Raw genomic sequence first — 545,411 nt, 5'->3', positions numbered from 1 at the left:
ACAGAGTGTTTAGCTGCCGCGGTGGCTCATGCATAACTAACAGGCTGTAACATGAATAGAAACCACAATATGCTGGCACAGCATGACAAAACAAATCCACAACAAGCTCTAACACTTTGAGATTCAGGACAGGTGTGCGTCTTTTATTCTACAGGGTGCTCTTCCGCAGTTACACCAGTGAATCACTTCAAATAGCAGCACTACAAAACCAGAAAGTTGTTGCACCACAGGGGCCTCAGTTTAACACTTTTTATTCCTCTGTCAGGCTTTTGAAAAAACAGGCATTCATCAGCACAGTATAATGAATGCAGCACCAGATTCATTTTTACTATTTTAGAGCAATGGCACCCTTAGGGGAGAATTAACATAGGTTACTGCAACAAGCTACAATTATTTATATTTGGTAGAGTGCTGGCAAAAATTTATGATTGAAGAAAAAATTGCCTCTTAAAAGTGAGCTCCACTGATTTAACACTAGTTACAAGTTCAGTTTATTCTTCATGCGTTGCACTACTCAGTCTGTGAAAACTTATACAATGCTGTCCATGCCTCTGGAAGGAGAAATCCTAATTATCTTAGCTTGGAGACCAAATTTTCAACAGTTACAGCCCAACTGTGTGGAATTTGAATGCCAGTCAGAACTGCTCTGCTGGAAGACGCTAAAAAAGTCACACAACCACAGGAAATATGCAAATGCATTATGAGAGATGTAGACGCTGGCATTTTTCAAGCTCGGACTAAAATTCTCAACATCTCAGCCTGTGCTGCTTTGATTTCTACCATTTCATCATCCCCAACAATGTGGAAGCACGATACTAAATAGCTGGAGTGGCCTCTTCAATGAGATATGGTGCAACAAAAGCCAGCATGCCATTACTCACCTAGATGATGCCGGATAGAAAGATTTAGAATATGAAGCAATGCAAAGTTGAATCTGTGTGAAGTGTCTACATGAACAAGTGGTATGGATCTGTTTACACATTTTCAAAGTGACAACCAGATGGTATCCAGATGGCAGATGGCATTTCAATTCTTACTTAAAGAACAACGTTGGTTTATTTCAACCTGAGTGTTATCATAAAAGTCATTGTTGAGATCTTAGACATTGCTACAGGCGTGTTTGCTGGAGCAAGAAACTCAATCTCTGACACAATCAGACAACTCGAAAGTAAATTTATCAAAACTCCAATCTTGATTTAAGAGAGACAGCAAAAGCATGAATAATTGTGGTCATAATTCCTTATTGTACAAATAATATGTGAGTGTGCACACCTGTAAAAAAAAATATGGAAATTAGATGGTTACGGTGTAGAATTTATGAAATTCGCTTACTTGTCCCAAAATGATTGACCAAAGTAAGGGTTGGTCTGTCTTAAATGACACTGAGGTCTCTGCAGTTTGTGTTATTCGAGATATAAAGCTGCCCACCACTATGATCAGGATTCAAACTGTAATAGACCTGCACTATTCTCAAAAGCACAACTGCTCTCGGTTTTTATATTGACTGATTAGCAGCTGTATCACACTGCAGCGAACATTCAAGCGACCCACGGTGCAACTACCCAAATAAGTGGAGCACAATCCATCACTTTTTTTTCTTTCTTTCATCCATTCAGTAATCCTTAGTCAAAAGATCAAGCTGCTTTCTTACCTTTCTAGGTAGACAGGAGCTTAAGTCCTGTCACTGGATGGATTTGGGCTAGACCTGAGCTTTCTGTAAAGTCTGGTGTGTTTTTTTTTTCCCCTCCCTTCTTACTTGGTCAAAGCTAAAGTGCTCATAAGTTAAATGCACGTTTCTGTGGGAATTAAGGGTTCTTTAAAAATGACTCAACGTAAAGCAGCTGCACACACACACAGATGCTGAAACACTCTCAAACCGAGAGAGGTAACCGAGCCAAGTATTTAATGAAACGACAGGGAACTTACAAAGAATTGGAATAAAAACCCCTGAAATGCAGACTGCTGCAAAACACCATACTGATTAATTACATTGAGAGCATGGAGTGATCAAAACCAGCAAAAAAAGGGAAGAAATCAGCCCTTAGACAGCAAATGAAAGCATGTATCAGCTGGAAGCCCTGCTAATTAAGGACCCACATAGCACATGCATATGCCATTATTTCCTTTCTTTGCCCAAAAAAAAAATCTCTTACAAAGCAACAAGCTTAATTATAGATTTAAGATTTGGTTTCTCTTTATTACAGATTCAGAAAGTCTTCTATCTTTGCAGCAATATTCTAAGTAAGTACTTGCTGCTACCAGGAGGAGTACAGTGCACTGTGATTGTGCTTATTGTCAGGACTGGTTGCTTTTGTGCAGAACAAGCTGCTAGGAACCTGTCCCCTGGGTATAACTGCGGTTATGAGGACGAAGCGCATTAGTGTGGCGGCTTCTGAATAGCCTGTAAGTTCATGAACTCACGTCAAATCCAAAAAGACAACTAACCCCTGTCTGTCCTTGTTCTATTATAACTTGTTCAAAATTCATCCAGTGCGATTTGGGAAATTCTGAAGAGTTTTCGTTCTTGATTAATTCAATTATTTGCGAGAGTATGAAGCTGAACCCCGAGACGTGACCTACAGTGAACTCGAGGTCTAGTTGGAAAACACTGCCCAAGGATACGCGGCGATTTGAGTTTAGCATTGTTTTTTTTCTTTGTTTTGTACTGAGAGCAATTTATCTCAGAAGCAGACTGCTGCTTGTCTCACAGTAACTGCTGTCTGCAATTTTATCATATCCGATAGCTATTTCTGAAAAGAAAACAAATGCTCTGTTTTCATCAAAAATGCAAGAAACCACGCAGACAGATGTGAATAAATCTTTTTTTTTTTGCTGTTGATTGGGATATGTAAAAGACACAAATGTTTGAAATTTGGATTTGAAGGGGAAGAATGGAGCAACTCAGTGGAGGGTGGTACGGAGGAAGCATGCAGGAATTCACCAAACCTTGGGATCCTCTATTTATATATTACGGTTCTGAGGGAAATACTTTACAGTGCCCCAGCCATTCATACATCAGACAGAGCAACCTTGATGCTGAATTGAGGCAGCAAGCAGGAGGCAGAGCGGAGCAGGTCGACATCTTCTGGGAGGACAACACGCCGAGCGCAACCTTGACACCGGAGAAATATTTAAAAAGAGACTGTTCACTGCCTTAGACAATGCCATGTCCTCATTTTGCATGTTCTTTCAGGGGAGATGATCAAACACAAACATGCATTTGAGATGCAAACAACAATGTGATGACATATGCAAGTGAAAAAAACACACTGAGGCACACCCACTTCCATTTGAGTAAGAGACAATACTCTGTCTCTTCTTCATATTTGGGCCGCTTACATAACTAACTGTCATGAATTATGTAATGCCCCCCCCTAATTATTAATTTTTAAATGCATCTCTCTTTGAAGCAACTATAATTGGGCATTTATATGTTTTGTGCCTCGTCTCTGAGGTATCGAGGCTCTCTGACGCGAGTTCAGTGGCAGCGAAACAAAAAAAAATGAAAGTCTCCAAAAGCGGAGCCCACATTTCGCCTCATTGCTATGTGGCTCAAGAGTACAGGCGGGATCTCTCCGATTAAAACTAAAGCAGGAGAGGTTTCATGCTGTCACAGGGAATAAAAATGTGACACGCTGCTCTTCTTTCTCTTTTTTCCAGAAAGTTTCACAGAGAATACTTGCAGGAAGAGAAAGCAGACGGAAGTGTGTTGACTCTGTGACAGCTGTCACGAAGCTTTGTCAGCTGTTGTTAAGCCCCGTGTATTCTGACAGCACTGCATTGAAGGCTTTAGTGGCACAGAGCAGGTGTGCTAATTTACACAACAGTGAGGTTTACTCGGTAACGCTCCTCTGATGCTAGCTGCTGTGCTTTGACATCGTGGCACTGCCAAATTAGCCCATGTGTCTCAAAATGTTCCCTCAGAAAAAAAAAGAGTCTTTGCAAAAGACATCTGCTAAATTCAGGGTCATTTCTGAAGCCATCTTAATAACACTAAAGCTCTTAATTAGAAGCAAGGTGAACAGATTACAGTTGAGAAAAACACTATTTGGCATGATTGTTAAAATGTCATTTGTATATATCATTACAAGAGAAATAAAGCTTCTAGATTTAAACAGTGTTGTGAAAAAGCTTTTTACAAATGCCCTGACATCGAGGCCGAATGCATGAAAAGAAGTGTAACATACAGAGACTAAAAGGCATGCCACTCCATCATACCAAAGCTTGTTCAAAAACCTTTTAAATTGAAAAAATAAATCAACATAAATGAAGCAAAATTGCACTTTTCTTTGGCTGTACAGCAAAAGGTGGATATTTGTTTAGAGCTATTAAAGCAAACAGTCTGCATTAGAATCACAATTTTTGGAGTCAACAGCAGGCCTGCATATCTGACCTCTGCGGAATTTGTTATCAGACACTAAAAAAATACCGAAGACACCAAAACTATCCCTTGGCTACGGCGTATTAAGACCCTCGATTATACAATCCAGCCTCACAGTGCACTATGACACGCCTGATTTCCCCAAAGGGAGGAGAGGATCATGAAAGTTTAATCAACGCTGGCACAAAGAGAGGCTATATACATTTTTCATCATTCATGGTAATCATATGACGTCAGATGCTTTAAAATTACAAATGTACATATATAAGAATCCCTGGCTGGCTTCTCAGCCTTCCACTCTGTGATTAAGCACTCTCCCTAAAGTGCAGTTTGACTGTAAGTAACTGTAGTCTCATTTAAAGGAGGAAGCCAGGCTTTCTTGCTCACACAGACTGACAGCGAGGGAAGACTCCTCCATCACAGCATTGATCAGAAATGTGCCCGTTATTGTGAGATGCCCTTAGGCCTAATTAAATATTAAACCTTTTATTGGCTTCCACAAAGGTATTTGTAAATACATTTCATGCCAAGGATAGCATCAAAGATTCCAAATTCCCCTCCTGACACAAAGTTGCGGTTATTGCTGCTCATTCTCTTCCCCCAACCCAAACCATTTAGGCGCATTTAGAATGATGAAAGAGGAAGGAAATTGCTGCCGATGGCTTCCAGGGGAATGGATAGTATATACATCTCAGTCTATCTGTGAGAAATTATATGTTCCCGACTTCTATGAGGGTTATAAAACAACGCTACATATAGGATTGCCTGCCAGTTTACAGTTATTGTAATTCTGATTATCAGATTAAAAAAACAAAAACAGGACGTCAATTTTTTTAATGAAGCTGGAGACTGGCTGGTTTAACGGATGCACAAATTGCAGCAGGATAATGCAAGTTGTTTTTACTGCCTCCAGAGTAATCACAGTGAACGGAGGATTCATCAGGAGCTCAGTCAGTCAGTCATAAACAACAGGTGACAGTACATTCGGCATGTCTGTCCTGACAAAGCGCTTTAATTGATTGTCTCGCCTGACTTGAGCGCATAAATCACAGAATCCATCATCAATAGAACTGCGAGCTATTAAGTCATAACCCCCCAGCCAAAATAAATGGTGGGAAGCGTGGTATAAAACATATATTGGCCTTCTCTTGCTTGATATATCCATAATTCACAGGCATAAATTATCCCGCCTCAGCCTCACTGCTGTCCCTTCTTCGGGGTTGAAGTGATTCAGTGAAGCACCACATTCAGCATGAAGTTCACCGAAGCCAACAGTAGATGGAGCCCCTCGCATTGGCTTCTCCTCCTTCTTCCTGCAGCCTCTTCCACCGGAAACATTACATCAGTGATTTATTTTTCCCTCCAGCTCCATATCATCATCATTACATGCCATTTATGTCATTAAGGTTGGCGTGTGTTCGCCTCGGTGTCGACACAAAAGAGACTCAAGGTGCACAGAACGCAACACAAGCATGACGAAAGGATTTCAAAAAGCAGCTTTGAAAACACTACTGTGATTATTGGTTGATGCCAATTAGTTGCCAACCTGAATTTATACTGTGTTTCCCATCAGATTCCCTTTGGGTTAGTTGGTTTCAACTTTTGAACGCCGTCTATCACTTGTTGATGCAGTTTGTCTGTGTTGTGGGGCAATTTCTGTCAGGATTTTCCATTGATATATTATCTAATTTCTCTTTTATTTTTTGAATGGTGTAATCACTATCTGGGCACAGATAATTTGGAATGATTTGAAAGTGCACACATGGAATTAACACAAAGTAACTGATTGAAATGCATCCTTTTATCAAGTCAAGTCAACTTTCCTTCATGTAGCTGATGCTCCAAAGTTAACAAATTAGCCTAACAAGTTTATACCCAAAAGTGTCATCTATGATGTGATTTTACCTGAAATTAAAGATTGAAGACCTACAAAATGTATATAAAATGCTACTTATTTTATGAAATCCATGCTTTCTTACTCAGTATTTAATTAGAAATGTTTATTAGGGCTCTTTTTACATCATGGTGTCTATGCCTGCATGTCCACAGACAGATCATCTATCTTCTATCAACCTGTAATCCTATATGTAGTCATGAAGAGCAGGAATGGATCCTCACTGTACTGCACCGGTGACAGACCACTGGTGCCTTGATGTTTGTTAGCCCGAGGAACACTATGGGAGATAAGCACGATGCGAGATGACATTTAGTGGGGAAAGAAAAAAAATGGATGTAGTAGAAGAAGGAGTAGGAAAGCTTCTGGCTTGGATGCCGAGGCATGGACGACACTTCTCAGCGCTGATTACTGCCACAGCTGAGGAAACCTGTGGGTGTGTGAGGGGAACCCGTTGACATTTTGAGCTTTTCTTCAGCAAACTGCTGGATAGAGTGGGCTCGCAGCTTGTCACGTGCTCGGGGAAACGTTGCGCCACAAACAACTGGAGCTGCACATGCCACTGGATGGATGCTTCTGCACATACTCCACTTTCATTGTCCTGAATATACTCCCATACAAAGGCTTTTTCAAAAAAAAAAAAAAAACTCGTCACAGCCAGACAGTTGCGTACACATGAATATCACCACACATACATACACACAGCAGCACAGCAGCAGAGCCAGGCCAGATTGCTGTGGCTGAAGATACGTGGTGGAATCATCAATCACGAGAGCCTCCCTCTGGTCAAATCAAGTTTGTCCTGGTGTGAACAGAACGCGATGCCAGCCAAGCAGTCGGGCCCTCGCAGGATCGTGGGTGTACGGTTCATGCCAGGGCCTTTTCCCGACATCCGAGGGCACATCAATCTTGCGGCACATGGATGGACGGGTGATGATTAGAGATGAAACTGCTGTTTCTTAAGGCCAACTGGGATGCAGCTTCCGCTGGTGACAGACCCTTCTGTTCTCCAATCCACCCCACAGTGAAATGAGAAACAGCTGGACAGATGAAGAGCACATTGTTCAACCCACATCTGTTCTCTGCAAAAACCTCTGAAGTAAGACGGGCTCTTTGATTCAGTGTCTTGGATGGCAGAGTTATTGTGCTTGATGATTAAAGTGACCTCTGGTAGCCGTGAAAGTTAAGAATTACTCTTTCTGCTCCAAGTTTGAGGCAGAATCATGCACCTAGACCTTGAAATGCAGCTATTAAGTATTATCAAGTCAAGGCTAAATCACTGAATATGTGACCGCAAGCTTCCAATCGCCTTTAGAATATTCTGTCAATTCAATCTGCAGCAGCATTCACATGAGCCTAGAGCCACAAAGCAGCTCTATCTTCTGTTCGTGAAAATACAGAACCAATGTGGCTGCTACACAGCGGATACTGCTATACACAGGAGCTGCAGAGAAGTTGAAGTACTCCCATGCTGTGTCCATGTTACCAATTCCTCTCTGCATTCTGCTATTTGTCAAGGTCAACTATTTCATCGGAATGGAACGGAAATCTGGGCTATAACCATGTTTGAGCAGCAGGATTCGGGGAAATGAGAAAGCTGAAGTGCAGCTCACAAGTGTAATTGGTCTCCTGGCATCTTCACACACGGCTTGATTAACATCCCTTTGAAGCATTCCAGGCACATTTTGCACACAGAACAAAGACACAGTAGATAATGATGATCAGAAAATTTCGGAATTTATACCAGTTATTGACAGACAAGGTATTGGAACGTCTCGCACATCCGTCTTTGATGTGAATTGATAGAGATGCTCGGTTCCTTAAAGGTGCAGTTATCTTCAAAAAGCCAGACGGGATTAAAAAGAAAGCGGGAGTGTTGGGGGGTGAGCAGGAGGAACATTAATATTAAGGTTCTGTCAAAGCAGGACAGTGAGTCTTTAACGCCTATCTTTGCTTTAACCAATCAATAACTGTGTGGATTCTTTGAAACACACTAATAAGTGCTGATTGATACTAGACTTCTGTAGTTATACTACCGTACGACATAATCATTTATTAATCGCCTTTACAGTGAATCCGTGTCAGGATCACTGGAGGCAACAACAGCATCCAATACAAAGGAAAGATAAACTGTCTTCAGTGGAGATATGATAGCTTTGATTATTTGTTCCAGAACTCAAAATGACCTATAACGTCAGCTAGATAAAGAAGATGTAAAGAACGGTTGGAGGATCTCAGAAGCCGATAGGTCAAAATTAAACATACTGCCTCCAACCAAATCTTTATCTTAGATCCCTATCTTGGTTAGTCTATTATTGCTTTAACCCCTAAAACCTCATCACTGTCTCAATGTTACATATTTAGATTTTTTTTTTTTTTTTTTTTTTTTAAACACTAAAATAATCCTTTCCTGCCTTTATTGGCTTAAATGTAACTCTATATCTTTGGTTCCTGGAAAATGACTCTATGTTAGACACACAATGGCAAGTCAGAAGACTGGAGTAATTTTGCCAGTAATTTAATTCAAACTGGAATCCCACTGTGAAGAAGATTAATGATACAGAAAGCTTAACCCCACACATGGACAAAATGGTTTCTCACGAATTAAGCTATGGTTTGAATTCTGAAAATTTAGGTCTGGATCCATGTTTTGGATACGATATACTGCCGGTTCAAGGGGTTGAATGCAAATTTCGCTCAAGATATGTTAGCCAGCATATAGAAACACCATATGGACATGATATTGAGGCAAACAATGTTCATAAAGAGGCTCTATGACTAAATCATTTCCGTCGCTCAAACCTCATGATAGTGGTGGCAGAGGATTAGTTTTTTTTCAGGGTGGTAAAAGGTGTTGTGAACTTTTACCTGTCCATGTTGTTAACTGAGACAAGATTACGCGTATAACAACTGCTCTTTTATTATGCTGTATACAGTGTAATTTTATCTTTCTAGTTCTACACAGTTTCATCTTGTTTTTATCTTTATTCTATTTTTTGTAATGACTTCTGTTTTTGTAATGGCCTTGTGATCTTTTGTTGTATCCCACTAATCCAAAGAGCTGCTAAACTGCCTTTTGTTGTTGTTCACAATGATAATAGGGATCTATTCTAGTCAATCAATTATATTAGTATTCAGTCAGGTCAGGAACACTGTAAAACATGTATTTGAAGTGCAGTTTAAGAATAGTACTGTTTTGAATGAATCCCATTTATCTTTCTGCATTGGTGAAGGCAGTTTATCTTTATGGATTCTATCAACATAAAAACAAATCAAATTTCAGCGAAAATGCAAAAGTTAGGTTTACTTTACCACATGCTATTAGCACTCAACAACTCAAGTCAGATTGCTGGATAAAGAACAGAGAAATCTGGGACTAAGTTTAATGGTGAATCATCTTTTATATTTTATGCTTGGCAAAAGCCAATACTTAAGTTGGAAAAATTAGAAATTCCAAGTTGCGTTTCTTTGAAATTAAGCTCATTTGAGAGGATCCGACTCAAACCAGTGTCATTATTACTACTTGTTAGGTTCATTAGGAAACATTTCATTAAGTTGCATGTTACCAATTGAAGAAATTCATTTAAGCTGGGCTAACAATTCTCTTTTCTCAGTGCAATGCAGGGAAGCCTGCCTTTATTAACACTGCTAACACTTAACTACCAAACAGCTCCTCACTATTTTTTTTCCTGGCACAGTGATACAACCCAAATCATTTGATGTGGATTTTGTCACACATTTTCACTTAAAAACATGCGCAACTCGTACCTCATCATGAAATATTTATAAAAATATCCAGTGATCTGTGAAGAAATCAATGTCATGTACAAACTTTTTTCTCTCGGAATGCATTCAATCAGAGGAGGCTGGCGAGCATGAAAACTCGTTTCAGCGCCGCAAGGTCACTCAGTTACACACATTTGCACTTAGGAGGTGTCTGATTCAGCCACAGCGCTCTGACGTTGGACACTAGACCAGCTGCAATGCTGAGTACCTCGCTCGATAGCAGTTTTACGCCACCTATTGAAGATAGGAGTGTCAGCCATTGATTTGCTCCATCCAGAGGTCCAGAAATACCACACGAATAAACAGTGTTTAATCTATTATTTCCACTTTGTTTCGTGATTCATCAAAGAACGGTTTCAGTCAAAGGGGTCGCAGTATATTTCTTTGCAAATTAGTTCCAAATTCATCTTTTCTTTCTTGTACTATCTGTCTTGGTTCAAGAACTAAATGCCGTCCTAAACCTTGGGTGGTAGATGCCCTACACAAAGTGGCAGTGATCACAGCAATCATAATTATCTCATCTTAAACCTGCTGTTTGCTTATTTAAAAAAAAAAAAATGAAATGGACTCACATCAGAAAGCAGCTCAGTCTCCCCTAAAAGAGGATTCACTGTGATCACATCTTGCTTAGTCAATCAACATAACATAAGCAAATCTCTATAGATACACCTCCACATGAAAAGATATTTGTAGAAATCATTTCGGGTAGTGTTTTTGTCTTCACAAAGATGCATTTTTTTTCGTTTTTTTTTCCAACAAAACACCTGCAGGACGAGCCTCAGTTGTGTCTATTGTTCCTCGCAGAAGGGAGAAATCTGTATTCCTTTTCAAACAAGACAAGAATATGCAAATTCCCTTTTCTTTACGTGGATTTTCCATTTGACTCACCCTATTATATAACTATTAAAACATTGCTTTTCAACTGGAAAGCCAATTGTGGAGAGATGGATTTGAAGAGCCATAAAGGCAGTTCATATCAGTCACATTCGATTTAGAATAAAAAAAGAGACACTAAAAGCAGAACTCAGCCAAAATAGATCCTTCCTCTTAATGCACCGTCGATGTCAAACCAGATTTCCATTACAGCAGCTCTTGAGCTCATTCTTTTTTAATTTGCCTATGGTGGTGAATGGAAAACAAAGACATGATGCCATTATCTCCCATCCTCAAATGCTATATAATATTAAAAAGTATGAATTCACTCAACACTCTACAGGTGGAACTTGATCATATCATTCAAGCCAAATTACTGTAAAAGTTTGGAAAATCTTCACCTTCTTTCCAAACAAATCAGATCAAGGCAAGAAAACGAGGTTAACTTCTCTTTGAGCGTCATCCAGTTTAAGCCAGTTCTGTTTTGATCCAAACTCTCCCACAGTATATATCCTTGGGAGTGCAAGTGCTCCTCTTCCTTTGCATGCATATTCAAATAGAATGGAGGAGAAACAGGGTAAACAATTAAAGAGACACTGTGCATACTTTCTGGATCTGGAGCAGAACACTGTTGATAGAAGGGAATTAATATAATACCATATAATACCCCGGTGTAGTACACTACAGCGGTATATCAAATAGGGATGAACAAATGCTGGTGCCAAGCATCATTAGAGGAAGCTTTGTCCTTCACCCTTCTTGGGACCCAGCTAACAGTATGTTAAAAATCACAATTACATCAGAATTAATGAACCTTTTAAGTGCTTTTTGTCTTGTATTAATTTCACATCAATATTTCTCTGAATTAAAGTGTGGCTGAGCTGATTATGTCATCCCGGCTGCAGGTCATTAGCAGGGCTGTCTGGGAGGTCAAAAGTGGAGTGCAAAAAATAAAAAAGACAAACTTTTGTGTTACTCAAAATTCAAAAGATGATTTAATTTGATTGCCTTGGAGGAAGAATTCATTAGATAAAATGTGATCAGGCAAAGTGAAATGAAATAATCTGCGACGGAAATCCTTCGAGCAGAGTTTATATTCATACAATGGCACTGTAACCGGATAGGCAAAATCTGCAGCTGCATTGATTTTTTACCTTTTTTCTGCAAAAGCCTTGATTTTCCTGACATTACCAGTTATTCTTATTCTCAGCAGGCTCTCAGGTGACAGCCAATAAAAAAATCAACATGGTAATTAAGCGCTACATATTTAATTCCAGCCTTGATTGTCAACACCTGTGTGACCTGTGTTGAGTCAGCAGGCAGGAGAGAGTGCAAGCTAACACAAGCGTGAATCTGTCACAAGAATAAGGCAATTAAAAGTTTGCAGTTAAAATCTGCCTGCTAATATAGAAATAGTTGTGCCTTTGCATGAATGTCGTCATCCGCAGCATGTTTGATGGCCATATGGGTGCCTAGAGACGGCGGTTCTGTTTCTGCTTCACCCAAATATGTGTCCAAAAGCAAAGTGGAAAAAAAAAGAAAAAAGAGAATGAATCACCACATTCTGTTCTTTGGTGGTAGAAACGAAGGCAGCGCTTTTGAAGTCACTTAGGAGTTTGTAATTCCCAAATTGAGGACAGTTTGAGTCGATGCTTAACTGTTCAAACAGTAGTCTGAACAAGCGAGATGAAGGGGGGAGCAAATATCAGCAAACCGCACATAAAATAGAAAGCCTCCTACAGCTATTCATGTCTTTGAACAAACTTCTTTAATTTGAAAAAAACAAACTTTTTTTTGAACGCAGCTGGCCTGAATACAGCTCAGATGTGTTTTGAAATAGTGCTACGCCACCTACAAGTGTGTCCTCAGTTGGATAAAGTGTCCTCAAATACAAAAGGGCGACATTTTCGGGCGGCCTTGGTGCTTTACACACTTTCCCGTATCCACTTCAATATTTGATGAGGTCAATATTTTCTTTTTGTTTTGTGGTCAATAATGCATCAAAATATCAAACAATATTTTACTCTAACGTGCTCTATCTAATGCTGTTTCCATCTTGAAACACTGTCAGTTCTTAGGGAGCTTTTATGCCTCAGATCAAAGCATCGCAAGGTTTCTGTTTTTACCCGACTGCATAAAAGATCAAGGCACATAATGAGGCAACCTGAAAGGTGATAGTTCAGAAGATGAAAGCATTGGCTGCTTTGGGTATGTCATAGAGATGCGTACTATTCTGAAATGGAACCATCACGTGTTTCCACTGTGATAATGATCGCCATTACGTGTAATTGTACATTATGCACTTAATCTCTGCTCATATTCATTACATTAAGTCATGTCGAGTATGTCATCTGAATTGGAATACTGTTGGATTGAGAGTGTTCTTCAAACGATGTGAATTAAACGATTTTTATGCCTTTCAGATGATATCTTCAAAAACGTTTGATGAGTCAGTTTGTGCAAAGTCATCAAACTCTTTCAGAGCTCTCCATTGTGGCTAATAGTTTAAAAATCTCTCTAAAGTTATATTCAGTGTAAAAACAAAACACCAGTCAAAAAATGAACACATAAATAAGCAATAAGCAACTGTTTAAATATTTAAACGGACTGTAAACAATAAATAGATTTTAATAGAATTCATTGTGAAATATCATCTATTATTCCTTTTTGCATAATAGTTTCACTGGAGTTCCTTTTCATTTTTTTTTTTATTTAAATTTTTTTGTTTTGGTTTGTTTTTATGTCAAAATGTCTGCTTTCCAAAGTTTGGTCATTTCAAAAAACGCTTTTATTTCGTGTCTTTTATTTTATAATGTTGCTTTTAATTTCATGCTACTTTATCTGTTATGTCAACAGTAGCTATACACTAACTCTTGCAGACTATAATAAAGAGACTATAGTAGCTAGAAAACATCTGATAATTGAAATTGTTTAGATTTATAGGATTTTCCAGTTGCTCAAAGTTAACCCTGAATTACCCACTGATGGCGAGGAAGAAAAAAAATCGAACTAAAAAGCCAGCTAGTAATATACCATATGATCCCAGGCTATTTTTTCAGGGTAATTTCTCCGCCTTCACTATTAAGCACTAACTGTACATTGGTTAATATAAGGGCTTTCAGTAAATACTGTGCCTTGTTTTTATCATAACCACCAAGGCTGTCCAGCTTTTCTATCATTTGACATGACAATGCTTGCAGTTTCTTAAAAATAAATATTTCATATTATCAAATTATAAAACAAGAAAAGCACTCAGAGAGCGCAGTACTCAGAAATTTGATCCATCTTCATAATATTATTACTTCGGTATGTACAAATACGTCCCTGAACCAGCATATTAACAAAGCTGCAATTCTGCTCTTTCTCGAGATATGAAAGCAGCATATAATTACATTAATATGATAATATCTATACAATAACTGCATTGCATTTGATGTATATTTAAAATGATTTTATCATGACAAAACTTTGTTGCACAGACAGGCAACTAACTGCACTGCAAAAGTCAACTTGTGTTTTTTCACTGGGCTGCAATTAATACTTTGAGCGTGATTCAACCAAGAAGATTAGTTGTGAATTTAAACGCAAATTTCTTCCATAGGGCTCTAAAGATTAAACAAGATTTTAAAAAGTTAGTTACTGTGTCTGTGTTTCTGTGATTATATAGCGTGGCAGCTAGTTAGCTGATTGAAAATTACTGATAAAACTAATGCAAAGTAAGTAAATCTGGTAGCAGCTGGCCAAACTGGCTTTGGATAAAAGCTGAAAAAAATGCCCCTAATGAAATAAAAATCAACTTAAAACAGAAGAAAATAGAGTAAGAATGATAAAATACCATTTCATCCTCTTGACTTGAGTTTTAACAATGTCCTATTTTTTATTAATTTTTTTGGTACATTTATAAATTTAACATAAATGACTATTCATTAGGTGCCATAGTTGGGTTGTACAACATATAAGTGTCACATTAAAACATCAGAGAAGCTCTTCAGTTGGAGTCCAACCGTTTACCCAGACAGCAATCACCTAATCCAGATATTATCATTGACCTCTGGAGGAATGAAAGGGCATTGTAATCAGGTAGGCCCCACATGGTGATTGCATTCGAGTGGATCATCAATAGTGTGAATAATAGAAAAACTGAAATGAATCTATTGGTCATGTCGTCAGTCATGCTGAGCGTGGGGGAGACAGCTCACCACCCGGGGATATCAGCTCTTCATTTTCACTTAACCCTCTGCGGCTGGGTTGTCGAACGAATGATGCAAGCGTTCTCCCAAGCAACATTAAGCTGTCACTCATATGTCAGACATGCCGAAAGTATCGAGGAAACGTCTTGTTAGCGATTGATTTCCACATAAATCCTCCGTAGACTTCAGTCAGAAATACATAAACAAATGTCTCTTCTGACATTGCTTTTTCTTTTTTTTTTGAGGCTGCCCTTTGAACTATATTGCTTAAAAAGTCAACTGATCCAATCATCTAGAAGTCACTTTGACATAGATCTCACAGCAGAACAGGTCAGTCAGTGTTTACCTTGACCTCTCCTTATCCAGTGTTTGTGAACAATGATTAAAAATTCCTCAATTATTCATGTGGTTTCGAACACAGCAGGGTTCTAATTTGACTCTAATAATGCACACACCCCTATGACTAATTTCTGTGAAGGGCGCAGCAAAACATTCAAAATATAGCCAAGAGTCTGAGCACCCACACTCAGAAAAGAATAGCTCAATTGAGGAGGGCCATCTGGAGGAAGCATTACAGCTAAGACCACACGAATAACAATAGACCATACCAGTGTGATCTAATGTCAGAAACTGCCTGGTGTAATGACTGAAATACATTTGCCTCAGGGCTTATTATCACCTGTATCGACCTCATATGCTTATGCCTTTATTCTATTAAATATGACATGTTTTAGAATAAATCACAAAATAGGTGCTAACGTGCAGATGTTATTTTCCTTCTATCATTCATCATCTCATGTTAAGGCAGAGATGGGACATGACTACAAGGTCAGGCAAGATGAGTGGCTACTAATGTAGTTTAATAGTGTTCGTGGTGTCTGTACACTGATAAGATTATGCAAATAGTCGCATTAAAAAAAGCTCCAAAAGTGGCGAGGAAAATGTGTCAGAAGAATGAGATCTGGCACATGTGACCATTAGGGAGACTGTGTTCCCAACACCACAACATTTATCTGTATTGACGTGCATTTTTAAGCTCATTCTCAGAACTTAATGCATTTTGTGTGTATTTATTCCCTGTGTATTTTTATTTTCCTTCCATTTCCTAACGCAGCACATAGGCTACATATTAATATATTTATAAGGAAGCCTCAACTATTGATGCAGACTTGTAAAATATTTGGCACAAACAGACGGTCGAGAGAGACATTCACGACATGAAGGACAAAGAGGACAGGCCAGCCGGGGTCACATATGGACAAGTATGTCTGGAATTCCTCATTTGACTTCATCCTCTGTGATGCTTTCCATCCTTTTGATGCTGAGCAACAGTTCTGTGGCCTTTACTTAAGAGGATAAGAAAGCATAAGACTGCTATGTAAAATACAGTAACCTCTACCTATAGCAAGCTAAAAGTCCCATAGTGTCCCACTTTTTAAGTGTCACATGTCTCCAAAATGTATCTTTCAAATGAACCACGACTGTATAACTACTAATGGGCTGTTTGCAGCTTTAAATGCAACTGAGTTGGTGCTGTCCACTTCAGGAAGAAGACTCTCTCTTGACCATACAGCAGCTGACACAGATGTAAGGAAGTATGTGAGACCAGGACTTTCCATCGCTTGGAATGTCTCTCTAAGTCATTATTTGATATGGACAGAGCTACAGCCAAAGCTTCTTGTAGTAAAATTAGCCACATTTGCTGCCCAGATTGGATCACTGATTTCAACACTTTATATCAAACTCACTGTCCAGTACACATCACTGTGTACTTTATAATTTGGTTTATTGGCCTTGTCTTGGCTTTTTTCACCCAACTCCACCATTGCATAACAGCAGCTGCCATCTAACACTTGGGCAGTTGCTATTGTGCATTTAAATGTATCTACTGTAGTGCTTGTTGGCAATATATATATATATATATATATATATATATATATATATATATATATATATATATATATATATATATATATATATATATATATATAAAGAACTGTTGAGGCTATGGTGTGAAAAACATATATAAAATCTGCTAAGATACAATGCATGTATTTAAAATATATTTTAAGTTGTGTAAAGCTCCCAAAACTGATTTCTATTATGTATTAAAGTTACAACGTGAGAAGTTGTTTCCATAGAAATAATCAATTGAAAACCCGTGCCTCAGTCCATCCACCATGCCCTACTCGCTGCAGCTTGAGCACACCAGTTCACCTGCAGCTCTGCTCAAACACTGCAAAACGCCATTATGGCATTAGGTGGCATGTTGTGCTATGAGATAATATAACTATTTGTTGTACTATGGAGTAATTCAACAATACACATTTGAATGATACGTCTGAATCTGTGTTGCTGAGCTGGTCATCGATACATTGTATGTTCCAGGGTGGAATCGCTCAGCCACTGCTTAGTTTGCTGATGATGTGTATTCTAGCACATAAAATACATCATGCCGACATGTTAACAAGGTAAAAAAGCAGATTTTCACCAGTCTGCACGTAATGATGGGGACAGTGGCAAAGAGGCAGAAACATCGAAGAGGAGTGAACAGGAAACAGGTGATTTGTCATTCTCTGGGGTGCAAATGAGCTGAATAAAGTCTCTGAATGTTTCGGTTAACCTTGGGATTTCAGTGCCAGGTGTCCTGCAGTAGGACTCAGTGCACAAATGTTTAGAGCTTTGGGCCAAACTACAGTCAACTATAAATGGGTAAAACTAAATTTCTCTGCTACTCCTACTCGTCATTTCTTTTTCACATTGTAACCTATTAGACATATAGTGTTTAATAGCCAGCTCAGCAATAAAAATGACAAATTAAATACTCTACATTCTAAATAAACAAGTGGCTCTGAAGGGATGGAGAAGGAAGCAGCACAGATCCAAATAGAGGTTCACTACTGGATGTTACTGTGTGACTGTGAAGTCAATTTGAGCTCTCAACACACAATGACGTATGATCCAGCTATTTTTGGTTAGATTACAATAAATAGAAGCTTTCTGCACACACAAACATCTGCAGGAAAATTTTGCTTTTGAACAACTTGTGCGTCCTACAGCTTTTTTAATGCAAAACTTTGAGTGAAAACTTCAAGCTATAACGTGAAAGGAAAGTTTAACTGGGAGATTTCAATCAAAGTGTTCACCAGCTGTCATATAGCATTGCGTCGACCTTACTGATGAGGCCGTCGATGACTCTTGCATTTTGGAAACAAAGAATTAATTCATGCCACTTCCTGTGAAATTACTCTAAAAGCCAGCTTTACTCGAATTCTTTGAATATATAATGATAAAAATCTTACATTCAGCAAAAAAAAACCTTGAAATCTGCTGCCTCGAAAAGTCTGTTCAGTCTGCAGTCATCTCAGTCTTCTATTTTTGTTCTACTTCTGTCAAGACAAAAAAAAAAACATAGACTGCTGTGATATGACAGAAGTTCTTTTCTAAATCGAGCCAGTAAACATGCTTAGCCTTCCTGTGCGGTGGGTTTTTTAAAAAATGCCCGCTATTTCTCGGTAACACATTAACACTGTGCTTTTATATATTAGATGAGCCAGAATTCTCATCAAATATCAAGTCATAATTAAACTTAGGAGCTTCTTTTTCAATATGTATTTTCAAAGCCAGCGGAAAAGTAGCAGAAAACTGTTTAAAAAGACACAAGTAACAGTGAAATTAAGAGGAAAAAACGAGGGGAAAAGCAGTGACAACATTACAGTGATAATGATTTTTTCTCTATTACTTTTTTTTTGCAGGTACAATAAAATGTTACAACAATACTAAACGTTATTTTACATTTTGATCATATGTGCACACAGTTTTTTGATACCCTATTGTAATTTCATGTGAGCCTTCTGCTGTTGTTGCAGCAACTGAATTCGACTGCAGCTTCAAAGCAGATAGAGAGCAAAGCTTTTCACCCTTATGTGCCAACTTTCTGATAAGCACAAAGAGATATCTTAACCACTTGTCAGTCAGCAATCGTAGCAGCAGGGGCTGAGAAGACAGGCAGGCCGGCAAAACAAACAACCAACACTCCTCCATCTAACCTATCTTTGAATAAATGGACAAAAGCAACGAGGGAGACAATAACCGGACTACTAAAACCTGTGCTCTGCTCACACTGGCCAGCCAGCCAGCCAATTCGGCTTCAAGACACCCAAATGATATTGCGTATGTGGAGGCCTGGGCCCAGCCAAGTGTAAATAAGCATTTCCACGCTCAGCACTGGGTGTATAACATGGTGTCAGGTAGCCACAATGAATGTAGAGAGGCAGAAAGAGCAATCAGCCAACCTTCGCCTCGCAGAGATGGAGGGCCGCCGCTGCCGCTGCCGCACACACAAACAACCAATCACCACTGGGACAGTGATTGATGCCTCATCCCGCTTTGAAATCTATCACCCCGACCAAGTGGCTGTCGAGAGCTCGCCTGACAGATTGTTAAACATAGCTTAATATGCATCACCCTGGCAAATAGTTCATTAATTCTTTATTACGTGGGCCTGAGTTGTGTAAGCCATTGTCCAAACCTGCATTTAATACACCAAGTGATTTGGTCTCCACAGTGTTTAAGTAATGATGCATTCATTTCTGATGCCTAAAACCCCAACCAGCTAATATAGTAGATGGTATAATTTAACAATCTTAAACTTTAAATCTCATCTCAACAGAACTGGAAACAAAAGAAGGAAGAAAAGTGATACACTTCAGTAGCTAAAATTCGAAACTACTCATGGATTTGCATCTTGCTGGTGTCATCTAAGCGACTTCAACTCAATTTAAAGAAAGATTGCAAATAATTCAGGCAATTGCTGTCTCTTTGCCAGGATTTTTAAAGCCCCCTTGATATTTCATTGCAGCTTAGCTCTTCTCAGATCCACAAAGACCTATTTTGCGGCAAATAGGTACCAAGGAGCTCGCACTGAGGTAGTTAACATAATTATTTAATACACTTTGGCTCTTTGAAGCTCTTTATGGCGGTGCCCTTGCAGCCTCGTCTCCAGCACAAACCGTGACTGATGCGAGGTAAAACCTTGCCAAAAACGGTCTGAATGATGAATGCCGATGCAACGCGAGTCGCATTCGTTACAAATGTGGGTAAAGCCACCCAAGGGGGCAAGCGGTATCACTTAGTTCCTCCACCCACACGGAGCGTTGCGTTTATCATCCACCATCTTGACAAGTTGTTCCTCATCCCCGCACTTATATGTCCTCCTCGACCGCTCGTCCTCCTCCCTCCGCCGGCTGAGGGAGTCACCGAAAACAGGGGGAGGAAAAGTGCCTTCACGGAGAGGGTTATTTTTCTTCCCTGATCCCTGTCTGATAAGTGTGTTTGCTCTTTTGTGTCTGTGGCTACTCTTAATCAACAGGAGGTGGAACACAGGAAGAATTTGGAGGGGCGGCTGATAAGGAAAAAGCATCTGGTTAACATTTTTCTTACATGCAGGGTTACAAACGATAGGCAATTTGGCTGTAGGAGAGGTAGATAAAACGGCTAGAGCGCATTAGGCAGATGTATTCGGCTTCAACTGGAGCATCCGAGACAATTCCGAAGCTTTCAGTGAAATTATCTCTTTGCCAAGGGATGAAATTCACAGTATCTTGAATTTTCCGACAGTGTAGTACATGAGCATCAACCATGTCATGAGAGATAATTACACCTCCTCTTGCTGGTCATGTAATGGAAACATCAAATACTGCAAACACATACGTGTGCAAGTGAAGTGGAGCAGATCGCAAAGGATGACAATCATCATTTCTGAGAGCGGTATCGGTGACAGGCGGGGAGAGGATACTAATTTAGCATTTCAAAGCCTTCCCAGTGTTCACATCAAATTTTTTTTTTTTTTTTACCTGTAATCGCCTCTCACAAATATATTTTTAGCATCTTGGATTCTGCTGTCCCCACTGGCTGGATCCCCAGGGAAATAAGCATTCCCGAAGCTGACATCCACAGTGTGTTCTCTATAGATCAAACAGGCCCGGTCGTGAATTGCCAAGGCCATAAGGATCCATGCTGCCAAACACATGAACTGTTAACACCTGCTAGTCAACTATCAACAACTCCTACTATGTATTCTTTTACTCAGTCTGCAGTAAAGAAAAAAAAAATCAGTGGATGGAGTTACAAAGCAGGCTAAACTTAATCTTGAGTGGCTTGAAGTTGCACTCTCCGCCTTTGCAGGAGATCAAATTTAGCTTTCTTCCCTCCGTCTTTTTCCTTCCCACTCTCATCCTTTAAAGGGGCCCAATTAAGAGAAAAAGTATTTGTGTGTGGGCTTCTGCTTGGTTCAAACAAAGACCTAATCATAGAGCATCACTGGCATTTTGAAAAAAAAAAAAAGAAAAAAGAACATCACTTGGCAATGGGGTAAAGCATTGGCCTGGATTCTGAGGAAAAGTTTGTTCCACTTTCTCTCCACTTCTTACTGGTCTCACTGTGCTTTGTGTTTGTTGCACCAAAATCAGAGATCAGCACAATTGTTCAATGTGGAAATTAACTTTCATCCTGTCATGCTAAATTTAATATTGTACAAAGTAACCTTCTTTTCAAGGGGAGAGCAGAATCGTGGTGTTTCTCATTTTAGGAAACCTTCACACAGCGAGAGAAAGAGTGAGAGAGAGAAAAAGACATATTAAATTCTCTTTTCCTGAAGCCATTTCAGAAGTAATCTCTGCAACATTGGCCCATCAAGGAAGCTATCTCAAGACGTAGAAATGAGGGAAATACACAGGCTCTTTCATTCTGACATCAGAGGCGACTGTTACTCATTCGTCCCATTTGGTGTAGGTTTCTTATTAGCATCGTGTGCTGATATTCTTACAGGAGCCACAAGAAAATCCTGAATAATGCATTTACTTATGTGCGCAGGAATGTTTGTGATGAACGTAAAAAATTGGTACAAACAGAAAATCCAAAGACCTTAATAGACCAATTATTATGACTATTTTTATGTATAATAATGTGTCAGTGTTAGTGATTATGGTGGCAAAATCTCCAGTTGGAGGTCACTGCGACAGTAAGAAGAACAAAAGAAAAGAAAAAGTAAGGACACTAGCTTATATATCTTCCTATATCTATGTACATCTATAATTATACAGATAGATATACAGGCAATGACATGCCTCTTGTAAACTGTGTATGTAAACATTACATTTGTGTGTACATACACACACACATAGGGACATGCATTAAGACATATACATATATATGTACATATACATACTCATACAGAAATATACCGAATAATGCATTTATTTGTGTGTGCAGGAATATTTGTGATCAACATAAAAAATTGGTACAAACAGAAAATCTAAAGACCTAAATAGACCAATTGCTAGGACTATTTTTATGGATAATGTGTGTCAGTTTTACAGATTCTGCAAGTAAACTTTTCAGTTGGAGGTCATTGCGACAGTAGAAAACATAAATACTAAAAACAATGCTAAAAGAATACTAAAAGAATACCTGCATATATATATATATATATATATATATATATATATATATATATATATATATATATATATATATACACATTTATTCCCCTTATTCCCATGAGCTTTTTTTTTTTTTTTTTTTAAATCTATGAGTGCTCAGAATAGTCAAAAGAATCACCTTTAATGCATTCTGGCCACTGTGAATGCAATTCATACGGTCAGTCACACATATATAAAGGAGAAACGCCTGTACATAGCATGCAGGTTTTCCTTTTCTTTCTGAATCCAACTAATAAAAAGGGAAATTCCACTTGATTGATTTGTGAGTCATTTATAAATGCAATTTATAGTTTTTTTTTTCTATATGAGAAGACAAAGCAGAAAAAAACAAAATTATTCTTTATCCCTTCATCAATATGCATAGGCGCAAATAGTCAGTGTGGCCTTAATAAATCTCATAACACGCTCTTTTACTGTCCCACATGAGTACGCTGTGAGATTACAATGAAAGATGAAACGGTGTTTACATAACAACACCTTTATTATTCATATGTTTCATTTTCAAGTGGCCTCCTCATTAATCTAGGCTAATTATGGCTGTAACACTTTGGAGAGTGGATAGCGGAAGCATGATTGCAGAGAGAACCGCTCTCTCAAAGATACGCAAAACAACTACTGAGACTGTAATTTACAGCAAGATGCCCCAGATAACAGAGAAGCTTGTTTGTACTCACATATACATCTTCTTTCTATTTACTTGGCACTTTTTGCTTCATTTTAAACGCAATGCTGGTAAAGAAAAAAAAGTGTCTTTTGATGCTACATTATTGACATAAATATCACTTTGACAGCAAGGAAGGGGAAAACAAAAATACTTTTCTTTAAAGCACAGTAATTATCACCAAAATGAGAACGCCAGGGACATGTTTAAAACATCACAACACACATCAAGAGGAATTATTAGCTGCAACGTACACACATCAGGTCAGTTTGCACAGCAGGGTAAGTTGTAACAATAAAATAACAAGAAACAGATTCCCATGAAGCCAATAAGACCAATATGCCATTATTTTCTGTTCTATAATTAGCTACAATGTATAGGACATTAATATTGAGTATGCAATAACACCTGGAAAGTACACATCGACAGAATACCTGGTTTTAGCTGAAATAATTCCATACAAATGATTTTGCATTTTGTTTTGCAATCAATTCTTTGTTTAAGCATTTATCTCCTCTTGCTTTCTCATTTTGCTCTACACATGTTGACCCTGCATTAAAAACAATATCTCTAAAAATATGTATCCAAGAAGCCATTAATCAGAATACATTATGTTCAGGCTTCTCTTCGAGTTTATCACAGGAAATGAGAACACTTTATTATTGTGCAAATCAGAGTGCCAATATTGAAACAATCTACTGTACAGCGCAAGTGGAAAAAGCTAAGTAATGGATAAATTGCTTTTTTAAAATTACATTTTATTTTCCCCCAGATTACATTTGAAATATATATTATATAACTATGTTTCTATTTAGCATATCATATTGCATTGCTATCCAATTTTCACTCCTTTAAGCAAATTATATAGCAGATGAGGCAGGACTTGTCATCCTGGAAACCCAGAAAATGTAGTAGAAACATGAAATATGTTGTGAAAGGGACACATTTTAATCCAAACTATGATTTTTACCTCAGCTGAAGTAGTTTAGATGCCTTAATCTAACCAGACTTGCAGTGAAAACATTGTTAATAGGGTCACTTTTTTTTCTCAAATCAAGAAATGATCAAACACCTGTCCAAGTAGTTTTGATTCCAAACCCAAACAAATTAACTAAACACACAAAAATGGAGTTTAAGTCAAAGACTAATGGTCCCGCACAGGACACAAATCATTGCTTCCTTGGTTATAGTCCAAGGGCTCTTTGAAAGGTCAACTCTTCATACAGCATCTTACTGTTACCTTATCTGGAGAATATACATTTCTTTCATAACTAACATGTAGGTTAGTTGTGTAGGAACATCCTTTTTTGAGACAGGATTAAATAGTTAGCTACAACCCATTGCTAAACTGCTCTGATAGCGAAATTATTGCATGAACAGTTACAGGATAAACACTTGAAACAGCTAAATGTACCAGAAAAAATGGGCGTAATATTCAGCTACAAGTATATGTGGTTGGTATGTGCAGCTTTTGGCTCCACACACTCAGACTGGTCCAAACCAACCTACACAATTCACAGTTAAATTATGAGAATAACACTATTGTTCTACATAATTACCAGCCTTATATAATGGATATTAAGTTATGCTGCTCTTCAGTTCAGTAGCTTTCTCTGGTAGCTATCGCAACATGAGATTCGAAGATTTTGAACCTTTTTGTGAATATGCCACACAGCACGCCACGAGGGCAGAACAGCGCAACACGTTTAGATTTTCTATACACACACTGAGGTCTGCACAGTCAATATCGAGATTCCTATAATTAGACTGGTGGTATTTGTGCCAGTTAAAGTTCACCTCAGAGACAATATGTACTTCACTAACTTCAGTAAAAACATTAAATTCCCTGTGAGACCTGCTGGCAGACTGCTACTAGCTCTTTGAAAGTAAGTTAGAAAATTTAATCAGGTTGTTTGTGATCCAGTTTGCACATTAACTATTGATATTCCAAGCCTTGTGCGATTACATGGCATCGTAAGACTAATTACATTATATTATAATACTAATTACATTCCTAAGGGTCGCATGAAATTGTTCCCTGTCATTTCCATACCAAACTAACATCCAAGGGGCAGGGTGTGCATAATTAGCCTTCAAAATGAGATGTGTGAGAAGAGTAGATTACTCTGTGCTTATCCTTTTACTTCGGGTCTCTTTTTTTTTTCTTGATTGCAATAATGTAAGACGGCGATTGAACAAAGCGGATCACCCATACAGAAAGATATTGTGCTTGTATTGTGGATATATTAATCTGCAGAGCATAAACAGAGTATCGTTTGCTTCATTTCCAGAGTGGAGGGCCTTATTATTCTGGTTTGTCTGTATGACACTTCTGGGTTGCGTCCCAGTAGAGAACCTCGCTGAAACTGGGTCGAATGTTAAATCGGCTGTTGAATCAAGAACAGAGCAGGAAAAGCCTCAAAAGGAGGCTTGATGTGCTGAAAAAAAGGTACGATGGTATCAGCATTTTCGTCTTATTTAATGATTGTTTCATCATATGGACTGATTTCACATTCAAAAGCAGATTTGTTAATGCGTTTAAGGACTTAAGCACCGCTTGTTCATTAGGTATTAAATAATAACTTACACATTTTGGAGCGCAGTGCAATTAGAATGCTCTTTGAGCTCGGTGTTGTCAAGATATTTAAACACAAAACCGCCACTGCATGCTTTTTCTACTCATTTTGAAATTTGTAATTTCAAAGAAGTTATCATGTTAATAAATGGCAGGGAGCGTTCTTGCTTCTTTTTCCTGCCGAGTGATTTGCATGTTCCCGGAATTTTCATGCTTTTTGAGATCGGTACAGAATGAACCTGATAATATTCAAATATATGTGCACATAATTTTAGAATGTTCAGTGCAAGTCACCTCCAGATGTAACACCTCTGAGGCTCCATCTTGACAGTGTCATGATGTAAATTGGTCCCTGATGCAGTGTCTCTCTCTCCTTCTGGCGCAACGTTATTCTCAGCTCTCGTTTGGTGCACACGTTTGCTATCTAATCTTTTCAATCAAAACCTTCCAGGGTTTTAAAGTATTGCTTGAAAGGCGTCTTTCCCTGTTCCCTGTCTAGTTTTCTAGTGTCTTTTAGTTTAGACTTTAGATGGTGGAGTGACATGTTATGCATCAAACACAGCAGGAAAGCAAGTCATTAGAAAGCAGCTCTGACAGACTCCAGGATGTTACAACAATGTGTTACTTCAGGTTACATGCAGTGCTAGTTGAGGCTTATTTCTTGGTGTTAGGTCGGGGAGTAGGTTGATTTATCGACAGTAGATACTCATTTATTGGTGAATAATGTAGTTGCACACAATGGGAAGTTTACTGATGCAATTCTTGCTGATATCATGCAAAGAAAGAATAAAAGCCGTAAGACTCATGCTATGTCTTGTTAGAATATTTTCTACTGGAGTTTCACAGGGCACAGAGAAAAGGTAGAGCCCTTAGGTAGAAAGATCTGGATGTTGTCAGTGAAGTTTGTTCTCTCTTTGACATGGAATGACTTAGTTGAGGACCAAATCTTTGCTTCTAAGCGAAAGTAAAGCATTACAAGTGCCTTCTAAAGGTGCAGATATGGACTGCTGGAAATTGTGCTTCCCGATGGGTTGACAAATTCGATGCACTTTAAGAGGACCATGATAATGACATGGTACACCACAGGGAGGCTTTGTATTGTTTGGTTCTCAATGGTACATTCTTCTGGTAGAAATTCTTATGTACTCTCTTGCTGTCCAAATGGAATACTGACAAGGGTGTCATGACAAATACAGAGCCTATGAAGAAGTATTCAGTCATCTTGGAAGATTTCCACTTTTATTACTTTTTAAAAATGTAACAATGATCGTATTAATTTGGCTTTTTTGAGAAGAATTTACAAAAAATCATTGTCTTGTTAAAATGAAAACAAGTGTTTCCAAAGCAAAATAAATTAATTAAAAATACAAATGTAATTGTTAAAAATAGATAAAAAGACCTTGTTCAAAAAAAAAAAAAATACAAATGTAACATAAGTGACCATCCCCTTTGAACGGACTCACCAAAGCCAGTTGGTGCCAGAAGTCACACAATTAGTGAAATGGAGAACATCTGAGTGCAGTGAATGATTCTTGGGAGAATGTAATATAAAGACACCATTGAATCAGTACTCCTGGCAATAACTACTTCACAAATACAAAAAAAAAAAAAACAAAAAACAAAACAAACAACAACAAAAAACGCTCCAGGCAACACCATGGGAGGGTTACTGAAAAGCAAAATGTAAGGAATAAGTCAAGAAATTCTCCAAGTGACAAAACATCCTTTGGAGTAGAAATAAATCCATCATTAGGAAATAAGATGAATGTAGCACATGTGTAAATCTGCTTAGAGTAGGCCATCCTCAAAAACCAAATGACCAAGCAAGAAAGAGATGAGTGAAGGAGGCCACCAAGACACCTGTCTTGCCCCCTGATTCCTCTGAAGGAATTACAGGGTTCAGCAGTTGAGATGCGAGGGACTACTCATACAACAACTGTTGCCTGTTTTTCACCAGTCAAAGCTTTAAAGGAGAGTGTCAAAAGGAAAGCAACTGTTAAAAAAAAGCTCATATTAAACCTGGACTAGAGTTCACCAGAAGGCATGCAGGAGACTCTGAAGTCAACCTGAAGAACATTCTTTGGTGTGATGAGACCAGAAATGTGTCTGTGGACATTAGACAAGATGCTATGTTTACTGGGCATCGAACATTGCAGTTTATCATAAAAACACCACCACCACTATAAAGCATGGTGGTGGCGGCATCATCACAGCAGGCCATGGAAAATTTTGACAATAGAGAGCAACGTTTGAACATTTATTTTGAATGTTTTTTTTGTCAATATTAGGGAAATATATAAACAGCAAATATTTGCTTCAACTTTGCACAGATGTAAACTAACATTATTCATCTTTCAGCTATGGTCTGATCTTTAAAAAAATGGGTTTGGGTCAACTCAGTTGTTACTTTTTCTATGTATTTATTTTTTTCATTTATGCTGCTTTATCTGACATTCTGTGCTCAAACACAACTAGCTTCTTGTGATGGAGAGTCACACAGTAAATATGAAGGCTGTAGAACCAAAACAATGAACTCATTATGACACGGGAAGGAACTATCTGCTCATATAAATTGGTTATGTTTTTATTACTTATGTTTAAAGGTCATATGGCTCATACTGGATGACAAAGGCTAAACAGTTCTGTCGAGCTGTACAATCGACGGTGACAACTGACCTTTTTCACTGTTATTTCCATTAAAAATGTTTATTTGTGCAGCTTTAACAGCTCCTGTTTACTAAGTTTCCTCAAAAGGAAACCAACCCTCGACATAGCGAGAATATCCTTGAGAGCCTTTTGATTAAATAGTCCTCATCTATATCGCACATTCGCGTATTAACCGCTTCACATCATGAGGGCAAAATGTAATTCCTCTGTCTACATTAGGCTAAACATCCAGATAAGTGTGGGCAAGGTTGATAGCACACTACAGCCGGTGATTAATTACATTTGTGAGAGATACTGAGCACCATCCAGAAAATACAGAACCACAGTCAGAGACAAATAGGAGAGTCAGGTAATTCCAGGAACTGACACAAGAAACGTATTATCCAGCCCTTATCTTAGCGGGGAAAACTGTATTTGGAGCTCAGGAGATAGAGGACGCACAAATTGCTGCACAGGTTCACAGCACAAAACCGTGTGGAGAACCCAATGGAGAATGTATCTGATGAGGTTCTGAGGTTGTACAAGAGGGTTAGTCGCACTGCTCCATCTCTCAGGGGACATTTTTTTTAAATGATGTTGAAAATGTGACATGAAAATAGAAAATTCAAAAGAGAGTATTACTTAAAAACTGCTCTTTGATTGCGTTTAAATCTGTGTCATCAGTTCAGAATATACTTAACGCAATCCTACAAATCTAACAAAGTTTTACTGGCATGCATTATGTATATTTCTGCATTCAGAGTTTAGGAAACAAATTTATTCCTGACATCATCCTCCATTTTGTATGAGCCCAGAATAACACCAGTATTTTTCAGAAGAATAGTAATTAGGCTGTAACACCTCGCAAACTCAGTGCGGCGATATAATTTAATAATAGGCATATTCAGCTGAGAAATCCATCTGCTTTCTTGTGTTGAGAGTTGCATACATTTTGCACATTCACACTTCAAAGCGGGAAGTTGACTCCCCGAATCACACAAGCAAATTTTGAATTCTCATCCAGCGCTGAGTGATCGAAAATAAGAGCGTGCACTTTTTCATATTGTTACTTTTATCAAATTCGCTTTGGAGACTGAAGCAGTTTCTGACACTTGCTTCCCATAAACAACAGTTGGGGGTAAAAAATAGCAGTTTCCCTGCGTATCACAGAGGCTGATTCTCACATAAAGAAAACATGTCTTCAGTCATGAAACTGCTTTGTGAGAACTTCAAAGAGGCTGCAGAAAAATACACTTCACAAAAACAAAAAAAAAGAAAAAGGTACAGTGGGCTCTCTTACTCTTTTTCTCCCACTCATAAACTGTGATCCCTGACAACACGGACCATTTTGTTCACTCAGATGCACCTTTAATATGTTTTTCCACATTCTCTACCAATATGGAGGCTTGGAATCCGGTCCAGAATGAAGAGGGGCCATGCAACAGTGTGCCATCTGAAAAATCACCAACAGGCAAACAGACGGACAGCATGCATCATTAATGCGACTTAATGGAGCGGTAGTTAAGATTCTGCATATATGCAGACTTCCAGACTCCGAGTCCAAATTGTTTCAGGTTTCGCATTCTGCATTGTAAGCACGAGCCTCCATGTGAATAAGATGCCTTTAATAAACCAAAGAGAGGGAAATATTTTCGTGGTGAGGAATAGACGAGATTGTCACCACAAGCAAAGAAGCCCAAAAACATCAAGAGCTGGATTATCTTTGGAAAAGGCCACCAGCTGTTCCTGCTTGTCTTTAACAATGCATCAGCCTGATGGCAATTTCCTCTCCATCATGGAGCTCAATTTCCAAAATGTGCTGCCAGACTATCTGATATTTATCGTGGAACTGGCAAGTACTGTTAGCTTCTGTTCTAAAACGGAGCAGCAGCCAAGACCCTGCATTACTCATGCACCCACAGTATGGTAGACTTTGGCCTATTCATTTTCTTCCAGGATATGAGTAATGACTCTGCCATTCTTTCTGTGGCCACAGGGGTATTTACCTTTGATTTCTTCATCATGTCGAAAGTTCAAATAATGTGAGTCTGTGCTGACTTTGTCTTTATGTTGGTAGCAATGTTGAAATTAGGAACATTACAACAGCACACAATCTCTTCACTCAAAGTCCAACCCACAAGTTTAACCTGTGAATTTGTAATGAAGCCTCATCCTCAAGTTGACCTTCTACTAGCCGATTTCTGCTGTCACATGTTTTTACCAGTCATCTGCATCAGTTGAGCAACGGAGGCTGCTCCCTTTCATTCTCTCTTTCTCGCCATTTAATCAATGCAGACTTACACTCGCCATGCTCCAGGAGAAGACGACAAATGATTAGTAATCATTTTGTTTAGGCCGCTGCCAGGGGAAATCTAACTCTCAGGGTTAATGTCCTATATGACACGAGGTACGCTGAGGAGGAGGGATCTCCCGGTTTATCTGCTGATCAGCACTTTGGGTTATCCCACTTCAGGTGATTGATATTAAGAGAGGTGCTGCAGGGGTGGTAGGTTCACTGTAATTGTGGCTAAATTATCCTGAGAAGAAACTTCCTCCCTTCTCCATTGCATATCAATGAACAGGCGGAGAGCTCCACCTAATCCATCAGCGCCGAAAGCCAAATCACTTTATGTTGTCAGGTTTTTGGCCATCCTCGACATGCTTGATGCCCTTTTTTTTCTTGGGATGGGGAAGCAGAAATTAGTGCTTTGCTGGTGCCAGGTATATGTAGTTTGATAGTAAATTTTTGCTATTAATTTAACTCCGCTAAAAAAAGAGACCAAGTTAAATGAACTGCTTCAATTGATAACATGCAATTGAATTAAGTCTCTACAAATTAAGTTAGCTGGTCATATATATGTCTTTGGATTAAGTTAGATGCCTTTAAACTATTTGAGTTCTTTCAAATAAGCATTGCTGCGACTTCATTTTTAGAAAAGTCTATTTGAAATTTACATTTTTTTCCAACTTAAATGTTAGCTTTACCAAAACGTAAAATCTAAAACCAGGGTTTGTCTTAAGTTGTAAAATGCAAGTTGTTTGTCTGTCTTTACTCTGTAATCATACTCGAACAAAATGGTGGTTGGTTTGCGGCAGAAAAAGCAAAATAAATGTAGATGTCAAATGCGGTATGGAGCAGTAAACCTCATCTTCCAACTTTTGCTGAGAATAAAATACCATTTTAATGAGACAAAATGTAATTTTTAATGGATAGAGTCCACAAAAGCCACCTCAACTACCTCAACTAGGGATAGACCGATTAACGGCCTGGTCAATTATGGTAGCCAAGCTATGGCGTTTTTCTGATTATCACCATATTCATTGAACAATTATTGACAAATTAAATGTGCTACTTCAGGTCTGATGCCGCCTGCTCTCTGTCTGTAGCCTCTCTGATGTCTCAGAAACGTCTCTCAAGCAGAAATGCAAAAACAAGAAACACAAGCCAGGAAAATAGGTACTTTCACTGTGGCAAAGGCTATGCTAATGGCTAGTGCTGAGTTAAAAGACAACCACTGATCACCCTGTAACAGAGTCTGGAAAACAATAATTAACAACGCTTGAAGATATCAACCTTTATGGACAATAAAAGGGATAGAATATGAAAGATTAAGAAAATAGAGCAGAACAGCAGACGTAACTGCAGGAGACCAACTGATCAATATCAGTTGATCCCACATAAACAGAGGAGAGCCTCCTAATTGAATCACTCCTATTTTGATTTTACATATTCAGTTATAGTCACCCTTATTCATAAAGAAGTCTACTTATCACATGCTATTACAACATTACATTTAATGTATATTGGTTCCAAATATCGGTGATCAGCCTGTCCTGATTACCAATCTTGCCCATTGGCCCTGAAAAACCCATATTGGTTAATCCCTACCTAGGCCTCCTAATTTTTGGTAAATTGGTCTTTACAATGAGTAGAGGTACAACAGTAGTGATCCTTTTGGACAATCAAACATGTCAAAACACTGTGATAATGCAAATCGCTCTAAATGTAAATAAGTCTTCTCCCATCTTTCTCTGAATGGCCCAGTTTGGTTTGTTTATGAGAACAAACAAGGATATTTGTCATCAAAGGAACCAGTTTGAAGGTCTTGGAAAACCTTTAGAGTTTAACTACCACGTGTGAAATGTTTTAATTTACATTAGCACAAAATTCTTTGTTACTGTTCATTGTTTTTTGGGGACTGGGAAAATATTCCACCTTATTTTTTTTTTTTTTATTTTTTTTAAAACAAACATTATGCTACGCACCTTCCCCCTAGACGGGTGCGTAACATTCTTCCTCCCAAAAAACCCAACCAAATACACTATACAGATGCAAAAACCTTCCCAGCCACCCAATTATTTATGCTTTGCTTTTCTGTTTTGCAGCAACTTTACCAGATGCTGACCCTGCTCTAATTTAATGCAAAAAAACACAAGACAGGAAGGGAAAAAAGTCAATAATTATAATGGAAAGCCCTTAAGAGATCTTTGAGACCATTAATAATGGGTATAATTTCCCCACTGGCCACTCTATTGCATGATGGTTGACAGATTATTTTCCCATGTCGAGTGAACCGATGCAGCAGCAGCGCTTGCTGCATATTGGGAACACAAATGTTTCTGCAGATGGGGAGAAGCTTTACCAAAGTAAACACAGAGTTGCTTAAAAATGACAAGTTTGGTTATTATCTTGGTTATGCTATATGACAACTTCAAAGCATTACAGTGCCTTCAATTTTAAAAATAACTATCGCTACCTCACGGCTGCACGGTTACAATAAAAGATAGATGAATGCAATTAAAGACAGTAGGCTGTCAGTTTCCAGCAGACAGTGCTGTCCACGTAAACACTGTATGGAACAGCGGCAGGCTTTTTCTAAGAAACAACAACTTGAAAAAATAACTTCTGCAAAGGTTAGCTTAAGATCCTTCCCAAACTATCAGAAAAAAGCACACCTTCTTCTACAGTTTCTACATAACACAGGAAATAAAAAGCAGTGATGTCAGCAAGAAAAGGACCAAAACTCCATGGAGTCCAGGTGGGAGCGATGGAGAGGTGGGGGCAGATGCTAAGAAAAGAGATGGCGGTGGAAACTGTTAATGAATGGCTATTGGAAACTCTGGGCGGACACTGCGTTGAAATGCTTACTCGTCCGTGATTAATGACTACTAGGCTGCCGTAATAGGTACCACTGGGACCTCAGACACGGGCACCTTTTTATAGAATAGCCCCAAAAGAAAAAAGATGAAGTCCCCATTACAGTGCTTCTTGAAGTAAAAAAAAAAAAAAAAAAGAAAAGGAAAGAAAAGGTCTCAATGTGGCCCAGGGAGCTACAGTCATATCAAAACGTAGCTTTTCTCCACCCAACAAAAGTGCTTTGTCAAATCAACTGAAAATATTAATCACATGAAACACCTGAATATTTCTCTGCTCAGCAACCTGCATTTTTTCTGTATCCTGGTGATGAAAAACGTCATTAAAAATTGATTTTGTAGTTGTAAATGGAGCAATGATGATGCAGGCTGCAGATGATTTGATTCCCAAGGAGGAGAGAATCTAAAATCTACTCAGAAAGGACATTTGGGGAATTGAATGTTCTGCGAGTATAAAAGTGAAGTTATTATTTTTTTTACACTTGCATACAGTTTAATAACCTTAAACCTAACCTTAACCTTTTCTTAATCTCTCCAGAATGCGCTTTGGATTCACACACTGAATCGGAAACTAACACTTGTATGTGTATGACCGCAATGCATGCAATGGGCAATAAATTATTCAGATCTCTTTTGTTCTACACATTACCTAATCCTCGGAGTAAGGAACAGAGTGCATCTTGGGTTCCTATTACAATCCATTTGACTTTAAAACAACTTTGACTGTGAGTGTGTGTGCAGCACTGCTCAGGCTGGGGAGTAACATTATATCTTGGCTGCTTTATCCAAATAAACATTCATCTTTTCGCACTCCAAAACAAAAGGAACGAAAAAAAAAAAACACTTTTGCAAAATACATAAATTCACAAAATTAATCTTACCGGGTTTCACGTGCAGTCAGGCACAGCAATTCAGAAATGAATTAATCACCCTAACACAATTGCCTTGTTTGCATTTTTCAAGGTTATACTGAGCTGATTACATGTAAGCAAGGTTGGTTAAGGAGAGAATATTTGCTATTAGCAGTAAAATGAACACAAGATGTTTTGTTGCTTTTGTTTTGTTCAAGTGCTTGGATTGGGGCTTTTTAAGGTGAATTATATTTAAGTTTGTAATACAGTTGATAAAGATTCCAATTGAGCTTCAATTTGTTGCAGGTTCACTGCAGGTTACTGATTTATAAATGTTTTGCATTTTTCTGGATGATGATTAACTTTTAAAATAACATTTACTGGCTATGAAATGCAGCCTTATCAGTGGAAATCATTTTAGTGGTTAAGGCAGCGTAGGAAGCAGAAACATTCCCACAGCACAGGCTAATAAAAATCTGTGGAAGGAGCACAGATTATAAAAGGCAGCTACTGTATATCTATATATAGTGATTTGTATGATAATAATCTATGTTGGGCGCACAATATTCTTTTTGTAATCATGTGAATGATTTGGTAACTGTTAAGCTGGGGCAAATAAATCAACTTCTGGCAATCTTGCCATAAAAATTGTTGCATTCTTTTTTTAAACTGTGATAAAATGGGAAAAGTTCAGCTAAGGTGTTTACAGTGAGGCAAATTCAACATATCCAGGATGTATTTCTGTTGTCTGGCTTAAATAACCCTAACAACCACACTCAACTTATCGGTCAATACAAGATTTTTAAAACCTGGTTATGAGCAAGATCACATGAAAAAGCCACCTGATGACCAATTGCAAACATGAAAAAGTCTAGAGCCACATATTCCTCACAAGTACAACAAACTATAACCTTAAACCAGTATGATGAATTTAAATCTATAATTCCCTATGCTGCTGCTGCTGCCAAAATCATGAATGAAATCTAATTTTGTGGCAGCGAGTTAAAGGTCTTATCTATACCACTGCCCCATACAAGGCATGATCTGAATAATGGCACAACTGTGTAAAAATTGCTTAAATGCAAGTTTCTTATTCAAAATTTGATGTAACTATCATTCCACAACACAAGGTTGTGTACCAAAACTACAGATGTAGTCTCTTTATGCGACTCATGACAAGATTAATTATTTCAAGAGTAAAGTAATAGCTAGCCTAACAAAAATGAAACTTAAATAATCTCTTTCTTATGGCGTATAAGACAGTTTTAGCTTTGTTCTTTTAGTTGTAGCCCTGGCATTGTTGCATGATTTTACGAGCAAGTAAAGAACACATTTTAAAACACCATTAAAAGTTAGAGGTTCCAGGCTTTATGTGTTGTAACTGATATAAACCACTGCTGTAGTCCCGAAAACCCAGGGTTAAACCTGAAGTTACCTTGCAAAACCCAAATCTGTTTCATAGTGCATACCTCTGGGATGAGTTTGATGTTAAAAGTAGTTTCTGCAGCAAAAGTTACATTTATATTTAGTTTGTGTTGGTAGCAGCCATGTAAAGAAGTGAATAATGTGTTCTAAGTTTGTCACATCATAGAAAAACGACCATTCAGTCAAGTCATTCAAACCATAGCCAACCATGTCGTCAGGTATTAAATGAATGAATTGATGTACCATTACAAGAACTGAAAGCCACTAACAGACAAATATTCGTGTCAAACACTACTACGATCTGAAAAACGGACGCTCCATCTAGCGGCTTTATAGGACTTGCACAGCTTGACATGTCACCATACTGGAGTCCCCTTGACAACAAACCAAGTGGTTATTATTTGGGTGTTTGATTCGCACTTGGGCTCAGTGGATAGCTTTCAAATCATCCCAAATGAACTGTACAAACTGGATAAATGGACCTGAGTTTGTGTTACCAACCAAACAGGTTAAGTGCTAAATCATGACATACATTGCAGATAAGACTAGTAACTTTGTAGCTGTTTTTTTTTTTTTAAATCACTGAACCCTATTAAAAACTACTCACCAATATGATTTAAAGGTTTAGTAATTCTCACAGCTCACACCAAAGCAAAAACTGAATCTGCATTTGGTGGGTGAAGGGAGAATGTTGAGTGTCCCTTAGTCTATGTAGTCAAATCTAATAATCACAAAAAAAAAAAAAAAACACCACAATGGACCGAGTTGGAAAATAGACCCAGAAATATCAGGACCAACTAAAAGCACCAGGGACAACATAATTGGCAATCAATATGCAAAAGTAGGACTAGTTAAAAAGTTATACTTGAGGTAATACTATTGATCATTTAAAGTATAAAAAACAAGTGACAAATCCCGATCTATCTATAATTCCTTGTCTAAGCTATGTTGATGCATTTAAAAGATTACCCATGGATTAGCAATGAATATTCAAGAGGATGCAGCTCAAGGTCAATATTACATATATGCATGCATTAACATTAGTTACATGATGTAACATCACATTAGAGATTTGGACCTTCTACAAAATTTAGTAGATTTACTGTCGGCAGAGTTGCCTGCTATAGACAAAGAAGGAAAACTTACATTCATTGGTGGCACCGGATGTTGGAGGATGATGGTGCTTTTGAGGTCCAGCTGAACTTTCTGGTCCACCCAAAAAATCCTGAACACAAAATAATGACAGATAATCACAGTTAAACTCTGCCATTCAGTGTAAGTTTTCCTCACAATTCATTGAATAAACCCCAAGTAACTCAAAGACTCTTCAGTAGATTAAGATGCAATACAACATAACAGACTGCAAGATACAATATAAATAAATCATTAGGTAGTAATTACTTCAAAAATATAAGTGAAATAGAATAACAACTGCTTTTTACTGTACTAGCAGTGGTGGGTTGGACAGTTTGAGCACAGAACACATATTTGCAATTTTATAATACAAATAAACCAGGCTCACAGAGAAAGGGCACTAAAAATAACATTTCCTCTTGGGAATACATCAAATATCTTATATCCGTGTTAATAGGTTTGCACCACCAACCGTTTCCTCATATTGACTGTATAATCCATATAATCTGCACATAAACTACACGATACATACTTGACTGTAGTCGAACTGATTCCAAAACTAGCAAACACCGAGATGGAAAGATTAGCATGCGAATGTTCATCCTTCCAAGTGCAAAATTCTCTCTGAGATGTGACAACATGGCATTATCTGGACAGAATCACACTCACCCTGTTACATTCACTCCTCCCCAGTTTACTCTATATGACATAATCCCTCTTTGTTCTCTTTCGGCACAGAAAAGCAACCTGTTCATGAGCCTCTTTGAAAAAGTCTCTTTTCATGGGGTTCTGTACAGGAAAGCATAAAAAGATTTGGCTCTGAGATTAATTGAAGAGGGACCTTTACAAGAAATGAGAGAGGGACAGTGTGATTGTCCCAAACCTTAGCCAGATAATAGTGTCTTGGCTGTAGGGATCCCTCTGGAGGTGTCTCTAAGCCTCAAACAATGGAAGAAAAATAACCTTGCAGCAGCCCATGCTGACACTGGGCCCACCCAGCACAGATTGGTACCATTGTGCCACACAGGCAATCTTAATTAGATTTGACGTCACCATCCTGCCGATTGTATTGATCTAGGACCGAGGTTTATCTCTGGAGATCACAATTTGTGAAGAGAACTTGCAGTTTGAGGTTTTCCAACCATGACCAATCAACGCTTTCTGGGAATTCTACTTCTGTAGTAAATGGGTGTATGTCACCCATCTGTGTGTAAGTTGGACAAATAGAAAAATATATAAACTTAAATTTAAAAAAAAAGTCTTCAAACTTATAAACTCAACCTTTTGGAATCACCAGACAACATTTAATACATCAAACCTGAACTGTGTGGGTGATAAATTGAAGCTGAATTGATTGGCTGCCTTCTTTCAACTTCCAGATCTCACCGTTTCTATCTGTTCCGTGTTCATTTCAACAAAATTCTCAAATGGTGTCCGTGGTGTGAGATTTCAAGGTGGTTATGAAAGGAATCAAGGCCGTAAGTCAAGCTGCCATGTGCTGCCACACCTGCGTTATTCCATCTTCACCAGCCTTACTGGCTTCACTGAAACCATCCCTCACCGCTCTAAGGTCCTGTCATACATTCTTTATGATGGCGTGATAACCAGGCACCGGATTGGTCAGGTGGAGGAGGAAGAGGTGGGGGGGAGACAAATGCAACGCTGTCAATATATCATGGGAGACAGGGACAGATTTGATGATCGAGGCCTGACTGAGACAGGTTTAAGCAGCAGCATCAGCAACCTGTTTGTGTCCGCCGTGATCCTGACAGATAAGCAATCTGCCTGCAACATCACCTCAACCCTGACAGAATGCAGCTGGAACTAGACATGAAAAGATGGGAGTGGATTTGGAACAAGAAGAAACCAATTCAGACCATGCTGAATGTTTGCAAATTGTGCGTCCACTTGCAAAGTGTCCACAAAACTCACTCTGGAATGTAACATAATAATCTTCTCCTTTTTAGCAAACTAAAAAAAAAGGCATCCATAGCAGCTGCAGCCTAATGGCAGCTGTATGCTAATGTCCTTTACTGAGTCAGCAAACGCAGCCAAGTTCATGGCCGACCGCCACAACTCCTCTGCAAGTCGTCCCCGCCAACCAGTCAAGGAAGAATCATTGTGGAGGAAGAAGTGGATTTTGCTTTGTTTGGGAGAATTTTTGCACATGCTTGCAAGAGGTTCTGCTGCAAATTGACAGGGGAAAATATCTAAGAGCAAGATCTGGCGAGGCGAGAAAGAAATTTTGGGTGCTTTTCAGTTTCTGAATTCTGAAAATAGAAATAGGATAGCGGTATTAACTAAAATGTCTGTGACTAGCACAGTACTTTCATCACACCTTTGGATCACAACTACACGTCAGTTCTGAGCAGTTTCCTTAATCCTGAAAGTAATATCTAAAAGAAATGGAATGCAACGCAAGAGCGCTCTTTTTTGGTTTGTTTCTTCCCCAGAATATCAACTGGTGTGATCCGCAATCACAGAAAAATCTGAGTAAATGGAGAATTTTTACCAATAAATTACACACACTTTGAATTACAATCAGAAAACCCCTCAATAGGTATGTATATATGTCTATGTATACAGTATTTTTTTTTTTTTGCTTTACACATAAATCCAATTCGAAAAAAAATACAGTGAATAATGAAGGAAGGAAAAGGATTAAATAAGACTAACCTATTTTTCCTGTACCAACAAAAAATGCTGTGGCCAACTCAACATTAAATGTGTCACATCTCTCAGCAGTCTCACTTGTTTCATTTCAGATAATAAGCTTGCTGTAGCAATGTGATCAGATGAGGTGAATGCTGTTTGTTCACTGTATCAAGTCCAGGTGCTGAGAACCTCCTCTGTGGGATGGATGTTGTGGGGATGCCCAGATACTGTCGTGCTAACTGAACCAGGCCAGGATATGTCTTTGTATATTTCAATTCCACCAGTAAACTGGATATATACCCAAAGAATAAAAGGCATGTTGCTTACAATGACTGTTCTGACTGTTTTTGTTGTTGTTCAAAAGAACTAATCACTGAAGCGCTGCTCTTTACAGTTAGCTGGTGGTTTAGCATTAGCACAAGCCCCAGCAACCATTGTGGGATTTTCACTACTATTTTAATCTGGTTACTCAGAGTAATTAGAAACTGGAGTGATTATAATGAGGCAGGGTTGTTTGCCATCTGCGGAAGGGGCCCTTAATTATCTTGCAGTCACTGTAGGCGTTCTGCACAAATACCTGTAACTCCATCTCACTAACTCTTGAAACTATGGGTTGCCTTTCTGACATTATTACTATGGCATTTATATGAGGTAGATCAGGGCTACTCAACTAGCCATTGCTCATGGGCCACATAGAAAAATATCTCTGTTTGTGTGGGCCGCAACCTAAAAGTACTAATTTAATATGACTGAATTATGTAAAAGGCATTCAAATAATCAAGGTAATATTCAATAACAAAATATTTTAAATGCACTACAATAGAAAGACAATTTCATTAGGTTTTTGTAAAAGTAAAATAAGATTTTGTTGAAAATATATTATACTTGGCCTTATAGATCTATTTGTGGCTGTTTTCTGCATTTCCAGTAAAAGCAAAAAGGCCAAATGTCATGACATAAAAAAAATTGTCATATATATCAAATTACAAAATGGGGCTTTAGTCACAAAATATGAACAAAATACATACTTACTGCACATTAGCACTTTTTTTTGTAACAAACAAAAGTACTGTTTCAAAGTTTTTAAAATATTTTTCAAGCAATGCTTTTTAGAGAAATTAACTAAATTACATCAAAAAAATGAGTAGGCTTTATTCCAAAAAAAAAGTAAATAAATTAAGAGATTGCTTATAAAAATTAATTGGCCTACTACTCCAAAAAATAAAGTAAAAATTAAATCTTGCACATCACAAAAAAGTTCATCTGTGGCCAAAAACCAACCATTGTAAAACATACGAACATAGCTCTTTAGGTGACCTACTTTTTTGAGCAATGAGGTATTACCAAATGAAATAAAAAACATATAGGTGTGCATTATTCACAGAAATTGTGCATCAATAGGCAGCCCTGACAGAAGAGGTCAAAGCTAAAACAATTACACTCAGTTGAAATCAGGACATTGTATCACATTTCTTAGCATGGAGAAGCAAAGTCAAATTCACGCAGGATTTAAAATAAGAAAAAAAAAAACTTTGTGAAGTGTCTCAGTAACAAAATAGTGGCAGTGTAGATGTTGCCACTGGCAAGTTCACCCAAATACTGAACACAGATAGCAGGTTTAAATAAGACACTGTGCAACTGACTGACCTGTGAACGTAGGTTTGGGAAGTGTGTGAAGTCATTGTCACCAAGCTGGTCTTGATAAAGAGAGAGTTTCTCCATGAAAGCAGAAACATCATTCACCAAGGCAGGCAGCAATTTGTTGTTTCCCTCGAGCTTCAAATTTAGGGAGTTCAGGTGCTTGGTTGTCAGCCAGAAAAGCTGCTTCCAGTGCAAACTTCTCATCGTTGACATAATACAGATCGGTATGCTTTCTCTGCGCAATGAAGGCTCGAATCACCAGCAGTAAATCCACAAACTTCTCCAGTACAATGCTTCTGCTTAACCATCGCACTGCGGCGTGCAGCGTCAGGTCTTCATATTGTGTGTCGTATTCTTCTACTAAGGCGCGGAACTGTCTGTGCTTAAGAGCATGGCCTCTAATGTAGTTAACAACTTTCACCACCTTACCCATCGTTGTTTTCACTTCACCACCTGTGAGTTTGCAGCAGAGCTGTTCTTGGTGAAGAATACAGTGGTAGGCAAAAAAAAGTCGGGAAATGCGTCTTCTTTTCTCATTAATGCAACAAGTCCTCTTTCTTTTCCAACCATCGACGGTGCACCATCGGTGGTAATTGACACCAGTTTCCCCAAATCAATCTCTCTCCCTGGTCCCCGGAAAAAGTCAGTGAGTGCCAAACAAATGTCCTCTCCTCTTGTTTGGCCAGTCAGTGGCAAAAGAGCAAACATTTCCTCCATGAATGTGTCACCATTAAAAAACCGAGCCCATATTATAAGTTGCGCTGTATCCGACACATCAGTGGACTCGTCTATGGCCAGGCTGAAGAGCTGCGTTTTCTGAAGATCGTCGATCAATTTTATGAACAAATCATCCGAAATGTTTTCCACACGTCTGCTGAGAGTTGAATCTGAAAGCTGTAGTTTGGATATCTGTCTGGTGACCTCAGCTTTGTTTTTAAACTCGGCAAAAAGGGACTCACTGCAGTCCAGAAAACACTTTTTATCAGCTCCCCCTCAGTGAAAGGCCGCAGACTCCTTGCTACATTCTACGCTACTTTGAATGATGCCTCCGTGATTCTGTCACTTTCTTTACAGCTGAATCTCAAAACAGTTTGTTGACCACGAAGATTTCCAATGAGACTGCATATTCTGTCTTTTCTTATATTACTGCCTGGTGGAAAGTCAACTTTGAAGTCTTTGTGACAACTGTCGTGGTGGCGCTGGAGATTCGTTCGTTTTGGAATGGACTGTTTCTGGCAAAGAAGGCACAATGGCTGTTATTTACCTCCACAAAAGCAAATTCTTCCTCCCATGACTGTTGAAATGTCCTGTGTTCATCACATAACTTGCGTTTAACTTCACCGGCGGCAGCCATGAACTCCACTTCCATTAGTCTTCTTTTCAGTCTTTTTTTTGGCGGTTAGCAAACAACATTTTGCTGCATTACCGCCACCAACTGGTACAGTCCCACAATTGCAACACTTACCTGCCTGTTGTCAACAGGTCAAACATATTGCCCTCAGGTGTCAGCATATCAGAAACTTTTTGTCCTCATTAAAAGTAGAAAAAAATATATTTACTGCTTACAGTAAGCCGTGGGCCACACCATTACAGCGTGCGGGCCGCATGCGGCCCGCGGGCCACGGGTTGAGTGGCGCAGAGGTAGATTAAGCAATATATTAGATTAGAATGATTTTCATGTTAACTTAGAAAATACACAAGTATGCTTTTTAGAATTAATGGTAATTTATGTTTAGGTTTTTGAAGTTTATCAATATTTCCCATTGGAGACTGATTGGCCACAACATTTAAACCACTGACAAATAAAATGAATAACATCCATCAGCTTGTTATAATGAAATGTTCTGCTTGGATTTCATTTTGAATGGTAACATGGAAACTGCACTTTAAGCTCGAGGAACGGCTCAAGGAACATGACCAAGAGTCCAAGATGTTCCAGACTCACCTGATCTCAATGTGACTGAGCAACTACGAGATATACTGGAACAAGCCTAATCCATGGAGGCCCCACCCAACAATGCATAGCAACCAAAGCAAGATACAACTTCTCATACAGTGACACCTCTGAAACCAAAAGTAATCAGCACTGTAATCACTAATCACACTGTTGTTTAGTCGACCTTGGGAGGCATCTCCATGCATTGAAGTGGTTCTGAAGTGGTTCTGTATATGGACAAACTTGACTGTAGAGCATCCATCAGCTTTTAGAAGTCATGGTGCATCTGTCTTTTCCACCAAATGTGACCACAGCAGCAGAATTCCAACATTTTCCAGAAGTGTGAGATCTTTTGGCTTCTAAAATTGGAAATGTCGTCCAAAAATCTACTTGCATTTGACCCTGCATTTATGGGAGCAGGGTCAAGACAGGGGAAATAATTATTGAGATCCACTCATTAGTCCTAACTTTGACTGAGAGCACATATGATCTGATACAAGCAGTCTCATTTACAAAGCTGTCAAAGCCCTGCTGTCAATGTCAAGGAAAATGCTGCTTTACACTAAACCTGTAACGGCAATGCATCACCATTATATTACTGTGATAATAAGCCAAATGGACCAACTTTTGTATCATTGTGTCTTGGTTTGGGGATTGTAACACCACGAAATTCCAACATGGCCTCTGATTAGGACCACTATAGCATTCAATTATTTAAAAACAAACATGGTTTTTCATGCGTGGGTTTGTATTAGAAGAGTTCAGGGTATAAATTTAAACACATAATACATTTTCTGCCAGTTTACACCAGATCTCACTCATCCTGCACATTGTGAATTAATTATAGCGCATTCAAGTAATACATAGGGGCTGCTGTTCATCCAAGACATATTGTTTCCTTTACATCAGCTCCCTGACAAATTCACTAACTGATGCATTTCTTGTTCAATACTGGCAGATGTTGTGCTAATAAATTAAACATTATTCATGTCCAAGACCTAATTGCACAAATTATGTGGTGAAATAGACTATTATAAAAGGAGTTGGAGTGGCTCTTATGAGAATGAAAGACTGTACCTGCACATACTGTACTTCATCATCAAGGGTCTCATTTTCTATTAGTCTCTCAGTCACCCCTTTCTCTCACTTAGTCTCTGACAACCTCACTGCTATACGTCTCACTTGTGCTCCTCATCAGGTGCTTTATAGGAAAAACAGGTGAAACAACTTCAGCAAGGTAAACTCATTAATCAACAGTCTGCAAACACAGTTTCTCTGGTGTCTTTCAGAGTCTGCATGTTACATTGCATCTACCGGTACATGTGCACACACTCCTGCACACTGTGATATGTAAATGCAGACAGATGCTCTTGCATAACATTTGCAAGTCATTCCTTAAAATGATCTGAAAACGCAGCTCTCTTGTAAGGCAGGTGTACCGACTCAGTGGATGCTTCTCAGGTAGTTTTAGTGGCAACATGTTAAAGGTTGAGAAAAGTTGCTCTTAATGGCCTCTAGAAGTCAAACAGTGAATGAGGAAATGACAGATTATTTTTTTTTTGACTGGTTTCTATTAAAAACAGAAGCACCTGCTGGCTGCCTGGCATTTCTCCGCAGGCTGTGAGCCGTCAGGGAATCCGACCCTTGAGCTCCATTCCTGTGCTTGACAGGAAGATGACACTGTGTCAATCAAGAGATGCTGCAGAGATTCTCTCTGAAGCAATCCTCGCACAAGCGGCGCAATCCATGAGATGGCACAGCAATTCTTTACCATCTCACTGTGGCACGATACCTGCCCTTCTTTTCAGATCTGTCAGGAGGGTTTGCTTCGAGGATCCTGCAAAATGAATGCTGTAACATGTATTTTATTGAAGCAAATCACCTGTAAATGTAAAGTTTGCCCTTCATTTCCAAATGCATTTACCAGTATATCCATATCAGCCACTGAATTAATTCTGCATAAGCTCACCCTAATGCCATGATCCAGGCATCCCAAATCTGTGTGGGCTCATGCCATTGTCGCACTTTATTGTCAAAGTATCTTAACACCCAAATACAGTGCAGAGATGATGCGTCTTTAAACAAAAGATTTACCCAGCCTCATTTTCATGTGTGTGAATAAACCGATTAGTTCAGCAGAGATAATGTCATTGTTATCGATCTCCTTCGTGTTTATGCTAATTACAAATCCATAAATCTTTACAAACGGATTTAGCCAGTGATGGAATTAATCGTAAGCTATTCCGCTGGCTTTTTCCCTTCATTCCTCCTCAGGTTGGTTGATGTCTTATGGATTTAGTGCTGTTAATGATGGATTCGGTTGGCAGAGTTTGCAGAAGCGAAATGCAGAAGAGAACTTTTTTTTTTTTTTTTTGCTGGAACTATGTTGGATGTATCCATTTTTCATTATCGCTGACGCCCTGCAGTTGTTTTTGCATGTAAAAGGGATGCATTATTCAATCATGAAGCAGCTAAATATAAACAGATTAAATTTTGAATGTTTGTCAAAGCAGTTCTCAGAGGGAAGCGTCAGTGTAACCCAGTTTTAAATGTCTCTCTTGTGCAATCATTTCATGTCATTACACAATAGTGCTGTGATAAATAGGGTCACGGACTCTTCACTAAATAAAGGGGAGGTTTTTATTATTATGTGGCCCAGATAATTGACATATTAACATGTAATTGAACCTAGTGTTTAGCAGTCAATTTTTAAAACAATTAAGAGACTCTACGGGGTGAGGCAGCAGTTTCACTTTTTTCAGTACAGCGGTTTTGAAGATTTCTTTCACTTGTAAGCTTTAATGTTCAATAAGAAGGCTGCAAATGCATTAATAACTCTTCTAATACATTTGTCTAGGTTATGTGTTTTTGTGATAATGCAATAACTGGTTCAGATGCACACTATTATTTGACATCTTGGGCTAAATTCAGTATACCTGGTTAGTTAGAATCAAGACACATTAGTCAAAAATGCTTCAGATCCATTTTGGAAACTGTTATCTTCTATGCAGCAATTTAAGAAGAACCTGCAACTGCAACTTTGCACAACTGTATTAAAATGCAAACAGTGCATGCAAAAGAAGAAATCCAAGATTCTTTCTCTAAAACTGTGGCCTATTATGTCTGCCATGGGCAAGTCAAACTCCCAAAGGCTGCCTAACCAATGGGGAAGAAATAGCTGGTGTTCATTTGAGAATGACAAATATTACACCTTTCCCCTTCCTCAGTAATGGATTTTTCCTTGTAGCTCTGACAACTTGCCAGTGACCTTGACATTGAGCAAGTACCTCTGGGGGTCAATTTCTCCATCTTTCTCTCTAAGCCGTCGCTGTGTCAAGTAAATGGTGCAAGTGAGGTTTGTTTTGACTGGTTTTGTCATGTGACTTGATTGACGCTGAGTATTGGTGCAGAAGTGAAAGAATATGATATAATAGACTGGAGGAGGTGTAAATTATTCACTTGAAGGATTTGTTAATGACACTATTTACACTCAAAGCCTTTGGCTGAAAGACAAGAACAGAAATATTCAAGATGTTTCAAGGCAAGTTCAATATTGAGAGCAACAAATTGTATTTAATGTTCAGATTCACAATTATATTGAGCATGTGGAAGGGTCCCCAGCATTATTAGTTATTAATACCCCTTTGATTTCTCTTAATCTGAGAAAAGAAGTGAATTATCATCAACCCAGATAAGAACTCCATTTTCTATTTTTTACAGCAGCTCCAAATGTATTTTTCAAGAGTGGATACACAGTACAATCTACTATTTTGCCAATTTCAGCAAATATCTCTTCATGGTGTACTGGCTGTCAAACGATGAAGTGACTGATCCACACAACACAATACAACATTTCTAGTGCATAGTTGTGTCCATGCAAAGGTCAGACAAAAAGGAAACTAATAAGCTGAATATATAATATAAAAATTTTGCATAATTCCCTTCTTCAGAATTGCATATTTCAACTTTAACCTGATGAGCTCTAGATCATTTTCAGGGTAATTCTCCCACCTACACTTTTAAGCTCTTACCTTGGTGATTAAAAGAACTAATCCTACATGCTGGACCTCGTTTTTTTTTCCAGAGCATTCAAGGCAATCCAGATATTTCATCATTTCATACAATAATATTTGTAGATTTTTTTATATTAGCATTTATATCAAAGAAAAAGCATATGAAAGTTTTAGATTTTTACATGTATTTAACCATAAAATGCTGATCAAGACATCTTTTCATAACTATGCAAATGAGATTGCTGGAGTCTTGTGATATCTTGATGGTGGGATACTGCCCTTTAGTACTCTCCAGGGGAGGAAAACCAACACTTGCCACCATCTCCCAAACAAGTGCTTCCCAATGATCACTTTGCCTGAGGCCTTCCAGAGGAATCGCCACTGCCTACTCATGCAAAGCTAAGCTGTGCACAACATTTGACCACAGCTTTTTAAAATTATTGCAATGGAAAGCCATTTCAAAAGCAGATAACTTGCCAAAACTTGAAAGCGAAGCAACTAGTAAGCCATATTTGGGTACTTGGTTGGTATGGACTTTAAGACTTATTCAGCCGAGAAGCACAATTATTACAAGAAAAGCACTTAGAAAGCACAGTACTCCTCTAAGGACGCCCAGTCGTTGTGTTATTTCCGACAGATAACTCACAAAAAGTCCGCAGCTGTGAATTTATAGTAGGACCGCAATCATGTGATCGTCAGGCAGCTGACATAGCGTTCACTTGTAGTCACAGTTAAAGTGATGCTGTGCAGCTATCTGGCAATGATACAGAAATATTTAACAAATCACTGGATCCAGACTATAAGCCACATCACTGTCAAAATCTAATCAGGTGGTCCTTGTGTCATTTCTGACCTTCTCTGAAAATTTCACCCCATCCGTTATTCCGTTTTTGAGTAATGTTGCGCACAGACAGATTAACAGACTGACAAACGTACACCGATCATCACATAACTCCACCGCATTCCTTGGCGGAGTAAAAACGGGTGAAGAAATTAGACATTACTTTTCAGAAGTTTGATCTGCCTTCATAACATGATTGGTATGCTTTTTACATATATGCAAAAAGCATCAGTACAAAGCTCCAGTTCTGCACTTTGTTGTGATATGTGTTCCATATCTTTGCAAGAGTTTAATTCAAACAAGAGTAACAGGTATGGAGGTGGATACAGAGCTGTGTCCACATATTCCAACATTATTTTTCTTGTGAATTCCTTGCTGCAAGGTAAGGTTGTGCAGTTTCATTCGATATGTGCCACTTCTCACTGCAATTAATACTTCACAAGCAATTCAACTGAGATTAAGTGATGTAACATATAACAAGGGAGATGAAGCATTGCCAGAATCATTGTGTGAACATTTAATTATGAATGCTCTTTATATAAAAGCCTTTCCGGTGTGGTAATGTTATTTAATCGTATAAATAACACACACAAACTTCTATAAGCTTAGCAACACCAACATATTGAGAATAAATCCATTTTTGCTGAACTTGATGACTATTTACAGCAGCAAATTCCCTCCAATCTGCATTTATTCCATTTGCTCAAGTGCTAAATCCCAAATGGGATTGCATTTATCCTGCACCGCAGTGGACTCATCTCAGTCTAACAATGGGAGGGAGTACAAACAAGCAGATGACCTGACATGTATGAGTGTATTGTAAAAAACAAATGAGATCAGGATGGTGGGAGGATGATAGCCTCACTCAGACAACCAGGCATTTGAAGGGTTTGAGGTACAGACATTAAGGGTAGCATAAGGTAAACTGCAAAGGCAAAACCTGTAATTATGGCTTGTGCACACAATCCATCTGAAAATTATCATTAAAAAGCCAAAGATTATTCTTTATACTGCTCGAAAAGCACTTTTTGGTTGTTGGAACATGCTATTAAAGTCACGCTGAGCAGTGTGCATGATCATAATCCAGAGCCTCCAGTGTTCACGCTGAGCAATATTGGCTTAATAATTAGTCATGTCAAACAATTATCCACGCACGTCACCAGTTTTTTTTTTGTGCAGATTTTGCTTTTGGGGAGTAGACCATTATTGAATTAGTTCCATTCAAGCATTAATTCTGCATTTCTGGAGCAGTGAACATGACAGTCAGAATATATCCCAAAAGTCCTGCTATCCTCCGGCAACAAGCAGATTTTGTGCTTGGCCATACATAGACGGTAACAAGGACACGTCTGCCTGGTATGGCAATGCAAGTTGTACAAGCCTCCACTAATGTGTCACTCATTAGGAGGGCAGCTGGAGAAAAAAATGCTCAACCTTGCATTTAATATCAGCACAAACTGCCTGCTCCACTTCCAGAGCTGTGACAATTTGGGGAGCTGTGTTTCACAATACATCCAGTGTTACACATGGAAAAATCTGTCACAGTTACATACGGTATGTGACGGCCTTTGTGGTAAAATTATCTCAGTTTCCAAGGAAATGATCATTAAATAATAAGCAATGAAACCATTTTAGAAGTTTTTTTCTACAATTATCTGGCTTAAGTACTTGTGCAACGCCTTCTTTTAAGCCATTTGTCCTTCCTAACAGGCCTGATCAAAGTCACATTACCACACAGAGGTGTTCTTTACAGTGTGACATGGTATAGATAGACCATCAATATTTTCATTGGCTGAGAATGGCGGCTTATAAAAAAACGAGCACAAGTGCAATTTCAGCAGATACTGCATCACATTTAATTAAGAGGACATTACGGTCAAAGCATGTTCGCTTGGACATGTTGGTGTATTGATTTAACATCAAGGGGGAAACATTGTAATGCCTCACCATATACCAGTCACCCCCTGTGTTGATAAGGTGCAAGATATTTAGCATGCCATGCTTGGCTTTTCCATTAGTGTCTCGTATATTGTGCTGGCTAAATGGTGGAAGAAGACAAGCACTGGCTCAGAATGGAATAGCAATAAACTTTCCATTAAATTGTAGCTCATAAATCCTCTTATTTTAGGGTGCAAAAATCTGATATGTGCACTGCAATCAAAGGTATAACAAAATTAAAATATATTCAAACCCTTTCTCTCAATTTTCACATAAAGCGCCGGATCGTGTGTTTAAAATATTACACCCACTTTTCACCTCTCTAGCCACTGGGAGGTACAGTAAGCCATCTATGAACGGTAATTTGTCTTTATCGTCAGTCTCCTGTAACAGACAGACTGGATGCATTGGTGTGGAGCCTGGCGCAGGGAAAAACCCAACAGCTAAGTATTATCATGCATTAAGATGGATTGTCAAATGACAGCAGGAACAAAAGGCAGCATCTATCTCTTTATGAATAACCTTGCTGGTTTCAAATTGGTGTGACCTCTGGGGACAGTTTGGATATATGTGTTGTCTATACACAGACAAATCAATCTGTAGCCATAAGCACGTTCTTGACTATCACTTTGATATATTCAAAGATCCATCGATCTCTGTGTCATGTTATTATGAACCAACAATCCACTTGCTTTGATTTCAGATTCCCATTGATGAATGTATTCATAATGAAAATGGGTCATTGCTATAACCAATTATCCCCCCTGCTATGGATATAAGTTAATTACAAGATGTAACACTTCACAGAGCAGAGTGCTTTAAGGTTTTTAAAGGCACCTTTCATATGTAGACTGTTGTATATTTTGTGCTTTGTATCTGTAGTTGCTCTCATCCTCTGATAGAATTTTAGAGGCTGACAGACGTCTTTGCATGTCAGGCAAAGACAAGAATATTATAAAGTGGCAGGCTAACTATGCCTAAACATTTTGATATAATACCATAAGCCATTATGCCTTAAACTCTCACCTCTGACTGCATTGCAAATGGAAAAAAAGCCCTCGAGAAGCAACATGGACCTTGAGGATACATGTGGCATTCAGGTGTCCACTGGAGTATTTACTAAAGCCAAATCTGTACAACTTGGTAAGACTGCAAACCTCCTCAGGTCATTTTAGAAAACTCTGAAAACACATTTAGAGATTTAAAGCTTAGGGCACTGTACACATCACCCCTCTTCCAAATGGGGATAGTGACAACCGGCACAACCAAAATTCTTCATGCGGGGTCATTCCGCCTCCATTCACCAAGTGCCCTGTGCCCGACCATCTTCAATTCAACAGATTTTTCTTTTTTAAAGTGTTGATATTAATGGAGTTGACCATGTGAAAAAACAGGGTCATAGGCAATATTACTTTCTCAGTAAAAAAAAGTCTTAAAGATTTTTGGTTGTTCTCTTTGCATCGATCAGTGTGTCAATGTCTAAAGTGTCATATCTTAAGAAATAAGATAGCTAGAGTCCTGGAAGTCCTGCAGGCTCACTGACAGGCACATATGATCTTCAGTGGTACAACCCTGCTTTGGTAGCATAATATGAACCCGTTATATGGCGGTACAAATTTTGCCAAAAAATGTATGTGCTTCCTTCTACTACAGGGAAAAATGTAAACATTTTTGCCATCATATAACTGGTTTGTATTATTATCTCAAAGCAGGGTTGCACCACTGAAGACCAGATGTACATATCAATGAGCTTCCAGAAGTATATAATCAAGTAATGGGACTTCAAACACTGACACACAAATTGCTGTGAAGTTAACAATGCAAAATTTGCCATTACTGCACCTTTCTTTATAGATGTTTCACTCAAAAAGTTACATTTGTGACAAAAAAATGCTATACATGGTTTACCTAATAACATTTGTATGAACAGAAAAAAACAACAACAAAACAGACCAATATGAGATGGTCAGGTGTGAACTTTAAAGAAAAAAAACAAACAAAAAAAAAACCCATGTGAATTGAGGTGGAATGACACTGCATCTAGAAAAAGGACTCTACATCTAGCTGTGGAGGTAGCCTCACGAACAAATAACTATTAGCACCGGGAAGAAGGAAGGCTCTGGAGGCTCACTGCTTCTCCATTAGAACTCTGACACTAGTTCCAACTTCTGGGAAGAATCATGATCAGAAAATGTCAAAAAACAAGATCCTGCCATATCTTGGTCACTCGCTTTCCAACAAAGATGCCTATCAAGGCAGCCGTTTGTCTAATGAAGCATGCCTTTGTACACTTTCAGGATCCGAGTGGGCCAGCCATCTCACAAGGCATGTGAAATGCAATGACAGAGCCAATGAGCGAGTCTCTGTTTGTTTCAGCCACTGAGCATGTGGCAGGCCCTCATTGAAACAAAGTGACTGGCGGTGACTGTGCATCGCAGATAGCATCCCGAAGAATGAACAGAACATTCAATTTGAATGGGTTCACTGAAACTCTCTCCTGGTTTATGGCTTTAAAGTGCAGTGGACAAAAAAAAAAAAAAAAAAAGAAAAAAGAACAGATGCAAAGAATCTGCAGCAAAGATCGTGCCATGCAACCCTGCTGGAACTCAAGCTAGCATGGTGTTTGGAGCTGTGGGTCGACACTCGGGCAGCTTCTCATTCATTCGGTTATTTCTTTAAATTTTCACCCTCAATTTCCTTTTCATTTAGCACAAATCATCATGCCTCAGTGGTAGGATAGATCCACACATTCAACTGCCTGCTGCTGCATCTCACCAGTTTCATTCATTAAAGACTGTTGTGAATGTGATTAAGGAAGAATAATATGAAGGAATTGATTGTCTACCACGCGACACACGCAATGTTTTGGCTCCTTGCTTGTTCGTCTAGTGATAGAGGCCTGCAGGTATTGAGTGGAGTCAATCCCCTGTGTTGCCTGAGTGGATCATGGGGTAAGCTCTTAATTACTCTGAGGGACAGTTCAGTGGCATTATGAGCTGTGCAAACACACACACCCACACAAACAAGAAATCAAGACTTGCTGAGCCAAGAGGATGAAGAAGCATCCCACCTATTCACTTCTAGAAAACATCTTCGATGCCACCGGATACTGTCAGATTGCCATAGAATAAAGGATACAAGGAGCATAATTTGTGGACAGGATGTGGAGAAGACAATAGAAAATGAGAAAGGTCAACGTTAGGTGTGTGAGCAGATAAAACTGATGACTGGTAAGGGAGCATATCCACCAGTGTTATCTGAATATAACAATAAATTAAACTTAATGTTGTCAAATCAAACAGAATTCATAGAATCTGTTGCTACAGTCTCTCAGATTATGTGCAGTCATTATGAATGTGTTTATTGGGGCCAAAAACTAAGAACATTTTAGCCGAATTTTCAGATTTTTGTGTTTTCTCACACCTGGGAAATTTTCAATTCTTAACTGGAAACCACATTTCAAGTTCAATTTCTGCAGAAATGTAACTCCCCGAGCTGTGAAATTTAGTGAGGACACAGCCAAACTTGTTTTCATTAGATTCAAATGGTTGAATGGCTTCAGCAGAGGCCAAATTTAAAAGTATTGACCACTGTAAATAAAAAACGGTGCAACATTTAAAAATGAAGGTGGCACTGGGGCCCCAGAAAGTTACTGTAAGCATATACACAGATCAGGCATAACATTATGACCACCTGCCTAAGATTGTGTTGGTTCCCTTTATGCTGCTAAAACTCCTCTGACCCAGTGGGCCATGGACTCAGGACCTCTGGGGATGTCCTGTGGCACCAGGATGGTGGCAGTGAATTCTGTGGGTCCTGTGAGTTGCAGGATGGGACCTACCGAGATCGGGTTTATCCTGGCACATCCCACAGTTGCTTGATAAGATTTGGATCTGGGGAGTGTGGAACCTGGGCCACTCTCGAGCAGTTTTTGCAGTGTGTTGGTGTGCATTGTCCTGCTGTGGGTGGCAACTGGCATGAAGGACTGCTGCTGCCATGGGGGTTTGGGGGGTTGCTTGACCTGGAATGTTTAGGCGGGTGGTACATGTCAAACATCCACATGAATGTCAGGACCTAAGGTTTCCCAGCACAACATTGCATTATAACAAGACAACCGATGATATTCACTTCACCTGTCAGGTTTCATGATGTTGTGACTGATCGGTGTACATATACAAGTATCCCTATTTCCTACTAAAAATGCAATCTTTGATTGAAATTTTACCAGCTTTTGAGGTGTGGCAAGCAAGGCAAGCCATGTATCTAGTTTTTTGCTATTTTTACATGCGAAATTGGTGTGGACTCATTCAAATTTCATGGTTTTGGGAGTTATATTTCTGGAGATACTGAATTCTTAAAATGGCTTCCCAAGTCCCAGTCCTTTTGAGACTGAAAATACAAAAATTCCAAGGTCTAAAATATATACAATTCTCAAAAATCAGTTTCAGAATGCTGTTTTGGTTCCCAAATGTCTACATCTGAAAAACTGGAGCACTATCTGAAATGACACAAACTGAGCCTTATATTTCAAGAAATCAAACTCACAGAAAGTAAGATCAGTACTTCTACAGCGCAGAATGTTTAAAATTCAGTGAACAAGGTGTACATACAGTCAGGTCTGCTGGTCTGGCATCATTATTCATCTCCCTGTTGGCAGTGCTGGCAGCTCATGTGTACGACTGTGCAGATGTTTGGGAAGAGTCCACGTTTGCAAACCATGAAAACACTCGCTGAAAAATGAGCTGAGTGGGCATAAAACATGGGCTGTAAGTACAGTAGCCGTTTATTTTCCAGAATCTACAATATTTTACCTTTGAAACTAAATGATCTTATGATATTCACTGAGGCAGGCAGGAATGCAGCAGCCCATTCAAGGTCACAACATGTGAACTTGTGAGTCCCTCAGTGGGCTGCAAGCTGCTTCTCTCCAGCTTCCTTGTTGGGTTCATTTCCCACCAATACAAGAAGCCACACTGATGGCCTTCACTCATCAGTGCCCTTAAAGTCTGCCACTACCAGGCTGCATGGAACAGCAACTTTAAAATCAATACAATGTTTTAAAACCTCCAGAGAGCTGGGGGTGGTGTTACATGTTTACTGCACTGAGATGAAAACAAAATCCATCATGTATTGTTTGAGCTGCCCTCCTGCTCTGTATTTGTTATTTTCTCATGTATGTTTGAGTTATATCTCAGGTGTTATTTCTGACCATGAAACAAAAGACAGTGGAGGTGTAGTAGAAGTAGGCAAAGATAGTCATAATTACATAGAAATTTGATTAGATTAGTTTCAACTTTACTACACTGAGTACAAGTACAGTGGATTAACATCTGCAATATATCCATTAACTAATACAATGCTGTTATACATCCAGTTGCTTCATTAGAGCATAGCTTATGAATAATGAACAACATAACAGAGGATGGCACCAAGGACGGTTTTAGTGTAGCCAATCCAGTGCCTTATTTTGCATTTAATGTTTCTAATCTAACATGCAGTTTTACACAATTTTGCTCTACTCAAACAACAATAACGTTTTCAAATTTGGACTCAGCTAGCCTCAACACTTGAAGCTATAAATACCTCTTTGTCACCATCCTACAGAATGCTGATTTTAGTTGTTCACCTACAGACTGTTCGGCAACAGAATACAATTAATGAAGTCTGCACCTGGCAGTCCCTATCTTATTGCAGATTTATTTCATTGCTGAACACGCTGCCAGTCAAGCCTAACACACACAGTTAATGGCCCAATCTTGGTGTAGTCAAAGGATTCAAGAGGTGCAGAAATTTGGGTATAATTTGTAAATAAAAACTGGACTTAATGTGATGTACATAACGAGATGTTTAAAAAAAAAACAAAAAAAACAAAAAAAAAAACCAGAATCCAGTCTGAAAGAATCGTGAGCACAGTAAGACCTGAGTCGGGGCTAATGAGACCTGATCCAAAGTGCAGTCAACCCAAACAGACCCTAACAGAAAGCGAACACCAACACTGGCAGGAACAGTAATGGCCCATTACCGGAAAGCTGCAGTCAAAAAGACTAACAAAAAATGTCATCTTCTCTGCACTTTAAAACAAGCTTTTTTTTTTTCTTCTACCACATGATAAGGCTGGATTTAGAAGCTCATCTGGACCTGGCCCAACAAGGGTGAGACCTTGAGCTCTCGAGGCTGAGCTGCAAAACCCTTTGACCCTTTTGCTGAGAGCACTTAACAGCAAGTGCGTGCAGCATGAGTGCAAGAGGGTCTAAGGTCCTGGAATGGTAATAGCAAGAATGAGACAGTTCTTTGGACATCGAATGCTACCACCTAGAGAGTAATTTCTATGGACGGTAAAGTAAGAGATTATATTTCTTATGTGCTGTTTGTTACCAATTATTCTCAGCTTTTTGGATGAGATAAAATCTACTTTGCAAACTTTCATCCTGCCATGCCAAGACAAACAACCACATACAGCGTTGGTATGCTATTTACATGTCGATCTCTTTTTTGGCAGCTCATTCAATGAATTCTTTGACTACTTTAAGTGCGCTTAAAAGGCTCACAAAGTCCTCCTGTAGAGACTTCACACACTTGCCAATCCCACAGTTGGACAGCCCTGAGCCCTTGTGGAGATATCGGAAACAAGCATCAAAGTGTCTGACTCTGTGAGGGCGGATATTGGGATTGGACCCATCACTCACGCTTATTCATACCTGCAGGCCATTTAGGAGATGTGGTCAAAAACACACCGCATATATCTTTAGACTGGGGGATGCAACAGTCCAGTATTTTCAAGAACAAAATTCCATCTACTGATACTGACATTTTTTTTTTGCCAAATGAAATCATTACAAAATACTAACAGAATTAAATGTACCATTCCATTGCAAAGGAAAACATGATATAGACGTTATAAATATAGAAGTTTAGCTTGTCAGCAGAATGCGCTGTTCTGAAATGACCCAGCATGAGGTAATGTACAACACCCCTATTGCTTTGACTGGCATTTCTATCCTGGCTGTGTCCCATTTTAACACTGAACGGGCAGAGAATTGCAAAGTTCCCTTTTTGTCAAAGTTTGTCAGCGAGCTCAGCGCAGGTGTGTGTATGTGTGTGGGGAAAAAAAAACCCTGCTTTGTTCTGAAACATATTTCCAGACCCCGGTGCTCGAGCTGTGGGGGAAGAAGAGAGGGGAGATTGAAATGTAAGGAGCTGCCGCGGTGGCGCCACAGTGATCTGAGGGGTGCCATGGAGACGCCTGTCATGGGTGAGGTGGGGGGACCTGTGATGTTGACGTGTCTCTGTCTGCAAAGGCTGACAATCTGCTAAAGTCAAAAACTCCTCAGATGAGTGCTCCGTGTGCACGCCCGAGTGTGTGCATGAATGTGCAAATGCATGAATTTGTGTATATTCCGCGAGTGTGTTTGTGTACGAGTTTTGCTCTCTGCGTAGGTGTGTGCCTGCTCTTTGTAGATGTCTACTTTGATTTGAATATATATAAGAAGGTGCAGCCTGCAGCACAGTGGCAGGTTCAAAGGCAAATCGACCCAATTAGGACCAGAAAATGGTATTTCATTTAGAACCCATGAGTACAAGCAGATGCAGCCACAGAATCACAATACAGAGGTACATTATTAGTGTACTGACTGATGAATGACAAAAGGACTTGTACTGTATAATTCACTTCATTGGCTGTAAGTGAATAAGAATCGATCTCATGACCCCAAGTTTTCCAAACTGCCTGATGCACTTAGCAGATTTTAACTTCTGCAAAAAAAAAGCAAATCAAAACTAAATTGTCATGAATTTCCTTCCATGCTTTAAAAATGTCTGCAGAAACCAAATTGGCTCATCTGCCATGACACCACACTTTCATTCATGTTCGCTCACATGGCATTAGCAGAAATGTCAACTTGCTATAATTTTCCAGACTGTTTGCCTTGACATTTTAATTAATTTAGCAATTTTTGGCCGAAGCGCACGCAGTTTGGGTGCAGATGAGCTGGTCTCACTGCAGCTCTGCTGGTGTTTTATGTTGCTTTGAAAAGTCACAGTAGGAGGCTTGATTATTCTTTGAATCTCTAATGCTGTCAATTGGTATTCAACATAATATGAGCGACTGGTGGAATTGCTGATTTTCAAGAGAATTTTTTTTCCCTATATGTGAATTATCTATGTTAATTTTATGTTTATTCAATTTTGTCTCTACATATTCAGCTATGTCATGCTTGTGAGCAGCTTGCATGAGCTCTCAAGAAAAGGTTTGAAGTTATAGGGGTTAAACTTATAAATCTATGTACACTGGCCACTAAAAAGGAATTCCTTCCTTTCTTCTTCACTACGTTTTTGCTACATTTCTTGTTTTTGGAGAATCTGGACGAACTGTGGTTCAAATTGTATACAACATCAAATCTGTCAACCACCCAGCAAAGTCTATGTTTTATTATTTAAGGCAGAAAGAGTCACGGCAGTATTTCCGCGACATTCCCAAACACAACTTCTAACAGAATCTTGCATTTTCAGCCATGATTCAGGCCGGCACTACCTGTTCCTGAGTGTTCTGAACTCTTGATTTGTGGTTTGATGTACTGCTTCCTAACTCCCAGCCAATCTCGCCCATATTGCTAAATCAATATGTCCGTGGATGAATGTTCGCCCTGACAGATTGTGGGTGACAAAAATCAACTCAAACATTTGCTGCCTGTCCATTTAACAATCCATTTGTACGTGGAGGATGAGGTGATGGTACTGGGCTTGGAGACACTGTCTCGATTTCAATTACAGCACGAGTCTCCCGAGGATGAGGTTGAAATAGAGTTCACATTGAGATGTACACAAACAGAAAGCATCTTACAAATTAAGTGAGATGATTTTAATAGATTAATTTGCACACTCCAAGTTGCAACTATAAACTTTTCAACTCAGAGAAAGCACCATGTTTGCTCAAATAACATCATTACCTATGTTTATCATCACAAAACATTCAATTAGATCAAACAAGGTTTGATTTTAAATGATAATTCTTTCAGAGCTAACTTATTCAAAAAATATCTATGTGTGATGTTGAAGTGTTTTGGGTTCAAAAAAGAACAAATTCTGAGTGAGAATGTGTGACAGTCAGCAGGAGGAGGGAAGACATTAGCGAGAAACTGTGTTATTTTTAAATTTCTGACTCATCCTTATTTACTTCGCTGCCACCATGAGAGTCGGCCTGTATGACAAGCAGCAAAACATTTTCAAAAGTAATAAGTAAAACTCTATAAACTTTTTGTTTTTTTGTTCTACACTGCAGTATATTAGGGCAATGCTCTTCACCAACCCGTGTAATTGTTAAAAATTGCAACAGATACTAATGGCATATTCATGACTACACGACTGCAATAGGGATTGTAGCAGAAAATAAGTTCTGACAGTGACATATGACTGCAAATATCTTGTTTGTGCAAGACATGTTACCTCACTTCCACTCAGTAATGATATAACCAGATAAAAAAAAAAGCAGGGTAATAAGCGCCTCACCAAAGCTCTCACTCAGTGGCAGCACAAGTAGCCTCCTTTCATGACAGTGCCATCATCTGAGTCTTGAGGGAAACCTGCTAAGTCTGGCTCTTTAGGGGTCTCAATGCAGGCTCGGCAGCTCCTTAGCCAGCCAAAGGAATTAGACACAATAAGTGAGCAGACAAATCTGCCATGAGGAGGCTTGGCTGGCAAAGACAGCCATATTCTCCAGTGGAGCATGAGTGATTCTCTACATAAGCACATCTCGGTGTCCGGAGGGGCCTCTGAACTGAGGCCCAGTGTCCTCGCAGTTACAGCAGTCATCAGCCAAAAGAGAGGGGATGGGTTGAGAAATGAACGCAGTCTCTATTTTTTGGGTCCATGCATCAAACATTTGCTTCTGGGCTGATAGGTGTAGCCCTACCTCTGTAAGCGCTGTTAAATTTGCTGAGGCTATGTTGTGTCCACTGAGGAAATTATGTAGCGGAGGGCCAACTTGGTCTCATAAAATCCGTGAAGTGAGTCCGGTTATTTTACAGTCCAGCGGTTACTTAGTCTTCACAAAGCTTAATTCACAAAGCTGTTTCATTATTTGGAGCATAAATAATCATTTGTAGCTGCCCCAGTATTACATCTGTATCCACAATGTAACAACTGTCATAATAACTGTACTAGCATAAGACAAAATTATGATAATGCACTGGAGGATATTTGCATTCATAACACAAATTTGGCCTCAACATAAGGGTTGACAGTGGATGGGTTAACTATAATTGCTAACCATATTAATGTTGTATTATACTAGTACAGTTATACATACTGATAGCTAGTTACTAAACTATTATGATTCATCCTCTGGGACCATGGTCATCTGCATCAGATTTAAAATTAATGAGGATAAAAGGGAGGTAAAAGGAGGTCAGATGCAAGGGCCCTGACTGGATCATTCAGGTATATAGGCTTCATCCTCTGAGGACAATGAATGAGTGAGTTAATGACATCATTTACCAGCTGACAGAGGTTCGTTCACATAGAAACATACTTGAAGAATCACACAATCATTAAAAGAAGCAACTGAGCTGCTGCTGAGGGACACAACCTGTGATGCATCTATCTCCTCTTTCTTTAGATTAACACAAACACTGTCTAAACTATCTGCCCCCACTTGCAGATGTCTTTATCAGATATGTTTATATGGCGGCACTCCACAGGGAAGTATTTCATGCACAAACAAACTGGGAAAAAAGGACTTATGGGTACAATACCAGCATGTCAAACAGCAGCTGTGATATCAATGCCAAATGCATGAAAAACCTGCATGTTGGAAGGCAAATGTGTACGACAGCAGTCCTGAAGTGATCCATGTCACACACTCATCTGCATCTGTCACAATCCCCGTTTGCAGACCCCGCGGTCATGTCACGTAGACGTGTCAAAACAGTTGTTGAGAGGGAAAAGTGTAGAGGGAGAAGAAAGAAAGAAGAAACCGGGACTGGAAGTGAGAAAATCAAGCTATGATGAAATGAGAGTGAGTGGGATAAACAAGGGAGCAAAGTAAAGCGAGAAGAGAAGTGAAAACAGGGCAGAGAAGATAGGTGGAAACTGACAAGGAATCTTGAATGCTGTGCCAGAAATGCTTCCAAGCTGAAGCATCTAAACTTCCCATGTTAAATATAATCTAGACAGCCATGTAGAGGGATCTTCTATTTCCCGAAACTTGTCTTCGCTTGTAGTCAACCTTCTTTAAATAAAATAACATATCTATGGGTGACTTTGGCTTGTTTGTCGCAGCAACTTTAAACAAAGGTTGCTTCGAGCGAATCAAGTAGTTTGTTTTAACTTGTTCAGAGAAGCTTAAATTGTCCAAATAATATATTTATTGGCGCTAATGAGCTACAAGACCAAGAACAAAGTGAAAAATTTAATGAAACATGCACTTAACCGGTTGCCTGAATCATAGAGCGGCGAGAAATACTGACGTCATATTGACACACCAATTAGAAGAGTCATGTAACACCTCCTGGTAATATCACCAGACATAATTGCAGGGCTAAAATAGAATGATGGCTAGATCAATACAGAAAACCTTAGAGGGAGAGAAGGAGGGTGTGTGCGGGGGCAAAGCTGAGCTTCATTGTGTGGAAGTCGATCTGTGGAAAAGAAAAAAGGTGAGAGAGAGCGGCGGGAGGAAGGGTTCCCAAAGGATACCACCATTTCATAGCACAGTGCTCGGTGGTACCTCCTGGGCTGGAACTAATTGGTGCGAGATTAACTTTCCAGTGGGATATAACGACCCCGAGCGATGCCACACATCTGTGGATCGGTGACATCGGAAGGGGCCGGTTTCCACGCCACGCGCTACAAGTCATTATTTGGTCCTGGACTGTCTGCCTACCACTTTAGCCCAGTGGGACAAAAACAAAAAAAAATAGCATACTTTTGAAAACTGCTGCAGGGTCGGGATATATGTTTATGCGCAGGAAGTGCTGTGTGTGTTGCACCTGCAGATGCTGCATGATGGTTAAATCAATATCAAGAGGAGAAAGATGGTTTGCTTGTTAGTTGCTGCTCAGTCTTAAACATTTTAGCCCAATGAGAACCCTAAGTTGTTGTTTTCCCTGAGTTTGTTATGAGCTGTAGGGTGAGCGGTCAAAAAGAAATGCTTATGGTACAAGTCTGTGAAAAGTAGGCAAATGGCATCTCCCTGCAGAGCTAAAAAGAGAGGACAAATTGGTGTTCTTTCATCGCTGCGTACACAGTTTTTGATTGTGCTTAGGCTGCATTGTTTTTAGGTTGCATTAGTCCTCAAACAAATGGCTGTTTTCCACCGACAACCTGTGGGCAGCATCGGTCAATTTCGATGTTGAACTAACGGCTGGTACCGGACGGGCTTGTTGTTGACATGTTGATCTCCACCACCATCGATCCGGCCTCCGTTTGATTATTGGATGACAGCTTGTTTTGGCAGGATTACGAATCCAACCTACGACTTCAGCCGACTGCGCCACTGTTTGTTCTTTGCAAAGTTGGTGTTGATTCACGTTGTAGAACAGAACATTTCACTTTCATGTTGTTGAAGCTGCTTCCTCTAATGACTATCTAAAACTTTTTTCAAGAGTGTGAAACCATGTCTAGGTTGCACTATACTCATTAGGTATTAAACTACATTCTCTATGTGTATAACGCAATGATTCTTCCCAACTTCAAGTAATTGTTTTTAGACAAAGCAGATCCACAAATAGTCTATTTAAATCTGAAATGTATGAATATGATCCAGCTGGTGAAAAAAATAATTCTTCTCAAACATCACTACATTAAGCAAATCTTAAATTGTCATATTTTACAGCAGTCTTTCGAGGCTTTGTGACAGATCTTCTCTCATCTCTTTCTAGCAGATTAATGAAAACACACTCGTATGCACAAAAACAGGCATAATTGCTGTCTTTTTCTTGCCATCCACACCATCACTGTTCTTCTTCTTCTGCATGTACCCAAGAGGCAAGCGATTGTCAGCTCTACCACAAGATGCTTCTGCACATAATAGGCCTTTTGATGGAATGCATAGTGGCTGTAGAAAAAAAAAATCATTCATCCGGGGAAAAGGCGACGTCTTTTGCTAACGGTTTGAATTTAAGTTGGATGTCCCAGTTATCACAGCAGGCTTGACAAGGTGCAGCTACCACAACTCATTTCACCTGTCAACAGCGAGTGTATTGACACATGGAGGGGAGACGCCGCTTTCATGGGTGAGTGGCACCCAGTAGTGGAAATCATTTTGCAAGGTAACCAGACTATTTGTGGGTCATATCCCCTTTCAGGATGTGCAGCGTTTCATAACGCTCCACCAGCTCCCTGCTATCAGCAAAATTGTTGTGTTTGACTTCCAACATGACATCTTATCTTTATTTCAGTAAAACCACCGTGTCGAGGCCGCATAGAAAACACTAAAACTACAGCCAGCACCGGACAGTGTGTGTATAAAGTGTGTCTAAACGAATGGGAATACTATTCAAGGCAAAACAAGATATACCATAACATGAATAAGTGGAAGGCGTTTCTATGTTTTTTTAACCTTTGCATTGTATTTAAGAGAGTTCTGTGGTTCTGTTGTCTGAGTAAACACATTAATGTGATTTTAAAGCTGCTGTTGTATAGAGTAAAGCAGCTCTCCATGCATTTGCAAAGTCACAGCAGGATGGCAATTCAGCAAGTACAAGCCGGTGATTTTCACACTTAAATGTTTCTCAGTTTATGTCTCGTTGTCCAGTGGTAACAGGTTAATGCAAATGCAGGTATAATGTGTTCAAGAAAGACTACTTCTGCATCTTTTTAACATCGCTGCTTAAAATTTCATCAAATAGGACGGCCAACATATTTAGGTAACAAATTCTTGTAGCTTTGTTCTATTTAACAATCTGACATAATTTCCTACTTTTAACTTTTTAATCTCCTGTTTTTTAATGCTCTTATTGCAATTTGAGTATCAGTCAGTGTTATATCTTTCTCTTTAATCCAGTTTGTAATTTAATGTTTAGAATGTTCATACAAATACAGTTTATTAATATTATTGTGATCAACATCTACATAAACATGGTGATGTAGCACTGAAGCACACAGAGTGATGAGGCTGTTTTCATTAACAACTGGTCATAAATCAAAGTGTTCAACACAAAAAAAGACAAAAACATTGAACTGATGACTGCACAAGCAACAAAGTCAGGAGATCACCAACATTTTTGACAATTTACCCTGACTTTACTCTCTCCAATGATTGCTGAGATATTTCGGCAAAAATCAACATGATTCTTGGAGAGTGAAAGGATCACCAAAGTCATCAGATTTCGTCCTCTAGAGACTTTGGACGTTTGTGAAAAATTTCAGAGAATTCTATCTCCGATGGGTAAAAGTAATTGACCTGTTGGTGGTGCTCGGCGAAAAGTCAGGGGATCACTGAAATTTACTTGAAGAAGTGTGAATATCTTTTACAAAAACCCATTGTCATTTTTCAGATATTTCAATAAAAGCCAAAAACATCAACCTCAGGGTGGTGGAAGAAGAAATGTCATGGTATCTTACAAGTCAGGTCAATTAAGCCTTTAGGGACCACAAGTATTTGCACAAAATATCACAGTAATCCCTCAGGTGGCTATTAGATATTTTGGATGTTGTTGGAGGATCCAACAACTGACAGACCCAATTAGTTACTCCTATATCATAAACCACACCAGAAGCACGCCACCCAAACAAAGTGTCTTAATACAGAAGTTAAAATGGCATAAAAGCTTTGATTTGGTTCACCATCCCCTGAGGAAATCACCTAGCTGGCTGTGGTTTACCAGGTGATAATTACCAGACACACGTTTACATGTGGCTTCCTGCTAACAACTAGACACACTGGACAGATAAACAGCGAGCTGCAGACTTGCTGTTGATTCTCAGTGGGATAAGCTGCACCAGAAACCTTTTTATACTACACCGAACTATTTGATTTAGAGTAAAATCATTTCCATTATGCATTTTTCTTTATGTAGGACACTGAATAACTATGTTGTTTCTTGTGCATTAATGAGTGCTATGCACCCAACCAAGCATTTCCCTGGGTGAAACTATTTATAGTTATGCTGTAGCAGCCACACTATGCCCAAGTCCTTAATAGTAATGGTTGCAATGGGCAAAAGGGAATGCAAAAGAAGTGCATGGAAACATGTATATTTGGTTTAACTATTAAATAAATAGAGCAGAGATATGTTTCTGCTGTTGGTGAGACATTAAAATCTAGTATAGTATGAGCAGGACATGCAGGTTTCAAAGACGACAAGAAGACTTTTCTAGTCCTTCAATAAAAGAGATGCAAGACAAGGGTATAAAGAAATCCGTGTTGTAATACTGTAATCCATTTAAAATGGTTGTCACAGGTTAATCCCAGGTCCCCGCTTTTCATAGAGACTCCAGTCTGCAGGTCATTTCTGCTAATACAACTGAAGTGCATCACATTTAAGTGCCAAATTAAGTTTCAGTTCTCTCCAGACGCTCACTCCTTGAATAAGCCGTTAGCTGTCATTAAAACACTAATATTATCATCACATTTAATTCCCATCCTTTTACAAAACCCGTTCAACAGAGCCAGATACTGATTAATCCATGTTTTGTCCTGGTTGTAGTGAAGATTATACAGTCAGGCTACATGACGTGTTGATCTATTCAGAGAAACTGTCTTTGTATAATTTGAAAAAGGTTTCAAGGCCTGTTACACAAACCTCCGTATGCATGAGAATCAGCCAGAACTTTATTCCTATAGGTACTTATGTGATGCCTAATGCATTTTCAAAACTCCATTTTCTTATGGTTTGAAATTTGCCTCAAGTATGTTGAAAAATGTTTACAAAAAAACTTCTGCTGTGGATTTCGGTGAGACTGTGCCAGGGGAAAAAAAATACTACCTATCAATTGCTCGACTATGTTGACAATTTCTGTCAATGTGTGATCAAAAAGAAACAATTTAGCTACAAAGACTTAACACATATGTTTAACAAAAATATTTCAGAAAACTGGCTCCACACAATAACATTCCTATACAACAAAACAGCTTTCTCAATTAATAAATGTAATTTATAAGATGTTACTTTGTGGGAAAATGTGCATTATGAGGTAGAAGGGGAGGACCCAGAAGATCCGGGTCCACAGTATGTGACTGGTTGGCTGGAGTGACAGTAATGCAATGAAATAAATGAGAAAGCCATAATAATTTAAACATGTATTTGCATTTGTGCAAATAAACGTAAATGTAAAAAATGTAACTTAGCTGAGTAGGAAAGTAATTTTGTGTAGACACGATTGGGCAAGCATACCTTATTGCTCATACCTCATGCATTACTGATCCTGTTTTGTTTTTGGTAATACTCCATAATGCGATCAATAAACAACTTCTTTTTCACACAACATGTAATGAGGTTTCTTGGGCTGCATGCATATTTGATGCACAAATATAATCCATGCTGTTCCAAAACTGCCCATAACTGAAAATACTTCAAACACATGAATTACTGACATGGGAATGTTGGTTAATCTGTGTAATACTTCTAGAAATCTTGAATGTTTCCCAGAGATTCAAGAAATATCTTTTGTAAAATGAGCAAGACTTAAAATTACTTATGTGGTTCTAAAATAACTGATTTACATGCAGTATATGGCCCCACATTGGAAGCACATGCAGCCAATTGGAAAGCTGCAACATGTCAGGATAATAGTGATCGAAAGAAGGATAAATTTTCTTAAGAGTTAAGGTAGGAGGATGGAATCAAAACATGCTGTATTGAATTTCCCAGAAACCTGCAGTCATTAAATCCTCCTGGATCTTGATAAAGTCTGTGCCCTTTGGAATCATGCCTCACCTGATTTGGTTAGAACACTGTGACTAAATGAGGGGAACAGACGAGACTGCAGACGCACACGGATGAATCTTTAAAAACACCTATCCGGAGGTGATGCAAAATTGACTTATGTAATGGAAATGCATTTATGATAAGGCAGAGGTGTGACGTCAACATGTGCAACAATGACGCTAGGAAAAAAAAAATAGATTAATTATGCAGATGGAATTCTATTTCTATGCTGTGAAAATTAAAAAAAAATAAACAGCGGAGGATGGAATCTGCATGCGTGTGTGTGTGTGTGTGTGTGTGTGTGTGTGTGTGTGTGTGTGTGTGTGTGTGTGTGTGTGTGTGTGTGTGTGTGTGAGAGACTCCCCCGACACACACTATGGGAGAACAAAATACATGCCCATAGACATGTGAATAATTCACAAGCTTACCAGGCTGAGGTTGTTAGGCCTTGTTTTGATAATACATCTCCAAACCACAGAAAGAGGAGGGAGGATGAAGAGTGGAGACAACACTTCCACAGACTGCTGTTTGATGTGCTTTATTGAATCAAGCCTGATTCTGAAAAATACAAATAATGTACTTTTTAATGAAGGTTTACTTTGTCCCAGTTTGGGTAATACATTAAAATAGGACAGATTTTTTTTTTTTTTGTATAGAATAGAAAAAATAAATAAATAAAAAGCTTTCCCAAATTACTTTCTTGCTTGCAATTGACTTTGTTATTCGATTTAGTTACTTTTCAGACCCATTAGTCTCTTTTTTTGTTTTTTTTGTTTAAATTAAGCAATTTTTGGGGGGTGTTTTTGTACAGGAATCAGCTGTTTTGTGTGACCACTTCCTGACTCCTTCTGCAGTGTATTTCTAATATTTCAATAGGCTAAATATGAGAAACTCCTCTGTGAATCACAACCATGAAAATAGGATTTATAGACTTAGTATTCACTGGAGCAGCTGAGTTGATGCAAGTCACGTCTTCCCTAAAATGCACTAAGTATATTACTCACAAGAAATTATGATGGCAACCTTTAACCCAGACACAAATGAACTGCTTTCACTTCCCATACATGATCATTTTCGGGATGCCGCTGGGTGAATTATACAGTGGCAACACAACAAAGACAGATTTATGGCACACAACACTAACTGTTGAGAGCTTAAGGTCAAAAGGAGCCAGTAAAAGAGGTCAAACTGCAACAATAAACCTAATCCAATTTCACATCCAAAGACAGCTAGACAGCTTAAATGCTGACCCTGAAATCAGAAAAGGCCAAAGAAACCAAGATTTGATTACTGGCATACAACATTCATCACACAAGCGCCAATGCCTCCAGAGTCACTGACGCATCTCTTTGTACTCTGTGCTGTTTCTACGGTATGTCGTGTCTCAGATTTCTTCACATCACCAAACCTTCGGACTTGTAAACGCATTACTGAACCGCGACAATGGTAGTCACACAAAATGGTCTTAATCCGATCCAGCATATGTACTTTTCACATCATAGGACCACTGCTTTTTTGTATCTTGTCACCTTTAACTATGCTGAAATAATTGGTACCATCTTAGAGCTTGTTCTACATAATAAAACCACTTTGACGTTACTGTAATGCACCTGCAAGGGGGAAGGCTGATGAAATTCTGCAAACGTAGCACGATAGAAAAACACAGGTTAAGAGCCAAAGCAGCAAATATTACCTGAAGTAAACGCTATAGTTGAAAATTGAACACAATTTATCGTAGTGTTGCTACATTTTGTACCAAATTGGCAATATGTCCATTAGCAAATGCCAGTGGACAGTACATCGCATGACACAAACGTATCCACATGTTTTGGACAACCACACAAGTATAGTCTGCAACAGTCTTTATATGAACATTTTGGTCTAAAAAGCCAGGATTTCAAAGGGAACTTTGGCTGCCTGGGGTTACGACTGACCCAGAACCTCTGTTGCATGTCGCATGATGCAAATTCTGTTGCAAATGTGGAAAAATTGTCTAATTTTTGTCACAAATGCACACAGGTTGTCCTAGACATATTTCACTGTAATGTACCAAGGGAAAAGTTAGGCACTGATGCCTTATGCAATTGTAGAATGATACAAATTTAAAGCAAAAGCAGCAAATATCACCCAGAGAAAAGAAGCTGCAGATGTAAATCGAAGACAATTTGTTGTAGTTTTGTTACATTTTGTGCCAAATTGGCAATAATTCACTTTTCACTGTATATCTTGTGCACCTGCCATTCAGTCTCATCGGTTTTCTTAGCTTTGTATATTGCATGGAATACATCTGAAAATATCACGTTACAAGATCAGTAAAGCATCACTGAATGTTTGCAGAACCATACAACTATAGTCTATAGCTGTATGGTTTACTATAGCAAACACTTGGATGATTTGTATGAAAATTTTGGTCTCAAAAGTCAAGATTTTAAGGGGAACATGAGCTGCATTAGGGCTGCATGATTCAAACTGTGTTGCAGATTTGGAAAAATGGCTTAATTTTTGTGATCAGTGCATCATACAGAGATTCTGTGTAACGAGTCTGATCAGAAGTCAAAATTGACAATCGCCAGTAATTTCTTTGTTAGTGTTGATTATTGACTACTACACTCACGATTCCTGTGCTCATGTGCCTGCCTTTTACATCTCAGCAATGCTAAGGTAGAGGGAGAGTGTGCAGGCTTCCATCTAACTTTATGCTGGCAGGGAGCTGCTGTTAAAAATAGCCACAAGCTGAACACACAAGTTTCCCTCCTACTAACCTCACACCAAAACCACACCACAGTATATGCCACTGAAATACATACAGTGGCTCTGCAGAGACAAATCTATTCTCAAACTGCACTGGTGGTGGTGCAATATTGCTGTCTGTGTTTGTCTTTGTGGTGTAGTACACCTGCTGTGTCTGGGTCCATTCTGATGTTTGTGCTGCCTAGTTTGGCACAGATTTCTGACAAAAAATTTACATGCTGCTGGTGGAAAGTAAGCAAACATACCCCTAGGCCATCAAGCGGATCTGAATAGTCATGAAACAGGCCAATCTTTCTCCTCACTTCATATTGGAACCTGTCAAAACACAATAAAAACAAAAAGATGGGAAGACAGAGAGGAAGCATTCCATCAATATCCAGGGTGGCTCTCAAAACAATGCTGCACATTAGCTCAGATAACTCGTACACTTGCATTTAAACAGGAATGATTGCAAAGAGGGGAGTCAAGTTGTAATAACCGCAAAGTGAAGAGGAAAAACCCAATTTAAGTCGCCAATCTACCAGTTTAAAGACCAAAGCAGAAATCACCATCTGCTGTAAAGAAAAAGTTTGATTCATTAGTCTGACAGTGTGTCTGGGATTCATTTTACTTCTCTCCCAGTGATAATGATGACACCCAACCATGCAAGAGATAGTTTCTGTCCTTGAGGCCATTTACAAGACATTTTCTCCCACATACATTCTGTTGTTGATTAAATCTGACCTTAGTTTAGTGAGCATCAACCGGCACCACATTAGTTTCTCGTAGAGCGCTGTTTACCACAGACGGGTTCATAAGAAATCACTGAACTATGACCTCTTTAACAATAAACACACATTAATGTGGGAAGCATCTATTAGCATGTTTTGTCCTCGGGCTACTCGCTCTCATCAGCTCAACAAGAAAACACAGCGCAGGGAAGAAGGACTTGTGTGCAACAAAAACTGTGACAATGAACTTAGTTGACCTAATTCAACCTGCTGAAGTCTAAACTTTGCAATGCATGGAACAAGGATCTCATTTCTTGCACCAGACGGCTGTTCAAGCAGAGGGAAAAATAGCAGAAACGTTTATAACCAATAATACATATAGAAGTGTGCGGGTATTGTATGCAGGTAGCCTTAAAAAAATGGGAACTGCTGAAGCCATGGGGAAATCAACCCCATTGTTTGAATCAAGTGCAGCAGGTGACAAAGAGTAGGTGAGCTTTTTTTTTCTCGTGATTTTCTCCTGATTGCATCAAGTCCACAAGGACAAAATGGGCAGCGAGTCAAGCTGCCAAAATTGTGTCAGATATTTTCAGGGGGATATTTCTAAATCTACCTTTACTGGTGATGCAAAAAGCAAGAAAAACATGATACACAGGTCATTGCTAACAGTTCAAATTAAGCAATATCAAATAAACGTCTGTTGTGGAGTAGAACTAGATATGAGAATTTTGGACAGAGCTACGGGAAGACACATATTTATGCACTGTAGGTCTAAAAAATCATTTCAATGATGCAGTCCAATATGTTACCACAACTGCAGCCACCAGTGGAACTGCAGCTCCACTGGTGGCTCTGTGGGACACAGTGGGGATGTGAGCTACATGCTAAGATCAAGTCTTTAGAATATAGATTCTAGGAAGCTTCAACCTCTGTATGAAATTCCATGTCAGTTGAACTAGTAGCTGTGCAAATATTCCAAATCTAGATAGGTGCAGTGAATCTCATGGTGACACTAGGGGTAAAATCAAGGGGTCAACAAAGGATTCATTCTCTGGAAACCAATGTCCATATCAAAATTTATGTAGTAGATGTTAAAATGTTTGAGAATAATCTAGAAAGTCTCACAGCAGTTCATCCAACGTATCCAGATATTTCATGTTGTCCGACAAATCTAAACCTTGTGGTGACGCTGAAATAATGGCTCATTCTGTGGATTCTATTAGATCGCCACGAATGCCCCCTATACAAGCCTGTATCATACCATTTCTCTGTACTGCATTTGGGCAATCAGCGTTCCCTGTAACAGCCACAAATCAATGGCACAGGCTGCCTGATGATGTGAGAGGCTGCAGTTCTATCAGTTCTTTCAAAACCAACTTAAAACGTCTGCTGAAAGCTGCTCAACTCTGCACCTGCTGACTTTGATTTTCTATCCAAAGGTTTGGTGAGTTATGTTTATTGACCAAACATATATCTGTGATGTGCTATTGTGTGTAGTTTTTTATTGTGTGTCTCGTCTAGTCTTTTCTGTGTAATTTTACATTTTGTTACCACTCTGTGCTGCCTGTTATTGTGTTGGATTTTGCTCTGCTAAGATATAAATTAGTTTGAAGCTTTAATCTGGTACAGTCCATCAAATAGTGACATTTATGCAAGTTTGAGCTCACAAGGTTCCCAATTAAAAAAAAAAGACAAAAGAAATATAGATAAGGTCAAGGTCCATGAATGTCTGCACAAATTTTCATAAATTTCAATAAATCTAACAGTTGTGAAATTATTCAACCAATGACCCAGCAGCAGATCAGCATTGCTGCTCTTCAGTCCACTTGAGTGACACAGTTCTGGAGGGCAAACCATGTCATGTTTAAAACGATAAAAGCATGTGCATGAAACCCAAATAATAAAGCAGTACTACTTGTTATTACTTAGGAATTTCAAGTAAATATTGATATGTGACATGTTGTCAGCTGTAAATACAGTCTATTAGGACTTAAGATTGTAGACAAAAAGCAACATAACAAACTACTTGTTATCAAAAGAATATGACACATAACAATAACATTAAATAGAAAATCAAATGAAAAGAAAGAGAAAACGATAGAGGAAACCAAAGAGATGATTGAGTAAGATATTTTAAAAAAAACAGAGTGTCTGAAAGAGTTTCAGGAAGCAAAAGACACACAGCTAAAGCACAATTTTGGAAGTTTGAAGGAGCCCATGAGCAAAAATGGGATATGGTGTTCACAATTACGCTTTTATTAGTGTGTAATCACTGGCAACGAACCAAAAGCTTACCGAGTCCTTCAAGGAGCAGATCTATATCTACGGAACATGGTAAACACCAACTCTAGATGGGGCTTTTTTTTATGTTTTTACATATATATGAGGCAAAAAACACAAAGTTAAATGACTATTGTGTCGGTTTAAGGGGAGAAGTGATATATATATATAATATGCTTTGATTAGTGTACATTGACTGGTGATTAACTGTTAGCTTGTCGAGTCTTTCATATCTGCAAAGGGAGCAGATCTGTATCTACGAAGCCTTCCATACATTAGCTCTACAAAGGGCCTCTCATGTTTTTGCGTTGACAGGTGTATTCAGTCAGTCACAATGTGCAGCATCACCACTAGATGGCACTAATTCATACACACTGGTCCTTTAATACTCAGTGCGGAAGTTGGATGAAGACAGATCATGAGTAGGTAGTAACAAATCTCCAGGAGTGTAACTCGCATAGTCTAATCTGTCATCACCTCCTTGGATGTTCTGTGAGCAGATACCCGTGCACTCAGACACAGAAAGCAACAGCTGCTTCCCTAAGAAATCAGGAACCTCATCTCAGTGGGACAAGTGAGGGCAAACAGATTCATCGTGACACGGAGCAGCAGCAGGTGTTCCACTGAAGCTTAGAAAAAACTACAGCTATGTTTCCATCACAAAAATAATGTGCTTGGCTTCTTGTCCATGGACAGAGTATGTATAGGTCTAGTGGCATGAAAGACAAAAAAATATGGAGACATAAGCATCTGTTGCATGTTTTTTTCCCCCTTAATTCCAACTTCATTTTGCATATCCTGCTCTGTATTCTCCAAGCAAATCAGAGTTGTGCACATGAGCAGTGAAAAGAGCCACTTATCCTTTTGATTAACTCATTAATGCAGCGCATGTTGCCTAGTTTGCCTCACTGGTGGAGCCATTTCCCATGGCTCAGTCTGCTCCAACTCATCCAAATGTAAACTAAGGTCAAGTATTGGTTTCACTGAACAGAGCTTGTGTGCTTGGTTTAAAGGTGGAGTCTGCAATTCTGTAGAGAGATTGTTGATATTTAGCATATGGGCAAGATTTAACATCTTTCACACTCTTACTACCTCCCATTCCGACTGCGTTGCGCATGAGCGTGTGCACATGCAAGCTTGTGCACAGGAGATGCTTGAACAGTATTGTGTGGATCAGTTTGAGCCATTTTGTTCCCCATTTACAGAGTCAAGGCTGTGTACAGACACTGTTTAAACAGAAAATGAGCAAGTCATATTCACAGAATATGACAAAAAAATGCGTTGGATGAGAATCCCTGACTTTACCCTTAAGTATTTTCTCTGTGTTTCAGCGTGTCAATTACAGGGAGAGAAATGAGCAGAGATACTGCTGTGTTTTACCACTCGGCTGTTTTCACCGAGCTCTCTTTCCGACACTCCTCTTCTCTCCTTCTTTTCTCCTACCCCACACACACCATACATCAAACCATGCATTTATGCCAAGCAATTGAATTCTTATTGGATATAAATCTGGGCAGTGACAAATGAGGCCTCTGTCTGCGTCCTCGTCTTATAAACTGACACGCATCTCTCATGACTGATACCTTTAATTAGCGCAGCAGTCTGAAAGATCCATGGCTCTCCGTCTTTCACCTCCAGAGCAAAGACACAGTTACTGAGTGGAGTTGCAGATAAGAACCATCTTGTTGCCAATTTAACTGTAGCCGCAAGGCACTTTAAGACCTTTTTAAGGTGAATTATGAAAAGATAAAGTCTAGCTAGCTTCATAAAGAAAAGCACGAGATCAACATATTCCTGCTTTTGATAACTAACTAAATGTATTTGCATTCATATCCTTTCCAATTAAATGAAAACACCAGGAATAATTGGAAAGATACTGATAAATAAACTCTCAAGCTATTATCTTTAACAGTTTCACAATATACAGGGTTACCAGCCTAATGTGTTTGTGGTGCTAGTTTGTCTCATGTAGAGACTAAAGACACTAGTGCTGAAACCCTTATAATTTAGCAGAGCAACAGAAAATTAATTGGGATCTACTCTCTTAATCAATTATTTTTTTCCTCTAGCTGGAATCCTGTGAGTACAGTTTCTAAAATATGAGGATGCTGCTTGTTAACTGCTCATCTTAGATGTTTGCCTTTTGGTCAGCAAGAAATACCTTCTATTAGAAACTCTGCTGAGCATTTTACACAATTTTCTGACATTTAATAGATGCCACATTAATCAAATAGTGAAGAAAATAATTGTCAGTTGTCATGATGCGACACTAATTGCATACACCCTTTAAGTTGCCCATTATTTGTGCTGCCTTTTAATCATTTTTGTTTGTCATAACTTGGAAAGATAACAGAAGAAAACACTTGGGTAGCATAAAAGAAGTTCTGAAGAATCCTTTGGAGGCTTAGAGAGGAGACAAAAGATGCCCAGGCTTTTCAGGAAGAGCTCCAACTTGATGATATCAGTTGTGAAAAATAATCAGAAGACGGAAGGAGGACTTTTAGCATCTCCTAAACCCAAGGGACATACTCTTCTCAACAAAGGCAGAGCTGGGAGGATGTGAAGGTTTTCAGTTTTTCTCCCTGGTTCAGCACAATAAAGGTGGATCCCCCATGGAAAAATAGTGGACTTGGTTCCAATCTGAACTGCTAAAGACTTTGGAAACTGTTGGGCTGCCACAGTTGACACATTTACTCATGATTACTAGAATTTAAAAGCACTTCCCTTGGATTGCTAAACAGATGACGTGCAATTGACAGTAGAGCATGGCCTCGTGCACTGAAACACTCTGCAGCTAGGTCAGTATGGAAAATGGTAACTCCAAAACTTACACTGTGAGTATTTCTCAATCCAGATTAAGGGAGAATGGTGCATCTGCAGCAGAGGAGGTTGCTTTTGGGACTGCAGTTGTCCCTTGTTTTTAATTAACTCATCTTAGGGTCAAATAGCATGACATCCACTTGTATACTCCAAAAAGGAGCAAATCTTTTTAGTTCAAGGACACTGGCAAAGCCAAACATAAAAACACAGATCTATGTACAATATTGGTTGGAATAAACCTTTAAAATCCAAACTTTGTTCATTAGAAAATACTATTAGGGAGGAATAAAACTTTAAAACTATAACTACTTGGACAGAAAGCGACATTTTGGGTAAAATAATGTAAAAGTAGTTGGATAGAAAGTAGGATTTTCAATGGAAAACCTCTTTGAAATTCTAAATACTTGGACAAAAGTTAGTATTTTAGGTGGACTAACCCTTTAAAACCCTTAACTTTTTAGTTCTCTTTGGGCGGAAAACAACTTAAAACTGTCAGTGCTTAGACAGAAAGTAGCATTTGGGATGAAACACAGAAAAAACATCACATAAACCCAAAATGTCATGTTGGGGGGTTACCAGTCTTACTAACTGTATGGCAAGAAGGTTTGGGGAATGCCCAATAAATAGAGCACTGATTCAAGTGGCCAGGATGAGGTTTACTTCTAAAGACACTAAGGAGGTGTGGGAATCTCCCCTTAACATTGAGAAGACCTGGTTGAGAAGGTTTTGGCACTGACTATAAATTCCTTTTTGGCCAGTTTCCACTTCTGATGTTATCCAGATGTGTCCTTCTGGGGGGGTGACCCTGGGGTAGACTTATGCCAGCTGGAGAAGGCTGCGAGGGAAAAGGACATCTGGGTTGCTCTTTGTGGCCAGTTGCTGCCGCCATCTTGACTAGGAGACGATGAAAACATCCTTTCCTGCTTGTGCTCGGGGTCATTTCGTTAAAAATCAACCAGTGACTCCCACCTCATCCCCTCAGAATCAGATGATGTTTTTGTACAACAACTTCAGGATATTTAACAAAGACACGCAAATTTTTAACTTCCTACTATGAAAATTTATAGGCCCTTGAAGTATGTACAGGTGGGAACAAAATATCTGGCTTTTCAATTTATGTTATTTTTTTTACAGCATATTTGAGTCCTACTTATTCCTAAGTATAGAATATAGCTGAAAACCATATTTGATTTCTGTTAAAAATTGCAGCCAAATCAATTTTACATCAAGGTTCTACAATCTAAAGCCAAAAACTTGTGTTTGTTCACCATGACTTCTGAATTCAAGCATCAAAATCATGGGATAGTTCACAATTTCAACAGCAAATTTGCACGACTTTAATCTCTATGACATTATATTTCTTCCTTGTCAAAACTATTTTTTATTTTCTCATATTGCAACACTTGTGAAAGTAGCTTCTGGCTAGCTTCATTATATATGCTGATATTATTGTACAAAAATAATCACCTGATTCTGAGGAGTCACTTTACTTCACTAAGGTGAATTAATTGATGTGTCCGCTTAGTTTCTCATTGGCCGTCTCATTGGTAATTCCATATTTTAGCATTATTACATTCAGTTTTTTTCATGTGATATAGCCATATGTTTTTGTTTTATTGCTATTTGATTCTAAATGTCTCTGCATTTAATGTATGTGACTCCATTGAAAATTAGCATTGTGCTAATAAGGTGGGATTGTCCAAATATTTCATGATGGTTGGGAATTTTAGTTACGTGTGTTACTACAGTGTGTGGTCATTACTGTGCAACAGAAAGAAATACATTTTCAGAGTGTTGTATTTATTTCACTGCATCTTCAAAGAACTAAATGAATAAATACTTGTATTTTGCAGTTGTAGGACTTATTACAAATTCAAAAGAGTCATCGCAACTCTCTCTTAACTGAAAATAAACAAAAAACAAAAACTTCCTTCGGCATGAATAAAGTTCTATCTTATCTTACCCTTTAGTGTTTCTGTAGTTGACAAACACAACAGCGAAAGATTTCACTATATGACACTTGTAATTTATGATGAAACAAATGCCAAAAACATCTCAGTTACTTAAAAAGACAAGAAAAAGGTTAGGCTATTTGCCGCCCTGATGACTGAACAGAAAAAACTTTTTAAAAAAAAAAAACCCTCCACTCTAACTGCCATTTAGTCCAAAATCTTTTGAAATCATCAAAAAGTGTTCACTCTCACTATCGCATTCCCTCCAATTGAAGCGTGTGTCAACTGTATGCACCACTCTGATAACTTGCCCTTTGATGTACAGCGCACACGTCTACCAGGAGACAGTTTTAGTATTATGAGCGAGGCAGAACGATTTATTATAACCTGAAAAGGAATCATGGCTTCACAAATCTCTCTGCAAGGCCACAGAGAATCGCTGAAATTCCCAGTGTGGCAATTATTTTGTATTCAAAGGAGGGTTTAGGGTCAGCTTTGAGAGCCTTTGGGCAAAAAAAAAAAAAAAAAAAAACGCAATAGATTTAACTCATTTTAATGTGTTTCTTGCCCAGAAACAGAACCTTGTGTATGTAAATGTATGACCTGACATGACATAGGACATTTCATTATCATTATATGAAATACAACAAAAAAGAAATGGACAAAGCTTTGCTATGAATCATGGTGTCTGGCTTAGTCATGGTTTTTGGAATCAAGTTAGTTTTGTGTTAAAAAAAAAAAAAAGTGTCAGAGTTTTGCGAGCTGAAAGAATAAAAATTTCAACCAATTTATTACAGAAAAAAGTAAAAAAAATCACCAACTTATGGATGGATTTTATATTTTTCTAGACCACATGCAGGTTTCTAGTAATAGTAATAAGAGGTCATTTACCAAATATTTGCTGTAATTTTTGCTGAAAACCTGCAAAAACAGAAACAAAGACCAGTAGTTTTTCCTACATGCATTCTTGATTTAATATTCTAAAATTTGAGGCATCGGTAAAGGCAAGTTGGGGTCAAAATTCAAATAGCAGAACTGTGATGTCTGAAACATCCCGGCTTATCGCTCTTGGCTTTGCGTTACGCTGCTCGGCGAGGTTTTCTCTCATCCTCGACCCCTTGAATCTCTTCCACTTTCTCTCTTACTGTGTCTTCCTTTCCTTTCCTAATCTTCCACTCTCTCCCTTCCTCCCCTTTTTCTTTCCACCTCCCACTTTTCTCCAACAGGACCCGAGCTCCGCTGCTCTTCTCATTTACGCAGGCCTTCACAGGGCCAATCGCTGCCTGACATTTTGTCTCACAGTTCAGTGCGTGCTATCCCCAACGGGATCTATTAAGTTATGGTATGCAGTGAGCCAAGGAAAACGAGAGCTAAGCTTCAGAGTGGATTAGTTAATCAATAATATGTGGAAGCATTAAAAGAGACGCATTCATACGTAGATAGAGAGCAAAGGCTGGGAGATGTCTGGCTTAATCGATCACAACGAAAGGTGCGTCGACTTTTTCGGTATTCACGTGAATCAGCTAAGCCACTATTTGCCTATGCATTAGTTCACATTTACCCCTTAAAACATTCCAGCACAACATTATTATTACACTTCATGTACAGTTATTTTTGTCTGACACAATGACCTTTGAGGACAAAATGACCCTGAAACAATTTTTTGTGTCCTCATGCAAGTGATACTTTTCTTTGACTCTCAGGGGACTAAAAGAGGAATTAAGCTCATTATTATGCAACTTTGCTGCACTGCTGCACCACTGAACTCCTTTTACCTTCGCTAACATCTTGCTAAACCAATTCTGTTCACCTTGTTTCCATGCGAGGTGCCCCAGTCCCCTGATAACCTCCCTGAGGGAAACTAAACAGCCGCTCGTCTGCGACTTGCAATGAAAGCAATGGTTGATAAAATGATGTGTAACACAAGCAAGTAGAAACAGTAATCTTGAGCCGTGGGGAATTTTCCAGTACACAATTATATTTCATAGCCAAGTGGACAAAGGGGCCCCGATCTGGGAGTTGATGAAAATGGAGCAAGGATGAAAATTGAGGAATAAAACATTACGAGGCAGAAGGTGATAGCAGGATAGATGCAGCTTGTATAAAGTCCAATAAAAAGCATGTAAGGAGCCTTTTAAATAGACTTGTGCAGCTCTTTAAAGAGCCCAGATTTATATTTCATGTGAAATTATGCTGCACTGTGAGAGTGACCAGGAGCCGTTCATCTTTACATTCCATTCCAATCATATCTGTCTGGATAATGTTAAGCAATGAACTGTATACTGTCTGTATACAGTGTGTGTGTATATATATATATATATATATATATATATATATATATATATATATATATATATATATATATATATATATATATATATATATATATATATATATATATATATATATATATGTTTAAAAGCAAAAAATATGCAATGGAGGGAAATATTTCCAGCACATCACAATATCAAAACAGCCATTGACTTATAGATTTGCCAGTTGAACAGACACATTTTATAAATGCAAATGTTTCTCTGTATCTGCATGATGTGACAGGCAGCTGATTGTTAACATATCCATTTTATGCCAGTTTAAAGTATACTTTTAAATAATTTATTTCAAAATTGCAACAGATATGGAACACAAGGGCAACAAAAACTGAAAAATGAAGAAATGAATGAATGTAAATTAATTGGATTTAGAGTGGACAAGATCTACACTGTAAAAAACAAACCAAAAAAAAATCTGTAATTTGAATTTTCCAGTTTGGAAAATTTGAGAAAGTTTCTCTGTATTTTTGCAGTGCACAAACATGTCAATACAGTTACCAAAAAAGACTGTGGTCTCCATGTCTAATGTAAAATTACACAAAAAATGAGACTGAAATTCAAATTGTGGCAGTTAACAGAAAAACAATTAACAATCCAGAAAATTAATTTTAGACATGGAGAACTGCTGTATTTTTATGATACTGTTATTTTCCATTATTTTCCAGCTTTTTAATTTTAACGTAATCAAGTTTTAGTTTCCTTTTTCTTGTTTTTTGTCTTTTTCAGTGCAGTTTGGTGTCCCAGCTGCCAAAATTTTAACATTATTTTTTATTTTTTTATTAATTTTTAAATTAGTGTGAAACCTGGAATGCAACGATACCATGACACACTTCCTTTAATACTAGTATTAGATCTCTAAAGTTACATTTTCCATGTTGAATTTGAGCTTAGTCCCACCCCTCCCCAGTTATCTCTGCCAGTAAATAAAAAAAAATTGGAAAAGGAAAAGAAGCCCTCTGTAAGTAGGACAAGCAAATAGCAGTCTAAAGTAGAGCAGACAAGCCAAAAGGGGAGTAACTCCAACAGCCATTACAGCGTTAAAAACAAACAAATCAAAACAGCTATTACGTATTTCAGCAACATGTCGACAGCATGATGTCACAGCCAGGTATTTCAGACGCTTCTAAAAATACACCTGGGTAGCAGAAGCTGTTTCATCTGCTGAAAACATCAACCAAACATATCAGGTTTTGGTGGCATCAATTCAGAATGAAAGAAAAAAAAGCTTCTGTGTGGATTAATTGGTGTGTATCGCTATCCGACACCAATACAAAGAGAATGGCAGAGAGACAGTTTGCTACTCTGCAGTGGAAGACGTGCGATCACAGCTTGTGTTCTTTATCTTTTGTTTGTTGCACATGGAATACAGCTGCCTCCCTGATCTACTTCTTTTGTACTTTGATCTGCACATCAGCACATTCTTGACTATCACCTCTCTGGACTGGAAAAAAAACAACTGGGCTTTCCACCTGTGTGCATACTGTGCAGAAAGCCACTCTGTCTGGAGACCGTAGGAGGCTGAACATCGCATCTAGTTGATGCAGCAGCCCACTAGCCTACTAATCATGTCCATATCGGACATATCTGCTCCTCACGATTTATGCCTATGCCAACGCTCAGTGCCAGTGGAGGGAAGAAACTGTGCTTTATTTATTTGTGTGTTTTCCCAGAGCTGTATTAATGTAATCCCTTTTATGAAGGTTGTGCCTTAGAGATAGTTTATTTGCCACAAACACAATCTGTATCTGTAGTCTAACCCCGATTACACCATAAACATATTTTATTTGCCATAACCACAGCCTTTCCGTAGCTGCTTAGCTCCGATACCACTGTTGGAATTGGATGTCAATAAAAAAAAAAAGGCTATTTTTTTTCTCCAGTCAAACATAAGATACTTTTACTTTAATATTCTTTAAGGCTTTATTCCAACATGACAGGACAACTCAGGGAAAGAGCCGAGTGCTTGCGCTATATTTGGCACCTAGAGCATGAGAGGAATGCAGTTTTACTGCTGGAAAACACCAGTGAGGTGAAAGGTTTGATGTGATGGAAGACAAACTGTATTTTCTGTTTTCGAACAGACTGCATAACTGATGGATGACTAAACCACCGCTTTGGATTTTACATTGTTACATTGACTTGAGTGCAGGAGGTGATACTTGCGGCAGAAATCAGCCCTGCTTCACCAAAAAAAACGTATATAAGTTATATCGGTCCACAGCACCAAACATATTATTGTCACAAAAAAAGGGCTCGACACAGAAAACAACTGGAGCTTTGTGTTTAGCATTTGCATTGGTGTATTTTAGCCCAAACGGAGATCTCTTTCTAAACTTAACTAAGTATTTCTGTTGTGTAAACAAAAACAAAGCGACTACAAAATGACTGAAATGAAAGTAAAGAGTGACTGAAAAATGTCTGAAGAGGTATATTTTAACCAAAACCAAAGTAAGGTAAAAGGAAACAACAATGGAAAAACAAAACAAAACACTGACAATCTTGAGACATTCCTTTTCCACCCTCTAGAATTCTTATGCAAACTTTGTTGCTCTTATGTGCATTATGTGATGTGAGACTTGGACATCATACAATCCATCCATCCATCCATCCATCCATCCATCCATCCATCCATCCATCCGGGATACACACATTTAATCCAGTAGGCTTACATTCTCCACACTGGGCGAGAGCTGAGATACACCTGCTAATTTAGAATCACTAATTAACCTGCCATACATGTCCTCGGGCTGTGGGAGAAAGTCAGAGCATCCTGAAAAAAATGAGCAGACTGGAAAAATAAACAAGCATATTCAACTATAAATAATTTGCAACCCGGCTTCCTTACAATCTGCAGCTCTTAGGTATGCCAAGGACTTTCAGTTTGTTACACTCATTCCTCAAAATTAGAATAAATAGTTGACACAGGTAAGGCTGAAAAAATTAAAAGCTATTTTAAGTGACAACAAGAAGACATTTCAAGTTGTACTAAAATGACTAGTATGACTAACAAACTTCTATTAATATCCTGTGTTGCAAAAATGCTAAAATAAAAGTTGTTTAAATTAAGCATCTTGGTGGATTAATTTGAAACATTTAACCGTATAGACCCATTAATAAAAGTGGCCTCAAATAAGCATCTTACTTTTTAGGCAGCCAGGTTGCTTTTTTTTTTTTAGGAATAGTTAATCTTACTTCAATTTTAAGCTCTTCAACAAAACGGATCTGTGGAATCTGCTCACACAACTAACAGTGAAAGTTTAGCTCACTCTGTGAATGCAAGCTGCTGTTCAGAGGTCATTAACCCCTACACAACTCTGTCATGGTGGCCCTTTGCTAGCTAAACCTCCATAATGCTCTCAGCCACACACACACACGAAAAACAACCTCAACAAGCCACAACAAATAGCATTTAAACACAACACAACCGAAATAACTATCACGAAACTATTCATTCATTAATGTGGACTTGAACAACAACATCCCCATGATTCTTTGCACTGCCGGGATGGAGCTGCCCAAAGAGTAAGTCTGAGCGACAGTATTAACACAAAGCAAACAAGCTGCAGTCTTTCATCTCAGCAAACAGTTAGAAAACCAGGTAGTACAGCTAATCTACAACACATTTTCTGATATGCATGCCTTATGAATTGATGTATATTTAATCTGTTAAATTATTAACGCAGATGAATCGATTAAGGGTTAATTAGCGTCCCTTGTATTAACTCCAACAGTCTTACAAGAAAACAACAGAAATACATTTAATATGCCCCAGTGGCATTTTTTTTTCAAGGGCAGTCTCTTATTATTGGGGTTTCCGATGCATTTTTTGCAGGGGCTACTTATACATGGTTGAGTGAACTAGGAAATCTATGTTGCCTGAAGTACTTACGAAACAGAGTTGAGGTGGCAAAAACCTCAAATCCTTTCTTACAGTGCACAGAGAGAGCATGCAAACTGCACACAGAAAGGCTCTGGCCGATAAAAGCAGGTTGGAAACCAGAACCTTGTTGATGCAAAGCGACAGTGCTAACCACTGCACCTCTGTGCCGCCCGCAAACATGTCATCCTCAGTTTCTCTCTGTGAATTTACAGCAGCCTTTACGTTCATCTGACAGTGTTCATTTCCAGCTTGTGTCATGTTGAAGGTGATACGGAAATGTTATTTGCTCTGACCTATTGCCGCCGTAGCTCACACAGAAAAGAGAGACCGGTGCTTATTTAGACATGAGGCTGACATATTAAACTGCCAGCACCTTTACGTAAAAAAAAATGCTGCATGCCTGGAGGGAGCTTTGGCACTGGGGATGGAGTGCAAACTGGCAGAAATTAAACTCTTTATTACAAAGTGACTCCTGCGATACACTCCCACATTAGCCACTGCTCATACTGAACAGCAGATTAGTAACCATGGCTGTATTTTTTTTCCTTTAAAATCTCAGTTTGTCAACAATGCTTTGATTACTTCCTGTAAACAAGCGCTGATTTTATTGAGTTCAAATATTTACAGATGCGCCACAATCAGAAATTGGATGCAAATTGCTCATTTATTAGGCAGATCATACACCTGCTTCTGTTACTGACAGCCTTCCCACTCTCGCTCTACCCCTATTTTTCATTTCTGTCATCCTTTTTTCCACTCTCTTTTCTCTGTCTCTTTCTAAAGCCCTTTGGAATCATCATTATGCACACTCAACCATATCATCTACAAATATTTGTATGCTAATGCCTGTTGTTGTGTGCTGCTCTAATTAAGGCTGGTAGAGTGACATAGGCAAGCTAACAGCCCATAGAGTGCTCTCAGTGGGCAAAGAAACGACTAAAACAATCCATAAACAGTGCAGTTTAGCTCGAAAAGGTTCTATTTCTCCCCCCAAAGACTGCAAACTTGTGTAAAACAAAGACTTGCCTGACTGACTGCCTTAAGCTGACCTCACAGTGGGATAATAGGTAAGTTAATTAGTCATGCAACAGCGTCTCCTCGGTCAGAAGCAGCGTCTTGTTGGACAGGAAATGTAGCAATGTGTCCCCTTTATGCACTGGTTCACAGCAAGGCACAGAAAGTCTGAAGCCTCTGGGAGCAGGTCTAAGCTATGACCTGATGCTTGTACATCATAACCAAGTGTGCCAGCTTCCTGCTTGAATTATTTTTGGACCGAACCCAGAGGAAATGACAAAAACTTTGTTACTGTCAAAATTCCCTTCATTTATCCACTCAAGAAAAAAAAATAAAGTATGGTTTTCCACAAGGCCCTAAGGCTATTGTATTTTTATTTACTTTTTCATTTGTGATAAAATATCCATGCTATTCACCAAAGGCCTACTGGCCTCAAGTTTAGACGAAATTAGAAATCTATAATTCAGTTCACACTTCAGAAAGTGTGCCCAGCAGAGTAAATGTTTGGCAAGAGAAAGGGAGAGACACACACAGAGAGGGAGGGAACAAGTAAGGATAAAGCAGAAAGAACAAAAAAAAGGAGAGATTTAATTTCCTATGCCTCAGCCGATCACACTGTTTGTGGCACAGTAAAGCCCCTGGAACGAAAAAACAACCTTGAATAATGAACTATACGTGCATAACAATATAACCCTTCTTCATTTTGATATTCATATGAAAAAGGCAAGTGGGTTACGGAATAAAAAATAAATAAAAAACACTCCTCTAAACAACAAGCGAGGATAAACTCTTAGCATCAACACGCTGACAAGTCATTGCAAGAGAAGTGTTCAATGCTTGATCTCCTGACATGATATTTGACACATTTCTCTGATATAATTGCTTATGGAGGAAACGGTATACGCCCTTCCACCATCATCCAACTTTTTTCCCCCCTTTTTCCTCCTCAAGCCTCAGCCAGTTGATATAGTCACTTCAAAGATCCAACTTAGTAGGATGTTATTGAATTTTTGACGGGGGTGGAGGGCGGGCTGGAAAAGATATTGCTCAAGAGTTTTTCACCAACACTCAGACCAATATCATCAGATATTAAACATGGGAAGAAATCACTCCCCTTTGAAGAGCGGGAGAGGCAGAATGAACAAAGGCAGGAAAACACAAGATCTATTACCTCAGATGTTGACCAAAAAAAAGAAAAAAATAGATATCAAATATGCCTGTGGGTGGGAGGCATTTCAACCAGATTCACACACCTTTTCATTCTGTGCAGCAGTATTGTGCTTCAGTACACTAGGAGATGCTCATTGCTTGACACAAGTAAATAGAAGCTCTGGTTTTGTGGTAGATGTCACAATATAAATGATATTCGAGGTTAGTCAGCTTGAAAATCTGGAGATACTTAGCGGGGGCTCGATGGCGCAAGAGGCAAGTTATAGGGAATCGATGTCAGTATCAGTCTTGAGGTGTTTTTTTGCGCCGTGGTACATCCGACCTTGAGCTGATATGTGCAGAGCCTTGTGCTTGAAAGAAAATGTTACCCATGTGTGGCAAAGTGCTCAGATTGTGTGTCTATAGTGCAGTTCAAAAAAGCCAGACCTGTGCAAACACATTAAGATAGCTGTTCTTCCTGGTCTCTTCTCCAAAGGTTGACTCACTCTTTCGTTGGTTAAGTGACAGTGACACACGACGCCGCATTTCACTCGTCATTTATTGCATTTTCACTTTGCCTCCAGCTGATGCTACAGTTTTATGTGAAACCACTTCTGGAATATCACTGAGTAATAATAACCTTAATCCCAGTAATATCTGTTACGTATAATTTTATACGCCTTTGGTTATTTTGACAGGGGGGAGGCATGAAAGGATCCTTTTCAACTGTCTTGTCATCTGTGAGACAGATGGATTTTTTTTTTCCTGCCATCATGCTCTGATTCAAGACAAAGCACAGAACACAGAGAGATGTGCTGGGGGTGGAGTGTTCCTTAATACCAGAGGAAAAATTTAATGTAGAGGGTTTAAAAGATGGCAAACGCAATGATGTAAAACACTACTAGTGGAGTAATGGAGGTTACCATTATAAGCTTACAAATTAGTGACATTTAATCAAGTAAATGAGCAGGTGCTTGGCGTCACAGTCTCCAAGGATAATTTTATCATGCTTATTTGAAAATCAGCAACGGAGGATGGGGCTCAAGAGTAAAAATATGGCTGTTATTATGAGCTTCATCAGATACGTGTTTTAAAATTTCATGAAAAAGTCACATAAATGACTCAAAGCACCCTTTATGTTCCTTCCTGAACTAATTGTCCTTAGGTTCTGCCAACAACTCAATGACTTCTTCATTGTGGAGGGCAAAATGTAATCAAGACCATTACAAGCTTTTTTCAGAAAAAAACTCACGTGTGTCATATCAGTTCATTTAAACCTTCAAACCTGACCATAGAATTTATTTGTCTTTATTACCGAAATTGCATTTTCAGTCATTTTCATGACTGGCCGCCTTTTGGTCACATGACTGACAGTCCACACATCCAAAGCAAAAGATAAAATGCTTCAGCTCCATGTTCCCCATCATGATGAAATGCATTACTAAAGGCAATAAACTCAAATTATTAAAGTAAACCCTCCTAAGTGAGAGACTGTGAATCCAAGCTTTTACAAAATGACCTAATACAGCGGCGAACACTTATGACCATGTAATTCCACCATTTTCTTGAAATAATGACACTAATGTGAAATTGATTTCACCTCTCCTCTCTGAAAGGTGCAAATGCTTAATGTCTCATAGACAATAGCGCACCAGTCTGTGCCGATTTTTACACTCAGAAACCCTTCTGGTGTCCATTTTCATTTTTTACTCCATGCTTTTTTTTCCATTATCATAGCTTTTAATGACATAATTGCATGCATGTCTGTGCATTTGTGTGTCTAAAATCTCCATCATAAAAGGAAGACAAACTTATGCTGAAATCATTCATCAGTAAATAACTGCAAGTTCAACTTCTCAGACATCAAGCTGACATTTAAAATCATCTACACTGAACAAAAATATAAATGCAGAATGCAAATAGTCTTATACAACTTTGAGAAAAAGTAACTAAACCTAATTTATATTGTTCTGGATAAAAGATGGTTAAATTTAGCCAATTGTGCAGAACAAGTTTTATGAAATGTTCAACTAGCAATAAGGTTGCAACCATTGACTTAAACCACACCCTATGACTTCAAATGATCTGATACCATGACCAGTACAAAAACACTCCTTTAACAGGTAACTACAATAGGCCACCTTCAAATGCAGCTTTATTTAAATGACACGGTGCTACAGATGGCAACAGAAACACCAAAACAAACTGCTGGCACACTTGATGCTGGCATGTCAGTGAGGGTTATAGAAATGCACTTGAATGTCCAGAACTTTACCATTTGACGTCAAAGAAATCATTTCAGATAACGCAATAGGACAGACAATCTGTCACATGACTGCACACTAATTGTCACTACACAAGCCCAGGATCGTCACATGTGGCTTGTCCATCAGCAAAATCGTTTGAGATTGGCCACAGATCCTCCCGGTGATGTTTTTGGTGTGCACAACCAAATAATATCTACTCAAACTGTGAGAAATCATCTATGGGAAGCTGGTTTTGGGATCGCTGCACCAAGGCCTCAATCTAGCAGCATTGTAGTCAGCTCCAGAGGGCAAATACTTATGTTCATTGGACACTGGTAAGATGGATGATTTGCATTTAGCGTCATACAGAAGAACACTATGTGGATGTCAAAGGTATACAGAGAGCTATACAAGGTTGTGAAGGAGTGATGGTGTGGGGAGGAATATGCCATCCACAAAGAACACATCTGCATATCATTGATGGCAATCTCAATGCCTAACAATATGAAATCTGTCCACCCATGTTCATGCCGTTCATTCAAACAATATATACCATATAGCAGCTGAAAATGTTCCAGTCCTACCACTGCCTGCATCCTCTCAGTCATGTCACCCATCAAACAACTGCCGGATGGCCTGGATGTCTGACGATGAGCCTTCAGGAAAACTGGGACAACATTTGACAAGCCAACATGTACAACCTGCATCACAGATGTCTGATTCATTACTTTCTGGACCCCACTCTCAGTCTCCCCATTATACTTTCTAATACAGTGCATACTTAGTTGTTGCTGTCGCAGAGATGCCAAGTGTTGCAACATCAAATACTTATTCTTCAATGTTAAAAAGAAGTCACCGAATTTTGTAAAATATTGAATGATGCCTCTATGTTTTGTACATTGAAAAGACTGTTCCTGGAATCCAGTCTATATTTTCTGCTGATCTGTGGAGGAGCTTGTGAATTATTTAGTCTTAAAAACTGTGCATTTCTATTGATATACAGATTCAATTGTGTATTGTGTTTCACTGTCTTTCCTTTGAATTGATTTGCCCCCTCCAACAGGCACCATCAGCACATTGTACAAGCCTTTCAAAGGATTTGATGATACTCCCCATCAACACATTGCCTGGAAATATTATAGACAAAAGAGGTCAGATATAAACATATTCATTCTATTACTGTAGAAGCACTTCTTAAAGTTTAAAACAAAAAAAAAGAAAAAAGAAAAGACATTTTAAACTAGGCATTTCATCATGATAATTGGCAGCTTTTATGCACCCAGATGCACATCTAAAACAGCCAAGTACAATCTCTGTGTATTAAAAGGGCCACAGAGTGAGGCACTTCAGTGAGCCCTGCAGGCCATCTGCCATGGCCACACCTGAGGACCACATCTGACAAGCAATTAATAAGACAGCCTCAAGCTGTGGTGGCCAACCTCTGTGGCATATGTCGCCCTGATGACACTAGTTTGTCTGGCATCTTCTTTAACTGGACCGAACAGATACAAATTATTGAGCGTTTTGATTGTTGCATTTTCGCACACAAGTGGATTCTGTTTGCTTTTGGAAACTGGACAAGAAACAGGACAACAGATGTTGTTTGGTTATGATTTATGCTCAATATTTAATTATTGTTTTGGGGACTGGAAAAGCAGCCGCATCAGCTACATTACCCAATTCATGTAAAATCAATAATTTCAATTCCCTGGCTTTCATCACTGAACAAGTGAGCACAATGTTTCCAGGTGGTATAGCGAGAAGGAAAAAAAAAACAAAAACGTCACTGCTAAATCAAGGTTGTTCCTAAATCATTAGCTGAATTGGTTCACTTTGAGAACATTCTGTGATGTTGATCTTAAGTCGTCTGAAAAATATCCTCGGGTAGCTTATTCAGCTTGTTGTCGACAGATGGTCCAGATGTTACATCCAAGTCATAACACTGAAGAGTCTGCTGTTGCTGCTGAAGTCAGGCTAAATGGGTCATATTTGTGTGTGTCTCATAAAGATTTCACCTCTTGGTCAAGGTTGTACGAAGAAACTCGATCAGCCTCGTGCTGCCCACGGACTGTAGCGGTGCAATATCTTCCTGGTTGTGTCCACATATGAAAGTTGACAGTTTTACACCAAAGTGTGGTGTAAGTCAGGCTGCAGCAGAGAACCTCGGGGATGAAATGTTGCAGCTTGGCGCCGTGCCACACTGAAATGTCAGTGCCTGGTTATGGACTGTGGTTCTGCTGAGAGATTCGCACAGATTTGGCAGAAAGCAGTCTATCATGTTAGGATGTGCCCAAGAACTTTGGTCAGTGTTGTGAGAGTGATTACACTGAAGAGACCCTAAGACAGTTCAGTGCTCATGTTGGATTTATGTGGCCACCACCAGGAGATATCAGCCATCAGTAATGGAGCGATGTCGTGCTGAGCGGCTGCTAGGGCTTCCAAAGGTGAAGCTTGTCTTACTTTAGGGGTATGTTTGCTCTACAGCATGACAGACAAAGATTTTGGCCAGTGTTGCTTTTACAGAATCCAAGCAACTCTACTATGTGTCATCCTCTACCACAGAAAGGAAACCTCATAGCTAATTCCATTAACTTGTTTGCTGCATCAAGAAAGTCCCTCTTCTTTCACTCGTGTGCATAGGTGAGACTCTCTTTAGTAAAATCAAGTTTTTTATATGCTAGAGAACATGAAACTAGAGTATGTCAATGACAAAAACACTCAACTGATTCAGGTGTCATAGTCATAGTCTAGAGTAGAATAATTTTGCAGAGTTAGGTGAGCCAAGCTGACTTAGCTAACTAAGAGGAACATGCAAATCCATGCATTGTAGAGAAAATTATTTCTAAGGAATTTTAAGGTAGAAATGGATTACTTTAATGAGGAAAAAAGCTTCCAAATATGTAACTTGTATATAGAGAAATTAGTTTTAAGGGGTGAAATGATGACTCCAAAACTCCAAAACTGCAAAGCAGTACCTATAATGTAGCACTTTAATAATTTTATTTGAGTTTGCTTCTATGTTTAAAGCGTATATTTTAGTGTCATACTACAAATGTCTTGCTTTGGCCTGGGGGAAAGAGCAGGAAATGTTTGCTGAGGTGAAATGCATGGTCGTATTAGATGGGACAGTGGCTCCAGCGGTTAAGGGAGCGAAGGCCCAAGGCTGACACTGGCCAAACCTTGGGGTCAACTGGATATACTACAATATTGATAGCAAGGAGGTGCTCAGCTATGAGGTGAAGCAGTGAAAGGGAAGAGGGACTCACAGAGCAGTTGCAGGTGGGAAAAGATTATATTATATATTGTGATACCATGATCCAAAACTGTCACCTAGAAGCTGCATCAGACCAAATATAATCATCTATACCTACTTCATACTCCGCTTTACATGGCAAATGATTTCGCTTGATGATAAACATTTAAGCAAATTGCATATGAATAATAATGTATGTGGAGGCTGTGTGGTTTCATATCATGAAGGCAAGCCGGAGTGTTAAATGGGCTGTCTCGTGGAGAGATTGAGCTGTTCTATTACACGCAGCGCTTATGAAAGAACAGTCACTTTTCATTTATATAGCCTTTAGGAACTCTTATTAGGCAAACAAATTGGTGTATTTTGCAAATGCAGAGGCACCAGGCTCTGCACATTGGTCTTTGAAAGCATGTGTCACAGGAGTGAATACATACAGTGTTGAGGGTTAACTGCAGTGAATACCTGAACTGATTCAAGCAGCCGAGGACCAAAATAGAAAATAAAGTCTTAGTTGAATTTCTGATTTTGAATATTCCCAGACTAGCAAATAAAATGACTTTGCAATCAATACACTCAGTAGCTTCATTTTAACCACTTTTAGGACTGTCATGCATGTCGCTTGTGCCAATATCAAGCACATGTATAGCATCTATACCTCTAAACTTCATCAGATATCCAGGTTCAACAAAATGTCAAGAAAAAACAAAGCTGTTATTGATACAGTAAAGCTCCTCACCTTAGTGCAGGACCACACACTTAAGCTCTGGCAAATCTATAATATCTATAATGTCAATGGAGCAGCAGCTCTTGTTAGGTGTGAAAATCAATTGTGAGCATGCTGAAACATCTAGTGGCGCACTGTGATTTCCTCTAAAGTGACTGGGTAATGGAAGAATGCAGATAACACCTAATAACCATCCCTCAAAAACAGAATTATAACCTGTGGGGCCAAATCCTCCAGTACTGGTGCTTACATCACTTTAAAGATGGGGTTCAGGCTTTTATCAAAACCCAACCGTGCAGATATGTTATTCGCTTCTGTTAAATGTCATGAGGTCTTTCTATCCAATACTGCAAGACAGGAAGCTCAAATATTCCATTTCTACCAGAGCCAGCTAATTGTTACCCCATTCTGCTTTATTTGTCACGTGAATTGCTGTGGTTTGGATTATCTCTGTGGATTCACCCAACTATGCTACTACTCTGTTGCATTTTTTAAAGCATTGGCCATATGCTTTAAACTCAAATAGCATTCTCTCTGGTGCTTGTCTGCTTGCAGTGATTGTTAATTATTGATCAGTAATTGAGATCCTCTCTTAGAACGCTCTCCTTTGGGTGTGAATTAACTTTGGCTATTCAAAATAGCATTTCAGGATTTACAGCTGCAAAAAATTGGCAAGAGGTAAAAATGTAAATGTTTGCAAACCACTTTATAGGAGGATAAAAAAGGTTGAAAAGGATTCACTATGCAGATGTTCTTATCATTCTCACACATTCTAAACACTGAGGCTGAGTGGTGGAAAACAAAACAGCCGATTTTTTTCTTGATAAAAGCGGTATGGAAGGAAATATCTACTGTACACTGGGCCGATGGAGCCGATGACCTCATTTGCATACCCACAGATGACTGGCGAGTGACAGCCCGATAATTATGCTTCTGTAAGTAAAGAAGGATTCCTGATGCAGCTTCGGCTTTACAGGTGCTCATTTTGTATTCACTCAACACAGAGAGCAGAAGGGATTTTGACTTCTAAGCATTTACTGATCATCATTAGATATTTTTAGATTAAGTGGCTGGATAATGGATGGAGAATAATCTTCATTGAATGGCATTTGGAAACTACGACTCGAAGTTAGTTTGTTAATTCCGCCTAAGCCACTTGCTAAATAGAATGTATGTCTGTTTTCTAATTTATGCCACCAGCTGTGTGAGTCATAAATAGTGGCTGCCAGGGCTTTTTTTTTTTTTGGCATCGCCATTATTTTCTAAACTGAAATTCTCTAAGATGGTATATTAACATGACATCAACAATTCTAGACATGCTGCTCCTGTCATTGCTCATTTTTCAACTCTCTGTTTGACCAATGCACAGACTAGTCAACAGTCTTTTATATGCACTTCCTGCGTCTGTTTTTCAGTCTCATCTCCTTTGGTTTTTACCAGAATAAAAACCAGAGGCATTTTTTTAGACACAAGTCATGGAATCAAAATGATTTATAAAAAATTGAGCAATCACAATTGTAATAGAATGTAATTCAGGATCTACATTTACAGGTAAAACTGTAGGAGAAGGTTCTGTTGAGAAAACTATCATATTTAGGTAGAACACATTAAATTAATGCAAGTGCAGCACTCTGAGTGGGAAGTCAGTACTCTGTTGGTGTGTAAAAGGTGAAGATGGAGTATGATTTTAAAGGTAAACTTTTTTATCTCATAATCCTTAGAACCCAATGAACTCACTTTGTACCCAAATTTGCATTACTTCTTCTTAGTTGCATTGCTTTTGAAGTATTCATTGTAGTAAGGTTTAGCATATATCAAGTAAAACTGCAAAACTTCACCTTTACAACAATACTAGTTGGTTGTCTGTGCAATCAAAATCTACCAAGGGACAAATAATCCAGAATTTACATTGAATTCATTCATAGCTACAATCTGCATTTTGCAATGCCCAGCATTGCTTAAATATGTTTGTATCTGTGTAGCCTGATAAATACTATTATATAGACTGCAGGTATAATCTTGCCATTGGTTGCACATTCTATGTGGCTTTCTCCTTTCCTTCTGCAATCTACATGTCATCATTTTTAAAAAAAAATCATATTCAATATGTGAAATAACAATCTTCAAGCTGCGACCAACCACACTGACAGTTCCAAGTTTTGCCAAGGATTAGGATCGTGCTGTAAGGCAGCATGGCTCGATTTTTCCAATGATTATCTATTTTAATAATTTTTAACAGCACTTACCTTCTTGTACACAAATGTTTCACCATAACAATTCCCCTATTATTATTGTGAGGAGACACTGTTGCTGCTTCCTGGGCTTAGTCCCACCAGATGCAAAAGTGATTGGTTTTAAGAAATACAAACAAGCCAGAGCATTTTTCACCTATGGTCAGGTGCAGCCAGACCATTCTGCGTTGCTTTGCAATCATGCATATTAAATATTCGTATATATAGAAGTAATAACACTATGAAGAAAATCAAAATTGTGTAGAGAAGTACATATTTACGTACTTTGCCACCTCTGCAAGTACACAATAAATATGAACACTTCAAAAATGATAGTTTAAAGAACTTTTTTATCCCTGAAATTCTAAGTAATACAGTATAAAAAATCTGTAATTATTAATATATCAAATTGCAAAAGATCTGAATGGCTAAGACTTGTGAAAAAACCCCCACAAGGTACAGCATGTACGGCTAGCTCTGATAATGACCAAGATAGAAGCATAAAAGTAAAGGTAGTGAAATTATTCTGAAAAGAGCCTGGGCTCATAGGGTTAAGAAATTACCAGATCAACTAGAGGAATAGTTTTTTGCAAAAGCACATTGAGAGGGGGACACTTATTTGCCTTTTTCATTGTGCTCCCACTACTTAGTGGATACTAAATTATTTTGATGAAATGTCAGTCCAAAAAACAGCATTGCTCAGTAAATGCACCACCCTCTTCCATAAAGCATTCTATACACTTTTATGATGCACAGCCAAGTAACATATCATAATCAATTTGATCATCAGGCCTAATTTCACACTCATAATACTGGCAGCTTAATATCCCAGAAACACTGTTAATTACTGCTCGGATACTAATGTAATAATCCATCCATGTAGCTGCCTCAGGCTTTCATCTGTTGGGAGGGTGGGAGAGTGCAGCAGTCTGTCACATGGCTGACAGTACCATCTGGGTGTCACATATACAGGGTCAGATACTCCTGTATGGAGTTGTGCTTTCCTGGACCCATCCTGCAAAAAAACACAAGAACTACTTCTCCTATGACACAGATGTGCTTCCTGGCATCTGTAGATGGTCGGAGCATGGCAGTTGATCACTGTAACTCCATTAAATTTATGCTACATTTTGAAATTTCCACTCGAAAAACATCCCCAATTTTTGTCAGTAACAGCTGCAAAACTGCAATGCCAACACGAACAACCTTGGACTCTGTGGATGAGAAAAAGTCTCTTTGTATGTATAGCCAGAGCGAGATTTGAAAAGAACTCCAGCAAGAACTGACATTCTTGCTTCCACATAATGAAAACTGTAAATTAGAGAGTAAATAACAACCTTATGGTGCAAGTGGAACAAATGCATCCACTTTATACAATCAAGAGAAGTAACATGAGGGTATTGCTACCTCACTTTCTGTCTTTTTTAAAACAAACTCATCACCATACAGTTCCTGCAGTCAGGTGAATATACTTAACCATCGTGTATCAATTACCACTTTGATATATTTCAGCAGCTGACAAAAACAAGTAATAAAAAAATAAAAAACAAACAACAAAAAAAAGATTTTTGACCACCCTTTGTGTTGGTTCAGCCGGAACCCATCACTCATTTAAAACAGCATGCTTTAGCTGGTAATTACAGTCTGTAAATGCACACTGGACTCTGTTTGCAAAGAATTTAACATCCCATTTAGAACAAATGGAAAAACAAAACACAGGAAAAGGCATCCTTGCATGTGATGAGTGACCATACTTTGGCCACTGCCAACCGATTTGCGAGTCAATGTTAGCAAACTTTGCCAGTCCACCAACCTAACGTTCCCTCGCTGATCAGACAGGATTTTGTAGATGGGATGTTCATGAGGGAACCAAAAAGTTATCAGTTCTTTAAAAGTGTAATTATAAGAACATTGATAGCACATGGATAGACAAGACAAAGCAGGCAGCACAGCATAGCTGTAGCAAATTACTCAGTCAAAACAAAGGGAAAGTCAGAAATATCCGCAAATCCATTATACTGTAATTTATGCAGGTTGCTCAGGATAGTCTCAGTCAGAGGCTCTTCTGGCATCAGCATGCACTGAAGCTCTGAAATTATCCCGCAACTTCCAATATTAGGTTTTCTCGTTATCATGCTAATGCAAAATCAAGAATTTTAGACCCTCATTACTGTTATTGATGCAGTCCTGGTTTTCATACAACCCAGAATCGAACTAATCTAGACTACTGCAGGTAATCCAAGTGGCTACATTGTAACAAAAAAAAGCAGAAAATTATTTTTAAATGACATTTTTGGTGCTCCTCCATATCTCCTTTCATTTTAATCATAGTACTTCCAGGCGGGCAGTGAATGTGCCATGTTTGGCAACCTTTAAAAAATGGCGCTGGTTGTGTTTTTATAACAGATATGGTCTGGAACTGGTACAGCGTCCTTCAGGGTGGAAGGCATCGGCCGGCCAGGATTTTATTAAGAAACACACCACGGCATCTCCTTGTCTATGTGGACTATTGCTACTCCCACAACAGATCAGCATAGCCAGAGTGGAAATGGACAGCCAAGATGAGATCCAAATAGCAGGGGAAGTCTCTTTTGGAGTTGGGACTTCCCTTTAAGAGAGTAGAGAAGCTTGACATTCAACTCAGAGGTGAAAAAGGACACGGTGTCATCTTCATTACTGGGCAACACAAAGTCTTTGTCTTCCTGAGGGTAAATTGCAGCACTTTCTCAAGACAAAGAAGTTGAAGTAAAGGTGTACAGGGCATCAAACCAGTTTAGTCTGGCTGGCCTGAGAAGCCAATATTGGATTGCTCAGTGTCAAGGCAAAAGTCCACAGACGCCTCCCACAGCTGTCTGACAATGCCATCCTGATTAAAATTATTTCAATGGATTTCTATTAGACTTAGAAGCCTGTTGGATCCACATTGGCTATTTTAATACAGAAGCAGCATAAATTATACAAACCAAACCACAAAAATAACTGTACTGTTTAAAGATTAAGAGGCGGGCATGATTATGTCATTGTATTTGGGAATTCCTTACACAGTGCAGCCTGGCTCAGATTACACAGCATGTAAACATTTTCTGGCAAGACACATGAGGAATCCCAACCCATTAAGCCACTGTTAACAATGCTTGGTCAACTGTGACTTTTGCATGTGCAAATGGATGAAAAAATAACTGAGCTGGAAAACACTTTTTTCCTTTTGTCAGGCCCTTCTCAACTGTGAGCTCATATAAAGGGAGGAAGATGTACTATAAAAGTGCATCAAGTAGCCCTTAATGAGTCAGAGGAAGAAGGAAATTCTGCAGTGGGGACTACCTCCAGTATGTGACAGCAACCGAGACACTAGTTATCTAATTGGCCTAGATGTGTGCAGTCCTCCAGCAAAACTTTGTCTCGTTTGATGTTGAACTGACAGTGTCATTAGGATGTCAATACCACTAGGTTCATCTAAGAATACTGCAGCATAGTTTCCTTGAGAAAAACTTTGTCAGGGATCCATTAGGAATTTTAAGATGAGTAGCTCTAAAATACCAGTCCAATTAGAATCAATCACAGTCCTGACTAATTCCTTTAGAATCTTTTCGTGCAGGATTTTTTTTATTATGCCAAGGACCTCCAAGACTTGACAAAGAATTAATTGCAGCATATATAATGGATTGCTCCAACCTCTCATATTTTAGACCTGTTTCAACTGTCATTATTTATTTACCTAAACAAAGCAAAGCTACAGCTTAGGCAGACATGCCTACACTTCCCATGGAGGTCATGATAATATAATATGAGATTATATAATCTCATAGCTACAGTATTGCTTACCTGAGACTGAAAAGCTCCGGTTTGACCACCATAAAGAGGTCGTTCGAACCTAGGGACAGGGAATTTTGAATGATTTTTGTCACTGTTCTCCATCTCCTTCAGCCTGAGCCTCGGGAGATGTGATCTCCGAGGACAGGAGGAACTTCAAGTCCGATATAATTGTTTGTGACAGGCGAGTTCACATTGGTGCTTGCCCCACAAACTCAGCTGTCATCGTGAAAATACTTTGTCTTTGTTTGGAATGAACATGTTGCTTGTGAAAACAACACAGAGGAAATTGTGCTGTTGCTTTAGCATGGCAGATAGCCAACTGATCTCTCAGTTTCTCTCATCATTCTGTCTTCAGGCAAGGCCAGAGTGAGGTTAGCTCTCTAATCTAGAGAGAGCTAATGATAGCATCACAGGGGTTGTACACTCCCCTATCTCTCTTTTTTATTCCTCTCTTCCAGTCTCCATTCTCTCTACTGTACCCTCACCCATTCATCTCATATTGCCTGCATTTTACATAAGCAAATATTCAAAAGTGTTCTGAATAAATCCAAGCAGACTGTACAATCGAGTGCGGCATATTGAAAATGACCAAATTAATTCATAGTACAAGGAAAATATGCAAATCTGTTTTGTCCTATAATCCGACAGTGATCACAAGAGGTAGTGAAGAGCCACGGAGTCATAGAACTGCACCTCTTGAAATGGGTATGAGCAAGAGAACGTTCCAAATAATTCCTGTCTCCCAGAATAATGCAGTGACTCATAAATATCACCTTACTTCTGTGAACCAAAGTGAATATCAGATACAAAGCACTGAGCATAGCTTCACCCACTCAGCTTTTATTTATATTGCATACTTGGTAGAATTCCAGCTATATATTTTTTGCTTGATCTAATACTGAGTCAAAATATAACTTAAGGAGAGGAATCCCATTTGTTCATCCTCAGTAGGCTCCATTTGTGTTTCAATACCATACCTCCAGGATCACTTTGTGTGCGGTTACACAAGAAGTCAGTATTTTAACATTGATTATGATGATTGGACAGCTTTGGCCCTCAAAACTAACTAAATTTTAAAGAAAAAGCAATAATGTAATTGTCAAACGTGTGTGAAAAGGCGCACCAGTGGTAACAAATGTGACCAAAGCATGGTGTGAAGGTAAAAATAGGATATCATGTATTTAAGCAGGCAGATGTTGGGACATAAATAAACTGGGAGCTATGCATACAATCTGTGCATGTAAAATATTTTCAGGAAAATATAGACCTGTGTACAAAGCATGTAAATCTGGCATGATGTGTGTAACAAATACACTAATAAAATACTGTAGAAATACAGCCCAAAATTAAACACCAGTGCACTAGTTTTCTAAAATATGGATAAAAATGGTAAAAATCAGATTGACAGTTAACAGCAGGATACTATAGAAATTCACAGTGTGAATTGAACAGAAAAACGTTGGTACTTTTACACCAATGCCCTTGAGATAGGCCATGTTCTGGTTCATTTTCTCCTCTTCTTTTTTTTACATTAACTTCACTGATATACATACCCTGCTACCTCTGAATGAGCAAGCCTAATCTGTAAAAACAATAAAAAATAACTTGCTGTATCTATAATTTTAGGAGTTTTAGTGATTGAATGGTAAACAGAGTTGGTAGATTTCAGTTCTAGATCATACAGATTCAAGGTCTCTTTTTTTTACTAGTATAGACCTGCAGTTCACATTAGTGTATACATTTTTTTAAAAATGCTGTAATTTACAGGAAACAGATGATGTTGACTGCAGTGGCAACACTATATAAATAGCATTTTTATCACTGTAATTTTTAAAAATAATTTATTGTTTTTTTTTTGAATAAATGGTCATTTTTTCTTTTACAACATTTGATCATAAGATTGAACTTTTTCAAAAATGTATTTAAATCAATAACAATATATTATTGTATAGATATTATACATTTTTTGCAAGGAAAACTATGTTTATTAAAGGTTGAAAAAATATTGTTGTATGTATTCCATATATTGTTTGATCGCGCATAATATCTAGGAAAGTCAAGCAAAAAACATGCTTTTATTGTATTTAAATCTTTACAGATATTTGCCGTTATTGTCAATTTTTTTGAAAACATATTTTCTGGCACTCTTGCTGTCAGACTTACACTGTTATTTACTGAATTTTATTTGACCGTGTACAGCATATTACTGGGAAGTCTGGTTATAGTTTTAAACAATAAACTTTATATTCTACTGTAGAGCTCTCATTTATTAAATTGAAATACTGACAACCACAGCTGTAAGTATTTTACTGTACTTTTACAGGAAGGTATTTTACCGTGTGTATTTTGTTATGTTTCCTCAACCACACAAGAGTTAATACACAAGCAAGGAAATGTTCACGAGTCACAACACATTCACAAAAGGTCAGGAGCACCTTTGTAAATGCGGCTCTCCTGCATGGACAGCACAACCTTGGACAGTGAACACAAAGGTTATATAAACATGCTAAGTCAATGGCTGATCCAACATAGTGACAACTGATATGTACAAAGGTGCCTAACAACCGAAGATTCTACCAGAGCTTTTGAAAAATTATTTATAGGATAAAGGGTGTGATATTATGCTACACTTAATACATTTTACAGATATAAATTAAGCTTATTGCTCTGCCAAAGAGGTGGAGCCTCGGTGGAGTTACGTGATGATCGGCGTTGGTTTGTCTGTCTGTCTGTCTGTTAGCAACACTACTCAAAAACAAACCAACAGATTTGGATGAAATTTTTAGGGAAGGTCAGAAATGACACAAGGACGAAGTGATTAGATTTTGGTAGTGATGCGGCTTATAGTCTGGATCCACAGATTTGTTAAAGATTTCTCTATCACTGGGAGATAGCAGCACGGCGTCACTGTAACTATGACTACAAGTGAACGGTATGTCAGCTGCCTGCTGATGATCACATGATTGCAGTCCTACTACAAATCGACCATTGCGGACTTATCAAGACTTATCCGTCAGAAATGATACAAGGAACAATTTATTTTATTGTGGGGGTACTTCCAGTCCCATCAATTCCCACCACCCCGCTACATATTTAGGTCATGCGACTGGGTGTCCATACATATCGTACACATGCATAACACACATCTGTGCTCAGTGTAAGGTCCTTTTGTTCGTGGCTATATCTATATTAAATTGCCACATTCTATGGTTCCATGATTTCTGTCACAAATTTTTTCAAGATGTCAGCCGTTAGAAATAATACATTGGCTGAGCAGCTTTGGCAGAGTACTGTGCTCTTTGAGTGCTTTTCTTGTCAACAATGATTTGCTTGCTTTGCCAATTAATCCTCAATGCCAATGATAGAAAACAGGTATATATTAATGCATCGTACAAAAACATAAAGCAAGTTAATAATACCATAGCAAAATTCTACTGCATTAGGAAAATGCAAATTAGGCAAAACAGAGACATAATGTCACAAGATGAGTAATATTTAACATTTCCTCTATATGTGTTATTTCTTTTTCTCTTTTGTTGTAGGTACAAACTCATTCCAACTCACTGGAATCAAACAGCCTGAGAATGAACTCAAGCTGAGTTGCAGACCGAACTGTAACCTTCAGCAGCTCTTTATGTTTTCTAAGAGGAAAAACCAGATGGTCGGTGGTTATGAAAGCCTACAAGCTGAGAGTGGCTCCTGCTTTGAATACATTTTTAACCATTATTTATCTACTTTTTCTTGCTTGCAGGGCATTTAATGCATTAAAAAAAAGCCTTCCAGTAGCTAAACTGCTTCTCACATCCCAAAGATACCTATAGAATGTATATAAGGATTAAATGTGAGGATTTCAGCTACTCATTCAAAACAAATTGATCGACTTTAAATTATCTTAGCTAACCTTTTCACTGTGTGTAGGTTACCAACTTCCTGACAGATGGGAAGCATGTGAGATGGTTGAGTGCTGGCTCTAACCTCCCATCAATCACAGAAGAGAAGAGCTGGCAAGGTTGTCGCTGACCCCAAACACCTCAGCAGTGTTCTTGTCACCAAACCGCCATCTCAAAGTCACTACAGGTCATTTTCCATCCACACTATGTGGAACCTCTGCAGCATGTTTCCTGAACATCTGACTGCCACTTGAAAATAAATGTAACCAGTTGCACGTCCTTCCCCCAACAATTACGTCATTATACAGTTATTTTGCATAATATTCACATTGTATTTCACTTCTGTGCAGCTTAGTTCCATGCCTTTGCTTGACTTTGTCTGCTTATTATCCTACTTATAGTTTTTTGTGTGTTGTGCCAAGCCAAATGAGTTCTGGTATTTACTGCTGACAGTTAACAGTCAGAGTTCCTTTTTTTATTTTGCAAAGATAACTGGCCTGGACAGCCCACATCTGCAGAAAGAAGAAACGGGAAGAAATGCACAAGACAACTGGGTGATGCTACTCCAGTCCTTGCAGATATCTAAGCCCCAAGATAGAGAGCTTGAGAGTAGCTTAACATACTCACATAGGTTAGGGTTATGTTAGGGTTCATGAATTCATGTATTCGGGCACTTAGTGTACCCAAGAAACCAAGTGCCAGCAGCTGACCATAGGTTTTCTTGAATGTAAATTGATCAGCAATGTCGGAAAGCCTCAGAAGGTCATTTAAAAATACTTATCGTTCTCATTGTATCTTGAGTGTCCTTGAACATTCTTCCAGTCATATGAGGAAAAATGTATATCCACTGACTTTGTTTCTATCCAGATAGCAGCAAGCTGACATCTTTATTTTTAGAAATGAAGGGGGAACTTGATAAAGGACCTGGATGCTACTTCCTACTCCCAAACTCTGGAAAATCATGCTAGAAGCATAAGCAAATGTCTCTAAGATGCCCATATTGTACTGTTTCAAAACATAACATTTATATCATAATCATCCATATGTAAAATAAGTAGGACTATAGGGTCTTCAACACAATATTTAAACTTGTTAAGTGAATTGGTATATATACATTCAGTTAATTAGCGTCGGGTTGGCATGTGCCAGAAGTAAAACCAAATCATGGTTTCCACATAACCAATGCACACAGCCCACACGTTTCTATTCACACTACAAAGCTACACATTGGTCGGAAGGTCACATTGCCCCTCATATTGAACAAAGAAAACTACAGTCAGCTACTGTGGATGTTTCTAAAAGGTTTCCTGTTCAGTTGCACTTTCTACAGCATATAGAAGCTAGTTACAGGTTGGGTTGTAGCATCATCTATGTGGTTAAACCTGTGGTGTGCCAATCAGCACAGTATATGTAGACAGTTTAGCATTTCCTACTGTGTTTAGGTACCATTGATGGAAAAACTTGTATAAATCAAAGCTCCTCGAGAGTCCGTCAGCAACTGCTTAAGCTACCACTCTTTGATGATGAATAATATAGAAGTGGATGACTGAGAATCACTGTCCATCTGGTTCCCACTGCCCTCTTTCTCCACATCTCCCCTTACTTTCCAGCGTACAGGACTCGTTGGAATAGTGTTGCGTGAATCCATTTCCAATTTGCAGACCCATGACTAACAGATTGATGTTTTCCAGCATGCACACAAAATGGGCAGCTAAAACCGTACACAATTAGAACTGCATATTCTACCTTTAACATGTGCTGACACTGGGGTGAACTAATTTGCAGAAACCAGTTGCTTCCATCTATGAGAACAGAGTTTCTCAGCTGGAGTATAACAAACTAACCTGTAGGCTAATTAGTTTGAAAATATTACACCTTAACTGAGACCCAATCAGTAGTTTAAGATCTGTACTTGTGACTTTGTGGGCTATAGAATAAAAGTTAAGGTGTGCTTGATGGAGAAGCATAAGAATGAGCATGTCATGACTATATGTACTGTGCTGGAAAAGATCTTTCCAAAAGTACTGAACATTTTCCACTCTTAGATTCTTACAGGCAACACTTTCTTCTCATATTACCAATTATTCCATCATAATTCCAACAACACATGAAAAATGAAAGCCACCACACTCAAAGAAACTGGTACAATACTGACAATTGATCTCGTTTTTAATTTATCTTATTTCATCTCAACGTTTTTCACATTATGATTTTAAGAGTCTTTTATGTCAAAATCTAATTAATTCATCCACTTTCCTTTGTTTCGTACATATAGCAGCAAGACTACAGTTTCATTAAAGTATCAGAGTGAAAACAATCAAAACTGTCTATTTTTGCGTATGATATGATATCCTAATTAGGGCTGGGACGTCAATGTGTTAATTTCAATTAATTAATTCCAGAAAAAATAAGATTAAAAAAAATAACAAATTTAATTGCGCATTTCTCAGTCCCCTAATTTCTGGCACACCGATACCACTGACACACACTCCAGCCCGGTAGGTGGCGCTAATGCACCCAAAGTCTATTTGCCAGCCGCAAAGAAGAGTGATGTCACCGCACAAGAAAGTTTGGTGAACGGTGATGGAAGATGAGATCGTATTGAGATTGGTGGGCGGAAAGATCTCGTTTAATAAATTTCCAGATGGTAGCATGGGTAAAAATGTGATTGTGTGCAAATTGTGCAACAAAGAGTTTTCTTATCACTGCAGCGCTTCAAGCCAACAGTATCACCTCAATAAAAACATATTTATGTTAGCACCAGAGCTAAGGTTAGCTATGACAGTCCGAGTACTGGCAAATGGTGTAGCTAGCCCACTATAGATCACTTTTCAAGACACTGAAAGCACTTGAGTTGACAAAAAGTCTTAAAATGTTGAATATAATCACTATAATTGAACTTTGAATTTGCAGTAATCTGTGAATGTAGTAGACTTGAAAAATGCACAAATGAATATAAATGAAGCAAACATTTGTGTTGTTTAAGTTCATGTATATGTCTATTCATCGATTCAGTTGTCAACTAAAATTTATTTGAATTAAAAATCTTTGCTTATTGTGACAAATATTGCTATTTGACAAAAATGCAATTAATCATGATCAATTAATTACAAAGCCTCTAATTCATTAGACTGATTTTTTTAATCACATCCCACCACTGATCTTCATACATGTCTTGTCCACTCCTTGGCTACCAACACTGAATCATTACCATATTGAAGGATTACACTGCACTGCAAAATGTTGTAGCATTGCTCATTCACAGAGGACAGTATTCTTTTGTTGATCCATTTTCAGGGCAAATAAGTATCAAATTATTTTTGAAACCACTCCAGCTGCATAATCCACCTCTCAGTATGGTCCAAAGACTCATGTGTGACATACATATGAGATCAGAAAAGTCCTGGACAGAATTCTAATCCAAAAAGCTTTTTTTTTCTTTCACAACAGACATTTTTGCCTTATTACAGCAGCCAAATATTACAGCAGCAGGCATTATGAAGAATCTTAACAATAACTTTGTTCCAGTCAAGTGTTCCATGTCAGTGTGACAGTGAGCCAGCAAACCAGGACCCTGAAACTGAAGCAGACATATGTAATTTTCTTATTTACACCTGTGCTTCCCCCACTGCGACTTGTCAAAATGTCTTCTGTGAAAACATCCTCCTGCCTGAAGTTTCACCTCAGGGGAACTGCTCAACCAGACTCTCACTTTGTATCAGGAGACTAACAACTTAGTGATATCACACTTAAAGTAAGCCAGTGCGCACAGATAGCAGTGAAGAACAGTCTGCCACTGTATAAATCGACATAAATTAACACATTTATCACGGCAGACATTTCAACATGCCACAGCTGGTGGGTTCATGTGAACCCTTGCTTGCTTCCCTCATTCCGGTGTTACTTATTGCACTGTAGGACAATTTTAGCCTCAAAAGCAGAAAACAGTTACAGTAATAAGTGTTCCATCTGACATGTAGGATGAGCAAAACACTGAGGAGATTGTTTTCCAACGTATGTGTGCCTAAAAACAATAATGAAAACTGCATTCCATTTAGGTCAGCCAGCTCGGATACACTCACTGGTAAGGGACACTCAGTGGAAGACAGAAATCCTTCATGTCATGAATTACACCTGAGCTTTTCCTGCTTCAAAGCTGAGTAAAATCACCAGTACTTCTGCAAGTTTTATCATGCAAACTAAAACATGTCATTAATGTGAATGCGAGCTGGATTTCATTGGTGGAGGAAGAGTTCAGATGATTTACATATACAGTATGATGTAAAAAACACTCAGTTACAAGTCGAAGTCTGGTACTGAGAGTCTCACTTTAGTGCAACCAGGTTTTTTCTGAACAAAATGCACGCAGAATGTCAAAAGAAAATGTGCTCATGATTCAGGAACATTGCACCTTTGAGAGCTTTTACACAAGCTTAATTAAATGAATTGTTCACGATTTTAAAAAATAAAAATAAATAATAATAATGATTTAGAAACACCGTCTAAGTTGCAAGCATTATTTTTATGGGTTGAGTTACGTAGTAATGTCATCAGCTTAATATTTTGTGTAATTTCAACAAAAATGTTCTGCACTGGTTGATTCACAATGCATTTCAAGTTGAGATAATTTCACAAAATTGGCTTGAAAATGTTTTTTTCTTTATCTCACGGTAACAATTTAAAGTCCCCTCCCCTGCGTATGTTCATAATTATGTTAGTTAGGTACATAGTACTTTAAAATTCCTGCAAAATAGCATGATAAAAACATGATTGGAACAACTCAATTTTTATGAGTAACCGGCTGAAAAATTGTTGGTTGAACATAATTTCATTCAAAGTTAGAACTCATAAAGATGCATGCAAACAGTTGTATGAGTAGTTCATATACTATTGTACGTTATTTTATTGGATTAATATTGATGCATCCATGTATAAGTAGCATTAGGAGTTATTGGAAGGAATTTTTCACCTTTTTTACAGTCAGAAATGACAGACAACAATTATAAAGCATCTAATTTAGTGTTTATGTATTATTATTTCTATTACTCTGAATTTCTATGATAATAATAAAACAGATGGGAAGTAGCCACAGCAACTTGAGTGTTAGGTTGGTTCCTGTGTTGTATTTTTTCAAGGTTGGTATTGGAGAAGTTTGATTTTCTTACTGATTTTTGAGTTGCAGTGAATAAAATGTATGTTTTTGTGCCGTCACGCTTCGATGGTGATGGCAAGAACAGCATGCATGCTGGTATCTCCATTAAAGTGAATCAGTGATTAATCAAGCGCAAGGCATGAATCATACATCAATAACAGCCTAATTTTCTGCATGATCCTTGGCGACGAACATGCAGAAAAGTAGAAATGCATGGAAAAAATAGCACACAGTCAGGATTTCAGAGAAGAAAACAAAACATGTTTTGTATGTAAAGCTTACATCTACAAAGCAACTAAAGCTGCAAGAAGCGAAAAAGGAAGTGGCATTAAATGGAAATATTCGACTTAAGTATCGTGGACAGAAACATGACCCCAGTCAGTAATATTTTAATGAATTCTATGCATTCTTATGATATTTGTTACTCCAGTAAACAGCATCTCTACAATTTGCAAAACCAGTGTCTGTGCAGAGGCGCAAACAACAAGGTCCCTGAGGAGGCCACTGCCACCTTAAAATCTAACTGGCCTCCCTAGATCTGATAGGTCAAGCTAATTCACTGAAACTCTGATGTCCCAGTTTCACAGAATGCAACACAGTTCAATCCTGAGCTCCATCAAAGCTGGACATGTTTTACTGTAAAAGTTTACTCAAGTCAGAATAGTTTCTTGTCATGTAAAGAATTTTTATTTGGGATTTATTACCATTTCATTGGAGTACATCTGCTACAGCGACAGTATTAAACAACCATCTTGCTGCCCCTAATGAAAAAATCTGGAGGTGCCCGTCTGTTTTTTTGTCGTTTTTAACTTTTTTTTAAAATTATTGTTATTCAAACAGATGTTTATTATAGATAATATGGAGTGAAATCACCAAAAAAATATTCATTTACATAACTACTTAAAATAAATAAAGAAATATATAAAAATCGGGTCAAAGCTTTAAATCTAGTTCTTGTTGACATTTGACAGTAAAATGACAATATTTGTTTTACTGTATTTAAATCAGCAAGATAGATGAGATACTTGCAGTTTTTTAAAAGAAAAATTCTACATGCTTTTAAGGACTGAAAATTTGTAAAGGAAATAGTATTTGCTTACAGTCTTTTCCTGTTTTGTTAAATTACAGAAAATATCTGGTAAAATTACAGGATAAATGTAGTAAAATACACGCTGACTGTGTCAAAATAAAATAAATAAATAATGTCCACATCAAAAATCTGTATTTTACAAATGGTAATTTGTTCTTCTGCAACATTTGACTGTAACATTCTACCATATTATACAGTTTTCTTTCTTTCTTTCTTTCTTTTTACTGTATTTAAATCAGTAAAAAAAAAGCTATTTAGAGATTTGCAATATATATTGGGGACTGGAAAATCCTAAAAACTCACAAAATTATCATAAAGAAATACAAATAATAATAATGGCCATGATAATAATTACCGAATGCCCACATCAAAAATCTGTAAAAAAAAAATAAATAAAAAATAAATAAAAAACACAAACAACCCAATTTGTTCTTCTACAATATGTGACCATACACTTACACTGTTTTACTGCATTCAAAACTAGAAAAAATAGTATTAGATTACAAACACCTGTTGTTTATTTCAGTTTTTATAGTTTTTTTTAAAATGCATTTCTCTATTTTCAATGTATTGTTTTATCACATTTGCTGCCAGACTTTTACTGTAAATTTGCAGTATATTGGCCATGCTATCTGAGGTGACAAAGTGCGGAATCACTCAAAGGCTGAGAATCTGTCACCAGCTGAACAGCTCAGGAGCTTTTCATGCATAATTTGCAGAATGTTAGTCAACATAATACAAATGAGATCTTGACCATTTGCCTGCTGCCTTTACAGTTTTGCTCCATGCACAAGCACCAGCATTAGATTTGAGGCTGACTTGCCTAACTGAGCTCACTCCTCAAGTAAATGTAGTCTAATTAGTTAGCAGTAAAGGCTTTGGGCTATAACTGAGCTGCAATTTAGAGCTGCCAATGCACAATATGCCAGGTGCAGCCAATAATAAATAAAGATAATGGCAGCAGCTGCAGCGGAGGCTCAGATGGTGCTTTAACACTAATATTGAGGTTGTTTCTAAATGATAATGTCATTTAGGCTCCTGCATCTTATTGGAGGATAATGTGGCTGTTAAATGTGGCGTTTTGGGGAAACATCAGCTGCTCCTCTTGTTGGCCATCAAGCGGCCAGACTGGGAAGTGCAGCTCTGAGCGCAGCATCCCAAGTCTCCTCTCTGCCTCCCCTCCTCCCTCCCTCCCTCTCTCTCCAGCCGTCGCCTGGAGCAGCGTGCGTGCGTAAAGTGTGTGTGTCTGTGCGCGCCGTTGGAATCTGACAGCACGTTGGAGCTGTGTTTAAGAAAAGCTCAGCTCTCTCAGTTTCGTGCCCGTCTTATTGCCGCTCTCATTGTCTTTGTCGACAGTGATAAAGAGAGCAGGTACCATCTGTCCATTCCGTCAATTTATTACGACTTGCCTACCTTTTTCTCCCCTCTTTTTTTGTTTGCTGCTCTTCACAGATGTTATTTCAACACTTTTTTTGGGTGCTGGTGGGGGGAATCCCGGTTCTAATGGAATTTTGTTGTGGCTCTTTTCGGTCTCTTCTCTCTTTCAGTTCAAACCAGGGGCCTGTTTTTGGAATAAGAACAAGCATTGCTGTTTTCTGACTTTGAGAGAAGAAAGAAGGGACTCCTCTGGAATTTCCTAAGGAATTTATTCGGATAGCTCCGGTAAGTGAGCGGATATTTTGATCTAATTTCCAAAAAAACAATGCGCAGTGATTTGGGATGCATGCACCACACTGACCGAGTTTATTTTTATGATTAAAAATAAACAAACGCATCCTTCATTTTATTTCCCATTCTTCTATTTCATCTACAGTTACCGGGGCTTTGCATTCTACCGCCTGGGTATATAGTAAGTAGTACTTTTTTCCCCCTCTTCTAATTCTGGCGAATTGCAGTTGAAAGCGTCCTGTTTGTATCCATGTGTGGAATTAAGTGTCAATTTTGCTCCAAGTTCTGTGTCGTGCCGCGATGTGAGTAGGAGCCCGGGGTGCATATTTTTGCATATCCTGGAGCGGCGTTATGGATAATGTAGCGCACCAGCGTGCACCGGTCTGCTGCTCGCTGTTACACTCCAGATGGTGGCGAGATATTTACAGATTTTCTTCTTATCGTCACCACTTATAACAACATACTGGGCTCGTAAAAAACAAAACAAAAAAAGAAAAAGCAGAGCCATCTTTGCCCCCGGAACGCTGCTCTGCGCCTCTCTCTCGCACGCTGAGGACGCGCCGGACGCGCGCGAACACTCGTGGGGATTTTTGTGTGTGTCAGTTGCGGGACGTTGGTGGGAAAAAAGTTAAATGTTTGCTTCTGAGGCGGGTTTGCATGCTTCTTTGGATGCCTGCGAGTGTGCGTGCGTTCTTGCGTGCCCAAGGGCTTCTGACTCAGGTGATGCAGTCGGTGGGTGGGCTGTGACTCACCCAGTTTACCCATTTTTTTCCCTCCTTTTGCTGCTGTTATCTGACAGGCTTTGATGCCAGATTTGACTGGTGATTGACAGTGGCTCATGCGCAGTAGTGTGTAAGCACATGCCCATGTTTACCCCTCCCTCCATCACTGCCTGCTATATTTGGATTTCCCATAATTTATACAACCTCTCCCTCTGTGTTTAAGAGTATTTGGCAGAGAGCTGCTGACAAGTGATTCATATATATAGCCAATTACCAGTGATTTGCGGTCATCCTTTTGCAGCCTGAGAGGGTGAACAAAAAAAAGTGGAGAGCCTCGGAAAGGGAGGATAATGAACTGAAAAGTTTGTGGTGCCGGAGTGTTTTGTAGCAAAACCAAGCCGAGGAGAAGCAAATGAGGGCAAGGACAGCTTGCACAGCCGGAGAGATGTGTCTTCTCCGGCTGGTGTGGAGTGACAGAGGGCTAAGTGAGCATGACCATTGAGGAGAGGTAATAGCATTACGGTCTGCCAGTCATGAGCCGGTGCAAGAGATAGGTTACTGTTGCATTTCAAAAAGAACTAAATGGGCAAACATGCAGGGCAGGAGTCGGTGACATGAGGGCACTTGAACATAAGACTCGAAAAAACACACTTTGTCAAGTTTTCAGATATGCAGATCTCGTCTTAATATTAACGTCACTCTGGGGGGTTGAGGGTTGCTGATGATGAGCTTATCCTGCATGATTTTGTCTGTCTGTCTATGCCTTTTATTGCTTAAAATATAAAAGCACTGACTAATATATGCACACGTCATAAAGTCCTCTGTGTTATTAAATAAGTAAGCTAATCCAACCAGAACGCCATCAGGAGTACACACCCCCTCCTTTAAAGAAGCACTGCTCACCCCCAATAAATTGCAACGTGATGAAACGTGCAGTCGCTCAGGTCAGATATCCCTGCGTGTCAAACACAATTCTGAGCACAAAAGCGGGATTTGAATCATTTGCTATAGGGCAGCGAATTTGCTGCAAAAGCTTTCAAGGATTAGTCCCAGGTAAGACTGTCCCCCCTGCCCTCCCTCCCCAGCAGCGCTCCCTATTTCATAAACTGGCAACATTCTGCAATTTCCCATCGTCTTTCCCTTTGAGTGATACTCCCAAAACTGCTCGCCAAAGCCCACATCAATCGCTGCTGGATGGGATTTGAGCTTCGGCTCCGAGGCAGTAAGCAGACAGGACAGGTTCTGCTCGCTCACAGCTGCACAAGCTCCTACCACGGTGACCCGAGAGCCACAAGCCAGCATGGCACTTGGAGAGCTGCGTTTCTGCAAATCTCTTCTTTTTCTTTTAGCTCTCTTTCTCATTAATTATTTGTTAACATAGGTTGCTCTACCGTGACCGTGTTGACAACACACTCACTTTCCTCCTGCCTGCTGCACCTCCCTGGAGAGAATCAGGAGTAAGCTGTAATTACGGTTTATAAACTTCATCTAGGTGACATAATCGGGGCATGGCGGAGATGGCAAGGGGCTGTCATAACAACTGCTAATAAATTTATAGCTCGTTTTTTCCCCCTTCTATATTGCACATCTCTCTCTGTCTGAGTATATTACTGTAAATGTTTGCCACAGTGTTGAAACTAACAGATTTTGCTCAAATATATTGTTTTCTAAAGAAAAACAGGAATACACAGTGCTAGAAGAGAGCAAATATTGCCCAATACCCTGCAAAAAAATCAAAAAACCTGTACATCTATGGAAAAGCAGTGGCTATATCATCCGTGTGTTTATACTGTGAGGAACACCTTGATTGCGGTCCAAGGCTCGGCAAAGCTGACTATCCGACTCCCAGGGGCCGCTTTATAATGAGGATGCGCTGTCAGATAATTAGATACACCTGGCGCAGGCGTTTTCAGGAAATTTTGATTCATCCCAAAATAAAATGTCTGTGCTTGCCAACATGAAAGGAGGGAGAAAAAAAGAAGAAGAAAAAAATAAAATAAAATATCCCGCTGTCACATTGCCTCTCCTCCCATGGTGGCAATGTTTTATTTATTTATCCACATCTTAATGCTCTTGGATGAGGCGGGCTTCATTTTGTGCTAGCTGATGCATTAGCTGCCAAAGTTTCTCATCTCTCGCAGAGTGAGATGCTCACTCATAAGGGTGTCACTGTCCCTTCGTGGACCCTGCCTGTCTCTCTCTCTCTCTCTCTTGAAACTGGATGTTCTGATGCAGCTAAATTTAACAACTCCCTCAGTTGCATGGTACCAGATACATCTCAGTCTAACATAGTGGTGCAACATACAAAATAAGATGTGTCTCTGCAAATCAGAACCTGCATCATAGAGGAGCATTCATCTGATGACAACTGTCCTTTTGTGCTTCCTTGATGACGCTTCAGTACAGAAATGAAATGGTGGATTTTGAATTTGATAGATGCAACTAATCAGCCATTTCATGCACACGCTGTACACAGCGAGCCACGAATGCTAATCAGCAACCGCGCACATATTTATTCACATGCACACAACCTTAAATATAACGTCTTGTTTTTTTGTTTCTTAGCTGTTGATTAGAAATGCTCTGTGAGATGGAATCCTCTCACCTGTGCTGTTTATTTATCAGCCGCATGGCTCCAGTCATAAATCAGACACTCATTAAGTTGTTAAACAACAACTTTTGCCTTCTGCAGGAGACATCAGTGCTATTAAGGCTGATGTATGTGATAGAGTGGGAAGGTGAACCATTGCAGACTGCTCATGTTATCCAATTAAGAGATGTTTATTACTCCTATTTTTGAAAGAAAAAAAAAACTCTGGTCACATTTTAATTAAAAAGTCCAGCGTTGATAGTGAAGTTAGTATCAAGGGATCATAACGGAAAATGACAGATTATCCAGATATACTGAGAATGCAAACACAGCTGAAAATTAATTTTTTTGTCACTCCATGGTTTGGTATCAGCATGTCAGGTCTGGCCTGTGCTCAATCAATATTTCCCTTCTCAGGGTGAGAGTTGAATCAAAAGTAAGCCTTGATAAATGTATGGGAAGTGGTAATAGGTCAACAGAAAAAAGTTTAATTAGCCGGTTAAATTAGTTTGCAGGGTCTGGAAAGGGAATAAATGTTTGCTTTTATTCTTGCCAAGATGACATCTGTGGTTACCACAGAGAGACGGTGAAGTTTTCAAAGGCCCTCCTTGACCTGTTCACACCTTGGCTGTGCAGGAAACGAGTCTTTTTAAAATTTGATTTTATTCGCAATCAGACACGAGGCTATATAAAGTAACCTTCTCTGAACTTTGACCCTTTATCTGAATGCAAAAACACAGCGTAACAGGAAAAAACTGTCAGAAATGACTCGGGTTGTTAGCAAAATCTAGCTTTAGCATGCTATCAGTTCACATGAGCAACCATGAGCTGTTGAATGTACTGTGACAGAACAAGTAGGGCTGCACTCAAACATCTGAGCTAATTTCTGATATTTTTTTTGTCTGCACCCAAACCATTGCTAGCTTATACTACTGGTTTGCTACTTTAAAAACACATTTGCATATCAGGATGGTTAGAGAAGATAGCATAAATTGCAAGAATTACAGACACAATTACTCTCTTGATAATGCACTGTGCATCTAAGGAGCAGGTCGACCTCAACAGCTGTATTTCTGCACCGTGAATGTCTGGCAGCAAACATGATGTCAGTTCAATACCATCATTTGATCTGGAGCATATTTCCTTCCTTGTGAACCCAACAAGGTTGCCTGTATTTTCTTGCATCACTGGCGATGCAGTTAAAGAAACTAAGCCGTGTGTGTGTGTGTTAGTGGTTTATACTGGTGCCAGTTTGAAGCAATCCTGCAGGGCACATGTAGCATTTCTGACGTATACAAATGCAGTCTTGTTATGTGTAAATAGTTTGGCATTTGAATGAATTACACAGCATTTGTCTACTATGCAGAAGCAGTTTGCTGAGGTTGCCGTACTTAAGCAGCGATGAAGAAGAAGTTCTGTCAGGGAGATATTGTTCAGTGTATCAGAGCTGGGCTTTGATTTGTCCTTGGCTGTCTTAACCTTGAACTAGCAACAAAGTGCTGTTCAGTACTCTTTCATTGGCTGTTACCTAATTTTCTCCAGCTGTACTTCTAACCCAGGCCCAGCCATGCATGATTCGAAATGCATCAGAAAAGCCGTGGTGGATGTTTCCCCTTCTTTTACTCCACCGTTGGCTGTATATCTGCTGCCTAAAGACAATTTGTTTCTGTGCTGTGCAGCCGAAAAAAAAAAATGCTGCTTTCTCTCTGCCCTAGCATGACAGGAACTCACAAAACTGATGGATACTGACAAAAGACGAAGACAGGAGGAGAATGTTATAGATGTGCTGCTCTGAGTCAGAACCCCTGCCTAAACTAATAACTGTGTACACCAGGCTGAACGCAATATCATGAACATCTGTACGATACAACAGAACCCACTGCAACAACAGCTACGGCTATTAGCTCAATATGAATTAAAACTTATATGACACACAACTGAAACATAAATATTCATTAACTATAGGGCTCCTGCAGTGTTTACACACATCGGGGTGGCTCTATAGGCATCTGTGATATCATCTACATTCCTTTGCATGTAAGCATATCTTCCTTTTGATAGGTGCTATCTTAAATAATGACTCGGTGTGATTTCAAAAGAGCAAATGCCAGTGTAATCTTACAACCTGACCTTTTTGTAAGCCACGTGTACAGCACCACGGTGTAGATATTTTATCTCCATACATGCAGTTGCTTTGCCATTCCTCAACTATCCGGCACCTTGTGAGATTTCCGAGGGCACTGGTATGTTCCGTATTGGCATTATAGTCTACTGGGATGCGGAGGCAAAGAAGAAAAGAGAAAGGAATAATGCAGGCAAGCTGGAGCCAGGGTACTCTGCTCAGCTCGATGCTGCTGCCTCTAACAGACATGAACAAGAGAAATCAATTAGACCTACTCGGTTGCTATCCAAGGGACTTCCACCATGGGAAAGGGTTGAGCGAATCAAAGCATTTGGAAAAAAACAAAAAAAGAAAGTAGAAGAAGAGGAAAGTGAACTCGAGTGGCAGTTTGTTGTATTCTTTGTCAGATCAGCCGCCTCTGACCTCAAGATAACATTCATTTTCTCTGTGTTCATCCCAGGCATGCTTATAATTCCAGACACTTTCCCATCTCTTTTTTTTAAACACAGAGTCTTTTCTCTTACTATCCTTTCAGGTCAGTAATGAGAAAAAGAAGAACGATTGGCAAAGATGCTCCATAAAGAGAATATTTTGATGACTTTAGTTCTACCTGCAAAAGTAGAAATATCCCAGCAGCCTAAGATTCGAACTATTAGATTTTTGTATTCATACCTTAAACTCATTCCAGCAGTCACTTGGAGGTCACTGTGAACAGCATTTCTTTTCAACACCATGATGGGCACCACTGCGTTGTTGTGCTGAAATGAAAAGAGCAAATAAGTTTGACTGTTAGAATATAATACAGCTTTAAAGCTCATGTTCAAACAAGGTTTAGTTTGAGAAAAGTCTTTATTTGGTTTCATGGAGAAAAACAGTCGAAGGTCCCTTAAGATTAAAAATCTTCATATCGAATATGAAACAGTGCTTCTATTTTGGTCGGATCAGTGAGGCTTGTATCCACAGCATATCATTTATTAATAGTATTTTACAGCCAGCTAAAGCACAGCCTCAGTGTAATGTAAAAGTATATGCAGTGCTACAGTAAATATAGAGATCCTGTGATTTCCACTTCTGACTATATAGATGTTTAAAATCTATACATGTGTTTCCCAAAGATCATGAGAAAATAATTTTGCTCAACCGGTGGAGATGATTGAGCCAGATAAGGCGATTAATGCTTTTAAGCGCGCTTTATTGAATGGAGCCGAGCCCTGTACTGTAAATACGGAGGTTGAGAGTGCATAGCATGGATTTCACAGGACCCAGAGGCCTTATTGTCTTTGATCAGACTGAAAGAGGACACTTTTTGATCAAGCACTACCTTGGACATTTAAATCAAATCCCTGGCAGACTCAGCAGCTCTGAGGCTGCACAGTGTAATCTCTACACATAGTGGAATGTGGACACCCCTGGAAGTGTGCTAGAGTCTATTATATTGTACATTTTGAAATCTTTTTCCTCCTTTCCCTTGATGAATATCCCACACTTGGTGATAGGGGAGTTTTTCTACAGAGTGGAAATCCAATTTGACAAAGAAGACCTGTCTCGTGGAGTAAATGATTATGATCGCATAAAGTCGGCAATGTAACAGACCTGGAAGGATTAATGAACAAGAATCCTTTTTTTTTTTTTGTTCTGTGGAGCTATGTATGAATAAATCTGCAATGGATGAAATGGACAGGCAGGGACCAAACCATGACAGCACAGAGTTTAAGTAAAGGATGATTATGTGCTGATAAAATAATGGACATTTCAGCAGCACAGGCTTTGAAAGTTGCGTTCCGTCGATAATCCGGTGTGTACAGTTCAGTCCCCTGACAGAGCACACGTGTAAACACAGCACCCCCGCCTCCCACTCAGCCCTGCTGTAGGTTTGGCTGTGGGTGCTCGGCAGATCCCTCGGCATCATGAGAGAATAACAATGAGGGTTTTGGGAGGGATCAGTTCCCCAGCACAGAGCCATACTGGGTAGGGTTTACGTAAGACCCTGGCTTCCTGAGCTCTCTGCCAGTTTAAGATGACAAACAAATGGTAGCAAGGAGTGCCGGCTTGCCAGAAGGGAGGGTTTGCATCTCTTCATGCTACCCCCACTCACAAACACCATCCCTCTGTTCAAGCACAAGCATGGGTATGTGTCGTGGCTTGTGATAGTGGGTCCCCTGTGAATCCACACAAGTTGATGTGTGTTTTCACACCATTTGTTTGCTCTGTGGCTCCCACTTTGAAGCCACCGCCTTCCCTTATCCTCCTCTTCCCCCCTTTGTTTTCCGCTTTATACGTTCCAATGAAAGAAGGCTGGGATCTGTCAAAACTTATCCCATCGTCTGTCTGGCTTGTCAACTTTTTTAAAAAAAAATTATTTTGAGGTGGGCCGCCACGGAGATTCACTCAGCTCTAACACCCAGGTGGTTTTAAAATGTCAACACTGGTTGAGGCTGAGCTGTTGTCTTTTTGGATGATATAATTTATGTGTTTTCATGTGTATTTTCTGCTTTTACATCATGGTGTGATTTCATATCATAGCAGCACTGCACGTTGTTGAGGAATTTCATGATCTATCATTAATTATTAAAGCGTTATGAATAGATTCAGATGCACTCTTAATATTTCTACTCAGTGTAATTCTGCAGGTATTCTTTCGGAAACCAAGTGTGCAAAAAAAACAAAACAAGGACTATAATTGCAATCAGGCAGACAGACCTGCTGAATAGTGATTAGAGGTGGCAGAGCTTTTTGATTTTTAACCTGGACCACCTAAAGGTGCCAGTCCCACTCTGGCTTAGACTCACTGCAACATGATTGCAACCAGCTTCTGATAAGATGAAGCCCACAATCCCTTGGTGCCAGGTGTATTTTTAGTAAATGTCTGGCACACTGTGCAGTCTAAAATTCACAACAAAAGGACTCCAGGTTTGCTGCTTTAATCAGTTACATCTGCACTGAAGAAAAGTGGATGACGCTTATATAAATACATATCACTGCTGGTTACAAATACAGTGTATTAACTATAAAGCCAAACTGGAGAATCAAGTCATGTCAAGTCAATACATGCTGTTGAAAGTTGATTTTCTGAAAGTCTCAGATGAGAGAGAAGCCACACACACACAGAGACATAAAAACTGACACAAAGGAAAGGGCATTTTCTCAATCTTTACAATCCCCAGACGCTACAAGGAAGACATATTGGATGCAGCGTCTCCTGACATGCAGCAATCCAGAGCAAGGTCTCCCTTTGTTCCTGCATAGCACAGAAATACACCATAAGATAGCATTAGGATCCATTGAGTTGGGAGTAAGGGGAAAATCGATGTAAGGTGAAAATTAAATTTGGCCCAAAGAGCCTTTAGGCAAAGTGCAATTTGAAAACACATCTTTTATTTTCCCCTGGGTGTCTGATAGGGGCTGGCAGGAGATGGACAGAGCATTTATCCATCATAGAAAGAAAAAAAAAGCAAAGGTATGCTATGAGAGGAAGGGAAGCACCCTCATCTCGTTCCTAATGTGCCTCCCCTTTGATTGTCTAATTCGGTTAGGGCCATGCGTCCCTTATCAGATCATATCAAAGGTCAGAGGCGTCCTGTAGACAAATCAATCTCCCCGTCTGAGGAGGCGCAGAGGAAGCATGGATTGAGGGAGAGCTGATCCATCTAGTGGCTTTAAGAATGAAGGTGGGTGAAGGAGGACGAGAAGTGAAAAATTATAGCATCTGCTGCTCGGAGAGAAGTGGGCGAGGAAGGTGAGATTGAACTGTTGACTTGGGGAAAGCGAAGTGAGAGGGAAAAAAGTTTACATTATTGCTTGCGAGATAAGTGCGATTATTTGAGAAGATCTGGCACCAACCTGACCGGCATGTTCCTACTAGGCTGCTCCAAAAACAATATAAGTTGAGAAGTTTTAGCTCTTCGGTGGTCATAACTGTCCAACACTGTTACCTCTGCGGTCTGAAAGGTGTAAAGATTATCCAGTGGCTGCACATCTCTTCATACACGGCTTCCCTCATTTGATTCGAATTCATTTGCAAATCAAAATTGATGTGGTAACTAGCACACTGTGTGTGAGACTTTTGCACTACTAGCGATTAATCAATCGTCTGAACATTTAATAATGAAAATAACGTCTAGTTGAAGCTTCAGTCAGATCAGTGGTCTTTAAGGAGGTCCATTAATTAAAGGTTGTTCATGAGAAACATTGCTGTAGTGAAACCACTATTTATCATTCCTCTCATACCTCATGACCTCGAATATGTTTTAAACCAATGCTCCAGACCACTCAGGATGCCCATTAACAAATAGTCATAATTAAACCAATGATGCATAAACACACTAGCGGTGGGTAGTGTTCCTGGGCAAAGTTTATAGGTGAGGATAAATCATCTGCAGTTTAATGCCAGCAAGATGTTTAATTTGGTCCGTTTGAGTGCGTAATTAGTTCAATTAGCCGTGATCTTGCACAGGGAAGCACATGCAGAATGGACCCAGGTTGCCCTCTGGTCTTCCTGCATTAAATGGCAACAGTGTGTTTCCTCATGTAAGATTAAAACTCGGTGTGTAATAACTCACCGGAGCCTCCCCTCCTCCAGACACCCGTTGCAATGGTTCAGTGTGCGATAATGTTTGCTCAAGCAACTCTCAATGAGATTCAGCGCTCCAGTGACACCATTACTCTAAGCTCATTGCCTAGTCAGGTTGGGTGGGTCTACCCTGTCCCAGAAGTCGAAGCGCAGAGGCGCCAGAAGAGAGAGCACCTCTCGAGACAGATTACATGTCTGCGGACAAGCGAATAGGCTTGCACTTCACCTCTGCCTGAGACAAGTGGGTTATTATCTTTTGCTGTTTTTTTTTTTCTTTTTCCATGCTCTTGCCAGTCATGTAATGCATCCAGGACAAGATGCTCGCCTGGCAGCCCGAGCAGGTGGACGACAAGGCGGCTTACACATTTTCACTAATAACAGGCAGTCAGTGAAACGTATCTGAAATGAAGATGATGGCACAAGCCTGCAGAGGAAGTCAAAGCAGCCTAGGCCTGAGCCAAAGTGTTTTAAATGGATTACACCAGTGTGTCATTGTGATTACACGCTCCTCGCAGGGACCGCGACAAGATGAATTGTATTTTATGACTTTACAGCAGATCTTTTTTCTTTCTTTTCTCCTCCGACTTGAATGCATTTTTCCTCTCTACTATGTAGCGTGATCTGAATGCAGGATTGTTTTCTTGGCTTTGAACTACCTCACAAACATTTCATCTTCTACTTTTCCTTAAGGGGACACTTTCTGTTTATCTTAGTGCTGAGAGTGGCTGCCTGAAAAACCTACATACAAATGCGATTTCATGCTTTGTAAATTATATTTCAGACTTATTTTTGACTTGTTTCATAAAGCTCATTTTGTATTTAATGCAAACATACATTGCATTTGACAAAAAAAAATACTCTTGGCAGTGAACCTCAAAGGGCTTCAGAAAATGATACATATAAACACATATAGCAGCTTTTCCACTATATTGCTACTGCAGCTCCCTGTAATAATGTCCTATCTTTTCTTGCTTTAGCACTACAACATATCATGACAACTAAATCACTTACGTGGCCATGCATGTACAGAACAGTTTCATTTCCTACTTGAATACACTGTGCAGCATGTATCATATACCTCAGTGATAAAAAGTGATTTAACAACTGTGCTTCAGGAGCGTCCTCCAATCCTAACTTCATTATTGCAGCAAATCAGCAGATATGGCTGAAAAATGTGTGAGTGAGCAGTGAGTGTTATGAAACTGTCAGAGTTTGTGTGTATGTAAAATAGATGTTCTATCTCAAGGGAGTTCATTAGGGTGGGAAATGATGGGGGGTTAAACACTCGAGGAGTCCGATATGACCTAGAGGAACATATGTCCAAATGCACAGCTGGACACAAATGCACACTAATTTACTTTATAAGTCATGTCATTTATCAGAATCCTTGTAAACTTTGAATGGCTTCGACTTTTCTGTGATGAACACTCTTAGTGAGAGTTGCTGAACCGCACTGTTTCCAGTCAGTGTGATGTGGGGGTGTATACATCTGGTAGTCGCGCTGGTGGACGTAACCCCTTGTACAAGATCAGGCAGAAACTTTAGGGCTATAGTTTCTACACAAACTTATGAAATAGATGCACTAGGCTAAGAAGCCGACATATGATGCCGGAAATTAAAAAATAAAAAATTGAAATAGACTCATTCTTGCCAAGAGTTAGATCTCTACAATCACTCTTGTGTCCGTACGGTAAAGATGAAGCTACAGCCAGCAGCCAGAGGCAAACATTTAGTCTGGCTCTGTCTTAAAGCAGCTAAATCTGACTAGAAGCACCTCTAAAAGTTCAGCAACAGCCTGTTGTGTCTTGTGTATTTCATCCACAGGAAGTGTAGAAAGAACAAGTTTTGTTTTTAAAGGGGATTTTGTGTGAGACTATTTGTTGGCCGGAGTTCAGGGAAGCAGTGGAAACTCTGAGCTCACGGTGATTAGTGAGCTTTATAGGTGCTAGTGGGCAGAATTTGTGTCCCACCTTTCTCATTTATTATGCTAAGCTGAGCTAACTGGCCACTGGCTGTATTTTTATATGAATGCTATACAGACATAGGTGGTATTTCTAAGTATATGCCAGAATTAAAGCTTTTTATAATAATGATAAAAGTACTGGTGATGCTGGGATGTTAAATGTCTAAATGTATAGAACAAGGTAAAAGTTCAAGACCTTAGAAATTAGAATCAACTTCTAAAGCACTCAAATTACCACAAAATGCACGCAAATTTCACAAACAAAGCATGTTTTAGATTTATCCATGTTTTTATCCATCTATGAATCAAATACCAAATGCTTCCTTGTGTTTATTCTCTTTCAAAACAGTGCGATAGCTTGATTTGCTTTCACAAAGATCACAGTCGTCTAGTTTGGGCAAGAAGACATGCATAAGAAAAACAGTGCATTTCTTTGCACTCAGGAAAAACAAAGACTAGGCTGTTGGATGGGTTGCATTTTGAGCTTTCACATTTTTTTGCTATGCATATGGCCGGTACACATACAGAGTGGTACTTTTTCACTTGGTCCAGTGCCTTGCAAAGGTGCACTTTTAAAAAAATCCAACAACTTGCTAATCATGCCAGTCATTCCTCTTCCAAACTTTTTTCAACTGCCTACCCCTAGGTGTATTTCACCCTGTGCTTCCCAAAGATTTGCCTCTGGTGCTCTCAGCTCCATCCCTCAGCCTGTCCTCCTCAAGTGCCTGCATGACTTAATGCCCTAACCTCCTTTATGCCAACGAGCACACTTGCTCCTCAAGCTAATCATAGCACCAGCGCCTATGAAATCTGAGCAGCCTTAACAATGACCACTGTGCGCTCCTATTGAGAACCATACAAATTAGCCTCTGTGCTGGTGGCCAGTGGGACAATGTATTCTGCTAGCTTTATCACATCTTGCCCCGGCCTACTATTAATCTTGTGGACTGTATGGGATGAATTAATGCACTGAGGGATTTGTGAGGCTATGGATATGGATTACATTGTCTAACAGTATATTTGAATTGGTCTCTGAATGTAATTCCAGTGGACTATGATAAAATTCTGCTGATAAGAGCGTGCTGTAACAAACCACATCATTATTGCCCTTGTCAGTCTGTTGTGCATGGCAAAATGAAGCCGTGCTCTCATAATCCTATTCATCTCCAAGAGGTCTGCAGCTCTGATTGAGTAAAATAGTACAGTTGGTGGGGATCGGCTGGAAAGTCATTTCCATTTTGCTTAATATGCCCTCTGCAGATTTCTTCTGCTCACCTTCTAGTAGTTTTTTTTTTTTTTTGCTCCTGGTTTTGGTCTATATCTTCCAGCAGCTTCTGAATGCACTAATGATAAATTTATCAACCCCTGTTTAACCTCAAACTGTCCACAAACACTTTTAGTAACCTTGTCTGCTCACTCTGACTGAAAGGATAGGAGGCCATAATGTAAGACCCAAAGGAAGTTCCTCGTCTACCAATCAAACAGACTACCCTCAGGGACGTCTAGACTGTGGCTGGTCTCTGTCCTCCCTTTCAGTTTTTCTATTGCATTGCATCAGATTACTGTATCACAGTGTAATTTCTCTTAATGCTCCCTGCACTGCAAAATCATCACTGCAGTCTTTTATCTAATCCCGACCTAAAGTGATTTTTTTTCCCCTCCTTGTAATTGAAAATTATGTTCTTAAATGACTCATTAAGGGTTGCACATTTTCTCCCACACGCTGAAAGCATTTACTCCTCTTCTTTTTTTTTTTTTTGACAGTCACATTGAGAGAAGTTAATGTGTCGTGTGCATTCCAAGCATCTGTACGCAGTAGTGGTAATTTCAAAAACAGCCACACAGACTGGAAAATCTACACCCTCGGCTGTGTCTATCAAACAACGCTTACATTTATGCAATAATTTTCTTTATTTTTTGAGGGGGGGATTATTCCTGTTTACCTCTTTCACCCGTGATGGCACAGCGAGGACAACTGCTTGTAGCTTCTCGCGGTTCTTGGCAGGCCGACGTGCGCTACCAGCGATTACGGTTTCCAAGCCAAGCGAAGATGAGAAAGTTAATTAGCATTCGGCTCCGGGCTGTGCCACCATCATGGCGGAGAATCTCCACAGAGAAACACTAGCATCTGCATTTAAACTTGCATATTAATAAGGTGTAGATGTGATTCACGGGCGACACTTTCCTCTTGCTCCACCTCTGCTCCATCTGAGGCTCAAACACATGACGGATGGTGTCATGCAATAAGAAGGGGAAAAAACATCCAATCTGCAGCCCACTGAGCAGATGAATATTTTATAAACTGCCCCCAGAGGTTCATAGACACTTAGAGAGAGCAACAAAGACTGATTTAACAAGACAAGGAGGCAGAAGGGTTCCATTTTTTGGGGCAAGATATTCACTCAGACACCTGCTGTGGCTGAATTTACAGGGAGGTGGCAGCACTTGCAGCTGTCAACAAGACTGCGTCACTGTGTTCTCTCTCTTTTTTTTCTGCGCTCAGAGCTGACCCTGCCATCCATTTGGCCTGCTTTATGATTACCATAAATGCCTGGATTGCCTGCATAAAATTGTGGAGTGGAGACGAGGGCCTCCGCTTCCATTAGTGGCCTCTTTTTACTGGAAGGGCCAAGTGTGTCCCCTGGGTAAGGCCAAAACTCTCACTGTCCTCTACAGTCTATCAAATAGACTCTGTAATCAAGGACTGGGCTAAGTGGAAAGCTGCGCTGATGGCGATGTTCATAAAACGATTATTCAGAGGGAAATACACTGAGTGTGAGCTAGAGAGGTAATAGGGGGCAGGAGTGTTCCTGCACTGAGAGATCATCTTTAAAAAATTAAAGCTCAATCAGTGGCAATCAGTTTTATTTTTGCTCAATTCTTGAATGGCCTCCAACTAATTATAATTTTGAATGGCAGGAAATTTCGAGTGAGAAATTAAGAGGTGCTAAAATTGGTTGCTAAGGCACAAAAAACACCAAAAAAAATCCCTAATGAATGCTTGTGTGCATGGATCAACAACTTAAGACATCCTTTAAAAAATGATTTTTTTGCATTTATGTTTGAAATTCTGCTTTAAAGCACAGGAACTAATGAAGACAGCAACATCAAAGCAAGAATCTATCTGTTAGTGGAACACGGTCCATTGTAATCCACGCCTCATAGATTTTTCAGGTCATTTAATCATTTGGGAGTATGAGTCCAACTCGGTTTTAATATCAGCAGTTTTGCAGAAATGTCCAGGCGGTGCATGAGGTTGTAAGGTCTTGCTGAGACAGTGCATACAATAAAATCTAAAATTGCCTTGTCTTATTCAGGGATTTGAGTTTCAATTTGATCTTATCCTGTTTGTTCAGAAAAAAATAACTTTTCCTAGAGATAAATCTCAGTTTGGAAGAGCTACATAGGAATCCCAACAACAATTCAAAAGGTTGTGCCACATACAAATGTGCAAGTAACTAAAAAGACATGCAAACAAGCAGCACAAACAGCTGTGATTAGCACTGACTGGGCAGAAAAGGCGCATTTTGCTTTTTTCTTAAAGATTAAAATGTGAAAGCAACTCTTGGAGGAACTGGAAGAGGAAGAGGGGGGATAATAGATGCAGAGGGACAGAAAAAATCTATTGTGAGCGTGATGACAAGAGATCAATGTTGTCTCTTATTCCCAGTGACAGTCTGAAACTAATATACTCATTAGCATTAATGTCACCATGATACAAATTGAATAGGCTTTATTTTTAATAGTCCTGCTGCTGTCTATATTAGCTAAAGAGTGATATTCTATGAGTCAAGTCTGTCAACTGTATGCAATATTGTGCACCTTTAAAATACCTTTGTTTTGTGCAGCTGTGTACAAACTTTGTGAAAAAAATAGTGTGAAAACACCTCATTTGGTGTTTAACTTTTTTATATTGTAGATTCAGCACTTAGACTGCGGTTCATTGCCATTTGTACAGCTTCTTATTTTACTTTTTTTATTACACACTTTTCCAGCAAAGACAATGCATATTTATGCTTGTGTGTGTGTGTGTGTGTGTGTGTGTGTGTGTGTGTGTGTGTGTGTGTGTGTGTGTGTGTGTGTGTGTGTGAGCAAATAAGTCTCTGAAGCCAAGCAGGTGTATGGGTTTGATTTCTGAAATTGACTCCAGTTACTGTATTTACAATTATCAAGCTTGCTGAGACTGTATGTGTAACATCCACTTTCATTTAGAGCTCTTGCAACCAGCATCCACCAATATCACTTGACTTTTGTTCGATAGCATTTAACTGCCCACCTCCACGTTATAAATAATTTCCAACGGCATCTGTTGTTTGTGGAGGATTACTCGCAGAACGCCACGATTGAGACTCTTCCGCCGAATCACGTTTGCTCCCATAACCGGTTGTTTACTGTTAAATTATCAATCATGTAAAACAGAAGATCGGTCTAGAGGAGTGTTGGGAGGGGAAAGAAGAAAAACAGCTGGAAGGAGGAGCAGCTAAGCTGCTGAGTTTGGGATGTTTTTCACAGCTGCTGCTGGCTAACAGCAACAACAAAGCCAGAAGCTGGGATTAAAAAAAAAAAAAAGAAAAAAAAGAAGTTGGTGGCATCTAGAGCTGACTTCTAATAAGTGAATGCAATTCGCAGCATTTTTTGGAGACATGTACTCATAATGTAACGGTCATTCGATTGCATCATTGGCAAATAACTGTCAGAATAGCAGCCAGTTCTGCACATCATTAGCAAACTGTTGATTTTCTGTGTTCCTTTCATTTAAACTCCCAGAGCTCAATTTAAGATTTTGTGCAGGTCTATTAATTTAATAGACATTTAAAGATAATTAGGCTGAAAATTAGAAATGAGGCTTAGATAAGAGGATAAGTGCCGAGGTTTTTAGGTAGAGGCATGAATAATCAAGGTGCTCAATTGGAACATCAGTGCAGCAGAAAATATATTTAAAAAAAGACAAAAAACAGTCTCACTTCAGGGCTTGATCTTGTAATATTTTGTCAATATAACTAAGTGGGTCATTTGTGGAAACACTTAAACTGAACAGTCACAAATTGTATGGTGGTAAAGGGTTCTAAGAATGAAATGGCACCCATTACAAAAGGCATTATGTTTGTATGTGGACATACTGTTACTTTGAGAAAGTGCAAGCGAGACCCGTAACCCTGCAGCTTTGTGTTTTGCCGACCCAAGACAAATAGTCTATAGTCACACCTTCCGACAGAAAAAGCATGTCACTAGATCCCACTGCCGGTTCAGTTACACAGGGCCGGCTTACAGATCAATATGAACCTGCCAATGACAATGTCTGTGTTAATGCCTCAGGCTGCTGCTGCTGCTGCTGCATTCCACCCTCACAGAGCCATTTTGGCAATTCCTCCCTCTAATTACGTTTGCATTCCCTGTTTTCTCGCTGTCCATGCTCTGCAGCAAGCTTATAATAAGGGTTAAATTGCTCTTGCTACACTCACTGCCAGTGAATTGATCAAATATTCATTCAGTTATACCAAGAATGCCAAGTCTGAGTGTGACGAGCGCTAATGCTGAAATGAGGGGTTGTGTAATCGTGTGCTTCCTGCAGCATCGTACTCATGTGCTTGACTAATAGCAGTTACGTCCAAGTCGGACCATCTCTTACCTGGTCCTTTGCAGGGAGGTAGGGGGGAAATTACGAACAAAAGAAAAAGATGGAAGATGCATGAGCAGTGAGGAAAATTGAACCAAGAGGAGACAAGAAAGAGGAAGGAATATATTTCTGTGGGTATGAATTATTCAGGTGTCTCCAAAAAAAAGAGTACGCACCCACATTATTGGAGCTGTTGTGCTTTTGATTCCTCAGCTAGAATTTTTTTTTTCACTTAAATCGCAATATTACTTAATCCTTCATGGACTGATGATGTTTCATTACCCCACAAAACAAGAAATGAACCCAGAAGTCTGTGGAAACCAAATAGAGGCAAGTTGCCACTTTGAAAACTTTTAATTAACATATAAATTTTGTGCAAACGGGAGGTTGTCTGAGCCACAGCCATGATTTAAAATCTTTAAAAAAAGATAATGTAATAATAATTATCTTTTTTGACGTGAGATAGCACTTTAAATACACCTTTAATGTTGTTAGTCTGGTCCAGTGATTGACAGTTTCACTTTGCCCTTTGATCAGCAGTAGGTTGACAAAGTGTGACACAACCCAGAAATCACGCTGGCATCACTGCGCTACAAATGTATGCACACAAATGTTGAATATGCTCATATTTTTCTGTTTTGTAAAGTATTATTCACATCCTGTTCTTGGCTTACAGTTCATAAATTTTCTCAATATGAAAACAGTGGGGAGCAGAGTAAAGAAATTCACTGCTGCCTCAAAGCCTTCAGCTCTCCACTGTTCCATGCAGCTGCAAGTCTGTACGTGCTCATGGAAGCCGGAATTAAAGCTGCTATAATAAAGACTTCAATAAGGACTTCACAGTGTATAGTCCATACATTTGCCGCTTTCTTTAATGCACAATAATAACAGTACAATTAAATGATAGCAGGGATGCGCTGCATGTATTGGAAGTCTGAGGTATACACTCACAGCAGGTGGAGTTTGAGTGGGCTTTAATAATGGCCAATCACTTCAGCTGCTGTCATCGCCTTTAAAAGCAGACAGTTTCCTAATGGGCCAAGAGGGTCCAGGCCGATCTTATCACGAAGAAGCAGCGGAGCGGTGCCGAAATAATTTAGAGATTTATCAATTACTGCACTGACGGAGAATTAACGGGCAATTATTTTGAGGAATGGTCGATCGTTGTCGGCATTTTCTTTGGTCAAAACGTAAAATGGTCACTTGTGAGCGACAGAAAATGCTGTCAAAAGGCAATTTCTCTCTTTTCTGACTGTTTTTTAAAAAAAAATTATTTCACCTTTATTTATACAGGTAATCTCATTGAGACACGAGGTCTCATTCTCCAGAGAGACCTATCCTCAAATAACATGACAAAACAGCATTGAGTCACTGACAAACAACACTATGGAACCCGTACTAGATAATAACAATACAATATAACACTGAGTTAAAGACAGATTCATGACAAAACACAACATAGACATCAAAATGGATGTACAAAAGCGCCAAGCAATAAAGTTGAAATGTAAAAACACTGACAGTAACAGCTAACAATACATCACCTTAAACATATATACTTTTTTTCTACTTTAAATGATGCTTCGTTTTTAGTTTGACGCTGACATTTTTGCTAATAAAAAAATTATGTGTACAGATATATAAGTCTAAGTCTCTCGTAGCATACAGCTTCTAGCATCTTAGCATTTTAGTTCCTGTTCATAACAGCGAGTACTGAACAACAGTTGGCAGCCATAATTATTACTTATTTATATCGCACTTAGCTGCTTTGCCCATTCACTTTTTTATATGCATTGATTCAGCCCTAATGATATCTTTATTTTGTTCTGCCATAGTTCCTGTCTTTTATTAGCCTTGGGAGGAATGCTGTTTCATTGAACTGCAAAGCTCGTGTGTAGAGTTGAGGTAATTTGACAATATGTGCAATGAATTGCCACTTTTTTTTTAAACCCTTTGATGTGCAACATGGGTCAAAAGTGACCCAAATCCAATGGAAAATGGGTATCTCCTGAGTCACACTGTGCATCAAGGAGTCACAAGCTTTCAGGCGCAATGCTACTGCTGCAAACTGGTACCACCAGCTTTGCAAGTGCATGAATCTTCTGCTCAAAGTATGATATTAGCAAACCTTAGCATGCGGTTGTAGCTCCTACCTATTTCTATAATGGAGTACAAGTGGAATGCGAGTACAGTATAGACTTCATTATGAGCACAAAGCCCACGTTTTATTTATTTTTTTGTCCTGGAGAGCTTCTCGTGAGAAGGTCAAAGGATCAAAGCCTTGCAAGAAACAGCTGATTCCTTCCAAGCATTTGGCAAAGCAGAGAAACTGGGCCAGTGGTTGTATAAAGGAGAAGCAGGAAAAGAGAGAGGGATCATAGAGAGAAACACACGTAGGATTGGAATATTGACTATACAAGGCCTAGTTAATTTTACAGTCGGATTGCACGTACCTGCACTTCAACATTAATGACGATGTTATGGTGGAGTTTTAGAGGCTCCTAAAGATTAAAGACTTTCTTTGTAGCTCTGCAGATTTCGTATACCACCTGCTGGCAATCTCTCTGCAAGTTCATTTTTTCGGGAGCTTCTCATTAAATGTATGAATGCTTGAAGGAAGTCAAATTTTCTATTCTCTCCATCTGTATTTTTTTTCCCGCCCATATGGAACAAAGTGCTAAATAAGTTCTTTTCTCTCGTCTCTCTCTCTTATTTCTCCTGACGTCACTCCGCTCTGCTTTTTTCCTCCACTTTGAGCAAAGTCTGCTGAGAAAGCAACACATGCATACATCGGCTATCTCATCTATCTCCTCTGAATTCGTCAGCACAGCAGAGGAGGCAGTTTTCACCTACTATTCAAGCCCTTCTTTACTTTCTGTCCTCACGCTGCCGACATAGAGACTTAAAGGGATATAAGTCGAGGGTGGCAGGGGGTTCTGAAAAGGTCAGCGCCACGCCATTAGCTATGGTGAGCGTGGGAGGGAGTGATAAATAAAGAAATAGATAAATAAAAATAGGCCCAGGTAGTTAGCGCCGTAATGAGACAGCTGCGCCCATCAGCAATCGATGAGCTCCAGAGACAGTAATCACTACAGCTTCCTTAACAGTGTTTTAATTGGATGTCAGTCATGTACACTGCTGCTGCAATAACTACTAGACCAGCCACTTGAATGAGCAACACAAAATGAACCGTGTGTGTGAATCGGTGCCCCTAAAGTCCAGGGTATACTTATAATTACATAATGTGTCCTTTGCATTTGCGTATACAAGCACTCGTGTGCGTATCAGTGTGTGTGTGGCAGCACTCACCAGTCATTAGCATTGATTTTTCCAGGAGGGGCCTCTCTCCCTGGTCTCCATGCCTCTCAACATGCCCCCACCACCACCACCACCACCACCACCACCTACCCCGTCCACCCATTACTCTCCTGTGTGCAAATAGCTATAATTTTGTTCTCACGGTCTTGGTCGCTGTGGGCCCTGGCCTCCTGCAGTGTAAAAGATGGCAGTCATCGATCGGGGCATCCGGACGCCTGCCCTGCCCCTCCCCCCCCCCCCTCGCTGAGAAGGATCCCTCTGTCGATGGGAATCTCAGGTAAGTTACGAGCGCTCCTGCACGGCTTCCAATTAACAGAGCCAGGTGCCAGCCAGCCAGCCACCGCCTGCCTTCCTCCATGACGCATTTGTCAGCTGTTAGCATTGAGCTGCACAGTCACACTTGGCCTTTTTTAAAACAGGAACAGATATAAGTGTTTTCAAGCGCCAAAGCTGTGAGCAGAGAGGAGTTTTTTTTTTTTTTTGTATGTATGTCACAAGTGGAGTGTTTTCAGAGAGAAGTGACTCCTTGCTGACAGCCTCTAGTTTCCATTTCTCAAAAAAACACCTCTTTCACCTTGAATGGCGATTATCATTCACATCCACCATGACGGTATAATCATAAAAAATAATTGTCTGGCCTTTTTCTATGCAACACCCTATCATAAATGCGCAGGCGATTGCTTTAGACGTGATTGCTCAGGAGTAATCGGACTCATAACCAGTCTCACCTAGACAGGGACCCATTTCCTGCAAAGTCACTGGGTGGAAGGAATAATACTAAATGTGATTGTCCCTGCTGAGCACAAATCCCAGTTGCTGTTTCTGTGCTGCATGACAAAGTCATTATTTGAAGTCTGTGTTGATTAAATATTGAGTGACATGAGAGATGCTGTATTGAATCAAGTTCATTATGTAAGACACTGCCTTCGTCAGTCTACTCTGTGGCTCACGAGGAGAAACGTTTCCAAAACGCTGTTGCATTTGTGCGCATTAACATTAACCCCAGTTGAACAAGCTGGCCAATCACAAGTTTGGCTGGTTAATAAATACAGAAAGAACCAAGTAGGTCAATTAAATCTGCATGATCTCTAGAGAATATCTGTATATATGCTTATTGTTGCTATTAGAATGGAACTCGCTTTTTAGAGATAATGCAGTAGTAAAAAGAGCAGAATTAATCAGGCAAATACAACAAACAGTCGAGCAAAGAAATGGAGAAGAAAAATAATAAAATGCTGCACAGCTGTGTGCCCACTAAACTGAAACCCCGGCCGCTCAAGCTGCAATTAATATTCCAAGACCATGGCTCAACTGCCACAGATTATTTCAAGTGCCATTGTTTTTTTCCCACCACTGAAGAGGCTTAATCATCTTAATGTTTTAGGGAGACATAGTGAGAAGCCTGACATTTTTTTCCACTTCTTATTTTCTTCAATGTAATAGGGCCAGATATGTTTGCAAGCTCCAGCACATTAGGACCTGATTATTCCAATTTCCTTCCATCTCCATACACAATCCTACTCTTCCCCCGCCTTCTACTCCCTAAATAAACCCAGAGAATCTGTCATTTTGCCAGGCAGCTGTTTTTTGGCAGGTTTTCTTGCCTTCTCCTCCTTTCTCTCTCTCTCTCTCTCTCGCCCACCACCCCCAAACCCTCCCCCCTCCCTCAGGCTCTAAGCCCACTGGGCCCAGTGGGGGAGATCTAGCAATCCGCGTAATGTGAGCATAATAACACCAACAAAACATCTCATTCCACGTCTAATTCAGTGTAGCGGCTGGGCCGCCATGTGTGGGATAGAAGACAATCCTCTCTGCCTTCTCTCACCACTACATTCTGTGACTGGCTTTTCTTAATAGGTTTTTATGGCAAGAAAATCGGATGGATGCACGCAGCTGTGACTCGGTGTTCAAACAAGGCAAACCCCACAATGATTTTTAATTTCGAATGCTGTTCTAATAGTACCGTTTGAGTTTGTGTGACCCTCTTTGCAGGAACGACACCAACGTGAATATAAAATCTACCTGATTTCAGTGGCATTTTAGGTTATTGCATTATGAGAAAAGCCAGTGGCATTGTAATCAAAGGCTTTTATGCCTTCTCTTTCTGAATTCCAGCCCATGGGGTCCCGATTTCATCAGCTATATTACAGCTCTCATTACTGCAGAAAAAACACAGTGGCCCACATTTTAAGTCACTGCTCTCTTTATGAGCTTCTCTTGCCCTGAGCATTGATATCATCAAGTTTTTATTGCATCTCTATTGTCCATTCCCTTGTAGTCAGAGTATTTGAATCAAGGATTTGGATTTGGTAGCTTTTGCCTCACTGAAGCCAGCTTGTTATAAAGTCCTGCATTTAAAGGGAGTCGATTTTTTAAAATCATTTGTGTGTTTGCATCAGCAATTTGTAACCTTGAATTTATTACCTTGCACCCGTAAATCACTTAATTTGCTTTCAGAATGTAACAGCCAGTGCTTAAAAAATATTCAAAATGAAAATTGCAAGTTGGTCAGATAAAGAGGTCGTTAAAGAGAGGCTCACACAGACCAAGCGCTGAGTGGCATAAAAGAAGAGATTAGTACTTTGAGGTAATTAATTACTAATGTGCTGGTATTTTTTATTAATATGCGTTCAAATTATTAATCAGTGTTCACAAATAAGCAAAAAATGTCACCCTCACCTGTACAGATCTGGGTCTTTTACACAAAGCGCTATGATATATTTGTTTCCACAAAGCAAGAAGAAAATAAAGATTTGTATAGTAGTAACAGAATGGGAAAAGGATTTAAAAGAAGACAAGCCACCTGCCTGCCATCCTTCTTTATTGCTTGTGCTTGTCAATCACTCTCCCACTCGACAGCGAAAACTTAGTTAGCACTGTCACCTGAAGAGCTCACACTTCCAAGGCCCTAATTAAATCTCAAACCCAAATGCTAATTATCCAGCAGCCCCCCCCCCCAGCGCGTCACAGTCAAATCCCTAAATACACACAAACAGACACCGAAACCACAGTTCTTCGCTTGTCCCGGGTTGTCATGGCACCTCTGCATATCATAAGGTGACTGGAGGATGCATGCACACGGTGTGCTCTCTCGACAGTCGACCGCAAACAAAGCCACTTAACATTATCAACACAGGTGACAGCCACATGAAAAGATCAGCCACTTAGCACACAGGGGTGGCTTCTGGAAGGAACTCTGTAGAAACCGAAGTGTGCATTTTGCTTTCATACAGCCATCTTGGAAGGGTTTTTGGGTCGCGATGCACAAACTTTTTTCTTTTTGAGACATCCAAGGCCAATCAGAAACAATAAAACTGAACTTGATTGCTGCTTTGAATTGCCTCAATCAGGACGCTCATTCAATTTGGGCAGAGTAAAAATCAAAATCAAAAAAAAAAAACCAAACAGAAATAAACAGTTAAAGTTTAGCAGTTGTCTAATTTCCCACAGCCACTTCTTTGTTTGCTTGTTATTAAACCCAGAACCACAAAGCCTCAACGATTTAATAGTCCACTGAATTAGTTCATTGATCAGCAGAAACTCCTGCATACTTGTTATCATGGTTTACGATGCACTCGTCCAGCTCAACCCTAATTCTGCCTGTCAGAATTATCCAGATTCCCTGCACTTTTTTTCACCTCTGGGTCACCTCCACTCAGAATTTTAAGCAGAGACGTGCTTTATATAGCAAAGACAACTTAATTAACCAAATAACACATTGGTTAATTTTCAGCTTTGCATCCCAGCTGCACCCACTGGGCAGTAAATAGTGGTTAGCAGCCAGAATGGCAGACAGTGGCAGCAATAGAAATTGGATTTATGGAGCTGTGTTCAGAGTTTAATTTAGGCTTAAATGTAGAAGCAGAACGATTGAGATTTGGGGAGAATATTAAACAAACACGATGTAGCATGGGGATGTACTGGTTGGCCAATTTTGTTACCTTTGGACAGCCCATTTTAAGTCTCTATGCTAAGCTAAGCTACTTCATATGAGTAAAAGAGCTGGGATATTTCTCAAAACTGATCGAAACAGAAAGCATTACTTCCAACATCAACTCCTTCAAGTAATTGTGCCACTTTGGAATATTAATGGTTAGACTCATGTATAGTTAATTGGACCTTTCACATTTCACACAGTTTTTTTAATGCATATCATCATGCCTGATTCTAAATTGGCAAAGCTATTAACAGCTTACTACCTTGTTGTGGCACCTGGGAAGATGGGAGTCCTCCAGAGAAAGGCTCAATTGGGCCCCCGCAATCACTGCATACTAATCCACACTCATTTTCCCTTTTCTCCTAATTCCTCCTCCTCACCATATTCCTTTTTTGTTAGTCATATTGTGATATTTATGTCCCTCTCAACAGTTTCTCATAATTCTGTCACATTCTCCTGTTAGCATTTACATCCCTTGTTGTTATCCATTTGCTTCACCTTTGGCCCCTTAGTGTGATCGGCTGCTACTTCGTCCGCCAACACAATAGGGTCTGAATGCTTGTTTTAAGTAGCCAGTCACAGAAAAACTCAGCCATACTAGCATTTTTTCGGGAATCACAGCCACTGAGAACCACCTTCAAGCTGCCTCAACAGTGACGCTAATACGGCTGGTTTTTTTTACATTCATTGTTCATCAGCACAGATGATTCACTCACAAGCGGTGTCAGGGAATGACAGAGTACCGAGAAAGGAAAAATAATATTACAAAAAGCTAGGTTAATACTGAAAAACTGGTTTAATACTGTAATTAACTTAATTTTGATATATGTTGTGTAATATGACTGATTTTTCAAAGACCTAAGCAGCCCTTGGGGAAAGAGGCCATCTGATAAAATGAGAAATTAATGAATTATAATGTCTTTCTTCAGAGACTGCACTAGCAGACATGCTGTAACACTGCACTAACCCTTAACGAATGCTACTGCCAAGAAAGTCTCGCTCTTGCATTAGAGGATATGTGCTTTCTGAGGTCCTGAGCCCCAGCGCACCACTCAGCTGGATGTCTTTATTTTGGGGTGCATATTATTTTTCTTTTTTCACGTCTCCTCCATCCTCAAGTGACCTGGGAATCAATCAGGATCATGACCATCATCAGACATTTCAGTCCTCTAATGTGGGGCCAAGGGGGCAGGAAGGCTTCCCGTAGGAGGCTTCACCGAGGACATCCACTGTGGGAGCTCCCGATACTAATAGCCTCCGTCTGACTCCTGAATCGAGTGCGGACAAATGTCACTATCACACTGATTGTAGTTTTTCCTTTTATAATTGCCAAATTATTGGTTGTTTTTAATGTAAAATATCCAGACTTTGCCAGCATTCCTTCATGAAATGCCTCCTTCTCTCAGTGATCGTTTCCTTTTGCCATCCTCTTAGCTTGTTTTCTTGTAGAACAGCCGAGTTCAGTGAATAAAGGATTTCCTTCGGGCCATTATCCTAATGGGGGTTCACTGACTTCTCTTTTTTCTGCAATCAAATCATTTTATTTAGCTCATCTGGGTTGTTTATATTCAGTAGCAGCGAACCAATCAATCACTGCACTTTGGAGTAGAACACCTGCTGAGTTCATAGCTCACTTTTTGTTTTTTTTCAGGTTTTATCTTCCCATCCAAAAACAACTGCTGTTAAACAATTTCTGCAGATTATAAAGTGAACCTCATCATACTCATGGTTATGGAATTATTAATTTAAAAGTCAAATTAAATATAAATGAATGCAGATGTAAATGATTTTGAGGGAAATGCTTTGCTGTTGCAACAAATGGCTAGAGGCTAAGTGCATTTTAGTTTCCACTAACTTGTATCACCTTTAAAACTCATAATAAATGTCTATATGGAAATAGTTATTACTTATAAATTCTTCATTTTGACATTATTCAAAGTATCACCACCACTGTCCTAACTGTACACATAACAGAGTAGCAACAAGTCCACTGACCTGTAAACCAGCTGTGCAGTATGTATCAGTAACTTATGTTGTGTTAGCTAATGCTGTATTTCCTCTTTATTATGTCTCAGTGGAACTAGATGTGACCAAAGGAAAAGGCTGCTGGATTTTGCAACTGAGGTGCTGTCCAAGGTCCTGAAGCTACTATCCTCAACTGTACACTTCCTAAACTACCACATGGGTGTACTACAAAGCAAGTCTGACATAGTCAGGCTTTCTTTGAAAACCTAAAACCCCCATTAGAGATTCTAATGTGTTTCACCATGGTGGTTATCATCTTTGTTGATTTAATTATCCAAATTTACTATGTTAAAAAGCACTGCAACTGCAAATGATGCAAGAGAGGAATGTTGTTAATCCTGTAAGTTAACATAGTTATTTTACAACTCACTGCATTCTCAACACAGCCACTTTTTAGTGGCATATTTAAAGTCGGAAACTTTAATGCATTTAAACTTACTATAGAAGATGTGCATTTAGGTCTGACTCTTTCCCATACTGAAGGATACATGAAAATTACTTTAGGTTTTGACCAAATCTTAGTGAAATTAATGTTACTGCCAGATTATTTTCTATGAGAGACACCAACAGACTGATTGATTTTCTAATCCATGTTGTATTAACTGCAATACCAGCAGTGTTAAATGGTCTTGGCAGCAAATCTGGACCAAGTACAAGACCATATTTATGCATTTACCAGCTGAAAGCATGCAGGCATTGGTAACATTACAGCTCAACAGGCTTGCAGACATCATGTATTCCCTCAGATGAAAATCTACATCTCTTGTAGGGAATTGTCAGGAGAGAATTGTGAAACCGATTTAAATCCCAAATTCTAAACAGAACCTTCTCTGGAGCCGGTTCGCTGTGCTGCATCAGTTACCATGGTGACCTAGCTGTGCAGCATCTGTTGCCATGGCGATTTAGCAGGTTAAAACAGAGCCGCATTTGCAATATTGAAAACTCTGGATTTAAACTCAACATATCTCACTAACCCATAAATCTTCTTTCATATTACACCCCTCAGGGCTTCGTGAACTTAAAACTGCCACATGAAGAGCATTTCCAAGGGCTGTGAAGTAAATTATATCCTGACCATGATTTGGGGATTTTTACACACTAAGTGCTATAAACATGCAAATCTGAATTTTTGCGCCATCAAACGAATGAAATAATAACACCTAAAACTTAATCCATGCAATTTTTCAAATGCTTATAATGCCATTTAGGATCTGCTCATGGACCTAAATAATAGAGTTTCAGTGGTTGCTTCACACTCTGCGCACAGGCTTTAAGCTTTTTTCTAATGGCAGCACTTCCAGAGTCCTCTGGCCTGTCTTCACCATTTGACCTCCCTTTCATTATGCCCTGACTCCCAAATATCTTTCTGTTATGAATCCAGGCTACGGGTCTGGAGATCCAGTCCCCCGACACGAGACCTCTTCACCTTTCACTCGGGCTTCATTAGGGCTGAGGATATACACGGGAAGACTGTTTTCGGCGCCATAATACACTGCACCTATCCTCATTTTATTGAACCCATTGTTGGAAGATATCATCAATCGTGCGCCGTAGTTCTCCTGAGTTTTAACTCACTGCAATGTGCTGAATGGGCACCGAGCCTAACCCCTATAATCCTCTCTCACCGGTGCATGTGCTGCTTCCTAGATTCCTCCATCCCCCCTGCACATGTTTAATATCAAACAACGCTTTATTTTTCCTGCTGCGTAAGGTGCTTTAACTGCAACACACTGCCACAATTCACATTACCCGGCCTACTTATAAGAGGAGAAATATCCACCTTCATTATGCATAGGACTCTTGACAATCCCCTCCTAGGATTAGGTACGTGTGTGACAGGGAGGGTGCAGGCAAGCAGGCAGGGCTCAGTCGAAAATGGAGTAAAGCAGGAAAATATGCAAGGTTACATATATTTTCCTTTCCCTCCTCTGCTCCGTCTCATTCTCTCTATCTTACGCTCTCCCATCTGGCCAACATCGTGTATTATACATTAAACTGTAAGTAATAACAGAGCTCAAGTATATTCTAGTCAGCGATAATAAGGAAGCCTCGGGGATTTTTGAGGATCTGCATGCACAAGCATATGAAAATGTATACAGTCCCACAATACATCTTGTCTTTTTCATTTTTTTTTCCTTTCTAATTGGTGTTTAGAAGTCACTAAGGTATGATGAGATGAAACACAGTGTTGGAATGACTTGAAAATGTAGGGTTTTTTGCAATGAGATATAAATGTACCACCAGCTGCTATGGGATATGCATGCTGAAGGCTAATAGTAAAGGCTGATTTGTCCGAGGATTTGCCTGCAAAAAGAAATTTAGTCAATATTGTAACCTGTGTGCCTAACTAAGCTCAGATGACTTGCTTTGCTGCTACTGTGGATGTTTTTTTTCCCCCAATCTGTTTAAAGAAATCTGCTAAATTTTCTCGAGTTTCAGTTCAAAAATTGCTGATCTTAATCTGGTTCACATATGATTTTACCTAATTTTCTCTGAAAAGTACATTTTCACTACTTATATCAGTCAGAATGGGGGAAAAGAAGACATGTCTTCTGGTATGGATATAGCCTGCAAAACCTTTGGGAACCTTTCATGTTTCTCCAAAGTGAAAATGAAGATCTTGTGTTTTAACACCCTGTTCAGATTTTGCCTATAGATTAACATTTTCTCCCTCATTATCACTGCATAGATGCTGTCTCTCCTCTCTCTTCACAGCTCCGAGCGTGAGAGATTTCATTAAAGTAGCAGCTTAATTATGTAGGTGTTGAAATTTAATTAATGAAAGGGTAGAGCAACTCCATTACTCTGACACATTTTTTGACGCTCGCCGAAACAAAAGAAAGAGATCTCGTTTTAGCAGAGCAACGTCCCCTGAACATATCTGTCTTTCTTCAGCCTGTGTCTAGGCTATAGTACCTGTCTCTTCGGTTGCTAAGCTTACACCTCACCATCGATCATCCCGAGCAGTGTCAGAGGAGTTGACAGCAAGAGTCTCGTATCCCCAAGCCTCACAGTCTCCCTCAGCACAAAAAAAGAACAAAAAAGTCGCAAGAGAGAGAGAGAGAGTAAAAGAGCTCCTTTCTGCTGATCTGCACTTCCATATATTTTCTCCATAGATTCTGCTTGCAGATGATGCTGCAAAGTATGTCTTTACTTAGTCCAGGATATGTATTCATTGTAATTCTAACTGATGCATTTTGGTCCTAGATTTAGACTTTGATGTATAATATGTCTTGTTAACTGTCTTGACCTTGGAAATTCTTCATATCTACAACCAGAGGTGTCCTGTTCTGTTAGGATTCAGGCAAAATCTTGTACAGATATCCTGTGGGAGGAGTGAGGTTCACTGATGGCCATGAGTTCCTAAAACTACTCACTATTTTGGCAAAAGTTTTCTGACTGATTTTGTGTGGGATGCAAACAGAAAGGTCCTCCCACAACTTCCTATACTGACAAATCAGACTTTAATGGCTCAAATATTATTTGTTTGTTCATTTTTGCATGCTGCATCATGCAGAAAGTGTTGGATTATTCATGCTTCAGAATAAAATTTGACAGACACGTCCATGTTGTTATGGTGCATTCCTTCAATGTGGAAGACAACAGAGGAATTACAAAATTACCCACTAAGCTAAGGCAAAAGTTCAATTAATGCACACACACACACAGTCCTACTGTTTACTTACTATGCAAGTGGCATATTAGTGAAAACAATTATCATGATATTTTTTCATTTTGACATATTTTAGCAAAGATAAGGCAGCTTTCTATACTTATCCTGCACATAAAGCCTTGTGCTATTTTCTGCACCACTAATATATCAAACCGCAGTTGTCATAAAACATAAAATGTCATCTCATTGTAGCATTTAAGCAGCTTGAATCACTTTCAGATCCCTCTCTGAGTCTCTGTCCCATGCCTTGTGCACATAGCCTCGCACAATAACCCTCACAAACACACAGCAGCAGAATCCAACCCCAGGTGCGTTCTCATCTTCCCAGCAGGTGCCTGACTGGCCGAGTGCCCCGGCGCCTCCCTCAGAGAAACACTGTGTCTCTCACAGTGCACCGAAGTGACCTCCCCTCCCTTAAGCTGGAAGCCTAGAACAATGTGAACCACATAGCGACAGAACTTTGACATTGTTTTCGCAGAAAGTACAACTTCTACAAAGTTGGTCACTGAAAAAATGCTGCGGCTGCTGCTACAGGAAACGCAGTGTGTATCCAGGTTTACACAGGTGACTAATCCTTCTGAAAGCTGGTTGACTCCATGGGCATGTAGAGACAGAATCTTTAACACACAAGCCCTCTTTAGTGTAGATCAGAGGAAGGTACGGGGCAGCGTTCGACACAGCAGGTTCTCGTCAGCATCCTTGTCTATAAGACGGTAACGGCCGGCGACGCCAGCGAGCGGCTATTACACAATCTGTGGCCCCGTGATCTCTGAGCAGCAGAAACAGAGGGGGAAAGGGACCAGAGGCCTGCTGCTGTGTGTCGGAGAGCCAGAGCACCGGATGCACGACGACAAGACCGAAATTAAAGAACAAAGTTGGTGGCTTTCCAGCTCCACTGTGGCATGTTCATACAGTATCAAACTGTGGATGGCCCTAAGTGCGGCAGCTTCAGCCAACTGGCCCTGGCTAAGCCGAGGCCGTGTCACAGACTCCCTTTGATGTTGGGTGGGAGCGTGGAGGGGGGAGGAGGGGGAGGAGGAGATGAAGAGGGTGAGGGTGGATAGACTGCAGCTGTTTTGGCCTCTTCACTGCCACAGCTGACAGAGCTAACAATAATTCTTCTCTGTAGTTTTTGCACTACAACCCTCATCCACCCTCCTCCATGCTAGCCACCTCCCCCAACCTCCCTCCCTCCCTCTAATCACCCTCCCTGCACTGCTTATCGGGAAATTGAACACACACACATAAACACACGACCAAATGAAGCACAGAAAAGAAAAGAAAAAGACTACCTGCAGCACAAAAAGACTGGCTTTCTGACTGATTGTAATGCTGCTTTGAGCACATAAGCTGCTCAGGTGCAAATGCAAACAAACTGAAGGAGGAGAAAGTCGGTTTTAGTTGCACTCTTGCAGTGGTGAACGATCATCTATGAGAAAGCACATTGTTAACCTCATGTTGCATCACCTGCAAGCTGCTGCTGACAGCATCTTTACAATTCATTTGCTCGTGCAGAAATCTTGTTGCTAGACAAAACGCTGCCAGAAGCTAAATGTCACTTGTCTCTTAACATTTGCTGGTGAACTATTCTTCACTGTCTGAAGAAGATGTTGGCTCAAGCTAAACGTTTGGACATCCTCCCTGTTCATTTAGAATGAGTTAGTGTTCAAACCAAACACCTTTTGGCAGCCAGGTTCATCGATTTGAACTGCCTGTTTGTTAAACCAGGTGAAATATCCAGTTTTATACATGTAGCTAGCCTCAGTACTCTACAACAAGCACCAGATTCAATTCAATTTACTGATACTAGTCAAAGATAGCACGTGAAATTGAGCTAAACACACCAGCGGCTGCTTTATTTGTGCTGCATTTGTTAATTGTGGGCCACTGTGATCCATTTATGGAACTCCCTGCTACCTCTGTCAACAGGAGAACTCTCCTTTTCTACTGACTCACATGAACCTTCTGCTATCGCACCCCTACGCTTTTCTCCTTGTGCTAACTGGGTGTCTGATTCATACCGTTCTGTGTGATTTTTTTTTTTTAAGGGTATGCTTTAAAAAAAAAAAAGCCATCCTCTTTGAAGTTCATTTTTAGACGCCCCGTGGATTACACTCGGCGCTCAGTGGAATAGGTTAAACATGTCCAGATGTGCTGTGAAGAACTAAATGAACTGGAGACAATTTTCATTGTGATCCATAGATAATTCTCAACTTTTTAATGATGCCCCTTGGCTCCTTCAGAACATGATACACCTACAGGCATTAGTACCATTGGAGCACAAGGGGGGAAGTCATTTTTGTTATAGCGAAAGCTCATTTCCCATGGTGTGCAACAGTACCTTTACCAAAATAACACAGCGATTGGGATTTATGTCCTGCCCTGTGCCACTGCAAGTGTGCAAAAACTTACAGTAGATTTTAGAAAATAGCTATACAACTTCTCTGGAGACGTGCAACTGAACGGTATGCTTCACTGTTTGCTTGTTTGTGGGATACTCTACTGTCTTTACAGCACTGTGGAGATGTTGCTTTTTTTGCTGCTTCCATTTTAAGATTGTCTCAAGCTGAGGGTTTTGAGTTTAGAAACTCCTGCAAGATAAATACACAGTGTTGCAAGTATAGTATGAGGTAGATGTGAATGAGTGTAAAACAGTTATATATATATATATATATATATATATATATATATATATATATATATATATATATATATATATATATTGATAGATAGATAGATATACACAATATATATTATATCCAGGCCTATTTTTCCACATGGTACCATATATTAGAAATATTTTTTTCTACTATCAAAGGAATTCATCATAACAGACATCAAGTCTACTTTAATTGTTTCAGTTAAAGTTACATTATTGTAATAAGGTAACACAATGCAGATTTCCCAGATTATAATGTGTTTACTACCATCATTTTGCAGTGGTAAAAGGGATATAAACAACTTCATTTTGGCCAATCTTGTCATTTATGCATCCGTTTGGTTTACTTGTGTGAACTATGCACATCTAAAGACACCTGAGGGAACTTCATTGAGCCAAATCTGTTGTGAGGACCACAAACTAGTTTACTCTGTTTAGTTTTGCTGTTTGTTGGTGAATAATTCATTCTTTTCCTGCACTACGTGGCTCATTTTGAGCAGCAAATTGCAGGATCAATTTTCCTTTGTTGACTGACTATTTGATTGGCTATTGGTCATACAGTGAGAACAGACAAAAGATGAATTTGGTTTCTAAAAATGAACTTCCATCATAATGGCTGAACTCCTATCAGTACTGTTACCATGCCAACATCAGGATACGCTAGTTCTCCTGATCTGACATTAGCAGTTCTGAAAAATATCTATCTTCGAAACAACTGATGTCACACATTTTTCAAGACAAAGAAATCTTCTAACATTCGACAAGTTACCTTAGTCTTAGTATATACCTCTCAATTCCTAGTAAAATCCTGAATATTTGGAGAATGTGATGCAAGTGACATTTGAGTTGAGGTGAACACAAACTTTCAGGTCAAAAAAAGGATATGCTTGATGAATTCTTAGCATTAATTAGTTACACAAAAACAGTCTTACTCAATGGATGTATGGTGCTGGTATAAGCCCACCGCTGGTTGCTAGTTTCAGGTGGTCTTGTCCTTGCATGCTGCAATTAGCATGCAACCAAAACAATTTCATTTCTCACTATTTTGAAGGAACACCAAAGTCTCTTGCATTGCTTGGTCCCACCCACAACGACTGTGATTGGTTTAAAGAAATACAAACAAGCCAGAATATTTTTTCCCCATTCATAGCAGAGTGCATTCAGAGCATTATATTTTATAAAAAACAATGATCACAATTATAAAAATAAACATGAAAAACTGAATGTCTGTTTGTTTCTTACTGATATGATCTTATGAAACATAATTCCTATTTATTCAAGCATATAGCACAGACCCTTGTCACTCAGTTATATGATATATACAGAGTTGACTAACTGATCTGTATATAGCAATGGATGGTGGAGAAAATATGTCAGATAATGAGAATCTGTATGTCTCTGCAAATGGTCAGAAAAATATGACAAGATGTGCAATTAGCGAGAACTTGCAAACACAACAGTGTGGCCTATTAATTTTAAAAAAGGCCACAAATAAGTTTTTTTTTTTTTAAAAATAGATTTCGATTGATACCAATTTTCCAGGAGTGATGGTGATATTGATTATTAGAAATCAAGGTCACAGAAAACTGTGTTTGGAGTCGACATATACATCTGGAGTGAAAGTGGGAATCTTGATGTCAAAATAGATAATTGGTCAACCCCTATTTTCTAATAATACTAATCGATTGGTGTTACAAATTCAACAACCATCCTCTTCACTGAACTCTTTATCTATAAAAAGCGCAATATTTTATCATTCTGCAAGAGTAGGTGTTTTCATCATTTTATATCTTTTTGTGAAATGGAACTCGTTAAGCGTTGTCAGGTTGCAAATGAAACTGAACACATTTTGAAGCCGTTTCTAAGGCAGTATCTTAATTTTTGCATCAGCTACCACATCCGTTGCAGCTTTGGACTCATTACGCCACACAGGAGCCCAGCATCCATCAGTCTGCTGCTACCTTTACATCGATTCAGTTGTCTTTTTAAGGTGATGAGACTCCATCCCAATGCTTCTCTGTACAGTGAGTGAGACACTGCAATGCTATGTTGGTATTCTGGCCAAGTTTCCTCCCAGGAGGAAGTTCATGCATAATGGATTAATTGTTGCTCACATCCACATGTAAAGAGGCCCACAGGTTAGTATTCCTGCAGTCTCACGCCGCTCAATAGGTCACCCAAATGGCCGTGCCCAGCGATATCACTGCAAATCTATGGAAATAGTTCAATTAAGTCCACAAATGCTCTACAGCCTCCAGCGAGTGACTGCTAACGCGCCGTAATAGCTACCTTTGGAGTAATCCCTGTAGCTGATATGTTCAAAAAACTGACACAATCACGCTTCCACACAAACATTCGACACCGGGTCCCAGCGGAGAATGACTTTGTGAATGTCAATGCGATTCAGCGGTGACAGCGAGCCGTGTCAGCAGTGAAATGGACCCTATGTTGAGCGGAATGTAATGACTCACAAGACAATTGGAGGCGAATATGGAACGGCTTCCACTTTGTTGTGACGTGCTGAGGATGGGTGACAGGCGAGGACTAGCAAGAGCCCTTCAAGATGGGGATGTCCTCCTCTCCTCTCGTCTCCTCTCCTCTCCCACTGCTCCCTTGGAAATACATTTCCACTCCGGCATTTTTATTTATGCCAGCTCTCCCTGTTGAATACTCAGGGATATTGGTTCTGTCTGAACCTGAGTGAGAGGTCCAGCTCTGCTTTTCTTGTTATACCTGCATTCTTAGCATTTGGCATTTATCTGCAGAAGACTCGGGCCCCGAGACAAAGCAGCACGTTGTAGTATTTCTGACGGATGATAGCAGTGTAAAAGCCGTGTTCAAACAACAGAGAATCTTTCACATCCAGACAGGCCTGAGGAATTGTTTGAAACTTTTTTTTCTGCCTATGATAAAAACTTCTTTACGCAGTCTATTTCACCAGCAGCACAGACATACAGATTTTTGCTGTGAGACACAAAAAAATGAGATATAGCATTACTCAGAACACCCTTTTTGACAGTACATTGTCATCCATATAGGAGCGACGCGTTAGCACAAAAAAAATCCATGTTCCAGACAAGCTAAATAGAAATATCAGCTTCCTTGAGTCAAAACACCAACACAAAGAATATTATTTTACTGCAGATGAGGAAATTGAGCAGTACAAATATCATTTCTGCATAACAGGCGCCGTACAAATGATGTTGATGTTACCCAGTGCATAAATATTTTGCCAGAATACATCCTACTGCTGAATGAATAACAACACAATGAACGCCACCAAGCAGCGTTTCCGAAGCTCTCTCTAAACAGCATGATTAGACGCTGGGAGATTTGAATCCTATACAGAAAAAGCCTCTTCACTTTCAAACGTCTCTTTGATCACTTTGCTGACAAGAGCAACCATTCAGCTCCAGCAATTCAAAGCAATAAGCAAGACCGAGGTTTTTTTAAACACTAATTTATGCGTGTATTGTGTCACAGACAAACTGTGAGAGAATAAAAGGAAAACAAAACAACAACAAAAAAAAGAACAATATGAGTGGTGTAAGTAGTACTGGATGATAGTGGTATAGGATTGCATTGGAGGGGAGTAACATTGTCAGGAAATGGCTGGTAGGGGGAATCAGCAGCCATTTTGTGCCCTAATGAACTAATGATAAACATCGGCAGACACAGGCAGGCTGGCCGGCTCACTAGCATGCCCGTGGATAAAAAAAGAAAAAAAGAAGAGGACGCAGTGTGAGGGGAAGAGATGAATCACACAGCCCCGAATGTTGGAGAAACACAGGGCTGCAGAATTAACAAGCTACTTCCACTCGTTTCCACCAAGAGAGCAGCGTGCGAAGATCAAAGATGGTCATTGTTGCTGCCAAGGACATCTTATCAGAGCTATCTATTTTTTGGATCTTTTAATTGCACAAGTTTTCATGGGAGTGCTGAAACAACAAAAAGTTAACAGACACAGTTAGGGAAATATAGAGGCAGCATCCATTTTGTCATTTTCTAACTTTGAAAACTTTGCATAGTTCATGACTTTTGCCTATATTTCAGATGTTTCCTCTTAATTTCTTTGATTTTTTGAAGTCCCTGATAATGTATTTCCTCAGTTAGATTCTTACGATTGTTGATGAGATCGTGTACTTTCTTACAAAACTTCAACCTTTTGCGGTTATTTTACCATTTACCATCGCTGAGCGTTTTCTGTTTATGTACCAGCACATCTGATCAAACAGAGTCTTGATAACGCATTTTTTTTAGCCTTACACTCCAAATGATGATTAAGGATTTTTTGTTTCTTGTTAGCTTTGGTAGTTTTAGCTTTGATTTCATGCTATACAGAAATGCTTAAGACTTGAAGGCAACTTTTGAGGGGCTTTAAAAATAAAACTTGCAAGCAGTAGGAGGTTGTCTGATATTTTACAAGTCCCAGAAAATGCATTTTCTCAGCTAGATTCTTACTATTATTGATGAGACCCTTAATTTTCAGACAAAGCTCGAACCATTTACCATGGTCTAATCATAATTTCAATCAAACTTTGACTACAGTTGACATCTGATGAGACACAGTCTCTTTAGTGTGGAACTCTGAATAATAAATAAGGATTTCTGTGTTTTTTGTGGTAATTTTAGCTTTGATTTTATGCTATACAGAAAGACTTAAGACTTGAAAGCAACTTTTGAGGGGCTTTAAAAATAAGACTTTCAAGCAGTAGGAGGTTGTCTGATATTTGGGTTTACTTCTAGGACACCAGCAGACTAATATATATTTCTAAACTTAAAAATAGACCAATGAGTCATCCGTGTTTCTAAAGTTGAAGCCTCTGAAATTGAGGTTAATGTACTGTACAAAGACAAGTCTGCTTTAAACTGAAGTGTTTAAAACATCAGCCATTAATGCTATGCTTATCTTCACGTTTGCGCTTTCGACAGACACACACACAAACATAAAAAGGCAACCCACCGCTACTAATTCCCTTACCCCCGATCAGTTCTGCAGATGGAAATGTCTTTTAAGTACTCAACCACAGTCAATTACTGTTGACTTACAGTAGAAGACAAAACAATTCCGTCTTTTTCGCTGTGTTGTTGACTCCTGCTGAGGTGGCACAATGACTTTTTTAGGAGCGCAAAACAGTTTAAGCGTTCTACTCTTTTTTTCTCTCTTTTTTTTTTTTTTTTTATTTTCAGCAAGGACAATTTGCCGCGGCAGAGCAGTCTCAGAATATCAACAGTCTGGGTCAAAACACTGGCTGCATACATCATAAGCTCCAAAACTCAAGGAGCCCATCTGAAGCTGTATTTGCCTCCTGAAAAATTGAGTGACACCATCGACGGATTTCGCTTTTAGGCTGTCAGGCGGCAACTTCGCTTGAGGAACGTGACACGATGAAGGATGTTTTATTTTCTTGTCAGTGCGAGTATTAGAAAAGGGAAGTCATGATATTGAACTGATAGAAACAAGACATCTGCAAATTATACAGTGCTTGCTGCCGCTGACGGATCGCGTCACAGCCTTCCGTGTGACATATCCATTTAAGTCCATCTTCATAACAATTTGTACTCTCATAGATATGATGTCTTTAGTTTGATCCGGCGTGCAAAAACCAGATAACCTGTCTAAATCTCTTTGCAGGATAAATCTTGTGCCGTCAACATAACAAGATAAATCACCTTTCCCCGAAATCATAATTCAACTAGTCACAAGGCCATGCACAGCTGTTGTGGCATGGGGCTTAATATTCATTTTCAAAAGACTGAATAATAGTCGGTTGTAGGATTGACTGGTTTTCTAGTGGCAGCAACGGTGAGTTAAGAGCTCAAAAAGGTTGCAGTCACACGCTGAAGCAGCTCGTGTTGGTCAAATGTCACCAGAGCTCTTCCTTTGTCTTCCTCAGAGGTGAATATTTGATGAGTTCAGAATAGAGAAGGTGCTGCTCTACTTGGGGCAGGTGACCTGTCAGCTCATGATGCCATGAAAAATTCTTCCTCTGACCTTCTTTTCCATCTCAACACCTAGTCTGAACTGTAAAACTACCACATGTTGCACTAATTCTGTTTTCGTGCACCTACAGATATTGTTGATGGATTACATTTAGCTGAGATGCTTTATCTTTGGCAATTGAATGCTTCTGTCATAATCACTGTTCAATATTCAAGATGCAATGATACAGTAGAGCTCAGACGCATTTGCTTGCACTGGTTATTGTCAAAGTGCTGCTTTGATGGCGTTATTTAACAATCTGCTTATGAGACGATCACTAGAAATTGGACAATTTACTTTAGAAGAATTGTCAGACATGTTATGCTTAATTGATTTCTTGCACAGAGATAAATGGGGATATTGATGGCACTGTTGTGTTTGTGCAGCAAACGTGGACAGTGAGTTAGATGCTGGTTAGCAAAGGATGGTAAAACATGTGTAATCCCTTTGGATTACTTGCAGACTATGCACCCCTTATAAAATGTAAAATTGTCTTTCTGCACTGTGTTTGTAGGTGTCAAACAAACAAGAACCACCATGGTGGTTAACTTTTTGTTACCTTCTGGAAGAGCCAGACAAACATTTCCCCCCTATTCCCAATCTTTATGTTTGGCTAAGTACATCTACTCAGCTGCCATCAAAGTGGTGCTTTGATGGCATTATCAAACAATCCATTTCTGAGAGGATCAGTAGAAATTGGACAATTTACTTTAGAATAATAGTTACACATTTTATGCTTATTTGATTTCTTTCAAAAAAAACAAAAAAGGGAATATTGATAGCAGTGTTGTGTTTGTGCAGCAAATGTGTTGGGTGAGTTAGCTGCTGGTTAGAACGGGATGCTTAAAAAAAAAAAAATGCTGTCACTCACAGTGTCAGACTGTGCATGCGTTATGAAATGTAAAATGTTGACTGATTTTTTGTTACCTTTTGGACAAGTCAGACAAGTGCTTTCTCCTTATTTCTAATATTTTTGCCAGGCTAAGCTCATCTAATCAGCTGATTGCTCCATCAACTAAAGACAGATAAAAAGCTGATGTTGACTTGTCTAAAGCATGACAAAACATTGAGTCATTCCTTTAAAACTTACATTTGAATACATTTTGGCAACAATTTGTCCAAACTGTGAATTACACGGGCTCCATCAGTGTAAATACAGCTGCCTTTGCATACTTGTAAATGGACACGAGCCTTCATCATCATCTCCAGCGCGGCTTACAAAAGCATTACAGAAGCAGAAAAATGCTAAGCACATTACCAGAAAAAGGGATGCTTCCAACTCCTACACAACGCTCCCTTTACAGACAAATCCTCCTCCTCCCTGCTAACTGGGCAGCGTGCTTTCTCTGAATACACAGGAGACGGGAGGGTGAGGCAACCATCCATAGCTGGAGCTGTTTATTCCTTTTGCTTTCTGGCATGTGATGCACCTTGGGTGTCCCCAGAGTCAATCACTCTTGTGTCTGGAGCAAATATAACAAGATCGACACGGTATTTAATAGGGGGTAGCAATAGGTTGAGCAGCACATTTTGAGTCCATGTCAATCCATGACAGCACACTTGAACCTGTATTAGCACAGAACCATCCTCCCTCCCACACAGCCCACATCATTTTAGTTTAGTAGTAAAATTAGAGTAGAGGCACGTCCAAATCCTCATTAAAATTTAACCTCTGGACTATTGCTGACAGTCCCCCAGTAGATACAGTATGTCTATTTTTTGCAGTTATGATGATGGTTGTGGAAACAGTGGAGAGATGATTTCCAAGTGGGCATGTGAGGATCTGAACCACATGAATCTATGTTTGGACACTGTGTTGACTCAAAATTGAGTAGGATGCTTTTATGTTATGAACCAACACTGGCTGGTTTCCCCTAACAGAGATTCAGCTTAGTTTGAGACTAAAGCACGGCTTTAATAGCAGTTGTAGAATATTTATGTATAATTTTTTCCTTGTCCTAGTAAATATAGAAGATTAGCTTTGAGTTAAATACATTTAACCTCACTAATATCATCACAGGATTCCACTTTTTTTTTTTAAAAACTCCGTATGAACTTTACTCAGGACTCCATAGTAAAGAAGAAATAATTTAAACTTGAGCAATTTTATTTTTCTTTTATAGATAAAATTTGCTTAAGGGTAACTTTAGGTTTCACGTATACCCTCACCAAAAAAAAAAAAAAAAATGCCTATATGAATTGCATTGTTTTTTATTTCTTCATTTTATCAGAGAGGAAAAACAACAGATTTACTACTACTACTACTACTACTACTACTACTACTACTACTACTACTACTACTAAAACTGTCAATATGCTAACAATATTCTTGCCATTACAAAATACATATATACACTGTATTATGGACTCAGACATACTGTACACTGTAAAAAGCATCTCATGAGACCTATTTTTACCACTTAATTAAGTGTGAGTTGCACGATAAAAATGTAAATGTTTTTGCCTAGATAAACATTTCCAGTTGCAAACAATATTTTGGTGGGTTAATAATGTTGGTATTTTTATCAGTCTATTGTTATATGTAATTTAAACTCAAAATTTTGCATTAGTTGATTTCAAACTGAGTTAATTAAATTGGTTTGATAACAGAATTTTTTGTTACGTTGAAATCAGGATTTTAAGTCTTCCCTATTTACATAAGATGAGAGCAACTCATATATATATATATATATATATATATATATATATATATATATATATATATATATACACACATATATAACGTTTTTATGATGACAAACTTAAAACCTTGTGTTTTTGCTATCAATCACTAATTAGGTGGTAATTTAAACTACCTTCAACTATAGAAGCAAAGCTTGCATATTTTGTTGGTGAATATAGTTTCATTTGAAGTTGTCTTAACTCAAAAACATCGATGGAAACTGTTGACTTGAAATATTATTATTATTTTCATGTTTGTTACCTTGTAGTCTTTGTCTTTCTTCCATAAGGTACCTTTAAATGTGCTCAAATTGGCAGGAAAATTATTCTGTAATTGCATTTCTCTGTTATCTTGTGCAATCTGAATGCTTCCTATATGCTTTGGAAAATACAGTCAAATCAGCCTACTTAATTTAATGGTAAACGTATCAATGCCAACACTTTACTAGAAAAAGTTCCAAACAAGTCTGTGTTTTGTGCTATTTCCAAGCCTACACTGATATTCACATGCAGTTATTGCACTCTTCCAGCATTTTAAGCATGTCTAAAGGAACCTTACATAACACATGCATGACTGGTGTTTTTACATTAGATAAAATTTCCCCCAAAATTTCCTGTGATTCAGATCTTTCTCCAACAGAGGAAATGAGTGATAATTAATATAATTTCACACAAAGTAGTTTGATCAGGCCCACCGTGTCACAGATAGCGCAAAGGCTCGGAGGTTTGATCACTCAGATAAAGAAGTAAAACAGCTCTAATGTGTCGGGAGGGAGCGTAGCTGTGAGGAGGGGGGGAAGAAGCCCCCTGTAAAAAATTGCAACAGTGCAGCCTTTATTTTCTTCCCGATTGATACTAATTGGCAGCAGAATGCCTTCCTGACAAGTCTCTCACCCTCAGCACCTCCCGCATGCGAGTGTGATGAACTGCCAACTCCGGAAATAATCCCAAGTTTAGCTGGGAAGGATCATCAGGGCCTTTAAAAATCTGCTGGGACCTGAAAGAATTTCCACCTTTTCCATTTTTCTGAGCATTTTCACAGACATTGTAGGCATGTTCTCTTTGTCGTTTGTCTCTCTCTGCAGGCCGCAATGTAAAATCTACCTAATAGATATAAACTCAATTACAGAAATTTAAAAAAAGAAAGACTCTTTTAATGAGGAAACAAGCTTTTTTTCATATTATGATGTAGACATCTATTAGATTTTTTTAATTAGAAAGCTGTTTTAGAGTTTATTACAAAGCATAAAATAAAACCCATCACTGTAGGATTGCTCTCTGCGACTCTTATTTTGTACAGTTTCACCAAATATCTCAGGATATAGATCTGGAGCAATATCACAAATTAATTTGCCACCTCTTGCACCGACAATTCTCATTCTTCACATGGTTAAAAAAATTGACTCCATAGTAAAAGATCATTCAGGTTTTTGCAGGGCGTAGGATAGATTTTTTTTTTCCTTGCTGGTGCGTAATTTGACACTTGACAAAGTGCGGTGGGTTTCATGGATGAATGAGTGTATCTGTCAGGTCTGCTAGCAGGCCTTTCATTTAAACATGCGGTCCAGCGCGCTGTATTTCTCCCTCAGCTAAACCTCAGACAACTTCTTTTTCTTCTATTTACCACGTCAGTGCGATGTTTGAGGTTTCACAGGATGCGAGCACAGATCCTTATTTTGTAATTACAGATTGACTGTTTTATAACTTCAAAATTAATATGTGGCGATAAAATCTTAGCAAACTATAGATCACTGAGAATATAAGAAGAACTGTTTTTGATTCTGTTTGTGAGAGAGGCATGCAGAGGAAAAAAAATATTTTTATGCCTTTGGATGCACTTGGGAAGGGTCATTAATCGAAGAAGCGCTGTGGCTCTTTTTTTTCCATCCTACTCTTCCTGGAGAGAGCAGGATAATGCGCTGATGATAAATTGAGTTTATGCTGAACTGCTAAATTCCATATCTGGTGGTAAATCTTTCCCTCTTTCTCGATAACTTCTCTCATCACAGAAAGTTCAAGTCGGGGCACCTTTGTGGCCGTGTTGACATTTGAAACAAATCATCTTTGACAGGTCAGGATCCCTTTAGAATCGTTGCCCCACAAAGAGGTCAATCACTGGATGAATGATTTATCTACGGAAGAATAAAGTGTTTCTTTTCACTTTGAAATGTGATGCATGCTAAAATCACTGCTGAGGAAGCTCTCCGTTGAGTTAAAATACAATCTGCACAGCTCGAGTTAGGCAACAATGCAGTGAACATGCCTACAGCGCTGCTAATATTCAGGATTACTGTGTTGTCAGAGAGGGAAGGTGACCTTTCTTTCGTACTTGACTGACTTTGAACATCAGTCTCCGCTGATATCAGGAGCAGAGGTCCATCTTAACAGATTGAAGCCCATGTTATCTGGAGCCTGTGGTTCTCCCAAAAGGCTCTCCACTGCACTCTGCTGCCACGCTCCCTTAAATGTACAAAAATGCTCTCGTGCTTGAGGTATAAAACCATGACGCCTCATTCAGCTAATGATGCAAGTGCCCTTAAGGGCAACGGTAGGAAGTGAGATCTGCTCTGACCTGTTCCACTAGCCTAGTATTCAGATCTACCTGTAGCATACCTGTTGAGGACATGACTATGCATGTGTCTGTTTAGCATAGTGCGATATTATGCTTTTTTTCAAGTCAATTAAGTCGTGTTTATTTCTCCGTTGGCGGTAGAATCCTCACCAGTGCTGATGATCTCTTTTGCAGTCAGAACAGCCCCAGCTTTCAGCAGTTATTGAGGTCGTGTCCTATTACCATCTGTCTTTAGCTGCATCAGGAGTAATCCACGAGTCCGCTCCCTTAACCTTTTTAAAGAGATCAAGAGCAAGCAACTGCTGAAATTTACATTTGCTTGGATCCCACTGCTAATTTGTAGCATATTGAGTCATGACATAATAGCGAATTTCACTTTCAAGTCCACACTGGTGTATTTCAATGACAAAAACAATGCAACGACAGTAATATCTCAGTTTAAGTGTAAATACATCTACAAAACAGAAGGAATAGTGAATCCCCATATGGACATGTGCTACCAAGACACAGCAGTGCCAGCCAGTACATGTACGAGGCTACTAGGTCAGCTGCCTGTGAGCTTAGTAGGCTTTTTTTTTTCTCTTTTTATGAAATACGGTGCATGTTGCAACTGCAATGTCAATATTTTCCTCCAATTAGAGACAGAGAGTATTGCACGCTATATATAGAGATGCCGGACTACAGAAAGAACCACATAAATCCTTTAACTTGCAGTTTGACATTGGGACACCACATCATAACGGAGGCATCTTGCAATTTAAAAACAAATATCTACTGCGATTTAGTCACTGAAATGCAACTGACAGTCATTATACATTTAAATTTAATTAAAACCTCGAGCAGTGAGCTGACCTGAAGCAAAGGCCTGCTTCCTCTCTTGGATCTCTCTAGATTCTGTATCAGGGGTATTAATCTACCTGTCTGCAGTCTGATATCAAATGTGATGGATGACGGCTAGCCAATGCCAAAGTCAGCTATTTCTGAGAAGCTATCTGGTTCAGACTCAGTCAAGCACAAATCTGAATGTCACAGTCCTGCTCACATCAAAGGGCCTCCTTTTGGATTCATTAATTCACAGAGACGGTCCTCCCTATCAATTACAGCCGTGATTAAAATGTTTGGGAGTTGCTCAGACTTGGAATATCTTTACTTAAGGCATAACTACACAAATGTGTCTCCTTTCTTCAGAGAAATTAAATGTTTAAAATCCATTTTTTCTCCTGTTGTTTGGTTCAGGAAATATAATGTAACAATTACAGCCTGATGGAAACCTATTTGTTGGAAGAAAACCCCAGCGTTGCCTTTTTTAAGAAATAGGAAACCACATAAAGTCATACAGCATATTCAGTTGTTAAGTAGTGCAGAGATGGGAGGGTTTGCAGGCTGACATTGTAAACAGTGTTTTAGTACCACTTGTTTAGAGAACACCCCCCCACCACCACCTCCCTGTCCTCCTCACTCAGACTAATTTTCCTCATCCATCCATTTGGCTTGAAAGACCCTTTGAAGAATCTCTTTTGAGCTTGTTTGTGATGTTTATTTCTACAGTGCACTGGCACAGACTCACTTTGCTGGGAGTGAAAATGGAATTGACTGATGACAATTTTGGCTGTATTTTGATGAAGGCGACAGCTATGGTGTTGACTGGTATTGGTTTCTTTTTTTCTCCCTCTTTTATTTCTTCATTGTAGACATAATTGCTTCCATCATCATTTTCAGCAGCTATACAGTATCAGTGTCATGCGATGCCTCCTTTGTGTACATAATTCAAGCTTCTACTCTTCCCCAGCCAGGTGTAAGTCAGTTTTGCTGAGTCCTTTATTTGCACGTTGTTTAGCATCCCAACCAATTACTGCTAAACTAAATCCAATATCAGGAAGAACAATTAGCGGAGCTTTGCGAAGGAGTGCAACACACAGCAGTTTCCATCTTTGCAAATGTCAGTTTCCCTCCAGAGTGAGACAGGTGACGCTTGGTCAACTGCATCACCAAAAAAAACAACAACATGCACAACACGCAAGAGTGCACTGGTGCTGTGTTGCTTTGTTTGTTTCTTTTTCCATTCTCATAGTCCAGAATCTTCAAACACAAAATGCTTATCCGTGGGAATCAGCGATCTGAACGATAACATGGTTTGCCAAGCCAGACAGCACACAACTGCTCAGAGTTTCACTGGATAGGTAGGCATCCCTCTGACCGTGACGCTTCAGACACACTGGGCCTGATTTCATCGAAATGCCTGCATCCCAGGGCGAGACAAAACAACATTTGTTCAGAAGTGCACAGCTTCATGTTCACGGGCACTGTGAAATAGCCTGAGCCTGGACAGTAAGGATGCCATCTTTTATTCTGAACTACAGAAGGGTTTTTTTTCTATACTTCTGTGTTTGGAGTGTCACACTGTACCCAAACTGTCAAACTACATAAATCGAAGTCTTTGTTTTTAGAACACAAGACACCTCAAACCTTATCTTTCTCAGCGTTGCATGGCTTATCCTTTGTAGTACCCACAACAGCTGTGCATTGCTGGAAAGAAGAATTCACTATGCAGAGTTTTCCCTTTTTTTCTAAATACAAATGACATCACTGTCTTCTAAATACTGCTATTTCACTGACAAAGAAAGGCCTGCCGGGCACTTTACAGCATACGGTGTGACACACATTAGTGTCCTTGTGTTTCTGGCAAACCTCAGATTAAAATCCCCACAACTCCAATAACAGGAGACGAACCATTTCCTCATCTACCCCCTTCCTCCTTCATGTCCTTACACCAGAAGTGTTCCTGAAGGCAAGCAATCAATACAGCTCTCACGCTGAAAGGCTGTAAACCTGAAATAGTACCCATGACAGGCCCTTGCAGGTAATAGGTCAGATGTATTGATTGATCTGTTCATAAACACACATTTTTGGACGGCTCCCTGTAAAATGTTATGTCCATGTATAAAGCAAGGAGCTGAAAATTTATGTGATTTATCTATGTCCAGGTAAAGATTTTAATGTCTCTCTGGCACTTATTTTACAGGAAATGTGGCTCTGAAAGGTTTGTTGGCTGAGAAGACATGCTGTATAAATCTTTTGTGGCAACTTCAAGTTTCTAAAATTATAGAGTGCCCTCTTGGCCAAGCTACCATGCCAGAATTGTGATTCATACGTCAGGCCACATACCATTGTCTCACCTCTGCTGTCACACTGGGAGAATTTTTTATTGTGTTTATTTTTTTGGAAAAAGTCATCGCACATGAGAATATCTGTGCAATAATAAAATGCACAGTCTACTGAGCAAACTGACATTTACTGCTCACTTAGTTTTGTCTTGTTTTTGCTTTGAATGTGCAGCATCCATGCACTTGGGAGGACCAGACCTTTCTGAATAAATAGCATTATGACCACCTTTTAAAATGGCATTTTAACTACTTCCAAAACATACTGTACACCCATTTCCTTTAGGGACTGTGAAAATTAGTAGGGAGAGAAGGTAGGAGGCTAAATATTATGCTTCACTTTTTAAAAAAAAGCCAAGCCCTCACTTGCAATACAAACCCTCTGAACCCCAAGCAGTTTCTGGACATTATGTGCTCCTGGAACATTTTTGCTCACTGTGGGATCATTTTTTCACTACAATATAAAGTCCTGCACTTCTATGAAAATACACAACCATGGTAACAAGGAGAGAGAATTCAGAAATGTCTTTTGTGCTGCATGACAAAGATATTTTCCCATAATTTATAAAAAAAAAAAAATTATACGTTAACACAGTTAAATTTCATTCTTTTTTTAAATTGAAAAAAACCCCCAAAACAATAAAAAACCTGGAATCAGCCTGGTACAATACTTTTCCACAGGTGTTACCAATACTGTAAAGACAAACGATGGCACCACATGGAGCCTTTTAATTCTAATTACATTTTATTAAATTTGCCATATGTCTCTCCTATCTGTTCTGTGGAAACATAACCTGCAACCCAGCCCAATAATACTTGATTTTTTGTCCAGTGACTGTTGTTCATAGCTGAATCAGTCATGGCTTCACAGATGCACTACAGAGCATAGAACTATTTCTTTTGTGTAGAATCTGTTTAGTTCAAATGGTCTATTTTTGGTGAATTTTTAAACTCAGATTTGGTACCGAGTGCAACCACACATTACGGATGAATATTTTAAAGACTGCTGGAAAGTTGAAAATCTAATAAATGGCTCCGACAAATTATGTCATTTTGGCGATTTTATTTTATTTTTTCAATACCATGCCTCTTAAACCTACCAGTGGGTCTTGGGGTTCAGAGGGTTAATATTTACTTTGGACACTACTTAATGCCAAAAAACTATCATGACCCCCCTCATTTATTTCTTAATAAATGCAATATTATTAATCAATGAAGGACTGGTGAGTTATACTAAATACACACAGGGGAATCTGGCTTTTCTTAAACACATGAGCTTTGGCAGGAGGTCATTAAACATCACAGAAGTCTTTGTCATCGTGTCCGATGCACGCTAAATCCCCCACAACGATGTCTGCTTGCCAGTATTCCTATAGTTCAAGTGACCACATTCTCTGGTTGCTGCAGTAATGAACCATAATATGCTCTACCTGGTGGCACACCTAGCAACTACAGCTAATACACACTACTTAAGGTGTGTAAAATGTCGGAAATTGCATCAGCATATACTAAATATTAAATGAGTCAGATTGGATCAGGGGAATAGAAAACTTGATCAGGACATCTCTAATGTAGACCGTAGTGATACTGGACTATCCAGACAACAATTTTTAGGTGGTTTGATTGAAAGTTCACCAAACCACACTTCCATTTGCTAGCTTAAACAGACGAAGGAAAAGGCTAGCAGACATACCTGCCAGCCCCCGAACAAATTTGTGAACCACAATACTTTTTCGAGATAGCCAGAAGGGATTTTAATACTAGATGCAAATGCCAAGACCCATGGTTCAGATGTCACTATCCAGATAACAATCACATATTAACACCAGATGAAACCCAAAACTGACAAAACCCATATACAGAGACAGAGATGCATGATGAAACTATGCCGTAACAGAAGGATATATTAAAATATACATCTGCAGTCACAAAATAAACTAAATTTATCAAAGTAATTCAGACAACCATCCCTTGAGCCAAAAGAAAAACTACAATATCATTTCCCAATTCTGACCATCTTCCATGAATATTATTCTTCGCGCATTCATAACAAGTTACTGTAAACTTTCATATGGACTCAATATGCAGCTCACACAAAACAGACTGTTGCTAAAATTACTTTGGTTTTACATTTTATCATAAAGATATGAGGTCCAATAAGGGACGATGAACCTGCATGCACAGGCCATGTGAATTCACGGCCCCATATTAGCTTCTGAAGTCTTAACTGTGCTGACGTGACACAGATTTCTGCTCATCCTACGGAGACACTGTGTCCTTCATCAAACCGAAATTGAGACGATGTGATCCCCCCCCCTCTCCTTTCTCTTTCTGTCTCCCCTCACTAATAAGCAGAGCTCTCTCTCTTCTTCATGCATGAGGGATGCGCTTGCTCCCCTCCCTCAGTCAGACAGATAGCAGGGGAGATGGATGTGTCAGTCAGTCAGTGCTGTCTCATCTCAGTCAGGTGCTCTGTGTACTTCAGGTTATTTAGAGTCCTGCTGGCTGGTAAACTGCACATGGCTCATTTTTTAAAAAGAAATTTGTCTGGGGGAAGCAGAAGCGAGCTCATTTCGCTTCCGTTGTTTTCCAGCTGTTCACTGGGGTTTGCTTTCTTACTGGCACTGCTTAGATATTGGTGTGCATGTAAATTTATAATTTGGTGCTCAATAAATAAATAAATGACATGAAAATAAATAAATAAAGGGGTTTAGATGTAGCGTCGCCTCTTAGCATTAGGCTGTTTTTTTTTTGTGTATTTTTTTTTTTTTGCAAAGACGTAGTCAACCCTGCCCAGCAGAAACTGGAACAGTCAGTTCAGTACATCTCTCCATCTGCCTCTCTGCAGTGTCATGTCAATGAATAACAAGCACCCGGCCACAATCTCCAATTATGCAAATGAGCGGCGGCATCCAGATATAGGGTTGTTTGTGGCAGATCTAAATGCAGATGCACTGATGGTTTAGAGTTCTATCACATTACAGTCATGAATAAAGTAGCGGCGTCTAGGACTCTCTGCTCAAGCATGTCTGTAAAATGACAGTATGCATTGTACACTACAGTGATGCTATTAAAGTATAACCATCTGGGAAACATAATTTTCCATCTATAAACCCTATTAATTTCCTACACATCATCTATGAGCCTGTGTATGATGACAATGTGGTACAAAGCGTGCCACAAATTGATGGGAGGCGGCATGTTTTGCGATTAGTTCCTTTCATACATATTAACAGTGTTAAATCCCAGCTCTTTATTGCTAACCCATCCAATCAGCTTCCCTTTGTTTTGAACAGTCCCTTGTTGAGACTCTTCTGTCTTTCTGTCAGCTAATGATCAGTAAGTGCTGGTTTAGAAATTTGACTCATTTGTTCTAGTAGTGGAAGATATGAGCTCACTCTGAACACTGTATTGCAGCTCAAAGGACCTCGAGCCTTCGCTTCAAATTCCTCAAATCCTATTTGATGAATAAGTTGTTATTTCCTGCATATTAATATGTAGATAAAGGCAAACTTGCGACCAGACACGAAGGAATTACTGAGCTAAATGGACAGGATACTGGGTTTTTATTTTAATCAAGGCTTTGACCTGTAACATGGATGAATTGGGGTAGTTTTGGTCAGGCAAAGTGGATGCTATGAAGACGGAAAAGCTGTTTGTCTCTTAGAATGGCCACAGAAAAACAAAAAAGGCCTCTGAGAAAGGGCTTATTTTTCTTTTCTGCCATTACAGTTGACTTATTGATGGACATTTACACTTTTGAGAACAGTTTCTGATGCAGTTTTGACTTTTTCCTCCACAGTCTCGGTCCCATAGCAAAATCTGTTAAAATGAATCGAAAGAGGAAATCAACAAAAAATATAAGGATTCATAAAATACACTATTTTTTTTCCATCTCCAAGTCATCGACATCACAGCACAAAAGCATTGTTTCTGACTTCCAACATAACAAAGAGCTTGTCAACGTTTTCTATTCAGGTCAGAGCTCTGCTGCAATCACAGCCAGAGTGATGACCTGATCCCACTTAATACAGCTGTGCTTGAAGTGCACTGTGGATCTACAAAGGAGCTGGGTGCTAGAGATGGTGTGAACCGAGGGCTAAATGCAGCAGTTCTTTCCTAAAGAGCACTACAAGAACAACTATAGCTGATTTTTTCCCCCTCTTGCTTAGTTATTTTTTTCTTTTTTTTGTGCTCACATGTGGGTAAAAGTCATGACAGGACTTCCTTTGTAGTTTAATTGGCTGGCGTTGCATCTTAGAGCGTCCAAAAGGATTGAACTTCACTTGCTTGTGACATATATTTTAAAATTTCCATGACCTCAAAGCCAGCCTAAATCCTCACATTAGGTCTCTTGATTACAGCTCAACAAATATTGTGGTTAAAGAGGAAAACGGAGCTCCACAAAAACACAGTATCGACTCCAAACATACTGTAAATATAAAGATGAATTTCATCATCTCTTGATTATTCTATTCTCTGACCACTTTTTAAGAGAACTCCTCCGTCGTCTTCTCCACAGAGGCATCTCATTTAAACATGCAAACCGCTGGGAGGCCAGCCACAAATGCCTAATTGAAACCCTTTTGAGTTTATGAATAAGAGAACACCCATGTGCCCCGGAATGACAGAATGTCTTTAACGGCCTGGCTTCATTGAGAATGCAGGGCATGTCGAGCGGGTCCCTCTGACTGGCCTGTTACATAACCCGCCACTGCAGGTGCAACTCATAGAGAGCGGATATGAATGGCAGGCGGCAGCTTGTAAGTGACCATCAGCTTGTGAGTGGGGGCAGGAATGACAAGTGAGGAGTGTTGTGCATCGCCACGCATGTTGCAGCTAAAGTCAGACGTGATAATAATTGGCTTGCAATCCGATGTCATGCACATAACATTATCAATGTCACTTTAATACTATTTCTCAATAGTCTGTGCATTGTATGTACCTTTTCTTTTCATGTGCAATATTTCATATTTGAATTTCTTATATTTCATATTTTATGTGTTACATTTCATTTCTGTTTGCAGCTTTATGATCACGTGCAATATTTCACTTTCATGTACACCATCGTCCATATGTGCTATGTTACATTTTTTTCAGGTGCAATATAATATTTCAGTTTTTTAAATTATCATGTGTGATATTACTTATTATCCCTGTTTAATTGCCAGCATTACTTTTTATTTTTTACTGTTCTAGTCTAGCCCTACTGTAGCTCACTTCTTTCAGTCATGTCAGTAATGTATCATACTTTACGGCATTTGCTTTTCTGAGCGATATCTGTGACAAGAATTTCCTTCGTTGCCTTATCTTAATGTATTATCAAGTCAAATAAGCAACAATGCAACAAGTTGATGCTACTTCATCATAGACTCTACTATAAGACAACCGATGGAGCTGGATTTGGAGGGCGAGAAAAGTGTTGTGTGTTTCGCATATGAATAGTGCATGAGAGTGATGAAGCTAAAATAACGCAGTTCTGTCAAAGTAAAATGCTGCATTAAACCGCCCAAACGGATCTGCGTGCAGTTGGATTAGAAGCTGTAAAAGATGGATGCGGTGAGGGAGTGAGCTGCTACACATCCTCAGAGTTTGCTAGCAGCTGTTCAGGGTAGGGACTTGGCAGGTACAGATCGCGAGGGAGCTTGCTAGCAACTCTCTCCTCCCCTCCTCCTCCCTCAGCCTGCGATGGCCTCATTTATCTGTCACCACCCTTCCTACTCCCCAAACCCCTCCTCCTACTCCAGACATCTTTGTCTAACACGCCTTCGCCATCGAGCTGAAACAACTCCCGTCACTTTTGCTTTCATTCCATCAATTACCTACCTGCCAAACGCTGTGATCGGCCATTCTGAAATACTCCTGCTGCCCCAAGACTTCGCATCTTTGCTGTCACCGGAGTCATTTAGTGACTTACCAATATGCTTGACTGTATTAGTCATTCGTATCCCCTGTGCTGCCCTTTAACATGGCAAAAATACCTGTGGGCTCCCCACGCACATATTGTTGTTCTCTTCTGAAATATGTCTTCAATTAAAATGTCATATCGCTGCGCCTCAGTCATCTCTCGCCATTGCTGCAAATGATGAGAGGGAATCCGGCATTAGTTCACCGTCTGACAGATGCCTCCCTTCACAAACTCTCATTAGTCTTTTCTGTTCCATCACAGGAGACTCACATTGTTGACCGTGCATCCTTTTGATGACGGCCCACACCCACTTGAATTTAAAATCCAATTAATTCCAGTAGAAAGTAGCTATGTAAATATTTCAACACAGCAGGTGCCAATATTTCATATAGTGTTTGGATTCATTGTCAGAAACAAAGCAGATAGACAATCTGCATGTTTTTCAGAGAGAAACAGTTCATACGTCAGGTTTTTGCTGGATTATTTCAAGCGCCAAACTGACCACATGAAGCCTATCTGCTCGAAACCTTCTCAGACTGGCATCAATCGCCTATCTCCCCTGCTCAACACTACTTGCTGATGAAAGCGCCTCACCATTTGGACGGCCTGTGCCGATAACAGAGCTTTTCGGGGTCTAACAATCGGGCCAAGCAGGTGTTTGGCGTCGTGGCGAGGGAATAGAGCAGCTCAACAGCACATTGGAGGATCAGAGGAGGCTTCAGATGCACCTGGTCACGTGCCAAGGCATCCCTCCCCACACAATCTGGCCTGTTCTGTTCCTACTCAGTGGCAGACGCACCTCCGCTGGCAGCTCTGATGGACGCTAAACTCTTCTGGTGACAAATGCAGAGATCATTCGCTCCTACCCACGCAAGCGTTTAATCATGATGCACTGCTACTGCTGCTCACACGGCAGATATTATATCGCGTGAAGTCCTGCTACTCTTGCATCCTGACAGCTAAAAGGATTTTTGGACATAGAAATCTCCTCGGTGTTTATTTCATGCTGGTTTTAGCCTTGTTTTGTGTGCTCCTACTTGGAGTTTTACCTGCTAACCATCGTGTTAAAAAAAATGTGTTTTTGTGGAGTCACATTAAAGTGAAAGACGCTTTAGTAACATGCTTAAAATTCTCGGCACGTTTTGGACCCACAGTACATGTCCTCTACTGAGCACATAAGTAATAGGTATGGAAATCCCTTTAATATATGAATAATTCTGCGTTGTATATGCAGCCCTTAGCCGACAGTTTCAATCTGACTTTTGCTAAATAAATGGACTGTGTATATGCTCAGGCAGTAATACTTTGCAGTGTGGAATGTTTATGCATAAAAGTGGAGCTGGACAATTTACCTCCACATTAAATCATATTTATTTATTGTGTAGGAAATGTGTTTTTCATGTTGGCTCTTCGTTCCATGCAGCCAGGTAGAACGTGCAGTGCTTAATAGCATTCCCGCTGTCGTACTGCATCTGTAGATGTAGTTATAATTTCTCACTATATGCCCACAACAAATTTATCACAGAAAAACCTGTGTGCAAGGGAGGTATCAACAATATCAAAGGTAGCCTGAGCAATGGGAATGAGAGCATCCCAGAGGGTCTGTGAGCTGAAATAAGACAGATACAGCTGAGTGAGCCTTGATGGGGGGAATATATATATATATATATATATATATATATATATATATATATATATATATAAATAAATAAATAAATATATATATATATATATATATATATATATATATATATATATATATATATATATATATATATATATATATATATATATATATATATATATATATATATAAATAAAGAAACAGGTCAAAGAGATGGGGCTTGGACCCGAGGGATGCCTGGAGATGGGAGAGAACATAGGGGCTTGTTCACCAAAGTCAGACCTTCCAAGACTGACAATACAGAGCAGGAGAGACTTCTTTTTAAGCAATTCAAAATATGCTAAATGTTGCACTAAGCTTGCACTACTGTGAATCGCCAGCAGGAACACAATGTAGTTGTCTTGGTCAGCTCAGGGTGAATTATAAACCTCACTGCACAGAGAAAGTAAAGGAATGGTCTCACATTTTGGGAAAATTATATGAGAAGATGAGACTGTCTGCTAAATATGAAATTATGTTTAATTACAACTGCACCTTGTATGTCATTTTGCACTACTTCTGCCATTACTTTTTTATACGTGTTCAGTAATGTGCAATATCCACAAGTGCAACATTAGTTAAACTATTGCTTTTTTTTTTTTACTGTCCTTAATATACCAAATAAGCTGCCTTTCAAAGCATAAGTTCTGCCACTATTTTCAGATACACTTGCACATTTAATTTTTTTTCTACTACATGTTCATGCTTTATATTTGTACATTTATTATTGTACTTTTTGATTGATTGAGATTGAGTGATTGATTGTGTGAACGCACTGTGCAATGACAGTAAAAGGTATTCCATTCTATTCGAAGTCCAAGTTATGCGATGATTTCCTTAGTTTGAGCCTGGTCCTGTTCAAAGTTTTAAAAAAAAAAAAACACCTCTGCTGGTTTCCTGGCAACCTCATAGCAGCAACAAGACTCTATCTGCTTCCTGCCAAGAAATTATCCAGCACATAACTTTCTGTAAATACACAACTTGCCAGTTTTTTTTTCTTTACGGGTTTAAACAAACTGGGTGTGCAGTGTTAATCATCAAGCTCTAAAGGCGCAGCATGATTGATCCTCTTGTTTAACTTGTAACTTTCCTAAATATGCTCTTTAAACTCCAATCAAGCCTGGAGAGCCAATTACTGTCTTTCAATGAAACCTTCAAACCCACTGCTTAAAGGAGCCGTTCATGTGTTTCGTTACTCCCCTTTTCAAGTGTCTTCTAGCCCATAATTTGTACCATCCTGATAAATAAAACAGTAAAGACTCTGATGATTCTGCTGTACTGTTATCCACATTTTACCCATGAAGGAGTCCGTTAAGGGTATGCTTTTGCAATGGCATGATTTCATAAATATCTCGCTGAATCACATACTAATTGCTGCTTTATGCTCTCGCAAATTAACTGAGCAATTTGATGTTGCAACACAATGTCAGCAAATTTGCTCCTCTAACAAGCGCATCATTATTATGTTATTCAGCACTCAATCTGATCACAATCCACAATTTCTGCTCAGCAACTGACGCTGCCGAGATTAAAGTCATTTTCTTCACTTTTCTGTCTTTTTAAGCTCATTTGTATTTTTTTTCTCTCACAATTGCATCCTTGGTGTCCTCTTTACTGTCTTACACGACGTCCAGCTGAGTCGTTGCTGAGCTGATAAAGCCGTGGGACATCAAGGACCATCAAGGTGATGCCCAAGTTACTCAGCCTTGGTGCTTACTACAGAGCTCAAACCGTTGCTTCTAATGGCACGCTGACAGAACCGAAACCTGACAGCTGAAAGTTGCAATCATTTCCAGGTTACTGAAAAATGTCAGCGCCAAGAAAACTGTGGGGATTTTACCAATGGGATCGCTGTTTAATCAGCCACACTCACTTTGTGTTCGTATTTAGAACTTCTCTTAGGGATTTTTGGTGTTGGCAGCCATGTGAAATGTGCTGCATCCAAGCTTTCCTAAAGAGCTTTTTAATGTGCTTAAGTTTCGCATTGTTTCTCAAGTGAAAAGTGGATTCAAACAGCAGCTTCTGTGGATGCCATCCGTCAGTTAATTAGCATGTGCACATGCATTCAGATATGTAGGCAGTGTGTCCATAAGGTGTTGTATGACAGTACGAAGCATCCAGGCTGTTTCTCACTTGAGGCCATGATTGCTCAGAGGTGTGGACAGCAGGAGTACAGTTTTTGTATTCAGTTTCACACTTACAAATGGTAATAACTGGCCTGAAATATATATCACGAAATGGTATTTACACTGAAACACCCATCCAGACACATACATTTATGGTAATACGCTAATAGCCATCTATTCAACAGTGTCAGTGTTGTAAAGGACTCTGATCTGTGTCCCTTCCTTTGCCAGGGTGATGATTCACTGCCATTCACTTGTTCTCAGGACACGTGGACAAAAACTCTGCAGATTTGATTATCATTCCTGCAGTGATCTGAACCGTGGAGCAATTACTCGTCAGGAACTGTAATCACTCAGAGTCTAAGCATGCATTTAATTACAGGAGTATTAACAAAAAAATAACCGCTCTTGAACACCAGTCACACAGAATGAGATTTGGCGAGGGGACTCTGAGATGATTACTGCCTGTAAATCTAGCCATAAAATTGGGGGGCTATTATGTCTCGTGCTCAAATGGCTTGTTCAACAAAACTGTAATCGCATGCATAATTTTACACAGTTCATTACTGTAGTTCATTAAGATACCAGAGGTGCTTTTCAGAATGAAGCCGAGGCTGTGGTGCAGAATGTTCACCAGCTCTAAATGTTAAAACAATGAAAATTACACATTTGGTGGCATTGTTAAATGCTGCTGCTGCTGTAATCACAGTGCAGTAGCTCAGCAGCAAATTACCAGCTGTATGTCTTGTGTTACTACGCTTGTGAAAGGCACCCAATTGCCATATGTTGATGTTATACCCAACATAACCCAGTAAAGTCCAATTAGAACCATTACATAATTTATGCAACGCCCTGCGCACATTAACGTTCGCCGCTGCCTCTTTGTTGCTGCTTTGTTTGCTGCTTTATCATTGATAATGTATGGCAACATGCAGCGCGGTGAGCAGGCCGGCACAGCAGGTGGCCACTGGGAACCTTGCTGTCTCTCCAGCGACCGGCCCCTGGCAACCGCTGACCTCATAACACACACTCATACATACTAACCACCTAGTGTGTCAGTTGGGGCAGCGCAGCAACCCGGGGAGCTTGTCCGACATGCTGAGTCGACAACAAGGGGAGCTCAAGTGGCAGAGAGGACAGCAGCCTCCGAGGCTTGCTCGCGATGTAGCTACGTCACCACAAAAACCGCATGGTGTTGACAGGCCGAGCAGATAAAACACAGGTTAGTGGACAACACAGGACATGCAGAAAAACAAAACTAAGGTTGTTCTGTTGGCATCTCATGGTATCAAAATATAAAGTTAGACATTTATCTAGACTAAATACTGTATGTATGAATAATAGTAGAGAAAGGGGGTGTGTTGTTTTTGAACCCATGATGTTGTAGCCTACTTACGCGGCTGCACAGCCACCTGGGAACATTTGCTCATTAACATTTAATGACATTCATATTAAAAATCTTTCACATTCAATGCCTCACTCAGGCTTTTTGGAAAGAAGTAAAAATGAGCCTGTGTGCACAGACTATAAATAACAGTCTCGCAGAAGGAGGAAAAAACAAAAGCAAAGCTTCTTCCAGCTACAAGAATCAACAATGATAAGTCCACCAGCAGTCATTTGTCTTCTGTCGAAATTGGTGTTGAAGCCTCCTTCGTGTTCTTATCACACTTGGCAGTTTGTGTTATGTTTATATGCAGTTATACAGTGAGTGCCCTTCTCCCTGACAGCTGGGCGGCTCCTGAGGAAGCATATATTTCAAAAGAGGGTGCTCTTCTGTGGGCCCAGAGGCTGAATGCCAACGGAGATGTACATACCGTAGTATGTGGAGATTATCTTTGGTTTAATGAGGCGCAAATGTGGCAGATTGACGAGAAAACATACACAAAAACATTTCGTCTTTGCATCTTTTGAAATGTTTTTCATTATTTCTTTCATTGGACACTTTGCATGCAGCACATTAGCCCACATTACAGCAACCAAACAGTATTTTAGCTGCATATCGTAACATTATTTTCTATAATCTTACTCCTACAATAAAATCGAGACTCCAACAGGTTTTACACAAAGCATGATTGAGCTGTTCGCACTAGGTAATCTTTTTTTTTTTTTTGACAGGAACTCGTTGAAATTTATGCACAAACAAAGTAGATGGGCAAAGTTGTGGAGAAAAGAAGTGACACACAATTCCTAAAAGCCTCATATTATGACAAACCTCTTGAATGCAGCCTGTTTTATAATTTCGCTGCACTTCACAGAGAATTTCAAATTACCCGACGGGAGTAATTTCAGCAGCAATTTTTGTTGTCTAAAACTTGGAATTATGCCTCAATCAAAATGCCTTGTTGTCACATTCTAGATTAAATGACTCACTAAAATTATTCAGCTTTTTCAAGTGGCGTACAGCAACAATGCATCAGTGGGCATTCATGCTGCAAGTGATTCAACAACCAGAAAACCTTTAGCAGTGTAACATTCAGGTAAACAATGCCCGCCATATGTTCAGGATTGCATTGACGTTTACTACACCCGGTGACGAAACTGTTGCCATTACCTTCAATCAGCTATTCAACCACTGCTTTCACTTTGTGCTACGGTTGCAGGGGTGAAAGCACAATCCCCTCAAGCCATTTCCTGTTCTTAAAAAGCATTTGCTGGAAACTGCAACACTAAAACAGAGAGGGGCTGACACAAGAGGCGGCAGATTGCAATGCAGCGTCTCTCCTAACCCTGCACACGCTCAATAACAGGTTAGATCAATACTCTTTCACCTTTTCTTTGTGAAACACTACCTTAAGCACAAGCCTCGGCTTGATTTGCAAACAATGCACAATTAACCAAGTTTAGCAACACCAGGTATCCAGTAGGATGGGGGTGGTAAAAGACCTTAGTAGTGATTTCATTTAGGAAATTGAGCTTTCAGAAGCGTCTGGAAGAGAAAAAACACAGTCCATCACATGGTGCGCTGTGTTAGTACTTCCATCTCTACAGGTCAAGGCAGGGTGAACCCTTATCTAAAGTGATGACTCAAACCCCAGTGTCTGGCCAAGGCTGGTGTGCTTATATGATTCACCCCCAATGATGCTGCTTTTTGTGTCGCTTTGTCTCACATGCACCAGCATAACAACAGTCACAAAGGTGAAAAGACACATAGATTCCATTAAAACACTTCTTCAACACTTAAAATTCTGTGTTTTCTAAGAAAGCTGTAGATATAAAGTATCTGGTCAGATGAAATGTTTATTTTGGATTGTCTCGCTTAATCCTTCAAGTCTTGGCTCCATAATTTTAAGAGAATTTTCACACTTTCACAGGCGTGTTTTTCCCATTCTTCTCCCTATAAGCTGCCAGTCTGCCGACAGCTACCGGCTCTTAAGTATGCTTTTAGGAACCTCCATGGCTGTTTTCATTCATCTCTTGGTTTGTTTTCATCAGATATGGTGCTGTTTAATGATACAGGCTGCTCTTCTTTTGAGAATCTAAACCTGGCATAATTCTGCTACTGTTGACTTTTATAGGCAAAACTAGGCTGACAATTAGAATATAAACATAGCTTGCAACTCTTGAATACTGAAAGGTTTAACTGCAATTACGTATAAATGATGCTATTTAAATTACCAACTGCAAATTTTAAGAATGAATTATGTTCCCATTTTTAAATTAACGCCATATGATGTGTCATACATGGCCGTCATGATAGCAGTCACCTTTTTAAAAACAACCTACAGTTTCTCGGTGCCACATGCAGAGACGGAGTACAGTGGGCGAGCGGGATGATAATACCCGAGGTGTGATCATACCGTGTTCATGCCAAGTAAAACTGACAGGAGGAGACAGTAATCCCTGCTCGTCCTGCTGCAGATTTCGGCTGTAATCTCAGATTAATGTCCAGGAAATGTCCTTACGAGGTGATCGCACACTAGGGCAGATGTTTTAGCGTGTTAAGTCATGTGTGCATGCTGGTGCTAGTAGATAGATGAATGAGCGCTCACGTTCTCTGGTCTCTCCAAATCTGGTCACCTGAGGGAATAGTGTCAGAGCGCTGTCTTACCAAAGATAGAAGTCTTTGTCTTCTTCCCATAAGTACTTCTTCATATATATATATATATATATATATATATTCTTTAATCTCCTAAAAAGTTAGATTTATAGTAGAAAACATTTCAGATTTTTTTCTCCACTTTTTTAAACCACTTTTGTGGGGTCTATGTGGATTCTCTGGTTTGAAGTCTTGCTACCCCTGAAGCCACTTCTGCACTTAACATAGCAGAAATGTGGAAAAAAAATGTTCCTGTTTTCTTTTTGTTACATTTCTGAAGTTTTCTGGCAGGTTTTTCAGTTAGCAGATTTATCTATTTGTTTTCCAATTTTGCTTGGTTTGCGGGGAGAGCTGAATTGTTTTCTTTTTTTGGACTTCATGTACAAAAATGGTACTGGGTAGGCAAGGATTTTCATTTAGACATAAAAGTTAAAAATAGTAAGAAGAAGACTTTACTTGTCACAAATATATTTTTACAGCATTGTGAAATATTATTTTCGTATATACCAATTGTGGTCAGAGCATAGAGTCAGCAGTGGTACAGCAACCCCAGAGCAGGAAGGGTTAAGGTTCAAGGGCCCAGCAATGGCAGTATTGGGGTTTGAACCTCTGACCTTCTGATGAGTAGACCTGCAGTGGATCAAATACCACTTGTCTGTAGGTGTGAATACAATCTTAATTTGCACTGCTTTTAGGTTTGGCAAAATTTCTTTTTCATTTTAACTGCTTTTCAGGTTTTAGGTCACATTATATATGATTCTAAAAGTTTCACTATATTCCTTTTACACTGCAATACAACTTACAGTTTTCTCATGAATATAGCTGTATTTACATCATGATCAATGAGGGACTGAGTTTGTCAGGGATTAGTAGGGACTGACTGATTATCAACCTGACTGATTATGAGATTCATATTCACAATAATTCTGAATATTGAAATGATTGTATTGATTCTGATGCAGCTGCCTTTCTATCCGTCTTCTGATTGGTTATTGGTCATGGATTTGAGCCCATTAGCAGTGAAGGATAATTTGTTGTCTTTCAATAAACATGCAGAAAAAAATAAAAGTTATTTTAAAAAATTGTGTTTCAGTTTATGTTATTTTGAAATATCAATTATGGGTATTCCTGATCACTAATAATTGCTAACAACACTGGAATAGACATACAAGTTGAGTGAAGGGATGTTTGAATTCATGAATTGTTAATTGCGTAATTGCTGCCAACAATTTAACCGATCAAAAATTTTATTCAATTAGACAAAGGACATGCATGTCAAAAAAAACCCCAACAACACTGTGATGGTTTAGCTAGCAACGGGGCACCATGACAGAACTTCTGTGGCTGTTAATGACTTCCGAACAGAGCTCATGTAGTTAAGGCGAGCTAAACCTACTAAGACAACCTATAGCTGAATGATTAATGGAATTGAGCTACTATTGTGGAGAGCGTCAGTGGATATAAATATGCCCTTTAGTATGTTGAATTCCATTTACTTTAACAATTGAGTGATTATTGATTGATCGGGCTACCAATTATCGGTTAATAAAAATGATTTCAAATTTGCATCCCAAGTTGACCCCTGTTACAAATGGTCCAAAACAGAAGGATTTGTAAAGCTAAAGTTAATAATAAATATGGACTTAAAAGCACAGTTAACCAGGATTGGTTGCTTTGTAACTGTGAGATACTGCAGTTCTGGTATGCTGAGCAGGCAGTGAAATGGTCAAACATATACAGCTGTACTGGACGGTAGCAAAGCCTTGAACAGTGACTTAATGCACTCCACCGAGGCTGCTTCACATCCCTCTAATGGATCATTTTTCACCTGGCACCTCAGCTCTCTTAAGATCAACTGCGAGGGATCAGCTCTATCGATCCCCTTCCTCTAAACCAATCTGGGTCAATACGGATTCCTGCATTATAAACCAGCAGCCTTGTGTCCAGTACTGCTGCACCTTGTCACGATCTCACTGTTGTCATCTGAAATTGCATAATGAATTATACTACTGAATTCTCCAAATTAATAGCTGCATGTTCTCAGAAGGCAGAAGTGTATTTTTAGCAAAGCAACACCGAAGAGTTGATTTCTTCCCATCCTCTTCTAATTAAAAGGCAGAATAATTGTAAAAGCCTTATGATGTCCATCTTTAGCCTCGCCTGCAGCACTTTAAATGACAATGGCTCTTGCAAGTTGTCTTCGTCAATGCCCAGATATATTCCCTGGGTGCAAATTCTGGCAGATGATTCATAGGCATGTTGAAAAAGCAGTTGGAAGTCTGCGAGATTGTTAAAACCTGCGGGGGGAAAATGCATGCGCTCCATCAGTATGCAATACATCAAAGATGCCGAGATGCCTCAATGATGCGCTCACTGGCATGATCAAAACGGCGCGCTTAAAATGCAAAATCTCATTCTGCGATGGCTGAGATGGAAAAGGAGCATTAATACAAACAACAATCTTTGGGGAAAAAAAACAAAAAAAACAAAGGGAGAAACTAAACACACTGGAGTGACGAACCTTCAAAGAAAATATGAATATGCCTGAGTATCCTTGTGATAATGACCCTTTAGCCGAAATTCAACCTTCAATCTATCTATTTCCAGGGAAGAAAAAGACAACCCATTTCCAATGTGACCAGATATTGCAACTGTAAGATGAAAAAGGAGGCAATTATTTATACAGCTCGTTGACACTGGCATCAGATACTTGGGGAAGGTGTTTTGGTGTCAGATCTCACTGGGTAATGTGATGGAAGGGGGTGGAGGGGGAGTGGAGAGCGGAATATATTCTCAGTTTTACCCGCGGCATTCGCAGTTCTTTATTATGTGAGGCTCGCTGGGTTAACGGCACAGGGAGGCCTCTACGCCTGTGGGGATTATTGGCAATGCGCTCCCACAAAACAGCTGTGGAAGGCAAATAATTGTCTTAAGGTGAATAACAATACCATGTTATCCTGGCGAGTTGGGGTGGGGAGGCTGTTAATACAAACCAAATAGAGTTTATTTCTCCAACCTATGTTTCATTTATGAGATGCTCATATGAAGCCCGTTAGTTTTGGTTTATATTCATGGCTTATACTAGAAATGCAAGGCTGGGGAAGGGGATTTTGCCGAATGCACAAGGAATTGAACAGGGGTTGCAGGGCCATGCCAATATGCTTATAACACAGTGCTACGAGCACTCTCCCCTGAGTGAGTTTGGATTTTGTGAATGAAACCCTCCTTATCTATTCTGCTCGGGCTGCCGATCAGTAAATGCTGCCCGGGGCGAAGCCCTCTCTTCAGCACGCAAAGATTCAAACACATTTGCAAATGAGCCTGTTTCACCAATCTAAATAAGCTGAGATGTGCAGAGCCAGAGGTAAGGCATATTAGAAAGGCCTGACTTGGTCATTACTCGGTGGTAGCATGCAGTATCGCCTCGGGTTAGCGACTGAGCAAGGAGGCCAGGGCATTGAGACAAAGAGCGTGTGTTTCCTACCACATCAGGTCATGCTGGGCCTGTTTGTGATACACGTTAGGTCAAAAAGAAACAGTGTGCAACTGCAAAGGAATGGCAGATTCCTTTGTAGAGGTGTGCATTTGATTTCAAAACAACCCTAAAAATTTTGGAGCTTTATTGGTTCAACTTGTTTCTTCTTAGCTCTCTGGTTAAACAGAAAATTTATTTTAATGATTCACTGATTTATCTGTTAAGAAACAGCAACAGAGGATGTTAGAGATTTGAAGGTTTCACAGAACTACCTGTCTGCTTCATGTAACCCCAAGCTATAGCTGTATACTCTATTTTCTATTGGTCTCAATGGACACTTTACCTCTGCACATTCGCGGCATCCAATATGTTTGAGTTAATCCCTTTCCCCTATCAGCGATGACCCAACATTCTGGTGCACGCGCTATAATTAGCGCTCAATGGAGATGATACGATTAGTAATTGCCCCAAAATACTGAATCTTGGATCATGCTTTAAACATGCTGTTGTTAATCAGGAAATTACACTTAGATTTACAGTGCTTCAAACATGGATTAGCATAGGCAGAATCAATAGTTCATCTGTGAGTCATCTCCTTCACTTTAGCCTTTACATTACACCAATTAAATACAAGTCTTTAGGCCAAATAATCTCAAAGGTTTTACAAGTTTCTTTTCTGAAGAGCATGACCTCCATTTTTGGATTTTGCATGCAGTTCGTCTTGTTTTTTCATCGGTATGATCAAACAAATGAAAAACAAGCATAAAAGACTATTAAATATGTTATTTCCACGGATTATCAAGGTGTATTCATTATTTATAACATTTATAATAATATTTATTATACTTACGACAGGGTTTGTGATTCTGAATGAATGCTGACTCAATTAACTAGAACAAAAAGAGAGCTTTTTTTAACGTAATTTGCCAATGTTTACCTGCTGCATCGAGCCCTAATCCTGTTTACCTCTCGAAAATCCCTGCTTCTTTGACAGCATGATCTGGTTTCTGCCTTGAGCCACATGCTGTAGTTTTGACACCCCTTGTCTACCCAGTGTTTCCCTTCTGTGAAAGCCAAAAAAAGGGTCAATTGAAGAAAATGAAGAAAATTGCAATTTAAATATTCATAAGGCTCTTTGTCTTTTCCCTCCCATCGGTGTCAGAGAGAGAGATCATGCTATTCCGCCGTGGATTTTGGCAATTACCTCTCATTGTAACCTCCCCATGTCCAAAGTCACCCCTGTGCTCTTGAGAGGCACAAGCAACCTTAACATAATTGTGAGGTTAGGAAGAGGATGCCAACAGATTGGATGCTGCTCAAGCTGACATCATTTCACTTTGGCTGAATAGAAGCACACCCCTGCATTGTCTACTATGAATTAAACCTAATGCCATTGCTGTGCAGTCTGAAAAAGATTACATTGTATAATTGCATGTCTAGTTCTGGCATAACGAGCCATTGTTAATGCTACGCAGAGGGTCTAGATGTAGGGATGTTGTCTTCTTTGTACTCGTGCCGGTTTTTCTCCTGATTATCCTTTTAGTAGTGCCTTACTTTTTTTCAAAATGTGTGATCGTCTCCTGTTCATGTTTTTTTTTTTCTTCTTTAAATATGGTGTACCAAACTATGTGTGCTATGTGACAGCAGTGCCATCAGGGTCCACACAGCTGAGACAGGATCTTGGCAAAAGGCTTCAGCTAAAGGCCAACTCGCTGCCAGCCCTGTCACACTATCATTCAAGTATGGACCGTAGGGAGCCCACTCCCTAGTGTCTTTGTTCTCCGAGTGCCAATTATGCCATCCAATTGAATTATGCCCTTGAGTGGTATTATTAGCAGTTGTTGAGGGATCCAAACATTTGTATTCATTAAGGCTTGTTCACAGGAATGATTGAATGATCAGCCTAGCCTAATTAACATGTGAATAAATACAATGCGTAATGAATTCAAATGTTTATTCGCTCTGTGCATTGCAAGAAAAAAGTCAATTTCTGTACGTTTAATTTATTTCTGGAAATGCCATTTTGTGTGCTGCTCTGCACATCCCAAAACACAACTCAAGTGATAGCCAGGACTCAGCTGGAAGTCCACCGAGGAGAGTTTAATGAAGCTGTGAAACGCAGGTCCAACATCTTCTCCTGGCTAACTGGTGCGGCACGTAATACATTCCCTACAGTTTCTACTGAGCCGAGAGGATTTAGGATTTCTGTCGCCCACATGTGACCAAACAGAGCATCAGCTATATTTGAGTCTTATTGTGAATATCAGCAGCAACAGATTGCAATCTCAGAGCCTCCTTTACGAAAGCTCTCAACACTATGCTCAGTCAGGTTTAACTCATTAAAAAATCTTGTTGACACCAGATGGGAAACAGAATTACTTCAGTGCTTCAAATGTTGCCCTTGTTAACGGATACTCAAACACAAGTCGAAATTCATAAGCTGAAGTCTATGGCTCCTGAAAACAGTTTTCTCTCGCCATCTTCCTCTGTCCGGTTCGTTCTCGCTTTCTGCAGCTACTTGCTTTACGCTATTTGTCACAAAGCCCAGGCAGAGTACATCCCCTCAGTGAAGAGCCTCAGGTTTCTGCATGCACAGGTAGTTCACCCCTTTCATCCCACTCTCTCCCTGACAGTCACATCAAGTGCACAGTGTCTATTGTCGCTGGGTCAAACCTGGACCTGCCACTATGTGGGTCAGAGCCAGAAAAGCAGCATGGACCTTCTTATGTGTGAAGTCAACCCCGCTAGGAAGTAATGCTCTTTTCCTTCTGCTGTTATTTTGTTCTCTCTGGTAATATTTGCTCTCAGTTTAAGGCCAGAGGAGGCTGCAAAGTCAGTGCCTTCCTCTTTCTATGCACCTGCAAGGTGGTTGGTCACCTAACATTGTTTAAGTCTTCGACATTCACTCAGAATGACTGCAGCACACTTAGTCATAGCTATTTTAAACCTGGCTGACCGTTCTTATGAATTCTTTTAACATAAACCAGCAAATTCAACCAAATAAGCCTTGTCTTTGTCATCATCTTTTGATGCCAAACACATCAGTCTAACAGGAACATGGTTCACTGTTGCTTTAATGTGGTTTCCTACATTTAAAGTTCCTCAAATGCAGTCATTTATTTTGTCAGACAGCAAAGAAAAAAAATCAAAGGTAGACAGTTGGAAGATAAGATCAATCAAAAGCTCCTCTCATATTGAACTTAACAGAACTGCTATTTTATTCAAATTTAATCCCTATCCTTGTTGCTCCCTGACAGTTCCCGTATGTGCACACACATAATAGGGTAGTGTCTTGACTGAAAAAAAGTGAGTTTAACAGGGCTATTTAGCTTAATAGTCCTATGGATTAAACAGACAGTCTGCAGAGCATTTTGATGCAATCCATCCTATATAACTCTACTCTTCTTCTTTTAATGGGAAAAAAGAGCATCCACTGGATTACAGAGCAAATTGTCTACTTCAAAGGCTCCTTCAGAACAGCCCAGATGGTAACCTTGCCTAGATCCAAGTTTACTTTTCACTCCTTCTGAGCTCCAAATTCAATTTATACAATTAAATGTAATCCAGCGTGGGGAATGCAGGTCGCACACAGAGGTTTGATTAAAAATTTAACAATACCATGACAGGAAAATCGAATTAAGAACATGGTTGCCTCAGTCAATCAACTGCTAGGCTGTGGAAACTCATCAGTGTCTTGCCACAGGAATGTGTGTGTGTTTGAACACGGGATGTGCTTGTGCGTGCATGTGTGCACGCATGTACATGACCCTGCCATCTCAGTACACTAGATAATCCACATCCTGGACAAGTGCAAACTGCAGTCTTCCAGAACACTGCAGAAGGTAATTACAAATTAGGCCAGCCCTTGGATCATGAGACAGGCAGCATTCTCCAGTGCATCCTATCACCCCGACTCTCCCCGGCCAAAACAGGCTTAGGCCAAGTGAACAATGACTCAGGCCTCCCCATTGTGACAAAAACACAAGCAGGCGTCCTGCACTAAGCCCAGTGGGGACTGTTGTCCTCGGTGAATGGCTTACTGGTGAATTAGCACCAGAGGTCACTAGCTGGACTGAGCAAAATGTGCAGAGGTATACACTGAAGGGCTCTGTGAAGATATAGAAAAAGTCAATCAGTTTCTGTTGCTGAAAATGGAAGAACTCAATATGCAGCTTTGACATATGTATGATTAGCTGTGAAACTCCTCTCTGCGTTCTTCGGCGCAGGAATAAATGTCTGTCTTCATCCAAAGATGCTTTCTGCACATGCAGTGGCAGCTTAGGTTCCCCAACACATAGGTAGACATTTCTGACTGTTCTGATGAACATCATCAAGCTTCAAACTTACATCTCGTCCCCTGACAGGACGCGTACGCATGTGTGAGCGAGAGAGAGCTAGTGGCAACTTCGACAGCAAGTCTGTGATCGCTCTTTTGTGAAGCAGAAAAGGGTGAGAGAAGGTGTATGTGTGTGAGCGAGCGAGGCAGGCGCGATTATTATTTCGAGCTTGCACATGCATATGGCTCCTGTCTTCACGGTCAACGGGGCTGATGATGTGTTCAAGGTGGCACGAGAGCTCGGGGAGGGCACGTTGGGCGAACGCTGAGGGGAACACCAGCCATCGAGACGTTCCAGTTCATGAAGTGTGCAAATCAAGTGACAGGGGAAGGGGAGGGACAGAGATTAGAAGGGAATGAAATAGCCAGGCCAGGGCCAGACCACCTCATCTGGGAAGAGAGGGAGGGATGAGGGGATTAGAGGGATGGAGAGGACGGAGAGGCAGTGAAGGGGAGACGGTCATAAAAGTGGGGATACAAAGACAGAGAGAAAAGCAGAGATATGAGATGAGTACAAAAAAAACCCCGCAAGATATAGTGAAGAGCAAAGAGGCGGTGAGTTGATATCAGCGGGTGCGACCCCATATGGGCTCTACAGTATATCTTCAGTGCAGCAGACTCCTCGCAAACAGCTTAGCTTTGACTACCTTCCTGCAAGAGGAATTTTTTTTGGAAGCTAGTTACAGCATGAATTAACAACCATGCAGAGCAAACATGATACATTATACATTCAGCCTTGCCTCGGAAATGATAAACAAGTCTGTATACCAACTTGTCATGCATGTCATTTTGGCCCAGGGGCATCAAAAAAAAAAAAAAAAAAAAAAAAGAGGAGAAAACCTCCGTCTAACTGTGGTGAGTTTTCCTACATCATGGTTTCAAATGAGGTCTTTGTATTTTGATTTTTTTTCCCCTCACCCTTTCTTGGTTGCCATGGCAACAGGAGTTGAGGATTCGAGAAAAAAAAGCTTTTTAAGAGTTGCCAGCATTCATAGACAAGTTTTTGAATTCCTTTGCACCTTCACTTTATTGTTTTCTTTTTTCCTCTTTCTTTCAACTCTTCTCCATTTTGTTTTTTCTCCAGCAGTTTTCTGGTGATTTTCAAATAACCAGATTAGTGTAAAGAGCAGCATTGAAGTCGAGATAGCAGGAGCAGTGCCAACAATAGTGCCTGGCAATTTCATTTCTCTGAAGCAACAAGACACCAGGCCGCATTTTAATCTGCTTGTTTGATTCAACTTTCATTTGACAGAGACCTGGAGTGCTTAAGCAGTTTTTTAGAGGTTCTAGCTGTGTCAAATCACCCTTTTTGAAGCACATATTATATATATAATCATCACATACTGCACTCTACTACTGCATTTGAGTATGTCAGTTCAACACGGGTATTTTATCTGAATTATGGGCATTTATTAAAGCATTTTTTTGTGTCATAACGCTGCTACTATTTGAAGGCCTGACTGATGTTGCTTTTGAGGGATGACAGTGAGTGACTCCTCCCTGTTTTGTTAATAAGAATGTGGAACTAAATGGACAGATCGGCTGAGTGATTTCATCTGGGCTGGGGAGCAGCGAGTGTGTGTGTTTGGGGGTGGTTTTGTGTAATGGTGCTTCTCTCTATTAGATCCCATGATGTAATCCATCTTCTGGATAATTAGCAATGAGGGGATAGAGGGGAGGACGTGGAGGAGCTGCCGTGCACTGTTACAGATGAAGGCTCTGCGCCTTTACCCTGACGGAGGTTGTGTTTAATTGGTGTGTGGCATGTTAATGTCTCAAGGCAAATACAGAGGCTTCCATTATCTGAATATTCTTACATCTGAAATATTGTGCGTCTCTACTTCTTAAACCAAAAAAAATCAAAAAGTCGATCCAGAATCTGACATTTGCTTGCTGTGAAACAAATCCACATCTCACAAAAGGGTGTGTTGCTGTTTGCGACACTGCATATTGATGACATTGAGTCATTAGATGCCACTCCGACAATGCAATCTCCTCTCTTGTCTTTTTTAACGCTGCAATCGCATCTCCCTTTTAAACAATGGGAGACATATGCCATCTTAAAAGAGTGAAGCAGCTTGCGGGATCCCAACAATTATGATACTGGCTTATGTGTGGGTAGATACAGGTGACCTTGTGACAGTCACACCGAAACACAGATGGCCATCCAGCTTTCCACACACACAAAACACAAAGCTGCACACACTGGAATAAAGACAGGCTAATGTATGGGGTGTAGTATAATTTGAGGTAAGATGAGATAAAATAAAACTTTAAGATTACCTGCAGACTTTGGGGATACCGCGAAGCCTGGAAGTAAAGTGAATGTCAATGTGACTCTTGCAGTGCAATTACCACGTTCAAATTCCATCGTGGGCTCCATGATTGCCCCAAAGAGACCTCTCCAACTTCCTGATTCGCATATTGCCTTGTGCTAACCGATGCCCAAGCTACAAGCGCACAGCATCAGCGTGAAGGAATCAGATTTATTACTGGAGCCCGAGATTAAATAACAGCAGACAGAAATGGTGCTGACCAACAACAAAATAAGGCTGCGTGGGGAATATGCAGTGCTTGTTTCATTTTCCCACAAATGCTTAACAACAGGTGCACTTCAGGTCATCTATATTTCATTTGAGCAGCCGTTTGCAGGATGATGAATGTAAACTAAAGTGCATGCGTTATTGCTGTGTGTGCCGTCAGCAGTGGTCAGTAAGATGTCCTCCCTTCAATTAGAGCTGCTGCTACAGATTAGACGACTATCTTGCAATCAGATGCAATAAACTGGACTTCCAGTGATGATTTTTGACCATATTAACATGGTCAAATGGTTCAGAGTTACATGGACATATATTTGAGCTTTTCAAAATCAATTTAGACCACTGAATATCATGCAAGACTGAAATTGCTGACATATATAGTAGGTCAATGTTGGGCCACTATGTGGATTTGAATGTATTTCTGTTTAAATTAAGCGCTTATGGCCTTTTTTGCTTAAAAATCCCCATTCAACTTTTAAAAAGAGTAATAAATAAATGAAACAGTTTAAAACTGATTTACAAAGTTCTTTGCTCATCTACATCGAATATTATCAGCTCAATAAATGGCATCAGCGCATATCATTCCCACACATACAAACCAGTATGGACCTCATGTATAGGTTCAGTCAGCTGTTATGGTTCACTCTGATGACAGATAAACAGAAAGGCACCCCAATAATGACTGTGACCTCTTGGAGTCAATGCTTGTAAAATCCAGTATCCAAGAAATGTACAAAATCTACATTTGCAACGTGATTAACACAGTGACAAAGTGTATTTTAAACAAAAACCAAACCTAAACCACGATAGCCAAGTAGTTTTGGTGCCTAAACCTAACCAAATGACAAATGAAAATACAAGAAAACATTGAGTCAAAGTAAAAAAAAAAAAATAATGGTCAAAGACGAAGTATGTCCTGATCCAATCTCAAAAACCAGGATAGTTTTGATCTTAATTGGCTTTATTGAGCACAAACCTGAGCTCGATCCCTGGTGTTGTATAAGGGGAGCACAATTTGTCGCAGGACGTGGCTAAAATGTAATGTGGGGTAGATAACGAAAGCAGCCCAACAGCCATGTGTAATATCTGCCATGCTAACATTTCACAAGGTGGTAGAAACACTGCTGTATTCAGTGCTACATTGAACTCTCACCATTTTCTCAGGTACCTTGGACAAAAGGTGTAGCAAAGCAGCACACACTGGATGGTACTTTTAAAATAAGACAGAATTTTTCCTTAAGACAGCCACAGGGCCAAAAAGAGCACAGAAGGGGGATTTATATTGACTGTCCTGGGTGAGCAGCCCGTCAGTCGCTGTGGTAGAGAATACAGGACTGCACCCTCCTAAAATTTAACCTGTTTGTGTGCAATTTTAAATTAAAACACCATCTGAGCTTTAAACAAGGTTCCTGACCACCTTTGAGGTCTTTTATCAGATGTAACTGCTGATGGCTTTACCTCTTTGATATGAAATCAAAAATTTTCTTATTCATTTTTAGTCCACTAACTTCACTACAACGCTGCACTCAGCAAAATAGTTATTTTTATTTAGTGTGACTGTGAATGTTAATACCCACTACACCAACCATTGCACCACTTCGAAGTGGACTGTATTACTCATTTTAAGGGTTCTAGTTTTACTACTGCAATGCAGCATAACATGGAATTGTAATACCAGCTGTTTATGAAGACGTGTTTTAGTTTGTTTACTTAGTTGTTTTTTTTTTTAAACAACCTCAAACTATTGCTGCTTTAAATGGAATTGATATAAATTTGTTTACTTTGCTATTTTGTAAATGATATTAAGGAACAGCTTGGATGCAGGCAAATGTTTTATTTTAATGCACTGCAGAGCTATTCAGCTGTCAAGCACATACACTGGATTGGTTTTAATAACTTTAATGTACTTTAATGTACTTGAAGTGTGTGTTTCTAGGAAAATGGTATCAGATTGGGACTCAGTATCATCAGATACTTAAGATCAAATGACTCCGATAGGATAAGAGGCAAAAAAACTTGACTGGGACATCCTTATCAGAGACAGAATTCAAGTCTGTTGGATGAAAATCTGCTGACTTAAGCCTCCACCATCCCCTCTATCTTATAAATGTAGACATTTTTCTTTGTCTAAGGGCAAAATCATGGCTCCACCTTCATTAAATGAGGTGATAACCGCCTACTAGAATGTGGAAGAAGTCCCTGCTGGCTCATTTTTTGAGGAATGATGTCCGACGCTAATAATATCCAACAACATTCATGAACTTTAAGTCGTTTTCTGTGTTTGATGTTGTCGAATGATGAGCGGATTGTCACATACAGAGCCGTCCTTGAAAAGTTTAAAATACTGACAGACTTCTTCTGCAACGTGTTTTCAACCAACCACTTCAAGCTCCAGCTTTACAATGAGGGTATGTTGTCACGCTGATTTATTTATATTTTCTTTAAGCACGCATGCCAACTAACACCTCCAGAATATGAAACTATATTTGCATATTTGTTCCTAAAAATTGAAAATCATGGTTGAAGTCTGACACATGTAAAAGGAGAGTGTCTCCACCAGCATTTTTCCTGTTTCTATGTGCAAAATCATGGTTCCACCTTCACTAAGTGATACAAATAACCACCTACTAGAATGTAGAATAGGTACCCACTGGCCCATATGTACTGGAGTGATATACAACATTCATGAACGTCAAGCGACAAAATCATGGTTGATGACTCTTGCATACAGATCTGTCCTTCAAAAGTTTAAAAAAACGTCTGACTTTAGACTTCTTCTGTGACATTGCTTTTACAAACCACTTCCAAGTTTCAGTTTCACTCATCAGTGCACATTTTTGTTTTAGTAGGCGTGCCAACTAATGCTGCTAGAATATAAAAATATATTTTGGTGCCTGCATTATTAGAATTCCTCATTGTTCACACTGACTGGTGTAAAAAAGAACCCTGCTTCTTATTTAGAAAAGAATACTCATTAAACCCCACCACATGGCTGTACAAACATGCATACTTGTGTGTGTCTGCATGCTTTTGTGAGTGTACGCACTTTCGTATTTGTGCCTGCTCCCGCTCCTGCAAAGTGCCTGTCAGGACTCATGGGAGGGGTCAAAGGGAGAGGTCGTTAATCAAGACAGACAAGAGCAACACCCTGGCGTCCCCTGGATGACAGTGCTGCTGCGAGCCGAGGGCCCCGCAGCCCAGATTCCTCTCTGATCAGAGCACCAATTAAGAACCGCGCCGCTTGCTCCTCAGCAGAGGCACGGTAGACAACCTTTTGTTCCCTGGCCTTACATCACGCTCTTTGAGATGAGAGCCCAGGAGCATTTATGTCCAGCTCAGTTTTGGTACAAAGTACATGCGGTGTGCTGTGAAGAAAAAGGGCTTTTTCGAGAATTGCATCATCGTAATTTACGACTTAATAAATTGAAGACAGAGGAGATAATAGTGGAGATATACAAAGCAATGTAACAAAAATCTAATTACAATTCATGTTGTAACGCAAAGACAGTCGAGCAGCACTTTTGGGTACTTAAATAAAGCAAGAAACGGCAGTAATTAGACGGCAGAGGCAAAAAAAAAAAAAATGAGCAAAGTATCGTCGCTGACAATAGAAAGCATCTCTCAAGGATCATTCCATGCTTGGATACCACTCATCAAATTGCGGGGCCTCTATTCATCCTTGTTTTTTTACCTCCCCCAGACAGCACTAATGATCAATTCCAGCCCTCAGCATATTTATTCATGAGTGTATTACACCTGGTTCCTCTTTGTTGCCGATGCATTTCCTCAAGTATTGTGTGACGCCTTGCCTCCCACGCTCCTGGCTCAGATGGCATTTCTCTCTTCTCCTTCTCACTACCAGTGCTTTGTTGAACCTCGCACGTGCACGCTTTCATGTGCATGCATGTGAGGTTCAAAAAAGCATTGTTGTTTTTTTTCTCATTGGACAATCTAAGCTATTTTATTTAGTCTCCCTGTCTCCACTATTCCCACTATAAATTGATTTATTTTGAGTGAGACTTATTTCAGATTGGCACTGTTTGTGTTTCTTCAATAATTCCTTGCTCGGTCACGTTCGTTTTTCTGTGTGATTCATGCACACAGACGCAACCTTCAATGTGTAAATGTACTCTTTGTGTGGAATCTGAGTCAGGCTGGAAATGATTAAGTGGCATCAAGTTATTGAGTGCAAATAATTTCATACCTAGTGATGTGTAAACCAGTACAGGCACTTTGCAGATCCCCAAGTTGATTTTAACAATGTTAACCGCACTGCACTTTGAATTTCAAAGTTTGGCTGCTGCCATGATGATTCTGATCCTCTCTTAGTTATTATTGACATCATTTTAAAATTTACTATTTCTTTTCAAAATGTCATATACAGTACAACATGTGCAACGTTTGTTCCTCGTCTTTAAATTGTGAATTAAACACCTGTGTTCTGTTATAAGGCATCAGCTAGGTTGTGTCTATGATTCAATCTTTTCATACAACTGCATTACCAATTTTAATTTCTGCATTCAGCATTGTGCTGTTTGTCTGAAGAGTGTTTTTGTTTGTTTGTTTGTGTTTTCCCCATCTGGCTTAAATTAAGCTTACCTAATTAAATTGTCTCAGAAATAGGGCAAAACAGCCGACTAATTCAGCCCACAAGTGGTCTCGCATTGTCTGCACACACACACACACCATACAAATTACAACCGTTCATTCATCTGTGTTATCTGCTGGACTGTCGAGTCTCAATCTCATCTGTGACTCTCCTTGTTTGCTCGACTTTGTGCGTGTAAACACGAGCGCAATGTTTGTCTGCCTGGTTCATGTATTCTCAAATGTTTCAACTAGAATTTTTTTGTCTCTCTGTATTCCTCTCCCTTCCTATCTGTCCGTTCCACCCTCATTTTTCTTTTCTACTTGCTTGTCAGATAGATGCAGCATTTTAGGGTGAGCTCGGTGGTTAGAGTTTCCTCCCACTGATATGATTAGGTATCAGCCAGTTCAGTCTTTCAGGCCAGTCTGCCACTCAGTCAGCAAGTGAGGGAGAGCCTGCCTCTACTTTAAAACACTCACCCCAATCTTAGGCTTTGTTTGACTCGAACTGTGGCATCTGCCAGCAAGTACAGCCTGGAATATTTGAAGAATGGCATGTATATATGTCTATATGTATATATCCATTTATCTATGTATCCATTCATCCATCTCCTCGACTCTTCCCCCTTGATGTCCTGCAGCCGTCGCCTCCCTCAGCTGTGTGGTTGCCGAAGAATATGAAGTTTTAGCTGTGGCTGTCTCGCTGGGGAAATATAAGTTGACTGTCTATTGCATTACTGTTTCTAAGCCTCACATCAGGAGGTGATCAGATTCCCCGAGGTGGAAGGAACGAGGGAAATGGAGAAAGGAATGATAGAACGTGTGCCGGTTTATCTCCCCATGTGTGTGCATAGATGTTTATATATCTTTGTGGGCGCACATTAGAGCTATTACTCTTTGCTAAATCACATTTGAACATGCTCTTGTGTTAGTGTATGCATTTTGTATGAGGCGGGGAATCATTTTTATGCTGTGCACGGGGTGTAAAAAAAAATGCAGTAACTGTTTTATTAGCTATGTGCTTGTTAATACAAACAGGCAGCGAGTCCAAACTGTAAATCTTGTTGCATTTATATCAATATTAAAAGATACATTTTGTTGTTTTTTTTTTTTTTTGAATGAGCAAGATGCTAACCACCATGTTGTCACGTGCAACCTAATTAATTTTTGGTGTGATGGGATTTCTAGTGTAGTTTACAAGGAAGAATTGCTATTGTGGTATTTTTAGACACTATGTTGTCTAGATTTTGCAGAAGATGGTGTCATAAAGAAAAAAAACACAAACAAACATTCAGTCAGCAGTTTTTTGTGTGGGTAAAAACAGCTCGTCATTGAGACACATGACACAATACCTAGAAACAATGGCTGGAATAACTGAAGTTAACAGTAAGACTGCAAATAAATGAACCTTTTCTGATTAAACTTTTTTCTTTTTTTTGCAGGTGATGTACAGAGGTGCACTATCACCAAAATAAACTGTAATTTATTATCAACTCATAGATTCGTGCAGCATTTCATCAGATAAAGTGGTATAAGGTGCAAGGATTGTTTCCTTGGCGCATATCTTGCTCTTTAATACAAATCAAATCATACCTCCATGGTCACACATTGTACTTTCAACACAGTAATGCACCATGTGACAAAGCACGCATCTTGCTCCATGGACAGGGACATGGCAATGACTTCATCTAAACCTCCACTCAGTATGCATTTGCCACTTAGATATGTAATTCAAAATCTGTGCAAGCTGCATGTTTCCATCAAATTAGCATCATCAAATAACCCTCAAATCATACTGTACCTCAAAGATCTGAGGCTGCTCTGGAGGCAAAAACATGGCAAGTTCTAGGCTCATGTGGCTATTTCAAAGTCAGCAAAATAAGCCCAGTGCTGTAGTGTTATATGCTAATTTTACAGATCAAGTTGGGACAGATTTCGCAAACCCCTGTTGACTTTTCTCAGTGCTCCCGCCTTGATTGAATTTAAATCTGCAGCAATCACAAACCAGGCCCCTGAACTGTTTAGGTTTACTAAATCAGGGTAAAGCACTTTATCCGGTGGCTTGTAACAGCAATGACCAGCGATACTGCGAGTGCCCTGAGCACCGCTCTGACGCTGAGTAGCAGCTTAACAGGCTTATAACAGAGCAGGGGAGCGAGTCAATCAGCTGCTATTGAGTGATTCTGTAATGGCCAGCCTGACCATCACACTCCCCGGAGAGCCAGTTTTGTTTTCCATTAAGACTGTCATTATGTAGGAAGGCACGACACAACCTCCGTGTGAGTGTGTTTTCTAAAAGAAAGAGAGGGGGAGTTTGTACATGTAATTACGGCTGTATAAAAGACATATTTAACTTGACACTAAACCAGAAGTGCCATTTTATATGATTTAGGATGCTACACATCCTAGAAATTCATATTTACACATTGTCTTCACGTTGAATAAATAAGAAGATCAATCACCATTTAAACACATAAAGCTACTGTCTTTTTATTTAAGGTCACACAGTGTCCTACACCAGCTAAAGGGAAGCTTGATGCTATTGCTGTCAGCCGGCCCACTGGCCCAAGAGGGAGAACCATTAGTTTTAATCAAGCGTCACTCTAATTGAGAGGCCTCCCATCTTCATAAAGATAATTACTAGAAATGTCAGACTATGTGTGCTGCCTCCTCCCATAGACCCGACCCACAGCGTTAAACCGCAAGGCTGGACATGTATCTTTATAAGAGGGCAGTGCCATGGCATCCACTTGACTGAAACAATTAGTCAACATTAGCCACAGATGGCCTCTGTAACAGAATTAAATGCTGGTGACTTACTCCACATCATCCCTAATATACCTTTATGGACAGATAATTTCAGAGTGGACATGGCAGAACAAATTGTCTGCTATTGATGTATAATTTATTGTGGTGATTTTTATTTTGTATTTTTTACTGTGTTTATTAGGTAGTAGTTATCTTGAAATGATAATTATATTGAAGAGGAATACTATGAAGAGTTTTGTGTTCACATTATTATGTTTTACTTGATACTATCTGTATGCAAAGTGAGTACATGGATCACACTTACATGCTTTTATGTGGTGAAACTGAGATGATAGTCTCGATGACCTCAGATATTGGAGATAGTCAAATTATTTTTATTTATTCAGAATACATGGTGCTGATTAGGGACAGACCGATATAGTCTTAGAGAGCCAGCTGCGTCAGAGTCAAAGGAGTGCATTTAACATATTTTGCGATAGTCTGTCAATAAAAGTAACAATACCAATAATTCTAAAAAACATCAAATATCAGCATGAATAATCAGTCGGGTCAATAATGACATGAGTCAGTCAATATGTAGTTTTGGTTAGCAGGCATTTTTTATTAAGGATGTAAACAATGTGTGATATTATTGATGTTTAAATGGCATTTGTGAGTATATCTGTACTAGATAAAGACAGACGGCTTCAGCAGGGAGGTAAATTAGAGCGAGCATGAGAGGAGGAAATGTAAACTGAACTCTATTTGGCATTTCATACATTGAATGTAATGTTGCACGTAAGTCTATATGATGCTGTGGTTTGAGCCTTTATGGGAAATAGCAGTGAGTCTTTGTGAAAAAGTGATGGCCAAGGATTATGAAGTGACAGCAGTCTCAAGAATACATGTTCGGTAAAGCGCATACCTCCTAATACTATGCAGGATTAATGAGACGTCTTGTCAGGGTACTTACTAATGCTAACTAATGGAGGTACAAAAGAAAGCACTCTTGTCTTGCACTTAAGTAAATAGTGGTATCACTTTAATGTAAATATTCTCTCATAAAGCCCTGCCAAAAGGAGAAAAATGTAATCAGATAAATGTATAGTATTGCACAATTCATATGTTTTTCTTTCTAAATTTTAGTCATTGTAAAGGCGAGTTCAAGACTATTTAAAATTCAACTGTCCACAACTGTGTCCCAGGTTTCCAAAGTCTCATCAGCTCTTTGATGTAACGTCCCTGTCTCCTGAACTTTGACTGATAGCTCCCTCTGGTCCCCTGCTGAGTGTCAGGAGAATGGAAGAGGTGGCAGAGACTGAGTGACAGCTAACAGACGGTAGCTGTCCCCCCTAAGAAACCACATCTCAGCCAGCCTACCTTTAAAAGGTTCTAGTAATTGAATAATAAGTACATTCTAGGGTGCTTGGTCAATTTTGACACACAGGGGCTCCTTCTTTCACCTTCCTTTTTTCACTAAAGCAAAATAAAGAGATTATTGCAGGGAATTTCTGTAGAGCAGCAGGGTTTAAAAGTCAGGTCTTATATTTACATCATGTTTTTAATGAGCCGTGTCCATTACCCGTACTGCCAGTGCACTTAGGGACAATTGTCATTCATATAGAATTTAATTAGTTAAATACTTGACATTTTGATGTGCACTAACAACCTCCTAGCGTATCACACATATGGTAGCAAACACACATGAATTGTTATGGATCTATCATATTCCCCGGTACAAGCGTTAATTTGGGCCGACCTACGCACAGGATATCAGGAAATCAATATTGCTTTCCCATGTCTGTGGCTGCGCTAGGTGGGCCTAATTGAAATGTATGAGGGAGCCTGCTAAATGATCTGTGCAGGCAAGGGAGCCAGAGTGATTGCAAACATATGGAACGGTTCCTTAGACAAGAGAAACATTTGTACAATGCTGTGAGAGAAACAGACAGAGGAGCAAAAGAGAAAAAAAAGAAAAAAGAAAGAGAGACAGAAGAGAAGAGCCATTTTACTCAACGCTACATGACGTTTCTTCATATAACCGAACACAAATAAGATCTTTCATGAGACTCTTACTATGTCTTTCTCTCTCTCTCTAATAAGCTATTGACATTTTGCTTAGTAATGACTGCAAGAATAATGGGTCTTGTATCGTTCAGAATGAGCAATGAGTAGAAGTGGCATTTCCTAACCTCCAAAACAGGTATACAACCAGGCTCACTCAATTTCAATTGGTCAGTTTAATTGGTCTATCTCTTCTTGGTAAAGACTACTGTCCTTTGTGCACGATATTGACACTCGAGCACTCCGCTGCTCCATGATTCGGTGATTAGTCAGGACCATCTTGCTCTAATGTGTCTGACACAAGTGAGTCATGTCCGTTAGAATCACGGCGAAGAGTATGAGTTACACACTAACACGTGTACAGACGTCAGTGTTGGACGTGATTAGGAGGAGGATGTAATAATGAATTCTATCACGGCCCAAAGCCATGATGTTCTGAAGTCATAAAAAAAAGACAAAATAAAATAAAATAAAATAATAATGAATTCTATCATGGCCCAAAGCCATGATGTTCTGAAGTCACAATATGTCACATAAAACTTTTAAAGTTAATTTCTGCTCATATTTGATTCAGTGCTGTAGATGTTTCTTTCTATTTTTTTTGTTCAAAAAGCAGAGGTGAAAGGAGAGTTTCAGGGAGTCAAACCAAAATATAAAAAGTCAACAGGAGGAGCTCACCAATAAAAAAAAAGCATCTTTTTTTCCCAGTGGCCCTCTAGCCCTTCTCAAATGCTGCTGAGAATTTGCACCATTTCCAAACCAGCAGAGGAGGGATTATTTTATGGCAGGCAACTGGCAATAATGTGTCTTTACAAACATGGCTCGAGGCTACAAACAAAGATCAAGACACATGCCTACGGCCTCTGTGAGGTTCATGAGCAAATGTCAAGTGTGCTGATATCCACCCTGCACACTGATTTACAAATTGAAATAACTCTGGATGTATAAATGCACAGAGTCCAGGTTAAACTGTGCTAACAAGGTGAGCTTTTCATATCACTTTGAACACATAGGACGAATTCTGTCTTCTAAGTAATTTCTCTTACCATAAAGTCACGATTAAAATGTGTCAATATTTTAGGAAAAAAATGTGTGAGGATCAACTGCTCCTACAAAGAGTATTTTCCAGATTTCACTGGCATGCGAGTGTCTCGAGCCGAGAGGATGCCTTTGCACAAGGATACAACAAAGGAGCATCTATTATTAATTTAGTCAAGGTATTGACATAGACAGCTCTGGTAAGCATCGGGATAGGGTCAGGACAAAAAGCTTCAAGAAATGGATTCTTGGAACAACACAGTTTGAGATAAGAATTCAAAGGGTTTCAAGATGAAAAATCGCTTCTAACTTGACGAGTGGAAATTCTGCAGCTTGGTAGAAATCTAGGTTCTGTCTTGTTAGCTGACCTTGGGTTTTAATGCAAATGTGTGACATTTTACATGGACAGCCTCGTAAAAGCTAGAAATTATGGAGTGTATATATATATATATATATATATATATATATATATATGTATATATATATATATATATATATATATATACACATGTATATAGTATGGCACATACTGTACGCTTCCTAAGAATAGAGTTGAGTGACTGCTGTAATTGGTTTGACTGGCACAGGTTTGATTTGCTTTATAAGCACTAATGCACAAGCGTTGTGTTTAGAACTGCCATTTTAAGGATGCCTCCAGTCTATAATTTTCTTACATTCGCCGCCACTACAGACTCTTAAGTGTTTTGGAGCACGCGTGATCCAGCTGTGTGTGTACAGATGTGGTAATCCATTTGTTTAAATACATCTGACATGTTCATTAAGCTGCTAAGCCACACACCCTCACATTTTTCCCTTTTCTCTCTCTCAATCCTCCTACCAAAAGCTGCTTTTTCTTACCGCATTGAGACGGTAATTACCATGCAGTCAAATGAGAGGATGGCAAGCAGAAACACAGCACTTGTCTGTGGCTGCCTGCCAGCCAAGCTACTTATACTGTGGAGCACACATTGCCCAGACACTACGGGGCAGAGTCGGGCTCTCCTGAGCTAATAAAGATCATATCTCTGGCTGAGGACTTTGACTGAGCATGATGGAGTGTGTCGTCAGTCTCTGACAGAAGACATGTTTGTAGGGGGCTAAGTTGCAGGTCGCTAAAACATAAAAATTCAATGACAAAACAAGCTTCAGAATGATCTTCAAAGAGACAGCGCAGGCTATTGAATCTCACAAAGTGAACTGATGAAACACTCATTATTTGATACACAGAGCTCAGATCATGATGTACCAACACTCCTAACACTGACAAGTCACGAAATCAGACAGACCTTGTACCAGACTGTGCCATTTTCATAAATTCAGAAAAAGAAAATGAAAGGTTCTTCACCATCTTTCCACTCCAGGAGTGTTAGAGACTCTGAGCCTGTTTGCCCGCCTGCTTTTCAGGCATGTCGCTGCCAACTTGGCATATTACCCAGGCGCTACACTGGAGTCGGCAGTGAGCCATCTTTGCCAGTTCCATGATTGCCATGATCTGGGTCGGCAAGAGTATTACATGGCCACCTGGAAAGAGGCGAACACCTGGACGCAGCTTAGCGCCCAGCTCAGCCATAATACAGGTCTTTACTCTGCCAGTATATACAAACCTCCCTCTGTCACACAAGGCACACACAAGTGATTAGGCATTGTGTAGGTCTGCTGTTGGTCTACTGTGGGTAACATTTTGCAAAATCAAACTACATTCAGTGTTTGACCTGTTCACCGGCTGGCTGAAAGGAAAGGTAGCTGCCAAATGATGCATTGTGTGATACAGAGCAGGTCATATTCCGCACCTACAGGGGACCTTCTGCATAATTAGTATAAATTAGAAATACTACAATAGCATTTTAGCCTGGGGAGGGATCTTGCATGTTTACTTGTGCTGAATTTAGGCAAACACTGTTGTTTTGTTGTGCAATTTCAGAGGGTCACGTGGCAGAAAGTTGTTTTTTGTTTTCACTTTAAAGTATGTGAAGATAAAGGATTTTTCTTTTTATTCAACATGTCCAAACCTAATTAATGTATATTCTCTGGCCTTTTGAATCCACTGCAGCTCTATGTAAGTCTACAGAGAGTATAAGACACTTCTTGTTCTTCTTTCTTCGCTATTGAATTTTCCCTCCACTGTTTCTCCTTGTATTATAAATCATCCATTTTTTTTAAAACTCTGCACAATGAAAGCAGAATGAAAAACCCAGTCGTGTCCTCGCCGCTGAATTTTCATGACAGCGCTGTCATCTCACATTGTGCCCAAACAAGTCTCCTGACCTCTGTCGCTAAATTTCATTGGCTATGATGAAATTCACAATTTATATTCTCTCCACTTTTTTTTGTATTATTATTTTTGCAGAGGCTTAACTTGTGTTTTCTTATCGTCGCCAGTTAACTCAGACTGGGAAGATCCATTTGCTGCATCATCCACATTAATCTGCCCTCGTGCCCACTGAGATAAGTGACTGGTTAAGTCCTCTAGTTGTTATGCTGTGGGTGTAGCCTCACTGGATTATAGCTGGATAGCACTGTTTTCCTCCCGGGGTCTCTGCTTTTCAGTTAGATATGAAACAAACATGTATGTAGACACAATTTCTTGATATTTTTCTCACGCATAAGTGATCAGATATTATCATATTTTCTTCATGGTGTACTATAAATTATAGGAGATAAAAAATGTGTCGGATCACAGTCCTTAGACATATATTTCCCCAAGACAAGTGCTGTCCTCTATCAGAACACAGTCTATTTATATCACATAATTCACGAAAAAGAAAAAAAAACTATTCGCCTTCTTGGGACAACCACTATTCATTAAATATGGTTCCCCTTCAGTAAGTTCAAGAGTCATAAACAGCAGGTTATAAAATCATTCCTAAGAGAGCCCAAAGAGGTAAAATGTCGAATGTTTTTTGTGATCTTGACAATGGATGTCGCTGGAGGCCATTGAATCCGGGCGGCTTAGCACAAAAATATCCAGCAAAGCATCCCAGCTGGTCGTCCCAATACATCTGAAGCATTGTGAATGTTGACGGGAAGAAAAAAAAGCTGGACAGAGCTGAACGCTGATTGAACACAGATGCTCAGGAGTGATAGTTACAAATACCACAACATGGAAAAAGGTCACGCAAGTGTCGATAAACAAAACACTACAACTGCCCGGCAAATGAGGTGAGAGAAACTGTGACTGAGTTAAGCGTGTCTCAGAATTTCTGCTAATTGCTAGTCCTGTGGGTGGTTGTTAGTGGGGAATGTCCACTGCTTATGTGTGCTTATATAAGCAATCAATGGCTTTAATTAGACTATTAGGTGGGATTGGGTCCCAGCAGACTACTTCCAAGCCTAAAGCGGCCTTATTGTTTACCTTGCTGATTGCTGAATGTGCAGCACATTGGGAGGTTGAAGGATTGTAGGCATTGATGTTGTTTGGTTAAACTTTACATATAAGAGCAGAGGCTGTGTCTGACTCAGTGTTTGGTTAGTAGTGATGATTGAATTTTAAGTAGATTTTTAGCCATGCTAGTGGCATTGCTGTAAGGATGAGAACACCTCAGTAATGGATAGATTGCAATACTATTTATACTATTATACTATTTATCATACACATTTACAGACGTGGAGCAAATTTAACTCAAGTTTTATTATGGCTGTTTACTTGTTTTTTGGTTAGGTATAAGAAACAGAATGTTAAGTTGAGAAAAATATCCCACTTTGGTTGATACTTTCACAATCACGCATACATTTGGGCACTAAAACTAGAAAGCTTTAGAATTCAGTTAATTGTATGTGATTTTTTCCTCAATAAAATAAAATAAAAAGAACCCTCTTGATTTTGATGATTCCCCAACTCTTCTCTTGTGCTACCATCAGGTTGATGTCTGTGTTTTTATGTAAAATAGCTCACCAATTATCGCATGGATTCCCATAAAGTCTGGTACAACCATTCATGTCCCCCTCAGGATAAATTGCATGAACTTAGGTGCTTCAGTCTTAGCTTCTGCTTCAATTGCAGTTCATGTTTATTGCAAATTAATAAAGGTTAGTATACCAGGGTGAACACTGTAAACATCAGCATGAGCATTACCATTTACCTTAACATACCACTGTGCCTAATTACATTCTCACAGAGTTTCCAGCAGGAGTGTAGAGTCTTATGTTTGTTCTAACACGATGATGTATAAAACAGAGAAGATATCAATATAATAATATCAGTATGAAAAGCTATATTTCTATTCATATATTCATGTTTGTTATGAATATCTTCAATGTTATGTCAGCGTTCTGTTTTTGAGTAGTGAACCTTTGCTGCCTATTGTCTTATTCAGCACAATTCTGCCTTTATTTCCCCAGAATTGCGCTCTATTATCCCCACGTTTTTTTTATAACTCTTTTTTTTTTTTTTTTTTGAGGTGCATTGTAAGCCGAAGGTGGCCTTTTCCCTGAACCAGGATAGCAAGCTTGTAGATCCAATAACACTGCGTTTACTAAGCAAACATGCTGAAAAAACGCTATGGCGCTTCCCCATCTTCATATTCAATATTCCACATCACGCAGATTCACTGACCCCTCAGAACTGAAACGCTGTGAAATAGGAAACCCTAATGCTGGTATTATTTTCAGTAGCCTTTTATCTTGAAGAGTTGGATTTTTATATAAGCAACCGGGGTGACATGAAGAGAGGTTTTTCAGTGCTAGCTTTTATCCACAAAGGGAAATCAGAGGTGTATAAAGAGAAAGAGAAACACTAGAGATGCAGGACGGGTAATGAAGAGGGCTAGAGGAGGGAGAGAATGAGGAGGAGGTGGAGATAAAAAAATAAAAGTTAGGCTAAGCTCATACAGACAAATGCACAATGTGACTGAAAAGGTTTCAGGTGAAAAGAAAAAAAAGAGAGCGACAGTCAGGGCTGGGAAGTGGAGAAGAGCACTGTAATAACTTCATGCATGTTTAAGCAGAGAGGTAACATGAGTTAAATGCCCAGAGGATGAGACAACCAGTGCCCAGCCACAGAGATGACACCAACTGCAATACATCTCGTGAGTGTAGGAGGGCTAAATGCTAAATTTAGTTCTTAGCATTTACCATTTTTAGCCACACTTGCTGCATGCCTCTAGGGTCAGCAATGTCTGACAGTCAGTTGAGCAGCCAATTTGATCCAGACTGAAATACTGCATCTCAGCAACTACACTGAATTGGCTGTTTTGCACAGAAATTCGTAGTCTCCTGAAGATGAATTCTGCTGACTTTGGTGATCCCCTGACAACCCATGTTTGTACTTTAAAGACAATATTCCCATCTGACTTGAAGGTTTAGTACTGAATTGCAAGTGTTAGCATGCTAGAAAAAAAAAAAAAAACTAGACACTGAACATATCAAACATCACATCTGTTAAATATTAATACATTCACATCAGGCAGTTTCTGGGTGTTTTTTGCTCACATCACATTTTTGAAACAACTGAGATCTCATTTTAAACTACAGTGTAATGCCCCGCACCTCTATGGAAACAGCACAATAGCTAGAACTAAAGAAAACAAACAAAAAAAATTTCTGTGCAGCATGACAGCTAGAATGCCCTATGTCATAAAAACTATTCTATTTGAAAAATAAACTGAAATCAACACATATAATACAATACAGCATTTTCTAAGTGCCCACAGGTGTTGCCAATACTGAAAAAACAATGCTTCTCCATTGTTTGCATTTTTGTTTCCGTACTTGCCTCCTATTTGTTCTTTTTGAACACAGCCTCCGTCAAATTAGCACACAGAAGGGTAGTTCAAGGACCTTCAGAAAGATGAATGTCCAACAGTTTTCATTGTTTTTACATATTCTTGCTCTGATAAATGTTCGTCTCCCAAAAGTTATGCTCCAACACAACTAAACTGAAGTAAACTTAAAACTGCAATGCTGTAGAATAAGCTTCCAGTTTGCGAAAAGCAAAGTCTACATAAAGAGGAAGGAGGCCAGGATGGAGGCATAAAGGGATTTTAATCCAGCATCACCATTAATCTTAGATTTTAGGCTCATTTCAACTCTTTTTGCTTTTCAGTCATTGTTTGGTTAGGTTAAGTCACCAAAACTAGGTGGTTAGATTAGGGAAATATCAGTTTTCGAAGCTCCTTCTTATTTGTGGCTTCTCAAGGTGATCAGTCCCACCCTATCTAATATATGATTGTTTGGCTTAAAAGGAGCATCAGTCAGGCATAAAATAAATAGCAAATACACGATGCCTGAAACCTATTTGTGACACCCCGTAGAGAAATGCAATCTAGCAGAAAATATGCTTTGTTATAAAATGCAACTGAGAAATTTAGTTGCATAGGAATGTCAGTTTTGGAGACAGGATTTGGGGAGGGTTGCAGGAGTCTCTTAATCATGAGTTTTGACATATATGTTTAAAAAAAAGGAGATTATGATCACAGACAATAACCCACACATACCAAACAACAGATTGATCTATACTGAAACTGGTCATTAGCTGCATCTCCAACCTATACAACCAGGCACCTGATTACAGAGCTGAGCTGTGGAAAAGATAAATATATCGTGCTTTGAGCTTATACACGTCTGTCCTTCACTATCTCTCATTGTCATACACACTCTCTCACACAGACTCCACTCGTCTCACCAGGGAAAATATCCACTGTCAGTGCGAAAAATGGAGTGGAACAGATGGCATCAGAATGATTGAAACCACCTACAATGGTTCCCACAAGTTCCCCATCTTTCTCGCTCTCTCTCTGCCTCATTCACTGACTACTTCTCTCTCTCTTCACCCCCCTCTTGTTCCCGCGTTCCTGCCCAGCTATGCCCATCGTCGGGATGCATCATCCCAGCCTTTTCAATGCCATCCAGTCTCACAGTTCTTGCCAAAGAGGCTCAGGCTCACTGGAAGCCCCACAGTGCTACACAAAGTCAGCCAAGAGGAGAAAGAGAGGAGGGAGGATGGGATGGAAGAAGAAAAGGTGGAGGAAAGAGGATGCAAAGGTTCTGGTGTTTTGCCTCCCAACCTACTTGAACTCTTTCTCTCATTTTAGCTGCATTTTTTTTCCAGCTTATCAGCCACATTTTCTTATTAGATCTTAGGCCAACTGATTCTGGCTTCTCAACAGCTCAAACATTCATATGTGTGTGCTTCTGTGCTCCTTATGCAGCCATTTTCTCTTTTCTGAACTCTCCTCCCTTTTTCCTTCCTTTCTTCACACTCCCCATCGACATCTCCTACACGCCCCACCTTACCTCATCACACCTCCCCAGCACCAGGCCGGTTTGCTGAGAGCCAGTCATGTAAATGAGATGGTTAGCAGATCAAAAGGCATGGAGAGGAATTCTTTATAGCAGAAGAGGTGTTGATTAGTGTCAGAGAAGGAGACACAAGGCAAAGTGCAGGCAGCCTCTATTACACCCCGATGCTTTGAGGCATATGTTGAAGTGTATCGACGTGATGCGGTGAAGAGACAAAGTGAGGAAATGTGTGTCTATGTGTGCTTATTTTTGCAGCCGTTTACAGCATACCTGCAGTCAGTGGTATTGTGTGTGTGTGTGTGTGTGTGTGTGTGTGTGTGTGTGTGTGTGTGTGTGCGTGTGTGTCTTGGCATCAAAGTGCGTGTGAGCCTTCCCTCCGGGAGATGATCGTTAATGCATAATACATAGCTCCATATTTCCGACTATAACAGCAATAATGTTGGCGTGCTGAGTTTATGAAGAGGAGATCAGGTGTAGGAGAAAGTGATTACAGGGCATAAACACTGCAACTGATATTGCTTTATTGTGAAAAGTAACTGGCATGAAGATGACAGTAGATGAAGATAGTCCGAAGAAGCGTGCCAGCAACAATGCTAATCAAGTGCTTCACTGGAGTGACTGTCGGTAGTTATGGAGGAGTCACATGGATAACGAGTTTTCCCAGTGAATTTAATTGAAGCTCAATTCGGAGTAAGTGTCGGACACGGAGGCATAAACGTTCCAAATGTGCATGAAGTCATTAACTTTCAGTATATGATGATGATGATCTGGCTCGGCTATGTTTATTTGTAGATGCAATTCACATCAACAATGGAGATTTATTACTATAATCGCTCTGCACACTTTCTAGAGTAATATACTGTATGTAATTGTGGAGTTAATTACATTTTAGCTTGACACTAAGCAATCTGTGTAACATTTTTAATTAGACCTCAAAGGGATTGTTTTCATTATTTTATTAGCGTCACCGTTATGTAACACATGCCATTTGTCTTTTCCAGATCTTATCTGGAGATGTGAGATGTGATCCCAGGCAGCAGTGCTTATCTCTGGATCTAAATTTGAATCCAACCTTTAGATAACGTCTAGGAATAAATAAATAGCAGTTCAAAGCTGGCATATCAGTGGCTTTTCATTCTGTGTCCAGGGGCTTGCCCGCATGCTTTTGCCCGAGTCAGAATTTTCATCTTCCCCTTCTCCCCAGCTGCTTCCCTCGCATGCCTCTCACTCGCACAGATGGCAGAGGGGTCGAAGCACTTTAATGAATTTTCAAAGGAGCTGCATTGGCAATATTAAAAGAAGCTCCCAAACTTAAACATATCTGACACCGGAGTCACACACATGCGTATCATGACACGGGATATAAAAGGCCCCTCTAACACACGCGCACACAGCCAAACATTAATATTATAACCCTCAAAAAACCAATAACATCCACAAACAGTGAGGAAAATACCGCATCCTACACACTGGTGGACATTCTTAATTAACTCCATTAGAATGACGGGCGCCCGCCGGAGGGTCAAAGGTCAGTTTTAATGATGAGCTTACATATGGCAGCCACCGTGTTGCCTTGCAAGGGAAACGAGCAGCGCTTCTGCTGATCCATCTGTCCCGTGGTAATGACTGCACCTGGCCTCACATGGGCCAACGCACACAGGTACCCAACCCGAGCTCCCACAAACTCGCTCGGGCGCACAGAGACAAACACAATTAAAAAGCAATAAGCACGCTCACATCTTGCGGGCCACATTGTTTACTCATTACGTCTAATTATCTATTTGAGTCGCAGATTTAAAGAACTCCTTTGTACTGGTGTTTTTTCAGAGTCGGCGTTTACTGTGCAGCGAGGCCGTAAATGACTGTGATCTTGGACCTGATGAATTTCAATTGGAAACGCAGTCAATTGTCAGGCGTGTCCTCGTGACCTATGTTAATGGTTTCCTTGCAGTGAGAGGAGAGTGTTTAGGAAACTGACTTGTGCACCGAGGGTTAAGTGTCAAACATCATTAAAGCCTCTCTGTTTTAGCAACTCACACCCTGAAGTAACAACTTCAATCCAAGCCCTTTTAGCCGGCCTTGATCGCACCACTCGACAAACGACTGCCTGTAGGGTTTCCCCCTCCTGTCTTTACAAGTGGCTGATATGAAGGGCCAAACGGAGTGCTGCGCTGCTAGAGGCATCAAGGCTGTTGCCTCTCCCTCTTTTTTTATTTCTTCCTTTCTATTCCATCCTTCCCTCTACTTCTCCCCAGGCAAGAGAGTCTTTATCCCACCTCTATGTAGCTGAACTCAGGGTCAGAACTCAGCGTAGAGCCCTTGGGTCTCTGATCTCCCAACTTCTGATCACTCATCAAGGTCTGCCAGGCTGAATTCTTTAAAAAGCTGCATTTGAAAAAGTCCCTTAAATCCCCCTCAGTGCTTGATTTTTTTTCTCCCCTTCCTTTAAACACAAGAGGATGGGAGAGGCCCCCAGGAAGATACATCAGACTGTGGCTGCATTTGATTAAGCTCTGTTCTTTCATTTATTTATTTATTTTTTTCTGTTGTACTTTTATAGCAGACAAGACAGCAATAGGGCATAAACATGTTATTTCTTTATACTATTTTAAAGATGTTTGAACTCTGTGAGAAATGGAGGAAAATGCAACAAGTTTAAATGATTGCACAGACAAAATCAATTGGTTATTAACTTGTCTTTTGACTCTAGTCTCACCTGGGGGAGGAAAAATGAAAGGATAGTCTTAAAGATCTGTGGATTGAGATGTACAGAGCACAGCACTTCTGTTTTCAAGCAGGAGACAGCTGCAACAGGAACAGAACATCTGCTGCAGTGCTAACATAAGCATACCTCGTTCCCGTACTGTCATGCCTGAGCAGCCTTTCAACCGGACAGCCCTGAATCTGACAACTGCCTGATGAAGTTTGGAGTTTCTGTTACTGCGCTCATCAAGCTGTCACTCACAAAGTACTTATTCACACCTCAACTCGAAAAGAGATTATAAACAAGTGAGCAATACTTTTTTTTTTAAAACTCAAAGAACAGCCTCAGTTTTGGAGCCGATCTGGCTTCTCGTCTGACTTGTGTAAACTTGGAGATACTTCTGCAGTCTGTGTGAGCCCAGGCCATCTGTAGCCTCTGTCATGGCTTCTCTAATTCTTTGTTGCAACAGAAAAAAAAAAAAAAAAACAAAGTAATGTTTATTTCAGCTCAGATGGAAGGGTGTGAGCTCTCCCTCTCAGTATCAATGATAACATGGCAGCAGCGTTCTCTCCTCTGCAATGTCGGTTTCACACCTTCTTCCCTTTTCTCTCTGCATCGGGGCCTTTTTGCAGCTCGCTGGAGCTCAGCCAGCCAGAGCCATTTTGTCCCATTATGTGTACTGTAAAAAAACAGCTGCTCCCATTCCACACTAGTGAATAGGTTAAATGGTGACACAAGGAACAGGCCCTTTTTTTTTTTTTGCCATGGTCTAAATTGACCGACAACGGGCTCTTGAGGTTCCACTGTTCCTTCCTGGCTGCCTTCTAGCTCCATTGCTTTTGATTTCCAATTAGTGGCCACTCAGTCCTGCAGTCGTTTTGGAGAGTGCACTCTCTTTCTCACTGCTGCTCTCCCTTTCTGTGCACACGTGTGCACGTACTACCATGAGCTACTGTGAAAAAGCAGAGTGAGCAAGTCCAAAAAATGTCTTCCCCCAATGATTAACTAAATGTTATCTATAAGGAGTAGTGTAGAGCTATAAGAAAGGCTAGTGTAAGTGTTTGATTGGCGTAGTTGGCCGGAAAGGAGCAAGAGGAGAAAGTCCACAAAATTCAATTAGGGGAAGCAAAGTTATGGTTTTGCAATCACAGTTTTAGTTTCATTACAATAAACTTATCATCCAGCAGCCTGTTTCAATGATCATTTTACTATTTTCAGCAGCTCAAAAGTAATAAAAAATATATATTTTTTGACCAATCTTTGTGTCAGTTCAATTGAACCGGTCACTAAGCGTTTGCCACAGCATGCTCTGGCTGTTAATTACAGTCTAATTACAGTAAATCCACATAGTAGTCTGTTTTCTCCTTACACAGGTGAGAATTTAACATCCCATTTAGTTCAGCAGCAATCACTGATTGATTGACTAGCACATTTTGAATCAATCTCCCTCTTACTCACTCCATTAAAACTTTAAATGAGCTAAACGTAGGATTGTGCTGTTGATGAATCTTAAAATAATTTGCAAGTCAGCATTAGCTAATTTTCCCAGCCAGCCCACCTAACATTGGCTCTTTGAAGGGACAGGACTTGACTATACAGAACTCAATTAAGTGTAATGTGGTTATTAAGAGGGCTGCCAACTCTAATGCATTAATCATGATAAACACAAAATGAACATTTTTAATATGCTCTCATGTCATGTGTCCCTTTTTCCATGTACCAAAAACCAAAAATTATAACTGACAATGTTGGGGAACAGAAAAAGTTTGCAGCAACAAGATTTGCAACCCGATCAGGAAGAAAGTGAGAAATATCCACAAATCTATCATGTCGTAATTTGTTCACATGCATGCTGCTAAGAGTAATCTCAGTCAGCGGCTCTTCTCACAGTACTGAGGCAGAAGTAAGAGTTAGTTGCTATGGTTACAGGGATGCTCTGTGTGTTTATCAGTCTCAAAGTTTCTTGTGATTGTCAACAATGATGCCAGGGATGTTATAAGGTACAGGCTCAGTACTTTAAAATATCCTGAATAGAAATCTATTACAGAATTCCATAACACCAAAGTTGGTGTTCATATGACAAATCCGTTTTTGGGGAGAAGTCACGAAACATTTCCAACTGCTGGGATTACAGTTAAGGCTCTATCCTAATTCATTTTGATAGAGACATTGTCTTAAAAGCATGAAATAGCTGAAGGCTTTACCAATATGGCTGCAGAGTGGTGACAATTGCTCCAGATGGACTTTAATCATACAGGATGATATCATTCCACTGAGGTGTCATTGTGAAGTCATTTGGAATTCACTAGCTGGATGTGACTGAGACCACAAAGACACTGCTAATGAAATTACAGTAACCTTTCAACCTGTCCTAAAACACACTGTGTCTTACTTTCCATTTTACGCTAAATCAGAACATTGTTTACAAAATGAAAGTAGATATTGAAACCATAAACTAAATAGGAAAATGTTATGATTTGAAACAAATAAAGAGAAATAGAATGATTGTTTCATTCACTTCTGTACAATCAGACTTCTTTTTTGCAACCAGAGAAGTTGATAGAAAGAATGCAAGTTTAAGACATTTTTGTGTTAGCTTCATTTTTTGACCAGGTGACTTTGAGCATTTTTTTTTTTTTTTTTTTTTTTTTTTTACAGTCCATGCCAGTTTCTAGGTTAGCATGCCTATGAAAAATTCATGAATGTAGGTATCTCAATGTCAGAAACTAGTTATACAAGATCACTTTACATTTTTGGTTCACATTATCCTGTTATCGATGCATTTTTGGTTTTCATAGCACCCTCAGTGTGAAAAATCCAGACCCAAGGATTTTGTTTCAAAGGGTAGGGGGACTTCTACTGTGAACGTTTTCAAGTTTATGTCCTTATTCAGAAACGTAATTGTACACAAGGTTAGCAGTAGCCCTTGTAGTAACTAAAAGTAGTAGTGAAGTGTTTGAATACATAATGTTGGAAGCAACTGGAAGTAATTCTTTTCTGTACAACAGAAAACAACTTCAATTCAAACATTTATATGGTATTCAGTATCACTGCACTGTATGTGGGCTGTAAGTGTACTCAGGTGGTTAATAGCACATTGAAATATGCCTGCTTAGGAAAATACACCAAACCATAAATGCCACATTTTACATTTCCCTGTTAAAACAGAGAAATGCCAAGCAAAAAAAAAAGATACTTGTATATAATGACAGAAAGTGCTATTTAGAATGAAAGGTAGGATAAGAGATACTTATTAAATGCAGAATACTATAGCTGTCTTTTTTTTTTCTAATATCCATAACCGACCTGAGAGAGTAATTTTTGCTGCCATGCTGATCACCCTCAGTCCTCCTATCTGAGAAGTTGAAAATTGCAGGGATGGGTAAGAGTAGTCTGAAACAGAATATGTAATAAAGATTTTGACAAAATTTCTACTGGCTAGCAAAGAATAATTTAGCCACTAGTAATGATTAACAACCTGATCAGAGCCTTGTGGGTTTACTGTGGGGATTCTTGTTAAGGGGCAAAGAAGTCAACATCTTTCTGGACATTTAAAGCTAGATCAAAAGATGGTGAATTATTTCTAAGATATTTATAGCAGAGATAGTATACGACTTATGATTGCTGGAATAAAAACCTGCAAATCAGACACTGGCCTCACCATTTTACTAGTTTAAAAGCATGAACAGCATGGAATTAGTTGAAATCATTATTATATGTAGAGATCACAGTTGAACTTGTCAGTTGTTGTGGCTGCGGCTGGTTGTCAGTGCCTAAAAAAAACAACAAAAAACCCAACCACACTAGCTCTTCTGATTCCCTTAAAATGCAATGCTGTCCTCACTGTGGCTCGCTGACTGTTATGTGATGAATGAGGAAAGTCAAGACCGGCTGTGTCAAAAAAGAATCTCCCTCGAGGAAACTAATGTCCTTGTCCAAGAGCTGCAAAGTCTCAGAGGACTCACTATACCGCACCCCACCCCAAATATCCCACCAAGGACAGATGATGTCTTTTTAAGTTTAATCCAAATTCCTGGACAAAGGGTAATCTCTGTCACCATGCTTTTCTTTGCACGTCCACAATGTTAGGGTGTAAACACATTTTGCATGTACTCTGCACGAACACTAAAAGTGACAGTTTAAAATGTTGACAGCATCTTTGAAATTCAGTTCAGCTTAGTGCAAGCAAAGGCTCCCTGTGTACCATAATATCAGTTGATCAGCTGGGCACGATGTGCTCATGATGATTATTTTCATCGTTGATGAATTCAATAATTGCTTGGTCTATAAAATGTCTAAAAATAGTTGATTAAAGTTCCCTAAAGCCTAAGACAATGTCCTGACATGCTCTATTTTGTTCAGAACTCAAAGATATTCAATTTAGTTTGTGGAGGAGTGAACAAAAAGAGAAAACATATGATTTTAAGAAGCTGAATTTTGACTTTTTTTCTTCAAAACAAACACTCGAACTAAATAAAGACTTATTAATCAATTATAGAATGAGTTGATTCCTTTAGTAGTTGATAACTAATTGATTAATCGACTGTGCTGCAGAGGTCACGTACTTTATATGAAGTGTTTTGTATGTTTACTAGTATAGTTTGTGATTGAAAGGAAGCCTCACGAACTACAGAAATATTATGCTGTACTTTCCTAAAAGCCATTTTCGCAGAACTGATGTCATGGAAAGTGATGGCAATATCAAGGGAAAAGGCATAATAAAAACTTCCCTGCCATTACATCCAATAAAGAAACCCCCTTGAATCCGGAAGAAAACTTAAAAGGGTTCATTGTAAGGCTGCCAGTTAGTCATCGTGGCACAGCCATTTCTGCTTTATTGTAATGGCTAGTCATGGCAAACCTTAACAAAAAAATGAGCCCAAGCCTTCACTAAAACCCATGTGTGAGCAGCGACATGCTCGCTGTCACATCACAGTGGCTTTTTGTAATTCCTCCCAGCACTGACCACTCCAAACATCCCCAAATCCCTCTTGTCAATAGAGAAAAGACAACATGAGGAACAGACTTCTCAGCCTACTTCCTTTCTTTGACTTGTCAAAAGTTTCCATATCGTGTTGTGGGTTCTACACAGCATAACTAAGACCCTGGAAGCAGCTTATCTGCTTAAAACAGGAGGGTGAGAGAGGGTGAAAAAAGTGTCTCCGTCTTCCATCTATTTCCTGGTTCACAGAGTGGGTTTATTGAAGCCACCAGAGCTTCAGTTTCTCCCTTTAGATTCTCCCTCTACCATCCCCACTAGTCTAATCCACTTAGGCCCATGCTACCTCCACTGTTTTTGATTGGCCAGGCATCCAAATTTCCACCATAGGACTCAGGGAAAATCAATAAACTTCACTGCACTGCAAAAAAATCCCTTTATTAAAAACACACAACGTGAGATTATTCAACTTCTCTTTTTGCTTGAATGGTTTGCTCAGTTCAAGTTCTTAGTGGTGCCATTCCCCAGTCTTTAAATTTTACACACTCCACGATTCTCCGATATTTATGCCTGAATGCGTTGACAGTTCACATCCCACTCGAATCCTTTACATGTTTATTGTTGTCTTTCAGCGAGGTCGCTTTAAGTGTCTCGGTCTCTCACTCTACCTCTAGCAAACAACCCTGATGCTAATGTCATTGAAACCCCAGGTGCTTCTAGTGGCTCTTGAAGTCTGACATCAGTCCCAGCTACCCCTTTCCCCCCTGGGTCCAATTTTCCCGGCATGAAGCTTCAAGGTCCTCAGCTGAGCTCTCTGTTTAGCAACAACAGTAGCAGCAGCTAGTGTGAATGTGTGTCAGACAGAATGGTAATGAGAGTCCCAGAGATTGAACCCCAAGTCTTCCCCCCTTTTCTGTCTGAAAATAGATTTGTCCCTTACGTGCAAAACAGATATTGTAATCACATTCACTCTCGGTCGAACCCCTCTGGGATTTGCTGCATGCACACCAAAAATGTAAGTGAATGCAAAGGGGGGGATAGACATCATCAGTGATAAATCATATTACTGGTAAATTCTGCTTAGCAACACAACCAGACTGCACTGTAAGCAATGGCGAATTAGTCCTGACTCTACTATTTCCCCTCACACTACACCCAGTTATTGTCACTTCACTCCATTCCCTTGTTTTATTGCACATTTACAAGAAAGCAAAGCTGTACTTTAGAAGTGTACATTCGTAGAGGGACCACTTTCAATGTAAAAAAAAAAAAAAAAAAGTGTACAGTAATGGGACCACAGTATATATTTCTCAGCATGCTAGAGAGTTGGAAACCCAAGTCCTACAATGTCCCTTTATATAAATCTATGGAGATGTAAATGTCAGGTAGCAGTGACTCAGTGAAGATGTTGCTTTTTTTCGGAGGCCTGCTGTTTCATTGTTTGTGTCGGAGCAACCCCGAGGTCTCAGCGAAGAGCGCGGGACTGCTTTTTTATTATGCTGTTGGAACCTTGAACGTCCGCTGTCAAACTAACAAGCGGGGAAATGTAGTCGAGGTCCAAGTACACAGGAGGGTGAGAGATATCCAAGGGCTACTAAATTACCTCAGAGACGTATGGAGAGAGCGGAACACTTTGCTGTAGATTTGTGTGAGTGCATTTGTTTGCTCAGTGGTTATGTTACAGCGGTGCAAAAAAAGAAAAAAGAAAAAAAAAGAGGCTGTCGGTAATGGATCAGGTTTCTGCTTGCATCCTCTCTGCCTCCGCCCTCGGAATCTTGAAACACTGACAAATATTAGTGCAAGTTGTGCAAACTTGGGATCCTCAAGGGAAACTATCTCAGACGTTTCATGTCCCTCGATTAATAAATGATGCCCCCCTCTTGACAGGGACTATTCTTAACCCCGAGTCTGTACAATGCTGGGAGACCATCATTTTTCAGGGGGAGCCGGTGACAGCCTCGGCCTGCCTTGAAGTTTAGCTTGCTGTACATTGTAATTTGCTGACGTTTCTTTTTCTCTTTTTTCCCCCTCTCTCCCTCCCCTCTTCTCCCCGATGGCCCGCTTACAGATGTGACCAACTATTCCACACTAGGTAAGACTCATTTCATTTTTCATGGCACTGTTCTCGAGAGTGCGAGTCATGTTTTTGTTGTCATGTGTCTTTTTGAGTGATGTGAATGCATAAATATAGAAGAGAGCTGGATGCGGGGGAAGGCTGGGAGGGAGGGGAGGGAGGGGAGGAGCCAGAGCGACACCAAAGATGCTGCTGTTTGCTCAGTAAGGTATGCAATGCTCTGCAATCTTCACCCATCCCATTTTCCCACATGTGTGCATGAGAATACACAATGGTGGTTTTTTATATATATATATTTAATTTTTTGCTGGCAAGCCGATTGTGTGCTCTGTGCCTTCAATTTGAATTTTATTCAAATGAGAATCAAATGGCCCAGATTGTTCAAAGAATACGCCGGCAGTGTTGACTTAAACAAGCATAGAACGGATGGTGTTTGTTTCCACACTGTGGTGAGTGTGTGGAAATATCTCATATGTTAAGGCAAGACACTACAGAAGAGGGTAAAAATTTTATCGCGCAGATATCACCCTAAAACTTCCCCAGTTCATCATTTACATAAAGACAATCAAAGTGTTCTGATTATACATGCAAATGAGCTATTATCTAATTAAATATGTGCTTAATTGCATACATTTCCAGAAATCTGAGCATTGGATAACACCAGGTTCAAAATTTGTATTTCATTTTGCTAACATTAGAGTCAAAAAGCTTTTGGATATATCTTTTTATCACTCTATGAATCAGAAAATACTCTCACAGCCAGAAAATCCATTTCTGCCATGCTTTTAGGAGTAAAATGTTATATAAATCAGGCTATGAATGATATATGAACAAAGCCCTCTGTAAAAATCTTCAGAGTATAGGTAGGAATAAAACTGAAAAGTTTTGGTGTGTGTAAGGGCTACTGAAGTGCAGATTTCTGGCTCAGAGTTGAAGAAAGAAACTCATTTTGAGAAAACGACCTTTAAAAGATGTGTAATGTAAAATTCCATAAATTTTTATTGCAGACTTTTGAATTTAGGAGAAATCTACAGTCACAAAAAGACAGAGTAGTAAAATAAACATAAAAATATTTATTCAATATTTTTTTCCCACTAGTGTGAAAGGATATGGAAGCAAAATGGCCTAAATCTCAAAACTGACGAGCGCATGAAGATAGGACGCTGTCGACATAGTGTGGACAGTGTTTAGATGGTAACAGAACACTGGGTTGCTTGTTTTATGGCCAGATTTCTGTGCAAGCTTCTCATCTGCTTTCACTTCTTTGTAGTCAAGAGTTGCATGAGGTATTGTATTCTATACTTGCTCAGAAGAATTAAAGGACTTTCACAGTGGTACTCAAGTTCAAATCCAGGAGTTATTCGCCTGAAAATTTTGCAATAAACGCAGCTTCTGAATCTGGTATTAACCCAGAAACGTGTCTGAGGTCAGCAGAATTGTATTTCTCTCTGAACATGATCTGTATGTTCACACAAAGACAAATGAATGCGTAATGATACCCTTAATGGCACTGTTCATTTGTTAATGAAAAAATCCCTCACAGATGTACAAGCAGGAAATAAATTCCAATCGAGGCTCAGAAACACATATTTCTTTCTTATGTGATAAGACAGTCGAAGAAGCTCGTAGGGTCACGTTTCCTTCAGTTGTCGTCATTTTAGCCTCCCCCAAGATGCTCAATTTTCTGCATATGTGAAAATAGCCCTCATCACTGTTGCTCACACTGGTGGGAAACAGCTGCACTTTATTGTGGAAGGCTTCCACACACAAACCACCGATTGCAACAGCAGTAAACAAGGCTGACAGCAGACCAGCAGGGTTAGCAGACATACAGAGCGAATGTGTGAAGATGTCCCTCGCTGCTGAATGCCAAGACAAGTGTAGCATCCTATGTTTTGTCCGACTGTTTTTAGAGAGCCTCAGCAGGCTGCAGGAGTGTGATAGAGGTCAACTGCATGACTGAATCTACCATAGCAGGGCGGCGGACCAGTACAGCAGGACCTTTCAGCGGCACCCACGGCTCGGAGCATCTGCTCATAAGGGGAAAATCAATCATCTCATCTCCAAGGTGGAGCAGGTGTATTGGACAAATGAGAAAACAGGCGTACTTTCATTCCACTCTTGCTTTGTGTTTTGCCTCAGACACACAGTTGTTTCTCAACGCACTTGACTTTTCATACTCGGACAGCTTTGGGAGACGGCCACCTTATTGTGTAATTGAAAACTCAGCGCCATGCGACTACACGAGCACAGTTTGGCTACCCGGCAGAGCATCTGCAAGCAGTTCTGGTCCGGCTCTCAACTCTTTGAGGCAGGCGCTGGCTGACTGCTCGGAAACAGAAAACCCCTGGCTAGCTGAGAATAATAAGTACCCATGGGAAGCTGCCAGATGGACATTTACTGTGAGCCTAGCTGGAGAGGGAGAAATCTGTCAAACATCACACTAGGCATCTGTGGGGGAGCAGTGCAGGTTCGCGTCCACTGTGTCGGATAAGAGGAGTGCTCTTTGTCAAGACTAAAAGCTGTTAGATTTTTAACATATCACATCTAGTTGATGCGTTTACCTTCTTTCAAGGTCAGCAATTCATATCACATTAAAGCCACCTGTTACAGTGAAAGCTTTAAATAACGTCGACATAATGGATGCTGTAAAGATGTTTATCGCATGATAGCAGTGGCTGTTGCAGATGCAGTCGTTAAGTGCTGTGGAGTAGTCTTCTTCGTTTAACTCAAATGTTATTCCTATTCCCGGGCATTCAGTAGCTATTAATTAACACTAAACTCAATTTACAGCCAGTTTCTGCAGTGCCGCTGATGTGAGGAGGGAGATAAAGATCACAATCTCTTATTTTAATTCTTGTGTGGGAGGTTTCAGAAATCCTCATGCAAAGTTTCTCCTCAAGTCTCTCTTAAATTTCTTGTCCCCGTCTGAAAATAATAACCCAAAAGCAAGTTTCCGCCCTAGATGACTCTTGAAGTTTTTTTTTGTTGTTTTTTTTTTAAACTTAACTGTCCAGTGTTTTCTTCTTTTCCCTCCATATGCTATTCAATACAAAGCTATAGGCAAGGAATTACAATTGGCTCATTATGCTCTCGGAAGCTCAAGGGTTTCAGAGCTGCTAAAGGGAGAGGGAGAGCACAAAGAGTTCATTCCAGTATCGTCAGCAGTGAAATAGGACCTCCGTTCTCTTAGTCGAGCTATGTACCCGTCATTACTGCATTACGTCTGGCAGCCCTCCTTTCAGACAGGAACTGAGCCACACTTGATCAGTGATATGACACTGGCAGAGAGGAGAGTGATTGCTGGCTGCTCAGTTAAGCAAATACCATTATGCTGTTGAAGCCTAAAAGTAGATCTGTGCTTGGTAAAAATTACAAAAAGGCCAGCCCGGACAGTATCCAAAGCTCTGGTAGCTTTGTAATACTCCAGAGTGAATTCTTCGGAAATGGTTTTTTCATCTCTCAGAGGAGAAGAACAATGCTATTCATGGATAATACAGACACTTTCAAGCATCCATCTGGGTTTTTCATGCCCTGCAAAAATGTTGTGTTACATACTGTTCAAAATATAAAGAATAAATAAGAACACGTTGTTGTTAATTATGTGCATTTTCAGAGAGAATGCATGTTTTAGCTACGATCTCGGAGCACATGCAAACCCCAAATCAGAGAATAAGTCTTTTTTTTTTTTTTCCCCTCTTTCCTCAACAACAGCTGGGTGACGTGTTAATATGACTGATAGCTTGTTAGTAAGACTTTGCATACATCCAACAGTAATTAGCCTTGAGTGACAGATTCACCGAGTGTTCACTTCTACCGCCGCCTCTGAGAAATCTGCTTACGCTGCAAAGCATCACTCTTCTCCCTCTCATTTTTGATGGGCAACATTAAATATTTTCATAATAATCTCTCATCACAGCAGATGATTGCACACACATGCAACTTTCCATACTAAGCACATGTACAGATGCTTTACGGATACCGTGCGACAGCGATTTAGGCAGACATGCCGCAGAGGTTTGTGTTCGCCTGGATGCCCCTACTCCTGCGAGTGAAGGTGTAGCGAACAGATGGCTTATCTTTAACTTTATCAACAGCGGCAGTGTCACTAGCAAATGCAATAAGTTACTCCAGTAGCTGGGGAGAGCTGCATCCATCAGAAGCTAACAGCATATGGTGAAGGCACATTAAGGTGTCCTCTCTCTCTTTCCCTGCCTTCTTGTTCTGTGAGTGTCTCTGAAGCCAAGCATCAGATGCTCACTTCACAGGACAAAGTGTGTGTTTGCGTGTTGCAGTGTAGTGAGGACCCAATTTCAGATCCTCTACTTTGTGTTTGATCTATTTTTTCAAAGCCCTGCAGTCATTTATTTACTTATTTATTTACTTATTTATTAATTATGATGCATAGGGTTCCGTTGAAAACCAAATCTGCAAACCTTCATTGCCCTATCTGTACTGTATTTGTGTTTCATTTCTAAGGAATAGTGGTGTTTTTCCTTCCTCTCTTTTGCTAATAACAACCTCCAACGCAACCCCAACCCAACCACCCAAATAAGGCTCTCGATTCCAGCACTGGAAGGAGAGTATGTTTACAAGATCCTCCATGTGTTGCTTCCCTACATTAAGCTGAATGTCAGTCAAAGCCTTGTTTGCCTCAGCAAGTGGCTCCATCTTCCTTATGACCAATATGACAGAATGGTCTGTGTAAAAAATTACATTCACCTCATGTAGACTGGAGAAGCACATGGCAGTCGTGCTAATGATTAAAAGCTTCCCTCCTGCGGCACAGACAATTTGTTACATACTGGTGTGTTTCTGTCAATAAAACACTTGAGTGAGTTTATCATGAACATCAATGCCTTGGTGTTCCTGAGCAATGGGTCCTTGGTAGAATAAAAAACACTTAATTGTGTTCATCTTCAGGGCTTGTGAGATCTTGCCTCAAGGTCAGTGTCATTACTGTACACTGACTACATTTATTTTCGAGTCATTGTTTTTCAGGAAGGAATTAATATTGTGTAATAATCACCCTCAGTGCTTTTTAAATTTACTCTTTCTCTCTCGCTTCCAGTTTTGACACCCCTTTTATGCTAAGTTTCAACTCATGTATGAAACCTCTGATATGTCACAGCATGCATCCCACACAAGCCCCTCCAGCCTTCCCTTTCCAATTGTTATTCCCGTGTTGACGTCGCTCTAATAAGCAGCATTAATTAGCTTGCTCTTCAAAAATACAATTTTCTATTGTGTCTTCAGGGTTTGGTCATTAAATGAACAAAGGCAGTCAAACGGCTGACACAATAGGTTCAGCTGATTAAGGGTACAGGCATAACGACTCGGTTGTGAAACAATCAGGGACCTACTTGATTCTACATCATCCTGTTGTCTCAAGTCATCCTGACACAACATGTACAGAATGTGTTGTGTAGGCTGCTGCATTTTTTATTTTTCAGTCAGTTTGTGAAAACACTGGTTGCGCATTGCTGTGATGTGGAAACTCCAGGTTATTCTGTGGATTTACTGGAAACATACTGGAAAGATGCTGCCAATGCACTACCCTTTTTCAAACCTAAAACCGTTTGCAGTATCAAAAAAAAAAAAGAGTCCTGTATTACAAAGAAAAATCTTTTGGGATATCGGCTGAAGTCATATGGTCTCCTTTGAGACAGCATCTGGCCCAAGTTGGCTCAGGCATCCTGCATCCATATTGGCAGAACATTTGAGAGTGATGAAGACCACTGGACAGAATCCATGGCCTCGCTTCTCTGAAGGTCGAATGTCAGAGGTCGCTGGGTGGCCAACCCATCTGTCGGTCTGGCACTGCCACATACAGTACAGGCTGAATGTTTGCAATCGGGCGGCATGTTTCGTGGGAGTCTGAGCACAGACAGGCTGTGTTCATAGCCTGATCAGATGTATACCCTACATCTACATCGATGCATAGTGTGCCAGCAGATTATGTCATTGTCAGTGGTTTGATTAACAATGTTTTGACAGTAGCAAAGGTACAGTAATGTATTTGTTTTCTGTGGGCTATCAAAATTTGCAGGTATTTAATGAAAAAAAAAACATGTGCTTTAAACTCCCCAATAGATATTCAAATAAACGTATGCCTTTTTGTTGTTGATTGAAGCTGAGGAAAAAGCATTTTACTAAAGCATGAGGTCATGATCACAACATGATTAAGCTACTCGGGGATCCATAACCAAACAATAGATACTGGACAACTGTGAGCATCATCACACATGTACCAGCCTCTGTGCATTTTGGGTTTTCAACAGGTACAGTGCACACAGCAGGTTGCACATGGTAGGCTCACAACAGTTGTTGGAACACTTGTTGTTTCAAGAAGTTGAATTAATATTGTACCTTTGTGGTGCAGATGGCCTAACCAAAAAAAAAAAAAAACTAGCAAATTACCAAAATTCATGACATGGAGAAAACCTAGGACACTTAGGGCCGAATAGATAGTACCCTTGAGACTCTAAGACACTGTAACTTGGAAGCAAGACAACACAAGCCAGTTATGAGAACATCTTCACCAACTTCACAAAACATTTGCTGCATTAAAAATGCTGCAATTACAGAAACAAGCTTCAAACCTGGAAAATAGAACTAAATGTAAAAATAACAAACAGCACTCTGCAAGTAGCATAGACTACAATGAACATGTTTGCAAAAACTGTGTTATTGTTGCAGTAGTGCGTGTTTTATGAATCCAATGATAATATGATGCAACCACCTTTATAGTGCTACTGACTGATTTCCCTATCTTCTCAAGTAAATTCATCCAATTTTTGATAATGTATTTTTGTTGTTGTTGTTATATGATTGATTTCTGTATTTTTGTGTCATGCACACAAACTTTAACAACTACGGACTGCAGTCTTCAGAAGACCTTTTCACTCATTGGGGTCCTCAGAAGCCAATAAAATTTATGCCGCCCACAACATGTAGACTAACAATCTTCATCACTTGTACTATTTATGAAAGTAGAAGTGATAAGTATTGATGGAATCAATGAACAAAAATCTAACAAAAATGTAGTTTATTTAATATTATTTGTTCTAAAGATGAAACTTAAAATGACAGTCATGCTTAGATGTTTCCTAGCTTCAACTAAAGTCCTTTGTCAGCTTTCTTCTATTTATCTTTTCTATCTATTGCTAACCGCTGGCAATTAACAGAAAGCACAATGTTACTACAGACACGGAAACTACAAACCTTGAGCTCAAATGGAATTCTGTGAGTGCAGCATCAGGGGTAACTAACCTTTCAACCATGTACAAAGAAAACTGAATATAAATCCATAAAAAGGGCAAGCCAGCCTTCAATAGTCACACTCAGATAGGGCTACAAACCTTTAATCTGATCATTTACGTGCCAAATTGCTCTTCACAAAAGCAGTTGAAAAACCATTTGATCAAGACCATGAATCAATCTACTGTAAGATTTCATAGTCATGTCCAGCTAATGTATTTGTCACAGATTGTCTTATGACCACATCATTCAGAAAAAAAGAGTGTATTACCTTATAAACTGAGCAGTGTTGCACTAAAAATACAACAACCAGTGTGCTTAAAATCTTGGAAGAGGTGTTAATGTGTTAATGTTTTTCTCTCCTTTAATTACCTTTAACAATGCAGCTGGTGTCACTGCACCGTGGTCAGGGACAGCAGAGCTGGGATCTGCAGAGGCTTCACCGTATTTACCCTGCAGAGCTCTATGTACACAGGCTGCTCCATCACATCCCAGTACAACACTACCCTCACTTTCTTGACCGACACCAAAATAGAAACTTCTGTTAATTAGTCCCTTGTGGGCTGCCATACTGAAAATCCAGGTTTGTAAATACAGGAGAGGATGTGTCCTCAACTGTCTCTTGTTACGGATTAAGGCCTGAAGCCAGATGGGAAATTTCAGCAAGGCTGTTTATTTTGTTGTTTTTTCTGCTCTGACATGTGCACTGACATTCCTGCAGGTCGAAAAGCTAAATTGCTGTAGGGTTTGTGTTTGCTAAAGGGTTACCCTTTGGGGTAAGCATGGGATGATGACTTGGTGGTTTGGAGTCAAAATTCAAGCACATTAGTAGGTTAATGATCTACTGTTTTACACGGGAATTGGATCATAAACTCACCACTGTAGTTAATGTAACACTAATCCTAGTAATAAAATGCAAACACAATTTTTCACTTATCTCTTAAAATATTGGAAGTTTGTATGTGCAGAAATTGCTGAGCAAAAGCAAAACCAAGTATATTGTTTGCAATGTCATATTGGCATTTAAGTTGGTGCATTAATAAATCATCCGAGTTTCCAACTACCTTCTTATACAACTAAACTATATTCTCACTTGTTTTGATGAGAACATAGCCTTTTATTCCAATTTGCATCCAACATAGGACCCCTATTTCCAGACTAATTTTTACCCCATTTGCACTGGCTGTGTGGGTAGGTTTAGACACCAAAGCTACTACATCGTTAGGTTTAGGACAATATAGTTTTTAATTGAGACTTTCAGAATGATAACTACTTGCTTGTACCAAAATTACTGGGTTAGGGTTCAGAAAATAGCATGATCTGTGTTAAAATATGACATTTCCACAACATGTTTGAAGCTTCATCTCCATTTTCTTGTTCCTGGGTTGAAGAATCCCACCTCATCTACCATAGGACCAGTTGGCGAAAAAGCAGCAACAGTAAAGCAATGAAATAAATGGCAAAGACATGTTCAGTTGAATTGTATTAGCATAAACATACATAGCCTGTTCCCTCATAAAGCAACTGAGAATGTAGTTTAGTAGTATAAGAATGTAAAAAAGATTGGAAAGTATTTCATCAGGAATAATTGCAATGGATCCATCCATCCATCCATCCATTATCTACACAGCGCTTAATCCTCATTAGGTTTGCAAGGGGTTGGAGCCTATCCCAGCTGACTTAGGGCGAAGGCAGGTGATACCCTGGACACGTCGCCAGTCTATCACAGGGCTACATATACAGACAAACAATTCACACCTATGGACAATTTAGAATCACCAATTAACCTCAGCATGTTTTTGCACTGTGTGACGAAACCACACATGCACATGGAGAACATGCAAACTCCATGCAGAAAGATCCCAGGCCCAAACCGGGACGCGACCCAAGGATCTTCTCGCTGTAAAGCGACTGTGCTAACCCCTGAGCCACTGTGCAGCCCTGCCACAGATCCATTTTCATCCAAAGACTGTTTTACACACAATTTAAATGCAGTATCTTTGCGTTGAAGTGAATTATTTTAGCTCAAAGGAATATGAAACATGGCTACAAAGACGTGCTTTCGTCCTCTCAGCTCAACAGCTAGCAACACCAGCATCCCCAGATTCGCTCTGTGATATCATCTTGACAAAGATTAAAAAACACATTTGAAGACTAAGTTTCAAAAATAATTCCCTCACCATTAAATTGGTGTTGCAGTGGTGATCCTAACTAGCTAACTTACATCAAAACATCTCTTGCATCCAGCTATTTCTTTCTAGTCATGAATTAATTTTTGGATAAAAAAATAAATAAATCTACTGCCTGTTGTTCTTGTTCAGTTCTTAATTGGCTTTTCCTCCACTCAGGGATTGATTGTTTTCTTGAAAACAGTCCAAAGCACATTTACCTGAAAAGAAAATGCTCTGGGTCTGACCTGGTTTAGTCAAACCCCCAAGTAACCATCCAAATGACCATCGCGTGATTATACATTTTAGTGCGATTGATATTTGTGATTTTTCTGTGAATAATGAAAATAGTTCTTTCTCAAACAAAGTGCTGTTTGAATAATAATTTGTAACTGTGGCTGCAAGTCATTTACGGCATCACCAGGTTGTATTAATTTGGTGTTTTTTTCAGGCGCAATGAGGCTGTTACATGTGTCCCTGCAACATTACACCCGTCATTAATTTGCTATCTTGTAACCGTACAAACCACCCCTCGCTTCGTTTTATTCTCTTTCTCTCAAACTTTCCTCTATGACTTGGCATGATAATCACTTCGGTTGAAAGATGGCTGGCAACGGAAAGAAATCAAGACACCGTATGAAAGAATAACAAGCTGACACTGCACTGTCAACGGCAATGAATAATCTTTCCTACATTTTCATTCCTCTCTCCTAGAAACCCACCATAAGTTTTCTACTGTTTCATCTTTTCCATAGTGGGATTCACACATTGTGAGCTCTGCCAACACACACTCTGTCTGTCACGCACACAATTGCACATCTCTGAGTATTGAACAGCTCATTCAATAGTAAATAACCTTTGACACTCATAACAGACACCATCAATCTTAAGCAGAGATTCAAACTATATCCATTTAGCCATCTTAGTGCAGAGATTTGCACAAATGCATGAGTATCTAATCCAATCACAAGACTCTTCCATCAATATAGTTGAAACATTTAAACTGCTTTTGACTTGCAATGAAGTAGAACAACACAATTAAAGAGAAAGATTCATTCATTGTAGAAAAATGATGAAATGTATCAGTGACTCATAGTGAAATCATGTCATCACTGCGTGAATCATATTAATTACTGAGCGAGAACAGGTAATTTTTAGGCGGACATTCAGCGAGGCTAAGTTGACTTGGGTGCATTGTGATTATATTAACATAATCCGGTCATGTTAAATTGGATCAGCAATATTATTAAAGCATGCATAGCTTTCATTCAGTGTCACTAATTCCTCCTCACTTTAAGTCCTAATGAGAAATAAGGGAGCACTTACAAGCGAGTGTAGACCGAACGGCAGGTAGAGATTATCTGTCTGCCTCGCTCAGTTTCTCTCTCGTCTGCGTGTCACAATTAACACGGAATCCAAAGAAAAAACTGCACAACTCTCTGTGAATACACTTTTTTTGACATGCAAGCTCCTCGCTCCTCTGTTCGTACCTCTCTCAAATGAATAGGACTTTGTAGTAAAGCCAGAAGGATTTTCAAACGCATCATTATGAGGCTCTCGGGGAAATGGGATGGAATGGAGACCGACTGATACTCCGTGATTTGGCACGAAATTGGAGTTTCGACAATAATAAAAAAAAATCATACTGTTGTCAATGGCGGCGGTTAAGTCGCTTAGAAATTATATGTTGCCACAGTAGAAAATTATGAAGCTGAGACTGCAAAAGCTTAAAAAAAGTGAGGATTTACATTTATAACCACTGCTGCTAATGGAGCATAAAAGAAAACGCGAGACATAATGTTAGAAAATGACTGTTGCTGTGTATTAACTTAAAACCAGGAACGCATAGACATGGTTTAAGCTGCCTTTCGTTAAGTTTTAACTAAATAGATGAGGTGCTGATGGTCTATTACTTTGCTTTGTTTTGTCTGGTGTGTCCTTCTGCCAATATTTTGTCGTAACACACATCATTTGCACTGATTCATGACAATTATCAGCGCTGCTTGGAGAAAAGAATCTTCAGCGGCTCTGGCATGTGTGAATAAGCTAAACATTGCAGCATCACAGGCAGCAATCCAAGAGGAACCATTCACTGTCTTATCAGGCTATCTGTCAACACATAATGCTAATTCAGGTGTGAACAGTCAACTCATTTCCATTTTGTGATCTGGCCACGCTTTCAAAAAATATTGAGAGTCTGCCCATCTCTTCGCTTCCCATTGGACACACAAACAAAAACTTAATATCCAGAATAAATTGGGAATTAAATGAGTTAAAAGGGATTATTCATTATGCGCGCACATAATATGACAGTCAATACCCTATCGATCACTGTGGAATTTTAATTCAACCATAATGACACAACATTAAGTGAACCTGATTGATAGTTTTTACACATGGGAGGACACAATTATTTTCCACAGGGGCTACACACATGCACACACACAGATTCCCATGCACACGAAAAAAAAAATCACACACTCCCCATTCCACAATGTTATTATCTCATTCTCCATGGTCTCATTTTTCACAAAGCCCCGGGGTGTGTGAGGGACAGTCAAGGTTGAGCTCACACAAGCCCTGGCTGCACACCCGACTGCCAGTGAAGGTCTGTGCTAGTACCAAGTGCAACACTGCCACAAGAAACAGAGATGAGAAAATGGAAAGAACCCAGATGATCCTGCAAAACAATGTGGTGCGGGACCCTTTCGCACTGCCAGTGGAGGCAGCTGCTCAACTTTATTGGAAATTTGCTGTTTATTCTGATATTAGAATTTGAGTCTGATTGTTAAAAGAACATGTCATTACAGGGGGTGATGAGTGGGTGAAGGTCTTCACGGTCATAATGGAAAATAACCGCAATATATCTGAGCTTTGGACCAATAGTAGAACTCCTTTATTTTGGTCTGAACTACCATCATGTTAAAACCTGGATCAAGCTTGATTTTCACACAACCACAGGTATTTTCAAAAATTCTGATTAGCTGTTCAGATCCCCCCTCTTTTATTCATCTTTACTACACTAACATGGTTGTTCTGACTGTGCACTGCTGCTCAAGAGAGTTGTACCGAGGTGGATGTGTGAGACTTGAAAAGATAAGGGTCGGTTATCAAACTCAAGAATGTCCTATCAATACTCGTCTTTGTAAAGAAAGAGTTGTCATTTCAGCACTGCTTGGACATTGTGTGTCATCACTGCAGTGAATTTCAGGACTTACTATTCAGTGTTGCCTATGAAGTCCATAGGCAGCCAACTAGTTAACTTCTTTCAAACCATTTCCTCCCTCCATCCTCCATCCTTGAGATGTCCGTCTACTTACTAAAGCATTGAAATACCACAACACATGGAATGCATTATGGAGGTCTGAAAAGAGTTCATATTCTGCCAGCATTGTGATAGAGGTCATATATATAAGCAAGAAAAACATACTGCAATTACCAAGATTTCTGTATTGATTGCTTATAAAATGTGGTCTAAGCTTCATCTAAGTCAGAAATAAATACAAACACAATCTAAATTAATAACACACAAACCAAGCTGGAAGAAGTACGTGAACTTCTGTGTTAATCTCTAAAAAAAAAAAAAACACTCCTTGGAATCAGGTGATCGAATTATGGAGATTAGAAGTGTGAGTTTTTGAAGTGTTCCTCTCTATAAATAAAGCATACACAGTCTGAAGGCTGGCTGAGAACTATGCCTTGCAACTTTCACAACACCTAAGAAGAAGCATTGTAAAGATGCACAAAGCTGGAAAGGCTTCACAAGCGTTTCCAACAAGCTGGGTGTTCATCAATCCACAATAAGACAAATTGTCTACAAGTGGACTGTTGCTACGCTCCCTAGGAGGTGACGTCCTGCAAAGATCACAGCTACAGCACAATGTGTAGCAGTGATGAAGGTGGAAAAGAGCACAAGAGGAGCAGCAAAACACCTCCAAAAATCTCTGCGAAAATTTGTGTTCGTTTGTCTGAAACCTTTGGCAAAGATGCACCATGGCAGAAAATAGGCATCTGCACATCTACACCACAACACGGTGGCATGAGCAACATGTTTTGTTTTACTGTAAGAAATCAAGAAGACTTAGGCTGGTCGAGTGATGTGCACAAAAAAAAAAATCAACATATGAATGGTTGAAAAAGAAGATATTTTGGAAAGGCCAAGTCAGATTCTGGAACTGAACCCAGTTGAAATGCTGTGTGATGAGCTGAAGAGGGCTGTTCAATCAAAACCTCCCAGAAATGCTGATGAACGGAAACTGTTTTGTGGGGTGGTATGATCCAAAAATCCTTGTCATTGTTCTGCAAATCGCAGCTGCAGAAAACGTCTGTTGAGAAGTTTTTCTATGGGTTATTCAATTCAGAATACAGAATTCACTTACTCTGATCTACGTGCTTGACAAAGACATGACGGGTTTATGTGCAATTGGTTTATTCAGATTGTTTTTTAATCAATATATGTGACTTCAAAGACTATTAGGCTACATTTTATGAGTAATTATTGCAGAAATCTTGGTAATTCTGAAGGATTCCCAAACATTTTTTTCTTGCTAACAAGGTTCTATTTGTTGATTTTGTTCTTTGTATCTGTTTCATAGATTTTAATGAGATTTAGAGGAGAAGGAAAGTTATGTGGACATTCATAAAATATTATGTTTAATTAATAACCTTTGACTGCTGAATTGTGAGGTGTGTAAAATAAATTCTACACTTTCTACTAGTCTGAACAATTTAGAGACATTTATGACTCATCCTATAAAAGTTAACAAATCTTGATTAAATACTTTTCCATACTAAAATATGTTAACACTGCATTAAGCTGCCAAAATGTGCAAAATGAAGGCACTAAAGAACTGTCACAGGGTCGATTATAATGCCAATATCTCACTGATGAGCATAAATATTTTTTTACATTAATTACTGAAAGTCATCACTTTTTTTTTTTTACTCAAGTAATGATCTGACTTTGGTAATGGCTTAACTCTCAGCAGGTTATGATTTTCACTTTTTTTGTGGGATGTAGAATACTGTACAGACATTCAGTGCTGTCCCAGGATGTATTTTAATGACTTTTTTTGACAAGCCAGACATCCATGTATGTAGCTCGGCAATTATTGGGTGAATTGTGGAAATTGATTGTGAAAATTTGGCACACACATTCATGACTCTCTTCAGGATGATGATGCTTGGACTTGAACACTAACACCATCATCAAGTCACAATATCTACAGGTTAAATACTGTTATTCAACAAATAGATAACATGTTGTTACATAAATATCTTGTTGAATACTTTTTTGACTAAATACTTGCACACAAATGTAGCCCAGACTGTAGTTTGTCTTCAGTGTTGTTTACCAAATATTGGCTAATTCATGTTGCTGTGATAATAGGTATAAACACTATATGTGCTAAAGCTTGCTAGCTTGCTTTGTCACTGAGTTACTTGCACTTTGAGTATTTTCTTTTTATGGCACTTTACACTTGTTCTGACTACATTGTTGCTTCATGTTAACAGCTTTAATTTAATTTTAATCAGTCCTAATTGTTATTTGCAAAACATGCAAAGGACTTCTGAAATTGGCTAATATGTAGCTAATTGATTAAGTCAATTTCCATGTAAAGATGTCATGAAATGCTGGCATTTGCCTTTGCTTTTAAATTCTATTAATAATTTGACGACATACATTTTAAGTTTGGAATGTTGGTTGAACAAAACAAGCATGGTGAAGGTGTTACTTTGGTGTCTGGGTAATTGTGACAGCATTTCTCACCAAGCAATCGATAGATTAATGGAAAAAACCATCAGCAGATTAATTGATAAAGAAAATAATTAGTGAGTCTAATAAAATAGTTCAAAATGAGCTCCACTCAATCAACTGCAACAATAAAATCTTGCTTTTACATCAACATATTACTAATAATAATGATCCAAAAATATATTACAGTCACATATGACAGTTTTCTACATTGGATAGTCTCTTTTTTTAATAATAATAAGTCTATATATTTTTCAACATACATGTGATCGTACTTTTCCTTAAAGAATCTAAATATGTTCCCCACTACTGTATTTAACTTGTTTTTCTGTGCATTAGCAGCCTTTTACTGTCATACATACTCACGCACTGCATTTACTGTGTTATGCAATAACAAAGACCCCAGCCATAAGCCGTGGAGCAGTCTGTAGACATGGAAGTGACACAGAGCGCTGGAGGGAACTAGATTTGATGACTAGACTGCCAGAAAACAGCCACACACATGATTAGTGTCACATCACTGACATCATCCAATGTGATACCTCAGACATGAGGCAGCTGTTACTGTAGGGAGCCAACTCTTCACCATCACTTCTTTGGTTTAGTGCCAGAATTTTATTTCTGAGCATAGACAGTGGGGGAAAAAAATGGTTGAAAACAAATCTCCATGTGTCTCCGTCTCACCAACAGTGGTATCCATCTCCTTGAGGTGATACAACTGAATCATACAGAGTGATTAGTAAAGTTGAAGGAGCACAGACAGCAACCAAAGCCCAAACCAATAACTCCCAACATTGAATTTAATGTTTGTCTAGGAGGTGCCGTAAAACGTTCTCTCCATTTTTCAATTTCCACATTAATATCTTAAAAGAGGTTACAGGACTCATGTGGCATTTGCACTGAGGCTGTGGTGAGATTTCTGTCATCCACTTCCACTGTGGTTATTTCAAACATTGCTTAAGGACAGCTAAATGGCACCATTTACATTTGTGTATTTAGGGTGCTTCAGAAAGCAGTATTGTGTGAAAAACGCTGTCAACAGAACAACATAAAGGTGTAAAATTTGCCATAGTGAGAACACACATTTAAGGTGTCAACGATATACTGAATAATACATCGCACAGGAGAGGCAAGAATATAGCGAAGCATTACACAACATGCAGGAGGAACTTAACTTCTCCTACTTTTGCTGTTGAAAAAAATACTTTTCTAACACATCCACAAGAATAGCAATGGCAACATCTTTAAATTTAGAATTGCGAATGACGCCCATTGAATGTGTGATGAATACTAATTAACAACCTTTCAGCTCGAGAACACACTGCTTTCTTGCCTCTTTGCACATTGCATCCCCTCGGTACTGATGCAGTGGCGGGTGGAGCGAAGGACTGGAAAAGGGACACTTTTTAATGCCTCCTGTCAGATGTTGATCTCCGCACTTTTCCAAAAGTGCAAACCTCGTGTTTGCTTCTACCAGTTTCAACACATACCACAAGCAGTTGTTCAAGCTTTCTTGCAAACTTTGCTCAACACCTTTATCTTCAAGTTTGCTTCACACTTAAAAAGACAGTGTAGAACCTTTGTACATGTGTTGTCAGACTTTGCATTCGAGGGAAAAATTAATTAAATTTCAATTTGTGTTGAAAGTTGCGAGATTTTATGTTTAGTCAGTACAAGGTGACAGAAGGAATAAATTGGGGAAAAATGATATTAATAGCTAAAAAAAAAAAACACACACTCAAAACCCTTCAGTGAGCACAAGAGTCTTGTGTTTAAACTAACATTGAACAAGCAGTTTGGACTAAATGAAAGGATACTGGGTTTTATGCTTTAAACACAGTTTAGGTCAGAAGAGAAGCAGGTGAAGCTCTCTTTTCACTCAGTGCTGGGCATCATGCCCAGACTTGCCTGATATGTGTGATATATGCACATTGCCTTGCTCAAAGCAAGGTCCTGAACTCAGTCAATACCAGTTTCTGTCATATTTTACATCATCTACACCTGGCTTCTCAAGCCAAGTGCCACAGGGACATGTGAAGACAGGAGGAGTACAAAAGCTGGGCAAGTAGTCCGTTACAATCAGCTCATTGTGTTATTCTTTGTTAAACTGATGCTTCAAAAAGCCAAAAAATATATTCTCAAACATGTGAAATGAAGCTACTGAACAACCACGTCAAATATTGCAATTATATATTTAACCCGGAGGTGACACATAATTATGTCATTATAGCCACAGATGTACAGTTGTGAACAAAAGTTCACATGCATTTGTAAAGACCATGTATATCTTGACAGTCTTGAGTTTTCAAAGACTCCTATAACTCTGAATTGTCTATGATGGAATAAATAAAAGACATGCATCGTTGTCACACACACACAAAACAAACAAACAATCATGCGTTTTTGGTTCTTTCATAGGTTTATTATCTGTCTTTTGGAAACATGACTATGTCTGCTGGTTCAAGAATGTACATACAGCAATTTAAATTGTCAGTTTTGGTGATGCAAAGAATTTAGTTATATTAAATTTTCTTAGTGGCGTAACCTAAACCTCTCGTGAGAGACTGAATTAACTACAGCTGCTGACTCCTTAGATTGAGTTTGAACAGGGTCAGCCACTAGGGTGTTCTGCTGCCAGTGGAACCGGTGCTTCACACAAAGTAAATTGAATATTTAAGGAGGAGGAGGATTACCTTCAGATTCCACAAAAACCTAAAATCATCAGTCAGAAGGTTGGACCTTGGATATGGTTGGGTGTTCCAACAAGACAGTGACCGCAAACATACACCAAAAGTGGTAAACAAATAGTTAAAACTGGCTAGAATAAAGGTTTGAGACTGGTCTCTCCCAAATCCTGACTTAAACCCCATCAAGAACTTCTGGACTGTGATAAAGAACATGTCTGTGTCAGAAATACAACTAATTCAGGTGAACTGCACCAATTCTGTCAAGCGAAGGGGTCAAAGATACAACCAGAAACTTGCGGACGGCTACTAAAAGCACCTCATGGAGGTGAAAATGGCCAAAGGACATTTAACCAAATATCATCATTGCTGTATGCACATTTTTGACCCAGCAGATTTTGTCATATTTCCAGGAGACCTATAATAAATTGACAAAAGAACCAAAATGAATGATTGTTTTTTTGGTGACAAAGATGCATGGATTTTAAATATTCCATCATACAAAAGTCACTGGAAACTCAAGACCCTCATGATATACATGGTCTTTGCATGGTCTTTAAGCTTTTGTTCACAACTGTATTTGTTGAGAACACACTCATACTGATATTTGAAAATATCATAGTGCTCTTGTTATAATTCATATTGTCAAATGTTATAGTAGGGAATTGCAGCTGGTTCCAATGAATGAGCTTTGAGCTTCGGTGCCATGGTTACCCTTTTCTTTTTTCAGCCCAGCCTCCCAAAGAATTATATATTATATAGGACATATAGGAGTTGCAATAGCAATGTTCAGCATCAATGCAAGACATGAGTCTCTTATACAGCAAGGTGGAATGTAAGCAATTCAATCTCAATGTACTAGAATGAAATTCAACACCTGTTCACGTTGCACATGTAGCAGATATTAAGATTCTTTTCTCTCGTTTCGTACCTCGAAGTTTTGCAGAAACTTCAAATTATGTATTCTAATTATATAGAAACCTCCAACTATTGTATGTATTTGGACATTGGTTGGATTTTAGCCAACCAGTCTTTCCAGACCGAAATATTTCATCAATTATTAGACACATAACTGCATTTTTTTTCTTTTGTTACAGTAATCCATTGTGCCCAGAGGATAAATTCTAGCCCTCTAGCAGTGCCAAAAGGTTCCCATTTGTAGCCTCAACAACGTTTATTTGGTTTCCATTAAATTTGGAATGCATGTGCAACTCAGGTTGAAGTTTAAAATTTAACTAGTCATCAGGACAAACTTTGTATTAGTCTATTACGATTTTAAAAAAGCATTTTAATCAGATGTTTTTTTTTCTTCTCATGCAAATTCATGCTCTCAGCGTGATCATTGAAAGCATATTAACAACCTGATGTTCATTCAATAACGGTTTTACATTTCTTCAGTTTAAATGTATTGCTGCCAAGAGGCTCCGCATGTGTATTTGTGCAACAAAGCAGCATTATTAATTTTCAAAGCATGTCTGGTGTATTTTTCAGCAGAAAATTATAATAATAATCAGCTTTATCCCTATATAAATGAGCTATTTATTTCTCTCTAAAGTGCAAAATCCACACAGCTAGTGTTTATTGACTTCAATCAAAAGTCTCTGTAAATTTCTCTCTAATCTCTCTAATCATGTCTCGTATGACTTTCACATTCCACCCACTGTACAACAAATGAGTAAAATATACCATTTTACATGTGGATTTATTGATGCCTGTTGCACTGGATGGGTCTCATCAGCCACCAGTATGATACTCTGTGACAAAATCTAAGTTATGCATGTTATTACAGTGAGCAAGGTGCCAGAGAATTTTAATCAAAGTCATCATTAAGTGTGTTAACACACAGAGGGCTAAAGCAAACAACTAGCAGACTTTAAAGCGTGAATATTATACTTCTGCTCAACCACCGCTGGGTGTTGAGTCCCTGCACTGTATTTCTAAGGCTTGTGAAGATGTAACTGTAGAGTCTCAGAGGTGTATTATTCACAGAGAAATGGGGCTTACTACCATAGCCCTCATCTAACACTCACTTTAAAAGGTGTGTGCTCATGGTGTAGTATTCTCTCCTGGTCTTTATTGCTTACCCTCTTTCTCCCAGCCTTTCTTACAAGATAGTTTTCCCCATTTTTTCAAGCTTCTCGGCAACAAAATGCCAGCCAATTGCAACGTTATTATTATTCTCTGATTAAATTCCTGTTTGGGGGGTAAAAAAAAAAACAAAAAACACTCAAGTCACTCAAGCTCTATTAATAAGATTGAGTATCCATGTTTAGCGTAATCTAATGGATGTGTGAAATAAGCCCCAGCTATTAATGTTTAATGTATAATTGAATGTTCTACATGGCCAAACTTGTTTACTGGAATAACTGATGTTTCTGATTTCCCATTTGCCTGCAATGCAAAAAGGGATGCAACGGAGTAAAAGGAAGAGACAAAGAGAGAGAGACGGAGGCCCCCTGGGCTCACCCTCTGCAGCTGAGGGCGGCGAGGTCAAGCCGCAAATGTTAGAAGCAATTATCACGCTTGAAAGTAGACTTGTTTGATGTGCTTTTAAAAGCTTGCAACAAACCTTATATTCCAACCTCGAGCTGCAGTCCAAAATAATAAAAAAGAATCTTTGGAAAAATCGCCCGTGCAAAAAAATGCTCTCCACGCAGGCTGCACAGTCTGAAAGGTGCCAGTTTTTTGTGTGTTTGTGTGAGGGTGTGTGTGTGTTTTCATTTCATCTGTTGGGTTTGGGTTGCGTGTTTACCTGAGAAGAACAGCAGGGTGTGACTGAGGTGTAGAGTGCAGCCTCACGGTCCACTGCACACTGGACACAGCTCAGGCTCCCCGAGTGAGTCTTCACACTTTCAATCTTTCTGTCTTTCTTTCTTCATTTTGTTCTGTTCATTGATTTGAGGAAAATATCTAATTGCGATCATTCCTGCAAGTATTGCGACCCTGATTTAAATGGGGATTATTTGCAGTTCATTGAACTACAGGCCTGCGGGCTACTCCTAATGTTCATAGTATTATACAAGATATGACCCTACTGAATATCATCAGAAACCTTGTCACATGAAGAGAATTACTTAAAGAAAAAGAAATGAATTATAGACAAAATATACTTCTAAGTGTTATTGCAAAATTGACCGTTAGTAATATTCAATATTGGATGAGTTCATGTCAATTCAGACAGAATTTAGGAAATATGTTGGTGCTCAGTTTCGTTTATTCTTCATAAATGTGCTCACTGGGTCCAAAAACTAACTCATTTTGAGGATTCTATATCTTTTCACACCCAGGGATTCTCAATTTTGAATATTTTGCTACCTACCTTTCCTAAGAAATCATATTTATGATATTGATATGTTTACATGAGATGTATGGTAATGTCTGTTCAATTATCATCAGTTTCTCTGTTCAGGTTTTGTGATTTTATGTATAACAACATCCAGTGAGGCAAAATAAGCCTCATATGTTAAATTTGAAGATAAGGACAACATGTAAGCAACTTGTAACTTTGCAGCCATAATGACAATATATGGACCCTTAGGTTCACTGTTTTTTGTGGTCCTACGAATGAACCCACATCATCATTTTGGCCTGTGATTTCGACCAATGATTCTGCTTTTAGTAGGAAATATGTATACATCCATTTATATACACTTTCAAGAACTTTTTGTGGCCCCAATACCACCTTCATTTGAAATTTTGCTTTTTTTCTCTCATTTTCAAGGCACAATAATTACACATTTTGACTCTGTTGGAGCCATCCAATCATTTCAATCTGCTGGAAACTATTCTGTCTGTCTCTTCATCAAACTTCATGACTGTGGGAGTTTTATTTCTGGAGATAATGAAACCTTAAAATTGCTTCCCAGGTAGGAGTTTATTTTAAGGGTAAAAATACAAAAAACATGAGGTCTGAAAACATATTAAGTTCTCAAGATCCAGCCAAAATATTGAACCAAACTTGGTTTTGGTGGTGGAGCAACAGCACATACTAAACTTACAGTCTATCGCTCAAAAGCTGCTCAAGCTAATGCAAACATAGTTTTCCAGCTTGACAAGTCGAGCTGCTCCAAACCGCTGAATCTTCTGAACTTTTGAGGCTATAAAATTAAAACTATAACATGTGCAAAAGCTTTGGACAGCAGCTGCCATTCATTTACACTCTGCAGCTGTGAAGCTACGTGCTAGCTGCCTGCTGGCAACCTGCAGCGATCAATACAATTGTTGCAGCCATTTATGTAAATAACTTTATCACTGTTTTCACAATGTTTTTTTTTTTCTGTCTTTAATTCTAAGATGCACAATTTTGTTTCTTCTCTGGCCAAGCATCAACATCCCGCAACCTGAATACAGATAGAGTATATAACCGGTTTCCTTTTTTGTTGTTGTTGTTTGGCCATCTCATGGAATTAACATTAATTATCTACAGCTGAGTAAATGTGCTTGTCATTATAATAAATTAAATCAAAGGTTTCCTGCTTAAACTTCCACTTGCCACAACTTGTAGCACATTCCACATGTATTGTTTTGAAATATATATATATATATATATATATATATATATATATATAGGTCATTTATATACTTTAATGTATTGCTTCACTGAATGCCACCATGTTTTTCGTCTTCTCCCCTCTCTCTGCTTCCTCTCACACTTCCACTCACATCATTCTAAGCAATCAATAATCAATGTGTATTTGCTGCCAAAAACAAGTCACCTGTAATACTGTTTGCAGTGACTGGACAATAGCCAAGCCTTGATCAACACACACAGAAGCAGTCAGACATGCATCCTCCTGCCTGCTGGCTCTGCAGAGCTTCACAGTCGGGGGACACTTTCCTCTCTCACCCCTTTTCTTTTCACACTCCTTCCACCCGGGCTCCTTCACCACGCTGCCTCCAAGTCATTTAGATTTCTCCCAGGTGGTTCAAATTTAGTTTGAACTTACAGGCAGGTTTAAGCTGATGAATAGGTTTTATTGAACATGAATAAATTTAAGGATTGAGATTAGTCAGCTCCTTCTCTCTGATGATCTCAGTCTGCCAGAGGATGTGCTCAGCATTAAAAACTGCACCGAAGGAAACAAAAATGTGCACATCTTCCATTGAGAGGAGAGAAGGGAGGGCTTGTTCTCATGAAAATACTGGTGGATGCAGACGGCATCGGAAAATTAATGAGAACATCCTCAGATCAGTAATGTGTCCCAAAGAATTTAGTTGGGTCATTCCATTAAAAATCAATCAGAGCTTCTGAACGGACCCCTTCAGAATCAGCTGATATTTTATGTACAGTAACTTACTTAGTATATTTAATAAAGCCATGCAAAAATGTACCCTCATACTATGAATGTCTTCAGAGTGGTTTTTGTAAGTTGAAAAATATTCATACTATGAAGGTAAAATATCACATGCCTTCATTAAATATACTAAAGTGACAGATTCTGATGGGGTCATGCGGAAATTTTTGTTAAAATTTGACTGATTTCATATAGAGTAATTCGGTCTTGTTGTAGAATTTCAAATTTTTCTTAGCTCGACAGTTATTCTCCTAGCTCTTAATCTTTTGTACCTGTGTTGTCTTATCGCTGTTGTCAATCTACTCCTTCCTTGTCCATAACCTATCCCTATTATTTAGCCTCTTCAAAATTAAAGCCCCTGACACCAGATCTCTGCCAACATGAGTAATATCACAGCCACTGACCTTCCCATCCCTCAAGCAGCCACCGGGCTGCACACTGATCGATCCCGCTGATGGCCTTGGTGCTAATCTTCCAGGGGACCGACAGGAGGTGACGGTATTTCACTGTTCAATCTGATGCAATTATCCTCAAAATAAACACATTTTGGATAGCAGCTGACCTTCCAATGAAGGAAGGTAGGTGGGTGGCATGTTTGTGCACTGCCCCGCGTGGCTGCTCGCATTTATCAATCAAGCTGCATCATAAACAAACATATCTTGAACAAAGTGTCAAAGATAAGTGAAGAATAGTGGATCAGGTTTGTAGCTTAGAAGCTCCTTTTTTCCTTTAAAGCCTGTAATGCACCGTGAGGTCCAACACAGATCAGTGCTATTTCACCTGCCACCATTTCACTAGTTATTTCCCAATGAATTTTATCTCCAACTCGAGGTGATTCCATTCACTCCATTTCGCAATAAGCGTTTACATCATGAAGCAAAAGTCCCCTCTGGGAAGATCATTACAGCAGTTAAAATGAAAGTGATGTGATTAGATCGCATGTGCTAAATTGAATAATGAAATGTGTTGTAATCACACTGATTTAAAGCAGCAGCAATTACAGCAGATATAATTATTTACCTACATATTAAAAGCGACCCAAGCCATGTCCTTGTTATAGGGCACAGCACAGTGGCATGTGTGTATATATCTTGGAAGACTGAACTAGTCAAGCGTGGACAGACATGAGCACTGCTTCCCTTTTAAGTATCCCACGACAGATGTTTTACACACATCCCTCTGAACAGTTTTCTTCCACACACCTCTAAAAAAAAAAGCACAACAAACACCAAAAAGTCAATAATCAGCAGTAAGGGAGCTGAAACAGATTTCAGTTTGTGATCAGACATTCCTGAATGCCCAGAGGTAAATTGCATTCAAGAGCTGTCAATGCAAAAATATTTAAGGGTCACTTCAAAGATATGAAACAAGTCCTCCAACTATGGATGACCTGACCAAGCTGTTGCTGAAAACTGAATAGCTTTGCAATACATAAGGAAAAAAGTGTGTTTCTATATCCAAACTATTCCTAATGTTAAATATGAGGTCAAGAACCTTGGCGTAAAGCTCTCGTAGAGAGCTGTCTGGAATTCATTGTTGAATTGGTAGGGTGTACTGCATCTCCACAAACCCCAGCAGGCAGTGAAAACCTGCATTTTCTACATGCATGTCAGAAAATATACTGTAGATTAGCTGTAATACCCAGTTGTTCCACCAGGTGGAGCCTCTTAGTCTTTAATTACTGTAACGACCAGAGGAGGCAGTCATTTGGATACAGGCAGTTCATGTTGGCAAGCAGAGAGCATTGCGGAGGTTTAGCTAGCAATGGGAACCATGACAAAGACATCTGTGATGCTTAATGGCCTGCATTCAAATCTCACTTGTTTAAGCCAAGATGGAAACAGTGAGGACAGTTTTCTTATCTCCAGTTGAAACAGTTAAAACAGCAATATCGGCACAGGAAAAATATCCAATGTGTTCAATTTGTGTTATCAATCAATCCATTATTGATTGATAAAGTTCTGCCGCAAAGGGTGGTCTCCCTTTAAGATACCTCTGTGACAGCAGACATAAACCAAAGATTGGACATAAGTTAGTGCCGATACTGATGAGTGACAAAATGCCTCGATAAGGATCACCACCTCCCGCCTAAACAACCATATCAGTTGCTTGTCCATATTATGTGACATGACCCATATCAATGTTAATGAAACAACATACAGCAGTGTTTCTACTTGGAAGGAGTAACACAAGTCTGCATACGGAATTTGGAAGGATGGTGGACAAGAGTCCACTTCCTGAGACCATTACCTTTTTTTCAGCTTGATTAGTATTATTTTTTGAGTTAACTCTTATGTTCACACTTTCTTTTTTTATACTCACTACTTGGTTAGGTTTAGGCACTAGAACTTCTTTAGTTTGTTTAAGTTTAAGGAAAGATCATAATTGGGGTTAAATACACCTTTACAGTGTTAACCACATGAGAAAGTTACATTTTCTAGATTACCAGAGTGATGAGATCTGTCCCATCGAAAGGCAACGACACCAGTGGAAATCTGACATGCACTTATTTGCACAACTGCTTGGGGTCCCTAAATTTTAACATTGTTATGTTAAAACATGACTGTAGGTTGTACAATGTTGCTAGCAAAATGAGAAGGCAAGAGACAGATTAGAAAAAAGAAGCAACAAAGAACAGTCAAAACCAGCTAATATCCTGGTATATCGTATGATCAAATTCCAGAAATGCTGGTTCCTACATTTCCTACCGTGCAGCTGGAATCAGAACTTCAACCTCACCCTTCAAGTTTGTAACATAGAATTTCAAACATTGCCAAGCCTGAGCCAAAACACCCCCGATAACATAATCAGGAGCCACAATGGACAACTGTTCACAGGCTGAGTAGTCCTTGTGATGAGTAAACTGAATTGAATGTGTAAAATTGTGAACCAGCCTTTTCAAATAACTATTTTGGATCACATTGCATGGGTCACTTTAGTCAGTTTATGTGGACTGCTTTGGTAGAATAGTACGAAAAAGGTTAACTATTACAACTGATATGATACGACCGAGTGCATTGCCCAAGGACACTTCAGCAAGGCAGAGACTGCACAACATATGGCTGTTCTGGTTGATGGACAATTCCTCTAACCACTATTCCATCCTTCCACTTCCATGAGATAAAATTTATAAAGTGTTAGAGTTGAAGTGCAATTCAGTTGCAAACTTTATACAGACTTTCATCAACCTTGCTCCCCAACTACCCATTTGGGAGTAAACCTCATACACAACTGATTGTGGCAAGATGGGCATCTGCCTGTCCAGATGCACTATAGCAGGCTGCTGTGGGTAAGCTAAAGGGACAGCGACAAGCACTTAGCTGGTCCCTCAGCAACCAGTCCCATTTCCTTCCTCTTATCTAAAGTGACAAGAGGAGTTTTCCAGCCCTCCTATGCCTGAGGCTCATCCTGCATTATCTCCCAGTGTACCAGCACTACCAGCTATCTTGTGTCCCTGATTCCCTCCGCCTAAAAATATGCTAAAATGGATGATGGCATTGCTAGAAATTGAGGAGTGTGAACAAGTTGTGCTGCTCGGATGTTTTTCAAACCGCCGATCGTATGGCGGGATGATGGACTCGGAGCAAGTGTGCAGAAAGCCTGTGGCGATCAGTGGAGGTCCATTTACCTGCATCTTGTGCCATGTACTGCGTTGCCCTTCACACCAAATGGCTGTAGTTACCAATTAGATAAAGAGTGTGAGGAGAATGCAAAGCGACAAAACATGAACTAAAGCAGACACCCTAATGAGATATTGATTGCCCACACTGATGTTTACACGTTTGCCTGTCTAATACTCTCCAAGTCCACCATAAACAATTGGCCATCTGTTCAAGCACATTCTGAGCTCTGCTGTGCAATTTAGATACATCTGATGTTTGAGCGAGTTAACGGAAAGTTCTGATATGTAATTCATAACTCACACATAATTAATACATTTCCACATACTTTTCATACTTTTTATGTACTCCACTGCACAAAGTGGACCCAAACAACCTAAAATAACTAAATGAATATGCAATTTTTAGGCAGTTTTGTACTGGATGACTCCACCGGAGCATGCTCACACAACTGAATTTGACACTTCACATACACAGCACAAATTGCACCCAAACAAAACACATGAAAATGCATGATTTTTAGCTGTTTTGACAATTCTGCAGACTCAAAGGCTACAAGCACAAACAGTTATTTCCTTGAGAGATGAGCCTGAGAGAACTACAGCAATTACATCTTAGCCCCCATCCTCCCCTTTTTGTTACTGCTTAGCACCAAATGGTCCTATTTTTTTAGTGCTCAATTAAAATGTGTATTAATTGTGAAAAAGCCCCAGGGGCTCGAGTCATTCACATAGTATTCATTAGCCATGGCTTATACTTTATAGCCTGCGAATGCAAAACAGCAAATGATTGAAACAAATTTTTGTTCGAAACAACAAAGGGATGCTCACCCCAAGCTCCCTGTTGTTTGTGCAATGTCCCCGCTGCCTAAAGTAAGGGCTGAGAGCACCCATATAATGAACCTCGGAAGCTGCTTTTGGTTCAAAATCAATAGTGACGAGCTCCTTTAAAACTCTCAACTTTGAGCCTTTGATGCCCGAGAATACATTACCACCGTTAACTAGGGCTCCCATCCTGGCAATAAGCATGCAGCTCACTCTGCAGGCTCTATTTGCCCCCATCCATGCACAGACTTTGCACCACTGCTATTACAATTACAGTGCACACCACAGCTGTAGTTTACAAGTTGCTTTATTTATCACCCTGATCATTCCCACTCAACAAATTTATCAAATGTTACAGTTTTATTGAGGGTCATCGATAAATCTGTGGACTGAGCATGACAGTGGCTATGAAGTACAGAGCTGTATGCATTCAGAGCACTACATCACGGCTCAACTCCACCCACCCTGTAACCCTTTCAAGCCACGCTATTCACCACACAGGCTACATGAAGCCACTGGTTATCATACATACAGAGGGAATACAGATTTTGAAGGTGTTTGCACACGTTTTTATTCTATGTGTAGGTAAGTGCTTGTGTTTGCCTAAATATGAGGAACAAATGTTAGATCTCTGAATGGTTTTGGCCCCGTGAACTCCAAAAAAGCATCAAAGCCGGCTTGAATTAAAATACATCCTGCTATAGGCTGCGTTTCGCCACCGTGCTCATATTCACAGTCATATTGCACTGCCTCGGCTGTCAAGTGCAGGTGAATTTAACATTTGCTTTCAAGTATTTGCCCACATGTGTATGTGTGCATTACAATACGTGCAAGGATTCCTCTCCAACACACTGCCCATTACTGTCACATGCTGGGCCATAATCATATATGCGCTGGGCTTGTTAAGTACTTTTCCCACTTTCTTTGCAGCTTTGAATTGCAAATGCGAGGAATTTAATTTGTAGCAAAAAGGTTGGATTCTCGCCTCACTGTCTGCCATTAACTAATTGGCAGCATTGTGCAAGCAGTGAGGAGCAGAACAAAAAAAAAAAAAAAAAAAGAAAAGGAAAGGAAACAGTCATCTTCAGAGTGTGAGTGAACCAAACTCTGGATGAGACAAGTTGACACTGAAGAGACAATTCCCGTGTGTCTTGCTTTAATTTATTGATGCATGGATTTAAATGATGTACTGAATCACTTTTATAACAAAAGGATGGTAATTTTAGCAACAAAATGACAAAGACGTCTGAAACTGGCATATGAATATTTGAAGTAGTTCACTTAAACATGTGTACGGTGACTCACGATGCTAACATACTTTTGTCGAGCATGCATAATTTGAAGCTGTATTGTTCGGTTTGTGTCTCTGCATTCATGCATCAAAATTGCGCCTATCTGTGTAGGTTGCGAACCTTTATATATTTTGAAGGATGTGTGCAGCTCATGGCCTGTTGATTGCATAAAGGGATGCCTGTCCCCAGCAGTGATATGTGTGAGATTACGTCTGTGCTGCAGAGCCCTTAAGTGTAAGAGTATTATGCGTGTTGGGTCTCATGTGGGAGGACACTGGGGCTGGAAGCTATTTATACAGATTATAGCTGTGAATAAGGTGTGGAAGGGGATATACTGTATGTGAAATGGAGTGATATGCCATCTGATTAAAAATATAATAAAAAAAATTCAGGGTTCATTTAGGTAATTTTCTTTAAAAAAAAAAAAAAAAAAAACTATTAAAATAGATAAAGAGTTCCAGATAAATTTGGAATAGTTTGTGTTCTAATCTGTTTTCTTTGATAGGGTAGAAAGTAATTTGTATAAGCAAACTTAGGCTATGGGAAATTGTAATAATCATATGTCATTTCCTAAAAAAACAAGTAATCTATTAAAAGAAGAAGTAATGATAATAATGATTTTTGTCTGTTTTTACTCAACTGTCAAAGTCTTGTTCTGGGTTTAGTGACAGTGTAATTCTATCAATGTTGACTTACTTAATATGACAGTTTTTGTGTTTGCCTATCTCAGTTAAACAGTTTTTTTTCATTCTAATGTTATACATTACCAACTAAATAGATTCTACAGAATTATTTGAGAGTGTGGTACAATATGTGTGTCAGCAAAGGTTTGAACTGATCAGTGATTCTGATGAGCAACTGAGGAAATGGTCTTTAATATCTGATAGAAAGAATTAGGCCTCTGCTCCCATTTTAACAAACCCAGTCACTGTGTCAGTATTGGTTATAGCTATACCTGTCATTTTGTTCATAGACAGTGACACTGCAAATCTGCAATTACAGAATGTCAGTAATCAAACTAGAAATTGTGTTTGCCACAGGGTTTCAAAATACAGATGGTTTCAGAGAAACGTGCAGCTTCCTTAGAATAATGCCCTTTTAGAACACATTCGAGGGCCAAGAGATTAAAAAAATAAATAAAAGTTATTATGCTTTTTCTACATTGCTTCAGGTAATCTTGGATGCACGAACAACTTAATATCTGTATATATTCTGTCCTGTTTACTAGGCGAAAATAAAGCATTATTTTATTGACTTCTGCATCTTTATCCAGAGTTCATCTAAGTTAATGGGTTCACAACCAGGATTTTATGATTTATCCAAAATGACCAGACTGTTTACATATTGATGTTTCCCAGCTGTAGCCAAACCTCTGTATTATCAGTGGAGATAGAGCCTGGAGTTGAGCTTAGCTTAGCTTGGCTTAAGGACTGGAAGCATTCTCTCATTAAAGATAATAAAAATATGACTACCAGCAGCTCTATAATGCAGTGAATAACACACTGTATTTGGTTGGTTTCATTTGCAAAAAAAAAAACAACAGAATGCACAAATAAAAATGTCTGGTAACGTGGCTGCTAGAATACATACTGTATACTGTAAATAACACACTTTACTGCTGCTTTTGCACTTCTGGTATGATGCTAAACTGCATTTCATCATCTTAGTACTTGTGCAATGACAAAAAAAAGATTAATCTAATCTAATCTCAAAGTCAGTACACCTGAAGAACCCAACACCGAGTTCTCTTAATTTTATATTTGAAAAAAATGGATACAACAACTTAATTGGCGAATTTAAGTGGTGCCGGTATGGTTAGATTTGAAAATTTTGGACAAAGCCATGTTAGCCATTTCCCTTTGCCTGTAGGTTTTATGCTAAGCTATCCTAATTACCTGCTTACTCTAGTGTGAAAACCACCACTTTAACATCCAACAAAACATAGAACAAGTGGAAATTGTACTTGTATTTTAAATTGTACTGGTCCTGATTATACATCTTGTGATACAATGTTGTTATGTTAAAGATACAAACACCAAAGCTGCAATAGCAGCAGTAAACATAGCAATAGTGCTCTCCTTTGATCCTTTGATGTCAGCTCTTCCTATCATTGTGAAGCAGAATTCACCAAGCATTGGATTGTTCACCCACTAATAGGGAACGTGAGCTGGGTTTAGACCGTCATGAGACAGGTTAGTTTTACCCTACTGATGATGTGTTGTTGCAATAGTAATTCTATATAGGAAAACAGCTACATGCACCTTTCCTGCTGTCTATAAAGGATTCAAACTCGTTGAATCACTATGTGCTGCATGTTATTTTCACTAAATGCGTGTAAGCATTAAGTCTCTTCTTCAGTAAAAATGGGGGTAAATACCAACTGGGATGTAGATCTCAACACTTGGGCAGAAAGCACACAATTATTTCCCCTTGTGCTGTTGATATTTATAAGACACTGCTCCATCTACAGACTTAACTTAAAATCTCAGATGACTCTTGTGTTAAGACTTCATCCATCTCGGAACATGCTGTTCTTTGTTCAACGCTTCTTTCACCAACAATGTGGGCAGAGTGTTTTTCTGCTGTGAAAGGGGCATTTAGTTTGGATATGTTTGCTTTGTTGTAGGTCACAAGAAATATATGAAAAGTCTGTTCTGGTTCACCTATCCCACCTGCTCAAATTTTGATAACTCCACCATCCCGTTGCCCATTCAGCTTTGGTTTTCCTTGTTCTAAGCAGACACATCCTTGTTTTTTGACCTGTTCATGAGGCACAATGCAATACAGAGGATAAAGGTAGCTCTGCTGCAAACCCTGCAATAAAATATCTATATATAAATTGCACTTATTTCACATGCTGAATCACCCCAACACTCTCCCTAGCAGTACCTGGATGAAAAACTTCACCAGACATAACACACACATACACTCACACAGCACTTGACTGGGGAAAAAAAACACAATGAAAAAAAACAACAAAAAAACAGCAGCAGCACAATCAGCAAAGCCATTTTTAATGAGCCTCTTCCCTCTCCATCTATCAGAATGGAATTAGGACAGCACTCAGCGACTGAGGGGAGGGAAGCTGGGAGAATGGGGGCACATGGCAGAAGGAAAAAGTCTTCATTAAGGACAGTGAAGAGAAGGTAGGAGGAGACGAGAGATTTAAGTGATCCAGAAATGCTTCTCCCCTCCTCTCTCTGCCACCTAATCAGGCAGACAAAGTTATGCTGGTCAGAGCGTTTGTTATTCCAGCTAATCCCTCATCACGGTATTTCATCAGGTTTGGCATTTGGCTATCTGCATTAATTAGATGTTCGAATGGACACAGCGTTAATAACTGACGCACGGCGGATAATGAGAAATCGTCTGCACAGCCGTATCCCCCTCACCATCACCCTCCCTTTGTCAGTGTGATACCTCTGTGCTTGAAACACTGCATCGTGTTTACCTGCACCGGATTTCATTTATTGATGATTCAGGCTGTTTTTAGTGCCAGTGGCGATAATGTACTGTCTGCACTTTGGGAGATAAGTGTGTTCGGGTGCGATAGTTTGGACTTGTTCGGAATGTCTCTCCTTCTGTCTCCTTCTCTATTTTTATCTCTGCTCTCCTTCCAAAAATTTTTCTTCGGCTCTCTACTTTTCTTTTATCCCACATTTCTCCTTACTCCCCTCGCCATTCTCTCCAATTCACTCTATCTCACCTGTCTTTCTCCTTTTTTTTCCTTTTTTTTTCTTTCCCAGAGCTTCCCGGAGGAGGACTCCTATCTCTTTTTTGCACACTCTCCTCACTTTTCGGCTGTCTCCTCCCTCCCCCCCTCCACCTCCCACCCCTCCCCTCCCTCATCCATATCAACACCAGGTGAATAGCCCCTCTCCCTAATATTCATTCACACTGTTTCTCCTCTTTCGTCTCGACTGCCTTCTCCTTCTGTGTCTGTGTTTCCGTCTCGCTGTACCGTTTTCAGGTTACACCCTTCGCTTTAATATTCTGCCATCCATCCTCACGCTGCCTCTCTTGACGTTTTGTCTCTCCTCCCTGCCTATTCTTTCACTTTATCCTTTCCTTTCAGTGACAAGGCTCTCTTTTTAGTATTCTGTCAGTCATTGCCAAGTGTATGGTGATTCGCCTCACTCCGTCACAGGTCTCAGATCAGCTGCAATGTTGGGAGGCGTGCCGTCCTTGACCTTACTGTCTTCTCTGATGTAAATCCTGCTCCTTTTTACTGCATTTCAAGCTGAAACAACCTCGTGTAATTTGTTACTTTCTCCATTTCCCCCATCCTTTAAGTGATTTATTTTACTGTTTCTTCACTCCCCTGCTCCCCATCCCCTCTTTCTCACTCGCTGTTGCTCTCTTTAAAGCTTAATCCTTTATCAGACGGGACATGTTGACTAAGAACACATTCTTATTTACAGGAATAGCCTTAGGGAGTAGTTTCACAGAGAGAAGAGGGTCATAGTCATTCACACCTTCACACCTGGGAGCTGCCTGATGCTGTACTGTTTGTAGCTTTGCAGGAGGGCCTTGCTAATGGGGTCTTGAATGAGATTCCGTTGATTTTCCGCTTCCATCTTCCTCCTCCTCTTCACCTTTACATCCATTTCTTCCTCTGCTTTTCCCATCTGTCCCTCGTTGTCACACATCAGGAGTGTGTCAGCAAGGATTCAGAATATGTCAGCGCGCCGTCTGGTCAATCCGAGTTCCTTCATCTGTGAATCTTTCTGCCTCCATCATTTCTCAAGCTCTTCCATGGTATTGCAAACAACTGATTATGCCTTTGAGTTATTCCATCAGGTTTTTTTTTTCTCTCTCAGCCTAATGATTCTTGTCATGTCACCGAGCTGAATATCGAAGCACTCACACATTCCCCGTGTAACACAGCCTTTATCTTTCAACTTTCCAATCCCAGAAGCTCCTTAAGTCCTCTCTTTGGAGAGTCAGCACCAAAAGCCGAATCTCGCAGTCAATTTACCAGGAGTCCAAGTCGTCATTATTTTGTGCACACTGCCATGATCTTACTATCATTAAAATTCATCCCTTACATAATCATCAAGGACGCAATACCTCTCGCTGAGAAGAACAGAATACACCCAGCGCGCGCACACACACACACACACACACACACACACACACACACACACACACACACGCGCGCGCGCACACACACACGCACACACACACACTTGCCGTCTTCTTTATTTTTATGATTTTATATACTTTCCTCTTTGCATTTTGGTAGAAGCAATGATTCAAAAGGAATGAATGCTCAGTAAGCACAAGCCGTGTGTGAAATATTCAAATGGTGCCCTATTTACAAAGGCTGGAGAGTTTCTTTCCCACTGCCATCACATGTTTGTTATGTGATATAAAAAGAGAGGCAGCGGCAACTCCAGAGACCTCATCCACAGATATTATGCGCCAAGTGGAATCTTTTTATAGCAAGCATAAACACATTAGTTTTCTGCATTAGAATCTACTTAAAAATGTTGGCAGTTGTCAAAGCCTGGACAAAAGATATGTCATGTCTTCCTTTACAGAAGGTGAAAAATGCCCATATATGTGTGTGTGTGTGTGTGTGTGTGTGTGTGTTCTGGGTTGAGTGATGTTTGAGTTCATGAGAAGAGGGTCTGTGTGTACTTATGCAAAAACCAGAGAGCTCCCACACCTGTGTGCAGAAGCGAACGTCTGTGTGTGTGTTTTCGGGGCCGAGCTGCCAGACAGCTGCTATCTTCGCGAGTCAGACGGGCAGGGGGAAGCTTGCGAGGCACACTGATCGTTTGAAGTGCTATTCTCTCCCGGAAGTTCGATCCGCCCGAGGAAATTTGTCACGTTGTTCCACCATTCTGATTCCCGTATGGTGAGGGTTGAGGGGAAGGGCATTTGTTCTTATTTGCTGTCGACATCTCAGTACACACACACATACGCTCGTCGGTAAAGGTAGCTAAGAAATTTGTTTGACCTCGCTGCAACATTATTTATTTGTCACGTCTCATTTTTCAAGTCTGTTATTCTTGCTTTAATCCAAAAAAATTATCCACGCAACCTCATTCACTTGTGCTGTATCTCTCCTTGACCATGACCACTTCCTCTATCTAACAACATCTATTAAAGGCTTACAGTAAATGCTAGAGGAAGCTCCTGTCATTCTATCTGAATACCTTTTCTTCCACTGCTTAATTAAAGCCACTCTCACACTCTTATTATTACCACGACTCCTCTGAGATCCATCAGATTCCCTGGCCGGTAAGTGAAAATGAGGCTGAAAGGGGAAGATGGAAGAAGAGCGAAGTAGAGACATAGGTGACAACAGAGAGAGAGAGAGCATATTGTGTAGAGACGGAGAACCTCAAGAGTGATTCAGCCATTGTTACTCATCCCCTCCTTTTTGCAAGAGGGCTCATGTCATGAGTATTTTAAGTGCTCTCCATTCCGTTGTTCTGCTTTAATCCTGTTAGATAACTCTTTTCCTCCCTCCTCCTTCTGAGTGTTTCTTTCTATTTCTTTTTCTTTCCTCCTCCGCTCCCTGCTGCCCACTCAGCAAACGGCGAGTCTTATGCTCTCTGCCACAAGAAAGGCTGTAGTGTGCCTAAACAAGGCAGAAAGGGAAACGGGAGAGGAAGTTGAAGCAGAAGGGAAAAGAAAAAAAAAGAAAGAGGAGAGTGCAGGAGAGAGAAGATGACAAAGATGTGGCGGTACTGGTAGGTGGTGGAGAAATCTGCTGGCCGATGTGGGCTCATTTGTTATGAGGAGGGATGAGCGTGGACGAGAGCCAAGACAGTGGCGAGTGAGTTGTGAAGTGGAGCCTGCACACAGCTTGTAGTTGAGACGTACACGAAAAAATAGGAGTTCGAGCTTATATGAAATGCATGCGATACAGGGAGGTATTGCAAAACTCCTATTTGAATATCTAAAAAGCTGCCAAACACAAAGCGACATGTAGATATGTAGTCTGTATTTCAAGCAAACATACACTCCAAGCTAATGCACACACACACACCACTTACAGAAAGAGAACAAGTGTTTTGACATAAAAGTGCATTTTGCAACCTCAAAACAGAGTCGCCTTTTCCCATTCTCTACTTTTTTTTTCATAACATCTGATGGTAAGAGGTTGAATCACACTGGATTCACACTTGAATCCAAACAATACGTGATGCAATGTTTCAAACCTGTCTTGTAACCGCTATGCAAAAAAAAAGGGAAAAAAAAAAATCAGTAACACTCCATCAACCTCACTAGTCAATTCTACTTCATAAAAAAACACATTTCCCACAAGCACCACCACCCCACATCCCCAGCCCATCATTTACATGAGGACAATTACAAATGAGAGAACAGGAGCCTGGCACTGTAGCTGCTTTTTTTTGCCAAGATGAGGTGGCCACTTAGTGCAGGTAAGGTGGGGCAGCCACATTCCTGCAGCTTCTTGCATGGAAAAAAAATGGGTCACAAGAGCAGAAGAAGAATTTGCTAGACCAATAGCACAGACTAGTGGTGAAGGCTAAGAATTGTGTGAAAGCAATTATGGCAAATTTCAGGTCTGTGCAAAGGAATATTCAGTCTAATCCAAAAGTCAGCCACTACTGAACATGTATAATTCCTGCTGATACATGGGCAATGCATTTAAGCAGTGCTGTCACCAGCACTTACTTAAACCAACCTAACCCTCTCGTTTGCATTCCCATCACCTGATTTACTTACAGATTCCACTCTTCCTCTCGCTGCCAAAGAAATTAATTCAACACAAAGTGGAGGTAGGAGGGGTAAGGCACTACTGCTGGGAACAATTTGCATGACCTAAAAATGCCCTGCTTCTTCTTCAACTCCATAAATCAAAGGGATAGAGAGAATCCCCTGACGCCTCCATTCTTTGTCCTCAAAGGTGATAAATTGATCCCTGGTTGGCTAATAAGCAGAGGCACAGGGCAGCCCAAACTTCCCAAAGATTTATGCGGCGACAAGTGGATTTAAAGTGGTGGAAATGTGAGCGATCTGGAGAACAAAATCTATTCACTTTATTCTTCCACCCAGCACTCATGAGATTTGAGATGGAAACTCCTAGGGGAAACCCAGGGGTGCAAGCATCAAAAAAGTAATGGATCAGGACAATAGAAATAGAATATCTGTCATGGAGGCAGTGAATGTGATGGAATTACCTGGCTTTGATTGATGAACATGTGTTTCCAATTACAAAGAATCTCAGTCCATGTGAATATGCCCACTGCCCTTGGATGGGGCACAATTCAATACAGTTTTGAGTAGATTTCACTCCTTGACTTTGGCTCCGCTTTCATTAAATCTGATCTAAAAACAGAGCTGTTTGCTGAGAATCAATATGACGGACACTTCTTAGGTTTGTCAGCAGTCTCACCAAATGAAGAGAGGGAAGAATGTGGAAAGGCAATCTAACAGATTGCCGTCTTTGCCAGACATAAGAGAAACCTTTTAAGGCAACTCAACCAGTCATCTTAATGACGTGAGGTGATACGGTGACAGGAAAAGCGGTCTTTTAAGAAGATGATCAATGCTATCATCTTCTCCAAAGCTGACTGGAAAAAGGGACAGAATATAGTGGCGTAGAGTTTCCTAAGAGTGCCAAAGGCAGATGGAGCTACCCCTCTGTCCCCTTTCTTCCTCTCTGCGTCTCTTTATATCTAATTCTCCCACTTTAGCCTTAATGTGTTTTCCCTCTTCCTGTGTTTTCTTGTTGCATCTTCCTGTTTCATACTCTGTTTCATCATCTCATTTTATCTCTCACCCTTTACCCTCCCTCTTCGTCTCTTCATACGTTATTGCCTAGCCCTTTCTTTCTAGTGTATCTCCTTTAATGCACACCACCTCGCTCGCTTCCTCCTCTTTGCACTGACAGCACGCTTATCCTGTTGTGTTGATGAGATATTTGAACGATTAACATTATGCATGCTGAGCAGATTATGATAGCCTTTGGGGAGGAGCAGTTTCGGCATGATGGAAAGTTTTCAGCATGGTAGAGAAAACTCTGCTGATAAGGGGGCTTTAACTGCAGACGAGGGAAAGGTACAAAAATGACGTCTGTACTCACCGATTCTGCACCACCACAGCACTAGTTTTCTGTCCTTCATTCCTAAAGAAAGATGGATTAAAGTCAGATCAGTTTGCATCAATACTGTTCAGCATGTGTGTGCAGAAAAAACAAAACAAAACATTGAGCTTAAAAAATTGGACTGTTTATTAAAGGATTAGCAATTGCATTAAGGAAAAGAGAGACGCCAATGGCCAGTTTTAGCAATAAAGCACAGACACATGTCCAGTTTTTATGCCAAATGCGCACGTAACTCAGAAGTAAAAGTTGCTGCTTTATAAGTGAATTTGAAAATGTATTCGTTTGAGTGTAGATGTAAACATATCTCACTGTGACAACACCACACATATAGCAGGTGTGATATCCCATCAACACCAGCCTGACTATTGCAAATCTATGCAAATGCGTCTGAAATATCAAACCTCTCACCCTAGGCGTATCTTTTTTCGGTTGCTTGCATGACGCCAATTCTGAATAGACATATGATGTACTATATGACTAATTCCACGTCTGACAGTGACGCTACCCTGCACCACAGAGGCAGTTGTGGGTACAGAGAGAGAGAGAAGGCAGATCACTTCCCAAATGCTCATTTTTAGCTGGCTTGTTTGGGCACAGCGCACCAGAGCTGACGAGCTGAGCACAGAGTTTTTGACACAATGGTGTCAAACTCACGACTGTGATGTTCAGCTCGCGCAAGTGAATAGCATCGCACCTGCTGGCAACATGCAGACACAGACACAAACAACATCAAGTCTGTGTGACAATTAGTGTGGCTGGAAGTGCTGCAAATCCTAATGATTCATTTGCCTTACAATGTAGCATTAAGGAGTCTTTTAGGGATGTGTGCATATGGAATCTACCGGAAAGGCTGAAACTATGTGGAAATGTTCGAGGTTGTAGGATGATAACAGCAATGGTGGGAGAGTCGCTGTGTCTGGTAGAGTTTTTCACTCCTGTTCTATTAAATTATTTAACAGGGGGCTCACTGTTTTCTGTGCCCTACTGGGTCAGCACTGTGTTGAAGTCTTTCCCCTTTTTGAAATATTTTATCGTTTTCACAAAAATGTGTAACGAAGTCCAAACATTTAATTAATTGATGTTGCATTAATTAATTAATCTTTGTGGGGAAAAAAAGATTAAATGAGCATGAGCATGCTGTGAAATCTCATGAATCCACAACCAATTAGCACCTGACTGCAGTTCTGGAAAGCATATTAGCATCTTTCAGCTATTGTTTTAGATTTTATGGCACCTTTACAGTCTTGACTCACAGTCAACACTCTTATTATCCTTCCTTCAGGTTTCTCTTTTCACTAAAAATTATTTGATGAACCCATTTTATAATATTTGCTCAAAACCAAACTGCAGATTGGCAAGACTTGGAAGTAGTTGTTGAGCAAAAAGTGGAGTACTTTCCATTTAAAGCGTTGGAGGAGACCAAAATAGAGCTAAAACTTACATTTAACAATTGGTGGAATGACAAATGAAATCCTGAACCAACAGCTAATCAGAGTCTGCAGTTTTGCGCAACATATTAGCATCTTCTCGCTCAATGTTTTGGTTTTGCGGCCCACATTTTTACAGTCTTGGCTCACAGTCACTACTCTTATTAACCGTCTTTCAGGCAGCTGTTTCGTATAAACCCAATGTATAGTATTTGCTCAACACCAGACTGTTGATTGGAAGTAGTTTTTGAACAAAAAGTGGAGTATTTATTATTGAAAGAATTGGCAGAGACCAAAACAGAGCAAAAACTTACATTTACTAGGAAATCTGAAAAAAGATCAGGCTGAAATCACGTTACACACAATATACATTTTTCATTACTTCAATTGAATTTACAATGTGTCACTGGTGTGCTATCTTGTAATCAGTATTTAGATTGTATTTTAGTGGACATTTCTGCAACACTCTACTCCCAACTTTTGCCACAGGCTTGAAACTGGTTTTACAGTGCTCTTACAATAAACATCGAACTATATAGCCGAGTCCATTTCCTGAGCTGTTTGTACAAGCATGATGGCGCTATAATTCCTCTGCTTTGTCAGCAGCAAAATGTGTAGTGAATTACCAGTCATTTATGCCTGGGTGAGATCTTTCCAACATTCAATCATGGCACTAAAAAAATAAACAGATGAGGATTAGATATTTTTTTTCTAACTGCTCCCTCTTGACTGGCGTTTTAGAAGTCATGTATGGATAAGTAATATCTTCACCTCCATCTCAACATTCAGGTGGTTTTATGAGTCGAGCTGGTGTCTCTGTTGGTTACTGTTCAGGGGAAGGTCATAAATGGGCGATTTATGTCTGAAGTGCAGCCAGGAATGCTGATGTTACTGTCAGAGAGCAGAGCTACTGTCTGGTTTGCCTCACATTTAATGGAAACTGTAAAGTCCACAACTGCATGCCCTAACTCATGCACTTTTACAGCGTGTGCTCATACAGAGAAGGAGTTAGCATAACTGGCAGACAGAAATTATGTAGAATGGCATAATAAGATAGATGGAAGATAAATTTCCTGTCTGTGATGTCAGTAAAAGCAGATTTCACCCTTTCAGCATTTTGCATCACAGTTCAAATCTAACTTGAAGTCCAACTGTACCGAGTGTACTGCTGGCACTAAAATTAATCATCATAGTGAGAAATGAGAACACTTCATTAGCTCTCAGTGTTCCAGTGGTGTCTGCACTTCTGAAAAATATCATTCAAGACAAACACATGACTTGCAACACAATCTAACAATGTGATAAGTACAAGAGCGTTCATTAGCACACCACCAGCTAATATGATGCTACATCCATTACTGTGCCATCTACTTTTCTCACAGCCGTTCTCTGGACTTCTAAACCGACCATTGTTAAGTTATGGGCATTTTAATTGGTGTAGACAGGGGTCCATTAGCATAGCTTCTTGGGTGGCCATGGCCATGTTTCTCTAAATCATTAAGCTAATTATACAAGCTAATTAATCAGTATGCTTGGAATGGGCTGCATGAGCAGACGCTGCTCTTTGTTGGCTTGCATAATGAAAGGAGTCCATTTTTAGATGGCGAGGGAAATGAAGAAAGGGAGGGAGAAAGAAACTTTGATCTCCAAAGTAAACATATGATTTTTGCATATCAAGTGCTTTGGCAACGTAGAGAAAAATGTGAAGTAGGATTACAGATGCAAAAAGTCAAGCTAGATTCACATTTGTAATGCTTTGAAGATGCAGAATACGGCACAGGGACAGCAGATAGGAGAGGTAGTGTACGCCATGGTGTCCGACATCCAACTATCAGTGTCGTCTTCATGCAAGACAAACACAGGCAGGGATCTGTCAATCACCAGTGCTGCTGTGACGTTTGAGGATATTCAGGCAATTTTGTACTCATGTCCTCTACTTTGCTTACTGAAGCAAACATGGACGACTTCATATTTATGTGTGTGTTTTCAAGAATGTGTTCATGCCCCTTGGACTTCATTTAAGGCTCCCTTGTTGCCTTATTACTTTTCAGTCATCAATCTGAACCCAGCGGTTGACAAAATCAATTAAACCTCCATGTATGTGTACTATATAGTCACCACAGGCATGTATGTGCATCCATTGGGGACACGTTCATGTTTTCTTTCACACAGACAGAGTAATAGTCAGAAATTGTTACTTCCAAGCAGACATATTCAAACATCCTGATCTCCTGTCTTCAGCATAAGGTGGAGACTTTGTCAGCATTCATGCAGGAGTCTATTTTAGCAGCTCTCAGTATGCACAATGGAGAATCACTTCCTCAGAGTACATGAAGCATGTTTACAAAGGGCAATGCTGATAACACAGAAATGCATAAAGGCTACAGTGTGCATTACTTTATGCTTGTCATCTCAATATGTGACTGTGCGCGCAAACTCGGCGTTATATCTCCAGTAAAGCGTTTAGTGGTGAATGGAAAATGATACACAACACTAAAGCATTACACATCCTAACCTCTTTATCTCTTTGCTTTCAGGGAAATTCTGAGGAGTTCTGTTCTTTCATCACTCTGGTCCGAGGCAGCAATCGCGATCAATTATTCCAAACTGGTAAGATTCACATTTTTTGATCCAGAAACAAACAACACACACAAAAAAAATCTCACTTTATACTGTGTTTTCAATAAAATACTCCATTGATGACAATCCTTTCAAATATTGGTGCACCAAATAATATCAACAGGACAAAAATGTCAACCTGTAGAAATCAAATCAGGGGTCAGACAAAATGACGTTAGCAATGATTAAGGTATAGAAAGAATACATGTCTAGATATGATCTATTGTTCAGTCACAATAAATCGGTTTCTAGACTGTCTGCCTTTTATTATTTAATATAAAGTAATACGTGGCAAACAAGTTAAGTTTGATTTCCTTTTTAAATCAAGCTGAATGCTGCACAAATTGTCAGAAAGAAAATGTCTTTTTCAGGATTTGTGTTTACTGTATTGTATGCTGTAATCATATTTAGGTAAAAAAAAAAAAAAAAACAACCATTTGCTCAATGGCATTCATAGATCACTTCCAGTGATGCTGTTGTTTGGCTACTGTACTGGACTGATGCTAAACTGCTTGAAAGATAGTAGCATTGCTCTGTATAGCATGTATGATGACACACATAAAGCATGCTAATGGTGCCCTCTGGAGTGCAGGAATCTCAGCTGCAGCTGCTGCTCCACTGTTTTAAGAACAAGTGTGTTCTCACATTAGTGTAGATGATGCACCCATTCACAGCATTTAGATAGAAGACTGACAGGTGCTGTTACTGCATTGTGGCACTGTTAGTACACATTAGCTAATTACAGTGGGCGACCCAAATATCAACACACTGAACTGCAAAATCCTCTGCTGTCACAGAAAGCAATTGTACCATTTGCCTCATGATGTGTTGTTATATATAAAGCAGCTCTTGAATCTACACTCAGAAGTTCCCACGACCACAAATGCTCCAACATACTGTGATAAATCAGCACGTCTCAAAACGTCTTGCTATCATTATCATAACAATGTTCTAGCTGGGATAATTAAAAGTGCAGTTCATGTCCTTTGGAACTAGAGTGAAGTTCCCCTCTATCACAGTGGTGTTTTTCAGATCAATGAGCAGTGCTGTGGTTTCCCCCAGAGGACTTGCGGGTGCAGCTGTAATTGGAGCATTTGTGTTGCTGCGAGTTACTGTTCCCTTGGAAGGGGCCAGCATACACCAGAACATTCTTCTACATGTCCATAGAATTTCCAGTGAACTTATCAAATACCCCTTGCAGGGATGTATGATGAGATGAAATAATAATAATATTCTCCTTATTGAGACATCGTCCTCATTTTTAAAAAATTTATTATTCTTATTGGCAGCCTCAAATAAATTACTAAGTGTGTTAAATAGGTGCGTGCAGATGCTAGAGGGGGTATTGATGCTTTTCACTCAGAGAATGTCGCCCATACTATATGATGCCTTGTGGCAATTAACGTGAACATTTGTGAAAATTTGCTGGAGGTGAAGGTGGCCAAGTGATTTAAATTCGAGATGACAGCGACAAATGTAGCGTCGGTGGAAAGGCAAGGCGAAAACAGTTAAGTACAGATAAGTGAGTTAGACTAACTTTGTGCTTGAAGTATTGTAAATGACAGCAGCAGAATTGTCACTATCGCAGAGTCTGTTGGAGGCTATTTGAATGTCCTGTTCAACAACCATTAAGGCATTAAATTTAAATTGAATTTGCTGTTTCTTTGCAGAGAGAAAGCCTTAAAGACACTTGTTAAAAGATGTTGTAGTGCATTTTACCAAAAATGGTGGGTACATAGGTGCCCTACACCTGTCAGATGGAGTTGTGTTATATATAGCAGAACTCACAGCAGTAGCAGGTGACCTGGTTTAGACCTGGCAGCCAAAAAAAAAAAAAAAAAACTTTCCAAAGTCTATTTCCTAAAACTGCTTACAATAAATTTGAAGTGACCTGTTATCGCTGAAAAATTATGTCTTTTTAAAGCACAGAATCCCCACATTGGGGCTATGATGAAAGATGGCTCCTGAGCTTTATATAGTATAAAATATAGAGCTAAATTTCCATTTAATCTTTCTCTAGTAGACACATTAATGTTGCCAGGTATGAGTTCCTTCAGAGTAGGTTAAGGGTTAATTGCCATGTTCAAGGATACTTTAGTTGGTATGGCCATCAATAGAGTGCAGAGCATACCTTCCACAGCAATATGTGATACGACCAGACTGACTGTTGGTTCATCTGCTACCTCAAAAGGTCAGGGTACCTGATATTATTGCGTTTCCATGCTTATTAAATTTGATATATTGTTTCATGGCCAGTATTGTGTGTGCATCTTCGCATCCAAGCATGTGTTGTGGGCCAGCCCCGGCCGTGATGATTTATTACACTGCTTGAAGGGATTTGTACTTTCATGAGGTCACATGAGGAACATGCCAGTCATGCATAGCAGCACACTGCTCTCTTTGGCCCTGCTGGCGATAGGGAAGCAGGCCAAAACAGCTAAAACACATTCCAGTTTCCAGCACATATTCAGGTACATGACTAAGTATACAGCCACTGAACACAAACACGCAGGCATAAACACAAACACTGTAAGCCAGCTTAATACTGCTTTATCAGCTGCACAGGAGGAAAACGTTATGCAAATACACAGAAGATATTCCAAAGGCACGTCAGATTTAGGCCCGTCTTTAATATATCTTCTGACAGGTTAATTCTATGCAAATATCGCCTCTCCAGTTGAAAAACGCTGAGGGTATTTCTTTAATAACACTATGGCAATGCCACCAAGATGCAAAGCGGAGTATTTCAGAGTGACCTTGGATCATTATTTTGAGCCTAGGGGTAGTGCAACTGTTTTTTTTTTCTTTTATTTTTCCAGTGCAGAAATAAGTCTGCAAGAGCAAAAAAAAAAAGTAGTTATGGTCATTCGCATTTTCAGACTTACAGTGAATTGCTGTTCAACAAAAGTTAACATAACCTTCCCGCCACTCAGATTCTTTGCCAATAAAGTCTTCATTTTCATTTTGTTTTCTATGTCTAAACATTTAGAAGTGTAAAATAAAACCTGTGAGAACATGAATATTGCTGCCAATCCTCCATGTTTCAGCCCTCTACATCTGTTTGCTTCTCTCCATCTCCCTGTGCTCACATACACTGCATTTTAACAGCCAATTTCTCAGTAAAATTGTTCTCATTTAAATCATTTCTGTTTCTGCGGTCAGACAAAGGACGAGGTTGAAACAGTGACTGAAATGCAGCCCATTTAAACCAGCTGTCACTTTACAGTCATTTCCCAGCTGCTACTCTGTACTGTTAAATAGCTATGTGGAGAATTTAACTACATCTACATGTAAAATGATCATTCAGATAGAAAGTTAGAAGTGTCCTAGTATCACACACTCAATAATGTCTAAATCAGCTGCCATGCTGTTAATCACTAAACAGAGAGGATGCAGAGAGAGTTTTCTTACTGAAGGGGGCACAGACAGCAGTAGCTCAACTGTATTTTTAAGCTACAGTCAATGAAAAAGCCTGTTTAGGGGTAAACAGGGCTAAAACCAGGGGTTATGCAGTGAAATGAATCATTGTGGTGTTTTGAGCTTAACATATTGAAAGACACATTCTGAAGACGTGAGACTTTCATTGACTTGCTAAATAGGTGCACAACATAGGACCTTTAAACCTGTCTAACAGCAATGATCTATTATATTTCACTGCTTTGTTCTTCTATATCTGCTCTCAAGTGTCTGTTGTCATACTGTGTCGCAGTATCAAAACTGTGGGTAAAGGTGGATGCTTGAGAGACAGCACATCACAATAAAAAGAAGAAAGAAACTGAACATGTCAGATATGACATATCAGCTTCGGCTTTTTTCATAAGCACCTTTTTACCCGCACTCTTCGACAGTCAACAAACAACTGCATTCTTGAAAACAGCCTATGCAAATCATGCTAATATTAGAAACACAAACAGTGATGTTTTTTGCTTTCAAATGATGGACTAAGTCTGTCTGGATAACAGTTTGTTGATTTTGATGCCGTTGGTGACATGGTGCTAGAAAACCATGTGGCTGTATTTCAGTGATTTTGAAGTCAACTTTGACCCTGCTGACTTTTGTTTATCTCCTAGGTGGGGGCAAAGGGGGCATTAATTAGACCGGTGTGTCGGCGAGGTAAAACTGCAGCATCAGGCAGCATGTTGGCACCTGCATGAACCCGGCAGAGAAGCCTCAGTTCTTGGTAAGTCGCACAAGTATTCTTTCAGATCCAATAAACCACATAGTCAATAGGGCAGCTGCTTTCCTCAGACAAGATTTTCCATATTAATCTTATAACCTTTATGACAGCTAATTCATTTATGTGTTTATCTTATTAATTCTTGTGAAAAAAAGAGCTTAATTGCCAAATAAATGGCAGAATTTTTCTCATCACTGTAAGCCGCTATTAAGAGAAAGCTGCTTTCAGAATAAACATGTGTTCATTGAAAAACCAAAGAAATACAGTGGAGCAGAGCCTTTCTAAATTGAGTTGTAGCTTTTGAATGCATTGCAAATCATTTAGGTTCCCCTGCTGCCTTAAAAATGTGAGTTAACTGTACTGTAGTAAATGTATGGGTGTAAGGACCGATTTCAGTACCAACCTTTGTCATGGTTGTCAATTTTTTTTGAATATTATGAAAAGAAACAACCATAACTTAAATTAACATTAAAGATACACTGCAAGCTATTTTCCACTATATCTATTTTCTCAAACTATAACAACAAGGGAAGTTCTGCTTTGTGGGTGCTTTTTTTCTTGTAGACTTAATTTAATGAGCTGAGTAAGAGCCTAGCTGTTCAAGATGTGTCAAAATGTGTCACATTATTAGAACTCATTATTTTAAGCTCTAAAGTGATGTGGAAATAAAAATAAACATTTTAAGTTAACTTAACGAGTAATTAGCAGAACTCATATGTTTATATTAAGTAAACTATAAAAGATGAGTTGATTTGACCGAATTCCCTTATGGTATTGCACGCTAATGTAAAAGGGACATTATTTTTAATATTGTGAGTGACATAACCATGTGTTCTAAGAACTGTTTGGTTAAACCATGCATTTATGTGACGGTTAATATTAAACAAATTGGATTCATATGTCATATAAATATGTAAAAAAATAAATAAATCCTACAATTAAAAAAGAATGTGAGAAAGTATAGGTTAGCTTCCTGTTTACTGTCTTTGAAGGTGCTGACGTGGCAGTCTTAAAGTGACTTCAACACACAGAACACTAATTTCACAGAAAAAATGGATTCAGATTTACTACAGTGATGACCAAAATTATCTGTAATGGGAACCCTTCAAAGCTCAAAATATTTACAAGAGGAAAACGAGACTCTCAGTCACAGGGTAAACTTTAACTGGTTAAATAATAATAATAATAATAATAATAATAATAATAATAATAATAATAATAATAATAATAATAATAATAATAATAATAATAATAATAATAATAATAATAATAATAATAATAATAATAATGAATTCCTCATTGACAGTGTTTCCAAATGAGTGAAACATCTAGAATTGAAGCTCCTTATGCCAATGTGGGTAACAACAGTGTTTTGAGACAAAAAGTCCTTTTATATTTGACAGGTTGTAGAATTTTCCTTAGACAAACAGCTACTTATGATGCCAAATGGGGCCAAATTCAACAAAGTCAATGGCAACACTTGAAGATGGTTACAAGAAAGTATAAAGTTGTGTGTCATCTGCATAAAAGGATACATCAATGTTGCAAAGAGATACTGAGTGGGAGGCCTAACAGAAAAGCCTGTTTGACTGGCATATTTAATAACTCTGTCTGAAATTAGCATAAAAAAAATGCAACCAACTCTTTTTTGTACCTCTCTTGTAGAAATGAACAGGCGGTGGTAGCAGGGGGCAATGTTAAAATTTGGCAGTCAAAATAAACAGCTTCCAGCAGCCTTAAGTCTGTACATAAAGTTAGAGAAACACACTGATATATTAAAATATTATGACACAGATATCAGCTTGTACACAGTCTCCAATCACTTTTATTTTGATAAAATATAGTACATAAAAAAAGCAAGACAAAAGCTTTCTTTACTGATCTGTCAGATAATTAGACTGTCAGGACTGAAACATCTGTACAGATGTTGTTGGAAGAATCCTCACATCCTTGATGTTGGTGTTGCTACATACTTTAAGAATTAAAGCAGTTCAAAAATAATGCACATTAGAGTAGAATTGTAATGTACTCTATGCAGATGTATGCAGCCTCTTTGACTCATAAATGTCACCACAACCACCGAACACATATTATGTTAACAGGTTAAAGCTTCAAAATCTGGCTAATAAAATCCAGATATCTCCAATGCAACTAAAAGTTTCTATTAAAAGTCACATTAGTGACCTGAAGCCATACAGTTGCTGGAGAGTAACCAAAAACTCCAAAAACTGCAACCACCTTGATCTCCTAATGCTATTGTTGCCTACGTAATCCCTGATCTATACTGTGCAGGTCCGGCAGATTTTGAACGAACCTTACATCACCTTACTTGCCCCCATCATAATTACTACGACCACTAGAGGGCAAGAAAGCAATCAATGAATGTTTGCACAAACAACTTTTGGGGTTTTATGGGAGAACAGCCTCATTATTTCTGGTGTTTTTAAAGGATCCATGAGAAATCACTGTTGACTGACATTTATAGATAAAACACTTGATGATACGCAGAACTTTATCACACATTAAAACCTCAAAGTTACGTTCCAGTTTTTAGTGCTATGCAGCCACCTAAAATAATCTGTTTATGGCATTCCAGGGTTTTACATTTGCACTTCATTAAATGGCTTGCATCTTTAAGAGAGCTCTATCAATAGAAACAATTTGATGATTTTTTTCCCCCTCGTGTCCATTAAAGTCTCCTCCTCCGCACTGGAAAAGATTTTTTTTAAACCACAGATTGAAGCATTTACTTTTTATGTGAAGCCTCTCTGAGGACGGAGAAAATAAATTAGTTATGAAACGGCACAAACAAAGATGACAGAAAAAAAGAAAAGGAATAGAGAACACAGAGGGAGAGGGGACTGGATAGGAAGAGAGAAAAACAGACAAACTCAGAGTTCAGATTGAATTGGACACAGTGCTGTGGACAGAATAAGACAAAAGACACCTAACAGACAGGGTGGCTAAATGTCCTCTTATTGTACGAAAACGCATCATCTGTGATTTAAATGTCAGATGAACACACCAGTTAGCTGAAAATGTAGTATGGGTATAAAAAGTTTAAAACTGCCTTTGTTGCTAGAGGCATCGTTGTCATTACAATCAGTCAAAATGTGATCAGGGGAACCTTCCCATATTTATTTCCTAGATTTGACTAAGGTATGAAACACTATAACCTGTTCTGAGAAGAGAAAATCCCTGACCTGAGCCTTTGCGGTGATGTAGCTGAGGAAATACATTCAGCAGCGTATAAATATTGCACAGTGAGTACATGGAGGGCTTTTTGGCCAATGAATTATTTCAAAGTCCAGTGGCTTCATGCCAGCCTCAGAGTATATCTTGCTCAGCTTCACCCTGCTATAAGCTGTGGCTGGGGAATTGTGGTTATAGGCGTGCTGCAAATAACTACCAATGATACCAGGAATCCATCACACTCATCCCAGATGCTGTGTGCTTACACTTGAGCAGACTCAGCAGCAGACAGTTAGCAGGAAAGAAGAAAAAACATAGCGTAAGAGTAAGAAGTGAGCATTGGAGTGCAAGAAACTTCATGAAACCTGTGTCCTATGGTAAAAAAAACAAACAAAAAAACATAAAAAAACGACAGGGTTTTTGTGGTATTTGACTTGAGAATCAAAAGCAGTGCTGGGTATTTAGGCATTTTCTGTGTTTCAGGAGGAGGCATGAGTGAGAGAGAAAATGTTTACCTGGAAATTCACCTCCAGGTTGCTGTGATAGATGGTTTATCCCCCAACAGAGTAAAACTGCCAACTTCTGTGGCTGAATTATGATGAGTCTATTTTCTCAACATCAGTAAGAACAAGCTTGTGAAATTAGTCCGTCTTGAGATTTCTTTCTTTTTTTCTGCTAAAATCACTTTTCATTTGCAGGAGATAATCATGTAACTCAGCAGAGCATGAAGTTAATAGTTAATGCATCTGATTGTGCCAATACAATGAGAATAAAAGAAGAAGATCAAAATAAGCATCTAAATTAGAAAAAGGACTTCTGCTCGGCACGCTGCATTGTCAAACCAAAGAAATGTCGGGCAGGTTGGGTCTTTTGGTGATTAGCAAAAAAGCATAATCCCCAGACTGCTGACATATTTCTTTTGAAAACTGCCTGTCTGAAAAAGACAGATATGCTCTGGAAAATGGATCAAATCTGTTTCATGTCAGATAGCAGCTAGCGGTTTCCCAGGGTGAATCTCTGCTAAGCCACAAACAGACAGGATTAGAGATTGAAGTACTGGCCATAGTAGATCAGGAAAACACAAAAAAGGACAATATTAAATGATTAGTGACAACGTCTGATAACCTCCTAATTACTTACTTAAATAAAATGCATTCTGCTACACTGTGTGCTCTGTGACTTTGAACCTGCAGGGTTGTAAGGAGGATGTGTTGTGGGTTCAAGTTCCCTACAGATTTTCCCTAATTTGTGGTAATGAAACTGCTAATTCCTAAACATTGCATTGCTGTTGTGATTATGAGGAAACACGCATAGAAAATTCATTTTATTTCCTCTGCAAAAGGAGGAATAATTTGCAGAAGAGCCGGTGCATGTGTGTGTGTTTAATGAAATGCACGGATTTGTCTCAAGGCACTATGGATGAGGTATTTAAGTCTGGTGCATATTTCATGACCATTAACTGCACACTGGCTGCTCGTTAGTCATGTGACAGGTAATGGTTGTGTTGCCTTCTCAAATGCATTGTAAGATCTCACTCTGTTTGCAAACACGTATAAATAAACACAAAAACACAGACAAATGTAGCAACAGCAGAACTCGTTATTGCTCAGAGATGACTAATCATATTGTTTACCATTGCATATCATAGTGTAAACAGTTGTGCATATTTAAAGCAGTCCTCAAAAAGAAATGAAGGAGAAATGCTATTACACATCTCCTTTAGTGTTCGCATTACATGAAAATGCAATCTTAGCAGTTTGAAAGTATCCAGGCTTTTAACTTAATCATCAGATTTATACATTTGGTTGCTTTTTTTCACATAAATGATGTTGTTTCTGCCAGTTTTTATCCAACATGAAATAACCACAAGATGGTGCTATGCATCGCCATTTGCCTTCCAAGACTCCACCACAATAAGTGACTCCATGTGAGGCTTGTGCTTCACTTGCATCATTAAAACGACCTCCTTCCATTCACTTTGATTTGCTGTTCTACAACTTAATTTACATGAGAAAAATCTATAAATATTGATCTTTTATCACTGGGGTAGGGTTTATTTTTACACAAAACTAGGTGAATTTTCTCAGTTTCTGCACAAGGTACCTCAGAGTAAGAGTGCATAAACATTACATACATTACATTACACTCATTTTCCTAATTTCCACTTAAAGGGTCTATTTCAGAAAAAGGCAGACACTGATTCAAATTCTGAAGGTTCTCTCCACATACATAAAACGAGGGACACGGGACATAAAACGTGGCTTCTAAAGAATACACTGCAAAAACAAATGTGACACGAACAATCACAGGAAACTAAGAGACTTAATTTCAGTAAGTGAAGATATTATTTAAATCTGGCATAATTACAGCAAATCCCAATCATTAAAAGGGAAATGCATGTGTGCGTACAGTACTGTGTATAAGAAGCGGCATGGTGATGAGACTATATATTGAAATTACAGTAAAATCCAGTAGATGGCAGTCTGTCAATGCAGAATCTTTGCACTCTCATCCACTCCACAACCACAGCTCTCCCAGTAGGTGTGCCTCTCATCACCATCACCATCATCATCACCATCATCATCATCATCATGAGGAGAGGTTCCTTACTTAAGTCTTCTCTGCGCAGTATGACGGCAACGTGACAGCGCAAATGAACTTTTATTGCTGCTGTAATGAAGTTACACGTGATATTTGGACGTGAAATATATTTAAAGAAGCGGATTAATGTCTGCATGAGAAAGTCACCACTCTCTCTCTATCACACACACCTCTGCAGTGTTTTCCCTCCTTCATTTTCTCCCTTTATATGTCTCTGTAGCGCTCCATCTCTCACACTACGAAGCCGAATGGCGTCACCACCCACCCCACACACACACACACACACACACACACACACACACACACACACACACACACACACACACACACACACACACACACACACACACACACACACACACACACACACACACACACACACACACACACACACACACACTGCACATCACACACCTCCTCACCATCTGTCTGTGCAGCGGCCCGTGTCTCTTGCACTGGGAGCAGTTGGGAGCAAGAGAGTGAAAGAGAAAGTGTCTCTTGGCTCTCCCTCTCGTCCTGAATCGCACTTCCTCTCTTCTTTCTCCTGCTGTGCTTTTGTCTATCAAATGGTCTCAAAGCATCACTGCCGAGGGGCTCTCCCTTCCATTGTGGCATATCCACACTTTACAGTTACCAAAGGTCATTTCGGCAGCGTTCATTAGCTACGGCGCGCATCTGTTGAAGCCCGGTAAGAGGAAAAATAAACATGCTTGATTAGCTTATGTATTAGAAGTTGCAAATTAATACCACAGATGGCAGAATTACACCCACCGTGCCTTTGCTAGGCTATGACAAGAGGAATCTGTACATTGTGGGATACTATTTGTCCCCTTGCCAGAGCTGCGAGCAAGCAGAGTGAATTTCTCTGCGTGCTTTTTGATTATATTTAACAGCATGAGTTTATACTGTATGCATAAAATACAATTCACAAAGCCGGGATTCACAGTATCTGCACACAACAGTATGATTAAAATCCACAGGAATACAGGTGATAGGTGTCATAACTGCACCCGCTTTCCTTCTTTTCAAAATCTGGCAACTTCAGAAAAAAAGGAAGAAAAAAAAACCTTCAGTAATTTGAACAAAAATGCATCACCTCTCGCTCTCAGTCTTCGCCATTCAGACAGCCAGCAAAAGTGCCTTCATAACTGCATCATATTCAACTGGAGTGATAAGAAATGGCAGCTATCAGCAAGCGGTCTGGAAGCTGCATATAACTGTTATTGTGTGTGTATATATAAAAATTGATTTATGTGGCCTATCACTTAGCAGGCACAATATGTGGATGAATATGGGCTAATATAATATTATGGAATGACTGAGAGGGTTAGGGAAAGGGCCAGGTGCAGCCTCAAGGTGAAGGAGGTTCGATCAAAGTCCACAGAAATACAGTAACAAGGAATCAAATGTGTCTAATTATTCTCTATATTACTTTTAATTAACAGCTACAGGTGAGCATTTTCTGTTTACTGCTGCAATAATTAGGAACTGTATGGGAATTATAATGCTGGAGAATAGAGCTAAACATTTTTTAAAACTCATTCCCCTAACTTAAAATAAAATGTCTTAATAAGGATGTAATTTTCACAAAGTATCCTATTATACATTAATAAACGAGTTAGCATAGTGACAGCATTCCAGTCAGTCAATTTTATTTTATTTTTTAAAGGTTACTGCAGCCACAGAATGAGAGTTATGCGGAATTTGATTTATATTCTAACTTATTATGGTGCCTTTTATTTATGAAAGTGTGAACAAATGTTGGTTTAGATAAAACTGACTTTCTCAAAAGAGAGATTTTGGTCACATAAGCTGTCAGTTCATTATGATGGGCAACAACATAATTACCATATGTTAAATAGCAAAACACTCCTGTAAAATCTATCACCATAACTAAAGCTACCATCATTTGTAGCTATTTGATTTAACCCCCTCTCATCTGTCAAAACATACTGTAAAATCCTGAATGGGAATGAAAAAAAAATGTTTCAACTCAGCAAGTGTATGCATTTATGTATAAGATTCCAACTTGTTTTCTTGTAGATTTAACTTCACAGAAGATGCGTATTTCAAACAAAATCTAAGTCCATTTTATGGATTTGTTTCTGCAATATTGTTTAGCTATAGATCTGAAAAGCTACTTCTCTCTTTTGAATATCAGTCTCTCTTCCCCAATAAATGAGGAAGAGAGAAATAGGCTTGGCGGGTAGCAAACAGCCTCATGTTTACCCCTTGGCGTAGAGCTGGTGCCATGTCCAGACTTGTAAATCAGGCCCATTGAGGTAGCATAATGCCGATGATTATGACAGTCAGTCGCATGGGAGTGATAGAGGGACGTTGAGTTATGGGCTTGGGGAGGACGCCCAGAACTGAAGAGTCTCACAAACGGAGAAGCACTTTCACCAAAACACAAGTCCCCAGATGGGGACTAATGCTGCAGTTGGCGGCTGCTCCACCCAAATGACTGCACATTAGCTGCTCAAAACCCACAGAATAGTGAAGTATGTTTGTTGTTTTTTTTCTCTTTGATTTCATAGTTCTGCCGTTTTACTCCATTACTACTAGATAAAAAAAAAAAAAAAAAATTAAAAAAGCTGCAGAGTGAGTAAAAGAGCAAGACAGCCAAAATACCCTGAAAACGTTTTGTGTTACACTGGTGAGCAATACATCACTTAAGTAGATGACTGCAGGCAGGGGAATGCATTTTCATTCACTGTATTACTAAAGAATGTACTGTTTGCATGTCTGCTATATTCATTCTACTCCCCTTTGCGGATGAGCGATCATTCATTCGCATTGATCGTCAGCCATGATAATATAATCAGGCGTAAAGCCTGACAAGGCTGGCCAGTCCAATAGATCAGAGCTGCTGACAGCAGAGCTGTGCACAGGTCATAAACCCTCACCTTCCTTGTTTGACCCCACATCAATTTGGCTCTTTCCAATATGAATGCAAATAACAGTGCATTTTTGTTGACATGTTTATGGTTATCTCTGTATCTCCCCTCGCTCCGCCTGCTGCACCTAAATGTGCTGATGTTACTGAGCTAATGGGATTGAAAAAGGTAACCTATTGCTCACTAGTGGTCAGCTCACCACTTCCCGCTCCTCCAACACCTCCCTGCTCCCCCGAACGTAAACACAAGCATCAGTGCATACACATACATACACATATATGCATACCTACATGTCCTCCACCCCAGTCACTTGTGCATGCATTGAGCTGATAAGTACTGCGGTTCATTTTCCTCATGGCAAAGCACAGTAAAAAACTGGGGAGTAATAATTGCTTTGGGGTGGTGGTGGGGGGGGCAAGACGAGGATGGCTAAATATGCTTGATTGCCTCCTAAGCTTCGGTGCTGTGTAATGAAATATGGCTGCTGCAGACAGGGGCTCCCGTGCGATAGCTTTCTTGTCACTTTCTCACTTGCTTTTTTTCTTCTCCCCCCTCTGCACACTTTCACTCTTCTGTTATGGCGTTTTCATCTTTGCTCGCCCGTTGCCGTTGTTATAGAATGGAGTCCATCAAAGCATTTGTTGCCATTGAACACTTATCTAAGCTATAATGTAATAATTACGGAGGCCAAATCCAGCCTAATTGAGTATTCCTCACTGCATCAAAACGGCAGGCACCCCTAATATTCCTGTGTTCTACAATTTAATTTGCGAATTCATTAGCATGAACAGGGTTTATAGAGAGAACCCAGATAACAAGGAACTCAGCAAAAACACACTGGTGATGAGGTCAGGTTGTAGGTGCTAGGAAGCGGTCATATTATCACCTGGGTAATTAGGTCATTTACATGTTAGAGCCGTAAAGCTGAAGACCTTCCAGTGAAACTAAACATGAAGTCAGCTCGCCTGCTTTCCACTTGTGCTTTTTACATGAAAAGCCAAACACATTTACACAGAAAATTTAAACTGAATTAACACGAATGAGACATTTTTGGCCAGAAAACCTACTGTAATCATAACATTCATCAACATCATTGCTTATCATCACATCTGACTGCCATAAAGCCCTACGATGATGTTTTAAAAGATAATGAGTCAAATTAATGCTCACCCAGTGTAGGCGGAAAAAAAAGAAAGAAATATTTATCCCCAACTCATTTTTGTTGTAACCACCCAAATCACATTTCTGCCTGTTGCTTAAATAAGTAGCTAATCATTTACAAGAATATTAGTCCACAGGCTTGTATGGGCACAGCAGCATCTGCTAATGCATTTAGCAAGAAAATAGCCTGAGAAAATCCTCCCAGCACATTAAATAGATGTAAAAAGACATCTTTTTCTCTCGTCTTTTGCTTCCAGAATAACTCGCAAGCCTAATTTGTTGTGCTACTTAAAGGAAAATGTAATTACACTTGTTTTCATAATTCACAAAGTCAATCGATAGTTGTGGTGAAGTCATTCTCTGCTGCACATGCAATTTTCTGTTCCTTCAGTTGATATTTGGTTGCAAAACAAGTATTCTTTGTGTCTTTACGATATGTTTTGCACATAATGCTGATGACTAAATGAACAACATGATAGTAAAATGCTACACACTAAAGCTCACTGGTGCTTATTTTTTCGTAAGCATTCCTTGTTTTTTGTAGTAAATGTTGTGAAATGTCTGGCTTTTGACTTCACATAGACAAGTTGATTAAGCTGTTCATCCCTATCCTGTTTCTCTCTGTCTTTCTCATTTATGCAGTTCTCTTTCCTGAGACGTCAACCACAGGATGAGGCCTGCGGCAGGTAAGAAACTGAGAGGAATATCTGATGAGCCGAGGACAGGAATGGTCTGACCCCTGTTTTGCATCGTTTCCCATTTGGTTAAATTTCATGCGACGCATTAAGGGTTGCTCACATGCTGTGTTTTCGTAATGTTCTCCAATTCGCCGGCTAAAAATTTGAGCTGACCGTCTCCAAATATCCAGAAACTGCTCGTTTTTTGAGTGCTGAGACACAATATGTCAAGTGATATCAAATCAAGTGCTAAGCCGAATCTCGACTCCGGCTCAATCCCTCCCCCCATCTCCTGACCTGCAACGGGGCGGGGGAAACAGACTATATCTGGCAACCTAAACCTTTTTAAAGTGACTGAGAGAGTGTGGCAGACTGACTGGCACTGATGGGACCAGACCAGGAGTGTGCGATGCTGTGCTGCACTGAGCCCGGGCCTCAGAAAGTCTGATTGATAGAGTGTGATGAGACTGTCACTGAGCAAGGAGAAGCAGCAGAGAGATACGCGAGATGGAGGGAGGGAAGTGGGCTGACCAGGGGAGAGAGATAGAGAGAAATAAATTTGAGAACATGTGAAGGATGAAGTGGGGGAATGAAGTGGCTGGATAGAATGTGTTTCAGACATATGAAGGATGGGGAGGTGGAGGGTTGGAGAGAGCACTGTCAGAGAGGTGAGTCAGATCGAGGAAAGCTGAAGGAGCCGCTTATATGTAAATTAAGATTTGGCAAAGACAGATTGAGGTGATATGATACTGAATACTGGGGAAAACTACATAGAAACCTTAAAAATGCAAGAAATGTATTGTATTTAGATAGAACATATGAAGATCTTCATTAGCATTGGGTTTATGCAAATTACTCCAAGCCATGCAGTGTTTTTGAGGGATTGTTTTTTTCAGTTCTGTGAGAAATGCAAGCAACTCTACATTTGCCATGATTGTTTGATGAACTAATCAAAGCTGCAAAATGTACGTATTAAACTTAAAAGCACATATGCAAAAAGCATCCACTGAAAATATTTGTAATTCCTATACAGTATACAGTGCAGTACAACTTAAGCATAGCCTAATTTCCTTCCCAATTGTTACGTTTAGTCACTGAAAACACTTGATTAAGTTCAAGAATCAAGGTAAATCAAATATCAGAAAGTCAAAACTGACTTGAAGCATGACAGGTAACATGTTTACTTAATATTTTATAACCCCCTTCAATGTATATCAAGTTTTTTTTGTTTTTTTATACTAGCTATTATATCCATATAGTGTATTTTAAATCGTAGAACACACACTATAGGCAAAATAAGCAGTCAGCACCGCAGCTGAGTATTTCTGTCATGAAACTGCAGTGTACTGATTACCAAGTCAAAAGTAGATTTAGATATTTAGGGTTTCATATGTAACAAAACTAAGTTACCAATCCTGTCAACATGCAGCATGGTGGGGATTTGCGTAGTGTCATTATTCTTCAAAATCAGTTTCCACTTCAAACTGACTGAATTGCGCCAATATTACAACTTGCCATTGTGTAGCACAGAGTAGTTGGGCAGAGTCGTAGGTGAGCTGGTGTGCTTGAGCTGCAACGAATGGCAGAGTAATGGGTAAGGATGGAGGCATGGACTTTACAGATTTAGACATTCCAAAGGTGGTAATGATGTGGAATTGGATCTGGAACGGATTGTTTTCAATGGGGGAAAAAAAGCAACTTCTTTATATTCTTAATATTTTGTTACAAGACGTGTGAACCACGACAGTACATGTTACTTTGTGTTTTATTGTTATATTCAAGCAACAGAAATGTCAGTCAGCTAATTATTTTTTTCCCAACTTAATGTTGCATACAGTGTGGTCGTCTCGTAATCCACCTCAAAAGTTCAATTTGTTCTTACTCGAGGCAAATTCTGGGCTCATAAAAAAATGGAAAAGACGAGTTTTACAAATACATCAAAGATCACAGAAGTTCACACAGGAATGAATTTAGTTCTGGTTGACTTGCATACCAACAGGCATAAGTCTTGTGTGTGGTACAAACAACACAAAAACATAAACCAGGCAGCAAAAAGTTCAGGATGAAATATCTAGTTTCTAATGACAGAACCCTTTGATTCACAAAACACCACATTTCCTGTACTGTATGTCGTCCACATGAATCTCATAAATAGTTTGCTGGCTTGTTTATCAGTTTATCAGCACCTGCCTTGGACACGATATCAGATCTCGCGGACACATGACATCCTGGCAGTGAGTGGAGTACAGGCTGAGTTAAAGCCCTGTTCTGGGAATTCCACAGTTAGTGATTTCAGACTCAATAAAGGCACCATGTTTTACTTTTATCCTTGCCTGAGGAAAGAAGGCTGACTCACCAGAACGCCAAAGTTATTATTAGTGCCTCACATGTGTGGAGAAAGGGGAAAAAAAAAAAAAAGTTCTGTGTATGTGCATGTTAGTGTGTGAAAGACAGAGAAGGAGAGGCAGCGGTGGTAAGTGCATGCAGGAGCAGCATGAGGAGCTCTTATCTGCCGCCTGCCAAGCCCTGACCAGGGCCCTGACTCCTGCGCTCCCTCCCTCTCCCCGTACCTCTCCAGCGGGGCTTCCCACTAGTCCGCTATAGGCACAGGCAGCCAGGTGAAATGAGCAATTCCCATTCAGGGACAGGAGTGCCACACAGACTCACCGTGTGAAATGGCTGCTCACTTTGGCAGATCAATGCACTCTCTTTCCCCTCGTGCACTGCTGCTGAGCGATAGCCAGGAAGAAAACGAAGGAGAGGGAGTGGAAAAATGAGTAGAGAGAAAGGGGAGAGAGGTGGTGTTTGTTTGTGTGTGTGTGGAGGCTGGTGGTAGGGTGTTAGCAGGGCATTTAATGATATTTGCCATGGCTGGTCTGACTGAGCGCTGTTGGAGGGAAAATGGGAGACGCTCTGCATAAACTCAAAAGACATGCAATATTGCTGTTCCTCTTTGGAAGAAAAAGTGCCGTTGCGAGTCCCGCCGGATATGAAAATATTCAGCCGCTCAACTGGAAATTTTTGGCAATATGAATGTTATTAGCGACAATCGTATGAAAAACCCTCAGTTGTGCCAAAATGAATTCCATACCTCTATAGTGATGAGACTCATATGTCATATATTTATAGCACAGCCAATTTTGGACATAGGTTCAAAACTGTGAGATGTAGCGTGCTTAATGTAGACTAATTCCCTGCCGGATAATCGCACAGACTCAATAACCAGTGGAATTCTTTTTTATACACTGTTCATGTACTTTGCTTATTGGTTCTTTGTCCATATTGATAGCGTAAGTCAATCCAGACGACACTGATGTATTAAATCCGGATTTTGCAATTGCTGGTATAAATCAAGCCAATGAGAAATGACAGCATATACTGCACGTTTAATAAAAAAGAAAAAAAACTATTCATACTTTACTCATTATACCAGAATACCTGTAAAAATGCACAATTTACCTGTTCATCATAGCTTAATTTGTACATTATAGAATGAATCATATCTCTGATCAATAGAAGGGAAATATAAAATTGTTGCAGTCATTCCAAATTCATACTTTCTCTTCCCACAACCCACACAGAGTCTGAATTACGTCTGGCTTCAGATGATTTCAACAATGCACTTTGTTGATTGGTCAGTGGTTACATCATCAGTCCATTCTAGGAGAAATGATTCATGGTCAGATCTATTATTTAAATCTCAAACTCCAATCATAAATCTACCATTTTCATGATTAACATGAACAGTATTTTGCCCCTGATTAAATCAAAATATCACAACGTATAAATCTTCTGTGAACCGCTCACCTGAATAAAAGCATCTCATTTGTATTTCGTTGGTTTCACCAAGACAACTGCATTTAGTGTTTGACTCTTTCACCTCTTAACACATGATAGAGTTCATAGGTGTTAATCATTGCATTGTATATTTAATGCAGTGAATATTATTGGGTCATTCCGTATAAAATCAACACAATCCGACAATCTGACATTCATGGTTAGAGGATGATGTTGGCATAGGTAAAAATGAGACTTTTCATTTGCTAGAAGTTGTTCACCAACCAATCACACATGCTGATAGTTCCTTTAAAATGTATCTTAAGTACACTTTCTAGGGTTCAAATTCTTCTTTATATATATATATATATATATATATATATATATATATATATATATATATATATATATATTTATATTTATATATATATATATATATATATATATATATATATATATATATATATATATATATATTAAAATAATTTTTATTTATATATATATATATATATATATATTAAAAAAATTTTTTTTATATATATATATATATATAATTTTGTTATTTTGTCATAGTACTTTTTTAGTTAAATGTTAATGCTTTCATTCTGAACTTCTACAAACAACCCGTTTCACAATTTTTTAAAAAGCTTAATCAGAAACAAAATTTATCAATGTTGCCAAATTGTGTAAAATCGCTATTTTGTCTCAAACTGACAAGAAAACATTGACCTAAAATTCCCTTATTTACTTGGCTCCTGTTTCGCAGTCCACAGCGTTCCTGTAAGCACCGAAAACAGCTGTGAGCCTCGGTGGAGAGGCAGATTAAAATTTATAAGAAAATGAAATCACCTTACTCCCTCTTGTAAATCATGAAGGCGCGATAGTCTCTAAGCAATCCAAACCACTTCAGATTCATTAAATTGCACTTGGCAAATGTGTTCTGACTCTGAAAATGACACACTGAACAAAAGGAGGAAAAAAAAGAACAATTCCTTAATGAATAAGCAATGAATTAAGGGTCCGGTTTGAACAAGGAAGTACACGAGCACTTGACCTGAATTTTATTCAGTGTATAATATCAGAACGGCCCTTTTACTGCCGTGTCATAATTGCAGCTGGAGTCTTAATCATCTGGTAGAACACATTCTCAAATGTGCAGAAGTTAAATCTTTTCTTTTTTCTTTTTTTTTTCCGGTTTTACTATTTAATTTTACAAGTGAATTGTGAATTGACATGGAACACTTACTGATTCACAGGTACACCCAAAATGAATCACTCATGCTGACGTCTCCACTGCTTCTCCATGAAATGTAGACCACAAATTTGGATGCTAACCTCATATTGCAAGATATATAGTGATATACAGTGACAAATGCGCCACGCAAATTGATTTAACCTTTATTGCTACTGTTCAGGGAGCTTCCCTTATTGCAAAACTCTATGGCTACAATTCAAATACTTATAAACTATTTATTTAGCTATTCTTTTTGTTATAAAAGGTGATCTATCATGCCGATTCCAAAGCCTTTTTTCTCCCCGTGCTGTCTCAAGTCTCTCAACATCAATGAAGCCTGAGTTGAAAATATAGTCCGACATGCAGACATGACAGCAATAAAGTGCACTTGATTACATGGTTGAAAGTAAGGACAAGGAGACAGAAGAGCAGAGGATAAGAAAATAGAAAAGAACACAGACTCTCAGCTTTGATCGCACTGAACATCTCAGAGTTTAGAAAGGCCCTTTTGTGTGTCGTCTTGGCAGAGGCAGGTGCAGGAAGGTTGAATATTGGTAATCAGCTGTCAAGGCAGTAATGAACAGTGTTTACTAGTAATACCAAGCGCTGCCACATTTCAGGAGTGTGGAATGTCAAAGTGTCCATTTTCTCCAAGCTAGTCAGAAGCTCCACTGTCAGGGCTCCAGCTGTAAACAATGGGGGAAAAGAGAGGCAAGACAGCAACAAGGAACTTTCTCCGTTGCACCCATTACAGTCAGAGCGAGCGCGAAAGAGTGCTAGAATGTCAAGCCTGGAAAAATAGAGATGCTCGCAAAGGGGCGAAAAAGTGGGTTTCAAATGGATTCCATTTGGCAGACACATAATGATAGCTATTAAACAAAACTGAGGGAAGGAAAGCAAGAGAGGCTGAGAGAGAGACGGAGGATTCGAGACAGACAGGCAGAGAGACACCTGCTGTTGCATCACCTGCTGTAATAATAGTGTTGACATTCAAGCTCTGACAATAGGAGCTAGCTGAGGCAGCACCCGGTATTCAAATAAAAAGAACACATCAGGAAATATTAGCAAGCGTCAGGACTTCTTATAGCGCACGCTGAAAACCACTTGACCCTTTGGCATCCCACAAGTGCTTATGTATTATAACCGGGCACGTGCATGTGTGCACACACCGACGGCGCATTAAATGAGCCCATTCTCTGTTTAAATCTTATTCATTCTGACTGTGCATCCAAGGCTGTGAATACACCAGCATTGTATCTTCGTTTACACCTTATGTTAATGCAGCTAGAGTCTAGTGAAGTTAATTATTTTTCCGCCTTTCCAATGAAATTAATTAAACCTGTGCTGCAATGTATAGGGGTTTGTTTTCCTTGACTGGCATTCCAATTTCACTCACACTTCCACTCTTTAATTCTCGCTGTCATGGTATCTTGAATACCCCGGTTAAACATAATTCAAAAACGGAATGGACCATTAGTTGGCAAATTCTTTCTTGACTCTCTCTTTCATGCACCCCACATGCCCCCAAAGGGCCTATCAATCAAAATCCGATTCAGCTGATATCACTTTCGCCATTGCATATATTTTATTCCTTTTTAAGTGCTCAGCAGTCTTTTGTATCAATGTAGACCTGGGGTGATTGGGTTAGAAAATTTTCATGTTTGAACTTGGTGGGGTTTGAAAGACTGCAGATATCAGCAGATCCTTATTGATGCGGAGGTCAATACCTATTATAGTAAAAGCGATACTCAATACAGTGCGCTCGCATTACCAGCTCAAAATGTGGTTCCTTTTCAGAGGCTGTGACCCTTTCTACAACATTTTGATGATGAATCTGATGGTTTAACAGCATTGGGATTGTTTGTGTTCGCACTCTTTCTCTGTATTATAGCAGAAAAATAAAAGGGATGGACTTCGAGAGTGGAGCTTCATGTCTCGACTATACATAGAGTAAACTCTATTATGGCTGGCTGTTCCACGGGCTGGATTGATTGGGTGTTTGCCATCAATGCTCTTTGGAAGAGGACTGTACATGGAGCATGGGCTTGCCAAATCGCTATCACTGTTTTAAATCACTTCCAAAAACTCGCTATCGACTTGCCTTACGTAATCATCTTTACCTAATTGTTCTTGGCTTCATTCTTAATGCAGCCCTCTGAATCCATCAGCATGATAGTTAACAGCCAAATTTGGGACAGTCAAACCACAGGGATGTACTTTGCTTCCCCGTCAAGCTGCACTTTTCAAAAGCACTCGAAGAAACAATTTTCTGTTGTTAAATTGTCCTTCATTACTGTGCTGTTTAAAAGCTACATTATTAGAGAAATCATGTCATGTCATGTTAATTTTACTTTTATAATCATGCCACATTCAAATGTAATTCAGTGGCATAATATGTGCACTGTGATACGGGATACAACAGAACTAATGCACTGATTAAAAAAAAAACAAAAAAGAAAACATAGGTTGCTATCTCCTACTAGTTGCATAAATAGAAATTTGCATTCTTTAAAGCAGGTCGTTTCTTAACTTTAACATTACTGCACCAAATTGATTTCATGTGTGGCATCAAAATTCTAAATTATATGTCAAGCGTGTTTGCTGCTATTTCTGCAGGATGTTTTCAGAATTTTTATTTTAATCATTTTCTGCATACAATTTAACTGCTGAAACAAAACAGTCCACTCCAAAACAGCAGTTTGGAGCCATGTGGCACTCCACATGTTAAATCTTTGCAACCCAAATGTTCTAGAGTTTGCAAACTATTGGTTGTCTTTTTACAATCTATAATAGGTAATGATAAAGCAACAGCAATATGTATCAATTGGTAGACATTCCATTGACAGAAATAAAAAGTTGTTTGATAGTGTGTTTGCTAGTTTTAATGATCTGCAATTACAGATGAAAGTTTGGTTGCATAAAGAAACACAAAGCCAAGACATTTAGCAGAGTTGCCGCTGTGTTAATATCTGATGTATGAGGTTTTCTGTGTATAACTATAAGTGGTTGAATTTAGCCATTTTTCTCTTGATCATTAGTTAAAATACATCATTATAATATTATCAATGAGTATCTTTATCAACTGAAACAATATAATAATGTAACTGTTAGCTATATTGCCCCGTCTTCACCTGTGTCTTAATAAATATGCTAAAGAGATCAAATTTAAGTAAAGTGGTAAAATTGGCAATAATTATAAATGACTGGCCATAATATAGACTGATATTAAATCTTTTATTTTTTATTATTTGTGACAGACATTTCAGCCTTAAGTCCAAAGTCCTTTAACATTTCAATCTTAGTTTACACCTGTATCATTTAACAATATTAATCATAAGTTACAATGGAGTCAATTCAAGTGCAATTTTTAGTCCCAGAACATGTTATGTTGGTCATACAAATGACAAAAAAAATCTTGCTAAGATTGTGTTGGACTGTTGGAGTTTATCAGTTAGTACTGACTTCTTTTAAAAGATACAAAGAGGACTGAAATTATTGACACTGTGTATGTCGTTTGTTAAATCCCAGTTATACATGAAAGGAAATTATTAAAAAGCATGAGAGTGAGAAATTTGAATATGTGAATGTATTAAAAAAAAGCTACAAAGAAAAGGACTGCTCTGATTTATACAAGAGGGCAGACAAGCTTGAGCACTTTTAAAGTTTATTACGGGAAATGAGATTCAGAATATGACAGAACTTCTAATATCCTTACACACAGCTTACCAGCATGTATGCTAATGCCCTGTCCTGACCACTAATACACAAGAGGAAAAAAAGTGAGCTAAATAAAAAGGAAGGAGGAAGCTGTGAAATATAATTCTGAATGCCTATAACGACTACAGTATCAGCCGTCTTGGATCTGTACTTCTTCATTCGGATGTTCTCATTTGTATCCACACCTGTGTCATTCACAGCCTTACGTCTTAACCTAATTTCATGGTCTGCGGGTTTGGATGGATGGCTCTGCTGCAACTTTTACGCTGAGGGTAGGAGAGAAAAAGCCGTGTGTGTGTGTGTGTGTGTTAGTGTGCATCTGTGTGACTCACACAATAACACAACTGTGGACGAGCGAGAGAGGAAGAGAGGGAGAGGATGCGCCGCTACAGTAGCACAGAGAATTGTAGTCACTGCCTGATATTAACCTTTTAACCTTGTACTTTTCTGTTAACAAAAATACATTAAGCTCCTCTGGACGGCTGACAGTGAATTGGGGTTTTACAGACTTTCACTGAGCATGACTCAATGATCAGAGGTGAACCCATTTTGTGGTAATGCACTTCAATTACAGTAAAAGTCCGCTAAAAACACATAAGTTAAAGCGAGGCGATTTATTGCAGAATTTAGCAACAGCAAATGTTATTGCCATTCATGGTTTGAATGATACATGAACTAAAAAGCTAAAGAGCAGGAAAAACAAGACCACTGAAAGCATGATCTACATTAGATACAGTGCACTCGATGACCTTAAAATCCCAAATAAAGGAGACAGTAAATTAGATAACTGACATTTCACAACTGAGTGTGAGTAATTCCTGCTAATATGACTACAAATTGTTCCAAGAACTTTGGACCTAGGAGCCTTTGTTGTCAGTGTAATTGCTCAGTATATTCTTAAGCAACATGTCAGAGGATCTTGTGGTGTGATGGCTTACTTAGTCAAACCAGGCATGACACCAATTATACAGGAGGGAAATCGATTCTAACAAAAGCTTCTCTGCTGGGACAAACAAAAAAATGATCAAAGTGACTGGATGTTTTGGTGGCGACAAGCAGCGAAATGAGTTTGTACTTTAAGCTTAGTTTTTAACCCAGTCAAATTCTACACTTCTTGAAGCATTCGTCAGCGTGACATGAATATCTGGACACAAAGAAAACGTAGATAAATAAGCAACAAAAAGTGACAAAAAAAAGGATGAAACTACAGTAGTGTTTTGCTGCGACAACACAAGGACAATAAAGGCCACTGTTTCGTTGCAAATATTCTTCTCCACTCTGAGTTCTATTAAAGGCAGAATTCAAGATGATTGCTTTTTCACACATTAATTGATAAAGGTGGTGACATTTTATTTAAAGAAGCTGCGGCTCAAAATGCATATTATTTTCTGTCAAGTGCTCTTTGTCTGTGGTATTTTCATCAAAGTACGTTTAATTTTGAAAACATGTGAAAGAATAACTTATAAAGATGGCACGTAATACATTTCTTGCATATTTGTTATCTCATCTTAGCAATGACTTTGAATTTCCTCCTTGTAAATACGATTTTTTTAAGACTCCAAATGCATTGACATGAAGCAGATTTACAGATAGGTGATTATTGATGCAGAAACTGTAATTTTGTCCTTCGGAATTCCTGTACACAGTGAAATACACAACTTTATATTAATTAACAGGCTACTTTAGTCTGGCACAGTGCTGTAAGCGACCATCATTGCTGCATTTAATCATCTCTCACATTTCATTTTCTGCATTGTCATTATACATGTGAATCTTGTACAAAAAAGTGAGTCACACAATTTGCACTAAGCTTATTTTAATTACTGTCGTATCTTGCTTGTGCTCCAATTGCACTTAAATGTACAGTACTGTGAAAGATATTAAAATCATAATGAATATGCTAATTATCCCTTTTTTATTCTAATGACAATAGCACAATTTTATATAAGCTATAATAAGCACATGTAATTACTGATATTCTAATAATGTGTGTCTATGTTGTAATATAATAGTCCATTGTGCCTGGCTAAGCTACAGATCTACAGCATGATTTTAAACCCATAACTTTAACTCCTCGCCGGCCACATTGTTACTGCACAGTTCATTTTTAGGCTGCCACTCATTGTCAATCTCAGTTTTTCGACACCGGTCTGTCTGAGATAGATCCTTCATGTGTCAGAACCACACGGACCATTTCCTGGAGTCTGCTGTGACTGTCAGGCTTCACGAACCATGAAAGCCGTATGTGATGCCCGAAATTACCTCATCGCAGAACGCCACAGACTCCCGCATTGGTCGCAGCTATTCCTTAGAGAGAGTCTAGGAAATCTTGCTTAAACTTTCAGTCTGATTGATCATGTTAATAACGTGACTTTCAGGTCATCAAATGACGTTTCATTGCACTTTAATAAGGCAAAAACAATGTACAGAATCAAAAACAGAATTTTTGGATTTGGTATGTCATGTCTGTTCCATAATCTGTTTTCTTCTTAACACGGGGTGTCTTAGACAAGAGTGGGGAAGAAATCCAACTCTCTCTGGTACAATTACAGAAGTGCACTGCAGTCATTTAGCCTGCTAATACACGGTGTGATATTAATTACTGTTTGTAAACAATGCACTTTGCAGAGATTATTGCATGCACTTGGCGTCCTCCATTTGTGTTTGGTAATTCTCACAAGTGATTAAGTGGTGCAGCTAGGACAGCTGTTCAAGATGAGTTCATTGGCATGTTTAATTAATTGCACTTGAGATAATTATTCAATCATTACTTTGATTAATTTTCTGCGCCCCAGATAATGCATCAAATGTCTGCTTGATGTCAATAGTTTTGAAAGCACGAGCAGAACAAGGGTACTCGTTTTGGAAGGCTTGGTGTTGGACTGAATTCATGCTGGAGAAACTAATGTTCGCTGGCCAGGTTGATGTGAACAACGCTCACTAAACAAGCACACCACAAAGGTTGTCGTACCACCCAACATCTGTCAAGCCGACGTTTATTTCATTGTGTTTCCAGCACATCCGCATTACCCTGTCGCTGCTCACTTCAGCGTTTTGAATCGGCTCGCTCTGCATTGTGTTTGAAACATGCTTATTCTTCACCCCCTCAGATATGCAGGGTAGTGGCAACATCCAACTGAAGGAAAGCCAGGCAAATCGTTTGTGAGAGATCTTGTCAAACAGATTAATTCCCACCCTGGGCCTTGGGGTTCTGGACCGTTTTTCTGTCATGCTGCTTTGCCAGGCTCCCTCTTGATAATACCCCGAAGATAAAATTAATTGTGCAGGGAGATGTGGGATGGGGAGTATCTAAAAGGACCTTGAGCAACGCATGAAGCTCTCTTTTTCTCTCCGCTCCTCTGCATGTGAAAACACAGAAACAATCAAACCGTCAGAAGCATGACACATTGCACCGCTGATCACTAACTTTGTTAGGAAGTTTTCTGGAAGTCGGAAGTTCTGAGAGAAATGTGAAGGGACAGAATCAAGCCTCATGAAATATCCTCGTCTGAGAATGTCTATGCTGAAATTACCATCAAAGTGGAATCTCTCACTTCATCGGCAGTTTACAAAGAGCACCAATACCAACACCAATATTTGTAAACAACTGTTACCCATTTTGGAAAATGCAGCAGCTTTATGAAATTCTGTATTGGCATCAGTCTACATAGAAATCTAAGGAAACTATAGCCTTGCTAGCGGCTATGTAAGGCAGTGCTTCGGCAGCAATAGCAGTGTCAGTTGTTAACAAATTAACCTTGATAATGTGAGAGTCAGTCGTTCTGCAGGTATTTCATCCAAAACTAAATGATTAAGAAATCACAGGCTCACCAGAGTCATTATATTCATTGCCTGGGAGCTAATGCAATTCATTTGACAATTCTTGGACATATCAATTAAAAATAAGAATGTCAACTGCATAGCAGTGCTGTAGGTACAGCCAGTTGAAAATCATGTAAAAGAAAACATAGATTCAATTTTTTTCTGTGTGCGCGTAATGCATTAAAAAAAAAAATTTCTAATCAGTATATTTTTATCATGTATTTTGCTGCGTCGCTGCCGCTCCTTTTAGCCAACCAATCATATATTTGATGGGGTGGGACTTGTTACCCAAGTAACCCAGAAAATGGAAGAGAAGCTTAAAAAATGTAGTTAAATGGTTGTATTTTATTCAAACCATGATCTTTTGTTCTTAACCAAGTCGTTTTGGTGTCTAACCTTAAACAATCATCTAACAAAAAATGTGGGACATATTGTCACACATTTTTCAACCACATAGGTTTTGTGATTTAACCCAACCAGAAAGCAAGATAAAGGCCAAGCTAAACAATTAGAGACAACAAAACTTAATTCTGAGACTGATGGTCTCTCATCCATCTTAGGATGTGAAACCTCAGTCTTCTAAGTGAAGGTCCAGCTGCTGGTTAACATCATCCACCATCGCTCCTGTTTCCTTTCATGGACTATGGTGCTCTTTCAAACTGGTGCTTTTTTGCTACGTCACAGGTCACAAATTTTGGGGTGACTGGGCTGAGCCAGGGGATGACCAAAGTTGCAAAATTTCATGGGAGGCAATCCAATAGTTGTTGAGATATGTCATCCACACTGCTAGCGTTGACAAAACTATTCCTCCTTAAAACACTGTCTAATTAGCGCTGCAATACAGTATAGCAGTCAAATGCAGTCACACTTTTAAGTGAAGCAGACCTTTTCCATAACCTTCTGTCCCTGCATACAGCTCACAACATTAGCTAACAAGTGCTAATCCCTGCTGAGACAGTGTGAAAGCACACAATGCCTCAGTCTTTCATAACCACTGCCCTTCAAAAGCTACCGAAAGACCAATTTAACCAAGGAAGATTCCATTGAGGGAAAAGCAGAAGAGCAAGCAGATTGTGGCAGCTGTATTTTTTTTTTCTTCTCCAAATGGCCCCTTGGCACTTGAGTTGCCCCCATCACCTCCACTGGCAGATGGTGCAAATGAGCCTTTATATGCTGCAAGAGACCGTGGACAGGCAGCCACAGTGCAATCACAAGAGATGCGTGTTTGCATGGGTAGATGCCTGAAACAAAAGTCTCGCTTCTAGCAGTGTCATAGTCAAAACACATCAGCAGCTGCTATCAGAGGTGGAGAGTTACGACTTGTGTTTAAATCAGGGTTAAGTCTCCTTTTTTTCTGTGACAAATCCAGATGAGAGTGACTTGGCTGTTGTTTTTTGTTTTTTTTTTTTCAGTGGCACATACCGAATTGTTGGTGCTGTCAAGAGTTGTAGTACTGTATGAATAAGAGATGAGATCATTGAATTGTTTGTTGCGGTCCTTTGTGCAAGGATTCGCAATGTAGTGTAAGCGTAGTCCAAGAATGTGTCTGTGCTTACAGCAAAACAGTTCTTGTGAAGAATATTATGTTTGTCAGTTTCCCTGGATATGCATTTGGATCTCATTTTAGTAAGCGTTTCACACACATACCCCGGCGCACAAACACGACGCCACACAACCCCACATAAACACTCGGAGTCCCTGGGCAGTCCGACGTCCAACAGTTTAGAGCTTATGTAGTCGCCGCTGTCACAGTGTGACATCAGCAGCCGGGTTGGCAGTGTCCCAGTGGTGTCCTCCTTTGGAGCCAGAGATATCTTTCAACAGAGCTCATCCTGTGATGCTGCAGTGTCACTCAGGGGCCCAGACAGGCAGTGCAGCGAGGATGACAGCTCTGGAATGAGACCTCAAGAGCAGGTAGAAACTATTTACAGGACCCCGGAGAGCAATTATGATTGTGCCTCGAGGGCTTGCTCAAAGGAAACTACGGCTTGTTTAAGTCTATTAAAAACAAGCTACGGCCCCTGTTAATGGGTAGCAGCTAGTTAGCTAGTCGCAAAACTCTGAAGCTCCACTGGTTGACAGATTAATCATATGAACTCCAAGGGGTTGTCAAACTAAAGAGTTTAGCTTAAAAGTAAGTGCATGTGTTTGGATTTTCTGTCAGCAAAAAAATCTTGTCAGTCGTTATCTGTGAATATGTGAAACACCAAATGCAGCGACGTGATTAACAAGTTGACCTTTTGTGAGCTTTTTTACTCCTCAGCATTTGTATTTTTAAGCCTATAAAATCCAACAGGAATAAATTCAATAGCTACCTTTGACACTCAGCACATCACTGTCCATAAAATACCTTCAAATAATCAAGGCAGGCAGATAATGGCTTGGAATAGGACTCGGCTTGCTGCCCTGTGACAGACATTTCCAATTAAAAGCGGTAAATAACTTGAGATTCATCTATTTCACCCTGTCCCGAGATTTATCAGTCTATCGTGCTTTAAATCCGTTCACCCCTGAAATGGTAATATCACAGATTTGGATTTCCTAGGCAAAGAAAAATGTCATATAGTTCCAATATCCTCAACCTGCTATTTAAATCTCCCTACCCTGTCTGTGCTGGAGCTTTCATGAGGCAGTCGAGCATGGAGGGAAGCCAGTGATCTTAGTGTAATATCATATAAACAGCAGCTGGGATTGGGTTTGCAGGACTTTTGGATTTGACTTTGTGCAGCTGCAGTATGCCAAGTCTGTTTCACGGTATATTCCTGATGTGCATTTGTTCACAGGTGATAATGGGATTGAGCATCTCCAACTTTTACCACCTGCTGTTTCACCTGTGGGATATCTGCACTGTAACTTTCACCAAGTGCATCGTATAAGCTACTATTTAGAGTTCATCAAATATGAACATGTAATATGTATCAATGGATTGTCATTGGTCAATAATTTGGTCACTTTTGAAAAATCCAATACAGGTAAATGTATATATCTACCTCAATTCCACCTAACAATAACAAATATTTAGTTTGTGTTGATATAAGCAGACTTCTGCATATCTGTTGGATAAAGGAAATGGGAGTTTGGTGTTAATTCAGGCAGAGAACTGAAGTTGTGCTTGCATTAGCTGATTGGCATCGACTGTTTCATTGATGCTTTACACAGCAGTGTCAGCTAACTAGTGCCATTTTTATGTATGTGTCAAGTCTAAAGCACTGCAACCTGATACTTGTCACTATTGTTCGCCAATATACTCACACCAGTGGATTTTTCTGCATCAGCTCGCTACAATGTGCAAACCTGCATCTCATCTGCTATTTTCTTTTCCATTTTTGTTCAGTTAAGATATAATATACATATAATTAGTTGGATTGTTTTCCCTACAATTGTGGATTCTACTTTGATTAATTGAGAATTGAAAAGAAATTATTTTATTTTAACTCTGCCAAATCTAAAAATGGCATTCTGTTTGATTGATATTGCAAAAAAATACCACTGGAACTGCAAAAGAAGTATTCATTCTGCAACCATTTCGTACAAAAACAAACTTTCATACTTGAATTTGGCATAGCTGGTTGTATAGACTCATGCTGCAACCATGATGAAAGTGCTGTCTTTAGTCCGATTGCCAAAGTTCTAATAAACTGAGCTGATTCTGAGCCCAAATTGGTACATGTATGCTTCCCTAAAATCCAGCCAAATTTGGACCTCTGGTGTCTGAACACAATCGAATGTCATTCAGCTGTAATCAGCTCGACTTGGCTGGCTACCTGGACTACTGTAGATTGATTCTCCCGTTGCTTTTGCCTCAATTAACTTCACAACATTAACAAAATGCCGCATCATGATAGCGGATAGGGGACCATCCATGGAATAAGAAAAAAGTCGTCCTTTTTTTGTAAATAAAGTGACATGACTCATTAATGTGATGAATTACCATGCGATTCCCTGGGACTTCGGCATCAAACCACCCCCCAACCCCCTTCAGGCATCCCTCTTGTGGGCCATTCCGGGTGAAAGCCGAACATTTAAACGTGCGCCTCTAAGTGCTGAGGCAAGCAGGTCCTCCGGCCAAATGGTTGCTCTTTTCAGCTGTTGAAGCTCCCAAGGACCCATTTCACTGTTAACATCAAATCATTAAATTCACCCCATAGTCAGTCAGTTCGAGTTATAGAGCGATTGGTAAGGAGACAAAAAGTGAGGGTAAAGTTACAGACAAGACAGGAGGAGGGGGAAAAAAAAGGTCATTGTCCCTTGGAAGGGCTAAATAGGCCACAATTTTAGGTTGAGAATAAATTAAATGAAAACCGACTCGCTCTGTTTTTTTTAATTCCATCTTTGTCGAGGACAAATGCAAATTACCGAGTGCAATTTTTGTTCACAAAGGAGGGGGATCAATAAAATATGATTTGGTTAATGTGTCACTGTAAAAAGCCCAGGACCTGAGATAATTCCACGCTATTAAAATTTTAATAGCATCTTCAGTTGGGTTTTAAATTATCTGATAGCATCATACCTTGAACTTGTATGAATACACATTCAGAAGTAAGCTAAAAAAAATAAAAAATAAAAAAAAGTTAAACCTTTCGGGCAGACTCTTGAATGTTTCCAGGTTTCCAAATTTACATATTTTACACACACCTTTGTGACTTTGCAAAATGGAAATGGTGTGTTTATGTGTAACTATGCATACATATAAACATTCACTGCGTTGTCTTTTATGCGTACAAGTACCTGTGATGTACACAAATGTCTTCTGATTTCAGAAGTTCTATGATTTCAAGCCACCTCAAGCAGTTACAGCCTTCAGCTGTTCCTTTCAGTACACTGCGTACATTTGGTGTTTGAACAGGACACCGCATGCCACCTCAGGGTACAAAACTCACCCCCAACAATTATCTTTCATCTTTTTTCGACCCGAATGGTCTACAATCTTATATATATGTAATTATATGTATGTCATATATGTATGTAATATATCTTATATATATGTAATTCAAAATATCAGAGAGGTGGACAGGAACTGCCTCACAAATCATATGCCTGGAACTGCACAGTACTTTGGCACTAAATGTTCACAGGTCCACAACAACCACTTGGAACAGAACATCTAAAAATGGAATTCCTGCACTGCATAACACGCTGCCTACTGCCATACAAAAACTGACTGCCATACAGTTAAGTCTATTACAATACATCCACTTTACTTGCAGAGGTGCTGTACCCTTGTTACTGTTGGGTGACTGAACTTTGTTTCTATGGAAACACAAACCACTAAAAAATGAGGAGAAGCTAAATGAAGCAAAATTAAAATACAATCTATTAAATGCAATAAAGCTGTTCAAAGAGAAGAGTCTGAAATTTTAAATTGATCACTATTTTTTAGGGGAGGAAATTCAACTTAAGGTAATATGTCTCATGCATTTTTTGCTGCCTGTGAGATGTGGGGAAACAGCGCTACATGACACAATACACTCCAGGGGTGTTTGAATTTCCTACTTTTATTACTTTGAGCTCTGTAATCATGAAGTTCAAGGCAAGCAAAGAGATAGCAGGTGGAGGCCGTGGTGTTTGAACTAGTGTTAGCTGGGTACAATGTGAACTTAGAGCTGCACTGTGAACTCGGAATCACTCAGAAGCAGCTGTCTGTGAAGATAAAAGAAACAAAGTTACCTCAGGTTGCCTCCTTTGTTCATCACCTAAAGAACTATTTCCTCTTTGTTATGGGGTGATCATTTAAAAAAAAAGTGATGTGATTGACTGAAATATGCAAAATGCACATGCAATTATTATTAACCAGTATGTTATGCAATGTGTGGTGTTTGTTAATTAGCAACTCAAGTGAAACATGGCGCCAAATTCACCGTCTGTGCACCATTTAGTTCCTGAAACCTGCAAATTTCCATGTCTATGTAGTCATATTTTTTATGCATGTGTGTACGTACCTAAAGTGTGTGACTACTGCGAAGTTTTTAGAAGAAGAAAAAGTTGAAGCACCAGTCAGATGCTTCGCTCGAAGGGCTGGCTGTTTTTGGCAAGTGCCCTACTCACCCGCGTACATGGCATGAATAGAACAGAAAACAAATGTGTCCCTCCTTATGGTAGGTCAGCCTACAAGGCAGGCCAGATTTTTGCAAGGGAGTATATTACAGGGCTAAATCAAAAACTGAATTTCAACACAGTGACATATGAAGCTTTTGCCTCAAGGGCCTGATTTCCTCGTTCTCTGGTGTTTTAACAATGAGGCTGTACTTGACAGTCCAGCTGAGGCAGTCATGTTTAAGTGGCCCTTGAGTTCAGCCAGTTTTGTGCAATGGAGTTAAAAGCACGAGCAGAGCATCCGCTTGGGGAAAAAAAATGGATGTGTGCCTAATAAATGGCTATCAGGACAGACGAAAATTAAATAAATCACATTCTTGTCACCTTACTGATCAGTCACAGTGCAATAAGACATAATTAGATATACATTAATGTCTAAAGTCGTGCTATTCTTAAGATGAAATCAATCCCACAGTGAGGAAATCTGCAGTGTTACAGCAGCAAAGGGGTAGTGCAAACATAAAATATACATAAGCACTAATTCTTCTGTATGTGGATATTCAGTTATTGCAGTGATTTTTTTCTGGATGTGGAAAATAACATTATTGCACATTTCAGTGGTATTGCACAGACTCTTCGATAAGTAAAAACACTGACATAAGAAATAATAATAATAAAATACAGATTCATGCATATGTAATATAAAAAAAGATATATTATTATTGTATTGTGCATTTTCATGATGCACAGGTTGAACAGTTTTGAAGCTTCTGTGGGCTAAATGCTAAAACAAGAGCTCTTGCTTCTAATTTGCAGCACTTGTGCCTTAATCTCCAGACATGGTCAAAATTATCTGTACTCTTCCACAAAAAAAAAAACAAAAAAAAAAAAAAACAAAACACTATTTTCTCTAAAATAACTTGACATTGACAGTTTGATCAACAATAGTGCATTGCCTATTTAATAGAACAGCCATGTTACTTTTGATTTATCCTATTTTAAATAATGAAAAAGCAATGGAAATGGCAAAAAAAATATTGGGAACTTTAATGTAACATCATGCAGAGCACTATTCTGAGGCAATCGCTGTTCTTAAATGACACTTTTCAGCTTGTAGTTTGGACCATTAAACAGGTCTGACATGTCCCATCTGAAATCCAGCTCTTTCCATAGATCATTAATTATATTAAAATCAGTATTCATGGTAGACCGCTTCAGCATTTTAAAATGTTTTCTTCTTATCCATCCTTTCAGGCATATGTTTTGGGTCATTATCATGTTGGAGAAGCTGTAACCTGTGATTGAGACAGAACTCTTTGGCACCGGAAAGTTCGTTTCTCTCCAGAATGCCTTGATAATCTTCAGATTCTATTGTGCCCTGCAGAGATTTAAGGAATCCTCTGCCAGACACAGCAAAGCAACCTCTAACACAGCTGAGCCTCCTCCACATTTCACCATGGGATGGTGTTTTTTGTCTTTGAAAGTTTAATTTCTTCTTTTGTGGACATAATGCGTCTTACCAGAAAGCTCTAATTCTGTTTCATGTGTCCAAAGAACACATGGTGCAACCAGACGCTATTGTGCTTTTATCTTCGAAGTCAGCTTGTATCCGTTTTGATGATTTCTTTGCTTCTTTTTTCTTTACAATTCCAACTATCGTACTTTTAAATCTGGAGTCAGTCTTCCTCTCGGCCATTTCCATATATCCTGCTTGCAGATGGCCTTGTAGCCTTTCACTTTGACCATGCTTGGCAATTACATTTGTCCTTATCGCCCCAGACAACTCTGTTGTCTATGTTCAGAGTGGTGGACACCATAATAACAAACAGCAAAATGACTAGTTATCTCTATTTAAAGAGGCTGGATGACTGAAATAAAATTAAAGGCATTTGTGATAGCAATTGAAGACAATTATCTCCTTGAAATATCCTTGCAATCCACTTATTTACCACCACTTCTAACACGTAATAATTATTTTGTCCAGACTGTTTCAGAAGATCTTTATAGAGTAAGACTTCTTTTCAGTTCTTGTCAGAGCTTGTTTGCTTTATTTTATGGCAAACCAGTGGCATGCAAGTACAGATAATAAGACAACTCAGCCTCACTTGCTACTTGTCACATACGGATGCTTGGTCGTGACATGGTGTCACTTTTAAATGCATCCAGTAACCCTTTAGCATCCATTTTTAATGAGCTGGGCAGTCCAATAGTCTTCTATAGAAGTCCCTCAACGTCTGAAATTGACACCATGAGGCTGTAGCCACACGTTCGCTGTTGGAGCTGTCACTGCCGCTCGTTTTCACAATGAATCATATATTAGATGCGGAGGGACTTGTCACTGTGGTAACCAAGAAAATTGAAGAGAAGATTGTTGCAGAAGGGAGAACTTTGCCTTGAAACATGTGGTTAGCACTGTGAATGGGGCTCTTTTAACCCAAATCATCATCTTTTCCTGAACCTAACCAAGTAGCTTTTTTATGCCTAAAAATAACAAGAGGGACTGAAGATGAAAATAACCACAAACTTAATAAGTGAAAACTGTCAAAACAAAGACGTATCCCAATGGGACATTAATCTTAGTATCGTGGGTAAGACTGTGATGTTTGACCACTATCCTCACTTCCTCTTCCTTAAGGGGACTTTTTCAGATTGTATATTATGTGACCCACCAGTTTAGAGAAATTACACTGAATTGGTATCCAATAGAACTTTGAGATTTAGCTGAAAATACTATCACGAGGATTTTTTTCTTTTTTTATCGCAGTCGATATCACTAATTCTGATTTTCTAAATTACCTATTTTCAAAAAGGCCAAGCAAATAAAGGAATATTTTGGTTTTATCTATTTTAGCCTACATATCAAGGCACCCAGGTTATGCTATTTATATTTACATAATCATGGAAAACATCAAAAATTGCACATGGATCAATCTAAATTGGGATAAAGGAATGATCTGACCTTGATACACATTTTTATTTATTTGGACGGGACAGTCCATATTAATGAACATACAATCTCATAAATTAGCTAACATTCTATCTGACAATTTTCTTATTGCTATTGATGCAGTGTACATTTCCTTTATATAACGCACGAAGTGGGAAGTGGGAGCTTTTAATTTCAACACCTTTTAAGAAGGACAGAGTTTTATTTTAAAGTGGTTTAAAAGTACCAACACTTTTGGTCACATCTGTAAACTCACTTGTCACCTGCATACTGTATATTCGTCGCCACCAAAGTACTGCTGCAGACGCGGTGATCCTCTTAGCGCCTTGGCAATCTGGGACACTATTCCCACTTCTTACTTTTGCCAATTTGCTCCTGGGAGCCCCTGAGTCCTTGTCTTCATTAGAGGAGTTCCTCATTGATCAATCACTGTCAGAGAAGCTGCTCTGTAATTGCACTGTGGCCTAATCATGATTGACGTCTCATCCCCACCCGCTCTGTCACAGGTCTCAGGAGAGAGAATGTTCCATGACTTTCACACCTTCGACCTCAAGGTAGGCCTCTCTATGGATTTCACTTTTTCTCTATGTGGTTTATCTGATGGCTTTATAATAGATGTTATAACTCAATTCTGTATATTAATAGAGACATGGACAGGTAAGTTAATAAGGGCTAAGATGAACATTTTGAACATTCAAGATGACATCACTACTTATTTTTTTGTTTCCTCAATTTTTGCTTGTAATATCATTGATTGTTACTTACAGAACAAAAAAAAAAATATATAGCCATGTCAAAAAGTTGCACAACACATCCAAACTACAATAAAATGGAGTTCCAGGAGCAGGTTTGAGTTTCTGCTCTGATATTCATCAACTATGTCACATTTTTATTGTAAAGTGATTGATAGTTATTGTAAGCTTTGCAATCTGTTTGTCACATTCAGTGAACGGGCCCTTACATCTTGCAAATGGATTACAGCAAGTTTAAAACAAAACAGACAGATCTGCAACAAATTAGCAGCCCCTTGATGTCTTTACTGAGGCACAATATTCCACTATTTAACAAAACAGACACACTATGATATTGAGCACCAAGTTACATGTGTTTCCGTTTAGGAATTTTCCCTCGAGATATAAACACACACAATACAACACAAATTATACGCATACAGATAGATACTTGTGGCCTTAAACTTGCAATCACATACAATCGGAATGGTAGGTTGCATTATTTAGCACAATTGTTTTCTCTGATATACAGCTCATTGTGTTGCTGTCAAGCTGCTGTGTCAGACTGCTAATATGAAGGAAAAATGAACTGGACTATTATGAGCAAACAATGTAATTTTCACCACAGAAAATACTCCTTCCTGCTGTCCTCGACTCTAAAGGTCACGTGCAACAATGTGACACATTAAAGCTTTTTTATGCAAAGACAAGCCGTTCTATTTACTATACATATATATCCACACACACACACACACACACACACACACACACACACACACACACACACACACACACACACACACACACACACAGATATATATATATATATATATATATATATATATATATATATATATATATATATATATATATATATATATATATATATAGTTACTGTTATAACTTTAAATCAACAAGACAATAGACAGAGCAGAAGTTTAATCGTGGCCTGTTGTCATGTTGTTCATGCTGATTAGCGACAGCTGCTGTGACCTTCAGTTTGAAACGTTTGTCATTTCAACCAGTCGTCAATCTCCTTGTTTTCTACTCAGCTGCTCGTTGCAATATGAAAAAGATAACAGATTTGGTAGCATCACAGTTTCACAAATCCAAATTTTGCATCCTCCAGGTTCAAGTCTGCAAGTTCTCTAACGAAAGGTTCAGCTCTATCAATGCAGTCTTGCCAACAAATACAGATATGTGAACTTCCGATGTGCTGGATTCAAAGATATTATTTTCTCTCACAACAACATAAAAAAAATGTAAGCGGGTTGACCCGATTGTCATAAGTGACACATGCACCCTGAACAGTACATCCCTGGTCTGAATCCCAGCCAGTCATTTTCCTACCTTTCTTCATTGTCCCTATAAATTAACGACTAAAAAAAACTCAAAAATACATATTTAAAAATAATTACAACAGAATAAAAAAAATGGCCTTAGCTGCTGGTCATGAGGTATAACTGTGTGACAAACACACTTCAGCCAAAGGAAATTACATTAAAATATTCTTGCTCACATTCTACTTTTCTAAACTGCAGCACACAGTCAGAAAGACGACAAGTCATTTCGCTGTCAGCTCTTTCATATGTGGTGTCACACCAACATTTGGCGAAATAGTGTTAAAAAAATAGATCAAGAGCAATTTTCCACATTGAAAATTGATACCTCTGCCATGATATTAAACCCACCAGGATGCAAAAGTTCAGCAAACATGATGTGATTTGGTGAAATGATTGGTGCTTCTGCCATCTTTGTCACTGAAAGAGGTTTTACATCGGTTTGATAGCACAGATTATTCTCCGTCCTCTTGTGATCTCGCTTTAGCGGAAGGTTATTCATGCTTACAAATAGTGATTTGGACTGAATACCTATTAGATCTGTGCTCCAGTGTCTATGCAAACATAGTGAGATTCTGTTCCTCACACATTTTAATATGTTTTTATATTTAAAAATCTGATTTTTAAATTTGAAGCTCATGTATGTACATGACATGATCTGTCATCTTCAGTATAAGGCACGGATACAACTGCAAATACCCCCTCCCAGTATGCTAATTCTTCATCCAAGCCATATTTCATGCAAATGCCTTTCAACGTATATTTCCAAATGTCATTTATATGACAGTTGTAGCACAAGCATCCATAATGTTTTGACTAGAGGGGTAAAAATTGCAACACAGATCTCAAGTCATTGTGAATTCTGGCTACAGTCAGAATAAGAGAAGGTCAGGAATGCTGAACTCTGCCTCCTGCAAAGCATGATTGTTTTATTAAACTTTGAAAACATGTTGATGATAAATGCTGCGGTGGAAATACATAAACAGAATAATGTGAAAAAAAATGTTTTGCCTGACAAAATAATGGAGCCTTTTCAGCTTTTGGATCTGCTGTAGATAATTCAGTGTTATTTTATATATTTTACCAGTGACAAGGGTAAGGAGTTGGTCAAGTAGGAAAGTGGCAAGGTAGACTCACAGCACAAAGAATAATCCTGAAAATATTTTTGTTTCCCATGTGTAAAGCCCATATAGAGAGTTCTGTAGCTGCCGTGCAAAAAAAAGAAAAGAAGTAAAAATAAAAGTGTGGTATTTCTTTGCGAGTTGATGAGATTTCAGGGACCTTGGCATTTACTGAGGCTGCTCTGTCATTGTCTGTGAAGCTGTTCAGGACCATGTACTAGGAGAAAAGTTTTAAATTTAAAATGTAATCAGCACAATCACCACAAGCAATCAGTTCCTCTTCATTTCACCTGATCGAGCCCCCCGCTAAAAGGAGCCTGTTAAATAGAGCATCTTATCAGGCCTGGATTAAGTTTTGACTTTGATTAACATCCATAGTCTGAGTTTAGAATGTCAGAGTTCAAGTTTGGGAGAAAAATAGAGTTTTTAAAAATGCAAATGCACCAGGTGTCATCATCAAATGATGCTAGGGTGAAAAAAACAAAACAAAAGCGGAACAAGCTTTTGGTGCTTAGATTTGAGCGATGGAATAACTCCATTTGCACTAAACAACATAAAAGCAGCTAAAAACTTGAAATTCGTTGTCTTCTTGCAAGAAAAGCTAACTGGCTGCAGGCTCTGGCTACATATTTACTAAGCAGACATGAGAGTTGTGTTCTATTTAACTCAGTCTCACTACCCAAAATGTTAATTATTCACACCTACTCACAGATGATGATTTTGTTGTTCTTATACAAAGTCAAGAGTCCGACATACTGCATGCACAAACTACACAGGTGCAGTTGCAGGTGCTTATACCAGCTGCCCGCTGCAGAAAGAGATGGAGAGTGATACAGAAACCAACAGTGGAGGCGGCAACCACAAAGCATATGTGCTGAATAAGGTTTTAGTAACAACAGAAGCAAACCTGCCATGAAATTAATTTTCCATTTACCAGAGACATAAATTTGTAGGCAAATTGTAATTTGAGACCATAAATTTATTGTTTGTCCACACTGCTTCAACAGGAACATGGATTTAATTTTCTATCAGCAGCGGGAGGTCCAGCATTTTTCTTTTTTTTTCTTCCTCATAGCACCGTTCAATTAATGGATCACCAAGTACAAAGATATTGCTGTCCTGGTTTTCAAGGTAATTGTTTTTCAATAAACAGCGCTGATAGAGTGTGGCAAGGCAATCAGCGACTTCAAGAAAAGATGATTCAGATGATTTGCAAAAATTAAAACGTATCAAAGTCTTGTGTTTGCAGCCGGCCCAAAGTTCATTATGAAAGTCAACAACAAGCCGCGCTGTCCCACTATCAGCGAGCAGTTTATGAATTTCAATGTCACAACAACTGAGCCTATTTGGAGAGAAAAAAGGCAAACCGAACACACACGCAGGGCACATCCAGACACAATAAACTGTCGCCCTGTTCACGGAGGCGTGGAGAGGTGAGAACACCTCCCCAGTACATCCTCAGACACATCTGTGCCCCTAAAAAATGATGTTTCTGTTGAGGTGGAAATAGGTCAGCCATGAATACCTCGCTCCTTCCATCTCAAAAAATCCTTTAACACACTTAATTAAGAGTGTAACTGCGTGAATTCTAAACTGTTTGTCTGAGCTCTTAGTATGTTGTGGAACAGTTGTATGATTCATGTTAAAGGAGTCACTCTCAGACACTTCATTATTCCATAAATCTTAAATTTTAGAAGCGGCTTTGTTATAGGAATTGGAAAGGCGCAATAATGCCAATTTGGCCCACATTTAAACACTGCCAACTTGGTCCCTCATTTAGACACTGAATCATTCAGATTGTGCTGCTGTGATTGCTTAATTAAATGCTCGGCTGTGTAATGACTTTGCTTGAAAGGGAATTAAATGTCTAAATGCTGCAGAATCCGCGTCGAGCTGAATAGAAATCAATGGGACATAGTGCAGGAACTGAAGGTGTTTTCCGACTTGTTTAGGGTGAGCGTTTTGTATTGATGCCATCCCTCAGTCACTGAGTCAAAAGCTCATTCCTCTTGGTCCGAAGCATTGATTGCTGGCATCCAAACAGTGTGCTTACTTTGTGTTTTCTGAAGATGTGTAGGAAGGCAGCTCTTTGCATGTCTGCAGCAGACTGTAAAAATGGTAAACCACTAACATTATCCATAACTTTTAAGGGAATGCAAAAGCAACAAATGATCCCCATGCAATAAGTAAATGCAAAAATAAGGCCGTGTTTTTGATGATTTAATACACATCCAGCCCCAATGATCCTGTTTATGTGCATTTACGGCCACGTTTCACAACTGGTTTGTGTTTACAATGTGTATTATACCTTATTGACTACTAAACGGCAGCAAAGCATGGCTACATTCTTCTGGAAATAACTTTCAGAGTCCAAATTTATCAGACTTCCAGCATATTTTCAGAGTGTTTTACCATCAATGCCTAAAGGCAAACATTAAAACCCAACCCACATGGAAATAGTTCTTGAAAGGAGTGCAGCCAACTAATCTCACAAACATTTGATTGAACCAAAGACCTTTAGAAACCGCCAAAGCTGGGAAGGGCATACAACTCCTAAAATGACAACCGATTATCAAACTGCCTCTGGCTCGAGACACTGTAATCCCCCAGATGTTGCAGTCTATGAAATATGAGAGTCTGAATTAGATCTCTCAAACAATGTCAGCTTGTCTGCATTCGTAAACCCTCAGCATTTAAGTCGCAAAATTAAGTTGACCCCGTCAGAAAGCTTAAGGACATGTAACAAAACCCCCAGCAGTCTTATTACTTCATCTGCTTTCATCTCATCTCCTCTATGTAATAAGTTCCCTCTCTACCAAGACCACTGAGGCTAATAAGGGTTTTATCTGCTTTTGATATTAGATATTAACACCTCATCAAAGTTAAGCCAGCGGTAGACTCTCGTCCTCCCTCCAAATTTACATTAGCCTAACAATGTCTCAAAAAGAAATCTTATCAAATTCAAATTAAGGGCGAGTTGAATAGCCAGAAGGATACTGCTACCCATCACTCAAGGAACATGCAATTTGCGGAAAAAAATAACACAAGCGGGCATTGTAAATCACTGAGATCATAGTGTTTTTTTTTTCCTTTCTTTTTTTTTTTGTATAATAGCATTAATACTTTGAATTTTCTCCTCATAATCCTGAGTCAAAACAGAGCACATTTGTAGCATATGAATAATGAATGTTTAGCTGCTGGGTATGAAAATAGGTCTGAGTGACACAATCAGGATTTGCTGTTTTGAAAACTCTATAAATAGTGTTTCCAGTCAGCCAGTCTTTGAGATCTTCACCTGAGGGGAAACACATTTGTAGCATGTGTGTTGTTTTGTCGCTTTTTTTTTTCCATCAGCTACTCAATGCAGGTTGTCACCCAGTGGTTAGCTGCAGTCGCATTTAAAAGAAACATACACGAAAACACCTATCAAACATGAATCATTAATGATTCTGAATGAGCTACTGGGAGAAATGTGGAAGTGAATAAAAAAAAAACGGAGTGGACTAATGTTGTTTTAAGTGTTAGGTTACTTTAGAAGTCTTATTTCGTTAAAAAAAATGTTCTCAAGGTAAATCCTGTATCTGGAGCGAGAGTGCAAAGGTTTCAGAATTCTTATCATCCCTTGTGGCATCCTTTGTCAGGTTGTAGGGAAAAAAAAGAAATATTAACTGGAAAATATAGCTCGAAGAGGTAGAAAATAAATTACTTCAGTGTGGCAAGGAAAAGAAGATTGTGAGATTTATCAAGTCAAGATGGAAATGCCTGCTAAGTCTGTGCCCCTACCTTGAAAAATTAAAGAGAAATCAAATGCCTGAGAGTACACAGAGATTGTGATGTAAAAGCACGTATGTGTGCGCTCGTGTGAGTGTGCCTACATACTTGTTTTCTCAGTAATTTGTTGCTGAAATGTCAATATCAGTTATTTCATTTCTGGAGAGATATGTGCCAAAAGATAAGAGGCTGATATATGGAGACGGGTGACAGATGAAAGGGAAAACCAACAGAATGTGTCTTAGTGAGGTGTTGGGCAGCCATGAGCTGCCAGACTAGGGTCTTCTTAGTCTGTTGGAAGGATGAGCACCATTTTTACTAAAGATATTCCTTCTTTTGGTGTATTGATGATGGTAATCAGTCCAAAACTTCAGGTTGAGATCTATGCTACAAAGCAACATACACAGAGGTGTATTTTCATTATCTGGCTTCACTTAACCAAACAAACTAAGCTGGTTATCGACTCTGTATGTCAATTCAGAGTTTTTGAATGTAGATGTGAGCAGAGAAGAGAGAAGAGATGACCAATCAGAAGCATGGACAGACACCATATTATTCAAGAAATACAACATTTTAAAACACATACTACAGACTGAGAGTAACACAGCAGCAGTAGCTAAAAGAGGAGTGAATGTTGCAAAAAAATAAAAATGTAGACTATGTTAATATCAACATCAAGTTGCTCAGATGTAGGTCTCTTATTCAAGCTTCAGTTTAATTATTACTATGCATCAAAAGATTGTACAGCAAAATTACAGATCCTGTCCTACAATGATAATCACAAAAAGACAAATTATTTAACAAATAATTAATAAAGTGATAAAAATTGTACTATTTTCATGGTGATGTGGATGATGAATTCAGTAATCTTGCATAAGTCTCATTGCTTTGGCTCTAAGACATTTTTAGTGTTGGTTGATTTCGGGAGTCAGTAAAGGACAAATGTAAAATCACAGTTCGAACTGATAAATAGGCTTCTTGCATATCTTTTAAGGTGTTTTCTGATAGGTTTTCATATTCTGATAAAATCTGTCTCTAACTCTATACTTCAAAATTGTTTGCAGCTCAAAAAACTTTTGCTTTTATATGCACACATCATCTATGTGGAACATAACCTGCTCTGGAGCAGGTTATGAGTTCAGCACAAGTTACCATGGAGACCCCGGAAAGATGTGAACCAGCATCATAATACCAAAAACCCAGAGTTACACCCGATTTTCCTTGATAACCTCAAATTCTGCTTTCTAATGCAGGTTTCTGGTAACTGCAAAGGGCCTAGCATATGATTTTCAACATTTCCATACTCATAAATCCATTCAGTATCCTCATGTGCCCTGTGGTTGGATGTACTGTCATCCTGGAAGCAACCACTCCCATCAGGATAGAAATATTTCATCACAGGATAAAGATGATCAATCAGAACAACTTTGTATTGATCTGCAGTGACCATTCCCTCTAACCATGCCAACAAAATGTCCCCAACAGCACATCAGATCCCCTAACAGTAGAGGTAAAAGGTCCACGTTGATCCTCTCATTTGTCACCCATCTCTACATATGCTAAAGAATTCACCTAATTCCACAATTAGCCTGTAGCTGTTCTCTCCAGTCTTTAACACTCAACAGATTTTGTGTGAAACAGCTTGACTGGCAAAATCTATAATTGTACAGATAAGTGAACATGTTAGCTAGATAAAGGTTAAACTATCAGGGATATGTTCTCCATCCGTCTAAAGCCAATTTTACACATTCAGCTCAAGCAATAGTGGGTGGGGAAGGAAAGGGGAAAAAATACTGGCAAGTCAATATTGATTGATCTGGAGCCTTAGCAATTACCTCCATGTGCAGAAGACCATGTTAAGGTCAGTATTATCTTAGCTCATTTTATGGGTCAGCGCTCTGGCTTTAGCTGAAATAAATTAATGGGGTAAACACTTTAGCTCACCTTGATGAAATTTACAGCGAGCGTAAAAGCTCTGCATAGGTGGAAGGTACTGCGCAGGAGAGTGACCCCTGATATTTTTGCTGAACCCTCATGAATAAAGGTGGTGCAAGTCAGTCTATAAATAACACTGAATCCTCCCCCCACCTACTGCAATGAAACTGTAAGAGGACAATAATATAGTGTTGAGATGCAATACACCTATTAAATTAATCTATTTTATAGGATAACTAAGCCCATTATATTGAATGATGACATGACTTGTGTTATAACTTAAAAACTAGTCGTGGTATATAGATCGGAGTAAGGATAATAATTCTTATCATGCATGAATTTGGATTTATAAACAAATTGCATTAATAACATTATTTTGTACACTACCGTTCAAAAGTTTGGGGTCACCCAGACAATTTCATGTTTTCCATGAAAACTCACACTTTTATTCATGTACTAACATAATTACACAAGGGTTTTCTAATCATCAATCGGCCTTTCAACACCATTAGCTAACACAATGTATCATTAGAACACAGGAGTGATGGTTGCTGGAAAAGTTCCTCTGTACCTCTATGGAGATATTCCATTAAAAATCAGCTGTTTCCAGCTAGAATAGTCATTTACCACATTCACAATGTCTAGACTGTATTTCTGATGAATTTAATGTTATCTTCATTGAAAAAAATGCTTTTCTTTCAAAATTAAGGGCATTTCTAAGTGACCCCAAACTTTTGAATGGTAGTGTACACGTTCCATCCTCTTTATTCCAAAACACACATTTTATGCACAGTGAACCACTTTTTTTCTTTTTTTTTTTTTTCATGGCATCAATTCTGATTCTGAAAATAACATTTTCCTACAACTACTGTGTATACATTTCTGCTTCTGGCATCTGCCAAGTGCAATAACCCGCATATATAGTAATGCCATTATACAGCAAAGAGTACATGTGTGTCAGCAATTCCTAATGCATTCATACAATGTACACTTGTTATATACAGCTTTGTGCCCAAGGCTGCTATCAAAAGTAAAGTAGGCTAACAGCATCAAGTAGCATGCTGCAAAGATTAACTACGGGACACTGTAGTAAATAATACCAGCTAATAATAACTTTGCGTGTAACTTCTTGACACCTGTGTTTCACTAGAGGGAGTAGGCAGCATTATTAGTCAACCAAAACACTCCATCAGCAGCACTCTGTTTATTGGCATTCTTCTCTGGCCTTCAGGCTGCCTCCCAAAACAGCTCTGTTATGTTCTTAAGTCCAAAATAAATTCAATTTCCAATGCAGTGATCTCCTTAATGAAAAGTCAATGTCTCTCACTCATTGGCGAGCTCCCGCGGGGACAGTCAGAAAGATGAATTTATCAGCAGGCCAGAGACTACGCCCTAGGGGGACGCCACCCCTTATGATCAAACAGAATGCTACAGAGTGTGTCCAACCAGTCCTCCATTATTACCCAGCTTGTGCTCTTAATGTGAACTGACGGAGGAGGGATGACAGTATTGATCTGATGAAAGTGCTATTTATATTCTCGCAAATCCTGTAACCAGTGATTACAAAAGCGCTCTACAATTGCTGCTGGTCCGTTCTCAATTTGTTAAGTGCAAAGTGTGACAGTTTGTTTGCCTCGTATGGATGGGGTGTTATCTTAGTATTCCTATTTTGCACCATTTCCTGCATGGAACCGTGTCAGAACATGCCCCGACCAAACAGCAAGTGTTAAATTAGTGCCTGTTTCTGCATTAATATCTAAACATCAAAGCAATTTGATCTAAAAATACATAATTTACATGAGCAGTGCATATTTATTTGGTGGGGATTCTGCATTGTTGTGCACCTGCAAACAGTTCTGGGGTTTTTTTAGATTTTTCATAACAGTGTCTTGTCAGCAGCATAACCTTTTGATAAGGAGGGACATGGGGTTCTTGTCACGGCATATGGTTAACAGTACTGAAGATAAGCTTTAATCCCCACTAGGCTCAATGTAATGCATGGCAAAAGTGATGGGGAGCACAGAACGTACACGTGTAAACATCAGCGACGGTAGCATATCTGGGTGCAGGAATTACAGTGCAGCACAGAGAAGAACATACAGTAGGTTTGCTTGTTTACAGCGCAGGGATGTAATTCGTGCTTCATCACGTTCATTATTCCATAAGCGCAGCCCTTGTGAAGCTTTTCCACCCACATGACCTATAACAGGAAATCATGTGTAGTTTAACATGCATGAACATATTCTACCCGTGGCTATGCACACATGAATAAAACAGTGAAATAGGGATAATTATTGACCTCATATGTTTAACCGTGGACCTCCGCCCAAGAGGAAAGCTGTGAACACCCACTGATGATTCCATACTGTGCTGATCATAAAGAGAGTTTTAGGATGTTGAGCTTGAGGACACAATGCAGATTTTTATATCAATCCCATCTGAAAACTATGTTAATGCTCTCAGTGGTGTCAATACGCGACAGTGTTTATAGTTTTAATCGGTAAGCCACGTATTTTGTGTACTTTACATAGCTGATTAACTGTGTTTTTAAATGCTGAGTGTTATTATTCAATTATAGGCAGTGCACAGCGATATTAATTTGTGTGTATGTGCTGAATAAGTTTGTATTTGTATGACATACAGTGTTATTTCAAAAGCTTTTCCCATAAACTACAGATAAGGTATTATAGTTCAAATATGCAGCATGGTGGTATGGGGATGGATGAAAACATATGTGAAGCTCAATTATAGAATCAGTTACCTGATATGGATGAAAGCAGGCTGACAAGAAAGACATTTAGGTGGGATATTTATGAGATCAACCTCTTACATTTAGGTTTGATGTGGCATTTTTCAATAAATCGATATTTGTTAATAATTCCTCGCATTAGCTGAGATGAGAGAAACAGCGGAGTTAAAATATGGACCATTTGATTTACACATTTAGGATGATAAAATATGAATATAGCACACAGAAAGACGCTGAATTGAGCTTTTGTGTTTTAGCTCTTAATGTTAAATCCATCTTGAAAAAGAAAAGCACAATTCAACGCGTCATGCAGGTGATACAGAAAATTTGTTCCATTTCATTGCCTGTTGTTCTTTATTTAGACAGATAAAAAGAAAATCATTAATTTTGTAAAAATGTTTCATTGACAAAGTCTGAGTTGGCTGTTTAAATAATAAGCTTAAAGCAAAAGAAAAAAACCCCCCAAAAAAAGTACATATATATGTACAACTGTTGTTTTTTTTCTAATCAATATATATCACCTGTTTTTAATTTTTGAAAATCTGCTGTATTGTCATCCCACATACTAGTAGACAAATAATTATCATGACACAAACTAACTAAATATTTTCGCTATATATTACCGTAAATGTGCTAAACATCTCTTACAATACTTTCTGTCACTAATAACTGGTAATAATTATGGAAAAATGTCCAAAAAATCGTCACAAGTATTAGATGTCTGTACCTAGAATGTGAAACAAAATAAGATTACATATTGTTTCAGTTTGTAAGTAGACCCTATAGCAATATGAAGCTGCATCTATAAATAAACAGTCCACAGAGGAACGTGTTGGTCATATAAAAAGTCAACAGACTGCTGCAGATATAAGCATATCATAGCCTATGTGTACCTTACTGTATTCAACTTTAAGGTTGTTATATTGGGGAAAAATAGCTTAATATTCTTTGGAAAAGTGCATACTAACCACTGAGACTCTAATTTATTGGATCCTTCACAGATAGAGGATCTCTGTTCATCTCAGCTTCCACTGTGCGAGTCTCCCTCTAATGTGGCTGTACTGCCCATAAACAGACAGTGAGTGATTAGTGCTGCTCTGCCATTGACATCATTTGCATTTTAATAGACCATAATTACAACTCAGGGAAAATAAATTGCAGTTTGAAGAATGTTTGAATTACTCCAACTCTCTGGCGCTCCTTGTGAGATAGCACTGAGCATATGCAGGAGCTGCTTGGATAGTTAATGTCAGGTTCAGAAATGTACAGAGAAGCAGGCTTGCACACTGTAAAGAACAATGTGGACTGCGTTAATGTCATTCATAGCATAAATGACAAATTTTGATATTGAACATTTTCTGTAATTGCGGTTTGAAAAGCCACCGCCTGCAAAGCCACAGCGTATTCTGCAAATCCAAACGGAAAAAGAAATGTGTGTACTTCACAGTGCTATAGACATGCTAGCTATTTCTAGGTTCTAGGATCTGTGACCTTTCAGCTACACATGTCTCTAATCACAAAACCACCCTGCCAGTTCTGTAGTTTCTTTTATTTCTCATTAATTCCTGTGATAATTGTAGTTTGTCCATTTAATATCCCCCAGTTTGTCTTATCGCCGCACCTCACCTGCCGAGATGTGACACGTTCTCAGGATTTGCCGAGGGATGTCTAACCCTGGCAGTTAAAGCCCATGTGACCCTGTAAGCAAGAGTGACAACACAATAATACTCACCACGTCTAATCTTTCATTGGTGGATTATCAGATTAGAAGGCCCAGTTGTTTATGGGCTCGGTGACTATCGAAAAAGTTGATCTGTCAAGTTTATCTTACACTTGTCGTACCGAGGCAGTGTCGGACCATACAGTTGGCTGTGGATGGAAGATAAGGCCGACATAGCTGAATGGAACCTTTGGAAAATGAGAAACAAGGCTTTTCTTTTTACCCCGACAACGGTACACTTTATCTAGTTTAAGGAATGGACCTCACCAAAAGCATTACTGCTCCTTTGGATTCACTTGATTTCTTTGACCTCCTTAGTGTGACAGAGTTGCCCTGTTTTTTTTTTTTTTTTTTAATCTCTTTTTTTTTTATTTTGAAAGGAGATATCAGAAATCATCCACCAGTTTAACACTCAGGTTAGTGGTGTGGAATCACAAGTTTCAAAGAGGACATAATCCATCCTCTTTCAAGCTGCCCCTTTGTGGCATTTCAAAGACTTGCACTGATATAGGTTTCCTATCAAACAGTTGTTTTGACAAAGTAACAGAGTAGAGGAAGTCCATTACTGAACTCTTGGATGTGGTTCACTAATTCAGGCTAACTGGTTTCTTTCCATTACAAAGCTGACCCTGAAGGTCATGGCCTCTTCAAACGTGACTGTCAGAAGATATCTGCGAATAGCAGTCAGAAATTAGATCGCTATCATTTTTAAATCTGCTCTTATCGGATTTGCAAGCGAAGGTGTAAATGCTTTGACATCACCTCTGCTCGGATAGGGAGTGCAGTTTCCAATTACTGCAGAAACATCCATTATATGAGCGGAATAACAAACAAGCAGAAAAACCTTAATGACAGATAATTATACAGATAGTTCAAAGCAACCAATTTATGTATATCTATCAGAATGTTTTGGCAAAAGGGCTAATAAAGGATGTTCTCAGAAAGCTGTATAAATACCACATGCAAGCAGGATCTTTCCAGTGTAAACTGTAATTGAAATAAAGTAAACTGTAGCTAATTTAGGATATGAAATGGAAGGGGGACTGTTAAAATGACTTGGTCAAACTAATGGTTGCGGTAAAGGTTGGCGTTATGTTGGTTGTTAAGCCAACCGCGCTGGTCCGGACTGAAAAACTTGTGACTATTATTCATTTCATTAGAAGTCAATTTGAATAATTTAGTACAACTTGACTTTCACTTTAAAACAATCAACAGAGACTATTTTTGTTTTGTTTAAATTACACAATGTCTTAAGTTGGTGTAATGAACAACATTACTATGTCAAAGCAACTTGTCAAAACAATTATGTGCAACTTAAAAGGTATATTCAAACCAATAAATTAGAATTTTTATTTTGCAACACTGCATTTCAATAACTGGTGGTAACAGGAGCGCTAAATTACTTTTCAGTGTATTAACCTTGACATCTAATAAACATGAGCAAGTTACCACTGTAATTGTGGCCATTAACACGCTAACTTTAGCATGAAGACCAATAAAGCCATACAGAGTCACTATAGTGAGACTGTGTTAGCATGTACCATACCAGTGGTAGTAGAAGCAGTGGAACCTGCTTTCTATCTTTAAGTAGAACAACTAAATCTGAATTTACAGGGTATTTTATGGCACACTTCTGCAAAAACCTACATCAGCTAATATTTGCCAACTATATTCTACAGTCACTATTAGCGAATCACAGTCGTCAAGCAGTGGCTTAACTGTTTGCGAACACATGTCATCGCAGTTGTGATTCATCTAAAGGCCCTTTGAGTGTTGCGGCACAGTGCCAAACAGCCTTAGTTTGAATTTATATGTATAAGCACTACCCTTATATTTTAGACTAGTAACAGCAGAACACCCTCCTAAAGGGATAATAATAATTCCTCTGTCCCATTCCCATCTTATTTATGGCACAGCACACTGGTTTGCCATTTCCAGCCAGTGTGATTATTCACCTGGTGAGCATATTATTCTAGCAAATACCACAGCTATAAATTTTTTTTTTCAGATTTCATTCCAAGGGTTTGATGAGAATGCTCTGAATCCCATTTTCCAAAATATTGGGTATTCTGTGCGACACGAATATGGCTTCCCTGATTACATTATGCCTCTGAGCTGTGTTTAGCCAAATGTGCATGACTTGCAAGTGAAATGTACAATGGGCTGCTGCTATTGTGTCACATTAGGGGAGAAAAAATGGAAATAAGACAGAACATAGTGGCCCCATTTTCATTAGACTATTTACATGTAGATGAAATCCTCCAAGTAGATTTTTGTCAGTCACAGGAAATTAAAACTCTGCCAAGGTCCTGTCTGCCCAGTTCCAAAAAGGGTGACAGCAGCTTCTTCAAATACTTGAAGGTCGTGAAGGCTTAAATTACAATAATGTAACTCTAGGCCTTTAAAGATTTCTGTGTTTTGGCTATTACATTGAACTCTGGAGGTTCAAAGAAATGTTTCAGTTTCTTAGTTCCACCTGGTAGAGAATCAGCCCACTCACATATTCCCTTTATTTATCCATTTTGTTAATAATATCGGTCACACAGCACTCTAATTTAACATGCGTTCACAGACACCTAAAGGCCTATAAGTACTAACCAAACAGCTTTCTATTTAAAAAGCAGGACATTCCATGTTTAAGAACAAAATCATTCCTTGATACTGAAACAAAAGGACCTAAGCCACAACTAGAGGCAGTCTGCAGCACAGATGTCCGCCACATGGAGTGGACGCAACTCATTTGTTGCACTTTGCCAGTTATTTATTTATTTCCCAGGTCTGATATAGGGAAACATCTGTCACCTTTCCCTAAGTGCCTGCTTGCATGATACATGGATTGTGTTTCAGAATAAAACACCCCCATATTGCTTGGCTCTCTAGTCTCAAGCTCAGGTGCAGAATCGTGTTAGGCATTTGGACTGGCCTGCTGTTGCAATACAGCAGGCAGGACCCAAACACCTGGAGACCTCATGTGTGCCACCGGAATTAGCAGCCACTGCCAGGCGATGATTGTTTTTCATTGTTTTTCAGTGACATCAGACGCTCATTTGACACTTTTGTTTGATTATTATAGCTTATCTCCAATGCGATAATGAAGTAATCCTAATAATTTAAATGCTAGCTGCCTGTAATTATAAATGAATTGATGAACAGTGTTATATAGAGAAATTCATGCTTCCCTTGTTAAATACAGACAAGAAATAGGCAACCCTTGCTATAGCTGGTTTGGCCAGTGCTGTATAATACCCTAGCTGCTCCTGTGCCCCCATTCCATAGTCCTAATGACAGTCAGCCCACCTCCAAAGTAAATTAATTAAATTGGCATAGTGCCGTATTTGTGAAACAAAATCTGACGTTTGTGAAATATTTGAAGTGTCACCCAAGATAATGGATGTCGGCGAGATTTCTAATTCTCAGAGCCCAGCCCCAAATAGCACCAGTAGCCATCTGTATTCCCGTTTCTGCAGCACTCACTAAATCAACACAGTCGACACGAGCCTGAGGATGCCTCCGCACAATCATGCATGACAACATCAAAGCTTTTCTTTATTGCCTCTCCTCTTCATTTCCCCCCCTTCTCAGCTCCCCCTTAACTGCTATCTGGAGCTAAAAGCAGTGGTACCATTGCAAATACTATCTTGGGGTTAGTGCAAACACTGAAAATCCTAGCTGTTACTTGTCAATGCTTTTCGTCACAGCTGATAGCGGTGTTCAAGCATGATTATATCCTTGCACAGGTGCGAATTTAACAAGCAAACCAGCATCTACATGTTCTACTAGGAACGCTCTATGAATTTGTGGTCTCTGAAAAAGCCTTCATGTTCCACATTCTTCCAGATCTTCACTTAATTGTCTGTCTTTGTTCCTACCTCAGCATATTAACAATCATAAATCTTGGAAACGTCGGATGAGTCAAATCCCCAGATTTCCACGAGCAGGATGTTTCAATGATGAGCTGGATCTGTCATTGGGGAGCCACTCAGCACCCACAAACAGATTGAGCAGGCACCCAAGATGGATCTTTCGACACTTCATTCTACATATCTCTATTTAATGATATTATATTTCATTTCCAGAGCAAAGAAAACACCATTACCCAAAGCAGTGAGTCGTAACGAGTCATTCTGCAACAGATTCCATTCCTCCTTGGTGGTATAGTAATTGAATTACAATCGCATATGACACAAAGTTTGAAATTGATTATGTTTGTTTCCATTTGTTTCTTCCTTGCTACATACTAAGTTCAGCTTTGCACACAGTTGAAGTCACTCAGACATGCACGAGCTTAGAACCATTTTATACCAAATACAACTGTAGCTTGATTTTAAAAGATATTTAAAAGATCTTGATTGGAAACAAAAGCTCAGATACTGTCTGTACCACACTATAGGACTAAATCAGCTCTGCACAGCATCAAACAGGGGAAAATAGTTGACCAACCACTCGAGAAGTCACAACAAAAAGGTCCTCAGGCTGCATTTAGATTGATTTCGGACCATCCATATGCACATATTGATAACTTCACTGAAAATGAATTTCTCTGGTAACTGTGGTTAAGTGGTTTGAGTGCCACTGGGGTTTTGACAAAGTGTGCCCAGTTGTTTTGACCACCGATTGAAAAGCAGTTATCATTTCAATGGGAGCAATATGCTCACAGGGGAAAAGGACAAAGAGGTCAGCAGAAGTGGAGTAAGTGTTCCCCCCGGCACAAACACCAGACCATTCAAAAGGCCCCAAAGAGAGACCAGAGGAAATTGATTTCAGCTTTATTCCTGGTCAAACACACAACTGTACTGGTGGCTGACCCAATGGTGGACCTGTCCTCTCAAATTAGGAAACCATTTGGAAGATATGACCACATGTGAATGGTCAGTCACACTCTATGAATTTTGCACCACAATAACATTATTTCACACATCAGAACATCTAGAGGTCAGCCGGTATGTTCGGTTTTTGTGAGTGATGATCTTTTTGTTGGGGCAACCCCCACATCTACTAAAGTAGTTTGTGATAAGTGCACTGTGTGGTTCTTCATTGGTAAAACTGAGCAGTACTGTAAAATGTTTCTAGGGCACTGCCATTGGCCCAAATTGCATAAAGACATAAAAGCTTTTGGTACTGGCTGCATGCATTTTGACAAAAGCGGGAGTGGCACATATCCCCCCCTCCATTGATAATGGAGAGTGCTTTCAGCTCCTACAATCATCCCTCTAGATTAGGCAAGAGGGGCACATATACAGTATAGCAGCTGTCTGATGGGTTTGGTACCAACTGAGTAGATGGGTTTCGAATGAATATGCATTTATTTATTCAACTAGTTACTAACAATCAAAGAGGAAGCCATTAAAATTACATCGAAGAATTTGATTTGTCAGTGCTAGTTTCCATTCAACCTTTGCTCAGGGCCATCAGTGCTCTTTAAGGGAGCTGGGAGACTTACTAAATTCCACATGGCACAGAAAGTATATTAACATGGCACACATACAATTTGTCACGCAGGAGTGACAGTAGATGCAGTAAATTAAACTGTCATGTCTTTGTTCGCCGCTTGTACAATCCATTTTGAAAACATGCCCAGCAACATGAAGGGCATTCAATCACCAGAGGCTTACTGTACAATTTAGATCCTGATTCGTAGGTGAGGTTGTATGAAAAGCGGTTTGTTTGCTTAAACTGCCAAAAATAGAGTTTTTTTTTTTTCCTGTCAAAGGGCCACTCTGTTGTAGGAAGTGGTTAAAATGAAAGATGTTCACATCAAGGTTTGTTATTTATCACTGTTTTCGGAAAGATACAAATAAGTTACAGTACCTTGATGTCTCAATAGAGGTTCATGAGAAAATATGTAAATTTAAAGTGTGCATTTGTTGCTATAATTTCAGATAGGCACAGGACTTAATTGATCCCCTAAGGGAAAATGCAGTGCAGCATCGATTTACATATCAGAAAATATGCATAACTTACACTGAGCTGACATGAAGAGGGTAAGAAAAACACAACAATGGATTTCAATGTACATAAAAAGTATTGTACTATTTCCAATCAATTACCTAATCATCCTCCTCTTCAGGATCATTTTCCAGACTGTGGGAGCTCTAGTCACACTGCGTACATTTATGATTAACGCATGTTTTGGTTCATCGCTTGCCATTTTTAATATAGTACACATCTGATCCAGTTAAGCATTGACTTTATAGACCAAAAAACATTTAAAAATGACATGTTTTTTGTTCCTTGCACCCACCATACTACACTATATGAAGCAGGAAAAGAGCATCGGTGCAGGACTGTACCAACTATCACTATGTTGCCTCAACACCACGGACCACGGGGCTTTGCTGGCTGCCAAACTGCAGTCACCCACAGAGTCGTGTGCTTATTTTCTCTGCCCTCTTCTTGACCATATGGAGCAGGAGGGTCACAGGGACACTGTGTATCACAGATTTGTCTCTGTGTGTGAGCTGTTGTGTGTATACATGTGCGTGCGTATATGTATCGCCTGCTTGCAAAATGAGCCAAAATCCGCTTGCTTGTGTTTGTGGATTTGGCAGTGGGGTGCATTGATTTTGTCAGCATTTGCATTTTCCTGCCAGCTAAGAATACTTTTATTAGCTCCACCAATATAGATGCAGAAAACAGTTCATAGCCTTTTCAGATTCTGCTGTGTTGGAACAATAGCAATGTTCTGCTCACAAATTATGCAGGGATTCCTTTTTTTTTTTTTTTTTTTTAACTTTTTTCACCTCCCAATACATTTAAAACCGAGAACAGCCAGGCCAGTAAAGGCTGTTTCTATTCACGTGACCGGCGGACTATTCCATCAAACAAGTGTAAGGAAAACCCCAGATGATGAATGTTAATGCCAAAGGTCAGAGACACTCTATAGGTCTGAGATGATGAAGTGTCTTTCACTCCATTGCCAGCTGATCCGGGGTCATGTTGTCAGGACTGACACGGTGACATAGTGGCAACCTCTCATTTAATCACCATATTAATTCACCCATCACAAGACCCTAATGACACTGCCACTGGCCAATTTATCTCCGAATTTGATTTAGCAAGTGTCCATTCATCATAACTGACTGTTTCAGTATGCAATCAATATGGCCCTTTTAGCACTTTGGACACCTAGACCTCAAGAGGTACACAGTCATGGTGTGAAGAGTGTTATGATAAAGTAAATGCTTGTCCAGGCCAAAGGGGCGAAGCATCAATCACATACCAGTGCATACATCAGCAGCACTTTTTCCTCATGTTCTCTTGGATAAGAAACAAAAACTCACACAATGCTCCTTTAAAATTAACAGTGAACACGTGAATCTCACTTTGCTACATAAAAATAACATCATCCCTGACCTCAATGAAACATGCTGTGGATAAATAATTCCTGTACATAGTTCAGAAATATGTTGTGATACACTCTCTTTGCTCACGGCTCCCAATTTACTTGTGTACAGTTGTTTATATTCCTGTATCTTGGAAAAAGCTGTGTTTGCCAGTGCACCTTGTCAGTATCCCTGCATGCTTGCGCTTGGACACACACTCGGCCATACATACACTCGGCATCAAGCCGCAGGGCGAAGGCAGCTCTGCTCACTCAAGGGGAAAGTGAACAGCTGTGCCTGTGACAGCTGGAGCAGTCATGACATCCCTTCACCAAATATCAGGGATGGCTTTGGACACAATGGCGTATCAGCCGAGAGGGGTCCATTTACAACCTGGACGAGATGTCAACGCTTTAGCCTGCAACCAGGCTGAGCTCAGTTTTTCCTTCACACATTTCCAGTGATAATGTGAGAAGTAATGAGTTTCTCCTTGGTCTGCAGCCCATATAATAGTCCCCCCATTTGCTTCAAAACAAGCCCAATGGAGCAAATTAGATAATGTTGTGCCTGAGAAAAATGAGCTGAATACTAATGTTTTTTTTTTCGGAGGTCCAGTTTAAATGATTCCTCATCAGATTCCCACCAGAATCTCTCATTGTTTACATTTCCTAATCGCATCTGAAACAACATGGTGGTGAGTCATTCAGAAGACAGAAAAAAATTTAAATAAAAACACTTTCTAGATGCCTTAAAAATAAAAGCATGCATTTAGAATTTACTCACTAACATGAGTGGCATGTCAATCATTTCACCTAACCCTGGAGTTACATTAAGAATGCAAAATGTTATCGCACATAAACACTTTCTCTAATCATCCCCAAGTTTTGGGTTTTGTTTGAAATATGAAAAATGATGGATGTCTGAAATGTGTTAGAACCAATCGTAATTGTGGAGGCAGCATTAAAAAAAAATAAAAAATCAGTGTACTATGCAAATGAGCATAATCACCTTCAGCCCCTTTAGCACCAGACCGATTTTAATTACACCTTAATTTCATGTATAAATACCCCCAATTCAGACGAGCTGCTGCAGTAAGCCCCAGCAGAATAGACTGTGTGGGAGGACTGTATAGGTACAGATAATTACAACTCACTGTTATGGACTCCTGATTATTAGGTGGTGGCCAGCATATTGTCTCCAAATAGCACTGAATGAACTTTCAGTGAGGTGATAGATTGAAGTTGAGCACAGTTTTGGCAGTGATGTTATGTGAACTGAATAGCACTTCATACATGGCCAGGACAGAGTCTTTTTACCTCGACAATAGAGCCCAGCCAGTCAATTCTGTGAAGGTAATGCAAGATAACTATGAAAGCAGGCTTGCCACTTCATTTTGCCGAAAGCATTCGAATCCATTCAGTTAATTTAAATTTTATACTTGTAGTACCAAACGGTTACACTGTACAGTAAGACGAAGCATGAAGGAGATGGCTTTTTCCCTTTAAGAAGTTTTGAAAACTGTGCAGAAATTTGTTGAGACTGGTCGACGTGTAAAATGGTCCTGTAAAAGTTGCTTTATTTTCTTTTTCCCGTGTGAGGTTTTGTGAAACTCAAAGACTACAGTCATGGTTGTGGGTACATTTGTGTTTCCAATTAAGGGTGACTTGGCTATGAAGCTTCCAGCTTTGTAATTAACTTGATAACATTAAGTGACTTTACAGACGCAGCCACATGTTTGCTTTTTCCCTTATTTTCCCTTTGATGTAATCCACAGAAACTGCACAACAAAATATGATGTATGTATGGTTAAGTTAATGTGCTATACTTCAAGAAGTCCAGAATATATACAGCACCACCTGTGAAACGAGCCCAGAATCAAAACAACAAAAGCCACAGTCCATCTTGAGGAAAGATTAAAGTTGAATGACTGGATTTGCTCTATAAATAGAGGCTGTCCTCCTGCAGGGACTGAAGACTGAGCATTGTCGAAAACACCGGAGGAGCATATGCTCAGCCGCAGCTTGTTGCGGCCTCAGATGTTCCTTAACAGTTGATTTCCTCAAGTTGCATTTTCCTTTTTCACCACGTTATTGTGCTAATTATTTTTCGGCACGTTCCACTTGGGTGGCTCGCGGCTCGGACCGCAAAAAAACTCCAGCAAACACAGGCACTGCTGAATGTGCGTCCAGCTGTGTGACACATTGGTTTCTCAATGCTATTGACTGTTTGGAAATACTTATGAGAGCTGATGGAGCATTTTCTTGCTCTCAGCTTTTGCAGTCAAATAAGATTTGTGCAGAGAACATTTCCTGCAGAGCTGCTCTCACAGTGTTGATATTCAGGTAATTTCTTCTACATGTATATATATTAAAAATCGAATCATCGCTGTTTAGGCCGATTTGTATTCTACTGTACTCCACCTTCAACCATCCTCGAAGGCTCGGAAAATATGAACCAAGCACTTCCATAATTCACAAAGCGCGCAGCGATGCCACTAGTAATTGCCGTAGACAACAGCATACACTGACATGCAGGCAGAACAGCAGTGCAGTCAAAGAGAAGTGTGTCATTGTATTGCTTGTCACGCTAAATTTTTTGGCTATGTATTGTTCACGTTTGCCTCAATTGCTTGAACTGACTGCCTGGAGCCTTTGCTATCTGCCACGATGCGAAGTGGGGATGTACTTTGTGTGCACACCCGTATACCAGTGATACAGTTAGAATCTGAAATGGTATTCATTTTGTGCTAGGAGGAACTTCTGTGGTTTGACCTGACTGGAAAATCTCATGACTTCAGCGTTCCAGGTGTGATCTTGTCTGAAATGTCAGCATGGAAATTCACACTAAATCTGTCACTCTGTGATGTTTCTGATCTCATTTTTTTATACTCTTACAAGCAAGATAATGAAAAGGGCAAAAAAAGAGAAGAGAAAAGACTAGAAAAAATCAGCCCAGTTATTTCACGTTCCTTTAAGAGAAAGGAAAAGTGTTGGCTGTTCTATAATTTCAGACTTGCCTACTGAGGTCAGGGGTTCTATGCTTGAATGCCCATATTTGCATCTTTGACTCAGTCTGGTCCAGTGAGGAAGAATGAGCTGTTGCATCTCCTGTGATGTGCAAAAGTGAGAATGTACAACAGCATTCACTGAACTATGTGCGCTCCACTGATCTCAGCGTGAAACTATTTTACCACAGCAGGGTATGCCTTCTCCCACAAAAACTATATAAATGCAAAACCACATGAAAATGGGGACAGGCTTTAATGGGAGTGCACGAATAACTGGATTCAGACACGATAAGCAACATAGTCATGCAAAAATGTGTTGCTTAATTTTATTTACATTCTGAGTAAAAAGCACATGGCACTCGATCCATGAGTCTTTTTTTATTTTTTGCGTGGCAGCGTTCATGCTGGCCTTCTAATCACCACTGATTTCCATTCCCCCAATTATCATGCAGGATCATAGCAACAATAGTAACTAAAGGCGCTTGGAGTATCTGAGCTATATGACCCTTGTTTCTCATTCCCAATTGCAAGCTGCTACTCTCAATCCATGCAGGCAAGGTGAAATCTGCATCAGTTTCTCATATTTACATATGAACTAATGATTCCCCTGTGGGCTCACTGTGGCCTTCCAAATACTCTACGTGGTGCAACCGAGGGTGATGTATAGTACTAGTGGGCAACTAAAGCTGGTGACTAACTCAGTATGATACATGGTTTCACAGCGTAATTGCAGCTCCCAGCTGAATAGGCCATAAGCCAGCAGAGACCTACTGACCTTGGTGAAAGTTAAAACAGGCCCCATGCCTCTACATGACCCATTTTGTCACTGAATATTTGCTCGACATTAAACAACTCTGAAAGGCTGTTGTGAATGGCTGCATTTGCCAACAGTTACTGCACAGGCAGAGATGTGAGGAAAGCTGCTTGTGTTGCACGCTGAGAAGGAAGTTAACATCTGTCACACACCTCGGGGACTGTGAAGTTATACAGTAAACAGTGCTTTACTGATGGTTAAATTTAGCTGGATTTCTAAGGAGAGGGGTATTAAACAGCATCAAACAGCCAGTTATTTCTGTGTCACAGGCCTCCTCTGTACCAACTGTTCACTTCCAGGATGCAACATTAAACAAACCACATGTCTGTCTGCATAACCAATGCTGGTACACACTGTTGTGTCCAACCATATCAGACGCACGTGGAGGAAATCTGCTGTGGTAGTTGTACGCCACGCAAAGATATTGATGAAAAATAACACGCCGTCTTTCAAAGAGCCAGATGCTGCCCTCTTTGTTCTCTATCACCCGTCTTCCTACCCTACTGAAGCTAACAGCTGTTCTCTCAAACTGCCAAGTAAAGTCAGGAAACAGATAATTGAAAATGTCGATCTCATTAATTATCGCAGTGAAAGTGGAAGAAGCAGCTTTCACTGGAAACTAAGTGGCTCATTCGGATTCAGACCTGAGAGCTTCAAGCGGAGTCATATTGCACCTCGACTGTGTAAAGCTACAATACTAAATATGTTTATTGCATCTAACGACAAAATGCATGCAAAAAATGTTACTTGTAGGGCCCATTAAAGTTAGTGACTAGCACAGGAAATACTGGAGCATTTAGCAGAAAAAAGGGCCAGTATTTCCCTTACAACGGAAACAAAACAGAGCCAAAAAAAAAATATTTCTGCTGCCCTCAAGTGGCCAGAGAAACCGTTTAAAGTTCGCTGCAGAGCAAGGAAATACATCTGAGCTGTTGCTACCATCGTAGAGCTACGGCAAACACACAAACACTCACATTTTAACCGACAAAACATACAGAGTGGCATAAAAGATGGCAAGACCTATTCTTAATGCTTACAGTAACATCAAAGCTCCACTAATAAATATTTTTATACTGAATCAAATGCATGTGAAAAGGATTACTTGGATTAGTCGGTCCTGCAGTTCCCCTCAACTTGATGGAGCGGCTTCTTCCAGCTTGCTGTTTTGGTTTGAGGGCCTGTCAAAAATTTGCTACTAGAGTCTGTATTTTCCTCAAGATTTGCCCGAAGCAAATAGAGCTGATTACTATTTTTGATGTCCCCACGTGGTCAAAGAAATAGTTATTAGATGTTTAAAGCTTCTCACAGCGCAAAGAAACATGCCGGTATAGAGCGCTAACACAAATGCTCACAGTTACACCAAGAAAAACACACCTGAGTGATGTAGATAGAGCACAAATTCAAAGGAAGTCATGTGTGAGATGTTACTACATTAGTAAGCAACTTTGCTTCATGCTAAAGACAAACATTCTGCATTTCATCTAAGAAACTTGCTTTATCTTTGCAATACAAATTCCTGCTCTCATAACTTTTTTAAAGTTTCTAGGAAACTATAGCATGAAGCTACTCCACACAAGAGAGAGGGATTTGATAGAAATTCAGCGATGAAGTGGTGCAGATTACAGTCCCTTGCATGGCAGACTTAAAGCTCTCTTCCTGGTCCATTTAAAGAGGTGCCAACCACTCTTGTACCTGTAACACATACTACAACTCCTAATTGATTTTACAAGGCAGCTTAGGCTCTAATTGCTGATTTGCCTGGGGAGATTCTTGATCCAAATGGCTTAGCAACTTCTTTTGTGGCGTGCTGTTAGGAGATTTTCATTCATGGGAGAGTAGATAGGACGGGGATTGAATGAATGCATCAAGAAACAAGTTGTGTACTGCATTTAGAGTAAACAGATGCATTCCACGTACCTTGTATTCACTCGATATCTAGTTTGAAAGTTATCTTTTTTTATTTTTTTTGAGTGGCACAGCAAATACATTTGCAGCACGGCCATGATAACCGATGACATTATTTCTGACTGCAGGATTGGGAGAGTAAGAAATCATTGCAGTGTGGTAAATGAATGCAAAACAGCTTTCACAGTGTTTAAGGATTAAATTTGGCAAACTCTTCAAGACAGATCCTCTCCTTGGTTCAAGTGAATAAGAAATTAATTGGATGTGGTTTGGAGTAAACTTCACTATTTTAACACGTCTGACACCAGATCCAGGGCAGATGAATAATTGGATAACAATATCAAAAAAGATCTAAGCGATAGAGCACATTGAATTCTAAAATAATTGATTTGTTTTTCCTCATTTAATAAGTAGTGCAGCGTACAACAATAACTATATTGCTGGCATGGTCAAAACTTCTGATTTTGAATAAAGTTCTCAATTCAAACCATCAGTGAACTGACTTAATGCTCATCAGCACCGAACTAGCAAATGCATCAATCAGCATTAACCAGTGCTGGAAGGAAATCTCATTTAAATTCACATTACTGAATAACCATAAAGCTAATGCAGTTCATTTTAATACCATTGCGTTGGAGCGATCACATGATATGGTGGCAGCCAAGGACAGTGTAGTCATGTGGCTTCAAACACTCTCCATAGACAATGAGTCCAATACTGACTTTGTGAACTGATGCATTTGCCATTTTCCCTTTCTATGCTCTACTGGGCTTTTTATAAAGGTCCAGGATTGTCAGCATTACTGGAATGTAAAGCTTATTTTAGTGTAAGATTAAAGAGTGTAATATTGGAAAGGTCACTTTCCAAGTCTTTGTTCAAACTCATGCAGCATTTCAAGTTAAGTGACGCTACAGTTGGATAAAAAACTACAGATTAATCTAATTTAAATGAGTTTATCCTTTAGTAATACTATTTATCTTTAAGATGTCTATGAGAAGGATGGTGGAAAATGTTGGAGGACGTCCAATGTTGTTTGAAATGAAAATTTAAAGCTGCATTCAATCAATATTTTCATTAACAATGAATCAAATCACTATGTGCAATCATAATTATACAGCTTCCTTCAAGCATATGAAGCAATCCAGTGGTATTTCTCTGCAGTGTTTGGGTTTTATGGTCTACAACATCACTGTTTTGGTTCATTTTCACCACTTAACTCAGTTGGTTAAATTATTTAACAGTTCAACAGACTGTTCCCTGCTTGTTAAAGGTCAGTGCGGTGATAATACGCCAGTCTTGTATTTACAGCTTGTTTGGATGGCAAATAAGTATTTAAATTAAATCAGTTTTGCCTTAAAATATGTGCCTGCTCAAATCGTTTTCTGCTGTTTACGTGGCCTCAGATGTAGTGGCGGCCTGATACAAGGTGATTTCCTCCTGGATGAACATAAAAATAGTTTTGCCCCGTTAGCTCTGATTTGTTGCCCTGATACAACATTCTCCTCATGTGCATTTTTATAAGCGACTGTCTCTCATGCAGACATTTTTATTCACAACACCAGCTCAGGCTGAGAATGAATGGAGACATTAAGGTAATTTCCCAGTAAATGAAATTTTCACTGTCATCGTTTTTTTTCCTTCTGTAGTTGGTTATAGTCCATGCACTTTTTGCGGAAATTATTATTTTTTCTTGTAAAATGTACTGACAGGAAATAATTTATCCGAGTAAGATCACATTACGAGCTATTAGCCTAGTCAAGCAAATTATTAAACTAAAGGTCATTTTAATTTGCTCACTGTTTTCACTGACACTGATGGTCTGCGATTCAAAATACAGCATTGCGACTAAGAATAGAGAGCTTTAACACATATCTACTTAAAATGCAGCCACTTATCCTCAACTGTGGTTGTACACTCCAACTATATATCGATAAAGACATCTGTTAGAATTACAAGAAGCTTGCATTATCATACTAATATGATTCAGGTGTAATAATGCACCACTGAGACATTATTTCAAATATATTCACCACATCACAGGATCAGAAAAGCATGAATTTAATTTTTTAAGCACAAAGGTCCACTGTTAAATCTCTGAGGTGTAGCAGCACGTCTCTGATCAGCTCACACAGCCTATGTTGTTTTGGCCCTCACATCCAAATCTGCTCCTCAAACACAGCGAGAACTAAACAGTGTGGGAATATGATGGGAGTAATCTGCCAGAATATATGCAGTTTCATAAGACTAGCCAGGCAGAAAATAGATTGGGGGGTTGTGATTTGGGAAAAAAGTTAGGATGGGAGGGGGAGTGGGGAGGTTACAGAGAAATAATGTGTCACTCAAAGTGCAGAAAGTGCTGAGGCTGAGCCATGACCCGCAGCCTCTTGTATGTGATAAAACCTGAACATTTGTAACTTTTAGCTACTTTAGCTGATCCATTTTGGCACTTTGGGGGGGTCTGTCATACTGTGATGTAAGCTCACTGTTTCTGTATGTGCCTTAATAGAAGTGCAGGGTAATTATTGAAACATATGGATGGCTGGCCCTCCTCTTAACCCTCTCACTAATGATGCTTGGCCATTACAGAAGGGCATCAGAAGGACACTTCTTCCATTAACTGACGTACATCACCAGAGACTCACGACTTCTACACTTGTTGGCGACAGAGAAGCACAAAATTGGGTAGTAATGTGGGGAAAAAAAAACATGCAAAAGTGACGTTATTTGTGCTCCTAATTACTCCTCAAAACCACAAAAGGAACAATAACATACTTAATGCAAACATGAGGACAAAGGTTTGAGTGAAAAGGTGCAACTTCATTCCAATTCCATGATAAAATCTTGTGTCCATTATGGTCCCAAATCTATGTTTATAGTGGCACTTTTGGGTCACTCATAACAACATATTGGCTGAGCTTTTTTAAATAATCAATTTAGATGTTGCTTCCTGCTTTCAAATCGTATTGACAACCTCAGATTAATAGATACAGCCCCAGTTCTCATTTTTCACATTTTAAATCATGCCGAACAGAGTCTCACTACATTACCAATCACTGCTCGTCTAAGAGAAGTTTAATTAGTGTGCTCTGTGTGGATGATGGTACTCCAGGTTCGAACATAAAATTACAACAATTGCTTAATCTTTGCTACATCAAAGCGTTTCCATTGACAGCAGATTCAATTTAACTCTAGACGACCCACTTCAACTCCATTAACTTCCTTTGCTGAATGGGATCAGGGAGGATGCCTCCCCATAAAGTCGGCTTGCTTAGGGCAATTTTTTTCAGCTCGTGAAGCTGCAGCCCTCTCTCATGTTAATGGATACAACGATTACCCTCCACATTCCATGCAAAACATGCCTATGTCCCCCAGGTACAGCTCAGTGTGACCCAGCCAACTGGAGCTTTTGTTCATGTGGTCTTGTGGCTTTGGGCAAAAGTGATGCTAATACACAATGAACTAAAAGCTTTGGCAGACAGCAAGAGTCCCCCACACAATGGCTGTAGCGAGTCCAGAAGCAGCAATTGCAAGTAGATTCACTCCTGCAGCTATATGCAGCGCTTCCATGAATCAAATAGAGCTCAGCATCAGCAGCGGATATTCTGAGGACTGTTAAATATTTGCATTGTCAAAATGCAAAATGGACATATTTTGAAAACTTCAACTTTAAAAAAAACTCTGGGAAAAAAGTTTATTATCAGACCATATTTTGTGTTATCTTGACACATCCTTACTGAGCTGCTAATTTTGTCTTCAGGCAGTGTAGACAGAGTGTAGCAAGAGTCCAGCTGAGTGGGTAGGAGTTAGGAAAATGACGGCCAGCGAGTAGATCTGTTCAGTCATTCTAAATGAAAAACCTCTCCCTTCTAATGCCTGTGGACCACATCAACATATTTCCCAGTTGGCACATAGTGGGCATCTTTGACTCGTCCATAACAGCAGAGCAGTTCTCACATCCATCTCTCCCAGTTGCTAATTGAGACAAGAGAAAGACTTCAGCCATACCATTCTTTTCCTAAACGACTATTGGACATTGGAGACCAGATGGTGTGTTTGCGAATGTCACTAGTAGCCAGTTGTTACATTTGACAATGTGGGCTGATCTGGCAAGTATCAGTACAATTTTGCCGCCTTCAAGAAGGAGCAACTGGAAAAATAGCACTTGGATTGATTTCATCCCTCATTCAGCGCACAGCAAATATTTTTGACAAAGACATATGGTGGAGAGAAGTGCACAACAGCAGGCTGCCCAGCCTGAGATGTTTTCACTTGATTGTTTCAGGCAACATGCACATTTAGACAAGCAATGTATGCAGTGTTTGCAGGCAGGCAGGCAGGCAGGCAGGCAGGCAGGCAGGCAGGCAGGCAGGCAGGCAGGCACGCACGCACGCACGCACGCACGCACACACACACAGCACTGCTTCAGCTGAAACACAGAGGCTGAGGGAAGCAATAAATCTCTGCAGAACCACAAATATCCTCCCCCTTTAGTGAGCTTTTTCAGTTTTTCCCCTCAGCATCATAATGTTTGCAAATATAATTCAACACATTGCTTCACGCTGAGATTATTAAATTGTATTCATCAACCTACATGACTATTTGTCTCCAGATGTTGGCCTGTAACATGTCAGGAAAGAAGTGCTGCCTCCAAACTCCACCTCGTTCAGCCCCGGCTCCAGCTGAACCAATCTTTGAGAAATAGAGTCTTTCACCTTCAGTCCATTTGGAATTGGGGGAACCAACCTGACGTTCAAAGTTGCTTGCTGAAGCAGAGTCCCTGTCTGGGCTTTGGCAGCTGGACTGATAGCCAGCCCTGTGGAATGGCAGCTGTTGAAGGGCTTTTTAAATTGCACCCAGGTTGATGGGTGGCTGTCAGGAGGGCAATGGACAGCGAATTTCGAATAGTGAGGGGGAAAAAAAAGAGACAGATCAGGGAGGGAAGGGTAGGTGGAGGGAGAATGGAACTGGGAGGACAGTGACCCTGGCACGAAGGTGTACAGAAAAAAAGAAAAAGAAAGTCTCGAATTGTGGGGGAAAAAATGGAAGTATAACATGAAGGTAGCATGATGGGGGAGGTGACATTAGTGCTGGAATAAATGGAGTGTGCAGGCCTGTTGTCGGTAGGGTTATTTAGGTAGGTTGCACATCATCGCTGTTCATCAGGTTGGATATTCTCAGACTATGTTTACATACAGCAGGATAGTATCACTTACTTTCCTCATTTAATTGCCTGCCAAAGATACAAATGGAAATGTCAAACCACAATGCCCCTCTTCACTGTGATTTACAACACCCTTTGTAGTCATCAAATCTAAAAAAAATCCACTCATTACAATAGCTAAGACATGTTTCCCCTGGCTTCAGAAGGAAATTATTGTGAGGACACAATGGTATTTCAAATTAAGTGATGTGGAAACGCTATGTTTTGCCATTTACAGTGCAGTCGAACACTGTGGGTGTCATGTAATGTGACGCTTTCAGCCTGGCTGGCTAATCTTGCCTTGCTGCGGTTGTGCTGTGCAACAGATGGTGTTTTAAGAAGGTCATCACGTCTATTCCCCCAGTTGCTACACATGCTAGTTTCATTATTTAGCTATATTTAAGACCTAATGTAGAATCTGTCAAGGTGTTGTCAGACGGCAGTTGAATAAATACAGCCCTTGTTAAGCATCTCTGTGGAGTTCTCTGTGGAGTGTTTAAGTGTACGCTGAAGAGGAAATTATTTTAGTACTAACTACCTAATTAGTACTGTCAAATAGACTATTTTACAGTGTAGTGTGGAGTGACTAGCAGTAATGAGTGCCACCTTATTGTATTTCTTACAACTGAAACAGGCTTGGGCACATTGTGTCAGTTTTTAGGGAAGGAACTCTTTTTATCCACTGCTATTCTGACTTTCTCACAGTCTCGAGAATTTTCAGGCAATTTATTTTATGCATTTCCACTATATTCTGTATAAAACAAACAGATTGACTCCCTTCTGTTTGTATCTTCAGCCAATTGTCTCTGTGAGGTTCTGATAGCACTGGGGTGACTACATTCACGGTCAATTATTAACCATAAATCTACAAAAGTCGGCAGAACCTCTGACAGGTGGCTCTCTTACTGCCCGCTGATTGCTGGAGTGTACCTATTAATCATTTTCTGTATTCCCCACGGGTCAAGAAACCTTTTTAGCGGAGGGATGGATCAGACACAATGAGGCTACTGATTTTCTCTTCCCTAACTCTCCGTTGTGTTTCGCTCTCTCATTTGCTGCTCCCCAAATTATACTTGCATCAGTTTTCTCTAATGCAAGATATGACTGATGCCGAGAGGAGATTAATTCGAAATTGATTTTTTTTAAGCTCATGTATATCAGATTTTCAAAATGTCTTTTTTTTTTTAAAAACACATAACAAGCACACATGTGCAGCAATATTAAGTTCATGCTAATTATAACAATGGTTTGAAGATGATTTTGTATTTCAAAATGCAAAGGATTTGTCATATCCGAGCAAATGAATGTATTCCTTCATTGCATTCAGTGAATCCAGGCACACAACCCATAAGCCCATGCAAAGCACAGCTCCATGATTACACACCAGAGAAATGGTAGCATACTGTACATCAAACTGTAACCGTTTAGTCTCAGTAACTCCATGATATAGCTTGCATATAAACTAGGAATAAATTCCTCTTCAGGATTTTGACAGCAGCTATTCAGATACTTAGCCCTCATACTCTGCAGTCATATTCCTCTGCCAGAATCAATTGTGCTGGCAACCATTGCCAAGCCTGAATTTTATCTCCCAGCTGGAAAAAAAAAAAAAAAAACGAGGGAGGGGGGTGGGAACAGAGCATGAAGATATGCTGTTTATCAGTCACACGACTAATTCTCTCTCCCATCTCTCATGATTCCCCTTTTGAAAGTGAGCTTGGTAATAATCTACAAGACCTTGAGCGCCTTATGCGCAAAATCAGCAGTGACTTGCCCCTCTTTTTTTCTTCGTCTTCTTTATTGGTCAATCTTTGACCTTTTGAGCGCCTCCCACATTTTAATTAGGACTAAAGTAAAAAGCTGCTCTGTGCCCCCCCAACTCCCATTTCCCCTTTGTTCTTGCAACTCTTTTTTGTGTGTGCCCCAATGAAATCCATGGAAAACACACCACATTCAAGCAGTGATGGAATATCAGTGGTGAAGAAGGGGTTTTTGTAACGGGTTGGAAAATTACAAGGGCTTAAGTGTCAGACACATATGCTTGCCAAATGTAATCAGTGAGTAATAAATGTTTGCCCTTTACACTATAAAAAAAGCAATGGCAGCACTGAATTAGCACTCAGCTCATGTAGCAGATCATTGCATTGCTGTAGCTGTGATTGAAATTATTTCCCAACAACAAAACCTACTGTCTTCACTAACTCGTCCTGAGCCCTCTCCCATAAAAGACATTAAGTTTTTATTATAGCAGCTTTAATGGCTGCATGAATAGACTGTAAACTAACATATTTATCTTGTTGTTGTTGGTTTGCAGCTCTTGAACTGTTGGAAAGGTTGCTTGAGTGCTGAAAGGTAAGCTTTTCAAATCAAATCTGATTGTATAGTGTACAACAAAGATGGGTCATGGCATTTTAAGCATGGTTTCCATTTCTGCAGAGCTGCGGTAATGCTTGTTGCAGCAGAATGGAAACTTGGAGGTTTGAGAGTGAAGGCCTCTTGCTCTTTCCTCCCCATCGTTTAATTAGCACGGACTCAGAGACTGGGGTGCCGCTTTAGCAATCACGAATCCTGGCCAGCCAATAAGAACTTGTGTTCAACCACATCTGGCAGAGATAAATGGCATGCCTCGCCCATCATCTCTGTTACCCATGCAATAGTGCATTGTGAGAGGAAGAGGATTGCCAGAAATCAAAGTGGGCATGTGGGTCATTCAATAACAACATAAATCTATGAGGGTGTTTATTGTGTGTTTGCAAAACGAACTAGATCTGCTTGAGTTTGCATTGTATGCATGGCTTGACATGTAGGCAAGACTACACAGTAAAGATGCTCTTGCCTTATTAGCCTTAACCACAAAATGGTGCTGCATTAGAGAAGAGTGCCCTATATTTCCCAATTGAGATGCTACTCATTTGCTGTATTTCACCCAAATGAGATTCTAGGGTTAGTTTTGGTCAATTCGTGGGAAATATATGAGTGTTTTAGGTAAGAGTTAGTGAATGCAAACCCATTGTAGAAGACTTAGAGGGTGATTCTGCAGCTTGATCAGGACAAGCATTTGAGGATTTGATTACAAGAAAGCATTTTTTCATCTTTGAAACACAGAAACTGTTAGTCCTTTCTGCAAAAGAGACATGGCTCCACATTGCATAGTTTTCTTGCATTTGTTAGTCAAATGCTTAATCTTATCCAATCTGTGCAATCAAGGAAGAACCCTCATGTCATGTGGGCATGGACCCGGATTTATTTTCCTGTATAGGAGATCTACAATATATGTACACGAGTAAAACCGCATCAGATCTGCATAATTATACCTCGTGAAGCAGATGTGAAAAATGGCAATTCCCCAATCTTCCAAGCTTAAATCACACAGTAGGGTTGGAACATAGACATAGATTCCACAGATCAGTCCAGTTTGGCCAAATGAAAACTATAATTAGACATTTAATGCTGTTAATAGTCACTGGTGAACGTCCCAGTCAAACACAACATGACTATGAATCACCTGCAAGCGAACGCTGCATCCAGAAAAAAATGAATTGCAGTCTCCAGTCCAAACATGGAAATGCACTGTAGGTCTGAGAGCATCCATTTGACAGTGGAGTTTTAAAAGAACTACTTCTGGCTCACTACAAGCTTAAAGCTGTTTCCTTTAACTGACTAACATACAAATTCCTTCAGACAAACAGTAAGATGTGAGCATTTCCACTTTACTCCTGTTCCTTGCGTTTTTGCAAAATGAAGCAACGGATTTCTGTTCATTCATCGTAATCATATAAGCTTGTTTAAGTAGGGGTTTGGTTTTTTTTTAGATCTTGAAGTAAAGAATTAGAGTTAAACCCTTTTGTGACATGTCTTTATTAATAAAAAGATAAAACCATACTATATCCTGGCACCTTCTTATGACGAACATACACATCATTTATGTGGCGGTTTCAGCAGTAATTGCAGCAGCAGCCTTTTCAGCTGTCTCCTGTTTCAGTGGATCATAGTAAGGGAGCAGTTTGTAGCAGTGGGGGCATAATTAGTGATAGGCCTTGGACATGTCATACTCTGTTAGTCAGCCTCGCTTTAATTCCTTTGTCTCCTCTCTGCTCCTAGCATTTATTCACATTGTGTCTCTGTAATTGTGTGTCTTTAGTCAGGCATTGCTGTGCATGTGCATACTTAATGTTTCTACTAAAAGTTTGTTTTACCTTCTATAATACTATAATGGCAACACAGACGATATATTGTATCCAGATGTAAATATGATCGTGTTTGTCTTACCTTCTCTGTCGGAACGAACTTGTGTGAGTGCCCCTTTGATTTCCTGCAGAACACAAATAAAAAAAGACAAATCACTCAATTTATGTGATGCATTGTGAGCTAGAGAGGCTTCAACATACAGTTGGCTCATGAAGCTCACTTTGGCTGTAATTAGAGGAAACCTTTTGGGACTTTCTATTTTCCCCTTTTAAGCCTGTAGCAACAAAATGCAGGAAAAAAAGGAAAAAGATTTTGTGTGATGCCAAAAGGTAGACTGGATGATTACTGTCAAAGGCTGGTTGTTGGCATGATCAGCGTGTGTCTATGTGTGGAGTTTGCAGACGGGTTTCTCAGCCTAGGCTGGCGATGTGAGGGCGGATGAAAGCTGCTTTGAGGATACAGTATACGGCTGGGAAGAAAAGCTCTTCCTCCGCCACCTTCCCTTTGCTTTTCTCCAATTTTCCCTCCCTCCTTCATCCCCCCCTCCTCCTTCATTTCCCTCTTTCCTACCCTCTCTCATTCTCCTGCCACTCTACCCTTTTGCTATCTCCTCTTGCCTGCCTCTCCCCTCCCTCTGTTGTTTCCCTATCCAATTTTCCCTATACATCCAACCCACTCTTTCTCTGTAGCCTCTTTCCCCTGCCATAGCTGTCTTCATGCCTGCACTCATCTGTAACTGCTCTGTTCACTGTCCTCCCTCTTTCACTTTTTTTCCCCTTTCATTTCTGAGCCCCCTTTCTCTATACGAGGCTCGCAGTAGTGAAGGACACTATGATTAGAAGCCTTCTTAAACCTGGGGAATACACAGGTATGAACTAAAGCCCTTGTCTAGAATATCCTTCTTATTTATATCACATTTTCTGGTTCAAAATTCAGTCCACACTTAACTATAGTTTGTGTAGTTAGTGCAACATTGTGGCTTTAAATCTGCAGCTCATTTCAAGATATGAATTCAGAAATGTGGAGCGCAGGGTTCAGGTGCGTGCCCAGAGCCATTTTAGGAAATATTCCTTCAGCCATAGCACATGGCACCTATGCAGATAGGAATCTTTGCCCTTCTGTTCTTTCATCACGCTATATTAACTTTACAAAAAAACAGAGAGAGAAAGAGAAGATCGAGTCTGTTTGCAAGTGAACCTTGAACTTATAAAATCAGAAAATATACAGATTTTTACAGCTCTGTTTAACTTGATTATTCCTCATATAATCTACTTAGCACACCCTAAGTACTGAAACAGAAATTCATGCAAACCTAGTATAAGAACATAGTTTCACACAGCACGTTTTGCACATCAGCACATGTAAAATATATTATCATATCAAAGTTAGCAGCACCTGCATATCTTGTGTATATTTATCAGCATATTATTGCTCATAAAAACCAATTAATATAGATTGCATCAAGGTTGTGTTGATATCACTGTGGACCTTTATACTTTCCACTACCCATCATCAGGAGGCAGGCTTTGACTATGGCTTATTCAGACTTCAGATACACATCAAAGTCCACTGGTTGCACAAAGCTTTCTTGTTGTTGACTATCTTAAGTAGGACTAATTTTCTGTGTATTCGGGGTAAATTAGGACTGCTTTCAAACTAACAAATATGGCTGACTGAGATAAAGCTCCTCGCTGCCAAGCTCTGCTCACTACTGCAACAACAACAAAGAAAAAACAGCATGTTTCTGGTGGCAGAAGCAGTTGCAAGTACATTTTAAATTCACTGTTTAGTGAAAATGGCAAACAACATATATAGGGTTACTGTGGCCACTAAAAACACCTGCCATTTTTCATTGATTCTCTGCAAATTTGTGAACAAATGAAAAATTATGGTTCATGTTTTCCGCTTTTGAGATAGTTGTCAGCAGGTGTTATTGATTCTCGACACTGAAACACAGCAGAGAGCACTTAGATCTGAGATAGTGTGGGGGTGGGTTGGATAACTTTTTAACCTTGAACGGTGCAGTGTGTGTTTTCTCTTTTTTTTGTGCAACTGTCTAACTGCACTGAGAGAAAACTGACCTGATATACCTTTGTGTAAAAAAGCCAGTGCTCTCTCCCCCCAGATACTTTGAAATACCTGCAATCAAATTAAACCAATAATCATTCAGTAATTCTTTATTCTCAAGAGATTTTCTCCACAGGCTATTAATATACTGTCTCTCATTCATGCATCTCTCCCATGTGCCCATGTTCGCTCACATCTTATTTGCGTGATCGTAATTCCCTCCTTACTATTTGAAAAGTCTAGCCAGCTTGTTCGCTATTGATTTTATTTACAATGCTTCTATATTTTACTCGGCGCACATCAGAGGAATTGTTTCCAAGTGCATGCATGAATCAATGCTTCCCTGGAACCTGCGCTGGCGTCTGCACGCAGCTCAATACCTCCAATTTATGTTTTAATTACGATGATCTACTAAGTGTTGGGAGCTTGGCCCTGCTCTCACAATCGGCAACAACAAGCAACAAGCCTGGCAGCACACATTGTATTGTACATTGAATTTTACTGCCTACATACACATACGGTGGATTAGACTGCATTCATCAAATTGCCCTGAGTCTCAACTACGCTGATTTGTAGAGATGATGATGGAGAATACAGTCGCAAGAGAATGCTGGCACGCTAAAGCGGACTAAATATTAAAAGACATATGCACACAATGGGAAATTGGTAAGATGATCTTAAAAGCATGACTGTCAAGTTGTGGTTTATTTCATAATTTGCTATCAATTGTTGTATAAAGACAACAACTGCTCAGTTGTGACAGCCTTGTGTGGCAGTGTGGCTCCAGAAGGGATTTTATACCCACCCTCCATGTTTGTTCTCTACTGTTTTTGTTTAGCAGAACACTATATCATTTGATCACTTGCCATTAGAAGTGATTGCTTAACTCAGTATGCCATATAAGTGGCTTCTGGCAAGCCTGAAAGCCATAAATTTTATTGACTCCTATAATTAGGACAGATCAATAAAAGTCAGTTTCTTTCACTGCTTCCCATGACTGTATTGGTTGGTGTACTTCTCTTGGTTCCACTGCAATGTGATGACACAAAACCACTATAAAAGGCTGAGGGAAAAAAAAAAAAAGTTTTATAGTATACTTTCAAACATACATATTGCAGCACAACTTTTTACAGTATCAATCTGAAACCCAAAAGAAATACTATGCTATTTTATAGAGAAAGAGATCTCCAGGGTTCCACACTTCCAACTTCTTTGTAATTTGTTGCTGTTGTTTTATCTTATGCCATTTGCAGACACTCCACCAGTAATACCTATCATAATACAGTAGAAAAACGGCCCCATAGAGTGTTGCTGTCAAGTCTCTTAAGTTGATAGCTGTGTCTTTGCACACAGCGGGAAGAATCCCTTTCTGTCAAACAACAGCTGGTGAAGACAACATGATGCGGAGGCCACGGACGAGTGAGCCATCAAACCTCCGTCTCTGACAGTATTTTGGCAAGCCACGTTTCATAAGAGTCTATCTCACTCTGCTCTGCTTTTATGGTGCATGAATCAATAATAATTGTGCTGTGTTCTCACTTGAATGGCAGAAGTATCCCCCATGTGGCAACAGTCAAAAAATGGGAGTTCGAAAGGGATGGATCGAGGAATACCCAGAAATTAGCATGAATGAATGAATCACAGTTCCCTAGGGATTATGATTCATTAGCTAGAAAATGTTCAGTACAGAAGGCATTGGTAGCAACCAATAAAACTAATACAACCAGCAGAATCTGAGTCTGAGTAGCTATGAAAAGCGGGGTTGCACTATGCATGATGCAATCCTGTTATTGACACGGATTCAGAGAAGATGTGAGCAAAGCAATGAACCTACAAGCTGCTCTAGAGCTGAGCCAGTGAGGTGTGTGAATGAAAAATTCCCCGTAGGGAACTTTAGAGTATTACATTTTTATTATTATTAAATATATATATATTTTTTTATCTTTGTATTTCATCCCAGCTATATAGCATATTTCATGTGCAGTGTAGATTTGATCTTTCAAGCAAACTGTGTTATCAAATCAAAGCCCACCAACCTTATCCTCGGCTCCATCAGGGCCTAATTCCAGTCCAAACCAAGCTCCCATTCTCCTTTCCCTTTATCCCCTCTGAAAAGCCCAGTGATTAGAAGTAGACTTAAAGTCGACTATAGCCAAAAAAATAAAAAAAAACCCTCACCACCACTCCCACCCATTCCCAACAGGACCGACTTGAATCCCTGAAGCCTTGGCCAGTTTATCAGCATCGGGGGATCAAGCAATCTCTCCCTCCCTCTTCAAACGGGGAGCCCAGTGTGTTCCGTGGCCTTTGGTGTAATCTCTTTGGCTGTCGACAGATCTTGCAAGGGGTCAGCTGTGATAACAGGATCACTCAGGTGGAGACAGGGGAGGGGACCACTAAAGAAAGGGACGGAAGCTAAAAAGAGAGAAAATGTGGGCAAGTGCGAGGTGAGTGCTGTGGGTTTAGTGGGGGCTGGGGATTCAGATTTTTGCAGGAGATGCAAAGACAGAATTGCACACTCGTCTAAATACAAAAGCACAAATTTATTCAAAGACAGCAACTCGGGCTGGGAGGATTAGTCAAACAACAATCATTTTAGTAATTAATCAGCTGCTTAAGATAATTTTCCATCTTTTTAAATGTGACAACTTTCTTTTAATGAATTCTACATTTTTAGAATGACTGCGACTCGTATTTGTTAGACGTCGCCTTAGGCTCATTTGTTTGTTATTATCAGGCAATATATAGACAAAAGAATTGATCCAATAATAAAAAAAATCTGCAGATTAATCAATAATGAAAAGAATCGTTAGCTGCAGCAGAATGAGCAGCAGGCTTTGGAGCCAAATGTAATGAAAAAGCTTCTGCTGAAAGAAATACAATTACGTCCAAGCTATTATAGTGGAAATAATAGAAAATCCAATATTTGGTTACAAACTGAGCCCTATTTGACATGGCTGGATGCCTGACAGAGCAGCGAGGCACTCTGACAAGGCTATTTTGGCCTGTCTTGCCAGGTCTGCCTCTTGCTGCATCCACTAGCACTCTGACCTGGCATCTTATTAAAACTGCTATCACCCATGGAGGGGAGGAAAAAAACAACAACAAAAAGAGCAGCAGTGGACATAAATAGTGGAAAAAAATGGAAAGGTGAAAGGTCATGCAAAACTGAGCAGCTACAGTATCAATTTTACGCTTGGCCATCCAACTGACATCAAGCAACAAACACACATAGGCAATTACTTCCAGCCTATTGCTCATGCTAGCATATAGGCAAAGTTTTACAAACATATTTCGTATGCATCGAGTCGCACTAGCATTCATAGACTCTCTCTTGCTCTTCTCTCAATTTTTTTTTTTTCCTTTTTGACTCTCTCTGACACACACGCTGAGAAGCAGCATGGTAGGCACTGACACAAAGCTAATGCCTTGTCACACAGGCTGTCAGCAGATTAGCCAGTGGATTACACCCCAGCCATTAGATGTGCACAGAGCGAAAGGCCACAAACATGGCAGAGAGAGAGCACAAGAGGAGAGAGTGAGGCATAGTGTGAGACTGGCAGGAAAAGGGCATATTCTGGTATAAGGCACAGGAAGGGCCAATGGAGAAAAAGTTAAAGTAGAAGAGACAAAACTGAAACAAAAAATAAAGGAAAGTTAGATGCGGCAGTAAGGGGATGATGAAGCGGAAGATGTAAGGATAAGAAAAATAACAGGGTCAAGAGAATTCGCTTCAGGAGCAATGGTAACAAGATAATTACAGACAGGACAGGAAAGGTAATAACAACGGAAAAGGGAGAGACATGGAGAAAAACAGAAAATCTGAAAGAAAGGATGGGAATGTATCCAACAGCACACAAGGGAGCAGAGAAGAGGAGGAGAAGTTGTGCAGGTGGGAAAAGAAAAGAAAAACAGATTGGAGGAGTCGAGGTGATGAGAGAGACATGGGAGGGGAGAGGAAAAGGACATCTTAACAACAGAATGAGAGGCTGGGGAGGGAGAGCAGAGCAGAGAGAGAGAGATGGAAATGAAAAGACCAGAAGTAGAGATTAGAGGGGAGAGATGGGATGTGAGGCATCAGAGGCAAGGAGTGAGAATACTCAGCAGTACATTAAAAACAATGCAGCGCACAGCAGGCGAGCAAAACAGATGGCAAGAAGTGGAAGATGGACCTTAATGTAGAGGGAAGAATACAAAACAAATAGAACTAAAGCTGGATTCAGTGAAGGACTGTGGGAGCTGATAACGGCCATTCAATCAGCTGATTACAATCAAATCAGGTGGGGATTTACACATTTGTCCTTACAGTATCCACAAACATTATGTCATCAACACTGCTGGGTTTTAGTGTATTTTGTCTTTCTTACCAACTTAAAACACGTTTCGTCATCATTTCTCAAATCCCCAATCAATCAAAGAGCAGAACTGTATGCCACTACTTCATTTCATTTACTCAGCTGACTTTGCTAAAAGCTCAAAAAACTTAAATCCATTCCTTTGCTTCACTTAAAGCTACATTAGCTGATTTATTGGCCAGTATGAGGTAGCACAACTGGCATAAAACCCAATATTAGACATATTAACACCTTAAAAACTCTAATCATTAAAGTGTTAGCAAATAATTACCTATTTAGACATCTAGCAAAGATTTAGAGTCAGATGTTTAGTCTTTTGAAGGACATAAATGCTATATTGCTCTCTTATAAGCTGCATTTCTATCTCTACCAATTCCTAGTAAACTGTAGTTGTGGCTAAGCAGATGTATGAGAGCCTCTAACTGCAGCTCAGAACTTGGTGGTACTGCCAACTTTGGTGCCAATTCTCTCTATTTTTTATTTAATCTATTTTTTTTTAAATAGGTACAAATGATTGGAAAAACCTAAACATTTTTAATCCAGATATATGGCACATTACTTTGGCCTTAGCATTAGAAATTATTTCATTTAATAGTTCATTTGGTCGATATGATCATTTTTGCACACAGTTTTTTAAACATAAAATGTAAATTTTCCCTCCCAAACTGATTACATTACCAGTTTCAATTTGAAGCCTATCTGTTGCTAAAGTGAGGTTTGAGGTTGGACTGTTTTGAAGTGCAATGTGCTTTTTTTTGTGCTTCTCTTTTTTTTCTTCAGTGAAGCGATGTCAGGCCTTCTCTGTTGGTGTTTCATTTTACAATAATCTACTTCACTGCCCCCACCGCCGCTTCCACCTACAGCCCCCATCGCAAAACCACTTTCCAGATGTAATGACACATAATTGTCTGCTGGATTTGCCTGTTAGGGGCTTCATTTTGAGCTGGTATTTGTACAAGAATGGAAGGGGAGATGTCAAGTTAACAGGGGCTAATGTGAAATTCTAATATCCATTCAGGCTGGGAATTGTGTTCAGAATAGCCATGAAAGGGATGTCATACTGCGCTGGCACAGAAGGCGCAAGTTTAGTGTGTGAACTGCATTTATAGTATGCGTGCATCGCAGTATATTTACAAGGTATTCTGTGTGATTGAGGTGGGAAGGGCTTTATACGTGTCTTTGTTTGCATGTATGCGAACATGCGTGTGTGCATTATGTATGTGCATGCATGCATGCATACGGGAGTGTATATGTGTGTGTGTGTGTGTGTGTGTTTGACAGTGAGGCTGATGTCATTCAGGACGCTTTAGCTGGTTGAGTGATCTGAATGTGTGCTGTGGAATGAGCTGAGTCTCAGAAGTGCCGCAGGGAGATGGGGGGAAACTAAATGTGTGAATCCCCATAGGATATTTAGACTGTTTATTATGATAAGCCTCCATGCGCACACGTTCTCCACATAAACATACATAAGTACACACATAAACTCGAGCGCACACGTGTAAAATGGAAGAATGAAAGGCAGAGATGAAGACGTGGAGCGGGGAAAATGATAGGGAGACAAAGAAAATAGAGAAAGGAAAAAAAAAAGATTTAGAGATGTTCCCAGATATTCACATTTGCACAGTGATGCGTTTGCAGCATATAAAAACTAATTCCACCACCAGCCTATCCATTCCCATCTCATGTGGGAGCCATTCCACCTTTTAAACCCCCTCTCACTTAAAGCGGGCCCAGATGTAAGTCAAGGGGCTGCTTTGGATTAGCCAGAGAGAAAAACTCATTTCCTTTGCCATTTTACGAGCATTTAATTTGAAACAATTAAGATATTACGGTGCTGCGGATTCACTACACAGAGTGACAGCTGGGAGCAATCCCATAAACCCCTGAGCCAGTGAATGAGGCACCTTGCTACTCTTTTTTTTTTCTTTGCTCCACTCGCCTCCTCCTTCTCTGTCTCCTCACTGTTATTTCATTGAAGCATTTAGCTTAAGGCTCTGTTCAGGTGAATGTGCTACCTTCGCCTCAGCTGAGATCTCGCCACTGCTGCCAATTACTTTAGCAGCTCATAAATGCACCAGTTGGCTGATGATAGAATGGCCTAATTTTCCCAAGACTAAAGGGGAGGAAGGGAGCACAGACGATGTTTACCTTCTGGATGGCTTTTTTTTTTCTCTTTTCCATCACGTCTTTTATTGCATTATTGAATTTATAGCCTAAGTTGCATGACTCATCTTTTGGAGGAATAAATGAGAAGGATGCTAACTACAGGGGGCAGCAAATGGTAAGCAGAGATGCACATAGTTGCAATGTGATCATGAAAGAGTGATTTTTCAAAGACACAAGTGGGGATATTTGAATCGGACCCACTTGTTTGACGTCATGCAGCTGTTTTATTTCACGCACTGTGATAACACACATATTGATGGCCCCGCGCGTCCTATCTGTCCTACACTCAAATAACTCTGCCACTCCCTGACTTCGAATTGGAGCTAGCTTTGTCAGCTTTCACCCATCAATTCACCTCCTCCTCCTACTACCTTCCACACTGGCATAGAAGGGCATCGGAGGTGTGAAATTGATGAAAGTGTGCTTGTGAAAATGTCAGCAGGGGGACCACTGACCAGAGAAAGAAAAAGGGAGAGACGGGGGGAGTATATTTTGGGGGCTGGGTGGGTGGAGGGGGTGACAGATAGGAGTGGCAAATGCCCCTTTTCATGAACACTGAACTGTAAAATGGAGGACCCAGTGCAAACAATGGCCATGATCAATCGACTATGGTGAGAGGCTTCTCATAAATGCCTGGTGCCCACATGTACTAAAGGAGAAAAGAGAGTGAAAAGAAAAGGTGGAGGTGGGGAGAGGGATGGCGAGAGTGTGACCGACAGAAATGAGGGATGTGTCACTATTGGTTTGGGGAAAGTGAGGTAGAGAGCAGAAGGAGTGGATGTACAGAGGGATAAGATGATGGCAGGAGAAGGTAAAAGGCTTTTAGACCTGGAAAGATTTAAATAAATGAAAGGACAATGAAAGGGGAGTGGAGGGAGATGGGGAAACAGACAGAGGAAGCAAGAGAGCACATTTTTTTCTTCTGACACACCTATCTGAGTTCAGGCGAGAAGAAAAATTACAGAAAGGAGGAGAAAGAGGGAGAAGATATTAAGAACAAAAGGTATCTAAAGGTGTCACATTATCAGCACTTTTAACAATATTCATCGTGGTTTATTTCACCCTATCTGCTCTGTCCATTCATGTGGAGAGTTTGAAATATCACAGGCCATCGCAAACTGATTCTCTGGGAGTAGAATAAAAATAGAATGACAAAGCATGCAAAAATGATTCTCCACCATAACAGAACATGTAAAGAAGCTGACAGACGTCACTTTGCTCTGAAATTAATTAGATGCTATTAGGACTGCAACTAAGAATATAATTATATTTTTTCTTTTAAAATAGCAAAAATAGGAAACTGATCAGTCACAGTCTAAGGCATGGGCTTGTTTAACAGTCCAAATTCAAAATATATACAGTTCAAAATAATATACAAAAAGATAATCAAGAAAGTATCATTTTAGTTTAAATTTGATGTTTAATAAAAGACTCAATTATTAGCTGATTATCAAAATTATGGTTGTTTAGGCTACAACTAGCTTGTTTATGCATTTTCAATAAGTCACATGGTTACAGAGCAACTAGTGCATCCATCAGTCGCCATGGCGACAGCTGTTTACCACTTATGAAGGATGCCCTCTTTAATACAGAGCAGCATTCTCAGCTGCAAATATGACTTCACACGGATTGATTAGGAGTCAAGTGCTCATGGGGTCCACCTGGAAAAAAAGTCCCTTTTATCCACTTGTTCACTTCCACTTTCCTCCTCCTCTATCTGAAGTGCATGAACACAGTATTGATGCCAACTTGTGAGGTTCTTTGTGTACCAAGTACAAAGACACAAATTTCCATGTGCATGATCTCACTTGCACACATACATTCAGACAGAAACTTGTGCTGTTTTCACTGCACAGATGTCCTGTGCTGAGCTCCACGGAGTGACTGTCAGGCAGGAGTCGGCTCAATCTGTCTAAACCTCTTTCCCTCGCTACCTTTATCTCTCTCTCCGTCTCTCTGTGTGCAGGCTGCTGCACACCATGGCTGCTCGCACCATCCTAGTTGATCTCTTAATGGACCTAATTGCTTCTCAGCTCATTGCACCCCATGCCAACACTAAACTAAATCAAACCGAGGTCCCATCCGTGAGCCTCATCGCAAAATCTGATTCCGCTTGACATCATAATAAGGTGATATTGACTACTCATGACTCAGCGGTTCCAGAAAAGATGAGTAAGCGCATGGCTCTCATCACGGCGTGAGCTGTGACAGGCAGCACCGTTCAGGTCATATAAGAGTTCAGGTTGCCCTCCTAAAGAGTGCACCCTATATTGTGTTCTCACTGTCAATATGTCGGTGACCCTCTCAGTGGTGGGGAATTTACTATGCATAGTTGCACGCTGAAATATGGATTATGAACCTAATACACACAAGGAATAGATGTTGTCTCCCTGTAACACAATCAGTAGTCATGTCTGCTTCTGCGGTCTCACTGGTGTTGCTTTTGTTTGCCACATTGATGTGATGTTCTCTTGAAAGCTAATCAAAGCTGATCAGACATGAAACACAGGCCTGTAGTCTGCTGCTCTGATCTGAGGCAATCTCACAGCAGACTAAACATACGCCGAATATACGACTATATGCTCTCAGCACTGCAGCTATTGTGACACCACGCCACAGTCAGCTGCACCAAATACAGTTAATGTCTAACGCAAAACAGTTGGCAGCAGCAGCAGCAAGAAGACTGTGTCCAGGTTCACTTGGCTTTATCCAACACTGCAAAGTTGCAGTACTAAAAAAGATATTGAAAAACAATTTTTGAAATTAGCATTTCAGTGTGAGTGGTGGGGCTTTGTATGTCCTACACCACATTTTATGCCAAAGTTGTAACAGATTTGCACATGAAAGATTTCCATGTTTTCAGTCTGCGCTTTTCTCACTGGCTTGAAGTGGGCGAGAGTTACAAAAATGTCAGTGTCCCATATGTCTGTGCAATCAAAGTTTAGCAACACTTGAATCAAAATGTGATGGCTGTTGTGGAGTTGTCTGCTCATGTTGCCCACAGTGTCAATCAAATCTGAACAGACTACTGCAGATAAACTGATATTTGTTTAGCTTTCAGTAAAGAACAACTAAGAATGCTTTCTCCACATTTTAAAATTGATTGTCGCTTGTTTAAGCAGGATTATGAATAATTACACAGAAATATTTCAAAATTGAAATGTTCTTTAATGTATAGTCAGTAAATCCTTTTTTCCTTTAATTAATTAATGATTAATAGCACATAGTTTTCACATTTCGTCACCAGACAAACATCTTCAATCCAGGTAACTCTCTAAGGGAATAATCTGAAAACATAAAAATGTTGGTTTTATGATCTGGCTTCAGGAGACATGAGTGTTTCGCCCAGAGGGACGTGTGATAGGACTGTGCAGCCTCAAAGTTATGTAGGTCAGTAAGTAAATTATATAGCTCTTATCTGTGATTGTGTAAAGCTGTGTATACAGCTGTCTGGCATCTGACCAAAAAAATTAACCACTTCTTTCCTGTCATGTCTGCAATTACGACAACTCTCAAACTTTACAATCCTTTCAACCACAACATAAAATCTTGCTTTGTCCACAATGAACTTTGCAACTATTAAGTCTGCCAATTTTGACTAAATGTTAATTGCTCATGAAAGCACGACTTTACGCTTCACCATCCATCATATCTGACAGATTCCAAGAAGGAAAGAAGTATTAGATGTCTCGGCCAAGGGCTGGAGTTGGGTGTTGGTTTACATTTTTCGTGCCTTGGAGTTGTGTGTAATATCACCTTGGCATTTTTTGCTCTTAGCCCGCCGCCCCACCCTTCTCCTCCTCCTCATGACTGCTTGGGCAGCGGCCATAAACAAGTCAATCTCCATCCGTCTCAACACATTGGATTAGATTTATCCGCTTAAGATAGATTGTTATCCCAAAGAGCGTGAGTCGCGCTTGATGGGGAAATTAATTTTACGATGACTGGTTTACTTGATCAGGGTTGGAGGGGAGGTAGGGACCATAAATGCATCAACTCTGGGGCGTGAGGAGCTGAAAACAACAATCCTTGTGTTTTTTTGTTTTTTTTATATTCAGACAAGTTGTCTCTCTTCTCAGCAGATGTATACATGCTGTTGTCATTGGGTCACAGAAACTAGAGTAATGACTTGACTGACAGTTATTTGTAAAGTGCCACCAACTTGTCAAGGGTGAAAAGGTCTGCACCTCAGGTGATAGGGAGATTGACAGTGAAATATATTGGATCATCATATCTGTCTGTCAAACATTAAATCTGAAATTTGTCAATTTTGTATGTAGACTTATACATTATTTTTTTATTTTTTAAGAGCTGCATGATCAGGCATACGGTGTAAAGTACCCAGGATGGAAATACTTTTTTTGGATGAGACATCTTTCTAAAATAGCCGTCAGCAAATCTTAAGTGTTACACTGATACGGCAATTATTGGATTGAGTTACAATGGAACTGACCCGAGCCTGTTGAGCAACAAATTCCAGCCTGAGCCTACAGTAGCCCTCAGTTCAAATTCATCTGACAAGCATCACTTAGAACCTCTTTAAGCAGACTAAAGGCAAAGCTCTTTTCTTGCAACTAAGAAAATCAATCATTGTGCTCTTTACCTCTGTTGCCTTGTCTGTTTCTGAACCACACAGTTTAAAGCTGATACACAACAAAGCAATATGACTTTAAGATGTAATTTTATCGCTGCGGAGATAAATAGCGCACCCTATTACAAAGACATCCGAGCAAACTAATCTGTTTGCTTTACACGGTAGCTTGCATTGTCCATAAGGCCACCATTGAAGACACCGTTGAGAGAAAAGGTTTCATTTAAGTAGAAAAGATGCAGCAACTCTAGCACCGTGGCACAATGGAGCTGTCAAGTGCTATGCTTGTGCAGTGTTAAAGAAGCATATTGCATTATTAAACGAAGAATAAATGTCTACAGCCATGCTAGTGTCTGTCTAGGTTAAATGCTACCTTGTATATGCTCAGATGCTTACAAGTTGATGCAGGTATAATGTTTAGTTTTTAGTTTAATGTGTCATTGCTGTATTTTGTCATAAAAAAGAAAAGTAGCATTTTAAAATTATATGAAGAAATAAGGGATCGCCAAAGTTGTTACAGTAAGTCCTTCAGACAGATATAAGTGCTGGTACCAAATTTCATGGCTGTTAATCGAATCGTTGCTGGAACTAAACCAGTTTAAAAAAAGTTGTGCTAATACATTCAGTGGTGCTGATATATATATATATATATATATATGTCTTCAAAATTTCCTGCCAATCCCATCACTACTTCCCAGTGAAATAATATTTCTGTTATGTTGCATGACTGTAAACAGAACAATTTTCAATATTTATGATGCTAGCAAACTTCATCAGTGCATGTGTCATGCAAATAATTTACCAGCCTACTACCATGTTGTTTTTAAAAAAAAAAAAAAACAAAGCAAAAAAGGAAAGTAATGAGAATATTCAATGCTAATTAGTTTTGTAAAGTCATCCCCAAAGATTTACTGTGTAGGCAGGTGCACAGTGAAACACATACATCTAAAGATTTGCTTACATTATTCATCTAAAGCAAATGCATATTGATATGGTATAACCTTTAGCATCCTTACCAGCATTTGCATTGTATTTACATAGTAAATGTCAATCAGTGCTACACTTTGCATGACCCCGCACACATATGGATGTAAACATACCCGAGGCAGTTCATCAAACATCGTTGACTCAAGTAATAAGTATGTATTGTCACTGTCCAACAACAAAGAAAACATGTTCCAAGGGAGTCTTTTTTAAATGGCCCTCCTACTGTCATGGGTATTAATAGGCAAACATGCAGCAGGTGGCAATGCATTTTCTCAGCTCAGCAGTCATGGATCCTTCTTATTGAAGGACAGTTGGTTTATTGACTAGCACATCCTGATGGGCAACAAAGTTGAGCCACAATAGGCCAGCGAGGCTTGATAAATCCTGCTCTTGCTTCCATTTATTAACAAACGACTGCAAGAAATGGTGCCATGATTATGAAAGGCCAAGGTTAGATGAAGAACAATATAATAAATCTACTAACTAGTGTTATCCAATTACATTTGAAGATCAAGAATACAGTCAAGGGATTTGAAAATAAAACAACTATTACAGTCATGAATCAAATATCAGCCAGTCAAAAGTATCTTAAATCAAACTGAGGCTTGAACATCTGCAAATCTTCTTCACAACTAAAAGAGTGCTCCAACCTTCAGTCTACGCTCCTGATAAATTAGACTATTTTGCAAACAATCGCTGTTGTGAAAGTCTGATAATCAGACATTTGTGATCTACAGTACGTTGCGCCTCGAGACACGACGATCTCACTCCCACAAAGCTTTCTCATAGCCAGCAGTCGAGGGCAACAGTTCACATAACAGTAATTTCATCAAGTTTCTCTATTGTTCTTTGTCACATAAACCAACACTTGCTTTTGGCTTATGAATCTACATGTGCAGACGATATCAAATTCTGCCCTTAGAAAGTGGAGCTGAGGATAATTTGCAGGTATAAATCACAGTCACAGTTACTCAATCAGACACATGACGTGTCTGAGTGCAGGTAAGAAAACAGATCTGCTGACTGCAGTAGTCTGTCTCTCTGTCTCTCAGAGTACTATTGTTGGATGCTAGATGTTCGTGTCTGCGGGGCAAAGTTGTTCATCAGAGGGTTTGGGTTGCTGCCACAGAAGCAACTTTTCTCAAAACACAATTGGTCATAGTCATATGTCTCCTCGGGCCATTGCTGTTATTTTTCTGTAGCCCTACATCAGAGGATCATGCACATGACTGCGTTCTATTATCCCATTCGTTTCCAACATCATGTCTATTCAGCGGCATGAATGTGAATGAATCACGTCTTGGAATCATTGTGTGAAATGTGTAATCATTACACATGGATTATGGAGGTTACTGTTCAACAGGCTGACCCAGGACTGTATAATGCTGTTTGTGTAGGCATCTTTCCTACATACAGAAGCAGTGCCTTTGATACAAAAATGTAAAAAAAAAAAAAAAAAAAAAAAAGGGCAGATGACACGCCTTCCGAATAGATGTGTGTGCACATTTAAGCCTAAACTGACAACAGAATCAATATAATATCCCTACAGGGATTTTAAGTGTGCCTGTGGCTCTTAGTAATGGGTTTACAGTGACCTTATCGTGCGTGATGGCTTTTTTTATGGAGTTTGTACTGACATTATCCTAACCATTATGAGTATATGATGCCAGGTTTTGCTCCTCATCCACATGGGTGTTGGTGGGGGAAAATATAACTCTAGTAATACACAGAAGTGCTACTTGTACCTAACTTGAACTGTCATTATATGCTTCTTGACAATTTTACTGCACTGCATTTTAAAGGAACAATGTATATTTTTCACTCCACCATGTCCTGTTTGAAATCTACTAGCTATTGTCACTGGGGAGAATTAATTAAGCCTATTTCCTCAGGTAGCGTACTTGCTGTGAGTACATTTTTGAGGTACTTTACTTAAAGTAGGCACTATTACTTCCACAACAATTTTTTTTGACAGCGAGAGTTTGTAGGTGCAGATAAATAATTGGTATAAAACATATGAACATCTTTCAAAATATGATGCATTTTTATTGCTTCAACTATAAGTGTGTGAAATTGTTAAAATTGTCTAGAACTTGTTCAACTAAAATACAAATTCCTCTAACTTTTACTTGATATACAGAATTTTTACATTAGCTGTTTCCATGTAATGTTATTATAAGCATTTTTGAAGCATCACATTAGGAAAAGTTAATGAAAATGACAAAATACTAATAAACTTCACAAATTTGAATAAATGTTGTCACGTACAGCCGAGGTGGTTATTCAGTTTTTAGAAAAGGAGCTAAAAACTTGGTGCAGTTGTTTTTCTTTTTAAATAATTTTTCACACTGCAAACATTTAACTCACATGACTGATTAGCTGTTTTTGTCTCTTGACTGCATGAAATATAGCTAATATATCAAAAAGATATTGACATTCTACTTGTACTACAATCCATTTTCCTCTCATAGATGACCAATTTTGCTTTCTTTTTCTTCTTTGAAAAAGAAACACACTTTTCACACACTTTTGTAGCTGTCAGCAAACAACTGGGGGTGTGTTCTAATATCTATACTTCCATGTTCTAGAGTCTGCCAAAAATAAAAAGACTAACTACATTCTCGTACATACTAATGCAAAAGCAAATAGTAGGTACTAGCAGCATGTAAGAGCAAAAATACCAGGAATTCCTTCAACATCCGGTCAGATTTTCAAGTATCCAATTCTGCATGCTTTTCCAGGCATTCCGACCCACAATCCTCTGCACAGTTAGGTCACATATGTCATGGTGTCTCATGCAAGTATAAACAAGCTTGAGCTAATTTCACACTACAGACTGTGGCAGTCAAACTTTAATATGATTATGAAGTAGTATGTCCCAGTTGCATGCATACTGCTTGAAACAGAACACACTTTGTGAGGGCAGCTGTACTACACACTTAGGGGGAAAAAAGTTTGAAACCTAGCTGGATTTTATAACTAGCTACTTTTACTCTGTTTATTACTGCCATGTGTAATGTAACCTACATTGCCGTCTTCTGACAAAGGCAGTTTATGAAATCAAGCCCAAGTTGCATTTTCTTTCTTTATAATTTTCTGCAAAATTTAAAAGTTTGCTCAAAATTTGCTTGATAATTATTTGGAAGCATGGCTACTGTGACATGTGCGATTTACCAGAAAATTGTGTAAGTTGGGTTTTATGTATACACCACTGTAAACCAAGGTGAGATGCATTAATGTATTTTAATCAATCGGCAAGGCTAACTAGCTGAATTTATGTTTTATTATTAAGTTAGGCTACATTAACTTGCTGTAGCATTAGCCAACTAGGTCAGATTTTTTTAACATGTCTGTTGATTGATGATTTGACATTATTTTTAGGTCAGGAATTTAAAAATTTGTGACAATAAAGTATAGTAAAGTTTTAATTGCTGTAACTATGATTTCTCTCATGTTGATGAATTCAAAATTAATTGGAAATGAACAGTTTCAAGGAAAAAATCAAAAATGATCTCTGCATATGTTAACAAACATTTGTGTTGAGGTTAATGTCAGAACAACATCAACATTTCACAATAAAGTTTATTTTATTCAAAAGCAATAAATTAGTAATGATAAATCTACTCCCTTGGGGTAAGAATTTATCTTTGGTTTTATAATGAAGTGGTGATCAGTTGTTTTATATATATATATATATATATATATATATATATATATATATATATATATATATATATATATATATATATATATATATATATATATATATATATACACATATATATACATATATATACACATACATACGTACACACACAACCAGTTAAAAATTTGGACACACCTTCTCATTTAATGTTTTTTTTTTATTTTCATGACTATGTACATTGTAGATTCTCACTGAATGCAACAAAACTATGAATGAACACATACGGATAAAGTATGAAATAAGTCAAAACATGTTTTATATTTTACATTCCTCAAAGTAGCCATCCTTTGCTTTGATTACTGCTTTGCAAACCCTTGGCATGTTCTCCATGAGCTTCTTGAGGTAGTCACCTGAAATGGTCTTCACTTCACAGGTGTGCCTTGTCAAGGTCAATTTGTGTAATTTCTTGCTTTCTTAATGGGGTTGGGACCATCAGTTGTGTTGTGCAGAAGTCAGGTTGGTACACAGTTGACAATCCTATTTGACAACTGTCAGAATCCATATTATGGCAAGAATCAATCAGCTAAGTAAAGAGAAACAACAGTCCATCATTACTTTAAGAACTGAAGGTCAGTCAGTCCAGAAAACTGCAAAAACTTTGAACGTATCACCAAGTGCTAGAGGTAGAGTCCAGATAAATGCCACAGATAGTTCTAGTAGCAGACACATCTCTACATCAACTGTTCAGAGGAGACTGAACCAATCAGGCCTTTATGGTCAAACAGCTACTCAGAAACCACTACTAAGGAAAAGCAACAAGGAGAAGAGATTTGTTTGGGCCAAGAAACACAAGGAATGGACATTAGACCAGTGGAAATCTGTGCTTTGGTCTGATCAGTCCAAATTTGAGATCTTTGGTTCCACCCACTTTTTCTTGGTCTCTACATGCATGGTTCCCACCATGAAGCATGGAGGAGGAGGTGTGATGGTGTGGGGGTGCTTTGCTGGTGACACCGTTGGAGAAGTATTCCAAATTGAAGACACACTGAACCAGCATTTCTACCACAGCATCCTGCAGTGACATGCCATCCCATCCGGTTTGCATTTAGTTGGACCATCATTTATTGTTCAACAGAACAATGGCCCCAAACACACCTCCAGGCTGTGGAAGGACTATTTGACCAAGAAGGAGAGTGATGGATGCTGCATCAGATGAACTGGCCTCCACAGTCACATGACCTGAACCCAATCCAGATGGTTTGAGATGAGAGATGATGAGATGGACGGCAGAGGGAAGGCAAAAGGGCCAACAAATGCTCAGCATCTCTGGGAACTCCTTCAAAACTGTTGGAAAACCGTTGCAGGTGACAACCTCATGAAGCTCATCGAGAGAATGCCAAGAGTGTGCAAAGCAGAAATCAAAGAGTGGCTATTTTGAAGAACCTAAAATGTAAACCATGTTTTGTTTTATTTCACTTTTTTTTGTTTACTGCATAGTTCCATATGTGTTCATTCATAGTTTTGATGCCTTCAGTGATAATCTACAATGTAAATAGTCATGAAAACAAAGAAAAAACATTAAATGAGGTGTATCCAAACTTTTGATTGAGAGTGTATATGTATATATACACACTTGTTTGTTTGTTTTTTGTTTTTCTTCTTAAAGAAAATAGACCCTAGTCATATAGAGAGCGTCTTTCCCTGGTTTGCCCATTATTACTTTAAATGACAGCACATCTTAAAGTGTAAAATAACCCCACACACATGTCCTGACACTCTGCGTCCTTATTCTCACGGCTTGTCCATCTGAAAATAATTAGCAGGTCAGACCCAAACATATTCCCACGTCTGTGTCAAACACAAATCTTCCTCTAAAATAGCCACGTCCAAGTGCACATTCCTACAGTGGACTACAGTGGAAGTTGATCCAGGAGAGCTGGCAGAGTGGGACCTCGCTGAGTGACGTCACCCCCACCCACCACCAGCAATCCCCCCCTTCCACACACACACACACACAGACGCACAGTCTTAGTTCGTGCTCGGCAAAGAGAGAGACAGACAGACATACCGAGAAAGAGAGAGCGAGAGAGGGAGGGAGGCAGAGGGAGGGCTGTGCGTCCCAGTCGCTCCGCACTCTCCAAACACAACCACAGTCTCGCCACGTTCAATTCAATGAAGATCTAACGAGCAACAACACAAGACAAAACCCTGAGAATATACCCAAACACACGCCCCATGTGCGTGGTTTTCGCCCCATCTCCCCGACGTTGGTGACGGACAAACTCGAGGGGTGGAAAGAAGAGAAAACGACACAAGAGCGAGAGAAAAAAGAAAAGAAAGGGAAGAATCAGCGGACGGGATTTCTTTCCTTTATTTCTCCAGGACTCGACTGCTATTACTGGATGTAAAAAAGAAAAAGAAAAAAAAGAAGAAGACAAAAATAAACTCTCTTTACGCAGACAAAATAACAGGAGAGTTTCCAAACTGACCACAAAAATGGTGATAAGGTAAGATTGTTGGACGAGCCTGTGAGTTTGTGGAGTGAAGTGGCTGCCGCAGTGATTTCAGGTGTGCGTTAGAGCCTCACGAAGTTGGTTCGAACACATGACTTACACATTTGGATTTATTCTCCGAATGCATGCAGACTTGTGTGCGGTTTCGGGATATTTATTATTTATTTATGCGCTTATGATGGTTTTACGCACAGATTATTGTTATTAGCATGGATGCGCGCAGCCTTCGTTAGCGAGAGTCGCGCTTTCAGAGCCAGTTACAGCACAAATAACGCCCTGATTTATATAAAAGAGACCCTTCGTTTACTGGTCTAATTTCTATTTTGAATATGTCTGCATATACACAAGATCCGTGAACGTGCAGGTGGAATAATTTCGCCATGGTGTGCGCTTGGTGTTGAGGCAACCCACATTAAAATCTGTCATTTGTCGCGACATCTCGCTATAAATATAAATTAATTGCCTTCATTTTGCGTTCTGAGCAGCCTAGTCTCTGTTTGTCTCCCGTTATGTTCTCAAAAATACCAGCTCACACGTTATTTGAAGCTCCCTTCAAGCTGTGGCACTGTCATGCGGGCTAAATACAGTTCATTTAGTGCATCATTTTTGGAGTTGTGGAAGCCTTTTCCCGGCGAGTGGATTGTGAAGAATTTTTCAAAGTGCATTCCTGCAACTCTCTAGAGATCCCTCATCTTGTGTGTGTCTTATTTTAGAACGCGTTTTTATTTTAGCAGGGGCGGTTTAAAGTTGACTGTGCTTTTTTTGTTAAGGAGCTCGCATATTTATTTTTTTTTTTAAGCAGCAGCATATCAGTCAGACAGGCGCAGAGTCGGTCAGTCACGCAACGGTTCTGTCAATCAGGTGAAAGTGAACCTTTATTTCCAGTAGAAGTGAATTCCACCTGTGCTCAGTGTGCCAGTTGGGCCACTAGGGGACTCATTCTCTCCAGCCAGTGAGGAGAATGGAGTAGAGAGGGACTACAAGCCATGAAGATTGGGTTTTAGGTGCCAATGCAAAGCCTTTTTTTCATCTTTTTTTAAAGAAAAAAATATTTTATATTAGGTGTATTTTAGAATTTGAACATACGTAAGTTTCTAAAGCTCACAAAATAACTGGTTATGTGTCCATCAGCTTGGAAAAATTTATGATTTTGGAACCAGAATTTCATTTTATGTGGCATTATGGTGTGAGAAATATTTATATGAAAGCACTTCACACGAATAGCTTTTTTTCCCCTCACCATAGACAAAGTAATATTGATGTTTGAGCTAAATGAGAAGGCAGTAATCAAAGGCGGAGTAGGCTGTTGAGGCGTTTGAAGGCCCAGTAAATGTGTGTGTGTGTGTGTGTGTGTGTGTCTGTTTTAACATGTAAATCGTGTGTTTGCTCAAGCGATTCCAAGTTTACAGCCAGTAAGCACTCTGGTATAGCAGACCCCAGCACCTCCACTGTCTCCCATGTTTTACAGTTCCCAGCTCCAACAATTAGCACTCGCCCAATTTTGACACAGTGCAATTAACGCTGTCACCACAGATTCGATTTCCAATTTTGCTGTTGCGACAGCAGCACTCAAAAGAGAAGGCAAAATGGATATGCGCCGAGGTGGATGCTCAGTTTTAAGTGCTGCCATCCAAAGTCGCTGAAGGGAACAAAGTGTCTCAGTCATCGAAAAAGCGCCACTGACGCGGCCATCTTCACTCCAACCCTCATCCTTCACCTTGTGCCTTTTCCAAATCCTCCAAAAAATACTAAGCCTGGGAGAAAAATCTCAAAGTAAATTGTGAAAAAGTTGAGGTGTGCTGTAGTGTAGAGGAATTGAAAGGGGAAAGGAGTCAAGCCTTTGTGTGCTGTTCACCTAAATGTGTGTGTGTTGTGGATGTGTGAAAGATACAAATAGTTCATGGCATGCAAGCCATTAAATTGAAAAATGGTACAAGAGGTTAGAAAGTGCCTGTAAGGACTTAGGCCATTTTTTTGTTTGTGCCTCCTGATCTACCCCTTTTCTTTGTTTTTTTTTTTTTTTTGTTTGTTTGTTTTGTTGTTTTTTTTTTAGTGCCTGGAGCACATTCTGAAATCATAAACTAGATTTTTGACAGTATCTGGAAGGGACAACGGGGTACTTTCAAAACTAAGTCGTAGAGTGAAATCAAAAATGTCTTACAGATATATGTCTCTTATTTTTGTTTCTTTTCCAGTGTGCATTTACCTGGCTGTGGTTTCTGCTACCCAAGTTAGTTAAATGTGAAGCTCATTGATAAAAGCTCAATGACAACTGTGTGTCTAGTTTGAAAAGAAGCATTTGGAAGGACTACGGAAGCTTTGAATATTTCCTTATCCAAGTCCTTCTCTGGCGTAAAGCCAAGCCCTCTTATGAACAAGTGTGCCTGCACCTCACAGTCCCATTGTCTCAGCACAGCCAAGTAGCTCTGACTCACTGGTTTATTTTGAAGAGTCGAGAGAAAAGAGAGAGAGAGAGAGAGGGAGAAAAAAAGTTTGTTTTCTATCATTTTGTGTGTACACGTGTGCCTTTGCCTGTGTGTGTGTGTGTGTGTGTGTGTGTGAGGACTACTTCAGGAATTCCAAGGCCAGGGCCCCTATTACGAGTGTGGAATGAGAAATCAACACTTACATTACAAAAATGGATACGTAAACACACAGGCCACAATTATCAGGCGCCGTGGTGTTGGAACTGGAGGAGATGGAGTGCCAATAGGTCTGTTAGCAATCACCCCCCTCGCTGCCTGCCCTCTGTAATCCAGTGGGTGTATTCTAGCTTATTTTGTGCCAACAATGGCCCTCAACGGCTACCCACTGACTGACTGGCAGGCTGGCTGGCTCGCTGGGAGGGTGGGTGGCTGGTGGATGAAGGAGAGAAGTTTTGTAGATGTCATACTGTGGGGAAAAAAATTGTAGCAAGTGTTTTCATGTGTCACATTAGCGTTTGTATGTCTGCTTTACACTGTACATGCATGTATGCATCCCGTGCACTGTGTAGTTAGATCTCCTCACGTTAATCAACCCATGTGTGTGCCTGTGCGTCAGGGGCCTCCTGCCCCTACAAAACCCACTTCACAGAGGCCAGCTTGATGCATTGTGACAAATGAGAAAGCAGTTTGATTTCGCACAACACTGAGCTGCACCGCGGCATAATGAAGTGATCATGACTTTACCCTTGGTTCACTTTGGCCCCGGTCCCGCAGTGTTTTTCCCCTCTATTCAATCGCTTCACTCACTTATTTACTTGGCAAGCATTTCCTCCCGTAACCTCTACTACTGCATAACTAGCGTCAAGGGTGGGTTGCTTGATAAAAACCACCGCTACGGGGCATTGGTTTTACACATAGGGGAACGCTAGCAGTTTTTATTGATATTCAAGTTGCCACTGGGTTGGAATAATAAGAAGCCTATTTTCACGCCCAGGCAAAATCACCTCTACTGTCCATCACCCTGTCAGGGCAGAAAGCTGAGGCATAAATATTATCTGGCAGTGGAGGGAATACAGGCCTATAGCTGAGCTTTTTCTTTTCGGTTTACTCTTATTCTCCATGTTTGTTACTCCTGTTTTCTTTGTCCGCCCCGCTATTACAGCCCTCTCCATCTCAAATGAGTCTCATCAAAATCAAGCATCGTAAAACGGAGTCCCCTTCCTTCGCTCTTCTTTCATCCTGATTTCACTACATGCATCTTCCTTTGTTAAATTCATGTTTGTATGTATTATGACACAAAAAAGAACCGTGTCACTTTGAACATGTTTAACTGGGAATGCTTCGCCTCGCGGCTCTGCCCCCAGGCTTTGCATATAGGGGGGAGCAGTGATGTGACAGAAACAGGGAGGACTGCTTTTCTCCCGCAGCTGTCCTTTGCTTGCAGATTGGGTTTCAGGAGATATGATGGATGCCAAACGCCTGTAGCCAGTTGTGAAGACACAGAAGGGGGGAGGGAGTATGCTGGTATGGATCTGGATCGGGGTCAGTGGCACTGGTAGAGGATTCTAATTCTGCCCTTGACCTCTATTTTGGATCAACTAGAAACAGCCTGTCACTAATAGCACTATGAGGGAGTTGGGGCTAATTATAAGAAAACCAAAGACTGCAAGTGAAACACAATAATTCTGGTCTCAAATATTGCAATAATGAAGGTGATGGGGTATAAAACAGGATCTTGGTAATATTTTTAAGGACTTCATTCTGATTGTGTTGCAACCCAAAACATTATTTCTTTTTATGCCCTTCCCATTGTCTCATTTCCTCTTATCTTAATTTTTGGAAAGGCTGAGAGCAGAATCCACTGAGGTTCATTTGAATAACCGGCAGAATGAGGAAATAAAAGCTGGGGGAAGAAATGGAAGTGGCGGGCGGCTCTGTGCATTCATGTCACACAGCTTTATCAAATTATTCCACAATAGCAGCCACACAAGTGATGGAATTTCAATTAAAGTATGACAGTTTTAGAATTTGTTTCTGCTCGCAACAGAGCTAGTGGGAGTTGTGTTTCATGGAGTGGACTGTGAGGAGGGTCTCATACAGAAGACATATTTTCCAGTCTATATTCTCCATCTACTCGCTCCCCCCTCCCCTGTTCTCCATCAAAAAGGGAATGACTTAGCTGAAACACTTTTTGTTTCAGAAGCACTCTGCAGTTAGAGTCTGGAGCTGGGCAAAAATGGGGTGTTATGATAAAGGTCTTTGTGACAAGAAGTCAAAAATGGAGGCTTTAGTTGATAGGCTCTTTCCAAGAACAATTACGCTACCTGCTGTGCCAAATATAAGGGTGCAAGAGATAAGTGCAAGGGAGGGGTGCTTGCCTCAGACTGGTGGCGAGCTCGTAAACTGGGAAAGAGCTACGTATATATGACCCTCAGGGACTGTAAAGTGTTTTGGGGCTGAATTTTTAACACACACAAGCTCACAACCACTTGTACGTGCACATACACAAACAGTAATGTAAAAAATAACAAAGAGTAGACAAAACACAGCATTTCTCGCTGCAGTAGCTCCACAGAGAATTATTTGCATAAAATACACCTAAAATGAAATGACTCTTATCTTAAATGAAGCTTAAGAACAAGGGGCATTAAGATTAATATTTGTTGTCTATTTGCATTTTCCAGACTCCTACTGGAATTGGCAAAGAGGAGAGAATTCCATTAAAAAGTGCAGTGACATTGCCACATAGCAATTTCACGAATGAGAAATGCATTTAATAGGGGATGGATTTTTTCATAATTTGGTAGTGTTTCCCCAATCTGTGCCATAATTCTTCAAGTGGCATGTGTTGTAATGGAATCCAGTACCTCCAGTCCACTCACATATCTGGCACCCACATGTCCACAGGGAGATCTTCATACATATATGGATACCTCACACGCAACATGAGAAACATAGTATGAAAAAAAAAGGCAGCATATGTGGTCAGACTGGCATTGATGTGGCTTTATTATTGCTCATTTATCCTTCTTGTTTTTACATTTAAATTCCTGCATCGCTGCAAGGTTAGGAGTCAATGTTTAAATTCTGTGTAACCCCAGCATTCTCTCTCTACTCAATCTGCAATTATAGCTAGCTGCTTTGAAGAAGCCAGGCGGAACTAAAATGACTTTTCATGTCCGGTATAATGACTGCCATTTGGAAGCGGACATGGAGAGAGAGGGCGAGAGAGACAGAGTTACAGAGAAGAGAGTGAAAAAAGATGGAGGGAGTGGCAGAAGGAGGGAGAAAAGAGGGACAATCAGTGGATGAAAATGGCTTAGGTCACCTTTGGTTCTGCCCAGACAGCCCAAACCAACCACCTTTCATTCTTCACAGATGAGTCTACCACATTTTAGTCCTTTTCTTCCCTCGCTGTGCTTCTGACTGAAACTTTCACCCTCTTCTCCCTCTGTCTCCATCTTTCTTGCCATTGGTCACCATTCATTTGGCTTCAACGGAAGCTTAGCAGCTTTAAGGCGGATTACAAGATGAATTGCACAGAGCGAGACGCCGTATATTCTCTTTAGGGTGGGCCACTACTGCCAAAGGCCAGAGCTGAGTGCCGTCACCTGGGCTAGCAGCTGGCTATCTTTTACACTTCCCTCGCTAATGAGGCCAGACAGTTGGGGCTAAAGTTATAGCGCAGGCTGGATGCCGTGTTGGTAATCTATTATTTAGACTCTCGTGGGGAGGCTGGTCTCAAGAATTTCATGCATGCATTTTGCAAAGCAAATGGTAGCCCGGGGGGAATACTGAGCTCTGTGTGGGAAAGAAATGAGCGAGTATTAGACATTAATGTGAGCTGCAGTGTTTCCTTGTCCTGCATATTTCAAACCTGCCAAGACCTGAAAGGAAACTTTTCGGCATTTTGTCATTTTTTTCCGTCATACTAGGGTTGGAATGTTGCTCATATAGATGTGCTTCAGTGGAGCTAGCAATGCTGACAACTCTATTCGACGCATGAGTCTTTTTTTGCCTTTTTTTCTGCCATCCGTCCCTGATTTCTTTCCTCATTGTGATATTTTAGCGATGACAGATGAAGGTTGTGCTTGGGTCTTCAAACAGCCGACACAGGAGAACGGGTATATCTTTCCGTTCCCTTTTCATGTATATTTTAGGAACTATTTTTGAAGGGGTTTCGGAGTGTTGCATCACATCGAGATAACACTGTGCAGACGGGCCTTGTTTATATTTAGTCAGGCTAGAAAACTATGGCGCGCATGACCCCACAAATGTATTTATAGTTTAAATTTCCCTAGGTACCAGGGACTGCTAAAGGAGTTTTTGTTTGTCTGTTTGTTTGTTTGTTTCTTAAAACACGTATTTCTCAACCGGCTTGTTCAATTACATTCAGCATCCAAATATTAGAGAGGCATAACTGCATTCTACCAGTCGCAAACTCAGCAAATAAGGAATGCACCAACTTTTACAGCCCTATGAAGCCACTGAGCATTTAACTATATTTGGCCCTGCACATAAGCAAATCCAGTGGCAGATGAGATGGCAACAGTTAAACATAGAAAGGCAGTTTTAGCCAGAGTTGTTTAGCAGACTTAGGTTACTCTTAAATAAAGTTCATGCAGATTGGCTAAAGATACCAGAAATAGCTCAGAGTCATGGATAGGATAAATAAATGAGACATACCAAACCCTGTGAAGTCACAGAGTTATTCATGACTCGCCGTGTAACGCAAATCTACATCATGACAATTTAATGTTCAGATTTGCTATGGCGTGAAATTACCCATGTGACAAAAAAAAGGGCCCGCTTAAGCCATCAAGTCATGAGAGTTGGTGGAAATTGAATGGGTTAGACTGTCACATTTAAAGCGTTACAGTCCACACTGATAAGCTAACCACATTATGCAGTTTAATTCATTGGGCTAATGAAGTATTTTCAGTAGCGCAACACGCAGTGCATGCAAATTTTTCAGGTGCAAACTTTGGAGAATATCACCATCCATCCATGAAATCCACAAAGCCTTCAGAGTCTGTATGACCTCTAATTTCTCGTGCTGTTCAGGGGAAAGTCCATGTCAGGTGTAGGGCATGATAACCCAAGCTGCCACACCTAATCCTCTACCTACCCCTACCTTGTCTTTGCATGTGTTCTCCTGTCGATCTACCCTAAAGAAACATTCCAGGAGAGTTTTAGCGTCACTGTAACTGGACACGACCGTGCTTTGAGTGTGTTTAACTAAGAGAAAGGGAGAGTTTGTACATGGGAACTGGAATGCGTGAGTGCTGGTTTTTTGTGTGAAAGTTTAACATAACTTGCTCCTTCGGCCACGTCATGCAACAAATGAGACTGAGATCAGATCTCCAAAGAGCAAAGGAGAAGAGGTTTGATCTTGGGTGACATGACAGCACCATCGGCAATGATGATTTTGTGCAGTACAGGTACATAGGGTTTTTTTTTTTTTTTTTTAAAGAATACTTGGAAAATTCTGTACTGAAATCCTATCACTGTGACAGTAGTTGAACGTGAGATTAAGACTTATTTTGAAATGGCTCAAAATGTCAACCATATTTGATGGTTTCCTTCAGGTCCAGACAAGGAAGAAAGGTATCAATTACAGCAGGTTTCATTTTGAGACTATTAACTCAGAAGGACAGCTAATACACATTCTAAAAAAATGTGCATCTGGATGGCAATTTAGCTGTTGATGCTGGCCGTTACCCCTCAAGCTTTTAATGTTGCAAATGGATTTTCCTTTTGCCATAGCTGATTTCCATTCCAATGACAGTCCAAAAAGTGTGTGTGTGTGTGTGTGTGTGTGTGTGTGCGTGTGTTCTACAGTACTGGCTGTTTGTGTCACAGTCTGTAGAAAGGTTCATTTGGTAGCCATGAAAACGCATTACAATGCAATCCCTTCTTCCCCTTCCTTCTGCTCTCTCCCTCTTTCCTCCCACCCTCTGCTGTTTTTTTGGAAGGCGTCCCGACCATCTATTGTGATAAGCTAAACACAAAGCTGTGAGGAGGATGTCCTGTGCTAGCTGCTAGCCATATTGTTGTCTTGCTCCTCCGCTTGGATTGCCAGCCTGCGTAACACTGCAACAGGGAATTAACCTCTGCTGCTGTTTCTTTCATATTGTATAAATTCTTTGCGACGGCCACTCCAACAGAGCTGCAAGGGGGAAAAGCGAATGCAAATGTTGCCAAATTACTGACAGCTTCTCTCCAGCCCGACTGCATAAATACACAACGAATGTGATAAACAGCTCCGTCTCCCTTGCTTGTGGCAGCCTCCGGTGCAACCTTTACAGAATAAAAGGGCATGACATTTTTTTAAAGACAAGTTCATTGTCGTGAAAGTGGGAAGTTAAATAAAGCAGAGTGTAGTTCAGTGAATGGGACATTACTACATTGTCACAGTTTGTGACCTTTCCCATTTGTTCTGACAGGCCAGGGTTTCTCTCTGTCAAAATGGCCAACGCCGTTTGTAAGCGATCCCTCCCTTCCTGTCCCTTTTTTTATTTTTTTAATATCTGCCATCTGCAGTGACTGCGTGACGCCACAGCTCCTGTGTCATCAGTGACAACGCTCACACGCACACTGGGACTAAACAAGAGAGTGCAGAGGAAGAAAGTGGGAGACAGAAGAGACAGTGAAAAAGAGAGCTCACTTCATCCTTTAATTGTGTCTCTGGAAGTCCCAGCGGACTTCATTACCCAAGCATCCTAAGAAATCTCACTTGTTTGCTCTTGGAAACATGTAAAAAGCGTTTGTAGTTCTTTTTATGTCTCTACAGCAGCATGAAATGCTTCAGTCGAGCTAGTCGAGATTTCTCTGTAGCACAGAACGAGACATATTTGAAGCAGTCAGTAAAGCCGAGGTATTCTTTGCAGCAAGAAAGTTTTGATGATTATGTGCTGAGCTAATGGATCTGATGGCTCCACACCGCTACCTTTAACAGCTGCAAAATTGAAGGACATCCTCATACACTTTTAATTTATGCTCTGCTGTTTATTTTATTAAGAAATGTATTGCATAATTGGAGGAAATAAACCCTTATTAGGATTTCATGCTAATGTATGACTGGTTCATTTTGGACCAGGTGCTGCTCTCAACAAAACTAACCAAATATTAAGTAATTCAGAGGTTTTTAAAAAACAAAGAATGTTATGTCCTATCCCAGATTTCACTGTATTCTCATTTTTACTGGAAAGTGTCATAAATCCTTGAATTAATTGCCATGTTTGTGAAAATAACACTTTTTCTTTTACGATTTAAAGGAAAATTTTAATGACACATTCAGCCTCTGTAGACCTTACCTTACCAGGATTGGGGGGTAATTTCTGACTTCATTAAATGCAAGGCTAAAAATCTACAGCATCTCTGCATAAAAACACAGCAGGCGAGGTGATTATCTTTGGAAATTAACTCACTCATTTAGAGCTGTGTGGATGCAGATGCCTCCGTTCAATGGAAGCCTATTATTCCAAACGACTCTCATTAAGCCACAGTGAAATAAGGCAAGCTGTGGAAGCAGTGAAATAAAATCTTTAGACTGGCTGTGCAGAACTCGGCGGCGGCAGTGAGCTACGCTGTCTTCATTAAGAGCTCTGACGTCAGGAGTGAAATGCAGAAAATGGCTCGGTGTAAAAAGGAAAATTGTATGCAGCTGATTTCTACCTCTCATGCCCTATAGGTGGTTATTTGGTGTTTGTGCTCAAAGCTGAGGGAACCGACAATACAGTCTGAGCTTAATGAGTGAGTTTAATAAAAAACCTAAATGCTGAGGAGCATGACTCACAGCTGATCTGTAATTTCTGTATTTCAATGCAGACCTGCTGTTCAGAAGCTCTTTTGAATGGCATTCATAGCGAGCCACTTTCCTGGTTAGTCAAGCTGTGGTGTGCTCACTTCTGTACAACACAGAATGAACCAGATCTCGGAAACTCTTGCCGTGGTGTATGGCACCGGTTCCCACAGACTCGTATGAAAATCCTCAATCATTACTTTTGTGATCTCCAGCGAAAACGGCTGAAAGCCTTTCCAGGTACATCCACGCTTGTCCTGAGCTAACAGCATAGATTACAGCAGTGTTAATTGTAGTAGCTCACAACTTCATTTTATTAATTTGATTTTTATTAGTTTAAACCTACTTTGTCCTCAGTGAAAGTCTACTCTCTTATCTGCATTTTTATTTTTTTTTATATATTCTAGGCATTTTGACGATGCCATAGTCGCCATGTTTGTTTATAGTTGCCATGGTTACATGTATTATTCAGGCTACGGTGAGCCTCAGTGAGTCTCACCAGTAAATCCAGTTTACATTTTCATTTGCAAACTCGGGCTGTTTGAACAAAATCGTGCTCAACTAGCATAAGCATTAGCTTCCCTAAATTACTGTTTACTGATTGATACCATTTGCACAGCGATACTTCTTTCTCAAACTTTTAGCGGACAATTTAAATGCAGCACCATTATTAATCCTGGATCTGACTCATCCATTATGACAGCAAAGTGAAACCTGTATTACATTAAAGGTTCTAGATTAATGTTAGCTTATCTTTTTTTTAATCATAAAATTATTTTATGATATAAAAAGAGAAAATGTTGGCTTCTGTGTGCTTGTTGGTAGTCTTTATCAGCTGTTTTGTTGCTGCTTTTCGTCTAATTTTATTATAATTTGTAAATAAGTTTGGAAATCTGCATCTCTCAAGAACAACTAAAAAGTTTGTTTTTCATGAAGTACAACAGATTAAACAGGTATTTCGAGCAGTGGAAGGCTATCTGTGTGCTGCAGATCACTGACCAAGACTTAAATAAGAAAATAATTAATTTCTCATTTTTTAACAGTAGTCAGCTTTTATTCATTGATGAGAAAAGTAAAATATTTCACGATATTTCTTGTCTTGAAACATAAGTTTGCAAATTTAGCTTTATTTTCCTGATAAATAGATTGTCAGTGAACACTTTTCATCATAGTTGATGAAGTTCTACTTGTTCTCCCTTCCAATTATCACATTCTACCAGTAATGAAGCCAGTCTTTTCTCCTTGACAAAACACTTAAAAATCTGTTTATTTCAGAATAACACGCTTAAATGATAGCAAAACCCCATTATACAAAGCAAAGCATCATGGGACTGTACGGCATCTGGATTTTTGTTTTTTCCCCAGGATCCATTTCAAGTGTTTTGCACCAGGGGAGCAGAGTTAGAGGAGCTCACAAGGAAGGGAGATTAGATGGACTCTTGTCAAATGTGGAAAAATACTGATGGGTCACACCGTTCCCTACGGTCTCGACTACACAGCAGGTGGCCTTCATTTGCATTTCCCACAGGCTTACCTCCTCCTTCTCGCTTTCCCGTTTATTTATTACAACGGCCGCAGGTGGAAATCAGATGACTGTCAAATCAACCTAATGTGGTACAACGTTCTATGACATGCGCTGGCACGCAGAAACAAGACGCACCAACACAGCCGAGTGCTGTTTTTAGAGTGTTTCCCAGTTTATTGTTGCTCTATGATAACCACCATCCATACATTCATGTGCCGTCTGGCCGAGGCCCTAAACATCACTAGCCTGTATAAAGTGATGGAATGTACACATTAAAATTCGATCTGCTGCATCAGTACATCCAGTGCTGGTCAGGATGGGAACTATAAATTGCTGGCCATTATTTTCGATTAACCACGCTGACACCATGGCCCATCACATTTCTTCGCATTTTTAGCCCCTGTCACAGTTGCACCATATTTTCAGCGCGCTGTTTCATTTTAGATTGTCCCGAAGCATGATAACACAGAGCAGTGAATCTCGGGACACAAGCTAGCAGGCGATCTTATTAATAGCAGAGCTGTGATAACGGTAGTTGTCTACGTCTGCGGTTGGTATCTCGATCTTCAGGCACATCCTTTCCAGGGCCTGAAGTGCAGAGGCGTCATGCCGGGTGCAAAGGGGGCAACAACTTGGCAGTTTATCATTGATATGCTGGGGAAGTTTAATTCCCTGCATCCCAAGTACAACAAACAAGGTTCCCCAAGCAAGGCTTCAAAAGCAGACAGAAAATGACTGTCTGGGGTCGCAAATACAATTTGAACTCGCTTGTAAAACATGTCCTGTAACAGAAATCACTGAGATGTTCAAGGGTGCTGTTAATTCTAGAAAATATGAAATAAATTTAAGAAAAAAGAAGATGAATTTTAAAATAATCGAAGCTAATTGTCATGTGCCAGATTGCTCAACCTTGAAAGCTTCACATCACATTAAACATAAAATGCAGGCAGGATGGAAGCAGATCTGCTGGTCGGCTGCCAGCTAACATCAGGGATAACAGATGCACTACACAAGAGGAGCAGATATATGACACTGTTATCAATTGCTCGTTGTGTGAAATAATGGCCAGTCTCCCAAAGCAAGACACCACTGCCAGAATTCCAGTGCAATCAGAATTACGCTCCTTTCATTACCTCATGTACATTAATTGTCCAGCAGGTTTAAATATAGTTTGGGACGGCTGATATTAAAATCGTTGATGGAGCCACGGCTCATTTGCAAAACAATGAGTTCAAAAGGGCAGAAGAGTAAACTGAATCGGAGAAAGCAATCTGACTGGTGGCCCTTGTCTTGACAGAAACAAAGTGTTGTGTCAGTGCGCAAAGTCTCTTCTCTTAGTTCTTAATGAGTTTATTGGTAATCAATATTCCTTTCTCATCCACTGGCATGTGACACTGAGGCCGTGACCCAAGAGGGCCTCATAGATGGTGGAGTTGAGTGGGTCAGTGAGTATTGGTGGTCGCTTGTTCATACTTAGGCAGACAGGAATGCCCCAGTTTTACCAGGTGAGATCAAGGCAGGAAATGAAAGAAAGCTTTTGCCGCTTAAGCTTCAGTCTTTCAGTCGTAACTGGGAGGCATAATGTCTCTCTTCAATAAAATACAGCAGCTGCTTTAGGTATTTTGTTCTCTCACATCTGTCATTTTCTTTCATGATGTGTCTTATACATTTTGCAGCACATGCTAACTAATTTGGCTCGAGACCAGTTTGCCTTTGAAAGAAAATCTCCTCAAAGAGCTGGTTATGCGTCCCTGTCAAATACTGCACAAAATGCTAGTTTTGCCTGTCAGTCAGAACTTCTTAGCGGAACCTCTCTTGCAGTGATTCTGTGAGCGTCCTGCTGATACAGACAATTTTTTGGGGGGGGTGTATTTTTTTGCAGGAAGATGGGGCCTGGCCTCCCGGCGGGGGTCAAAACAGTTGACCCTACCCTGGCGAGCTCCCAGTCTGTCTGCGATGATTTTATTCAGTCCCATTCAGTGTAACAGCGGGGTGTGACCCGGATCGATGTGGCACTGCCAACGCCGATTCCATTGAAAAACCCAAGGCCTATTGAGAGGCACTGATCAAGGGTGCCGGATGTTTTTCATTCATACTGTTGAGTCTCCATATATTCAACAGTCAAATCAGTCTGATAAAATTGTTTTTCATCTCTTTAAAATATGTGACTCAGTGGAGCTGGCAGGGTGCAAGAGAGCTTTGCTATCCTCAAAAAAAAGCCTTTCTACTTTAATTCACGTCAGGAATGCTACATACACTGCTACATACACACATCGTTCAAGGTCTGAGCCTTTTTGCGATTATTTAGCCCCATACAAAACAGACCAAAGAGCGAGAAGAGGATATCTGGCGAGTGAAAAACAATTGGGCCAGGTGCCAGACTCAAATCAAGCATGCGAGCTCAATAAAGCACACTGTATCGATTTGCGAGTTATTCATTATTTGTTTTGGATGTAGAGAAAGTTCTTTGGAAAATGATATTGGTGTGCAGTTCAGACTGAAATAAATGGTTTGACAGATCATCAATGACCATAGAATATGATAGTAAATGGCCCGATATTGATTTATTTCCCAATGTCCCCCCTTCGCTTTTCGTCAGCTTTTATGCTTAAAGCAAGACCAAGCACTCTCCTGTGTATTGGATTTTTGTCCGGCCTGCTTTCAAATGTGAAAATGAGGATTTATTTTGTCCTACTGCTTGACTGATGCTTGTATGAGAGCATGGATTCAACTAGATAAATGGAGCTAGAGAAAGGGTATACATCACACCGTGTTTAATATCTCTCATGACAACAAACAGCCTTGCTGGTGGTAATATGCAAGCATCTAGACCCTCAAAATGCAAAAATGGCAGCTTTGTTTACTGCATTCAAAATAAATGGCTGAGGCCCCGCTGTCACTCACAGATGGCACTTCCTATGAGAAAAAAAATAAAAAAACAAAAACTGCAGAGCCAGTGACTCGCAGTAATGCATTGGCATGGCGGCAGCCATTTTACACAACCTCCGGAGGCACTGATTGTCACAGAGAGGTGTCGGCATCGTCTTGGCACTAGTCCGACCCCGTGCCCGGCGTAGTAACTGATAGCCAAGCTGGAGCTTGTCAGGCCTGACGCTTATCACTTTTGACATCTGTCCACACCATCTCTCCTCCCTCTTCTGTAACTGGCCCCACTACACTGACCTTGGGATCACTTCGCTGCCCAAAACCTCCCTCCTCTTTTTTCAATGTCCTCATTTGGCTCTGGTTCCATGTGTGTTGTTTTGAGGTTTTCATTTACCCCTTGGACCTTACTTTATGGTCTGACACAACTTTGTATGCTGATAAAGAAATACTTCCTTATTTAGATCCCTGCTGTTTTGCAGCATTGAGAATAAGTAGCCAATGTCTGTACTGTAATCTTATCTTGCCTAATGAGTTAATAGATTTTGTTTGTTAGGGATGAACTTGTTACAAACATGTTTAAAAATAAAATAAAAATTTTGGAAGCACATAGTAACAGAGATGCTGGTCAATGCTAATTTATTTTAACAAATTTCAACTGCAGCTGTTTTGAAAAACTTACTGTTATTTTACAAATTGTCCCTGTTTTGTGTAAATTGCAGATAATATCCAATAAAACAACAGATAAAGTATAATTTTACCCATCAACTGTTAAACTACACAAATGCACAAAAAGCTGTCTAAAACTGAAATTAACAACTAAATCAAAAAACTGTAATCTATAAATTATAATTTATTCATTTGCAACATTTGACAGGGATTTTGTACAGTTCTTCATGTGGTATTTTTAACTACATTCAAATAAGCAAAATGCATTACTATTTTACAGATATTTTCAATTATTTAAAAGAAAAAAGTATGTATGTTAAGAACTGAAAATTTTTGAAAAAAAAATGGTTATTTTACAAATTTTCCCTGTTTTGGTAAATTACAAATAATACTTAAAATCACAGAAAAAAAATACAAAGATTTTGATTGTTCTTGTTCTTTCACAATGTGTAACCAAAAAAATCACTTGTACAGTATTTAAATAAACTAAAAATCAGTAATTTACATATCTTTGCTGTTATGTTCAACATTTTCTTAGAGTTTTTGTATTTTACAGTACTCCATAATTTTTTATGTGTTTGTTCTGGCACATTTTGACAGTATTTTACGGGATTTTTTTCATTTTTCTCGCTCTTTTTTTGGTTTGTTTTTGTTTCAGATTTTTCAAACGTAATTATGTAAATCAATGCTGTGAAGAAGGTATCAGATCTATAGGTATATATGCATATTGCCATTTTGTGTGTTTGCATCAAAAAGACAAAAGAACAAAGAAGTCAAATTGCCACACTCAGCCAAGCGTTGACAGGCTGACAGGAAATGTCTGACAAGCTGTGCTGTGAGGAAGTGCTGCTATTGCTGGAGTGTAATGTTGTTGTTCAGTGGCCTAAAGAAAGGGTCAGCATGGCAAAACACATCCAGACACACACATGTCCATATGCCATCCTGAACCAATTTATGTTGCGGTTGACAAGAAACATTTTTACACACATGGAGGAGCTGCCGGTGTAGAAGCCCTCACCCCACCCTGATACTGTAAAAGCTGAGGGGAGTCTTTTGAGTGTGTGTTTGCACGAAGCAGCTGAGATAGTACGAGAGCCGGTTAGACTCCCACATTTCCTGCAATTACAGATCTTTTTTGCTGCGTAATTTTTGCTGCTGAGTCACCACTTTAATCAAAATCCACAAATCAGTTGCACTTACAGTATCGCATCACTTTTTCCTGTGCTACATCGCACATCCTTTTACATTATGCCGCCGTGACTCATCAGCAGCCCTCACCCCTGGCCTCCCTTATGAGGTAATTAAGCCCCTGGTTGTTTGTTTAGCTGTCTGCATGTGTGTCCTGTATAAAACACAGGGGGGGCATATGTTCTTCCTACCATAAACCCATTGAAACAGTGGGACACGAGTGGTGAGGAGGGGTCGGCTGTGCATGTGTGTGTGCACTAATTAGGCAGGCAGCAGTGTATTAGCCTCACTGGGCAACAGCCAGCTGGGAGCATCTGGAATCGTCTTTCATACTCACCAACTTCCCCACTGCACAAATACTTGTCCACACACGCAAAATTAGAAAAGATATCTGTGGAGCAGCAGTGTGATAAGAGAGCATAGGTCAGGCATGATGGGTCATATGAGCAGCTATTTAAGTCTGCCAGCATTTTAAGCCTCCATCACATCGCAGCCCCCCGACTGAAGTCCCTGTTTTAGAGTGATGCTGCCACTCTCACGTCTCTGTCGAGGTTGGAATGCCAACAGCCAAGAGGGGAGGACCTCATTCACTCCTCGCAGCTTCTGCACCCCAAGATGCATCAAAGCTGTTTCCCAGACTAAAAAGAATTTAGCTTCAAAGCGGGGTCAGTGTCTAAAATGAGCCTCCGCCTCTTGCATTCCCTCTACTCTCTCTGATTGTTTTTTATTAACAGTTGATGGAAATGAGATGGCTATTTCAATTGGCTTTTTATAGCTCGCATTTTCATTATTTAATTCTTTTAAAAACCACTTCTTTCTATTTGCCAAACCCCGGAAACTGCTGCAGTCCCTGCTAAACGAACGGCAGAGCTTTCTTTTGTTAATATCAATGACATACTTGAGCTGCTCCCACTCACTGCGTTCAGTCCAATTCAGGTTGCTGCGTAGGTGCACGCTCACCACTGCACGAGATACGTCACTTCCTGTGGATCAGCCTAATATATTAAAAGAAATACTGCCATCACATGCTATACAGCAACAACAACAAAAGAAATTGAGACAGAGTTGGCACTGAGTATTTCTTCTGTACAGAGAGCTCAGCGAGCCAGCTGAAATAGTGTTTCTCTGTGCTATTGATTAGCTGGTTAGGCCATGAAAAGCCCAGGAAAAGTCAGCCACTGAGCTCCCTTCCTCTGGCTTACCAATGGATGCTACTATGTCTGTTCTCTCACTCTACGATCCCCCCCCCCATTTATCCCAATCCTCTCCGTGTACTGAATTTGTCACCCCCCATTCTTGTGCTATTCTTATGTGTTTTACTATTCTGCTCACAGAGAAAAAAAGCCCCGGAAAGCCGCTCGCTGAGTTAGATCACAGGAACCCAGCTGTTCACAGTCGAGGGCTGCTTCTTTTATTAGCCGTCAGTAGGCCGACCTGGTAGGGCAGCGAGAGGGAGAAAGAGTGGGTGGCGGGAGTGCAAGGGCAGTAGGGGGCACAGATTTCCCAGCTGTTAGTCCACAAGCTCTGCCTCCCTGTCAGAGATTAAGTAGATCAGCAGGAGCCTAAGCACATACACAGAGGCGAGACAAGACAGCTGACAGAAAATGGATTGAGATGGTCTTCTTCAATTGAACACACTGCACATCCATCTCTGTAAGTTTTTTTGTTGGCTGAAGACTGTGAAGTTTTGCACACTGCACCACTGGAATGTACAGTGGGATGAGGCACAAGCCAGCAGCCGTGCAACATCCTAACACCCCTACAAATCCACTTCTCCTGCCTTGTGTCCCTTTTATTTTTCCCCACCATCTCACAAACCCATGCCGCCTTTCAGTCTCTAGAACACTGTTTTACTAGTGGACCAGTTGTCTGGAGGGACACAAAGGGACCTGAGTGTAAAATTGTATTTCAAGCTATATAACCACACCTCCATTGTGCTATTTTTATGATATTATATTCATTAAGATTGCAGGGATAGTTTTCTGTCTCTGTTGTGCCTCCCTCCCACTCTCTATCTGCTTCAATTCTAACCACACTGGAAACAAAAACCACTCAAAAAAAGTGGCAGTGATGAGAGCAGCACAGAGTGTTCCCATTTTGTATGATTAAATTTACTGTGACAAGCAAGCATGCTGTGTTTTGGCAAAACATGTTGCTGTGGGAACCCAGAAAACTTCACAGTTTCTGAATGAGGTGCTCAAAAAGCTTGACTTGAGATTTGAGAAAGGGTATTGCGCAAGTCTTTGCCTAAAGTCACTTTTTTTTTTCTTTCTCGAAGTACTCAAGATGTCTGTATTGTATTTGCATATTTATGAGAAATGGTGTCACAGTGATTAAGTTAACTGGGAGCCAGTTCTGCAGTGTGTGGATAATGAAATCATATAAAATGTCAAAGTCAAAGGACATTTTCTTTTAAAAAAAAAAAAAAAAAAAATCTCTGTTAGTTGGGTTCAGAACCCTTTTGTCCATCAACTTATCCAATGGGCATGTATTTGGTGAGATTTATCAAAATATGGTTTGGTAGATGCTATGATTTCTAAATATCCATGATTTTGGAGATTATTGCATGTTCGAAGTGGTGGACAAGCACATCAAACTCGATCGGGATTAATTTAGCTTAACAAAAACAAAAACGGACCAAGAGCAATCAGGAAGGATATTTTCACCAGACATTCATATAGTGTTTAATAAACATAGAGCCAATATGGACTCCATTACTAAGTGCTCTAGACCAATGTAGCTCAGTGGCCCCAGACAAGTAATTAGAGTTCACACTGAGGCCTGACTCTAAAATACAGTCATTATCCCAGCAAAGAATACAACCTTTCCAGGTCACATCACTTTGTTTGCAGCAGTAAAAGTAGTTTATTTCTGTATTGTGCCACCATTATAGTAGCCCCAGTCCACTTGCCAGCATTTTATGGAGCACAGAGTGATTGGGGGCGACTGAGAGATTCAATAAAAATGTGGTAACACAATTGGCTCAACACAAGGTAGCTGTGTGAGTGTTACATTTTTTTGTGTGGGATTTGTGCTTGATTATAGCATTATTTTATATACCAAAGTATGCAATGCATGTGCAGAGCAGTTTTCATCACCCTAATTTAACAAGAGCCTCAAGAGTGAAGCCCACAAACAGAGGCACCAAATTCTTTACAACTCCCTCAAGAGCTAATCAGCCATCTTGCAATGAAACACTAGAGTTTATATTGGCCCCTTCCACACAATAATCCCAGTGTATGCTTGTTGTTAGGCTCAAAGGTCTTGGCAAGAATCAAACGCATCCCATTGCTGTCTTGGTGATTACCGAATGCAGACAGAAGAAAACAAGGCCATAATCTGAGAGAACAAAAATTAGGCCCTATAAGTATTTTTTTGGCAACTGCAGGTTGGACTGTGGACAAAAGTTTCTCAAACAATGAGAAAATGTCCCTAGAAAAATTGCCCTTGGTATGTGAGATCAGCTGTGAATTTTCAATCAGCCTGACTTTCCTCCTGCAAGACTTCTGATTCAGCAAAACATCTTGTAAATATGATGTCTAACCACTTTTCAGGGACACATTTTCCGGTCAATGATTCTATAGAAAATGGATAATAAAGATAAATACGTGAGTCTGTTCCGGTTTTGTTGGGCCTAATTTGAACTGTTAACTGCTATAATGTAGAGTATGACTGCTTTGTGAAATTATTGGTACACAGATGATTATATAATGATTCTAGTAAACAACAGGGCAAGTTCCTCATAATGGCATTTTACAGGATGTTACTACAGATAATAAAAACATGATTTTACTTTAGCATTTGGTGATTCAGACCATACCGACCATTTACAATTTTAGTCATCCTTTTGGACCAAATCCAGTGAAGTGCTCCCCCTCATTTTTTTTTCCCCAAGAGGCACCACTTGAATGAAGATATGTGGGAGGATCCTTCTCAAACTCTGACTTTCAGCATGCTGGAGACACAGGCTTTACTTTCGAAGCCTATACACTTCATCAAACACACCGGCGAAGGGGAAGGGGAGGATGACCCCACTCACATATACACAACACTACTGGCACCAGCGCCAATTTATCACATGTAATTTCCTCAGCTCTTGACCTTTGACCCCTCCCTAGGGCTGTGTTTGTATTGAGGGCAACGTGCCACTGTCTGAACTGTCTGTCTGAAGTCTCCCCAGAGGGACACGACAGTATTTGCTACAGAAATATGCTGCTTAAGCCACTGTTGGCGAATCCACCCCAGTGCCCAGCATGTGTCGCCGTCTCTGTATGTGTGTACGTCCATCGTTGTCTTCTTGGCCCTCTAGTGTTTTATGCATGCTGCTCATTAGCCAGACAATGGCCACTTACGACAAAATGCCATTCAGGGCAATATGTCAGCAGACCCTTGGGATGAAAGAAGGGAGTGTGGCTGCAGGAAGCCATGTGTTTCGAAAGGAAGAGGGGCTGGAGCAAACGGAAAAGCAAGGAGAATGCGAGGGATTGCTAGGGAGACCCTCTGGACAGTTTTCGAAGAAAAGCGACACTGCGTTTAACAAATGAGGAGGGGTTTTTGTACGTTTTTCGCAGCAATAATTTCTGAATGAAGAACCAGGAAGACCTCAGTTCAACCCAAACCGCCGGCATCTCTGCACAGCGATCTTGCAAGCGAGTCCAGCCGGTCAGCCTGCCCTGACTTTGTGTGTTTGTGCGACCCGGCAGAACGAGGCAGTGCTGCTGTTCCACGCGTGCACCAACCACACCACTGCAGTCCTAACCGAGGCAGTAGCTCCATCCAGTGTATGCTCACTCCCCTCCCCTTACATCACCACGTCTGGAGGCAGAAGGTGGGGAGGGGTACAAGATTAATGATGGTGCTAACCGCGTATTTATCATCCGACTGGAGAGTAATGCGACACCTTTCTAATCTGAATATATTTCATTGGGCTGTTATGGCACTCAGCCCTGGGCCCCATGTATGTGTGTGTGTGTGTGTGCGCACGTGAGACTGGAAGTGTATTTGAATGTTAATCATATCTGTATGAGTTTGTGTGCGACAATGTGTGCTTGTAAAGGCATGAGATACCAACCAGCCGCCATAAACGCTCGCGCTGTCTACCCTGGCAAAACGGCCCCGTGGTAATTAGATAAAGATGAAGTTCCTCTTTCGAGCACGTTGGGGCCACGCTCCCCGAGATCCACTCTTCTGATTCGCAGCTGCCTTATCAGGTGAACAGCCTCTTTCCATCCTCCTCTCCTTCTCTCCATCTGATTCTCCGACTATTTCTTTTTTGGCACTCAGCAGAAATCAAGATGGATGTCTCCCCAACAGAGATGGGGAGATAGGGAATGCGCAAGGCCAAGATGGGGCCTGATAGACCCCACATCATTGGGCCTCCTGTTAGATTGACTACACCAGAGCTGCCAGAACTATTCAGGAACTTTAAAGTAAAAACACCAAAAAAAAAAAAAAAAAAAAAGCCTGATTAAGAGAATTGTCAGCTGTGGGTGTTTTCAGATGGGGAACACGCAAGCTGAGTAGGTAGTTTGTCCACACTTGCAATATGCACAAGACCACACACAAATGTTAAATTATGCAGTGCTTTGGCTTTCTTACAGTACATCATATTTACTGTTAATCTACTAATCCATTGATGCAGAAAAATTAAAAACATGGGCTGGAGATGAGTGCAACATCTGTCCTGCATACATTTTTAAAACTACTCAGACGTTTAGAGTTTGCATGTGGGGTCACACGTGGTCATGTACACATGTACGGACAGAAAAGTACAAGGTGCAGACAACCGTGTTTGGTTAAAAAAAAAAAAAAAAAAAAAATGTAACAACACCAGAACACTTGAATAAGTGCTGATCCCATCAATAATGAAACAACCAAGTCTTTAACCAGTTACAATCAGACATAAGGTACAGTCTAGGTCTTAAGACAATCATTGTTCCCTCAGGATTTCCCATCTTAAACATTAAAACTACAAAGTATATAGGCTTGTGTTCTACTCAGCAATCACAACAGCGACAAGGCCGTCAAAATTTTATGCTGGAAGAGAGTACACACATAGGCAGGCTGTCTCGCAGGAAAAAAGCATTTTTCTCTCAGAGATTATGTGTCTTGCTTTCTTGTGTACCCTTTCCCAATCTGCCATTTATGTAAATGAATATATTTCAGATTCCGAAGCTTACTGCACGTTTCATTGTTCAAGTTCATTGTCAGGCAACAAAGAGAGAGCGGCATACAGACGATGATTTTTCAAGTGAGAGATTTGGATAAGACATCCCACAAGCTAACCTACCCAACCTGCCCGAGTTTACATTAAAACCTTCACAACAGCAGCAACCGCGCCTTGTACACCAGATTCAAACTCGGAAAGATTAGTAGAAGCCAAGGTTCATGTTCCAGATATGCAGACGGCATCTATTGGTGCTGCATGTGCACAAACATCTTCATTTCTTGTGATTACATGGATGCTTGTTAGTATAGCTGTCATTCTCTGTGCCTGTATTTCCAAGTCAGATATTTTCAAGCTTGCTAATGTTAAAGGGAACATACTATGTTTCTTCTTATTTTCTGAAACAAATTTAATATTACATTGTAAGATGTTCATATTAGATTTATTAAAAGTTTCAAATATTGAGTTAAACATATGTAAAAGTAATCACTCAGTCAAAAGACTGACCTTCATACTTCTCTAAGCAGTAGGTTTAGAAATCCACCATTTATTTCTTTATACTGTTGTCTGCTCCAGAAACAACAAGCCACACTGTGGTCTTCACGGTGAATGTATGTACACACGTCTACTTTACCAGTGTCATAAACATTTTATGTACTCAAACATACAAATAACCTGCAGGGAGCTACTATACAGTAATTTAGAGACACCAGAATAACATTTTACTAGCTACTTTAACTTTGGTATTTCCTGACAGCACACTGTTTCCGCTTTAACCAGCATTTTAGTGCATTTCCCACATATACACCTATTAACAAGGGCTTAAATAGAAAAAAATGTATATTCAACTTGTGATTGAAGGGCTAAACCACAGTAATGTCACACAATTAGTATAATAACTGTAATAGTTACAAAACGTAAATGTCCTGATGTAATATTTGTTGCTGTGGATGTTGGTGCCATATTGGATTTGGGCTTGCAGACATTCAGATTGGTTTGGAAAGTTACAATTCCCAATTAAGAAGTACAAATTACATTACGCTGTAAGTTTAAAGTTTGCTTTCTGAATTTGAATAAGGTGGTGCTCACGAGCAAAGGCTTTCACAAAACCTGCCAATCAGAAGAAAGTGAGCTTATAGGGAGGAGTAGTTTAAAGACCCCGGAGCTAATAAAGCTATTGCATACAGTAGATGAACTAAAAGGCTACATAAGTGACTTTTGTTTCAACTGTGAATCATTTAAAAGTACTCGAGAGGACTCCCAGCACAAAATATAGTGGTGGAAATTAGTAAAATAGCTACCCTTCAAAGAAATGGCTTAAGACATTTGAAGAGGCGAGTTACTCAATTAAGATTAGACAAAAATATTGTTTCCTGATGACTTTGCAGCAGACAAATGTAACACTTCCATTCATGTCTTAGTCGTTATCATCGTTGGTTCAGCCATAGTTTTCTCACTGATACTGGTTCATTTCCCAGCGAGGGCAGGGACCTTTTCAACTTCCATCATGTCAAAGAAGAATAAAGCGAGTGGTGCTGGAACAACACAGACAGACCCATGATGTCTCAGTGTCATCATAGCCTTGAGCATCTTTGGCCAGACTTCAGCACATATGAATCCCAAGAGGGAGGGACAGTTTATCGGTTGCAGTTAGCAGCTGGTGTCTGCCCCCAAAACAGCCCCCAGCTAGCATTACCACTTCAAATGCTAGTCATTTAGCAAACAAGTCAATCATGTACAAGGCAACTGCCAGCGACTGGAAGAGTCCCCAGTGATCTCTGATATAACGATGAGGGGGCAAATAAGAGTCACGGCCTGTTTGGTCATGGAAATCAGGTCAATTTGGTCATCAGCAAACTATTGCGGTCTGGCATTCTGCTCTAAGGTTTGTCGCTGTTGAAAATGTTTGTAATGACAGATCAGAAGAGCCTCATGTTATCTAGAGTTCTTTACGTTGATTTTACCCCGTCATAGGCCAATTCAGGGTTGTCCTTCTCATAATTACAATTTAGCAAATACCACTTGACTTGAGAGTCCTTCACAAATGAGCCAACACTAAAAATATGCGACTAAATATTCTGTTACATGGTCATGTTGAAGAATTGCAAAGAAAAGTGTGGCTGCCGAAAATGAACAGGATTACAATGGGTACTTTCTGTCACAGCAGCTTTGAAGATCTTAAAAATTGCACAAATAGAAAAAAAATATTTTGAAATAGAGATTCATGTTTATGCTATTAAACCAAAATGCAATTTCAATGGTCAGTACCACAAGAAATAACCATATTATCCCAGCGTCTGTAAGGTAGTTTTTAAAAAAGAGAGACATATCTGTCTTATATCTCATCTTATCTAACTGTTTCAGATATGTCAGTGGAAACCTAGAGGCCTGCATGAGTTTGACAGCTGATAATGTTAGTGGCAGTAACTCACTTACTGTCTTTTGCCTTTGGGCTAAAGGACAGTGAACAGTAATATGTGCACACACATTTCCCTTCTGTTAGATTCGATTAGCTTTGCAGACAAGGGAAACATTATAGCTTTGTAGTTTCTCTCTTTTATCAAGAGTGCCATAGCCAAGGACTCTCAAACCTTCATTTTCTAGCTCTGTTTGTCTTGCATTGCCAGTGTTCTCCCAAAATATAAAGATGCAACAACTGGCGCAGAATTTACATGATGTTGACACAAGAAGTGTATATGTCTCCATAACACGTTTTCTGTGACTCATTGCTATCGCTTGTAATAATATATGCGTATATTTTCAGCAAATCGTGAAAATAAAGTTGATTGGTGAAGCTTGCATTGCACAATGAAATATCAGCACTGCATCATGACAAACACACTAATTTGTATTTGCTTAGTGTTGAACAGCAGGAATGTGTCCACTCAGCAAACTCCTGCTGTAGCCAAAGAAAGTTAATCATCAGTAAGTTACATAATAGGAAAAATGGTTAGTTTAAATTTAATGTAAATTATTAAAAGTTTACTCATCTAGGGGATGTTCCTTTGTGTACTTGTGACTGTCAATCAGCTTCTAAAGGTGAACATCTATTGGATTTACTTGCAAAATCATGTTCCCAACACTAAGTGCAATGTAAACAAAAAACAAGCCAGAGACCTTGTTGCTAACAAGGTAACCCTTGAATTCAAGGTTACAGTCTGCTGCAGTTCCAAAATGCACACACAGGCATATGCACACCCACATACTCATATCATCACCTTCACACACACACACATATATGCATGCATGCACAGACAAATATGTCTCTCTCCCTGTAGTGCCCTCCTTGGCAAAATCTCAGTGCCAGTCTCTTAATGAAATGCTCAATTAGGGTCTTTAAATAGGTAATTATGCAGTGCCTAATCCCCTAGCTCCTGGGCCCTATCTCATTTAGATGACACTTGGGCAGGCAAAACGGGAGGGGCAGGCACTGGGGCCTTAGTTTCTGTCATCAAAGCCCCTCCATGGTGGCACAGGCAGCCCTGTTAATGATAAGGCACATCCAGGCAGTCAGTCAACAGCGACTCCCAGTGAGGGCCACTGACAGCATGGGAGATGGCAATGTCAGGCTTGACAGTGTCTTAATCATGTTTGTGAGTGTTTGGGGGTGGATTGTATTGGGTTGGGGGAGCTTGTATAAAGGTTTTTAAAAGGGTGACAGATGTAGAGTGAGCAGCAAAGTCTGCTTTTGCCGTGTGGCTTCATGTGCACTTTTTTGGACAATTGCAAAGTTAATTTTATATGAAGCAAAGACAGAGGGAGAGAAAATGACTGCCAAATGTCAAACTGTGCATTTTGCTTGATGCTGGGCATTGACAGAACAGTTTTGATTTTATACAGTGACATTTGTTTGAAGGTGGCATTTGATTTGAATTACAATCTCCCAACTGTGGCTGCAGAAAAGGATTATTCATTCGTTTTCAGTAGCATAATAAAATGTCTTGTTCGAGTTCTACAATATCCCATCAGTGACAGAGAAGTACTCTTGTTATTTTTGCTAACGTTGCAATGGCAGCCATTTGTCTTTGTGAAATGACAAAGGGGGAATTGTTGCTTTTTGCCTTGGGGTGAACCATTGCTTTCTCTCGACTGAGTTGCACTGAGTTTCATGAGAGCAATAGCTTACCTTGGCTAAAAAACACCTTTCAAGGGCATCCAAGAACAAATAAAAGTTTAGCTTTTTGATTCTAATAATCAGCAGCACCCACATCAAAGGACTCAGTAAACTTTAGGATACTTGAACCACAGAAATATTGAAACGGCTTTCTAAAATGATGTTCATCCCCACCTAGCATGTCCTCTGACAGTCTTATCAGGATATAGATGGAAAGGCAGGAACAACACAATTTCACCTCTATCTGTGTATTCAGCAAAAACATCTCATATCTGTGATAATATTTTTTTGTCCCGTTGCCCTCCCTTGTTGGCATTGATGAATTTTCATGCAAAAATCTTTGATAAGCTGCTGGTTCTAATGCTGTCTGTCTGTTTCTTCAGTTGTTGACTCAGGCTTTCTTATCAAATCTGAGTCATGGCAAAATCACCAGTTCCCACAAAACACTGAAAAAAGAACTGTTCTTAGGGCCCTCATGGATAGTATTGGTTTGACCAACCATTTTCCTCAGAGTAGAGTGAAACTACAAAAAATAAAAAACAAAAAAATAAATAACGTATATAAAACATATGAACGCAGGGATGAAATCACCTTTTATTGTCATTTATCTATTCATGAAAATGCCAGTGGAAGTGAGCGGTAAGAACCAAGATATCAACATGGATTTGCGCTAAGGCCTTGTGATAAGTTCACTTATGAAAACATCTCACATTAGGTAAAGGATAGCTTACAGTGTTGCTAGGCTAATTGAAGTGTAATTCACCCATTGTTGCCTCAGTGCACTATAGCAACCATAATGTGGCGTTACATTTTAGCTCTGGGTATATCCAAGCAAATTAGCATTTAGATAATGGGAGACACTTGGCATTTTAATTATTTTGCTGCCCTATGAGTGTAGCGTGTATGCCCCAAGCGCCTCCTTACATCCTTCATGTACGCCTAAGTAGTGTATTTACATACCAAACGGCTTGGCATATGTACAAAAGCCATTAAAATGTCACTTGCGCACAATGCACCTTGATGTTCAATTGTTTTGAAAAGATAAAGAGTCATATTGCTGTTGACTTATGTCATATGTATTGGGGGGGCAACACAATTCTCAATGCTGTATTATTCAGTTATTTTCAATAGAGCTCTGTTCTGAGGTTTTGTGCCATGTCGGCGAGTGGCAGTGGAATACTGTTTTGTCTGTTTGAGGCTCTGTACTTTCCATAAAACGACTTGAGCTCAGGCTGGGAACAACCTCCCTCTCACCCTCCTTCCTCTCTCTCATTTCTCTGCCTCACGGAAGTGAGATTATTCATCCTCCCACAGACCGTTGCTGTGTTGGGGGTAGATGTCAAAGTGCCAGGAGCATGTGGTGCAAAGGGTATGCGTGCCTGCGCTCTTGCTTGTATGTGTCTGTTTGCGCACATGAATGCCCGAGTCTACATTTGTGAGCATGTTTGTGTAGGAGTTGTGCATTTTAAGCTGCATCTATTTGCTTGGATGTGGTCCTGAACCCGTGATTTTGAGGGTGAGAAGAGTTTGCCATGTGTCTTATTCGCTCATTTTTTTTCTTTCACCTGCTGTCATCTTACTAGTTTCCTCCCTTCTAGAAACAATACCTTCAGACTTGCAGTGGCCTTGCAGCTATCATCTCCTCCTCAGCAATGCTTTCCTCCATCTATCCCTCATTCCTTTCTTCCATCTCTCCTGTGCAGCCTCGGTTAGCCGTTCGAGCACAGACGGAGTGTGAAAAAAGCTGGCAGTGAGGCACATTCCCTTGCTTCCCTCCCTTGGTCTCCACCTCTCCTGCTCTCTACCCTACAGCGTGTTCTCCACTCCCTCCTTCCCACTCTTTCCCTCTTTTCCACATTACTTCGCCCCTGTCCTCCTCTCCCTTCTCCCTTCGCCACCTCTCTCTGGCTCGTTGCTCCCCTTATCCATTATATTTCCAGCCCTCTGCTCCGCCCTCCTCTCACTCCCCCTTCTTTTTTTTTTTTCTGGTTCATAATATGTAACATGATTTAGCCCTCCCCTGTTCATGCGGCGTAAATTTAATCCCAGCCATTCCAGGTTGGCTGCTGCTGCGTCTACCATTTTTCTCATTTTCCCCCCTATCCTGCCACACTCTCTGCTCCCGACACAATAGACTCCTCAAGATTCAGCCTGTTTGCATGATAAGAAGTTCTTTCCCTGTATTAAATGCTGATGCGCAAGGTCAAGCACGACCCAAGTGGCACATGCTTGTACTATAGAAGCCGCCTACGCTGTGACAAGCAAACATAGCACAAGAGAAGGCCTCCCAACAAGCTGGCAATCATTTGAATAGTTTACACAGCTCGCATGCTTACCAAAAGGCTGATTGTACTCTGCTGTGGTTTTATCTGCCGCCCATTGAAAAGGCATTAGTGGCGTCCATTAGTGTTCAATAGAAAGTATGTTTACCAGAGTCAACAAGGTCAGAGGAGGTGATCCAAACATGCAGACAAAGATGAAATAGGTTGAACTGGCTTTTTGTTTTTTCCCCCCTTCGTCTAAATTCCCTAGTGTCCCTAAAGCTTACCCAATAGCTCTATAACCTTGTGTGTGTGTGTGTGTATGCGTTGTATGTGTGTGTGTGTGTGTTTGTTATTCCTGTGTGTGCACTGTGTGTTGGTATGCGTTCAAGGAGCAGCACAACAGGGCACTGGGATAATCAGTCACTAGACTGCAGGTCAGGGTCCTGCACTGTGGGTACCATCCATCTGAACCCAACAGCTGCTGGGAAACGTGGCGGGAGGAATGAGATGAGAGAGAGAGAAAGATGGGTGAGGAGAGAGAGAGAGGCGGAGGGAGAGAAAGTGGCGAGGTAGTTCAGGTAAGAGAGAAGAGTCAAGGAGAGGCTGTTGAAAACAAAAAGCACAAACAGAATGAGTGGGGAGGAGGAGGAGGAGGAGGAGGAGGAGGAGGAGGAGGAGGAGGAGTATTCGTGAGCGGATGCTTTGTGGTCATTTTAGTTATACTAAAGTGTATGGTCAAGGTCAGTTTGGGCGGGAAGAATTCGCACAATGACACAACCTTGCTCTTGCATCCAAACAAGGTAACCGTTTTCAGATTGCTACGCCCCGTCCTTGACCTCCGTTTTTCATCCGTAAAGTTGCACTGAAAGAAGTTTGTGTTCAGTGGAGATTGGTCACCGCTATTTTCACTGGCTAGAATTTGCGTAAAAGGAAAATTATCACAGAAAAAGGCTGAACAGTGTCATTTGATTAATAGCAGCGTTCACACGCAGTTACAAATGTTCCTTCACAGTATTTCTGGTGTGACATTTCAAAGTCCACATCATTTTGCCGACACAGAAAGGGGGGAAAATGCTTTGAAATCTCCTGGTAGTAATTTGCTACGGCCACACAACTGAGATGGGATTGTGATAGCTTCCTTGTCCTACAGCCGCAGCAGGTGCTTTTAAACCAATTATTAGACAGACAAATGTCATCAGACCCAATTAGCTTCCCACTGTGCATTTCATGTTGGGTGATCCATTCATAAGAAAACAAGATATAACCAGACATTAGCAACAGCACTGGTTGTGTTTTTGAAAAAATTAAGTCAGGCATGCAGGGAAAACTGTAAACCCTGATTTTCTCGAACTGAAAGCCGGGCGGCGCCACCCAAAAGATGGTTTATGACCGTGAGAGACTTGTTTGAGGGAGGTCAGGGGAGGCAAGGAGAGAGAGAAGAGGGGGGGAAGTAAATAAATAAGTATTGCAAATAAACTCCTCTGATGTGTGGTTGTCAGGGTCTTTCATGTGGAGGCTGCACTTCAGGGCATAGCTTAGCTTAGCTTGAGGGATGTTATTACACATGCCGGCTGATCGGGAGCGATGTGTGAGAAACGGCCTTGTCACTCGGTCTTAAATCACACCATCGCGGGCAGAAGAAAGTAGCAGCAGAGGGGAAAAAAAAGAGGAAAAGAAGACAGAGGGAGGAAAAACACAAGGGAGGAGTGGTGACGGAAAGAAAGAACTGCACATAAGAGAGGGTCTTTATCCCGGGAAGAGACACTGAAAGTTTACACACTGGCAATAAAGAACTCGGGACAAAGATTAAAAATTGTTACAGCGCGGCTGTAAAACCCATTGTGGCTAAACCCAAACTTAACCTATTGATGAGGAAATAAGGATTTCAAAAGGAAGTGGATGTACGGGGGTGGGTGGCTGCGCTTTGGATGAACTTATTTTATAAATATAACTCCTTTGATATTTTAAAAAATCCTTGAGGCACTGTGAGTGGGTGCCTGTCATAGGCGGCGATGTGTTACTCTACAAAGCTGTTGAATAAGTGGAAGGGCTCGTGCATGGCAACTTGTGATGTTTTCTATGCCCTTTGACCTTTAAGCTGATCTCAGCAGAGTGTGTACACAGCCACTCCAAAGGGCTTTTGCCTTAATTAAGTGACATTGACTCCTTAAGCAGCTGAACCTTAATCCCCTTTCCTGCCATCCTCTGAGCAACCTCACAATGAAGGATAGTCTTCAAAGCGAGAAGAAATCAAAAGGCATAACGGAAGGGGAGGTCACCAACAGCTGTGGCACAGACGCAAAGTAAAATTTCATCCATTTTATAATAATTTCATTCCTACTTTAGAGTCCAGCATTAATGAATTTACTAAACCTGTTTAAATGAGTCATGTTGTGCAAAGTTGTCTGACCACATGTACCCAAATTGGAGTTCAATAGATAGGTAGTGTGTGCAACCAATTATTGATTGATTTGTTAAATCAGTGCAACCAAAAATCATTGGTAACATAGCTAATGCAGGATACTTCAACAAACATTCAACAAAACAAAGTCCAGCAACCCAGACATTAACTATGGTTCCATCATCATATTATTAAGGCTGTAAAAACTGTATTTCTGTAATATGTCAACAGTGGATCTGCTGCAGCTCCCTTTCACCTCGTGTCCCCTTCACTGCTACTTAACTTCACAGCAAAAAGACAGTCTTCGGAAGCAGTTTCAGACATTATCACAGCAGTCTACACTGTGTACTCTCTCCTATAGCCCCACATATATATCACTGTAGTGTGAAAGTGTGGGTGTGGAGTGTAATTATTGCATTCTTTAACTTTCCTAGTCTGGAGGGAAATAGAAAGTCTTGCCTCATAAAAGGAAGCAAATTCTTATTTGCCGTGCCTGGCTGGGCATGATACTACATTTTATAACACAGTATGCAGTATGGTTCTCAACCACCGTCATTTTGCCGTGCTTTGTCCTTGCATGTGCTGGGCTAATTACAGAGGGATTTGGCCTTAATAGATTTGGTGGCATTTTTGCGGCTGCTTTGGTCCGTTAGGATAACATACCATAACTCGGCTATTTCCTTGAAGTTTGATTCACTATGTGCGTGAGGTTGAAATTAAAAACACCCTATTTATAAAATTCCCTGGAACTGGCCAGAATGAATTTAGTCAACTTGCACACAGGATGAGCATGATTTGATTCAACTGCAACACTCGAACCCATGTTAAAAAAAAATAAATAAATAAAAAAAAGCATTGGGGTGCCATTGGTTTGGATTTGGTTTGCCAAATTATGCAGGACAACATGGGAAGACATTTGGTGTGAAGCTGATGCATAAACCTGCTGTTTTGGGGAGCTCATAACTATTCTGCTTGCATTCATTCCCATAATAAGTTTATTGCGGTATGGCTGGAATAGAAGATAAATATGACTGATTCTTTTATTTGTTTTGTTTTTTTTACCCTTAATAATATTGCTTGTCTAAATAGACCAGAATACCAAACAAGCACGCTCAGATGAGAATAGACCAGCCATTATGGAGAATATAAACATCCCACCCTCCTTCTTTCTCACATTTCTGATAAGGATCATGGGGAAGGAGAGAGAGTAGACAGCTCAACAGCCCCTTTCTTTTTCTTGCCACACACTCCCCCCTTTTCTAATTAACATTGTGCATGTTGTCAGGCTTTGTTTAATAATGCATGATTGCTATCAGCAGCAAAATCCTTTGAATGAAGCACTACTGAATGGGAACACAATAATACCACCAGGGGCTCAGGAAGAAAGACAAGACTGTTTTTTTTTTCCTTTCTATTGTAATAAATGTTCAATGGGAATCATCAGTGCCACCAAATGTATGAAAGTGAAGGTGCAGAGTTTAATGCTAAACGGCCATGTTGAGGATAAAATGGGCAAAGGTGGAGCCGCCTTTGAGGGACTCTTTCAGAAATGGAAATCGAAAGTATCATTTGAACCCATGTGCACACTCATATATGTAATTACATGAGCACAAGCTTGCATTCAAAAAAAGCTGCAGTGTTTAGGCTAAATCCATTGTCAGATAACAATGCATTTGGCAAACTGCTGCCTCTCTGCCAGGTTTGGCAGGTGGCTCATCACCTTTTAGCACATTAGGAAGGAATCCGCAGCACAATTTACTTGTAAAAATGAACGCGACAAATCAACATCAATTATGATTGCTTTCATTTTTGGTATAAATTACGATGTTTTAGCTGTGCTTACATTAGCTTCTCCTTGTATTTACTCACATGGCACAGCTTCTCGGTTGTCTCACTGGTGGTTACACAACATACAGATGGTTCTGTTTGCCTCCATCAGCGTGTGTGTGTGTGTGTGTGTGTGTGTGTGTGTGTGTGTGTGTGTGTGTGTGTGTGCGAGTGTAAATGGGTGTGTGTGCATGCAGGGTGTGAATAGAGAAGGGGAGGGCTGCTGAGTACTGTTTCTTGTGTGCTGCCTAATGTCATGTCATTATGGAAATTCACACTTCATTAATTAACTCAAAGGCTATCACTTAGATTTGGAGGGGCAGATGCGTAAAACAATAACCGCAGGAGACAGACAGCTGTACCTACACTACATATGGATCACACTGCAGCTCCATCCCCTCACGCATCGCTCAGGGTTTTTTCAGTCCAGTTGATTCTAATCAAATCCACCATCGCTACAAACACTACTCATGTGAATATTCTGTCTAGTGTTCTCTCCGATGTATGTATATGCATTTGTGTTTGTGCGTGTGTCAGCGGTGGTGTGAGCGGAGGATGAGATTGCCTCAAATTGATTCCCTTCGCCACACGTCCCCCGCTCTCTTGCGCTTGCTACTAGCCCCGCGGCGCTTGGAGACAGGTAGTCGTGTCTATCTCCCCCCAACACAAATCGAGTGTGACAGGTGCGCTATCTTCTCGTCTTTTCTGCCATTTACAGCCCACAGAAATAAAAGAGGGGAGGCTAGGAGCGAGAAAGAGGATGATTGGTAACAGGGAAATGAGGTACTTTGTCATCATCGGGCCTAGTGATTGGGCTTAGGGGGGCTTGTTTTTTTTTCCCCCCACCTTCAGTGAGTGGCGGTCAAATCTGTGGATAAACAGTCCAATATAACATTATTTCAATCAAAAACATTTATATGCACAGTTGCAGCCCCCTGAGAAAACAAACTTTACAAACACAAAACTTCACAAGATCCGACATGTTTGATCTCATGGTACAGGAAGTTTCTGTAATGTCAGTACGCAGACCATGTACCAAAACCCGCCAGTCACTGCAGCTGAAACAACAGCTTCCTGCAGAACAATGCAGGCAGGCTAGCTAGCATGCTAACCGGCAGTACGGTTTTTCATCCAAGCTCAAACACTCGGATTAGCCGGGAGCCGTGTTATGAGCCCAAGACTACCGCAAAGCATCCATCACTAAGGATCAAGCTCAGGCTTAAGCAAATGGATGACAAGGGATAGAGTCAGTCTGCAGCTAATACTAGCTCACTGTATCGCATTGATTTTCACAGCTATGTAGTGGCCTTTCGATAAAAAAAGGCTGAAACATGAATGGCAACAGCTGGCCACTCTGTCATATAGATTTTATTTGCTGTTTGTGCAGTACTGGATAAAGGAGAAAACATGAGTGTGAGTGCTGAAGCTAAGCTACTCTATCACTTTGTATGGGCACTTAGAGCTATTAAAGCATCCACTATGGATGGATATGTGGTTTTAGAGGCATGAATATGTGCCTCAGATGAATTGGCTTATTGACTATGTACAGGGTGTCACACTGTTATTAAAAGACAACACTGATTTTCTGCATTGTAGAAGAACATGCCAAGTTTCAGCAGTTTTACTTTAATCAAATGAAAAAGCTTTCACCGTTTATGAATATTCCCTGACTATTCTTCTATGCAAGAGAGGCGTTCTTTATGTGAAACAGATATCAACACTGATCTGAGGGGGACTTAAAATGTACTCTTATTATGCAGCGTATTTAATTGGTGCTCGCGACCAAAGCTGTGAAGACAAAATCATATTAACTCACCCTTTCATCTGTGTGGTTTCGCCCTCTCTCTCGTGCACTCTCTATCTTTCTCCCTCTCATGCACACGTGCACACGCATTGTGTGAAGTGACTATTCCATTTAGAGAACTGTCAGAACATACCCCGTGAGCACATCAGGCTCTTCCTATCCTCTGTCAGCTCCAGCCGAGGCTGTGTGGGGGTATGTCAGAAATGTGCAGGGATAGATAAAACCCATGGAGCCAAACAGCTTTGTTTCATTCAGTCCCTCTCTCTCTCTTTTTTCCTCCCTCCTCCTTCTTCCTTCTCCCTCTTCCTATCCCTCCTTGCCTTTTGCATAGGCTGTGAATACCCTGCATCTGAGAAATCAGACCAGACTGACTCACAGGGCTCTGTGAGCCAGTGCCACCGAGGCTGCCAAAGCATGCTGGTGCCAAGCTGTCCCACCATGCACAGAGCCAGACCCACGCTGCTGCTGCCGCTGCTGCTTGTCCTGGGTCTGCTACTCCACCTCGCCGACGCTCAAAGTAAGTAGATCGTCGACTGTCACGTGGCCCTCGAGTGTTAGGCCCTGCTGAGTATGGGGATGGGGTGGTAAATGTGGAACTGTCTTTGTTTGTTTGTATTTCTCTTGAACACCGCACACATAAATACTTAATGTAACACACAACTTAAATAAATACTTAATGGAATATATAAAATGTCTTAAGAAGCACAAAGGCTGGTTTTCCTATAGTGAGTTTGGAATATATAAACTAGAGTAATATTGCCACCGTCACGACTATGAAATTTTAGCCTCTTATCACTGGTGCAAATTTATCAGTTATAAATGTCAGAATTTCAAAATCTAATTCCAAAAGGTTTTACTACTTTACCCTGAGAATAACTAAATCAGTGGGAGAAAGACCATCATGGGCCTTCCAATCACATCTATTGTTATTTCACTTGGATGTACTACCTTCACTTTTTATTTAGATTAATGTCCCAAAAGGATTTTTTTCTGTGCTGAATGTCATATTGAGCTTCAGACACGTCAGGAAGTTGGGAGGTGAGTTAGGGTTCAATCTGCAGCTTCCACAACACACTGGCAGTGGACCTGGTTAAGTTGTTTCTCTAGCAGTTAATTATTTGAAACTTCTATTTGTATAGGCATGGTTTCTGGATTTATTTTGGACATGTTTAAAGAGAATCTTGATTTATTTATTTATTTATTTTTTTTTAATGACTGAAGTCCTTCCACAGCCCAACACTTGGATTCTTGTATGGCTATTGTAAAGTGTTTGTCATATTGTCCTTCTATCGCCTAAACACACACCTATATTCCAAACTCTTCATCTCACCAAACTACCACATGCTTTTTTTTCCAACCACTTCTTTGCTGCAGTAAGAACCAGAAATGGCCAGGTCTCAGCCAAGAATTTCACCATGAGAAATCTTTGGAATTGAGTCACTTGACATCAGACACCTGCCCATTGATGTGTGACAACAGTTTTCAAACCTCATTGAGCTCTGGTCCTACACCATAGATTTCACCCCCTTCTCCAAACCTCCTTGCTCTCTCTCTCTCTCTCTCTCTCTCTTTTAGATCCATGAATCATTAGCTTCTGGAGTCACAGTGGGATGAATAAAAATTTTATTGCTCCCTTTGCACTGACTGAAATCCCCTCAGTTCAGCTGAATGTCTCTGAATGAAGGGATCATTCACCCAAGGTCATATAAAACAGAGCCACGCAAAGTGAAATTGATGGGTGAGATTTTCAACTTTGTGCTTGAGAAATGTTCCCTGCAATCTGTTCAAATGTGTTTTATTTTTCTTCTCTGCCTCGCGCCACATATGTCTCACAGCGGGGGAGAGGCAAATGGAGAAATGTATTCTCCGTTTATCCCCCATTTTATGTGCAGCCCCAGGATTTATTGACACAATTTAATTATGGGACCTTCCCAAAACAGCATTAATGGTCGATAAACGTTGCCATTGAGGGAGCTCTTTAGGAGCTATCTTTTCAGAAACTCCCATCTTCCACCGTCTAGTCTGACTTTACAACAACATTTGATGAGAAAAAAAAAAAAATACGATTGCCAAAACCTTCGCTCAGACAACTGTCTTGGTAAAACTTCCAGACATTCCACAGTTGCATTTGAGCACAAATGTAACAGAGACCGACACAACTGCAGTCAGCAGGCCCCAAATCTTGACGCCTCAGTGCTCACCATTCCCCACAACACCCCATTAATTTCCTTCCTTTAGTCGTCTGGCTGTTAGCAGCTGCTGCTACCCCATACCCCACTTAAACAGCTGTGCTGGGTCATCATTTCAAAGCCAAAACAAACCTATCTTGAGGTATCCACAGTGGCTGTCTGTTAATGACTCAGGGTGTGTGTGGGAGTCAGGGAGGTCACAGGGATGAGGTGCATGTCTTGTCTGAAACTGAGGGAAAGTGTCTGTTCATAGCCACAACCACTTCAGATGCTACATATTAGCTCTGGGATTTATTTTTTCTCCTCTCTGTTTCTGCACTGCCTGATCTCCCACATGCACGTGTTTGTTCCTCCTTTTCCCAGCTCCCTTCTATTGTTTTTCTTCCTAATCGCTCTCTTGCCAATTTTCTCTTCGTTTCTTATTTGGGCTTTTTCTTTCTACTGTGTGTCCGCCTGCGTCTTTTGTCTTCTCCCTACCTTCTCCCGTTTGCTGTTTGGAAGCGGTGCAATAGCCCCTTCCAGCGACTCAGAAGCTCCTTAATTTCCTCTACTGTTCTGCTGCATATGTATATGCAGCCCAGACACTCTGGGGCTCTCTCCACATGTGCAGTGTGCAGTAAATGTACACCAGTTTACTCCGTTCCAGACGAAGCCCCTCAGCAGCAGAATCCGACTGCATTTCCAAAGGGAAAACTGCCCTCTGCTGCTCTGGATCCATTTGGGTGTGAGCTGGCCTCCGGCTGTGGACTCGGTGGAGGATATGAGACACACGAGAGCAGAAAATGGCTGAGTCTGCCTGCTTAACAGATGGCACAATCCTCAAAGCCAGTCCCACCAATACAGTGCAGTCCCTTGTTAAAAAAACACCAATCAGGGCCCATAATAAACTCATGTGAATGGGAATTCTATCATATCTGATCCCTCTGCAGGTGTTTTCAAATGGGACCTGTTATACCTGGGAGGAACGTGAATGATTTAAAAAAGATCTAGAGGTTGTTGCTATGTTTCCCTGTTTGGTCTATTGCTTTGTTTTCACTCTGCCATTGTTTTGTCTTTGGCCTTCTCTCTCTGTTGCTTCCTCTGGTTTTCTCCTTCACCCTGTCCCCCTTGCTCTTCAAATGCGGCCTGTTTAATTTCTGTGGCAAATTGGGCTTGGCAATGGCTTGAAAGGGGGGCATAATTGTCCCTTGTGAGCCAAGGGGACTGAGCGCAAGAGAGAAGCAACAAACAATTTCTCTGTCATTTGCTGAACAGTAATGCAAAAAAAAAAAAAAAGAGAGGAAGCATTGAAGCTGAGAGTAAAGCTGGAAGCATTAAACACTTCCACCTGGGCACGGATGAAGCAGGGTGAAACTTTGGTGTGGGCATCAGAACGGAATAACTTGGACATTCATTAACTTGATAGATTATGTGTTTCATGAGCACAGGACTTACGTGAAGCAAAAAAACAAAACAAAAAAAGAGGTAGAATTTGTCCCACAATGTGTGCAGGTGGAGAATTTCCCCCAGACTTCATTTCTTTTTCTTTATTTATCCACATCGCATTAACCTAAAATGATTGAGCAACATTTATCTGAACTGATAAAGTGAAAAGTGCTAATAGTTTAAGCATTTTTTTCCTCAATTAACAAATTTCATATCAACAATACAGTAAAAAATGAAATTTCTTAAGAAAAAAACAAAAACCAACCAAGCACCAATTTCAAGCACTCTCTAGTCCATGCTGTGTTGGATCATGTCAAACCCTGAGACTAATAGTGTTTTAAATGATTCCTACCATTGCTGGTGGATGGCGTAGTGAGTCCCAGCGAGCCAGCACGATTCTCCTTAACACGTCAAATGAGTATCGACGGACTCATCCACCCTCTTTAAACATTAAGATGTTAACACCCAAACCTCATCTCTCTCACTTGTGCATATTTACAGGCAGGCGTTGTGCTCACCAAAGTACTCACAACATCCATAAGCATCTAACGTATGCACAATCCTTCTGAGTCAGCAATCAAAGGTGAACCACATGGGACAAAAACAGCACATTGTCTATTGATATGGCACTTTTTTGAGGCAATGCAGTGGTGAAAAAGAGAGCTAGGGAATGGTGCAGGCAACATTATTCATATATAAAAGCAAAATATATGTTTCCATGTTTGCAGCTTTGCGATTTCTCCTTTAACACATTTTTACTGATCTGGTAAAATACTTTGTGTGTGTGTGTGTGTGTGTGTGTGTGTGTGTGTGTGTGTGTGTGTGTGTGTGTGTGTGTGTGTGTGTGTGTGTGTGTGTGTGTGTGTGTGTGTGTGTGTGTGTGTGTGTGTGTCTAAGAGGAACCAGTTTCCCATACGTTCACGAAAAGATATGTAAAAGCAAGTCATGATCCAGTAGCATCTACTGCTCTATGAGGAGTCATTTGCAGCAGTAACAATCAGCAACAGCATCTGCTATTCTAATATTTTCTGCATACAATTTCCAGTGGTGTTTGTATATCACATGGGGGGAAAAAAATACAAATTACAAAAAGAAATGGTGAACAACTGTACCAAAGCAGGCACACCACCATTTTTAGAACACAAAAATGCCCCGATACATGCATGTGCACATACACCCACCGCATATCCCCACAAAACACGATCACCTTGTTGTAAGTCCAAAAGCTAATGATACTCTATTCCCCAGATAACATCAGGCTGTAATATGTGTGTTTTATGCATGCCTGGCCTAATATGAATTATTGTAAAATAGTGTTGTATTTGCATATAAGCTTCCGGGCTGTACTGAAATTAGCATTTTTACAACAGCTCAAATTAAATCCCTCTGCTTAATTTGCCTGCATGCTAATTTGATTTAAATTGAGTCTATTCCATTCGCTTTTACACTCATACCCACACAGCGCTAACACGCACACACATGTATGAACACACAGTATGTACTCTAAAGAACTGCAGCCTACATTCACCCCCCCCCCGACATGCACAGACACTGCCTAGTACACATTGAATTAGACACACAAATAAAAAACACACAGAGCTTGCATGTTTGTGTAGCCACATAAAATGACATTAAAGCAAGAGGAGAACTCATAAAGGGTTTGATCCAACTTTAAATCACTGCAATTCCCCAAGTCTACCACCTCGTTCATCATTCTGCCGGACACTGCTCAAGTGGAAATCTCATTGTTGGCTCCACTCGTTCATTTCAAAACGTGTCTTAGTACAGTACATCCTTAAAACTAGCATCAATATCTACAAGAGGAAAGTGTGCATCATGTTCATACTTCAAATAAATGTGGTGAAAGCACCTTCGGCTCAGAGTGCCAGCACTTAATTACCATCTAGTTGTTTGGATGAAGACCTTGTGACAAGACTGGGAATCTGAGATAAAACAATGTTATCAGCGCTATGCAAGATGCTTCTTGCTTGCAGGTTGAACTAAATGAGTAAGAAGTCTTTATCGTTTTCTTTGGCTGTAAACGCCTGCACCAACTCCTTGTCAACAATGTCCTGTGCAATTATGTTTTAAGGTTCTATCAGACCCATTATTAACTCCATGAATGCTGATTTCTCTGGCATCTATGCCCAAGTGTATTATTTAAGGCCATTAGCCTCATCTATGGATTGCAGTCATTTTCCCTTGCACTTAGACCACAGAATCATACAAAAACCAAGCAATTTTCATCACACTCCTGACCCTCCCACTCTCAAGAAAAGCAGATAATCACACACAATATGGAGATGTTGTACAGGCCCAGATGAAGGTAATTAAAGGCTAGCCTGTAGTCACTAATGCTATATCTAAGTGCACTTATGTTTCCAAGACATAACTGACTTGAAAATGGTGGAGCAATTTAACCATGCTTTACCACTCACGTCTCAGACTGGGAATATTGACAGAACAAAAGCACCATAATCCAAAGTGTAAATCCATTCGAGAGGCAATCAACAAACCTCCCAAAATCCTTTTTTATCCAAATCCATATAGTGGGATACCTGCACATGAAACGGCTAGGTCTGTCATCCTGCAGAATGGTATGGATTTCAGTCAGCCTGGCACCTCTTTATCTGTCCTTTGAGCATTTAAGGTGCCAGAAAAACAATAGGAGACCAGGTTAACGCAGTGCACCGTGCTAGATTTCTATACTTACACAGTCTCTCTCTCTCTCTCTCTCTCTCTCACACACACACACACACACACACACACACACACAGACACACTCACACAAAGGGTACCTTGTAGCATGTCTTTGAAGCTGGGATCAGCCGGTGAGCCGAGCTCAGTGCCAGCTGTTTTGCATCTGCTGGGCTTACACTTGGCATGATTCTGGCCTAGCTGGCGTATGTACTAAATCTGATCACCCTTCACACGCTATGCCAGTGAACTGTATAACAATGCAGGTGTTTCATGACATTGCCACAGTGACAGTGCAATTAATAGATTGATGCTGTAGCTGCAGCGATGGGATTACTCGCCCAGTCAAGTCTGAAATACATGAGCGTTCACTGCACAGATGATGTTTCACTGCAGTGTGCAGTCTGAACAATGAAGAGTGAGAGAATACACCATCTACACATGCAGGAAACTAAGATGAGAAAACATAGAAGCTCATAGGCTGACAAATAAATTATATGTAGTATATATGTATCATATATATAATAGTAAATATTTCAAAAGACACACGGACATTTGACTCTTTTAAATACAAAATACATAAAATACCACTGTTTATGGGTACCAGCCATCATGTTTCCAAGCAAATATACTGTAGGAGGTGGAGATTGTTGTTGGCCTTATTAGCATCATGGCAGTCCGATTTATCTCCCAACACTGGATTGACTCATTAAACAGTTTCTCAATACAGAAATCCCAAAATAAATGGTCTTTCTGTGCAATACGTTTGGATAAACCGCTACTCCGCCTGCAAGCAGCCCCGTGATTACAATTCCGGCAATTACTAACACTCTGTGGTTTAAGTCCAAGAACCAGTCTGTATTTTAGAAGCCATAAGCAGAACAGATAAACCTACAGGGAGCCTGGAGGTAGACGCCGAATATGACAGAGCCTGCATGACAGGATTTATTTGTCATTCTGTTAATTATTCTCCTGAATATAAGGCAGCCACCTGGATGTTGCTGAATGCATCATTTTGTTTGAGGGAGCTAAATCTCACAGCCCAGACTTGTGTGTTTGGAGGGAGGGAATGTGTTTTTGTGCCCTTTTAGAGGACACAATCATATGATTATAAAAGCCTTTTTGAATTCTCTGCTTCAGAACTGATGCATCTGTGTGTGTGTGTGTGTGTGTGTGTGTGTGTGTGTGTGTGGTCACGCATGCGTGTGGGTAACACCTGGCCTTAGGCCGGAACTTTGGTCTCACTCCAGGGGTCCTAAGAGTGCGACACATTGCACTGATCTCGGCGCAGCACATTTGTGTGCCTGTGGGGTATTTTGAGATTCTGCAGTGGGGTTAATGGTCTAAACCATTCATCTCCATGGAGTGCCTCGGGCCAATCTCTCAGTCCTGGCCACAAAGCTTACATCCCCACCTTCTTACCTACAGCACTCTCCAACGCTTGACATGGATTGGGAATCTTTATGCCCCGAGCTCCTCCTGTCACAGCTGATTTACATTTGGTGGAGTGATGGAGTGAGCGCTCAAAGTCTGTCTTTGGAGGGCCATCTTTCTCACCTAATACTCACTTACACACCACATCTGTCACTCTTCTCCATCACTCCGCCCTCTCTCTTGTTTGTGTGCTTGCTCACTCATTAACTCTTATTCACACACACACGTTGCGACTTACACTCGCTCCTTCTTTGGCTTCTCTGCGCCACCAAATGAGTCATGCCATTTGAGGAGCTGAGATTTACTATGACACACAGCTTTAGTGTGGTTTATTAGTTATGGCAAATGAGAGTGAAAGCCTCCATTGAGAGGTGAAAATGCTCTCATGCCACAGCCAGATCCATAGGCTTTTCAAGTTGAAACTGAGCCAAGCCCTTGTTTCTAATGGCACAGGACTCTGAGTGCCCATTCCATCACACCGTGGAATATGTATTCACACACACACACACACACACACATTACTGAAAGGTCCCTGGACATTTATGAGGTGTTTAGACAGTATCCATCACAACATCCAGGAACAGTCGGTTCCCCTTAGTTTTAATACTCCCTTGGTACCATCTTTCATGTCATTCATCATTCTCTCATCAACTAATTAATTACCACAATCGCCTCCATCACTTGAGTCATGATGAAGGATATTTCAAGCTAAGTGTAGATAATTAATGTACAACAAAGAGGTAGGATGGCAGTGAATCCCAAGTGTGCATTTGCCTCGAAAGGCAAGACCTTATCTGGCATTTCTTCCTCCGGATCTTTCAAACACACAGCTCGACATATTTCCTTACAACTTTTAGTTCAGTTAAATTCAGTCTCATTCAGTCCTCACACTGCCGTTTGTTATTCCTCTCGTCCCCCCACTTTTATCTCTGCCTCAGTCTGGTAGTTAGTACAAGAGAGCACTGAGCATGCTCTATGATATCAGGATTTATGCCTACATGGATTTCTCTAAGTACACTTTCCAAACAAGATTTTCCCACTCTCGTCCTCATGGCCTTCGGAGAGAGGAAAAAGAACACATAATCAGAGCAGCTCGCAGACATCACCCCCCTTTCAATCCCTCACTCTCCTCCCTGCCACTGCCAGGGTAAAACAAAAATTTCACACCACATGATCTGTTGCCTCTCATTACATGGCACAATTTAATTGGCCATGCTTTTCACTGATTGCTGTTATTCAAGCAGAGATGTCCACAAAAAGGGGGGAGGCTGTGGTTTTGCCCTTTGAAACCCACAGAGACATCTTTACTGTGTTCTTTGGCCAAATATGTCAACTCCAATGGGAGGAGAATAGGAAAACCCAGGAGACATTACTCATTTAACAGTAGCAAAGTGCAGGTGAAAGACCTGCTTAAATGTGATACGATGAAAAACATGTCTGATAATAAAATGCAGATAAAAATAGGAAACTAAAAATAATTATCTCTATGTAATGTTGTATGTTTGTAAAGCATTTTATTGTACACACAAGACAAATATTTGTGCATTACTCAGGCAAAAAGTATATGTGTGTTTGCCAGAAGGAGCAACTATGCATGGTTGTACTCAAATTCATAGTCTGAGTAGGACACTTTGGTAAAAATAGCACACATAGAGTGGGCACCTAATGGAACCAAGAGCTGGACAATATGTCATATCTCTAATAATATGCTTTCATTCTCCATTAGTGCCAAAGAGCATCACTGATCAGATGGTTTTGAAAATCCCACTTTGACCAAACAATATGCTGTATGTACAGTATACAAAATGAAACTGCAACTTTTTGATGGTTCTCAGAGAAGACGGTTGCAGTAAAATCCAACATATGAATGAAAAAAATATAGATGTAGATAAGATGAAGGGGTCAGACACACCAACAACCAAACTGCAGCAGAAATAAAATCAAAATACCATGGGGTTGCTGAACGATTAGAAGCCAAACATGGGGGAAAGAGAGCTTAGATGGAGATTAACTAAAAGAATGGGTGGATTGACTTTCAAAGGCATTTCGAACCAGATGAGGTGATAGGAACGAAGGGAAGTTAAGGCTAATATGAGTTACAGGGATTTCTTTTATGTTTCTTCACTGCTTAGTTCTTTTTTTTTTTTTGCAAAGCTCAAAGATAATTTTCAAAAAGTAATCCTAGAGCCTACAACTTTAATCCTACTGATATGATTAGGTTCCTGGCATCTTATGAAATGATCTCAACCCTTTTTATAAGGATCTGAAATTTGGTAATGAAAGTCAAAGGTAAACAGATTAAAGATATTGCAGTTCGGATTGAATGTCACATTTTGATCTTATTTCAAGTCTCTTGTCACACACAACGAAAAAAAGTCAACTTTTATCGAGAAAGTATAAGTCATTAAATTTAACTTCAACCAACTTCCATCAGAACTGGGAGTCAACACTGGAATGCTGCATGAATTTAGATGCTCACAAAGAGAAACAATGGCTGTTCATGCTTATGATATTATTAATGATGTATTAAGAAAAATACAGGTTTATATAGTGTACTGGGGATGAGAAAGTGAGTTGAAAGTGCAATATTGTATTAAAATTCATTGCTACAAACACTAAGACAATAATATACAAAATAATCCAGCAACTTAATTGTAATCAACTGGTTGCATAGTGACTAACGCAATTCTGGGATGGGGACGGGAGTCACAATAACAGCAAACAAAAAGGCGAAACAGAACCATGAGAGGGTATTCTTATCTCAGATGACTGCTATCTCGTGGAAGACAGCCACTTTTGTTTTGCCATGCCTCATTGTGTGGCATCTTTGAAATCCACAAGGGCCTGTTACACAGCATTCATTTTGTTTCATCACTCGCACAAAGCCTTGACTGACATTATTTCAGATAGTTTGTTTCAGGTACAATGAGAGTAATTATTCTGGCTGCATTGAGGACACAGAGTACCAAAAGAAAGTAAGCAATATTACTCGCAATGATACAATATTACAACAAATTACTGATGAAAGCTCCACAAATAACCGCATCTTGTTTTTTTTTTTTTTTCTGAGTCACCAGCATATCCCTCCTGCATGATGCATTGTTTTGGGTTTTTTTTTGGCTTTGCTGGTATATGACACGGTTTCAGTAGCTCGGTGCAGACAGAGTCCTATCTTTAGTCAAGGTTGTGTGTGCAAACAGCAAAAAAACAAAAGAAAAAACACATGGCAAGTCAGTTAATGAGAAAAAATCAAAGCAGCAAACCGTTTGAGACACTTGTGTCCCCGAAAAATTTTACAAAAAGGAGAAAGTTTTTCAGTGCAGGCGCATCTTTTAATTCACTGTATTCAGATATCGTATAGCTGGTGTTCATCACAGGAGGAAGCTATAGAAAATAGGAAGCATGTTCCTATTTACCGCAGCCCTGTTGCTGTTCCCAGCTACCATCGTTCCTATTTTCTCCTGCACAAGGCTTCACAGAAGGCAGATCTATCCTCACAGTCGCTGCTCTACATCTGTACAAGATCTGGAAATATCGATTAGATGATAATTAAATTGTCCACCCCAGCTTGATATGGATTAATAATTGCCCACTAATGCCCCCCTGACATTTTGTTGCATCGACTCAATACTGTTTGCAGGGCTGCGCCAATAATTATGACGCTTCGTATTCTTCATTTTGTCCCTAATGAGACCAATCAGAGTTGGCTCGACTTTTACCTAAGAATTAGAAAGGAATGAAAGGGAGTGAGAAGGAAGGATAGATTTTCTCTTAGGAACCATTACTCAATGTTTTGGGCCTTATCATGGTGATATTTCCTCGCTTTACAGGAACATTTATTGTCTTAAAAACCTAATTTCTTGATGTGTAATCAGTGCTGCGTCGGAATAAATATAAATTGTCATATCCTGTTAATCCAAATCACGAAAAGAGGCCATCTTTGGACAAATAACAGCACCGCTAGGCGAACTATAAATACTGAGATGAGAAGGTGGTATGGGCATCATGCCACTTCACTGCTTCGACTTCCTCACCGCCATCTGTGAGTGTTCCTCCTCTGGCATTCTCACGGAGGCCTTTTGTGCATTTTTTCCCCCTTTGTCCCTGTTTGCTAGGTTTAATTAGGTTATTTACTTGAGCCTCACCTCCCAGTGTTTCATTATAGTGGGCATAGCAGATAGGGCTTCACACAGGGCAGGGGCAGATAAAAACTTAGGACAAAAGATGATAAATGTCGTGAGCGGGAACCGGAATGCAATCTGGCTGCCACGATGCAGAGATGCTCTAATGGCTTCCCAGCAAGGAAGGGGGAAGGCACTGTCGAGATGGCAACGTGATAAATGGTACTGGGATGGCTGTAAGGATTATAGGCAAGACAAAGAAAAAGAAAAGAGTCATGGAAGGAGGAAAAAACGAAGATGACCACAAAATGGAATCTAATTAATCTGGACTTGGCTCCCCCTCCTGACAAATTCAGTGCAGAAGAAGAAGGGGAAGGGAAATTGTTTTTTAGGGATGTGTTCACCTCCAGCCTATCTACCATTCTACTTTCCGTCCAGGTTGAAAAGGCAAGGGGACGTATGGGTTCTGACAATGCTCCTGCACCTGTGGAATGATTAATGACAACGGACTCGCCTTACATGCTGCAGAGCGAAAATATCTGTTCCAAAAACACACCAAGGAGAACTCTGCTATAAACATAATTCTTCAGCGATTTACCAGCACATTACACAAACATAGGGTTCAAATCTTTTTTTTTTTTTTGCATTTTATTTTCACTAAAGCATATAGTGCTGCATTTTTGGTGCTGTACTGGTGAAATGTACCACAACACAAGATTCAAGCAAGTTTGATTGTAATAATATCATCTATACTAATGCACAGCGATTACAATACAAAATGGAGAGACAAAAGAGAGAACATAAGAGAGGGCTGGAAAGAGAAAGCCTCTCATCCAGGAATGAATGAGTGGATAAAACTGCATTAGTGCCAATATCTGATTCAATGAGATGCATGCTTAAGTGATACCAGCACTTTTTAGATATACAAGTGTTCAGGGAAAGTAATTTACAAGCCACATTCAAGTTTATTCTTATGCACAAGGCTGTGCTAATCCAAGTAATTTATGGATGGAGTTTGTAACTTTCACTAATAATTACAGACAGAAAGGACTCATTATATCCTTATGTGATCTTATATTTGAATTATATCCATGGACATTTTGTGCCATTATAAAGAAACACTTATTCGATACAATTGGCTTGGTACTGTGTGCAGCTTCCTCTTCATCGGTTTGATCCTTTTCAAGTAGAAAAATTAGTCACTGCATGTTCGCTGTGTGCTGAAGTGCACTGGATTTCCTAGAATATTCATGGAGTTAATAATCGTGCCAAGTTAATATGCAGGCTTACTATTTATCCTTTAATCTATGTGAGAAAACGAATGAACCTACCTACCGATCCGAGTACCTTGTGGCATTTTGTGACAATGTCATTGGCCTTTTACTCTCTCTATCGTGCCCGGAGTTTCACTAGTCCACATTAAAAGCCAATAACCCCAGCCATTACTCACAGTTGTGCTTGTGGAATAATCCAGATAACTGTGAAAAATGAATTGCGGATAGATAAGTCTTTATACATGAAACAAGGAAATTTCTGCCCCCCTAACAAGCCGATGAATGACCACAAGCATATTGTCTGGACCCACAATTAAATACATGGCCTCGTACAGTATTTTTATTATGTACATACACTTAAGACACACATAAAGACCACACATTCACTTGCCCAGTGGACTAAAGCCCATTACTGTTGGCAAACATTTGCACTTGAGGCCCCCGCCTTTGTGTACCCTCTCGCTCTGTCAGCTCAGGCTCAGTTTGGCGAAGGGTGAAAAGGACTAAGGAGGGAAGCGTAACCAACTCCATCAGTCCAAAGGCCACATCTCCGGTCCCCAACAGTCTAGTGCCCTAAGGAGGCTCCTCGTCTTTAGAAATCTACCCCCTTTTTTTCCCACCAAGCCCTCTAAAGAACAATATTCAATTAAATCGAAACAGATCTAGAACGATATTGTGTATATTTTGTTTAAAAAACACTCTTTTGTTTGTTTTTGCAAATGTTTTATTATAGTGAAGATTCTCATGAAGCCATTAACAGTGTTTAGCTCCTCTTTATTTGCTTTTTTTTCCTTTTTGCAAATTGCAATTAGTGGTGCAATTCACCCTTCTGATCGTATTCATTTTAACCACCTCTAAAGTGACACAGATATTTCCAAGGTTAAAGCAATTATACTTAGACTAATCGCAATATACAAGCAGGATTTCAATGGAATATTCAGGCTATTTTAAAACGAGATATTTGATGCTACGCAGCACTGCTCAGATATGTATGGTAATAGGTTGATGGACATAATGAAAATGAATACGCCTTAAAAAATGCAGTTCAAAAGCAGAGAATCTAGTAACACCTACACACTGTAAACAGACACACAGCATCTCCTGATGAATCATCCCCACATCCACACTCATCAAGAAGGAGTCTTTTAAAAGTGATCTGAAACACTTAATTTTACTGGATTATTTTAATTATGCCCCCTGAGGGTTGTTGTTTTTTTGCTCCCGAGGTGACTTTGCACTGTTTGCTTCCAAGTGAAAAACCCGCATCCGCCAGCCTGACCCTGATACAGCCCGCCCTCATTTGTTTCCCATCTGTAGCTCTTCAAAGACATCGCCACACACACACACAAGCTCCACTGTTTTCTCCAGGGGTTCGCAATTAAGAATTCAAAGACCTCAACTTAGATTTACTGCGTGTGGTTTAGTTTGGAGACATATTAATAATGTAGCTGACAAAAACAACCCGCTAATACACAGCTAATGTGTTAGCCTGCAGTAGTGCGTGTCACTAAGTTAATGTAAAACAAACTAATTACAAATGTAATGAAAAGAGTAACAGGGAGAAGACGATTTAAATTCAATTAATTTGGACAATTAAATAGCATTTTGACATTTATGATGTCAAATGCAGCAGTTAGGAGACAATATTTTGGCCGCAAAAGCTCTGAGGAATTGATGTTTTTATGAAACTTTGACTTTATCAAATTAACCAGGGAGCCAGAGAGATGACAAATAAATTACAAAGCTGGAAGCATGTATGTCATGCAATAAGTGAAGCTAATATGCTGCTTCAGTCATCAAATACAGATGATTATTGCACCACCGTCTATTTAATTTTAGCATTCAAAGCTAGCAGCTCAAACTACCAGCATAAAAACTATGCTGGTCGCCAGTGTACAGACTATATTACTATTTATCCAAGAATCTTTGAATGATTCAGGCTTAAAATCAGTTTTTTTTTCCAGACAACATTAACCCACATTTTTAAAAACTCATTTAGCAGACGCTTTTATCCAAGGTGACTTACATCTCAGAGTAGCTATAACACAAGAAAGGATCTAGTCAGGAGAAAACAACCTTAAATTCTGCTCAGGTCCGCTGGTTTTTTGGTCTCTTGACAATTCCTAAAGTTAGTATTAAGCATGATAAATATGCTTTTAGCTTCTCAAATCTGAAACAAACTGAAGACTGGAGTGAAATCAAACAGGACAACATTTTTCATAGCTTTTAGTTAAAATCTATAGCTGCATTTTATAGCCTTTACCCACATTTTTAATGCTTTACTTATTATGACAGATTTTACAGTTTTATTACTTTTACTCATTAATATATTATATGCTACCAGTCAAAAGTTTGGACACACCTTCTCATTCAATGTTTTTTTCTTTATTTTTACTACTTTCTACATTGTAGATACATACTGAAGACATTGAAACTATGAAGCAAGATATATGGAATTATGTAGCAAACACACAATTGTGAAATAACTCTAAATATGTCTTATATTTTAGATTCCCCAAAGTTGCTACCCTTTGCTTTGATGACAGCTTTGCAAACCCTTGGCCTTCCCTCAGTGAGCTTCTTGAGTCACCTGAAATGGTTTTCACTTCACAGGTGTGCCTTGTCAAGATTCATTTGTGTAATTTCTTGCTTTCTTAATGGGGTTGGGACCGTCATTTGTGTTGTGCAGAAGTCAGGTTGGTACACAGTTGACAGCCCTATTTGACAATTGTTAGAATCCATATCATGGCAAGAACCAATCAGCTAAGTAAAGAGAAACAACAGTCCATCGTTACTTGAAGAACTGAAGGTCAGTCAGTCCGGAAAATTGCAAAAGCTTTGGATGTATCCCCAAGTGCACTCACAAAAACCATCAAGCACTACGAGGAAACTGGCTCACATGAGCACCGCCCCAGGAAAGGAAGACCAAGACCTCTGCTACTGAGGATAAGTTCATCCGAGTCACCAGCCTCAGAAATCGCAAGTTCACAGCATCTCAGCTTAGAGTCCAAATAAATGCCACACAGAGTTCTAGTAGCAGACACATCTCTACATCAACTGTTCAGAGGAGACTGAACCAATCAGGCCTTTATGGTCAAACAGCTGCTGAGAAACCACTACAAAGGAAAAGCAACAAGCAGAAGAGATTTGTTTGGGCCAAGAAACACAAGGAATGGACATTTGACCAGTGGAAATCTGTGCTTTGGTCTGATGAGTCCAAATTTGAGATCTTTGGTTCCACCTGCCATATCTTTGTGAGACCAGAAAAGGTGAACGGATGGTCTCTACATGCATGGTTCCTACCATGAAGCATGGAGGAGGAGGTGTGATGGTGTGGGGGTGCATTGCTGGTGACACCGTTGGGGATTTTTTCAAATCTGAAGGCACACTGAACCAGCATGGCTACCGCAGCATCCTCTATCAACAGGAGGGGGGGTGGGGGGCAATATTCGAATATCAAAATTAACATCCGGATACCACCGTCAGGACCGAATATTCGGATATTCAGGTCCAGTCCTATACTGTTCTATTGCTTTCTCTGATTTAGTGTTACGGGTTTTATTGTTCTTATTTATATCATCTTCCTTTCCACTGTCTAAAGCTTTTCAAATATCCATGTGTATGAATCAAGCTACATAAATGCGTTATGCTACTGGATCCTGACAGATTGTAGTCATTGTTGGCTCCAAAGTGGAAAAGGTGATTTTTACATCAAAAATGTTTCAATTACTGCCATTTTTCTTCTTCTCTTTTATGTGCAATAGTATTCCTTGACTGCTGTATAAAATTAGTGGCCTGTGAAAGGTCACTTTGGTCCTTGAGTGACTGTTTGTGGTACCTTCCCTACATACTCTTTGTCCCAGTAATAGGGTTTTGCTCTGAGGAGAGGAGTGACTACAGCTGGTTTCAGAGAGACCAATTGCTATTTTCGGGTTTTGTTGAATTTGTACTTTAATTCAGGTTTCATATTTTAAATTGTTTATGATATTTATTCAAAACAGTATAGAGAAATATTCCCTGAACTACTGAGTGTGAATGGTTCAGTGTGCAATAGATGTGAAGAAATAAGATTAAAAGCCTACTTATTTTGCCCAAAAAGCTTGGTTTAGGTGTAACCTGGTTTGCTGAGCTTAGGAACATGTGCAGTATAGCTGAGCTGCTGAAAGGAAGCCAGTTGTCATCTTGCAGGATTGCTGGAGCATGAGCTAGTTTGCCTGTAAGCGCCTGAGAAAACACAGTGCAGGGAATGTGTCACTTCTTATGGCCTGACAACTGGCATCCATCGGAAATGGCTTGGCACTACTTATCCATAAAATTAGAGTCTGTTTAAATATACAATGTCGAATCCGTGGAATGATTTGCTACATAATCCATCTCTGCTCCTACGGAGACAAATATGAGGCAAGCTTTTCCGCTCTGTGGTTGAGGGCAAAGACAATTATGTGAAGTTTATGCTGTAAAGAAATAGGACAGGCCCCAGCATAGTGTAATTCTCTTTCGGTTCGAGCCAGTTGAACATGTTGCTTATTTGATTTTCCATTCCACTTTTCTCATCTATATCTTTTGATTTCTGCGACATGTCGTGGAAAAGCCAGCAGCTTTGGAGATTGTCATCTGCACATGCGGTCATGGTGATATTTTCTTATCAATCTCACACAAAAATGTACATCATGTGTGTGGTAGAAGCATCAGAATCTCACACAGTCATTTTCCTTTACTATCTACATATGTCATTACATTGGCAGTAATCCGACATAGTCAAAGACTGTTTATCACTTTTGCCATTTTAACATCTTTTCAAGTCTGTGCAGCCTCAACATGATAACTACTGGCCATTCTGCTGCAGCACTGCCATTTAATGAATCGTTCCATTGCCTCGTGGATAACAGAATGAACGAATGGCTTTCTGTGTTAGTGGCTGCCACTGCCTATCCTATCAGATAATTAACTTTTTGCAAATAGACTGTGCAGACTACCAAACAGAGTAAGCCCGCACAATTAGAATTACTTATCTATGTTCTTTCTTTTTCCCAGACGTTAAGAGGAAAAACAAACAAGACAAACACATTCAAATTTCATACTTCTTGCTTGACTGTTTCATCTTTTTTCTCTCTCCCCTCAAATGGTCACACACGAATTGGCCCCATATTGGTGTCGTCATACACAAATGAACAAATAATGAATGAGCAGAGATGAAAATGAAGTCTTATTCAAAGTGAAGCCTCTGTATTATTTTGCATTGGTGTCTGACAACGTTGGCCCAGATGTTCAGAATTTCTGACAGGAGGGTGTAGTGTTTCCCACCTCCTCCTTTTTTTTTTTTGATTTATTTATTTTAATTTATTTATTTCTCTCACAGGCGGATGGTCTCACACAGACAGTGGCGCAATTCAATATTTATATGTTTCCTTCTGTTTGTTTTCCACTGCAAAAAGGGAGGTGGGCTTTTATGTGTCTGATTTGCCACAGCAGCGATTCAGTTCCAGCTTTTAAAGCGTCGGGGGCCGTTTGAACAAAGCCATCTGTTTGAGTGGGCCGTTTTATTAAGTGACAAACTGGATCCCTCTACCTCGCTAATGTGTCCCGTGGGAGATGGCGGTGGCTTGTGTTTGTGTGTGCATCGGGTAGGAGACAAAACATGAGAAAAGAGAGTCAGAGAGGCAGCGAGGGTACAAGTTTTCCTCAGCAAACATCGCAATATACCACAGAAGAGACAACGCAGCTGTCATTCGCGAACTAAGAGGTTTTCGCCTTTATGAATCTGCAATGATAATTGAATAGGGAGCCTTTCAGCTGCCATCTTATCACTTGAAACACAGGCTAAGAACCTCAGTGCTGTTCTATAAATAACCATTTATACTTATTTAATGTAACCTTCTACACTTTGTTGTCCCACATCCTCCAATTTATTAATGCCAGTTTCCCATTTGCAATGCTCCCCTCCATCCGGTGAGAATATCGTAACACCCATGAGAGAGCGTGTGTCTGTGCATGATAGGTTGTGTTTGTGCACCTCTGGAGCCGCTTTTTTTCTCTTCTCCTGTCTTGTCAGAGAATCTGTCAGTGCATTGAATGTGGGACAAGAGCATTAGCCATTCTTTTTGAAGCCGTTGCTGTTGTCTGTGCAAAAGTGCCCTTACTTCTGCAGAGTTATAGCCAGAAGCTCTGGCCTTCCATAGAAGTGCCACTGAGCATGAGTAATACTCACTGACTGAGGTTAAGGAAGTCTCAGTGGAATGTGATTTTTTTTGCAACCTTAGTCATTGGGCTGAATATTTGGCAAAGAAAATACACTAGTGAGCTTGTGTATTATAATGAATGCTGTAGTTTTTCTGCCTTTGAAGCCGTGTCTGTAAGTGATGATATGCATTTATTTATTCACAGGAGACACTGTGCAGCTTAGGGAGCCTGACCTGATCACAAAACAGACCTGCAGCCCTAGTATCATATATGCAGTCTCAATATTAATGTGTCATTAAGCTGCATTCTTGTATATTCTATTGAATTAGTTTTACATAATGACTGTTTGGAATTTTGCTTAGAGAGCACATTTAAGCAGTTACGAAGGGGGAGCAGTGTGGGAGAAGGCTTGTATTATGAACTTCATTATGTGTGACAAGCAGCACAATATTGATGGAAGAACGGGTCCCCATCATTGCACTGCATTAAAACCTCTGCAGTGAATTAATGTACTATTCCTGATCCAGTAATTAACAATCATTCGGGGGCCATATCCCTTTTCAAGTAATCACTAATTGCAATAAGAATTTCAGATTCCATTTAAGGCAAGATTACCGATGAGCATGCAATGCAAATCAGCCAACAGTTCTAATTAAGCTCCAATTCTTTTTTCCTTTCTTTCTGTTTAGACTCTTTGTGAGCAAATACAATGTGGAGTTTGTTTCCTCTGCATTACAAAAGACACATTTTTTATCAATATGCTGCAGATAGAGAGCTGCATAGTGCCCCAAGAAAATGATTTCTGCTTGTGTTTGTTCAGTTGATTAGCATGTGTGGTTTATCTTCACTCTTTTTTTTCCCAATTTTATTTTTGCATTGTTTCTCTATGCGTTTGTGTGCATGCATTACTTCAGTTTTCTTTTCGGCATGAGGTCAGACGTTTCTGTCTTCTGTATAGGCAGTTAATTAATCCATATAGGGGTTGTGCTTTATAAACCACATATATGCAACCTGCGTCCCTCTGTACCTTTCTTTATTTAACTACTATAATAAAGACCCTGCTACTGTTTGACTTACAGAATACTTAAAGGATTATATGAAGTCAAATGTCCATGGTAGATATAGCACATGCGTCACTTTTACCCTCTCCCGACATTAGCCGCCCCTTTCAGTCCAATTTGTGTCGCTTGCAGCGATTGTGACAATTCATCAATATCACAGAACTGATATGCTGTGGCTTAAAGATGTCGAATGAGGTTAATGGCATCTTTAAATGCTCCTTTCTTCCACCCATATGTCCAAAATGGAGCAGGGTATTTGCAGACTGCCACCCAATGTGTTAGGATTAATTATCACCCTCCACAACCCCACCTCACCCTGCAAGTTAAAGATTCAGAGAGGAAATGGCCCCTTTCATGCAAATGAAATTGAATATGTCAGTCAGTATAATTGTGAAAACCGAGCCGTCTTGAAATGGTGTCTGTGCCGAATAGAGGTTCCAACGAAAAGTCGGTTTATTAATGTTCTTCTCTCCACTCTTTGATTCATGCTCTTTAATGGCTTGGCAGATCAAACTTAAGTCTATGGTGCAGTCTTGATGACTTGAAATGTTTTGGCCATTGTGAAGGAAAGCCAGACTCGGATCTCTTTGAGAGAAGCATTTAAATGCAATGTTTGGCTGTGAGTCAAGCCAATATCAAACAAGCTTGTAATGAATTCAGATCCATGAGATGCTCTGAACCTAACTATGACGATAGAGAAATAGGATATCATTAGCAAAAGTGCTCAGTTAAACAGTCCACAGTCTGACCCTGCAACAGGTACTCAGGGTATATACATAGTATTTATTCACTGCTGGTCCAAACCAACAAATATCAAAACACACATCTCATCTTTCTTCAATTCTCTCTGTGATTGTTGATCATACCCTGAAAAACTCATAAATGTGTATCAAACTTACATTTTTAGAAGTTTTATTCAATTAAAACAATCCATCATTGCCTTTAAAAAGCAACTCTACATTGTTGCTTTCTTTAAAATATCCAGATCTATGAAGTCTATGTTTCTATCCACATTCACCCATCCACCACTCAGTGCAGCTCAAGCACACCAGCTCACCTACAACTCAAACACTGTTAAACTAGTCTGCTTCAAAAGTCCCACCACGCAAAGATTGGTTCCTTTTTTTTTCTTTTACATATGGAATCCTAGAAGTCTATATCTCTCTTTTTCAGATGGGCATCAGTACAACACACTTGAAATATTCAATCATGATGATGTTTCCAGCATATAAAGAACACCATGTTGACATACAATGAAGGGAAATATTTTACTACTATTAAAGAATTTTGATATGATAATTTCATATTTTACTGCACTACACATCAGTGTGTTTTTCCAGACTGAATTAATTCATAATCAGTAAATAATCTCATTCCTATTTGGTATTAGGGGTAATCTGCATCCGCACTGATATCATTGACTTCAGTCTGGACATTTCTTCTATGGTTTATATATGGATTATAGAATTTTTGGATGTTTCCTTTTCAAAACAGGTCTGCAAACACAGTCATGTGACTTATTTTTACCTTTCTTTTAAGCGTGGTTGCAGACTGCCACTATACCTCTTCTGTGAGGTAACATATCTAGTCAGCTGAGAGAATGACCACAGACCAGTGCAGTGGTTTTATGTGAAGACATTACCGTGAGACTGAAAACAACGCCTAAACTTAGGGTAAATAAGGTCAAATTTAATGTGACTGCCCCAGTGCGGTGATGTAATTCCAGGATAATCACCTCAAACAACCTGATTAACAGATCAGACCACTTCATCTAAATGGCAGTGTAAATGTTTTAAAATCTATAAAGGGCCCAGTGATTAGAATAGCATACAGTAGCAGCAACAGTAATTAATGTCATCCTCTGCCCACATTGTTAAAGCCTTCCAATTTTCATTTATGTTTAGCCATTAAAAATAGATAGTCATGAAACAGTCTGCCCCCTCAGCCCTGTGGACATGGATGTTCTAAGGAACAGTAAAGGCTTTCGCTCAGACACCAAATCATTAACATGGCATTGATCCATGAAAAATGGAGCCGTGGGATGCTATGAAGAGCTTCTTCATTTCCTGTAGCGACGGATGAGCAAGGCGACGCGATGACCTCAAGGGAGGGCAGGCACAGAGCCCTTGTCACTTACCTTTTCAGCTTGTGACAGGCTTTACGCTTCTCATTTGTTTGCTGGCGACAGCTTAGCACTGGATTAACAGGTGCCTAGCTACGGTATTAATTCATGTAGATTACGGTTACCTCTCAAAGGAGATACACACATGCAGCTGAAGGTAAAAGAAGCTCCTCTGGTTTTGCAAAACAATGCTCACATGCTATTACCAGTGCAGTTAATTAAATCGAATTAATATGATTACAGGAAGAAAAATGGCAAATTGATATTTTGCAATTTTGAACCACTTCAATAAAAAAGAGGTTTCTTTATGGTGCATGAAGTTTGTGCAGTGTTTGTTCATTGAGCGTGTCCTTTTATTTGCTGTCAAGGTTCTGGCTGTGGCATTGTTTAGACAAAACTGAGGTTTCAATCAGCCTCTGTCTACCTGAAGCCATACGAGGACTCGACCAAAATGGATGTTTGTCAGCGGCAGACCTAAAATGGGGGTATGATGGTGATATCAGCGGCCATGTCTGTGAAAACACCATTACCTCCATGTCACGCCTCAATCACTCCCCATTGTGCGATGACTCCCTCCTCACCCTCACCCCCCTCCACCGTCGTCCCCCTCTCCTCCAGGTACTGATCTCCCCCGTACATGCCGTAGAAGTCTATTACAGCCAGCATAGGGAGACGCACCGAGCCATAATGGATGGCCCCGGAGCGAAAAACAGCCCCAATAGCATATCAATTACCCATCAGCACCTTCTTGGCTGGGTGCCAATGTGCACCACACCCTAGCCAAGTCAATGAGATAAGGTGCAAATGCAGATATAATGGTGCTTTTTTGCCACGTACAAATTACACAGTGTCAACTCTGCGTGGCCACCTGTCGGATCTGTCAGCAGGTGAAAGAGAGGAAGATTCGCAGAAGTGTACGTGTGTTTCAGGGAGCTGTTAATGCCTGTGTGCACTCAAGGCTGTGAGAGGAAATCAGGTGATTTCCCAGACTCATTTGCCCAGTATAAGCCCAGCTGCTTGCCTGTTTATCTGCTCGCCCTTTTGATTGCCGGCCACACATCTTATGTCACCTCTCCGAGAATCCTGCAGGTTAATTTGTGCCTCGCTCGCAGCGCCGCCGCTGCTGGGCAGGACAATCTGGGAGGGAAAATCAGTCCACACGAACAAGCACAATGAGACATTCTCACACACAAAGATGAGGTGATTCAGATGGTTGGCATCACTGCAGCTGTGTGGCCCCTAATGGCCTGCTGAAGTGATTGATAAAAGGCAAACAGTTGCTCCACGGGGGGACAGATGGAGCTGCTGCACCTCCCACCGAAGCTGGCACTCGAGCTTCAGAGGAAAATACTGTCGGGGAGGGGAGTATCTGATTTAGCACTTTGACATTACTGCCATTAAAATTATAAGAGCCTTGATAATAATGAAAAGACTGTAACGTAAATCTCATAATCAAAATACAACCAGGGAGAGATTGGGTCCTTTGATTACTAATCACTTTCATGTGTTCTGATTTTTCTGCGATTGTAATAGAAACATCAGCACGTGAGCAGAAACTGATTGTCTTGGTGGGAGAAGAAAAAAAAAACTGAAATGAATGTAAACAGAGAATTCAAAGCCTGAATTGCGCCAGGGAGTAGTTTTAACTGTAATTCTAAAAGCTTAACAGCAAGAGCAAGGTTACAACCCTCCTCACTGTTGTGGAAATCAGAACAAATACTTGTGTTCAGTACTGCAAAACAAGCACAGGACATGGAAATGTCCATGTCATGTCCACACAAAGCAAACACTGTTCCACTCTGCTATTCTCTCACCTCAACTCCCGTGCATTTTTAGCATTTCTATCCTCGTTTTCTTTACACTTGACTTGTTGTGTTGAATTAAAGTCCCAATTAGGAGCAACAGATTGCTTACAGTGACAATAGGAGCTTTTCAAGGCACTTTGTCAGGTGCATGTCTCATTTGTGATCAAGGGATTAGTGATATCTGTAACTGAACTGATAAACAAGACTGTTTCTCCAACAAAAAAAGGAAAGTTTGGAAAATGTTATCCTATATTCGTGATGATTTATGTTAAGACACATAAGGGACCAGTTCACAGACAATCGTCCATTCATGCAAGACATATTTATGACAAAGTCCTGATGATCAGAGTTTTTCTCCATCTAGTGGGTTTAAAAATAAGTTACTCAGTAGCAAGTTACCAGGAAATACTACCTAATCTCCAAAGCCAAATGTCCTTTTCAGAACATCAGTTATACTATTGTTTTTTTTTTTAATCCTTTCCTTCTTCCTTCCTTCTTTCTTTCTTTTCATTTTTTTTTCTTTCCCACAACCAAAACATTCTTTTACCCAGTAATTCCAGCCTAAGTCACAGCCAGTCATCCCTCAGTGGAGATTTCAGATTTACTTACAAAATACTTCCAGGGTCAAGATAAAACGTTTTGTACATTCTGCTCCCAACACCTCTGTCCTTTTACTTCTGATCTCAGCCGCTGATCATTTGTTTCCACTTGCACAATAAAGTCAGTATAATCTCTTGTCTTGACCTCCAAAGACAATCCTCTTAAAAGCCACATGCTGAAATCTGCAACTTTGTTACTTTCTAGCGTGTGTGGCTTGATAAGAGAGATTAATTGCTCCGTCTGCAATGCTTAGCATGCTCACTAACTATTTTTGTTATCTTTTATCCCATTTCTGTCTCTCTCCAGCACCACCAAAGTTTTTAAGAACCCCCAATGACCAAACAGGCGTGCAAGGAGGTGTGGCATCCTTTATCTGCCAAGCGACAGGAGATCCACGGCCGAAGATTGTGTGGAACAAGAAGGGGAAGAAAGTCAGCAACCAGAGATTTGAGGTATTAGGTCTATTGTTCTGATGTAAAATGCTCGACAAAATGGGAATGCTTCAGCACTGCTTTTGGCTCTGCTCGCACATAATCCATTGCGCCAAGCCTCGCTCGCTTGCTTTTCGCCCTGACTTGCCACCACGCATTAGCAGGCTCTAATAATCATGCTGGCCAGGCTTTTAAACATGCATGAGTTTTAATGAGCGAGTACACAAAAGATCTGGGGACAAATTTGTAATTAAATAAAAGACAAGGAAAGAGCAATTGGATAGAAGAAAAAAAAACAACTTGTGGTGTGACCCAGATACCTACATTAGCATCACGCCACATTTGCCAGCTTCATGCAAAGTGAAAGGCGAAGTAGTGCTTTCAGTTTGGAATATCCTTTTGCTTTGTGGCATCTTTATCTAAATGCATGCACCCCCTTCTCCTTTTTTTGGCTGAAGCTTTGATTTCTGGTCAGCTTTAATCTGCACTTGGGCTCAATACCCATGAGAAATAACACATCATCGCAGAACACTGATAAGATTTCTATTAATTTCTGTGTCAGTCCTCGGGACTATCATGGTGTCACTTTTTACTTGCTACTGCATAGCAGCAATGGCTTAACAGAGCTCAGAGACCTCTTCCCACCTCTTATTTGCGTCTCATGCCCACAGAAATCTAATCTTATCAGAGTTCATCACGTTTGCATCGCACGTTGAGCTGAATGCTAACACACTCGTTTTCATTCCTTGGCTGCCTCACAGGGCTTGCTGGCTGCTGCCATTTCGGACCCATTCAATCACACAGCGCCGCCTCATCTTCTAACAAAAACCCATTTCTCTTTAGAAGTCTCAGAACTTCGTCTCTAATTTGCTCCTCAGCTTTGACTAAGAAAGGTGGCTGTTTTTACCATCACCTGCTGACAGCTTGAATGCCAACACCGCTGCAGCTTGGCCAATGAAATGTTAAAGTGTATTGTTAACTAACACATGCTCAGATATACTGTGAACTTGGAAAAAAAATGTCCGTAGGCCTCTGAGTGTTTGTGTGTGTGTGTGTGTTTGAGAATGTGTGCGAATGTGGTATGAAGCAGAGGTCTCAGGCCTATCTTTATTGAAATCTACCTCTATGCTTAAAAGAGATTGAATTATGACACAGGGCTTTCTAAAATCAGTGAGTATACAACACGTAGCATGCGAAAATAGCTGAATAAGCTACAACAAACACCTGTTTGTGAGCATTTTATGTGTTGTTTGTCCAAAACAATCAGTCCTGTCTTTTATACCACTATCTCACCTCATGGTACAACTGTCCGTTTAACCGTTTCTCAAGCCACCTTTAACTGTTTGTGCTTGTTTCTGTCCCATCAACAAAAATCAGCGTGATGCATTTTCTTCAAAGGGTAGAATGTTAACTTTAAGAGTGGGACATATTCAGTTTTAAATTTTACTCTCCAACCTAATATCCAAGCAAAAACTTTTGGTATAAGATAACCTTCCCCATTCTTAAAGTTAGTCAGCTACATCAATTATTTCAGTAGTTAATGCACAAAACAAATGTAATTAATTTACTAGAAAGCACGCCGGAACACGTAAATGGATTTAATACATTCCCATAAAGAAATCAAATATGCTCAGAAACTACACTATCTATACAAATCTAATACTGCAAAGATCCTGAAGGTACTTTTTTGTATAATCACAATTAAAAGCAGCAGCTTTCGTTTCTGTCATAGGAAACACATTGTGTTGGTCACCATCAGTGTTGTTAGCCAAATGTCTTCGACAGTGTTGTCTTTTTGGTTTTGTTTTCTGCAGAAGGTCCCTCACCCATTGTGAACAAAAAAATCTCCTTTAACATATCCTGTCTCTCGCACCTGCAGGTGATTGAGTTCGATGACGGCTCTGGTTCAGTGCTAAGAATTCAGCCATTGCGCACGCCCCGAGACGAAGCCATATATGAATGCGTCGCCTCCAACAGTGTTGGAGAGACAAGCGCTACCACCAGACTCACTGTTTTACGTGGTAGGTCCTTCTCAACAACGCCAAAAGAAAGAAAATACACACACACATGCACCACTAACATGCCCTTTTCTCCAGACTAACCCAGGTAAGCTTGCATTTATTTGTTCTATGTCTGTCCTGTCCTCTTTTCCTTGTTTCTCACTATCTCTCTGCATAGTCAAACCCATTTGGGAGTCTCTGGTTACACTCACGTTGGCATTCTAACTTGATAAGATTTAGTTCATTAGCCGTTTAGCCAAGTAAGTTTCCGTTTCTAAGTGACTTAAGTCATTTGCATACAGATTTCTGACACAATAATTAAGATGCCAGTTAAATTATGCAAATAGCCATCCACTCCTAGCCCGCGGTGGTTTAATGGAAAGGCTCAGCAATAATTTTCAAATCAGTCATTTTTCATCTCTGCACTTCAGCTTTGATATTCGGTTGACCGTGTAGAAAATAAAGCGATGTATTCCTGTGTGATTAACAAGCGCATATTGTTCGTGGCGGCGTTCTTGTGGCAGGTTGACTTGATGTCAGTGTCTTCTGGATGACCAGTGGCTTTTAATATGCAGCATTCCTCCGCACAAACATGTGTAACAATCCAGGCGGGAAAGGTCAGCCACTTTGTTTACTTCCAGTAAGAATAAAAAGTCCAAATATCAAGTTGGATGACAGTCTCTCTTTTATAATAAGCAAAAATTTTATCTTGATTACACACAATATTCCATTCAAAGGAAAATATGTGGTGGCCCTGAGCTCAAAGGAGTGCGTAATATCTTTCTAAAACATGACTTGTTTGGCTGTGAATGGAGAAAATGGCTTTAGAAAAAGAAAAAAAAAAGCCTTGGGCTGCTTGAATGAGGTGTGCTCCATTATGTGCCACAATTACACAACATGGCAAATGAGTTCCTATTGAGAGGGGTGCTTCCATCCTATAGAAAAAAAGCTGGCTCGGCGAGTCTCTGAAGCCCCCCTCTCCCATCCCGCCATGCTTCTTATCTCACCAGTGAGCCAACAAAAGGCCCTTTGCACTTGTCTCCAGAGGCCGATTGAAAGAGAAAGGCGGCACGTTCACATGCAGCTCTCTCCTGTTTACTATAGAGCACAAAGTGAGTGTGTGTTTTCTCACTCACGTGCAATATTGTGCACACTTCCCTCTTTCCCTTTTCACTCTTCGCTCTGTCTCTATCTCTGTATTTCACCTTCACACACACAAACACACACACCAGTAGATAGCAGAGGGACGGGTAGAAGCTGCTCTTCCCGGCTGCACGGCCTAGCATTAGCATGTTTATTACCATTTCCATTTTGCTCTTCTGCTCACTCTCCTTTCCCATCAATGTATTGAAGGTGAGTAGAGGCCTATCACCCCACCCACCCAAAAAAAAATAAAAATGGAAAAACAGGAGCAAGCATTTTCTTCTTCCTCTGCTTTAATGCAAATATAAAGTTGGCTCTCTGTTACATTGCCTCCTGCGGATACAATATATTGGCTTTGTGAAAGAATCAGGCAATAATGTGAATTTTTAAAATATAAATATATGTTCATTTCACTTATTCTCCCACCGCCTGCGATGAAGCAACAGGAATTCAGTTTATACCTACTTTGAGCACTTGCCAGACAGCTTACGTCTTGCATGTCTTATCAAGGAAGTAAATCATGATGCACACTGAAAATGATGTTTTTAAAAACTAAAAATAAAGGTAAGAACGTAACAAGCATTATAAGAAGCAGTAGCATTGTAGTCATAATAGTAGTCACAGTTTGACAAAAGGAAGGAAGCGCAATGAAACTCAAGTCATTTTCCTTTTTTTATGAAAAATAAAATGATACCACAGTGCTGGCAAGGATATTGAGGATTACTATAATAACATAAACTCTAGATGTACTTAAAATCTTTCCAACAGTTATAAATTCAAGTGGTAGACATTTTTCAAAAGACCCAACGTACGGATGACTTTGACTCTCAGGAAGCTGGAGTAAGCTGACACACTGCCTTATAAAGGGCATAGTACTGCATGAACAACTTGCAAGGTTACCCCAAGGATACCTTTTATATTATTTAGGAGAAAAGAAAGCTTCCTCTGTCCAAAAATACTTTGTACAGTACAATAAATATGGCACGACTGCTTTGCAACTCATCTTTCCACGACATAAACTGCAGTTTGAAAAATGCAACAGCACATGTTTTTTTCTCACTATCACCAGCAAACATGATTTATCTCCTCCTTTGACTATTTCAGTGGAGAAACTTCATCTCACACAAGTGCTACAGATAAATAAATAAGCAAATAAAGATAAGTGCTATTACACCAGGCCTAATACATATAAAGTGACTGTTCGTTTAGTTCATTTAGGCTCCAATGGTCTGTGGAAACGACTGCAAAGCATCTGTTCCGGGAAGCTCGCCATGGGGGGCGACGCCTAATTCCATGAAGGAAAAAGCACATTGTTGTAATTGCCATGTTATGAGGAGAGGGGACTTGAGGTGACAAATCCAAAGCACCAGCAGATATTAGTATTCGGATGGGTCTCCAACTTGATAGGAACCGCCATTAGTAATGAACTTCCAGGCTTAGAAAAGCCATTTGCATGAAAGGCGAACTCTGAAACGTAATGATGTTCCGAGTCAAATCTGCCAGACCGCGGCATGAGGTACAGGTTTTTCTTATTGCATTTTTCTTTTTTTTCTTTTTTTTTAACACCCTCTGTTTTGATTAACTACGAGATGACCCAACTCATATGCGAGTCGTGTCTTTGAATTAAGGTCATCTTGATTTGTTTCGTAATTGAGAATGACGTGGAGGAATTGAAAAATGAAGGAACAGCACATTTTGGGTGTCACGGCTGGAATATGATTTCAGTAAAGTGGTATTTGATCTCATTTATGAATATGGACATACTCGTGGTGAGTCTTTAAGCATTACTAGACAATGTTAGGACAGTAGACCGCAAATTAACCAAGGAAAAATGCATAAAAATGCAGCCAAAACACCTCACAGGATCTCCACTCTCTGCTAGCTGTAGTTCCAGCAGAATGATGTGTGCATTTGAGTGCTGCAGTTCATGATTCAGGCATGATTAAGGATTTATATTGCATCCTCATACTCCCATTATGCTGTCAACAGCCATTTCCTGTGCCCCACACACAAGCGAGCAAACTTATGCAGCTGTGCACAACTTGACAGTGGGAGCGGAAAATGGGAAGCCGCTCTCCTGTGACGGAAAAACTGAATGCATCATTTCCATTTGTATGGAATAGTGCAAATGCACGGTCAAAGCTGTGTAGCTGAGACGGATCTTTCCACATACAATGAAAGGGCTGCTACATGATCAGTGATTATTCATAGACAATGCGTGCACTCGGCTCTTTGTCATCGTTATGGGAAAAAACTGTTTCCCCACTTAATAACGGACACCAAAAGCTGCCTAATTTATATTCCAAACCTAGTCAACTGATATCCAGAAAATTTGGGTCAACAAAGTGTGGACCTGCTGGCACAGCAAAAAAAAAAAAAAAAATGAAGAAAAATGTGAGAAGTGGCTGATAACGATGATTAAAACGTACCTTAATTCTCATTTCTAAACATCATTTTTCATCTTTGTGCTTTTTGCACCACTTGTAACAAGAGCAGAGTGCAAGATGAACAAAAAGCTGGGCCCGCATGCTCAAATTGCTTAGGAAGATAAATGCTGTGTCAACTGTCTCGGACTGTCGGAGCAAGTGTAGCAGTCGGGAAGAAGCAAGTGACCATTGTAAAATTACTGTGTTTGTGATCAGTGGCTTGCAAAAAAGGAGAGAAGGGGGCCAGCAGCTACCATACAATTCTCTGGTTTGCTGGCAGGAGCTCTATAGATGGCAAGACCTGAGCCGCCACATGGAACACTCAATTTTGTTTGAAAAATACAAAAGGAAAAAAAAAACGATGCCAGGGAAACATGCTGACTCACCATAGGAGTTTTTCTAACTTCTTCAAACACAGTTTATTTTTTAAACAGATTTATCCTCTTTGTACTGGTGTTCCAAATGAACAGAATTACTTTAGCAGGTTTTGCGTGTAAATAAGTAGTCATTAAATACTTGCAGCATCTTTTTCTCAGACACCGTTTTTCTTTCTCTCGCCTCAGCATGCAGGGACAAGTAGTGGCTGAGTACAAGCACCTTCACAGACAGTCAATTATCAGCATGTCCATTAGATGTTTCATAAAATATCCACAGGCAGAGTTATTGCTTGGGATTTGGCCAGTGCTGCCTTGATGCTACTCTCCTCTCAATTCCCAACTTCACTCTCTCATACGTCACAAAAATGGAGCACAAAATGACAAGGTATTCATTATTGTAATTAAAAAGATGGAGTTGCCTGTCCTCGCACAAATTGATCTCTTCTCAGAAAAAAAAAAAGAAATCATCCCCCGCACCCCTCTATAACTTACTGCATAGTTAATCATGAGAGCCAATCAGTATCTATATAATACGCAGGATGATTTAAAACAAAACCACGGCTGACAAGATGGATGTTTGACTACACAGTCTGCATAGTGTGTGAGAAAACATCTGCTTGGGCCTCAAAGGCACTTGGACTGCACTCTGACCATGATAAATAACTCTGCAGATGCTTTGGCTCTGGATTTGTTTTAATAAAAGTAAACACAGCCTTCTAAATGAATAATTATTGATTCAGACAAATTAGGTATTTGTTGTTTTTTCTCTTACTGGTCATAGATGCCACTATCCTCCATCGTGACCTCACAGTACTGCCAGTATATTAAGGTGATTAGTGATTTTACAATGGAAATCGTGTTTCACAGCTTATTAAAATACATTTAAAGTGCAACAACAAAACAGAAATGAAAGGGTAGACACTTTGATCTGATCTCATGAGGATGCATGTATATACATGTACAGTAAATATAATCTAGTATAGTGTTATTTGTGGTACAGAAAAAATCAGAAGGACTCTGGAGCATAAACTAGCAGTTTGTGAGGGTATAGTTGCACTTTGAACACAATATAAATATCAGCATGCTAACATGCTAAAACTGACAATGCCACCACCATGCCACTAACATCTGCTACATCCTCAAAACATGCAGTTTATTTATGCTGATCATAACATCAGTTATTTATTTCTGATGTTGTTACCACTATTTTCTGCATTTGTGCACAATAAATTACCTTTCCACTTTACAGTTAATTAACATTACTCTGGCCTGGCTTAGCTGGTACATTGAAAACCTGAGCTAACTGTACCCTGCAGTACCTTAACTACCCCCAACAGCATGCACTTCTTAGTGGCTACTACACAGTAATAAAATCCCCTCCCAAAACATCACACACATAAAGTAGGGCCACCTTCCTAAAGGTGAACACTCGATGGGTATCACTGCACTATAAGGCAGAACATAACACGTTTTATGAAGGAATATGCCATTGGCTAGACCAGAAGGGACACAGGGTCATAAAACGAGCAGTGTGTAAGTCTGAGCCAGGTAGTCGAGGGGTGCTAACATTAGCAGCTTTGATCTTAGCTGCACTCCAAAGTCATTTTCTACTAGATTAATTGGACACGGCGGGGTCATCCTTAATGCACCTAATGATCTTGAGAAACTTCTCGAGCCACGTAAGGCTGCTTGCTAATTACAATCAAACAAGTTTGGGCTTGGAAAAAAGTGATATGGTGAAAACTGATTTTTGGGGTGTGATTAGTTGTCTGTACATCATTATATTCACAACAGCAAAAATGAATTCAAGAGAAAGGGATATAAAGTCTCACAACTGTCAAACCTCAAAGACTGTTGCAATATAGCAATTTCCATAATATAATAATCTCAGCCACTGCCTACTGTGACACCCATCGTCTCCCACAGTCACTTTTGGGTGCCTGTCTGGTATATTTTAAAAGCCTGATATAACCCCATTTTCCATTAGGGCTTTTGGAGAGCCAAGAGGTCTTCACTGCAAGATGTTAGCAAGCATGAATAATCTCTATACTCCCCTGTCCTGTAGCAAGCTTTTAGCTATATAAATTATTGAAATGGCTGGCGCTAGGTTTTCCCTTTCTCAGAAGGAAGTGAACTTGTATGAAGTCGGTTTCCTCTGACATTTATACCACACGTCTCCTAGAGTATTCGTCTGAGTCTGATGATACCATGTTTAAATGGAAGAGTCCCAAGCCCATAAATACATCTGGCACTGTCATGCACAAAATACTAAAAGTGATTAAAGTTCAGAGGATTTTGTGGAGGCATCCTGACAGCTGATGGGATGCCATTTCGCTAGGAAAGCACCACACACCTCGACGCATGAGCGCTCCCACACACTCTTTTTTTCTTACCTTTTAAACAGGTTTGTTGACATACAGACTTCTTTAAATACACAAATGATCTGCTAGCCAAGATATTAGGAACGCCTGTTAGATCAAACTAACCCGCCTGTTTGTGAATGTATAGTACATGAAGGTTAATGAAGCAACTCAGCGTCTCACAGTTTTGCCTTCTGTCTGTTTTCCTGCCCGGTAGGACGACTCACCTAGTCGCTGATATTCTCCTGAGCCCCTGCCGACTCCAGCTTCTGGCCTTGGCCTTTATCAGCTGCCCCTGCACAGACAAAACAAATGAATCAACCAAAATAGTTCCATTTTATTTTAAGATAAATGTCGACACACCGAATATATTATGCTTTATTAGACTTTGAAATATCAAACATCACAGTCATCCCCGGTGGGCGGTAAGAGGGTAAATATACAATGAATAGGCCGGAAACATAAAAACAGAACAGATGCCTAGCAGTGTATGCTTCAAAGTGACAGGAGCGTTGGTGAGAATGGAGGCGTCTCTCAGGGGAAGGTAGTGTACGGTTGTTTATATATTCCCTGCCACGTCCTCTTTATTTGCAGATGCTTAATGCACTGAATAGGATCAAATGAGGGTTGATGGACTGTTAACAAAAAGCTAAAAAAAAAAATCATAATAAGAAGAGGCTTCCAAAGGTGTGTTTTCGTGAAGTTGAGAGAGACTGAGTGACATCCATTTTAGCTTTGTGTTTGGCAAATAGCGGAAAGTATTGTCAAATATTTCCCCTTTCCTCTGTTGAATATTACTAATAATAACTGAACAAAAAAAATGCTGATGGCAGATAAGATGACAAGAGCAAAAGTTCTTTTTTATTCCCCCATCGAAATAAATGGGGCACTGTTTTCTGAAGTAAATGGAATCATTGCTCAAGGTAACAACCAGCAAATGGAATATGCAAAGTGAAATCCTGAAGAGGGCGGGAGAAGGACAGAAGGGAAAGAAGGCGGGAGACAGACAGAGACAGATCGAGGGAGTCTTTAACATAAAGCAACTATAAAGTCACAGATGATCCGAGTCAGATGAAGTCAGTAAAGTGAGGCGAACGCAAAAGACAGTAACGGCGAGGAAGAAACACATGATTGCAGGCAGAGCAGGTCTTGAAGCCTCTACCTTTCCCCTAGGTAATCTTTACTCAGAATAGTACATCTGGCTGAGCTGACGTGGAGTCTGTAAAGCAAGAAGAGGTGGAGGGGGGGTTTGCATCTGAGCGTAAATGGAGCTTTGTGCCTGGCTTCCTGCCTGCCTTGCTGCCTGCCCAGCCAGGCCTGTAGAGAAAGGCCCCCTCTCCGCCCTTCCTGCTTCATCTCTCCTTTTCATCTCCCTCTTTACCCATCCATTTTAGCACTACCCCTAAGGGGCATCCGACACTAACACTCCCTCTCTGCTTTCATTCTCTTCCTCCCACTCCGTTCGCTTATGTTGTAAATGGAGGAATATCACAGCTAATCCGTCATGTTTATGAATGACATGGGGCCTACGGAGAGTTGGGGCGCCTTGCCAGAAGTGGCGTACATCTCTGTTGCATGCCCTCTGCTTGGCTGATCCAATCTGCCCCAGCAGCGACGGCCATAAAAAATGTCTATGGGGGATGGCAGGCATTGAGGAACACTGAGCAGGGTCATTTTAAGGCTCGTTTTAATCCATTTCCTCCACCGCTTTTGTACAAATTCCAACTAAAATTCAAGTAACTGCTTTTCTGTGGAGTTCACTACATGTAATGAAAGACTTTGCAATACCACTCCAAAAGATAATCTCAAAAAAAAAAAAAAAAAAAAAGCATGAAGAGACTCAACAACATGGCTACTGTCCTTGTAGCGATACATGAAAATTGCATGTGTGTCTGTTATGGGGGATATTGATGAATTAAATTTACTTGTTTGGCTATACATGAGAACAGATTTTGAAGGGTTTAGAAAAGAAAATCCTGTTTTATTCAATGTTTTACTATCACACCAGCACTTTGAGCCTAAGTTTTACAACTACAGTAGTTCCCCAATGTCATACAGACTAAGGATTGTTCATCTGTGAAGGTTTTTGTGGGCAAAATAGAGCCAGATGATTAATAGATTGAATCTACAATGGTTTCCTCATAATCTCAGGCATTAGGTGAGGGTTTTTAATGACAAATAAGCAGCATTCAATTAATTACACAATCTCAAAGGGGATTTATGGAAGAAACAATCAGTGCGGGGCAAAGGGGGAGAGGATGCTATTTTTCACCCAGACAGACTGAACTGTGGGTTAAGAGAGCTTTCTGCGCCTTCACCTTCCTCCTCCTATATTTCGTTCCAACATTCATCATCACAGGAGTTCTAAAGAACACACTGGATAGTATTTCACAACCCATTCCATCCTCAGTCCTTCAGGCAACAATGGTAAAATAAAATTTTTAGTGGATGGTCGATGGTCCCTCGTTGTCTGCCCTCGGGTTTTAGCAGTTTTCTCAAAGAGACTCTATTTGTTCAGCAAATTACTGAACTACCTTTTAGAGGAACCAAGCTAGAGAGACTTAATGCCACTTTGTGTCGGAGCGGGAATGTTCCTCTTAACGCTCTATTACAGTAAATTGAAATTAGCTGTTTGAGCCAACTGTGGCACATTCACAATAATATTCATTAGTGTGCTCTGCACCTGTAGAATCAACTAATAATCTAAACCAAAGTATTTTTTCCTCAGCTGAACTTTTACTGCTGATTTCTGCTGCACTGATGGGCTTACTATTTCACTGCACAATTGTTCTCATGTTCTAGTTTTCTGAAAGCCTTTGTGTGACCATAACAGTTATTTTTTTCCCTTAAACCTCATACCTACAAGAAGGTAATTGTTAAACTTCACTTTTCTTTGAAAGTAGGACTTTGATACATGCAGTACTCCTACAGACAACTGCAAAGATACATACAAAACTATGTGGACCACTGGCACAATCCTCCAAAGATGTGATATACATTTTGAAACACACATATGTATCCTCAGCGGAGATAAATGGATCATGGGTTTTTACCACCCTTTTATTGCACTTTCCTTGACATAAAGGAATTTTTTCAGACTTGTAAGTCCCCCACAGATGCACGTAGAAACCTAAACTGGGAAGCAGTCACCCACTGCCACTTAACATTTTCTAAAGTCAGTTCATTTAAGGCTTTAGAACATAAAGAACTGGTGCCCTGGACATATAATTGGGATGTGCTCTCACATGTCAGCTCTTTTCCAGTCTAGGCAATTATAAAGACCACATCAGTCCAGATACATGGCATAATTTAAAACTGTGTTAAGGTTGACTCAGAGTTCAGTAGCCTGGATGCCTAAAAAAAACAATGTGGAGAGGTGAATTTCAAAATTATGCCCCACTACACACCAGCGTGTGCTCTATTAGACTGCAGTGCTGAGCATTTTGTTTTCCATTATTGGATTACTTAAGCAATATCTACCCAATGCAGGTGCCAGGAGGCTTATTTGGGAAATCTGGCTCAAAGGAAGCTCTGGGGGAAAACCTAATCTTATTTAGACTGGACCACGTGTGCCAAACAGCACTGGGATGTATCAATGAGATAAATACAGGCTTTGTGTTCTCTGAGGCCATTTAGGGAAAATTTAGACATCTCAATTTATGACTTCTTCATTTTACTGAGCAGTAATAGTCGTGTGTTTGTGCTCTGCGTGCTTCTGACTTTTGCCTTCAAAATTAATGGCTTTACCTGCCACTCGTGAATGCTACTTAATGCCGTTAATGTCAAGGGTCATCACTTTCACTTGCATCTCAACTATTTCAGGTATTCTACCCAAGGCAGTGCTAGGACATCCATACACTAACGACAATGCCCAGGCATGTGTGGAGTAGCATTTTTCAAAAATAATTGCACGTATTCCGGATCTAAATCTGCACAGCTGCTGTTCAGAGCTTTATCCTAAAGTAGAAATAAGTTATGATTAGAATGCGTGCAAAAAGGCCTTTTGGAACAAGTAGTGTACATGAATCTGATAAAACATCTGTGTTATTCAATGGAATTTATTAAAAATGAGTGAGGCAAAATATAAAATTATCCTGGTCCCATTATTGAAAATGAATGTGTGAGCAGGTTTCACCTCTGCTAAAGTTTATGGGCAGAATGATGGATGGAGTGTTGGGTAAAGCAACTCTGCCCAAGTCCCAGTTTGAGACTGTTTAACCAAGCTGCTTGCAGCTGATAAAGCAAAGGGTGGGCTCAGATTTAGAACCTGTCAATCAATAGATGCTAGTTTGTAAAAGTACAATCGTTTTTTTTCACCACAACATAAAGTGCACCTTGTAAATAGAGCAAGGAAATCAACAACGATGTGGGTGAAACATTAGAGAGGGGGGAAAGAGAAAAATAGAACAGATGCCGTCATGGAATTGGCACAAAATGGAATTGCTGCCTTCCTTTGTTAATCAAGAGCTCTTACGTTTGGTTGAGTAATTTTGTTTGTGTGAAAACAAAAGCATAATTAACAGTTCCCTCTCCCATGCCAAAGGAAAAAATAAATAAATTGAATATGTCAGTGGAACAGGAGCCGAACAGAACACTTTGTTGAGGAGGATTCAGGTCGTCTCTGAACGGATGTATTAACTAGGCTTGCAATGATTTTTTAGAGAACTGTAAACAAATTACACTGGACATTGTCTGCTTGTTAATGTGCTCTAAATTAACAACCTTATTTTGAGTGGGAAAAAAAAAAAAGTTTTGCCACACAGGTCAAATGTTCATGAGGATATTTAATACCAGTATTGCATAAAAGATGAATTCCGGCTGCCCTGAGTCCCATTTTTTGGTTTACTATCATGTCCCAATCTTTAATGCGTAACCTTAGATTTTGTGTATGGATTTCCTTTTAACTAGTTTACAAAACACCAAGTCCTAATTCAGTGTAGACAAGCTGATGCATTACGAAGTCAATTCCAAACAAAGCTCTTGTATTCAGTTAGATTACTATGTGATTAACATGATTAGCACTCTAACCAAGCTAGAATCTCTGAGCTTCTCTCTCACTGCTTTGGGATTTTTGAGCATGGAAAGAGCTTTAATCAGTGTCCCCTCAACTTCAAATTATATGTTATGGTGTGGTGGGAAAAAAAATGTTTTTTTGGCTCAGGCTGCTGAGAGAAATGAGCACTGCCACCACATTCCAAGGGTAATATTTTGTTACTCTTTTTTTGTTGTTGCTGGCTGAAATCTTATCTTGAAAGGAGTGGTGAGAATCAGATTGATTCCTGAATTGGGCAAAAATAGTCTTTAGTACAAAAAAAAAGAAGTGTAAAATGTGAGAGTGTCATATTTGAAGATATCTGCCCCAAATTACTACACCGCTTTAATCCAGCAGGTTACCTAAACAGAACATCTTGATGCACACTTTTCTCCACCATGATGCCACAGCAAGTGACCTGTGACGGCCTTTTTGAAGAGATTGTATCCACTCAAATATGTCCAACAAATGTATCTTATTATGGCCTGCAGGGATTTTCCCTGAAGAATAACCTCAACTGCGGGGGTGAATAGTCTTGTTCCGCTTGGAGAGAAAAGGGTCGGACCGAATCCAATCTTTGAGCAGCAACCACAGAACTAAAGCCAGAATGTGACTGGAGAGGTTTATGTTTTTATGGCTTCACTTGGAAATTCCAGAGCAACAAAGGCTGATTTTCCTCTCAAATTCCTTTATTGGGGATTTTCAGAGCCAAATGTGATTTCATTGTTGGATAAGAGAATCGAAAGCTCGCATGATCAATGGATTTTACACTTACGCTTCATTTCCTTGCTATTATGTTGCATTTTTTGCACCTTAGTGATAAAGAATGTCATTATTTATAGAACACTGCATTGCATTTTTACATTTCCACAGCTTGCTGTGTTAATATCAGGATATTTATTATAGATAAGCTGTCGTACTTATTTGACTTAAAGTTGCTAAGTTAAGCATATATAATATGAGCAGCGTGTCAATATCTGGCAACACCAAGTCGCTGTGAAATTGCTTTGTTGAAAACCTGTGCTCTGTCTGCAGCTTGACACTCACCAAATAAAAAGAGAGTGATGGCAAAGGCATGCTGATGTTTCTGGTGACCCTGTGTAGGGTGTTAAGCAGGAGAAACAAACAGGCTTTTAAATGTAACGTCTGGACCTAGTGTCACCTAGCTGTCAACAGATGAGCATATGTCAAACTCAGACAGACATCCTAGTCTTATATCTGACTCTCTCCGAATTTCTAATGAATTCCACTCCATCGATGGGGCTGCATTAGTCATGTAATACCTTGTAAAATCACCTTAGGCTCATTTATACAGCTGCCTTGGTGTAGCACTAACTAAGCAAACCTGTAAACAGTACTTGATAAGTACTAAATGGCACCTTTGTCTGTTGAGACTCCATTAAGCTTATTTGATTAAATCCCAAAAAAAAGGACCAGGTTGTTTTTTTCTTAAAGCACTGCAGGTGTGTAATTCACTTTGCACAGAGAGTGTGGTTATATTAACTGCAGTGTGATGAAAAATTGTGCACGATTTATTGCTGCACTCCAGCAACATTTTAGAAACTGGAATGGCCACTGTTGTCATACAAGGAAAATGTGATTTCACTTATGCTCGTATTTTGTATGAATGATCAATAGATATAATCTGCTAATGGGGTGAGTGTATGTCCAACGGGCCTTATGTCTTATGCAAAAATCTGCTCACTGAGGTACTTTTTGAGCCAATGTCCTTTTATACTCATCCAATACTTGGCACCACACACTCATATGGCCTGATAGCCTGGCAGTGGCTAATGTGTGCAAATTGTCATTGGGAGTCTTTTTATATCAAGCACCAGTGCTCAGCACTTCTTTAGAAGGTGACTTCAGCATTTCTCTCCCTTCCATCTCATTTAGTGTGTAGATCCATTGTTGAATATACAGTATGGGTCTGTAAAGCAGAAACTGCCCTTGTCTTAGACTGTCCTTGAGATTGCAGTCCTCAGCGAGGTAGAATAAGGAAGGGAGGAGAAAATGTAAAACCCCTTCCTTTTCTCCATTATTTTGACCTTTCAGGTACGACTTTGATCCACTGTATAGAGTACCACGGCTCTTTATGTTTAAACCATACAGAATATTGTATATTAACCCCAACCTACATATTCAAAAACATTCCAATTTCCACTGTTATAAGGATGCAGCTCATAGCTCCTAAACTGGTAATGAAACAGCTCCTTGCAGACAATTTATGTCGGTCGAAAACAACCTTGTGATTGTTAGTGGAACTGCAAACATAGCACATGGGAAAAACTGCTAACCGTTCAGCCCCTGGTTGATTAATTTTTTCAATCTTTACTTTTAACACCCTGTCAATACCCCAACGTCTCCCAAAAAACAGACAACGTATGTGATTAAACAGTGATTAATCTCATTTTATTTTGGTCTCCTGGCCTTGGAAGGAAAATACTGCAGCAGTTCTGTTGACACAAGTTGTTAATCACAGCACAAGCTACCAAATGTGTTCAGTTTCCCTCCCTTTATTTATTATCACAATGGTAATTCACTCCACTGTGAAATAAATGAGGGTACAGCTGAGAGTTGCGAGCAGCTTGAGAACATCAGAATGCTTTTGTTTATTGTGTCTAGATCTCAAGATCTGTGTGAGAACAGTTTTGAAGATACCTCACCGTTGATGTCATGACTTTGTGGCCTCTCTAAATGAGTCCACAAAGAAGCTGTAAATTACATTTTCTGGGCTAAGTCAGAATGTATTGGAAAGGCCAGAAAACTTTTAAGTTTAAATTTTTAAATAAATCTTGTCCTGCACCCTCTACTTTTCTCCTTCGAGCTGAATAACCTAAGACGTATACTGTATACATACTGCAGCATGAGAACAATTGTGACGACTTAAAGGACAGCTAAATTATGATCTCTTGAGCACTGTGTTACAGAATACATTGCAGTTTCACAGGAGTTGCTTTTTAGTTCGCATGGATTGTCACATCCAATTACTATATTCAACACGCATCCATGCTCCTAGGCTTGCTTCTGGCTATTGTGTTTGATCAGGTATACTTTTGACTCACTGTAGAATCAACTAATTGTCTGCTCGACCTTGAACAGGCTGGAGGGAGCTTGGACAGGAGCTACCTTGTACAATTAATTCATTTCCCCCTCCTCCCTGTCTTTCTCCATTTGAATGAGTAATGCAGTTTTTCACAATAAACTAGTCTCTCATTCCTTGATAGTTGTTGATAGCTGCTGCTTTAATAATAGATAAGCAGTTACAGCCAGCTTTTCTTCTGTCACTTTGGCTGAAAGTTGTGTTTCGACTTAATGTTCTGTGCCTTTCGCAACATCCATGGGTGCATATGAGCATTTATTACCTTTCTGTGTTGATTATTATGCAAATTACATGGTTACATGAATGATTACATACATTTTTGAGTGCATATTTCGCATCTTTTTAATGCTAAACTAGAGCTGCAATGATCAATCAATTCATTAATCAGTTGTCAACCATTAGAACAATCCTTGATAATCTGTTTATGGGATGGAGTCATTTATAAGGAAAAAAAACCAAGTCAATATTCACTGATTCCAGCTTCTTTAATTTCAATATTCTCTGGTTTCCCTGCTCCTCTACAACAGTAAAGTAATTATCTTTGGGCATTATCTTGGGCTTTGGAAAACACAAATTGACATTTTCACCATTTTAGAGGCCAAACAAATAATTGATTAATTAAGAAAAGAATGATCAAACAACTGATGATAAAAATGTATTAAAAATTATAGTTGCGGCCCTACTATGAACAAATTTCATTTGTTACTTTTTTTATGAAGCTGAGAAAGCTAATAGCTCTGAAGACTTTCACATTAACATTCCACAACTGTAAAATTCATTATTTTATAACTAGAGTCAGATACGAATAGTAGCAAAAACAAGTTCCAAAGAAAACTGAGGAGATTTGGGTCATTTATAAATGTTTTATCCTTAAATCGGTCCGTCCTTCAGCTTTAACTTTAAGTATGATGTGAAGTAAATATGGCTACTGGGATTGAGGTGAATTGACTAAGCGCTTGTTGTTTTAATGAGCTGCGATTCTGTGCCAATAACAAGCACAACACAAAGCCAGACACCTACAAACTTTTAACAAGAAACAAGCCAGAGCATCTCTCATTATCTTAATGAACACTGAAATGGATAAAGATAACATATTTAATGTTAAAGGATGAACCATAAAGAAGCACACATCAAAATGTCTTCTATATCAGTGTGCAAGTGTCAAGAAAATGACTGCCTTGAAAGTACGTGCATGTACTATATAGGATTAGAAGTCATTAAACCAATTTTAAAAAGCCTCCAGAGAATGTCACTGTATGACTGGCCATTTTCAAACATGCTACAAACACTACTGTTCCATCAGTTCAGGCAGGGACACGGAGTTGCATTGGAAAGTTTTGCAGTTCAGTCTGAAGTCACTCATTTGTAATACAGTCTATTTCTGAGAAGATTTATCCATAGAGGTAGTTTCTCATGCCAGATACCCAAAAGCATTGTTGGAAGGCAGCCATAATTGTCGTTTGGCTGTGTGCAGGCTATGGCATCTCAAAGCTGTTTCCAGACTGATGTCGCCTCATGAAAATTTAATGAAGAAATAGTTTCCAAAAAGGTGCTGTTTACGAAAGCAACAGAAGCCACTAATTAGCCATATCACAGCAGGGAAAGGAAAACTTAAAGGTGCACGTAGACCTCATTGGCATTCAGATTAAGCAGGTCTTGTTTTGCAGGTTAACACTTAGCCAACATTGCAGAGAGGCATTTTGCATATGGGGATCTTATGGCATATGGACTATTCCAAGCCTGCAGCCTCTCAGAGATCATCGCTTGCTGAAAGCCAAAAATACTTCCTGTTCAGAGCGGTGAGCTTCAGACAAAAGCTGCTCGGGGCTTTGATTTTCTTTGTTTTGCTAAAAGAACATGTTTGGAGCAAAGTGCAATGAGACTTATCTTCTTTCACATCTCGAACGGCAGCAAGATGTAGCCCGCCCTTGTTCAGTCAGAAAGCTGAGACACAGGCAGGAACAAGAAAGCTTATACAACACGCCAAAGCCACCTGCCACCATCAAAGCACATCAAAGCTCCACCTATCCTGAATACATGTGTAGCCAGTGTAAATATGTTCCTTCCTTTCTGTCACCAAAGAAAGAGTTTGACATTTTGGAAAATATGTTTGCTTTCTTGCTGAGGGTTTGATTGTAAAATTAACATCAGTCTCCTGTTATCTGTTAAATTTACTACAAGAGATGTTTAGCTTAGCATAAAGACTACTGGTAAAAGACAAATGTTAAATCGGCTTGAATGAATTGCTTTAGTCGGAAACATGCAATTGAATTAAGTTTAATTCAATTAAGTAATATTAAAGCCTCTGGTTCATGTTAGATGTACTATTTGATGACTCTCAAATGAACTGTTTGCATTGTAGCACATTTTACAGTCACCTTGAAGTTTCCAGTGTTTTCATCCAACATATGTGAAACTTGATTTTGTCATTGGACTTAGTGCTCATTCCTTTTCTTTGATCTGTATTCCTACTCGAAGAAAATGGAGGGCAAGTTGCAGCAGAATTTTTTTTATAGAAACTTAGACATCATGACATTGACGGATGCATGATGCTAAAGGAGTAGGGTGCAAAAAAGTAAACCCAATTTTTTTTTCAGTGCAAAAAACATAAATCTGTTTTTTAGGTGTAAAAAAATGAAGACAAAAAGCCCCCAAAACAAATCTTTTGCACCATCAAGTTAATGGAGTCCACAGAAGTAAACTACCATCCTCAAAACAGAGAGATAAACTAGATTCACTCCTTCATTTGAGTACTTTGCATTAACAGCAGCTAAAATGCACTTTTTTTTTATAGTGTGTTGACTTGATATTGGATAATATATTTGTATTTTTTGTTGATCAAGATGACAAGATCAGTGCTACTCTTGTATCTGTTTGCTATTAATGAAGTTGCCACCAGGATAGATTTAGCTTAGCTTAGCATAAAGACTCATAACATGGAATGAAACTCAGTCCAGCTCTGTCTAAACATAATTAAATCTGCTCACTAGCACCCCTAAAGCTTACCAAACAGATAGTTACATCTGAGGCCTGTAGGATTTGAAGTTAGCGAGGTAAGTTCAGGTTTAATCCTGTGATTTCAGAACTGTGATGGGGTGGCATAGATCAACACATACTGAAACAGTCCTACAGTTCTACCAAACCTTGCTTTTATAAAGTAATATAATCCTAAAACAGAAACTGATGAAAACACTAAAACCTTTTACTTGTTGACCTTCTAAGATTTGCAGTGAGCCTACTTAACGGTTTGAATGATGTTTTGATGTTTGTTTCTCATTTGCTCCCAAAACTCTTTCACTCTGTCAAGGTTGCAGCTGAAAGAATAAAGCGGCTGATTAAGAGATTTACTGAATTCATCGTCCACATCACCATGAAACTAGTTCTAATACTTCATTACTTATTCTCTAAATGTGTCATTTTTTGAGTCTGTAATTTTGGTCTAAAATTTTGTGATGCAGCCATGTAGCTCTTTTCCTTTATTATATTTTCATACATTTCACATTGGTTTAGGATAATTGTTGTTCTTCTTTATGTAAGAACATTAACAGTCAGGTTCAGAAATTCTTGATTAACTTAACCGGTGAATAAGTAGCTTTGTGTGACAGCTCAGCCTGACTGTGTTAGGTTTAGTAAAGCCATATCATTATAAGGATATCTTGGGTTTGCTGAACTTGCTTCGTTTGTTTATTGTATACATACATATTTAATGGATAGGAATGAGAGCAGCGCTGATTTTCTCATTTCTCTGCAAAAAAGCCATTCCACATATGTCTCTGCATAAACTAGAACTTTAATGACTTGGAGTTGCCAAAATAATCCCTTGAAGTGTCTTTTCATTGTCATTTTTTTTGTTCATTTTATGTCCTTGCCTCTACCAAATGTGGCAGAAAACCATGTCTCGATGCCACCGGTTTACAAACAGTGAAGACACAATTATTTGCAGATATTTCTTATTCTCTCTGTCCTCTTTGCTTCAGCTGTCACTCATTCTGTCGCTCTGCAGTCTACTGGCTCTCCTCCCTCACTAACAAAAGGCTTGATGCTGACCGCCGACATGCTCGGTCTGATCTTTGCTACAAATGTGTATTTCCAGAGGACCAGCTGCCCCCTGGTTTCCCCACCATAGACATGGGCCCACAGTTGAAAGTGGTGGAGCGAACACGCACTGCCACCATGCTCTGTGCTGCCAGCGGCAACCCTGACCCAGACATCTCCTGGTTCAAAGACTTCCTCCCTGTCAACACCACCAACAACAATGGACGCATTAAACAGCTCAGATCAGGTAGGTTTCCTCTGCTGAAAACCTAATTACCAAACAGGGAGCCCTTCTTGTTTTTCTTCTACCTGATCTGCTCCCCCTGTTGTATCCTCTGTTCTTTCATCCTCTTCTTCCTCCCATAATTTAACTTCTCATTTGGCTTTTAATTTTGTAGGTAATGGCATTGTTTCTACTATTCCTGCCCTCTACTCTGTGTACGCCCCGGTGTGTGTTGTCTGTTTGTGTGTCTCCCTTTGTCTTCCAGTGTTGTCATGGGCTGTTGGGATTGTTCCCCCTCTGTGTTTGCTGGCTTCTGCCCTAACTTTCTGCCCTCATTGCTCACTGCTGTGACTTTTTACAATGATATTTTTTTTGCCGTTTTGTGTTGAGTTCCTTTCTGCATTGGTGCAGAATTAATTTTTTTAGAACCATTTTCTTCATTTCTTATGTCTTCTTTTTTTAACAATTAATATTCAACATCTGGCTTCATTCAGAATCTGCAACGGAGTGCACACAATTTTAAAATAGGACAACGTGCAGCAAAGCAAATTAATTATTGCTCTTGTGCATTTGTTGAAATTTTAATTATGAAAGAATTCTCATTTGAATGGATATTTACCTTCTTTTAGGTTATTTTTGGACACTAATCAGCCACAGTAGTGCGTACAGCTTCATAGAGCTTTTCCCTTTACCCACTGATTCTTTGACGTTACCGCCCCTGCATTAATGTTTAGACGCTAGTTTTGCTTCTATTTGCCTGTGACACGCCCTAATATGCCCATTCAGTATCCCAAGTTTCCTTTTATTATTCCAATAGAGAAATTATTCTACTATTTTCTAAAAAATGTTGCAGCTTCCAGTGCCAGCTAACGACAACACATTAGCACAGCTACTTAAATTTGAAGTCTTGTATGTTTGACCACCTGTCTTCACAGATTTCACAGCTGTCCTTTGTTAAACCATCGTGTTAACCTTACTTCCTTGCTGACTTGTTTTCAACAGAACTGTGTAGAATTAACCCTTATTTCTAACGTGCGACTTTTGATTCACGTAGAGTTGATAAAGCATTAACGAAACCTTGTTAACTAAACTTACCTAAAGAATATAATCATATTCTTATGCTGTCTTTCTTCTCTCTATATTTTTAAATCTACAGAATCCTTTGGTAAGTGCTTAGCTCTAAAGCACACATCACCCCCACTAATTTTCCATGTTCCAACAACTATTAAAATGCATGGCATGCATTTTACTAACAGATAGTTGAGTTTGAGGGCTACTACTAGAGGCACACACACTCTTCCCTCACACCACAGTGCTCAAGTGTCCTACCACTGCCAGCTAGAGCTTATCTGCAGATTAGAATCACCAACCTGAGCTTAGTTTTGTCATATACTGACCTGAGTAATGATCTGTCCTCACATGTTTGTTACTCACTCACTGACCCAGCACTTACTCACTTGCTTAATCTTTTAACATCAGCACCTTAGGTATGGAAATTTACAAGAGCTTTAGGGAGGTGACCAGTTCTGCCTAGTTCAGGTCAAGCAAAGGGACCACAAAGTTTTTGTTTCTCTCTCTCTCGCTCTTTTAAATATATCTGCTCTCAATCTCATATACGAAGTCCTGAAAGTCTTTTCCTTCAGTAGATGGTCTTCAGAAGCCCTTTGCCACTTCCAAAATGGCACCTCCCCGTGGTACATCAATGTACAAGTTCTTCTCTCTGACCTATGATTTTTCTATGATGAATCCTGTCTTTCTTTGCCAGTAGAGTACAGAAAAGTTCTTATTCTCTTTCTCTCTCCTTTCTCTTTCCTGTAGTACCTTTATTTACGTACCCTGTTAAATCTAATTTGATTCTTCTTCCAAAGCCCCCAGCCTCTATCTACTCGTACTAATGCTTCTTCTTTCTAATCTTATTTGCATTCATATTATCCACCCAGGTGGTACACCAATAAGAGGTAAGAGTGCTGAACTGACGTTCACAGAATGAAAATAATACAAATTCATTCTTGCTGTCAACCCATCCATTCACTCGTATCACCTCCATTTTTGTCCTGTTTACCAAGACCAAATCCCATTATGTTCATATGGACCTTCCTTCTTATTTGTCCTGTTTCGTTGACTAAATTTGTATTCCATCTTTTTTGTCTATGCTTTATTTCCTCCTTTGTATTCTTGTTTCAAGAGCCTGTTTAGCTCAGTTGTGATATGCTTGCCCTGGCTCAAATAAGCATATCCAATGACAATTATTTTTTAAACTATACTTTTACGTTCATTTTTGTTTTCTTTTTGGCCATAGCGAATCATGTGTCCCTCTTTTTGTCCAACTAAAACAACCAAGCATTTTTCCCCCTTAGCTGTTCTTGTTCAGCACTAAAAAAAAATGCACAGATGCTGTGGAATCACGCAGGCATGCTGAAGACAACATTGCCTCTCCTCTGCTTTTTTCTCCCAAAGAATTCTTTCTATCTTTGCAAACTATTTTTTTTTCCATTTCTTCTATTTGCTTTCCTCTCCTGTACCTCTACAAAAAAGCCCAAACAACCACTTTTTTGATAAAGTTTCTACGGTGCTTTTTTTCTCTTTCACCTATTTTTCTTACTTTTCTTGGGTTTGGAGACTATTTTACTTTTTGACTTTTTTTCTTCAGGGTTTGGGGAAGGCAAACAAGTAGAGTCTGGCGAGGACCTGATTGGCTCATTTTTGCCGTGTGACATGGAGCTGAGGAGTTGTTGATGCATAAAGCCATTTTTCCCTGGGTCATGTGACACCACACTGCTGATCCCATTGGTGGATTTTTATGGGTGTCTTTTATAGCTTTGACAAGCTAAAGCAGTGGTTGGTTACCTTCTTGTCGGCTCAGGCCGGTATTTTGAATTTTGTCTTCTAATACAATTGCATTTTATTTTTCAGCTAAGGGTTGTCAGAAGGTTGTAAGTTGTGTCGACATACATTTCTTGCTAAGATTTGCATGTCAAAACTTTTGTTACAGAGGGTTATATGTTGGTTTTGCCTTACATAATATTTCAATTAAATTTTTTCCAGATATCTCAGCAGCATTTTTCTATTTTTTGTATGCGCTGCATTTTTTTGGAAAGTCACTTCACGTAGATGAAGTCCCAAATTATTATGTAGGCCGAATATTACACCTGATCTGTGATTGAATATGCTAAAATTCATACCTAAATTTCTTTCTTTCAATTGTCTTCCCTTGTTATGCTGCTTTCTTATACTGTAAACCTCTTTTGTTTGATCCATGTTTCCCTGAAGCAGTATCACTCATCCCCATATTGAACAGTCCAGTGATATGTTGTATATTGATGGGCTTGCCCCTATTCTTAAAAGTGAAATTACATTTTTTTATTTTTTTTTTTTTATTGGCGTTAGGATGAGTGTCCTTTTAGACCCTATAAGTAATCAGGTTTTTTCTCTAAAGAGGTCATCAACAAGGTAAATGTATTAGAGACAGAAGATAGGTGTTTTTTTTTCTTTTCATTTAGATTTGGTTGACAATGTGTTATTTTCTGTTCCCGTGTCGCTACTTTAGGCCTGTTAAGGGAAACAATATATTTGTATGGCAATGTTTTGCATGATGCAACTATCCCTCACCTATAGTAGGATTACACACCCTTCATTTGACCTCAGCCAGTGGATCAGGCTGTGATAATGACTGGGGGATAAACTAAAGTTATATAAAATAGAGTTTATAGAAGAATGTAGTATTTTGTCCATGCACTTTATTGGATATTGTTTAATTACAACTTTCTGGAAACTGTCCAAACTACTTAAGCTTGAAAGGACAAAGCTAATCTAGAAGCGGAGGGAGGCTGATTTGGCCTCCTTGAGGTCAAACAAGTTCGTTGCGTTTTATTTTTGCTTGTGAACTTGTTGCCAGCAGCATATATTTAACCAAACATACTTCGCCACCCCGTTTACTATTCCCAACCAGGAGCCCTCCAGATAGAGCAGAGCGAAGAGTCCGACCAGGGGAAGTATGAATGCGTGGCCACCAACAACGATGGAACCCGCTACTCTGCTCCAGCAAATCTTTATGTCAGAGGTAGGAAATGCGCGTTAACGTCACCAGCATGCTTTGTTCAAACAATATCTTGACTTTCTCTTTAAAAAATTCATGAGGAATCTTTAAAATCAGCCAATAAGGTCTGCAGGGGCCAATCCTGTGAGGCCACTGTAAGTATGCTTTGTTTTCTGGTTCTTTTTTTTGTTTGTTTTGTTTATTTGCACTGGACTTACCTGCACTGATTTGAACCTACAGTTTATGCTCTGTTATGTCTTTCTGGTCCTTTGTGTTGATTATCCTGAATCTAACACCGATGGCTAGACTGCTTGCTGTGTTTATCTATTAATTACTTTAAAACCTGACTGCTTGAGGTAGACGTTCCTCCTGCGTTAGTCCCGACTCTTTCCCCAGCAGTGAACAGGTCCTTTTTCTCCCTAATTATCAACAGTGGAAGGACACCTTTAATCTTATTACGCTAGTTATTGACAATGAAACTGTCAAAATATTTTCAAAATCGAGTTAAAACCGTTGTCTAACTTTTAAAAAAAATATGTAGATATAGTGTAAAATTAGCTCGTGAAATTCAAATGAGCTCTTGGTAGCTATAGTGCTTATACAGTATAGGCTTGCAGTTTTATTATATATAGTATAGTTAAGATGGAGATGCTTTAAGTCATCTTTTTTTTTTTCACAGAGCTTGCAATCTTTCACTTTTTTACAGTAAAAATATTTAATGCATTGATATAACTGTATACTGCTTCTTACTTTTTTTTTTGGCAAAACACACCGTTTTTTTTTTTCCAGTATTATCAAGTGTTGTTTTAAATTTTCTCTAGATACATGTGTGTACCTGATAAGATATATATCTATTGTTCATGTATTTTCATGTAATTTCACAATGCTCTTCAGTCCTATGGTTAGCTTTTAGCAATCATCAAACTATTATCCAGATCCAAAGCAACAATATATAATAAAGCAAAAATAAATAAATAGATAAATAAAATAATTACAATTATAAGCTAACCACATGGCTTGGGCAGAAAATGTGTTAAAAGTAAATATTTTTTCTTGTTTAAAATGCTTGAGCTGAGACAGGTTGCTTTGTTAGATAGGTGCCAGGGAGATACAAGGGGCTCCCTGCACCGCACAGACATAACGTCCTTCGAATTGTTTAAGTAGCATTTGAACACCTAAAACATGGCCTTTTTACTCTCTGTGTTTCCCTTGTTTTTCTCCTTTCCTTATTGCATTTTGTTCTGCATCAAATTCCCTACATCCCTCAGAGCTGCGAGAAGGTTGGTGTGTTTTTACTTTTTGAACACAACACAAAACAGAAGATTTTTTTTCCATGAAAAAATTTTAAATACATCCTGACATTGCAATTAAAATACAAATGCATTACCATATCCTTTTTTTATTCTACCATTCTTTTTTTGAGTTCTATCAAGACCATTTCTTTCTCTGTCGCACATTTAATGTTTATGTTCCCATTGAGAATGCCCCTGGTCCGTGTCAGAATGCTTGACTGTCCAACAGGTGGTGCATGTTTGCATCTTTGAGGTGGGGCAGTCGGGATGATATTTGCATCGGTCGATTTGCATGGTCACATGTTAATGTCTGAACTAGTCTTCCCTTCTCCCCCAGCCTTGTCAGTGTTCCTGCTTGGTTTCTCTGATGACTAATGGCACAGCAGATCAATAGAGGAAGAAAAAGCTCGTAATGAAGTAATTTCTTTGCAAAAAAGGCACACAACATCAGCAGGAACTAAGTTCTCGATTTAACTATGTTCTCCTGGAACTAGCAGCAGCTGTTCTACATAGATGCTGCTTCATATGGGTGCTGAATCTTCCTCTTCGTATAGCCATTTAAGCTTCACTACGCTCCAATTTCCCCTGCAGCACTCTCTCCAACTGAAGTTTCTCATAGATAAAAATATGTTAAAGCAAAATCCATCCTTTGTTGTAATTGGCACTAAAGTCAAGTGTCAAGCTGTAAAAACAATCTTGCCCTCAGAGATTATACACTTCCTCGGATGAGGATGTTTCTGCACAGGAAGTCATGAAAAAATGATGCATTTAGAGCATTATCCACAAGACTTGACAAATGTAATGATATTCAAATGAGCAGGATAATATTATGTCTGTGGGGAGTGTGATCCAATTGGATATTAATTAAATATTGAGCGAAAGAAACGTTGTATTTAATAATGCAAGCAGTTCCCCTAGATTTCCTCTCTGGAGAGCTGCAGTCTGCTCAACAGAATGGGCTTTATGAATAAGTAGCTGCCAGCAGGAAGGGCAAGACTATGCTGCAGTCAGATATAGCAAATGCATGCACAAATAACACAGGCAATATTACAGACAGTGTTTGCAAAGAGGGTAAATTCACAAGCAATAAGTATTCAGATGTTTAAAAGTGACACTGACGGTTTTCTTTAAGGTTTACTAAATATTTTAATGCGTAATCTCACCCAAGCGAACAGTAATCTACTTTAAATGCCATGAGCAGTAACACTGACTTAATTTTTAATTTGAATCCCTCCGCCCTAGAAGCTGAGCTGAAGTCTCAGTTACCATCTGTTTTTAAATGTTTTTGTATATAAGTCCCTATTGATAAAATTGAAGGAGAAATAATATATTCACCCTTTGTCCTATACGTTATTCTCCCAAGACCTTTAGTTTGTAACAGTGTCAGACTAACCCTTCCATTTACACTGTGTGATACCACGTCTTCCCTCTGACCCTGTTACTACTTATTTTTCCCCTGCTGCCTGTTTCCCCCTTGATTCCTTTACATGGTTACCTCCCAAAGTCACGTATTGTTCTTGTATGCATGATGGACTCCTGCTCCCCTTCAAAAGGCCTTCAAGCCGTCCATGTGTACTATGGATGTTACACATTTGAGTTCACTTTAAAGCCAAACTTTTTACTTTAAAATTCAGAATTTTTTGTTTCTTTTGATGAATACTTAAAGAACATGCATCCACTAAAGCTGTCAAATGATATGCATTGTTTAATTCCAATTAATATCATTAGTGATGATTATTTAAGAAATAGTTATATGATTAAAAACAAGTGTACCACATACCTTTTGTGCTATTTGCACATATATACATTTCCTGCATATTTTTAACATGCTAGAATATTGTTATTGTAATTATATTTATGTGTTGTATAGTAAGCTAGCAAACAAAGTGATTCTTTGTCTTGTCTCCTTATAAGATTCCTTGGTACACATCATACAATCTAAGTGATCTCTCTCAGTCTTTTGTGTTAAACCGCACTTAGAGGCATGCACTCCTATTGAAATACTTTGAATAAGTATCAGTTCACTTTGGTTTATTCTGAGCTTGGATTGATTTGAAGAATCATAGAATGTATTGTGGTGAAATACATTAAAAGCTTGAAGCACCAGCATAACTATTCCTCTTGTGTGAAGATAAAGCTTTGTCATTTGACCCTGAATTCACCAGAATAATAAACTATGTGTAACATACTTCTATCCTCGGAACTATCTGGCACAGTTTTCAAGCCTCTTTCAAAAGGTTTACCTTTCTTATCTATCTTCACGAATGCAAACAAGTAGGTAAAAGCAAGCTAGAACAAAGCATAGCGGGCTTTTAATCACTCATGTAGTTTAGCCTTGTGAGAACATCCCAATCGCTTTTATTTTATTTGCTATGATCAGCAGTTGATTAAAGGCATGAATGTATAACATTTGACAGCCTTAGATTTTTTTATTTTATTTGGCTTGAGCCTGAAAAGCAGAGAAAAAATCCACCCTCCCCCTTTGTTGCGTGTGCGACTTCTTGACTGTATTATCTATATGTCTGTGTGATGTGAGAATGTGACGCGGCACATTAGCTCACATCAGCTGGAAGTGCGCAGCCTGAAAGTTGTTTCTTTGCATACAACTGTGGAGTGCTGTTGACTCTCCAGCACTTTGTGCAGTTCTGCATATCTGTACCGATGGTGACGCAGTATTTTGTGCATGGTGCTCGTGTTGGTGTTAACCCATTCACCACTAAATCTTGGCTCGAACGTGTTTTTTTAAACCTTTATCAACGTATCATAATTTCCCTATATAGAAACAGAATTCTTTTTTATGCTACAGTTTAACATTCTGTTCCCATAAATGTACCAATATGAAAGCAACATTTGAGAAAAATACAGGCTGGTTTTTTTTTTCTCGAAAGATTTTGAGCTGCTCCATTTTCTGCTTGGTTTTCATACTATGTGTTGTCTGTTTTCAGTGCGCCGGGTGCCACCAAGATTCTCCATTCCACCTACAGACAATGAGATCATGCCGGGCGGCAGTGTCAATATTACATGTGTGGCAGTGGGTTCTCCCATGCCATATGTTAAGTGGATGCTGGGTGCTGAGGATCTTACGCCAGAGGACGATATGCCCATTGGACGGAACGTCTTGGAGCTCACTGACGTCCGGCAGTCGGCCAACTACACCTGTGTGGCCATGTCAACACTTGGGGTGATAGAGGCTGTGGCACAGATAACAGTCAAGGGTAAACATGCTGCTTATTCTACTTATGCAGAATAAAACACTGCACTTTCTTTAGGAACACCAAGGCAAGAGGTCAACTCCTTAACAGTTGAGTTATAGCACGTTTCCAAGTGTTTCAGATTCTGTATTTCAGTTTGCAGCTCATATTTGTTATTAGCAGCCTACCCAAGCAAAGACTACCAACAGTGTTTTAAAGAAACTTATTTACCTCTCACTGTCATGATAAGTCATCTGTAGAGGATTCTTTAAAGCTTTAGACAAGCCCTGGCACCAGCCTCAGTGCATTAGATTCCAGATTGAGAATATAGTGAAGTGCTTATCTCTCAGCTGGAGAGCTGCAGAGCCATAAGCTCACCATTTCTGTTAGCAAGATGTAGGGGGGAGGGTGGAACGTAGTGAGTATTGTTTGGTGTCCTCTGTAGACATGGTACTTATCTGAGTGTAATCATATCTACACTGCGGCGTACCAGAAAGATATCCCAGATTGGTGTCGCCAGACTCACATACACACACACACACTCGGCTTTGTTTTTCCAAGACATAACATAGAGATATTAGTCACAATATAACAGTGTGGCAGGAGCTCCCCCAGAAGCATACTTCAAATGGCATATAAAGACAATCTATTGCTCTGATATCTTTTGCCATGTGCCACGGTGTGGGGAATTAAAGCAATAAATTTACCTGTTTAATTATTAAAGTGATAAACACTGGGAAATCCAAGATTAACAACAACAGCACTCTTAAATGCCGAACATGGGGTATACAAGGCCTGAATCTCACACAGTACTTCTTATGGACCTTCTAGTTTTTGTGCAAACTAGAAAAGTGAAATAATATTAAGACTATCCACCCACCTAATAGAATGCGCCAAACATATGAGTCTCTTATGAGTCCAAATATACAGTGTATCATCAGTATCATGTGCAATGGTCTGGTAAATTAATGTGATCAATATAAGTCAGCCATCAACAAATTAAAATAAAGTCTCTGCGGCTTATACAATAAATTAAAGAGGTATAATTTTGTAATGCTTTGCAGTATATTTTGCATTTTTATTAATATTTATGTAATAATTATCATCACAGCATTGCCCAAGGCTCCTGGCATTCCTGTCGTGACGGAGCGCACAGCCACCAGCATAACACTGACGTGGGACTCTGGTAATCCTGAACCGGTGTCCTACTACATCATCCAACACAAATCTAAATACTCCGAGGACTTGTACAAGGAGATTGATGGTGTAGCCACCACGAGGTACAGCGTGGGGGGCCTCAGCCCTTACTCTGACTACGAGTTTCGGGTGGTGGCAGTGAACAACATCGGGCGAGGGCCACCCAGCGAGAGCATTGAGGCCAAAACAGCTGAGCAGGCACCCAGCACGGCACCGAGGCAGGTCCGAGGTCACATGATGAGCGCCACCACAGCTGTCATCCAGTGGGACGAACCCGAGGAGGCCAACGGTCAGATCATGGGCTACCGGGTCTACTACACCATGGATTCGGCCCAACATGTCAACCTCTGGGAGAAGCAGATTGTTCGAGGGTCTAACTTTGTCACCATCCAGGGCCTCATCCCTAACAGGACCTACTACATCAAAGTTCTGGCCTACACCTCAGTAGGAGATGGACCGCTTTCTCCAGATCTTCAAATCATTGCTAAGACCGGAGGTGGGTTCAAAAAATGTTCCACAATTAAACATGGAGTGTCACAAACATTTTTGCTACTACATTTTTTTTTTTTTTGGCCACTGATGCTCATTAGTGGGTGTCAGTTGTTAACCAGAGCTGTAAACACATCTTCAGACTGTCAAATAAAACACTTAAATGGGCTTTCTCAAGAAGGAGAAATTGCTTCATATGAAACATTTAACTAATACAAAGACACCCCGATTCCATTTTCTTTTCATTTCTCATGAAAAAGTCATATTATTTTTAGTGTTAATTATTAAAACAGTGGAGGCAATGTTGTTTCACTTGAGTAAAAAAAAACCTGCAACTTAAGTGCACTGCATTGTGAATGAACAATGCAGGACAAGGGGAATAATTCATTATTTCTGTGAATTTCAATTCCAGTTCCCTCCCAGCCAACTGACTTCAAAGGAGAAGCCAAGTCAGAAACCAGTATTTTACTGTCATGGATTGCACCAGCGCAGACCGGACAAGAAAATCAAGTCACCGGATACGAACTTATGTATAGAAAGAGAGATGACAAAGACGAGGTAAATATTTACTGATGTTAAACCAATTTGTTACAGCAACCAAAATTTATTGTGCAGTAAAAAGATTGTTGTAATTTTCTAAATACAGTGTTCTAATGGGGTTTTTTCCCAACCTTATTTTAAATTAGCAGTACATAGGCAAGATTTTCTTTTCTCAGTATTTGTATTCTGTTGCTGTACATTTAAAGATCAAGGATTGAGTATATATGCATGGGCAATTACTCTATTAGTAGCCATATTATTAATCTATATTATTCATAAGGTCTTAGCAGTATATTAGGTATGATGGCAAACTATTCTTGGTGTTTCTACAGTCATAAGTAGTTACTTTGTAGGTAAAGGGTTGTAACTATTATTTTTATCATTTCTCACTTTGGCCAGACACTAACTTTAAAGAAAGAGTGTCACTTTCACATTTAATTTGTGTATTGAAAAAAATTATTCTGCTCACTTCCTTTCTGACTTGTTTAATGGTTAAAAGTATCTTTATACTCGTGCATTTTTACAAATTCCCTGTTTTAATATATTTTTTAAAAGTGACACTGACAATTTTTCCTCACAGAAACGAATCAGCTTTGAGCCGACAACCACATACCTGCTGAAGGACTTGAAGCCATTCACTACTTATACTTTTCGACTGGCTGCTCGTAGCAAACATGGAGTCGGAGCTTACACCAGTGAGATCTCTGCAGAAACTCCACAGACACGTAGGTCTTCTTCCTTATCTGACAGAGTTTGTATTATTTGGGAAGGAACTCATTTTCAAATGCATTCTAAATTTTTATACGTGTGCTGCAAAATCCAAAAAGTGACAAAAATGTCAGGAAGGTCCTACCCAGCACAGATAAAGTAAATGCATTTTTTTTTCTACAAGTTCCTGATGCATTTGAAAATAGCAAAGAAGTAAACATTGAATATAGTAAAGTGTTATGAAGGCTACCTGACCATGCACTATTCACTCTGAAAAGGTTACATGGACAGTGTACCTGGGCTTTCTTGTGAAGTCAGGAGACAAGGTTTAAAAAAAATAACAAAAAAAAAAAAAAACCTTCGTTGTGCAAAAACAGTCTTGTCTTAAATGAATGATAAAGTATTGAATTATGTAAATGGATGGCCATATCTGTCTGTTTTTATGAATGAAAGGGCATGGCTGGCCTTTAGGAAACCTTGTCTCTTGACATTGCACGTCAGCCAAAAATAAAAGAGCACAAACATTTTGAGACTGAGCTTTCTATGTTTGCAAGAACCAATTTTCTGAACCTCAAAGGGACTTTTCCATTTTCTTGGAGAACTGTCATGCTTATATTCAATTCAAATTAGAATCAAGTTTTGGTGTTACAATATCATAGAAAGCTCAAAGCAAGTACTGTCTTTGTAGTTAGGGAGATTTCTGCCCATAGACCTCAGATTTATGGAGCAAGACACAACTAAACAATTGGCTGATGTTGTTTATTACAAAATTAAGCTAAATCCAGCACAGTCTCATTTTAATTACCAATTACAGTTTTCCCATTAAAAGAAAAATACAACTATGAGCTGCTGGACTTGACTTTGCACATCGAACATAGATCTGAGGGCTCTGAAAGGCAAGGGCAGAGATCAGGTGGGTATAAAACCTCGGAATTTCAAACTCTGCCCAGACATATTTTCTGAGGTAAATGATGAAATGAATACAAGAGTGCATGCCAATGTTATCAGAATCTAATAAATCAGTCATGTCTCCTTGGGAAGTTCTCTGTTGTACAATCAGGCTTTTACCACAAACCAACAGGCTTCGGAAAGGTTGGTGACAAATACAACATTTTTCTATTTTAAACTAGTTACAGCATCAACCTTTATGTTTTTGGATTGATGGTAACTGCTTGCCAAATTTGTCTGAGTTAGTACATTTCTTTTTTGAATGGTTTATCTTAAATGACGTCCTTGGAAATAGGTTGAGGTTTTGATTTTAGAATTAAGGGATCTAAGAAGTAGTGCACTAGGATATGTGATTTTTGTTTTCCTTTGTTTCTATATTTTTTTTTCACGACAAAGGTAGGTCACATATGGTAAAGCTGTCCTTTTTTCCCCCAATCAACACTTTCCATTCATCATAAGTCTGTGCACTTTTGTGTTTGTCTTTTGGTTTCATCTTTATTTGTGATGTTGTTTCACTGATTTGTATACTTTTTTGTTTACCCACATAAGTCATTGTGCTTGTTCCTCATTTGTATCATTTTATTTTCCCTTTTCTTTTTCCTTGGTTTGATCAATTCTACCATCATCACCCCAATCAAAACTGAAAACTGAAACGTCTTTCAAAAAACAAATCCAACTCAATGAATGGCCTCAACCCAACAAAATCAAAAAAAAAAAAAAAACTGCACTTGCTCCAAATCCCCATCCAACAACCAGAACCCGCAGGCCCACCTCAAGAAGTAAAGTGCTATAGCCCCACATCCACCAACATCCTGGTAAGTTGGCGGCCACCCCCAGTGGAATTACAAAATGGAATCATAACGCAATACAGCATCCAGTACGCCGCAACTGAAGGGGAGGACACTACCGCTCACCAAATCCCAGGCATCCCTCCGGAAATCACCGAGTACCTTCTGGAAAACTTGGAAAAATGGACAGAGTACCGTGTGACAGTCACTGCTCATACAGATGTTGGAGCAGGACCGGAGAGCCTGCCACAGCTCATCCGCACAGAGGAGGATGGTATGTGTTCGATCAAACAAAGCTCCAGCTGCAAATCCAGTCTACCCCTCTTAACCTACCCCACCAAATACTAACCACCTTGCCTATATCTACAATCCCCCCTTCTTTTCTACCCTCTCTGCCTGCTTCTAATATGACTGTCAGCACTTGTAGCCCCACTTTGGACTTTTTTTTTCTTTTTACCTACAAAACTGTGACCATTTTTGGGGATTTTTTTTTCATGCTGCTCAATTTCAACACATGGTATGGCATTTTCAGCTGCAGGCCTCCAACTTCCCGTCCCAACTGTCGTTTTTGAAACTGAAACTGCATTTTTGTGCTTCTTTTTTCTGTGTTTTTGTTTTTAAGGGAAGCATTTTTTTTGATCCAACTCACTTTTTGAGGAACTTGCAAAAGGACAAGTTCTGGACAGTGGGAATAACAAAAGGTGGAAGAAATTTTTGAAGGCCATTTTTAAATTTTTTTTTTTGGTATTTTTCAATCCCATGTGGCTGTGTGACAGAATCATTTTTTCTATTTATTTTTTCCTTGCTCCATAGCCAAAATTCTTGCTGTGCTTCAAGCATACCAAAACTCTTGAAGCCCCCCTTTGGCTCCACTTTTCTATTTTGGCAAAACACATTTTTACTCCATGTTTTTAAAATCCACTCTACCCATTTTTAATGTTTCAAGATTAGGTCAGTTGTCAGACCTGTTTTTGCTGTTGATTTTTCCCCCTTACCATTGTTGAAATATTGATGTCATGCAGTGCTTGTTGCAGTTTGCTGCACTTTTGTGATTTTTTGGGTCACTGCAGCATTTTGCGCTACAGCTCTGGGCAAGATTTAAAACAGAGGGTGAAGGGGTTCTCTATAATTTTGACCTTTTTTCTTCTATCCCATGGTGTTCCTCCAGTTCCTAGTGGGCCACCTCGTAAAGTTGAGGTGGAGGCTGTCAACTCCTCATCAATTAAAGTGATCTGGCGTTCACCGATGCCCACCAAGCAGCACGGTCAGATCCGAGGGTACCAGGTGCACTATGTCAGGATGGTTAATGGGGAGCCCACAGGACAGCCAGTCATCAAGGACATCCTGATTGATGATGCCCAGGTACAGCACCCCCTCACTCTGCCACCTCATCTCTCAGACACTAGTATCGTTTTCTCTCTCTCACCTTTACATGGCTACAGCACAGCCTTTTATTTGGGAAGGATTTCTTTATTTTGAATTCAGTGATTATTTAATTATTTTGTCACACTGTAATTCAACTGGATACACAAGCTTAAAGCATTTTTTTATCTGTATACATGCATATGTAATGAATACTGAGTATAAGCTATATTTTTTTTAAAACAAGAAACTCATTTAAGTCAACTGTAGATTGCATTTTTCTGGCCTGTGATCAGTGTCTGGACTTGGCCTTATCTGTTGTCTCTTTTCTCTCCATGTTCTGATATCATAATCAGTGGGAATATGATGATTCAACTGAACATGTGAGTAGCTAAGCTTGGCAAAGTTCCAATTCTGCTCTCCCCTGCTGTCATCCTCTGCATGAATTACATGTTGTGCAAATATTCACCTCTTGTGCAATAGGAGTTTAGCTGAATAACCTGATTTTACTAATAGCTTGAGCATCATTTCACCTGTGTTTACCTTTAAAAACTGCTATGGGACTTCTTCACCAAAATGCAAATGCTGACCATGACAGATTCAATTTCATTCGTCATTAGAATATCCTATTTGGCATGTTAACTAAAATTCATGACCACTATCCTTGACATATGCCTCAGTTTTGAGTCCATGGTTCTTTTAAGATCACACCCCACTTCTATCGTTCTGCCTCCGTTTATTTGCAAATCACAAAATGAGTGTCCTGCAACTTAAGTCCTGCATCTTCACAGGAAATGATCATCACAGAGCTGCAGGCTGAGACCACGTATTCAGTTACGGTGACAGCCTACACGACAAAAGGCGACGGAGCGCGCAGCAAACCCAAACTGATCACCACCACTGGCGCAGGTAATGTAACCATCGCTGCTGACCAACCTCCTGTGTTTCTGTGCTAACATTAGTTCATGTAAACCTGCAATTCCACTTTGTAAAACAGTGAAACTGCACCTAATAAGGGCAAAGAAAATATGATGCACTATGCTAAGCACTATTCCCACTTGTCAGTGAGCGTGTAAAGTGTGAATGCTGATTGCTGTCTCATTCAGAGCAATAAGTCTTAGCCACTGGTATGACATGGCAACGCTGGAGGCACTAGAAATAATGGAAAGTGCAGTGAGAAAGAAAGAAAACAAGGTCACCCAAGTTCACTCTTTGTTTTCACTTCTTTTGACAGTGTTATGTCACAGCCAAAAACACACATAGTCAGATGGTAGATTGATACTGGGTGCCTGTTTACTACAAATATGGTTAAGGAGGAAAAATGGTTCTCCATATGTATAACTAGTTGTCCTTTTCTCCATTGCCACTATTAGTTCCTGATAAACCTCGGCTTATGGTCAGTACAACCAACATGGGCACAGCTCTCCTCCAGTGGCATCCCCCAGCAGTAACCCACGGGCCCCTGCAAGGCTATCGCCTTCGCTTTGGTCGCAAAGATGTGGATCCGCTGACTGTCATTGAGTTCCCTGAAAGAGAGAACCACTACACAACCAAAGAGATTCATAAGGGAGCTTCGTACACTTTCCGCCTTTCAGCACGCAACAAGGTGGGCTTCGGTGAAGAGACAGTCAAAGAAGTCACCACGAATGAGGATGTTCCAAGCGGCTACCCTCAGAGCATCACAGCCGAGGGCGCCACCACCTCCACCATTCAGGTCAGCTGGCAACCTGTTTTGCTGGCAGAGCGAAACGGCCAAATAGTGAAATACGCTCTGCAGTATAAGGACATCAACAGCCCACGCAGCCCCTCAGAACTCTTCATCACCGCCCCAGAATCAACAGTCATCCTGGATGGCCTTAGGGCAGATACCACTTATGATATTAAAATGTGTGCCTTCACCAGCAAGGGCTCTGGTCCCTATAGCCCAAGTGTCCAATTCAGAACACAGCCTGTGGATCAAGGTAGGACCAGTCCCTGAACTTTCTAAGTCTTTTCCCTTTATTAAAAAAAACCAAAACTTTCCCTTCTCAGCCCTTTTCAAACCACAACAGCTTCCTCTGAAAGCCTCAGACGGCAGAAGTTTACAAAGTATGGACTCACCCAGAAGACTTTGGTATTAACAAGCTACCCTACCCTTAGTCCCTTTAATCTAAGAATGATTTAACAAACTCACATGGAGTAAGTATGTATGTCTCTTTGTGTCTTGTCAGTTAAGCAAAAGTCAGTCATTAAATTTAAGAGTTGGTGTTGGTAAGAAGGTAAGAGGGTAGTGTTGAGTTCAGCGTAGTAGTACTTTCAGCCTGGTTTTGAAGGAGGCATTATCAGGTAAGAACTGGTGTGGGACCCTTGGTGGAAGAAAAATAAAGGGATGTTTTGTGTCTAAATCACCTGCTCCCCCTTTCTTTTAGCAGTGTTTGCAAAAAATTTTCACGTAAGAGCTGCCATGAAGACATCAGTGTTGCTGACATGGGAAATTCCTGACACCTACAACCCCGCTCAACCTTTCACTGTGAGCACTGCTGAGCTAAATATAATACACTCTACACAACACTAACATAGACGGGTGGTCGACATGAAACAAACTCATTTGCCTACAGATTCTCTATGATAATGGGCAAAGTGTGGAGGTGGACGGGAAGTTAACGCAGAAGCTGATCACCGGTCTTCAACCTGAGACACAGTACTCCTTCCTCCTGACTAATCGTGGAAACAGTGCCGGAGGTCTGCAGCATCGCGTGTCCACCATGACTGCCCCTGACATCCTCCGCACCAAACCCTATCTGATCAGCAAAACCAACTCAGACGGGATGGTGACTGTAGAGCTACCAACGGTGCAGACATCTGAGAGAGTAAGGTAAGCAGAGAGTCAAAGTGGAAGTCATTTCTTAAACATTGACGCTTCAAATCATGAGTAAAGAAGCCTCCAAGTTAACTACCCTTTTTTTTTTTTTTTTTTTTAAAACAGTCAAATCAATGCAGTACTTTTAATTTAGGTGTGTTATTGTGCAAAGTAACAAAGGAGCAAGGAAATGTCTCATCAAAATTACCTCCAAGTTAATGCACCAGCTTGGAGGGGAATCGCTGAGTCCACTGTAAATGTCCTGAAGCTGCATCTAGCACAATAATTTTACCTTATAATAATGTCTCTTTTGTTGGATATTTGATGTGGAACTTTTGCTACTCATCACTAATATCCACATTACCGATTATTGTTGCATTGTGAAGAGAAATAAACAAGTGAACTCGATAGCTGACCTTGTCAGGGGTAATTCTTCCAAAACAGTCATTTATATTCATCCCTGCATTTCAGTGTAATATCCACTTCACCTCAGTCATTACACACTGGAGCTGCCCAACTCATTTAAGCACACTCTTCTAAGCCCTATAAAGTCTCTTATAGCCTTCCAACAAAGCCCAGGGTTGTGAGAAGGCCAAGGAGCACATCCGATTGCAGACTGAAGCTTCAAACCCATCTTGGGATTGTGATCTTGCTGGATGCACTTGGCCCACTGTCTCCCATGCCAGAGCTTAAGCTAATTAGTTTCCCATTAGCCTGCCACACTGCCATCCTGGCTAATGCTAGTGAGTGCAGTGGCCAACCAGGAAGCCCAACTCTGGCGGGAGGCTGTTATCTTTTTTTGCCACCCTGATGAAGAGCTGAAAATCCCTCTAATTCTGTATCTTTTCCACGTTCACAGAGGTCTCCTAATTAGCCCACGGGGGGCCTCAGTGAGGTGTAGCCATATCGCCGGACTTCTCTGAACATGCTTGTATTAAACAAGAAAATGGGACTAATCAATTGATAAAGAATCACATAACTTCATAAATGCACGATTATGGATCTTTTTTCATTTATCTCTGGTCAGTGGACTACACTCTAATACAAGCAGACATGGGAGGGACAAAGCAGTTCTGCATTTGACTGACCAGCAAATACAACTGGTGATTTTTATAAAGTGATTGTGATTTCTGTCCTTGTCTAGAATAACACACTGTGTTTTACATTTTCAGGGGGTATTATATTGTAGTTGTACCTCTGAAGAAGCAACGCACTGGCAAGTTTTTCAAGCCGTGGGACAATCCAGATGAGATGAATTTAGAGGAGGTATGTTCAAATAATGATCTGCGTGTAATGATTCTAATAACAATGAAAGAATAGTAAAATACGGCAGGTAAAATTCTTTTTGATATTATCCAGTTGTTCAACTTAGCTTCTTCACAAGGCCTTCTTCTTCTCAACTGTGTGCACATACAACATTCTTTTCTCAAAATAAGAACGAAAAAATAAGCTGAGGTAGTTAAGAGGGCAGGAGGAACAGGAGATGAGTCTCGCTGATTGACGCAAATAGCTGCAGAGAGCACTGTTCATATGGAAATGAGAACATGAAGTAGCCATCAAGTGCACTGCAAACTCAACCCCCATCCCCACCTCCTCCTCCTCCTCTTTGTGTCTGTGGTAATTACCTGAAGAGCTGCATCAGGCCTTCATGTCTCTTCTCATTCCAGGCAAAGCTAGCCTACTGCATATGCACAAAACACTTGACAACTTTTATATTTAGCCAGTTGAGATAATTCAGGAGCTCCTGTGCATTGCATGCATGACTAAATGTGTAAGCAAATGAAAGCTTTTATCACTATGTACTTTCAGCTGTGACTACATTTCAGGTATTCTTTCCTCTCAGATGGAGCATCACAGACAGAAAGCTACTGGTTCAATGCAGCTGATAGTGTAGTTTTTCTTGTAAAAAAGAAAGAAAAAAAATTGGAAAATGGAAACTTCTAAAACTCTCCCCTCTAGGTTACAACAATTCTGGCAGGGATTCCTGCTTGTAAATTGAACCCGCTTGTGACTTTTGAAATTCTGAGACTTTTAAATATTGATTTCTGTTGTATAAACATCACAATATATCACATGTCTTGGAGGCTAAAAGAAAACACAACCGTGTCTCATTTGGCATTGGCTTTGCAGCTCATGCCTACAGGCCCATGTCTGTAGCCTTGACCGATTGCCCAAAAGTCACCCCTCTGTCAGAATTTATTTGTTTGTCAATATTGGCACTCACCTTTTCACAACTTTTCCCAAGGGCGGCTAGATTTAGCCGTGTTGACAGGAGAGATGATTGAAGACATTATCGGGCAGCACCAACAGCCCCGCAGCCAAAACAGAGCACACACGAGAACGCACACACTCTAATGTGAATGACAAGCCACACAAAGCGATGCACAGATGCACGCACACGCAATCATCGGCGCACACGAGGCAGAGATATGCAGCCAGACGCCGAAACAACTAGCCGGGCCTTGATTAGCATAATTATCATCCACGCTTTGTACTAGAAATTTAAAGTGTGATGAAACAGAGTTGTATGAAGGGCAAAGTGTTTCTTTCAGCCTGTTAGACGTATTACTGTTGATGGTTGGAAGAGAAAAGGTGGCACTTTTGGTTCTAACGCTAATTAGTAAAGAGTTTTTAAAAATCATATACAATGATTCCATTTCAAAGCTCAACTGGCAGGGACATTAGAAAAATATAGGAAGGTTCCATTTTTTGAGTAACCGCTGACAATATTTTTTTTTTCTTGTCAAAAAAAACTTAAAGCCATTTAATTATCATTTATCCTCACTTTGCACATTTGTTAATATTCAAGGAGAAAAGTAATTATTCTGAAATATATGCAACTATACAAAGGATTTGATTTTTTCCCCCAGATTCCATGTGTCTCCTGCAAAAATGTTTCTCATTGTATCAAGAAAAAAATAATACAGCTATGAAAGTTTTGAATTAATTCGGCCTCTTTTTTTTTTACTGTTTGAAGCTGTTGGATAATCCTCAGCTGTTTTATATGCTGGAAATTCACACAATCTTTTAATCTTGCCATCTTTTGTAGTCCAAAAACAGATGAAATAAGTCATTGATCTTTTCTGTAATGTTCTGCCTTTTGCAATCAGCATTTTCAGCTCAGCAATCAGACAAGAAGAAAAATCTAGATAGACAGATTTGGTTTGTGCGGATTTGTTTTCATGTGTGTGCATGGGTGTGTGTGTGTACTAGAACATGTCGCTATGTGTTATCAACTGTCTGCTTCTTATTCCTCACTGTAGCTGCTGAAGGAGATAAACCGAACGAGCAGAGGCCTTCGGTTTCAGCGGCAGGCAGAACCTAAAGCCTATATCGCTGCTTACTACAAAGACCTGCCCAAAGACTTCACCCTGGGAGATGGCAAGATGTACGGGGACTTTGAAAACAAGCAACTCGAGACTGGCCAGGAATATATCTTCTTTGTGCTTGCTGTTCTGGAGATGTCTGAAAATGTAAGTCTGCATTTTTTCTTGCACTATATAATCTCAGTTTCACCTTTATATGTCTCATGTTATCCTTGATTTGAACTTTAGACTTTAACTTGTTTTCCTCCCTTGCTGGTGACTTCATGCTCTCCGTTTTGAAAAGTGCACGTTCCTAGAGAGAAAGCGATGAAATCTGCTGCATCTTGGTGCAGGGTCAGAGTTTGCTTCTGGTCAGATGTGTTACTTTGAGCCCTTGTGTGGCTTTAACTTGAAAACTTAAAGCTGCAGCTGGCCTAAGGAGCTGACCCTTGCTGCTTCGGGGAGAGAAGCCCCTTAAGACCTTAGCTGATCGCAAGAATACCTCGATAACAGAGCTCCTCTTTAATTGCGTCCTACGTGCGGTCCACCTTATCGCCGCTGCTGCAGCTAGTGTGTGTGTGTGCGCACGCGTCTGTCTGGACGGGAGACCAGAAAGCCGCATTATTAGGCAGCTGCAGGAGAGATGATGGATTTGATGAGCTGCAGGGTCTATAGTGCAGCCTCACACTCTCTCCACTAACCCCGAGTTCAGGTAGAGCAGAAACGATAATGACAGACAGAGGGAAATCTCTAATTTGCCCACTGAAGCATATATTTTTTTCCCACAAGACCTTTTTTTTTTATCTTCACTTAGAATATGAAATGGTCAATCAAGGCTCCTGTATAGGAGAGATATTGAAGATAACTTTGATTGGTCAAACGGCAGCTTAGCAGAAATTACATGGAAAAACTTTGAATTGGCTTTCCATTTGTATTGTTGGTCACGCTGCCTTTGTCAGAAGTCCCCTCTTAGATATGCTCCGTGGGGTAAATTAATTGAAATCTTGGAGTGCTGTTTTGAATATGCTGAATTCCTAAAATAAATCTGGATCTAATAGTATCCTCCAGTATTCAAGTTTTGGATGTTAGGGTGAAGAAACCTATTAATGTCTAAGGAACAATTTGATGCATAGGGAGACAGATGACAAATAAAATAAAGGAAAAAGTTGCTATTATGTGAATGAATATTGATCACTGATGCTTTATCCTCATTCAGATCATGTATGCGACCAGTCCATACTCCGACCCGGTTGTTTCAGCCGACATCCCACCCCAGCCAGTCATTGATGAGGAGGAAGGTCTTATCTGGGTGGTGGGCCCTGTCCTGGCTGTTGTCTTCATCATATGCATCGTCATTGCCATCCTTCTTTACAAGAGGTGAGGATGCGAAATGATAAGATGCACTTAGATACAATGTTGACACGCATTCACTGCATAGGGATGATGCAAGACAAGAGCTACATATGGTGTATTACTTATATATGTGTATTTAAAGTTCATCTCATGTATAGCCACTCAACATTTATGTATAACCTTTCAATATTTAACATTCGTGAAACCGACACACCATCTCACACACATCTTCAATTAGCACATTCGAATGCAGACACTAAATGTAAGATTTTAACTTAAAGCCTGAGGCACATTGATCCTCACACTATCCGTGACCCTCACTCTCGGCAAACTTTAAATCTCGTACGTGTAAATCCAAGCGTGCAGCTACCCAAACTGTCAAGCCATCAAGCACAGGCGCCCACAATCCTTCACAGAGACACGTGCGCTGACTGAAAGTTAATCAGACACATCCCTCCGCTCCCTGCAAACACACACAAAAACCCACATAACACTGTAGAAAACACTTAGTGTTGTGTACTTTCACACTGAAAAAAAACAGCTTTTTTTTGCCCGAAACCCCCTAGTGGTAGTCAGACCTCGTGCTGTCACTGCTCATCAGTCAAGCGTGGGAGTGGAGAGCTTTGACTATCTGCTGCATGTCACTGCATGTGTGTGCAGCTTTAGAAAGGCCCTGAGGCCCGGGCTCGCTTCCCAGCCACCCCGGCCCCTCCACTTTCTCACCACTACCCATTCCACAGGGGAACTCGGCTCTAGATCCTGACTTTGACCTCATGCCACCTTCCTCCTGTTTTGCCAGGACACACACACACACACATGCACACATCTATGCATCTTTCCCCCACTCATCCTTTGCTATCTTGTCTCTGCTCACCTTTTATATAAGTCAGATTTTCTGCAGAGTTCATTCAATCAAATGTCCAGGCCTAAGCAGAATTTCACAGTAGTCCTCAAGGTGTAATTTTGGGAAGATTAGGAACTGAAGAGTCAGCACAAGCTAAAATCAGTAACAATATTAAAGACAAAAAAAAACATCAATAGTATGAGTGTAATCTAAGAGGTTTATGGGTGCAGCTTTATTCTGGATTTTGCTTACGCCTTATTGTCCTTGGGATCCATTCATATCAAATTTTGGTTTGGATAATACAAAGGTGAACTGAAAGTGAACTGCATATGCGGTGGGCTTCACTGTTTCCATTTGTGGCAGGCAGATTTACACATCGATTACCAAGCCTGTGTCACCGCCATGTTAGAGAACATCCGGCGCATATCCAGGAGATATTTCTCGTCAGGATCAATTTTTATGTGACAGCACTCTTCTCTTGTGCAAAATAAAAGGGAAACAGACATGTTCTGGGATCACCACGTGGAGCTTCATCAGAGAGAAACATAAATCAGAGTAAACTGAGCTCCTACAAGTGTAATAATTGTAGTCAGGTCATGTCTACTACCAGGCTAATGGATTTTTATTTTTTTAAATGAAGCATACATTTTAACACTATGTACTTAATTCATACACATTCATTCAAAATTATGATCGCATGAGTTGATTGCATTTATAACACACATTCATGAATCCTGAACATGCATAATTTGTGATTTTAATAAATGCAACAGTGGTAGGCAGGAAAAGACAGACACAGCAATTAAGAGTCAAGAGATGACTTTTATGCCTGAACAAGAAGCAATCAGCTGAAACTGCTTGAAATAGCAGATATACAACGCACAAATCTTGGATGCACCTGGGAAACTGTAGTATTTGAAACAAAGAACCCCAAGGCTGCATAATTGAGCATAATCTCTGAAGTGAAGCATCACTAATCTTGCACGCCAAGCAAAACTGAGATATGATTGGTATCGTTTGTCTCTTACGCAAGCCTGTCATTCAGATATTCTAAAGAAAAGTTTCTGAAATTCTCCATTATATAAAGCCGAGGGTCTTACCACCTAATGTTGTGTTGATATTTCTTTCCTTGCCGACCAATGGAGCAGCAAACCAGACAGGTAAGAGTGAGAAAGAAGCAGATGTACAACAGTTCCCTTCAAACCCCCTTTATTTCTCCTTGGATCTAAACGTATAGAATGTGGTCTCTCAGTAGAATTTGATTGTAAAATCAAAGCATAAATATATTTACCTTTCTGAGTATTAATAAACTCTGAATTCATAATGCTGCATAAACACCAAATTACATTTTAAATTGACTGTTATGAATAAAGAAGCTGCATTTCCATGTATGAGAAATTGTGAATTTAAAAACCTGCATACACAATACTGAAAAATAAACCTAAGTTAAAGAGAATGGCATAAATAAGAATTCTACACAACATAATACAATGCAGTACAATAGCCCTGCAGTAAATACATAGTGGTAGATTACAATAGAAAGCACTCAAATACCACCCCTAACTACAGCTTCCAAATTACTATAAAGCTGAATCCACATGCTATCTGACATTGTCATTGTAAAGTGAACATTAGGCTTCACTTGGGGTAGTATTTAATGGCTAAAGGCTATTGTACTGGATGGCATTATACTGCAAAGTGATGATGCTATTTAGCCCACCCCCTATGGCCTTATGTACTGAAAGAATGCAGCCCTGTCACCTCATTAATTACACAGCTGCCTTCATTATTCACAAGACCACAAGGCAAGCTTTGAGGTTGTACAAGTAGAATTAAAGAGTGCAAAACAGAAAACTATTTAGATGTAATTAAAATCTGCCATTTGTTCTACAGAAAAAGAGCAGAATCTGAAGCTAGAAAAGGTAGTCTTCCCAACAGCAAGGAAATGCCGCTTCATCATCCTACTGACCCTGTTGAACTTCGACGTCTCAACTTCCAAACACCCGGTGAGTAATCCAAGTGAAGCCAAATGTAAGATTCAATGTGAATTTACTGCTGAATATGCACGTGGAAAAGGACACTACTGGTTGCTTGCTTTAGGGAAAAAAAAAATCACAGTGTGCTAATGCTTTTTCCATTTGAAACCTCTGCTGCCACTGAAGCCCTGAAAAGTCATCTATGCAGCTAGACTGGCACTAAACAAGCGAGCAGTTTGCAGGTAGACAGTGGACAGGTGCTTCGAGGAGGCACGGAGGGTCAAAACTGACACAGACCTCCCTGGAGACGCTTCTCGGTGGAAAATGAAGAGCCGGGAATGCAAGGTGGACATTTTCATGGCATCTGTCATCTTCCTCCTGCAGCTGGGTTATCCAGGTCATCAAGACTTGTCAATGCTTACTCTGAATACTACAGTCCCACTCGGGTGATGTAGTGCTGCGGCAAGATGTGGGAAACACTAAATGCATCGCGGCTACGGGTTTCAATCTGTATGCACGGCAGCCGATAGCGCCGAGAAAGTGGTGACAAGCTATAAACACTCATGTTTACTCGCTCTGACCCTTAGTGCTGAGGTGATTGGTCAGTGGTCATGCCTTGGCGGCCGCTTTCTCGCCTCGGGAAAAGATGGGAGTCACAGTCCATTTATCACCTGGAAAGGCAGTATGCATCTTTGCCCCCTGTCCTGGCCCAGAGTGACACACTTAACTGCCGTTTGAGTTCCTCTGGCACCCACTGCTTTGGGACACGTGTTTCGGAGACTGCCAATAATGTTGTAATATCAAAGCCATATTTTTCAGGTCAGCTAGTATGAAAGGAGGATGAATTATCCCTGCAGGCTCATTTTTGCAAAAGATTATGCATATTTATGAAAGCTCTTCAATGATTTTAGGACCATTACAGACTGTTTCATCCTAGCAGAGGGGTATTTTTCCTTTTGGCTCAGAGTGATCTCAACCATCCTTCCACTATTTTGCTCGCCTCTTAAGCCATCATTTTTCCCCCCAACAACCTTTCTGAGAGCTGGTATCTTGGCTCTCTCGCTGCTCAAAAAGGACCAATCATTTTTTTCCTACCACCCGACCACTTTCTCTCAAGTCCCGAAGCGCTTGTACATTAGACCACCTCTCTCCCCTACTCTCTCTACCTTTCCTTTCACGTCTTTACACCCTCAATGGACATTTTCATCTTAAGGATGCTTGATGTTTGAGCGACAGTGTGTTGGAAAAGGTACTTCCATTGTCCCCCACTGGTGGAAATGGATTTTGAGTAGTGGGCTGCAATAGAAACTGCCTTTGCCGTCTTTCAGAGAGACGTGAGAGTGGGTGGGAAAACAGCGCAGCTTCCATTAGCTAATGCCCACTTGTGCCAGAAACCAAAATGAAACATCACCTCGGTAGAGAGAGAGTGCGTCACCCAACCGGTGTGTCAAAGTGGCACATGAATCTTAAGGTGCAAATCTTTGGTCATAGGCTGGCTTGTGGCAGCATAAACAGAAAGGCGGTGAACATCCGTTTGAAAGCTTTCCCTCGATCTACATCCAAACGTAACTTTGTTAATCCTACATTACTGAAGTAAAGCAAGTGTAACTGCAAGCTGAAGTTTCCTTCTGCAGACTGCAAGCAGTGCATCTCAGGTTAAAATGATTGGCAAATAATATCGAGCGGTTGCTCAGCTCTACTTTGAGATGCTACGATTTTAATCCCCTGTACGCTTTCCTATTTCCATAAAATAAGCATGGCATAGCAAAGCTTCTAGCATGGTGATTTGTTTGTTACTAATGAATGTCCCATTTAGACTACGCATAATCATTCAGCTACTTCTTGTCACATTTCTACTTTCCTTTTGTAAAGAAAATAGTCATCACATTGCTATGACGTCTGCAATGTACTTAATTCCACCGCCGTTTCCTCCACAGGTTCAGGTGCGCCCAGTCACCCCAGTAACCTCCATTTGTCAAGTTAGTTGGTCTCGATTATGCATTTGACATGATATGTTTTTGATTTTTTCAGCTTTAATTCACTCCTTTTTTCCTTTTTTTTCCTGCCAAGTCTTGTATTTCCATCCCCATCTAATCCATCTGGTGTTAATGCTATATCATCACAGGAGGCGGAGTTTGAAAATGACAGCCTGAAATCATGTCATCACTCAAAGCAGACGTCAGCATCTGGCCTAACATTGAATGTCTTTTCTTTTATTTATTTTGTTGGGATGTTTGTTTGTGTCTGTGCTTCACTGTCATGCTAACTCTCCGCTGCAGCATTTCGTGTGAATAACGTTCTTCTCTCTCAATAGGGAGAGTCCCAGTGGGGCAAGTGTTGCTCGATGACTTCTCATTGGCTTCTGTGTCCATATATTCTCTTTACGAGCATGGTCACTGCTTTGAGTGAACAAACTAGCCTAACAAGATCCACTCTTCCATTCCTCCCTGTTATAACCACATGCTGCTTATCTAATGATTTGCTTGTGCTTGGGTGATGCCGTCGTGCCAGACTGGTGACTGACCATCAGTCCGTCTATTTGACAGGCATGGCTAGTCACCCTCCAATCCCCGTCATGGACTTAGCAGATCATCTAGAGCGCCTGAAAGCCAATGACAACCTCAAGTTTTCACAGGAATATGAGGTGAGTGTCAGAAAAGTCCTGGTGTTTACTAAGGGCTGTGATTTTTTTTAAAAAAGTGCATGCACCTGATGCTCAAATAAATTACAAAATTAAATAAATGTGACAGAAAATTTCAAATTCGCACAGTTTTACAGTTAATGCTATTTTCCTAGAAGTCTTAATCCTATCATCATATGCCCATTCCAACCGCACAGAAGCATGTCAACAAAGCTTCAGTTGGGTTTGGTGGCTAAATGACCAATAGAGGGATTGAAAACTAATTTGCTTGAATATATATTTCATATTACTAGAGATTTAAACATTCTTTAAACATTGTTTTTCACTGCAGGGTGTGCGATGCATCAAAACAGGAAACCTAACATTCATATTAGCCCCATTCCAATTCAAGCTTTACTGCTATTGTCTCTGCTGACTGACCTACACGACTTCCTCAGACAACTAAATGAAACAGAGGCCAAAATTAATGATGTATGCTACATTACTAAAATGTCAGGATGGCAGCCACAACTTATATCACTTTAGGATTTAAAGGTGAAATCTATGTTTATCAGTGAATATATTGTTAATAAATGAGACAGTTCTATTGTGATGAAAAGCAAAACACTAATAAAGGATTATGTGGTGCTATCAGAGGCAGCAGTACACCTCCTATCAGGAATTAATTGGATACAGAGCAAACACACATGCAGCATATTATATCTATATGTTGATAAATCAATAGCTCTATCAATTTCTCTCTCTCTATATATATACACATATATATGCCCATTTTTTGTTGTATGCCCTACTGCTTATCTAATAGTAGTGACTAATGCACCAAGGGGATTTCAAAGGCTTTGCTTTATTGACACAAGCTATAGCCACACTATATCTGAAGTCTCAATCTCTGGAGTGTATAGTTACTATATTAAAACTCATCATGAGACAAAGTTAAAAAATTCTGTTCTGTATCATCTAATTAGGCCTTTAAATGTAAACATCTCAAAACCTTACTGACTACTGAGACAGTGTCATGTTTCCTGCATATCTGCATTGCAGAACACGCGTGAACACTGACAAAACATGCAAGCAGGAGATCCTGTCCCTGTGCGTGATATGAATGGCTACCTTTTCTCTGCCCATTTCTCTCTACGGGTCCTTCAACAACTCCAAAATCTATGAGGTCACCGTACGGGTGTCTGCCAAGCTGCCCAATCATTATTGCAGCTTAAGTACATTGAATTCCAATTTCATAGTGCTTACTCGAGAGCAATGGAAAGCAATTTTGTGAGCACAATGAAATAAAGATTTTTATTATGAGCAATGTTGCAGCCCACTGTTTCAACATATTTTGATAAAATATCAGGCTTAGGCAGTGGTTTGTCTCCTACATATTGCTGCTTGGGTGATTTCTGCAGAAAAAGAACTCAGTGCTGAAATGTATTCATGCTGAGCTTATATGCTCTTAAATGCCTTTTAATATTTAACAGCATGGTCAGAGAAGGTATATAAATGTGCTATTATTAAAATAGTCCAAAAGTGAAACATAAAGCTGATTTACATGCATTTATTGTTCATATAAATTACTCTGAAGGAATCATAAATGCGTGATCATAGGCAGATTTTTTTTGGAGATTATAACAAAGGTCAATGAGGTTGCTTAGTGTTCTGCTGCATTTCTATTACCTTCAGTGGAGATTAACTCATAAAACCGTCTGTTGTCATTAATAACACAAACACAATATCTTTGCCGTAATGTGAAAAGGAATGCTGTTTTTCATGTCTTTGTATTTTCCTTTTGTGATATTATATTTTATAGTTCATTTATCAGTCATGAGGGACCTCTATCAGTCCCTGCTTTACAAAGTTGAATGAGGGCTTAGGTGGGAAATTGAACTAGTCTCCAGTGTGGTATTCTAGTATGTGCCATAAAGTACTGCTAATCAAATGAGCACACAAGCATTTCCTCTGTGACCAATTCCGACTACATCCTTTCGTAAATTTAATCATTTAGATGTTGCGGCGACTCCACACCAAAGACAACAAATTGTTCACATAGTTCTAATAAGTAGAAGATCCACTTTCAAGTTGACTGAAGACTGAAATGGCTGTTGACACCAACATCCTGTTTTAAAAGCAACTCACAAGTAGTGCTGTGCAGATCGATACTGAAATATCTATAACTTCTGGTCCCAGTGCTTCTGTTCTAGGATTGACTAATATATTAAAAGATCGATGCATAAACTCGAGGTAAATGTTTATATTATCATCAACAAGGAACACAGTGGAAAATGAGAACACTACCCTGAGATTCAAGTCTAAATAATACTCAGCTGATAAAACTACTTCTCCTTTTTCCTTGTTATAGCCATATGTGAACTTTAGCTCTGTAAATGCATTAGTCACTGAAGCTGGAAGAAAGGTGCTTCAAGGGCAAAACATACTTCTATCAATGAGTCCACTGGCAGTTACAGTAAGAAAACGTGGAGCTCAGGTTTAGCTCTGACCATGAGAGAGTGATTCACGTCCATTCAGTTTCTGTGTTGACGTTCAAACAACGGGAATTCCCAGCCTTCTCAAAACTGCAAAATGCTGTTTTTCTTCCTTAAAGAAATGGATATAAATAAGCATAACAGTGAAGTAAATAAAGTTATGAAGTGAGTAATGGAATAAATAAAAAACCTATATAAAGATCAGGGTTGCGCTTTGAGTTCAGACTGGAGTGAGATCTGCGTCCTTGGGATCATCTCACATCTATTTAATAAATATTTCTCAGTTGTATGGTTATTTTCAAAGCTGATGATGCTGAAGTGGCTGTTTTACTGCCAATGCATGTCAATTTTACCGACAAAATGAATCTGTTTTAAAAAATTTTAAATAATCAATAAGCCTTACTTGACTTAATCTAGGTCTATGAGCATCCAATGATGTTTCAGTTGTTTTAAATGACAGATTATTAGCTCATTTATACATATATTATGCAAATTATTTATTTCATTATGCATTTCACTGACATTTTCTTTTAATTTGAATAACATGGCATCCAATATAAAACAGCAAGCCTATGTAAGCTTGAATCTTCTCTTTTTCTGCAACATCTTGTGCGTTTTGAGATGCTGCATGCATTCTTGTAGCTAAAGCAACATAACATTTAGCATACAGTGCAGTGTAGCTTGATTAATCACTTTGGCTTGGTGTAACCCTCACAAGAAATGAAAATGGTTATTGGCTAGTTTTAATTTTACCTTTCTGAACACATTAAGATTTTTGCACTCAAGTATTGGTACAAGAGAAGTATTCTTCTTTTACAAGTCAAAGAAGTGAATGCATGTGCTGGTTTTGTACTCAAGTGACCACCTTCAAGTGTATTTGACATTATTTGACCTTGAGGGGAAGCTTTATTCATGCATGAGTAACTATCATTTGATCAATATTTCACAATCTTTCTGCATCCCTGTTTTGTACACTTGGGGAGGTAAACCAGGAGAAACTCTATATTGTGCATGACAGTAACACATAATACATATTTCCAGCCTTTCCTCTCCAGCAAATGTGCCATTCGAGTAGAAAAGTGCCAAAATAGATTTCAGAACAAAAATGACACATGGGATGCACAAGACTGAAATATTTATCAAAAGGTTTTGCTTTTATAAACTGCCTTCCTTTTTAAACACTGGCAAACAAAACTCTGGTTAAAGTCTGGAGGACTACAACCAAGTATGGATTTAAGTTTCAAGCGTATTTTTAAAAACAAAATTGATCTGATTTTCATTTTGAAATGCTCTGTTGTTCAGTGAGCTTTCTGATACTGATCATGCACAAACACCTGATGGGCAAATGCTATAGATTTAAATTCAATCTTAGCAAAAAAAAACCAAAACAAAACAAAACAGAAAACACCACTGTTTTACAAGCAAAATCTTCCATTGTAATAATGAAATCTTTTCTTCTCTCTCACAGTCCATCGACCCTGGTCAGCAGTTCACATGGGAGCACTCCAACCTTGAGGTCAACAAACCAAAGAACAGATACGCCAACGTGATTGCCTACGACCATTCCAGAGTCTTACTCTCTGCTATTGACGGTACGCCGCCCACCAGCATCTTCCCTCCTAACTGCTATATCGATTCTACAGATAGCCTGCACAACTGTGTCTCTGAGACCTCAGGAGCGCAACCACAATGTAGTTTTAAATTATATTCCTACACAATCACGTCCAGCTACTTATTTCTTTTTATGCCTCGAGTGCTTGCAAAGAAAGAAATGCCTTCAGAAAAAGGCACTTCTCCTTTATAATGCTGAAGCAAGCACTCATCAAATTAAACAATCACATACAGTGAGGAATACAGGCGAGTTTTACCAACATCTATTTCTCTGACCTAATGTCAGGTGATTCTTTGGAACACCTCAGGGTTGTATGAAGCCGATCTCTTCAGCAGAATTCATTCGTTGATTCCAGCTTTCACTGTTTTTGTGTTTGTTCAAATATCAGACCAATCCACATTTGTGTTTTTCTGCTGCCTGCTTGAACTCAACAAAAGTCACAATGGCACACAAGATAAACATTCTATTAGTGATGCTCTGTCGCTAATAGAATTATACAGAAAAGATTAATTTAAGATGTGCAGGACGGTGCTCTGAACATCATATTTTCTGAATAAATGGGCACTACCCATTACAGGACCTGACTTCAACCAAGATTCTTTCGCACATTAAAGATTTGTTGCACACTGCAGCTTCCAAAGAATGAAAGGGCATTTTGAAAATGGCTAGTTAAGTGCTGACTCCTTCACCAGTTTATTGGATTAAACACATTTGCACATACACACACAGCTATTAATTAACCATTTCCATTGTACTGCTCCCATGGAGGGCTAAGGCAAAATAAACAAAGTAGTAAATGGGTAATGTGACAAAAACAGATAGATGAAGACGTTGGAGAGCCCTTTTTTGCAAACAACTCACTGCTTGAGTGTTGATGAAGCTCCATTAGCAGCATCTGTACAGCCACATTGGAGCCTTTGTGCTATAGAAAGTGAGGAGTTCTCAGCCAGAGGGACATGAGGGACTTCCTCTTTTCCTTCTAAAGCCTTTTGGCAAGCAATGTGTCTATTGTTTACTTTGATTGAGTTCTTTGAATAAAAAGGGATTTGGGATTTGACATCGGAGTTTGAAGACAGAATTTTTGAAGCTGGAATGGATCAACAGAATCTTTGGCAAAACAAGCGCCCCGATGCTGGAGTATGTTTGTGAACTTTAATTCTGACGACGTCATTGAATTCACTCTACTTCAGGCAACTGGCAAAGCACTTCTCAAAGTTGCCTGGCCATACACAGCATGTGATGAGCATGATTAAGCTGGTATCCAAAGTTCATTCCTAAAACTTTATCTACTCTTGATTTTAACAGTTTATAATTAGTATGTATTGAATTTCATTATTGTGATCCCTTAATACTTCATGTTTCCACCCAAAATCCACTAACCCTACATTATTTTTAGAGCATTAAAGGTATGCACTAGCTCATTCATTTTCCCACTGATCTATATTTAGTGTAGAAGCTGTCTTTTTCTTAAAAAAATCTAAAATTTCACTGGGCTCCTGACTGACGACAAGGTCATCTATTAAAAAAGGCAAAAAAAAAAAATATCGTCAAAACTTTCTATAAAGAAGAGAATAGGAATCACAGAAAATATGCACATTGTTTTCAAAAGAATATATTGCTGTTACTACTACTAAGAATGATCATTCTTGTCATTATCATTGCAGTGTTGTACCCTAAAAGCTTTCGGTATTTTCTTCGAGATTTCTTTGTTGCCTTTCTATGGTGAGGAGTGAGTGCTGAACAACACTGTAGCAATGTTTATTCCTTAATAGTCATATTGACAGAGAAAATGGTAGAATTTATACAAATCCTGAGTGACAGAAAGCATAAAGGCAAAATCCATTTGCAAATGTGCATTAAACAACTTGACTCATTCTCATTAAACCACAGTAATGTCTCTTTTTTTTTTTTGCTTTTTCTTTTCAAATTGAAAACACACTGAGCTTAATTGTACTTATCCCTTGTCCATCACAGAAATGCACAGACGCCTGGCTGTGTGGACAACTTCAACAGCAAAATGAGAGGGCGGGGGACAGTTGGGGGGAAAAAAAAGAAGAAATATAATGTGTGTGGGTTTTTCAATGTGTTCATATTCTATTTTCTTTCCCTTTTTTCTGTCGAATAAGTTACCTGAGAGTAAAAGGGAGTCTGGGGTGGAAGGGTGGGGGGAGCGGCAGGAGTGAGGGGATTCTCTGAGACGTGGCGCCCATGCAGATGAGACTTATCTTGGTCGACCATGTGTGCACGAAGCCCCTAAACTGCCAGTCCTAAAGCATTGACTAGCTGTCAGCTCTGTCTCTTTCCCCTGGATTCGAAAAGGCTGCTGTGCCTTTCATTTAATATAAGCAAAGGGAAGGAGGAGTGAGGAGAGATGGAGGGGGGGAAATTGTTTTGCTAGTTTTTTGTTGGTTTGTTTTTCTCCATGTGAGGTGATAGACTTTTAGAGACCGAGCTTTATCTGTCAGTCAGTTGCAGATACCGAAGAAGGGAGGAAAAAAAACTGTTGATTTAAATGTGTTGTTGATAGCAAATACAAATCTTTTAGGACTATAACAATGGCTCCAAAAGTGACTTATTTATGCTATATTTCGACCAGAAAACACTGCTTTTACTGGCTAAATTTTACGCTGCACAGAGAACAGCCTCACGCAGTTATCCGAACACTATGTAAGAGACAATCTGACATTACTGCCAATGAACCGCAAGGAAAATAAATACACTATTTTGTGGTATCTGCTGTATTTTCCACATTGTACTAGACAAACAAAATTCACAATTTCATAAGAGTTATCACCTTTTTTTAAATCTGTCTTCCACCAACTAAATTTGCACTAGCTCAACAGCTCACATTAAATTTCGGCTCTTTTTTTTTTAGGCATCCCTGGAAGCGACTATATAAATGCCAACTACATAGATGGCTACAGGAAGCAGAATGCCTACATTGCCACTCAAGGATCTCTGCCGGAGACATTTGGTGAATTCTGGAGGATGATCTGGGAGCAGAGGAGTGCCATCATTGTCATGATGACCAAACTGGAGGAGAGGTCCAGGGTAAGGCACAAAAACAGACACCAACTACAGATAATGTCAAAGCTTTGTTTAAAAACTCAAACAGCACCGCAGTCACTGATATCCTTTTTGTTTGTGACCCTGTTAAATTTCTACAGTACACTCCAGGTGCCCACATATTTATTTTCTACAAGACACCAGCCTGCTTTCTGTTACCCACTGATATCCTCAATCCTCACACACTGTTGTCGTATGGTCCTGACTGATTAGCGGCCAGCCTTACTTCATCGGCCTCATACTGCTGAAGGCACTGGATTGCAATCAGTGATTTAAAAAAAAGACAGCCTGTAAAGCAGCATTGCCCAGCACTATGCACTTGCTAGTCTGTTAAGGCTGACATAGTCAAAAGCCACAATTTTTCTCTCTCAAGCATCTTGGAGGATCTGACTGAATATATGAAAACTTCAACAGACTACATAACTACTGACCTTCACACTTGCATGCTTTTTATAAGAGTGTCTTGTTCACAGAGGTGCAGACTCAATCTAGACACCAGGTTTCACTCAGTTTCCCTACAATCTGCAAAGCAAATAAACTCTTTTGTCATGATTTGTTCGTTAAATTTGATCCATGACGCCAGGTGTCTGTTCTACTCTGCAGATGCTGGGTGATATTAGCAAAGCGTCTTTCCTGTTTCCTAGGAGACACCCCCCCACCCCGATGTGTCTATACCATTATGTTGTTTGACATTTGTAGCACATAATGCGCTTTTGTTGCTGCTAACAGCTCGTGTCTTTCATATTAATCAGTCATATCATTCGCTGGGAAGCACTCAAGCTGTCATTGTATGTTTTGCATATCTAAAGCTCGACTATTTGCAAGTAAACGCTATTAAGAATCATTTCATTACTCCTGGTGTCACAAACACTCCACTGCTCTTTGTGTCAGTGTTAAAACAGCTGCTCAGGAAATGGAATTAGTGGATGGTACACTTGTGAGAAATCGGCGTATTCCAGACTGGTCCAATTGTCACGACAGTCAGAGACATTCATATAGCAGGATATGCTGGGAAACTTGTGTGCTACTTGTGTTAAACATACTCCTGAAATCACATCAGTGGCATTGGACAATATGAGGAAAAACAATTAAGCTCAGTGATTTCCTCCCCCACACCACTAGTGTTTCTCTTTGTCAGCTAAGCAGTAATGCTATAATGGAACCAAGTTTTATTGGCCGTTTACTGGGAAACAAAGCTGTAGACTCAAATAGCAATAAAGTCGGGGCGATAATATGACTCAAAACTGTGGTTAACTTTGTAATTATTGAGTATGTCTGGACAATTAATAGCACTCTTGCCTCTGTACACATATCTCAGACCATTTCATTGATTTGAAAATCAAATCTAGTCTGCAGGAATAAATGGAATTTGGACATTTGCTTTGCCATTATTTGACTTTGTGAAACTGTAAAATGCCTTTGTGCTTAAACACCAAATGCACGAATCAAGATCATTTGTTTTGAACTATAGGCCAGAAATTGTACTTAAATACCTATTGTGTAATGTGATATTTCTCTCCGCTGCAGGTAAAATGTGATCAGTATTGGCCTACAAGAGGGACTGAAACATACGGTCTCATTCAAGTGACACTCCTCGACACAGTAGAGCTGGCCACATACTGTGTCAGGACATTTGCACTTTTTAAAGTAAGGATTTTGCAAACTTAAATGCTGCAACAGCATGTCGTCATGTGAGTAGATTTGGTCGCTAACCTTTCTCTTATATCTCCATCTTCAGAACGGCTCCAGTGAGAAGAGGGAGGTGAGGCAGTTCCAGTTCACGGCTTGGCCAGACCACGGGGTACCGGAGCACCCCACTCCGTTCCTGGCCTTCCTGAGACGGGTGAAGGCTTGCAATCCTCCAGATGCAGGGCCCATGGTGGTACACTGCAGGTAAGAAACAACATGTTTTCACAGGAATATCCTGAAGCATGAAATTGATTTTTTCCCCCTCCATTTGCTGTAATGAATATATGAATGAATACATATGACAAAACGCAACATATTCACAGTTATTTAGAGGTCTATATCTGAGTCATTTGATGATATTTTAAGAAACAGACTAGACATGAGCCAGAAGAAGAGAAAATCTGTAAAAAGAGAGTACTTGCTAGGAAGTAAACTGTAGCCCAAACAAATCAGCCCACCAGCTTTCACAGAAGGCACTTTAAGTCAGAAGGTGTTTTCAACATCACAGCACAAAGAGTACTAGTGTCATTGCCCTCAGCAAACTTAAACATCTCCTCCCACACAGTGACACACAGATACAAACAGGCCTGTCGTATTCACTGCTACCCCACTAACACGTCGCACATCAGCAGCCTACAAGTCCTTGGCTTATCCCTTGGGTTATTGCATCTGAAACAAATAACTTTCATGCCAACTTCGCTTCCCACAGCTACATAAGCGGCCAGACTCCCAACAGAGAGCACAAAGATATAACACAGACTTCTGGCTTCTCTTAACTCAGGGAGTCATCAGAGGCTCTGCAGAGAAAGTGACAGAAGGAGGGGGAAAAAAAGAAAGTAAGAAATTAAGAAGCAGCGATAGCGAGTGTAACAGATACAAACTTTTGTCAGAAAGCGACAAAAAGGGGAAGGAGGGATTACTGAAGAATTAGAATTACCACATGCTGAAGTTAATTAGTGCTAGTTGCAGAATCGCTTCAAATTGAAAACCCTGACTTTTTACAATGAGGCAGAATGTAGGAATTAATGTCACTCTGCAGATGGGAGTTTTTAATTCCTCTGGCTCCCTATCAGATACAGTCAAGCTCCAAATCCTATACATGCATTCTCGAACTTCATGTTTGACCATAATTTTAAATAGAGACCTTTCTGGAATTTGCATACTTGCAAAATAATATTAGGGGTGTTTTGTGGTTAGGCAGTTATACTGGATGAAATCAATGCACATTTTATTTTGCTCGAGCTCTTTATGTACATGCAAAAGGCCTAAATAAAAGCAAAAAAAAAAAAAGATTAAAATAGACTGTCCATAATTAACAGCATGGTGCCGTCTCTGGAGCAGTTGTCTGATTAGCTGCTACACCAAAAAGTGGAGCTTACCACATACATACACGCCAAATCGCCTTATACAAAGACCATAAAGACATAAAACTAAGCAATCAATGGAATTGTTTTGAATCAATTGTGCACGACTTCCGTCGTCACAAATCACTAATTAAAAACATGTTTATTTGACTTAACTGTCAGTATCTTCTAACATGAGTAAATCATATCCTCAGAATTATTAATCCACAGACACAACAACACAGATTTCCACATTATAAAATAAAGAACATCAAGTAAATGGCCATGAATTACAAATCTGTCTTACAAAACAGTGAGTTTAAGAAATGTTCACAAAACCTCATTTTGTCTCGCACACACTTATGCAACATCATTAATATGGGTTTAGTGGGTGGCTAATGCATCCCCCACAGAAGCATTTAAGAATATCAATGAAAATACTTTCATGTATTTCATACTGCAAAGTGAAAACTTGTCACAAGGTAACATCAAGAGAAATCTTGTTCGAGGGACATTACAGCATGTTTGCTGCCTTTCAAGCTCCTGCTGTTTTCACTAACCCACAGGTCAGGGACTGTTTTACTCTTGTAGCGAAAGGGCTGCCCAGCCATTGTGAGTTCACAGAAAAGGTCAAAAGGACAAGATGGAGATGACTAGCCTCTCCTTGTGACTCAGAAGGAAACTTTTATAGAACAATCCACAGGATTCGGCCAACAACTGAGGCATTTTCCCTTTTTTTTCTTTCCATGACTGTAAGGTGGCTATTGATTATTTTAGTGGAGTACTGATTATTCCCTCAAATAATAAAGTAATGCAAAAGAGAAAATGTGGCTGGTTTCACGTGGAAATTTCCTTTATAATGTAACAAAGAAATCCTGCTAGTTTTTATCTCTGAATTATCCATTTTAGTAACAGTTCTCGCCTCCCTGCATGCTAATGTTCCACCAAAATAAATTTCGTCACTTTGAGCAACACCATCACTGTATCCTGTTCTTAGCCCCACTCAAGGCGATTCTGATTGATTTAAGAAATACTAATGTGCCAGAGCTTCTTTTTTTTTGACTCCTATAGCAGAACAATAATGCAGTGCAATCAGACCATTCTCCACAGTGTTAGAGAATGATCTTCCAATGCCCCACTGTTTAACTCTGAATCCAAACTGAACCTGGTGCAGAATTCTCTCAAGATACTGGCTCACTGGACAAAAGTTGAAGCTGGTAGCTAAAGTTTGTCACAATGTTGCTTGTTGACAGAATCTAAGCCAAAGCCACGATTCTATACCTCCAAGTTGGTAATAAATTACTTTTTTTCATTTATTTCCCACATTTTGCAAAGTATTCACACACGCAAGGGTACTAAAATGATTATCGACTCCATTAACAGCAATGCAGTGATCCTGGTGAGTTTGAGTTGGTGTGTGTGTTTTATAGGCAGAGCAGCGAGATGTTGACAGGTTAGCTGACAGCTCGAGATTTTGTAACAATACATATGTAATTGCTTTCACTGCTGCTCATGCTTTATCTTCGCGGACTCATTGCAGCTGTATTTTACACTGCACTTTCTCTCCCATCCCTTATTCCCTAAACTCCTGGAAAGCATATTAGTCTGACACTTAATGTGTGTCGACGTCCAAAGCAGCTGGTTTTGACTGGCTGAAAAGGCAGTGTCAGGTCATTAGTGCAGTCAGTCCGCCAGCAACCCTTCGACTGCCAAACGTACCGACAGCTTTCTGCACCATCTCACCCGGCCACACTCACACCACCATGCCTTGTCAATAAAGGAATATTACACATGTTTCAAGCATTTCCTGGTCTTGCATTTAGGGGAAAATGGTTAATATATATTCCTGCAGCCCAGTGTTTTAGAAAATTAACGTTGGAACTACACAACTTCAAGATAACTGGCAGCATCTCTAGCTGTAACTCTTCTCGCCTCCTTCCCCCCTCATTCCTCATCTTCCTCTGTCTCCGTCTCTCCAGCGCTGTGCTGTCACTCTGTCACTTACTCTCTCGCAGGTCATCACTCTCCCACATTCAGGTCTGCACTGTAAAATGTTTTCAGATTGGAAACAGCTGGGGTAAAGGGAGAAATCTCTTCTAGTTTCTGTATCCCCCTGCCCAAGGGCTGAGGTGTTCTCAGACCTGGAAGTGATTCATTCTTCAAATATCCCTGAGACACTTTTCACATTTCTTTGCAACCCAATTCTTTCTTTCACTCACATGCACTTTTTATTTGCCCTAGAGCTGTGAAGAGTTTGGTCAGGGAAAAAAAAGGAAAAAAAAGTTCAGTCTCATTCAGCCAATGTCAGCCATTTTGAAAAGTGATCACCAGATCATTTGTTAAAGCCAATGACTCCCATACGTGTCTTTATTCCATTTGCAGCACAGCTCCAGCGCAGCATGGCACATTAACCAGACTTGGCCCCCGGGGACTAACTTTACTCCCTCTTGAGTTTTCCTTCTCAACCCTTTCCCTGCTCCTCAGAGCAAAGGAAAAACAAATGCTTCATCAGAAGGAAGAGGCACAAAAGCATGGCTCACACCTCGTAGGCATGTCAGCTTAATGAATTGAATAACCTATTTACTTTGGAGTGCCAAGTGCAAGGACTTGTCTTGTCAATGCTGAGCTTTGCGGGAGGTGGGACGAGAGTTAACGAACAAGATTTAACACCACCCTGTCACCTCACTGTAAATAAATTGTCATCAGAAAACATCTTGGGTGCTGAGCCATGCGCTATTAAAACATGTAATGTGCAGGGGTGAGCGTTTCTAATTCGTCAGCAGTCTGCAGAGGGGGCTACATTTATACAGCATGTCTCATGCTGGCCTGCAAGGAGAGGTCAAAGTGAAACAGTAAAACATTTTCCCTCTTTGCCAGAATGCTTTTTTTTCACTTGTGCATTTTACACACTAATGTAAAATGTGCCAGCGTGAATCTTAATGAAGAGGACCTGCCTTTCAGTGCCTCCTCTAAAGCTCTTATGCCATTTAGGTGCACCGTGCTCATCTAATGGCATTAATTGTAGTCAGCTGCACTTCTCAGAAGTCACCCGCCACATTAACAAAGTTGTTAAAAACATTCCTCTAAACCTGCAACTGCGTATCAGCATTCATGTTTGCATTTGCTATAATGGCATTTTTCAGAACTATGAGATAAAGGTTAAATGTTGCTGTTGCATAAGTGATTAGTCCTGATCAGTTGGAGAGCACAGGTGGGGTCCAGAGGGGAAGACAAGATTGCAAAACCAGGGTTGAGCCCGCTAAAGGCTGTAAGTGCCAAAGCCCTCTTCTCCACGAACTGCCACTTCAGATTTAATTACACTCCAAGCCAAACGCTGCATCCTACAAACTTGGCAGAGAGAGTTTACCTTTTTCGCTTCATTTCTGGGAGAGAAACTTCTTCAAGCTTCTGTGCATGTTTATAAAATACATCTCTTTCCTCTGAACTGTGCCTCATTCACATGACTGGAGATTAAATAGTCATGAACATCTAAGATTGCAGACTTTCATGCATAGTTTTTCCATGAAATAATCTAAAATTCTGTCTCCTCGTCTCATTTGTGACTACAGTGCTGGAGTGGGACGCACAGGTTGCTTCATCGTGATTGATGCCATGCTGGAACGGATCAAGCACGAGAAGACTGTGGATATCTACGGGCATGTGACGCTAATGCGTGCCCAGCGCAACTACATGGTGCAGACAGAGGACCAGTATGTCTTCATACATGACGCGCTCCAGGAGGCCGTCAACTGCGGCACCACCGAAGTGCCCGCCAGAAACCTATACGCCTACATCCAGAAACTGACCCAGATAGAGGGTGGAGAGAATGTCACTGGCATGGAACTTGAGTTTAAGGTAAAAACTGCAGCTTCAAAATAGGTTGCTCAAAACAAAAACTTAAAAAGCAGTGTCATATCTTCAGATTCCTGAATGCTGTAAAAGACATCAGGCAAAGCTGTACACCAGCAGCTTTCCATATGTAGAAATTACCAGCATCTTAATGGGATTCTGTGTCCCATATCATTGACTGGCCGTTCTCAGTGCAACTCCCAAACCCATGTCAAGTTCGCATTAGGTCTGCTAGACAGCATGGGGCCTGTGGTTTCCTCTCCATTCTAGTCACTTGACTCACTTGTGTAACCCAACATGCGATAAATTCCCCCTTTCTGGTTTCCTCTTCTATAGTTCCCCTTCTTTGACTAACAGGGGTTTTGGTTTACATGAAAAAACCAAACACAGGTTTTCCCCCACCACAGAAGAGTTGCCAGAAAGACTTAGGCAATATACTCTGCATTTACAGTGAACCAACCTTATCCATCCTTTCTGCAGGCTGTGGTGTTGCTCTATGCATGATACTACCTTACTTGTTACACACCTACTTTCTTGTTGTCTGATGGATTCCAACAAGAGATGATAAACCGGTTAGATTGCTAAGCACTCTGGCAACTCTAAGATCACATACGTATCCATTCTCCTTTCAGCATAACATTCTTTTTTCTTTTTTTTAAGAGAAGGCTAATTTGCGATTAGTATGCACTATGAAATGATTTATACACCTTATGGTTACATGAACCAGCTATGTATAGCTTATTATGCTTTGTGTTTTTCCCCCACTCTCAAGGAACACATATTCTAATCACGCACAGATCCTTATATGTACCTTTTTATTGTCAAACGCAGTCTGTTACCAGGGAAATAAAGAAATGCTAGAATGCCACTTCTACCTGGAACCAATATGCTCAAGGATTTATCTTTTTCTTCTTTTCCCATGCAGCGTTTAGCTAACACTAAAGCCCATACATCACGATTCATCAGTGCCAATCTCCCCTGCAACAAGTTCAAGAACCGCCTTGTTAACATAATGCCATATGAGTCCACACGAGTGTGTCTTCAGCCCATTCGAGGAGTTGAGGGCTCAGATTACATCAATGCCAGTTTCATTGATGGGTATAGGTAAGTGCTAAAATACTCCAATAACCAATCAGATGACTCCAAGGTAGACAATTATGATGTATTTCAAGTACAAATTTAGAAGCAACTGTGCAGCTAACAAACTGATATAAGCGTCACTGCATACATGCTTCTATATTTACTGAAACTGGATTCACCAGGAAATGTATTTCCATTCTGATGACAACACACCTTCTATAATTCCCACAGGCAACAGAAAGCCTATATTGCAACACAGGGACCATTGGCAGAGACCACGGAGGACTTCTGGAGAATGCTCTGGGAACACAACTCTACTATTGTCGTTATGCTCACCAAGCTTAGGGAAATGGGCAGGGTATGTATACAGTTATTTTCTTATCATTTTGACAGTCTCAGGGAAAGCAAGAATAACACCAAAAGTTGTCCGGTAGCAGATAGAAAATTCACTCATAAGCTTAACTTTGGCACATGTGGAAACATTTGCCTTTCTGTTGATCAGTGAGCACTGTCCCTGTCAAATAAATGAGTAAGTGAAATGAAAATGAGATACAGAACAAACTGACAGACAACATTTCTGGGAATGAACACAATGAAGCTAGTCTATGAAGAGAATGTTGTGGCTCACTGTGGTATTCTATTTTTTCACTCCCGACAGGAAAAATGCCACCAGTACTGGCCAGCCGAGAGGTCGGCCAGATACCAGTACTTTGTGGTGGACCCCATGGCCGAGTATAACATGCCCCAGTATATCCTGAGAGAGTTCAAAGTGACTGATGCCAGGGTAAGCAGACGTTTCATTCAACAAAGTTTAAGGATCAAAACTCAGCACTGTGGGAATGAAGCTCTAAAAGTCACTGCAGCTGTTTACAGTTTAGTCTAGTGCTATTGTTTTTTTACTAGTCTGGGTTGTGACCTACCCATGGGTCTTGGAGGACACCAACACCAAAGACTCACAAATAAAAATGCTTGCAGGGGCATTAAAAAGGCTTGGACACCCCTGGTCAAAGATGAACTAATCACCAATAGTTAACTTATTCTCTTTACCATTTTAGGTGATATTAGTTTACATTATTAGGAATTTCAGAGCGAAAAAAAAAGAATAAAGGTTGGGATTTCAGCTGTCAGATAATTTATCAAGGTCTAAGGCCCTCTTAGCGTGTAAGAGGTATGACTTTTCATTTATCATTAGAAAAGTCAAGGTTATACACATGTCAAGCCTTTATAAATCCTTTTTATCAACAATCAGCAGTCATGTTTTAATCTAAGCAGATACCTAGCACTCTAAAATTTAAAATAGCCGATGTTCACAAAGCAAGAAAAGACAGCAAAAGTAGCCTTTTCTTCCATTTGCAATGTAATTAAGACATAGCAGGTAACAGGGATGGTGGAGGTCAAGTTGAGGTCTGGAAGACCAAGAAAACATTCTGAAAGCATTACAAGAACACGTTCAGAAAGATTTAATAGAGTGGATGGTGCACCATTCTACGTTGCAGTGCACAAAAACGACCTTCATGAATGAATCATCAGAAAAAAACCTTTCCTGCATCTTTATCACAAATTTCAGCATCAGAAGTTTGAAAATGGACATTTAAACACAGACTGATGCTTTTTGGAAATACGTTCTGTGGACTGATGAGGTGAAAATAGAACTTTTTGGCCGCCAAGAGCAAAAGTATGTCTGGAGAAAAAAACGGTGCAGAATTTCATGAAAAGAACACCTCTCCAGCTGTTAAGCACAGAGTTGGATCAATCCCACTTTTGGCTTGCAATGCAGCCAGTGGCAAAGGGAGCATTTCACTGTAGAGGAAAGAACGGATTCAACTGAATACCAGCAAAATCTGGAAGCAAACATCACACTGTCTGTAAACATACTGAAGCTAAAAAGATGAAGGCTTTTGTAACAGAATAATGATCATAACCACACCTGAAAATCCACAAGGGACTCCCTCCAGAGGCGCCACCTTAACGTTTTTTGCCATGGACTTCTGTCTCCCAACCCAGTCATCTTTAAAAATCTGTGGTCAGATCTCAAAAGAGCAGCACATGCAAGACAATCTGCCGAATTACACAGTAGTACTTTTGCAGGAAGAATGGATGAAAAATCACAAAAACAAGAATTGAAAGATTTCTAGCAGACCACAAAAAGTATTCACAAACTGTGATGACCATGTCATTTTGGAAATCTTGTTTAAACGGTTAATGAAAAGTGTCGTATTAAACTTTCTGCCTCTTGCAAATCAGGTTATCTTTGCTTCACTTGGTACCTCACTGGTGCCCAAACCTTACATGCCACTGTAGGCCACACTGCACTTTACCTGCAGGTCACTGATGCCAATGATTTAAACATAAGTGAGTAATACAGTGTACTCTTGGTTATTGCAATTGCTGACATCCAACAAGGCAATTTCTTAATCATGTGATTTCATTTGCAAAGAAAGGAGATTTGCAAAACATGCTACGTGGATTTTGTTTATTCATTCTTTGCAGTAGTCATTAGCTCAACATTTTGGCATCACATCAAATATTTGTTTATACCAAACTATGGCCTTAAGTGTAACATGAGCATAAATATAAATTTGTGGAAATTATGACACATGTCAGTGTGTAAAAAAAACCAATGTGGTGCCGCCAGCACTGAGCTGCCAGAGTTTTTAATTCCATCAAAGGCTTACACAGATAAATGGCACGGGCTCCCTTCTTTGTAGAGCATGTTACACTGTCTCATCAATGGGATTGCTTTCCTTATCAAGGGGATACAACATCACTTAAGTAATGCACACCCTGAAAGTCGATTCTCCGAGCACCCTGTCAAAGGGAGCACATCAAAGGAATTATCATCTTTAGTGTTCATGTTAAATACATTCAGGTAAAGTGACAGGCATCTTTAATAACAAAACATTTTCTCTGATGCTTTAAACTTGGCATCTGTCTTGAATGTTAATAAAGTCTTGCGATGTAAACCAAACAAGATGTGGATCATTATGATGGAGATGGCCATGGAATGAACTGCCATTAGCTGGCTGTCTGCAAAATACCTCAGACTTGCCTCCGAGTTTCACTTCTGTTTTCCATTACAATGATTTTTCCAGATTTATGAGTTCCATTTGCACATTCTTTCTCTCTTCCCATCCTGTTTTGTCAGGATGGACAGTCACGGACAGTACGGCAGTTTCAGTTCACAGACTGGCCTGAACAAGGAGTGCCAAAATCAGGAGAGGGTTTCATCGATTTCATTGGCCAAGTACATAAAACAAAAGAGCAGTTCGGCCAAGATGGTCCAATCTCGGTCCACTGTAGGTAAGTGACCAACCAATGTAACCCACCAAACCATGTCAGCTGCATCTTGAATGAAGTTAAACTAACTCTAAATATCTCTTTAGCTTCACCAATAGTGTCAGACATTGTAATCAAAATTTAACACTGAAGCGTCACATTAGCATACAGTTGATTCTAACTATCTCCAGAAGTATCTAGTTTCTCTGTCCACAACATTAACCTCTTTGCCCTTTTGATCTCTTTTGCACAGCGCGGGTGTTGGTAGAACTGGAGTTTTCATCACCCTCAGCATTGTGTTGGAACGAATGAGATACGAGGGCGTAGTAGACATCTTTCAGACAGTAAAAATGCTACGGACACAAAGACCAGCTATGGTGCAGACAGAGGTGAGGTGTTTTTATTCTCCATTTATTTTACTTTTACCCACCATACAAAGAAAACACAACTTACATATTGTACCAGAAGTGTTTGCAAGTCTGAATCAGCTACTAATTTGAAAGTTTGCTCCACTTGCCTGAAAGGTCTGGTCAGATTCCAAGTCTCCTCTTGAGTCAAACAGATTAACTAAAGCAAACTACAATCTCATCTTATTTTAGAACATCATCATTTTTGAGCTTAGCTGTACTTGGTATCAAAAAAAGGCAAAGGTGCTTTAGGATTTATACTAAAATGGGCTAAAAATTATTCAGTATAATCATCTCAAGGAGGCACTGGGCACTGAATTCTTCTCTTCTTTGTTTCCAGGATCAATACCAGTTCTGCTACAGAGCTGGCTTGGAGTACTTGGGAAGCTTTGATCACTATGCAACGTAAAAGACCCAGTATTGGAAGATAAAAGCAGAAGGCCCTTTGGAAAAAGAAATCCCAGTGAGCCTCTCTTCTGAGCCATAAATTCCTGCTTGAGAAAGTACTCCTTAACTCCTTGCTAACAACTCATTAAGTGTTGGATGTGCGACATGACTTGTCAAAAAATGAAAAAGATGATTCCCGGAGGACCAAGTATTTCCCAACCCCAATAAAAACCTTGCCTTGACACAAGTGAGGGAATCCTGACTGTTGAAGCATCATACGGAATTACCTTTTCTTTTGCTTCAAGGATTCATTTTGGGGCTCATAAAACTGAATGAAACCAACACAACAAAAAAGTAAATGAACAATAATGACATCGTCAGAAATGCATCAGTGATTATGAACCATTACGAGAGGCATCGGAGGCACAGAATTGCGGGGGGGGAAAAAAAACTTGATGCACATTGTAAAGAAAAAAAAATCTGTTTCACAATCAAGTACACACAGACAACCCATCGCAAAAGACGACAATGCTTGGTCCACAAGAGCAGGACAGACTCAAAGTAATAATGAATAAACACCCCTTTTCCTGTCACAATGTTCATCATCTAAATTTAGGGGGGAGAGGGTAAAGTTAAAAATGATCTATGAAATAAATAAAAATTATTGATTTAGTTTTTTAGTACTTTATTATACAGCTGATGTGCTTTTTTTGAACTGTGTGAATTTCCTTTTTTTACACAAAATTTATCGCTTGGGGAAAAAAAGTGATAAAAACGTAATTGTTAATTTTTTTTAAAGCTGTAGAACTGTTCTAAAGTATGTGCTATTTTGCAGAGACTCTCTTTGCGTTTTACTTTATTCTTTTTTTGTTTTGTTTTGTTCCCCCTCATTTTGTTGCACTTAGTGCAAAGGATGGAATTCACACTACCAAAATGTAACTTGTACAAGAGTTATTTTTTGGTCTTGATTTTTCTGTTGTTATTTTTGTTTCTGTCCATGATCACATACATGGTAACTTAATTACTCCCATAAGATAAACTGGGGCTTTGTGGAATCAACAGGGATGAGCAAAGTATGAAGTTGCTGCTACCAATTATCTTAGTTCTTCCATGTTACAACTATGATGAGAGAACCTGGTGAATTGGATATGAATATATAAATATATGATGCAGATAGACAAATATATGTGACATATATATAAAAGTATAAATATGACATTACAAATATATTGATAAAGTACATAATTTATGAGTTAAATAAATATATAAAATATGGATCATGTACGAAAGCTTTCAAATTGAGAGTTGTGTGCTTTGGGGGGAAATGAAGATATTTTTCACTGGAATGCACATCAGTAGGACAAAACTGTATTCTGATTCAGTGCATCTTTTCTTGTGCAATAAATATGTGTGTTTTAGATAGGGTTTTATGTGGATATGTTATTCACTCATGACATTGTACGTTTCCCAGCACCCACGAGCGATTTGTGGGAGTCAGGTGCCAGTCGAAGCATCACTGGTGCTATTTTTTTTTTTTTTTTTTTTTTTTAAGTTTGTAATTGGAGGCAGAGGGGAGGGTCACACAGCAGCCGCAATCATCGTTCCACACAATAGGGCAAGGTACAAAGACGTCACTTTGTGGTTCTTTGAAAGCATTTAACAGTAAAGACATTTTCTTTTGTTTTCATTTTGCATTTAGAGTGCCTTATATTTATGCCTGTTTTTATAATGTTTCATTTAACATGTTAATGTATCCTTTTGAGTAATCTAGGCATTTAGTGTAAATGTAAATGTATAGTTTATTTACCTTCAGTATTCATTTGTCACATGATGAGATTATATATGCAAATAAGAACATTTCAAAGGTCATATTTTTCATTTTCAGTGGCCTTATTGTGGCTGAGTGAATTAGAATAAAACAGTTTATATATACATATATATCGCTGACCTCTACAGAAAACACATGACAAACAGCTACAATATATTTAAAATTTTTAGACTTAAAATCAGGGAAGAAAAAGGGGAATACTGGTCTCAGACCTAAACCAGATGAAACAGCAGCCCATCAGTACATGCCTAGAGGCCCCAACATGAAGAGCTTTACCAATTGTAACTACGATTGCATTTGACCACACGGAATATTTCGATTATTTAAATGAATTGGATGCCTAAATCGCAGGTCGTCACCGAAGGATTTTCTTCTTCACGCCTTAGGTTTTGACTTTTCACCACAGAGAGCAGACATAGTGAAAAATATCAGTTCTGTTATCCTGACAATCCTAATTGGTGTGTCGTGTCTTTTATTTTTTTGGTGACATAACAGTTAGAGACGGGGGTTCAGTTCGGTTATGTTCGGTCTTTCTGTCTGGCAGCATCTTTAACTCCTCCGTCCCCTCTCTGATGGCTTTGTGGATGTGCATTCCAGGTGCTTTCTTTCCCTTGCTAACTCAAGCAGCTACGTGTTTTGTTTTTCAGCTTAACAGATTACTTTTGTCATAATTTTTGAGATATAAAAGTGCTATTATTTAACCTCATGGTGGCTAATGTTACATTATGTTTCTTTTCTCATCTCAGTTTTTCCTCTTTTTTTATTGATTTTTCATATGCACGGTGAAACATTGCAGAAAGGCCACAGCTGGCCTGGTAGGAAGACTTGCACTTTCTCTATCTTTGTACTATGCACTGCCCTATTGATTCTAAACCCAATAATATATTACTTGAACCCATCTATAAAAATCTCCTTAAACGTTCACTTTGTGTGTATGTAAATAACACAAAAAAGGTATCGACTCTTGAAAAAGACAAAAAAAAAAGTTTGTGGCGAAAAAGAGCATCCATTCTGATGCCATGGTTACTCCAGCAGATGACTTCAGAAAAATCTGTCCCCCAACCATCTGTTCTTGTGGCTTTGCCATTCAAGCTTGGAGTGTCATTAACAGAAATAAACGTTGTGTTCTCTGCTCTCTCTATCTATCTCTCGTCTGGATGCATAGACTGAAAATTAAATAATGAAATTGTAAAAAAAATGGCTTGTTAAAAAGATCATACAATTACCTCTGATTAGTTGTAAGCGTAAACTGTTTCTTTCTCTGAATGAAAGGAGTGCTTTTTATTTTCTTACTTAGGTTACAATGGTGGCGAAAGAAGTCTGTATGAAAATCAGTTCTTTGCTGACACAAGTTCCATTTGTTATAAATGAATTCTATTAAAAAATGTCAGTGTTATGCATCGGCGTTTCACTTGTTTCCCTCCACCTCACTTTGACTTGAAAAGACTGATGAAGCTATTTTACCCCCTACTGGTCTGGGTCCAACATATTATCCACAGTTCTCTCATGAAAGGGGAAATTGAGCCTCCGTACATTTGAATAGATTTCCATCGCTCTGTTTTTTCTGTCACTGATGTCAGCTGCAAGTGAATCATTGGGGGAATCTTAGACAAATGAAGCGCAATGTTTTCGAAGGCTGCTTTGTTTTTTATACACAGATTTTGTTCATCCTAGTGACAAAGTGGTGTGATACTAGAATTAAAACCTACATTTACGTATAACTTAATGTAGTTGTGGGTTGCAGAGCTGTTAATACTTGGATACATGTTCATGCATTATATCATGTACATATATTTTAATTAAATAGCAAATGAATGAGACGAATATAACCAAAGACCTCGCACAAACATACATAAATCACGTTTGTGTTTAACATTATGATTCAAAGTATAGGTTAGACATACACTTCTCTGCATAGTAGGCGAGATTTATCCTCAATTAGGCTGAATGCATGTGTTTAAGTGCACACGGTGGGGGTTGTTCTTGCCTGTGTTCAATTTCACAACCTGATATACATAGAAGCTTAATAAATACATATAAATGCACACAAATAACCAGAAGGGCACTTGGAGAGTGCATTCTCTGCCAAGGCCAATGCCCTGTCTCACAATTTTTAGTATTATTAAAGTGATCTGGATCTGCTCCAAAACTTAATGGGTCCTTCCGTTGGCCACATTCCACATTCCTCTTTCATAAAATTCAGCCAGGTATTTTTATTTTTTTTTGCATAATACTGCTGACAGACAGAAAAAATAAATAAATCCTGGCCCTTGATCTGGACCTGCACCAAAATTCAAAGGGTTCTTCTATTCTGATGACAGACAAACAGCACTGACAACCTCAGTCCTTGGCCTGGTGGAGGAATAAATTTCAAGCGACCATACAAAACCAATACACATAAATATCTATAAATCTGCATATTTTCAGTCACTAGAACCCGTCCATCTTCATGCAATGGAATAAACAGCAATTTTACCCATCTCTTATGTTCACACTAATTCTTTTTCAGAGGTGTTGTAGCTCACGTAGAAGAATAATATCATGTATTATTACATTGTATAAGACAGAATTTATTCATAATCAGGCTAGTTGCTGCTAAAACAAACAACAAGAGTACATCCCAGTATATTTTTCCTCCACAAATCATAAAAAAGTACAAGAAAGTGCCAATAACCTGGGGCAAAAGAATGAAAAAAAGAGATTTCTTTTAAAAACAGTATTAAACTACTTGACAGCTGGGGAACACAGTCAATAACTGCTTGCCTGGAGAAGTTGCTCAGGATTCAGAAGGCTGTCCATGCACTCAATTAGAAAACATCATTCCACATGAAAACAAATGACAGATGCCGTCAGGTACGGCAGCGAGCATGAAAGCCATTATTCCAGAGTTTATCATGGAAAGTTTTGATGTATAACAAGCTTTGTGAAATCTTCGTCCATGTATCAGATCACTGCAGTTGTCGGACTGTAATAAATAACAACAAGTACATGTCTTAGATTGAAAATATTGTTGGAGAGATTATGTGTCAGAAACAATGATATACTGTAAGAGCAGCAGTGGTGATGTGCAGCTGGGATTTCCTGTGGGACTGGTATGTTGTCTGTTAACTTTTATGCATCTCAAGTATAGAAGATATTAATGTGCTATAAGTAGTATACTGATGTTTGACATTTCTTGCTGTGTTATGAAACATCAAAATTGCATCAATTTACATCCATTTCAGCCCCCACATACACTTAGGACATTACTCTCTCGATCAAGATGCCGGTAAGACTCCAGACACAGGAATGGGAGCTTGAACAGACAGACTGCTCTTAGTGCCAGACTATCATATTACCGTGCATACAGAATTGTATACGACAAGTAGGAAAATGTTCCCAGATTACTGCATGGCAAAAGCAATTACTGCTTCACCTTGTTTCTGACAATTTTAAGGAAATTGGCAAAAACGAACTCCTGGATTCCTTGAGCAAGCGTACTAGTGCAGATGTCTGCTTAGCACCAGACAAGAACTCTACAAAATAAGGAACTTCTACTGTCATCAGATTTTATTTTTCACCGGAGACTGCACTTCAGATGTGTCGAACAGATGTTCCGTCTTCATCTCTCAGCAGTTTTTGCCGAATTATGAAACCAACCAGCCAGTCACAACACTGTGCACAAGTCATTTCTCATTTATCCCCCTCCAACCCCCACCACTCTTTTAGCAATGACAGCTTGCCTCAGTCCCCCCGTGTTTTATTTCCAACATCCTAAATTTGATGAAACATGTCCAAATGAAGGCTCGGAAGCCGCGCGGCTTTGTTGTCAACAGTACTGAGTGGGATTTAAGAATGAGACGTTTCTTTTTACTGTCTCAATTTTGAAAGAAGAAAACCTTCTGTACTCAATTCTACTGCAGCAAAAACTGTGTTCAAAGAATTCAATTATATTGGCGCTTTGATAAGGAAGTCAAGGACTCTCTGCATCTACCACCGAGTGTGTTCTTGTTGCTCCTTTCCTGCGTTGATAAACAATCACCTGTTTCCACTTCATCAACTCAAGTATTCTGTGACTCATTTTACTTTAATTTTTAATGTTCTGCATGCATCCATTTTCATAATAACGCTGCTGTGAATTGCTAAATATTGTAATTAAATCTAACGTTGCAGGTACATGCTCGCTGCAGAAAGAAAACTTTGTTTCTTCAAGCAACAAACTTTCCTCGATAAATCTTTGGCAATCTCTCTATTGGTTTCTGAATCTTGGCGTCGTGATTCAGTTCAAAATTGATTCTTGACTCAAAAAATGGAAGATGGAGTATTATATTCAGCTTTTTTTTTAATCCAGTACACAGTGCAAAACCATTTACTCATATCTGTAGCCATCTAAAATACTAAAATGAGACTAAAGGTAAGTGATCAGAAAAGGCATAGAAAATTATGCGAGACAGCATAGTTTTTTTTTTTTTTTGCAGATAAATAGCTGCAATAACTAGGGAAAGAAAACCTTTCCTGTATGAGAATATTGATATAAAATTCATTTGGTTCTTCACATCACCACTAATAATTCCAATATATTTGGAAATTACTTCATTATATTCTTCTTCCAAAGCTAATTTTTCACTCATGCAATGCAAAACACATAAAAATGCTCAAATTTAAAGAGAACTACAGGATTGTCCAAGTGAGAAAAGGACAGTGTAGTGGTCTGAACATTCAATATTAATGACGTACAAAAAAATATTTGTGGTATCTGAAGTGAACCTAAATGACAGACAATACGAATTGCAGTTTTGTACTTCTTCTGACCCTTACTCTTTGGATTGTTGCACAGCCTTATCTCCAGATCTCCAACATATTCAAAAGATTTGCCATCACACATTTGCACTTACATCAAATGTTGTACAAATCTTATCCTATTTACAATCCTTTGATGTAACATCTTTTGAATTTGTTAGATAACAGGACAGAGTCTGGCATCTTCTTATACGCTATTTTATAGCATCTTCCACGCCTCAAAAATAACTAAACAGACTGATTATTTTCAATATAATGGAGCTTAGTTTCCTACAATGGTCTCAGTTTCAGGTACAGTGAATTTAAAAAAAAATCTTAATTACTTGGCAAACTAAGATAAGTTTAATCATTATTGTGTCAGTTTACAATGTCAAGTGAAAAACCCTACCACTGATTTTATGTACTTGTTAAGAGCAGAGCTCACACCAATTCACTGTCACAGCTGGCTGCCAGCAAAGCCAATATTAAACTTGAGAGCTAAGCAGCTGAGTAAACAGACATTGCGCTTTTTAGATTCTTGGCTTGACCGGACTAAGAGGCACAATGCAGAGCAAGTGGAGCGACCGTGTGCTGCAAATGAAATGGACAGCGAGCTGCACAACCCGGAGGCCCGTCGCCTGCAGAATCAGTGAAAGACTGTTGTTGTGCAGCTGCTAGACAGGCACCGTGCCCTGCAGCAGACTGATGATGATGATCCATACGGGGAACCTTCAGTCGAGTGGGCTCCCAGTTCAACGATGATGAGCCCAGATAAGAGCTGCTGCCAACGCTACACTGACTTTGTGTGCACATTGCATTAGAGCTACTTCAGAAGCAAAAGGAAGGTTTGACCTTTAGCTAGTGCTGCAGCGGGAATGAAAGGAGAAGGAAGACAGACACAAAAGACTGTTAAAAGCATGCAGTTACCAGTGTGATAATACATTTTTGTTTGCCTTTGAAGGGCAAATTATTGCTAGGTAGCTTGGTGAAATTGCATCAAGAGAGCGGGTTTCTTCAAGCGGGCGATGAAGTAAAACAAGGGGGAGAGAAAATAGGGAGATAAATGATGAAAATGGAGAGGGATAAGGTAGAGACAACTTCAGCGAAAAGGTTGACTGGAGAAATGACAGAGATAGTGAGAGAGGGCTAGAGAGCAATCTAGCATGAGCCAACAGTTGCCGCAGTGTATAAACCTCTGAAGGTTAATTTCTCCAGCTCAGCATCTTGCCAATATCCCTGCGATCAGAACCTCTGTAGGCCAGCCATCTGCTTCCCCTTCTCTCTCTGCCTGCACTACTGACTCCTAGTTGGCTTCATGTGGGACTGGACATGCATCAGGGCACTTTTAGGAACTAATGTGTGAACGTGGAAGCGAGGGGGAGGGAGGATGGTTTAGGCAATCAATTGTGTACCAAAAAACTCCAGTTTTCAGTCAGTGGGATATTTTTAGACTTGCCCTTGACAGTATGCACATATATAAGTAAAAAAAAAAAAAAACAACAGTTACATTGAAAGAATTCCAATGCCTCCAATCTGATACAATGTTTTTCATCATGGTTCAGTTTTCCTAAATGGTGAACTGTGATTTGTCCTACCTAAGATCAAGCCATCAACATGCACTGACATTTTAGATCTGACTGACAAAAGGAAAATATACAATACATAGGCTAGTTGAGGCCGATTGAAAGTTCACAGCACACATCAATTATCCTGTCAAGCTTGGGAGAAAAAAAAAAGCAGAACAGGAAATATAATTTACGAGTTCCCCGACAGGTTATTGTTGCAACCTAAAGCAATAATACACCTTCAGTTCAGTGCTCAGCTGTAATCTTTTCATATACTGCCACTTCACCAAGGGGATAAGTACTAAGGGTATATTTTTGTGACCTCAGAGGACGCAGTGTCAATTATTCGGGGTATGGCCCTGTGGAGGACTTCATTCCCTAATCAAAATAAATGGCCAGGGCAGCAGAAAGTGAATGGAGCTAAGCCCCCAATATTCCTTCGAGACAGGAGGGGGGGGTTGGGCCACAAACAAATCCATTACCACAAGGTAAATAGGACGCATCAGCACTCTTGGCCCATTTGAATGGTTCGAGCCCTGTGACCAACCCCTGCACAGGATTCTTCCATTTTAGACGCAGGAGCTGATAGCAGGAATTTCTTTTTTTTCGCCCTTCTTCACATGCTACCCTGCAGTCAATCTTACATAATACATTCTGATGATAAAATTCTTCCACGTATGGCAGCTGCACTAACTGAAAGTGGCTGTGACTAACTCACTGTAATGGGAAAATTTGGCTTCCTGCGTATAATGGGGAAAACGTGGAGGAAGTGTAAGTTCAAACTTTAATGCAATACTGTAGCTTAATGTAGTCTTAAGCAATTCATGGAGGGTTGAGGGGTTGGAGGTGGTGGTAGTGGTGGAGAGGGGAAGTCATTAAAATCAGCTGTCACAAAATTAAATGTTTTTTCTGTACATTTTTTTTTCTTTGCCAGCTGGTAGTCATTTCAGCTGATAGTGAAGACAGTTCTGGCCAAGGGATTTTTTTATGGACCTCTTCCTATACAGCAAGGCTTTCATATTGCCCAGCTTCTTACAGATGTCTTTTTTATTAGTTTTGCTTTTGATAAAACAATATCAGGGATAATATGAAGTCACTATTTTGACCTGCAGAGCTAAGAAAAGTCGTGGCTGTAAATATGATGTAAATTTATATATTGTGCTTTATTCTGGAGCTCAGTTTCACAATACAATATCAGTAATATGCTTCACATCCTAATAAAAACATAAATATAACTAATATTTTTTCACTCTTGGGCATTTTTAATCAGTTCTGAACACCATGAAAAGTGGATAAAATGCACTTGTTTTTACAAGTACTGCTTGAAAAGGGTCCCCGAGTCAACCTTTCACCTGTTTGCAACTGCTATCACAATTGTAATAGTTCTTTTGACTGACACCAGGGAGGTCATTCAAGCATATCCAGTACTGAAGGCTGAAGCCAAGAGACTCTGGCCTTCAGCACAGTTGGTGATACATTCCATTTTCTATGCTAGAGGGGTGGATTCAGTCTGAAGATGCTGAAAGATAGAAATTGCTGTCATTACAAAGCCTTTAGTAGCACCTTCAGTCTATGGATTATGTGAAGTGGGATTGATGCATTGTGGCCTAAAAAGTGATGATCCTTTAAGTGGTTGCTTATGAGGAATCTTGCTGGATTTTGCGATGAAGCCATGAAAATTTGAGTCCAGTTTGTTTAAAATGTGACAAGGCTGAAGATGAAAACCCTGAAAAAAAAAACACTGTTCATATTGATAACACTAAGCCCTTTGCTTGTTTGAAGCCACAATGCTCCAAACAATAGACTTGCAAACACTTTCAGTCAATCAATTCAGTGCAGGAAAAATAAACAGCCTTAAAAAAAAATGTTCACTTAAAATAAGCTTTTCTTTTTCTCATGTAATACATTAAAACAGGGCTGAACAAATTCCTCAGAGAGCAAGTAAAGCAGAAAAGAGGGGATGGTTGACTGCTACTGCTCAGGGCCATACAAGAGCATTTAACTAGCAGAGATTAACTACTGTATTCCCACTGGTACCCTAGATGTCCTAGTGTACTGCCTCAGGGAGGAGAGATACCAGAGCAGGAGCGGTGGAAGGACCGAAAGAGAAGGAGGTGAGGCTACAGTGTCCATGTAGAGAGATGAAAGCTTTGGTCACTTGAGTATAGAGTGACAGGCGAAAGAAAACAAAACCCGAGTGCTCATAAGCATTGTTTCAGCATTTGAGTTCAGATAACATCGCTTACACTCAACCCAATCCTGGTCATAGTATTTCTAAGGTCTATATATTATACAAGGGAGAAGTTCCTCCTCAACTTGAGTTCATTTTTCAGACAAACTTTTCAAAATGATGCAGCAGCTGTGTCCACAAGTCAGTTTGTTTCCTCCTGAAAGCCGTCTCTCATTCTCCCACGACCTGACCATGCCCAGAGATGGCAGCGATCGCTCTAACTCAAACAGACACTTTATGTGGACCTTCCTCCGATTGCCCGATCCATCTGTGACACTTTCTCAGGCCACCGCTTGTTAGAATTCATAACATCACAGTCATACCCACTGGCATTCATGTTACAAATACTACATGTTATGCAGCTCTCAAAACAGCCGCAAAAAATGAGCCAGATGCCAGCTTTTGCAATCAGCAGCCATCCAGTCAAATGACAAAAATCCATCAAACCAACTAAAAGGTGAAATGTTAATTCTGAAAACCAGACGTATTTTCCAGCAAGACACCTTTTTCAGTTTTTCTTTTTTTTTTTGTTGTGGTTTATCAAGTGCATTTTCAAAAAAAAAGGCACACAACCAAGATCACCATATGTCTTGTCCATCTCAATACAACAAAAACCCAAATTTCAGCTGCAATCAGGTATAATCGTAGTTTATACTTGATTTTTGAGTATTTATACTTCACACTTTTTAATACAAAAATATAAATAAAATCCAGATGCCTGCTTAGGTCTACTAGCAGCACCGTGCAATCAGCAGCCTTCCAGTCAAATAACAAAAATCCGCCACCTCACTCAAAGGTAAGTTTGCGTTTATTCTCAAAATCAGACAAGCAATTCTACAAGTAAACAAAGGCAAACTGCATTTGTCCAGTAAAATATTGCCACAGTTTTGCAGTGATTTATCAAGTGTATTTTGAAAAAATTGCCCAGAAGCAAGATCAACATGTCCCTCTAAATACAACACAAAAGCAAAAATTCACCTGCAATCAAGTATCGCAGTTTATACTTGGTAATCATACTCCCTACCGTTCACATTATAAATACTCCATGTTACAAATCACTCAAAACAGACACACACACCAAAAACTCCATAAAAATCCAGTCTAGTAATCAGCAGTCATCCAGTCAAATGACAAAAATTCGCCAAACCAACTCAAAGCTGAATTTACGTTAATGCTGAAAATCAGGCAATTATACAAGGAAACAACAAAAAACTTTTTTTTCCCCAGCAAAACATTTTTCCAGTTTTGCAGTGATTTATCAAGTGCATTTTGAAAATGTTTGCACCTAACCCAAATCAACACGTGTCTTGTCCCTCTCAATACAACACAAAACCCCAAATTTCAGCTGCAGTCAGGTGTAACCGCAGTTTATTCACACAAGCACAAATCAATGATGTATGACATTTTCTTCAGCACGGGTAGTTGATCAAATTTTCAAGTTTGCCAGCCTTTGTAATTGGGACTATACTATTCCCATATTCCTTCTTAGTGCCTTAGAGCGACTGAAACAATCAAGACCCCCAACCAGGGCAGTGGATGCCCTGTAGAAACACCACTGCGTTGTTTATTGTATCAACAGCTTGCACTAAAGGCTTCCCCCATATCTCTTATGTGCCAGTGGAATACATGAATGCAGGAAACGCACAGCAAGTATACTTTGTCTGTTTTTTGGCCTTCCTCGACCGCCTACTACTTTCCATTCCCCTCCACCTCACCTCCCCTCCCCTTCCTCTCTCTCTTTGCTTCTCTGTATCTTTCCCTCTGTGTTTCTGCTTGGAAGTGGAACCGATCATTCCAGATTCTCTCCTCCGTCACTGAAAAAAGCTCCTCTTCTTGTGATGCAGAGCGAGAGGAAGAGAAAAAAAAAAACAACACGGAAATATGGCATGTCTCCAACAACGCTGGTTCAGAGAGAAGGAGCGCAGCATTTTGTATGCAGGCAGGATTAGCCTAATTGAAGTGTCAGCCTGAGAAAATTGTGGATGCGTGCGGGTTAATTTCTGGGTATAGCAGAAGCTTCACTCATCTCAGTGATGATGAGAAATTTGGCTATCATTGCAGGCCTTATTTGATTGTGTATGCATGCATGTGTGTGTGTGTGTGTGTGTGTGTGTGTGTGTGTGCGTGCACCAAACTGTGGTGATGCTAATTGTAAAATCTACCATCTAGTATATTTACGATGCTGAGGCAGCAAGGTGGAAGCTGTTGGCCATTTAATTACCATCCACCATTGGGCCATTACATTAAGAATTCACAATTAAAAAACAGAAGCAGTCCTGACTAATTACATTTACGCGCAAACTTGTGAACAAGTTGAACTGTACAGCTCCCATATTTCTTCCTCTGTTTCTATCGGTGTAATTGTCACTGTAATTGAAATGTGTCAGTGCCACAGTGATAACCGTGAATTAACACGGAACCTAAGAGAGGGAAATGCAAGCTGTGCTGAAGCCACACTGACATAGCGACACATTATGCCCACTGTCAGCATACACAATAACTATCATTGCCTTGTCAAGGTATGGAACCAAAATGACTACCTTAAACAGGTCTCATTCACCATTTTCACAGCATATCCTGCAGAAATGATGCTTTAGTGCTTTCACAAGACTTTTTAAAAAGGGAAGAAACAGTTAGTTGCATCCTGAACAGCGTGACAGCAGTTCTCACTTTTGAAACAAATACCAATACCTAATTTCACACTAGACTTAGCTTTCAGTTTCCTTGATGAACAACTAAATTCAGTCAAAAACCCAAAAGTGGTACCTATCTTTTGCTGGAAACTGATTAGCTTTTTCTGCTTTACTACCCCAACTCCACTATTCTCCCATGAAAAGAGCTACATCCCTATTAATTTAGCAGGTAAAAGCAGAAGATGCCTCAGAGGTACTTTCAGTTGCAAATGTATAGTGTTCCGCCTGAATTCTGAAAACACACTCGACTGCTTAAACGCCTCTAATAGCTATTTGCTGTGTCATGCGATGTAATGGCCCAGTTTCAAATTCAAACAGCAAGAGCTCATTTTAATTAGCTCTTGCCTGTCATCTGAACACATTTTTACACAGCTAAACTGACCACCTGGTGACAAGGAATATCATGGACTGATATATCTACCAGTGGCAAATTTCATTGTCTGTGATTAATGTCCTTCAGTCAGCAAACTTGGCTGTTGTCTCCTTTGTGTGCGTGCTGGTGCCAGAGTCTGTAATATTTCTGCTTTGTCAAAGATGGATTACTTGACAAAGAAACACCACACTAGGACAATTTTCAGAATTTTCATTTTTTTCCGCAATGACTACTAGCAGCTGTCTTAATCTTAAATATACTTTTGCCAGGCACAGTATAGTATCTAAGTTCAAAACATACAATAACTTGTGGATCTAGTATGGAAAAATTAGGTAAAAAACAGTCAGGGCTGAGCAGTATCGGCATGCCATTTTGTTCCTGTGAGAGTTTAGAATACAAAACAGTTGTGTTGAAGAATAACTGTACCATTTCTGTAGGCTTCCTTAATGGAGTTCATGTGGCATCTGAGATCCAGTAAAGAGAGTGAATGAGCACCATCACCAGCAACAAGAATTTAACTGTCAAGACAAGATATCAAGATATTGTGTGAAGCCATTCAGGCCACAGTGGCAGATGCAATTACCTCACATGTCAAGAGCAGCCCTATAGTTATATACAATTCTTGTAGAGACGTATGGCCGGACTATAAAACATATGCAATTAGAAAAGAAATGGATTCTGTCAAATTGCAGAGCAGGTTATTTATTTAAATGTCACCAATGCGTGTAATTTAAATTCTTAAAATTTAACACACAGCAACCTTTAGTGTGTTGACAGTCAACCATATTTTGCATCAGATGTTTAATAACTACACAGCAAATGGTCATCGAAAAAGAATTCCCTCCTGGCTTAAGCATAGGTATGATGTAATTCAACACAGGATAGGGCTTTCTCAATAAAGTTAATTAACTTAATGTGTGTGAGATGGAATTGCTGGCTTTGCTCGGGTCCACTGTGGGGTTACCCGACTGGTAGACCTCCTCATGGCTCAATATTGCTGAGTCATTTGATCCCAAAGATGAGGTCAGCCTTGTATGCTGCCGTGGGGACTTGGCACCAGGAGTGATTTCACTGAAAGGTGCAGCTGTCAAGGTAAAGACCTCTGTGAGTCCTTCTGCACTTCATGTTAGCTCACCCCAGTGTCAAAGAAAATCCAACAATAGCTACCAAGGTCCGTGGATAAGACCCTGTTTTACTGCATGCTATTGACACAAGCAAAGGATGCTAAAAGGCTACGGATATGAATGGCCAGACCTTGTATTTTGTTGTTCTTTTATTCGTTCTAAACTTAAAATACCTTTACAACATGAAACAGTTAAAAAAGTGAACATAAACACGCATTCTGTTGTTCTAGATCTGCCCACATATGATGGATTTTTTTTCCCATCTTCAATCAGGAGCGTTGTCTTTCAGTTTGAGAACATTACCTCATCATTCTACGTTCAGATTTTGTAATTTTTTTCACCATTCTTTTTTTATGATGCCTCCATGCAGGCACGCTGTATTTCTTAGAGCATCCCTCATACGCACTTTCACTAGCATGGATAATCCAATTTATTATGAATGTGCTTTTAAAAATGCTAAAACACATACTTTCACTTTTGATAATCCTAATGTGTTGGCCAGTTAATTTTGTTTTCTAGTCATTAAGACTAACATGTGGATAATCGTCAGTGCAAATTTTTTTGTTTGCTGCAGAAAGTGGTTACATCATTAGCCTTAATTAACCTTTAAAACTCAAGCATTTTATCAGGAATGAATTCCAATGCTGCAAATACACATGTGGACAAAATTGTTGGTACCAACAATTTTGTCCACGTGTGTATGTTTTTACCAGCTAAAGCTGAGGAAAATACTTGAGTTCCTGTATTTGGACGATCCATGCTGGCAAGCGATCTCTTGAACTTGGTTAAATAATAAGAGGTAAAGAGAGTGCGCCTGCAAGGAAGCAGTCAGGGTTTCAATGGTCAACAATGGTTTGACAAAGACTCAAACAGAAGCACAACACATTCATTAAAGCAACAATATATGAGTGCTGACAAACAGCAGAAGGAGAGCAAATTTGCACACAAACAGTGGCAATTTGAGAGAGAATGCAGGGTTTTGAAGGCAATCATTACAAAATATGAACATGAAACGAAGAAATAATATTCTCAAAATAAAAGACCACACTCTTGAACTCCATAGCATCCCACAACAAACTGCTGGCTCATGTGGTCATAATAACAAAGCTGATGAAACTCCAACAAAGTCCAAAAATGAAAGCTGAAGCACATCTATCTGGGAGCATCAAGCCTAATATGCAGTAGGTTAACACCTAAATCACAGTTAATTTACACTGATGAGAAAGAGTGGGTGAGAAACTGGTAAATACTCAGTACAACTGTAGCCACTGTCTTGGGGAGAGAGCTGGGCTCAGAGTTGGCAGAGGCACGCGTGGGATGGATTAGTGTCTTCTTGTTTATAGCGCTTTAATAGGATTTGATTTTATAGATTTTTTGGCAATTCCTCCTCCTCTGAACACCATCTGAGGGCTGAGAGATATATAATATGGATTAAGAAATGCCTCCTTTGAGAAAAATGTGTCCGTTCCTTTGCTTCAGGAAGATATTATCCTGCCTTTAAAGTAGATGTATATTAAAGTGCATATATATATATATATAAATATATATAAATATTTTATAATTTGGGCTAAAAAGAAAGTCTTGATGTTAACATGCAGCCCTAGATGAAAAAGAACTATCGGATGATCTTTTAGGAAGTGAATTATTGCTGACAATGAGAACTTGAAAGTGATGTCATGTCTGCTTAGCGCAACACTGTGAAGATTACAGTAGCAGTTCCATCCAGATATTGGATTATGTTACTCCCAGAACAGATGAGTCAGTTAAGTGTTTCCACACGTATCCAAAGAAGTACCACAGTAGCTCTAGGAAGAGTCAGACTTTGTAAAGCTGTGCTGTAAAAAGCTCCACTGAATACCCAATGGCATCTGTCACATTTGGAGTTAGGGCAACTATTTCATATTGAAAAATAAACTGCTCCTCTGCAGGGTTCATCCTGTAGCTCCCATTACAAAATACTGCAAAGGACATGTCTGGAGCTATATTTATGAAAGAAAAAGAGGTAATTATGATTACAAGTTAATTCAATTACCTGTGTGGTGATTAAAGATAACACAAACATGTTTAGAGGAAGCAACACTGTTGGTTTACACACAGCAATGCACATATTAAGAGTAAAAAGCTTGAGGTTAGAGACACACAATGTTATTTATCAAGAAAAACCAGGCAACATAGCAGGGATGTTTGGATTATGTGCTTAGGAAAACACACCAAAAACTCCCCTCAGGAGAAATGTTTACAGTCTGCTCTCTTTGCTGTGAGCTACGTGTTCAAATATTCCACTAATTATTTGAGTGGATGATCAAGCAGGAGGAGGACTCTCACTTAAAATTAAAAGTAAATATTTCAAGACGTATTTCTCAGATGAATGCTTCGGATCATGCATTTGAACTGCGGTGTAATTTTAGCCAGCCTCTGTAATAATTTTCAGGGAATGAGACACTGGCCTTACTATTCAAAATAGAAAGCTTTCGCCCTTTAACTTGACACTCGTTTTATTGCAGCCATTAAACCCTGAAGAGCCTCAAGTTGTTAACATGAGAGAAAGAAAGACCAAATATCTTCCATCGCATGCACACGCACACACACACACACACAAAAAAAAGCAGGAATAATGTGTCATGACATACACTTTTCCTAGTGTGTTATAATGTTCAATGTAAAACCCCACAGAGCTCGGGGTGCCGATTAAGTTTGGACGAAGTGCAGATATAATTGGCTTTGGGTGTCGTCCAAACTCTGTAAGCCTCCAAATGCAACCCATTAGAGATATATCCTCCCCCCCAACCCCCTCTATTGGCCCTACTCTTTAATACAACAAGGCAGTGAGAGAGCTTTCTTTCGACTACAGACTTTCAAACTTTTGTCATATTTTTACCTTATCTGTATTAATTCCACTGACAGCCTGCAGATAAATTCAGAGCTGTCTCAGAGCTACAATGACAGCCCCCAGAAATCCTCTGTGGCAAAAAAAAAAAAAAAAAAAGGTCTTTTTTTTCTCCTCCAGCTCACAGTGGGATAGGGCTGAACATGCTGTTTGTACCTAAACCTGATTTTTGTATGCAGATTCCCAAGCGAGATTTAGGAAAAACATATTTTTACATAATCACAACAATGCAATGTCAATGAGAGACTATACTATTTTTAAAGTTAATAAGATGATATGTCCATATGTATGTCTTTTATATGAGCGAGGAATGAAGGGCAGTAGAGTAGAAATGGTGAGCGGGATTTAGAGAGAAAATAAATGGAGGCTTCTCACTTCATTTGCTTCAGTGTCTCCCAGCTCCAGAGAAGGAAACCCATCCTCTATGTAACATGTCAAATCTGTGCTCAGGAGTCATCATAAACCTTGTCACATTCCTCCCTCCCTTCTGACTTTCAAAAACTTTGGAAATATCTCAAGAACTTAACCAGGTTGTCCTTTCTTTTTCTGTTTTTTTTTTCTTTTGCTGAGGACATTTCCGTTCAGATATGCTTGTGTAACTTTAACATCAGCAGTGTTGTGTGAAGTAAGTGTAACAAAGGTTGGCTTATTTCTAGTGTTATAATGATACAAACACTGACACACACACTCAGTGACCCCCTTCAATACACCAGTGGACCTAATGGGCAGCCTTGTCATTCCTTCTGCTGCTCAAATCTTGCTCTAACATCGTCCCTTCTACTGTCTTGGCAGCAATTTGTTTTTGCTTAGATCCCTGAAAAAAAGCAGCTGATGGATACAGTTTTGCGAGGCATGTCAGCATATTTCTCCACATGTTACAAGTAATCCCCAGAACTGAACCATCTCGCAATACACCATTGCAAACAATTAATGGAGAGTGTTTAATTGTACTCAGAATGCTAATTTATGGGAACACTTAGTGTTATACAGCAGCTAACGCATTTAATACAAATAGAGATAAAGTCATTTCTTATGCTGGACTAATACTTTGCAGGGCTATTGTTCGACTTGTAATAATTTTACAAGAACGCATTTGCTTTTTATGCATTTTTTTTGTTTCGCACTTGGGAAGGATGATTATGTAAGATCCAACAGAAATAATATAGGATTTTGGAAATATATGCCGGAAACGTATGCAACCACTTGGAAAATGAGAAAGCCCAAATCAAACAAGGAAAATACTGGAATCTAAAAGAACATGGGAACATTTAAGAGTGCGTACAATAAATTATTGAGATGTTTTGATTTGCAAATTTGTATAAAACACATTCAATGTGAGAGAATCTTACGCAACAGACATAATTACATGCAAAATGTATTTTGTGTTTAGTTGATAGAGAAATTCATGCATTCTTGACAAAATGACTTGCTTTTTTTGGCTCAACCATTCTTTCCCAACTTTATAAAGACAAACCTCCTATCCAGTTTGATAAACATAAATTACATCAGAGACAAAATGTAAATGATGTGACACACTGGTTTATTAAAATACATGCTTTGAGCACAAAATACCACTATTATTCCCTGAGCGTCCTCTTTTCTTAATTAATATTAAATGACTTACTAAAGAGGTGATACTGAAGTCTGTGTTTATGACACCGACTTTGTTTATTCAGCCTTTCTGCATGATGTATTCCACTGTGGTGTACTTTTAGCACCTGCTCTATCTCACCACTTTGGAGCTGATTGATGAAGTATCTCAAGAAAATAAATCCAAATCCTGTGACTTTTATTGCTCTGGTTGTTGCCCAAGCATATGGTCACCATCAGTCTAGAAAGAAACACAGGAAATCCTGGGTTTCATTCAAAAACAGACTGAGAACAGCTGCCGTGTATGCAGTGGGAAATAAAGGTAAACTGAAAGGGAGGACAAATTCAGTGTGGAAACCAGGCATTTTGCCCCATGATGTCATGCTTTAGTCAAAATATAAGGCGAGCGTGCAAGGAGGAAGCCAAAGGTCTGTCATCTCTCACCATTATTTGGGATGACACGTGGTTAACAATGCACCATGACCCCACTGTCGAGGAATGGAGCACTGGGGAAGAAAGTAGGGGAAGCACAGTTGGGAACTGCTAAGCTCCAACCAAATGCAGAGCAAAGAAATCTTGGAAGTCACACAGACACCATTTCACAGGGTTTCGCATTACACAGATATGACATTCTGGTTATAGGACAACTGTCCTTACAGCAGCTGTGTTTCAGAATATGAAGTCTGCATGGTTAGCCCTATCTTTGCATATCACATCCACCTTTGTCATCACCATCGGTCATGTTCCATGAACCGTCAGTCTACACAAAAAGAAGCAGTAACCTCGAAATGCCTTGTCGTGGACTTTTCTTTTAATTCTTTTCCACTGTGCCACCTTAATAGGGATCTGCTTCTCGTACATTTCAAACAGTCCAAATCCAACAGTGCAGCCTTGCCTCTTTGACTTGAATTTATTCTCACTCAAAGTAAAAAAACAAAACATTGCAAGTTCTAATGTGAGGTCAAAGACTATACTGATCCCCATTGTACACATTTTCCTTCAGAAACAGACTCACTCTCAGATTTGCACATTACTTTGCACGTGTTAAATTTAAGAAAACGTGTGAGCAACCGGGTACCTTGAATTTCCCTAAGGGGATGATGAAAGCATCAATCCATCTGGCCATCCATTCGTCCATCTATGTGTCCATATGTCCATATGTCCATCCTTCCATAGATACTAATCTGTGCAATATTAATGCTTCTGTCAGTATTTCTATTCATGAAAGAATCTGTGCAATACCACTGGCATGTGATGTACTGTTTTGTTGATAACACCATGTTAATTAACTACTAATGTTAATTAATTACTGGTTGGTAGCTTGCCTTGGTCCCCCAGCTTTTGTCTGTTATGTGCACTATGTGTTATCACTTGTTGTTGTATGTCTTTGTCTAGCTATGGTATTATGTCATTTGTAAATTCTTTACTTTTTGATTTGCTAATCAGACACAAGATGGAAATTAGCCGTATGGCTACAATCTCTCGTATTTACATGGAAAATATACATGAATATGAACCATTCCATTTTTTCAAAAATAAAATAAACATAATTAGTATTTTGGTTTATTTCTTTATTGAGATTTTTATAACTAGATTTCTGTTTGGACTATCTTTGCTGGTGTAACACTGCAAATTTCCCAACTGTGGCATTAGTAAAGGCTTATCTATCCATCAATTCATCCAGCTAGCCATGCATTCACCAGTCTATCCATCCATATATATGTCCATCTATCCATCATACATCCATTCATCTATCTATCTATCCATGTGTCCTTCCATTTGTTCATCTAAATGTTTCCATCATCCCTTCCTTTTCCCACATCTGCTCATCACCTGATTAATATTTACTGATATTAATGGATAGGCAAGAAGAAAAGGTTACTTCAGTAAATTATCAAGCTGTGAAAATAGAATTTGCAGTCAACACACACACACAAAAAAGCCCTGGTTCTGACAGCCTAATATCAAACTTTCCTGTAGCAAGAAAAAATTCCCATAGGGTAAGAAAACACTATAGCTTGTTTGTATTGCTTTAAACTTTTCACATTCGTTTTGTGTGAAGTTAAGTGAAGGATGCAGCTTCAGAGTTTCCTCAAAACAGAGATAAGACAATTATTTTGGTGCAACATTTGCATTCAGGGAGGTGAAAAACTGAGATTAAAATGGCTAATTCACCAGAAAAAATAAATAAATTTAAAAAAGCTAGCAGGGTTGCTTTTCTGCACAATACAAATTACATTGTAAGAATGATGCAGATATAATGTGCAAGCTTATATCTGCAACCTACATCCAGTAAGTCAGAGTAACATGCAAATACACCTGCATTCCACCATCTTAATAAGCATTGTACAAACGCTAGTGTTTTCTACCGAGATGACACCAGAGAATCATACGTTTGACAAAGGTCCCCACAGTCCAGTGTGGTTTCCCTGGATGGAGACACCCAAAGGTACAACACCACCACTGGTCTCAATTCACAATAGTATTCAAATGCATAAAACAAATTAAAAAAAAACTGCTTCCAACACTTTTCAACCAAATACTTGTCTTTGCAAAACATAGTTTAGTCTTACACACAAATTACCCAAAGCATATGGTTGCAATTATAATTGTGGGGGCTTTTGGCAGCCCAACTGAATCACTAAGCTTAAGAGACCACATAGATATAAAGCATTCAGTAGTTTGTAAATCTCGAGCAAAGAGGATTTTCTGGACTGTTTACAATGAAGCACCAGTGTTTTCAACTTCATTAGGTGCTATACATCTGAGGGATTCTGCCTGATCGATAAACCTGAGAGAAATTCACCCCCAAGTGTGTACTTTTTTATTAAGGTCAATACGAGCAGGCCTCTTTACTTTAGCTGCACTCAAGAGAATATTTCCTGCAGATACCTGAACAAATTCTTGAGGATCAAACATGAGTTATAACATTTGCAGTGACACAGAGCTACACTACTGGGGAAAGTGGCAAATGGAAAACACATGGACTGCTGTTCTCAACCCTAACCACAAGCATTCTCTTTTTTAGAAATCTTAGGACTTCTAGGGCTCAATTATTTATCATTTTTGGTGTTCAACAGAAATAACATCATTTAGATATTAATTTAAAATAAATCCAGAATGACAGAAATGCTTGTTAGTTTTTCTGGAGTAATTAATTTGATTCAAGCATCAAAAGAAGCAGTTCTAATTTGCGAGTAAAACACATTTTAGACAGACAAACACAATGAAATTTCATAAGCAGTTAACACCTATGCCACTGGCCTTTAACATATTAATCCCACTGGGTATTCACAACTCAAATTAATGATCACACGCATGTCTGTATGGTGTCGACACTGTTCATATTTGCAAAGAGTATTTCCAAGCAAAGAGAGATTATATAAATAATAAAAGGTGCTCAGATGCAATTATAGACTGCTACAGAAAAGACAGCACTTTTCTTTCCCAAAGGACGATCAACAACATGCAAACACAAAAGGTAGATAGCAGCACTCTGGCTTTATCAAAAAGAAAGAAGCATGGAAAGACAAAATGTCAACATCAGTTCGGTTTTTTTTTGGATACCATCAGACTGCAAACATTAACCATCGTATGTACATAACAGAGAGCTGGGTTGTCTGGCAGGAATTGAAAAAAAAAAATCACATTAAAAATCTCATTAAAATCGGGTAATCATGCTTTGCCTCAGGACTGGGGAGGGAGGGGGGTTTGGGAGAGGAAATGCTTACAAGTTGAATCAGCCTGGGGAAGAATACATCTGCTTTTGCTGCATGCCTTAATGCTCCGGAGTATTATTAATGTTGAGAGGAAATAGATCCCATGTGGTACGTTGGAGAGAAAAAAAAAAAAAAAAAAGGATGTTGCCTCTTCTCATCCTGCATTAGGTCATCACCTGATTTACTACAGTGGCTGCTTCTAGTACAGTAGAAAGCACTATCCAGGATTGTATTCCCTCACTGCATGAGGAAGGTGGCTTGGGGACATGGAACTGGTGTGGGAGAGGGGTCACTCAGTACCACTCAAGGCATGCTACAAATACTCCTCTGCATTGATTTTATTTCTCAGAGAGTAGTGTCTATACTGTAAGCAAACAGCAATACATGCCAGACATCAAACAGGTCGTAAAAAGAGGAAAATGTACCCAATTCTCTACACCCGAATACATTAAGATGCCACCCATCAAGGGTTAGAAGAACCATGAGGTTGTTAGAACATAGTCGTCATGTTATTCAATATGGATTCTTGTTATGTGGTATAATCTTTTCTGGCTTGCAATATCAAAATATTATTGTCTACATTAAATTAGCAGCCCATAGACCTCTGTTGGAAAAGTCACATGAATAATATTATCTGACTAATAGCAGTAAGTAAAGAAAATCTTGAAACTTGTGTTCTCTGTTAACCCTGCATCACTGATGCTGTTTCACATCCCATATGGCAAAGGTCAAACACAGTTATATAAAAAAAATAAAAAGTACAAAGTGCTGAAAGCATGTTCCACATTAAACAGATTTCCTGCTGCTTGTTCCCAACTTATTCCTGGCACTGCACATTTCAAGCCTTCCTATTTGCTTTGGCCTCCTGCAGACCATGGCCATGAATACAAATAACCAGCACCATACGTTTTTTGCTTTTTTTTCTGTAGCTTTGTATTTTCATTTAAGTAACTCAACCAAATCATTCTTGGTACGACATCCATCAGTGTGCAGAAAGTTTCATTTCATGCCATTTGTAACCTTTCCTAAAAACTACCGCAATAGACATCAGTGATTGTAACACTCATATGGGCCACTCTATATAAGATCAGTTTGTGTCAGCTACAGATACTGCTGTTATGCTAAAGCTCTAATCAAAAAAGACATGTCTTATCACAAAGCTTTCTTTTACGTGCCTTGTACCTCTTAGTCACTACCGCTGTGCCTGTAACTGTATACAGGTGTTTTTAACATAGTGATTTAAACACAGTATTAAGTCTTCCAGTTACATGACTGCAAATGTGACATGAAATGTGGTGAAATTAACTACAGAATGTTACGCCGCCCACTTTGGGATGCACTGCTAGAAACTGAGTTACAGTATCATTGTGCTGCTCCCCCACGGTAGATATGTAGTCCAGAAGGTCTAAACTGCAACCCCACAAAATGACGCATTTCTGTAATGAATGGCTCCTTGGCAGAAATGCTATATGACTACTATAATAATAAGCTAGTTCACTTGACAAAATCTGCAGCTCATTAAAGTTACACTTTTAGAGATCTCGAATTTGTCTTGTTGCGGCACCTATGGCTTTGAGCAGTTGTGTAGTACTTGTGTTTATTAAACTGAGTTCCATACATTTACTTGAAGTACATAATACAGCTGCCCTCCATGCAGTATATGTACAACTGGGACATAATGCCTCGCCATAATGGTGCACCTCAGACTTTTACCATTGCAGTCTGTAGTGTGAAGTCCATGGTCTGTGTGCTCTTGGCAGCACAAATTTATTAATATTTGCGAGTCACAGTGATGTATGTGACATAACTGCACATTGGATTGTGGGTCAGAATGGTCAGAAAAACATGCTAATTTGTAAATTGTTAACTCCAACTAGCTGTAGCTGAATTCTAGTATTTGTGGCATACTGCATTTGACAAATTATGTAATGGACTAAGCAAAATCTCTTTGACAAACTATATAGTATAGTAGTATGAATACTGGAAAGCAACTTTACATTCCACAGAAAATTGTTGCTTGTGTGATGTCACAAGTCAGTGAGCAACTGAGCCATGCCTCTAAAAATCTCAAGGTCACCCGTCCTTAAAAAGGAAAGAAATAATGTCTTCTGAGACAAGCAAAAATCACTTCCCACAGAGATGAGCTCAAAAGCAAGTTTGTCGTATTAGTGCCACCAACCCTCTCTAGCAGAAAGGTAGCTGCTTTGCTGAGGAACTCAAATCATTAACTGTCCTTGACTTCTGATTTTACACAGGAATGTCACCAGAGACACAGTCTGTAATACTGTAAACTCAGGCACTTTCATATAATTTTATCAGGGGGTTAGAAAGCAAAAAATAACAGTGATTTGTTCAACTGTTGGTGGCGTACCTCTAAACTCTTTGTATACTGGGTAGATAAGTTCATGATTATCAGTCAATCGATGAAATGCTGGTAACAATTTAACTGATTAAAAATATATTAACCAATAAGACAAAAGGGGAAGGTCATGCATTTCAGAAAATATTTTGTACATTAGCTGCAGTACTGCTGAATACCATTGCAAACCTAGGGGACAATCACTTGGAATACCAGCAATTCTGTGTTGGCCAGCAGAGAGCATTGTGGGAGTTTAGCTAGTCAAGTGCCACCATGAGAAAGTCTCCCGTGATGTTTAATGGCTACAGTCCAGATCTCTTACTTTGTGGTTGAAAGATAAAGCACTGATTTTCTATGCCACTAGAGTGGCCCATTAGAGTTTAAAGCAGCTATATCAGGGCATGGAATGATTTCCACTGAGTTCACTTTGTGTCATTGATTGATCAATTATTGATTAATAAGGCTGCAAATTAATGTATTGTTCAAAATTTTAACCCCAAATCTCTTTTACTTCAGCACTGTGCACATTGCTTTACCACGTGGAGAAATCCAGTGCTCAAGAGTCTTGGCATGCTTTGTCACATGGTTAAGCCATGACTGGAAAATTACTATATGGGGGAAGTCAACTAGAAAAAAAGACATTTTGAACTACTTCTTTATTCTGTCACTTTTATATGCTTTTAACACACAATAGATAACAAAGGTAAAAGGAAAAGTCAAGAGAAGCAGGGTGAATGTTTATCTGTAACTGATCCCCGTGAATATCATTTATATGTGCACAAAGTTCAGGTGATATGTAGCCTCTTGATTTCAAAGGTCTTTCTCAAACCTAAGGGAAGCATTATCCTCTGCCAGCCTATTCGCACTTGACAACTGACATTAATTACAGTACTTGTGCTTCCTTTTAATTACGCCCAATTATGTGGCATATGTAATAATGGTCCACACACGCCAAACACCAAATGTTGAGATGATAGGTAGATTGATAGCTGGATGGATCGGCAGAACACCCTTTTGTGCCTGGCCCAAAATTAACACAACAATTACAGCACTTTTATAGCTCAGACAGGGAAGACTGACTTGGACATCTCCACCATTACCTCCCAATAGGAAGGAAAAAAACAGCCATAAATCAGCAAGGCCATATACAGTGGAGTATCGCACACAAGGCCGCTGTAAACTCTGGAGACATTAAGAAGGATGTGGGGACCTAAAAGTGTGGAATTTATGAGTGTGAATTTATATTCTCATTGCTGCAGCGGGCCTACTTTGAAAGGATGATTGATTCCTCCTCCTCATTACGGAGCTATTCAAACTCTACTATAGATTTTTTCTCTCTCATAATGATGCAAATGGGGAAAGATAAACAAAACAAAAACAGATCTGATAGAGCTGGAAATGCATTGTGCTCACATGAAATTGCAGGCTTATTCATGTAAAGACGGAGGATTTTGTTTTACTATGCTTGAGTTAGTGTCACTAAAATAACCACTGTCCATATGTGTTTTCTTTAACTATTTACGTATGTTTGATCAAAGTTAAACAGCAAAGAAAATGTTTCATCATGGGCTCTAGTGGCGCTGAAATAACTATCCTGGTGGTTTCTTTCAAGGTTTCTTAGCGGGAAGCAAGACAAAGCAAATTTGGAAGAAAGCATTACACAAAATCAACAACTGGCCATTTCAAAAGTAAACACTTTCTGCTACATCAAGTTCAGGAGCCCAACAACATGGAAGGCTAACTTCAAAGTGAGAAAGTCCCTTTTTTTCAGGATTTTTTTTCCATGAATCATCCTGTCTGGAATAATGCTTGTAAACCTTAATACCCCACCAGAGCGGAATAGAACTTATATGTAACCATAAATTCTCAAAACACCCATAGTGATTCCTTAATGGTGCATAAACATCAAAAATTCATTGTGGAAATATTAAGTATAGGTTCTTTTGACAGAAAGGGGAAGTTGAACTAACTGGAGAAATTATGTCACTTGAAAACTGTAATTGCACCTCTCTGAAAATGTACTTGACATTTGTTCTCTTTTCATAGAAAAAGCAAAGCAGGCATTTAATGGTAGAAACAGCTGTGGGAATGATAAAGTTAGGATTACTTTCAGCTGTAAATGTGGGACATATACTCTCCTAAACACAGATTTTGTCTTGAATCGGCACCCACACAGTATGATTCCATCTAAAATAAATATCTAATAAATATTAAAGGCGCCACAAGGAAAAAAGAACAAAGAAAAAGGAATGCACAAAGCAAATGAACAGTCCGAAATGGCACAGCAGGTTTAATTCTAAATCTAGAGTCTCAAAAAGATTATTTTGAATAACTCAAAATCATATCATCTTTATCTGTATTCCAACTGCAGGTGTTAGTCTTTTTCTCTCCGTCTTTCTGTCTACTGCCCCCTCTCATCTCCCGGCCCTCAGTGTTTTGCTTTCTTCTCATTCATTTTTAATGAATTGTTTCAGGTGCCGGCATGAGAAGAGCAAAGCAAGGGGACATTTAGCACTGGGAGAAAGGAGGTGACTATTGAGCCGATAAACCAAAGTAATGAAAACAGGAGCTCCAATCTCAATGCTCTCCGCAGGACGTTTGTCTTTTTCTCATAAGCGGTGCACCAACTCAGTGGCTCTGCCTCTCGTGAGCCATAAGAGTGTCAGACTCAAGATTGTAAAGGGTGAAGCTTGGGCCTTGGGCATATTGTGTGAATGAATTCCCACATTTCTTGCGTTCGTTTCTGCAGCTGCATTGCATCACGTCTGGTGAACATTTTGGTTTTGCGTGTTCCTGTGTGTACACGTTGTGGGTGGTCCAAAATTAGCCTATTTTGTGAGAGATGCAACACATCGAGAATTCATCACGAGGTCATTAGTGGTGATAGGTGGAGGGCGTGCGTGTGAAACTATTCAATGTGGAGCAGCAGGACACGTTTGGCAGCGTGAAGGATATAGCGTGCCATCATTTATTTTCTTCACTCAGAAATCCCCATATACAAGGAAGGACTAACCTTACAGTGAAGCTCTCCAAATAGTGGTTATTGTACAAACAATGTGATTATGTTGACATCATAGCACTTTGGTTATATGAGGGACTATTATTGCCTGACCACACTGTCCTCGGACTTGGCCAGTGGTGGGGACACACTTACGTAATGGGAGAAGCAGTGTGGGATCAAACTTGGATCCAGGGCTGCTTTGGCAACAAGGAAAAAATGAATCATTCTGTGCCAGGGTGGCAAAATGAAAGTCCCTGCAACTCAGCATTCACTGTATCTTTAGTAAGTCAGATATTGTTCAAGAATGAAGAGTAAGATGTAGGGATAAGTAAAAATGGAATTCAGTACTCACAATTATGTTTTTATTTGTGTATAATCACCAGTAAGCGTGAGTCGTCGTGTTTTTATTATATATTATTATATTATATATTATAGGATTTACATCTACATAGGAAGTGGTCCTAACATGTTGTACTATGTTTCTACAGTAGTTCAGAAGGGACAAAACAGACACTTTTGCATCTTTAGTGGCAGCCACACTAAGTTCTCCCACATGTTTAGTTACCAATATATGCCACAAAATCTGATAGCAGTTCTTTATAAAGGTTGACTGAAAATAACTCACTGGCCATTTAAATGGTGATTTATGTCTAGCATTGCTTTTCTTCATATGTTTTTGTTTTCAATGTTATTTTAAGGGAATAGTTTAATACTCTGGGAATTGTGTTGATTTGCTTTATTGTTCAAAAGCAGATGAGATGATCAGCGGCACTAATATGTCTGTTAGCTTCGCACAAACATTGAAAGCAGGGGTCAACATTTATCCTGATTCTGTCAAAACCTAAAAAAAAAAAAAAAAAAAAAAAAAAATCTACTGGCACTATATTACACATTAACAGGTTGTATGTTTATTTAACCCATACAACAAATGCAGAGTAAAAGACTACCTGTGGTTTAACATGAGGTTATGAGCTTTAATGTGTTGTTATTGCGATGTTGCCTGGCAACTAGCAGAGATGCTTCAAACCAAATGAGAAAAAAACAACAAAAAACACACAGATCCTTAGGAGTCCTCAGCACATTCAAATATGTTCGTGGATTAATTGCACGATCTGAACTTCAGGGAATAGAAAGCATTTTATTAAATAAATATGAAGTTGTGGCCAATTGAGGATAATTAGCTTAGCACAAACACTGTAAGCTGGGGGAAACTGTTAGCCTTGCTCTGTCTAAATGTAAAAATACCCATATGACTGGTCCAAGAAATTGGTAATTTGATTTTAATTCAAAATCTAATGGGTATTAAAAAGTCTGAGCAATTAAATTAGATCTCGTAAACGGTATTCATCTTAGTTTTCACTGTTGCACACACTGAAGCCTTTAGTCTCTCTAGATGCCATTGGGGAGTGCAGTTTTAAAAAAGGTTTCTTTCTGTTTATTTTCCACCTAAAGGTGCACACATGCCCACACCCCTCACAACCCCTCACTTATTATAAATGTCATAATTTCACCTAATTGTCTACCTGGATTGCAGGAATTATGCTATTTTTGAAGCTGGTGTGGGATGTATACCTACAGTCTGTCAAAGTGACGAGCGCCAACACACAGTTTTTGCAGATAAGCTTTGCTGCTTTGCTTTTCCTACTCAGATAAACTTCTTTGCTCAAAACAGGACCAAAAAAAAAAAAAAACAGCACTGAAGAAATTCCTTTTTGTCTAAGTTATAGCACAGACAGCATTACTCTTCAAATGTTGATGATAATACGAATAATAAAAAGATCACTAAAAAACCTTTTGGGGAAACAGTATCCAATTCTCTCGAAATAAGACATTTCACCGCCTACGAACAAACATGAATCACAAAATTGAGGTGTAATGATGTCAACTCCAAGAGTTTGTAGCAAATGGCAGTGCACCTGCTGTGAAAAGACAATCTGTTCAGCGGGGGGGCCACCATCCACAATGCACTCTATTAGGAGCTCACTTAATAAAATACATTTTTATGATGGAATTTCAATATAAAAATGGTAATGTATAATCAACACTTTGAGCCTCAGCATTTGCCAATCAGCTTCAGATGTACTGAATCCATTTACAAGCATTTCCTCACCTCATTGTTAAGCATAAGATTTAATCTATTTAATGTCAAGTAGGGAAATATTGTCTGTAGCATCAGTAGTTACCGGTCGTGCTCCCTTGCCTTTCTTTCGGTTCATAAGTTTGAAATGACAAATCAATTTGTGCATTCTGTCAATGACCAAGGAAAATATTTTGAGTCCGTTTTCTCTTCCTCATAATGAACCTGTATTATTTTCCTCTTGGTTATATTTTGCTTTTTCTCCACACTCAGTTTCACATAAGACAGTAAATTGTGTAGACAAATTTTTTGCAGTCTCATTGCAAATGGATCTATAATAACAGCTGTGAGACCACATCCACGCTATGATTAAACTTCGCTTTTACATTGAGCATTGATTTACAGACGCGGACAAAATTGCTGGTACCCCTCGGTTAATGAAAGAAAAACCCACAATGGTCACAGAAATAATTTGAATCTGACAAAAGTAATAATAAATAAAAATTCTATGAAAATTAACCAGTGGAAATCAGACATTGCTTTTGAACCATGGTTCAACAGAATTATTTTAAAAAATAAACTCATGAAACAGGCCTGGACAAAAATGATGGTACCCCTAGAAAAGACTGAAAATAATGTGACCATAGGGACATGTTCAATCAAGGTGTGTCCTCTAATTAGTATCACAGGTGTCTACAAACTTGTAATCAGTCAGTCGGCCTATTTCTAGGGTTACAGTAGTCACTGTGCTGTTTGGTGACATGGTGTGTACCACACTAAACCACGGTTCAAAAGCAATGTCTGATTTTCATCGGTTAATTTTCATAGAATTTTTATTTATTATTACTTTTGTCAGATTCAAATTATTTCTGTGACCATTGCAGGTTTTTCTTTCATTAACCGAGGGGTACCAACAATTTCGTCCACGTGTGTATTTCTGCAAAGTTTTTCACATCTTTGAAATATACAGTATTTGGTGCATATTTTTCAGCAACAACAATATAATCTTTATGAGCAAACGTTGTTCATAATTCAGTACTGACCTGTTATTCAACCAACACAAAATAGGACACATTTGTGCAAGAAAAATACCTTTTATCAGCATGTCAAGAGGACAAAATTCATGTCAAACACAGACATGTTCGTTTCATGTGATTGAAATCTAGATACAATTAGTTATTAAATCAGCAGAAATATACAGTTTTACAGATATTTGCTGATAATGAAAAAAATCTAAATATTAAGGATTGAAACAAGATTTTAACAGTTTTTTTTTTTTTTACTGTTTTGCTAAAGTACAGACAACCACTAAAGTCACAGAATAAAGTATTAATTTATACGTTTAAAAAATGCAAAAACTCTAGTAAATAATTAGAAATAATATTCACCTCCAAAAGATGTATTTTACAGATGTTAATATGTTTCTTTGCAATGAAAAAAATGCTATCACTTTCACTATTTTACCAAATATATTACAGTATTTTTACATTAATTAGTCTTTTTTCTGGCACCGATGCTGCCATATCTTCACTTTTTTTTAAAACTTTTGCTTGCCTGTTTTTAGATTCTTTTTTAACAGTGTACAGCTTTCTGCATTAACTGCATCTCGCATCTTTTCTAATCATCTTTTTAATTTCTTACATAAAAGTATTTTCTGCTCCCCAAATTAGATTGTGTTTCCAAATTAGAACATGCAAACGGGGACAGAAGGTGTTCGAACAGTTAAGTAATGGATAACACTTAGTAGCTTCTCTGTATTTGGCAAGTAGGACTCAAACGTAGGCTGTGCCAAATATGCGGCAGAATGGACACCCATGTAGTTAAATATAGTCGAGGAGAAAACGCTTAAATCAGCTATCTGACAGCAATACTTCTTGAGTGAAAGAATAAACTATTTGCTGCACTACCACACAGTGACACCCACAGAGCTTGAAGTTTCCAGTGAGCAGCACACTATTAATTTAACTGGCTTATATGCTGTGTATGTGAGACAGACACTGTTTGTTTTAGGTTCAGAACTGCAAGAATTCATCAGTTCTCATGTCAAGTCAAATCAGTTCTTTACTATAGCACTGCAGCAAAGTTTGCAAAAGCATATTCAACACCCAAATGGACTGCAGGCAATATTTATTTGCAACAATAATGCAAAAAAAAGGAAAAACAAAGTGACTGGAGTAATGCCTTTCATTCTGTGATTACAAAAGAAAAGCTTTCAACTTAGTGGTATTTTCTTTCTTCTCTGTTGGCATGGTGCTTAATGCAACAAAACATCCAGAGTCCTGGGAATTAAAACGAGTTGTTCAGTGGCTGATTTGCTCTCAATCAAGACAGGCTGTAGCCTTTGCACACCAAAGGCAGCTTAATCACTGTTTTTGTATATAAAGTGTGTATCTTTACAGCTAATTTGCATCTCTGCCATCTCCATGAGGTTTGGAAAATCTGCCTGAGGGGTGTGTTAATTATGTCTAATTTTACACTCCGTCTTTTTGAGAGGGACCCAATTTGGTGTCTGGCCCCCTTAGCTTCCTTAACCTGCCATTTACCACTCATCACTACAAAGTAAACAGCCTGAACAATAGATAATCAGAGAGGGAAATGATGAGGAGAGTGTGGCAGATGCGGCTCTGCATTGCAGATATCTGCTGCCTCTGCTTCAAATCAATCGGCAATTAGCGCCATTTCACCGCAGCTGTTATGGAGCGATTTATTTCACTGGAGTGATCCCCTTTTCTGAGCTCCCCAAACATAATTGCAGAACCCTCCAAGGCCTCGCTGAAAGAAAGAGGGGAGACGGCAAAGGGGTGAGAGATGGGTGGAGAGAGAAATAGTGCATGAGAGAGCTAAAGGATGAGACTTATGGAGGTAAAGAGAGAGTAGAAAGCAATGACTGAATTATCTGAGTTCAACAGCACAGGAGACTGCTTCTCTGAATTGTAGTTGACGTTTCAACAGCCAAGCGCCTTTTCACAGAACAGTCTTGATAGTGTTCTTTGAAAGAAAGAAAAAAAACATAAATTCCATACTTTATCCTTTTTCAGCTAGTGTAAGTTAAATTGGGGGAGACATGCTTCTCTGTTCAATGGAATATTGCTTTAATTAAACAGCAGGTTAGTCAGTCTCATGAATATCTCTAGTAGTGCAATAACTAGCTGGAATATTCTATTTGGAGCATATTACACACAAGAAAAAAATCTTTAAGACCATATGTAAACCTACATTATTTGATTTTTTTGGTCACTTGAGATATGTAACAATCTATAAACCCAGCACTGACAAATCATCACTTTATGGTATCGATAGAACAGATGTGTTGGCGAACGCATCAAACAGAAACACTGCGACATTAAGATTCATGTTCAAATGAGAAAAACAACTGTCCTTTAAACTATGCTTCCTCCTGCTGCAGTATTATATAGCTATGCTTCTAACAAGACTGTATGGATGTTTGACAGATTCTTAGAACATGTAGTATTTTTTTCCTACGGTTAAAAACCCAAGTTTTTTTGTTTTTTTTTTTAACCTCAGACGGCACACAGAGGTGCAATTTCATACGAGAAATCACACACAGTGCCAGAGCAGTTAGCGACCACAACCTACAATTATAGCTGGCCTTAAGTCATATTGTCCCAAAAGTCTTTATGGAAGGAATCTGGTTTCTATGGAAATCCTTTTATATACAGTAATGGGAGACATAATTGCATTGCAAGGTTAGGTAGCGAGATAGAAACAGAGAAAAATAGGGAAAATAGTCAAAATGTGGATTTTAAACAAAATCATAGACTTCTTTGGATTCTCCAGTGTGGTACAATGTAAGCTAAAGAAATGGAAACAAACATGTCACTTATTTATCCTAACATGACTGTTTTTTGTTTATATTTGATTGACATACTCCCACATACAGAAAATGAGGTGAAAGTAACGTGTAGGAAACTTGATATCTACACTGACTCGTCATCTCGATTACATTTTTTCCTATGTGATAACCAGGAGTCTCCATCTCTAGGGAATCTCCATCCCCTCCATCTCTTTCTCCCTCTTCCCCCATCATCCCATTCCATCATTAAGTCATCTTTGAAACTCAAACCCTTATCAGCGACTCCGTGAAAAAAGTATGAAATGAAGTTCTCACAAGAAATGTTGATAATACATCAGCTGTCTGCCAACACACGGCTGATTTTATCTGTCCAAGTGAGGAAAGTACTAATTAAACAAATTCCTACTTTGTCCTCTTTTCCCTCATATGACTCCACACAGAAAATGCACTTGGGTTTGTCGTGAACCTATATGTTACAGAACAGACGAGGTTGTGATCTTTAACATTATATCCTGTGAATGATTTACGAGACACTCTCAGGCTTGTTTTAGACATTTTCTAAGCTGCATATCATATTGTTATGGTGATGAACTGTTTTCATGTGCAGCATCTTATTCTTCATTGTGTATTTTCACACCAACTCTAAGATAGCTGCTCTCAGTAAGAATTTCACCATTGGCTCTTGGTATTTTCTCGCTCTTCTTTTGTCCACTTAAGATGACAAAAGCAGCCGTCTTCCAAGATGTATTGCCTCAAATTATGTCCCGAGTTTTTTTGTTTTTTTTTTCCCTTTTCCCTAGCTGTTGCTGACGGCACTTTGGGAGGAAAGTGATAGCAACTTGTGAGAAAGCAAAGTGGCTGGGCTTTATGACCTATTGCTTTGTCTGCCATCTGCAGGGATCAATTAGTCTTCCTTGTGTAATGGCTGAGAGCAGAAAAAGCTTCAAAAATATATACTTTCTCTGGAGTAATAACTAGCTTCTAGTGTCGAGGCAGCAATGCAGTGCGGCTCTATGTGCTTGTCAGAGGCTCATAATACAAGTGTCCACAGTATTGTTCTGAAACACAAGAGTAACATCTGTGTCCCTACCCCATGTTGAAATGTTAATAAGTATTATTGTAAAGCTTTCTAATTTTATACAGTCAAAATAACCCCTCAACTGCAGCTCTCAAGCCCTGAAATGCATGTCCCCTGCTGTTCTGTCTGCACGGCTGTGACTGACTTCAGGAGGGATGGAGAGAAGGACTGGTGAGCTGACACCATCAAAGCACCATATTTAATGGATCGCACCCAAGAGGTAAACATGTATCTTTCTAGTCAGATAGTCTTTTTCCATGCTATATGTTCACTCAGAACATCACAAAGTCCATCTTGTGAGCTAAATAATCAATGGTTTTCCTTCTGGCAGCCTCAGGGCGATCTGGCAGAGGACAGAGAGAGGGAAACAGTGCATGTTTGCTATGAAAAGAAAAGAAAAAAAAACAGTCTGTAGCATTTCTTGATCCTTAAGGGCAAGTAAGGACAGAACCATTTTCTTCCTTTACTAACTTTTTTTTTTCTCCCTTGGGTGACAACTTGTCACTGGCATCAGGAGGACAAATGTTAATTGAGAGTGACACGCTGAGATGTTCTTTTGAAAAGGGTCATTGCACTAGGAAATAACTGCACTTTATCAATCTTCAAAATGTTTTTCAATCTACAGACTGTGTTTTGGCTGTTGAAAGAAAGCACTTTAAGATCTATCTAAAATTTACCCAGCTGCAGCATCTCAAAAATGACACATATTATGGCTTGTGCAACGGTAAAATAGATCATGTTTGATGATTCTCAATAATGACTGTATACCGACCATTTTATATACCAGAAAACACTATTGTCGTTGTAGTTCTTTACTTCTGTTTGCTAGATTCCCAATGAAATGTCTTGACTGTGGATTCCTGTAAATAAGGATACATTGACATTCGATTTTCAGAGAAAATTGCTGTTACATGAAGACATTATATTGAGAAAATCATACCTAAAGTTACTCTCAAACTGTGCTAAAGGGACCTCAAAACTGAAACAAGGTATCAAATTGCATAAAAAGAAAGTTTTTAACTTTATACACTGGGAAAATACCATACCCTGTCTATGTAAGGGCTATCATAAGGGGATTTTCTTTTTCTATTCTGCACATTACAACAAACCATTTTCTAAAGCAGGACAGTGCAAAGCGTTATTTCATCTTCTATCTTTAAATCCATATTCTGGACATGTATGCCTTCATTATTGGTTGCAATGTCAGGCAATCTGCATCCATATCTGCATTATGAAACTGTGATAAAGTCAAAAAGTAAAGCAGGCAATAACCTCTAAAAACGGAAGCCTGCATGTAACAGGGGTTAAAGAATGGGTGCATACTAATATCCATACTATCATGTACCAACACATGAAATGCAGTATGACAAAAATACCAGGATATCATACTACACCCAGCCACATTTTCAGCATGCTTTTCTGGCCTTGCACAGTTATGTCAGATATGGATATAGTATGAATAAGGCTGAGCCACTCAGAGCACACAGAGGACCTATCGATATATATCTTGTGCAACATTATGTTTGAGGTGCAGCACATATATTACTTTAGATTTACTCATTGGCCTACAAAGCAGAGGCATCCAATTTTGCCGTAGTTGTGAAATAACAATAAAGGCATTCGCATGAATGGACTACAGTTTGCATCGGCGAAAGTTTTACCAGTGCATGAAACAATACGTACTTTGTACAAGCAGCAGTAGTACATACTGAAAGCATAAAAGGAAAAGTATGCCATTCAGACCACAGCCAATGTGTATTTTGTAAAACAGTTAAAAATGGACCCACAAAGGCCCTCGAACACAAGACGGTACCAGCACAAGCCCAAGGCCCTTTGGGTGAACATACTCAACATGAGGTCTCACGCTCTGGTGTAGGTGATGTGTGACCTTTTAATTGGTCACAGAGGAAGAAGGGAGAATTCCTCCCTGAATGAAAGCTGGTAAAGTTCAGCCAGATTTGTGGAACATGATTGTTTTGAGTGAACTCAAGTGAAAAGGTTGAGCTTTCTCTTGTTTCATGCTACTGTGTTTACAATATTACGGTCATGCACATGTACCAAGAGTAACATAGACTTCGACGAACATCAAACCTTACTAGATACGATAGATAAAGATGCCAGCCAATAATTCATGGAAGCAGCTGTTTTTCTTTCAGCTGCTTCCTTTCCCTTTTGCTCCACAGCTTTTTTTTTTGGTTAACATAATCATATTAAGAGCCTCATTTTTTTGCCACCTTCTGACCACTGCAACAAATTGCTTTGGACTTGTCCACTGCTGTGACTTACCTCAACTAATGTATCATTTAAATGAGATGACCCCTACATTTGTCATACTGTGAAATAATACTCCTGAGTGGATGTAGTTTATGTGTGTCCAGCTGCAGAAAGTCACCAGTGTTTGGGTGAGATTTTATCTGCTGTAACAGAAGTAAATGTCTCACGGGGTCAAAGAGGAATGGTAAAGATGGATGATACTTTTGTTGGTTTTAAAGTCCCTCTAAAGTCATTGATTAAACCCCCGAAAAACTCATCTTCATGTGTTAAAGTTACATATTTAGATTCAGTTTTTCTCTTTTAAAATGAGCAAACCATAACACCAATCTGACAGGAAAGCCACCATTGACTCTTAGGTGTGCGACCATATTATTTGACTTTAATAACCAGTCCCAAAGTTGAAGTTTTCTGAAATAAATAATAACTTAAATAAATTACACAATAATCCATCAGATGTAGACCAACACATATGCTCAGGTTTGGGATAGCAAATGTTAAGGTTTGTGCTAAATAATATAGCTGTTGATTCAAATGATCCTAAAAGAATGACAATATTTTCATTAATAGTGGTGTACAACTTCAAAAATTTATACTGACCAGAAATGTAGAATGTAGCTGCAGCAACTGATGCTGTACAACTATAAAATATTTTCCTTAACTGAAAATATTTTCTGATCTTGTATTATCACTCTTTGATGTTTATAGCAAGAATTAGCATGCACAATGGTAGCTTTATTCAAGGGTATTAATGAAGAATTTCCCTGATTAATAATATCTTTATTTGACACATAGTCCATGATAATAAAAATAAAAGAAGTTTACATTTAATGCAAAAACAATAACTGGATTTAATCAAGCTGTGAAAATATTACATTACATTTTAACTTAATTGTTTCTTGCATTCAACTGATCAGTCATTTCTTGCCAGACTTTCTCTCCGGTGTTGTTGCTAGAAGTTTAACGACATTTTTTGGTTATTAGATGCGAGAATTCGTTGTGTGTTTCTAATAGCAAGCTCTGCTCCCTGGCCTTCAGCATAACCATCACCAACCACTGCTGTTTGACATGGTGGATCAATCTGATCCATGCTCAACCTTTCAGACTTAGAAGAGAGCACTTCAATTACGGTATCTACTTGAACAGGTATTGAATTAGCCTGATTCTGCGAGGAGGAATTTATCTTCATAGAAACCGATTCAGCTGGACTTATTTGTTCAGCTTATTCGAGTCAGATTTGGACTTTAATCCCCCCTTTTCTTAGCACAGTTTATAGAACAGGCCCCAGCTCAGCCACAACTCCCCTTAAACACTGTAAAACTACTCTGTACTCCACAATGGCAAGATGTAATATTGGAGTAATTACCCACACGTGCTCAAGCCAGAAACTGGTTCTGAAGAGGAATAATGATATGCAAAGCTCCACCCTGCAGGTAGACAGCACTCGTTTCTTAGGTGTGCTATGTATGAAATCCCAGAAGTCTGAATTTATGTTTATGAGACTGCTAAAAGTATACATTTTGCAGTTTGAAGTTGAAAATACTCAGCCATGGCATTAACTGTATTTTTCATGATATCTCATCTAGCATATAGAAAAAACACCATATGGATACGCTTGAAGCAAAAAACTTGATTTTCACTGGAGGGGTCCTCTGCTATATTTGTAAGAGCTCCTCAAGCATAATCTCCTGCCACTGGCTATACATAAGGTCATGTTTTTTATTTAATAATGCAGTTATTGCATCATGTATGCTATTAAATACAGTTTTAATATTATTTTCGATCAATAATGATATGATACCTCTATGAAAATGACAGAAATATATGCAGCATTAATACAGGTAAGGGGAGATTCTTCTCATGAATCTTTGTACTGAACATAAAGTATCATTCAAATGAGAATGTGACGACTATTTGTTAGCTCAGCCACAGCCTCACTCATGGAAACAAATGGAAAGTCTTAATCTGAATACCATTATTTTGACAACAGCCATTTGTGGAGGAATCAGCAAAGACCACATTTAGGGGTTGCAGACGGCACTTGGGCTCGTAAATGACTTTGGAATGTTCAGATTAATCTTGCAAATAAAAACTCTATGAATCCCGTTCTTTGGTGGCAACAGGGCCAAATGGCATTCCCATTTTGTTATACAAAAGTCACAAATGAATGCTGTGTTGAAGTACAGCTAAATGTACTACATTTATCTGAAATATGTCTACATAATACTTGAGTCTATGTTCGAGTGAATGATGAAGACACAGCTTGATCACTGTTTTCTCTCCGTTTTAGTGCTTTGCAGAAAGTAGTTTTTAACTGATTAATGAAGTGACGCAGCCCGAGGTATAGTCACAGGAGTTAATTTTTGGTTGTCTTGTAAAATGTAAAGCAACTAACACACATAGTGACAGTCCAGCTTTGTTGTACAGTAGCTACACCACAGAAACACTATCACCAACAACCATATCTTTGCAGAAGATTACATTTAAGGTCAAGTCAGACTACTTCTAGTGATTCAAGAGCACATTACTTTACAATTAATTTTAAGGTGAGAGAGTACATGCTGTCAGAAGTATGGAGAGTCAACAGAAAGCAAATGATTTAAGTGTCCCCTTTCCAAATAGTGCGCCCAGTGAGGTCTTCCTAACCTCAGGCAAAAGTTATTTGCCCACTGTTATTCTCATCTTATTTATTCGGAAGAGAACATCCATTTTTATTTCACATTTGCTCAGAAATCTCGACAAGGCAATTGCATCTCTACCGCTGGGCCTCCATATTGTTAGAAATTACACTTTCAATTTAGCATCACACAGCCACACTGTAGCCTGCCTCTTTTGTGATGATCGGAGGGGACAATTGAAAATACATTGGATTTTGGAGCACAGTGACAGTGTTGTTGATTGGCATCATATACTGAATCTGACTGAAGTTCTTGACTTCAAAGGTTCATGTGTTGAAAATGTGGCAATAAAACAAGTTGCAGTTTTTTTGTTTTAATAAAAATATCATCTTGTTTTCTGGGGATAATGTGGATAAACCGTAAATGCTCGTGTAGCTGTGAAAGCACTGTTGTGAATCATAAAATTATGCCAAAGAAAATCTGAGTCTGGATTTGAAAGGTATACACAACCAATCAAAAGTTTGGACATATCTTCTCATTTAATGTTTTTTCTTTATTTTCATGACTATTTACATTGCAGATTCGCACTGAAGACATCAAAACTATGAATGAACACATATGGAATTATGCAGTAAACAAAAGTGGGAAATAAGCCAAAACTTTTTGTTTTATGTTTTAGATTCTTCAAAACAGCCACCCTTTGCTTTGTTTACTGCTTTGCACACTCTTGGCATTCTCTCAATGAGCTTCATGAGGTAGTCACCTGAAATGATTCACTTCACCAAATGTCAAATTCTTGTCATCCACAAGACAAACATCTTGTTTTTAATTTGAATTCAGTGAGAAAACCATATTCTGATTTAAACCTAGTGAATGAAAAGTGTACAAACTCAACATTGTATTCATTCGTATAAAGGTCTTTTGAGAAACATCAAGCCAAATTCAGGTCACCACTACAAGCATTATGAAGCTATCATTGTGGGTTTGTATTGCACCTATACTGAACATGATATAAATTGTAAAGGATTAAATACATATTCCTTTAAAAATACCTATAAAATGTAGTACGAGTGATAATGCAAGAAATTTGTCAAGACAAATCAACAGGTAAACACTGTTTAGTGAGACAGAACATGGGCACACAAAGAATCAATTCAATTTTGGTGTAGAGCTATGCACTTATAAAACTTCAAAATACAGCCTTGGCCTTGGTGAGAATGCTTTCTTTGAGTGCACTTCCAGCTCTTCTAATAATCATTAACAGTTATTAGCACAAAATTTCATGAAAGAGACAACACTTGCAAATTCCTCATGAACCAATGAAACTTTTAGAGCTTTTGAGTTGAAAGAAACCGCCTCCACAAACTTTAAGAAAATACACAAAAAGAAGTCAGTCTGAAATCCTGAAGATTGATTAAACCATTTTATTTTTTAAAAATCTCTTAGTTCAACAATATTATGCTTAAAATCATCTATAATCATCTATAAGTATTTCTTGATGCATATAAAAGTTTTGTTTCCATTCCATTACTTAATCAAGGCCACAAGAATCAACAATTTAAATGTTCCAGACAGTTTGTTCAGTCTGACTCCACCTTTTACAGAAAAAGCTATGCTGTCTCATTTCAGGGCGGGCTGTGGATGTTTGTGTGCACGAGGGAGAAATCAGGCAAGTCGCCCTGCTCAGATTACAGAGAGCTCATGTATTTATTTTGCTGTCACAAGTAACTAAAGGGGAACTGACAGTCCCTGCTTTGGTATTTGTGTGCACTTGTGTTTTTCAGTGGATTCAAAGGATGTGCAGCTGTCTCTTTGTGAGTGCCGAGTGAGACTAGTGAAGGAAGATATTACACTCAAGGCAGGCTGTACTTTGGGAAGGGATTTTTTTATTTTGTATAGGGGAGGCTGGATGATTTTAATATTTCCATGAATACACTGATCAATAACTTTAATGATGTCTGAAACATGTTATTTTTCATTCCACGTCCAAAATTTAATAACAGTCCCAAACACCTGCTTCATTTTATGTTGTTTGTCCTCCTATAATCTAGTCCTGCTGGCTTTGAGACACACCGAAGTCAATCAGTACTCTCAAAATTCATCACCTGCAGGGTAAGCACTTAAAGATTGTAAATACGAGGATTGATCAAAAAGTTCAGAGACTGTGCAGGGTAACATGTGCAAGCAGCAGGTGTCATGATATCAGAATGTCACATGACACCACCATGCTACGACTTTTCACATACGGGTGCTTCAAAAAGTTCTCAGGCTCACCAGAAAATGCCACAAGACAAAGATTGCTCTGACATTTTTTGTCAATATAGTCTCTTAACTTCAGTGAATTTGGTCCACCGATGTTCAAGCTTTGCTATCCCTTCGTCAAAGAGAACCATAACTTTAGTCTCCAGATGCTCCTCAACATGGCTTCATCATCACTCTGAAATTGGCAATCTTGGAAGATTTGAGTTTTGTAAACACACAGAAGTCAGATGGTGCAGGTCTGGTGAGTAAGATGCATGGGGCAACTTTTCAAAGTCACATTTGGCTGCGTCTGCCACCTGTGCTGTGTGAGCAGGTGCATTGTCCTGGAGCAACAAGACACCAGTTTGAAGCTTTCCTCACTTTACAAAGAAATAACAGACATTTCAGTTTTTGTAGACAGTGATATAAAGCTTTACATAAAAGTATATATTTAAGCCCCAAAATTGGAGTTAGGCCCCTTGTTTCTGAGTGAGGCTGAGAAGATTTTGAGGCACCTTAGTAGCTCTGTGTTAATATATAAATCAACTGAAAGGCCATTTTTTCCCATGAGAGCCTTGTGTCTGTTTTCTTTGCCTCAAGTACATAAAATGATTGTATCCTTCATGGGAGATTATGGAATGACCCACTGTGTGCAGTGGGAAGTTGGAAAATTGAAATAGCTAACAGGCTATACAGTTGTTTGACAATGCTGACAGTCAAATCATGTAAATATCTACTTACAAAAGAATACTGTTTGGCTAATTTGCCAGCTGTGTAATATACAGAGTACTCACACACTGTAGTGACTAATACATCCTAAAATAAATATCTCACTAAACTCGCTCCACGTGTAGCAGGATAACCTCCTCACTTATTTCTCTCTGTGTATTATTGTTCCTGTTTATGTGGCACGAATGCTTCATGCACATACATGTTGCATTAACACCCATTGTGTACAGTCCCAGAACTTTTTGATCGACTCTGGTAGAAAGCAGGAAAACAAGCTTTCACACATTGGGCAGCGCTGCAAAACAAAACCTCCTCTCTTTGTTATTCACACAGCGTTGGGCTCCACTATATTAGATTTGAACTTGGGTCCCCAGTTGTTAAACATCTGCCAATCAGCCAAAGGCGAATCCCCATCTGGGCGAGGGAAGTGGATTATAATAGAGAGCCAAGCATTTATACAGTATCTGTCTGCAAAACAGTTGGCCTGCTGAGTTAATTTCAAATGTTTGTTTGTTTGATTAAATAGTAAGTGCCGACTTAATTATTTTGGAAATTCTGATGTTGGACATATATTCGCTTCAGTTTTTCGGCTGGTATTAAAAAGATTAAAGACCATGACATTAGCTGTGAATAAGCAGTGTTGCTGCCACGAGGGTCCCCTTGCCAAAGAGGATTCAGCTGAACAGGTTCCTCCCCCATGTAAAAAGAGCTCTCTTGTTCTGTGTTGTGGCCTAGAATGCAGAGCTTCACAGCTGACTGGGTTCTATCATCATTCCAGCTACCTAATGAGTGATTGTTTGTGTGCTGATAAAATTAAATTGCAAGCCTCGCTGATTTCGGCAACAGGTGTTTTCCTCTGTCTCATAATAACATGAGAGACAGGGGTTTTGATCACCTACTCAGGGTGATAATATATTCTGGTTTACCGATTCTCTTGGTTTACCATTCCCCTCCCACATGTCACCAAAAAAAGAAAAAGATTTAAGCAATTATGCTTCACAGAGGTTCATTATGAAAAATATTAGTCCTCTCAAGTTGAAATAAAATGTTTCATGATAAAATTAAAGATCAAAACTATTGGACTTCTTATAATATCAGTTTATGAACTATTAATTAGTCATTCATTAAACCAGATGTCTCTTTAGATTCTAATAATATGCATTTCCAGCAATGTTAATGTATTTACAGTTAAACATTACTGAAGTACAGTTTTTTATCAGTGAGAACAGCTACACTATTTACTACTTACTCTCTTCATTTTACGTGAAGCTGTAATGCATTAAATTAATTTAATTGATTAAACACGGGCTTTGATTGCAAAGAAACTATATGAAACATGACTCTTTGCAGTTCGTAAAGAATTTTTAGCATTTTTTCTGTTTTAGAACTTTAGTGGAGTGCACAATTTTTTCACAATGTCTTTAAACTACTTGGGTGATTGACTGTACTGTAAACACAGGTCTCAGATATTGTATTTCTTACAAAATAATGTCCAACCCTCAGAATCTCTGTATCATGGGTGTCAACAAATCAAATTCTGATTACAACTAAACGATTAAACACAAAACAGCTTTAGCTTATTTTCCAGATGAAATTTCTCGTAATGACATTTTCCACAAATGTTAAGAAAAACTAAGTTAAGTTTTATGTTTCTAGCTTACATGATTTTAGTTTTGTCAAAGTTAGCTCTAGAAGTAGATGGCAGTTAATACTAACAGGAGTTTGGCCTCCTATATTAGCCACCACACACATTTTTGGGAAACATTATCCATTGGCATTATCGGTGGGGCTTTTTTGTTTTTACATGTAACCCAAGTTAATAGTGGCTTTAGCAGAGGGATTACATTTTTGATTTTAAACCAGTAGTTAGAGTGAAGCACTTGAGTAAACATGTTCTTTGGCAAAACTTTTCTAAACTACTCATAGATGCACAGTAATTGTTGGTTTAGTGTGTCTGCACTACTTGCTTATACCTACCTGCGGACTTGCATCAAATCTGCATTTCAGCTGCCTTATTCAACAGAATTTAGATTGTTCTTTCATCCAAGACACTTCTTAATGAAATCATATCTGCAAGTACTTAATATGATAATCTCAATTATGATCAACTGTTGGGGTGTGAATATGGCATGACTTCTGTAAACAAAAGTAGTTCTTGCTCAGTGGCAGGATTCACTTCCAAGCCTTCAGAGAAATAAAATGTTTTAATAGCCTCTTTTCCTGTTAATGATATTCCGTTCGTTCTTAACACACCATTGCACAGATATTGAAACCATTCATTTCTGTAATAGGGAAAAGGAGTCCACAGAGAACTCAATCTGAATGCTGTATTCTTGACAGTTAGTTTTCTGTGATAACAGTTTTAACATCCCACACCATCATCTATTCAGTGGATTTACAGATTTTATAGATTTTCCCGCAGCTTGATGTTTTGATTTGGTCAATTCCATATTTCAGCCGAGAAATCCATTCAGATACTATTGACATTCTGTGTCCTCCATTGAAGCACTGAAAGAAACATTAAAATGTAATATGCAGCTTTGGCAAGTCAAGGCTCACATTTACCACAACAGGTCAGTGCAATAACAGTTTTGACCATACCCACAGCAGTGCACCCCTGTATATGTACAGTTTTAGTAGTATTCACTGAAGACAGAAACCTTGTGCTCTTGCCGTGACCTCAAGCAATGTGGTGGTGGCTTGCCTTAGGCATTTCTGAATACTTTACAGGAGAAGAGCCTCTATCCACATAAAGATTCAAGCATCCAAACTTGAGTAATATCTTAGGCAACAACTGCAAGGGCTTGATGGTGTGGGCTGCTCCCTTGCTCAGTGGCTATTTTTAATGCTAAGATCTATGTGACTGGAATAAACTCACAATGAGAGGGCAGACATTTAATGAAAGATTGCTGCTTTGCTCTCTTTTATTTTGCAGTTATTCTTTTAAAAACTTTGTCTTAAAAAATAATAGTTCCCTATAAATGGCTTCAAATATTCTTAACCATTCTGCAATCAAAAAAAAAATATTAGTGTCTGCACTATATTTCTTGGAGTACCTCATGTAATGCTGCATTTGTGATGTAAGGTATGAAGTCAGCAGAAGCATCCCCTGCAGCCACGTGCAGGATTCAAAAAGGCAGTTAAAGCCGAAACGAGCCAAAGGTGCAAAAAGCACCTGCAGGGTTTTTATTGAACACAGCGTCTGCGGAGTTAAGTAAAAGGCTTTATTCAGATCAATAGACAACACATTAACCTTTAGCTCTTCAACATAACAGGATCAATACACTCACACAGTTAACTCACTCTGCAGGACTGTGGCGATGTTGTTTAGATGTGAACAATCTGGATGTGTAACTATTTCATTAAAGTAGGTCGGAACAAATGACAGGAGGTCATGCGGGCATCATGATTTCAAGTGTCATTTCTGATCGGTGTTTAGATTCATCCATTGATTAGGCAATGATTTATGTCACTGAATAACCAGCGGCCGTATGACATTTCCACACACAGCACAGATTGGATGCATGCACGTTATGTCATTGCGGTCAATACTAAAAAGCCTAGTCTGTAACTGTCTGACCCTGGAGCTAAATTTTGGTATAAAAACAAAGATGATGAAATACTGTAACAGAAAACAGGGAAACTGTGCAGTGAAGAAGCAGCAGCAGCAGCTTTAGTCAAAGATACTAAAGAAAATCATGGTGTCTTGACCCTAACGCTCTGTCCCCTGATACCTGGACACTGCCCTCGGAGACCGGTGGCAAAATGGCAGCATTCAAATTCTCCCTGTATGCTCAATAAATGAACATTTTCCAGTGTTTGAGACATATTCATCTGTCCTTGAATCTCTGGGGTTATGTCCCAGCATTTCCCCCTGACAAAGCTGCCAATAAAGACCATCTGAACACACTTATCTCTTTGTGTACAAATTGGTTTGAACCACAAACGGGACAACAGATTGTACTTATCTGAGGAAGCTGTGCCTATGTGTGCATTTGAGTGGCAGGCGTACCCTGCCAGCAGATTCTGTCTACTTTAAATTACACTGCACCGCAAAATGTGAGACTGATTTGTCATAGCGCAACAACACAACTGTCAACATGTTCGGTTTTTGTTATGTTTAATGCAGCTCTCTGGAGTAATACTGTTTCTGCGTAGCTTTGCAAAGTGCTTTGCTGTTATTCTAGTAGTGGAATGGAAGGACTATACAACACCAAATTAACAAACAGCCAACAGGTGGCCACATTGGGGTAAACAATAGAATCTGTCAGCAAATACACCTACTCCAACTCTTTGTAATGCACAAAAAAACGAAGCACACATCCAACTTCTCATGTGTACAAAGAAGAAAGCGGCACTACCTGACTATATTCATGCATTTCCACCATTATAACCTCTGACACGCTACAAGGCCAACACTGACATTGTTTTCTCAGGTGTTTTGCACTATATTTAATACACACTGCTGTCAATACTGCTCATGGATTGATGCAGACTATTCTCTTCACTGTTCATGTACAGGGGACAATCTTGACATGTCATCTCATCAGTTCATTTCACACCTCACTTGATACTTTGTGATGTGATGGGCAGCCATATTGCCACAATCTTGCGCAGTCAGCCCAATCATATTCACAGAGAATATGAAGCAGTTGAATATGTAAAGGAGTTGCCGGAATTAGTGAAAGAACTGGAGGATAATACTTTTAGACTGCGGCAGGTAGAGGTTAGGGTAGATAAGCTAAGGGCATTCTGTGTTGTGTGTGGGCAAGCTTCTTTGAGGACAGTGGTTGGGATGAACTGGAGGGAGGCTCAAACATCCAAAGTAATGGGGTTCTCCTTATCATATAGTCACATGATTTTATGACTGAAAGGCCAGCTCATCTTCCGATGGCAGTGACTTTGAAGCAGGTCATAGTGACACTACCTTTTTCAGCTTCACGTTTGCATCAACTTTAATATATTTATGCGGTTGGTATTTTACAGCCTGGAGCTCAGAGTCAGTATTAAACACTGAAAATCATGCCAAAAACCAAAACGTATTCCTGTTTAATGACTTTTCACTTCTTGATTGTCTGCAATAGAGTAATTACCTAGCTTCGTAATAGGTGTTAATTAATTTTGACTAAGATTAGAGTCCATGTGCTTCACTTTAAAATATCTCAATTTGTGTGGAAAATTTCTCCCAAAACTAGAGGCATGAGAAAAGGAAGTTTGTGTTAAGTTTGGAGATCAGTCTGTCTGTGCTGTCACAGATAGAGTTGCTGCTTGTTGTCACAGCAAACGGTCGTGGAACTTGTTGATTGTGGCCAAAAGACACAGACTGAAAACCCACTCCAGTGATCAAAGGGAGCCAAATATTGACTTTTCTTTGTATCTCAATGCAGCTTTCCCAGCATCTTGAACTGAGAACACTTTGAAAAAACAACACTGCAGCAATCTGCTGCCGCTGTGCATCACTCTAAAGGCCAGTTAATGTGATTTACTTGAAACGACAATCAAGCTTTTAGCTCCATTGTACTTGTGTACTGCCATATTGTGTGTATGATACAAAAGATATGTGCCTAACACTATAGTGTGACCTAACTTTTATAGGTGACTGAACGCCTTGTATGATTGAGAATACAATTAGTATTTTACTGTATTTTAAATTCTAGTATAGAATGTTTTTCAGTTTAAGCGTCTATTTAAGAATAAAACACTTCACATATCCAGTTTGCCTGTAAATTTAACACAGAATGGAACCTCCCCCAAATATAATAGCATGCAAAAAGATCCAATGTGGGAAAGAACATTAGAAATGACTTCCATACTTATGGACCATAAACATGAGAGCAAACTCAGATCAATGAGATTCCATTACCATCCTATCTCATTTCCCACAGCTGAATTGGAAATGGGTTAGAGATGGATCGTGTCATTACCAATTCCAGCGGATCCATGGGAGCCATACATGATTGTGAGCGTGTGTGTATGTGTGTGTGTGTGTGTGTCCGTCCTATCTGCACCAGCTGCCAATGAATAGGTTTTTAGCGACAACCAAGAAGGTGAGCAGGAGTTCATGCACTATCACTACCATCATAGTTGTTAATATGCTTGCCTCGGAGATGCAGAGCTACTGGAAGGTTCCCAAACTAAACAGCTTTTGTTTGGCATATTTAACAGAATTTTTTTGGGAATTCTAGCACTTTAATTTTAAAGATCTATATCTGTTAGATGATATCAGATATTAACCCTGGAATAACTGAATTGAATTACTATGAAGTATTGAACAAAAACAAAAAAGGTGCTTCAGATTGCACACTAAATTCTCTGTTGAAATAAAAATGCACTTTCAGATGGTATTTCTCTACCTTACCCACTCAGACTGTTCATCAGCTTAAAAGCTCTAATAGTAGACTCAATATTTAAGCTGTTAGATGCTGTATGGTGTCTTTGAGTTAACCCTTTCATAGTGTCTAAGACTGAATGATGCAGTGCAGCAGCAGTTGTGTCAGTGGTTTTACAAATTCATGCCGTCCTTCTTGTGTGATAGTCCTGTTTCCATTGCTATATCATATGGTAATGATACCTTACATATTTTAAATCTATTACACGGTGATTATTGAACGGAAGCTTGACTCACTGCGAATTAAATCTCAGTCACAAAATTTGCCAGAAAAATCCAAAAATTGTGCAATACTTGTTCAAACCGCAGATTTGTTGTTAGTGATTTCTTTATTGGGAGTTACAAAATCAACTAGTGCATCATGAGTACAGTACAGTGGGGCAGAGGCAGAATTTTAGTTACTGATCTGTAAAATGGAGGTGTGAACACTTAGTCAGCCAAGTCAATACAGGCCTCAAGTCAGTATCAAGTAGAGTCTAATGTTATTTTCCACATTCTTCTTTCCACAAGGTTTACGCTGCCTGAAAAGAGCCAAGGCACTTTCAGCTTAGGAGTCAAAATTGTGCAACATCTCATCTCTTTATATCCTTGAAAACTTCAAAGCTCTGGAGACAGCTAGAAACTAGCTCCTCGTCTCAACACTTTAGAAGAGGACGTGACTAAAACTGTAAAATCACACTGGCATCTCGGGAGGGTGTAATGTTTATTAGACAGCATGATACTAACCAAAACAAGACAATATAAAGGCCACTTTATTTGAGCCTTTATTACACAAACTGAGAGGAAGATTATAAAACATTTGTCATGTTCAGTGCAGCCAGCCACAGTTGAAAAGCCTGAACAATGAAACACTGATTTTATTTGGTGATACAGACTAGTATAAAAGGTCTCGCAAAGTAATAAAACAATGTGTGTGGGTTGTGCATCTGATGTAGCCTGGCGTGCCGAACCCCACTTTGGGTTTGTTAAATAGGACCCGACTGAACTTCATCCCTGCTTCCAGGGTGCAAAGTTGTGTTGAGAGACTGCCTTTCTGGACTCTGCTGGATCCAGAAATGGGAAGACGCTGGCCAAGAGACTTTGATCTGTGTCAAGAGGATAATGACACAAAATAGCTACTGTGAAATCAGTTTGTGTAGTTTGACAAAAGAGAAAAATGGCAGTGGAGCCGCACAGGAACAAATTGTGCACAAGTACATTGACTCAAATTAGGAAGAAACATAACAGATGATGAACAGTTTTGCCAGATCAATTTGGCATTAAACTTTTGGACACATTTCCTTAATTCTACAACTGAAAGACTGCGGTGATGTATCTTGCATTTCACAGGGAAAGGGAGGAATGTCATCATGAGCAATCTCTTTATTGGTCAACAAAATAATTGTCAATAAGAACTCCGAACCATGAGTAAAATAAGACAGGAGCTGTCGCCCCCCGTAAAAGCCAACAAGCTGTGAGAACTATAGTCAACACCAGTGATGACAGCTGGCAAGACAACAATGACATCGAACACATACAAGCCAAGAAAGAGAGTCTGCAGTCTCAGCACTGTTCAGTCTAATGTCAGCATCAGCACAGAGGAAAGAAAAAAGCCTATTCACACTGACAGACTTTCACACCAAGATGTATAGGCCTACAGTACTCTATCTGCTCTATTTGCCTGATCGGACTGCCACCAGTGCCTACAGTTTATATCAGAAATGTCACAACAAAAGATAAAGCAGGAGTAGGAGAAATCATGGCAACCCTTCGAATCCCCTTAGCTCCCTAAAACACAACGCCTAAGCCTCGCCAAAGCCAAGCCAAAGCTTCTAACCTTTTCTAAAAGCTTAACACATGAAGAGCATATTAATTGCTGTAATAATCCAGGTGGAGGATGTCGTGTTTGCACAATTTCAGCTGCAAACTTATAAAGCATTTTTCTGAGCCTTTCCTCAAGCTGATTTTTAACCCTGCTTCTTGGTTTAAAAAAAAAAAAAAAAAAAAGGCCCGTGGTGCAAAATTAATTAAGATCAAATTAAAATATTTATCTTGTATCTTGCATTAATTTACTGAAGAAGCAGTCGACTAATATGTATATACATTTGCTGCATTCAGAACAAACAAAAACACCATAGCTATTACTTTGTGTAACAAAAACTATAGAGTGCACTCTGAACACTGCATGTGTGTGTATCCTTCAACGTTATGCAGATATTTCAATATAACTGATGATTAACTTTGATGCTGATGCCCTCCAGGGACAAGATAAAGCAGCTATAACGGTAAGAAAGGGAAGAGAAATGAAATGAAAAACTGCAGTAATTTTAATGACTCTTCCACCTAGAGTCAATATCCAGTAGAGAATGTAAATTTCAGCTGCGATGTCTACATCTGTACTCACAAAGATGAAGCTGAATACATTAAGGTGACTACAGATGTCGTCAGTCATTCATTTGTACATTCAAGGTAGACCCATATAAGGTACTGAAATATGAACCAATGAAAAAATATGCATAGGTCTTGTAAGAATTAATAGTTTAATAATTTTACCTCAAGTTTTATGATGAGCAGCACAGCTTATACTGCTGTGAGACATTATGGCTTGCAAAAGCTTGTCAGGTGTATATTTACATTATGTAAAACAGCAGAAACAAATTCAGATATAAAAGGCCTTTAATTGAACAATAACGCAAAAGGCCACAGTTCATTTTCTTGAGGGACATCTGAAATGTTGGCTGGAACCAAAACCAGGACATTTTTTCTGTGACTAGCCAGTCCTTTTGCAGGAACATCTACTGACTACGGACTGAAAAGATCCTTGGCTTTATACCCAGAAGCTGTGGTGGTTTTAACCCCTTGAGCTCGAGACCATTTAAAAAAAAAAAAAAACTTCAGTTGGGAAAACATGGCCAAATTCAAACTGACAGCTTCAAAGTGAAAAGTCAAAATGAACAACCTTGGGCTCTGTGGATAAGACACACTTGGGAGAATTTTTTAAAATGCAAGTCTCCTTGTCCTTAACACCAGGTCAAAAATCCAGCAACAACTGACATTATTAATCATGCTTAATCAAAACTAAAAATGAAAGAATGAGCAACAGCCTTGAAACAAACAGTCAGTGTCAAGGATGTCATTAAATCTGTTCTAAAAGAGTCTCAAATGCAACCCAAATTTGTGGGGCTGACCCGAATTCTTTCGAATCTTTCACTGCAGTCATGATATGATGATGATCAATATCCAATTCAATAATCCTAACCCTATATATGCATCACCACAAGTAATACAAAAACTTTAACAGTACTGATAATGGAATAGTGCCACAAGACTACATGACAAGCTTACAAGCCACAGCAATGCTAACAACATGTAGGAAAAAAATCTACTTTGTGGATACAGTTAGTCTCATATAGCCAGATGTATCTGTACAGTATGGCAGAACGATAAACTACATGTCACTGCTATAAGGGATTAAAAAAAAAAAATCATCAGTGGTGCAAAGCCCAGAATGCAGTGATGATACCCCTGCAAAGCAGTGTCTGGGGGAACTGTTAGCATGCAATTTGCTAGCCTGGAGTTGATGTAGGGGATTCTGAAAATGGGATCATGCAGAGAGCAGAAGGGGAGAATGCTGCATAGAAATGGCAGACTTACAGCTGCAGTCCACATCCGGTGAGTCAGACTAGGATAGTCTATCGGCCAGAATAACTTAACCTAATGTGAAGATAAACCCTGAAAAAAGTGCAGAAATCTGTAAAGAGCAGTTTAGCTGTCTTGCAACTGTGACCTACATTTCTCTTCAAATTTCATTGCCATTAAATTTTGTACAATTGTCTCTCATGTCCATCAGCTGTTCAACAATTTTTAGAATTTTGCTTGAAAGCTTTTTTAAAAAATCCAGAATAATATGTTTTTGTCATTGCCCATGAGTTGTGAAATCAATAGTTTCCTGCACATGCGTTAATTACATGGCACCCCAATAAACATAAATAAACATAAATACAGAACAATCCTAAACCTATTCCTAATTACATGTCATGTCTGCGGAGCTACCGCTACTACCAATGCAAGGGAATTCATTTACAACCATCTGTGCTGGTAGCGACACACAAATACTGAGCAAGAGAGAAGAAAAGACTGACAGGGAAGAAATAAAATCATGTTGGTAAAACATAGGAAGTGGGGTGAGTTTGGAAAGACCAGATTAGACAAACTACAGACAGTGGTACTTTGATGAGCAGAGCTGCCCGTATTTATGATTAAAAATCGTCCGCTTCTCTCTGCCAATAAGCTCTTATCTGTACTGCATGCATATAAGTCTGATAGGGCCTCTAGCCATAGTGAAAGATAACAAAAATAATTAGCTAACATTCAGCTTTGAGCAGACTGAAATTTTTGTCTAAAGGAAAAAAAATACATTGGAGAAAGAAGATAGGAAGAGGAGCAGCGGTTGTACTTACAGTTTATTCTTACATTAAATATTTCTGTTTATTTATGTGTGTGCTTGTCAAAATGACATTATTTCCCCTCGGCATGCAAAGGCAATCACTTTGAGATGTGAAAATACTGAAAGTCTGCACTTGCACCCTGACGTTGAATCTTGAGTGATCTAAAAATGGATGAAGCCTCAACTGGGATTTCTATGTATAGGACTTTTTTACCCTTCATGTGATATTTAAACCTTTACCTTGTCTATTCTACTTACACTTGAGTGATGCATTAGATTAATATAAATGCCTTTCTTTTACCAGTTGTGGCATATCAAGGAAAAATAAACACTAAAAGAATAAAAAGAAAAAAAAACACCTGTGTATTTTATCTTACTTAACTGTTGAAAAAAAGCACTATTTGCGAGGGATGGATAAATATGGATATGGAGAAGGAGGCTGCAGATTTGCATTTCTTTCAGAATGACTAAAAGAGTGCCAGTGGATAATAAGCTATTTGATCCTGGGAACTTTCCATCTCTATGAAGCTTCAAGTACTGTACATCTAATTATAATTGTTAACACAAAGACCGCATTAACACAATACATTTGTCACATTTAAGATTAGTGCATCTCGAGTTGTGCTTTTTTGTTGTCTCACATGATCAGCAGTGGCTGGCTTCTCAACTCACAAAGCCAAGGATTCAGAGCCAATATTGTGCATTTAAAGATAACTGGGGATCTAAATATATATTGTAGAGGATTCTTATGTTGAAATATCACTTATCCTACCAGTCTAAATCAAAGTGAAAGAGAAGATTATCCCTTTTTCTTAGCTTCTCTTACAATTTACTCACTTTATGTGGTTTCTACAAGTAGGAATTCATACAAGTCGGAAAAAGACTAGTGTCTCCTTTACATTTGTAGTCAATAATAGATCAAAATGCTTCAAATGTAGAAAAAGAACTTCACGTCAGCTCTCCAAGAGGCCAAATACCTCACATTAACATCTGCATGGCTAGTGCAGCAAAGTGCATGCATGTTACAAATGCAACATCTAAAAACAACTTGCATTCCTTTGTAAATGAGGGTACAAATTTGAATTTCACATTTGTGATTTGCATAATAAGAAACTGATAATACTTGCAAATGTCTTATAATTGTCTGCCTGCTGATACAACAGTGGTGTACATCAGGTTATTCTATTATTATTATTAAATACTCTTTATGTCGACTGATAAACCACTTTTCTGCTGTTGGTGGCATTACTAGATTAATGTCAAAAATGCATCATCGGGAGACAATCTACGGAGCCTATTATTGGTAACCATAGTAGGGTACAATCTAACAAGATGGCTCATCCACCCAAGGTGTGGGAGACACTACAAATTCGGTGCCAACATTGATTGAGTAAATGCACCACTCATAATGATGAAACAACAAAGGCTGATTTCAGGCAAGATTCCTTGAGCACCGTGTGACCATAATTGGATTAGAAGGCTGGTTGCCACAGACAGAATAGGAGAGATGGAGTAAGGAGCTTTTGCCATTTATTCTCTTTTGTGTGGTTGGAGGTGATTATGACTAATCAATGCTGGCAAGTTTCAGGGAGCTGCCGATGAAAATGAAGCCCTTCCCCAAGTAGTTACCATTCTATATCTGCTCATTTTAAACCGTTTCTGCACAGTGTGACTCCCTATAACCTTTCATTCATCAAATAACGTCTCTGGAGGGCTGTATTTGGAAGCGAGATTAGTGGGTTAGCAAGGCATGTTGAGTTTAAAATCAGAGTTTTTAGTGTCACAAAGGTGGCTGTATTTCCACCTCCTAGATTACCATAGTAACTGATGCTGTGGAGCTAAACTGGTTAGGAGCAGCTTATGTTCAGAGTTTTGGATTTAAATCGGCTGGAAGAAGTGTCTCCCTTTAACCAAACTGTTTCCTGACGATTCTCTGAGCAATACAGATTCTCAGCTGAGAGAATATGTTGAATCTGGAAATTTGTTGATCTGTACGTCACTAAAACCACTGAGTGGGGCAGTGCAGTTACAGTGTCACACACTATGTACATCCTGTCGCCATGTAAACCTGACATGTATTTAGTTGGTGCTGCAGACATGGCATAAAAATATTATGTTTGGTTCGGATTTGCTGCAAAGTCCGTTTATACTCTTGGTGCTGCAGCTGATAGAACACAGATTAGAAAACTGACTATAGTTCTGGCATTTATAACAGAGAATATTCAATAAATAATATTATCACTTTCATTTTGCCAAAAATTAAAGTGATGTCCTGCATTATTCAAACAGTTTCAGACGTAAATGCACTGTAAGTTAAAAAATAAGTGATGGCGTTGATTGGTAAAATTAATATATTAACACATGAATAACAATTTTCTTCGTTTTTTTTAATCATCATAAAATTTTATATTCCTCCTGGTTCTCCATTATAATAACCTATTAACTAAAGTAGGCAGCACACTGTTGTTTGATTTTGTGCAAAAGAATAATCACACAATGCATTAAATGCCCCCTTCTATGAGTCTGAAGCAGAAAGCCTGAGATAACAAAGAAAATTGACAACCATACAGTATTTGTGGTATGTGTTATCGGTGACTTTGGATTTAGTTTTTGCTAAGCTGACTTACAAAAAGAAAGCCTAATTATTTCAAACCTGCTTCATAGTATGGCCATCAGATCTCTTTACAAGCAAGTGCAAAAGTAACACATTTTATCTAAAAGTTAGCGATAGTGCTATGTGACTGTAAAAATATTTAATTAGGTGACATAGTGTAGAAGAATGACGGCTTCTTGTACCCTCACCGCAATAATCCCAGGCATGCTTGAGTTACTATTAGTTATATAACTGCCTCAGTTGCACCACCCTCGACATGAGAATTCATCTTCATCTCCTCCTCTGGAGTGCCAATGCACTTAATAACCCCATCCATGATAGCATCTGAGGAGCTTCCCCATTTTGTCTCTGTTACATGAAAATGGCCACCACTTCACCAGCTCTCAGCCAGCCCTACTTGAGGGAAAGAGGTTGCTGGGGGGTTAGGTCTGGATCCTTGATTTGAGTGAAGAATGAGAGATTGCAGGAATGGAATGAGTGCGGCCCTCAGAGTTATTTAAAGAATACAATATTTACTGAACACACTCACTGATACAGTGACGGGAATTGTGGAAAGTCTAAACTGTAATATGTTCAGTTTTTATCGTACTTTTACCTCAGGAAAAAAAATACACTCCAGATTTTACTCATTTTTTATGAGTTGATAGGATTTATCATTAAAACATATTGCCACCTGTGGTCCTGCAGGTACATAACTGCATGTACCTCCACTAAAGATAGTGATTTGCCATATTTCCCTGAATCACTTTGGCAAATGTCCAGACAAAATTTATTTGATTATACACAGACAATGTTAGTTATTTTACCTGGTGACACTGTGGTGGCGCACGTCCATTTGGCTAAAAACACCAATGAAATTATATGATGTGAAGCAAAATAAGCAAAGAATAAGCTTTGAATTTCAAGCTTTGAGCTGATGTATTGCGCTATGGCTTGTCTTTTTAAAAAAAACAAAAAAACAGTTGCTTTCTCCTGTGATATACAAGTCAGTCGATTCAGCATGACATAGGGCTAGAGAGACTCTTTAATCCTAAATTCTGTTTGTCCGCTGCCTGACGCTGGCAGGATTGGCAGCTTTCTCCCTTGAGCTGGGGAGGTGCCATCATTTAGTGGTGTTTTAAAAAAGGTACAAAAGAGGTTAGAATAAAAGTCTACTCTTTGTTAACTGAAAAACTGATGATAATTAAAGAATAAGTCCTCAGATTTCAGTATACTGATATTGTTGCACATATTACCTCACAATCTATTTGATTTGCAAATGTTCATGGAGTCCGAGATCTATTGCATCATGTGAGTGGCTAATTAATCATTGCAGCATGCAGCACCATAAAGCCATTTGCCCCCAACACCGAGGCTCCAGAAACTCAGATAAATACCAAACTAAATAAGCCAGCTTGTTTTGACTACTGTGTTCTGCTTTAGTTTGCTACAGTCTGCTAAAGTCCCGGGTGCTCATTTCACGTCTCAGTCTGCTGTGACAGGGTGAGTCATTACTCAAATCCAATTTGCCTGCAAGCCTTTATGTTGCCTGCTTTGCTCGTGTGTCTTTCTGTTGACATATAAAAAGCAATCCCTGGCATGTGACCGGTGCGTTTTCTCCTTATTCTCCCGACATCAGTTGGTGAGATGGGGGCAATGAGTGGACAAGATGCCACTTTAACCGAGGGCAAAACAAAATGAAGCCATTCATCTCCCACTAGGTCATGAAAAGAGATGGGAAACTCGGAGGGGGAAACACTGGTCTGCTTTCCGTTATATTTTCCTAGACGGGAGGCTGTGTGGATGCCTCTCATTAGAGCGGTACCCCTCCTTTCCAGCCCTTACCCCTGTGGCACTGACTATGGTCTGCACTGGCTGCTGCCACTACGCCCAGCTGTGAACAGATGGGTGGCACGAAGCAGGCCAATATGTCAGGCCTGATGGTGTATTTCAAGAAATATGAAGATTTTACCCCGTGGTATACTCAGTTCAGATTCAATAAACACAGAAAAGATGTAGTGAGTATCCTGAGGACGTGGCCCATTGAAACCATTTGGATAACATAGTGCTTACTATTAATGCAGAATGTTAATGTCAGTCTTGAAAGTCATCGTATTGTCTTTAGTGAAAATTAGACTGCACAGGTGCTCATGCCATTGTAGCAGTAGTATCTTAGCAGACCTTGTGACATTCCATGCACTACAAAATATGTTCTGACAGCCATTTCTTATTCCAAATTTGAAAGCACTGTATGTAGTCTAGGTATGTAAGATATCAAACTTCTCACTGTAAACTGGAAGTCAGGATGGAGCATGAAGATGTTGAGTGGAAAAGATTATAAATCAGTCCCTGAGATGCTGATGGTTACAGGCAGTAGATCTGTAACCTAATGCAAGCTAAATGCTACATTAAAATAAATAATTTCACCATCCACTGCACTACTGTAGTATTTTTAAATAACCTTATACATTTGGTTTACCGGCAATAGCTGCCAAGTTTATCCTTTCAGTAAAACACACTGCAAAACATTTCATAAGAAGTCACAGTTGCCAAGCTCCAAAGTATGTTAGGATGTGTTCAGTCAACGCAGCACTTACAACAGACCCCTAACGTTTTGTCATTTCAACACACGCCATGATGCCATTTTTCCATGCGGTCAAGTGTTGAAGCAGCCAGGAATGCACAGCTTGTCCTCTACCCCCTCCAAAAAACAAGATGGACTCTTCTGATAAATGATTAGCTTGATGAGGAATCATGATCTAGATCAAGAGAAGGCTAATGTCAGCAATCTGTGTTGTCCATCTGTCTCATTACCCGACCAACCACCTAACTCGCTCTACACCTTTAGAAAAGCGATCAGGTTGCCGCAGCTGTGAATGAATTTCTGCTCTGTTTTTTTGGTTGTTTCACTTCAGGAAGCCTACGGAGTTTTTGTTGCATAATGCATGGTGTGTGTGGTTTTGTGCCCTCACTTCCTGAAATACTGACCCTGCAGCTTGTATCCTGTTTGTGTCTAAGCATTTACATCGAACAGAAGACTGAATCCTGTAGCTGGAAAGCATGCAACACTATATCATATCATCATTTAACTCGAAAGCAGATAAACCGTTTGAAAGACTGCTACAAGGAAGGAAAAAACTAAATGATAGACTCAGGGATCTTAAAATATACATACTGTCATGGTTTACTGACTGCGATGGGGACCTATAAAGTGTGTGCGTGTGTGTATACACATATAATCTTATGGTAGACTTTTATGATCTACAGGTGAATCTCAAGATTGAAAAATAATTAAATTCTGTAAAGGGAAAAGTCTATTTGTGACAGTGACTGAAAGATAACATTTGCAGTTATAGAAGATGACAGGTCTTAGGTTTGTGGGGTTTATAAATTTTACTCCTTCAGATCAAAATCGTCAAATATATCTAAAAGATACAAATAAACTGCAGCAATTACAAACAAACAAAAATAATTAACACACTTAAATACTTAAAATAACATAGAAGACGGACATTAAGTTAATGCTAGTAACAAATTTTGGATAATGACCTGCTGTTTTAGTTTTACTGAAGTAGTAGATAGAAACGGTTTTTCAGTCTCTTCTTAGTTTTACAGTTGCTTTAGGCTGTTCCATAAGAGTAAAAGTGACCCCTCTGCAGTTCAACATATAAATGATGATAACCTTTTTATCCCACACATAGTTTACAACTTGATTATTTAACCGCTTTGAGGAAAAACCAAGAACTGAAGGAGGGGTTTAATTTCAACAGAGTTGCATGGATTTTAAAATGGCAAGGGAGTAAAGCTGACTCCTGAGCAGTTCTAGTATTAAGCAAAAGCTTAAAAAAAAAAATAAACAAATAGGCTAGTTCTCACGATTGTTTTGTTTTTTAAACTAAATTTCACATTCATTTTTGCGCATTTAATTTTACAAAACAAAACTATATGCCATCTGGAATAAAGAATATCAGCACACAATTTATGAGAACTAAACAAAATAATGGATCAGTGCTGTACAGTGTGATTTCAATTGTATCCTCTAGCATGAGAGGAGACAGTCTTAGAATTTCTACCTGGAAAAATAAACTAAAACAGGGGGCAAAAATAGCAATAATGCAATTGCAATTGTGTCTGTGACAAATCGGAGAGAAAGAAAATGGCTCGCCACAACACACAAAGAAAATCTTCGATCACCATCATAAAGAGACAACTAAAACTCACATTTACATCCCAGACAGCTGAAAGGTACCTGTCACATGACAACACATGCTGGCAATGTAAAGAATAATGGTGAATGATATGGTGAAATGACTTATAAAATAAAGCCGTGCTCACTTGAGCTTTGACATGCCATGTACCATCCATTTGAATTATCTGAGGTCCAGTAAACACATCTTGTGTGGCAGAAAACGGGAAAGCACTCAAAAAACCTCAGTGCATTATGTGAGCTGGCAGGAGCGAGGTACACACATCGTGCCATTTTTCACCTGTCACATGACAAGAGGTTTCAAACTGTCACATATGCGGGTTTTTGTTTGGAGGAGTTCTTGGAAAATAAATGGCTAGGGGTTTTTTAGGGCATGTCAGATCTTGCATATGCTGGGTGCAGTGCAGTATGAAGGTGTGTAGCGGTGTTCTTCCTGCGTTTACAAGCAAACATAACAGCACACACTGCAGCTCAAGACACTCACACACAGAGCAACACTAAATCAGAAATTATGTCTTACTTTTCACTAATTTCTGCCTCTAACTTAAGCCAAGCAATGAACAATGTGAAGCTGCCTTCTGCCGTGCATGACTTTGTGATGTCGGATTACAATGTCTAACCCGTGCTAAATGCAAATTGGAACACTGAAGACGTGGCATTGGTCACGCATCACTTGTCCCACAGGTACCTGAAATGTCTGTGCAGAATGTAAGGGATGCCAATCCTGCCAGCCTCTATTCTGGCACTAAGCTGACCCAGACGGCTGCCGGTGGCATTATCACCAGCTTCCCCACCTTCCCTGGCATGTCACGTCTGGCTAATCTCACAGTCAGTTTGTACTTTGGCTTGGACAAGGTTTGTCATGAGGTCTTTGAGCCGGTGCAGGCACAACTTCGGTGCCGTTAGGCGGAGTACACAGGGAATGTAAAGTCTGATCTTGCTGTCAGGTTTTTTCATTAAAAGGCAAAAAGTATCTCCATTTTAAGACAGGCTGCATACAGAAAGCTCTTTTCCCAACAAAGGATATTTCTCAAAACAGAAATGGATGTCAAATAAAAAATGTGCTTTAAAACAAATAAATTTACTGCCACTTGCAATAATTCAAATGTAAACCCCACCACAAGAGTCTACGACACAAGCTGACACATTATTTCAGGATTATATTTTCAAATATACGTCTTTCACCATATAAAACACCTATATATCAACATTTTTGTCAAACTTTTCAATGATATTGGCGAATATAATTGTAACCCATAAGGTCAAAAACTTAACGATTAGGTCTCTAGCAGCCTTATGGCCCAGCAGGGTATTGTTATAGTTAGGATTGGAGACTGGCCAGACTGACAGACCAACCACGGCTGCAGAAATGAAGACTTATTACCTGTGGGGAAGGATTCTGAACCTAAAACCCGGAGGCCATATATTATCCCGATAAGTCATGTCGACCCAAGTCGGCACCCCCATTGTCAAGCCCCACCACCTAATGACGGGAAACTGATAAGCGGTCATACCATGTCACCTGCAATGTAAAACAAAAATAGATTCAATTAATCATGTGAAATGCCATTAAAGACAAAAGAAGATGATGGGACAGATTCCAGGCAGGTATGAAATCCTAATGAAGAATAATCAGTCAGTGAATCATTAGGATTTGAGTGGAAGGACATGAGATTTGACTGCTTGGATATAAAGAATGGATGGTGTTGGACTTTCTTCATGAATGGGACTGTGTGAATGGATGTAATTCAGAATTGGGAAGACAATTTGTATATTTTAAGGCCAAAAGAAAAACTGTCACCAGACAGCGCCACGGAATTTAAGCCCAAAATAGTTTCTTGAAAGGAAAGTATGCTTCCGGTGTTTCAAAAACGTAGGCAATGCCGTCACGGAAAAGAATAGGCATTAAAAATGTTTGTAAAGTGAATTAAGAGGGGAAAAAAAGAGAAAAACGAATGAATTAGATAGTTTATTAAAACAGCATCACACAAAGAAATCTCATTTATGCCACTACAGAACATCAGATGCTGCACTGTCTCCCTATCTCACAGCTTGTTAAAGTGGACTGACTTGCTCGCAGACATTGTCGATGTCCTCTGAAATGTGAAATTAATATCTGTATCTTTGGGCCAGTATAGACAAAACAAGTCTAATTGCCTGCACACCAAGTCATTTATTTATAGATCAGATTTATGTCCAAAAACTTTTTTCAGTACTGAGTTGATAAACAGATATTACATCTCAGTACGCTGTTAACACTGTATTATCAACTGCTATATCACAACTTCAATTAGTGTTGGGCTGTGGAAAAGACACGTTGTCAGTGGTTTAACAATCTTTAAAGATCTTTAGCCCTTGCTGTTACACGACCACCTTAGTGCATTGGAAAGTTTGAAACTAAAGTTTATCTGATATTAAAGGGGGCATACAGTGCTATTAATAGCTCTAGATTTTATTCTGGACACCAGTTGCAACTCAGTCTCCCCAAAATTGCATTTCTGTACAACTAAACCGAATTTTTAATTACATTTTGATGGAAACATATTTTCTATCCAATTATGTTTGCTTGTACCTAACCACAAATACATTTGTAATCAACGTATTTTTGTCATTTATTTTATGGCCTCACTGTTGGTACTTTTTAGCCAACCAATTATATAATAGATGGGGTGGAATCTGAAAATGGAGGAGATGCTTTAAACATGTAGAGAATAGGTTGTATTTTAACCCAAACCATGATATTTTTCCACACCCACACCAAATAATTTTAGTGCATAACGTTAACTAAACTTCTAATATGTACAAGTGTCTCACAAAGCGTATCTTTTCCCTACATCTAACTACATAGTTTCGGGGCCCAAATGACACTAATGAGCTGTTGTCCATCACAGGATGCTAACCCTGGTGTTCTAGGTGAAAGTCCAGTGGCTCAGTTATGCCACCAACTAGCACTCCTACCTCCTGATGTGGATTTTGTTGTCCTTTCAAATTGGCCACCATTCGTACCACTTCACAGATCACAAATTACATTTATTTCAAAACAAAACTGTTGAATGTTCCCATCAAATCGTAATTGAGAGTACAATTTAATTGTCTGAGAACACAATTTTGTGGGCATATGGTTACTAGTATAGCTTTACATGATTCAGTTTTTAAAAAATAAAAATTGTTGTGATTGTTTTACTTCCCCGAAGCTTGCCAAACACAGCACTTACAAGCACCTTTACTTTTCAGAAAGCAAACTATAAATCTAGTAAGTAACACAACTTCTTGTTCTCCATTGAAAATGGAAATTTCTCAGATTCATTCTGTACATCTTCGAGCTGAATGCTCAAAATAATCATTCAATAACAATCTGTGTAAATAAGGAAATGTCTTTATTTGTCCCCATGAATTTGTGTAGAAATTGCACTAAAATGTTAACTGAAATAGGAAAGGCCAGTTCTTAGAAAATACAAAGGCAACATAGCTAGTAAAATGTTTTTCTGCTATTGCCAAACAACATTATCATACACTGTCAGTTTTTTTTTTTTTTTTTGGATGCTGGAGTAGATAAAAATGTCCATAATATAATTTAACTAGACTGTTTGAAGAGAGTGTGCACATACATTTACCAAGAGGGCCCTCATTTAACTGAGTGCACAGTGCCCAGCAGATGACTGTATTTAAAAATGTGGTTAATTTGACAAACACAAAAGTACAAAAATCTTTGAAAACTTTGTGGTCACAGCAATCTGAAACCTGAGTTTTTTTTCTCACAAGGACATGAAAAGCAAACGTCCCCTTGAGTTTTTTTTTTATTATTTTTTTAATTACATTTACAATGTTAATCTTTGATCACTAACGGACAAGTTAAATGCTTCCTTCCATTGGTTGATGCACTACTGCAGACTAGCAAGACTAACACTTTATCTGTGTGTAGGGATGTGTATCCTTGTGTGCTCGCATGACAAACAAAACAAGGACCATCACACGTACAAACACATTGATCATGCTACTGTAGGTCAAAAATACCACAGGGAATCTTTAACCTGTAGGTTGAACATCACCGTAAGATAAGAAAACATCTTGCTGGCCTCAAAGGTATGATGGGAGAGAAAAAAATAAAACAGTGCTACAGAAGAAGAACAGCTCTCCAACACTGCGTTCTTTGAACTCGCATTAGTCTGTGAGACCTGTGACAACTCAAATGAAAGTTTTATGTCTTTAGGAGGCAGGTAAGATCTAATGGCACTGTCTTCTGCATTATAAATGGATAGTTTTCCAGTACTCACAATGTGATGACGTGTGAAACATGTCACATATCCCCATCTTGTTCAAGAGACTCTCTCCACCACACTCTACGGCTTCACTTTAAAGTCTGCTGGCTGATTATAAGACAAACTGCATAAAAAAATGACAGTACTTTCGTGTATAATTTAAGAATCTCCATTAATTTATGTCACATAGTACATTTGCACATTGTAGAGAATTTTTGTCTTTTAGTGGTAATGAGTATGACAGATACTGCTAAGTAGCTGATAATGTGTGCTTTTGTAGTTAGGTTTTTATCATTTTTCTCTACTTCCACCTTGTTAACTTGAATATGCTTCTCTTGACTGATCCCTCTTTTATTCCTCAGCTATAGTTCATATGTCGCTCCTGAACCTCATTTAATTCACTCTCTTTGCTCTGTCTTACCCTTTCCTCTTCTCCCTTTTTTTTTTTTTTTTTTTTTTTTTGCACTTTCAGTATCTCGCTTCCACAGAGGGCACACAAGCACAATGTTCTGAGTGCCTGCAAAAGCATCTGGCTTCTATGCATCCGGTCGGCCAATATGTTTGCTCCTACAAAGTCAGTACACAAAGTACACTGCTTGCTTGAGCTGTCAAATACAAATTACTGGCCAGCAGGAGTCTGAGCTCCACTGCAGTTCTACATCCCTCATTGCCGAGGATTTATTTTGTTTACAAGAAATGGTAGGAAAAGAGAATACAACCTGTTCAATAGTTTGAGCTGACAGCACGAAGACTTTGAAAGGAATTGAAGGATAAGGAAATGGTGCATTAAACTGTTTGTTTCAACACTTCATGACACATGCAGCTGTTCTGGTACAATACTGTAGACGTCGACTTCGCCTTTCCCATTTGAAAATTGCCCTTTACTTCCATGCCTTTTAGGAAGGCACCACTAGTCAGCATCAACAGTGTCAACACAGCCAAAAAACAGTGGGTAACAAAACAATAAAAAGTTCGAATCAGATTCAGACAGCTTATAAATACGTACAGCCCTTCCACCACAGCCCACAAGTGAGATTGCAATCTGCCTTCCAGCGAAAAGCAAATTCTGCAACATGTCTTTTTTTGCAGCATAGAATGAGCATTGAAGCCTATATGGAGAATTTTGCACACATAATCATGCAAAAAAAGGTTGTACAAATAGCAAATTATAAAAACAATAAGCACAAAAATCGGCCAAATGACCAAGTCTGATTAAAAATATTGGGGGTAAAATCTACTGCTACAAAAGTCCTGCAACTAGACAACTTGCACTAAAATAGTATGCAATATATCTTTGTTTTTTGTAGGTAGATTAAAAGCTTCAACATGAATTGCCTCTACATAAATGAAAATAAACCAGACTTTGACAAGACAAGTCAAGATAATTATTATTCATCCATGCAAAGTCACATAATGGACATCCTCTTTTTTGCAAGTAGTTTCAACACACATTTTTGGAGGGAAATGCATCAAATAAGGACACTGAAATGAAAGTAAACAGTTCTATAACTAGACTGTGACATCACTCCTTCACAAGACAGGGCCAGATAATTGGACCACCTTAGATGAGCAGTACAAATAACTTTGGCTATCATTTGTAACTAATCAAATTGCAAGAATAATGGAAGATGGACGTCCTCTTATGTTGAGCAGCCTTCGGATAGAAACCCAATTTGCCAGGTTGGTAATCCAACCTTTATTGCAAGTTTGTGTTTCTGTTTTGTCCTTCTCTTTTAACAACCAATGTGAGATACATTCATCATACATTCATCCGTACTTGATGCAATCCAGGTACCAAACAACCTAAGTTTAGGCCACTCTAGAATAAAGATTCTCTAACCCTCTCCAATATTTGTTTTCATCTGAGTTTAATTGCAGAGCATAGACGAGAGTGACCTCCGCTCTCCAGCACCGACTGTCATTGACCCATCACATTCTTATAACAAACACTCTATGAAGAACCTTATATAACATACCTGTGTCTCTGCCTCTTATCATTCTAGTAGATGACATGAGCTGATATCAGCCCAAGTCTTCCTTCACTCTTAGATTTTAACATAGTTTGAATCTTGTGACAACACTTCGATGTAATGAACAGGGTTTTGACAGCTGCTTAAGAACGTTATGGATCATTTTAGCGGTATATCCTCTTACTGAGCACAGTTCCTGGAGTCTAAAAGTTGTTTTAACAAAGACTGAAAGACATCGGTTTTCTTTGTTTGCGCTACATGTTATTGTCTTAATATTTGATAGCTAATGAGCTCAATTCCTTTAAGTAGTCACACCTTAAAAGCTGCACTGAATAATAAGTTATTTTTGGTTCAATGTGAAACCAACTATGACAGATTATTTGTTCTCCTCTCCAATCTTTGAAAATATTTTTAATAAGTACTTGCTGAAGCCACAGAAAAAGTATGCTTGAACCCTGATTTTACATGTGTTCAGACTGCTCACACATCATCTAAATTGGTCAAAGAGCAGAGAGACATGTGAAAGGCACCTTTCATTTTTGCTATTCACCCCCTCACTTGTTCATTTCACAGGCTGTTAATCATTACTGATTATTTAATTAAATAACTTTGCTTTTTCTGCGGCCCCAAGCCGACAAAGACTGTGCAGTTGCCACAGGCAACGGTGTATGTGTGAAGCAAGATGTGTGACATAATGACAGCAGAAACGTCTGTAGGAGTGGCATGAAGGGGCGGCTTGTGTGTCCTTTCTGACGAGCCCGCAGTTGGATTCGCTCGACGGAGATCCGCTGATGTCGACAAAGTTTCCACTCCATTTCATTGATTAAGCTCACCATGAGGACAACACAGCACTCTGCCATATATTACGGGTCCATCTGCAAGACGATTAGCAGGTTTATAGATGCATGCACATCATTTTCAGTGCTCACAATTGGTTCGGTCAGGCAGTTCTCATCCAAATAAATGATGATTAGCTTGTTAATAATTGTTTGCGCTCGCACTGTTGGTGTGGGCTGCAGGAGCTGTGTTTCTTGCAAACGTTTTGCTGAGGCACTAACAGTCTTACCAACCTCAGGCTAAAGAGTATGCATCAGTGCATGGAAACTGTTATAGTAAAAGAATGTAAGGAACAAAGCTCAACAGCACACTATACTTGAAGATTGGGTTTGATAGCAGTTAACTGGATCTGAATCCAGTTCCAAATGTGTTTACTAAATGTGAATCTTGTCAAATCCCTTATTGAACCTAATAAAGAGGAGAATGGAGGCACAGTAACAAAAAGAATTTGATTTGTTTTATGTTTAACATATACCTTCATATTTAAAAATCTAGCATCTTTTACTAAGATCATTTGTAATTTTAATATTGACTTAGGGACCACTTACTAAACAAGCATGTCACTCACACTCAAAGAAACTACTGCAATTACTTATCAAATACAAACCTCAGACATTCAGCCATCCTGAGGGGTTGTAAAGACTCCACCACATACTTTATCACTGCTCTGTGACTTTCATTAAACCTGTCCTGACTCATTTTTCACTTTGCAGCAAGAGAAACATCACTATTTCCACTGCACTGAGGATCTGTGCAGAATTTGCAGCAAAAACAACACAGTAAAAATAATGTTAAATCTACTCTAATTCTATGAAATAAAATGGTGATGCACTTGACATTACCCTGTGTTGCAGGTCACACGATACATCAACAGCTTGAGCACTTCTCCTTCAATTAATAAGTCAGTCCCCATTTACTTTTTGGAGTATCCTTTCCTTTTACAATATAAGCCAATGCACCACAGTATTGCTAAGTTATAGGGCATTTTGTTGGCCATGAAACTTAACAAATCTATATTTTTAACCTGCTTCTGGGACTTGTTGTTTTTAACACTTATCAGTCTCGGTTATTGTTGCTTTATCATGTGGTACCACAGTGGTTCTCCATAAAAACTGTGATTAGTTGTCAGTGACCGTAAGACCACAACAGAACTTCACAAACTCTGAGCAGTAACTCTGCTTCTGGGCTCGTGTCCTCTCTGTGTCTTATTGAGCAGGTATTGGCAGCTCTTCAGAGGCCCTTCAGGTGCGTACACTCCAATAGTGTTCCATTCCTCTCCATTAATTCATCATCAATATGGATCCATGTTTTGTTGATGGTGGCACACCTGCACCTTCCTTGCCCTGTTGCACTGCCCCGGACGGCTCTGCCTGAATAAAAATGAAGCCAGTTTCTTCCATCGTCGCAGTCATTGTGCCATTTGTTGAGTAAAACACACAGGTCCATTATTGAAGTGTCATGATGCTGTGTGTTTGGAATGCGACAAATCACTGCAGGCTGTCACTGGGGCAGTTTTGTGGCATTACTCTCAGCAGAGAGGAACGCCGTTAATGCTGACAAACACTGTAGAATGAGGATCATTTACCACACATCCATTAAGCAGGTGCCAATACTCCACCAGCAGCAGAGACATTTCTCACTTCCACAGGGTCACGTTTGCATCTCGCTGCCAAACGTTGAATCTTACAGTTATTTCAGTTGCTGAATTCATATGGTCATAAATATTGAAGACCCCCTCTGGCAAAAATAAAGTTGTTTTTTTTTTCTATCTTGTTAACATCTCTATATGGTGTTTTTATATGCTGGAAGGCATATGATTGAAAAGTCATAAACACTAGATCGAGTATTACCACCAACTACACTGTAGTGGTTCAACCAAACATATAGGAGCAAATACAGGAAAAAAGCAATTCTTCAGAATTCAATTCTGTATATTTAGATTAAGACTGTGTATAATTTAACAAAAGAAGTTTACTTCAGGTTTCCCTGGTTAATAGTTCCGTTCTGCTCAGGCAATTAAGTGAAAACACTCCACTTTGGGTTTCCTCAGTAATCCAACCAACAACTCAAAACAAGTCAGTTTACTTTGGTACCGCTTGAAAAAATATGTATGTCTTAAACCAACTGAACCAAAAGAAAAGGCAAAAGCACAGAAACAAAGGACACACTGGCCCCGAATGCTTCCAGTCCTCAACAGATTACTGAAAGACGCGCAAGACAAATGTGCTTGAAGCTTTCGGAATCGCCTGTGTCGGCCAATGCAACAATGGACCATTTTTTTCAAGCTTCTCCTTTACTAGAATAATAGCATAATGAAGTGGAGAACAATGACAGAAAGTAGCTTGATTCAACTTCCCAGAGCAGGTAAGCAGAGCCATGTTATAACAGAACATGAATTTCTCCTAGTATTAGTATAGTAATGCAATTTGGTAACTGTCACAATGAAACAAGCCTAAGGAACCATTTCTAGCAGCTTGGGAGGTGGGGCTGTCTGTATCATTATACTTCTTTAGCATCAGTTTCCAGTTTGAATATGAACAGCTGAATTACACCATTACAGTGTCACTCAAGTGGCTTTAATACTGTTAACAGTATCAACAAGTGAACCTGAATAGTCTTGCAGTGCTGTCCTCCCACATTAAACCCCAATCAAACCAACAGGCCACACATTATCGGTTTGTGTCCAAATGCCCATGGAAGCCTCAAAGGACTGCCAAACACTGTCTTGTCTACCGAGGAGGTGAGAAAGTTCAAAAACTTCCAAAATCCTTTCAAAAGCTTTTGCTCAGGGCACTAGTTAAAGCTCATTAAAAAGTCTAATCAAAACACAGCAATAGCATAACATGTAAAGTTAATTTGCATTTTTTTCTTCCTGATGAGCAAGAGACCATAACAATATGAACCCTCTTGGCCCCAACAAAATATTAAAGATACGATCACAGACGACTTCCAAGTAACAGCTCACCTCATTTGAATTCTAAGGAAAATGTAATTTATGACTTAACTCTGAACTCATTTTTTTCTTTCTAATTGTTGATATTGCCTGAAGGTGCCTCCTTTGTTGGATTTCTAATTTACGTAAATGAGTGAAAACTATTTTCACTTTTGTCCCCACCCCTAGGAAGTCAGGTGTGGAGACACTTATTTCCTTAGACAATTGATGCCACACAATGGGTTTGACACAAGTTCACTGATATAGCTGAATTTCATTTTTTTTCTACAGATACATTATCAAAAGTATATTTTGTCGATGACACTTTACTGGATCTGGTATGATGGATGGGTGAGACATTTCAATTCTGACATGAAATATGAATCACTGGAATTGACATTTGCTGACCTGTTCCCATGTGAAGAGTATAAAAGGTCCTCTTTGAATAGACAGCTTGAGTCTCATAAATATGACAGAGAAGCACCTATGACCAATTTTTGAGGCTGGCACAGGGCACTGAAATAAAACTAACACTGCTAATCTGCACATTTCATGCATCATTAAAACATCAGTTCAGAGAACTGAAGAGAAGGTCATCTCAAAGTAGCATGCTGCTACAAATGGTGTGTAATCAACCAACAAATGATCAGTTTTCAGTCTAGGAAATTCAAGTTTGAGGTAAGATGTACAGACTTGAGATTTCCTTTGGGACAGTTGGTTGCTTTTGTACTCATCTGTTACTGTACATACAGCAGCTCACTGTTTCTTTCAGATATGTCACTAATAGGGTTGCAACTCAAGTATTTCCATTGTTGATTAATCAGTCAATTATTTTCTTAATTAATCAATAGGTTTGGTGAAAAGACTGTCAGAAAATGGTGAAAAATAACACAAATCATTTCTCAAAGCCCAAGATGATGTCCGCAAATGTCTTGATTTGTCCACAACTGAAAGCGATTTAGTTTATTGTTTTTAAAAAGAGAGAAAATGTTCAACATTAAGAAGCCGAAATCAGACAATTTTTACTTCTTTAGTGAAAAAAATGGTCAAAGTGATTAATCGGTTGTCAAAATGATTTGCAGTTACTTCAGTATTGAGAAATTATATTGAGAATTTGTTTCAGCTCTCGTCACCAATGAGTCAATTTAATATGAACACTGGTAACAGAATTGCTGTATTCTTATAAAATTCATCATGTTCTAGCACTGATAGTATGTTGCATGTAATAGTGGTTATTTTGATGCACCACAACAGCATGATACCTACCTAAAAAAAAAAAAAACGTAACTATATAAATATGCAGTTCAGTTCAGTTTAAATGGAAAGTTGTGGTGCTGAAGAAGAAACTACTGCTGGAGATATTGCCAAGAAGTTGCTAAGATGCAGGTTACTTGATCAACATTCAGTTAAATCACCATTATGCAATACATAATTGTACAACAAAATAACAGATGTCCCTTTGCACTACTCACAGAAACAACTAATTATTTAGAAAACAAATAAGTAATAAAACTAAAACTGTTTTGATGATGATGTGGCGAACAAATTCAGTAAAATCACATTCAATCTCATTTTTTTGTTGTGTAAGAAAGTTTAGTCTGTTTCTTTCTTCTGCTTGGTGTCCTCAAGTAAAGAACAAATCCAGACCTATCTTTCAAACCGATAAGTAGACTCGTGGCTTTGGTACTTCAGTCTCTGTTTTAGGTTTATATCAATACATTAGTGTCTATGAAACAATGAAGTGGCTTTAAGATTGCAGCTTTTAAGACTCTTGCCCTCCTCAGAGACCCTCTCAACATCTCCATATGGAGATCTTCCAGGAATGGTAATGCCATTTACTGAAAGAAATGATTGACCTGGAGCAGGTCAGGCATTGAGCTTAAGTTACCAGATTTAAAACACGGTCATGGTCCTGGAACCCTGAATTAAAACTGAAGACATCCTCACTAACCTGAAATCCTGCTTCATAGTGCAGACTTAAGGCCCGTATCTACCGTAAATGGATGTAACTGTCAATGAGACATAAAAACTACATCCACAGCATCGCTAGTTAAATCTAATAAAAATTGCTCAAAAAGTTTGGTTTAGTGGTTTGCATGTGGGTGGTACAAGAATCATCTGTGGAGAATACACACTTTGCAGTCTTAGTAAAGCTACTGTACACAATAGTGCGAGAAGTGAGTGCAAAAACACTGGATGTTTGACGGTTCGATTATTACAAATTGGACTCTTTGGGGGAAGAGGTGGTAAAAGGAATTCTCCCATAGATTTCTACTCAGGATTTACTTTTTTAGTACTTTTCTTATATATAAAAGGGAAGTGTTAGCAGGGAATATAGTTTTGCACAGGCTTTTGACAACCTCTCTTCAACCTCATGAATAAAATACTGACATTTAAATGCAGTTTTGAACCCCAAATGCAAAACTTCCACACAATCACCTGGCAAAGAACTCTAAAAAAAAAAAAAAAAAAAAAAAAAAAAAAGCTGCAGGCTGCTGCATTTTTACTTGTATCTTGTTAGTTGCAGTTTCCATCACTCAATCATAAGTCACAAACCGAGCTTGTGCATTAGCCAGTAGGTGGGCTTTAAATGAAAAGTCACCTTTAATTGAATGGATTCACTTGACAGGAGTTTGAATGGAAGCAATGTGAGCAACAGTGACTGAGTGACACATCAGTGTCAGACTGGTGATTAGCAGGAGTAATATGGCTGTACTTTCTTGGATTATGGCATCCGGTGCAGTTCAGGTCAAAAAACATTTCATTTTCCAAAACTTTCTCAAACAGAGATGCAAAAAATGCAGCATCCTGAAAGAATGGCTTTCTTAGACGTAAAATGTTAGCTTATCAATTGTCCACTTTACTTCCAGGTCTCAAATAATCGAATTATCCCAAGAAAACAGATAATTTACTCACCAACAGGAGGTCTTGTGTGCTGCTTTTTCTGCAAGTTGCTGCCCTCACATCATAATATTACAGTATTAGTGGAATCTTCGTCTGTGGACAAGGAGCAAGAGATTTGACCATAAGCGCTACATTTATCAGTGTACGAAAAAAGTTAAAAACAATAGTTGGACAGCTTTTACAATACCAGTTTATGACATTGCTTATACACAGTTTTTGCACTGGGGTAATGGCAATTTTGGTATGGAGCCACACACTGAGTTAAACCAGCCTGGCCACTCAGCTCATGCCTCTAAAGCGGGCTTTGATAATCACTATAAAGAACACTGGATTTTAAAGTAATTGTCTTGCTGTGCAGCTAGGGTATAATCAAATATAGCTTATGGAAGATGCAATGTTCCCGAGGCACCAGGAGACAAAGAAATGATCAGAATGCAATTACATGAATTTTAAAAGAAGCCGCAGTACCAACTACAGGGAAACAAGTTCGCTGAATGCAACTGCAGAGGCCCAAAATAAAGTGAGCCCACAGTCATGAAGAAAAGGACTTTAAAAGTAGCAGTTTGTCTCAAGTTTTGAAGTAATAGTTTATCCGTATGGAGGTAGACGTGTTTATTGTATTGAATTCTGAGCTTTTTATAGTTAAAGTGGGGGAGGAACATCAGGTGGGCTCTTGCAAACACTACAATTAAAAACAGTGAAGGAAATTTGCATAGCATAAGCATATCATTAACTCTCAGGGAAATGGAAACAACAAATTCTC

General features: G+C 39.4%; 1 protein-coding gene across 47 annotated transcripts; it reads left to right on the top strand.

The window, feature by feature from the left end:
• The first annotated feature begins 109,476 nt into the window (after positions 1 to 109,476).
• Positions 109,477 to 474,401, top strand: LOC111564112 (protein tyrosine phosphatase receptor type D). 47 transcript variants are annotated; one of them, XM_055007561.1, is made up of 47 exons: positions 109,477 to 109,617; positions 109,794 to 109,908; positions 110,060 to 110,095; positions 208,977 to 209,000; positions 250,932 to 251,004; positions 255,084 to 255,193; positions 265,684 to 265,727; positions 274,647 to 274,718; positions 287,755 to 287,802; positions 321,178 to 321,215; positions 378,779 to 378,964; positions 403,662 to 403,807; positions 405,666 to 405,807; positions 424,321 to 424,509; positions 425,642 to 425,650; positions 426,426 to 426,443; positions 428,435 to 428,545; positions 429,790 to 429,801; positions 432,759 to 433,028; positions 434,116 to 434,697; positions 435,103 to 435,248; positions 435,811 to 435,955; positions 437,643 to 437,948; positions 438,843 to 439,036; positions 439,393 to 439,419; positions 439,828 to 439,945; positions 440,410 to 440,997; positions 441,445 to 441,545; positions 441,634 to 441,890; positions 443,048 to 443,141; positions 445,139 to 445,348; positions 446,397 to 446,557; positions 448,526 to 448,537; positions 449,271 to 449,383; positions 451,291 to 451,332; positions 451,900 to 451,997; positions 455,937 to 456,060; positions 458,956 to 459,131; positions 460,674 to 460,793; positions 460,885 to 461,039; positions 465,748 to 466,033; positions 466,953 to 467,131; positions 467,339 to 467,465; positions 467,766 to 467,891; positions 470,253 to 470,407; positions 470,637 to 470,772; positions 471,131 to 474,401. In XM_055007561.1, exons 11-47 carry the CDS (start codon positions 378,862 to 378,864, stop codon positions 471,197 to 471,199), a joined length of 5,847 nt encoding a protein of 1,948 aa, XP_054863536.1. In that variant the 5' UTR covers positions 109,477 to 109,617; positions 109,794 to 109,908; positions 110,060 to 110,095; positions 208,977 to 209,000; positions 250,932 to 251,004; positions 255,084 to 255,193; positions 265,684 to 265,727; positions 274,647 to 274,718; positions 287,755 to 287,802; positions 321,178 to 321,215; positions 378,779 to 378,861; the 3' UTR covers positions 471,200 to 474,401. The 47 variants fall into 47 exon arrangements, with proteins under 47 accessions (XP_054863536.1, XP_035800947.2, XP_035800945.2 ...); XM_035945054.2 differs by lacking the exon at positions 274,647 to 274,718 and having other exon boundaries at positions 441,448 to 441,545; XM_035945052.2 differs by lacking the exon at positions 274,647 to 274,718.
• Positions 474,402 to 545,411: the final 71,010 nt, after the last annotated feature.

Source organism: Amphiprion ocellaris, chromosome 23 (genome assembly GCF_022539595.1).
Source record: "Amphiprion ocellaris isolate individual 3 ecotype Okinawa chromosome 23, ASM2253959v1, whole genome shotgun sequence".
In the NCBI taxonomy this organism is placed as follows: domain Eukaryota; kingdom Metazoa; phylum Chordata; class Actinopteri; family Pomacentridae; genus Amphiprion; species Amphiprion ocellaris.
This window is presented reverse-complemented; position numbering and strand designations above follow the sequence as displayed.

What these genes read in the sequence shown, in the direction of transcription:
- LOC111564112 (XM_055007560.1), top strand. Translation starts at nt 378,862, where the DNA reads ATGCTGGTGCCAAGCTGTCCCACCATGCACAGAGCCAGACCCACGCTG. An exon ending in GGCACAGATAACAGTCAAGG is followed by an intron (nt 433,029 to 434,115) that starts GTAAACATGCTG and finishes TTATCATCACAG; the next exon opens with CATTGCCCAAGGCTCCTGGC. An exon ending in AGAGAGATGACAAAGACGAG is followed by an intron (nt 435,249 to 435,810) that starts GTAAATATTTAC and finishes TTTTCCTCACAG; the next exon opens with AAACGAATCAGCTTTGAGCC.